Source organism: Synchiropus splendidus, chromosome 2 (genome assembly GCF_027744825.2).
Source record: "Synchiropus splendidus isolate RoL2022-P1 chromosome 2, RoL_Sspl_1.0, whole genome shotgun sequence".
Classification (NCBI taxonomy): Eukaryota; Metazoa; Chordata; class Actinopteri; order Syngnathiformes; family Callionymidae; genus Synchiropus; species Synchiropus splendidus.
In genome coordinates this window covers 12,931,611-13,508,326 of record NC_071335.1, presented here as the reverse complement: position 1 = coordinate 13,508,326, position 576,716 = coordinate 12,931,611, and the positions used below count along the sequence as shown (strand labels likewise).

At 41.8% G+C, this 576,716-nt stretch overlaps 22 protein-coding genes across 41 annotated transcripts; 15 read left to right on the top strand and 7 right to left on the bottom strand.

Annotated features, from left to right (window-relative positions):
- Positions 1-41,919: 41,919 nt before the first annotated feature.
- On the bottom strand, positions 41,920-141,007 carry LOC128754458 (alpha-1,6-mannosylglycoprotein 6-beta-N-acetylglucosaminyltransferase B-like). Its single transcript, XM_053857084.1, has 17 exons — positions 140,592-141,007; positions 130,144-130,256; positions 101,782-101,932; positions 96,069-96,178; positions 92,880-92,956; positions 91,769-91,948; positions 90,927-91,091; positions 83,466-83,635; positions 67,190-67,321; positions 59,547-59,680; positions 58,569-58,700; positions 55,083-55,246; positions 54,410-54,556; positions 52,121-52,237; positions 46,695-46,769; positions 45,735-46,009; positions 41,920-42,772 (listed from the first exon to the last, which is right to left on the bottom strand). Exons 1-17 carry the CDS (start codon positions 140,657-140,659, stop codon positions 42,574-42,576), a joined length of 2,409 nt encoding a protein of 802 aa, XP_053713059.1. The 5' UTR covers positions 140,660-141,007; the 3' UTR covers positions 41,920-42,573.
- A 64,254-nt stretch (positions 141,008-205,261) lies between these two features.
- Positions 205,262-206,421, top strand: LOC128754505 (GTP-binding protein Rhes-like). Its single transcript, XM_053857173.1, has one exon. It carries the CDS (start codon positions 205,403-205,405, stop codon positions 206,027-206,029), a length of 627 nt encoding a protein of 208 aa, XP_053713148.1. The 5' UTR covers positions 205,262-205,402; the 3' UTR covers positions 206,030-206,421.
- A 1,692-nt stretch (positions 206,422-208,113) lies between these two features.
- On the bottom strand, positions 208,114-214,171 carry LOC128753880 (phosphoribosyl pyrophosphate synthase-associated protein 1-like). The gene is made up of 11 exons (XM_053856042.1): positions 213,936-214,171; positions 213,629-213,826; positions 211,824-211,876; positions 211,679-211,745; positions 210,100-210,272; positions 209,835-209,950; positions 209,714-209,769; positions 209,458-209,603; positions 209,250-209,320; positions 208,957-209,103; positions 208,114-208,450 (listed from the first exon to the last, which is right to left on the bottom strand). The coding sequence occupies exons 2-11, from the start codon at positions 213,784-213,786 to the stop codon at positions 208,292-208,294; spliced, it is 1,146 nt and encodes a 381-aa protein (XP_053712017.1). The 5' UTR covers positions 213,787-213,826; positions 213,936-214,171; the 3' UTR covers positions 208,114-208,291.
- Positions 214,172-218,522: 4,351 nt separating this feature from the next.
- Positions 218,523-224,263, bottom strand: LOC128754597 (bMERB domain-containing protein 1-like). Its single transcript, XM_053857319.1, has 6 exons — positions 224,153-224,263; positions 222,875-223,013; positions 222,406-222,479; positions 220,730-220,844; positions 219,990-220,060; positions 218,523-218,667 (listed from the first exon to the last, which is right to left on the bottom strand). The coding sequence occupies exons 1-6, from the start codon at positions 224,229-224,231 to the stop codon at positions 218,570-218,572; spliced, it is 576 nt and encodes a 191-aa protein (XP_053713294.1). The 5' UTR covers positions 224,232-224,263; the 3' UTR covers positions 218,523-218,569.
- A 988-nt stretch (positions 224,264-225,251) lies between these two features.
- On the bottom strand, positions 225,252-241,897 carry LOC128754042 (phosphoinositide 3-kinase regulatory subunit 6-like). 4 transcript variants are annotated; one of them, XM_053856358.1, is made up of 21 exons: positions 241,826-241,897; positions 234,391-234,462; positions 234,222-234,317; positions 233,939-234,033; positions 233,742-233,810; positions 233,451-233,583; positions 232,959-233,028; positions 232,678-232,877; positions 231,544-231,678; positions 231,048-231,134; positions 230,119-230,341; positions 229,647-229,901; positions 229,326-229,416; positions 228,753-228,872; positions 228,020-228,127; positions 227,817-227,913; positions 227,653-227,714; positions 227,476-227,566; positions 227,342-227,403; positions 227,171-227,277; positions 225,252-227,097 (listed from the first exon to the last, which is right to left on the bottom strand). In XM_053856358.1, the coding sequence occupies exons 2-21, from the start codon at positions 234,434-234,436 to the stop codon at positions 226,944-226,946; spliced, it is 2,301 nt and encodes a 766-aa protein (XP_053712333.1). In that variant the 5' UTR covers positions 234,437-234,462; positions 241,826-241,897; the 3' UTR covers positions 225,252-226,943. The 4 variants fall into 4 exon arrangements, with proteins under 4 accessions (XP_053712333.1, XP_053712334.1, XP_053712332.1 ...); XM_053856359.1 differs by lacking the exon at positions 241,826-241,897 and adding an exon at positions 240,553-240,646; XM_053856357.1 differs by lacking the exon at positions 241,826-241,897 and adding an exon at positions 235,114-235,218.
- An 811-nt stretch (positions 241,898-242,708) lies between these two features.
- Positions 242,709-257,378, bottom strand: LOC128753838 (phosphoinositide 3-kinase regulatory subunit 5-like). 3 transcript variants are annotated; one of them, XM_053855970.1, is made up of 18 exons: positions 257,186-257,378; positions 251,966-252,080; positions 250,953-251,068; positions 250,822-250,890; positions 249,848-249,986; positions 249,668-249,737; positions 249,380-249,554; positions 248,230-248,398; positions 248,081-248,149; positions 247,120-248,003; positions 246,915-247,040; positions 246,710-246,841; positions 245,402-245,495; positions 245,227-245,303; positions 243,713-243,806; positions 243,555-243,637; positions 243,368-243,483; positions 242,709-243,271 (listed from the first exon to the last, which is right to left on the bottom strand). In XM_053855970.1, the coding sequence occupies exons 2-18, from the start codon at positions 252,063-252,065 to the stop codon at positions 243,121-243,123; spliced, it is 2,664 nt and encodes an 887-aa protein (XP_053711945.1). In that variant the 5' UTR covers positions 252,066-252,080; positions 257,186-257,378; the 3' UTR covers positions 242,709-243,120. The 3 variants fall into 3 exon arrangements, with proteins under 3 accessions (XP_053711945.1, XP_053711946.1, XP_053711947.1); XM_053855971.1 differs by having other exon boundaries at positions 243,368-243,480; XM_053855972.1 differs by lacking the exon at positions 250,822-250,890.
- An 808-nt stretch (positions 257,379-258,186) lies between these two features.
- On the top strand, positions 258,187-301,797 carry LOC128754694 (netrin-1). 4 transcript variants are annotated; one of them, XM_053857496.1, is made up of 7 exons: positions 258,187-258,407; positions 260,319-261,347; positions 281,584-281,772; positions 285,991-286,140; positions 289,080-289,133; positions 296,510-296,584; positions 298,976-301,797. In XM_053857496.1, exons 2-7 carry the CDS (start codon positions 260,333-260,335, stop codon positions 299,302-299,304), a joined length of 1,812 nt encoding a protein of 603 aa, XP_053713471.1. In that variant the 5' UTR covers positions 258,187-258,407; positions 260,319-260,332; the 3' UTR covers positions 299,305-301,797. The 4 variants fall into 4 exon arrangements, with proteins under 4 accessions (XP_053713471.1, XP_053713469.1, XP_053713472.1 ...); XM_053857494.1 differs by lacking the exon at positions 258,187-258,407 and adding an exon at positions 260,103-260,248; XM_053857497.1 differs by lacking the exons at positions 258,187-258,407; positions 285,991-286,140 and adding an exon at positions 260,103-260,248.
- Positions 301,798-302,259: 462 nt separating this feature from the next.
- Positions 302,260-332,843, bottom strand: LOC128754314 (syntaxin-8-like). Its single transcript, XM_053856841.1, has 8 exons — positions 332,735-332,843; positions 331,235-331,334; positions 331,060-331,154; positions 330,608-330,718; positions 327,646-327,779; positions 326,501-326,593; positions 311,656-311,757; positions 302,260-303,095 (listed from the first exon to the last, which is right to left on the bottom strand). The coding sequence occupies exons 1-8, from the start codon at positions 332,749-332,751 to the stop codon at positions 303,031-303,033; spliced, it is 717 nt and encodes a 238-aa protein (XP_053712816.1). The 5' UTR covers positions 332,752-332,843; the 3' UTR covers positions 302,260-303,030.
- A 1,334-nt stretch (positions 332,844-334,177) lies between these two features.
- On the top strand, positions 334,178-338,123 carry LOC128754436 (TBC1 domain family member 24-like). Its single transcript, XM_053857052.1, has 11 exons — positions 334,178-334,362; positions 334,482-334,651; positions 334,731-334,992; positions 335,078-335,191; positions 335,324-335,740; positions 335,816-336,055; positions 336,122-336,277; positions 336,859-336,922; positions 337,017-337,115; positions 337,279-337,543; positions 337,605-338,123. The coding sequence occupies exons 1-11, from the start codon at positions 334,196-334,198 to the stop codon at positions 337,781-337,783; spliced, it is 2,133 nt and encodes a 710-aa protein (XP_053713027.1). The 5' UTR covers positions 334,178-334,195; the 3' UTR covers positions 337,784-338,123.
- Positions 338,124-338,719: 596 nt separating this feature from the next.
- Positions 338,720-344,565, top strand: LOC128754365 (cilia- and flagella-associated protein 206-like). Of its 2 annotated transcripts, none has more exons than XM_053856936.1 (11): positions 338,720-338,854; positions 339,298-339,376; positions 339,458-339,643; positions 340,208-340,375; positions 340,621-340,844; positions 340,968-341,087; positions 341,158-341,356; positions 342,266-342,406; positions 342,474-342,661; positions 343,630-343,761; positions 343,837-344,565. In XM_053856936.1, the coding sequence occupies exons 1-11, from the start codon at positions 338,831-338,833 to the stop codon at positions 344,056-344,058; spliced, it is 1,683 nt and encodes a 560-aa protein (XP_053712911.1). In that variant the 5' UTR covers positions 338,720-338,830; the 3' UTR covers positions 344,059-344,565. The 2 variants fall into 2 exon arrangements, with proteins under 2 accessions (XP_053712911.1, XP_053712912.1); XM_053856937.1 differs by having other exon boundaries at positions 338,753-338,855; positions 339,296-339,376; positions 341,170-341,356.
- A 1,628-nt stretch (positions 344,566-346,193) lies between these two features.
- On the top strand, positions 346,194-351,288 carry LOC128754354 (zinc finger protein 501-like). The gene is made up of 3 exons (XM_053856907.1): positions 346,194-346,338; positions 347,053-347,110; positions 349,422-351,288. Exons 2-3 carry the CDS (start codon positions 347,062-347,064, stop codon positions 350,543-350,545), a joined length of 1,173 nt encoding a protein of 390 aa, XP_053712882.1. The 5' UTR covers positions 346,194-346,338; positions 347,053-347,061; the 3' UTR covers positions 350,546-351,288.
- A 576-nt stretch (positions 351,289-351,864) lies between these two features.
- Positions 351,865-358,066, top strand: LOC128754352 (cilia- and flagella-associated protein 52-like). The gene is made up of 14 exons (XM_053856905.1): positions 351,865-351,959; positions 352,341-352,540; positions 353,128-353,264; positions 353,538-353,666; positions 353,746-353,845; positions 354,515-354,631; positions 354,699-354,799; positions 354,885-355,055; positions 355,574-355,722; positions 355,794-355,939; positions 356,657-356,808; positions 357,071-357,173; positions 357,560-357,671; positions 357,840-358,066. Exons 1-14 carry the CDS (start codon positions 351,899-351,901, stop codon positions 358,031-358,033), a joined length of 1,872 nt encoding a protein of 623 aa, XP_053712880.1. The 5' UTR covers positions 351,865-351,898; the 3' UTR covers positions 358,034-358,066.
- Positions 358,067-359,063: 997 nt separating this feature from the next.
- On the top strand, positions 359,064-368,766 carry LOC128754425 (cilia- and flagella-associated protein 52-like). The gene is made up of 14 exons (XM_053857033.1): positions 359,064-359,178; positions 359,454-359,653; positions 360,297-360,433; positions 360,714-360,842; positions 360,918-361,017; positions 361,089-361,205; positions 361,307-361,407; positions 361,512-361,682; positions 362,313-362,461; positions 362,993-363,138; positions 363,255-363,406; positions 363,544-363,646; positions 367,070-367,181; positions 368,585-368,766. The coding sequence occupies exons 1-14, from the start codon at positions 359,118-359,120 to the stop codon at positions 368,764-368,766; spliced, it is 1,860 nt and encodes a 619-aa protein (XP_053713008.1). The 5' UTR covers positions 359,064-359,117.
- A 1,394-nt stretch (positions 368,767-370,160) lies between these two features.
- LOC128754747 (ubiquitin carboxyl-terminal hydrolase 43-like) lies at positions 370,161-415,026 on the top strand. The gene is made up of 16 exons (XM_053857583.1): positions 370,161-370,970; positions 377,087-377,224; positions 389,255-389,358; positions 392,792-392,884; positions 394,352-394,487; positions 395,776-395,920; positions 398,745-398,910; positions 399,071-399,182; positions 400,497-400,600; positions 402,126-402,203; positions 402,311-402,440; positions 404,280-404,399; positions 405,536-405,770; positions 406,460-406,618; positions 412,122-412,274; positions 412,364-415,026. Exons 1-16 carry the CDS (start codon positions 370,395-370,397, stop codon positions 413,422-413,424), a joined length of 3,510 nt encoding a protein of 1,169 aa, XP_053713558.1. The 5' UTR covers positions 370,161-370,394; the 3' UTR covers positions 413,425-415,026.
- Positions 415,027-431,380: 16,354 nt separating this feature from the next.
- LOC128753774 (melanin-concentrating hormone receptor 1-like) lies at positions 431,381-439,724 on the bottom strand. The gene is made up of 2 exons (XM_053855845.1): positions 439,216-439,724; positions 431,381-433,581 (listed from the first exon to the last, which is right to left on the bottom strand). The coding sequence occupies exons 1-2, from the start codon at positions 439,478-439,480 to the stop codon at positions 432,557-432,559; spliced, it is 1,290 nt and encodes a 429-aa protein (XP_053711820.1). The 5' UTR covers positions 439,481-439,724; the 3' UTR covers positions 431,381-432,556.
- A 30,825-nt stretch (positions 439,725-470,549) lies between these two features.
- Positions 470,550-481,033, top strand: LOC128753773 (ADP-ribosylation factor-binding protein GGA3-like). Its single transcript, XM_053855843.1, has 17 exons — positions 470,550-470,672; positions 471,146-471,230; positions 471,321-471,396; positions 471,483-471,581; positions 471,653-471,776; positions 472,024-472,127; positions 473,629-473,709; positions 473,808-473,945; positions 474,336-474,417; positions 474,524-474,640; positions 477,286-477,483; positions 477,564-477,610; positions 477,688-478,016; positions 478,784-479,043; positions 479,426-479,595; positions 479,667-479,777; positions 480,050-481,033. Exons 1-17 carry the CDS (start codon positions 470,636-470,638, stop codon positions 480,158-480,160), a joined length of 2,169 nt encoding a protein of 722 aa, XP_053711818.1. The 5' UTR covers positions 470,550-470,635; the 3' UTR covers positions 480,161-481,033.
- A 761-nt stretch (positions 481,034-481,794) lies between these two features.
- On the top strand, positions 481,795-484,911 carry LOC128753777 (small ubiquitin-related modifier 2). Its single transcript, XM_053855847.1, has 4 exons — positions 481,795-481,905; positions 482,538-482,669; positions 484,035-484,106; positions 484,376-484,911. The coding sequence occupies exons 1-4, from the start codon at positions 481,885-481,887 to the stop codon at positions 484,439-484,441; spliced, it is 291 nt and encodes a 96-aa protein (XP_053711822.1). The 5' UTR covers positions 481,795-481,884; the 3' UTR covers positions 484,442-484,911.
- Positions 484,912-485,391: 480 nt separating this feature from the next.
- Positions 485,392-491,203, top strand: LOC128753776 (jupiter microtubule associated homolog 1-like). Its single transcript, XM_053855846.1, has 5 exons — positions 485,392-485,590; positions 486,975-487,117; positions 489,046-489,143; positions 490,099-490,126; positions 490,405-491,203. Exons 1-5 carry the CDS (start codon positions 485,535-485,537, stop codon positions 490,524-490,526), a joined length of 447 nt encoding a protein of 148 aa, XP_053711821.1. The 5' UTR covers positions 485,392-485,534; the 3' UTR covers positions 490,527-491,203.
- Positions 491,204-492,228: 1,025 nt separating this feature from the next.
- On the top strand, positions 492,229-496,403 carry LOC128754403 (uncharacterized). Of its 3 annotated transcripts, none has more exons than XM_053856999.1 (6): positions 492,229-492,349; positions 493,351-493,427; positions 493,502-493,819; positions 494,380-494,415; positions 494,499-494,621; positions 494,808-496,403. In XM_053856999.1, exons 2-6 carry the CDS (start codon positions 493,361-493,363, stop codon positions 494,918-494,920), a joined length of 657 nt encoding a protein of 218 aa, XP_053712974.1. In that variant the 5' UTR covers positions 492,229-492,349; positions 493,351-493,360; the 3' UTR covers positions 494,921-496,403. The 3 variants fall into 3 exon arrangements, with proteins under 3 accessions (XP_053712974.1, XP_053712972.1, XP_053712973.1); XM_053856997.1 differs by having other exon boundaries at positions 493,323-493,427; XM_053856998.1 differs by having other exon boundaries at positions 492,292-492,388; positions 493,323-493,427.
- Positions 496,404-502,080: 5,677 nt separating this feature from the next.
- LOC128754312 (uncharacterized) lies at positions 502,081-506,200 on the top strand. 2 transcript variants are annotated; one of them, XM_053856838.1, is made up of 6 exons: positions 502,081-502,212; positions 503,116-503,192; positions 503,267-503,584; positions 504,140-504,175; positions 504,259-504,381; positions 504,568-506,200. In XM_053856838.1, exons 2-6 carry the CDS (start codon positions 503,126-503,128, stop codon positions 504,678-504,680), a joined length of 657 nt encoding a protein of 218 aa, XP_053712813.1. In that variant the 5' UTR covers positions 502,081-502,212; positions 503,116-503,125; the 3' UTR covers positions 504,681-506,200. The 2 variants fall into 2 exon arrangements, with proteins under 2 accessions (XP_053712813.1, XP_053712812.1); XM_053856837.1 differs by having other exon boundaries at positions 503,088-503,192.
- Positions 506,201-511,645: 5,445 nt separating this feature from the next.
- On the top strand, positions 511,646-515,821 carry LOC128754329 (uncharacterized). Of its 2 annotated transcripts, none has more exons than XM_053856862.1 (6): positions 511,646-511,790; positions 512,774-512,878; positions 512,953-513,270; positions 513,829-513,867; positions 513,951-514,073; positions 514,239-515,821. In XM_053856862.1, the coding sequence occupies exons 2-6, from the start codon at positions 512,812-512,814 to the stop codon at positions 514,349-514,351; spliced, it is 660 nt and encodes a 219-aa protein (XP_053712837.1). In that variant the 5' UTR covers positions 511,646-511,790; positions 512,774-512,811; the 3' UTR covers positions 514,352-515,821. The 2 variants fall into 2 exon arrangements, with proteins under 2 accessions (XP_053712837.1, XP_053712840.1); XM_053856865.1 differs by having other exon boundaries at positions 511,650-511,790; positions 512,802-512,878.
- Positions 515,822-518,612: 2,791 nt separating this feature from the next.
- Positions 518,613-572,475, top strand: LOC128754036 (septin-9-like). Of its 7 annotated transcripts, none has more exons than XM_053856343.1 (11): positions 518,613-518,784; positions 544,656-545,324; positions 559,557-559,742; positions 564,157-564,285; positions 564,349-564,430; positions 564,542-564,679; positions 566,856-566,973; positions 569,677-569,772; positions 569,865-569,961; positions 571,067-571,118; positions 571,296-572,475. In XM_053856343.1, the coding sequence occupies exons 1-11, from the start codon at positions 518,763-518,765 to the stop codon at positions 571,507-571,509; spliced, it is 1,803 nt and encodes a 600-aa protein (XP_053712318.1). In that variant the 5' UTR covers positions 518,613-518,762; the 3' UTR covers positions 571,510-572,475. The 7 variants fall into 7 exon arrangements, with proteins under 7 accessions (XP_053712318.1, XP_053712323.1, XP_053712319.1 ...); XM_053856344.1 differs by lacking the exon at positions 518,613-518,784 and adding an exon at positions 529,411-529,503; XM_053856342.1 differs by lacking the exon at positions 518,613-518,784 and adding an exon at positions 535,982-536,057.
- The last annotated feature ends 4,241 nt before the right edge of the window (positions 572,476-576,716 follow it).

Here is a 576,716-nt window from a genome sequence, read left to right as displayed (position 1 = left end):
CCTTCCTGTTCAACCAGCCCGCTCCTCTCTGACCCCACCAGAATGAGGGTGTTATGAAGATAAATGGCAGCGCTCCATCCGACTCCCTCTTGCATCCTTAGCGGCTGCAACAGGAATTCTCTTGGAACACTCCCATTGTTCAGCATGTGAGGAGTGACAGCATATTTCTTAGCCGTGGAGGATTTGAGGACGATGTTACTGTATATAAAACATAGTCCTAGGGGCATCCCAGCAAGCTGCATCTCAATTCCTGAAAAACATTTTTTTGCATTGACTGGATTAGTTTGGACAATACAGATCACATTCATGGAAGCTACTCCAATCTATAAAAGGTAGACTCAGGTTTACTTGTCACCGAGGCTACCGAAGCGAGGCTAGGGAGGTACGAACACTTGTAACACAGTTTAATTTAGGGGTGGCGAAGAAAATCTATGCTTATTGAAGTGTCAGTGAGAGGAAGCACTGTTGTAGTGTGATGAAGATTCTTTGGTTGCCATCGCTTCTTCCTTTTTAGGACGATTCCAGAGGAATCTCTGGGTGCTAGTAGCATGCCAAATGGCAAGACTTGAAACCTTATAATCTTCACCAGTCTCTATTGAATGAAATGTTGAGTTTGAATGATAGATTCAGACTGGCTTCAGCTTCTGGGCCTTGGGTTGGGCACTTGGTTTCGGTGGTTCAACAGACACACATCCATTCCAACTGTACCTTCACTCCAAATGCAACTTGGTGGCGCTATTTGCCTCCTGGTAAATCTGCTGGGGGCAGGAGTAGAGTTAGTGGGGAGTCGACATGGTGGAGTGGAGAGGCAGAATCAACTGTACTTTGGAAGTATAGTTAAAGCAATAATGTATTTGGACGTCCATCATTTCCCTCGGGGGCACTATTTTGAATTGCAGCAACCGCTGCGATCGTCCTCTCTTCCATTTCCCTTCTTCACCTTGTTGAATTTTCCCTCAGCGCATAGGTCACCACAAAAGCTGAGATTGGTAATGCGGCTCATTTCAGATTTTTCAACTTGCATTTGACCATTTGATACTACAGTACAAATGTTGCCTTGCTTTAACATGATGAACATACAATGGTGTGGCCGTCAAAATGCGGCAAAAACATACTTTTCGAATGTTTGAAACCAGACCGTAATAGTATTCAGACAATGGTGAGGCAGAAGGTGGGGTAAAGAGGGACGGATGGATGGCGATGAAAAAAATCAGGTGTCTTGTGGGAGGAACAGCTTTGGTGAGTTCGGATGAGTTGAAGTGACGGTGCGGGACACAGGTGTGGAGAGGGCGTGGGAGAGCTTCTGGGTGATAGGATAGGAAATTTGGGGTGGAGTCAGGAATCACAGATCTAAAACAAAAATTGAGAGAGGAAAAACTATGGCAACAATTTTAAATCTGATGATGCGTCACTTAAAAAAAATGTGACCATTTCAGTTGGTGTGTTTGAACCGTTTTCATGCTGAAGTGAGGGTTGATTTTCATTTTTTGGCACCAAAAAATTCTTCTTTTCCTTTCACTCTTTGGCTTGTATTTGTTAAAAAAAATTTTAATTATTTTTGCTAGCATGACTTGAATGGTATAAATGGAAAAAAAAAATCTAAAAGCCAGAGGAACTTCAGTTCATCATCATACAAGACAACAAGAGTTGTCTGATTCCTCTACTGTATTCAATAGGATTAAATGCAGTGGATGGCAGCATTACAAACCACCAACGGTGTCGGCGCAGTGTCAAAACAGCGAGGCTTGTTAACTCAGCGCCATAGAGACGACTTTGGAGGCTGTGTTATCTTTACAGACAAGATTTCAAACTGGCTGACGGCTTTTCATCAGACCCACGATTGACACACAGTTAACATTCATTCTGTTCCGTCTTTCAAGTTAATAAGATCCAAACAAAACCTTTGCTTCATCTAAATTTCCAATGCATGGCATGGTTCATATAATTATTCATGTTTGCTTTGAGACTGATGTTTTCATGAAATTAGGGCCCAGAGGTCAAATCATGTGGTCGACAGTGTTTGCTGGAACATTGTTGTGCTGTCAGTGCAGACAGCACTGTTTTGTAGCGCTTAATTGGAATCTCTGGATAAAAAAAATCTTGCATTAAAGTCATTCCCACAGGACTGAAAGAGTATAGCCTTTGGCTTGAAGTGAAGAGGTCAGGCTATGAAAGCGGGCGCATGGGCCGAGATAAATTATGGGCCTTTATCGCGTGTTTGTTTTTGCGTTGTGAGTGTGTATGGGCTAAATATTTAAAGAGTGAAGGGTGTTGCTGTAGCCCCTGGGCCAGCTGCTTTATATAGGGGAGAGATAAGATGCTTCACGTTCTGGATCCTTACGATACAGCTTGACCTCTGTGCAACACACCTCATAGCTCACTAAATAACCTTCTGATGGTGATGCACAGAATCATTTTCAGATTATTGTTTGAAAAGCAATCTTGGAGCTGGCGTTACTTAACGTATACGATAGTATATATTGTATTATTTTATTTTTTATATTATTTTACTTGGTATGGTAAAGGAAGAAGCAGTAGAGAAGCAATGAGATTTGTGAGTGTGATAAAGGAGGCGTGATGATGGATCGTGGCCAAGATAGGTTGAGGTGGAGGACCTGTTGTGGGAACCCCTGATGGGAAATGATGAAGGACAAAGAAGATCACTATGAATATATCACAGCAACAATGGTCGTAGGTAGTGATGGTTATGTTTCACGTTTGAACCGATAAGGTGCCACTACTCCGGTTGCTGGCTTCAGTACGTTTCTGTGTGTTACAGTTAACTACAACTGTACAGTGTTTTTTTTTTTTGCCCTAAATAATGCACAAATTAAACCCACAGAAGTGAAGTGCAACATTTCGGTGACCACAAATGCAGTCATAGCACTGTGACGGCCATCTTGCCCCCTGCCCATACGAGAAAAGGCTTGCTCCCTGCCTGAAGACCTTGTGCGTCCTTGTTTTCTCTGGTGCTGGTGACGTAGTGCTCTCTGTAAACACCTAATTTACGGGTGCTTTGGGTTCCACACAACTCACATATACTGTGCATACCACAAACTACGAACGTCATGCTGCAGAATGTAAAAGTTTTTGCTTCTAAATGCTAAACGGCTCGAAACAGTGACATTGACATTACGCATTACACAATGGTGTGTTCGAGTCTGGCTTAGAAAATCGCCTAGTTGCCCCTCCCCTCACAATCACAAAGACGCGTTGAAGTACTGAAACCTGGTACTGTTTGAATTTATGCAATCAGTGAACTCGGTAGTACAGACGAAATTCAATCTGTACCAATGAAAGCAGCAAATAGCTGTACCCCGTGAAAACAAGATTCTTAAATGAATCAAGCATATTTATACAGTGGTGCCTCGGTTTTCAAACGTCCCAGACTTCGAACAAATCAGAGTTTGAACAAAATTTTGATATTTTTTTGCTTCGGATTTCGGACGAAAATCCAGAACTCGAACGCCCCCCGAAAAAAGCTGGAAAAACATAACGTGCGCGGACCGATCAGCTGACCCACAACGCACTTTGTTATTGTGTATAACGCAACCTCTGTATGCAGACGTGTCTTGTTAACTACATTTACTGACTGTTTCCTGTCTCCACACTGGACCGTGGTAGAGTGTCACAGGGGAGGTGCTCGCTCTCCACACCTCCGAGGCTGGAGCTCACTCCAGGGTTTGATGTCCTGTTGTGGGCTGGAGCTGGGACAGGGATGAGGAGAGTCTGGGACAGAGCGTGACTTGGTTTATGACTTTGTCACAGCCAAACTGCACAGAAGCACACATTCAGAGCTGGACACGCACCGGGCACCTCTTCATTTCTGGAGAGACCTCACTCACTCGGCAACCCCTCCCACATGCAGCGGCCACACACATAGAGGAACAGCGCACCTGCAGCAGACACTCTACATTTACTCCTACAAAAGCCTATTTTAAGGCTTCTTTTTCCATTCATTGTAATGGGAAAATCGATTCAGATTTCGAACAATTCGCTTCTCGAACGGCCGTCTGGAACGGATTGTGGTCGAGAACCGAGGTACCACTGTATTATGAAAATGGCCAGTGAAAGCAGCAGGTCTTCTCCTACTGAGCAAAATGATATAGCGGTGAATTAATAGCCAAAAATGATGCAACCATGGGGAAGAGCTGAAGTGGGAATGAACCTCTCTTGTTCCTGGCCGGTGAGTTTGAGCTGCACACAAAGTCTCTCCCGGACGCTGATGCTGCTGGACACCAGCCCGTGTTGATGATGAGAGAGTGCAGAGTGAGGGTGATAGCAGCCAAATCATGTTTTCCGTTGCTCAGGTCGTATAAGCCTCACCTCATTAAGAGCCGACCGTACAAACACATAAAAATCCTGACACAAATCTTGGTAAGTGACACTAATGAGCATCATTAAGTCCAATCAAAGCAAGCGATTAAATCTAGTCAGAAGCCACAGGAACCAAAAATGTGAATAGCGCTGATGAGCCGAACGCTACGAGGATAAAGCACGGGATTGAGTTTGACAAATTCAAATTTCTTATTCAAAGCAAGCTCCTAACTGGCAGTGGGAGACACAGAATGACATTGGCCTGATTTTTCTTCTTTTAGAAAAAAGACAAGAAATGTTCTTGAATGACAGAGATGCCTGAATGTAGTTTTACTGGGGACAAATCTGCTTTCCTTTGATGAAAAACTAGCCTGCAGACCCACACTCTCATGGCAGGTGAACTGCTTTTGAAACAAGCACATTATTTAGAGCAACCTCACACCTAGTACCCTGGAGTATAGGAGCTAGCTAGCTGGCCTGCCACCTAGAAAGTGGATACTCGCACAGCAATACAAACAAAACAAATAAGCTTCTGGATGACCAGACTTCTCTAACTCTCTCAGATGTATTTCAAATCAAGGTTTGTCACTTCGTTCTTGTACTGCAGATGGGTCGGCCAACGTAGGCGGTTTCACACTGAGGGTTCTGTCTCGGGAATAGCTGCGTGACACGCTGCTCTAAACACGTTGAACACAGTGACAGAGATTACAAGACAAGAGAAGGTTTTAATCAGTGAAATACAGGTCCAAATATCAGAAATGATCAATGAATAGTCTGGTGATCTTCAGTAACTTGGGAAAAATCTCCATCTTTCTGGCCTCATGCAGACAGCTGCGAGATCACAGCAGTGAAGATAGTTACTGTAGAGCGTGGCATTATTCATTTAAGCAAGTCTGTCTGTCAATAAAGTCAGGTGTTTATCAGCCAAATAAAGGCGAAATTAAACATGTGACTTATCAAACATCGCATCGCTGCGCTCCCATTCCCCACCACCATTTTCCTGCAGCTCCCGGCTGCACACCTCAGTGTTCTGGGAGTTTGAGAAGTTGTTTTTGAACATTGTTGTCCACCCAGACAGTGACCAGATGAACCTTAACTGCACTGCATTTGTCATGTTTGTGTGGAGTCACGCTGTACATGTAGTTTCCGGCATCTAGCGCAGAGTTGCCTGAGGTGTGAAGCACACCCTCATGACTTTCCCGCGACAAAATGCCAGGATAAGGTCCGCGGCCAAAACCTGACTCGCTTGTGTTCACATCTCGGACTATTGAGCCGAACGCCCTTGTGTGTGCGCAGTGTGAAACATGGTGCCTGTAAAACTGGATTTTCTTTGAACGACTGGTTCGCCCATATTGTGCTGTAATGGAGTCCAGTCCTTCTATTGCGCTGCAGCATGTATAACAGAACACAGTGTCAAATGCTGACAGCAGATCTGTTGCCTCTCAGTGCAGATGGCCAGGAAGGCAGATGTTGATCAATGTCACCTTTATAACTAGGTAGGTTATAATACTTTACAAAGCTTGTCACAAGTTACCATACATTATTATGAACGTTCATAACAGGTTCTTAAAATATTATAAATGCATTATAATGTCTTGTGGAGTACTAATATTGTCTGATGGATGAGTACTTAAAGTAAAGTGTTACCATGGCGTCTCGGGCATCAGGTATGTAATAAGTGTATGTATTGGCAGGTATACTTTGCCCACTGAAAACACCATGGTTGGAGATCACAAACCAGTGTTGGTAGGTACCAACCGTGAACCAAATTTTCAGGTTACGAACCTGTTTTTTTTTTTCCTCCAGAACCAGAACCATGCAGGTGTGAAAGGCCACACAGAGGTAACCAGTTCAAAAAAAGAGGAGGTGTTGAGTGGACCCAAAAAAAATGCTTATGCGCTCCAAACCTAGCGCCTTAAGTCGCGATCTGAAATCAGTCTTGACTCTCAGTCATGACTCTCAAGAAGCATGGGACTTACTGAGGCGTGACATCTCATTGACATTTACTGCGCTAGTGCCTACACTCCCTCCGCTGCCATAGTTGAAGAGATAAATTATTGACAATGTTTTAATCTGCAAGCTTGGACAATGGCTGAAATACACAATAAGAAATGCTTAAGTGACTGTGATTTATGCACAGCGCATCTTAGCACTCCTCCACTTTCAATTGCAGATGAGTCACTGTTGCACAATATACCCCACGGCAAGGTCATATTTAATACATATGCTGGAACCAGTCGGTTAAACATGCAAATCTTTCATTTGGAAAGCTGCAGGTGTTGCACTATACAATATATTTCGCTGGGGAATGTTTACAGCGTGACACTGAGAGAGAAATGTATCCCAATGGAGACAAAACAAACACATTTGTCACACATCTGTCGGAGTGAAAAAGCTCCCCCAAATATATTGCACGCTTTGGTTGGGCATTAGCTGTTTTTGGAGTGTTGAGAAAAATATGTGGCAGAATGTCACCTTGTAAAAATAAAGAAACAAATACGCAACATGGAATACCGAGTTCGACACGTCAGTGATGAATTGTATTTGTTATTAGTGATCAGACTTTGCTGAAAAATGTTTGAATTTCTATTAGGTTTGTAGGTAGGACAGTTTGGGGACAAAATGAAAGATTTCAAATGCGGGATTAAGAATAGACAAAAGCACAGAGGGATAATCTGCCAGGGAAGCATGAGAAAAACAGAAGTAAAGAGGATGCTTTTGCTTATGAAGAATCTGTGGGTGTTTAGTTGGAAATAAAAAAGGGTGATCAGGGAAACAGCATCCCTGCCTCAAAAGCAACGGTAGACAATTGAACATTAATCTGATGCCTGGTTTGGTGAAGCGCCAACACATTTCTGTGGGGAGATTATGACTTCACAAGTCTAGGTTTCCACGTACAGTCATAAAGGACATTGTTTGAGGACGTTATTTTTATAAGGTGAGGAGCTCCATTCTGAGTGGTTCAGACATCCCATCTCACGTGTGAAATGAAAACACATCTATAACCTGTGCTGTTTTCACCATTAACAGTTGTTTCAGGAAGAGTCTACTTCCATAAGATGTGAACAACATAGAAGGAGGTTTGTTGAATACACACAAAAACACAAACATGGCGAGCAAAAGGAAAGCTTCTTCTGAGATGTAGTTGTGGACTTATTTTATACTCATCGGAGGCAGCATCGTGTTGGTTCAAGTGCTTGGCATACTGGGCTCTGACATCATCTTTTCCAGAAGGCTGCATTTCACTCGTTCGCTGTTTTCAAATCTATCCACTCTGTCTTAATAAGCTGCAGTTTCAGCGACTGAAAGTGGACAATACAAACAGCTTGGTCTTCATTCATGAATTGCTCGATCGAAGGAGAAGTGTGTAGATTTGTCCTTTAATTCAGTCTATTTGTCCTGCTCAGCCATTGTGGGTTAAATCAGTGGGGTTCAGAGGAGCTCAGTGCAGAGCCTGGTGTGTGCTACAGTGGCCCTGGAGGACAAATTGAAATCACAAAAGAAAAGTGCAACTACAAAAATGGAAAACAAAAAAAACAACAAACACAAAAGCGCACTTAAAAAATGAGAATAACAATGACAAAAATAATTGCGCTCATTTCAACTGGACCCTTCACAGCACATTTATGCCTTCCATGTGAAGATCAGCCAGACCAGACTGTTCTTCTTTGAGAGGTTGAGGTTGGATCAACGTTAACAACAGATTGTTCTTTGACAGTGAGGAGAACCAAAAACAAAAGAATCCCTACTCCATCTTCTCTGTGGCAGAATGTCCTTCACTACGAGACTCTGTAGTGTGTCTTCCACTGGACATTTAAATGTATATTGTATGTAAATATTGGATGTGAAACATTTCTTGAACTCATTATTGCACTTGCCTTTCCTCATGCTCAGATTGTGGTAAGTCTCATGTTGTTCATTAAAACACACTTATCATCCTCCATCAGTCGCCTACCTCTTAATTTAATTCTCAAGGTAAAATTTCAGCCCAAATATTTACTTTCCTCCTCTACTTTATAGAAACATCACAACTGGCGCTCATTTTTCAACATTTTTCACCTTGCACTTAAGAAGTGTTTGTTGTCTGGATGGCACACATTTATGAGATTTATTTTTACTTCAAAGGGGACCTAGATTTAGACACATTCCATTTTGTTAACCACAGATCTCCGGTGAATTTGAGAGGGAAGCTCCAACCTCATTATTTTCTTGCTCAAATTCAAAGCTCACTTCTGAAGACACAATGCTGAATCAGGCCACACGACACTTCTCTATTAGAGAGGTGGATAGCCTTTAAATTTACATCCCGACTCTTCAACGTCCTCTAATTTTAAGGCGTTCGCAAGGCTCGGATGAATTCTTCTAGTTAAGCAAACCCATCTTGTCAAAAAAAAAAAAACCAAAAAAACCTGGACTCTGTGAGGCTGCAGGTAAGAAGCCTATTCAGTTTTTCTGCACAAGATTTTATCATTTGTCTTCCATATCTCCTTATCCCTGGTTTAATCATATCCCTGACTTGGTGCTGGTGACACAAACTGGAGCTAGTTCTGTTGTGAAAGTCTATGTGGTATCATGGTCCAATCTCACACGCATATTTTGTGTGTCAGAGGAAAGACAGTGAGCAAACCTCGGGCCCTGATACTGTACAGGAATCAGCCTGACACTCGCTTCCATATTAAACCGGAGCAATAAAAAGTTTTTGACCTTGAGAACTCTTCGACACGCGAGAGGATGATGGGATGTGAGAGGCATCTGACAGCCAGAGCAGTGGGAGAGTGATAAGTTTCTCTTCCACCTCGAGTCATTTTCTCAGTTTTCACACATCCTCCCCATGTTACCATTAAAAACAGTCAGGATCACAGTTTAAAAATGTCTATTATTAATTACTAAAGAGATTGAAACCACACTGTAAACACACCTTTTGTAATGAAAACGAGTGGGGTTTCAGATGAAACGAGCAACAAAAATCTCTTCAGAGTCCTCATGTTTACTTGACTTGTGCATATCATACTTATCATACTTTGATTTTGTCATCACAACTATACTAGGTAAGTTTTTGACATGCCGACGAAGTCCATAACACTCTGCAACGACTACAAGAGCAGAAGGCATGAATGTGAAGTCACACACAAAGACGAAGCTCACAAGTGTGTTTCATGTCTGATTACTATTTATTATCTATTAATTTACTATACGTTTTTTCTACGTCTGTTAGATATTTTTTAACATCTCCTCCGTGTGTGAGTTTGAAGAGCATCATGACTGTCACATGCTTCTAAATATAATGAAATGTTGTCCATAATTATATACATAGTGGTACCTCGGTTTTCAAACGTCCCGGACTTCGAACAAATCACAGTTACAACAAAAATTTCCAGATTTTTTTTGCTTCAGATTTCGAATGAAAATCCAGAACTGGAACACCCCCGAAAAAAGCCAGAAAAAAACATTACGCGCTTTGTTATTGTGTATAACGCAGCCTCTGTAAGCAGACGTGTCCCGTTAGCTACATTTACTGACTGTTTTTTCTTCATATTGAGGTGTAAAACCTTTCCTGTCTCCACACTGGACCGTGGTAGAGTGTCACAGGGGAGGTGCTCGCTCTCCACACCTCCGAGGGTGGAGCGCTCACTCCAGGGTTTGATGTCCTGTTGTGGGCTGGAGCTGGGACAGGGATGAGGCGAGTCTGTGACAGAGCGTGACTTGGTTTATGACTTTGTCACAGCCAAACTGCACAGAAGCGCACATTCAGAGCTGGACACGCACCGGGCACCTCTTCACTTCTGGAGAGACGTCACTCACTCAGCAACCCCTCCCACATGCAGCGGCCACACACATAGAGGAACAGCGCACCTGCAGCAGACACTCTACATTCACTCCTACAAAAGACTATTTTAAGGCTTGGAATGCATTATTTCTTTTTCCATTCATTGTAATGGGGAAAATTGATTCAGATTTCGAACAATTCGCTTCTCAAATGGACGTCTGGAACGGATTGTGGTTGAGAACCGAGGTACCACTATATATATATATATATAAAACCCCTCATATTATTCAGTCTGTGATCTTGACAGCCTTGTTATAAACGTCTATCCGCTCCATTACCTTTCTAAGGTCACTCATGTCATTGCAAAGATGAAACTGAACTCATTCCAAAATAATCTTTGACCTTTTCTTTCTCTTCTGAGATTAAAGCAATGACAGTTATCATCAGCGGCAGACGCAGAAATCCAGACCGAACCATCAGACACATCATTACAATTAATCATTTGGGGAGCATTAAGGATTTAGCTGAACTCCTCAGATAATTCTCAAAGACAATCCGAGTGTTAAGTGCGTTGTCTTTGTATCGGCTTAGTTCCCCCCAAACACACACACACACACAGACACAGACACACAAGCCTAAGGGGAGACGGCTCCTTCCTCCTGGTACCCTCCAGTCCTCTGCTCTCTCTGATAGCCCTGCGCCTGGTAATCGCTTCATCGTGCAACCTCTCACTTCTAAACACGTACACACAGCAGTACACACAAAGTTGAGTAATGACACTGGCTAAATATTTTCAGCTGAGCTCTCAATCATGTCACCACAGTGACCTTGGCTGAAAAGGACGGGTCAGCCCGCTGGAGACTGACTCAGGTTCAGCAGCGGGAGAAAACCATCAGTGTCGGGAAGACGAAATGACGGGGCGTGATGAAAGTGTGGGGTTGAGAGTGGTAAGGCCCACTGAAAATTGAGCTACACAGCTAAGTTGTTGGCTAAATTATTCAAATTGTTGCAGCATGAATGGGGTCTGACTGTCAGTTAAAAAACCAGCAGGACATTGTTGTTGCTTTCGAAAGAAAACCAAGAGGAAGACCAAGACATACCCGACATACTGTATCGCTCGTACCAAATCTGGCCTGCTAAATCATAATACGTGCTGTCAAGAACCTCAAATGCATGTAACTGACTCAAAATACAGTTTGTCACTTAAAATGTACTCACATGAAGAGTCTTCAAGAGTTTCTAGCAAGTGGAGCTTACATGTCAGAGAATGATCTGGGAAATTGAATCGGTTGAAGAAATAGAAATGTTGACCCTTCGTCTCAGCACCTTCAACATTAACACGCATTTGTTGGTTTCTCTAAAGGTCCATTAATGTAGTGTTCAAATCCATCAGAGGTTAGTAAATCTGCCGGGTCACTAGCGGGAAAATGTTATTGTATGCACTTGAGGTTCAGAGAGCGGTTGGAGGATTTATTGTAACAGGAGCGGGTCATGAGGAAGCGCCAGCGGAGTGACCAGGGTCATGTTTCATGGCGAATTTGTAATGGCTTTGTCCTTTGAGAGGCAACGCAAGAGCACAAATGGGATTTTATACATCTCCTTGAGTACAGAGAATTTGCTGCTCCTGAAAACACTGAACAAGACCTTGGAGGGCGACCCTGCGTTTAGAATCTCACACTCAAGAGGTCCATTTGCTCTGTTATTGCAATTATAATGAGCATTGGATCTGTTCTTCACATCCTTGTTTTAACCGCCCATTGACATTATGCCAAAACAGGCAAATTTGCTGGAACATTTTATGAAATATTTATGGAGGTGTTTTGGCTTGAAGGTTTGTTTTTATTTGCATAACAACAATGCTTCACAAAAGAGAACTATTGAGACTCAGATAGTAATAATGACACCACGTTTTATTTATCCGCACCTTTCATCTACCTCAAGGACACTTTGCTATGGAACACCAGGGGATGAAAGCAAAACACAGCTCAAACCACATATACAGTAGATGAAACAATAGGTCTTGAGTTGAACATATGGAGGGAGTAGGGAGTTGTGTGCTCTCCATGGAACTGAGGTGGGCGGTGAGGAGGATGGAGGCAGGGGAGAGCAGGGAATGACTGGGAGTGGAGATATGAATGAGGTCAGACAGAGGAGGGAGGGCTGCGGTTGTGGAAGGCTGTGTGAGCAGGACAAATCTGAAATTGATTCAATGTTTGATTGAGGGGTTGCAAGTCGGGGGTCATGTGACAGTAGGAAGGAGTTTTGGTGGTCCACAGGCACATGCACAGGCATTTGGGTTGGCATGCTCAACCCATTATTTATAAAACTCCCCTGCTCTCATTGTTGTTGATGGATAGTATCATTTGGATTTACAAAGGTTCTTCTGATCCCCGATTAATTTCTATTACTTCTGCTCACATGACTGGCGGCAGCTGAGGACTGGGACAACTGTCTGTCGTGAACTTTTGAGGTCTTGTAAAGCGTGGCAACAGGCAACACACTACTTATTTGCCTGACATGAAACAATCATGTTTTGCACAGAGAATGTTGGAGGTATTCTGTTTTGACTCCTTTGAGTTATCCATCTTCACTCAAATGGTAAACGCTATTTAGGTGAACAATCTGAAATCTGTCAATAGAACACTGACTGATGGAGTTAGAGGTCAGTCATCAAGACACAGGTACAAGTAACATCCGACTTACGACCAGGATCGGTTCCGACAAACCGGTCGTAAGTCAGATTGGACGTAAGTCGAATGCCATTCAAAATAGCCGACGCGAGGGTTATAGCTGTAGTGGTAGATCACTGTGTGAGATGCTGGGATACTGTAACTGTCGTACGCGATGCCAGGTGCCACGTGATGCGTTGCCGGGCTGATACGTGCTGCGGTGCCAGACATTGAATAAAAATTAATAAGCATCTGCTGGCCGTGGTCGTAAGTACGGAAGTCGAGCAGGTCGCAAGTCGGATGTTACTTGTATAAGGAGGTGAAGAGGAGAGTGTAGGCAGGGTGATGTGGGCGGACAGGACTCTCGGGTGATCCTCAGGACTGTAGTGTGAAAACCCAGATCTGGAACCCAAAGTATTTATAACAGTGCAGAAGCAGCAACTGGCTGTGTGCCACTGACCTCTGCCATCTTTCCTAAAGGTCCCACTGTAGCAGTTATGGATTTAAACCGTTGGCAATAAACGCTTCTGCTGCTGCAGTGCAACCATTGTCAGTCAGACCATTGTGGGAAACGTCTCAGCTCATACCGTACGGAATATCATTGCTGAAATTGAACATGCCTGATCCAGTCCAACCCTTTAATCCTTTCGGCTCCCAGCCTCCGTGTGTCGTCCACACCTTCCAGCCTATTCAAATGAACTATATTATATGTCAAACCACTTTGACACAAACAGCCGTCCCTACATGCGCACGTCCTCCCCCACCTCAAGAGATTATGTTTTGGAGTGTCTGTCTATATTTTGCTGACAGTGACGAATCAAATACTCCTGCTGTCATTTCTGCAGCTCACTGTGTTCTGGGCTCTCGGTGAGCTGCGGAACGTTTCAGAGTAATGGAAGTGAGAATGAATCCAGACACTGATCAGCTCCCTAGCTGGATAAAACAAAAACTATATAAAACGCCATTACTCAGGTGGCAGAGGGATTTAATTTTCATATTTGTTAGCGCCAGCTGGGAGAGGAAAAGCTGCAATCACATTCAGTCTTCAGAGGTGAAGGGGGTTTGTTCACGTCTCCGTCAGAGGCTAATGGGTTTTCCTGCTAATGCAGGTTCTAAACTTGCTTAATACTCAGACGTATACAAGTGTATTTTCGATTCCAGTCGTGATTGCTTAGCAACCCGACTTCTATTAAACTAGGTGAGAGCCTGAGATACATCAGTTCTCTATTTCTGGACCAGAGAACAAGTCATATAAAAACAATGAGTCATGCCACCGTGATAAAAAATGGAGTCATTTATTACCCCACCAAGTGTAGATACAGGAGAGCAAACTCAGGATATTGTTTTTCAAACCAGTTTAATAAGACGAAAATAAAGAATAAAATGTGAAGTCATTATATTCGGCGCGGCAGGGCAGGCCTTTTGACTTAAGGGCCACAGCGGGCACTAAAATTCCATAGTAGGTCATGCAAATATTGGACCTTTTAGAATAATAAGGAGCAGGTTGGGTTTGAACTTAGCCTCAAAATTAATTTTGTGTGTGATATCCAGCGGTGTCAGCTAATGCTACAGTGTGGTGAAGTCTGGTTGGCTGAGTGAAATATGGTCTAGATCTGGGGTTTACCGTTTTGATCTCGGGGCCTGGGGCCGCTTCAAGTGATACAACTGATTCATTACTCTTGATTTCATCTGATCAATAAACATATTTAATCTACTTACACATAAAAAAAAGCCTGAGAAATGACATGAAACCATGTGATCATCGCAAAATTATTTATTTTTCATTGAAATGGTCAACCAGCAGCAGAACCAGGTGCAAGTCATATTCATCAAATTTACAAAATATAAAAAAAAACCACTTGATGCAAACAGTTGAAAAAAATGGAAAAACTGAATAAAATTCCAAATAATGTGATAAAACCATGTCTAAATATCATAAAATAAAAAATATATAAATAAAATAAAAAAATATAATATTAATAAAAAAATATATTTTATTTAAACTCCAAAGAATTCATTTTCAAAACTGCTTCACCGGGTGCTTACATGAACAGTTTTTTTCTTCTCCATAGTTGTCAGCTATCACAGATTTGCAGCTGTCAAGTCACTTCAGTGACACACTACTGCCACTATACATGGCTAAAGTATTAAAACTGAGCACCTCGCTGCTCAGAGGTGTGAAACAAAAAACTTCTAGCGGACCTCGAGGAGGCGCACACGGCCCAACCATGGGCCCCGGCCCTACGGTTAAAAATCACTGGTCTAGATGTAGGCATAATATTTTTGCCAAAAACTGTCGCAACTATGGTTGCCTTTTCACTTCCTTCATATCGCAACAGAAACTCAAATCCTAAATAACATCCATGTACAAACACACTGACAAGCAAAAAGCGCTGTTGCCACTTCCGATATCATCTCCCGTCCTCAGTCTCACTCTGGCTAGCTCTCAATTGACGTTTATACATGCCAAAACTTCAGCGCTGTTTCCAGTATTTGGGGTTGTTAGGTTGATACATCGACCTACCAGGCTCCTTAAATTCTTGACATCTAATCTAATCTGTGTTCAGCTGCTGCTGAAGTCATTTTTGTTGGTTCTTCGATTTACTTTGTTCCAGTTTATTCTTCTTCTTCTCATTTTAATATACTACATTTGTCAATAATTTGCATTACCTTTGTATGTAATCAAAGACTTGTTTTATTTATTGAGACTTCAATTGATAACAAAATAGCCAGAAGTCCAACAGACCCATAAACCAAATGACTCCAAATGGGCTGGTGAGACTTTATGAAACAGTGTCCTCCTTATCAGAGCCCACTAGATGGCACTCTCTGCTCTGAAATATTTGACTTCAAACTACTATTTCACAGAATCCTCACATCGTCTTTGAACCAACAGCACCTGGTGAGCTCTGGAAATATGGACCATGCTTCATGAAGTCTTGTCAGCCCTGCACTTGTTAAGTCATATAGTTCTCATCTAGCCATCATGAATCCTCTATGTCATCCTTGACCTCCTTCTACCCATCTCCACAGTGACTTTGAAGTCAGACATGGCACGCAGCATCTCGTATCTTTCCTAGTTCAAATGTGCATCCACTCATTGTTATGAAGTACTGTATGTTGTGGTATCTGTGTGGTCTGCGGATGCTGTTTTATTGCAAGTCGGCTGGAGAATTCTGCGCATCACAAATGGCTTGGCCGTCTTTCCGTGTATATTACATTCCTAATCAAATGGATCTGTCTTGTTGAGAGCCTGACGGACATCAAATATGTTAACTGCAGACGTCTGTCACCACAGGCGCAGGTTATTTGCCATCGCTTCAGTAATGAAATGAAACGCACTCTCTATTTATTTTCCTCTGCACATCCTCCACGGAGTTTATTACGGAAAGAATTGGCGGTGCCCAGGATGTGGGCCAGTCCCTGCTCATATACCTCACAGCCCACCTCGCTCAGATGTTCTGCACAGAACGCTCCATCACTGTCACCATGTGCCCAGATTAGATGCCAAAGCTGCTCACCAAGACAAGAAACACATTTCACCCACAGCATTTTTTGAGAAGGAACACTGACTGATATCGGACAATCGGGTAACTTTTACGGAATATAGAAACACCTTCTGAAGTACTTAGTCTGTTGTAGTCAAAAAATGAAGATGGCACTTAAAGGCACACGCACTGATCTATAGCTCATGCGTGATTTATGAAATATAATGCACAAGCTGTACAATAACTATTTGTGACAAATGAAAATATGAAGGGAAATACTTGCTGACACTCCTTCATTTGAAAATAAAACTTATAATATATATTTTATATATTTATTTTATCCATAGAATAAGTTGCTTTTAGATCACTTGCTCACTTGAGCAACACAAACACACAAAGAAGAATTAGCCACTCGGGAACGCTGTCAAAATCATCTGTCTGTCACAAAATCTTTAAATAACTGGATCCAAAATGCGAGTAGTAATTATCGATATTTATTAACAATGATACAAACAGTGAAACAAAGAGGGACGAGGAGGAGGAACCAAGGGCGTCACCGAACCAGGAGAGAAGACCAACAAAAGAAGTGTTTGTTTCAGGGGAAAAAAAACTGAAGCAAACACCAAAAGACATTAAGAGGCGAATATGGAAGTACTGCAATCCGAAAAAAAACCCTCAGCGGAATGAAACATGCTTGTAGAAAAACCAAAAGGAAAGACAGGGTAGATCATAGAGAGGTCACAGAGAGGAAAACCGCAATGCACTGTGGGCTTATAGGTCAACTGAGAAGTTTATTGACAACAGCGTTGTCAAACTTTGATCATGGTGCAAATGTGCTGTGCACTTTACTGCCACACTCATGACGCTTTGGAAAAAGCGTTGGTTTGAGATTTGTCTCTTCCACTCCACTTCAAAAGTGGAGTGGAAGAGAAGTCAAGGACTCGTAACTAACTGTGCTTAACAGCAAACCAAACCATTGATCATAGACACTCGACATGTCGACGTGTTCGGGGCATTTTAGACAGAAAAAAAGTTAAATCACGCTGTTTCTGAAGTAAGAATTAGCAATGGCGCTAAGCTAGCTGACGGCTCCACAAGTAGCTCGCCTCCACTCATTTGAGATTAAAGTGGAGTTTGTGGAGTGTTTTTAACATCTCGGGTTCATGACACGTATTGATCAAATTATGAATCGAATCATGCATTACGCTGCTTCACAAGTATCACAAAGTGTAACACTACTAGCGTTCGCACGTTGAGATCGCAGGGGTCGCAACGGGTCACAGGCGCGCAGATCAGGTGGTTGGTACCAGCCTGCAGTCATTATCTGTGAAGTGAAGGAAAGGCAGATCAAAACAGGAAACACAACAACCATAATAAAAGAACAAACAAACCTGGACATGACCCTTGTCCCATTGTCCACATCTCCTGAAAATGTCATTCAAATCTGTTCATCCACCCTTGAGTTATCTTGAAGATAAAATAAAAAATAGGTACACAACAAACACAAGAAACCGAAAACTCAGTGTAATATAAAGCGACTTCCATAACTATTTCAATTTCGGGTTTATTTTTAACATGCCCATTTCAGCAGGGATTTTGTCACTTCTTTCATGTGCTATTACAGTTGTGTACGTTCTTCATTTCCCTTTTCCTAATAGACATATTCATTTTTCTCAAGTATATTTTGATTTGCACATTTATTTACATGTATTTTAGCTATCTATCCATCCACCCATCCATCTGCACTGCAACTCTTTTTTAGACCATGAATAAAAACATAAAATGCTTAAATTACAGTTTTTTTTTAATACATTTTGGTGCACTGTTAAAATGTGTAAATGATTAATAACATTTCATTCAAATACTTTATGTATGTCATTCTTTGATCAAAATATTTTGATGAAACCATTCATTCCCCATCATTTTCACCCACACTGAGTACTTTTATTTATTTATGGCATGAACCACAAAGAGATCAATGGGACAGCAGGTGGGAGAAGTATCCCAGAGAACAACACTGTGTTCAGAGTGACTGTGACAAAGTGACTGTTTTGACCACTGAGACGTTACTTCTGTACTTACTGGCTTCTACCAGTGCTGGTCACATGATAGATGCAAGCGCAGCACTGTGAGAGGAATCAGCAGGAGTTTGTAAGTCCAAGTGAAACTACAGAACAGCCCCAAAATCTCATCACCAGTGGAAGTAATGAGGCAAGTTTCCACTCTAGTGCACACAATTTGTACACTTAATTTCTACTGCAATTCTGTGACTTCATATGAATTAATTTGGTCCCATTAAAACATTTGTTTGCTGGACACAGGGTGAAGAGTTTCATCAGGCATTCAAACACATGGTTTTCCCTCAGAACTGCAGCCACTTGAGACGGCAAATTCTGGATGCTTCAAAGATTTTTTTTGGAGAAAACTAGTTCCACAAGAGGAGCACAGGTTTTCTGATACTACAAATGTGAGTACTGATTTTTTTCCCCCCTGACTATGATTATTATTATTTTTATCTTGCACCTTTAGGCAGTGGAAAGATGTTGAAGGTTATTCAGAAGTATAACCATTTTTTTTTCAACCGCTGCAGTCTTGGAGGAGAGAAACTGTTGCAGGAAAAGGTCAGGTGGTCGTCAAAACGCCCACGTGTCTATGAAAAATCCTCTGGCGCTCAAAGTTTGCGAAGAAAACCCAGACTTTTTATTCTTGAACAAACTGACAATGGAATTGTTTACCAGAGGACTCAGGTGACGTTACATCGCCATCATATTGGTGTATGGGCAGCTTTCACCTCACAAGTTGCTTCAGATACCTCGAGGTGGAGTGAATAAATATATTTGCAACTTGGCTCAAACAGGCAGTTTTATTTTTAACTTACTTCTCCCTGTGGTTTCCAAGACATCAGCATTGGAACTATGGGTTTTACCAAGCATAAAAAGATGTCCTCCATCATCTAAAACACATATTATTGTATTAAAAATATGTTTGATTTTTTTTTTTTTTTCATGAAAAGAAAATATTTAATTTAGACACAGTTGCACAGTTACTCTAAATTCTATAAGAATTTTTGAAAATGGGAACAAGAAGCTTTTGATGGTAAATGGGTTCCTGGATATGCCACATTTTACACCATATTCAGGATAAAAAAATCTTAATCTCAAGATGAAACGGTTTCATCAAGACCTTAAGGCTTCTATGGTCATTGCACACAACGACAACAACAGCTACTCAGTTCAAAGACAAACTACTTTACTATAGACAATATTTTAATTCAGCAAAGCTTATTTTCCTTCGGAATCGGAAGTGTCACGCTTAATTAAAAAAATTAAACGTAGTATTCCATAGTATAAAACCAAAAATGATATAGATAGATGATTGAAGAGAATATGTAACTGTCTCACAACAGGTATCAGTCTCCCCTTTCATTACTGGAGGCCATTGTTAGCAAAGTCTCACTAACTGTGGACGTATTTAAGCAGCACTGACTCCGCCTCTGAACTTAACACTGTTTTTTTCACACAAACATTAAATTCCTTTCCATCTGAATCAACTTTTTGGGATGTTTCTAGATGAATTGTTGACATTTGTAATCTCGACTCGCAAGAAATTATTCCCAACAGTCCATGATATCGACATGGAATCGGAGAGTTTTCCGCGTACTTCAAGTCGCTAATGAATTTAGAGACAACTACATGTATTTGAACCCTGTGACGTCCTCAGAGAGAGACTCGGCCCAGGCCTTGACTTACTGTAAAGGGATCAGTTTATTTATCTATAAGAGAATAGATAAAATGCTTATGCCAGAAAAAGCTCAACCTTTTGGAGATTTAGCATTTGAGTGTGAGAGGCTCCCCTGCGGCCATATTGAACACAATTGATTCGCTCCTTATGAGGCCTTTAGTGTGGTTGTTATTTCGGAAGGAATCCAGCGTGTCCACCGGTAGCTCATCAGCAGCACCGAGTCACAATTATACTTCCTCTCATTACATCTTTTTTCTTTTTTTTTGAGTCCATTCTGAGCCGCCGGCAGCGACGGCCCATGGATTTCTATTATGCTGCTTCCTGTCTATCATCTTATCGGAATGAAGCATTAACATAACAGCGGCGCCGCGGACTCTTCAGACACGCGAGGAGGAAATACCAAAGGTGAGCGACGCCGGGGCGACAATGCGGCTGCGCATAATGGTGTCGTGACATTTCCACAGTTGGAGGATAATGGATGGTTTAAAAATATTTCGGCTTCACCTGGACAAATTACGAGAGAAAATCTGATTAAAAATGAGAGGAAATTCGGCGAGCCAAATGTTCTCTGCGGGTTGTGATCGTATCACTTGAGCAAACCTTATTTGTGTCTTCATTTTTCGTGACTCCGATTGCAGAGCAATAGCAGATAGGCAGCAGTGTCATGTGCACTGCAGGAGCCCCGCCTACTCTGAGGCAAGGTGAGGCAACCCTGGGTTTCTATATCCTATATCCTGTCTCCTCAAAGAACTCAGGTTGCGTCCCACAGTCCCAAAACCAATTTATTTAATAACTCAGAATTCTTGTCAGGTGTGAGTCTGTTTGGCAATATGTGCCCTCTGATGGATCGCCAGCCTTTCCAGGGTGTCCCCTGTGTGTCGCAGGGGTGGGCTCCATTCTCTCTGATCTGCCATGCTAATTCAGTTGACAGACACTTGACCGTATGACACGCCATATTATGCTTGAGTCTGGGACTTTAAAGTCAGAGGCAGGATCAGCAGAAGAAAAGGAAAACACAGAGAGCAGCAGCCAAGGCTCATAAATAGATGTTGATGTTGCCTCTCGGTCGGATGATGCCTGCCGTAGTACTTCATTTGATGTGTTTGCTGATGTGAATATGGTTCAGTCAGGTTGTGTGTTCTCAGCTGACTTCTTCTGTTTAATATTCATTCAATGCTAATTTGCCCACAGCCGCCTGCTGTGTTTACCCGTCTCTTTTCAGTTTTCACAAACAAACATCTTGCTGAGGAGTCAAAGTCACCTTCAGCTTCCCGTGATTATGTTTCCGTTTCATCCCGAAAGTCTGACGCGCACACAACCGTTGCTGATGAGGCACAATTAGCAAAAACAACGCCTTTAATTAAGCGTCAAATATGGAGCTTAGCATAATGTCAGGCGCCAGACTGCCGTTATTATTTCCATGTTAAAACACCAAGTATGTCATGTTTAGAGCACAGAACTCCGTGTCAGGTTATTGATTCTCCTATAACAAGAAGGTAGAAAAATGTGGCTCTCAGGTGACTTTGAATACACAAGTTAAGAATAAAGTTTACAAGGATATTAATGTCCACGACACAGATATTAACATGACACTGTGATATTAAAGCGATAATAGATATATTGCAAGAGAGTAGTAAGTTGATGCATCACTAAATATGTCAATGTCACATCAGGTTGTTGTTTCATACTGCTGTTTCTATAATTCATTGTTGTTATCATGGTATGCTTCCTGTGTGCACACTTCTTCTTCTTCTATTGGATGCAGAGACACAAAGAATTTCACCGCGTATAACTGTATGTGTGACAAATAAACCTCTTGAATCTTGAATGACCAGACTGAGCTGAACATGAAGTGCATTAACTCCTCGCATAGGAATCGGTGTCGGCTGCTGAAGGGTTGATGATGCTTCATGAAACAGTGACCTAGATGACACCATCTGCTGTATAATCTTTGTTTTAGAACAAGCACTTCAATGAAAACACACATCATTTTTTAAGGGCGCCACCTATTGAGCTATGAAAATGAGGACACTGTTTCATGAAGCCTCAACAACCCATTTGTCACGATGCAACTGAACCAATGAACTGAACCCAAATGTAAGACTTGTCTATGAGGAAGACTCAAAGCAGTTTATTCAATGGTCCAGATGATCATTCTGATAGTCGGACATGCTTCCAAGGTCACAGGCAAGAGGGTCAACAGGTCCAGAATAGCAGTCCAAACCAGGCAGATGTTTCCAGACTAGGCAGTAGAAAAAGTCCAAGATTCGCAAGAGATTCAAGATTCAGAGTTCAGGCAGGCAGACAAAGTAACGCTAGAAGTCTAGGCAGGATGGCAACTGGATAATGTGGCAGGGAGTGAATGAACAAGGAAGTGAATAACAGGACCCCTCAACTGGGGTGTGACTGAGCGCCATCGGCACCATCACTGGTACCAGTATTTGCGGGGATGACTGTAAATAATACATGAACAATAAAAAATAGTCTGAATCCACTGTGTTGGAAGATGAAACCTGATATTAGAATGTTTGTACGTGGTCAGTCTCACAGACTCTCGCGAGTGAGGGTCGTGTATTGACAGATGACCACATGTGGCCCTCGACCCACACTTTATGGACAACCCCTATTTCCACCATTTCAAGTATATAAAACATGTGTGTGTAGCTGCAGCCAAGGTTTTGGACCACTTTCTGCTTCTGTAGATGTTTCACAATCCCTCTGATGTCTGCCCGCCCTCACAAATTGGAAAGCCCTGCGCTGTTTACCAGATGTTACACCCTGGGTTTCCTTTGTTTCAAGCTTTCTTGCTGAAGCATGAGAAACTCCTCTGGAGCGAGTGAAGTCAGATTAGCTGGAGGTTTCCTGCAGCCAAGTTTCCATATTATCACGGCAGTCATTGTCCAAAGTCAATGCCCATTCCACAGCCAAAGCGCTGCCCTGTGTTCCATTAACTGTAAAGTGCCAACCCTTCCAGATGGTCACTGCTGGACTTGGACACTCTGTGGCACATTCTGCAGAAATGGGATTAAAGGAGTGACTTGGGCTTCAGCTTTGCACTTTGGACTGTTTTTAACAATACTGATAACAACACTGACATGAACATCGGCTGCTACACACACGTCCTTACTGTGTAGTTCCAAACCAATTCTGTATATTACACCTGTAAAAATGTCTGCGTGTGTGTGTGTGTGTGCTCCTTGTATAGCTATACCTGTGGGGACCAATTCTTAGAAATGCACCTTTTGCTGGTCCCCACAGCTTTAAGACACATTTTGAGGATTAAAACTTCAAAATAACTGGCTCACTATTACTAGGTTTCAGGTTATCCATGCTGGGGAAAGGGTTATGGCAATGAAATGTCCCCGCTAAACCAAAGAACATCGACTGTGTCTGTGTGTGTGTGTGTGTGTGTGTGTGTGTGCTGGGTGTGTGTGTGCTGGGTGAAGATCTAATCAGGATTAAGGCGGCTAATGGGAGATGAGCGGTGTGATGTGTGATTGCATGTTTCTAATGAGGACCTGACTCGCTAACATCAGTTCTGAAGGAAGAATCAGCTCTTAGAATATCAGCTCTAGTGTGAGAGGCGTTTGCACAATCTTGTGAAGGACCACCATCTTGAATAATCACAGCAGAAAAACACACATGTACTCAACATTTTGTTCCTTTGGAATAAGTGACACGACGTCCGTTCATCATTTGATCAATGATTGTCAATAAAATAAACTAAAATATTTGTTGGGAGAAAAAATAAATACATCCCAAATAGCAAGTTTCAAAATATTCCTTGAAACTTTTAGAATTCATTTATATAGTTTTGTGGGGTTAAGCTCATATTAGCTATTATTATTCTGAAGTGATAAAAACATTTCAAACAAAACATTTAAAGAATTCATACTCAGACACAAAAATAAATATACCAATAATTAAGGGAATTACCCGTATGAAATATCCTGATGAAAACCTTATTTTTTTCTAAATCAAAAATCTAAAACAAAGCAAAAATAGTAAGTAACACACATGTTCTCTCGACATTCTGGGCCAAGGTGCCAAGGTGTTGGGGGAGGTGAGCCGCTCCAGTGACAAGATAATATGAAAAAAAAAGTACTAACTGAAAGGTAGTGGTACACAGATATTCATATTCCATTACTAGTCTAGACAGGGGTAAAGTGAAAGTTGCCTTGGGGTCTAAAGGAAATGTTTTTTTGTTTTTTTTCCCCCCCAGGGATCTGATCCAGAACGCTGTTCGTGAATGTCCTCTAAGTGTCAGAGCGAGTTTGCTCGGAGACGCACTTGAACACAGGGCTGGTTCATTTTCAGCACCAACAGCTTCCACGCATGAACAGCCCAAGACTTAAGTGCCTGTTTGATTAACAAGTGACCTCTGGGACGAACACGCGTGGCAGCATCAAAAAACTCATTCCAAGGATCCAGCTCACCAAGGATTTCAAGGATTACCAGGGTAAATAGTTGAGCTGTGAAGTTTGCCCAGGGGTCAGGGAATAAAGAAATTGGTACGGGAGAAAAATCATCTGTAAAGCTCTTTAAAAGATGAATCTTGATGACACTTGTCAGGCTGAGCAACCCTTTAATAACTTCAACATTTTTACTTCAGTCATTTTTCTTCTTGTATCAATGCTGAAGGTGCTTTAATAACGTGACCCTGCAGCGCCAACACTCTGCGGATATCTCATTGCTGTAGTGCTCTCCCCATCTTCTCATCCTTACCATCCAAAACAAATGGCTAAACTTACACCCAGTTATACAGTAATAACCATGAAGTTTTCATCCTCATGTTCAGGGTTAACCGTGGTAAAACAGAGTAACCAGTTCACCTATGGATGTTTATGGACTGTGGGAGGAAGCCAGAGTGCCCAGTGGAAACCTAACCCACATAAGCTCTGTGAGAACACACAACCTACACACAGAAAGGATGCAGGTTTTGTCACAAACGTTGCCTCAAGCAAGAATCAAACCGGCGACCTTCTTACTGTGAGGCTCCGGCACTAACCACTGCTCCTCCTTGCTGCCGTTCAAAGTGTTCAGAATAGCTGTGTCACCAACAAAGCTTCATGTTCTCAAAGCTGAGCAGAGAAATATCGGTTTGTGAAGGTTGCAGTGTCTAATAGCTGTTGGCATGAATGAGTGTCAGAAGGGTTCGGACAGAAGGTGCTCTCCACAGAGTGCAGGACTTGTTTGTTGCTACGCTGCTTGCAGTCTGTTCTTCTTTGCAGACCGTGTGGGAACAAATACTAAACCACTCCAGTTATGTGAGAATCGATCCAATGTGTACCATTGCGCAATAAATGTCCCTGTAAATGGGCAACAGACAATGACTTGTCAGGCTGGGTTCATCCCCGGGCCCTTGGGTTACACACGTGTACACTCTAATATAATGTATGGTCCCTTAAGCCTCATCTGACACAGCAGTGTACACCAGTGATAGAGAGTCCGTGAGTCCCCTCCATCGTTGTTGAGACTCTCCAGTGAGGCTGTGTAGGATGACTCATTTAAATTCCTCCATTGTTCAGTGTCACTTCTTTACAGCACATGCGGCCGGATTATGGTCATTTATAATTCCTGACAGGCATCACGCAATCTGGTACAACAGGGCTTCTAAAAGTGATTCATCAGACTGAGGAAAAGAAATGAAAAACAGGATTGTGTAGCTGAGAAAAAAAAAAGCGTGGTGTCCCTCCAAGGACCTTTACGCCTTTTTGTATTCTGAAGCTATTCATTCTGCTATAAGATGATAAGGCAATTATAATGTCAGGCTAAAAGGCTGTGGTTCTGTTTGAAAGCCGGTGCTGAAGACAGCAGGAGAGAGAACGCGCTACACTGAGCCCACTACAGTATGGAACTGCACAGTATTTCACCACATAGCAGAGAGCAAGGTTTGCACCAGTGCTGAGTGCGTGAGCCTGAATATGGATCCAGAAGATGATGGCAGAAGTGATAGTTGAAAAACGGAACACTTGGAAATAATGGCGGTGTCATTATGAACAGCCTGATGGGAAGAACTAGTTCCAGATACCTTGCTAGATTTAGCAAAAAATACACGCGTTGCAGCTGTTTCATTTGTGTCTATTGTTTATTGACGTCAAATATGAAACTGAAACAGTCCATGACAATACCAGGGCCACTACTCCACCGTTCTTAAGGATGACAGTCTATTAATTTAATAGTAACTGATAATATAAAAAAGGAAATCACTCTACACTGTGACTCTACATTTACTTTCATATAACTCAAACTATTTAAAAAGAAAAAAGATGTCATGGCTTGTCAAGGGACGTTGATCCCAATAGCTGAATTGGCACAGGTTTACAGGCTTAGCGATGGATCGATATCACACACACACAAGGAAATAACAATAACACAGAGAAACAGAAAAAGTGAGTCTCACCAAAAACACTCACACGCGCAGAAGCAAGAAGTAATAAAACAAAAGCGGAGGAAAGAGAGTAACTAAGGAGGTGGCTGAGAAAAGACGTCAAGCGCGCACAGGATTTAGAATGATAGGAGCACAAGAGAAGCGAGGATCAAAGGAGTTTACCGTGAGGACATGAAGCAACCATCTGGCGACACTAGCAAGGTGTTGAAATCCATGTGAAGTTGATTCGCAAATGAATCCCAGCCGTGTCGCTCGGGAAGCTGGAAACAAAGAAGGAAACGGAAACAAACAGGCAACAACAAAATAAAAGCACGAGAGAAAACACGGAACATGACAAAAGAAATATTAAAAGCAATACAATAGCTAGCTAGATCTAGGTAAGCGATACAAAATAGATAGCTAACCCAGACAGCAGGTGGCAGGAACATTTTGGAACTCCCTTGCACAGCACACAGTGAGGAAGAACAGGAACTGCAGCTCTCCCACCACCACAGAAGGTCCTTTCACATTGTTGAGGTGAAGGGTCCCCAGTGTAAATTTGAATCAGCTAGGGTGTTCAAACAGGATAAAAAAAATCTCATTTGGAACCTGAAAAGTTGGTTCGTGCTCATTCACCGTGACATTGCTAATGAGCGCGTCATATTCGTCAGTCACATCTGCTAAATTCATCGGCCACTTGTTACATATCAGATGCCTTCAACACAGTCGTCTTCTACATCCCCTCAACATTAAAAGTCGTCTCTTCGCATTTAATTCCATCCAAGCAGATTTTATAGCGCCCACTTGACTTATACATAAACAGGTATGAATGTGGGCTGTGGGGCAGGACAGCACTGTTTCCAGAGATTGACGAATTCTTCAAAAGTTTGTGGATACAGATGGTCATCCAGAAGACACCACTGAAACATAAACGTCAGTTCTGTTTCACTTTTCTAAATAAAATGTCTGAACAGGAGTGTTTAGCACACTGTGGTTTTCAAAAGAAAAACGGCACTTTATTCATCAGAATATAGATTATTTTTTGCATTAAACTTGCAGTTTCCTCTTCACCTTCAAAAGTCTGGAAGTTCTCTATATTTTATGTAATCCGGTTGAGCATTATTTGTGAGCAACAAATGAGAAATCATGTGACAAATGCTGAAGGCCAAAATGCGATTTCATAAAGGGCAGTTATGAATACAGTTTGCTTTAATTCTATTTTGACCTGATTCATCGGCATCCATTTCTTGTCGTGTGTTTTCAGAGGAGCTCTCCGAGGTCCTGAAGTTCGCAACACGTTTCCTTATCATGAGATAGCAAACCATGAAGTTCTGAACTCACTGTTTTGAATGAGCAGCTTTTGGGAAAGTTCTCTCTCTCTCTCTCTCTCTCACATGCCATTCAGTATATAAAAATAGAAAATATTTAGGTCCAAGGCTTCTGGATTGTAAATAATAATCAGTCTAATGACTTTCCTCCTCTTACATCCCACTGCTTCCTTCACTCAGTCTAGGAATGCAAATCCCTGGCCCTGAGTAAACTCCCATACCTCCATCCCAGGAAACAAATGGAAATGGCTACTGCTTAATGAACTGCTGTACTAAATATACTTGAGAGAACGTTCTCATAAAATAAAGCTGACAGTTTATTCATTTTCCGAGACAATAACAATGAACTCCCCCGCTGAGCTAATTCAGGTGCAAGCATCTTTCTCCGCCAACATCTCTCTGATCTTTCCCTCTTTTCATCTTGTAAGGGCAGAGAGGTGCCGCTACACCTGCAGGCCTCAATTCCAGCTGAGAGCTGCGCCGTGCTTTCAGGCTGCGGAGATTCAGTGAGGTGCCAGGTGGTTGTCTGGAGCTCGATGCTGCCGTTTTCTCCGCAGTGAGAGCAGCAAATCATTTGATGTTAGCGTAGAACAACGGAATCGGTCACTGAACCGGCAGACGATAAAAGATGGGAGTGTCCTGAAGCCAGCGTTTGTTTCTGAAGTCAAACTACGTATTTTCCTGCTTTACTCACTTCAGTTAACACAGCACTGAACAACGATCATTTTCTTTGTCTTCCTTTTATGGAAGAGAAACTTAGAACAAAATATTCCTCTATATTGAGTCCTCAGTTAGAATGCCATGCATACAAATAGTTGAGGAAAATCCAAATATAGCTTCATTCTATTAGGAGATAAATAATCTACAGCTATGTGTGAAACACTTTTAGCAACATATGTACATATGTTCCAAATGTAGATTTTATGGGGTCCTGAAGAGATGTTGGGCAACATCTCTTATTATTATATTTCAAAGCAGATTTTTTTCATTTGTATGATGAAAAAGCAATGGATCTATTTTCCCATATTATCAAGGCCATACGCTAAGTTCAATTCATTCATCACTTCAAGATATTGAATTATGAAATACAAAACCTGATCCAAGAGGAGGTGAAGAAAAGCACTTGAGGCCTTTGTGGGGAACTAGAAAATGAAACTTGAATGCAATATTTTTTCCCTTCCAACTGTATAACTTAGCATAACTGAAATAATGATGTGGACAAGCCAATGTGAAAATTCAGTATCCGGCTCTGCTCTGCCCGTCACGAATGGCAGCTAATGTCCCTTCTGCCGCCGGCTGTCGTCACTGACCGAGCACAGGAATGCGCCTGGACTGTCGGCAATGAAGCATCCGTGTGTTTGTGCTGACACTGGTGAGGAAAACAAACACCATTGAGAGGATGGATGACTGATTTCTGTATCTTCGCTGCTAACGCATCTGGTCAGCAGCAAACTATTTTTTTGGATCTGGGTATTTCTACTGTACCTCTATTGCAAATCCTGTTTTTCACAAATGCTGTCAGAGGTTCTAAATGAAATGTCATAACTTCATGGACTGAAAGCATCAATTTTATTTAGCGCTTATGTCTCACAAAGTTGCTGTGCTGCTGACCATGAAACATGTCATCTCTGATTTAAATAGCCATGTCCAACACCTTGTTTTCATCTGACAACATCGTCTCAGAAACCAACCTGCAATCTGTGGTCCAACACCCACAGCACTGAGTGCTGTTTTCAAATCATCATTTTTGTGACCCAATACCTGGGGAGAGCAAGTCCACAGTCATTTCAGAGCTGTAATTCAATACCTCTGTCAGTTCTGTCCTCTCGACAAGGTTCAGCATGAATGTATGAGTTAAGAAAAGAGTAAGTCATCCAGTCATGTTCTTAATAAAGACACTGGCCTCCTCTGGGGTGTTGAAAGCCTTCTGAAGTGAGTGTGTGATTCAGAGGCGGGTGGGGAAGAAGACTGTGAGGCAGACTCTGGGGATGTTGGTCAGACATCGCCCAAGGCTGTGTGGTTACACATTGTCTTGGCGGTGGAATCGGGAAACACTGAGATGTCAACTTTGATCCTCTGATGGACTTATACACGGTAGAGAACATCCATGCAGTCTCCGTGACAGAGCAGGAGGGAGGAATGTGCTCGGTCCAGCATCTCTCAGATAACACCGACTGTGGTTTAGCCTCAATGGAGTTTTAGGCTACATCCGCACAGAAACACACATTTTCCTATTGGATCATTTGCCCCGCCGGTTTTAAAAAAAAGTGCTCTGTAAAAACAATCGTAACTGACATGATCATCTGAAAAACTATCCAGACCAGGCAGAGAAACGGAGATATGTATCCGGCGTTTTCAAATGTATTCACTCTGATTTTGACAAGCATCGGATGCGGTCAGTGAAAATCTGTCAGACGAATTTGGACGAAAGGCCTATGCGACACTAGTGTCAACTGGTGTCGGATACGACCGCCTCCGTCTCCGTGTGGACTAGGTCGCAGTAGTCCGACGTTGCTGTGTGCAATTCACTCTTGAAGCTAGGAGCTAGTAAAGTAAATCTTGTTTGAAGTCGGAGTCCAAATGTTATGATTCGAGGCGTGGGGTGGGACCCAAGTGCAGTGATGAGTAACTTAGCGTCCAAAGCGTCACCAAACTGGGAGAAGTAAACAAACTTAAATCTGTAAACAGAGAGACAAAAACACAATGAACAGAAATAGTAAATCACAGAACAAACCAGGAAACTCGCAGAAACAGAGGAAGGAACATCATACGTCTAGTGGAAGTGTGAGTGTGTGTATTTTGTTGTTGTCATTGAAAGTGTTCAATTGACTGTTGAGCAAGAACGTGCAATAAAGAAAGCGACGATGCGGAGGAGGAAAGATGCAGAAAGTGTCCGTCTCAAGTGTCATTCTTGAATTTCAGGCACTTTCCCAAGGAGCATAATTATTCTGTCCTGAAGACCCCACTAACCAGGACTTGTAACACCACGAACAGAGCTACCTGCTGGTGATATCAAGTTGTGGTGCGTTTGCTACTCCATGAGTTGCTCAACCAGACGTCAGCTATGAAAAAAAAACCCATGATATTTTTGCCTCTGGAGAAACAAGAAGTTCAATCAGACCAGCTGCAGGTTGGTCAGAGGCTTGGAATGGTGCGTGACCTTTTGAGGAAGAATCAACTGATATTCTCGCATGCCACATTCACAGCAACAACGCAACGGTGAATGGCACAGAACTGAGTCAGTTGATACTTCCAAGAGCTGTTCAGAATTCAGAGCCCGGAGGCTTAAACGGTGCTATTCTTTGCCATGCCAATCTCAGCAACACAGGAAAGGTTGGGTCTTAGCAAATAAGTGCTTTGCAATCCTCAAATGGTCGTGTTTTCCTCCGCAGCATTTCAGTCCTGGCGCGTAGCCATGCTGTCCTACCTCCAGTGTTGCTGTTAATGACACACTTTTTAATGAAGAAAATGCTCATTTACATCCAGCAGATGTCCTGTGTCGCACCGAGGCCTGGAGACTGAGCACACTAAGTGCCAGAGGCTTCAACAACTAAACTAGTTCATTAGACACTTCTTCATTGCCTCGCCGACAATGGGAATTTAGATGGGATTCACTGCCTTGAGCTCATTTAAGGCAGGTGCCCTTCAAAAGAAAAAAGAAAAAACCCATTGTGGAATACACAATATTTACAACCTTGATTTTGAAAATGGGGTTATTAAATACCACTTTTTAAACTATAGAATACATTTGCATGCATTTTATTTACACCTCCTGGTCAGCATGTGTCACAGTAGTCAAGTGGTTTTCTACTCTTCTACAATTCTACTTTAGTTTATATCAGTATGTTTTATGTCCTATGGATTTCACGGGCTGCGTTGTATAATATGGTACAGCATTTCCGTCTGACCACACCACCAAAGCTGTTGTGCTCCGTCTCGATTCCGACTTCATGCGAATTACTGAAGATTTGGCAAATCTAGCTTCATTTGATCGCAAACACCAACATTCCATGAGTCTACTTTACAAGTTTATTTTGAAAAGCACCATGATGGTTTTCATTTCTTCCCTCTGTCAAAGCCGTTATGTGATCTTTGCCTGTCAGTCTGCTAGAAAAATATCATGGCTCGTGATAAAATCTTAAGAATTGTTCAAGGACAAGGCACAGATGATTCAATATGACACCATCTGGGTCCACAAATCTTTAAAAGGATTTTTCATTGTGGCGGTGAGCTCAAACACTTCTTCTTTGCTCACTGTGTATTTCCTTAAGGACACTGCCACCTGCTGTCCAAATGAGCTCAGTAATATCAATTGTATTTCACGTAAACACATGCAGTTCAGCGACGTAAAAAAAGGTGGCAGACTGAACAACAAGCTTCCAAATATCATTGGACGAGTCAGCAGCTGGATGTTAAGTGGCTGCGATCAAGCGACTGTAAATCCGAAACTTGGTCGGTTTGAAAGTCTACGGAGCCCTGGGAGTGACATTTTTTTGGATGTCACATGCATGACTTTATTTATTTTTATCTCGAGATAACTGTTATCTTCTGATAATTTGTATCTCTAGATAATTAAAAAATAAATAAAAAGTCAAAAATAAAGTCACGCGTGTCGCTTCCAGGGACGCGTAATACGTATAGCCTATGTGGTATTATTTTGAGGAGAAGGCACTTGATCAGAGTGTTAGAAACGCACTGACTTGCAGACAGTGAGTGACAACGTTGGCGAACAGTTACGAAGCCATGGGAGACATAGTGGTTATAGGAGGATGTCTAGAAAATGCTTTGCCAGAGAGGCAGTTACACATACTCCATTTACGATTGTATCTTGAGATAAAAATGATCTCGAGATACTAAGTATCACAAGATAACAGTTAACTCGAGATAGTCATGCATGTCACATCCAAAAAATAAACACATGAATGTCACTTCCAGGGCTCCGTAAAAGTCAGATCCTCTTCCAGGAAAATAAATGCGACCATATTCCATGAGGGAAGGATATAGTTTAACTGTTGCCTTTGCAATAAAGCTGGGTAAAAAGGTGGCGCTCCCTCCACCATACAGTTTGGTGTGACCAGAAGAACAAAACCATAAGCACAAACTGCCAAATACATTTCTGGCAGGGTGCCTGAGCGATCCTTAGAGGTTTGGAGCTTAGTGGTCTGGGAGCTCAGACGCCTGTTGGAATGGCTCAGGCATCTTCACCTGATCATTTGAGAAAGAAGTACATTTACCACCAGCTACATCTACATTCCGCTTCCTTCTTCTCTTCCCTGTGTGTCGAAGTATCGATCACACACCAACACATAAACCCCCAACACAGATTAAATCAATCTGTATTTAGATGAGCAAATATTAGGCGGTCTTATCCAGTATGTAGGTCAACAAACATCCTAAGAGGAAAACTTAAGTTGTGTGGGTCCGGGGAATAAAATACATGTTCAGAAATACTCTACAAAGTAGTAAGCAAAACGCTGCAACTCACTGAGGACCCTTCTCAGGAAATATGACATGAACCATCAGGGTTATTGTTATCACGAGTGTTTAACATAGATCTCGCTCTGGAGAGATAGAACTGCCAATTATGGCTCTGCTGAAGAGCGATACTTTCTACCATCTGTTTTTAAAGAAGCTTCTGTAGTCAAGTACGGAGCGGTAAATCTGTTTAATGTGTCTGTCAGTGGGAATGAGACCGACTCAATTGAGGCGTTTTGCTTTACATTTTTGCCTCCGTAATTTACTCACACTCAGAAAAAAAAAAAAGATCCAATCCTGTCTAAATACTCCGGAGACCTGAACGTTTTACAGTCAGGAAACGCAGTGGAACATCAGTCATATTGGCTTTCTGCTTCCCGCGTGGCAGTTTGTGGTATCCATGCAATCTCCACAAATCCATCTTAGCTGTCATGTAGATCTGACTCACTGAGCTGATCGTGCACCGTCCTGTCAGCATGGTATTCAGCGACCGTCCCGGGAGGATTATGTGAACGCAGCTTTAAATTTGAAGCTGTTTTCCGTTGCTCTATGAAGTGGATACATGAGAATGAGGCACGGAACAGAGGCACAGACCATTGTTTATGCATTTATTTTTGTGTGTTTTCAGTTCATGACCTTCTGGATAATCGCCTTCTTCATTTTTTTTTGTCTTTTTGCCTGCGACTGATTAAAGCTCTTGGCTGTTGCCGAGCCTCCCGAGGGGCTGGGCAGGAAGAATACGCCACACACACAATGGCGACTATAATTAGCCCTTTGTCAACTTTTAAAACTGTCACTCATGAAATCGAGTCTCAGCAGTGTGTGCCAGTGCATTCCACCGCCCCTCTGTAATCTCAAGTTCTTTCATGAAGAATGACACCTTTCCAATATGCCTGGATCCAAGACACCAAGTAAGTTGAGGTCAGTTTATTATTGACGTTTGGAAAAGACGAAGACAAATAAAATGTGGATTTTGCTTCTCATGCCAAGCAAATTTTTACCTCGGTGCTGATCCTTTTTTGATGAGGTCAAAAAGATGAGGCTGTTTGGCTCAGATCAGCACCAAGTAGTGTTTGAGACACAGCAGTGCAAAGCATCCCCACTTCTTTCAGCACAGCCTGCACAGGATAAGAAGTCAGTCGCCCTCACACACGGTGAAAACTCGGGTCAAACTCAAGGCCTGTGGACTTGGTCAGTCCCGCCATGTCACAGATGGACACTGGAATCTGGGACTTGGACTTGAGTCTAAGTTAACCATTTGAGTTTTTTCAATGAACTTTGATGTAGCTTTGTTGCAGATGAAATATGGTTTGAGATGAAGTCATACGGTGAATGAGAAATGACCTCAGTTTGGGATGGGACTAACTTCACTTCTGTATCTTTGTATGTGATCATGTGTATCATATATTGTGATGTCGCTAGAGAGCGGCCATATCAAATGAGATACATTTGCAGATGTTTATCTGATCCACTGGAAAGACTCTTCATCTCATCTGTCAAGCGACAATGATGATGATGACTGCTGGGCGCTGTTGTTACCTCTTTTTTTTAAATAATTTTTTTATATCACCATTTCGAACGAGTCCCTGTCGTGTTTGACCGATATCTGCTGCTTGTGCACTGAACAGACTGGCTGTCAATATGTGCCGGATATGCCCATCTATTTCTGTTTCAGGCCTCTGTTATCTTCTATGACAAAATTGACTGGGGAGATGTCCTCAGGTTCCAGGCTTCTTTAAAGTTAACATTTCTTTAACATTGCTATGGTAGAAACCAGCCAACTGCTAGTATGACCTCCTGAAAATATTGAGCTAACACCAGTCAACCTACAGTGGCCATCGTTTGCTTACAAATATAATGTAAAGCTTGTGTTTATAAGTTTGCAGGTGCTGAAGCTAATGTTGCACTGACCTATGTAGACGGGTTTTGAGGAGGCTGAATTCGACATGCGCATGCAACCCTTTACGATGGGTGTCAGATGGGAAGGAGGAGTGCATGGCAACATAGAAAGTCCAGTCTGAGTCGAGTATCAAGTCTGGACAGGTGCAACAAAATCCTTTAGTGTTTAAACAAGGCAAGCTGCGAATATGACGCCTCACGGAGTTACGACTTCACACAAGCAGATGGCGAACATCTGTAGCTTCAATCTCAGCAACATTTGTGGATGTTTTTCTGTGAATGTTTTGGCGTAAATAGAGTGAAAACGGTTCCCAGGAAGGGGAAAAGGGGAGGTATGGTTCAGACCAGAAGCCGCAGTGTGGCGGAGACAGTCAAAACAGTGACGCAAGGTAGTGGGAAAAAAGATTATGACAGAGCACATGCTTTGGCAGCCTTAGATATCACAGTCAGAATCAGAAAACTTTATTAATCCCAAGGGAAATTCTGTTCGTAACATGTTCTGTACACAACATATCACAATAAAATGAAAAAGAAATAATATTATAAAGTGCAAACGCTATACAAAAGAGCTTAGAAACAATGTGCAAGAAAATGTAGATTCAAGAACAGAATGTACAGAAAAACATCTAAATTAGAAAAGGCTTAGTCCAATTATGGGACTGGAGACTTGACTTGAGACGTGCAAAAAGTGGCCTGCGAGAAGTGGTCAGTGTTGAGGAGGACGCTGACAGATTCATGTGCCACGAGCTCTACTGTCATCGCTACGAAACACTGCAATTTTCTGTAAGCAATATCCAGAATGAAATCCTGCAGGGGTAATATATACGTCAGAAACCAAGCTGCGAATGTTAAAAGTCATCTTCCTTCCATCCTTCCACGAAGACTCCTCTTCATTTTCAGAACCACCTGCTGAGGATTCACAGGAGGCGAAGGAAGCAGAAGGCCGGGCTCTCCACCTGCTGAGACGCTTCCCGTCCTTTTAACTTTCTTTTATCGCCGCTCCGCATATTACATCCAAATACTACTCTTTTTGTGACTGGCTATCCTTAAATCAGCAGTTGTGCGTGCTATACAGACAGAGTCTATTGTGAGTCAAACAGAGTCTTAGCTCAGACTATACTCCTTAAGTAGCTTAGTGGATTGGGTTCTTTCACTCAAACATACTCAGTTCATCCTTGCTGTTCTGCTTTTCATCATTAGGTTTTCATAACATGTCCGACTTCCTGCAGACACAACACGACTTCCCATGGCAGGCTATTACTCTGAGGTGGAAATAGTTCTGCATTCTTTCCTCTCCAGTAAATACGTCTATATAAATGGAAAATGTGAGGCGGAAATCGCGCCTGAATGATTGGTGATTCAACATCTCTCAGATTTGTTGTGCCGCATGTGAGGGGCAGGTCGACCATTTCGGTTTTTGGCCGCTACAATTGCACCTGATCTTTCCACTGTGTAAGCACTAAGAGCAAAGACTGGAAGGAGAAGTACTTACAACAACCAAGTAGCTCCTGAAAACACTTCATTGCTATTCAGCTTTCATACAACACCTTCTTGGAGAAATATGCAGAGGGAGGTGGGGACTGCAGAAAGATGGGGCTCTGGCTTTGACCCACTCGAGGCATCTGTCATTGATTAAATATTTAAGCAGCATTTTTATGTATAAGCAGGTTTATTTATTTGGCCTCACACTGATGCTCTGGAGTAGTCACCCAATTATCTATGAATAAATGATGAGGATTCTGTGATCCTCACTTCGCCTTCTAACTTCCTCATGTTATATAGTGAAGCCCGTAATTTGATTTAACACTCAATAACAACAACAACAATATATTCCTGTTTTGTTTTCCATGAAGCTGCAGTTTATTCCCTCTAATTCTAACTGTGTATTACTTTTTGAACTTGGTGAAAACAGCTCAACACAGAGAGGGTCACTGACACATGTTGAAATTTAGCAATGCTTGGGCGAAAGGCGAAGAAGTGCGTGTCCCGATGGGATAAAAGCTGACATCCTTTCACTCACAGTCGGATGGTGAGTAACAGCAGCTTGCAGGACTAAGGAAGCACAGGCAGATCCACGTCTCCCACCAGATTAAATGAGGAAGATCACCGGCTGTGCTCATTGTCAGGGCCACAATGGTCATGTGCGTCACAGGCAGAGCCACATTCACGTCATTCTATTGTCACGGTAGAACTCCTCACACAGATGGCAAGGTGGGACTCAAACCTGTGACTAGTGGAGGAGGGTGGACAACACAGAACCATAATGGATCTGATTTGGTCTCCATTTTACTCCCTCCCAAACAGCTCTGAAAAGGGCAGACAATCGTAAATGTTAACCATGTTCAACATATACGAACAAAAATCTTCATGAGTGTGGGGAGAGCTGGCTGCTACAGACTTGGACATGGAAGTGAATGTAGCCAATCACGAAGCAACGGAGAAACAGGGAAACCAAGTGGGTGTGGCGGGCGTTGACGACAGTAAATACAGTTCCACAAGCAGCGTGTTCCCATCACTACAACTGCCATCATCCTGTGCACGTGCTGAGATGCTTCCACTTTGCTTTATCACGTGATCACAAGAGATTTCTGGCTTGGAGCACAAGCTTCTGGATCAGTGCCTCATTTTCGTGGGTGGGGTCCTTGTGTGTGGCCCCTGTTCCTCACTATCGGTCTTTTGCGTGGTTACAAAGACACTCAAGAGCTCATACCTCAGCAAAGCTACGCATGTCCACCCAAAATGTCACTTTTTTTTCCATCCAAAATTATTGCCTTACATATATCTCATCAACAGAATTCACGTTTGAAACATGATTGACCGCAATGAGCTCCTCCAGACAGATGGTGGCGTGAAGGAGGTGCCAAAACGTGGACAAGAGGTGTGAAGATGAGGTTGCACAGCAGCTGTGCCACTCAGGTGAAAGACAAACGTAAACAAATCCACATGAAATATAGAACATTTGTAAGGATTTTAAGATGGGAAACCAAATGCAGCAGGAAGGAGGCGAACAAAATAGGTTTTAATAATGAAACAAACAGGATTGCACTCAACTTCTACACTAGAAAGAGGCAGGAATAACAAAACAATGTCAATATCGATGAATGCAAACAAAATCCCAGAGGGAGACAGAGTCCGATAAATAAAATGAAACAATCCAGAGAAAGAAACAAGCGTCCATAACCGCAAATGGAAGGGAAGAAACCAGGGACCAGGGTACGGAAATAAGTCCGGATGATTGTGGCAGTGAAACAACGGAGAGCAGGCACTGACACACTGAAACAGAAAGGAGACTGACACATGGGGAAAAAACTTCCACAGTGAGGAAAAGAGTCATTCACAAAACTATCACAGCACCGAGGGTCATACCAGAGCGAGCAAAAGCAATGAACCCACGCTGGTCATCTTCTGGCCGGCGTTCAAGTAGAGTGGTGGATGATGATATGATGGGTGTGTGTGTCTGTGAGACCTGTATGGCGGGAAGAAGACCCTCAATCCTGGAAGAGAGGAGGAGAGAACGGTGGGAGCAGGAAGCCGACCAAAAGAACATGACCAGATGGAAGGGGTTTCTGATAACATTAGCAAAACGCAATGACGTCCAAACAAGCACATTTCAATCAAGCATCATGGAAGTATGTGGACAGACGACGAAGCCGGTTGCCAGGACGATGAAGTTGAAACTACTTGCTTGCACATAAAAGATCCCAAATAATGACCGGCTATTGTTTAGTTATTTTCAAGGTGCCTTCACAGCTGGGCACACGCTAGCATGAAATACAGAGCTGAAGACACAGTCAACAGAGCCAACTGACCTTGATATGAAAATCCCAGCATGCAGTTCAGCACCAGGCTTTTGGTTCATCCTTTTCCCGCCACAGCAAAAACCTGCTTCACAGAAGACTACAGAAGAGTCTTTGTCGTCTCATCGGTTTATAGCACACAAACAAACCAACAACAACAGATCTGCAGATAGTTTGTCAACATGTTGGTAAATAAACTCTGTCAATACTATAGAGGGACTAAGCGTTACATTTATTTTTAATACTCATTTGTGACTTTGATTATTCGTCTGCGTGCATCAATCAGCTTCTGCACTGATTCATTATTGTTCAAACACCGTAAATAATTGGCTTTGATGTGGCTCCACTGAAAATTAACAAACAGCTGACAGAACAAAACCACAGAGATAATTCGGCTTATGCAGCTTTGGAGATACGGCCGGGCTGAAGACAATGGAGACGAAGATAAGAGGTGGTCCAAGAGTGAAGAACCGGACCGGAACACGCTCCTCAGCAGTTGAAGTTACTTTGCTAAGTACCACCCTTTCATTTGGGTACTGAGGTATTTAAGGAGGGACTCGCATCATCAGAAAAAATAACACGAGGGAAGAGATGGCCTGCGTTGGCACTTAAGAGAGTTCATCACCAACAACTTGGTTAATAAGCCTTTACTAAGCCAGCAGTGGTTGAACACCTTCTCTGGTGTACTGCGCAGTACCTACAGATAAAGAACATATGACCGACACAACACATTCCAAGCGCCAACCACCAGGAACCTTCAATGAATTGGCTCGACATGACTTAAATGTATCCGTCAGTTTTGCCCTTGTTCCTCCATCCGACTGAGGCAGGATGAGTTTGAAAATATGGCTGGGAGGCATTCTGAGCAAATTTAGACTCATGCTGTGCAGCTTAGTACCCACACACACACATGCGCACATACACACACCAAAGGAATCTTAAAAGCAAGTCACATGGGCTTCTACAAAATCCAAAAGGCAGCTGTTGATAAAAGTCACCATCTGGTTCGAAGGAAACTATGTTTGCAGGTCACTGCGAGACAGAAGGAGAGGCAAATCGCTTAAAGCCTTAAAACACGTATCTGAACCATCCAACGCAAACACCAAAAGACACTTAACTACTACATTGTTCACTTAAACCAGGGCTGGTCAAACCGTCCTCAAAGGGCCGAGTGGTGCAGGTTATTGTTCCAACTGGTCAAGCACACACAGTTTAACCAATGAAGTCTCAGCTGGAACACACAGCACAAGGACTGAGAGTCACTGAGTATGACACCTGATTGGTGAGAAGGTGTCTTCTAGTTTGGTTGGAACAAAAACCTGGACCTGCTGAGGCCATTAGAGAAACAGTCATGACAACCCGATTAAACCAAAGCTACATAGCTTGTGAGATGCGCTGACCCACCCAGGCTTTTGAAGTTAAATCTTCCATCACTGCAGTCAAAGGTCTACCGGCTTATAAACAATGTTTGACAAAAAAAAAGAAAACATTCTACGCTATTGCAGGTTTAAGGTTACTCTAGTTGGTTATTCTGAATAATGATTCAGGTGATCTATCTGCATTAAACAGAGGGAAACAGGGAAGAGCAACTGAGGTCAGAGTTACATTCATTTAGTCTCCTCCATTATTCATGTGCCAGTGGAAGGTGAGCTCACAAAAATGGTTCCGTTGATACAGCGAGGTTTGGAAGGTTTTCAGCACAGCAGTAGTGTGATGGTTAGCTTTGTATGGCTCCAACGTCCAGCCATCTGAAGCCAGGAAAACAGGCTGCACATGTGCTCAGTGGACTCTGTGTTTATTTAGCTGTACCGAGCAGGAATTACAGGCTTGTGTAAAGATAAACCTGCGCAGCTAATTTATGCAGAGTCTCATCCTAAACATGGATTCTAGAGTGTAAATACATGGTAGGTAAATGTGCGACAAACAGCAAGCGTAACGCCATCGCGCCTCCGAGTGGGAGAAAAAAAAATAATAAAATAAATAAATAATATCTATATCTATCTATATATATATATATATATATATATATATATATATATATATATATATATATATATATATATATATATATATATATCAATTTTTTTTATTGAAAGTAAAAATATAGACGGTTGAATATATATATATATATATATATATATATATATATATATATATATATATATATATATATACTTGAATCGCCATCGGTTGGCTCCGGATGCCGCCCGTGCTCGACACCGAGGACAACAAAGAAATGATCAAATCAAGAGGAAACGTGTGACACATTGGTCGGAAATCAGGATCATTTCGACTTCAGTTGAACCGCTCCAGCCAACCGGGCAAGAGTTGCCGCTGTCACCACTGAAGTGGGGGATTGTGTTGCCAGATTCCTATAAAGACAACTCTGAGAATGGTGGAGTGGGTTGCTAGAATTTTGTTGTTGGTCTCGCTGACCTGGCTTCACCTTCAAAGCTTTTACATTTTAAAACCACATTCTATCCTACTGTGTTGTGGATTTAAAGTGAAAATAATTTGTGCACCCTGCCCTGCATGGGGTTGACTGGTCTGGAAAGTTATTCAATGTGAGTATATGCCATTTATTTTGACTCAGAATACAGAGATGCTTCGTGTTGTTGCGCACTGTTTAGACTCAAGTTAAACGAGTGGCTCTTAAATAACAAATACATTTGTTTATGATCTGGATCCTTGTGTCGCTGAGTTGTTTAGCACTGGAGCAGTCGTGCAACTGGCAGTCAGGTAATGCAGCCCACTAGCTGCCTGAGGTGCCTCACCCTGCCTCTGTGCAGTGAGAGATAAAGATCACCTTTGTGTCTCTGGCTGTTGCTTCTCAATTTGCATTTCCCATGAGTGAATCCGCCTGACTAAATTATGAAACAGTCATATCAGAAAATGACATGCTGTTCAATGTGAGATCTAAATCTGATCCGCACCTTGAGTTTCTCTCACCTCTTACCAACATGTCTGACCTTCGGAGACGCAAGATCATTGTAAAATATTTCCCTAATGGCTGGCTTGAAGAAGATAGAAAAACATGACAAATGACGCCACAATAAAGGTTCCATCCATTGTCTGACTTTTTATTCCGTTCACTTCAGTTACAAATTACTGACAATCCTTATAAAGCAAGTTCATTTAAAAATATTTCTGTCCGCTCCAGCTTTGTGGCCCGTCTTGTTTCGCCCTGACCGGAGAAGATTACGGCGTCCGAGGCCGCCTCAGACTTTCAGCTTTGGTCTGATAAACGATTCTGTCCATCACTGGAAGTGGTGGGAAGAAAAGCCAGTGAGATAACCTGCTTGTCCATCATCTTTTGTCTGAGTGCAGAGAGGAGATTGGATATTGAACCCGGCTGCCATCCGAGAGTGGAGATATCTGACGTTTCTGTCATGGAGTGACATCCCAGTCTCTGAACTCGCAGCTCAGACTTCTACAAAATTTTCCTGCCAGGCATCGACATTTAGACGAGATGACGAAACATAGCTGCTTCTGAAGTTCATCTGAAGATTGCTTTTTGGGCGCTCTTGCAGAGGGCGACACTTTCTGCACCTGTCATGCAGCGTATCTCGATGCATCTAGCTGTAAGACAAACCATTTCCTTCTCTTTTCCCAGGCCACTGTGAGTCCATGCAATGCAGTTTCCACGCTCCTCCCTTCAGGTACGCAGTCTGTCAGTGAAAGTCTTGGATCCGATTTGCCTGCTCTTTGTCCTCTCGGGATTGTTATAAACAATCGGTGCATAGCGCCACCTGGCCGCGGATGAAGTCCCTGCACGGGCAAATTCGCCTGTATTTGGAGGACCGTCCGGCACAGCTGAACAAGAGCGGGTCACGCTGGAGTCCGCACTCTCGCCGCATAACAGAGAAAGCCGGGAGGATGTGGTTGATTTCCGAGTCCACCACCTCACACTGCACATCCAGCCTGCAGAGAGCAAAGATGACAGCCTGTTAACAAGGGACAAAACACTTTGATTCTCAGCGATAAGATCACCTCACAAACACTATCGCGAGTGAGGACTTGAGACATGAAGCAGAGTGTTTATGAGAGAAACTGTTGTTGGATAATAATTCTTATGATCACTGGAAGGTAGTGTCTCAGCAGGTGTTAGAAAAACTCACCATAAATTCAAGGTTGACAAGATTAAATTGAATGATAATGAAAGATTAACAAACAACTAAAGCATAGCGAGGCTAGCAGGGCGGAAAGTGTGACGTTCATAACATGGACAGCTTCTGTTATTATGCAGAAAGAAACAGAACTGAAGACAAAGGGAAGGATTAGAGGAACACTATTGTGAGTATACAAATAAAAGACGGCTCAAAAACACTTTTCCAAGTCCGATAAAAGTGGTAAAATTCAAGGTCCTCAGAGCAGCACGACAGGCTGCGTCAGTGATCTGACCAGGACAAACTCATAAAAAAATTAAAAAAAATGTAATATTGTGGAAAGGAGTTAGAATTAAAAAATATGAAATACAAGATTTATGAAAAACTGTATGTGCTGTATACCGCAGCATTAATAGTGCACTGATGTGTGTGTTTTGGGACCATTTTTCCTTTGACAATAAGCCCATGTCCAGGCCCGTCCAGCTGGGAGGAGGCCCGGTTCATGACGCCTCTGTTCTACAGCACACGGCCTGTTTACACTGAGAAACAAATGAAACAATGGATAGAACTGATTGAGATATTCAGACAGGTTTTCTGACAATTTCATTGCCCTTATGTTGAGAGCAGGGATTTAGAGAATTTTTTTCTCCTTTTTTGTTTAAATACATCTCCATTATTCCGCATTATTACCACGCATCATATGGTTTTCTTGAAGCTTGTTATGGTACTGATGATGATCCAATAGGGTTCAGAAAGCACAACAGTGGAAGACTAGGCCTGACTTGGATAGAATGCAAACCAAACAAGAGAAGGTCAGTGGGCTGCCACAGAGCAGATTTAATTCCACCGTACAAAATGTGGATCTACTTTGCCTGGAGGAATTAAAGCTATGTCCCTTCAGCTGAACTGGAGTCAGGTTTCTGACCCTCCTGCGGCACTTTAGACACACACTCGCCAACCAACTCTCCAGGGACAGCAGCATATAAGCGCCTTCACCGCGGCTGGCCAAAGCTCACAAAACTTAGACAAGACACCCAAACTCAAACTGGTGGAAGGCAGTCGCACGAGCACTGACTTCATGAATTAATTTTGGGTGGATGTCAGGACTGTTTCAGATGCACATGGCGCTCAGAAAAGTATATTTTGTATTCCAGCATGAACTAACCAGCAGTCATGAAGAGGTTAGATGCAACACACACAGGCGATAGCTTTGTTACTGAGATGCTTGAAAAAGTCACCACCTGAGGTTCAGTTCACACCGAGAAGCATGAAAACATCCAAAATATCTCATGACTTTGGCTCAAGTCAGCTCATTGGGAATTTCAGAAATAAAAAAAGTGGAGGGGAAACTGGTTTATAAGAGACTTCAATGGCTTGTTTTGCTAGACAGTAGATTTCCATGCGGCGTCTGGGGAGGAAACTACAAGCTATTTTTTCTGTTTCTGACTGAAGTGTCTGTGGACACAAACAGAAACAGTGTCAGGGAAGGAATATTTCCACAGCAGAGGGATTATGGGATATATATGTGCAGACTAATCCTATAGGATAGCAGTGACAGGCAAGAGGGGAGTGGGGTCAAAGAGGAAACAGAGGGGGGAGTGGGAGCAAAGGAATGGCACTGGTCTTCTTCTTCTGGTTTCTCCCTTCAGGGGTGGCCACAGCGGATCATCCTCCTCCATCTCACCCTGTCCTCTGCTTCCTCTTCTCTCAAACCTACAAACCTCATGTCCTCCTTCACCACCTCCATAAACCTCCTCTTTGGCCTCCCTCTCCACCTTCTGCCTGGCAGTTCCAACCTCAACATCTTCATCTACCAATGTACTGGCTCTCTCTCCTCTGTACATGTCCAAACCATCTCCATCTAGCCTCTCTGACTTTGTCTCCTAAACACCTCACCACATGTGCTGCCCCTCTGATCTACTGCTTCCTGATCCTATCCATCCTGCTCACTCCCAGAGAGAAGCTCAGCATCTTCATCTCTGCTACCTCCAGCTCTGCCTCCTGTCTTTTCCTCAGTGCCACTGTTTCCAAACCATACAACATTGCTGGCCTCACCACCCTTTTGGACACTTTCCCTTTCATCCTTGCTGACAGCCTTTTGTCACACATCACACCTGACACTTTTCTCCAGTTATTCCATCCTGCCTGCACCCGCTTCCTCACCTCTTTCTCACACTCTCCATCGCCCTGGACAGTTGAGCCTAAGTACTTAAAATCCTCTACCTTTTTATCTCAACATCCTGTAACTTCACCTGTCCACTTGGCTCCCTCTCATTCTCACACATGTATTCCGTCTTACTGCGGCTAACCTTCATTCCTCTCCTTTCTAAGGCAAATCTCCACCTCTCTAGCTTATCTTCAACTTGCTCCCTGCTCTCACCACAGATCACAATGTCATCTGCAAACATCATCGTCCACTGGGCTTCTTGTCTCACTTCATCTGACACCCTCCATAAAAAACTATTTTTAAGATGTTACTCTCAGTCATCAAAACAATCGCCTTAATAACCTATTTTTCCCATAAAGACCAATGAGGATTAACCAGTGTGTACTTAAATAATTGCCATTCTTCAGGGAATAAGAGTCGCACCATGGTTGCATAACAATTAACGTTTCTGAGTCAAGCTCCAGGACAAAACTGCAGAATGTGAATACAGTCGGTGACCTTCTAAATGCTGGCCCTCCTGAGCTGTCTGGCTCCCTTCTTTCCCCAGTTGACAGTCTTTGGACAGACTTAACAGCCCGGCGGCAACACACGCAACTCTCGGCGGACTCACCTGCGCAGGGCTTCTTTGTTGTTGATGAAGCTGAAGTGAGCGGGCTCACAGACAAAGCCTTGAGCCCTGCAGGCCTCTAAACAGGACTGACCCTCCTGTGATACCAGGAGCCGCAGGGAGCTGAGAGGAGGCCAGGCAGGGGGCGCTGTTATGTTAAAAGCCCAGCCAAGTGCGCTGGAGTTGGGCAGGGGCAGAAACATGGGTCCCGTGAGCCTGTGTCCATCAGAGGAACCTTGTCTGGAGACGTTGAAAGGCATCTCTGGGGTACAGAAATCCTGGGGGGAATAAAGAGGGGGTTTTAAGACAAACACTGAGAGGAACCTGAGAGCATATGACATTATGTGATGCTGGAAACATCCATGCAGAATAGTAGAACTGGAGTGATAAACACGAGTCTAGTTGTGGAGCTGGTTTAAGTTAGAGGTGATAGCTTCATGTCATTTGACTCGGCTGAGGCTTGTAAATCTGAAGGTAGGTCAGATGAAGTTACTCAATACACATGAAATCTAGAGTAACATCAACAATTCAGTTGTAATAGAGGAACGGGCCCTGGGGTCTACAGGCTCCATATCATGTGTCTGCATCTCCATCAGGAAAAAAGTTCAACTGTTAGAGCCGCTGGACTGAAACTAATGTCCCCTCTGGGATATCAGAACTCAAATGTGAAATGTTCCAGCTTTGTAAAGTGTCACCATCCTCAGTGGGAATCTAAAAATATATCCTTCATCCAGCTGCTTCAGTGTCTTGACACCTCGCCCCTCCCCTTCCCCACTCATTAGTGTAATTAAAGCGCCTCCTGGGGAGCAGGGGTGGGGGTGGGGGGGCGGCGGTGTGGTCAGTAATGAGCAGATTAATAATATATGTATAATACAGCATACATGGAGCAGAGGGACGGTGACATCTGCATGACGACATGAGTGATGCGCGGCTGCTGTGGATGAAGTGAGGAGAGCTACTGACCTGATGTTGGATGTAGGCGTGGACTCTCTCCAGCATGCCCTCGCAGGTGTACTCGTAGGGCAGATACGGCTCCACCTGCGACATCACAGAGAAGAAGCACCTCCATTATTAAAATGCCCATCGTTTCTCTTGATAGTTGAGATTAGTTTTCCGGAAGATGCTTCTCATTTATCCCATCAAGTTGTGCGTCTCCTCCTGAATCATGTTTTGTAAATGCTTTGCTATTCCTATTAAAGCGGCAGTCTGACAGCATGAGGGTCGGGGGTTCAAATCCAGCTCGAGGCAACAGCGAGGTGAACCTCAGACCTTTCTGAGTGGAGCTCGTGTTCTTGCCGTGCATGCGTGGGTTTGCTACGGAGCCAGGGAAGGCGGCAGCCCCCAGCTACAAAAATTCAATCTCTTACAAACACATGCATGGATGGCAAGAACACAAACACACAACGCAGAGACATGTTTTAGTAACACCATAATGTTAGACAGGTTTCTAATCTCCCTTCTTGGAGCGTCTTCAGCGCTTTATCATTCAGATGAGGCATGTATTGGTCATCGCAAGGCTGCATGTTATTGTCAGTGCAATGTTTGCTACGTGAGGTTTCCATGACACCACGTCACGCCAGTGATCCTCCGGGAGATGGTGCTATCTTTGTCACAATTGATGAGGTCATAACTTCAGTTGTCTCGACATGGAATTAAGCCGAATAAAATAAAGGAAGCTAAGGAAAGGTTCATTTTAAGAAATGAAACTCAGCTGAACACTACAATGCAATTTGAATACTCTGAACCAGGACATGAACTTTCACATTTTCTTTCAAAGCTTCATTATAACAGGAGGAAAATGGTTGGCAGTCCACTCAGAAATTCTGCTGTATAGCTCTGCTGAAGTGGCCACATCAGGGGTCCTGCAGATGATTCTCAAAGAGCGGGTGATGGAGGTTTTTGTTCCAGTCTGTGAAGCCCACGGAGGTGGACCAATCAGGTGTCAGCTGAAACAAGCAGCGGCACAGTGACCTCTTCTAGTGACAGGCTTCAGACTCCTGACTGCCTGCTGAGACCCCAGTTGAAGACCCTTGGGCTTTGTGACAGCCTGACTTTGATCTGTCTGTCTGCAAAATAACTTACATTGACATGCCAATAAAAATAAGTGCTGATAAAGACACAGAGCATTTTGGTGGAGCCCAGATCTCCTCACATTGAGGAGACCGTTGGTCGAGCTAGCGCATTCTTATCCTGGCAAAACAAGACCAGGGAACACTACTGTTAATCAAAGTGGAGTCGAGTGGAGATGTTGGAGTCCCCCACGCCTCCTTTTCCATGTCTTCATTTAAATATGCAAATCATATGTAAATGAGCTAAGCACAGAAGATTACCGCCTTTCACAGTTAGACGCTCTAAATAGACAAGAGAAAAACAACTGAATAGAACGCAAACCTGAAACATGTCAGTGTCACTCACGACTTATGAGGCTCTGTGCTTGAGTTCAGCACCATGAGCGAAATGACTGACCATTTAAAGACCCGTGTCAGGGGTGTCAAACAGGGTCACAGTGGGTGCAGGCTTGTGTTCCTACCTTCTCACCAGTCAGGTGACTGACAGTCTCATTTTAGCTGACACCTTATTGGTCAACTTATATATATATATGCTTGTAGGGTTGGAATGAAAACCCGCATGCACTTTAGTGGATATTTTTGACACTGCTACTGCTACATATTCCAATAACAGTGCGTCGAACAAAAGGTCTTGTAGTTTGATCTTATCTAAGGCAAATGTATGGATGTGTTGAAGAGCCTCATAATGTTGGTCAACTGTGTTTGTGCATCACATTTGATCTAGATATTGATTTGAATGAAAATATTTCCTGTTGTGACACGCATGTTGTGATGTTAGAATGGGACAGGTCTAAGAGAGGTTTGCCCGCTACACCACTCATCAACGTTGACTGCTGCTGTTTGGAACATGCCGCTGATTTTGCTGTGTATAAGCATGTGCGCTGTCCTTTTAATCTTCTTGTGCTGCTGTACATGAGGCCCCAGGACTGGTAGAAAGCAGATACCTTAGAAGTGACTGGAATTTGGTGATATTTGGTGATATTCATAAACATACTAAAATGTACTCCATTCATCGTTCCAGCTGAAGCTGAATCACGTGACCATATAAGGAACAACATGCAAGATTGTTCAGTGGACATCACTTCAACACACTGACCAGCGATACAGACTACGAGGTTATCCATTCATTTAATTGTACACTATTTTAACAAAGACCGGGCGTCAGTTTGCGCTGTTTCAGTGCCTTTCTACAGTAGGTACTGTATGACAAACACTTGCCTGTATGGCAAGCGTAACTGTACTGTGTAACAGAATGTAAAAACAGGATTCATTTATTCCCATTATTTTCCAAAATATACAGAGACAACTGACCAGCTGATTAATGATGACAGTCACGTCTTTTATCTGCATAAAACACAAGGGAAAAGTGGATGGAAAATAACATTTTTAACGCTTTAAGTATGAAAACATCTTTAGAGAAGCATACGCACTTCTCTAAATTGATCCTCTGATCTGGAATTAAAACAGTCCAATGTTCAGGCAAGTGTGAAATCAGACTTGGCCCATTTTAAAGTGAAAACCAATAAGAAACAAGAACACGCAGTGATGCAATTTAGAAATTTGCATAGAGCAAATCTGATTAAAGCTTAGAGCTAATTCACGCTGTAGGAGAAAACAAGCAGTCAGTTCGGAAAAAGAGAGATCCAAGGCAAGATAGCAACTTTTTATTATCTTCTTTTTTTTTTTTTACTTTCCACACTTTTGGTTTTATATTGTGCTGTTTTAGATTTTGCATGACGTTCTTGGACGCTTTGATGTAAAACAGATGTCGGTCGATAGACAAATGTTGTCACCAACAGACCAGCCACTTCTTCTCTTCAAGATAAAAGCTCTGTAATTACAACTGAGACATGGACTTTAAAGGCTATTAAAAGGTCAAGATCTTTGTCCTTCGAAAGGAGCACGACACTGGTTGTATAAGTTATTCAAGAATGAAACGAAATAAAGCTTTAGGCCCCATAGAGAAAAGACGGAATGCTAATATGTCGATTTTTAATGATTTTCAAAAACCCCATAAATAACCTTTAAAAAATTCTTTATATTCACAAAACTTAACAATTGTTCGATGTTGAAGATCAAAATAGGACTCATAATTCACTAATAAGATTTTAACAGAGAAAATTAGAGCTGAACAGACTCCATTTTAGGTCACTGACACTTTTTCTTTTGCCTTTGAAGCCTTACTTTTCCAGAGGCATATCCGTCGACTCTGCCTCCTCTCCGTTATCACTGACTTTTCTATAGTTGCCAACCTGAGACTTCTTAATCATCCTTTGTCATCTCTGTATTTGCACCCATGTAATTAATGTCAGGCTACATCTCACGGTGAATGGAGAGAAACACAGAACTACAAAAGAGCCACATTTCCATTCATCTTATCTCGCTGATCCGTTAAACAGGCGCTGACTTATTCTGCCCGATAAGATCCACCTATTAGCATTCAGAGATAAAAATGTGGTGCAACTTCAAACTAAACGTTCTCATTTCTGTGAGGCCAGACAGTGTTTACATTTCCGACGCTCTGTTGTGGGCATGTGTTATCCTCTTGTAATGACAAACTCACATACTCTTCAGTAGAATTGAGATGCAGATGATGAGACACGTCTGCCTTCCAAAGCTGTGATTTATGCAATTTGAATGTCACATTTTAGGAAATAGACACACAGAATGTCAATGAGATGACTCCATATATTTACTTGTTAAAGACCCCTTTATGCTCTCTTTACGAGTGTTTCAAACAATGTTAAAGTCACTGATCACATACTTCCATGAGAACTTAACGTTGGCACTGCTGTTCAACAATATGTCCACTGGGGGGAGCAGCCCTCAGTCAAAAGCATATCACAAAAGTATATGACAAACTCTAAAGCAAACAGCATTTTAGGAGGTGATGGTCACTGAGGCCATTAAATACATTGCGACTGGAGGGCAAAGAAGTTCCGCCAGTGATACTTCTTCTTCGCGTCTCATAAGAGCAACACCGCCCCAATGATTTCCATTGGCACTGATCCATAAGTTTTGTTAAAACGTGCTGAAATATGGACGAAATTTACACAGCGCATGGACAGAAGGTTCCGTCCAGGTCCGGATCTGGATCTGTACGTAACATTGAGCATAAAGGCTTCTAATGCTACCAGGATGACCAGGATAAAACCGGTGTGGGAATGGTGTTAACCAATTTCCCTCACAAATGATGTCAGCAGTGGGATGGTACGGAGCTGCTCAAATCACTTTAGGGCTTATTTACGACCCACGTGAATAATTGAACACCTGAGTGAAGGGCCAAAGACACGGTGAAACATCAGTACACAAGCTGAGAACAGAGAGGTGAAGAGAACTGACTCAATGTCAAGAGTATGGCAGCAGCAATTGACTACAGCCACGAGGTTTGGTCAAAGCCAAGTGCTCAGCACCAGGTAAGGGCTGAACGCATTCACTCTGGTGCAAGTAGTGGGACCAGGAAGCCCACAGGGATTAGAAGAAGAAGACGACCAAAGAGGTTAGAGGAGAGTAAATGAGAAGTACAGCAGGATAGGAGAGACGAGGGACCATGATCAAGATAGGTGAAGGTGGCTGACTTTGTACTGTTGTTGTGAAAGACAGAGGAAAAAGTAAGGGATGTCTTGTTATAGAGAGGGGTGGGTGGTGTTTTATTAAGTTCAAAGGGTTTGCGTCCCGCGGTGGTGATGACACAGCTTTGCACCCGAGGTATACCATTTTCCCTTTTAAGACAACAGTCGGAGGCTGGGCAGGGAAGATTTTTACCAACTCTCTGCGACACTCTATTGTTCCACTGAGCCAGTGTCTGCTATTCAAATGTTTCACACAGGTATAATCACTGCATCCTAACGCAGGGTGCTAAACAGTAATAACCAAGCCTGCGCTGCTCTTGAATCACACAAACGGCTGCTTGATTTAAAAAAAGAATCCCACAACGGCACTTGTTTTTGTCTTATTTGTGGACGTTCAGCTTAATTTCTGCTGAGACAATTTACCTAAGAGACAGAAAAGCTTTCACCTCCGTAAAAACAATGCGTAATGAGATCATTAAAATGAATCCACCAAAGTATAAATGAATCTAGCTTTAAAGCCACTTCACAACTTCTCACTCGGAAGACTTTAGCAGTCTCTGCCGACTGCTTCATGAAAACGTTCCCACTGCAGGTAACTTCTCTTCCCTCATTTTCCCTCTCAGCTCACGTTTATGTCTCGCAGTTCTATATTCCGAGCTCGCCTCTGTTGTTGAGGAAAACAATTTTGTTTTTCAATCTTTTCTTTTTCTCTTTCTAATTGGGCTGCCAAAATTAAGAGCAAACTTGCCTTGGCTCTCATTATCTCGCGGATAGCAGCGTCAAACTCCATCGAGTTGTTGTAGTCCACCGTCATGACATGAGGTCTACCGATGTACTGCTCTGCATACGGATGCTGGGAGGACACCTGGGAAAAAAGAGAGCAGGAATTTCACCACTGGCGAACAGTCATTTGTGTTTGTTTTGTGTTTATTCTTTTTTAGAAATCGAATGAGTGCACCAAACTGTATCGCATCATTGTCAGTAGATGTACAGTAGGAGCAGTTCAATTGTTCCCCTCCCAGCAGAGTTCCAGCCGCTGGAGTGACCCCCCCTCTTCTTGAGGATGTGTCTCTCTGAATAATGTAAACTCCAGCCACTCATTGCACTACGGGGAGTGAAGTGAAGATGGTGCTTTCTCTTCATACACAAAGCCCAGAGTGACTCGTGAAAGCTGGTCTCACAACAACGTCGGTTGTGTTTTGAGACTCCATGTGATAAGGGCTCCACACATCATCCCATGTCTCAGGAATAGGTTACTGGAAGAGCCAGTGTGTGGGTTCATGAGACCACTTCTTCATGCTATTTCCATTCTTAAGTTTGGTGCTGCGCCGTTATATCAGTATCTTTTAATTTCAATACAAAAGCTCAATGCGCTGTTATATAAATTTTTTTTCATTTTATTTGAATAGATCCACTCATTCAAGTCCGGTGACCCATGTGGAGTTTTGACACACTTGATCCCTTTGGATGTCATGCATGCTCAAGCAGCAGTGTGTTTTGGATCACATCGCGATGGTCTGATCCAAAACGTCTTCTTATGTGTGGCGCATCATGCTGTTTAAGGATATATAAGAGGGGTGGCCAACCAGTCAGAGGCTAAGAGCCACATTGCTTTACTGTGTAAGGCTCACCTGAACAGCTGGTCATGTGACTTATGGGCAGTATACATATACATTTTACCATGATCCCCCCCGAAATATCAAGCCGCGTAGATAGAAATGTGTGCGCCATTTATTTTATCTATCTATTTTTTTACGTGGCTCATGCCACCAGTAATGTCGCTATATGCTACTTCCACCCAGAATGTCAGCCAGTGGAAAGGAGACAAGCCAACGTCAGTGCCCTTCATCTGCCTTTCTGCCGCCTCATTTCCTCCAGTCAGTTCGACCCTGGAGCTGAGGAGCTATCCTAGAAAGGCACACCAACACCAGAGCCCACACTGCCAGGTGCAGCAAGGGACTTGGCTTCCCAACGGAAATTGACACCACCAATCTTGAACCTGACCTGATAGTTTGGTCTCCTTCAATAAAAATGCTCACAGTGCCCCAGGAGGCCGACAAAGTTTCAGCTTCAGCATGTTTCATGCGACACATTTCAGGCAATATATTCACATCAAATGAGGTTAAAAGAGCTAAACTTGGCCAACTGGTGGTGCAGTGTAAACCAATGACAGCTGAGGACATACATGGATATGTATGCAAGTGAGCAAAAAGTCAAGGCGAAGAAGTGAAATGGAAGAAGCTGATCATTGCAGCAGCTGGCATTCATGACTTACTGAGCTGTTTTTTTTTTGCTTTAAACATACATCTACAGTAAATACAGGGCAACAATTCTGCGTCTGCTATCTGCCATGTTGACATTCCTCCAACCTTACACCCACCCCCTCAGCAGATTAACCTACTTTTCAAACATACATTAAGAAGGAGGGGGAAGCTCTTTTGGTCGCTGGAAAACTTGGGTGTCAGCAGCAAAGGTTGTGTTTGGCGTTCATGTACCTTGAGGAGTAATAAGTTGGTAATAAATACAGAATAGCACAGGTTGATTCCCACAGTTTGAGGCTCCTTTGAGGGACGGGACTCTGATGCCAAGACCAAGGTTAATCCATGAAAGTCTTGTAGGGAGCAGCTGAAAGGGCCAATCAGAGGCTGTGTAGGAGGAATAACTGAGCGCTGTCATGGGACACACCGCGGAAGCGTGTTGAGCTCTCAGGTTGTGGACCTCCTCAAGGAAACACCAAGGAAGGAGAGTGCCACCTGATGACCTCTCATTAGGTCTTATCAACCACCTGGCCTCAAACTGTCATGCTCTGCTGCAACCGACCCCTGGGAGGAAGCTCCTGCCATGCTGAGTTCCCATGTAATTTTCCACTGTTATTCCTCGCCAATACACCGATTACAAATGCAAAAAAAAAAGGAAAAACACATCATGTTTGTGATGTGAAGATGTCTGTCCTCGAACAAATGTTACAAAACATTTCTTTTCAACCATTATTTCTCGGATACGTTGGGGTTTAGCTTGCTGTGGAGAGAAAGCGCACCTCTCGAGAAGTAGGTTTGCCTCTGAAGAATTCATGATTCAGAGAACTGTGAGGCGGTTGAAACTTGGGCTGCAGGAAGATGCATCCATTGGCAATGGCCTCCAGAGGGGCGGGGCCTTCGTACGGGAAACCAAAGCCGATGAAGAGCTGTCAGAAATAAAACATGCTTCAGAGTTTAGTTTCAATTACAGTGAAAAAATGAAGACAAATCTGGTTTGTTTTGGATTGGTTTATGGTGTCACTGAAGCATTCTTGGGGGGAATAAACAGAAACTGATACATCAAGGAGAAATGCAGAATGAGTGTGAATATTTTATGCAGTGGTTCATATGGACTGGCTTTGTATGACATAGTGACCCAAATGAATGATTTAAATATATATTAAAGCACAGTTTGAACCTCAACTGTAACACATTATCAACATTACTTCAATAAAATACAATGTGATGTGGAAAAGGCCACACTGAATATGGTTCCATGACTCACTCCCCAACCTTTTCTGGATTCTTCTTAAAAAGCAGCGATAATGTGGATACAAACACTGCAAAAAGGCTATTTGTGATCATCAATAAGGAGAATAATGATAGTAAATAAAAGGACAATGATATACAAAAGAAGAAACAGCAACACCCCCAACTACTGCATGAGCACCGAATAAGACAGGAGTCACTTGCCTTTGCTTTGCGTAGCAGTTGCTGCAGTTCATGCTGCGGCAGCAGACCATGGTTCTTCACGAAAGCCGGGACTTCTGGAGGTCTTTGTGTCTCATAGTAGACCGTGCCGTGGACCTCCATATACTTGTGCAATATCTGGAGAAAACCCTCCTTTCCCTGTTGGAAGAGATGAAATATGATCCACCTTCATCCTGTTTATATACTTTGAGTAGTTCAACAGCTGCTAAAGAAGAGTTGTTAAGTGGAGACACTTGAGAAACCACTCGACTGAGCCACCAACAATGACTTTCCTCCCTCATTTTGGCAGCTCAATAAAAAGAAGAGCAAAATAAAAGGAAAATGGGCAGCGTCTGAACCAAAAATATCAACACTTATTCTCACAATATTATGACAAACACAGTTTTTAACCACTAATATGAGCTTTTTTTGTGCATAAAAATTATTAACATCAGCTAAATGCTCTTTTGGAGAAAATGAAGGGGAGGATTGCATTTAAACTAAGTGTATTTCAGTCCAAATATTAAGGCACTGCAGCGGGGCTACAATGAGCTCATTTATATGCATCTCTGTAAGCTGTAGACTTCATATTAAATTTCCACATATTTTTATTCACAAGGCTACATCACATTCAGGAGCTCGTCATGGGAACCAAATAAGCTTTCACTTCTCAGCAGCTCAAAGTGAGTGAGACTCCTAATATTTGATACGCCTGAGCCACACTCTTTAAATATTGTGCTTAAAATTCAATTAAAATGAAATCCAATTCATAACCATCCTGCAACTTTGGGAAACATTACGACTAAAAACTAGAGACATTCAGCTGTTTCTTTTGACTAAATGTGATTTAAAAGCTCAGAACAGCAGAGAAGTCCAAATAATCATCTTCAACTTCAAATGAAGGCAGCGATGGGCAAATACCTGCGCAGCCCATTCACTTCCTGAATATGAAAGTCTCATGTTGGAGCCCTGCTTTTTAATGAAAAGAATATTCAGTGGGTCCTGGCACTGGGAGTTCTTCCACGGTCAAGGTTGATGGGCAACAGAAAACAAACCAGCTGGTGTAAACAAGACACAGAAAAAAGCCCTGTTGAATGGAAAGTCACCCTGGGCCAGAGTATCGACTGCTTGTCCGGTGTTAAGCAGCTTACTGTAGCACTGCGCTGAAGCGTGCATTCCCTCCGGCGGCCATAATAGGAGGTTGTAGCGATCAATAGCTTCCTCTGTGAACCAATTAGGAGATTATCTCAAGCGCTAAGTGCAGCAGACAACACAAATTAGCCGGAGAAACACGCCAGCGCGCGAGGGAAGCTCCTCTTTTTCCTTTTAACCCTCCTTCAATTAACACCTAACATGAAAAGACCGACACCGGCTCTGGTCGGAATTGTGTTTTTCTTTTTGTCTTGTGGAAGTTGGGAACGTGACAAGGAAAGATGAGAAGAGCCTCCTGCGAGAGACGGAGGACAATGACACGCGGCGGCTAACAAGCGCTGCTGTGACATGCTGCAAGAGTGTAGTCAGGCTTTCCACCATCATTAACTGCATTCCAGCTGCTGGAACCTTGTTTTCCAGCTCCAGGGAATGATGAAGGTACTTTTTTTGTGAGTGACGAAAACCAAATGAAAAAAGATGATTTTACGAAAAAAACTACTGAAGTTTGGAGGCAGAGAGGGATGAAAACTACTGTAGTATCAGACTATTTTCCTGAAATAATAGAATTATTTCTTATATATAATACGCAAGAAAATGGGCAAAAATGTGTTTTGTGTCCAAGTAATGAAAAAAGTCCACCATTAGTTTTAGTCCGATTAATAAAAAAAATGTGATGTAACTTAATGTTTTCTTCAAATACAGAAATGCGCTGTGGAGGTGAAATGAACTCTGCTAGACTAAATTCTGGCAACACAATCCACCATTTTCAGCAGAGATAGCACCGACTGTGTCTCACAGAACCAAACAGATGCAATGATTTTGACTTTCTGACACACATATCACACCTTTCCTCTTTATTTCATCATTTATTTGTTGGCCAAGCATTAAGCGCAGCAGGTTCCGACCATCGTCATAGCGACGCTTCAGTGCAAAGTGCGATCCAACGTCTGCATACAGAGTTGAAGTTTTCAGTTCTTTTAAAGTGGAGAGTGAAACGTGTGAGAGTGTTCACCAAACTATCTTGAGCCTTCTGTTTACATGACTCGCCTGTTCTTTATGGCTAAGCTAACTAGTTCCAAATGTTTGTTTGGCTTTATCTATCTACTAGTACACCATTTTTCAATTAGATGTTTTGTTTGAAGCGCTAATATAAATGATCATCATCATGAACATCAATTTATTTATTTTAAATAAATACTGAAATATTTTGTCATGTATTTTGTTAAAATGAATTATTCATGAAATATTTTAATATTAGTAAAAAAATTACCACCCACATTTTACATTCGGTATTCAGCCATTTGTTGTTCAGCAAAATAAATAAAATTTTCTTCCAAATAAAAATGTGTCACATGGTTCATGTGACATATTAGTGACATGTGACATTCACAAGAGCAATGCTTTAAACCAAAAGAAACCAATCTACAGAAGTATTTTCTTGAAATAATATAATTATTTCTTTTATATAACATGCAGGAAAACGGGCAAAAATGTGTTTTGTGTTCAAGTAATGAATATGATTACCATTAGCATTATGTTAATATAACAGACGCCAAACACAAGAGGCCCCCGCACACTAATTATGAATTATGTGAGGGGGAGTAGAAGGTAAATCCATCCATATCTCTATTTAAAAATGAAAAAAAATGGTTATAAAACAGTGCATGTGATTAGGACGCAACGATTGTGTGAATATCAAAACAATTTCACAGCTCATGTTGATACAGGGATTTGGTTGGAGAAACATAATGGCACATATTTGCTTTTGACAATTCAACAGGGCATAATAGAAGCATAGTATTTTCTCTGTTTAATTGGAATTTCTTGTGAATTCCTTTCATTCGCTGTCCGGCATTATGTGTTGAACATGAGTTGTGTGAGCGAATGACAGACCTCTAAATCCTTCTCCAGGCTGTGCGTCACCCCTGCTGGTTTTTGGAGCAGCAAATGGAAGTGATTGAATTTGAACAGTCAACGGTGAGCAGTAATGAAGAACACATTCAGTTGTTCATCGTATTCTGGTCTGAAAGCTCCGATTAGATTTGAGTTTATTTTTGCTCTGGTTTCTTCAAACAAATGTTAAATGCATTTTTGGGTTCAGCAAACCCATCCATCCATTCATCCATTCAGAGCTCCAGTAATGGTACATTTCTCCTTTTGAGAGCAATAAAGTCTCTCTTATCTTATCTTATCCATCCATCCATCCATCCACAATAGAAGGATCTTACCTGAAGCTATAGCACGGAGCAGCACGTTGCCAGTTTTGAAAGGGAAAGCAGTCAAACAGGTTAATACCAAACATGGAACATGAAGTTCAAGTGGATGCTCATGCTTGCACCTTCCACATGCTGGCCTCCTTCCCGTACACCACAGCCATGTTGTTGACTTTATTCTGCTGGATGTTCCTCTTCTCGGTCTCATTGAGTTCCTCGGAAACGAAACCCATGAAGGAGTTGTCTGGTGTGTGCGCTACGTGTGTGTTAGTCATTAGTTGTGAGGAGGCAGAGGGGAGAGAAACGAAGAGAGAAGAAAGAAGGTTACGTTGTTATTAGAGAGCCAGAAGAAGAAAAAGAAAACAGCAGTTTGTCTTTGTTTGCTTCACTTGAGCGGCCCGACAGTGTGATTATCACATCCATAAGTGTTATAAATAGTGATTGTCACCGAGCCAGCTGCTGGAGTTAAAAATAGGCCTGGAAGGTTTTGGTAGCGATGAGGTGCGGTGAAGCTGCTCTTCAAGTCATGAATATTAGTTTAAAGCTGAACGGCGATGACAAATGTAACCCAGATATCTGCCAGGTACATTTACGTGGGATGTTTTGAAGCCACACCTGATGTGCAAATGAATATTCTTGCTAAAACTTCAACAACACTTGGATTGGAGAATTCAATTCTCTATCTTTTCTATCTTATCTTTCGCAACAAGAGCTCTTCACCTGGGCTCAGACTTGAATTGCAGCTTAACTGTGGTGCTCAGTGGCTGAGCGCTCAATGTGAGAACAGGACAGCGTGTCAGATGTTTCGGGGGGGAAAGAAAGCGGCTGACAGTAGCGAAGGCTTTGAAAACATTTGCGCGAGACAGAGCAGAAATAGAAGCAGGAGACAGTCAATAACTGATAATGTGGGGATGCTGAAAATAGTTGCATTTAAGGATTCAAAGTCAACCGACAGCCAGACCTGCCAAAGAAAGAGCAGAGTCTTTTAATATTGTGATTCAAAGCCGGTGACACATCACAGATGTTTCAAGTCTTTCAAGCACAATCAACAAGAGATGCTTCTAAAGCTAAAGCACGCGAGGTAGAAATGACTTCCACTCACGGAACATGGTCATGTACTGCCGTGCGTTCAGGTTCCAGTAGCCCCAGTTGGTCCGGTATCCATGCAGAGTCGCATACTCCTCGTGATTGTAGGCCGGCTCCGTGCCGAAAGTGTCAATCACGCGAATATGGCACCTGGGAAAACGGAAACAGCACAGTTGTTTTCACAATCTGACAAAGTCTCTCAGCTACCTTTCACTTCTAAACTCATCTGGGCTCATTGGTGGGATCGACATGTTCTTTTTCAGTTGAGTTAGTTTTGTGTTTTTGGAGTGTAGGAGGCAGGACACCCACACAAGCACAGGAACATACTAAACTCAGACAAGTTGCTTGGAGGCCAGTCCCTATAGAACCACATCTAGAGCCTTCTGTTTACATTATTAGCCTGTTCACTGTGGCTGGAATGGATGTTTTGTTTAAAGCACTAATATAAATGATTAACATCAATTTATTTATTATATTGACATAATTTGTAGTGTATTTTTTTTAATTAATTATACATTAAATATGTTAATATTAGTAAAAACACCCAACTTAACACCCACATTTTACATTCGGTATTCAGCACATGAGTTATTTTTTAGCATAATAAATACAGTTTTATTCAAAATAAAAATGTAAATATATCATATGAACCTTCACAAGTGAAATGATTTACACCAATATACACCAATCTATACAAAACAGTTGAACTCTCTGTTTTGGGTGTGCGAATCACATTAAATTAATATTTACAATTACACACAGAAATGCAGCTCAAAGTGCAGAATAAAAGTCACAGTTAAAACAAAGCAAACAAATTGGAGATGCACATTCGCAGGTATATCACAGGACATGGAGAAGCACTGTGGAGAGACAGTCCTGGTAAGACCAACCGCAAGAAAAATGTAAATCAAGCCACAATCTGAAAACAAGTCAATGTACAAAACTGTCTCGCACATGGCAGTGACTTTTTTCTGTGTTCAACTCCCAACACAGGCTCCCGTCCGCCGTTTCTGGTTCCACCTGACAATAGAATCAGCCAGGTAGAGACAGACATGGCGGCTGTTCACACACTAGGAGAGACACAAATCTGGCAGCTCCATCTTCAGGACACCTCTAGATACGCAACAAATCGCATCCTGTTCTAGTTCAATAAGGGATGCTTCACTTTTCCATGTCCATATTTTACGGTACGGGCGGCGACAAAAATCTGTTTGCTTATTTGCTGACATAGTAGTCCAGATTATAAGTAAAACTATGTGTCAGGAACTAGACATGTGAGGCAATACGTCGGTAGTTAGGAGTCCAGACTTTATTTTTTTTCTATTCATTCACCATTTCTCATGAAGAGGTGCCACTGCAAGTCAGCCTGCTCCACCTGCAGCAGCTCGTGCACCCGCCCTGCTCACACCTATTCAGCTCGTGTCCTGTTTGTATCAGTCAGATTCAGAACACAGCGACCTCTGGTGACCATAGGGGACGTGGCCAATCGATAAACAGGGTGACGCTCAATAACCGACATCGAGCAGAAAATATCCATGATAATTAATTGTGAACGATTAATCGCTCAGCCCAAACCTCAAGGCTTGTCTTCCCTGTCTCTTCTCTCTATGTGTCCAGACCATTTAGTTTTATCTCAAAACACAGAGGCTGTTTGTTAGGAGGACCTCCAACTGAAGCACGTTACCAAGATCATCACTTCGATCTGACTGAGGGATGACTGCCAAAATATTTTTGATCGAGAGATAAGAATATACTTTATTACATGGTTATTACAAAAACGGAGCTGTAGCTTCCATACGTGACATAAACAATTGAATAAAACCAGGTGCTATAAACAATAGGACATGATTGAAGGGAGCTTTTTCCACTTAGGATTTCGACTTTGCTTTCCAACTGTACACCCCAGCAGTGTGTCACCACACAAAGGGCTGAATAGCTTAAGAGAATGGATTCGTGTCACTGTGCCATTGACATTAACTTTCTAAGCATTTCTTATCGAGAAGTGCAACATCAAGAGAAATGCAGCCTGTTTGTGTTTTCAGCTGTGTCTGTCACAGAAGCCTCTCCGCTCACATCACAGCAGTCTCGAGAGAGCAGGCTGATCAAACGAGTTCTCAGCCACACAAATACAACAGGACTTGTTGTTATTCTCTTTTATGGTCTACTGAAGCAGCTCGCGAAAGAGAAATTGCTTCTCTTTCGCGATGCATTTGTATCCCTGTGTAATGTCGTTTGTCTTTCAGTTGCAGATTTGATCCATTTGGTGTGACATCACCGGCCACATCTTTTGTGTCTGGTATCGCTTTTGTGTACCGCGTGTTTCACAGTACAAAACTCCAGCAAGGAACATTGTTAAAGAAAACACATTTGCTTTGTTACTGCGAGCTCTTACAGATAAAATATGAAATAGATGGAAGACAGCGGTTGAGCTTTCACCAGGCAGAGAAGCACAACAGAAGTGGAATAATGGAGGGATGAAGTGGCGCCACATCACATCAGAAGTGGACAATACATCAGGTGAATGGTCACCTTAACTTCTTTTCACAGTCACTCCCACCGAGGGGGAGACCACAGGGCTGACAATGGAGCTGAGAGGTTGGATCAAATGTCCAGCGGCAGCTCCAACCCTCTTCATCTGAACTATCTGACTGAAATGCTCACAACAGCTCAAGCTCTTCCAATTATTTCAGAGCTCATCTTCAACTGGAGAACTAAATCAGGCTGACTTGAAAGGCACAGGGATGACTAGAGTGCCCCGAGTAAACCAAGGCAGGTCTCCAGAGAAAAGACCCACGTTCGGACAGAAGCCTGACCCTGAGCTGCTCTGGTTTTAGAGCTGCTGAAAACACCTGGCCTGAGTTGCTATTCTGCCCAGAAGGTGTTTACAGCATTAAAGATGAAAGGACTAAAGATTAACACTAAGCATCAGTTAAAAATCGAAACTGGCTTAAAATTGTATGCCGTAAATAAATCAATTGAAATAAAAGTTACTACAAGCAACATGAACGCCAGATCAAATCTATATCTTGTGTTCCTGGTGGGCCACACTCGCTACATATTTATAACAACCCTGGGCAAGAAAATAGATCAAAAAATAAAATAAAGAAATACATATATATATATACACTGTATATGGAAAAGGTTTCTTTCAATAACAAAAAAAAAAAAAAATAAGTTGAAAAAATAAGTTAAATAAGAGAAGCCAGAAACAATTAATACTGATACTAATACTGACAACAATAACAATACTACTACTGCTATTAATAATAAAGACAATTATACTTTATAAGTAATACTTCTAATAATAAGAGAGTATACAGAATCCTCTAGATCCAGCTGGTGGTCCGAATCGCTCTGAGAATTAAATCATTTAATCAAAAAATTCAGGAAATGTCACACATGAAACACAGTAAAAGAAATGTATTCCAATTCCAGAAGAATATTTCAGTCATTTTGAAGAAGAGGAATGAATATGTTCAGTCATGTATCAGCAGCACAGCTGAATTAATGCCTAGCACTACATCAAAGCAAGCGAAAACAAAACACTAGCTGTCTGCACAACCCCTCATCATTCACTGGAGTTAGACGCCCAACATCTAATACCTGACAGGGCGCTGAACTGCAAACACAGCCAACAGTAAGAACAGAAAGTGAAAAACTTTCTCCAGCGATATCAAAGGATATTAAAAACAAGAACTTTTTTTCCCTATTTGTTAGAGGTCACAGAAGAATGTGAGTTTGTCTTTGTCCTACCCACTTGCTTAGATTACATATCGTCGACTCTGAAACTAAAAATCTCCCTGTACATAGATAAGAGGTCCCCACGGGAGCGAACACGAACGGCGGGGGAAGATGGGATAAGCAAGCAGTTGCTGAGCTGAATATCTAACAGGAGATCAGAGTGGGGGTCTAATCTGGGTTAAACGGCTGCTCGACGAGGCTCAACAGTCCTCTGGAGGACTCCAGCAGGGTGGAGATACATCGGCATTCTGGCCCAAACTTTGAGTTTGGGAAGATGGATTTTGTGAAATGTGTTAACACCAGGCTGCCATAGACTAAATGTCACCATCACTGCTCAGCACTTGTGTCTGCAACATCCTTTATACAGCTGTACCTCGCCCCCTTAAAGCGCCTCATCACGAAAGAATGGATTCATATCAAACCTTTTCATTGCTGTTGAGAAACTGCTTTACTGATATGTCAGTCAGTGGATCAATTCTAGTTACATAATAAGACACGTTGTATTTCGACAGGGCAGATGTTTGAGCCATACCAGGGCGGGGTGGTGTCCAGGATGGACAGAAATAAGATGCTGTTCAATAAAGCTTCCGGCCTGGCAGAGATGCCCTCAGAACATCTGAAGGCATCAAGGTTGTGTGGTTACGTTCCCAGAGTGTATCGCCTGTCTCCATCTGAGCATTTCATCCTGCTTGCAAAGCTAATCAATATGCAAGATTTATGATCTGATGAGCCGGCTTGATTTAAGACCATCCTCTCTCTGCCGCGAGCATCTCAACACACACACACACACACGCACGTAAAGCACAACAGCATGGGGCAGCTCTCAAGTCGTCCAGACGTAATAAATGAACGTGGAAGTCTTTGGGGGCATAAAACAAAAGTAATTAACGGGAGCTGAAGGGCCCCAATGCTCAGAGCACGTGATGGATGATGCCTCTCAGCCTTAACTAGACTGCGCTTGCACCAGGGAGAAATGAGAGTGGCGCGCAAGAGGGAGTGGAAGAGGTGAATAGGTTTGTCATTGACCCAAACCTGGTCAATGATTTGCTCTGGGAGACAAATGGATGAAGTCGTCAGAGACAAATATATGGAATCTCCTTACGATGAACAACGTTTTGCCTCCGTGTTTATGGATCGATAAAACAACGGCTCGTAAATAGACATGTTTAAAACCAATGCTAACTTTTTAATGAATAATCCACGGACTGTAACAATCCATATTTAACGTTCTCACACAAAAACCTGCACCACGTCGGGTTAAAATGACTTCTGTATTTCATTTCCGCAAGCCTGAATTCACTGCACTCTGCAATACAAATCAGTCCAGGTCTGCGGCCAGAACAAGGAAATAAAATCAGGGAGGGAATAAACAAAGTTGATAAAAACTTTAAGAAAATGCAACTTCGTTTTTATGAATAAGTATCAGACACTCACTTCCCTGTCCCTTTGGAGAAACACATAACAGTGGTTTTCCGGTTAATTTCCGAGTGTATATATACATATATATATTTTTCTTTGTCCCCCAACTCTCACCAGCTGCACCAGAGCAGATGCACAACCATTCCATTCAGTGTGGAAATTTACACAGGCTTAACCTCTCAAAGGAAGAGTAGATTTTTAGAATCTCTCTGCGGTTGAGACTTTGCAAGTTCAGCTTATTTTATATCACCACTAAAGTACAATGTCAATCTTTCACTGAGGAACTTCAGTAAATGTTTCAAGTGCCATACATTTTATCAATGAAATATTGCCTAACACCGGGCTTTTAACAAGCAGGGCATCTGGGAGTCCTTGGCTGCACAGCTGCTTCTCCTCGACTCTCACCCCTTCCTTAGTGCGATGAAATATGCAACGAGGATGTTGCTCTCTGGTCACGTTTTGAATAAGAGCAAAGTGAGCTACTAATGTCAGGAGATGATCACAAGTGCACACGTGCAAATGAAACAAGAGTTGCTGCCGGAGTTTGTCTCCTGCAACAACAAAGAATGTATCTCACTTTACAGTGTTGAGCTGGGCAATTCAATGCTTCAGGTGTCTTTGTGTTTGTACCCTCACAGACCGTGTTCTACCAGTTTTGTTTTGGGGTTAAATTGTGCTAGTGTGAAATGAGGATTGCTGTGATGTGGGAATTCTTTGTGGGGAATATAGTCATGGCGGGGATCATTTATTGCCAAAGCGGCATCACTGCTAGAGACCATGCATGTGTTGACACGATCCAACTCCAAGAAACGGACCGGCGCGTACAACCATGCAGGGACATTAACTGGTGACAGAAGGAAGACATGACACTCCACGGAAAGACCAAGGTGCTGCCGATAAATTGGGTTGTTTGACTTGGATCCGACTACAAGGCAAAACAATAATACCAGAAACTGTGGACCAAAAATGGAGGTAAGGACTGAACCGTGTACTGTTTCACCTCCATGTCATGACATGATGCACCTGAAGTGTCACAAGGTCACATGCTTGCCTGACATTTTCATAGATTTTGATCCAGACATGTAGAAATGTCCATTGAATCATTATCTTCTGCTAATGTGTTAGTCGCTGAGATAGCCAATGACGAAACTAAAAGTGTAGCCAGAGTGCGATGACCTGGAGTGGGAAGCTGACATTATGATGGGGAGTGCATGACACCTACACGCTGGGCAGGCTCTGCACGAGTCTTGGCTGCAGCACAAAGCACCGACAGTCACGTCACAGCAGTGGTTCATGTTAGAGAACCTCACATTGGTTCTTGGCCCTGTCAACTGAAGTAACCATCTCCAGCATGTGTTATTCCTTTTCATAGAGGACTGACTCATCCTCTGAGCAAAGAGACGGACGACGGAGTGAAAAGTTTTGACAGACTCAGTCTGTCAGAACAGGTCTCACTGAGATCTATTCATATCATCCACACTTCACTGCATTATCACACAATAAAAAATAAATTGTTACCTGAATGTAACTTCAGTTCTATGAACATTTACCAAGCCCTCTAATGGGCTTTGCTACAGAGAAGGCATCAGAGAAGCACTCACGTTGTCCGATAAGCCTACAGTTGACATACGTGCAATGGCAAACATTTGGTTGCTGGGTGTTTGATGTTCTTTGGTTTTCGGTAAAAAAACAAACAAACAAAAGAAAGTAATATCTTTCAGCAGCTGCAATTGTTCTTAATGCACTTTAGTATCTATCTATCTATCTATCTATCTATCTATCTATCTATCTATCTATCTATCTATATATATATATATATATATATATATATAGGACTAAAAGCAGAAGAGACTACTAATAGGAATGGTGAGTTTTCGAGCAAAGCCTTCTCCTCTCATCTGTAGATGTCATTTCCTGTTAGAAACAATAGAAATCAAGATCCACACTATAATGACAGAGTGGAGAGCTGCTGACCTCAGCAAGCAATTAGATGCAGACTGCTGGCGCGCTGGTATCTTGTGGGTTTTCCTGTGTGTGCGTACAAGACAAATAGTGGAGGGGAGACACACAGCAAAGCAGCTTGTGTGGAGAGAAAAAAGAGCTCCCCCAGCACAGATGAAATGCACTTTTCTCACTTATAATTGGATTTTAAAAATACATGGAGAGTCCATTTATGTACAGCCACTCGTGGCGGCGGCTCTCCACCACAGTCCTCTGCTGTCTCCCCTGTCACACGTCTATCCCCAGTCATCTCTTGGTCAGTTTCACTTTCATTTAACCTCTGATTTTCACACACTGTCGCTCACTTTTATCTGCGCTTTTTCTCTCTCCTTGCTGGAAGCAAGAACAAGGGAGGAAAAAAATGAAAACTGTACACAGAACTTTGAAACAAAAGTGCAGGGTGATGAGGCAGGATAAATCATTTAACTTGCTGAGCCTTAAAAATGAAGCCTTACACACACACATACACTGACGGCAGATAATTATAAACACACTTACTTGTGCTTCTTGAGCGAGAGGCCCATGTGCTGCTTCATCTGCTGCAAGCCGTGGTAGTCGGTGTAGATGAGGTCAAAGGGCAGCGGCCCAGTTAGTGGGCAACTACCTCTGCCCGGAGGTACGCCGAGGAATCTGAGGCACACAGACACACACACACACACACGCACACGAGTATTAAAGATTTTGTGGGCAAGAAATATGAAGGCCCGGGAAACAGCGAACATTATCTGCACTTCAGAGTATGATGCCAGGAGGGCATCAGGAGAATCCATTTCTGACTTGAACAGAGAACGTCTTTTTGTTTAGCAGCAGAATGGAAAGGTCAGGAGAAAGTCAGCGTCGATGCTAATGGATGGCGTTGGTATTTTTTCCTTGTAAACATTGTCTTGTTAAGAGAAAAACATTTGGGTTTGTTTTTAGACGAACCCTGTATTTCATAACAGACTAAAGTAGGTTATCTTTGCCCAAAATGTTGGTGGGGAAAGCACAATAAGTCGCTGCTAACTTGGCAGTTCTCTTTGTAGAAAAAGACAGAAATGACCAGAGAAGTTAGCATTTATTATAATGTATGAATCACAAAGCACAACAGAAAACATTTGAGGGGGTAGTGGAAGATAACAAGCTCTTTAATCGAATTGAACATTACCAATTTATTTTCAGAAAATAAATGATAAGAACGGCAAAGAAAAATGTATTACAAACTCAAAATATGTAAGCTGGTTGAAATTGAAAAAAAAAATCATTGACCCCATGAACAACTTGGTCGTGTTTTGGGTGAATAAAATATGTCTGTCAATGAGAAAAAGAGACTGCAAGTAGGTGCACGTGTCATCACTGTTTGTTAATCGGTTGTAACAGTCCATATGAGAGCATAGCGCGACTGGCCATGCTGAGAAGGTGCTTGTCAAGTCATTCAAAAGAGGATGGGGGGTAGGATGTGAGTGGAGTGGTGGCGATCGGCGTACATATAGTACCATATTCTAATTTCTGTACTAGAAGATTAGAAGATGATACTTTTTTCTTGTGGCCTGAACCCTGTGGCTTATATGACACAGCTAATATATGGTAACAGCTCATGCTGGCAAAATATTAACATCAAACCAATGAAATCACAGGTGCTTTATTGACATGAAAGCGCTGTTGCACTGTTTTCGCCCATGTGTACCCATCTCTGCCAACAGAGCGATCTCCTGGAGGACCAGAGATGAGAAGCAGCGGCTGAAACTGACAATGGTGTTCGGAAATGTGGACGAAAACAGTGCGTTTTGAGTGCTTTAACGTAAATAAACCATGTGAGGAGTTCATGATTCAAGTTCAGAACATTGCTTGTTGTTTGTTTCATGAGTCAGTCTCCATGCTGGATCAAAACTAGTTTAGAAGTAATCCTCATCATATATATATCATACATTAATATACAAGCATAATAATAAACCATTTTTAAGACCTATTTACCTTTTTAAATTTAGTGGGTGCAGCTAATATTCCAGTGAGCTCTATAGTCTGGAAATTATGGTATGATCATTTGAGGTGCTACACAGTATACAGAGGTGACACTTGTGCACCACTATGGAATGCAAATGTGAACCACACAATAGGGATAGTATAGTTGCTATATGTCGTCTTAGGAATGAGGATGAGTTGGCTTCTCTGTTTATCTCTACATGGCTGGCAGGAGCTTATCAAATGGTTCTTAAAAACACGTGCATTAGATGATGAGTACATGCGTGGGCCTGGCAGCCTGATAGCAACCATTACCAGACAGTGGTTGAGCGCCCAACAATATCAAAGAGGGGGCGACGCAATGACTGATTTATAAAATGGAAAAAATCATCTTAACTGCAAATAAATTGGCCAAACTTTCGACCTGACTGGGTCAAATGATGTGAAATGTCAACAACCAAAATTTGTTGAAGTAGCCAACTAAAGCTGCTGTTGAATGTCTTAATTCTCTGTTAATATGCCTCTTTCAATGAATGCCAACGTCAGCAAAGCAATACTACTGCAGAACAAGCCAGTCACTTATTTAAAACTGTTTCCTGAATATCTGACAGAACTCCCAACAGCTGTTTAAAAACATTTCTCTTAAATGTCATTTATTGATATCAAGGTAAAATACAAGGATGTGATCATGGGCTTTGGCTCCAAATAGCACAAAACCATGTCTTTTTTTTCCCAGCAGATTGGATCATGCGAGTGTCAGGCAGTTCAAAGTCGAGCTCAAGGGCAACTGTTGGGCCTTGGGCAAAGCAGAATTCACACAACAATGAAAAAGGGGAATTCAAGTATCCAGAGTCAGTCGCAGCTTGCAACAGCTGCGTCACTGACAACAGATGGTAAGACGACAAAAAGGTGACAGGAAGATGAATCGCAGCTGAGACGGTGCAGAGGTGGATGAACAACATTTTATAGGTACAAATTGCAAACTTGCACCTCAAAAAATATGCAAGAAGTGACTGAAAGTGCGACATCAATGTGCTCATTTGTCGTCAGTGCTTGAGACAGTTTATCCAAATGTGTTTTTATGTAAATGTGCCGACAGTTTTGGAACATTGAAGGTCTACTTGCTTTCACTCAGCTGATGTGATGTGAGGCCAAAGACTAATGGGGAGTGAAAAACAAACTGAAGTCTCACAGCCACATAAAAAGAACTGCACTGACTGAACAAAGTTGCTGGGGGAATGTGCAGCGAGAGTTAAGTGGGGAGAGCTCAAGATCTCAGGGTAATTGTCGGTTCAGGAGGATGGAGAGTGATACTTATCCAACAAAGGAAGAATGTTAACGGCAAGTCATTTGGGTATGTTGGGGGGGGGGAGTCATGCGGGCACAGCACCGAACACTGCGCAGTGCACTGTGGGAAGTCAGGGTGTCCAGAGTCATGCTGTTCCGACTCTGCCATCAGAATCTTGAGAGAGCCCAGAGAGCATGGGGCGGGAGCCAGGCTTCTCACCCACTGTGCCCGCCTGACTCCCGCCTGCATCAGAGAGCATGCTGGGATGGAGTGCACAGTGACGCCTGATTGGCTCTGAACTTCAGCAACAGCTTTGCTCGTCCAACCTCGCACACTTATTTCCTAGAGTGTCCGGGTATTTTGTCATCCCCCGGTCTCGTAAGTTCCCGCTGATGGGTGCTGAGTCTTCCTCAACGCAGCCATTATTTAACTGACAAACAAAGTCAAAATACTGTCAAACTCTGACAGATGTGAATGTGACTCGCATACCACTGGTCATAAGACTGTGACCCAACTGTGACCGCAGGTGCTTTGAATACCATCCCACTGCAGCCAGAAAAGGACGATCGCGCCTTCACAGACCAGGACTACCCCACAATAAAGTTAAACCCCCAATCCTGCTTTCAACATAGAGGTTGCAGTCAGAGTTTCAGAATCCAGGGTGAGGTCAGAGTTAGGGAGAAAAACTTTAGATCGAGCCTATCAACCGGCATAATCTCTGCCCGGACGACCAAAATATAACAGTGGTTTATTACACAACAACACACGATTGGTCAATGAAGCCCGATGTTAGTCTTGGGTTTCACCGCGCACAGAGTTGGACTGAAACAGTGTCCTTATACAGACAGACACTACACACACCTAGAACAAAAATGGATGTCTGCAGCTCCCTGAACACGGCAAGTTCAAGTAATGCATTTTTTCATAAGGTATAATGAAGTACAATGATAAAGTTTAGGGGCAAAGTCTGACTTTGGTTGTGTTCCAGTTTTGAGGCGCCACTCTATTATTTATTGGGATTATATTTCAGTGTATAAAGACAATAACAAAACATCTCTTGCTGCTCTCCTCCAACATTGCACGGCCATTATGAGGAAAGTGAAGCCAACATGCAGCGCCAGCAAAAGGCTGACAGCTAGAGAAACTATTTGTTTAGACTTAAACACAAGTCTGATCACATATCAGACATGTCCACGCCACGCTACAACAAGTCTTTACTTATCTTTCACCAGGGGACTTTAGAAGAAGAGTTATAGCAGACGACGGAAACCACCAGCCACGGAAGAAGGGGGTTGCAAATAGCGAGTTACAAATATTTATGGGTAAGTTAGAGCACAAACAACAAATCACTGACTGAGATGGGATCAGCAAAAATCCTATTAGATGAGATGGGAGCAGCAGAGAGGGGATGGGTGAGATGGGATCAGCAAAAAAAGAGAGGATGGCGCTGCTGTGTCTCGGACTGCTTTGTGTGTCTATTCATTGTGAACCATTTTGTGGCCAAGAAGTCAGAACACAGTTCCCCCCAATGCCTTTTACCTAGAAATTCCAAGATAACAGTATTCAATACAAGTCTCTTGTACTATGGAGTACCTACGCAGGTGTGCAAGAGCACACACTCCGGAACACACAAGCAATACGCAGCATTGCTTGAAGCGGCAAACAGAATCCAGTTATCAGCCAAAGCAGGGCGCAGTAGATCAGGGTGCTGCAAAACATCATAAACACCAATGCAGGGAGAGATATGTGGAGGGCACAAGGAAGGAGGGAGGACAGCTGGGAGGAGCGGATCAAAGATGAAAGAGAAAGAGGAAAACACTCATGTCTGAAATGGGAGACGATATTTTTGAAGCGCCAGAGAACGAAGAGGAACGAGGTCAGAGAGTAAGAAGGATGACAAGCCGGCTGAAGGAGGGAGTCGACCCGAGAGGGGAGGAAGACGTGAGCTAAACATAAAGAAGGACGGCATTAAAGGAGCCATGGGTGAATTAGCACCGACAAGGAAAAACATTTGTAAACACCTGGGTATAGCACTAAGAAACAGTCTTAGTGATGATGAGCGCGCACAGCGTTTCAGCCAGCAGCCAGACAGCCCCGCGGCCTGATGGCGAGATACGTGAATAGATCCTCAGCTGCACTTGTGTACCATTATGCTTGCACACATGGGCGACATCAGATTAATCCACTCTGCATCCTGTCGCTGACACTCAGGAAGTATTGGAACAGAAGCAACGTGCCAATCGAGCGACACGGCGGGCAGATGCTTTTGGCTGAGCCGCCACCCGCGCTGGACGTGTATGAATAAAGACTCCGGTCTCAAGTTGATGAAAGTGCAATTCCACGTGTATGAGTGCGCACACACACACAGACGCGCAGCACACACAAGCGCTTTCATTAGCATCGCCCCGCTGACGTAGCGTAGCGGCAGCCGAGAACTAATTATTATTGATGCGTGTTGCAGACTATCAACCCTCTAAAGCCGCATTCATCTGCATGATTGACGCTCTAGTTTTCACGTAAAAAGACTTTCGACAAGCAGCAGGGCTTGATTTCTAGTCTCCGACTCGGGCAGACATTAATCAGAAGCATTGTTGTTGAAAAGCGCTTTTGAAAGTTGTCCAACGCTGGCGAAATTCACAACAAGACCATTTGCTCTCCATGATAAAGACGGTAGAATTACTCAAGCACATCATCAAGGAGAATAAAAATGCTTTCCAACAGCACTTCTGCTGCACCCACAGTACACAAGTGAGACTTTGACCATTTTAAGTGGGAGTTTTTTAAAAGCAGCAGCACAAGCAAAGAAAGAAGTGCTAAAGAGGAAAACATGTAACTCAGGAAAAGAACAACATTACAAGGATAACATACTGAAATTCAAATAATAAGGTCAAGTTCTGCTTTTATTTTGCTGTGTTACATCGCTGTCGCCTCATGCTTCACCTTCTATTTATGTTGTAATGTGAAGGTCTTGGTTCCAGTTTCCAGCACTTTACAGAAAACCCTTTTTTCATCAATTTTTTGTTAGTGTTTAGATTTTTGTACTTTTCCCCAGCGCGTGTTGGGCTAATAAGGTGTCATGAAACAGCCCACTAGATGGCACTCTCAAGTTTGAAATTATTTAACTTCGAACATCTATTTCAATGAAAACTCACCTTGATGCAACATAGGTAGCGACGCCTTATGAGGTCCGAAAACAAGGACACTGTTTCATGAAGCTTCACCAGCCCATCACTTTAGACTACTACTACTACCATGGTGCCTTTTCATCAATAAGCTGTCAACTACCAGCTCTGCCAAGCCTCAATTCTACTCATTGCTTTGGCAAAAAACTTTTTGTTTTCATGCCAACATTCCCCTTTTCTCTGTTTTACTCTTAGATAGCTAATGTTTTGTCAGCGCATACTTATCATTTGTTACTATTTTTGTTACTTCCAAGTTTTATATTGAGGCATCTTTTTAATGAACACAAAAATTATGTTAAAATGCACATAAAGAAATGGATATGATCAGCATGTCAGCATGTGAACAGACCCCTGGAATAAGCGGTTGCTGGACAGGGTTGCAGGATAGTGTCCTGTGGTGCAAGATCTTCTGAGCTACTTTGTGAAGCACAACCGGTTCCTCTTGGAAAACATGACTCCAAACACTGGAAACCGATGACGAAGTGCATGGCCTGCAGGTGCTGCATAATAAGATATCAGTGGCAAGTTATGGGCCATTGAACTGAGAACCAATTAAGAAGCATTATGCGGTTCATATACTTTCTATCCTCGCAGAGGGAGCCCTAATGGCATGGCATTGTGTCAGCAGTGGAGAAGCCCTGGCAGCAACAATTATCATTCTGCATTTCATTGACGGGATAATCAGCTTTTAGATTGCTGGTTTAGAGGCTGTTTCCAATCACATCCTAGAATGGTGACACCACAGTGGAGAATTTAACATGGATCTATTATTTTCTGCCATGCTGAGAGACTGAAAAAAGGAAGCCAGGGGTGAAATTCACTGTCGCATACGGGAAGGTACTCTAATTAAAGGTGCAATAAAGCTCGCAAACAGAAGTATAAAATTCATATCAGCCACACATTATAATCTTTCTTTTGCCGATAGTTGAGCCATTTGGTGTTAATGCTTTACAGACAAAACCATCTATTATGTTACCCATTACCTCTAAAGAGAAGGCGACTTGAACTGTTGGCAAAACAACTCTGAAACTGCTCTGGACTGAGGAGCCACTTATTTTCAGGTAACAAAAGTGAAATATCACTGTTTGACATTGTACACACACTGATACCATACATTCTGTTAGGTCCAATATCAGTATTAGTTGTGCTGTTCTGGTGCAGTGTTCCACGTCTGCAATGATGTTTAGGTTCAATGCTCATAAAAAAAACCCTGCTTTTGCAGAAGCCTCACGAGGTACGCCGCAGAAGCCTGGATCTATATCCTACCTTTAAAAGACAATGCACTTAGGACAAAGCTGCATTTCAAATATTGATGTCTTAGTTGCTCTAAAGCATTGTGTGTCTGGGTGTTTACTGTGGCTGAAATTTGATGTAGCCATGTGTGGTTGAAGGCAGGATGCAGTGTCCAATTATCAATTACAGTTGAGTTTCTTTCAAGTGGAAAAATGTTCTCAAAGTTTCTAAAGGGCTGAGCACTTAGTCAACTTCGGGTGGTTGACAACAATAGAGGTACAGGTCACAGGACGGCACAGAAAACCTAATAATCCCAGTAAGATCTAACTTTGTAAACATGTCTGATGATTGGAGCAAAATTCCAAATTGAAATAGGGCTGTCAATAGATTACAAAAATGAATAAATCTGAATAAATCACACTAAAGCAGAGTTAACTCATGTTAATGGTGAATTAAATACACATTTTGTAAATGTTCTGAGTGTAATTTAAAGGAAGATGCAATAACGCTTCTCCTGCAAACAACCCAACATAACCAACATATTTAGAATAAGAGAGGCACTGAAAAAGTTCAACAGCATGCTAAAATATTCTTGGCCACTGTTGATAAAATATCCCTTTAAGTTGCATAGAGAACAGATCCAAAATGTGACAGAAAAAATAAACCTGACAAAGTCTAGCCGAAAAAGATGCTTAAAAACACACAAATGTGTTGAAATGTAGAAAAAAAAAAAGATTAAAATATAGGACGTGCAAAGATTAAGATAAAAGTAAAAATGTTTAAGATCATACAGGCATTTTTTTTAAGATGATAGGGGAGAAAATGTCTGCATGGACCATAGACAGCAACAACAGTAATAAATAAATTAAACAAATAAATAAATGAGGGTTAACTTAACTGAACTAAACTCAAACCTGTTGATTAAATTAAGGTGATAAAAGACTTAAATCCGGAGGATGGCCACAGCTCTCAGCTATTCTGACGGCTGCTCGACGCTGCCAGCAGTGAACCATCGTTCTGATGCACTGATTCTGGACCCAGTTAAACTAGTTGACTATTCAGCACGACCACTGTGTACAGCTGTCTCACAGCGACTCCTCACTAGCTGTGATCCTGTGGACAGTTTAACACCAGCAAGTTTTGGGGTACTCCTTAAAGAACTGAAGAGGGATCATTTGATCCCCTGCCCTGGAATGCGGTGGCTGTTATTCTAATGTGCCACTAATGCCAGGCAGCCACACGCTGGCAGTACAATGCAAGGTGTGAAATGTAAGTGAGAACTCTCCAAAGATGCAGAGAAGATTCACCACTGAGCAGGCTCTTCAAGTTCTTCTGGCAAAGTCAAACCCTTCTGACTCAGATGCAGAAGACATAGACCTTCAGGCAGGATCAGACTCAGAGCCGTCTTCAGGTAAGGTTTCTCAAACATCAAATTTCCGCTTTTAGAATTTTTTTTTAAAGAAAAATATAAAGTTTTGTAGTTTTATCTGGGGGCTGCACAAAACTCAAGTGAGGTTAATATTTATATATATAATATTATATTGAACCGCCTCATCACAGAGGGACTAACCAAGAGCTGAAGATCACGGTTTATCAGTAGCAAAATATCAAAATGACCAATTCTGAGAACCCAGAAGTCAAGGTGACTCAATCGTTCCAGCCACATAGAGACGCCAGAACATATCTGCTGGTTAGAACAAAATCACCAACAAAAAGCAGTCAGGAACTCCCAATCCACATCACGTCAATAAATATAGCGTCATATGCTCACATGCTCCTTCTAATCCTCAGGTCCATGTGTGTAATAAAGAGCAAGATATCAGGGCAATACCAGAGTCAGGTCAAGGTCGCAGTCGCCCCCTTCCTTCTCAAAATGTACGGACAGACAAGGGAGGCTCTTTCCAAACTTGGTGCTCAACCCTGTGCATGTCATCGCCGAGGTAGAGAGGCAGGACGAGGGGTGATGTAAAGCCGGCAAAATGCGGAAAGTTGTTAACAAGCGCATTGATTTGAGCTCGGAGGAAACAAGTGCAGCAACACAGAGAGAGATGGAGAGAAACGCTGGAGGGCTCCGAGCAAACAAGCGAGACAAGAAAGAAAGGTAAGCGGACACCAGATCAGATTCAAGACCAGGACAGGAGTTTGCCCATTTCTTGTTCCTCTTGAGATGAAACGCAGGATTTGCGTTTCTATTCTTAATACGAAACAAAGAAACAAGCTGACACAAATGACAAAAAAGTAGGAACTCCAGACTCCCTAAAAGGCGAAGCCACGTGGAGATAGATCTCTTTGTGGATGTTTCACTCACCTCAGCACGTTCTTCCAAGTGAGGAGGACAAACGTATCCACTCATTTAAACTTTGCACATTTTAATAGGCTCTTTCACAATGAAGTTTTTTTTATAAGTGTCAGCTGCTTCACTGGCAGTTTAAAAATAATTACATATGCTGTGAAGTAAGGGGAGTCATGGAGGCGCAGGGTGACAAGTTGATGGAGAGAAAAACTGCTGCTGTGAATTTCAGTGATTATGGAACAGCTCACTTCTTGGGGGTGGGGCTGTAATAGGCCTTTGCCACTGCAGAGTTTTGCAAAACAAAGAATATTTTGATAAAGCAGCCGAGCAGTTTTCAAAAAAATAATTACGATTAAAGATAAAAAATAATTGCTTTAAAAACACTGAAGAAAAGACACATAAATAAAAAACAAAATATAAACAAGACACAGAAATAATAGAAAAAGATTTATCGACCGTTAATTGGATTTCTAGCTGTTTGAAGCGGCTTTGTGGTGGCTTCTGATGACAGATGTGTGTTGTAAAACTGTGAGCCAAGAACCTGGAGTCAACCTGGCGATAAGCAACATTTATCTGATGGAGTTAAAACAAGATGGAAGATGAAAGTTGCTCTTTCCTGGCTCTACATAATTCCTGAAAAGACTGAAGATTCATTTATGAAATTGATGTGACAGATTATCACTACTGCACAATTGTAGCCAGCAAATCACGTTTTGACATTTGAATTTTCCCTATAATAATATATCTCAAAGGTAACTCCTGGACTGCCTTTTGGATCTTCTAGTCTATTGCAGTCTACCTCTTAAAATGAACACCATCATGCGGCATTCACATTTCCATCATTGTAAAGCAAGAAACTACTGTAACACCCTGCAGATTGTTATGCAGAAGGGAACTTTGCACGTGGATACAGAAGAACATTGATTGCCAAGTCTCACTACCAAGGGAATAAAAGAGAAACACTTATTTTTGCGTGTGTAGAGACAAATCAATCGGCATAATTATTTCTTCAAACCTCAATTGAACAGTCCTTTTCTCAACAAGCGAGCATCAAGCTGCATATACAAAACCCAGCAGAGAAATTGATCCACGACTGAAGCACAGCGCCTCAGTTTTAGAATTGTAATATGAAAGTTTGAAAGTTTATCAGAGTCTGTTATGTTTAGCAAGTAAGACTTTACTTGCCTTTGCCTTGATCATCCCCGTGAGTCATACCAGTCCGCTTCATGTTTCTCATCCATGAACTGTTTGTTATCCTCTACCTGGTGCCGCCATCTCTAGTATTTCTCGCCCAACATGTTCCCTCCATGATTCTAAACCATCTGACCTCTTTAAGCCTTTGGGTGCCAGTGTTTCTTCAAGAAGATATCCCACTTTCATATCAGTATTTCAAAAGGCTGTAGCTTGAAAACCGTTGAAGATAAAGGCAGACTGTAAGACAGAAGAATATTCAGGGTGACCCTTAGTTTGGGATGGAAGTAAATTGACTCATCTTAATGTGTATATTACAATGTCACCAGGCAGCGGCCATACTGAACTACATAACTTTTACATAGCTTTATCTGATTCACCGGGGAAACCGCTGGAGCATTTTCTCCCACAGCTTGTACCGCATTTGCCACTATTTCCTCCTTTATTTCCACAGTCCTGCTGCTTCCGTCACAGTTTTGACTGAGCCACAATCAAGCACCTGGACATGGTGAAGCACTAGTACTGTATGTGCTGCTTGTGGAACTGTCACGGCAAACAGACTCAGTCTCACTTCCTATGTCTCTGTGTGATGATCATCATAAGAGTGTGACAATTCCCCTTTACAATCTGAGTCAGTCAAATTCGCTCTGCGGGTCTCCGTTACGCTCTGACTACAAAACTACGACCCCCCTCAAGTAGTAGCAACATGAGGCTTCATGTTTGCAGCTTGGCTTGATTAAATGCTGCAAAGCTGTCTGTTGCGATGGTAGCTACCAAAGGGTCAACTTTATCTCCTAAGTTCATCACAACAGACTCTGATATACAAACTTACTTCACTCCCGGTAAAAGGCTAAGCATTTGAAACTCCTCCTACTGTTTCTTTTTCTTGAGCTCACCCCAAACATCGCTGCAGTTTCCCGACCAAGTCAGAGTGGAGGCTGCCACGGGTCGTTTGCATAGGACTAAGCACTGCCAATGCATGTACTATTATATTATCATTGTTTATTTACATTAGATTGCAATTCCCGCCGTTTTTCGTGTATTCTCTGCGAAAAAAATGTTGTTGCACAACTGTGTGCATTTTTACCAACCTTTGCTAGTAATTATATAGCATATACCTGTGTATCACGTATACTGCATCCGAGTCCAGTGGTGTCAACTATCAAGTGATATTGTATTTGATTGGTGGCTTGGTGCCTGTGTAGTCAACAAGACTAAGAATTAGGGATCCTCTGATCAATCGGTCATGGATGATGATCGGCCGATTTCAGCATGATCGGTGACAGTCGGCGCTCTGCTAGTGCTTTAAACACGCCATTTAAAGCACTAGCACTTCATGGAGCACCGAGAGTTTTCAGGGTTCGTGAAAGTGAGACCGCTTGTTGCTCAGCAGATACCGGAAACGACTGGATCCGTCGCCCTTTTGGGTTGGGAGCAACATTCATTAGCCACCTGAATATTTCACAGACATAGTAAAGTCCCTAGAGATTCACCAAACTGTGACATCTCGCATCGAATTAAATGTTTTTCAGTTGTGCTTTTGACAGAATAGTTTCTGGATTCTGCAAGGTTTTTCTATTGTTTGCCTCCTTGAAGAGGTATACGACAATGTGTTTGAATTTAAATGATTTAATGGTTCATTTATTCACATCATCTACACAGAAGGTCTCATCATTTTGATAATAAATTCATTGTCAATCCATGTGGTTGATACCGGCGATCGGTGGTGATCGGCAAAAATCCTGATCGGAGCATCCGTACGATGAATTCTCACGACAGTCCACCCTGCTATCAATCGCCTCTTCACCGCTCTCAATCGCTGTCTACTACTCTGTATGACTGATCCCAAATACTGTTTCCCTCACTAAACTCCCTGCCTCTTCAGTCCTCCCGCCTCATTCTCATCCACACGCAAGTATTCTGACAGCCACTCCTCTTCTCATCAGCTCATGCCTCCAGTCACGTTTGGCCTTTTGTCTATAACGCCTTGCACCATGTTCACAAAACAACCTGAAGATATAATCCAGGGCTTGGTCATTCGAAAAATATCTTAGTCTCTTAGGATAAAATACAGAGCTATAACATGAGGGCCATAAGTCACACTAAAAGACGTTCTCCATTTATAAACATTGAGGCCACATCTTTTGAAAAGTGCATTATGCAATGTGACTAGTTTTAATCTCTTGGATTAGAGGGGCCAATTCTATGCCAAGGCACAGGATTTAGGTCGACGACGGCAAATAGCTGTAATAGCAAACACAGACACGTATTCTGGAGAACTCCTTCAGCAAGACAGTTCTCTCTGACTTAAACAGATAAAATTTGTGTTTGAATGTGATGTTTATTTCCATCTGTAGGGCCAGCAGAGTTTATCTGGCGCCAGAGAACATTGTAAGCAAAATGAATCGAGGGATTGTTATTTAGATAAGACAGATGAATGTAGGATGTTTATCACCTGCTATCAAGTGATATCTAATCCAACATCTTTTTCACTGCAGCCTTGTTTATTCAAATTAGCCTGCTTAACCTCAAACCTCACAATCCACGGGTCACGAAAACCTCCTCAGCAGGGATGATGCCGGTTTCTTAAAACTAAGAGGATGAGCCAAAGCAGACTGGGAGAAAGTAAAAGAAGAAGTCTGATAAGATAAAGGCGCCTCGGAGATTTAAACGAAAGGAAGACTTTAGCAAGTATATCGGCAAGACCTGAGCAAAAAAAAAAAAGTTTATCAGCATGTGAAGTTTTGAGCGTTCATTTCAAAGATCGACCGATTCCATGCCAAGAAGGATGAGTGAGGTTTTAACCAGCATCCCTGCTGCCTGGCTTTCACATACAGCCAATGTTAAAAGAAAACACCATCTTCTTAAAACACATGACCTTACTGACTCTCCTTGAGATGCTCGCACAAACACCACAGTGTACAATATGAGTGCGTCTCACCCTAATTCCCTGTTTTCTTTGAAAGCCTGTTGGGCGCTGCTGCCAAACCTTTAATACACAATAATCCTTTTATAACACGCTTCTATTGTCGTATGAAGCCAGTTTTCAGAGTTGAAGGACCATCGAGCCTCTTGCCTTGAAGTACCCAAGAGTGTTTACAAGAGGCTGACAACGCCAACCATGTCCCCATGCAGGAGCGTGTTCTACATATCTCTAGAAACTAAAATATAAAGAAAACGCCTGTGTAAAGTGAAAACTGGAGTGATGTGACATTGTCTGTCATATTCATAATATCACTGGGAGGAAGTTAACTAGAGCATGAGCATGTAGGTGTGATACCGGTTAGTTTCATATGAGATAATGTGCAGCATATAGTGTGTGTCATGCATATTTAATGAATGTTAATGAAAAGCTACAAGCTTTTATGAACTGCGTGACGATCATGAAGGCGCTTGTTATCCGCTGAACTCCGCCTGCTGTCGGGAAGCTGATCTATTTCCTCCTCAGCCTTGTCAGCACGAGTGACCCTTCCCCACGTCGATTTGCTATTGTGAGAGTTGAAGGCACCAGTTGCAGAGAGGTGAGAGACATCCATCTTCTCTGCTGCAGCCATCACTGATTCAAGCCTCCTCGCGTTCAAAATAGAACGCACTGACTCTGGTCTTGCGCTCATGCAGCTCATGTGACTTGGAATGCAGTTTGTGCAAACAGCGCTGATAAATTTGCAGACTCTTTCATACGCACACAAAAACCCTCTGTTCCAATATAGCATTTTCTTAATCTCCCCAACTGTGGATATATTTGCATGGACTGTTTAAAGACAATACAAAGGGAATCTTAATGCTAACAAAAGATACAATAATGTTTCAGTTGTGTTTGGACCGGACTTCACTCAGAGACAAATCACCAAGTGTGTTTACATATTAATGTTTTTGGTTAAATGTGAATTTAAGCATCTTAACATGTAATATCACTGAGGAACTGGGATCTGGGAGGAGCATTGTGACTAGCCAATAGAGCAGAATGATATCTTGTTGTCATGTCTACATCGAGATATGAACATTCAAGATATTGACATTGCAAAATCAACAATATCTAGAACTTAGTTTTCATGGCTCCCATGGAAAACAGACACAAAGTGTGGCGTTATTGAACCTCAAAATATTCTGGAGGGATAAAACTGGACACATTTTCCCCAAGAAAAACTCACTGTGTGTGGTACAACATAAAACCCTCTCAAGCACACGGCCAAGGATAATGATGACTTGGTAATTTGGCATCATTCTGACTTACAACGCGTCACACATGATGAATGACGTTCCTGCAAATATCCCTCAGCATCGAAGCTTTTCTTTGTTGTATTTGCTGCCCAGGGTCAATACACTGCTTCTATTTATACGGCAGGTTCACATGACGCAGAGTGCCGCTCACGCTCCCTGCGGACAGGTGATATTGATCTGCACCTCCTACTCTTGTCACTGCCATGATCAAACAGATCTACAGACAGATAAAACCCATTTCAACAAAGATGTGGGTCACGTTAATTTCTCCACTTTCTCCCCTTTTCATTTTTGAATAAGCCATCTATAATCAGCTGCAAGTCTGGTTCACTTGCTGTAGCCATTTTTTTTTCAGATTTATACCAAGCGAACTGTTTGTTTTCTGCATCCATGCGCGAGCATGTGCCTGACTGTCAGCTCATCTCACAGATATGAACGTCAGCAAAAAAAAGTGTGAGCGTGCTGATGCAAGTGTTGACAAAGACACACTTCAGTGGGTGATTCACAAACAAATCAACTCCACAGACACAGGGAGAAACAAGCTAACCAGCTCCATTAGAAGATTGAATGATAGCGGGTGCCAAATGAGAAGAGATGCCACTCCACAAATCAACTTGTAAATGAGCTCCTGGACATCAATAAGGTCCCATATTAACCTCATTTCTGGGGCTTTCAAATTGATATCAGACCCCAATGGAGCACGACAGTTACACATATAGACTAGGGCCGTGTAATTTGCAGGTATCGTGCCATATGATACGCATCCTGATACAGGAGTGGTGATACGATAAACTGTAAATAAATATATTGCGATACTGTAAATTCAGCAAACTGTAATAAGAAGCATAATTTCAAGGGTGAAAATCAGATAATGCAGTACGATATCAGTTCAAGTTAAAGTTAAATTTCAAGTACAACAGAGGAATGAATCGCTCCCTTAACACTAGCTTACAAAGAGAACACACGTCACAAATGTACCAGCATCTTAAATATCGACATGGACGACTTAAAATTTCAAGGCAATATCACACAATCAAGTACTGCAATATTTCAGCAAAAAAATCAATAGTTGTAGTGTATCCATATTTTCTTAGACCCCTAAAAATATGCGATCATCTCAACAAAGTAGATGGTGACAGGATGGCTCATGCACAGAGCAAGTATAAATTTGAAGCCCTTGTTGAGCAAAACACAGTCTGTTTCTGTGTCTAACACAGAGCTGCTGACTTGTAGGAACACATTCAGTATTAGGGACTAAGTCAATGTGCCTCACTAAAGTTGCTGCTGTCACTTAATAAAGCACCGTATTGCGGCCAACATCGTGGAGTGTTTCTATATTAACTTAAATTGCGTGAATGCAAGAGATAAGACGCATTTGCGTGAATTTCGTGCCAATTTCTGGACAATATTCGTGTGAGATCAACTCACCCTTGCAGCTCCTTTACAGACATGGAGATCTTGAGGTTGTGACCCAAAACGTGGAGGGCAGTAAGGATGTCAGCCCACTGCACCATTTCGCCCAGTGGACCTCCTTTCAGAACTTTGGGGCTGAAAACATCCCCGGACTCTTCTGTCAGGAAACCCACGTGGACCAGGATCTGAAAGACGACAGTTGCCATCATTAAAGAGTAACATTCAATTTAGATGTATTTCCCATCTGGGCAAATGCCTTTAACCTGAGTATCTAGAAAACCTTGATCCAATATGCCGAAAAAAAAAACAACTTCGAATGTAGATTTGTCTTAATCTAAACAACATACTACCAATTGCACATTTTTTAATGAATCAAGTTGTTAAGCTGCCGCCCTGCAAACTTTTAATGAGTATAAGGATTAGATGCATTAGAATTTCAAACTCTTCCCAAAGGAAATTATTGAAACTGTAAGTAATTCTCTGAAATCCCCGAAGAATAATCTCTCCACGGTTCAGTGGAATCCATTGAGTGAGCCTCATTTCATACACCGTCCATACAGTAGACCGTGATCCAATTCTGGAGCTTTAACTATTGCACGAAGTAAAGGATCATTTCGGTTGTGTCCCCTTAAGATACAGCAGTAATGTGTGTAAGACAGCGCCGGCACGTTCACATGGCTGTTGTATAATTATTACACTCCACACAGGAAGGCGCGACACCCTGCTTTTCACAGTGGATTAGACACAGCCATGTCCAAGCGATGCTCAACTGACTAATCCTGATGAGCCAACACAGTAACCTCCCGCTGATTTTTGGGCAAATTGGGACTCACAACTTTCACTGAAACACGCATAATGAGCTTAAGGCCAACCGAGCAAGTAGGCCACAGACTTGATGGCTACCCTCCCACTTTAAATCTTTGCTTGTGTGCAGGTTTGTGTGTGTCCTGATTCTGTTCTCCTTATCGCTGAACATTTCTCCAAGTTTTAAAAATGTGCTGCACTAAGCTCGGATCCTTTACTCACCACCCAGGCATCAGCACTCTCGAGGGCTGATCAGCAAAGATCTTGAATATCCCAAAGTGCGATGCGGTGAAGAAAAAAAAACACCTCATATTTGCTTCACTATTTCTCTGCAGAATTTACTGGCACACAATGAATGAAGAAAAAAAGCTAGTGGAATACACGAGGTTCAATTCCTGCCTCGAGGTGAACCTGGGTCCTTTCCATTAGGATATTCTCTCCTGTCCTTGTATTTTAAGGATGCTCTGACTCCCTCACACATACTCAGTAAATTGGTCTCATGTGTGAGAGGTCTAGATAACTCTTAAAGTTCTTTTACATTCCCCACCAAACGTCTGATGCTTTTACCTCAGGTGGCCTGCAATCGTGACACACTGTAGGAGAACAAAAAGCCATAGTTTATAATGACCAGCTTGTGCGTGTGTGTGACTGGGTTTAATACTTCTGAGGCTTGGTGTTTTCTCAGTTGAACTCAAGCAAAACAACAAACATACTGTATATATATCCTCAATGGGAACACAAGGTTTCCTCTTTCTTTAAAAACCATGCGTGCTAATAATGCAAAAAATGCGAACAATTTTATTTTCTGAGGCATGTCGGTTTCGTTCCATTAGAAAAGTCACTTTATATGGGAACTGCCACATTCTTAAATGAACCCAAGTGGTAAAATTCACCACCCATGTGTGAATATTCAATCACTAATATGGTGTTTGCCATAAGTTGTATTCCTGTGTCACACAAAGCCATCAGGTTCCACTGACTAGTTTGACATTCCACACAGTTTGTACACGTGGGAAATAATCACTGTAGCTCAAAGCAGATGAGCAACATATGAGGCTATAAAATGTAAAATAGAATGCAGTAACATCAACTGGATACATCACTGGAAGTGCTCAGTGCATGTGGCTATGTAAACACAGGACAACAACCAACTTCCAAATTCCCAAACTAGTAGTGGCACATACTCAAAACAGGTGCCGCGGGGATCAGCGTGCAGTGTAACCAACAATAATGTTTGCCCAATAGCAAGTACCCCATGTATCCAGTATCTTAACTCACAAACCTAAAATTTGGCGCATAAATAACAAGATATTTTTTCACTACAATCACATGGCGGTTGATTCATTTTAGATACAAAAGGATGTTGTGTGTTAGAAATTAAGATTTTCTTTGTTTCGTTTTTTTTTTTTTTAACATTGTCCAAAACAGGTTTTGAGCGGCAGCGGTATGAAAAAATGCAAGTGTATGATGAATCCTTCAAAACACTAGAACGCTGCCAGAATCTATTCATCTGTTTTGCTACCCATAAAATGTTCAGAACATTAGTTATTTTGCCAAGGGACAGACACACAAATAAACAGATGACTTTGTACTGTGGGTTATCAGCAATTATGACCCTGGAATTACTGCAATATCGATTTCCTGATCCTGCAGCGGTGGAGTCACTTGGGATTTGTGTGTCAAGTCAACCAGGCTGCCCAGGATTTTACATTACATTCTACAAGCACACAAATAGCTGCTACAAACAGAAGTGTAAACTCGCCTTGTTGTGGAGCTCTACTGAGATGTAAATCCTTGGAATTAATGAGCCTGCTCTAATAAGTGAAATCGAATTACAGTTTGTGTGGCAGATGGCAAAAGTGCGGAAGCATTGTGCCAGCTCCAAATTATTCAACCTCGTGGGTTTGTGTTTGCAGTGTGCTTTGTAGGAGGCATTGCACACATGCCTGTGTAACGGACAAGAGGATAAAGGGCCGTCCAAAATTGAGATGACATGCCAAGGCGCTCACTGCCACCCATAATGTCATATTCCCTCAATGTTTATGCTCTACATTTAACGGTGATGGATGAAAGGCAGTTGGTCTCCTATGAGTCGCAGCATGGAACACTGCTGCATTTAAGTGAAGATCTGAGCTCCAGAGTTGGCGAGCCTCAAGCTATCAAGATTATGGAAGTTATTTTATTCATTTTATTGAACGTAATAAAAAGTGACAGACCCTTGAAAAAATCCCGGATCCAGCTGTCACTTCGAACCACCATCTTTTCGATATCCCATCATCGATATATCCGGAAGACATAATTGAAATCTGATCCTTACTGTTAAAATAGAAGCAATTTTCCAAAGGACAGACGGACAAATGCTGGGAAAGACAAGACTGTTAAACCCTGTAAGGTCTAGAGAAGCTTAATAAATAACATACCAATATATATGTGAGTGAAAAATGTATTTAAAATGTATAAATATTAAACTGAAAAATAATTGTCAAACACAAAACTTCACACACAACTATTATTAACTATAACTATTAACTATTGCAGTGCATTATGGGGCTTAAGTTTGAGGGCCACTCTATTGGTGGGACACTCATAATAAATCATGTTGTGGGCCTTATACCATTATATCACCGGAAGAGTTTAATATCTAGATAGCAAGATGGTAAAACGTGAGTTAAAATGCAGAGATAAAAAAAGTGGCTTTCACTAATGCGTGCCATTATTATGACAAGAAAGACTTCCAGTACAGAGACAGCTCTTCTGCGAGTCTGTGGTCAGCCATCTTCTCTGTTTGGGACTGGTGGAGCAGCAGGATCACAACAGCAGACACCCTGAACAGACAGTTACAAATCGCTGACAACAGGGATGATGTCTTCACTGAGGCGCAGAGACACCCCATGTGTAACTGTGTTCATTATTAAACCGTAATCATGAGCTTAGTCTTCAACACGTGACATTAGAAGGACCAAGACAAATGTGTAAACTGCCAGTCATGACATGGAGAGCGGCCAGGACAGTGCCAAGAGCACACTCAGGGCTGGGGATCTGGATCTGGGACGTCAACAGCTACTTCCAGTAGATTAAGACGCTACTTGAATCCCAGGCTAAATCCCTGCTTTTAAAAACTCAATGTTTATGCCTCATATATGATGTGACAACAGCTTCCTCTGGTGCTGCATTTTCCCATCATCCTACATATATAATGAATTGCTCATGAGAGCTTTTGTGCCCTGCACGTGCACATCCTCCGGAGGTCCTCACTCACTTCTCAGGCGAGCGTGACTATCCGTTTCACCTCTTATGTGCCCGCAACATGCAAGCAAGACAAGTATTAAAGCCTGTTGTCAGAATTTCCAACAACTGAGACTTATCCGAGACTCATATGTGCGTGACCCTGCTCGCTCATGCGGGGCGGCTTTTATGAAGGTCACAGCTGTGCGATGGGAGCCCACAGGTGGCGACGCAAGCTGGCACTGTCAACCATCTCCACTCTACCCTTAATTTCACCTTCTCTTAGTTTGGTCTATGATCCCAGCAGAATTACTGTGACTCTTAATCTATTTTCCACCAGCTTACCTGGCGCCCTGCTGCAGCGAGCAACCTTCAAAGTCTGGCATCCTTCATTATTTTATCTTCTCAAACAGCACTTCAATCAAAGCTCCAAACACTTTTCCTCATTTTACCCAAACTTTAATTAAGAGTTCACTTTTTGATGACAAACACTACACCAGTAAGCCTTCGCATCTCTGCACCTGCAGCCAATGTTCTGAATAATACCATTCCAGTGCGATACTTTCTGCTGGCTACGTGCTCTGTTTTTGCCAGCAGTGAATAGTTAGGACTGGAGGTACATTTTCATAAAACGCAGACAGAAGCAGAGAAGAAAAATTCAAATTTCCTCACCCACCAAAAGTTCCAACCAATTCAGTATGTGTTGGGAACACTGCGCACCACCGTGACACACTACACCCCTCAGCTACCTTTCTTATCTTCATTTTAATAATCATTCCTGATAGATTTGCACAGTTGAGAAGTTCAAGAAAATCCCAGCTAAAGTGAAACTACATTAACTTTGGGGAATTGCAGTGAGCGGCCACGTTATGAAGTAGGCCTGTTCAGTTGGTAGGTAACATACATTTCTGATCAGCCAGCCACATGACAGCAACTCAATGCATTCTGCATCAAATGCTAGGAAGAAACGGGGCTCAAATGGCCTCTGCCAAGGAGGCATATAGCGTAAAACCATTTTTCTAAGTGAAAGGTAATTCACTGAGACGCAGCTTGACATCACAAAGAAACGCCCTTTCAGCTGATCTATGTGGTATCAATGTAAACAAGCACTTCAGCAAACAATTCTGAAAGGTTGCGTGGTGGCTGTGGGTTCCAAATGTGCCAGTAGAAGTGTAAGCCTGTTCTTCTTCCTAAAAGATGTGGCTCCTTAATAAAATTGGTGAAGCAGTTCCGGAGAAAAGGAAGCCACCAACTCCATCTTTGGTACTCTGCAGCGATCAGTGCACTGCTGACAGTTTTGCAGAGTCGCCCACTATACATGAATACTGAAAGTTCCTCTCAAACGAACAGACTTCCATAACCCACAGCCAAAGATGATATCCACGATACGAGAAGCAAATGGGTAAAACTTGCCAAGTTAAGAGTGAATACATTTGTTTACATTACAGGCAGAGAATGAACGACGTACACATCCGATCTGCAAAAAACAATGAGTGTTTAGATACATGCTCAAACAACTACTTCTGGATGAAAAAAAATTATATGCAGATATCAATTATAAACTGTATAAAAATTATATACAGTATTTACAGAGTTTGCACTACATATAAACTGCAATGGTTTAAATAACATCCACCACAGCTTCAGAATATCTTCTTAAAGATGAAATCTCACGTGATCAAACATATTAAAATGAAGTGCAAATATTGAAACAAGCACATAACAGGTAAATGCATGGGGGAAGTGGACATGATTTCTGAGAGTTTTTAACAGAAAAAAAAATACAAAAGAAACATCATGCTAACTAATTGACAGGAATACGTCAGCTGCTCGTGGAACTAAAATCGCACATCAGGCTGGACATATGAAGAGATGGACCGGCAGGTTGGAGAGAGAGATCATCTACTTCTCATAATTAAAAACTACTCTTTTTATTGTCAGCAGTTCAACAGATGTCCCCCATCTGCTTCCCCGTCTTTCTACCCTGTCTTTTGGTGGTGGTTCAAATAAAATCTGGCGGAAACCCTGATATCTAAATGTTATACATATTGCCACTGTTTTGGTGCTTTTGATCCTCTGACAAGTGAGCCATTGCTTTCAAAACTATAAATCGGGCTGTAGTCGTTCTTAAGCAGAAACCTACTGTTCTTCCTCAAGAACTATGGACAAATCATCACTGATGCTGCTCACAACTTCCTCTGCCTCAAAACAGACTAGACTCCATCATCACTCTTTGCTGTTTAACCCAGTCACGGCAACAAGCGGTCAGCACTCCTCTTGACAACAGGGCCAACTGAATGCAGACAAAAGTTTGTTTTGAAAACATTTTTTAAGCATATCAAGATAAGCTGCAACCTTCGCAGCAACACAGATTCTTCCCTGTGTGGGTTGAAAACATTTAGAGTTCAACCTTCAGGAACATCAAGTGGCTGCTGCCATAAAAGCAGATGTATTTAAGATTTTTTTTTTCTTTTGGCCAACTCTCCGAGAACGGTTCTGTAGCAGCCAGATCCACGCATGGCACTTGATAAACGCCTGTCGAACAGTATAGTTGGAGGTGGGCGTAAATATTCACACATATCCAGACATGAGCAAACACGGAAAAAACACAAATTCCCTTCCACTTTTAATTAGTGGGTGATTAATAGGCTTTGACAGCCGAGGGTGACGCCAACAAACACCAGGACATCTGCTGCTGAGATAGCACCAGCGCATTGAACGGCAGCTTAAACAGTAACAGAACCATGATAGAGGAAAGCAAATCCCCTCTGTGCACTACAACAAAAGAGAACATCAATCATGATGACGGAGGACTATTTCTGCGCTTGTTAACTTATTTTAGTGGAGGGAAGGAGGGCAGAGCGATGGGTGTAGGCAGACATGTTTTCTAACAAGCAGATCCGCCTTTTATTGTTAATAATGTTTCCACTTCGCCACAGTTTTCAACATCAAGGAGATGTGCATCGTATTAACTCAAAAATACATTTTGTTTACTTAGCAGAAAAAGTCATTCCCTGTATTATTTAAGAGGCCGAGCATTTTTATTTTCTTTATTGGCATAACATTAGTAAACAAAACCACCTGCCTACAATGGGAAACAAGTAAATTCATCTCATTATATTCATTTAAATATATGCACTGACATAAAATATAAAAAAAAGGTGTTTCTTTCAAGCTCAAACACTGGGCTAAAGCTGCTTCACCTCATCACCCTGTTCAGCGACAACAGAAATGTTCAAAGTCAGGTAGCTAGAGATTCATTATAATAAGTGTGTGTTTATAGTTATCCTCGAATATTTTGCAGTAATGGATCATTATACGCAAGGTAAAGGTGATAAACAGCCAACTTCTTTCAACACCTTCTCTGTGAAATTGAAATGATCTGGAACTCTACCTACAAGTCTGCTCTAATGAGTCGGCAGCACTGGCAGCTCGCAATGATCCTACCTTCTTCTGGTCTCTCCATTTCTGCTGGAGCTTTGTATCCAGTCGGTTTGCTGCCGTGGCCCATTGCTGCGCGAGGCGGCGGATCCTTCGCTTCATGAAGCTGAGGGACTCCTTACCAGAGCCGACCTGATCCAAGAGCATGGATAGGTCTGTTCGGAAAGCAGCCTGGAAGAAAAGTTAAATACACGCTCAAGTTACGTTGATATGTTGAGCTCAATTGTTTTCCAATATGGAGCTAAACAAACGTCACCTTTATGGACCATTTTAGATTAGAGTCGTGGATTCATTATGGTTTATCCCCTTCCTTCTCCAGCCTAAACATCAGGTTTATGTTGGGCATCAGACAGGCTATAATCGAGAGATCCTGCTTTCTTTTAACCACTTTTAAGGACTTTTGGATAATGATGGACAACTTAAAGACCAACAACATTTCATGCGGCTGCTGTGATCACAGGCTTTTATGGACATAATAGATCAATTTCCCATCACGCTCCTTTTAGTGGGAGTTTTAGTGGCTAACAACAAAACATTGTCATAATTGCCTCCACCGTTGAAAAGGATAAATGCACTTTTAAATGTCTTCACTCTGACCGCAGCCAATCTGTGCCACTCACTCACTCACTCACTATCTGTTACAGAGCTGTATAATCTCCATGTCATTATCTGCAGTGTGATTAAATATTGAAGGAAGTGGAGAAGTGAGTAATTAACGTTATAGGTCAGTGACCATGTTGCAGACTTCCCTGAAGGAGGAGAGAACGCAGGAGCAGGCAGCGACGCGAAAGGGACATCTTTTATTCATTTTTGTATTAGACCAGAGCAGTGTGTATTGTTTAACCTACCTGTCGCTTGGGAGCTTTTGTTTGATGAACAAATTGAGTGGGGGTGCTGCTGTGGTTTCTCCAGATCAGTGGAGGGCAGAACCACTCCACTTCGCTCAGGTAAATGAGAAATGAGCAGTCGGAGCCGTCCACGCCGTAGAATGCATAGCAAGGGTCTGATGTCCAGCGTGCACGCATCCACTGGGGAGGGAGGAGATAACGTACACGAGGTTATTATTTTAAAACAGCCCTATTATGTCTAAACAGCTGACATCAGGAAAACCCGAGTGACCCGCAAAGGATCATGGGACTGAATACAGTACGATTGCCGCTGAGGAGTAAGCCAGTCACAATAACACATTGTGCTAGTCCCACAAATTATTGATAATAATAAAGAATATTATTGTCAACAAGTAATTGATGTAATGCATTTTTTTCATTTCATTCATTATCTGTATTTTTACCAAAGAACATTAGAACAACTGAAAATATAGATTTTTAATGATAATAATAATAATAATAGGCTGCAATTTAAAAATGCATTCAAAGTCTTTATAACCGTGCACTTAGTTAAACTGCTCGGTGCGCATGCATGTTCGATGTGTTGCCTTATTTGTTGTCACAACATGAGAACAGATTCGACAAACTAGCTTGTCCGAGTTGTTGTGCTCACATCACTCAGTAGGCTTGAAGCCAAAATATTCCCACACCTGGGCTGCGCCTTTGTTATTATCTTTTTTCTTCCCATTATTTCCATAACATTTTCATGTGTTTCTCTTCCCAATTCACGCTACTGCTGCCTAAACTCTTGTGAGACAAGTGACCGCTTCACTATCTGATCTGTATCAAACACATATTGACAAATTAGTTTTACTAAATTATAACTTTAACGCTCAAATACGACGAATGACTCAAAAATCAATATAACTTTGTCGCCACAGATGTCCTTTTAATTGTGGATAAACCAGCTATTTTTGTAGTGTTTTGTAGTGTTATGAGCGAGGCGGCCATTTTGAAAACTTATACAACTTATACAAATAACTCCATTAGCATGTGAGATTTGAATACTGAAAAAAAATGACAAACAAGCATGTGAGACAGAACGATTAATAACAATCAAAGCAAAACTTACATCGACTTTTCCAGGACACTCTGGAAAGCGAGGATCTCTTGGGATCTCACACTGACTGGACGATCCGTCTCTGGAAGCTGAGATTTCAACATTTATTCGCATGGTATATTTATGAGCACAAACAAGCACACATGTCAAACTCAAGCATCTCTTATTCATCCCGTTTATTCCCGCATGTCACCCAGTCAGATTGCCTGATACATTTTTGAATGTTTAGAGAAAAGGTGATTCTATATTTACAGTGCCAATTCATAAAAAATACATGAACACAATCATTTCACTGGGATGGAGGCTCATCTCCAATTCTGGTTGTCTCCGTGATGACAAGCTGTGATTGCAACTGAAAGGAACGACTGGTGAAATAAAGTGGCTTCAGAATCTGAACGGATATTACTCATACCTGTGACAGTGGCGGAGACAAGAAAAACAGTGACAAATGTATTGTAAAGACAAATCCAAAAGCAGTTCCAGGGTTTTGCTGGCAGTCGGGACAACGCCAATTGTAACCAACAGTGAAGACAGATGTCACGTCAGAAAAGGTCTGTTGAACTCATGAATAGAAGAGGAAGAGGATGGTGAAAGGAGAGGAGCAGTTGTGCAGGCAGCAAGTGTGCAACCAACCTAATACCAAGCAATTCATTTGAAATATATATAAGCCGGAATAATACTTTCTAAACAAATCCTGAAGTCAAAATATTAGTCATTCAATTATTATTTCATTGAATAGTAGAACCTCTTGAAGGGATGCAACGCACCCACATGTCTCGGCGGAGAGTACGCATTTATCGTGCCACTGACTTCGCCAACAGTCTCCTCCACTGATGTGGGGAAGACGAAGTGACAGAGAGAGAGGTGAGTTTGAATAATTCTTTTTGTTTGCTCATACACGAACCCTCTCTCGTCACTCTGTCCTCCTTTCCGGGAAAACAAATTTGCCTTCAATCCAGATAGCGTCTGTTTCCATTTTCCTAATGAAAAGGAGACATTTCTCTACACAAGTCTTCCCCTGGGCTCCACTCCACTGACTGAACCCACTCTCAAACGCAAACACGCTGCGATGCAGCCTGTCTACAGTCATAATTACCCCGACAATAATTGCAAATATGTTCAACTGAGACAGATAAAAGTGGCTCTTTTTTGTGCTTCAATCTCAGTGCACTATTGTCCATCGCTCCCATTCATAAGACACGTGTCTGACCATGAGATAAATACACTGCCACGGAACCAAATGATAATGGACTCTTCCGGCAATGTTTCAATCCATTTGTGATTAAAGAAAGAGGCCATGTTTTCATTCAGGAATGCACTATCGTCCCTGCGGAGGCTGAGGGGAAACAAAAGGAAAATTATGCTCATTTGTTCTCATGGAACTCGATGGAAAATTACCTTCCGGAGAGAGGAGAAATACATGCAGAATAAGAAGTGTGTGTATTTTAGCAATGCACAATGAATGGCTGCTATTGACATTGTTGCACAATTGGACGTTTGTGCAGCTGAGCATATTTTTACATGGAGAAATCTGCTGCCGTTCATGATAGACAGAATCGAGAGAAGAAGGCTGCACAGTTTAATGTCAAACCGAAACCTCTACTTTAGCATTGACCTGTCAATGTGAGTTTTAATGCACACAGTCCTTCGCAGAAAAGTCTTTTGTCAGTACAAGACATCACTGTTTTTTTCATGGTTAAACACTGATTTGTTTTTTTACAGATATATATATTGCAGATTAACTGAACACATATATTATTCAGTTCACTCAAACTCATCCCGAGGCAAGGAATAGTTCCTGGGAGGAGGAAACAGAAATCATACTCAATACATTAAGGTTTAAGTTCTACTGCAGTCAGTGTGTTAACAGTATTCAGTTCAGGCCTGGTGAATAACCGACGAGGGGACAAAAACTATGAGCAAAAGTAATATGGGGGGATGATTATAATGGGTTGGGCTTCTACAGTAAATAAGGATCTTTGACACCGGCTTATTGCATGTTTTAAGTAATATGTAACTTTCTTTTTTACTTGTTTAAACTTTCATCCTTTCTCATGCTCCCCTCTTGGGTGGGACTTGCTTTTTGTCCACTTCAGGACAGCGTAGTTTTAGCTATTTGCGCTACCTGCTTGAACTGATCAGGCTGAAATAACCTTAATATGAGTAGTAATAGTTTCATTTACACATGACGGTCCATGGGAGCGTGCACGTCGTGGCTCTGGTTTGCTCTTGCTGGTTTTCTTCATTTTTTTGGCTCTCTCGGGTGAAGCTCTGATCTATGTATCTCGGACGTGTGCGGATGATGCTTTCACAAGCATCTTTTTTTTATACGACTGAAAACAACCAGGGTTATGATCAGGATTTGTGTGAGGAAGCAACAAACTGACCTGTGTGGGATGAGGGGGTGACCCAAAACTAAGGCTGGTGTACTGGTTCCTACCTACCAACGGAATGTTGTATTTATTAGTTCGACTACACTTAACTTGCTCCTGGCAATACTCAGAATACGCAGAAAAAAGTTGTAGATAAGCAGCATAAGTTGGGAACTACATTTGTATACTTTTGTTCTTTTTCAGAAGAAACACGCGATGGATACATTTCAGTGCAAGGATTCTTTAACATGATAGTCCGTGGTGAAAGACGGGGTGAATAAAAACACTGAAATTTACGTCTTTGCACAGCAGAGCAACAATGGTTGATGAGAATGTAGCCACATGTAATAGGCACATTCTCCTACGGGCCACTACCTTGACATCAATAGAAGCAGATCAATAGAGTTTGAGCTCATTCGATGTATATTAAAACAACATCCTTGGCACTTCTTCTGTTGCAATGAACAACAAAGGATTGTCGTTAACCATCCAGAAACAGGCTCATGAAAGTGTCACGGATGAGTTCAGAAAGGCGCTAAACAGAGAAGACAACTGTACTCAACTGAAAACACAAGTTTACCATTTGGAGCAAACTTACATGCCCAAACAAGAGCTGGAATACAATAACACAGCAATAACCTGCGGCATCATCATCGGGTCCACTCACACTGTTGTGTGTGGAAAGTTGAAAACAAGACATGCAGCAAATGCATATCGGAAATCTGATCATAAATGAATGTATGATCCAAAATTCTCATCGTTATTATTCACATATGCATTCCAAGGTATCTGTGACTGCTACAGCCTAGCGCTGATGATGTACCCATACCTCGTCCTTGCACCATGCTGCTCTGCCAGATCTGCTCCACCTTGACTGCCATGTTGGAGACATTCTGAGCGATCGCCTGGATTCTCTCCACCAGGCCAGCTGGTTGGAACCTGCAGATATACAAGGAGGGAAACAATTTTGGACTTGTGTGAGATTTACGATCCAAAAACATCACCCTGCCAAACATCGGACATAAATCTTCCCAATCTATCAGGCTAAGGTTGCCCCGAGAGAGTGCTAGCTCTTTCAGTTGCAAGTCAAATAAGTGCCACGACTGACAAATGGACACTTTAAAACCATGTGTCACAGGCGATGGTTAAAGCATTTAGATGGAGTAGACTGAGAAAAATGAAGATTTTTATATCACTATAACTCTTCTCTGTCAGATCTGCATCTATTCAGTTCAAAAAGTGAGATAAATGCAGGACATACAAGACAGCAATATCTGTTTTTTGGGGTTTTTTTTAATACGTAATAGTCACTAATCGATGCTTCACATTTAGGACTCGAGCAATTTAACACCCTCAGAGAGATAAAAAGATGCTTCATTTCATCGTCTTTACAGGCTTAGATGTGTCACATTTCCTAGGCAGAAGCAAAGCCCTTTGACAGTAACTTGACTGAACTTGCAAAGGAAGGGGGGGAAAAAAGTCAGACATTAAATGATCGGCTAACGTTTTGACAAAAGCAGATTAGAGAGAATACACACTGAGACAGACGCATAACAAGAGAATTGTATTGGGGGAAATAAAACAATCAAGAAATGAAAGAAATAGATCAAGCCCAAGACAAAGAGAGTTCCAAGGGAACTCTTGCCACCAGAATCAAATAAGTGAGTCATCTATATTCAAGCTGAGGCCGACACAAAACAGCTTGACAGAAACATTAAAATATAATTATGACCAAAGGAAACGAGAAAATTCATATTTTATGGCACATTGCTGCATATGGTTCAGAGAAAGCCTTTCATTTCATCACAGTGGTAATTTGCCTTTTTTGTAACACCACGGACCAAAACAAATCAGAATGGCAAAGAGAATAAGAGAAGAAAAGTGGGGGGGATGTTTCGCTTGAAGACAGTGGGCTGCTGATTTCCTCATTTGAGCTGTCAAAGATGAAAACAAACCAAAACAGCGCAGATCACGAAACACTCATGCAAAGTCTCATTGTGCTCTCAAACAATTCTAATGGGATGATATAAAAAAAAGGCTTGTCTCAGATCTTGGTGCATCATAATGTCACATTTCATTGCTATGCAGATGACACACAGCTGTACCTCCAACATCAGGAATTCCTAGGCTTAAATGCCATGATAACTTGTGAACCAAACGACTGGTTGGACACCCAAGATCTCAAGAGCTTACTTGCATAATTTCAACAGCCTAAGCCCACATGAAACTTGAACAGAAAGAAAATGCATTATGTCCTTATATAAGTTGTTTACAAAAGACTGCACTCTCTTTGCTAACTTAATGGTCTTGAGCAAAAAAATGTTGGGCCCAAAATTTTAAACTGGTTGTAACAGATGACATTGCACCACTCCGGTTTTAGCTTTACTCCCCAGGCCTGATGTGGATTGATTATTTTTTTCTTCAGTAATTGAACCTCAGACAACCATATAGCACCTTTGCAGCAAAATAGACTTTTAAATTTGTGATTTTTTTAACTGTAATTTTGAAATTCTAACAAGTGAAGTTTGCAAAATGGCCACCTCACATAAGTAAGAATAACTTACTTATGTGATGGTGGATGAGTGGTCCATTTCAGTCTCATCTGATCACAAATAGAAAACACTGAATGGAAATTGATAACCATCTTTCTTTCACACTTCAGAATATGTTATGGTGGCACTTCATCTTGCTAACTGCAGCTAGTTCTTAAAACATAAAGATCATGCTAGGCCCCCTTTAAGATTAAGTACTAAGTACTAAAACCTGTCAAGGTTCGGCTGTAACATCAATAAATGACATGCCTCAGATATATATATATATACAGTTTGTCTGTATCTGGTCACTACAATAAGAAGTCCAATTGCCACTGAAGAGAGCGAATGAACAGATAACGAAAAGAAAAAAAGTGAAGGAGATCCAGAGACCAAAATAAGCCGGACTTGTGGTAAACAAGAAATCACGGACTAATTGAGACCCAAACACGAGGCTCTCCCATATTCCGCATGTTGCCCACTGCTCGCACAGAACAAGCCCACATCACTCTCCTCTCGAATGCTCTCCAGGGCCCCAGCCCGTCCGCCGCCTCGCCAGCGAAGTTCCTCCAGTTTGTTTTTCGCTAATGAAAGGCTTTCTCGTAGGCAAAGTAAAAAGTGGGGCCTGAAACATCCAGTGTGATTCGCTGCTACACTGTTATGTGTCAGGCCCAATGACACTCACACAGGGATGAGACGGCCGCCCAGTGTGTGTTTGTGTGCATGTATGTGTCTGCTCGGCTGGCCTTGATACGGGAGATAAAGCACTCCTCATCATTTCTGCCTCTCCCCTCCGGCAAAAATCAAAGTTTACCACATCACTCAGCCAGCCGCCTCTTGTTTCATGTTCAAGGCAAACTGAAATTCAGAGAGACAAAAGCGTTAAATATTCTCAGAGGAGACAGACTTTTGGTGTTTGGTCGGCATTCTTGGAAAACTAGGCGCTCGTCCTTGATAACTAACATGTTATGAACGTTCTCATTATTTGTCTTCTTCTGATTACCACAGAAACTGCTGAGCTATCTCAGCGACATTAATCGAAATGTCCGCTACCGCCCGAAAATCGCCAGCGTTAGGCCATTAACAAGGGAACTTTTAGTTAGCTGTGGAAGCTCCCGTCACATTTAACAGCCTATTACTAAACATTGATTGCAGTTAGCCCGGTGCCGGGAAGCATTAATGGTTCCATCCTTCTGCTCTAGTGCTTCTGTGCTGATCTGAACCAGAGCACTTATCGAGGATTATTTAACAAGGTTTGAGGAAGTGAGGCAAATTCTGTCAGCGTGTATCACATGGCTCCCACCACGCTGAGTTTATCAGGCTCTTTGATGGCGAAGAAAAGAGGCAGAATGAACTGAGTGTCAGGAGCAAAGGATCCAATTCCTCTTGTGAAATAGCAGTACCACAAAAGTCTTACAATGCTGGGATTCAAAGATAGTTCACTTGCAGGCTGTAAAGAATTTCAGCGCTGACGGAACCATTGCAAACTTTGATATTATGGTAACTCGTCTAATTATCTAAATAAAGAAGACTCCAACAACGAATCGATAAAATCGATGCAAATTGATTTTTCAAAGTGTCTCCGAGTTGTTGTGTTGTGGAATTGTTCAGAAGTTCAACCAAAGTTGGGTTCGGCGTGAAGTGAAGGTGGACGAAAGACCCCAGCAGAGACGTAGTCAGAAACGTGACAATAACAGCTGAAATGTCTCCTTTATGCACGTTGCTTATGTTCTGAAAAATGTGTCCCATGAGCCGACGACAGACGACGGCCAGCAAGTACACGTCAACGAGTGACCGTCTCACCGTGCATGTGTGTTCTAATGCTCCTCAGTGGAGATCACTTGCTTTTATGTTGTTTCAACAGCCAGTTTTACTAGTTTAATGACGTAAATACTGCAAATATCAAAGTAGTTCTAAATGAACGCTGCATGTCGATCTGTTCCACTGCCCGTGTGTTTGAGAGAGACGAAGGTGAATGCATCAAAAAACAAATCTCAACAACTTACAAGTTAGATGGCTGCATCACTCAAAACGCTCTGTTGAACTACAAAAAACTACAAAGATGGAGTGAATCGCTGCCTGTTTGACGTATGCCAATCACTAGCAGCCAACACTAACCTCATGTTATTACATAATAGACGCAAGCTAGTTGGGGAACCCATGAGACGTCACACAAACCCCCACGGCCTCATGAGCAGTGGTCACCGGGCACATTCATAGTCCATAAAGAGATTTGTTCGCAGTTCTGTAGCTCAAAACAAGGTTAGAAAGTAAAGCATTTGTATTTATTCATTATTATCTGATTCATCAGTGAATCAACATATTAATTGATTCTTAAAATAATAGTCACAGAACTAGAAATAAATATTGAAAAATATCTCACATATATATTGACCAATGTACGTACAAAAGCTTATGAGCAGTGAACCATTTTAATTCACTGTCAGCTGCTGTTGGTCTCACAGCATGAAAACATTTCAGTCATGTTTTGCACATGATTCAAATGCTTGGCACCATGTACTTTAGGTGGATTGTGGTTGAGTGATTTACTAACTGAGACTACTAACTAGACTTTTTCGTGACCTTGGTCTTGCCACAGTCTCTGCAGGCTATGGTCTTGTTCTAAGACTCTCCCTGTCCCGCCTGATCTCAGGCGCCACAATAGTTTAATAATTGAGTTGATTTTTTTTTTTCTGCAGCTTAGTATGATACGCACACATCGGCATGCTCCTCACAGTCACAAGGTCACCTTAGGACACAGCATGTCGGCCATATCCTATGGAATTCAGTATGGTTACACAGTCTTTCTCCAGCTGCCAGCGTTTGTTGATATTACCATTTCAAAAGACTGTCACTTGAAAATTGTGAAGGCATACTGTAAAAAAGAACATTTCTTCAGTGTGTGCTCCCCAGTATGGGATAGAAGCAAAGTTCACTCATCTAAGTTTACAGATGTTTATTTGATCCACCGGTGATACTCATCTCTCAAGCAACAATGATGGGATGGTGAACACCACTGATACTACTCACGTCCACTATACAGTACAGTTCAATTTAGTACGAGTTTACCTGGACTCGAGCCTTGATCTCAATCTCAGAAGTCTTGGTCTTGACTTGATCTGTGTCCGTCTCTGCTGAGCCGTTCTTGACATCAAGACTGCTTTTGAACTTTGAACAATCTACTCTGGGTTTTGAACATGCTATTCTTTAACCATCCCTCTGTTGCGATGTACTGAAAGCTGTCCAATATTTTTCTAGCTCTACAAGTACTACATTTTGAGGAAAAGTACTCAGCTCTGCTTGACTAGTGTGTAGGTACACCTTACTAATGAAGCAACAGTTTCAAGTTTACTACTAATAGGGCTAAAACTGTCCACTAGAAGCACTATTGTACTTGTAGTACGAGTTTTAGTACAACCAAAACTGTTCACTAGTAAAACCTAAACCTGCACTAGCAGTATTAGTAGACTTTATGGGGGCGGGACAAGAGCCAAATTCTGCTCTCTGATATGTTACAATATTTTCAGTAGCTAATAGGAAGCCAGAATTCACTTTTTCCCTGCACATTTATTAACATGTAATAAAAGGGCAGAACTGCTGCAAGTTTTTTTAGCTCTACTAGTAGTACACATGACACTTTTGCTTTAATAGTAAGGTTCAATGGCGCAATAGTCAAACAACAATGAGCACTTGTACTCAAAAATCTAGTACTTGTCATGAACAAATACAAAAGAGAGCTTCACCAAACAAACAACCCGTACATTTTACAGATTATGTAAAGCATAAATGTTTCACTAACTTGAGTTTTCGTTATAAGCTTTGAGCTTTGTTGACCTGTGTTGGGGGTTTGGACTGCGTTTTGTTTTGCTGATTTCATTTTTGCATATTGTTTAATTTTTGGACAGCAGTTGTGTGAGTCATCTCATGCATGAAATGTGTGTGATGAATAACTAACAGATATTTCAGCACGTCCACATAATCCTGAGCTCATGAAATGTAGATCAGACTTACTTGTTGATCGCAGAGCTAAGTTCGTCCAGGCGTCGTGAATCAGCCGTGGAGGTGTTGTCCAGTTTGGACAGACTGTCCATCCTCTTCAGAATCACCTCCAGCATGTCACTGATCTTCCTCAGCACCCCACGAGACTCCACGCCTCCCATCACTGAACACAGACAAAGAGGCGCAGCAGATGAAGGAAACGCTGGATGGAAAATTGTGATAAATTAATACGTGTAAAGTCTGCAGCTGTGCCTTTCCACCATATTTAATTCCATATATCTCATTTATAAACTCAAAATTTGTGTTTTCACAGGTAATTTGTCACGCTTTTCCTGATCAGTCTGACACCATTAGACTGTGAAAAATAAATAAATAAATAAATGAAACTGCTGCTCAACTCTAGAGGTGACGCCGCCTGGTCTTGGTCGTGATTCACAGATGAGTCATTTACTAAATGCTACTGATATAGTTTGACAGCAGAAAGCTGAATTGCAGCTCCACTTTTGGAAGGTTACACTGGACCCCATTATGGCCAAAGCTCCCACAGCTCTGAATCCTCTGATCAAAGGCATGGCCCACTGCGCCCTCATGCTTGAACAAGATTTAAAACTGGCCTGGACTGGATGTTCTCCCCATGCTCCCTGCTTTACACTCAACCCAGTTGAGCTTGGACAATGCTTGACTTTGAACGAGGCTTTAATTCAGGTTGTATTTTCATGTCTACTCATGGACTTAATCCTAAAAGTGAGGCTCTTTTCTTTACCCCTCACTGGTTTCCACTGTGGTTCCACACTTTAATCCCCTCAGGTTCACATCAATCTGTATACATCTTGGGTAACCCACAATATTTCCTCAGGTTGGCTCCCATAACCCCTCATGTAACTGAGACTTAAATCCAGCTTATTACTGCATTGTTACGACCTTGCGTATCTGTGTCCTACATTTCTGGCATAAAATCTTTGAAGTGGCCAATTAATCCCTTTCAACAACAACGTTAGGGAGGTAAGCGAAGAAGAGAACTGCTCTACTTTGCATATCAGTGGGAAGTGATGTAAATATTCATTCACAACCGAACTTGAAAAGCTGTAATTCTACAGAAAATACAGATACATAGGTTGTAAGCAAGCCATAAAATTCCATCACATTTTTATCCTGTCAATGATAACATGATCAACTAAGTGTTTCTAGTCACTTGTTCTGGAAATCTTTCCATGAAGAACATTGAACAATGATTTATTCAAAGCAGCGCAAAATCTTTTATACCCGTTACACCCTTGTTTCACGACACATTCGGGCGTTAATACGTATATGAAGATGAGTACTAAAGGCTCAACCTCAACCTCAGTGGCATAACCACGACAACTGAAAATCGTGTTTCCATCTAACTGTGTAGAGATGTCCGTCCCGTTTCATAACACATTCCTGCGCCTGAATATTAGCCAGTTCTCCAGCAAGTCAAATCAGCGTGTAATTTTCCGCTACATACTGGCGGCACAATAAGGAGTAAGTCATATTCGACTTCCAATGTGGCCAAAATATTCTGATTTATTTAGAAAAATGAAAATCAATATTAAGTCAATTGGAGGACCATGTGTCCCGATATATTGCTGTATCGATATTTTTTCCACACTTATTTTTTTCAGGCCATTTTTGGCCCTCGTGCCTTGAGTTGGAATCAGGAATTAGATGAATATGACACTTTGGTGTCAAATGTATAACAGTTCTGTATTTTGGTTCTTTTAGACCAGTGGTTGCAACCTTTTTAATCCATGGCACACTTCGTTTATTGAAAAAATCCAGAGGGACACCACCAAAGGAACCTTGGTCAAAGTGCAATTGTGCTTAAAGTCCTGTAAAAAATCCCTTCTAATTTGTGAAAAATTGTAGTTACTGAGACTCTGTTTTAAGTGTTTTCGTTTTCTCACAATCGCTATTGTATTATTTTATCATAGTTTGGAAAATTTTCAGACAAATCTTTAACATTCTTTGCCTTAGCTTGCTTAAATCATTCTTCCCGTCTCCACTAATAATGATTTCAGCTCTGCTGCACACGTCAGCCCCAATGAATCATCAATGTAAGTGGCACACATGTGCAGCCACATAATCTACACCCACTTCAAGCCCATTTCACCCTCAGATGACAGGGTTTTTTTTAACTTCAGAATAACAACATCTGCAGACGCTGTGTACAGGAAGCATTTCTTATTGGGTCACAGAGTCAGAAGACAAAAGTGGCAAACTGCCAGAGAGTAAATGAAACATGCCGAAGCAGAACCCTCCTGAAGGGCCACTGTGGGACACAGATGTCATAGTATTTCATTCAAGCCATCAGACAACTTGGTAAGGTCTCCATATTGACACTGAAAATGTCAGGATCCAGCCGTCTGACTTCTCTCTCTGTTAACCTGCTTTTTTTTCTTTTGCTGCTTGACAGGCAGTTAATAGGCTCCAGTGCCCAGCAGCTCCGAAGGCCATGTCTCACTCCATCTCTTCCAACCGCCGAAGGAAAACAAAGTTCACAGAGCTATCCTCTTGGCCATAGATGCGCTGGTCTAAAAATCGAAGTGTCATTTTTGTGATGGAGTGATGAGTCAAGTTGTTGAGCAGCAGCTGGAACACCTCTGACCTCAACTTGGTAATTGCTTGGAAAAAAAAAACTTTATCTGGACCGGCTGAAGATATTTCCGCTTGTTCACTTAAAGCAGGGGTCCCCAACCCCCGGATGGGGGACACTACCGGGCCGTGAATCAATTGGTACTGGGCTGCATAAGAAATAATTATTTTCGTTTTGTATATGATATGAGTCAGAAGGATGTTTTATTTTGGAAAAACCTTTTATTTTGAAGTGACCGCATTCTCTCGGTTAAGCCTCGGTTACTAGAGCTAAAATTTAACCCGCATGCTCGCAAAATGTGTAGGAAAAAGCCGTTACTTTGCGAAGGGGAAACGGTTAAGTGAAGAGACAGAAGAGCTTATGACTTCCAGGAAGAAGACGTTTTTAACAAACAATACCAGGAGTCGTACTTGAAATATGGATTCATCGCGGCCGTCTACCATCACTCCCAGATGGGAGACATCTTGTTGCAGAGAAACAGGCTCAGGGATCCCATTGATTTAACCATATGTTGAATCACATGTACTTTATATTCGGTATTGTATCTGTATGCTATTTTGAAGGCGTGTTTAAACGTTACCATAACGACCAGAGTCAGAGCGCATTAGGGCACATTGATGGGTCAAAGTGGCAACTTCATACCCCCCGGGCCACGTTCCAATTGTTAAATGTTAACCTGTCCACAGTGATAAAAAAGTTGGGGACCACTGACTTAGAGAAAAAAAAAAAGGAAGGGAAAAAGGAAACTTAAAGGTGTTAATTCAATTGCCCTCTCTGATGTTGGTGGCTTTTGGTGTAGAGTTTTCATTTCTTTTGGCCAACAAATTCAAATATTTCATTCACTTGAGATATATATCGATATCTAAGTGCACCACGCCTTGGTATCACTCTCTGCCACTGCAAGACCGGGTGAAATTAAAAGCATAAAATGAATGGAATGGAACCTGACTGACACTATTTCATGCCACGTTTGGCATCTGCGAATGGTACAGTGTGTAATAAATCTGCACGCGACGCACAGTCCTAGACTGCACCACATTAGACTGAATATTTATAGTCGCTCTTCATCATATTTCTCCCAAAGCCTCTCGTCAATGAACATATTTCTTGCTTGCATCTCACATTTACAAAAAGGTACATGAACATTTTTGTGTGCCAACAGACACTTTCATGTTTTATTTATCCAGGTAAATTAGACTCAACAGAGGAAGATGGTTTTAATAGAAACACCTTGTCAATTATTCACCTTATGCGTGCACACCGGATGAATTAGTTAGACGGCAACTGCCTCGGTGAGCTCCACAAGCATGTAGCGAAATTGGCAAAATGAAACTGCAAACTGATTGTATTCTGATCATGTAACTCATCACTCAAAGTTTTCTTCTATTATTGACTGCATCAGAGATGGTGGTGGATCCAAGACCTTATACACTGACAGGATCAGCATAACATCAGTCCAACCGAAGGGTTAGTGTTGAGCCACAAAGCCTGTGCGACCAGACCGGGTGTTTAAACGGACACTCTACATGCCTGACCTGACTCGCCTATTGAATGTCAAATACTTGAAGAGTATATCACAAATATGTGCTCCAATCTCATGAATACAAACAAAAATATTTCTGACCTAAAAGGTTATCCAATAAGGGATTTAAAAAGTCTATTGAAGTTCTGTGTTGAAACTATGACAATAATCTTACAATAAAGAGGACCAAGGTTAAAGAGATGACTAACAGGAATCTGTACGCTTGAATTCTCAAACTAGAGACAAGAAAAGGAGATTCCAACTGCTGTTTCAATTTCATTCACAATTTTTTTCAAATCAAGAATCCGGACAAGGCTCATTAAAAAATGACTATATTTCACTACACATTTATATATTAAATATTATTGTTAAAACATTAAATAAAAGCCTAAGTCAGTATGGGGGTCTAAATGGCTGGATGGCTCAATTTAAAATTATTATTGAATTTCACTGTCAGAAAAAAGATCTCCTTGGCCACATAAAATGACTCTGGCCAGCGGATGACATCAAAATTAAGTCAGTTCTCTAATGGTAAGATGAAGTCTGAAGTCCGACTTCAGCATAGCAGCCTGTTGTTTTCCTGTTCGTGTCAGAGTCAATGTAGATGACTGATAGTGACATTGTAAGACGACTTGCTTATGCGTCTGGTCTTCAACCATCTACCCCTGCATTTCCTCTGCACTAACAGAATTAAGGTACTGAAAGTCATCTTTCTGCTAGCAGGCTACTTCAGAGGAAGTCTTTCTCCATGTGACTGGTTCCAGATGGAAGCTTGATAATACAGCCACATACATTTAGTGGGTGTCATTACACAATTTCATTAATACTTTACGAGTCAAGCGAGGGCCTTCCCTGACACAACGGCATGGTTGGGATGTTCACTGACACTGCGGCATCATTATATGTCCTCCCTCAGCTGATGTATCGCTCCTAAAGTTCCCTGCTTCCTCCTTACCTTTATTGTATATTATATATTACCTATATTATAAGCACCATCAGCACAAGTCTTCACAGAAGTCACAAGAAGTCCTCATAGCAGATCATATACTGACAATATTACTCAACAATCTGACTCCATAAATTTCATAGTGAGCATGAGGTTTGATTTTCATTAACAAAACTATACAAAAATGACTAGAATGTGATTATAAGATCAAGTTTTTATCCAAACCCCCCCCCCCAAACTATTCTTTTACCATTCGCTTAACACTGTCATTGAAAACATTTGTAACTAAAACACCAAAAGCAGGGTGAGTTTTCTGTAATCTTGACATTGCTACCTCCTTGTCATTTGAGGAGACTCCTGCCCTTAAGGAAAAGTGTTAAGGCAGATTGTTAAGGTGGACTGTGTGAAAAGAGAACCCAGTTATCCATTTATGTCGCTTATAAAATATTCCATACTCAGTTTCGTAACCATTAATCTTACAGTCTCGTCCAACTGGACACCCGAAGCGTGATTCAAAAGGACAGGGACACTATGATTCCTATTGAAGCTTGACAGTTTGACACTTCTTGTTTCAAGTGCTTTTCAGCTTTAAAGTGATTTAAGAGAATGAAAAATAATCTTTGAAAAGCTTTCCCGCAGATTTCTTTCATTCACTTTCCATTCTTCTGAATGTCTTCTTATTACTTGTTTATTCCAAAAATAACACTCCTGAAACACAAAAAGAAAATGGAATACAACATAAAACACGCACACAGAAATGTATTTCTATCCTTGTGGGGACAGCTTTCCCCAGCCTAATCCTAACCATACAAGACAAATGGCTAACCTTAACCAGGACTCTGAACCTCGTGTTTTGTCAACAATTGGTCCCAACAAAGCGAGATGAACAAGCCCACACACACCATGCTTATCATGACAGATTCCTGTGTAAATATCACCATAATCGCAGTTTTAAATGCTGCAGTCTTTCCTATTTAAACATCAGCAAAGTGGTGTACAAAAGCATTGACCTCCGTCAAATGGCAAACACCCGCCATACATGACAACAAACCAGCCAACACAGCCATCCTCATGAAACATCTAAACAGGCCTGACAGACAAGCCTTGACCCTTATTACCATTTCCCCCATGGACAGCGGTCAGTGTCTCTAGTTACTTTGTTGGCTTGTCACCATTTTCCAGAGCCGAGCGTGCAGACAGATACACAGCTGCGGGCGCTTGTGTCTCTATGTGTGTGACAGCATTAGGTTAAGCTTTGCGACCAACTCAGCAAAGGTCATCTCAGTTTGTATGTGTATGTAAGCACATGTGAACATCTTAGATTTACATTGTTGTTGACGTGACCTTTACAATTTCAGTTTGCATCTTGGCACAAGCGCAATGGTGGGATACATGTGGAGACCATGAGGTTAGGAAGCAGTGGAGAAATATCTTGCAACAACTGGAAGGGTAATTAGAGACGTAAGAACAGACTGAGCTTTTTCTCCTCAGATAATTGACTTCCAACACAATCTGCTATGTAAATAAAAACATTTCAATTACAGTGAAAATCAAAGAGGCATTTGGAAAACAATCTCCTGTTGCGAAAACAAAAAAACTGCTAAGACTCACATTAGCCGCATATTAAAATCGAGACTCAAATGTGTATTTTTGGAATTATAGCACAACGATTATTTGTCCATTTTTTGTTTCATATGTGATGCTGTACATGATTGGCTGAGGGATGAGACCTGACAATCATCCCATGCATGTGGTCATGCTCTGCTGTGTCTTCTATGGGTTCTGACAATGAATGTAAGCACCAGAGCTCACGATCATGGAGGCACTGAAACTCTTCAATATGATGAAGTAAAATTATGTTAATGGATGTTCTGGATCTATGTGAAAGCTTCCTTCTGGTCAGAGATGCCACGACTAACCTCACCAATGTGCAACACATCCTCATGCCTCATGCGTAACAGAATGGCAGAGAAGACATTACATCCTCGATGGTCCTCCTTAAGAGTCTACCTTACAAGGTCCTGCTCCATTGTCGGTGAGGGAGCACTGATATTGAGAGTCACACTTCACTGCATGTCAGCATCAGGGTGAAATCTCAGCATAGAATGACCCTGATGAACGACTGAGAGGAATCTTGATTATATCTTCGGTGGCACCAGGAGTCAAGCTCATGGTCACATGACCAAGTGCATATGAAAAGTGACGTGAAATTGTGTTTCAGGATCGGATCTCTGAAGAGTCACCAACAAGGCTGAGGAACTCAGTATGTAAGCCTGTTAGATGTAGAAGATTGTCGATAGAACTGGGTGAAGCTACTTGGATACAAGTGGTGACCATTGGCGTTGTTAGTGCTCTGCAGCGATCATGTCAACTGCAGTGCAGAAACCTTTTGGTCTGAAAGTTCGACTCAAACGAGTTCTGAGATCAACTGAACACACATGGTTTTCAAACATAAACAAAGGGCAACATAGCAACGGCAGTTAGAAGCAGCAGTGTCAGAACAGAAACAAGCCCTTTGTTTACACATTATATGTTTAGTACTGTCGCCTCTTCTGAAGGGAGCATAACTAAGTTCTTATTAAAACCATTCACTGATAGGGAGCGGACTGGTGTCCATCACCAACTGTACAGCCTCAGATCCATCATCCTCTGACAAGCGCAAGTCTTCGTTTCCAAAACGACATGGTTTGAATAAAAACAAGTCCTTTGGTTACATGAACCTGCTCTACTTCCTGAAAAACAAATCACTCAAATATCTTGTGATTTCCTCCAGTCATTCAGACGTATTTGTCACCACAAGATGGCAATGGCATTTGGCTCAGTGGAGTTTCACACTTGTCACGGTATAATTCATGGTTGTATACAGGAATGAAATTTTATAGATTTTTTTTTTGTACAAAGAATCTAAATAAAGTATTTCTTCTGGTACTTACTGTATACTGGTGGACTGCCGGACGGACGTAAATAGGGCTCGAATCCTCCCGTGTTTCAATGAGAAGAGGTGGTCGACTTTGCCTTTAATTGCTACTTATGAAACATGTTGGTGGAGTATGTCATTAAAACATTCCATAAACAAAAAAATACATCTTCTGTGAGTGAAGAGAGAAGATCAACTTCTGCCTGTTTGTTTCCATAACCTACATATTCAAATGTGAGAGCTGCTACTATGAAAAATTTGTGACCAGCATAAAATATAATTTAATGATTTCATTAAAGCATGTCGTGAACTCGAGATAAACATTTCATAAACTGCAAATGATGTCCAACGTCCAATGGGCTATTGTGCTGATAGCTTAGCTCTTGTGAGTGCCACTACGATGTAAGTTACGTGCTGTAACTAAGGAAACGGCATAACATGTGCTTCCATCTCAGGGGTATGGCTCTTCCACAAAGGGCAGCCACCAGCATGATCCTATATGGAATCAGTAGTTCTTTAACCGATGCGTTGTACGATCACAACTTGGCTGTGCTTATGAAACTGCATAAAGCATGCTTTAATTCAGCTCTCCCCCCTTTCTGTATATGTCACAATCATCAGTCTTTTGTCACCGAAGCCGACGCCGAAGTGTGTCACGTCATCCGTGGTGTAGCGCGACGCTTTGTCGCAGATAACAGCGCCACTACATTGACTTCACACATGAATCAAGCTGCTTTGGACGTTGGACGACGTCACCACCCTCTGAAGGATTTGTCTTGTCCTTGCGTGCACTAATGACTCTGAGATACAAACTGCACCCTTTTTTTTTACAAGCAATTCCCTTCCTGCCTGAAGAGACAGCAATGGCAGCAGCTTTAAACTTACTGCAAACTGTCCGGGGATTAACTGGAGGTCTCGGTTTGACCCTCCACCCTGGCTTCCTATAGAAACTCTGACACCACTGGTTTGTTGAAACCATCTCATTTCTCCTGCATGTGTCTTGGAATGTTATCTAATCGTCTTGATCCCACTGGGTCTCTAAGTGTTTGTCTCCGTGATCAGCCTTCAGCACAGACTTTAACATCTGTCAAGGATTCTTTCCAAGATGAGAGCTTTGGCTTAAGATGCCTTTTTCTTAGCTGCAGGGCCCTCTTGAGTATGCCGGACCCTCACTCATCCCATTATTTACTCTGACTAACAGGTAATGAAGCAGAGAGCTGGTGAAACGATCTGTGCGAATTTAATGAGATACAACTCTGCAGCCAAAGTGGACATCTGGCATTGTGATACTTGGGAGTCCAAGTTTCAAACGGTGGATGTAAAAATGTTTGGAGGTTGAAATGAGCAGCTGGAATGGGAGCAGTTTAGGTGTTGCTAATGTTGTTTAACAGAGGGAGTGTAACCCATTCCAACAACTCAGCCATGTGTTGTAAAGACTGATACACTTTAGGAGAACTGCATGATCGTTGGCTCCCGTCGTAGTCACAGTTGGTCTGTTTAGTCTGATTTATTTTAGACTGCATTTTTACTCTTCGCCCGGGAATTCGGTTTGATAGGTTTTTCCAGGCCTCTCGCGATGTGGTGTGACACAAGGCCTTTTGCGATGGCTCATATTTTCAATTCATCCACTGGCTGTGTTCCACCAGGGACACCGTCATTCGATATCCTTCACTAAATGGCGGCTGCGCGGAAAGACATTATTTTAATTATTTTAATCACGTTTTTTATCATCTATCGCGATTGAATGTATGGTTTTTATTCAGGCGGATCTTTATGGCCTTGTTAAACCGCAGTGGAATGTTTTAAATAATGAAACGCAATTGAGCGTGCATCCAATTTACATGTTTTAATATGCTTTACAACCAAAGAAGACTACAAAGAAATACGTTGTGTATGTAAAACAGACCCTTTTTAGACATGACTCGCTATCCTCTGCCCTTCCTGTTTCTCATCAGCAGATACAGTTCAAGTTAATCTTGACAGATTTATCACGTTCCAGATCCATATTACGGCGAGCCGCTCCACCGCGGCTTACGCAGCTTAGGCTTTCAGGGCTGTAATTACCGCAAACACAAATATGATTTATTCCGCTGATGATGAGATAACGCTTCATGCGTACACAAACATGGCCGAGCGCGCACTCAAAGGTCAGAAAATGTTGCATACATGCAAAAGACAAATAAGTGAATGCATGACTAATTCCAGCAATAATTGCATATGAGTGTCTTCTGTTGATGGGATTATTTGTGTTCACCGACCATCAGAATGTCGAGGAGAAAGTTAATATCAAATGACTCCTTTTTTTAGTGAAACAATTTGACTCTGATGTGAATTATGACAAAGATGTTAATGTATTGGAGTGGAGTCGCACACTCATTTGACATTTGACACGTTTGACATTCATTTACACCTGGAATTAGGCTGCGTCTCTGGTGGTCTCACGTGAGGGGATGCTGACGTGGCTGTCATGCTCCCTGCAGAGCAGAGTGCTAAATCCACTTCCTTCCCTGGTTACAGAGGCAGACGAGTCAACTGGACCGACACTTCTTTTACGGTCAGTGATGCCATATAAGTCTGGGGTTCAAAGCGATGTACAGCAGATTTACAGTACAGTCCAGAAAATACATATACTGTAAACACTCGAATGTTCCTCATATTTAGACATATAGCCATAATAGGCCCATTTTGTCTCCACTCTTATCACTGCCCAACCAAGGATGGTAAAGATCTGAACACTTGAACATGTTTAACACTAAACTAAATGTTAAACGTTCAATTTTTATGACCCAAAATCTTTGTGTGTGAGGACTGCTCCTGACTGGAACTGTGACAGCGAATGGAACACAGCCAATCAAGATAAGCTGTCCAAAAAAAACAAAAAAAAACAAGGAAGCAAAGGGGACAGTGTGGACAATCGATGACTATAAAGCTGAGAACTAAGTCACTCCAATCTGATGTCGCCTTCACTAGGGCTGTGTAATGCCAGGAATCTGTCAATGAGTTGCATGCCCTGATATAGGAGATATATGATATGATATACTGCGATAAATAGCCATAATGGAAGTACCACATTGTATTATAATTTGTTGGCAACAACCATTATTACAAAATAATACGTGACTACATGATACAAGAGTACAGTTAGTAGTATTAATAATGGACCTGAAATATTGTTCTTTGTATCACAAATGCAGCAGCATTTACAAATATGAATTTATTAAAAATCAATATGGCGGACTGAAAACATTGAAATAGTATTGCGCAAGTATCGCAATATTTGAGTGTATCGATATTTTCTTACACAGCTGGTCCTCACCCAGTTCGTCCCTTCAGGTGTGTGTTGAGTTCTGCAAGCAGCAGACAGGTTCCTGTCATTTAGTCATTCTTCATGTGTGTGGTGTGCTGCGTTGAGACTATGACATGTGATATAATCACGCTAGATTTTGTATCTCCAAAAGGTCTAACAGCTAACAATATCGCTCAGGATTTCGAAAACCCTTACAGCATGTGTGTGTGGCCCCCTCACTGTGATAGCTGGAAACCAGCATGTCCCCGTCAGCTTGATTCACATCAGACCAAGTGACCTGCTTGTGTGGCGCTAATGGAAGTAAACAACTGGCGACAAACTGATAATAATATGTGAAAGAAAAGTATGAGTGACTAGATGCAGCACTGGGTCTCGGGTGTTTCACCAATGATGATGGACATGTCCATTTGACATTCAGCTTCTGTTACATAGTCAAGTTTTTAGGTTACTTTTTTATGTTTTCTGAAGGAAACATCATTCGTCATAGAACTGTTGACGCTAGGGTTAGCTTCTCCTAGTTTAAACTACTCCATCATGGGGCGAAAAATTTCCAATTGGATTGAGACAAAAACATTATTTCATCCTGATTAACAATCCCTCAATAGTACTGTGCATTAACCATTTTTCAATGTGACACAGCTAAAATTACATTAAGTGGTGTTGACTTCTTCCTTGAATTATGACACATAAAACAATTCAGATACAAATGAATAAAGGAACACTTATAAACTGTATTGAAAATAGCTTTATAGAGGAAATGCTAAATAACCGAAAACATAAGACAGTTTTGGCAGATATTGAAGCAAGTCTGTGATTTAACTAAGTAATAAGTAATAAGTAATGCTAAACATGATGGAGTGTCATGTCATATGAAACCGTATTGTACTGTTTAAGGGATTCTCTGATCTATTGGTCTATTGGCCGATTTCAGCATGACCGGTGAATGCCGATCACCACCTGTCATTGCGGATCACAAAAACCAATGATGTGAGACAGCCAGCGCTCTGATTAAACTCTGCTGGCTGTGATGCGTCTGCTCCTCCCTTCCTCACTGCTCACTCGGCAGCACTATGAATGTTCTGGTTCTTCCTGTCTGTCATTTAAAGTTTTCATCCTGCAGCACATGTACAGAAAAACGCTGCGCAGGGAAGCGCATAAAAATTAAATACGCATTTTGAAGCACCAGCACTTGACGGAGCATGGAGAGTTTTCCGGGCTCATGAAAGTGAGACCGCTGGTTCCTCAGCAGCAGGCTGTTAGCGTAGCTACCACTTAGCAACACCCACCAGTTCACACGTGACATTCGGACCGCTAAGCAAATTCTCCCAAAAAAAAATCATTAATTTCACCGAGCTATATGACCAACCTTTCTCGGGTGACGTTTACGCGGAGAACGAAACGACTGGATCTGTCGCCATTTTGGAGTCGGGTGCAGCGCTCACATCTGAATTGGAAACTTTTGTAAACGTTTTGTAAACGTGGAAACTTTCATAAATGCAGTGCTCTCTGTCTCAGAGTTTGAGTTTCTAGAGATTCACCAAACCACGACGTCTCACATCAAATGAAATGTTTTTCAGTTGTCCTTTCGACAGAATATTTGCTGCATTTGGCAAGTTTTTTTCTATTTTTGCCTCCTTGAAGAGGTATATGACAATGTGTCTCAATTTAAATGATTTAATGGTTCATTTTTTTCACATCATGTACACAGAAGGTCTCATTATTTTCATTACAAATTCATTGTCAATCCATGTGATCGACACTCTTGCTGGCCGGTATCGGTGATCAGCAGCAAAAATTCTGATCGGAGCATCCCTATGCTGTTTCTTTGCTTTAAAGTCACTAACTTAAAAAGGGTAATGCAGGTGTAACTACCCGATTGGTTCTGGCAAACCACGAACGATGACCTGGATCATATGTCAGTAACATGACCACCAACCAACTAAGCATGGATGATGTGACAGTAGTGACATTTTATGCTTTATTTTAAACACATTTCTTTAGAATCTGAACCATGTACATTTAGACTGTGTGACCTACAAGACTCACAGCCATAACATTCATTACCATTTTGCTGATGTATTTAAAGTTGTTAATGCTGTTATTCTGCTGTCATCTTCAGCTTCAGGGACACTTTAGGCTCCTCTCTTTGCCAGCTGGAATGTAAACACATCATCCCTGAAGCCGAAAGCAATGTTTGTTTTGCTGAATGATGAATCCCTCCCTATGCACTGTGACCGACGTCACCGAAAGCCCAGCCATCCACGTACAAACTTCTCAAGGTTTGATTTGCATTTGTATTTTTCTACTTTGTTTTTCCTCTGATGTTAGATGGACACTGTCCAATATTTTAAGGGTTAACGAAAATATCATACACATGAAATAAATTAACGTTGTCATCATCAGCGGTCGCGCCGAGCCCATCGGACCAGCCGAGCCCTTACACATTAGCTAACAGGCGACTTCGTTTCTCACCTCACATTTGTCTGACAACAATGCAAGTCGCTTACTTACACCTGAGCACAACAGATTAACCTTGACGGATTTTGTCAGAACTTATGTGGTTGAACAGTGATTGCTCCTCTAATAGTATTATGGTATTGATTGGTGCAGCTTTAGAGAAACGGTGTCTTGCTGACAGGGTAAACTTAATCATTCATCTGAATTCTGGGCAGTCTGTTGGCGTGCGCACCACAGATGCAAATAAGAAAAAGGCATTTACGTGAGGCTTAAGACCTTCTGTATCAAGATTTCTCAACATTAACTTTTGTTTCGAATTGTTTACAGAGGGCAGTTTGTCTTCAAAGCTGCTCTCCGGAGCCTTCCTGATTGAAGAAGAAAAGCCTCGGAGAAGAAGAGTCCAGGCCTTTTTCAAAGAGAGCCACGTTTGAATTTGATGGGGCGTGAAATGCCTGGGGGCCAACCGCTCTACCTAGCATTCTTAGAACTCGGAAATGAATGCAGAATACAGTAAGATTAAAACACACGAGCAGAACCCGAAAGATTCCCCCTTTAGTGCTTCAAAACAAAGTGTATTTCAACAGGCGAGAAAAAGGTTTTGCTATTTAGCGATCAGCCGCACTTTTTTTGTAGCTCAGGTTTATCACTATTCGCATTTCATTACAACAATAAACGGGGAGGAAAGTGACGGATGGATGACTGAGCGTACTGTTCTGAACAGCTTTCTTAAACAGTCCACCTTAAGAGGCGGACCCCTGTGCTTCTTATCAAGACATTACCAATCATTATTTTTGGGTGCTTTTTAAACAATTTTAAACATATATTCGATGACATCACACATTTTAATGATATGATCTTTTTGGTTTCACGAATAATGATATGCATCCTGAGTTCCCTGACAGTGAGGCCGCACCAGCGGCTCATTCATGAAAGTCAATTTCATCCAATAACTCAGGAATATGTTGTGGTTTGTATTAGCACAAATCCAGCTGAGAGGCTGGAAGCAATTACCTCTATCGACTCACTGGACTGTCTGAGCTCAGCTGTTTCTGGCCTCGTGGAGGGAGTTCTGTCTGCAGTGTTGGCTCCATATAGATATCCAAGAGCCAATAGAGGTTTGGAAATGACAAGCTCACGTTTTCTTTTGTGCCATTTGTCAACAATGCTTAGCGGCGGAGCCAGTTTTGACAACTTTTAATTATCACTGAATGAAAACTGGCCCACAAAGCAGGCCACCTTCCGTCTGGGGTTGCCACAGAATAACCATTTGTTTTCCCTCAATCCAATATTGGGTTTCAAAACGGTAAATATACAATAAATATTAGGGCAAGCTATTTCTCATGATATAATCTAAGATTGAAATAAGAGCGGAGCAAGTGGTAAATTCCTTTTTTATGCAACCCACAAGAGCTTTAAGCACAAAAACTTGCTGTTTATATGGAGTTCTCTAACACTTATGGTGCTGAGGCTTTTTTCAGCAGGTGGAGCTCTTCAATTGAAACATAGTAGAAGGGAATCAGGAGATACACTGGAAAGCATGTGCATTTTTGCGCTGTGTTGAGAGGGGATAGTTTATTTATATTTTACATTAAACACAGGAATGCATTATGATAAGATTACCTCCTAGATGACAGGCAGGTATAGAGACCTGCTTCAACTATTCTTTCCTGACTTGGACTCTTTTGGGACTGCATTTGAAACTACATTTTCATATGCAACGGGAAACTCTGTATTTGAGCCGATGGCTGGTGAAAGTAACAAAACTGCAAACGGCATACAAGCTGTGACTTAAACAGCAACGTGGGAATTTGAAGATCTCTGGCAGCTAGTGCGTCGCTGCCTGCCAGACAAATAAAGACGCCATTTACAGCCAGGCAGGATGAGCAAACCACCATGAAACTGTCCAAACAAAACACACACCGTTGGACAGAAGTCAATAATACCAAGCCGACATTCGATGGTATTTTCTGCAAAAGATTCGAACGTCTATATCATAGCCCTGCGCTGCGACTATCAAACCCAGGAGACCAAGCAGGACATTCTCATCAGCATCACTTCTTGCCACCAGAAGGGAATAAAGGACAGAGACAGCAAAGAGAAACCCTGCTAAAGTTCATCAACAAACATGGCTGCTCCAGAGCTCAAGTACTCTGAAAGAGCAAAATCACCACAAACTTTGCCCGAAAATCTGAAGAAATGCAGTGCTCCGAAAACGTGCATCATCACTCAAATAAAAAAAAAAAAAAGACGCAAAACAGTCATTTTGACAGATCGAATATTCAAAATGGGAAAGAGCAGAACGCATAATCTTGCAAAACACTTCATCAAAAGCAAAGGGGCTGTATTTTATTTATTATAATAAATGCAGCCACCTACGAGGCATGTTCTGCTGTTTATTTATGATTTCACATTAATTGACTCCATCCCATTTACCATGAAAACCGTGGAGGTATTAAAGACTTCTCTATGCCTCACAGCCAATCTTGCACAAGGTTCACACATGATAAGACAGATCAGCTCATGCAGGAGATATGTCTTACTGTCATTAAACACCAGATAAGACTGTTCCAGGCCAATGCATGGTCATCCAAAATATCTATAATGTGAAAGGTAAAAAAAAATTACCCCTTTGTTTACCATTTATTTATTGATTGATTGATTGATTTAATACTGGTACTTAATTTTTTTTTTCCGGAGCAAATACTACTATACTATACAAATACTACTAATAACTAAATATATAAACAACATAAATATAAATACATTTGAATACTGACATGCCGCCCATCAGACAGTACATTACCATCAGCCAAACATTTTGAACTCCTTGAAAAGTAACTAAACAAGTTATTTAAGCTGTAAGACTAGTTAATCTTTGATATGTGCTCTTTTTTATGTGGCTGCGCTTTTTTATTTTTATACATTTTTATTTTTAAAGGAGGGGGTTCAGTCCATTTTACAGTTGTTCGCAATAGGCTTAAAAAAATTGTCGATATATCGCACAGGCTTATTCAAACGTAGCTGGATTAGTGCTGAACAATATGAACGCTGCTCATTGAAGGGCGGCCGCAGCAGTGAGGTTCGTGGCTGCCTCGGCTTTATATTGCAGGACAAGCCAGGGAAGACTTGATATTGCTGTTTCTGCGATGTTAACATCGGGAATGTTTTGAATTTTTCATATCATATCGTAGGTGGCGCTGTGACATCGGCACCCTGGCCGAATAAACTCTGAATGGGTCTATAATGTACACATTTATGAGCGATTCACAAAACATAACAAAACAAAGAAACAACACAATCTTTAAAATGTAGAGCCATGTGAACGTTTATATTAGGGGTGCGTCAAAATTTGGATACTATGAAATATCCCAGATGTCCGCTGTTAATGATACACGGGGCAAGTAACTTATGGATATTCTGAAAGCATTCTCTCACAAAAGCCTGCTGCAACTCTAAAAGGCACCTGATCTAACTGTTTATTAAAAGATCAGAAGATATTGATTGGTTCCAAAAAAGCCTGATATAATATTGCTGAAAATTTTATTATATTTATTTATAAATTTGGCAGCAATATATGAGCCTTAAAAGAATGTTATTTGGGTTAGTTGTATTGAGTTTACTCACATTAGAATTGATAGAATTCGACACTTTCATTCACCAATATTGGGAAAAGTAATATTACAAATCAAAATGTACTTTGGTTTTATAAACAATGGACTTAAATATGCATAGCAAGACAAATGTTTTGGCAGTGAAAAAAAACAACAATCGAGTTACATTTCAAGGTAAAAGTAGTATCTGGAACCAGATAAACGAGCCAGAACAATAGTAATATTTTGTCAATATTACATTCAAACTTAAAATGACACAATCCGTCCGTATGTCACCATCGCCTGGTAAGTGATAACAGACTCTGGTTTCAACAGGAAACACTATATTTCTATTGATCTTTGCAGCAGTTTTAGTTTCACGTTTCTTGGAAATCAAGTACCCTGTTTACTAAGCAAATACAGTAGTTGAAATAGATCTTTGCCCAAATCACCATGAGAAATAATTCTCATGACTTCACCAAATCTGCTGCGTTATAATGAACAATTCGTCAGTAAAACTGAACTCACCACATAGGGAATGTATGCCGACAGGGCTCTCGGAGCCAGTGCACAAGCGCTGTTGACCTGTGATATAAGACATACTGCAGATATTTGTAATTTTAACAAAACTGTCTTTATCAGTGACACCGGTCCTATCCTACAGATGCATTGCTGAGTGAGAATGCCTCGCCCTTATTAAAAAAAGAATGAAAATATACGGTGAAAATCGGAGGACCTTCTGTCTGGCACAACCGTCCCAAAGTTCGGATGAGGTATTAAGCACGATTTCCAGACTTCAGTGAGCGGAAACAGAGAAACTATTGCAGACACATTTAATCATCCCGAAATCTGGCGGACTACACACTTTCATGCATAATTGTATAAAATTGTTTTATATTTAAAACCAGTCGACCAGAGTTCTATTAGAGATAATAACCCTTCAGATGAAGGCCATGGTACCCTGACAGAGGAGTAAATATGAAGCAACATTTCTGCTCACACAGTATACGCCTGACAGAATCTGCGTGAGAGTAGGTGGGAAAGGATGAGGAATAACATCACTTTATGCTTGGCATCCTCTTATTGTCCTATCAGCTCAAAGCCGTGAATAAATGAGACGAACAGCGCAGCATTTTTGTCAACACTGAATTTCCACAATTGCCAGCCGTTTCTAAACTGTCAGCCAACTGAGGCGGCAGCTCTGTAAACACTATTAGAGTCTCTCGGAAGAAAGGAATCCTGCTGAAGTATGACAACGACATGGCGGCAGGACAATAACCCGATTACAACCAAGCAAGTGGTGAGCTGGAGCCACGCAGACAAAGCACAAAGTTGATTTTGACGGCAAAATTGCAGCCTATGAACATAATTATTTGATAGTGGGAAGCAGGGATATTTCTGTGAATTTCTGTAACAGCGCAGCGGCACTTACAAAATGTAAATTGTCAAGTGATACATCCAATGTTGCAGAAAGGCAAAAATAATACTTACACAAGAGCACATTTTTCGTGTGTACTACAGTACAAGCAAGAGTCAGTTTCGGTGCAGAATGCAGATCATTTTTAGCATAGCCAGAGGTCTAGTTTTCCATCTCTATTATAGGACTTCAACTTGAACTTGATGTTCAAAATAAATAAAAAGACTCACAGAAAAGTGGACAGCAGCGAAGAAGATATCAGCCAGACATCCTCTGAAAGGTAACTCAACCTGGTCAAATTATGCCAAAGTGCAAGGTGTTTCAGCGGTCAGTTGGCCGAGACTATTTTCAATTCAAATCCGATGTACAGGAATGCGATTTTAGAATCGCAAAGGTTGTAATGTGACACCCAAAATCGATCTAAGCTTCGTCAGAAAAACAGGCAACACGCTCCACCAAACACAGAGCTGTTTGATGGCCAAGCAGAACTGGCTCAACAATAGTCAAAGATCATCTGGACTGTCCGGCCCTTGTCTCAGGTTTACACTTCATTTGATGATTTCGTTGTTGTCTGCGGTATCAAGTGCAACTGGGTCCGTTGTCGTGGTAACGCATCGGTGTAAAGTCTGATTCAAGGTTGAGCTTTTGTTGGATCCACTTTGCTTTCCGTCGACTGACTCCCTGTTGGAGCGATCCAGGTGTGAAAGTATAGATCCTCTACATTAACGGGGTCTTAGACGCAGTGTGTCGGAGTTTAGGGTTGGGTTTAAGCTTTTTTGTGAAAAATAACAGAGATTAACCACATGTGAATTTTCTCAGGGAATATTTTGTTCCAGGTGCACTCCAGGTTATGTGTGATGTCATCACCAAAGCATCCATGACGAAAAGAACATATATATATATATATATATATATATATATATATATATATATATATATATATATATATATATATATATATATATATATATATATTATCTTTTTTTAGTGTCCTTATTTAGTTAGGCTTGACCCTGTGCTTCATCTGTGGCGTTCATATGTTCCCCCCATCTAGCTTGGGCTGACACTCGCAGCACATTCAGGATGGGATAAATACATTAAAATGGCCCACTGCAGAGAGCTTTGTCATTTTTAAGAGCCTTTCTTTGCATTAAATGAGCTGGCTGAGGCACAAGCACATTAATGACCACCGCGGCACGTAAGGGATCAATTACATCAAGTTTTTTGCTAAAACTGGCTCAGGTACGACAATTTGGAACAATAGGAAGTGAATTTATTTTTTGAACAGTGCTAAATATGGCTTCATTTTCTTGTAACTGCACACGATCCTGCTGCCAACTCAAAGGCAGAAATTACAGGTCACTGGAGAGCAGGGTTTCACGTTCAGTGACCAAAAAAATGGCTTCACAGATTTCCAGTTAATGTGGTTTCGCTGGCTTTAACCTTGATTTCTCGCCAAGTCAGATCTGTTCTGGGGAGAAACCCACTCCTCTTGCGCCGTGGTAAGATTGTCTACTCTACAGACAAGTGAAGAAAGTTGGCCTCTCCACATAAATCACCTTTCTGCCTCTGATGGGCGGCACATGACTGAGGACACTATAGCTTTGTATCTGGACTTACTGGCGATGTCATTCAAACACAGATGCTCACACACCACTCACACTCTCCTGGCAATGTTTCACCCCTCACCGCGTGTCCCGCAGCAGCTCACACTTGCAACATGTTGAACATTGTCATGGCACATTTGCTCGCCATGAAGCGACGGAGAGGAAACCTCACTGCAGGGAACGTGGGCGAGCTGGAGAGTCGGACATGAACCACATTAGAGCGGTTCACGGATCAAGGGTGTGGGATCTGCATCCCCTTCAGCGCAAAGATATTGTCCATGTGTCAAATCTGCTGCTCATTTACCATTAATGACACAGCTTTGAGAGTAAAGAGCCGATGTTTTCAAGCGTTCTTCCTTTGCAGTCATTTCAGAGCATGAAACAAGCTTTTAGCGACTGTGACACACAGATATGAGTCTTAGTCTGTGCGATGGCACCGAAACCTTCTGATGAAACATCAGAGGACTGACTTTAAGGCAAACATCAATTTGTCACAGACCTCGCTTTGCTTTCATTGCACAGGCCATCACGAACAAAATAACGTCTCTCTCTCTCTCAGTGAAGTTCCAAAAAACCCTCACAAAAATGTACTCGCCAGACTCCAGCAGACGAGCAGGACACAAAGATTTAAATTAGAGTTTGGTGACACTGAAAGAATGCTTGATCCAACTTAAAACTTTGGATGACAAGCTATATATTTACACCAAATATTTTATTGCTGCACCACTTTGATCACAATTGTAATTCCGATTATGACAAATATCAGTATTTCTATTGCTTTACTTGTTTGATCAGCTTTCAACGCAAAACGAAACTTTTTAATATGAATGAATGATCGATTATTTTCAAAAAAAGATCCAAGAATTTGCGGTTTATGCACTAACAGGGGCCAACAAAGTGCACTGTTGTAACCTCCCTCTTTAAGTCCCCCGACATTTCACACAAGCATGACCCATTTAGGGTATGAATTCACAAGCAAAAACCGTGGTTAATAACATGTCGCAACAGCAGTTCAGTTGGTTCGCAAACCAGGATTTATATTTATTTCCTCCAAGCCTTCACTCACTGAAATGTGAGCCTACCAGTATATGTACATCCACCACCCACTGTCTTGAGCCAAGGGGCAGGTCACATGCAAATGACTGACAGGTCACAGTGAGACACTGCAGCTCTGTTTTATTCCATCTGAAAACTCAGCAAACTCTGAGGTAAAGGTCTGAGATGTACTTGCGCTCTCTTCAAATTTGACTGCAAAAATGCCGACATTTGAAGTCAAAAAATACGCAGTGATCGCACACGGTCAGTTGGTGATATGGTTTCGTTCAATCACGGCAGCCAACACCGCGATCGCAATAAAAATCCGATCAGCTGTGCAGCCTAGAATTCTTGGCTGCATCAATCAGAATCTGACGTCTCAAACTAATTGTCTGTCTTAGTGAAAGACAGGGAAAAAAAAGCAATCCTCCCCTCCCTCTCTCCCTCATTTTCACAGATGAGCCACAAGCTGTCTCACTGGAGCTGATGAGCTGGGGAGTTAGCCCAGAGCTGTGAACCTGAGGAGGAAACTGCAGGTGAGGATGGTTCTGCTGAAACACCTCCTGTGAGTGCTGCTTGGTGACAAAGCTGTGAACAGATCTATAGAGCTGGAGAAGCAACACCACAAGAGATTACAATCTATAATCTACAGCAAGGGTGGCTGGAATTTTTCACCTTAAAAATGACCAAGTCGCGATGATCTACCCACCATAACAATAAAAAACAACGATTCATTTATTAATATATGGACTATTGTTTATTGTTCTTTCTCTCTTTGCAGCAGGTTCAGAAAAATTTCCACAGAGACCATTTTCCCCGGAGTACTGCACCCTGGACAACCCTCGGTTGTAGTGATGGTGTAGCATCTACCAACATCAGAGGAGGAGACTGAGCAGCTTCGTTCTCAGTTAGCATTGTGTGGCTAACCACGATTAGCATCATATATATGGATCCTTGCATGAGTTTGTGGCATTCACTGCCAGTGTCTACGAGAAAAAACCATATAAGCAAGGACAAGGGTCAGATACAAAAAACAGTGATGTTACAATTGTGACATTTTCCTGTCATGTTTCTGAAACCTTAATAGCAGGTTAAATTCAAAATAACTGAGAGAAGACGAAGAAGTATGATTTAATACTCCAATGCTATTCATTAATTTAAACTTTTGATAACGTGCAGTAAAAACAATCCATTAAAATTAATGAATAATTCAGTATTTGAATAAATCATCGATTTAAAAAAAGAGACAAAATCAAAACATTGACTTAGAAATATGAACTTATAAACATATGATTATTTCTATTTAGATTAAGAAAACATAATTATTGCACACTACGTTTTTTACAAGTACAAAGTACAAATGCCTCATCATTTACGGACAACTTTAGTATTCGCGGTTTACCTGAGTAGACCATTTTGTGGGTACTTCAATGATTTGAAAATAGCTTGAATCAATTTTGCATCGCTGTGTAGTAGATAGTAAATAAAGGAGTGGGACCACGTTTGTGCCGTTTTAGTGTTATCATCAATAATATACGTGACGAAAATCCTTTTAAGTGACACGTTGTCTCAGCTCTGACAAAAGACCAATTTTACTAATACAATATTTGGAGTTGTGTCTATAGTGTCTTGAATTCTGAGCAACTGAACTGAACTCTCAGCTTTGTGTTCTTCTTAATGCGTTCTTGCATGAACATTTCACAACATGCCATGCTTGAAAAGAACCCAAGATTTATGGACAGCTTCCTGAAAGGTTCATTTTCTCAGACTTTCAAAGGCTGAGGTATTTCAGCCTTGTTATATTTGAAGACAAGAAAAGAGCTTCGTTTGCAGTGACATTTTCAAAGAGCCTGTTCAGTTGTATTAAATTTATTAAAAGAATGCCAGGTGGACTGGTTGACCCTCCACACACACCTCATTAAAATCAGGCCCGGCTGAAAGGATTTGAACAAGGCAATTTTACTCTTTTAGCTGCTGAGAAGTGTGTGAAAGTAAAGGTTTTGGTCACACTTGTAAACCCTCCAATTACCGATATAGTAAACATTCACTTTTCAATGAAGATTCTTTTACACTGACGAAATCTCTCTATGGGCAACAACATGGGCCTTTTGCGCGCAATTGTGAAGTCAAAACAAGGATCTAGAACTATGTATAAACATGCAATATGATACGATCATATACCATCTATTAAGTTGGTCTGGTTGAATTCCAATGTTAAATAAGAATGACTACCTAACTGCTGTGGACGTATCCACTGGTGCAGGTAAACAAGCTCTTCAGCTTCAGTATCAGAGAAGAGATGTCAAACTGCTGCATCAATCCATGTTGCTGTCATTACTTTGCAAAGAGCACAAACCTACTAGCCAGAAAGTTGGGCTCAAATGCATTCTGAATCCGATACAGCCAGCCAATAGCCAGGCAATGTAAACAAACACAAACCTATCGTCAAAGCAGTGACATGCACATATGCCGCAGCGACACAAGTCACCCAGAAAAGAGTCCCTATGTTTACTCACACGCATTCAATATTATTATTAATATTTGGTTCAGTTGACCCTTCTAAAGAGCGTATAACACCCAGTGTTCATTTTCTAGATTTTTTTCCATAAAGGACATTAAATCATACTTCATTCTATATCAGGGGTTGGGGAACTTTTTGACTGAGAGAGGCCATAGGCAAAAACCACACATATTTTAAAATGTAATTCCAGGACAGCCATAGTTGGATATTTGATGGACATCTGCTATTGGTGTCTTCTTTCGTGTCACCTATTCAGGTTCACTGATCGTGGACAGAGGCAGCACGAATGCTGCAACCCAGCATCAGTTAGGGACCAACAACAAATTCAGAGTCGGTCAAACTATAAATGAAATCTTTAAACATGAAGAAAAAACAACATTTTAGGCAGGAGAATTTGAAAAGAGTTTTCCTCACACTAGACAAAGGAAGGTTTGTATAACGCTTTTGTGAAGAGATAATAACTAAACTAATGACTAAATTTATTAAGATTGTTTCCAATATTTCTTCAATGGCATCAAGAAAATGTGTCCAGAAGGGACCACAGATCACGTTAAGAGACATGAGTACATTGAGGACAGCAGACAGATGGCTCAATTAAACCCCTAAATAAAACTGGTGGAGCAGACACAACCGGGTTCTACGAGAGACATGGAACACTGTATTTATCATCTCCACACTTAGCTAACTATTATAGTTAAAAATAAACGAATGAGGATGTTGGAGACAAACTCCACTAATAACTTTCATCAAAAAACAGTATCAAAAGAGACTGTAGTGTCCAACACATGGAATAGAATAGAATCGTGATAATCGTAAAGTGGAATGCAGTCAGAGAAACTGCACTTAATTGTGGTATATCGCTCAGATCTTAGAAAGATCTGCCTGAGTCCTTCATTGAAAGAGCCCCATCTGGCACGCAAGCCATAGGTTCCCCTGCCCTGCATATTCATTCACTGTCATGGGTTGGACTGATGTCTGGATCTAACTAACTTGGCAGCGTCAGTCCCTTCCTTCTCTGACAAGCGTGAGTCACCACTTCCAGAACGACATGGTTTGAATAAAATAAGTCCTTCATTTACATGAACCTGCTCCAAAATGAGTACGCGTCAGCATCACAGCGGGCTTATGGTTGGGTACGGAAAGAAAATTTCACTGGAATTTTCAGAAAGAAAACAGCGTTCCTTCTTTCTAACCACCTCTTGGTTGCCTTATGTCGTGACCCTTAAAGGCATCGGTGGGCAATTACTTCCACAAAGGGCCTCAGAAGGTGCAGGTTTTTGTTGCAACCAATTAAGAGGTGACCTCTTCACCACTTAGGTGTCCTTCGGAGAGTAAGCAGCTGACCGCCAGTCTGCAACTGCTTGATTCAGCTGAAACCTCATTGGTTAAACTGTGTGTGCTTCATGGATCGGAGCAAAAAACAGCACCAGCCAGGCCCTTTGAGGACTGCCTGGCCCACCGCTCCTTTAAGGCATGTTTATCCCAAAGTCACTTCCAAAACAGATGGTTAGCTTATCAACTTCACAGGCATCAACAACCATTTACATGCTTTGCTTTCACTTTTAGTTTTTTCGATTTGTTTCCAGGTGGTTAGCTGCAGGTTGATGAATGTTGCCAACATTTAACACCTTTCGGGAGAGGAGAAAGACATATTGACGAAAGATTTAAGGCCAAAGGAAAATAAAGCAGGGTGAAATATAAGTGTATGTGTTTGTGTGTGAGGCTCCCCAGGTATCGAGGAAAGGAAAGGGCTGTTCTGCAGAGAGCAAATGGATCGGCCTTGCAGTCTCTCTTGTCCCACATCGATGCTGTCACCCCATTTAACAGCTAATTTTCCACCAGTGCACCTCAGACATAAGGCAACACACACCCGCACACAGCGACACACATTCCACGAGCTCTGGGAGAGTAACACAAGCCGCAGCACACGCAAGGCGAGAGGCGGCCGACAGAGACAGGAAATGGCACCTCTGGCTCAGCAACAGCTATTAGAACATACAAACACAGACTTCATCTGAAGGAGAGTTGGAGAGAACGCAGATTTTAATGAGCTTGCCCCAGCACTTCATTTATTAAGCAGACAATAAGCATTCGCTGATCCGAGTTATCCCACCACACATGCTCAGACACCAAATATGTGAAGAAGCATTATCGCTGCTGAATAGAGGAAGACTACAGTGGGGAAAACCCACACAATTCAATAAAACCTCCTCATGTATTATCAATGGAAATATTCATTTTGGCATGTCTGGGCTGTCTGAACTTGAAGCAATGTGATGCGTCCCACCATGGTCACCCGAGACACAGGTCGATGCAGCCCTCAGTCAAATTGAGGCTTTTTAAGAAGACTCACTTGGCTGCAAAGAGCACAAGCTGCCCTGTCGCACAAGGTCAGAAATCAGATATTACAGAGAGCAGAGAATGTGGTGACAGATTTAGCGGTAGCAAGGGGAATAATGCCGGAAAATTCACGGAAAATACACTTAACTGAGCAAAGAGATTGTATGATTCAATTAGCAAATTGAACAGAAAGGTAAATGGCCTACATCTCCGAACAGCTGCTGAAGCTGCAGATTGAATGAGAAGGTGCAACAGTGGTGATAAAAAAAATCCACTCAAGTAGCCTTAATGAGAGTGACAGCTCAGAAATCCCTTCAGATTCGCTTCCAGTTTGAAAAAGAATAATGATAATTGGTGAACAACAACCTGGTTTAGTTGGATGGCAGTAGTGGTGGGAATCAAAGGGTACCTCATGATACATGGTCCACGGTTGAGATGTCATCACAACACCGTGATATTACAGCGACAATCCATGCTCCATGTGTGCAATATACTCTCAATGGACGGGAGACACCAGGGGGAGAAGACTGACAAACCAGCCTTTCATAATCCAACTATTGATACTTGCACCAGTACACTAACGCATCACGCAAAGTTGGACTCTGTTTATCGCCGTCAATGTATTGTCCCATCCCAAATACTGTACATACACTAGAAAATACTGCAAAAAATGCAGCAGGGATGCTCTCCATTCAAAACAAACAAACAAAGAAACTCTGTAAATGGCAGACTTTTGGTAACAAAGACACACAGTCACTTTTGTATACACTGTATTTTCCCAAGTTTTGGTGTCGAGTTTGTGTCGGTCGGCCAAAATATGCTACTATTTGGCCATGTCAGGGCATAGTGCATTGTAAGTCTAGTACAATTTCAATGTTTTGGTATTCGAATGATGCCTCAGTGGTGCCAAAGTACCTTTGAACAGACTGGGGGACAGCAACACCAGCTACTCATGTGGGCACCATACAGTTTGGGACATATTAATATATGCGTCTACAACAATAAATAAATATATATTTGTAAACTAGTTGTATGGAAATAGTATTAAATGCCTTGAATAAGCAGGAGATGGAGAGCAATTCTAGAAGTGGTGGTGGCAGGTCGGTGGGTGGCGCTGCCGTCTTCCACCTGCATCAAGCCACAGGGTGCATTCATTTATTTATTTATTTTAAAATAACATTTTATTCACTGTTTTCAATCAATCATTGTTAATCATTACTGTCTTCAGAGAGTGTTCAGAGTGCACTACAATGTGTCAATATATTCTGGAGCAAACAGCTTCCTGGAAAAAGGGCCCCTTCAGCACAGCAGCTCAGTAAATCTCAGACATGAAATGGTCACAAGGTACCAGAAAGTAATTCAGTTTATCAATCCTCAGTGCGCTGTATTTTATGAGTCAACCTACCCACAAGCTTTTTATAAGCCCATAGACCTGAGTTCACACCCTCGTCGAAACATGAACTAAATGAATTAATGTCTCATGGTCACATACTCTACCATGACATTTTTTTATTTTTTTGAATAAAAAATAAACTTTATTTAGTATACACAGTACTTCAGTGTCTGCTATTTGAATGTCAGCACTGCATGAATTTGAGATTTATCTCCATATTTATATTATAACTTTATTGCCATGGTCAGTGGGGATCCCACCAACTAGAAAAGTGCTTCGGAATAAAATAAAATAAAATAAAATAAAATAAAATAAAAACTGATCACAAATGCTTCAGTTCCAAAGACACATGAAGGATTTATATTCAGTGTAATGTGAAACTGTATAACACTTCAAATGCCAGATATTTTTCAGCCATAATTGTATTGACAGTGCCAAAAGTAGCATTCCAAAAAAAGTTTATGTCTGTGAATCATTACAAGTAACAAATAAGAGCGAAGCATCTTAAGAGTCTGCCACTTACTCCCTTCGAAACAGTACCTTGATGACAGCCAGTAACCAGGTGAGTTTACTGAACTGTAAAATAACATAATACACACAAAACTACGCACTGAAATAGTCGCCCAACATGTTCAAAAGTGAAGCTTTTTTTTTCTATCTGGGACCATGCAGCTGTTCAAAAACACACAACCATAAAACAGCCATTACCTTCTGTGCGGATGGTGAAGGGGGAGTCCCCGAGTCTCTTGGCTGAGAACTGCCCCCCCAGAGAGGTCATTAGAAAGCACAGGCTGAAGAAGCCAATCCCTGCCACAAATATCCTGAAACACAAGCAAGACAGAGTCAGAGTGAGGTGAGGCGGTAGAAAGGCTCCAGCAGCGATCGCCTGGCAGACAGGAACCATGAGAGGTACACAGAGACGACAGATGAGCAGGCTTTACTGAGAGGGTTGGAAATTAGTGCAAACAACATGGGGCAGGTAACACACCAGTGTGACATGACTCTCGACCCACAGAAAGGAAATGAAGACATCACACAGAGAAAAAATGCCAGTAAGCAGATGAGGAGCTCGCAGACAGAAGCAAGAGGCAGCCGAGGAACAATGGCACTTTGGGTAAGCCAAGCATAAATAGAGCGATGATCATACATTAAAGAGCTGAAGCTAGAGAGCACTTGGAGTGAAACACTGCAGTGTGCTGAAGTGACTGCTTAGCGCACATCTAGGACAAATGCCAGAGGACTGCTTCTTATGAACACAGGAAATATTGACTCAGTTTGACTAACAAGGAAAACAAAACAATTCCCTGACGGGCTTGTGAACATCAAACTGCTCTTTACATGGGTGAATTAGATTATTCAACAGTTAAACTGAATCCGGATTTGTTTGACAGTAAAACTGTCAACAAATAAATAAACAAGGATGAATAAATAATGTCATGTCAAATGTCACAAGATGTTATTGCGACGATTTTCTTTTTTTCAGCAGCCACATTTGCTGTCAAAACAAGTGTATTGAAACTAAGCATGTTGTTGTAGTGGTCAGCGCTGCTTACTGGCAACACACCCTGATCAAATTCAACTTGAGGCAATTCTGGGAGTCACAGACGTCCACGGTCTAATCTTGGAACACTTGCATTGTTTTTTGTTGACATTAAAGTGATCAAATGCAGTGTCAGTTCTCCACTGTGACCGGACGGTATAGAGTTAGGCACTGTTATACGTCAACTTGGCTTGTGAGCTTGTAAATTCCCTGTGAATGGTTGACTGGGCAGCAGAATTGTTCAGGCTCAAGTCGCCAGAATCCCTGTCTTTCCCACGCATGCAGGTGTCACAATCTGGTTGAATGGCAGACTTTCCATGAACCACTGTGACCCAGAGAGGGACTTGCGGTGAAAACAAATTCAACGTCACAGTTCAAGTCGGAAGGTCACCGTGCTGCTGGACAGTGAGGCCGCCCTACATTGTGTGATGACATGCAGGCGATTCAAACAATGTCTTGTTTACATTAGTAAAACATTCATGAAATTCAGTTCAGTGAGTTGGATGGCCCACATCATGTGACTTCCCTGTGGGTACCTCTTGTCTCAGCAGGTTATCAGAGAGTGTGTTGCCACCAATTTGATGACTGCAAATGAAAACTGTGTACTCAGAATACAACGACTTGCGTCCCTCACCACTGTTCAAATATGCATGCGAATGAGGATTACCTTGAATTCTAAAACAAACCTTTTGTTTTAGGCCTTTACGAAAAGCTGCCATCACAGAGGAAATTAAAGTAAAACTTCTTTGGTCTGAGCAAGCTGGAAGGTAGTGAAATCTAGTCAGTGAAGAGTAGACTGTATCTGCGATAAAACCGATGTGCCACTCTGCCTGTGTAATTCTCGATTGTTTCAAGAGTATTGTGCCATTTTAAAATGGAAAAAAATCTCACACCCAAGTATGACTTCAAAACACCATGGACAAATCTGCTTCAGCTGCAGGCTTCCCTGACAATGAACTACTGCATATTTTACCACGCACCACTACAACACTCACTTGTGATCTGGCTTCTGTGAAAGCGTTTGAATATTTAAAAAAAATGAAAAAAAAAAACCTGGTGAAAACTCCATTAGTGGCTGACATACAACGGAGTTGACAGAACTGTAGAAAAATGACAAAATTAATCAAAAACATGGCATCAACAATTTGCACAACTACTAAATAATTCACGTCTAACCTTGAACAGGTACCTGAAGTGCTGGGGAAGACTAACGTTAACATAACAAGTGAATGTATAATTTATAGCTATTGCCTTTTCCTTCACACCACCGAAGGAATGTAGCGGCGTGAGATCCAGCACGTCCTGCTGCTCTAAGTAACTCTGGTCACACAGAAACCTGAAGGTTAACACATTAATATTGATGGGGCTGAGTGCAGTTTAGCTAAGTAGTGCGGGACAATGACATCTTGCAGGAGAACTCTTGTTGCCGTTTGTCACGGCACCTCAGGTCCGGCTGCTCCGTTCTCCTCGTGGTAACCACACCCCTTTGTTCCGATTGGTCACACATCGCAGCACAACATATTGAATCCCAGTGTGATTACATGCCAGGATACATGCTGATTCACTGCTCTGAATACAAGCTTCAGCCACAATATCTATGGTAAATGCTTAATAGGCACAAAAGTAGAAGTTGGACTGTGTTCCATTTTTTACCCTAGCACTTGTTTTTTGACCCTAACACTCCAATTCCAATGTTCCAATACTCCTCAGACCGAGGGAACTCGCCGTTCACCACTTGAAATGATCCCTTCAAACCGAGGGAGCTCCAGAGCTGACTTGAAACAAAGTGGAAATATGAAGTGTGGATATAATTCCAGGATACCAATGTACTTTATTTAAAAATAATGTTGGATAGGACAACAGTGACATTTTAGTCACGAGGACTACGTTTCCGTTTGTTTACTTTCTCTCGAATCACACGTCAGCGACCCAAATGGTTTACCGTGTCCAACAATATGAACAACACATGTATGTACAACATTATGTTTTTATTTCTTCGTCTGCAAAACATGAAAAAATGGACATTCGATTCTCGACCGTAGCTTTGCCGCCAGATCCCGCCATATACCAGCGTAATCTGACTGCCAAATTATGGGGGATCGGGCGGATTTTCATGTTTCGCAGACGCCCTGGCTAGCATCCAAGCTAACTTTAACATCAACATACCTCTAACAGAACTATCACCGCAACGTAACGGCAAAGCCATTTCTTCTCCATTGGTTCACCAAACCAAGTGAGATTATCAGCGCCGACGCATGAGGTTACAAAAACGTTTGGAGCTGGTATTTCCAAAACGTCCCCAACACTCGAAATGCAGGAAACAAAACACAGCACGGCAGCCAATGACACGTTGTCTTTGTGAACGCGTCACGTGTAAAGCATAACGTCATGTTTTGTCCCAATTCTTAGGGACAAAACATGACGTTATGCTTTTGAAGTGTCGCTGAAGTGCCCTCCAGCGACACTTCACTTTGTCGCTGGAGGGCACTTCATAATAGAAGGCGCTCAAAGTGATAGTGTTAAGTGCTAGTGTTAGGGGGAAAAATGGGGAGCAGCCTAATATTTATGTTACAATATAAGACGTCATATTTGTACCTGTCATCAATACATAAAGCTGTACCTGTCTGAACACCTTCTGTGAGTAAAGGTTTGGGGCTAAATCGTTCAAGCAGTTGAGTGCCTGTGCCTGCTCAGACGCAGCAGTAGAAAATGGATCTGGATTAAATACCCAATATCCAACTAATTCCACTGCACTTCTACACCCCAGGACGACCCTCAAATTGTAAGTATAACTCTGCAGTTATTTTAAGGCATTTTTTTCTTATTCCCCCACAATTTTATGTGTCGGTTTTTCATGTCCCATAGCTATTAATAGTCACAAATGAGAGAGAAAAAGAGAGCGAGAGGGAGAAAGCGAGAAAGGGAGAGACGGAAACAGAGAGAGAGTTTAGCATATGAAAACTCCACAATTACAGTTTTATTTGACTGTTAGAAACTGAACTACTCCCGTCACTCACACACAAACAACCTCCACTTTTACCTCCCGGGTCGCACTCATCCACACGTCCGTCAATCCCCGGCGTCATGAGCAACTCGTAACAATACAACGAGCACACACAACAACCTGTCACCGCGGGAACAACACACCGACGTTACAACATAGAACATTGCTGTGTCTATTCCTTTTAGATTCTGAAATTAAAGCACGTTGATCTTAATTTCACAAGGCATCTGGAATCTACAAATGCAGAGCATGGCGTGAGCTTTCGGAGAACCATGTGTGCGTCTCCCATAGAGTCCACCTCACCAGGTGACGTTGGCAAATGGAAGCTTGTTCCTGCATTATGTGCCACATTCTAAACACGTGGCTGTTTTTCGCATAAACCAATATTTGCTTGCATCGCAAAGACATAGTTGGCAATATTTATTGACATATAGACTTCAATATTTGTATTTGGATCCAGCTGGTGATTTTAGCAGCAATCCGACCATGTTCATCACAATGATCAGGATAGAACTAAAAAAAAAAAAGAGCTCAAAAGCGAGAAGCTTCAAAGCCAGCGAGGTGTCAACCAGTCGCGAGATGTGCCATTTTGTTGATTCCATGATGAAACACAAACAAAAATAGACGGAATGAAAAATGTATCGCAGCGTCCTTTCATCACAACAGCTGGCAGAAGAATCCACCACATGACTATGAACGCTCCTCCTATGATTCTAAAACATGAACAAATAAAATAATACTAGCCCCATCTGCTCCAATATTTTGTGGAACGAGAGCAAACAGCTCAGTCACAGAGCAGATGACTTTCTGAGATCAAGGGATTATTCATACAGGGCCATGATCCCAATACATGTGCATATGTTCAGGGAGATTAGGCTTCAACTGGAACCTATTCCTAATTTTCTGGATTAAAGACAACAATTGATTTAAAACTCACAATTGAATTCCTGTTATGCTTGAACACTTCCTTCTTAAATCAATTAATTGTATCTAAATGTATTGTATCTGTACACAAACAACAGTTTTATTGACTGGTATTAAGCGTAGAACAACTGTCAGGAGTGTGTAAGTCTCCAAAGTGCCACAATAAACACGAGGAATATTAATATTAGGGCATTTTGATAGACAACTCTCATTATCTTAACGCTCAGTCGACTAGTATGACGTACACAGGTTGATGAACACGCCATAATATATAATAATTAAAGAAAAGGGAAAAAAGGTAACTGTATAGTGTTAAAGGTTGTTTCGAAAGTGTGAGGAAGGAGCTACTGCATGATCGTCAAATGCTAAATCTCACTTTAATCTTTGTCGTGACCACCGCGAAATCACGCTCTAAAGTTCTTATATGAATGACAATATAAACATGATATCATAAATGATGCGTTCAGTAATTCGGATAGATTATTATCGGGGCAGGACACTAAACGTGGTTCCTGAGCCGACAGAGTGAGGAGACTTCCCTACAATGTAAAAACAAACAAAACAGTAGCTCAAATCTGACGTTAAACAAATCATTCTCCTTTGACAACAACAACAAGACCAGTCAGCTCTGTGCTAACATGCTAGCTGTTAGCTCGAGGGTGTCCAGCATTGTAGATCAAACACAGAACACTCATTCATCATTACAGCATGACGTTGAAAGGGTCGCATCGTCTCTGCAAACAGCATGAAGCCGCACTCATGAACGCTTTGCTCAAACTCCTCTGTGACAGCGATCAGCTGCAGGCAAAGGCAATGACGCGGCGTCATGAACCCGACTGCAGCTAATTTAATAGTTGACTATAGTTGACAAGTTGTTGCAGCCCTAATTTATGTCTTTACAGTTTGCAACCTCTCTTGGACCAATTGCAACAGGGTGGGTGTTCAATAGATGACCTTTCCTGAATGTATTAAATTTGTGGTTGTATATTAGTGTTTTTACATTTTTTTTCTCCAAAACTGTAATGAATTGTAATTTCTTTCATATATATATATATATATATATATATATATACACTCAATGAAAATTCAAGTTTAATTTTATTCACTGACATATTATTGTTTTTTTTTTCGAGTGAATTTAGTTGTGACTCTTTTTTTAGTTCATCTTTTTATTTTTAGTCACACATTTGTCTGTAATTTGACAATAATTATTTAAATTGATTTATACACCTCAGTGGGGAAACATTTTTTTGTAATAACTAAATATGACACCAATAAACTAATTTCAATATAGGGATGAATCCTAACTGTATTTGTAGCTCTGTGTCAGCTACCTACAAATCTGCCGGAGGTTGAGTGTTGAACCTCTGATACTGTAAAGTGAAGATTTCATTATTTCAAGAGAACATAGTCGAGGCAGGCCACACACTCTGGAGTCACAAACGAACCTCGGTTAGCAACCAAAGGCTGCCTTTTGTGACAGGCTAGATTGAGTCCATTTTAAAGCTTCTGAAGAAACCATCATAGGGAATGCATTTGCCCCATTGTGCCACGTGCTCTGATGAAAATTCAAACTGAAACAAAGTGAATGAAGATGTACCTTAATGAACGCAGTGGTTTAAATTCACCCAAAGAAAAAAAAAGTGTTAAACTGCACTTTTTAAAAGGGCCATTTCCCATGAAGTTCTAGAATTTTAATTGTTAATGAAATCTAGTGTCTAAAAGCAGCAGTTAGGAAAGCAAAGATGTTCAACTCTTTCTCAGTTTTAGAGACTATTAAGAGTGCATTTTCTCAGATGCTTGACACCCACCCAAAAAAGCTTGATGTGGGTGTGCATAAAGCATCTTGATTCTGTCCTGGGGCGACTGCTGTGCTCTTTTTGGAAGTAGCATTAGGTGGGTGATATGAGTGGATTATGGCACAGTTCTGCCTGACAAGTCTTTAATTAACAGGCTTAAAGCAAATGCTCAGTTCCCTTAAATTGGATCAGAAGGAGTGATCTGCTATCAGCTAATTGGCTTCCTCACACTTACACACATATCAGATTTTCCTGCAGGAACGGGGGCTCTGAAGCGCAGTGGAGTTGTGCCAGGCAAGTGTAGGTGTTGCGATTTCCAAGAACACTTAAGGCGGCGGGAAAGATGAAGCACAGACTGCCAATTGAAAGTTGCCAGCAACGTTCTGACCTGACACACTTAAAAGGAAATACATGCCACTGAAACACAGTTATCTAAAGCCCTTCTCCCGTCACATTGATTTCATGTTTCTCGTTGTTTTGAAAAAGTAACCTTTACGAAACACATGCATATCTAAGACTGAAAACTTAAAACAAAAATTGTAGATCCAACAACGTTGCCAGTTGAATTATTGACCTTCTCTTCCATATTCAGCCGTATTAGCTGTTGACTGTCGAATCTGGTGGCGATATTTCAAAAGACAAATCACAACAATGGGCACTCCGATTTCCTCCTACTGTCCAAAAACAAACATAATTTTTACAAGTGACGATTAGTGCCACAGATATTTGTCAATTTTATAGTTATCAGTACCTGCATTGCAAAGTGTCACGGGGTCGATATAAAATTTGGTCAATATACAAGTCACATCCGACTTACGATCTGCTCAACTTACGTTCACCTGTGCTCATGACCACGGCCAGCAGATGTTTTTTTTTTTTTTTTATTCAATGTCTGACACCACAGCACGTAGCAGCCCCGCAACATGTACGACACTTACAGCAGCACAGTATCCCAGCATCTCACTCTCACACAGCGATCTACCACTAGAGAAGCACCTATAACCCTCGCCTCGGCTATTTTGAATGGCATTCGACTTACGTCCAATCTCACTTATGACCGGTTGGTCGGAACTGATCCTGGTCGTAAGTCAGATGTTACTCATATTGTCAATTGTGAGTCGCAAATGTCAGTGCTCCCTCGCTGTGAGTTGATGTGGACTCCGCCTTTTAAGGTATCCCTTTAAGGAGGACCATTAAAGAAGTACAATGTGCTCTGCTTAATTGTCCCCAAACCCTGCACTGTCATCAAAGTGGAGATCCCCACCCCCCCCAAAAAAAACCCTGCACTGAGAATAAATCTTGGGGAGAACCATTCAATACCAACGTTTCTGAGGGATCACAAATCCCAACCAGCGGTGAGCTCAGGCTGAGCCATTTTCTGCTGAAATTTCCTCCCTGTCAGTTACTGCAAACTGCGGAATGGATTTCCTGAACAGTGTTGTGTCTCAAGAGACATGGAGTAATGACACGCACCTCCGTTCAGGAAATCCATTCCACAGTTTGCAGCTATTTATTATGCGAGCATTTAGCAGCACTGGGGGAGTAGACTCGTCCGAGACACATGGAATTAGTGCACTCTGAGGTCACGCGGTATTTACGCTACATGTGAGTCAGTTGGAATCCAAGGAACACGTACAACTAGGAAGGGCTGTTGTCCATGAACATCCCATGCAAGAGAGTGAGATGAACAAGCGAGGCTCCCCTGTGCGCTAGCCTTCCCCACTCCAACTGTGTGGTGGTGTTGATGCGTCAAATATATGTTGTCACTCAATTACACTTTTCACTGTTTTATAATAAATAAATGCCAGTGGAAAAAAAGAATAATGCAACAAGCACAAGTGTATACAACTCCGCTACTCAGACGAAGGAGCCTCATGTATTTTATTTACCTTCCACATGTCTTCTTAGATTTAGTAAACACCGAATGTCAATTTGAAACTATCAGAGTTGCTATTTTTTTCCAGGATATTGACCACAAGTAGCCTTTTCTAATACATGACCAACAGCAATGATGACTGCAATAAAGCAAAGAAAGCTGTGTTTTTGGTTCAGAATGATATTGCTATACGACAAGACGGCAGTAGGACTGAGGACCCTGGGCGAAACACCCCTCAGTAAGCCAAACGCGCTAACAACTACAGTCAATTGGCAAGGTGCGATCAATGCTGTCAGTCAACATCATTCAACAATTGTGTCAGAAGCTGTGCTTGTGTGTTTCTCTCGTCCGGTCCAGTGATGCACACGCTGCCTTGGAGCACTGTGCTGTGCCCGGCCGGTGATCACAAACCCTAGTTTCACTTTCAACTGTAAAGGATGGCAAGAAATTCACACTCATTCACCAGCCTGTCACTCGCAGGACACTAAAACTAGAGGGCAGTTCATCACTCATCCTCACTAATGTTTGACACTGAGACAAAACGGCCATTAGCCTGACCCACATATGTCCGACACAGTGTTATTATTACTTGAATTTACATGCTGCTGAGGCCTGCCAGGGGATATGTGATTCAACTGGAAGCCTAATGTGTCAAGAGGCAACACAGACGGACGACTTTTGGGACACAACACATAAAGACAAAATGAACACTGACTAAAACCTCGACCTCCCACAATCCAAGTGGACTTCATGAACCCACACAACAACAAGAAAACAGTGATTCTGCTTTAACACGTTGTTTAGAAATGCGTAAGACAGAGAGAAACGTAATTCAAGAAGGGAAAGTGAATACATGTTTATCGAAGATGCCTGCCTCGGAGTGCCTTTAGTGTTTTACAGTTAAGTCGGTGACAAACATCAAGTTAGACACCGTAGATTTCGCATTGAACGGCGGGACTTCTTCTTCAATAAACATGATTCTTTAAGTGTATAGCGTAAAACATTTCCTACTGATAATATTGTGTTTTAAATTGTGGCCTCTTATATAATCGGCACTCCTGGTTTAGGGGACCATGTAACTGTGCAGCACCATTGTCCAACAGATTGTGAATCAGTGGATTAATCTCTTGTTTTATGAATTATGATGAGGGCAACAGAAAAGCTGTGTAAAAGCAGCAATAATGAGGTTTCAGGACATCAGTGGAGTACAGTGATCAAAGTCGTGAAGTCTCTCAGATTCCGCCGCTGATATTAATAATGAAGCCCCCCGTGCAATGAAACCCCCCAAAGCCGATCTCCTGGTTCAGGCGATGTGATGGACCACAAGATCAAATCCACCTGACTCAACAGCAAACAGGATTTATCTGTTGGGTAAACATCTGGTGCGTGCCTCCGTGTTCGGACATCAAACTGGCTTGGGAACCCAAATACTTCAGGAACAAAGAAGTGGCGACCAACAGGACTGCGCGGTTAAATCGTTTGTTTGCATTAAAGAGGAATGCAGTTCATTATCATGAACAATTTGCTTGTTTTATGTCAGATGTAGCGTCAGAAAATGTGCACCATGATGACTGTCATATTGTATGTTATGGCCATTACATCTGGTGTGGCAACTGAACCAGCTGTGTTATTGTCCACAATGTTCAGTTCAGTTTAAAGCAACATGCCAGATTAAAAACCAGATCAAACAGAAAATTATTCTGCTTTCCCTGTTTGTTTGTTTAATGTTGACTGTCTGTCTAAATAAAAAAAAAGTTTGGTTATTGTTGCATTATTGTAATTATTTTATGGAAAATTATGTTCATACCGATGATATAACATAATTTACAGAAACAATCTTTGCATTCTCTAAAATGCAAATTTTAGCTTCAGCTTCGTGTCATTATTGCGGTCATAATTTGGTGTTAGGTTGCTCCATATTAACATGGAATAACACTAGCAGCCTTCTTTACACGTGAATTAATGACTGCAGCACGGTACAATGAAGCACTGACGTGAATATGAAGAACTTACCTGAACGGTTTGAACGTCACTAAACATCTTCTGACCATTATTTTATCGTCGGTGGAGCCAATGATCATTTCCCAAAACACAGGAGTGCTGACATGGTGGCGAACCCCCCAACCTGGAACTTCATCTGCCGGCTCCCTCTCATCGATCCGAAACAGCTTGAATGCGAAAACCTATAATGTCTTCGACCGAAGATGAGGAAAGTTTCAGTCACAGCGGCTGCTGGTGTTATTCCACCGTCAAAAAGAAAAACGAGAGGCGAAGTCTGCCGCGGGTTGTTTCCGTCGCCACATGCATCTTCGAATGAAGTTGGTCAGAGAAACAGCAGTGGAAACCAACTCGTCAATGAAGCCTCCCCCGTCATATTCTCGTGGAAATTCTGGTGTTCAATGAGAGAAGGTGTGCGCGCGTCGAGCCCACTGTAGAGACAGTCGCGTGGCGTGAAGCGACCAGATTCCTGCTGTTCATGCAGCTGCAAAGTCAGAGTGCGACGCTGAGCGCATCCGGTTGACGTTTTCAAAATAAGGCTAATCAAACATTTATATCTATATGAAATCCTTGACATTTTCTCACAAATTTTTACATGTTTTCTAATGAAAGCAACCTATCGTTTTCCTCACTCGATCCACACACCATATCTTTTCACACAATATGATAAATCACCAATATATCACCAAGACACGTTTTATTTTTCACAGTACATCGCAGATGATCGATTTCTTTATGCCTTCTACACTGGGAAATTGCGGAAAGCAACTCTATTACATCTTTGACTCACGGATATTGTTCAATTCGAGCTTTTAATTTGAAATTAACTTATTTCTTTCGCTTTCACTGGCTTACTTGACAACATTAACTCATACACAACCTACACGTAAGTGTGATGTACGTACATAGTTGCGGTCATTAAATCATGTCTTATTTATCAATCTCGAATATCTAACTAAAGAGGGACTTAGTAAAAATTAAATTAAGATGGTCTTTTTTTCAATTGTTGGTGTGGGGGCCAAATAAAACTCTAATTTGATGTTAGGTTGCTCCATATTAACATGGAATAACACTAGCAGCCTTCTTTACACGTGAATTAATGACTGCAGCACAGTAGAATGAAGCACTGACGTGAATATGAAGAACTTACCTGAACGGTTTGAACGTCACTAAACATCTTCTGACCATTATTTTATCGTCGGTGGAGCCAATGATCATTTATATCTATATGAAATCCTTGACATTTTCTCACAAATTTTTACATGTTTTCTAATGAAAGCAACCTATCGTTTTCCTCACTCGATCCACACACCATATCTTTTCACACAATATGATAAATCACCAATATATCACCAAGACACGTTTTATTTTTCACAGTACATCGCAGATGATCGATTTCTTTATGCCTTCTACACTGGGAAATTGCGGAAAGCAACTCTAAATTACATCTTTGACTCACGGATATTGTTCAATTCGAGCTTTTAATTTGAAATTAACTTATTTCTTTCGCTTTCACTGGCTTACTTGACAACATTAACTCATACACAACCTACACGTAAGTGTGATGTACGTACATAGTTGCGGTCATTAAATCATGTCTTATTTATCAATCTCGAATATCTAACTAAAGAGGGACTTAGTAAAAATTAAATTAAGATGGTCTTTTTTTCAATTGTTGGTGTGGGAGCCAAATAAAACTCTATCTTCTTTGGTGCTGCACTATGTAATGGCTCAAAAGTAAAAGCGATTAAAAGTGAAAAGTGATTAAAAAAACAGACTACCACCGATCGGTATTGTGATCCATACCTGCTTTTTTCACGTCAAGTGGAGATGAAAGACAGTATTTGGCATGGAGTTTAATCTATTTACAGACAGTCTTTATAAAAAAAAGCTGTTGAAATCATTTCAACAGCCAGTTTGTGTTTTTAAACTTCCTCTCGAAAAGGGAAATTAAGACAATTGTATATGAAAAATAATGTTTACTGTTGAGCGGCAGCTGTGTTCTACTTCCACAAACAGCCATAAAAAGCCAATTCAGCGCTTGGTGGTTTCAGCACCATGGACAGAGGGTACCGCACACTGAATGTAATAGCGACACTCGCTGGTGCATGTTGGTATTGTAGGTGCGCCCGCAGCGCCGTTCCACGGAAAATCGAAGTGGAAAAAAGGTTCAAAATAAACACATCAAGTCTATACGTCTGAAGTGAAGGCAATAGTTCAGAGCTGACTCTCCAACCGCATCACGAGCGGTGATCATGGCTCTCTGAGGCACAATCTATGAAAGTGCCAGAGTAAGACACCACCACATCACTGGACCGGACCACCCTATATTTTCTGTGAAATGATTTGCACGCTGTTGTTGCAGGGGCACTGATTATACAGCATTTGTGCCCACTGGAGCGATGAAGCAGAAATGGAGGCAGGAGAGGAGGATAAAGAGAGAGAGAAGGGGAGAGAGACCTGCGGGGTACCTGACTGGAGATGACAGTGAAATCTTAAACTCCCTTCATGCATGGCTTGACTTGGTACATGTGGATTTGACTGACAACTCATCGCCCTTGTTCAACGTCCCTCTCTGTAGGTTGTGGGAATATTTATGCTCTGTCAGCCAGAATGCAATCTTTAACAGCGTGTTGTTTGTGAGCAGATGAATGCAGGCGTGTGTGAGCAGACGTGCACAATGTATTCGCAGGAATTTTTCAGGAAATTGTAGAATTGAATGAGTAATGTAAATACATGGAGCCTGACACATCCTTTGTGCCCGGGAAAGACATAAACATGTTACTGACTGGAAACACATTAAGGACAAACCAGTTTCGGTTGACTGCGGCAGAGACCGACTTGTTTGTGTACAACTTTAACCCTATTTATATGATTTATTCTTCCACAACCTCAAACTGATTGGAGTTCCATTTCGCAGTGGTCAGCATGATTTAGAATGGATCGAAGAAACGGTGAGTGTTGAGCTTTCTACAAAATAATGGCTGTCAACGACTTATCGATACACTTTGATTCAACATGAGACTCAAGCACACAGTGAGCTGAGCGGTTCGGCTGATGCAGCCATGTGCATCACAGGCTGCAACTGGCTGTAATGGCAAAGCTAAGAGATACAATGGCTGAACACGGAACAGCCTTTGAAACAAACATGATCCCTCGCTTGTATTACAGGTCCAAATAAATGAACTGGAGGCAAAAGGCGAATTGAAGTGGGCTCACAAGACGCTGTGTGATTTCATCACGATGGCTGTGTGAGAATGTAAACATAATCATTGGGCGGCTGCAGTTCCAACAACCCGAGCAGGAGATGCAGACAAGACCAGAGCCACAAACATCAAGAGACTTTTGATGGAGTCTGGATGGCGAAAGCAAAAAGAACACTTGATCTCTCAGCAGGCAGTCGGGAGGAGATCAGGATCTTTTACTGTTAGTTACACCACAGAACTGAAGTCTTGTGTGTAGCTCTTCATGTTCATATTGTGAGTTCAATTAAAATGACATGAATAAAAATGGCAAAATTTTTCATATTCAGTGATGAAACTGATTTTCACTATTCTGAATAGTATGGGCTCCATTGTTTTATCCAGAAGAAATTATTATCTGTTCTAATAACTGTATTCAAGTGTAAAAACTAAACCTAGAAAGTCATACTCAAGTTCAAAAACACAACCACAGGGCCGATCCAATCTGATCCTATCCGATATATAATATCATACAATATCATATAATATCATTTAATATAAACTCTCCTTTTTTCTCCCCACTCCTGTCCACCTGCTCCACCCAGCCTACACTCTCCACTTCACTCCTTTAAATCCCTGCCAAACATGGAAGTCAGACTTAAGTTAAAACTCTAGTAATATTTATCATTATATGAGGCAATGGTTTAAATATATACATTGTTATATTAGGGCAACAACTTCAGTGTGTAATTCGTTAGGAGGAAAAAAAATAACTGACACAAAGAACTCTGGTCACTTGTTTAGAAAGATGTTTCAGTGCACCAATTCCCGGTGCACTTCATTCCACAGTGTGATCTCATAACCAAAACAGGACGGAGGAAGGAGACTAAATCATATTGTGCAGATGGATGGGAAATTATAGTTTAAAAATGCGGATAGCAGCACAAATAATGTTGTTCTATGTACTTTATGCAGAAAAAACTCACTGGTCACTGGAGCACATTGGATCATTCTGGTGTATAACCTGTACTTTATTTGACTTCATTAGACTAACTGTTTTAAAATGCCAGCCATGTTCAGTATAAAGATTATAGTCTCTCATCTACTAAGAGGATGGGAACGTATATTTTATCAAATCACAAATTTGAAATATCATTGTATCCAGTGGCGGGCCGTCCATTTTACACCCAGGCCTTCAGTCAAGTCAAAGTCAGGCTCAAAGTCAGGGTAGCGACTCATCTAACAGCCTCGCTTATAGAAGAGTTTAGCCGCTCCTGCATACCTGCTTGTTAAGTCGCTGTGCCAAGATGAGATTACAGAAGTTTTACCTAACATCCGGACTTTATTGGTAAAGGTGTCCAAACCTGGAAGATAAAGATGTTTATCTGTCGATAGGGAAGCCTCTTATTCATATGTATTGATCTAGGGAGGAAGAAAGGTCAAAGTCTTGTCTTCATTCCCAGATTAATCTTGTCAGGACAAAAACAAATAGTGTTTTTAAACAAATGACTCTTCAAGTCGATAGGAAGTTACACGTCCGTCTTAGCGGGAGTTGAGCTGAGGACACTGAAGCCAGGTGGGTGAAAAACATTTTTGAATGTCAAGTATGTCTGTGGGGGCAACCGTGGTTCAAAATAATGCAAACATATTCAACAACTTATGTTGTGCAGCAACTTAAATCATGATAATGTTATCGTCTGACCGTTCTGCATGGCCAGGGGTGATAAACAGCTATAGCTCCATAATCATCTCATCGCCAGCATGCACGCTGCTTTGAGAAAACAAAACTTTCCTCCACAGATGTTCCCTCCGTCTGGGCCGCTGCGGGTGACAACCTGACAGTAGCGCCAGGCCATTGTTGTTTATCTGAGGAGGCTTTTTCTGTAAAATCTGCCGCAGTTGGGCTACAAAGGGAAGGAAATTAAAACCCTTCTATTGAATTGAGAATCCTTTGTTGTGTCAGCCTTCAATGTGTCCGCTGGAATGAATGGATTCAATCAAAGCTCATGTGTGGCTGCCTCACTTTTCATTAGACCATCTTTGTTGTGATAACAAGAGAGGGAATTGTGGAATTTGGACCAACAATGTGTCGCAGGGGAAGACAAAACTTGGCCCAAAACTATTTGACCAGATAGAGACATTTTTTAAATTATATTTTATCAGTATTCAAGCCTTTCCATTATTTTAACTTTTCTGCGGTGCTTAGCACACACACCTGCTTGGTTTTATTGCTGCTGACTTTAACAGACATCTGTAAAATAAACTCTCTTGTTTATAGGTTACTGTGTTTTTTATAGAGCCAAATTTATGACACGAGGCATTTCATGCATATTTTTTGTAATATTTGTTTTTCATTTTTAAACATAAAAAACATACAAAAAAATTAACAGCTTGACTGTAGGCTAAAGATCACAAGTAAATCACAAGCTTTAAACACACACATGCATGTTTGTTTTGCTCTTTTTTGGGGGACCTTTCATTGCCATAATGCTTTCCTCAGCCTCTCACTCTAAACCTAACCATCCAAAACAAATGGCTCACCTGAACCAGGACTCTGAACCAAGCTTGCACCCAGTTATAATAAACTACTTTTACTGACATTTAAACCTTCGAAACCAGGTGTGTCAAACTGATCTTGACACCTGACTGGTGAGAAGGTGTCTTCTTCATTGGTTGGAACAGCAGTCGGCACCCACTGCAGCTCTTTTGAGGACCGGTTTGACAGCCCTGCTCTAAACCTCGTGGAGACAGGCCATAATGTCCTCACAAAGCAAAATGTCCTCACAAGAAGGTGGCTTGTCAAACACTTGGTACTCTCAAGTACGGCAAAACACACACACACACATGCAGTCTATGTTCTTATGTTTAATGGGGACATTGCATTGCCCTCATGCTTTCCCCAGCCTCTCACCCTTAGCTTCATCCAAAAGATATGGCTAACCTTAACTAGGACCCTGAACCAAACCTACACCCATTTATAATGACCCAGTTCTTTTTTCCTTTTGCTGAAATTGAGGTTTAACCTTGTGGGGAATCGCAAAATCACCACGTAGGAATGTTTCCGATTGGTTCCCACAAGCACAGCTATACAAAGACACACACTTGTGTTTTCTGGAAATATTTCATTGACACAATGCTTTCCCCAGTCTGTCACCCTAAACCTAACCATCCAAAACAAATGGCCATGCATGAGCATGTTCTGGGCTGGATGTGGCCTACATGACCTGACTCTGATGTGTTGGTAAAGAAAGTAAAGTGACTTTGGTTTTCTGGACACTTTGGAGATGAGACAAGTCTTGAGATCCTGATGGCCCTCTAAGTCAAAAGCAAGAGTGGATGTAACTGCAGTGATTCGAAATGGGTTGAAGTCAAATAACATCATAATTTCAAAAACATTGCTCAGAATGACTCGGCATCAAAGACGCTCGGTGGTGGTTTGATTTGCTCAGGTCAGGTCAGTGAATCAATGCCGAGTCGAGCAGAAGGCTCCGGCGACGGATTGACAGTTGAAGCAGCCACCAGAAAAGACAATTTGCATTTTCATTACGTCAGTGATTGACTGTAATCTGCTGTGCGGTTTGGAAGTCGACAGACACGCACTACAGTGTTGACATGACACGAGCCGCCGCTGACCTCTCAGCATATTTGTTTAGTTTGACTGGCAAGGTAGCTCCGCATGGATTTCCCTGGTGGCCAGAAACAGGAAACAATTTGGGATATTTGGGATATGATCAGGAGGCTTGTCATGTCAAATAAAGCCATCACATTAATGGTGTGACTCAACTCTGAGTCACACTCAAGTTGAACCTTGAATTTAAATGAAAGAAAGCTATTAAATGTTTGCTGCAGTCTTCCTATCTGGCAGAACAAATAACAAATATAATAAAAAAAACGTTGAGCTGGTAAAATGGTGGTTTGAGTTCTGCCATCTGACCCTGAGATTCTTGCTTTTCATTTTGTCTTTACAAGAATTGTTGTCACAAGAAATGGCATTTTATTTTAAGGACAGATTTGACACCTTGTAACACTATTTGAAAAAAAAAAAGAATAGAAGGTTTAGATTTTAATAGGCTCAGTGTGAGGCAGATGAAGCTGACACTTTGCCTGCAGGGCACACACACACAAGAATTTTCAAAATGAGTTTTTGTTTTTTATTTTTTGAATCTGCCACAAATGAAGTAAAGAAACTGTCTGCCAGAAATATAGCACGATTGTTTGTGAGAAAACAAAGTGGAAACATCACAACAAACACAACTCACAGCATGGAGACGGGTGGTTTTATCTTTTTAACAGAGTAATCCTGAAAAAATATCATGATAACTGAACGACAGGAGCATGTCTGCTGTTTGCAGAAATAAAGTTTGTGATGTTCTCATGATTAAAAACCGGCGTTTTTATTGTGATCAATTCCGTAAATGTCAAACTCCCCCTTTTGCCTCTTAGTGTCCCTGTTGGATCGCTGCTCATTTTGTCCCACATCACAGTTCAAGTTGGGAGCAATGGATGTTGTCTGAGCAGTTTATGAAGATGAATTCACTCTCAACACACCGCAGTCATTTTTTTATGAGTTACTACCATCCCTGGTTTGGAAGGAGCAAAATTGGGACAAAAACAGCCCAATTATTGTCATGTTCGCGCCTCCCTTAAGGGCAGAATGATGCCGTAGCCGGTTCAGATCATCAGTGGGCAAAGCATTTGTTTAGGCAGCCAAACTAAATGTTTCCTTCTACATTGCCATGGGTGGTTCAACAATGCAAAAAATGCTGAGTGTGTAACTTTGAGCTTCAATTTAAGCTGGCACAGTATCACACTACTGAGTTTGGACACATTTTACCACAGAGTTTTTAAGTAATTGTTCTGCAGTTCACAGTAAATGTTCACAAAATTAAAGTTTTATTGATTTAGTATAATTTTGTTGCCGTCGGCAGCCCCTTCACCCTGCAGTAAACTTTAGCTAGAGGTGCCACTGAACATCGGACAGCACAGGGGGAACCCCAACCAGTTGAGTGTCAGGATTTAGTCCTCATCCAGTTCTTCTCTTTTTCTTGTGAAGCCAGTCATCCACCTGACAGCATCATATTTTGGATGCTCTTCTCCTCTCATCATGACTGACATGAAATAGATCCGACAGTAAGTGCACACGCTGTTCTCTGTTTCATGTCTCACTCCACCTCCCCTCAAAGAAACTATAGGCAAGGTAAGTTTCCCTCACATTTAAAGCAATGCCTCCCCAAGGGTTGACTATCAAAATGAGGATCCTTGATGTGTAACAACCAAGTAAGAAACAAGTGCAAACCGAGAAGAGAAGAATATGGCCTTATGCATCATCAAAAACATCATAATAAAATGTGATCATTCCAAAATATACGCCCTTGACTTCACATTGTTTGTTGTTTATACTTTAAACACAATCATCTATGCCTCAATGGTCAAGCTCCATGTTCTGTTGCAGATTGATATGAACATTTGATCTGAGCTATAGAAAGAAATGTCTTCTTTATGCGGCCCTGATTCCATGGAAATACACAAAGGGGTGTAGATGGTGAATGGCTGACAAATCGAGTCTAGTCACATTCGTGGTGCCAAAAAACAAGCACACACTCACACAGAAAACGAAAAGGAGAAGCATAAGCCTTTTAGTCAGAATCTTGGTCAGCCCTCAAAGGATGGGAATCCTGGACGTGATCGCACACTTGGATTTATCAAACATTTAAATCAGCCGCCATCGTGCTGGATTAAGTGGAGCAAGAAAGCGGTGAAATGATCCTCAACACATGAGCTCTATTCCTTTAGTAGGAAACATCGGATGATGCTCTTATCTCTGGGACTTTGTCACTTCCTTATCAAACAACCATTCCCTGTTGGTCCAACCCTTTGAGTCAGTATGCTCATGTCACATAAGAGAGAATCACTGCGGGATTTTGCAGATTGCGCTGAAAAACAAAGAGACAGAAGATGAGGTGGGAGGAGGGTTTTTTTTTTTTTGCTGTGATTCACTTGGGCTTCCAATTCACTCTCCAAGATGTATTCCCAATACAAATGAGGAAAAATGACTTGCTTCAAGTTTCATGCTGCCGGCATGAGTCTGATCTGGGAAAGCACAACTGTCTCCTACTCCATATTTTGTGACCTGAACATGGAACTTAAAAAAGTGATTGGGCAGTGTTTCTTGTCAACGTCCACGTTCTATGTGTGGAAAAACAATGTTGCTCACTGCTGGTCTGTGCAGATTTGCTAAGGTCCATGTTTGCATGTGCTAAATCACGTTTGCACTGTCACTGTGGGGTCCTTTGTGAACTGAAACAGGTGCAAAGTGTTTGCAGAGAAGTCCATTTTAATGAGAGTTTGTTTATGTCATGGTTCACAGCACGGTGAGTTTGGAGAGTCACAAGCCTAAAGTGAAATTCCGCCTGCTAGGGAAAGAAGTTTTGGCAGTCAACTTAATTAGCCCTGAGGAACTTCTTCTAAATTGAGAAACGCCAGCTGTAATCGCCACCGTGCGCGGTAATACAGACGCAAACTTGCAAGGACTTTTGTTTGTGCAGCCATTAAATGCTCCCACTGCTCCTGAACGGCACTGCAAGACAGTCCATGCCTTTTAATTGGTGCCTCCTCATGAAGGTTGTGAGGATGAAACATTCTCTGGATGTGACTTCTGTCAATGTTTCTTATGCCTCGCACCGTGGAATGCAACTGGGGAATACGTACTGTTTGGCATCTTTAAAGCAGCACTTTCTGTTCAAGAGTTTTTGGTTTTGGCGGCAGATATAAAGCGAAAGTACAGTGGCTTATTTGATGTAACAGTACAACATTAGATCAGACTGCCTTTATTCTTCCCACAACTTTCCGATAAAGTATTCTGTCACTCTCCGTTTCTGCCATCTGACGTGGACAAATGCGTCATTACCGGGGACAGTGGGGTCTGAGAGGTGAGCTTGCGGTCTCAAGTCGTGCCTTGAAAGAGACGACGGAGGGGCTTGAGAAATGACTCCACCTGTCGAGGCCAAAGGTGCATTTGTTTATGAGGATAGATCACGGTAAAACAGCGAAAAATTGAATCTTAGGTGGTAATGTACAGAATACCATCAGCCATATTCTTGCAAATGGAATTCTAGAAATGCATTTCTGTCATTTATTATCCTGAAAATTAAATTAACTTGGCTATAATCATTCATTTGTGCGTTTATTAGTATTGCAGCTAATCCGTTTGGCTGGTTACATCACAATATTGTATTGTAAACACAATAAAATGGCTAATGGGCAGCTATACAAAAACAACCTCCCCACATTCAATAGCACAATAAAGACCATGGATGGCACAGACATCCAGAAGATGCGTCGCCATTTCAGCTGCTGAGCGCTCCAGTCGTCCTATGTTCTCTCCAGGGGTTGACTGTAACTCATGCCGGGTTCGTGTCGGTCCACGTCCTGTTTTCTCTTCCTGCACTCTTCAGTACGTAGACTTTGACCTTGATGAAAAGTGAGTCAAGCCTTTCATGCAATTGAAATCTGGTCGGAAATAAAAACATTACAGGCATCAGCAGTCGATACTTTTCTTGACTTATCCGTCACATTTCCAGGTAAAGTAGAGCAGATTTTGAAGGCAAATGAAGATGAAAGTCATGTCGTCTGATCTTGGAAGACAAAGAAATACCGTTCAGTCTGTTTGCACGGACACAAACAAAAGAGAGTCATGACGTGATAAAAACAAAACATGAACAAGATGTGAGCCTCACGACCCATTTTACATAGACGAGTGTTCTATTGCGCACTCTCTCAGTGACCTCTCAAGATTGCCTGCAAGGATGGGGCAGTAATTTAGACGAATGGCTCACGAGGTTCAGGAATCAGTTACACCACAACCTCCTAACAACCATGTCAAACTTTGACACGCTTGGTATAAGGTTGGAGAGCCATCGTGATTAAAGCAATGAATCATGGGTAAGAATGGTTCAGTTCTTGCGTCATCTCCAAGCAATTGGGTCGCACCTCCAGACTGCAATCCCTGGTGGCGCTTGTGCACTCGCGTGGTTTGGCTGTGCGTGCAGAGACACAGTCGCAGAGAGATGAGACGATGATGTTAGAGGGGGAAAAAAAGTTTTATTTTAGGGACAATTCGGTATTTAGACGCCACCTGAAGTCTGAAATAATAGGGTGGTTACCTCTGTTTCAATGTTAAAAACGCACTTCCTCCACAAAAGAAAAATGTCATCATGTCGACAGTTGAACTACTTTTCACTTCACAATGAAATGGCTCAACAATAGTAACCTGTCCTTGCTGACAAAATAGAGAGAATCCAGTTATTATTATTATTACTGTTATTATTATTATTATTATTATTACTATTAGTCTATTCAACATGTATAAAGATGTTTTTTTTGTAGATTAAATCTTTTCTCAACCATTTAATAAAAATAATATTTAAGCAGTGGTAAGATGAGATGATTAAATTGAAACATATTTATATAAAATGTATTTTAACTGTATTAATAAATATAATATAAATTATAATAGCTTTTTTTTTATTGAGACATCACCTTTAGACAATATTTTTAACCTACGTTTTGATAGAAAGTGATACAGTTTGATGTAGTGGAACACACATCAAACAATGTTTCACACACATTATTCATGCTATACTTTTTAAAGAAAAACAACTCAATCAGAACAACATGTTTTTCATAAGAGGCAATAAAGAAAGGGAAGGAAAGAATCCTCAAGCTCAAACTAGATTTCAAATGTGTTCACAGCAACGGCAACAGAACCAATCGTGACCCACTTTGACATGTTTGCACGGTGCCAACTGGTTTTGTATGTGACATTTCAGCTGCATCCATCTATCCAGTTGTGGTGATGCTGCAGTCATAATATCAGAGAGCGATGGCTGCTGTTGCCAGAAATGTCTTGGGAAAAAAAGCAGACTTAAAAGGAGTAATGCAAGTCGACGTACTAGGTTTGCCAACTTCCAGCCTATTAGAATCCTCAAACTCATGGAGCTCTAAGTCCAGCCTGAGGGACCGACTATGGCCCCTGATCCCATTTCATAGGGCCCTTGACCTGAGTGGTTGAGTGAGGATGGGTTGGTTATAAAGTGTGTGGCTGGGAGGATTTTCTTTTTTCCTCCAGTGAGAGAAAGGATGAGAAAGAAGAGGTCAGGCCAAATGACTCTCAGACATGAAAGGCGGATATGAGACTGTCCTAAGTGTTGAGGCTTTTGAAGGCATGAAAAATGCTTTTGCAATAAAATTATGAAATAAAAAAAAAAAGATTTTCATGATTCAAAGAATGTAAGGCAGGTAAAACATGATTTGAAGCGCCTAAATTTTTGCTTCAATAAATTCAATCACTGTATTCTATGATAAAATGTTAAGATTATATAAAAGTTAAAACACTCACACACATAGTCCAAAGTCCAGACTACTTCCTCAAATAACACAGTCCCCACTGATTTTACGTCTGGTGTTTCAATAGTTGAAATGACTCCATTTCTGATGTATTAATAAATGGGCCTCTGTGGTTCAAGTGCCCGGGCAGATGTTTCACGCAGGATGTCCCGGACCACATGGAGGCATCTGGACAGATCTGTCAGAGAGACGCGTGTTCCGCTCTGCCTGACGTCCTCATCAAAAGAACAGCTTTAAAGCCAGATCGAAATGATGAATAGATTCTGCTTCACTTGTGCCGTTTGATTTCACAACTAAATGAATAGGAAGAGGGTTTAATTCAGGTCTTGCATGAGTGTCAGGGGGAGTTATCCACTCAGTTGGAAGGATTATTTTTTTTGTCCAGCGGGAGAAAGGATCAGAAGGAGAAGGGCTGTGAAGTGAAAGCAAATATTACACAACACAGTATTTATAGCCTTCAATTTAGGAGAGGAAAAAGTTTGACTATAAATAGAAATCCACGCTTCCTGGTCCGAACATTCCACTTCTAAATAGACTGTGGTGTGTAACGTGAAGTCTTGATAGAGTTCAAGCAACTTTTTAATGAAGGTCCACACTATTAAACAGAGTGTGATGAAATCTATTGCGTGCTGAAGTCAGTGTTTCATTAGGCATCAGTTGCTATTAGCTGGGGAAAGCTAATAGTTTTGTTTAAATTGGGTTTTCTTCTGACCATAAATTTTCAATTAAAGGGACTTTTTTTCTGTTTCAAAAAGTCATCAATGAGTCCAACACAAAGCTGCATGGAGACAGGCAGCGCGAAAGAGAGCCGATTAATCTGACTGATTCAGTTGCAGCCGCAGCTCTCAGGATTGTTGTCAGTGGTGATGGATCACCGAGGGTTGGACCATCAGAAGGTGACAATGACACACGCTGAAACAGCTTCTTTGTGCAGCGAAATGGATGCCTTTCACTGCGTTGACAGTAAGTGTAACAGAGTACTGTCGGAGTCAACGTGATATTCGGCACAGACGGCAAATAGAATTCATGAATGTTGAGTATTTTCACGGGGACGCTTGAAATATATATAACACAAAACACTCAGAGAGAATGACTTATACTCGAGCGCAGCTGTCATATTAAAGCTCATATATTATGCATATGCAGCACGATGAAAAAACGGATCCTGGTGAAGCCTCACCTGACCCTGTTTATATGCGTAGGAGAGGAAGCATTCAGTGGTTCATCAGAGAGGCTACACTGTAAAAAAGACAACGACAATCTTTTCAGCAGAGTGAGTATTCTTAATTGACTGAACTAGAAAAGTAAAATTCCAACATTTTAACAGTACAATACAAGTCAGACAAATAATATGTGTCTCAATGATGGCCAAATATGCGATTGTAAATTAGCAGAATTATCAATTGGCACAACAAAATTGGAAAATTCCCATAATGCGGTTCTGGTTTTGATCCACGGGGTTTCTCACTTTACATAGCAAGTGTTCCCGCATGGTTAGCAGTGGGGTCACAGGAGCGGCGCTTCATGGTGAAAGTGCAGAACATATCTGTGATTTTGGCCATGGTCCTGGAGGATGTTCCAGATCTTCCATCAGCACTTGGACACCTTTTTGGACTGCTGTACGCTCTCGAAATGTCATATCCAAAGGCTCTCAAGTACTCTTTTGAGAAGAAGAAGAGAAGAGAGAAGAAACTCTGTCTTTAAACCAATGGAGTTGGCAAATTGTATCTGTTCATCTCAACTGTTCCACTGTTATTCGTTCTATCATCTTGCAGGTTGGCTCATTTTCTTCTATTTTTTAGTCGCTGTTCTACCATGTAATTGATGCCAATATACCTGTGGTGGTTAACAACAATGTGTCATGTTGGCACACTATTTTCTTTCAAATCTATTTTTTTCTATTAAAGTGGACACTCACATACCCGTAATGGGAAACTGATGTCATGTTGGCCCACTTTTTTTTTAATTTAAATATTCAACGTTGTATATTATCAAGCATATGCGCTTTTGTTGACAGTTTTTAGCACAGCAAAATAAAAGTGTCAAATATATGATGCAGTTAATCAGCTTTTTTTTTTATATGAATCATGCTATTGAGAAAATAAATGTAGTAATATTAGCAAAATGAAGAATTAATAGCAATAGCAATTCACAGAACAGCAGAAATGTAATTGGCACAACAATGAAATGTCCCTTGAGAAAAAGAAAAAATACGTCTTACTGCAAAGGGTTGCCTTGAAAAATTAGATTTTTTTTTATTTTTTTTATTTTTTTTTTAACAGTGTATCCATGTTGCCACAGTGACCAGAAGAAATCCTCGTAATTTGGGACACCAGAAACATCTTTGTTTAGTTTCTGTCTCAACAAGCGTTTGGTTTTCATTCAGCCAATCTCAATCTTTGCAGAGCACCCCAGAATTTTATACGTGCTTTTCAGTGTTCACAGCATTGTACTGCAAATAAACCAGAGACATCAAAATGTAGCTTTTCTACTGTGTTCTTTGGAAAGCCTGATACAGTTTTCCAAATTTAGGTCATCTTAGAAGGTACGTTGACAATAAATGTGATGTGGCGGGTGATTGTTGTTTCCTGTCTTATGGTCAGTATCCCCGATCGACATTTCAACAAAAATAGTTAAGCACTTTATATTTACTGATAAACAAGCTTTGCGGTCACACATTTCACTGCCCTCTAACTTTTCAACGTGTAGATTGCAAGTAGGAAAGGTCAAGATATTGATGAAGTTTCATCACATGAGGAAGATACTGTACAAATTCTGGCGGGAATATAAAATCAAGTTCTACACAGGCGACAAATACCTTTTGTCTCACAAGCTGCGCCAGTCTTCTGCAGGCTGGCTCTGAGGTTAGTGGGAAATCAACATGGTGGATTGGAGAGACAGAACCGTGGCCCATGATCTACGGTCCAAGTTTATTACAGGCCAAAAATGAGGATTTTGATACCTCTCTCTCTGTGTCCATGAGATCCTTCAGATCGGCTATTCTTTCATTTACCACTGAGTCTAGTAGATGACTTTTCCCTCGCTGCATGCATCACGGTGAAATCTGGCCTCTGATTTGTTAACATGACATGACTTATTTATTGTCTTCATTTTCAGTGTCTGCTGCAACAAATGTTAGCCTCGCTTGAAGCATATTGAAGTTGCAGCCCTGTCGCTCCAGATATGTTGCCTCCCATCCCTCCTCCCATATTTCAGCACAGCAGTTCTGCCTCGGTTTCATTCTCTTCACAGGTCTTGGTCTCTGTAAGTCTTGACTACATCTCTACAATAGGACCTCTCCGAGTACATTTCTGCGTAACTTCAAAACAGATTGTGTGTTGAAAGATAATACTTCCCAGAGTAGCTCTAAAACATTCCATGTTGCGTAGATCGACAGTGACATATTTCTATCTATCTATCTACAACCACTAAAGGAAAAGTCAGCCACCTGCAAACAACAAAGAAAAGCAGGCCTCTGTGTCGGCACAATTAAGTGAGTCGCTTACAGTAAGCACATTTTTTGTTATTGTTTTGATTTTGTTTTTGTGTGACTGACTGTGGATGGAAGTCTTCTGAATTAAAATCCATACTCACTGGAACTGTAACATCCTCAGAAGTGGATTAAACATCTACTTGTGCACACAAGGAAACAAGTGAGAGGTATTTTCTCTTGTTACGTATGAAAACTGAACTACAGTTTTCCCCATCAATATATCTGCCATTGAATGAGTTACAAGCCTGTGTTCCGTCTATTATGTTCGACACCTGAATTCATGGTTATATACCCAATGACTTCCTGTTTATCAGCAAGAAGGGGAGAGATCCAGAGATTGGATCCAGCGCTTGTAGAATTCTCTCCGGCTGTGTTTCGATTTAAGCCCCCATTAACCATCCACACCTAATGGCTTTGGTATTTCAGACAATTTAAGGCCTGAGTCCAGTGGAAAGGTGCGATGGAGCATGGCAGCAGGCTAATTGAAGTCCGCTGACACCGTTAGCAAAGTGCCATCACGCTGGCAGCGAGTCGTCTAACAAGAGGGTGAAAGCCGCGGAGGAGAAAGCCAGCAGGAGAGCAGCACGTAGCACACAATTTATTATTTCAGGTCGCACCACTATCTCAGGCCGTGGACAGACAGTTTGGACATTAGCAGCGTGGAATTAACATATGAGGTGACAGTTTCACAGCTTTGTTATCACAAGCGCTAAACGGACGCACTGTTGGATGACTCATCACGGACTGATATAGATAGATAGATTGCTGCCACAGGATATGTGGACAAAAATAGGACTGCAAATTCAGAAGACGTGTAAAAAAAATACTTGTAAAGCAGTGAGTCAGCATGAGCGAAACAGAAGGAGGTTCACACACGTGGTGGCGAAAGGCGAGGATTTTAATATTTCCTAGTTTCACACTGTGGCCCAACACAAAAATGAGTCAAAAAAAAAATGACCGCCACTGACCTCAATGCTTAAGCAGGGAGCCTGAATGGCTGCAGTGGTTAAAGAGACGAGTGTCATGGCTGTCTGAAGGTTAGACCCAGGTGCAATGTGTGCTGGACGACAGAAGGCACAGAGACAAGGTTAAATTAAGTACTTTAATGAACAAGACGAGGTTTTACACAGACGAACAGGAACGGGCAACGAAAGATACCGGAACCTGAACATGGACTGGGAGTTACAAAGTTACTCGCGAGCCCCAAGTGACATAAAATGCTCAGTGGTAGAAAACACACGCACACACAAGGAAATAACTATATCAATGAGAAAGCAAAAAGTGGGATCTACAAAATACTCACGGGATTGAAAATGAGAGCAGAGACGAAGCGAGAAGAAACAAGAACTAAGGAAGTGGCTGAAAAGGAAATCAAGCGGACAAGAACTTTGGAATATTCGAAGGAGCTTAAACGAGTCTTGGGAGAGTTTACCATTATGAGCGGGAAGAAACCATCTGGCGACACAACCTGGCGTCGAAGAGTTGATATCCGTGGAAAATCTGATGATCAAATGCACGCCAGCTGGAGAGAGAACAGGAAACGGAGACAAAGGAACAACCGGGAATCACAAAAATAAAAGCATGAAAAAACGTGACATGACACTAACAATACAGAAATGGAGGAAGCAGACATGACAATGAGCTATTATTCTTACTGCATGGTTTCCAACTGCAATCCTGTGAAGATACTCACAGAGCTACAGTTAGTCTCTCTCAGTCAAATACACCACAAAGCTACATGGCACTTCACATCATCTTGATCTGCTCTCCAGGTTTACCTGGAAACTGGGAGGATATTTTGAGCAGAGCTCAGTTTAAAACACCAAGCAGCAGTGTCTGAAACAGCAGGAGTATATAACAGGTCGTAAACGCAACCTCCGGTCCAGGATGTGACTGGGGACACATACCTGTACGTGCCGCTATGGTTCTGCTCATACTATTTTTAGTTGCCTCTGTTGTACACCACTCCACATTTGCGCTATGTCATAGTGTCTTGGTTTATAAAGGTAGTGACTGAACAGCTGCTGTGAGCTGTTGTGTTCCTTCTTTTCTTGTTGCAGACTTTGGAGTTGCTCAGAAATAGGACTGACTGAAGTTGGAAAACAATATAGCAATGTCCACGAAAGCTATTCTCATGCATGCTTTGATATAAGCAACTTCTTGATGAATCTGTTTGCTGAATGTCTTTGTTTCTTTCGGCATATTTTATTGATTCAAAACTTCCCTGTCATGAGGACTGTGGAGTTCTCGGACCCAGAAGCAGACATACAGTAGCAGGATCAGAGTTTGAACACGGGGCGTAATCCAAACAAAAAGGGGCAACACAAACGGAGGGTGAGGTGAGACCTGCCCTTGACTCAACAACATAAGCCGACTTGACTCGATGGTAACTTAACTTGATTTGGGGACTTGACTTAACAGGGCAAGACAATGACTTAAGATGGATTTCATCTAGACTGTGGCTTGACTTCACTTGGAGACTTGGCAGTGAAAGGCAAGACACGACTTGACTAGACGAGACTGGACTTGACCATGCTGTCACCAGACAAGACGAGTCAATGACTTGATGAGATGGAACTCGACCAGACTGTTTCTTGACTTGACGTGCAGACTTGACTTGAGGGGGCAAGACGAGACTATGACTTGACTAGACGAGGCAGGACTCAACCAGACTGTTACTTGACTTGACGTGGAGACACGACCAAACTTGACCAGAAGACCAGGTGTTATTACTGAAGGGATTTGAGGGGAACACAGACAAGATGCTCACAGGAAGACCAGACTAAGCCCACCAAAATAAAACTGGAAATAAACAAACTGACAGACATAGTATTTTTAAGATAATTCAGATATAATAATTTCCAAGTTCCAGAAGCTAAGGTTCATAACTAGATTAGAAGTAAAATTATCAAGTGAATTAAAGTCAGTCTGTAATGAATACCATTCAAATCCCAGATTGTGTTTCCTGGTTTGGAGCGGAGTGAATGAAACCACAACAGAGGACCAAGGACAGCACAAAGACTGTTTTATTTATTGGCACTTGACTCATGAGTGGGAAATAAGGAGCACTTGTGCTGCAGCTTGAGGTTTTTCCCAGACTGTGATTCAACAGAGCAGGATTCATAAGAGTCCTCTTGTTTTCCCAAAATTATCAGGAAGAGCCAGCCCTGTCTCAGCCAAGCTTCCATCCTCCAATATATTTATCACTGGTTCGGTTGATTATGAAACTAGGGATGTCTTCCTATGACATGTGCCTCGGGAATATGGAAATATGGGGAATAATTTCAGAGCTCAGTAGGTGGCGCTCTCAGCTTCAACTATTTGAATGGAGCATCACACCAACTGATGTGAGGTTTCATCGAAAAAGTTGCTCTAAATCAAAGATTTTAGAGCTGAAAGCGCCGCCTAGTGGGCTCTGAAAATGAGGTCGCAGTCACGAAGCTTCACCTACCCATCACGACAGGCTAGCTCGCATAAGCGTGAGAAAAATAAAAGGTAACATTCACTGTTAAGCTGTGACTCTGATTCCCCAATTAATAAAAAATAAATAATGGTTGCCACTAGTGATGGGTCCCGCAAGAGTGAGTCGGTGCGTGTGCTGCTTTAAGACAATCACGTTGCTGTGTCGACTTGACAAAAACGTGCCGAACTGTGTTTATAAGGAAGGACATCTGTGAACAGGATGCAACTGCTGAAACAATCTGAGCTCACGTTTCCTTGTGAATGTCTTTGTGGAGGGGGGCAGTTGCCAGGGAAACGCAAGTTGTCTGTGTGGGACCATTTTGTTGCACTAATGTATTTATTTCCATCTTTACCCAGTGTGTCTCAGATTTTCGACTTGTCTTGTTCCATTCTAATTCTAATGAATTTCAAGGAATACTTTAATCTGGAAAATGTAAAAACATTGGAAAAATGTATTTTTTCTGAATAAAAACATAGAGTGCGCAAGCATCCTCATTCACACCGTTTTCATGTTTTTCACATTACGATACATTATTTAAAGATATGGAATAATAATGAATGCAAAGACTTAAATTATATTATTATATACAGTTGGTGGTCAAATCACTGTCAATTCAATTCAATTTTTAATGTCCAGCAGGTGTCAGTATTCGGTGACGCAGTGTGTATCAGTACAGTGTGTCATTGTGACGCTTTATGATGCCTCATTTACCCATCACTAGTTGCCCCAAATTCATCTGCATGTTCCCTGGGAGGTTCAGCGCTGCACTATCAGCTGGTGTCGTAATGGTTAAACACTGTTTTAGCTGTGGAACATGAATTAACCTGCAGAGAAACATCAGGTTTGAAGCTAATAGGATTATTTATGTACAATATCTCCTGCTTTTCTGATTCAGGAGACAATCCCAGCGGGACGCCCTAAACACGTTTCATCTGCGTGAGAAAATCACAACCTAAATTTCCCGCGGATGGGAAATTAAAATGCAAGAGTGGCGACTCATGTTAGTGCAGACGCCTCGCCGCGGCGCCGGCGTTCGACCACTTCCCCCACTGACAGTCTAAACATGTTAGTCTCTCTTGCCTGAGCCGCACATTTGATTTGTTCGCTACCATCTCAATTTTCCCGGGGCTCCTGTGCTATCAAAATGAGGTGGAAAGGTAAGTCATCTCGCTGAATGAAAATGCTCCTTTAGTTGTGCACCATGTGATAGATAAGCCCGGGGGACCGCTATTGGCTAACGGCGGTCTGACTGACTGAGCGGAGAAGCACATGAAATGATATGGTGGCGACAGCAGAGCATGAAGGGTGAAACCCAGTCTTCCCATTCGCGATTTTCACTGCTGACATGAAAGAGTGTGTGTGCATGCTTATTATGTCATCAGCAAGAAGTGTTTGGAGAGCTATCAGTGAGGCCCGTTCCTCGCTCTCTCTCTCTTCCTGTGGTTCAAATCAATGTTCCTCACATCCAGCTAAGAGATGTGGTCGGATAATGGAGGTGGTAATTACTCTTGAGCGCGGAAACGTCTGGTTAAAACACCATTATTGATTTAATCAATGCGGCTACATGACAGGCAAGAGAGGGATAAAACAATAAAGAATTCATGAATTCTGCCAGGGGTGGAAGAGATAAATACATATTCCTGATACATTGTTTGAGTCGAAATTGAGGTCCGGGTGCCAAAGATGGCCGCCTGGTTAGTGTATGAGGCCCGCCAGAGCTTCAGAACCACAATGAAAATGAAAGTGAACAGGAATTTATCGACCAACAAACACAGCTTCAGTGAGCATGCTGACACCATGAGATAAGAAGACAAGAGTGTGCAAGCATCGCCAGGGTTTTTTACAGATTAAAAATTGATGCTTATGTGCTTCAATGAAGTAAAACAGGGTTTTCCATCCTGCTGTAATGTTCCAAACAGGGAAGAGTTCGAGATATGACCTCTACACTAAACGACAGAGGATGATACTTGGTATATATATACGTTGTAACTGTGGTCATTATTATTTTACATTGCTTATTTTTGGTTTTGTTTTCTTGGTTTGTTGAGGCAAAAACTTACACTGGTGTCAAGTCATTTTTTTTTTTCTGAAGCAAGGGTCCAGGTTACAAGACCAAACCAAGGACAGGCTTTTGTAGATTCCTTCAAGTAGCGTGCAGCCAACAAGGTATTTGTCCTTTTGTATATTTGTATACTTTTGTCTTAAAACTTTTACATACTGTGTATGTAACCGTTTGTGTCGTATTTGCGTTGTTTGTGTTGACTTTTCTGTTTAGTTTTCACTGTGAATTTGGAGAATAAGCTTCAAATAAATCAGCAGCTGGAAAACCACTTGTGTCTGCCTTTACGACAAGGGAGTTACATATGTCTCGCATTATATGGCTCTCCCCCTTACTGTGACTGAAAGGCATGCGTTTGAGGTATTTCTATAAACCAAATAACGTGTTACAGTATGCAGAGCAAAAGGAGTGCCAGAATATACCACGAAAGGCGGAACATGTGTGTCAATTGAAAGTCTGATGCACCATCACAGTTGGGCACTTTCTTCACCGCAGGGTTGAAGCAGGAGGTGAGCGTTTTGCCCCGTCCACCTGAATGCAGTGTATCCACCCACTGAGTCCCTTTTGTAAAACTGTAACCAAGCAAGAACTTATGGAATAGAAATTCACTCAGATTACTCCCTGTGGCACCGAGGTCTCTGACGACATGGAGTTCAGTGTTGATGGTAATCGAAGCTCAACGGCGTCGTCTGTAAACGCCAAGGTCTCTTGTCGGTCCATTTGTTTGAGCTATCCAGTGCTAACAATAAAGCTTCAAGCTTCATTTGCACAGGCGTTGTGTTCTTGTTTGTTGCTTTGCATTACAACGCCTCTACTGTCTTGGCGCATGTACTACATCTTTTTCAATGTTTTAGCGGCTTTGTTTTCACATAGCGCTTTATATAAACTGGCACGGAAAGTGTGTGGGTGGGACAAGATTGCAGTATGGATGTCGCCTTTGTTTGCTTGGGAAGAAATCCCTAGATACCTAGCAGATGTTGGTGCAGTTCTACACCTCCACACTCTGACGTCACCTCCGGTGAGGTATTTGACTTCCACTGCTGGGGACTTCGGACATGCCTCAGTGGTTCACCCATTCTGCAGAGAAGGCGTCTGGTTGCCATCTATCATTCCACCATGACCTGTCCCCGGGACTGTGGTAGGAGTGCAACTGAACCCTCTAGTGGTAGATCGAAAGTCTGTCTCCAGTTATTTGCTAATGTAGTTGTTTATCGTTGCACTTTTCTCCACACTGGCTACTGTCCTTTGTTTACAAGAGATCCAGCAACACACTGGTGGTTACACCTACCTATTTTCATATAAATATGGACCAAACTTTGCTTCCGTGGCTAGATTCTGACATCAACACAAGAGACCCAATTTCTGCCCCAAATATTTTTAAAGCTGTCTTTGGCATGGGAACATAAATCTCCTATTCAGCAGGCAAACAAGGTGGCATACGCCAGGGGGAATACACACAGCAGCAATTATGGACCCAGATTTGCCGCAAGCAATCTGCAGAGTGTCTTTGCATGTGCACGGCGCAGTGTGTAGGTGCTGCTGTGTATTTAGAAGTAATAGCTTGGGCTTTTGCTTTTCATAAACAGAAGGTTTGACTTGCCCGTGTTTCAGCGCTTGTCCCCAGAGGCTACCTTTTCCACAGGCTCAACACGATCAGTTCACCCACCAAGGAAAGAGAAATGATTCTGAGGTCTGAACAAAAGGCTGGGCAGATGGAGGGAAGGATAAATGGATGGGGAGAGTGGTGGAGAAAGGGGGCGACACGCACAGATTGAAGCATGGAAAACAGGTCTGATGACAGAATTCCCCACCAGCATAGAAATCCCTTTATTTCGCTCTCATGCCTCCTGTGGGCAACTGAGGGGAAGTGAGGGCACTCGGATGAGCTGAGAATTGAGACCGGAGGAACAGCACAGCAGCTCTGCTGATAAGAATGACTCAACAAGGCAAAGAAAGTGAGGCGTCGGCGACATTTATACCCTTTCACTGTCCATTTGAGTGCAGTCACCACCTTCCAGGGTCACTGGTACAGAGGCACGAAGTCAATGCTAGCTAGCAGACACGTGAGTCTCAGTCAGGCCTGGGACTGCTGGAAATTCACAAGTGCACTAAAAACTAGAACACCAGCAGGGCATATAGAATAGTGATAGGTAGATGAGGTTTCATGACACAGTATTGAAGGGTTGATGAAAGCGTGGCCTGATTTCCAGAGGCCACTAGATGGCACTGTCTGTAAAATGTTGTTGGACTTGAACAACAATATCATTTCAGAATCAGAACCAGAAAACTTTATTAATCCCAAGGGAAGTTGTTATCGTAACATGCTCTGTACACAACAACAATAAATTAAAAAATAAATAATATTATAAAGTGCAAAAAAGCTATACTAAAGAATTTAGAAACAATGTGAACAATGTGCAAGAAAATCCTGTCCCAATTCTTCTGTACGGATAGATATCCCATAATAACATGTCAGTTGAATAACATTACTTTAAAACAATGGAGGATAGACACCATGATGAGTGGAGGACAACAGTGTTGAAGCTTCACCTTTTGTCACGTTCATTTCAAGGAGAAATCTTGAATTATTCTGACACATACTATTTTCCTTTTCCATACTCATCAACACTGTATAACCGTTGCTAACGTTTTTCCCCAACTCCATTTAATTTATCTTTTCATGTTTCAATATTTTGTTCTGTGGTTCTCTCCCCTTAAATGCTGGAGACAGCTACATCTCAGCAACATTTGTTACGGATGTTGCAGATGCAGCAACTTTGAAGCTAGAACTAACCACTCATATTTGCAATACTACGTCACGCTGACAAGTCAGGTTATTGGTTTGACTGTGGAAGTCATCCCTCATCCCACTACAGTATGCCACAGACTTTTTCACTCTAGTATTTGAATACAAACGTATCATTATACTGTGGTGCTCCTGCAGGTGTTTCAGTTATGGTGTTGTATTCTGAGCCAGTGCATGAGACATGATCATGCTGGTCAGTGTCCTGGGTGCAGATTGGATGATAGCATCAAAAGGGCATTCCCAGCGATCACATTCAGAATAAGAGGCCTTATTGATCACTGGATCACTGCTCTGTCCTCGTGCTGCCATTTGTGTGAAATTACTTGCAGCTCTACAATGACAGATAATGCCTTGCATTTTCTCGTGACAGGTTTGGCACTGACACTAAATGCCAGAGGAACAAGCCGACCACTGGAGACACTTACCCTCCTCAGCATGCTAAAGGAAGGGAGAGCGGTGGGAAGTGTGACTACACAGATTTTCCCCTGTTGTTCGGAGCTTGGCAGCGAAGAGAAAAACTGAGTGACATGGCACTATTTTCCTTGAGGCTTGAGGGCATGGTTGTACTAGTGTATAAAGTAAGTTAAATACCGTCTCAACTGCTATATTGATGGATACACTTGTGGATAAATGTAACGCTAAGTGATGCCAAGTACAAGATGAATGCAATTGAGATTATATCTCGGGTTTTTTTCTTTTGGTTGTCAAAGTTTTGATAATTAAAGTGGCTACTGGAAAATAATATAAATAAAAGCATATATATATATATATATATATATATATATATATATATATATATATAAGGGGTGGGATTGAATACAAAAAAAATCTAAAAAAATTAGAGAATTTGTGATTCATTTATCTCAATTAATTGCAGTTTAATGGTGGAAGAATATTTGCCAGAAGAAGCCACATTTTTCAATTAGAATGAGTTTGGTATATTAGTGAATCAAATGATGGACCCATACATACATTTAAACAACAAAATATTGTTTATTTTGCATCAGTTTGACAATAGCACAATAAATCACGATGGTCTCTATATTCAAGTTTTTATATCACCTTATTTAAACTAAAGCTCTGTTAATGTCTTGGACATATTTGTGTAAGAATTTCAATTTTGTAAGTACATTCAGAGTAGTGGAAACCCTGGCGAAAAAACCTCCCTGAACAAAAGCAAACAGATGCTTTTGTTTGCTTTTGTTCAGGGATTCCTCCGTGTTTGTTGTTGTTGTTATCATCCTAGCTGCCACGTGTCTTGTGATCAGTGTGATCAGTGGACCAGGAACTCCTGCACTTACGAAGGTTACGTTAAAGTCCCACCAATATTATATATACTAAGTTCATAAATTAGCTCAATGTTTAAACTTCAACTTATGATTGTGGACTGTGCCGCATTTGTGGCTGGATTATGCTGTGATTCACTATCATTTTCGCTTAAAAACAGGAGACCACTGTGCATTAAAATGAAAAATCTTCATGGAAGGTGTTGCTTGGATAAAACCGCATCAAGAAAACATAAAAGGAAAATTGGTTGGAAATAGATTTAGTTTTTTCTTTTCAATTCTGTCTGGGGTGTTGGTATCACATTGACTTCAGCCAGCAGCGAATACAAATCCCCAGAGGTCTCATTATAAGGTTTGGCTGTTTTAAATGTTGGCAGCTGCAGAAAAACAACAGATGCATTAGCACCTGTTTTGTCACATTAAAAAAGTACAGCACCTTAAAAGTGTTGTTGCTGCAGAGGTTAATGACAGCCATATTAGACGCCATGAAATCCATATCTTCCAGCACTTAGAGCAAGGTCCTGGTTTATATCAGTGATTTTCGGAAGACTTTTATCGGCCTCACATCCAACATGGACGGTGATGCAAACAGAACACAAAGTAAAAAGTTCATTATTTTTTGCTGAGAGTCAGGAACGACAGTTATTATGCCTTTATAAAAAGGGACTACATGACCACACAACAACCGGTGGCATTATGTTCCCAACAGAAACCCATTAAAAGCTCATTAGAGTCAACAAGCAAACAGTGAAATCAGCACATTATAGCCGAGGAAATCATGCTTGCTGGTGTGGTTACTGCCCTAATGGAAACGTAATCACAATACTTTCTTTGCTGGTCAGAAGCGCAAGAATCATGAACTAGTGATTTTGACTATGTGTTTTGTTTGGTGGCTCCATTATGGTGAGATACTTGTGCAGCTTAACTTACTAGTGATGGGTCAGAAGCAGATCGGGCAGTTGGCAGGAAAAACAGGTCATGAATAATGTAGGAAATGCACAACAACAGTATGAATGACCAAGCCTCAATATGCCTCTGTTTCTGCATTTGCATAGCACGGTTAAATGGAGAAGAGAAGCTCAGACAAACCGATCATGGAACTTTTGGAAGACTCAGCTTAATAAAGCCTAAGTTCCACGCGAACTTGCAGGTCAAACTGTTATGATCCGCTTTTATTTTGACCTGTAACTTCCGTTTTGTGTTGTCCCTCCTTCCTCCTTGGTTTGCGGTACAGGGCTGGAGTTAACTATCCACTCATCATCAAGCTTAAAAACACCTGGACTCCAGCGACGTGTGCCAGATCGTCTTCCTTTGTATCCCATGGTAAATTGGCTCTCCTTGCTAGCTCTTTCTATTTTGTCCTCCTTTGTCTATTTGCTCCACACGGCTTCCTGGTTTTCTCTTTGTCTATATTTTCCCTGCTCGTGCGTTCGTATTGACGACCACTGTAGTCAGTTTGTGTTTAACTGTGTTGTATTTGCTCTGTTTACAGGCTCTGCTCGCTTTCCTTTCTCCCGGTTCAGTCATGCCCTCAGTTGGATTTTTTTTCCCGTTGTGGACTCATCCTGCTTCGGTGATGCTTTGGTTTTGGACTTTTGTTGTTGTGACGCTTTTTGTTGTGTTTTTGTACTGTGTGCAATTAAACAATTGTATATTACCCACTGTTTGTCTCATGTGAATCCCTCATTAGGACACTTGGGTCCCGCTCCGCGTCTCGAACAGGCCACAAACCTGTCAATATACAGTAGGACATGGACAATTTCAACGTCGTAAGTTACAAGTTTGCAATACAAGATTTACGCAAGACTTTTTCAACGTGAGTTAGTGTAGTATGTGTCAACATAGTTGGTCTCGGAGTCAAACTCAGGGGCCAAATCAGGAATGACCAGTGATTTTATGTGCGCTCACAAACCAACTGTGTGTAGCTCAAACTTAGAGTCTACTTTACAATGCAGTAGGTGTTTGTGCGTCCAGGAAAAAGCTAGTTCTTGTATTAAGGTGGAGTCTATCCTGAACCACAGAGAGGTTTTAGCCAAAATTAGCTGCCAATAAATAAATGGCAGCGTGTTTAGACTTTTAATGCCCATTTATGCTCCCTTTACGTAAGAAATTGCACCCATCTGTTACAAACTGATCACGTACTTCCATGCTTTCTTTACGCTTGTATTGCTGTTCACCAAAATATCCACCAGGGGGAGCAGCTCCCAGTCAAAAGTTGGTGATGACGATAAACTCCAAAACAAATATGGAGACTGTGGAAGAAGCATTCATATGTACCTTTTGCGCAAAAGACAAAACAGAGTTGTAGGAGGTGGTGATCTGCGAGGCTGTTAAATACATCGCAAGGAATTTCCGCCATTGTTATGTCTTCTTCATGTCTCATTAGAGCTACGTATCGGGTAGTTACAACAATACTGGCCCCACAGTTTCTGGTGGTGCTGCTCTGTTTGGACGGAAGGCGTCGCCCGTATCCAGATTTGTACGCAACAAAGGGCCTTTACTTGCTTGTTACAAGCACTTGCTTGTAAAATAGCTGCAATGAAGTGTACAGTTCAAACTGAAGTCAAAGTTGAAAAAGACGCCTTCATTTATAGCTAGATGGAGTGAGATGTGAGTCAAATATCATTGACGCTGCTCAACAGTTGTCCGTTTATGGACGTGGACCTCTGCAAGGACATAACGGTATCCTTGTCTACAGCGAAGAATGATGCCTCGACTCGTCTGTAAAGGTTGTGGCATTTTACGCGCTGTTAGCGGGCTGATGTTTGAGAGAAGGACGGCATTACTTTACATGACATGACATTTAGCAGACGCTTTTAATCAAGCGATGGCGCGGCCAGTTTTCTGTTGTACAAGCATAAACTCAAAGTTGAAGAATTGCCCAGGGTGGGTTCACATGGTGACTCATGAGACTCACCTGCAGGAATAAGGCAAGAGTCTTTATGAGACAAAACCCTGTATTAATGTGCAAGCACTTTGGGAAATGCTTGGATTTTATTGGTCGAGAAATACAGTAACAGACAGAATTCAGGTTAAACTCCACATAACTGAAGTCAATCTGGATGTAAACAAGACTCTTAGATGTTTGTACTGGAATGTTGGACGACTCATACAGTCTGCTCAATCTCTTTAGACATGAAGATGCCCTCTTGCAATGGTGACTCCACTGGATTCAGATCTGGTGTCTGCTATCTCTCCCCAGTGCTTTGTCACCAATTTTGAGTCTATTTTTTTTCTGGGTTTTGAGTGATCGCCCTGCTGAAGGACCCAAAACCTCCAGTGGAGAAGCAGCAGTCTGACTCTGCTCTGAAATTCTCAGGTAATCCACAGATATCTTGACATCATTCACTCAGTCAAGACATTCAGTGGCTGATGTGGGAAACCAAGCCCAAAACATCTACCACAATTGACTGACGGCTCTTTTCATTGGAGCCCTTTGTTTTCTACAATGACTGGCCGTATTGTGGTTGACAAAAGCCAGACAGAGGGTTTTTTTTTTTTTGCATTTTTTTTCTTCTTTCTAACCCCATTCTGGACAGCTGGGAGACATTGGAAGAATTTGGAGTACAGGTCCAGAAACATAAGAGAAAGTAACGTGGTGGCGACAAAGGGCACGCAATCGGAACAACGCCCCCTGGTGGTGGGAACAACACACACAGCAGAAAACAGGGAGAACAAAGGCACAGAAAACAGAACTGACTCTGAGGATAATTTAACTATCAATGTGCAAGGATCAAAGAAGGATGGAAGAGCCAAGTAATGTGGACCTGGCACACTGCTCTGGAACAGCAGAGCATAAAAGCAGGTGGTTTTGATTGCAGAGTCAGTTCCAGGTGGACACCATGAAATAGTCAATCACAGGGAACCATGGAGGAGAGAACACAGGACGAGTACAGTTTGAGGTTCATCACCCACCATTCTCTTTTAGCCTTCATTGTCATGCTATGGGCTGCTAATGTTGCACACAGTGGTCACGAGAGCATCTGTGGTAATGGAAGTGCAGCCGTCAGCGTCCCTCTTCTTCCCCAACTTTCTTCCATTTTCCCTGCTATTGTTGTACTCCAGACCACTCAACTCGAGACCATACAGAGACCAAGACCACGACCGAGTAAAGACCAAGATCCACGAGGGGAGCGAGACCAAGACCAAGCTGAATACTGAACAAATTACTATTACAGCATTCCTGTGAATGTTTCACTTGGGTCCCGCTCTGCGTCTCGAACATGACACACTCCTGTCAATATACAGTAGGACTTGGGCAAGGTAGAAAGTTACAAGCTTGTAAGACAAGATTTACACGAGACTTTTTCAGCGCGAATTAGTGTAGTGTGTGTCGACATAGTTGGTCTAGGAGTCAAACTCAGGGGCCAAATCAGGAATGACCATGGATTTTATGTGGGCCCTGAAGGCTACAGTATATAGCTTAAACTTAAATTTTATTTTATAATGCAGCAGGTCTTTGTGCGTCCAGGAGAAAGCTAGTGAGCCTTGTGTTGAGGTGGAGTCTATTGTGAACCACAGAGAGGTTTAGGCAAAATTAGCCTCCAATGATAGCATTTCACTTCTGGATTTCACCTTCACCTTCACCTTCTTCTGCCGCTTATCCAGGGTCGGGTCGGGGAGGCAGCATTCGGAGCAAGGAAGCCCAAACATCCCGATCGGCACAAACCTCCTCCAGCTCTTCCCGGGGGATCCCGAGGCGTTCCCAGGCCAGACCGGAGACATAATCTCTCCAGCGAGTCCTGGGTCTTCCCCGGGGTCTCCTCCTGGTAGGACATGCCCGGAACACCTCCCCAGGGAGGCGTCCAGGCGTGTCTTTTTTTTGGAACTTCTGGATTTATTTTGAAAATAAGACTTCTGTTTCTTTTGCTGGAGATATAAATATGTATCTATATCACTGATAAATTATGCTTTTGCATTCTGTATTCAGTTTGTCAAAACTACTACATGCTGAGTAGTTAACTAAAGCCATTTCAGTGCTCCCTGCACCTGTTACATAGGTGTATATAAAAAAAGGATTTTCTCACGTCAGTTTGATGTAAAGAAAAGCAAGAAACATGTGAGTACCATAGTTGTGCCATTAGCACAGAGAGGACTGCACGATAAGCTGCGACTACTGATGCTGGAGCTTGTTGCAGCGCTCCTCTGGGTCATTGTACAAGGCAATGATAAGTGGAGCATTATCAGGTGAATGGTTTGCACACATGTGAGGGCATCAATAAAGCCCAGTGAAACGGGATTTCTAAATGTCACGTCTTTTGTGGAGCGTGAATCAGTTGTGATTCTTTTCAAAGGGTCATCAGTGGAGGGCTTTGACCTGACAATCCGCTGGAAATAATCCTTGTCGTCAGGCGACATTCAACTTTCTAAAAAAAAAAATTTAATAATAATAAAATAAATGTATAATCAAACAAATGCAGTGCAATGCAGGAATATTCAAGCTTATCAGCACAGTAGCAGCTAATTGAGCGCTCACTTCTGCTGGGTAAATAATGAATTCTCAACTCTAAAATGCATGTGTCTCTGCTTCGCTAAATCACGGAGCGTGAGCGGCCAGCGGAGGGAAGAAGGCTCATACACACACACACACACAGACTATGAATTTTATCATCAGCAGCGAGGCCGGCCTAGTACATCAAAACATCGGCAATTCAGAGATTGATGGAGCTCATCTGAGCGACCAAAGGGGGAGGCCAGAACACCTATTAGGCTGTGGAGCGTGAGATAACTGGGAACAGAGTCTGTTGGATATGAATTCAGAAGCAACCATTAGAGAAGACAAATCACATTTATTCCCTTTTCAGCTCATTAGGTCTTAGTGAACTAATAATGAGAATGGGTATAGACTGAGAAGAAAAGGCAAAAAAGAAACATCAACACGGTTTTATTGCCTTTACGTTCTCCACAATGAAAGCAGGCCTGTGCAAATGCTTCTTCTCTTCATTGTCAGGCCTGAAAAGACATGAGAGAAATAACATTGTGAAGTATCTGATTTGTCTTGGGGTGAAACGTGTTCAGCACAAACAACACACACTTTGTTATTCTGGCCAAACTGGAAGGTGACGTGAGAACTTTTTAGAACAATTTCCATTGTAAATGATCCCCAGCACAGTCAGGACAGTAATGTGCTGCAGCTCAGACGGATGTGAGACTGCACTTGGGGAACAGGCTCACTCACTGGAATGGGACACAGCTCACTGTGATTTAGTCATTGATTTTAGCGATTGCCGTTTTGTCCAATTACCATAAATTTTCCAGAACTGTGACCAGTCATTGACGTGTCGTAATCACTGGAGAATCCGGCGGGAACATGTAAATTAGGTGCTCAGAGCAGAGCGGTGTGTGTCTGGGAGCACATTTGCATCGCTTCTTTGACATGAATTATTTCACTCACCTCCGTTCTGGATTTGATTAAACATTCTTATTGTCGTGTTTTGAAGTTCTCAATCCGTGACGTGAAGCTGTGATGCATGTGGACTGAAGCCCAGAGTCATTGAAGTAGATGAGTCTGTCTAGTCTGTCTGAAACGATGCACTGACTGAAGCTTATTCAATACATTGGAAACTGATTCAAAACCCTTTAAATAAAGGTCAAGTGCGAATATGATCTGTTTATGAACGGCTGACAACACGGCACACAGCGCTACTGAACTACTAAAAGTGTTCAGCGATTCTGCTGGCCACGCTGAGAGGCTTTTATCAGGATTAGCAGACGCATTCTGCAAAACACGAGTCTGCCTTTGGAGCGACGAGCAATTCTCTCGACATGGCAGATCACATCGGGGTCATTCTAGGAAACTGATGCTTTTAGAGTCCAGGCCATTTCATGAGCTCTCAAAAATGGAACTGTCTGCTCATTGAAATGGCGAGTGATGTAATGTCTGTTTTCATTATTTTAGTCGTGTATTCTGTATAGTACTGTATAATTTTTAAAGCAATAGTACGTACTTTACTAACATTGGTTTTTGGCGCCGCCACTGGTAAAAGAGTGTAACTACAGTAACAATGTAGCGTGAATGTATCGGAAAAACTGTGGCAAAACTGCGAGCAATGTCATCATAAATGACACCGTATACACCAAAGCAAATAAGTATATACTTGCAAAGGGAATTGCAAAGGGAAGGCTGAAGAAGTTGAAAGAAGACTGACTGACCCAGATGATATTTATACAGCACGTATCACCACGCTGTTCACTTCAATTGCTTTGCTGACAGACGATAACAAGTCCGTAGATCAAGTGCAAGTGCACCCACCAGTTTTCAATCATGAACACACTGTGATCAAAGAGCAACCACCAAATGCCCGTTTACACTTTTATTTCATTTCCAGTTGTAAGTGGAGGATGATGCTCGGTATGTTGATCGCAGCTCTCAGAAGCTGTCCGCAGTGGACAGTTGGTATAGAACATGTTCCACTCGTGCAAATCAGAACTTCAAATTGACTATATTGTTTTATTATAAAAAAGTGAGGGAACATTAGCACAGTTGCTAGCTGGCTATATCAACATTATACTTTCATAAACACATTAAAATGGCTTGCAGACATTGCAATAAATCCTCCCTCATATTTGCTAACAATAGCAATGCAGAAAATTAATGTCTTTCAAACCCTGTAAAAACATGGCCTTTCAGCATGTGAGCCCTTCAGTTGTCCAATGTTCACCCAGGTCTGACACCTTTCACATATCAAAACATGTGGCTCGGCCAGGATTTACCTGCTATTACTTTACTCAGACCAGTGACTCAGATTTCCAGAGATAGTCCAGGATTTGTCCCTCCCTTGATATGGGATTTTTTCCCCCATTGAACTCAATGGGGATTTTTAACTGTTATTTAACTGCTCACTGTTCATCTTTTCAGGTAGCGGCACCATTCAAAGCATCAAGAACAGCCACAGTCTTCCAACACAACACTCTGACAACCACTGCACACACTCAAGCTCAGTGCTTGCAATAGGACAACATACAACCTCATATTCACAGGTTCACTGCTCAGCCATATTTTCAGCTAGGGACACCATTCAAAGCTTGAAACGTAGCTCCAGTCCTCATCTGTTTGCTCATCTTTAGAAATATCATGGACAGGTTGCAACACTGAGCTTTCACATGTAGTTTCTGTTATTATTATTATTATTATTGCTGTTATTGTGATATCAAATGAATGAGCATTGTTTTACTTTGCTAAATCTGCATGGAAAATTTGAGCTGAATCTAGCTGTATATTTTACATTGACTGCAATGATACTTTGACAAATTTTATAAATAACATTTCCAGCACCTTTTTTCCATCGTCAGTAAGATGACTATTAAAAGCCACTATTAAATGAACTTGGGTCATGTAGAAATGCATGCTTCATCTGTTCAAATGGTTGCAGTTACATATGACTTTAAGGTATGGATTTCTCCTGTTACAATTTTCTGATTTTTATAAGCAATGTAAAATGTAACTGAACAAGCTTGACCCTCATATGTTCCAATCTGCAGTCAGACTTAACCCAAACCATGAACAACAGAACGACTTCAATGTAATGACTTCAAGGATCAAAGGAAGCCAACATCAACATGATGAAGGAAATAATCCTGAAGGCTGCTGGAGATATTTCTCCCGCAGCCTGCCAACTACACATCAAAATTCCAAGAGCCAGGTGGCTGTGATGCGATTAAAGTGCGTAAAGCAGACTTCACTTCAGCTGAGGCGCCGATAACTCCATCATATGCAAATTCCATTTGAGCGATGAGAGAAATAGAATAAGGAAGTCAGTGTTCAATCGTGAGTTCATGGTTCCTCCAGATGACATAGGGAACAAAGTCGGCCTGGAAGAGAGAAGTGGGATGGTGTGTTTACCAGAGAGGTGCATCTCCCATATTAGCTCGTAAATGTGATGAATGTTCGTCTGATTCGGGTGTCATCTTTTCAATGCGAGTGCTACGTCGAAGGTCAGCGGGAAGAGGAGCAGGAGAAAGACACTTCAGAGAGATCTGAGCGTGACAAAGTGTGTCTGATATTTCATTTTATTTTCAAACAAACCGAGGATGTTCCTGACAACCTGACCAGCCATGACTCAAACAATTGTAAGAAATAAGATTATAAGTGCATATTAATGTGAGTAACTGTGAAACCTGAGATTTAGTTTTGTGCAGCGACAACACTATGTTGTGTCGAAGTAACAGGTAGCAATTCTGCATAGACCTTTCTGGTGTGACAATCGTGAAGTCCTCACCTCTGATCTTCACCGTGTGGTCGTGCTATTGGTCTACACTTTACTCTCTGTCACTGACAGTTGTCATGAGTTATGGTATCTACAGGCTGGTGAAGCTTCATGAAACAGCTCCCTCTAGATTAGGGGTGAGCAGTGGGTGCAGATTTTAGTTCCAAGAGGAGCAGGTGTCGGAAGACTTTGATCAGTTGATTGTCAGTCAGGTATTGCTTGTTTCATCTGAAACCTCACTGGTTATACTGCGAGTGTTTGATGGGTGGAAACAAAAAACATGCACCACCCGGGCCCTTTGAGGACCAGATTGCCCACTCCTGATCTAGATGGTGTTCTGCTATAAAATATTGTACTTTAAACAACTAGTTTAAAGAAACCTCATGTCATTTTTAAACCGACAGCGCCACCTCCAGAGCTCAGAAAATGAGGACACCGTTTCATCTCCTTATCACAAGGCTAAAAGGTTAAAGGTTGTTGGAATCTGAGACGACAGCATTTGATCATTTCTGGAAGGAGAACCATGTTTACTTTGAACATGAGTGGCAGTGAAGATTGCCCAGAGCCAGCCGGGCCAGTTTCTGCTCTCATGTTTAAAAAAAATTGTTAGCTTCAGCAAGAGCTATGAGTGGCTTTAACATTTGATGTGCACTTTTAAAATACCGGTTATCATTTGTGGAGAAGGTTATTGTATCACATAACGTCGGTAAAGCAACGGCAACAACATTAAACTGTTGAGTGACACAAGCCGATGGAATCCTCCCTCAGGATATGTGTTGCCTTTTCAATCATTAACTGCAGGGAAATCCCCAGAACAGCACTGTAACAGACTGTCTGCACTTTGGACTTGTGGAATATTTCTGCGTGTTGCACTTTAAATTTAAATTACATCTGAAGGGTATGCATTTTCAGGTTGTTTCTATAAATCTAAACTCCAAGTCGACAGGGCTATGCAGGACTCTGGAGGCAGCTGCTGGAGCCAAAAAGAAAATTGGCTGTGTTTTATTTGAGAGGCAATTTACTTGGGATCTTGTACACAGCTTCCCCAACAAACAATCGCTCTCCACCCTTGAAGCCGCTTTGAAGACCAGCCCCGGACAATTCTGTCTTCCAATGTTTTCTCACTTACAGCTGTCCTCGAGGAAAACATTCTGCAGCTGCTGCTGGCCCTCAGTAATACCGCGTGGTACTCGCAATACAACTTAACAAACAGTCATGTGATCATTTATCATGATAATGGAGGCTCAGTGTGAGAACTATGATGATACAGTTCTTGCATCTTGGATCCTGGAAGTCATTTAGATTTGGTTTTATTCACATATGTGAAACAAGCTCCTGAATGGAGGTGCACGCTCTCAGAGTGCTTTCATAGCTATTCATTAAATGTCAGTAAGTAGTGGAATAGCTTTTTATTTTGTGAAAGTAAATACTGCACAGCATTATTTTCCCGTCCTGCTTTGAGATTGAAGTACAAAGAAAGGTCAGTCAGGTTTACTGACACGTCATAAACAATGAGATACATCTTTATTATGGTTTGGATTCACGTCAGCAACAGATATATATAATTATTTTATAACCAATCATAAACATCAAAGTGAGAATGGAATTACTCTGCTCTCGATTACAGTGGAGAAAACAAAAGGTAGTGCTGTGTGTCACCTGTATGGATTTGACTGAAACACCTGGAAACATTTCGGGAAAACTGACATGTTATAGAGACCTGTCACTTGACGAAGATGAGTTGGGGAAAGCTCTGGCAGCAGCTGCAGCTACATCGCTGCAATCTGCACACCCTGCTCACAGGTGCAGTTAAGAGTGGCATGTACCGTAATGTGCCGTGAAAACTCAGCGCTGACATCGCTGGCATGCAGAGAGGCGTGAAGTGGAATTGCCATCAATTTGAGCAAGTTAATCACCAGATAATGTATTCAATGAAACAGGAGTCAACCTGTGTTTTGGCAAATAGGGTGAGACATTATAGCATCATACAGGAATATTAGGTTTGTGTGTGGTTGCATGTTTAGTTTAACCTTCAGTTACTTATGATCTTTATAGTCTCGTCTCTAGAGTAATCTAGTAGTTTCTGAGTCAGATACATTTTCTGGAAAACCTTCATGTCATGCTGGTTTTTCATTTCTTTTGTCAGTGAGTTCCACATTTTCTCTCCCACTATTGCGGCGTCCATTTGTCTTAGTTTAGCTTCCCTCTTCTTCTCTGCTCCTCCTCATCGGGAGTTAGTTCAAACAGTTCATGTACGGGGGTTTGTCCAACCCCTGTAGATGATCCAGTAGCGTTCCAAACATGACTTAACAGCGTTTCTAGTAGCAGGACTAGTGGTCTTGTGTTACTTTGGTGGGTGCTCCCCCACACCTCCACTCAGAGTACAGTACAGTGTTCTCAATGTTCTCTCATTCGAGTACTCCTTGCATTTATTCATTATATACAACTGTCTGGATATTTTCATTGGGCTGTTGGTTACGCGCTGTTCTTCTTCTTGTTGCAGTGAAACTATTGCAGCAGAAGGAGGTGAGAGGTAAACTTTCAAGTCACATCGTTCTCTGACTTCAAAGCAAGCAAACTCAGTGGGTTTCCTAATCTTCCACACTGTTGTCCTTTCCTCTCCCACCTGAGCCGCATCGGTGCACCATTTGATATTTGAGATCAGAGAGCTGTATCACAGCGGCGAGGAAGCTGTGACGTATTCTCTTTCAGGGCAAATCTGCCAGAGATTAATCCAACATGTATTTCCTAATCACAGCAGACGTGCGTGGAGGCGTGTCCCCACCTGCTGGCACCGGGGGAGCTCATGGTAGCATCTGGTCTGAGGACAGATGTTTAGACAGGCAACTTTCACCATGTGATCCATTCATATGCATAGCGTATAATAGCTTTCTCTTCCCTCGCACAATGCAGCACTGAAGCTGGTGAGAGGAACTTTTTTTTTTTTTTCTGGCAGATGATGACAGCATTAAAACATGAAAGACCATGACACAAAGTCACAGCCTGTGTGATGAATGAGCCCCTCAATGTCTCACTGTTTCAGTTTCTCTTGTCTGCCACCATCAGGCTTGAACTGTAATTTCTATTTACAGCACGTTAATCATTAGACATGAAAGAGCGTAGCGGCGTCACAACTACTCAGAGGGCGACAATGTGGAGACCAGAGAAGAGCTAAGCAGACGCAGAGAGCAGCAAGGGTTTCTCAGCATCGATGATGGGTCTAACAAAACTGCACGTCCACTTCTGGCTTTTTATCATTCTAACTTCAGTAGCACAAGGTATGTACTGAGTTCAAATCTGTCTTTTAGATAACTCTATCAATATTATTATTATTATAATGTTTCAATTCATTTTTGCCGATAACAATAGCGCATGTCAATGTCCTCTCTCATGACAAACTCGGTTGGTTTGACTTGGCCTGGAGAGCCAGCAGTGGTGCTCTGAACTCCAGTGAGCGGTTTTTGCAAAGACAAGATGACAAGAGATCACATCCTGTTTGACTGACTGACTCGCACGGCAACATTTAAACTGCACAAAGATTGAAAGCAAAAGTTCTCAAAGGTTCTACAGAGGGCTGCAGGCTCGGCGAGGCAGGTGGGCTGAATGAGGGTCCTGATGACGGAGGAATCAAAAGCCCACTGAGCTGAAAAACCATAAGAGTAAAAGTAGAATTATTTTCAGTAGGAATAGGTGGAAAAATAAGTTTGACATGCAACTGCAGAATTTAACTCACATGTATGTCGATTTTGCTGAAGGTAAACCTTAGGTGACCTTCTTCCTGCGTGTCTGTTGGAGGGATTCTGACAGGAAAACATCTCCATGTTGTTGATGGTATCACATCACAGACAGGGTCACGTGAGTTCAGTGTGCATCCCACTCTGGTCCTTCAATTTCCAGCATGGGAAAAGAGCGCTTGAAATAGCTTTCCGCAGTGAAAAGCGGAAAATTCATAATTCTATCTGAACGTATGAGATCACAATAAAGCCCCGAGCTATAGTCAGCAGTGAAGATTCTGATGTAGTGATGTGTAGATGAGGTTTCATGAAACAGTGTCCTGATTTTCAGAGGCCACCAGATGGCGCTATCTGCTGTAAAATGTTTTGACTTCAACGGCTAAATCAATAAAACCTCTCATCACTTTTAAATCTAGAGCGCCATCTAGTGGCCTCTGAAATTTCATCAACCCTGCAATACTGTTTCATGATACCCACCACTATTCTGACAGACTATAGTCCAAACAAATGCTGACTCATGAAAAAAACAAAACTCCAGTCTGATGAATACGGTTAGTAAACTAGTACAACTCTGAAATATCCAGTGGATATGAGGGATAAAGAAAAGTTGCTTTGCTCTGTCTTGTTCAATGAGGGCCACATGGAAGATTCTTGGGGACAGAGACTTGTATTGTTTTCCTTTACAAGTCTTTCGAAATGAGTTCATTCACAAGGGCAGAGATTCGGCCACTACAGAAAGAGATTGTTGGGACACATCTGTGGGATTTCCTGACCACATCACCAGTGATGTAATGTAACACCCTCGATGGTTGATCAAACTCGGCTTGTGTTCAACTGGCATTCGCTCTGCCCAATGGATCTCTTAAAGCTTCCTCTGCAGTGTCTGCCATTAGTCCTCTCCTGTCCACTGTAGTGATGCTCAGTGCTGTCAAGGTTTTGGAGAGTGATGACCCCACAAACACTCAGCACCCAACCTCGATGGGCAGACACTTCACCTTCCAGCTCTGCTCACCAGCTCTTAAAAAGCGCTTGTCATTGTCTCCACAAACCAGGAGTAAGTGAGTTTTACCCAAAACAAATGGCTAACCTTAACCAGGACCTAAACCAAACTTAGACCCAACTATAATGACCCTGATATTTTGAAGTTTTAATGCTCAAATTGAGGCTCTACCATGTTGGACTGACCAAACGGTCCTAACAAGCCAAATGTTCTCATCAAGGCATTTTTCCCAGAATTGGTCCCCACAAGTGTCGATAAACCAGTCTTCTCCAGAGTGTGGAGTGTGGATTATTATTAAAACAAAATGGATCCAGCAACAATCATTTTGAAATTTCCCTTGTGGCATCATCTGTTATGTGTGGAAACATAAAAGAAATCGATTCAAGAGCAAGTCTTCACCACATGGTTCGGACGAACTAAATAATACAACCTTTTTGCTGGTTCTTGGTTCCCATTGGAAGCCCATAGTCCGCGACAACTATGGTCCTATGTTACGATCCGCACACTATGGCGGGAAGAGGAGAATACAACTTGAAACACTTGAAATTGTAACAGGCAGCTTGGTGGAGCTTCCATGCTTTCTCTCGCAGTTACCAGGCAGCTGCCATTCTGTGGAGGCTCCTTAGCTCCTGCAGGCCTGGGGTGGTGGGGCAGGACCTCCTGCTGCTGACGGCTTTCACGGCTGGTTTCAGAGCCTGACTATGGTGACCATAAGGTGCTCCAATATACCCCTGTCTACAGCCATTGGGGTTTAGGGGATCCCCATTTGCCCTAGAGGCAGAGGTTTGTTTTGCTGGAAAGAACGTTGTACACTCCATGGAGCGGGGAAATCCTGCGCTGTGGTTCCTCCAGTCCATGAGACTGTCAAGTCGATGCTATGCTCCTACAGTCCATGAGGCAGGCAGCTACGATATGAGTGCTGTTGAAAGCTAAATGGTAAAACTAATTGTCATTGTCACAGAGTCATGCGGTCAATAACTTTCACTCTGCCCGTCGCACTGATCATGAGAAACACGAACATGCCAGAATGAATATAGCAGACTGAATTGATGATGAAGGTGGACGGGAGTGAAGACATTCAAATGTTTTTCAGGTTCAGGAGAGCTGGGACTGAATGTGAGCCCTCACGTCACCGCAGAGTTCAACAAGACGGTAACTTTAAACTGCAGCGTGTCTGAACATGGTCAGAAACTGGCAATCAAGTTCATGGAGTGGTCGGTCAACAATCGGCAACTTTGTCGGTACAACAGCGACGGACGTATCACCTACCACACGAGCAACTACAGCCGCCTGCACTGCCAATACGAAGACGGGCGCCTTGCTCTAGTTTTCCACCAAGTACAGCCAGTGGAGACGGGGAAATCCAACCGCTTCATGTGCAAAGTCCACTCCAACAAGGGAATTTGGAACAGATACAGCCACATAACACTGCAAGGTAAAAGTCCACCATATTGTCATGAACGGTTGCCCAACGCCTGCTAGCAAAGATAATATCATTGTGTCGCTCTGCGGACGATTACAGCCCCAACACTGAATAGAACTCCATGCTCTCTTATTGAGTTGTCCCATAAACTAGACACAAGATGTGTAGCGCGGAAGAAACCACCCACACACTGTCCCTTGCTCTTCAACAGTCGCTCAGTGTGATAAATACAGACCAATACATGATTTAAAGAATGTATATCAGAATCAGAACCAACATTATTGCAATGGTCCGTGGGAATCCCAGCAACTAGGAAAGTGATTTGGAAAAATAAAATAAAATAAAATGGACATATGCATTGTTATTATTATATAAGAAATGTGATGTTCAGATTGGTTGGAAGAAATTATAGGGATGCACCGATTTCCAAAACAAGAAGTGTACAAGTAAAGTTAGGGTTTTTTTCTCCTCATGGTTGCAAGTTTCACTGCATTACAAACACAAATTTTCCAAAATTTTAATATACTGACATTCAAAAACTGCACGCTGCCGTAAATTGGTATCTGTTTAGTGGCAGTATGAATATTCAAGCCCGATATCTGATCGATGACCGATATATCCCTGGAAACTACCACAAGGCGTTTTTAATCACAAGTGAGTCTCCTGCATGTTTGTGTCCAGAGTGCTACCGGTCGTTCCAAGCTAAGTGGACTGAAGACGGTCCAGAGTGCACCGCCACAGTTCATCCAGACCTACAAATACGCTGGTCATCGTCGTCCGGTGGAGGCCACCACCCAAATCCGAGGCCTCAAGTGTGGGAAAGAGTGGATGAAAGAGGATGGCTGATACTGAGGAGCCAGTTAAAGGATGCGTCACGGTCCTATAAATGCTCTCTGTGGAGCCCTGCATCAAGAAGAATCATCGACAGCATAGAAGTGACACCAAATGAAGCCAGTACACTTGCACCCCTAAAAACTTTTTTGTGTTTGCCAGCAATTCTTCTTATCACTTTACTGGAACTCTGACAAGAAAGTGAGTCCAACACAATGGAGCCTGATGGATGACTGGCAATCTTCATATCGCCGCGATGAGTCGTCTTACACAAGCCTCAACAGATTTTTATTCCTCCGTTTTTCTGAGGCCGACATGAAAATTATAGCGTGTCTACAAGTGATAACAAGGGAGATGATAATCATTCTGCTCTCTTGTTGTTTGGTTTCCCAAAGGCAGTCAAGGATGAGGGAGCAGGGATATTGGTTTGTCTTCAAAGGGACACACACACACGCATAGTACATTTAATAGCTATCGCTCTCCTTCACCACTAACACTTCCTCATCACACAAAAGTGTTTTGGATGTCTCTTCTTGGCTGAACGCTTCGCATTCCTGATCTTTTAAACCCCGAAGTGGAACTGGTGTGATCCAATGGCAGCAGGCTGTCTATCAATGAGTGTGGATGGAGCTCAAATTTTAATGCAAGGTGCATTTGAAATTAGAAATAGAGGAAATGCGTGGATGCCAGGCTCCTGGGGGGCCACGGAAAATGAGGAGGCGTGACGCATCAGCGAAGAATGGATGGAACCGATGAGCTCAGCAAGTAATAACTGAAAGTGAGATGTTGACCTGAGAATTGAATTTCATGTTAAGATTAGTCACAGGGAACTTTTTCATAAGGACGTGTCAGTGATTGATTCAGGAAGTGAAAAGTGAGTCATTTCGGAGGTATTATGACTGGAAGGAAACTCAGTTTGTTTGATCTCTGGCCAATGATTCATCTCTTAGAAAGTAATAAAAGTAAATAAGCAACCTGCAAGAAAGCTCTCCAAACTCCTGTGCGACATCCAAAATCCCTGCACCGCTGTTGTCAACATGACAGTTCTGTTCTCGCTGTAAATGTTTAAGCGCCACACGTTCATTTGAAACGAAAATGCATTTGTGTATCTAGTAGATAAACAACCATAAAAATCCATGAGTGTGTCTGTGCATGTTTTATTACCTGCCGACTTCAAGGTCACTGGAAGGTCCTGAACCCCATCAAAGTTATATGGTGTTTACTTGGTATTAAAAAGGTTTGGTATTCATTCAGTCAGGAGAGGAAGAAAGTTACGGAGCGGATTTCACACCCACGAAAACTTGACAGCAAAATTGCATGTTCAAGATTAAATAATACATCACGATTGAAGATTACGTGTCTCCGAAGGCCTGGAACCACCTCTGTATTTCTGAGGAAGGAGAAGCTTGGAGCTGCTAACTGACCCATAAAAAAGACTATTGTCCCATGTTTATAGTAAAAGTCCTATAATTATGTGCAGACAAAACGATATTATTATGAAGAGAAATGAAACAGAGGCCTCTGCCTATGTTGAATCAGTCCTATTCATGCAGAATACGTGGCACAGGTCACCGAAAAGCAGATGACAAAGGTAGAACCACCGCTTACAAATCCTTAACACATGTCTCTGCTGAAAACAAAGGCCATTCACAGTGGCACCCTTTTGTCCACATCACTGTACTTTGCTGAATCAAATTCATTCTTCCTCACCAACTCAAAGTGACCTTCTATCCATGAATAAAAGCGAGATAAAGGGACTAGTTTTTACTTTTCAGCATGAATGTGGAACTATTAACTGAAGTCTGGAAGGGCTTCAAACGCCTCGATTATAGTTGACTGACAGCAAAGCTGTGGGATCAAAACTGTTTATGCAGCCGAGATGATATTTATGAAGGTTTTTGGTTGGCATTTACTTTGGGTTTTATCACCACACAATCGCTTTACTGAACCGTTCAGGAGTCTGTGGTTTATGCGCCAATGCTGCCCTCTGTTGGAGTATTGTTGAAGTTGTTAAACTTCATAACTGGAAGAGACAGTTTGACAAATTCACTTCTTTCATTTAGATCATATGTTTATCTCAGTTTAGATTTTGTCCTCGCCCTGTTGAAGGTTCTGATGATGACATGCAACGACTGACTTGACTGACGAACGCGGACAGCAGTCAGTGAATGGATTTTGGCTCCTCATCTGAAATGATTTTATCAAGGAAGAAGTGCCAGAGACATTGAGAGCAACTCCGTCCTCCACCAGAGACTCAGTGTAGAGCTGATGCTTCTAAAGTAGCAGTAATAATAATAGTAATAATAATAATAATAGTTCTTTACACTCACCAGTAGTCACTCATTTATTTTTCACAAGAAATTATTTTATATTTTTGTATTTATTCACCTTATTTTGTCAAGGATCATTTGAAAACTAAATCAGGTTTTTGACTTCCGATATTCCTAGCATTTTGCCATCCATTCATGCACTCACTTTTAATGAAACATTGCTTCAAGGTCAGGCTCGTAAATGGCCCGGTGATTCCCTCAAGGCACTTGCCCATCTGTGAGATGGGGAGCTTTTAGCTGGAGGATGAAGCGCCACAATCTTCTGAAGGTCACCTTGCCCCAGTCCAGACGGACGTTTCCATCACTGTCATCAACGCGTGGATGCATTTTCCATCTTCGCAAGCACCACTGGTAGATATTGGAGTTGGAAATTTCCTTTCAACAATTTGATGAGTTGTGATTCCGCCTTGATTAATAAATCTATAATCTATTTCTCCAGGACACCCTGGAAAGGTCAGACAACCAGACTGACAGTCTCTGACAAACATGGACAGCTAACCTCCGTATGATATTGGGGAAGAAAACCAGAGTTCCAGGAGGAAACCTGCATGGAAAGCCCTCATATTCACTCACTCAGTGGCCATAATTGAACTTGCGACCTTCAGCTTGGGACTCCACCAACATGTTCTTTGGGCAAGTATTTGAAAATCCATAACAGACGCATATTCCACACATTTAGCAAGACTAGCTGAAAAATAAAAAGAGCAGAAAAGCAGGATTCAAGAAACATTTCTGATGCTAAGGAAATCATTGAATGTATATTTAGTGATTTTTGTATTTTATTTCATTGAAATATTACCTTGTAATTGTACAGTTAGTTAATGATTTAAGAGTACATTTCGTTAACTCTGTCCCGATCAGAACAATACTGAAGAAATGAAGAATGAAGTTGCAGTCTTGCGTCCCGCGTTTCAAATGACATTGCAATACCAAGTTTTGTCCACTAGAGAGAGCCAGTTCACCAACATCTTGGTGGGCTCAACTGACAAAAGCAAACAATTGAATTAGAATTTGACGCCAAATAATGACGATGATCATGTTTTCCTTTAATTTGTAGATTTATTTTTGTTCACAATATTATTATTTTCACCTTTTTACATTTACACTGTTCATCAATGCAACCGACGGAGTCTAAATATCAGGTCGGGCAGCTCCTGAGCATCAGTGGCGGGTGTTACAGTGGCGAGCTGAATAGTGTTTACAGAGGAGCAAGTCAGGACTCAGTGCGGTTCCCATGGTAACTGAAGTGTCTCTGCCGGTTCCCCATCACGCTCTTTGTGTGTGTGTGTGTCGGGTGTGTATTATGACCCTGTCATAATGCCGACCTCTTGGTCATTGGTGTGGTGAGCAGCCACTGGTGCTTATAGCTTAAAGGCCCAGGGGAGGAGGAGCGCACGCTCCTTCAGCTCACTGCAGAGAGGAGGACAACATGTTGGAGGTAATTGAAAAGCGTGACAAACAAGATTAACAACTGGGATTGATATGAGGGCTGCGTTGCAAATTTCTTTGAAGCAAAATGTATATAATTCCGAGAAGAATCTGCATTTCACACATTGCTGTCTACAGCAGATCTGCACAGAAGTGAAACTCCAAAAGGCTTGTTGTGCTTTTTTATATTGAGAAAAGGTCATCCGTGATAGAAGTCACTGTACAGTGTGACAAGAGGAGGGTTTCTTCTACGACCGCAGTCCTGTTCTTCTGCATTTCCTATCAGACCACCTTAAATAATGGTGATCGTCCTCCCTCGTCTAGTCACGCTTTCGCCTCCTCATGTCTGCATTCAGCTCATCCATGAACCTCAATGGTAAATCCAACAGGTCCCATCCCTCCTCTGCCCTCCACACCATCGTAACCTGACCTTGGCTGCCGTGTTTCTCCACATGAGCAGCACATATAAATGCTCCCATTTCTCTTCCTGTCCTTTTTCAACACTCCCATTGAGTCTCACGACTGTGCTGTGAAGCTTCCCTTTCACGCCAAGAGAGTCCAGTCATCTCCTCCTGTTCCAGCCCTGTCGCCGCTCTTGATGTCTGTTCATTACGTTCACGACTTTCCCTCCCCCCTCGCTCATCTCTACTCTCACTACACATCACTATATCATCAGCAAACATCATGGCCCATGGAGACTCCTCCCTAACCTTGTCAGTGTCTGTCCGCAGCCATAGCTAACAAAAGGGGGCAAGAGTTGATCTTTGACAATTGGGAATTTTAAAATGAATCACGCATGAGAGCGTATGTTTTTTTTTCTCCTCGAGAATATAAGAATGCAGAAAAACAAATGGGTTTAAGAAGGGCCGCTTTTCTCATGCAGGAGAAGAGGGTTGGTGCACCACTTGTGGTGTGAACGTCTGGCCCTTTTATTGAACATGACAAAAACGACAACACCAACTGTCTCCCCGTCCTGCAATACTCTCATCCAAAATACAGATATGACGTCCATGGTTTGGTATTAATGCACACCAAGTTTACGTTTTGAAGTGATCCAGTTGATTTTATGGAGCTCATAAAAATAATATATGATTGAGGATTCAATTAAATGCAACAGCATTGTGGATGGAATTTATTGTTGCACGGTAAATACAATGTTCTGTAGCAGTAGAGGAGTACAATTCTGTTTGTAATGTAAAAGGTGCACGTTGTTTATTGCTTGTTCGCTGATGGATTACGACGACTGTAATTCTCCTCTGTGTTACGTAACCACCATAGATTGCCGTAGTATTACTGATCAATGATTTTGATTGAAGACCATTTGGTGCTCTTTAAATGACATATATCTTTGGGGAAAAAAAAGAAACAAAAATGTACAGGGCTATTGATTCTGTATTTGATGTAGTGTTCAATAAACAAGTGAACAGACACATGGCACGGAGTCCTCATTAAAATAGGCTGTTGTTTGAAATGTTTAAAGTCCACATGTGATGGTCAGGGGTGAACACATGATCCCTGGTTTCCAAGCCAACAGCAGCAGAACATCACGTCTTGGCTGCAGGAAGAGTGAGGGGTTTACCAGACAGTTCCTCATCTTGTCTCTAAGTGTAAGGACATGCTTGTTTCACAAATGTCAGTCCTGATAAAGTTTCAGTCAGTGAGAGAATCAACAGAACTGCCCGCATCATGACCAAACTCTGGATCCTGAGCCACAGCAGATGGTCAAAGACTCATCACTCCTCCAATGAGGGCTGCATGTTCCGACTCCTAGGAGCCAACAGTTACCAGTAACAACCGGTCTTATCCCCACATCTCTGAGAACATGAGGCTCTAGAAGTTCTAGCAACTGTGCTACCTACTTTACAGTCCCTGGGTTCAAATAATGATACTTAATATTGACTAACATTAACACTATTTAGTTACTAACATATACATATTAAGTTACTGAACAGTGTCATTAAATAAGGATAATAATTGTAAAATAAATGACACTTTAAAAGTAATAAATACATTTAAAAAATTGGCAAAAAGATAGAATAATGCTTGTGACCCAGCAAAATTTCAACATAAAAGAGAGCATAAAAGTGGATGGTGTGATGGAACAAATGTGTGTTCCAGGAATCAAAGTCAGTGCAAGAGCCCAGTGTGCGTCCATCACTTGTCTTTGACTGTAACCTGGCAACCCTGAGATCAAAACAGCGAGTAAATCGACAAACAAAAGCTAACATGATTGAAACGGTCCAGTTAAAATCCACGTATTCACCGAGTCACCGTCATGAGGCCAAACCCAAACAATGCAACAATGCGACTATACCATACATGGCATATACACAGCATAATAAATCACTCTTGAAGGATGGGTTTAGATGCCAAACCAAAAGAAAGCAGATAAAATCTTGGGTGGAAGAAATCGATTCAAATGAAGTATCTTGTTTATCACGGTTGATCCATTTTCTTTGCTTCTCACCGGCATCTGAGCATAAATCACTGCTGCACATTTTCAAGACCTAACAGCACTAACACTTGGTCAAGGCCACTCTGTGTTTCCTACAAGTTTTGGTCAGACTTCTTTTTCCATAGTCGGCCATCCAAGCAATTCAAGATTCTCCTTTCCCCAGGCGCTGGGAGAACACCGCGGTGCGACCAGGACCGCTGGTCGAACCCAGCTGGTAGGAGGAGGCCTGACTAGACCCTTCACCCCTGGATAGCTCTCCATCCTAATCTAGGAGAAGGGAAAACTCATTTCAAATCCTGCCTCCCATGAGAGGTGAAAGAAACTAGATGGATGCCGCTGGTTTTCAAACCACACCCACAGTAATTCATGAGCACTTCCATTGACACTGTGGTGAGCCAACAGGACCACATCATCTGTGAGATGCAGATAGAGATGAGATCCTGAGGCCTCACCAGAACCTGAACATCCCCCCTCACCCTAGCGACAGAGGGCTATAGAAACAGGTCTACTGCTGACACATCTGGCACAACTGTGGCAGCCGGACAATAGAGTGGTATTTATTGTTGTCTGCTGAGAAATGATAGCCCACAATGGGTCTTGTCTGGAGCTACTAAGAGCTCTTTATTGATCCACCTGATTCTGTCTGTCAAGCGAAGATTAAACCCTCCGACCTGGTAATTCATGGGTAGGAATGCAAAATAAAGTGAGTAAAACTCTCTGTCATCGAAGCAGTTAAAGATGAGTTTGGAGTTAACCAGCACAGGGCAAAGGTCCGTTTCAAAGCAAAATGAAACTGAAGCGTGTTGATGCACAAAAATGACCACAGGGTCCACCTAATAATTTGATGTCCTTTTATGAAACCTATCCAGTTCACATCTTCTAAATATCACGGGGTCTCTGACTTATCTGAATCTGACCTACTTTTTAAACAGGCTATCAAGCTGGGTAATGTATTTGGAGCAGAGTCATGTCCTGTGACGGATGAGTCATAGCAGCAAACGGCGGTACGATGAGAGCAACAGTGTGGGCAGAAATGACAGTGTGGGCGAAGAACGCCAAACACTTTGGCACGCAGAATCAAACAGAGCATGTCAATAATAACAGTTGGTTTGGTCTGTTGAATTATACTTTTACTGCAGAATCCAACTTTACATATGTACACTCACACTTGTACTGCTCTCTTTGTGGGGACTAACTGGATCCAGCAACAATCATTTGGAATTGTACTTTGGGGCATCAACATTATGCATGGAAACCAAGTCGTCCACATGAAACCGTGGAAAAAGAAATAAATTCAAGTGAAAGTCTTCACCACATGGTTCGGACAAACCAAATATTTTTTTTATTTATTTTTTAAAATTTTTTTAACAAATTTGATATTGACATGCGATAGGTTTTGGTTGGGGTTTTCTCTGTAAATAAAGAATGAAAACAAACCTTTTCTTTTTTTTCTTAAAAATAAAGGTCATGAAAACTCTCAAAATAAATGGTGAAATGGACATCTATACATAAGGGCATACATTCAAGACGGCACATTAAAAACAAAATGATAAACAATAAACCCTTTTTTAAAACAATTTGTAACCCCAGAACAAGTTAACATCAAAACCATGCAGTAAAATGTTTCCAAATCCAGTCATGTGACAGATACTAACTTGATCCACATTACTTTTGGCAGATCTGGGAGGAACCTTACGTACGACACGTAAGAAAACAAGAACCATGTGTCAGTCAGCACTGGCTCAAGGACAAATGGAAAGGAAAAAGTCACAATAGTGTAAATATAGAACACTCACTACTTGTTAATCTGAAACTACACTATAACATGTGAATACTCCCTTAATAATTGACATGAACAATGACTTTTCAAGGGATTCATTTATATGGAGTTGAGGTCTTCCGTCCATTTCTCACTCTCACAGTGAAAGTATTATGAAGATTCCCTATGCGACTTCGACACACAGCAAGAGGAAAGTATTTGCATTTTCCTGGAGGCTGCAGCGTGGAGAAACTTGCCCACTGCTGATTTCAAACGACAATAAAGGTCAAACACTCATCAACAAATAGAATCCAGTTGTTCAGAGGAATCAATATTCATCAGAGGTAACTTTCCCCGGACTGAGGGAAGACCAGCGTTGGACGTGCAGCACTTTATAGATGAGTTAGTGCGGAATATTGAGCACTGTTCCACAGCCTGAACAGCTATTGCTGTGCACATGAGAGCAGAATCATGACAGAGATAAAGTGCTTCAAAGAGGCATATTCTAATGATCCACGGCCCACACTGTGCCAGAACCTTATCTGAACACACACACGCACACACACACACACACACACACACACACACACACACCGCATTGGATTCAGTGATAATTCCTTATTAAAATGTATTCCGTGAAATACATTGCAAACCGTTGAAGAAACCTGGTGAGCAGCCCTGACTCGTCTACAAGACTGGGCCCTTGTGTCCGCCACACACCACCATCAGACTCAGAATGGAAGGATACAGAGAAATGAAAAACGTTGAACATAACACATAGACATGGAACAGCACACAAAACGATAAAGGGCTCGATCAGTAATGACAATATTAATGTGTTTTCCTCCTCTTTTTTTCTGGGCATTCCAACATTTAATTTTAATAATAAATAAATTAACATTTATCAACTAATATTTAATAAAACATTCTGAAAAGCCTCAACTAGAAGGAGTCACATGGCCTTCCATCAAACGTGAAGCGACTTAGCTACAGTTTAAAGTGATGGAAAATCTAAATTACCATCTTAAACAAAAATAGCTTGTTAGTGAAAAATGATATTGAAACATGTGTCATCTTGCTAAGACATTTTGCCTCCCCACTACTGCAGTCCTATGATCTGTTTCACTATGACCTACATTACAGTAGTTTCTCACAATTCACATTGATCATTTGCTTCATGTCTGCAGGAGGAGGATTCGGACTGACAGCACCTTCCTGGAACATGTGCTTCCTAATGTGCTGTGCTCTGTCTGGGAAACGCTCTGATATTCTTGCTTTACTTCATTGGAAGGTATTGGGCCAAAACGGTCAGACATGAACCTGACCCACTAGAAACATCACTTTGCATGTGACTTTTTTGAAAAAATAATGCATTTCTGCTCCAGAGGAAATGTAGTGCATAAAACTACAGCTAAAAAAGCTGATTTTGGACACTACTCATGTCTATTCCACTCATGAACTCTGCTTTAAATACACTTTAAAAGGTGTAAATGAAGCATTATGAGGTAATAATCCTGTACGCCAGCAGTGGCATCTGTCCCTCGATCTTTTGGGCGGGTTACGTGAACAAACTTGACACGCCTTCCTGTGATGTTGTTGTCCAATACAGCTCTTCAGGTAGGTCGACTTGGAAAACTAAATGCATGAACATTGTTCCTTCACATTCTGTGTACGGCCATGTTTTACCTTGCTAACGCTGTAGATGACTGGTGAAGCGTAGAAAAATCTAATAGGACCCTTTAAATGAAAAATAACCGACGAGCGTTTGAGAAAGTTTGAGAATCTCTGCAGCCCTCAGGTCCTCAGAGGGCTCACTGATACGGAACATGAGCGCAAATTGGGTGTGTGTATCTGTTTTAACATCAGGCGCAATTTCAGTACAGGGAGGAAAACAGCAGTCGGGGAAACAAGAAACCATGAAAATAAAGTGATGCTTGTCTCTCTTGTTAGTTGGCTGTCGTGCCCGTCCAAACCCTGTCGGCTACCGTTTCTCCAATTCATTTCTCATTTCTCCAACGCAACTTTTAGAAGAGATAAAAACCCCTGCGGCTTCAGCGCCAAATTGCAAGGCACCACATCACATCATCATTAACAACATTGTTGAAATGAATCATCTCGGACCATTGTCCCGCTCAGTCGTGTTGTGCTTGTTGTCAGGTGAACCCTTAGCAACAGCAGGGACTACATCCCAATTACACGTCTGCAGAGCCAGGGAGGAAGCGGCACCATTTACCAGGCTACCTGCCATGCTAATTGGTCGTGTTCAATATCTATGCTTCAGACAAATTCCTCAGAGGTTTTCCAGGTAGTCACTGGGTTACATATTTGTGGAAACACTGATCAATACACAGGCCAAAGAGCTGGTGTTTTAACAAACTGTTTTCCCCCCTCAGTTTTAGAGGATTTTGTTTTGGTCAATCTTTTTTTTTTCATGATGAAAAACAGATTCATTGAGTTGGTTTGTGCGGAAAAAAATGGTAAAAAATTAAACAATTTAAAGCAACACTTTTTTTTATGTTTTGACATTTTTGTTTGAATAGGAAAATTGAATGAAGGAATTATACATGGCTCTTGAACTCTTGCTGCTCTGTGTGAACTTCACATACATATACACACATATCGCTCATCTTTAGCCGGTAACTGCTCCCCCCAGAGCACTTCTGAATTTTCATGAATCATATTTATAGAATGCTCATTCAGACCATATTTATGCCTCTATTACCTCGGCCATTAAAAGCCTTTACATGTGGATCATCATTAATCCTTGAAGACATTACCCGCCACTTTAACATTGAAATTCAAGTGGCGTTCCATTCTGTGCTGTTGCTTTAATTGTTTTTTTTTATCAGAAAATGTGAGACGTGAAAGCCTTGGTTCTCAGGTGGGGACTGTTTTCCTGACACAGGATGAAATCAACACAAATCCACAACAACATGCAATTACAGCAAAATGCTGACAAACAGAATTGCTGAACAAACTGCTGATGTTTCTATCTGATATTATGCTCCGTTGCTGGGTGGCGTGTCGCACAAGGTGTTCAGTTTCCATCGTTCTTTGTTGAATCAGGATTGCAACTCTGGTGCTACATAGTTCAAATGGGATCTTTTTTCAGTGAATTCAACCTGATGTTAAACAGAGCCACTCGCCCCACTTGCCTCAAGGTGCGGCCCTAGATTCAATGGCAGAGTTTGTGAAAACACAAGCAAGAAAACAAGGTGCTATAAATGCTTGATGTGAACCAAAAGGGGTCTGGCTCAGGGCAGTCTGCGGGAGAGATGCCATTACAAGGGTAACTACCCAGTCCGTACTAACCCAGATGGCACAGTGAAAATCTCCCAGCTGCGATGGGAGGCCTCGAAAGGAGAGCAGCTGAGGAGGTAGTGACAGCCCTCAAGCATGTGGATACTGTGGGACGTACAACATGGAAGACTGGACCCAAGCCTCAGCTGCTGAAGGACGAGTGGACAAGGTGAAGCACCAGGAGGAAGACATTACGTGGGCCATTGTGGTGTCACTTGGGAAGCAAGGACCAGGTGGCACGGAGTGGAGGAAAGTAAGTTGAGCATGGAATCCAAGCAGCTCACTTTCATTATCCGGGCAGCGTATGATGTCTTTCATTACCTCTGAAACTCCAGCAGTGGCACATTCTACCTGGGAGTGGGGTGTGTCTTTTCAGGACCACGATGCCTGGCAGCACAACCGGGTTTTAAAGAGTCTTGCCACCACCTTTGAGTTCAAGTGAGTGAGGGAAACAAGAGCACATCCATAAAAACAGAGCCTCACTGCCTTCATGCAGTGACTGGAAAATGCGGGCAGATGTTGGTCAAGGCCTTATATGGCCTTGCTGCCACCACCCTCAAGATGGTCCCCATCGGCCAATAACGTACTGTTCGTACTGGGAAGATTCTGGCATATGAAAGGAAGCACCTAGGGTATAAGCTTGCGGCAGAAACGCAACAACGTGGCTGCAAGGATTTGTTGCATTGCGTCAACGGCTTTGGTTGAAGCGGACGGACACCTGCTGGGCCTCAAGTAGCAGTTAGGGGTGACACAGAGGGGGTGCTTCAGGGACGACTGAGCCCTCTGTTGAGCCCTCTAAATGCTGATGGAGAGGGGTGCACAGTTGAAAACCTAAAAACGACCACAAACACATACAGGCAGTGAAAGTTTTCCTCAGTCTGTTTACATATATCCTGTGGTGACATATTTCCTTTCCAGGGTGTCCCCTGTTTTTCACCTGCCGTGGCTGGAAGACGCTCCCAGCTCCTCCCCTCTTGCTGTCAGAGCAGCAGTCACCATGGCCTGACCTCTTCTTGGGCTCTCCAGCCTGACCTAACTGACACCAGTGATGATCCACTCACTTGAACTGCGACATCTGACGTTGTCCTCCACTCATACTGCACAGCAAAATAACTCATCTAAATCCCGTCATGGCAGCAAATGCCACATAAAGCCATGATACTTGTTGAACTAATGACTCTCGCTTCACGTTTTGTCAAACCGTTTTGACCCCAATTACCAGAACTGAGATGCAACAGAACATAGCAAGTGGGTAGATGATGGCTATATTGTTGCTTTACACACTAACAGAAAATGTGTGTCATCATAATTTCAAATCGGAAGACGTTTGTGTGGCACTGAGGGTTCAGATCTGCCTGATAATTCCGCACTAAACTAAAGCGCTGACAGCTGATTCTGTTATATCCGGGCAGCAGCAGCAAAAGAAAACAGTTCATATCATGCAGAAAACAGAAATGTCTTGGAAAAGCGCAGCCATAATCAGGATGGAAGCTGCGTTGAGAGAGTGAGAGGAACGTTTCATGAATATTTCAGATATAAAACACGACACGTTCCTCGTAAAAACATTCATTTGAGTCCAAGCAGCTGGGGTTTGCAGAACATCAGCTATAATGTAAAATGTCCCTGCAGGGTTCTCTGTTGTCAAGGACAACAGCATGCTGTGTTGTCTCTCAGCGTCTTTAACAGACACAGCGATTTAGATGCAGCCCCTTGTGTATAAGCAATGTTTTGTCATCTGCAGCAATATTATTTCCACCATAAAGGTCCTCCGTGCACTCACAGGCTTTTGACTGATCTTCAAGAAACAAGCAAACATACTTTTGCATTTGCTCCTTAGTTTTTTTCTCTCTCTTTTTTTAAGAAATTGCCATTATTTTTATCCCTCTATTCTGATTTCCTGGTCTTGGACTTGTACACTCATTCGTTTCCTGCAACTAATGCCTCATGACCAGACCAGGGACTCTCTGCACAGGAGCCTTGTCCATCTCTGGGCTGGTACAGTCCATGTGCAGTTTAGGTGTTCAGCTACACAAGCATGAGGTGACGTACGAACCCGACACGGTTGGCATCACATCCAGCGTTGCATCACGGTGGCGCCCGTCTTACTCTGAGTTGCAACAACTAGTCAACACAGTCGACCATTAAATTGGTCGCTGGTGACTTCATGAGTCGACTAGTCATGACATCATCGCAGTAAGCCGAGGCTATGGCACCACCGTGACCCGAACCATGGAAAGAATGGGAGCGTTTCACATCTTTAAATTCACATTTTAAGCACTATAGGAATGTTTACTATGACCAAATTGATTCAATGATTCAAATATTCACAATACTACAATAAGATGTGTTGGCCAGTTGGACTACCAAAGCTACATTATTATTATTTTTTTTTTTTTTGTGAATTGAAACTTTTCAGCTTTAAATCCTGCATTTTCAACTTAATCTAGATTTTGAATATTTTCGCCCTCAAGTGAACTGTTGGCAAACTTGAATATCCCATTCGAAGGTGCTGTCGTGTTATCACACCGTACTACGTTAGTGTTGAAGACCCTTCGAAGCTTTTGTGCGGGGATATTGTACATCTTTTGTAGTTCATTTCATGCTTTGGAAGGTTCAGGAAACATTATTGTCCTTGTAAACTAAACTAACTAAATATGAGTGTGTGTGAGGTTAGCCAGATGTTAATACTGCTCTCTTTGTTTTTTCTGTTTTACACTTTCTAAATATTAAAAAACGTGTGGATCTGGAACCAGTTGTGACGCTGGGACAGACTGAAGCTGGCTGTCAACCTATAAAGGATCATAGTGACAACAGAACAGGTGCTAAAAAAATGAATAAATATATTGCTTCTGTTTCTAGAGATAACTGACTCAGATTTTATGTTATATGATTTTACAATTTTTGAGAAAAATCCAGTCCTACAAAACCACAGAACAAATAAGAAAAAATGTCAAGATTTCCCTTGATAAGATCAAAAATAATATTCCCCTTGTGTTTAACCAAGGAGAAGGAATTTTATCTTATATCTCACATTCATTGGAACAATTATTAACCAGCCATTTAAAATGTAAACAAGCCAGAACGAGACATTTCTGCATTGCGGTTTACAAACAGACTCCCTCCATAACTACAGAGTGCTTTCAAGACCAAACAGGAAGTGAAAAAAATGAAGAAAGGGTCAGATAGTTTAGCTTTATCAGGAAATCCAGTTTAGCAAACCTAGCAACACAAGGTTAGAGCAGAACAGGGCGGCCTACGCCAGTGAAAGTTCCAAAGTCAGAAGAACAACTATGCTATTACAGAAAACAATTTAGTTGGGATTATTCAGCTGTTTTCTGCCACCACTTCAATTTGCTGTCTGTGGCAACGAAAGCCTTCAACAAGACGTTCTGAACTTGACACATGTCGCCAATCTTCATTGGCCTGTGGATCTTTTTTTTTTTATCAGCCATGAGGAAATGCCAGACTTCAGTTCACACTTGTTGACAGTGTTACACAAGAGGAAAGTGACTTGTAAGCATGAAAATGCCCCGCAGGTATGTTCTCTTTCTGCGCCGTCTGTGAATTACCTGTCAGCACCACTCAGCATGAGCGGCGCTGACAGCAGCGTCTGCATGTGTAGGAACCTTGTCTTCAGTGAGACATAGGAAGACGTACGTTTGAAGAGTGTTCATAGGTGGGTGAACTGCCTTGACTCAAATATATTCTATCATTGAAATACGGAGAAGAAAAGTGAAATTCATGCTTTGGACTTGTAAAAGTTACATGCAGCCTTCAGATTTTAATAATAAAAAAAAATCATCTTGAAGTCACCAGTGTTTTGTATTTGCCCCAAAATGAGCTCTGCTGAGCTTTGAGACTCTGACAAACACGCCCCGGCAGTTCTGCATCAGGGAGTCCCATAGTCACGACTGGGCCTCGACTTGACCCATGGCCAAGAGGCTAAGAGACAGTGGGACGGACAGGGGGGTGAGGGGCATGGTGGAGGAGCACTACATTTCAGAATTAGTCACTGTGCATCAAACTGAAGCCTGGGAGACTCAAGATTATTTTCATCTGGAAGAAGTTGTCCTCGTGTTACTCACTCGGCCGCTGAACTGTGTGAGAAAATGTCATGGCTGCAACATACAGAATCTGACCTCAGAAGTGACTCAGTTGGCTCGTCCGAGCAAGTTCGCGACGAAGAATTTGACATCTAGTGGATTAAATTAAAGTAATACCTTGTCGTGCTTCAGCTTGACTGCGATTTGACGGCGCAGTGTTACAGCCATGAAAAAAAAACAAAAACAATGAGAGGGAATATCATACGGTATCAGTAAGTCAACATTTAAAGATGGAATAATAGTCTACAAAACACGTGTGGTCCATGCAGAAGAGGTTTTATCGGACGTATTGAAAGGCCAAGTCACATTAATATGACTGCAGTGAAACCATCAATAGACATCGATGAAGCCTGAGGCAGCTGTCGATCTAGATGGTTGGTCCCAAAAAAATAATGCAGCTTTTTGCAGCTCAGGATGTGCTCAAGATGATGCTCAACATCACTGGGTTACTAGACTCGTGCATCAGTGAGAAACCATGAGCAGCTCCAAGAGAGGGGGGTACAGTCAGGGTGTCAAACTCAATCATACCAGGGGTCAAAAGAAAACTCAAATAGGGCAGAACAGTCCATGAGCAGGAGTCCCGGGAGGCTGACTTTAGCATCTTCCTGGGCTGTCTATTAAACAAAAGAAGAATATTTGCCACAAGAAGCTGGATTTTTCAACTTGAATGAATTTAGTATATGACTGAATCAAATGATACATTTAAACATTTTGATACAAACATACATTTTGGCCATATTCAAGTTTTTATATCACCTTATTTAAACTAAAGCTCTTTTAATGTCTTGAAAATATTTGGATAAGAATTTCACTTTGATAAGAATTTCAAGTACATTCAGAGTAGTGGAAACCCTGGCCATTGTGTGGTGAAAAACCTCCCTGAACAGATGCTTTTGTTTGCTTTTGTTCAGGGATTCCTCCATGTTTGTTGTTGTTGTTATCATCCTAGCTGCCACGTGTCTTGTGCATCAGTGTGATCAGTGGACCAGGTTCCCTGTTGTTTGGAGAGCAAACTGTTCAATTAAAGTCCCACCACTAATTTTAAAATGATATTTGGCTTTGACTTTGATATCAAATTATTCCTGAAACATTTTGACGTTGTTTTGTGTCTCACATTTGGCACAGTGAAGCTGCCTGCTTGTTTATCGGAATGTGATCAGAGGAACAGATTTGCTTTGCTGCCATGTGACCTGTTTGGACCTGTAGTCACTTATATGTGGGCCACCAACTGTTGGTTTGCCACTGCCCAGGCTCAGACATACACTCACCTCATGCTCCATGTTGGACTGGCACTGAGCGATGAGTGAACGGCACAAGCAGGTTCACTGAGGGCAGATAGGCTCCTATGCTTCCATGAAGCCCATCCTACTAAACAAGATCCTTTGGTTCCAAAACAATAGTGAAGAATTCCCACAGATGACAGGGTGACGGGGAAGCGTTAAATGATTCTCGTCCACATCAGACTCTCCAGAGCTACACAACGTGAGACGTAACATCCCTAACAGGAAGTGGCAGCACTGACCAGCCAACCGTCACTGGGAGCACAGACTGACTGCTGTTGACTCCACCACGCAGACACACTGTTGACACTCGCGCCAAACATGATGAATGATGAATATCAATGCTATTTTTACCTCCTGGCTATTAGCACAAAATGATTCAGGTTAGTGAGACATGTTTGGGTCTGTGTGGGCGCCATGTTGTCAGCTCTAGTTTGACATGATCCCCCGCATCCAAGCGTGGAGTTGTCGGTGCAACAGAATAATAGCTTTGTCTACAGTCATCCAAACACCATTGTCAGTCACTGAGCAGAAACATGAACTAAATAGTGATCTAGAAGTGGAAGTTATATTTTAGCGTTGACATTTGACTTGCCTTGCAAGTTTTGCATGTAAAACACAACTTACCTTACCTTGAAGTATGTTACCACCAGCCTTGAAATAAGATTTCCTGACGAGATGAGGACCTTAACCCAAAACTCAACCCAAAACTGACTGAATTGTTCACTTTACATAGTTAATGGAAAAACATACCCATGTAGTAACAACAAATGCAAACTTATTTTGCTAAAGGTGGCCCTATTATGCTCTTCCTTTAGCTGTAGTGATAGCAATGAAGAAACATCACCATTATGTGAAAAGAATAAAGCATAATAAAGTTGATCAATTTCCGAGAAATTGCCGAACAATTTCAAATACAGCACAGAAAACATTCCATTTTGCCAATTTCTTTTGGCTCCACAACTTGGTGCATACATATACACACACAGAATTGCATTGATTTCAGTTTTTAGGTCGGATTGGATTAGACTGCCTGCACAATGGGTATATTCGGGAAGTGTGAGTGCCCTTGTTGGCCAAAAATTTCTGGGATATCGCACAACATTGTGGATTAGATCTATAAACGTTGTAACAATTTTCTAAGAAATGCACAAATAAAGCAGATTATTGAATGAAACTGGGAAGAACTATGAGAAGGAGATGAAATAAGATTGCGCAGACTATAAGAGTTTGCAGCATCTGAGGCGCCTTTTCACAGTGAGAGGATTACAGTAGAATCTGCCGTTATTTACTATTGAACATGCCGTTGTCACTGTTTGAAACTTTCTTGCAATGGAAATGCTCCACTTGAAATGGTCCCCAGACAGTCATTCTAATGGGCATGCGCTTCATGCATTGCAACAATGGCGGACTTTACAATGCACAAAAAAAAAATGTTTTCTGTGTTGACATGGATCTTTGTAGTCGGAATAAATGTCTGTTCTGGATGAAAAAGCTTCATGTAAACACGTCTTACCTGAAATAGCCCCATTCAATACATCGTCATCATTCAATCCTGCAACCTTCTTGCTACCCACAAGGCTGCCATGTGGCCCATCTCTACTTGTTCCAAATGACATTTCTATTGGATGGGGGGGGGTCCATTATGATGATTGTTGATGTTGTCAGGTGGGCGTCCACGTGCACGCCTGATCCGATAATTGTGAATAATGCGAAACAAATGTATTAAACAAAATACATTCCCGAATACATGGAATAATGCTATATTCATCGCTAGAATGTTCCTCTAGGTATCTTGCCTCGCTCAAATTCGTAGTTCTATGAAGTTTAAAATGTATATCGATTTGTAGACTGTAGAATTGTGACTAATGCTGATCAATCTGAGGGTCATTTGAACATTAAATGTTGAGCTGATAAAAGATATCACTGTATTAAAGTGGCCGATCGTGCATTTCACACCTTGGCTTCACACCTGTGCTACCCCATGCAAAAAAAAAAAAGTGATACAGAAACTATGTGTTAGCAGCTTGTTTCGATGTTTACACTTCATTTTAATGCGTTTGACCACATGAAATTTCATCTTTAAAAAGAGATGACTTTTCTGATGGCACAGCTGCTCTCGTTTAAGCCGCAGTGCACCAACATGCTAGCTTATATGTTGCGGAAACCCACATTTGAAGTTTGGTATCGGAAAGACTCCAACAAGACGGGCACATTTTGCCGACAGCGGCAGAAGAAACATGTCTCCAGTGCACCCGTCATTAACATGTTAACATCCAGGTTGGATGACGCACCATGAAAATTGTTTCCCATCACGAAAACAGGGAGGATTTAATCGCTCAGTACATTCATTTAAACTGAGGAAAAGGTGCTGATGTAACCGTAAGTGCTGCGGTGACAACACACTAACCACTGAGCTCGCTTGCACTTTGTTGGTGGAATGGTTCGTACTTTGTCTTCAGTGCTGCTGCTGTGTTAGCGTGGCCTAGGACTATTTATCTCAGAGGTTGCTTGTTTCTTAGTCTGTAACACTGTCAAGTTTGAAGAGACACAAGCGCATCAGTCAGTTTCATGAGCCCTCCAAGGGTCAAGGACGTGACACAGTGCTTCAGTTGACAACGCCACGTATGAGGACGAGGAGGAGAAAGAACTGCGCTTGCACGCGCACAACTCCACCGTTCATCACACTCAAGTTCAACATCATCTGACAAGAATATGTTTTATTGCCTCTGAATGCGCAGAGCTTTCTTCACTTCAGGCGTCACGCCAAAACTACTCAGTTCAGAGGTGGAATTAGCAGCAACGAACAATGTGCATCCCAGAACGCATCCTGAGGACCGAAGGCAAATTGTCCACCTCTGAAGCCGAGGACGTCCTGACGCGTTAAACAAATGGGTGATCACAGTATCTCTGCGCTCACTACACCAAGCGGCAGCAGAATCGTGACATTTGCTGGGCCTGAAGATAGAAATCTTGTGTGCCGGAGATAAAGTCCAGTCAAGAGCGAGCAGCAGCCTCCGATAAGAAGGGAGCGCTGCAGTCGTGAGAGTGAGAGATGCACACAGACAAAAGCCTTTAAAATAGATGGCTCGCACATAATGGTGAGCGAAATCGAAAACCATACAATGCTGGCAACCACAGAAAACAGCAGTAAATATCTTCAAATCTCTACCTGACTGGAGCAGAAACAGGGTCCAGATTTAATCACTCGTCTTTGGTCTTTTTTTTTTTTAAAGGTCTGTCTGTATTTTTTCACAGACACCTGAGATGTCGACTTCATTGGTACGCTTCAGTCCAGAGCGTCGGCCCCTCTGGGATCGGACCAGTGAAGGTTAATTTACATGTAAATTATTTTTGGCAACTGTCAGATTCCCACACCATCATCCGGTCGCCTTGTATTGACAAGATGACAGTGACGGACACGTGTTGCGGTGTGAAGCCGACAGTGGCCAAAAGCAGCTACTTAATAAGAGCGCAGGAGTAGGACTGACTTCTGGCTGCAGGTCTTTCTGGATTCACTACTGAAACGCAATAAATCTGGACATTTGTTTATATGTTTTACAACATACCAGCTGCCTCTTTTCATAAAATGTGAGATGGAGAATCATTCAATCTGTCATTGGGAACCTATTTATCACTGATATTCATTGGTCTTGTCCTTATCTTCCAGCTGTGAATCTACCGTCCAACCCTGCGTGCAGCAGATGCACTCCTCACTGAGGAGGGACAGATGAGGGGCATTTGGTGAGGATGCCCCCCGGACGTCTCCCTGCAGAGATCTTTTGGGCATGTCTGTCAAGGAGGAGGCCACTGGTCAGACCCAGGACACGTGTGAGAGATTATATCTCCCAGCCTGCTGGGGAACACCCCAGAATCCTACCTGAGAAGCAGGTGGAGGTGGTTGGGGAGAGGAGTGTCTGCTGAGAGGAGGGAGTGCTGCCCCTGTGACCCCCCCCCCCCCCAAAAAAAAAAATTGGTGTATGGATGGATAATTTAACTCTCACATAATACATTCATTATTCACTGATGCATTGAATTGTTCATTTATATTTATGATTTATTTTCTTTTATTTATTTATTTTTGGGTGAATTTTCTCTGCCCTGAATGTGTGTCTTATCTTATTTATATATTCAATATCTTGACTTAAAATAATATATTTTGTATTTTAACATTTACCTTTGCAATGTTTCAATAAGAGTTTTTTTGTTTACTATCCATGTTTCTTTTTATGATAAAGTATATGCAAATGTAAAAGAAAATCAACTTGTCTCACATTGTTTGAGAACAATTTCATTTATTAAATTTTGTTTTGGGAAAGCGTTTTTGTTTCAATTCCTTGAGGAAACTTTGAAACTGTAATTTAAAAGTGATGGGTTTTTTTTTCCAAATGCGAAATCCCATTTGTGCCCAGAGAGAGACTAATGCGCGACGCTATTAGGGAAATCCAAATTTGTTTTTGGCTGCGTCCCTGCTGATCAGAGCGGCTTCATGGATGACGGATGCCGATGAGGCAGAAAGCGTCTCAAATCTGTGGAATGTCTGACAGAATGTTTATGATCCAGTTAAATCAGGTAGACTTTGTTTGGGTGCTGCGAGAGGGAACATCACAACAAGTCAGATGTGGGATTAATATTTAAAGGCAGAGGGAGTGTCAACAGCAGCAGCAGCATTTAGTCGGCAGCGTGTAGAGCCGCATTCATGATGCCGGGAATCAACACCTCTGGGGGGCTGAGGAAACACAGTCAGACCAGCTCGGTTGTTCTTTGACTGAATGAATGATTAGAATCACGCAGGAGAAAGAAGCCGCATCTGGTGCCAAATCATTAAGGCTTCTCTCTATTTAGTGAGCTCACGCTCACATGGGATAAGGAGCACAGGGGGACGAATGCAAACACACAAAACCCACACAGGTTTCTGGCGGCACGACGCAAGAATCGCAGCTCAAACATGTTATCATAGAACAGGTCAGAAGCAAGAACGGAAGTGCAAAGTGCGGCCCAGGAGCCACCCGCGGTTCTATGGCCCTCAAGAGGTGAATAGTCCAATGGATACTGTGAATCCCTTTCTAAAGCTTAATATAACTATTTATTTTTGTCTTAGATTTAACTGTAGTTTTGCTAAACTGGTACATTTTTTTTTGTTTAGTTATTTTAATGGGCTGTCCTCATTTTAACAGCATGTCTTGTTCAAAATAAAGACAAGAGACAGATTTTGGTGAAAAAAAGAAACATTTTAGGCACATGTCATGGTGTAACTACACTTATTTTATAATAATATTTCAGTAATAATACTGTAGTTACATTGATTTTCTTCTGTCCCTCTGCCCATCGGCTTGATGGCCCCTCGCACTACATAATGTGGCCCTATGGGAGGTTTCATTGCGCACTCCTGTACAGCCCTCAGCTAAGCTGTGCAACAGAGAAAAGCCAGAAACATCTTTTTTTGAAGTGACGGTGAAACATTATGAACTTCTCCGTCTTATGCATGTGTTCAGAAGGTTCCCCTCCGGTTCGCCGTAAAACGAGAGGGCCACATTATAAACTTCTCTGTCTTATGTATGTGTTCAAAAGGGTCCCCTCAGAGACCCGCAATATGAGCTTGTTGGCTTTTCAAGCTTTCAGATTTTTTTTTTTCTTTTGTTAGGACTGTGAGGTGAAACTGGTCCTGTACATACTTTGATGATCAGGGAAGATTTGGTGAAAAAAAAAAGAAAAGAAAAGAAAAGCCAAGTCAAAGTCAGTCATCACCAGCAGGTACAGAACGTTTCATGCAGCAGTGGTCGTCCGCCCCTCCAGCCACAGGTCAGTGGTGACTATTGATCCGACCTTTCAGGCCATCTGCTTATTAAAATCTGGAGCCGAATACTTCCCAGCAGTGATGCGTTTCATGGGACCAGACAAGCGCTGCCATTGATTCCTCATCTTCCTTTGCCTTGCTTGTCACAGCAGCCTTGAATTTATTAGAACATTATTAGCATGTTTTTTTTCCCTCCAATGTTCCTACTTTGTGCATGAACATTTGCATGTCCTTTCATCATTGGTCGCACGGAGCTAGGTGCTGCCGATTGGTTGGATCTGCAGCGGCTCTCTCTCCAAGCACATAAAAGGACGGCGGGTGATCCGCCGCGGAGCAGCAGTGAGTGGAGCATCCACAGAGAGCAGACACCCCAGGAGGTCACCCAGCCGCTCTCCAGAAACTGCTGAAGGCGGTATTATTAAATGCACCATCTGGAGGCCGAGTGAGACTCTTTCTTCTGCACAGATCGACCTGAGCCACAGAAGCATGTCTCTCGAGGTGAAGGAGAAGACCCAGGTGCGACTGGTGTTCCTCGGGGCGGCGGGAGTGGGCAAGACAGCGCTGATCCAACGCTTCCTCCTGGACAAATTCGAACCCAAACACCGCCGAACGGTGGAAGAGCTGCACAGCAAGGAGTACGACATCGGTGGAGTCAAAGTCACCGTTGAGATCTTGGACACCAGCGGCAGCTACTCCTTCCCAGCCATGCGCAAACTCTCCATCCAGAACAGCGACGCCTTCGCTCTGGTGTACGCCGTGGACGACCCCGAGTCCCTGGAGGTGGTGAAGAGTCTTCGGGATGAGATTCTGGAGATCAAGGAGGACAAGTTCACCCCCATCGTGGTGGTGGGGAACAAGGTGGATCAGGAGGAAACGCGGCAGGTGTCCAGCGAGGACGTGCTGTCCACCGTGGAGATGGACTGGAATAACAGTTATGTGGAGGCTTCTGCCAAGGAGAACTCCAACGTGGTGGAGGTGTTCAAGGAGCTCCTGCAGCAAGCCAACCTGCCGAGCCGCCTCAGCCCGGCCCTGCGCCGACGCAGGGAGACCTTCCCCAACGAGGAGAACTTCCGGCCGCCAATGAACAAGACCAACAGCTGCATTCTCTCATGAACTTTGAAGGATGACACGGCAGCTCAGAACCAGGCGTCTCTGACAGTCATTCAGGCGGAGCAGCGGTAGACTTGATCCGAGATGGACAGAAGTGAACACAAGAGGACTTCAACTGAATTAATATAAACATGAAGCTGAATTAACTGTAGATATTCATGAGCTAGTGTTGGTGTCAGTATAGATATATATGTATAAATAAACAACCAATGAAAGTCTTGTATTTAACTGTCATGTGCTCTGTCAGATCTGTATCACACATGTAAGTGCACATCATCTCTGTCGATATTTGGTTTTAAACATGCGAGTGTATATTTCTTTTTCTGTACAGTGAATTCAATGCACCGTTTCATATGAAAAAAAAAATGCATCACATTTCAAACAATTAAAATAAAAATCATTCACTGTTTTGTTTTTTTTACTTGTTTATTTAATAAATCTCTGTTTGTAAGAAGGCGTCCGGACTGTAAATACTACACCGGTAGAAAACACTGCCACCCAGTGACCACATTAAATTAGCAACAACAGAGGTCATCTGCTCACCATATTGTAAGTAACAAACCTTATTTAACCTTAGAATATTGAATCAGTGGCGAAGTTTACAATTTGTCATATAAGGAACTAATTCATGTATCTCTACTTTTACAAGGAATGTTTGTACCACCGTGACATTTATGGTTCCTTCATCCAGATTTAGATTCTGATTTAAAAACACATTTGTAGCCCACGAACATTTATGCAGCGGTGTTACCAGTGAAGTATGTCACTGGGTGTGTTTCAGATTTAAAGAAAACCAGTCATCGTGCTATTGTCCAACGCACTTGGGGTGTGGTCAAGGTCTTCTGTTAAGTAGAACTTGACACTGTGACACTGAGAGTGAGGAAAAAAGCAGATGAAGAAGGAACTGAATAAGATGATGTTAATGCTTTAGTGAGAGCAGACTTGACCAGATGAGGGCAGTGCAACTGTTTCCTGAGGACATTAGACTGAGCTAGTAATCCAGATGTACAAGCTGCACACTCCTTCCTGCCAAAGTGCTGGTCACTTTCGCCGCAGCTTTCACTAGTGGTGTGGCGGTTTCTGCGTCCCACAGAGGCCTTTTGGTCGTGGGTTCTGATGCCTGACCTGTTAGCCAAACCTGAACCTGATCCAGCCCCTCAGGGACGTCCTGCACTGCACCACTGCCTGCACCAGTCTGTGCAGGTCAAACTGCTGACCACTGTGAAGCCCTCCACACAGATGTTGGGCACCTGTTATCTTGTTCCACTTCTGTTCTGGCTCCAAATCCGCGCCCGCCACTCGAAAATATATTTAAAAAAAAACGTTTTTTTCATTCTGGAGAGATGAATTTCATTCACAGATAAATGCATCTGTAGAAAAAAGCAGTGCCTGGTTCACTTCAGCTTCATCAGATTACACGAAAGTGAGTTTCCTGTTTTGAATTTAAGGAAGTGGCCGAGCAACAGTTGACACAGTTCCTCTTTAAATCTGTAATAAAGATTTTTTCATTTTCTGTGTCGGTTCATTTGTGGAGGAAGGCGCGGCGACGGCGACTGGCGGTCTGGTGAGGTTTCTTGATTTTAAAACAATGTTTTTATGGTGGCTATTCTTAAAACCCCCTCCTCTTCTGTCTGTGCCTCTGGACTTGGTGGAAGCTCCTCAGCAGATGTAATGTTTCTGAGGCGTTTCCAACAAGTTCAGAGTCTCAGGCAAGGTCTCAGCTCTCTGCCACAGAGGCTCATGACTGCTCTCATATTTGGTTGAATCAGGTATTGATGTGATAAACATTGCTGGCATGTTGGAACGGCGCTGTGGTTTGAGTTGAACATTACCTTATACTACACTGTACACACTCTCGACACTACTGTGGTTTGTTTCAAGTATAGAAATCTGCAGGTGCTTCTGCCTTGAACGAAATGGGCGAGTCACCACGTGTGAGAACACTTCAAGTGGAACTGCAGCTGGAAGCCAGTTCAGAAGAGACACTGAGCCAGTCCAAACTAACCATCATTTCTCCATGGCATTTTTAGTCATGTTCTCTTTTCCAATAAAAACTCTGATGAAACTAAACTACAACCAAGAACAGGCTTTATTCCCCCAACAGAGTAAATTAATGAAATCATATACAAGATCAAGAATACTTTGATTAGAAGACTTTGTAAACAGTTACTGATTGGACTTGAAGATAAAACACAAGGTCAAGCATTGGTCCTCTGTGTGCTTGGTCACGTGCCACCGACGTGTGAACCAGGTGCGCGGGTCGCCTCAGTCGTCCACGGTGATGTTGCGGAAGAGGTAAGCCATGGACTCGCCGTTGTGGATGCGGCGGATGGCCTCGGCCAGGATCATGCTCACGTCCACCGTTTTGATTTTGGGACACTGCAGTTTCTGCACCTCGTGCGGGACGGTGTTGGTCACCACCACCTGGAGGGTCACACGCCACAAAGTCTGTGGTCAATGCTGCTTGTGTTGTTGAAAACTAAGTGTGTGTCGATTATCATTTCAGATCTGACAGAGGAGCCAAAGAATGAGACAGGTCTGCACCAACAGCTACTTTCAGTTAGACAAGTGTGTTGTGTTGTGTTGTGTTGTGCTATGATCTATGTACAGGGTAATAACCACCTCAACCTCAACAACATACCCTTTAATGAAGATTCCATTTTTTTCCATTTTAAATTGCATTGTTTGTGTTGCATGAACTGGAAAGTTATTTATCACACACTGCTCTATTCATCTCATCTGAAGTGTAAATAAAAACATTTTCTTAAATAGCAACAACAACAATAATGTAATAATGACAATAATAATAACAACAATAACAATAACAGTAACAATAGTATTGTTGTTATGATTATTATTATCAACAAAACATGTAATAAAGTCATGATCAACGAGTCAAAGATGAGAACTAACAAATAAAAACGTCCTACCTCGTCGATGGCAGACTCCTCTATGAGCTGGGGGGCCTCAGCAGACAGCAGCCCATGTGTGGCCATGACGTAGATCTTGTACGCTCCTCGCTCTTTCAGGATCTCTGCAGCAGCTACGAAGTCCTCTGCGTCATCGATGATGTCATCCTACAGTATAACAACACAGCTGCAGTTTGACTAATAAATAACTCCTCACTAATGCGCTTCGCGATCACTAGCATTTAGCTGAATAAATCTTGTAAAATTGTGAATTCAAAATCATGTTTATTCTCTTAAAGTCAGAAACATCTTACGACAATGATGGCAATTCTTCCTCCCACGTCCCCAACCACAGTGATCGGTGGCTTCTCCTTCGCCATCATCACTGTGAGGCACAAAAGCAGGGAGGTCAAAACAGAAACGTTTGCGCAGTATGAGCTCACATTATTCAAGATGCAAGTCTTGAAAATGAAACTTTGAATCCCATCACCGAGCAGATCAGATCAGATTGAATTGACTCACTGGGCAGCTCCAAGCCAGTGTGTCCGGTGGTGGTGCGGGTTTGTGGGGGGGACTGTCTTCCGTCAGCCATGTCTGACTCGGAATGATTGGCCTCGCCGTGCAAAACCGCCAACCCCAGCCGCAGCCTCTCAGCGTAGGACTGAGCTCTGGTTGAGATTATCATACATGAGGGGGAAGTCAAACATCAAACACAGACAGAAAGGTGTGTGTGTGTGTTATTACATATAATAAAAAAATACACTGGAAAAACCTTCACCTCTTTGCAGCTGCTGGTGACTTGGCTACAATGACAGCGTTCCGGTAGTCAGGTATCTGGCGAGAGACATTTAATATCAAAGCTATTGAATCCAGAGGACAGAGATTATTCTTGTCTTCACCTGATCCTGGATGTACTGGATGAGGAAGGGCGAAGCTCGCAGGTTATCAACAGGGAAGCTAAAAAAGCCCTGAACTTCCTTCTGATGCAGGTCCATTGTGATGATGTGAGTGAGTCCTGCAAAGCAGATGAGAAGCAATGTGCTTGGATCCGGGGTTCTCTCCACTCATGGGTTCAGTTTACACAGAAGTTCACATTTGTATGTCTGAGTCCAGGCTTGACTTCATTGGAAGTGCATTTTGGGTGGAAGTGAAACGGTGTCGTACCAGCTTTGGCCAACATGGAGGCCAGTAGCTTGCAGACAATGGAGCCTCTCTTCCTCATCTTGCACTGTTTGCTGTAGGGAAAGTACGGAATGACTCCAATGATGTTGTTGGCACAAGATGTCTTCAGAGCATATGCCATGATGAGCAGCTCCATGATGGCTGTGTTGACATCTCTGCAAAACAACACAGAGAAAGGGATCAATAACAAACGGACAAATATATATTAACAAAAATCTTTCTCTTTGGCATCTAACAAATATGATTCATCTTAATGTTGGATGAACAACTGGACAGTTATTGTTGTGAGCATATACAAAACCTCATGCATTCTACTGTGTGCTCAAGGCAGGAGTACTAAATATTAATTTGACGATGTAATAAATTATTTTTCATTCCGTTTTGAACTCGTTCCCTGTTATCTGTTGAGTAGCTTTAATTGAAAGAGACATAGGAGAAAAGGCTGCTCTACAGGAAACACTTTGTGAATATGAAGTTCCCATTCGGGATGGCGATAACCTTTCGTACACAATATACCACCAAACACAATCTCCACCATGACAATTCAGCATCCTATGATAAATTCAATAAACATGCAGCATATTCGCTGCATTGGACTTGTTCACGTGAACATGACGAGTACGCGACAGCGCTGCGCTCTCCAGCTCCGCGACGTTTGGCAGCCCACACCGGTGTGTGACAGTTGTGGAGAGTGTGGTGGACTTTGGTTCACCGTTGTAGTTTTAAACTTATTTTTAATGCAGGAAACCTTCAATGATGACACTGGCTCTGTGTTTATTTTATTAGATGGAGTGGTCCTCATAGGTTTTCTGACGCGGTCGTCTGCCTTGGTTCACATCAACACATGCAGGTCTCCTGCTGTGCTGGCGCCTCAGCGAAACACTGTGGTGAAAATAGTTGGATATTGGACGGAGCTCCGCTCCAGTATTGGCATCCCATATTAGGGTTCACTGATCAGGGACACACTCTCTCAGGCAGCGCTAATGCTACGACCTGGCATTAGTTTGGGACCATCAACAAATTCGAAAGTATTAGTGAAATGAAAAACAACCATTTTAGGAGAGAAAATTGTTTTTCATCACGCAAGACTGGACAAGGACTGACAGTTATAATGATTTTGAGAATAGAATATGACTAAATGATCATTTATTCACATACCTAACATTTCTTCAAATAACATCTAGGAAATGTGTCCAGTTTAAGTCAAGTGTTAAGAGACATGAGATACAAATGGCTCACTTTAACCCCTAAATAAAGCTGGCAGAGCCGTCTGTCAGACACCAGTGGCTTCTACCAGAGACGTGAAACATTGAATTTCTCATCTCTTCACTTAGTTCACTATTATATTGGCACATAAACAAATAATGATGTTGGAGACAAACTCCTCCAATAAGTTTCATCATAAAACAGTGTCAAGAGGGATTGTAGTGTCCAACACATGGAATAGAATGAAAATATATTTACAATCATAATTTTCTTTATCGAAAATTACAACATTTATTGTGATCATTTTTTTGGTCCATATCGCCCATCCCTAGTTCCCATCATTCATCCGTCTTACTTGGGAATGGTTTGAATGATGAAGATGTCTTGTCCACGGACCGACTCCTCCACATGAACTCTGGTCTCTGTGACAACCAACATGCAGGTTAGCATAGCTCTGAAGTCACAGTGTCAGTTAAAACAATGTCAGGGCAGCATCTCACCAGCGTTCGCCTCCTGATACACCACCGACTTGCCCAACTCCACTCCGAGACGCCTACAGAAAACACAGACGTTAACTCAGCAATAAGTAGACAAAAGCTGGGCGAGGGACAGAAGCATGAAGACACGACCAGGAGTGCAGAGCCTTCCTGACTTTCTATTTGATCAAGAAAGTTTTTTTCTAGTCACACATTGCAAAACTTTGCTGACCCCAGAGGTTTTACTTGGCTGCACATCTTTGGCCACACAGCAAACACAGTCTCTCAGTGCACGCAAGTTTCCACACTCAAGTCACAATTTCATATTTCGCTTATTCCTTCCCACTTAGACAACCTTCTGCTGCACATTTAAAAATGTGTGTTCTTGACCAGGGCAAGCCACTTCCACTTGATCCTTACAGTCCACATGAATGGGAACTAAATATGCAATTTAGTTAATGATATTGGCAGTTAGTTCCACCATATCACATCAAACTTTCCAAAAGTTGCCCCAATAACAACAACAACTACTACTACTACTACTACTTCTACAACAATAATAATAATAACTGAGTTAACTGGAAAATGCCAAATTTATCACTCATTTTTGTATCTGTTCTAAAAGTAACTCAATGCAATGCTTTCCTCGTGCAGATGTCTTTACTCCAACAACCCAATGTAACAGATAGAGTCAAAAACCATCTTTAGAATAATCTCAGAGGCACTTAAAAGGTTCAAAAACAGGCTGAAGGCACAATAACTGTAAACATTATTGGCCACTCTGGTATTGATAAAGTCTTCCATACAGTTACATTTAGAACAGATACAAAATGTGTGATCAATTTGCCATTCATCATGAGTAAACCTAGCCCTAACTAATAATAATAATATAATAACAACAATAACAAGTGTTGCGGCTGTTAAAAAGCAGTGACTTAAAAGAGTTTTGAGACTAAAACTTAATGACATGGATACACGACAGCTGGAAAATACATACTCTTACGCAGTTTATTATTATTATTATTAGACGTAGTAGTAGTAGCAGTAACAACAATGGAGGAGAGTAAGTATTGATCTTAAACAAACTTCAACGTGCTTCAGACCAGACTGACTCCGATCAGTCAAACCAGCTGAACAGTATTTTATATTTGTATTTCACAATGAAAGATGTCAGCGAAGACAATACATTTCTGAATGACAGATTTTTCTAAAGCACACATCATTCAAACTGTCAGACTAAATGTTGGGGACAAGCAGACATTCACCCGCCGAGCTGATCACGCACCTCATGATGCGTGTGCCTGAGTTAGACGGCCATAGGTCAAAAAGTGGTATGTGTGTGTCAGACACATTAACAGTCACCGTGCACAGCCAAGTGCATCAACCTCCCTGCCTTTTCAGATATTAGAATGGCACGTTTTATCAAAACAAGCAACATATTCACTTATCAAAACACATGAACACATCACTAATGTATATATCCAATGGATTTACACTAGAATTATCATGCTTTATAAATAACAAAATGTAAACAATCGTGGAGATTTGAGTGTTATAACAATTATTTCTTATTGTGCTTTAAATGTCATATGTTTCTTAGGTCAAGTTTAGTCACAAGTCGTGATTTAACGGAGTGTGGCTCACTTTTCGAATAAAGCAGGGTTCATCGCCACTTAGTGTGAGGGCAGTTTAACCACAAAACCGGTGCTGACAGTTGCACACAACCTTTCAGCTCGGTTATGTTCACGATCTTGCGGTTGTTGAGCGCATCAGCAGACCCGATTTAAGCAACACACTAGGTAAACCGCCGGTACGACGTCGTCACTCACTCTGTGATAGTCTTGGCCAACTCCATGCAGGCGGCGGTGGAGTTGGCAGAGAACACACGGTAGCCACCTCTGGAGATGTTCATCTTGGAATAACCATACGACAGCTTCGGAGCGTGGGAGACCAATGACCTATGACCTCCGAAACGCCTTATGGGCATGTTTGTTTACGCTGCCTGGTACACTGCAGAACCTTCCCACCTGGAATTAAAATAGAAGAGACCGTCACAAAACATGAGAGTTGAGATAGGTGCTTGAATTATGGGGGTGGGAGGAGTAGTTTACTAAATAAAAAACAAAATCAATGTACCGAAACAAAAGCCACATGCAACGCTGAGCACCACTCGTGTTTGGAATAGTGTCCCACGTCCTCCTTCAGAACCCATACAGCCTCCTGGCCAGCAGGAAACTGTTCGTAACTGGGGGCTGTGGGGCTCGGTGGCGTAACAAACCAAGCTTCGGCGCCTCCGCGGAATAAAAAGGATATAAAAACAGTGCACTCCGTCAACATGTGAGGCAGCGAAACTTTGGGGAACGAGGGGCAACCGAGACGGAAAAGGCTAGTGGTTGAGCTACAATGGAGACGGCCAATCAGAGGCCGTATAGAGACACGGAGAGGCGTGACGGTTCTGATATTAGCCAATGAAAATCGAATAGTTTGTGACGCCGCCATATCGTGTTTATGGGTGTTGAACCCTGCGAACTACCTGGCAGGAAGTCGTGGCTGAGCAGAAATGAAAACCAAACTCGCGATCGATTGTTCAGTTCTTGTTCTCTGGGGGCGAAATGTCATTTTTGTATTTTTTTGTCTTTCCATTGCTCAACAAATAAACTCCATTTAATCTGCAGGCAAGTGTTCTTTCAGTTTATAGTTGTACACGAATATAGTAAATACCTGCGGTCTACAAATATCTTTGTTATGTTCTCAGTTATCTGAGATTATAGTGCCTTTTAAGCTGTGTATTATTTTCACTCATATCGTTTGCCCGTTGTGGTTGTCGTTTGTAAAAGTCGTAAAAATGGTGCAGATCACCAAAAGACCACTAGAGGACGCCAGAGCTCAACTGTTTCAAACCGTCCAATGAAAGCTGTTGCCGTTCGCTGTGTTTAGTTTGAATTCTACAAACATCTCCGTGGAAAAAAGCAGGCGGTTGAATCATCTCTTCATCCTTCCCAGATCATGAAGGAGTGAGCGACACTTGACTTGACAGTCTAGTCAAAGCTTGAACTGACATTCCCATCTGTGGATGAAAGTAGTGGATGTGACATGACTAGATCCAAAGACTGAAGTGAAAAGCTTCACAAGGAACCAAGTAGAGGTGCCTTCGATAATATTCGGATCGAACGCAATGATGGTGTAACATATTCTTTCATCACCCACTAAGACTGTCGCTCTCTCCAAGGACAACAAACACTACTTTGAAAGGAGAAACCTCAGTGGTGGCTCTTTTGTTCACACGCAGCCATCAATGCAGCAAATAACAATGTGATGAAACAAAGTGTAACACAAAACCAAAAAATAGAAAAAAAGTAAAGTAATCATTAATGTGGAATCCATAATTGGAGCACACATAATCCAGTTAGGATATTATGAGGCCATACAATAAATAAATAAAAACATATCCCTTCAAACAAGATTTTAAAAATGAAGTTCCTACACATAAAATAAGTTTCTGAACAACTTTGGCTTCAACAACAACAACAATGGCTTCCAATCTCAGTCAGCTATAACTGTATAATTATTCTTGTTTATTTTATTTATAATTTTCTTAAGAGGTACTTTAAAAAAATTTACTTCAATGACATATTTTTCTGTGGATATTATGATGGTGATTTCTTGTAATCTAATCTAGTCTTGTCATTCTTCTCCCACGTTTTCCCACCATGATCCTTTTTTCTGTGCTCTTCCTCACGCCTCCTTAGTCACCTCTAAATAAATGACAGTTCAAGATGGGCAGGAGTACAAAAGCCATCCTGACGTATGGTCATGAAGCCTCGATACAGATGAGAAGAATCACTACATTTGCCTGAGCGGAGAGAACAGACAGTGCTGGCTGTAGTGGCACACATTGTTTTTGATGCAATTGTGCTTCAAGATACTTCTGAATAATAGCTGGTGTTGGCATTAAGACACGCTAATGGATACTATAAAAATGAATTTTACAAAAACTAAAAAGGCTGTGTAAAGCATCCTTTGTGCTTCGACTGCACCGGATTGTTAATGCACGAGAACACAGTGTTCTGCTCAGACTGGGATCAAAGAATTCTTCCCCTCACCGCTGTAAAGGTGAAAGAGACCTTCAGGAAACAGAACAGACTGTGACACATTAGCACTTCCCCATAGGTTCCACTGACTGCTGTCATATGAACTGGAAATGTCTCTGCAAGAATACTGCTAACACGTCCTAACACTACCTGATTATCCGTGCTGCATCACGGCACTTCCTGAATTATAAGGCCAGCGATCCATTATTGTATCAATGCACATACTGTGGTCATTTGCCCCCAAACACACAGGTAACCCAGAAAAAAACACAGGTCAACTTAAATAAAGTAAACTCAAGTCAAATGAAGAAGAAACATTTTTTAACAGAGGCCAACTTTGCTGTTCATTGAGGATGTGAATTTGGGGAAGTGTATTCAAATTCATTAATTCAGTCGACTGTACCATGGAAGCAGCAATAAATCTTCACCTTTTTCTTTCTCTCATTGGTAGTTTGAAAAATGCTGAAGTGTTATGTAATAACGAAAACACTCTAAAAAAAATGCAGCGAAACTGCGTGCCGTAACGGCATCACCAGGTGGCAGCCAAGACAGTTTCGACACAAACCAAAACCTTCTGGTCATGAAAAAGTCCAACCAGCAGCAGAACCAGTTGCTAGTCATGATCGTCAAATTTACTGTTGAGGAAATCGGATAAGCTGTAGGTCATGAATCAATTATTATATAAAAGTAAATATAATAAAATAACGTCTAAATATCATGGAATTTCATAAATAAACTCTGAAGTAGTGTTCTAATTCATTTTTAAAAACTGCTGCAACAGCTCAACAGTTTTTACTGTTGGGGGGCGACATCACTTGCTTTATCATTTATTCTTTCCAAGAACTTCTCCGTAGTTGTTGACTATCACAAATTTGCAGTTGTCAAGTCAATTCATTGACTCACTACTGCAGCATCTCGCTGCCCTCGCGGCCCAGAAGGGTGAAACAAAAAACTTCTAGCCCTCTAGGGGGCGCTCGGCCCTATGGTTAAGCGTCACTGACCTGAGTAACTAGTTAAATATGCTTGCGACACCACTGAAGAATGTGGTGCATTGATCACACTTACCGTAATGATGAAAACAAAGTGTAATTAAAGCCTATTACAGGTAACTACAAACATCAACAACATGCTTTCTTCATTCCTTTTTTTGGATTTCAATTGTTCTTTTTTAATGAGCCATAACCTGACTTCACATTTGAGAGAGAGAAGGTACAGTACATCCTTGTCAACAGAACGTGAATGGAGGAGTATGTTGCCGCTTCGCTCAGTCATTGAAAAGCACTTTCCTTTCATTGATTTTTCACACAGAAGCCTCTCTGTATCGACAGCGATTATGAGGTTTGAACTGCAGCCATGACCTTTATCTTGTGGCATCTGACTGCGACTCGGCAGGAGATAATCTTTGGCTCCCTCCTACTTGCTTTCCTTGACAACTTCCTTCTCTTATTAAATCAATGCTTGACATTTCATTTATCAGCAGCATTTGCAACACTCCCCTTCTTGTGTGCTTACAGACTCAGTCACTACGTATGGGCTTTTATGCTTTATGCACACCACACTTTGTAGAGAGACGTTGGCTGGAAAGTTGAAGCGCAGAAAAGACAGTAGCCTTCAGAAGTCATCTTTACTTCACATATAACATTTTTAAATGCAGCTGAGCAGAATGCATATTTGAGTGCCAGTGTTTCTGGTGGATTTCCCTCAGTACACACTCCTCACTCGACAGTGCCAATACTGTCCTGGGGTTTCACTTCAGAGACCTTCCACTATGCATGAAAACGAACGCTCGGAATTTCCTATAGCCAACGCACACAGCCTCATCGAGGTCCGTAAACAGTTGCTATAGTGACGAGTCTTCTGGGCTACCTGGTTCTGCCATATGATTGGCCTGTACCCCGGCGCTTCACGCACACACACGCACATCAGCAAGGATCATGGACACGTTCTGACATTCATGTATGCATTACCCAAGATGAAGCGGAGGCAGCATAAATATTTCAAGAGACTGGGGTCTTAAGGGACTCTTTCTTGTTCTATATTATGACACAGCTAATCAATAGAAACTTGTGGAAGTTCCCCACCGTGCCACTAATACAGGGCTAAATCAGCAATTCTTTGTGAAGCAAGAATCTTTTTTGCTCTGTGTTTTCAAAGGGTCATCTGAGGCTGAAAGTCAGCTTTATTCGTGTTAACAGCGGCAGAGTCAGTGGTGGCACGTTGCCTCTGCTGCACCACTATGACACAAGATCGAGATGGAGAACACAGACGACTATCTATCTCTGCACCGACGGATCCAACTGGTGAGTCCTTCACTGCTGTTTATGGCCATGGAAGACCCAAACCAAGAATGGGTTCTGGAAAGCATGACGTGGGCTTCCTTAATCTGCTGAATGCAAAAATATACACTTTGAAATGCTTTTATTCACATATAGATATACTGTAAGCCAAAAACAAAGACATCACTAAGCAGCGTAATGTGAAATTATGCGGTCACAGTGACCCTGGGAGGAAGCAGAGAAGACATACGCTGTTATGATATGGAGTCAGATAAAAGGCAACAGCACTCTATTTTGCAGTTTATCCATCAAATGATGAAGCTTTTTGTACAAAATAGGTCCTGAAATGCAAGTCTCTTCGATGTCTGAGGTCCATTTGAGTCCGTTTGCTCGGGGTTCCGGGCTACATGACCGAACAGGTGAAGCCGCAGCACTCCTTCAGCAAGGACAGAGCAGAATTGTTGAAGGGAGGCGCCTGCGGAGCTCGTCTTGTTGGTAAACCTGACGTGCCAGCAGAGATAGTTGGTTAGCTCAGGTGACTATTGAACTACTTGACAGATTACACCATACGTGGTGATCGACTGTTTTGTTCGCCTCGATGGAACCCACTCGAAGACACACGGTACTGTATAAATACCGCCACCAGTGCACCAACAGACTTCACAGAGTGACTTTATATTGCCATTTCAACTTTCCTGAGAGACGAGGAAGGGTGTTTTTGACTGTAAGGCCCGGTGGAAAAGGCTTGTTCTTCAAAATGACCCATGCAAAAGGCTCTGTCCTTAATCCTCAAGCTCAAAAATGCGCACTAAACCCATTCTTAGCAAGGAAATTGAGAAAAGTACCTTACTCACTTTTGAGATGTGCCAGGACCTACCTTAGAACTGAGGAATACCCAGAATGCTTTGTATATTTTCAAAATAATTGAATCCAAAGCGGCGAATAAAGCGAATTACAAATGTAAGTATTTTCTTTGGTGATGGAGACATAAATATTACTAAAACCATTGCCAATGTGGTGTGACAATAAAGAACATCTAAGTCTAGTATCTTGGCCCATTTTACTGATTATTTACTACATTATTGGACAATATTTTATAAATGTTCTGTCTGTAGCGGATAGTAGGGGCTTTTGTTTAAGACAAAATGCTCATTTTTGTCAGTGGTAATGTAGTTGTTTTATCAAGATAACAGCCTATATAACATGGATGTGCAGCTAGTGGTATAATGTGACTGGGTTAATGTCGTCTCCTGCAGTAGCAGAGTTCTCTCATGATAGTTATAGCTTGTGTTTATGACTCAGGAGCGATCTGCATTAAAGGGGTGACCAATGTCTAAGTCACACATGGCCCTTAAACACTTGGTTTTGAGGGGTGTGTAAGATTGTGGATTGAGCTAAAGACTAATACTGAGAACTTTATTGTACCGTTGACAAGACTGAGGACAAACTGAGGGAGGAAGAGAACATCTCCACACAAAAACAGTGACACAGAAACAGTGACAGCGCTCCTCAGATCAACGCCTCGGTTGCTCATTGCCAATATGAGAAGCATCACAAATTGACCAAGAAGTTTGCCAAAGCAACTTTACATACTTTGGTAATTGATACCATTGATCCGGTGTTTTTGTAGTTCCGCTCGCTCTTGCTATGCAAAACAAAGAACACGATTTTAACTGAAAATATCGCTTTTATTTTGAAGCAAAGCTACTCTATAAGTATGTGAGATTTGATCACTGTAGAAAACAATACACCTTTAAATGTATATAAATAAATAACCTACTATTTTACAACAAAAACAATACAGTAACTGTGTTTTGACCTACCTGTCTTCCTGTTGTTCCTAGGGAATTTGGACTTCAGAAAATCTGCCATTTCTTTATCTTCCTCTTTCTCTCTGTTGATGTTTAAAAAAAATGGTTAGGGGGAAACATGCAAAACATATTCAGGTTGGAACACATGAAATCTGTTTTCACGCTTCAGAAATATGAAATCAGAAATATGTTTTAATAAATGCAGAAATAAAAACATATGAATAAATAGTTAAACGCAAACATTTTATTTTTTTTGCCACCATTTTATTATATTTAATGTATTCCCTCATTTACACATATATATTGATTCTTTTCTATATTTAATTTATTAAAATATAAATTAAGTGGTTATGTTTTTGTCCCTCAAAGACATTCTTTCTTCGAATCTCTTCAGTGAATTGATAAATTCGTCCTGAACTCATTGTTAGTTTAGTGTATTTAGAATGGGGAGACGATGTGTTGCTCATGTAGAAGCTGCCGGTGGTGTGTTGGTGCCATGGCGCTTCACAGCATATCAATGCCGTTGGCAGCGCTGCAACACTTTTAATGGGTCACGACGGGAGGAATTAGTGGCACACGGCAAATCTCTGATTACCATATTCATTAGGATTGTTCTTCATCAACCTCCTCTCCTCCTCCTCTTGGAACAGACGGTTCCATAGCGTTCCCATCCATCACCAATTAGACGAGAGGATTTGCTCATTCTCCAAGCTTAATCCTCCTTTATTCCACTGACAGGCTGTCAGAAGTACCTGAGACGCTCAAACTCCACATCATCCACCAGGAAGTCTCTGGTCTCCACCAGCTTGTGAATCTTCTCCAGGAGCTCTTCTTCCTTTTGTCGGTCCTCATTAGACTTGTGTGTGTCTAGAAAGAACAACACAGCACACAGAAAACAGTTCTGAAAAAAAAATACTCATACAATTTCACAACGATTTCCACAGTTCTGGAAATGTTCCCCAAACAATAAGGACAAACAGGAAGAATTGACTTTATAAAACATAACATTCACTGAAATAAATCTTTCATGTGTCAACTTCTTTAGATAAATAGATGAATAGTTTTAGTTGTGTGCTCTTTAATGGCCAGGTTTAATATATTAAACCTGAAAAAAAATGCTAGTCAAATGAATCAAAACTCAGAGGACCAGAGGATCCATTTGACTGCTGCTCTGCACAGCACAGCTTCAAACAAATGGCCAGTCACATGCCAAAATACATTTGGACAGAAATAATGACATAGTAACTTATTACTCTAAATGATTTAAGAATGAAGAAAAAATTGCCCCAGGAAAGGCCACTTTTCTTGTACAGGGAAAAGGGGCTGTTGCCCGCTGCATGCAAACAAATATAATTCGGCACTGCAGCCTTGTTTTCGGAACATGAGGTCCCTCTATTCCATCCTCACTGTAACACATGTCACTAGGATAAAATGTCCATGTATCTATTGACACAACCATGTGGGCTTTATAAGGTTTATACAGGCTTTAGCACCGTCAGCATGTCATTTTAAGAGCCCCTGACCACAGCAGGACAGGGGCCCATTAACACACGAGTTTGAGTGAGCAAAAGCTATAGACAAATACTACCGTATTTTCCAGACTATAGAGCGCATCGGAATATTAGCAGCACCCACAGAATTTAAGAAGAAACAGATCCTTTTCGTACATAAGCCACACAGGTCCATAAGTCACGGGTGCAGTGGTGCTGTCTGCACCGCAGAAAATGCATGAGGGTCACTTCTAGTTGTCCAACATCGAGACTAACTCGTAAAACAATTTCGGCAATGTTCTGAAATTGAATCATGAATTCATCACATCTTATTTACATTTAAAGTGTTAACACGCAGACACGCGGGCGAAAACAGCGCAATTTGAGCGCTTTAAAGGTAAATAAAATGCCTGTCATGTCATCGGTTTGATGTGATGAGGCTCAATATTTTTGCCAGCATGATGATCTTTAGACTGTAAAAATGAGGGATGCTCCGAGAGACAGGGAGAGCATTCACACTGCAGAGGAACCAGCGATTTCACCTTCATGAGCATGGTAAACTCTCTGTGCTTCGTGTTTTAAATAGCATATTGAATTTGTGGCGTCGGCGCCTTTTAACGTGCTGGTGCTGCAGTATGAAAACTTTACATGACAGACTGAAAAAAAACACCGTAGTAGACATGCCGTTGCCAAGCGAGCGGCGATTCGGCAGGGAAAGAAAAAGGAGTGGACTCATCACAAATCAGAGCGCCGGCTGTCACGTGATCGGATTTTGTGATCGGCAATGAAAGGCAGCAGCTCGGCATTCACTGAACACGCGGCGAGCAGCCTTTCATAATCGGTGGCCAATCAAGTTGCGGCTTATAGTCCAGAAAATACGGTACTTACAGATCACAACTACAACATGAGACTGGCATAGACCATGTAGCTCCACCTACCTGGTATTGAGACGAGTTTGTGGAGTTCTTTCTTCAGTCGCGTAATCTCCTTGCACAGCTGTATGTCATCCATCCTGCATCGGCACATACAAACATAACACACTGTAGGGTACGATTAAAAGCATAATAGCTTTTGACCCATTTAAGGTAAAAGCTGTGACATCTATTGAAACCACAAGTGCTTTTGAACCACACAATAGCTTCAATCCTTCAGAAGATTTATGAATACTTTTCTCAAAATTAAGGCTCCGATTTAGAAAAAAAGTGCAAAAAAGGGGTGATAACTTCGAAAATAGATGACAAAAATCACCTCTGAGATGATGTAAAGTAAAACACTGAGAATTTCCTCACCAAATTTGCCGTACGCCGGAGTTAAACCTGACCATCCTGGTTCTGCCAAGGTTCCTTTACAGTGGCTACAGTGTAGTTCATAACATACCTTTGTACAGACGGCTTGTTGTGCACTCACATATATCGGAGCTCGGACTCCCTCCGCACCAACACGTCCCTGATCCGCTCAATTTTCAGGAGCTCCCCCTCGATATCATCCACGGTGATGGTCGAATCGGCCATGGACACCACATCGTCCTCTGGAGGAGGGACTCTATCTGTGGGAATATTTACATCGTATTTACTTAAAGACATCAAAAGACACTTGGCCATAAACTCCCATATATTAGCAGCAGCAGTATCTCCAGGTAAATACAGCACACAAACTGCATGGCAGCCTTCTCTTTTACTTTGATATCTTTAGGAAAATATACTCTTCTGAAAAGTGACTTTCAAGTACTGCTCTCCACCCATTAAAACAATATGCATTGGAACTCACGCATTAGATCTTATTTATTAAATAGCATTAAATAGTTACATGCTTTATTAATAATGATAAATGATTTATTTTTTTTTACTCTGGTGTTTGTCATCAGGTTCCAGGTTGAATTTTACGGGGAGTACATCGCAGGAAACACTGCTTTAGACAACCTTTGCCTATGTATGAAGAGTGGTGCGTCAGCAGGTTCCATACGTTGATACTAGATTCATTTTTGGTAGTCTGAACCCAGGCAAACACAAAACCAACAGTGGAAGTCCAACAGCTGCTGTCTTTCTCCTGCAGTCAGTGCCATGCGTCTGACATCAGATCCAGCTGCAGAGGCTTTAAGGGGCACGGATGAGTCATCTAGCGCCTTTACAGCCTCTGCTCCTCACAAACATCCACGCTGGTAGTGACTCTAACCCTTTTATGCCAATTCCTTTTGCAACATTGATTATTTTCAATTGAATTTTTGGAGGTTCCGGATGATAAAAATGTTGAGCAGACATAGCAGATCCTCTGCTAAAATGCCAGTTTTGGACTGTTGTAGTGTAGTGTCCTCCTGGGAGCGTCAAAACTTTCACAGCAACACCTTTTTGAGAAACGGTAGCAGCAGCACACGACTGAAAAGAATTGCAGCATGATCCTTGTTGGACAGAAAACTACTGACCAACACAGGCTTCTAACCACATGCCTCTTTATTCCCACAATTAATGAGGGGGGCTGAGTCATAAACGCTCTGTTGTTACATCAGAGTGTGGAAGCCAAAAGGTCAACACCTGTGGAAATTCAGTCAGCGCCTACATCCAACCCGCCACCGCCGGGCAACAGAGACGCAACACACCGTCACAAACATCCAAACACTTCACGTAAACTGGGCTGTTTAAAACACCCAGGAGGTGAACACGGGGGTAAGTCACTCGTTCATTGGTTCACCTGGCTGCGCGTCGCCTCGCTTCCACTCGCTGCTCTCAACGGATCCGTACCGGTGACACGATCGCTGCTTCTCCATCATCCGAGCAGCGCCTCGCCTCCTGATGGTGCAGCTTTGTGCTCACTCACAAGCAGCGATGCTGAGGCGCTTCTCCTGGATCGCTCCTGCAGGTGTGTTGGGGAAGATGATGGAGAAGAAGTGGCGCTATCTAGTGGTGAATGAATATACTTGAATTTATGAAACATGCAGGGAGAAGCAGCCAGGCAAGCTTTTGCTGTTGTTTTTATTTTCTCTTCTATTTTAATTTTATTTAAATAGAAAGATGACTAGAAAAAATGAATAGGTTCTTAGTTAAGATTAAAGAGATGAGTATGGAAGCCCATTTCTGCCAGGTAAAAAAAAAAAACTGAGAAAAAAAAGCAAAAAAAAACTTTTTTTTGCTTGATGATTTTTATTTTAGTTATTTATTTATATATTTTGCTTACTGTTTTTTTTTCTCCCACATTGCAAGAATAGGCTTCCATAGATGAGCGAGTACTTCACTGTATAAAATGTTTCTATCCTGATTTTTTTTTTTTTTTTACTTAAGCATTTCCCTCCACCATAGATGTTTTGGTTGTGTGATGACAATCTATGACGTGGTGCGCTTGGAATTGGTGTAATTAAAAATTATCCCTGAAAAGTGTAATTACTTATGTGTGAAAATAATTACTCGAAATGAATCAACTAACCAAAATTAATCTCTCACCATCCAGGCACTGATACAAACTGGTTTAACTTTTTTTTTTAAATCTTTTCTCACTTTATTCTGTACGTTTCATTTTTTTTGGACAGATTTCAATTGTCACTCTAAGACTTAAAGTAAGGATGATAGTGCTCAATGAATGGCTGCACAAAGACTATACAAGACATGGCATCATTGTTTGTAATTTAATGTACGTCAGCATGTTTTCTTTTTTTTTTTCACTGAAGTCCTATGGAGGAGTGACGCGTTGTTGCGCTTGTTCATCGATGATTTTCATATCTTCATGTTCGGGTTGCTGGTAGGATATAAATGACTTATTCACACAACACTGCTAAAACACAAGCTCACTGCAGGAAACTAAAATACTGTTTATTTTTCGCATATTTACAGACAAGTTATTATTTACAACTTCATTTTTTTGTGCAATATAGATTATGTGCAAAATAGAACATTCAATCCACGATTTTCAACAGATGGCAGATGGCATAATATCAGGAGTCACATTCTGAATGCTAAATCAAGACCTTAAAATGATTTTCTTCTTACATGGAGGAACAAAAAAACAGAAGTACAGCTGTACCAAACAGCACCTTTCTAACTGAAGGTGTTGACATCGGAGCATTGTTTCATCAACGTGACAATGTTATTGCAGTTTCCCCAAATATCACAGAAGATACGCTTTTTAGCAGGACACCTCTTCATTTCATGTTGGCATGATTCAGCTCCAGATACGAAGATATATGAATGAGTATGTGGTTTTAATCTCACCCACACAAAGCCACAAGTACAATCACATCAAAGGGTTTTCACATTTTCACAACTCTTTTTTTTTTTAAACAGCTCTTGTGACAGACAGGAAAAAAAGATATCGAATGATTTCATTGATATCAGTTTTTGCATCAGACAGAACTAATAGTTTTATGAATCACAGAAGGTAAAGTGTTGTTTAAATAACTGACATTATTATTATTTCAATGAAAATGCGCTCAGTTGATTTAGGAATTTTTTTTTCAGTGTACTTATGTAACATTTTGGCCCAATGCCCTCCAGCTAAGGGCCAAAATGTTCAGTACTGATACATGTCATTTCAGGTACAGCACAGATGAATCTGGTTTCAACCTCAAAATGGTTTGAATAGTTTAAGGTCAACTGGAATTCAACGCCTCACATGAACCCTTGAGAAGAGGTGGATGAGTGAGAGTCATGCCAGCCTGTTGTTGGTTTCAGATGACCAGATGGCACGCGTCATGGATTACAAAAAGTTCTGGGGGAAAACAGAGGAGGAACTTTGCTCCCTAGAAAGTTTTTTCTTTTTTTTTTTCACATGAGACAAAAGCCTTTGCAAGGTAGGAGCGGTTTGTTGTGTCATGCCATTTGTCACCGCTCCAGCTCTGATTCCTGTCAATGAACAGTACCAGGAATAGTGGCCAAACCAGAATTCACAGACTCAATGTTTTCAACGTCAACCACAGGAATCCACCCACTCTGCATTTTAAAAAATAGACTGACAGTGTTGTGGGGTTTATGACACTGTCAATTATTCAATCCATATCTACACCCACTCATCGATACAGGCACAGCTGGTCATAGCAAAATTGGTTTCAAGACAATGAAGTTGAAGGCATGGATTAACAAAAGCCTTGAATTATCTTTCAACTCAGGCGTTGAAGGGAGACAAAAACAACGCTGCCATGACGGTGCACAATAGTGATGAAAGAGTGATGCTCTTCAAAGAGGAAACTGTAAAATGAAGGCTTCATTTAGACACTTGCGATGGCGACTAAATGTAGACTGTCAGACAGGAAGTGCTCCAGATGCGACACTGTGTGAGTTTTTATTGTCTGTGTTAGTGTTGTGCGGCCCATAGAAGCACGTCCTTGTTTGTTGTTTTGTGGCCCAGCATTGTTGGCTTTTGTCTCAGCCCTGTCACACACCTGTGGCCCAGCATCAGTTCAGGTAGTTCATTCTTCTCAGTTTCGCCAGACGGAAAACTTCAGGAGCAGGACGGTAAATAACATGAGTCGGTGCCAGCAGAAACGGAGCGGAGGTCAGCTGATGATGCCAGAAAATGTGTTGATTGGAAGAGGAAGTCCTTTGTTCATGTACTTGCTCAGTCCAGACTTCTCATCTCCGACGGCGACTTTGGACTGAAAGGTTTTCTGAACGCTGTAGCTGGGGTCCACGCATGGGAAGATCTCGATGCTGACAAATAAAGAAGTAACTGTTACATCACTTCTGACAACACCAATGGATTGCAGTAGAAAAGACGCCACACCTCTGCACATGTTTGTAGGTCCTGCGACAGTCTCGATCCAGAGTAACTGTGATGGACTGACCCCCCATAGCGCAGATCTTAACTTCACTGGTCCGAATCTTGGGATTCTACACATAAAAAAAAGAAAGTTATTAGTAAGTGAACATTTCAGTTAGTGTCACGTAAACCTACCGGGGAGATGTTTTTTGTTTTTGCAGGTTGATCTTTCAGTGTCACAGTTAAGCAGTTCACATCTGGAAGAGGAAGACAAGTACACAAGTTACTAATGTGCGAGGAGGAAATGCAAAGCTGGCATTGAGGCGAACCTTCATCGTCCTTAGCCGGAATGGCATCAATCTGAACAGCAGACGTCCTCACTGGCATCGCTCGGTTAGTGTCTCTGCCACTTAGTTTGGCCTGGACACACACGTACACACACTTAGCATCTTAAAGCTATTAAAACTGTGCAGAAAATAAAGAGATTTTAGAAGTGAAAAAGCTACCTCTTTATAGCATAATGTGGCAACAGCTCCACACATGTCTCCCGCACTCTTCCTTTGCTTTTCTATTTGGAAGACGGAAATAAAACCAGTTCAGTTCATGCACATATAAGGCCTATAAGGAGAAGTAGAAATGGAAATGTTGGGACATTTTTCTCCCAGTTCACCTCTCAGTGACTTTGGAATCAGATGAAAATCTGGAAAGACCAGCTCCACATGGGTGAGAAAGACATCCTCCACAAGACTGTTCGACGTGCAAATGATCTAAAAGACAAAACAGAAAGGGAGCGTCCTCATGTTACTCGTGATATTAAGAGCTGCAAAAACAGAGACAAACTATACTTTGATATGAAGAGGAGGATTCAAATACCTTGACAGAGTATATGGTGAAGTAGACCGGCTGCTGGCCAGCCCGAAGGTAGTAGGAAATAGCATCAGACACAAAGGGCTCTTTGGGTTTCCCCAGGGTCGTCGGTTGCTGTGGCGAAAGAGACAAATTGTTCACTACTGCACCACAACATCATAACAGACAACATGTTTAAATGTACATATTTACGAGAGCACCTCAAGTGAAGCCATTTTTTGTGGAAAAAAACAATTAAAATTAAACAAAAAATGAATATAAATAAATATATATTTACAAAGGCCTACCAAGATAAATATGCTATTACAGATGATTTACTATTCAAGAAATATTCAAGAACAAATACGGTTCAAATATATTCATATATTTCCTCCGACATACTGTGTGAGAATGACCATTTATACAGTGAATTCACAAGCATAAATGCTATAATAATAATGTGTAGCACAGTGCAGGTGGGTCTGGACTCTTGTCTTTCTCTCAGCCACTGCTCATTGAAACACCAGCCTAGCGAACGGGTCGGGTCACGTGGGTCACGCGTCACTGATTGACAGGTCTTGGACGGCGTAACACCGTTTTGTTGCGCTTATAGTGAATCACGCAGCTTGGACAAGCAAGAGTCGGCTTTAAATGTACTCCCTTTCTCTCCAAATCCTTTTAAATGCAGATATTAAAGCTATTATGACCAAAATCGTGCTCACGATTAATGAAGCAGTCCAAAGCAGAAGCGCTCTCTCACCATTGTAGTAAGCTGGGGGAGAGTGGCTCCCAAACTTTTGACGTTGCAGTTGTACCAAGGGTCCGCCCGGCCCAGGTAAGAGCCAACAGTGCAGGGAATCCTCACAGACTGATGCTTGTTCTACAAAGGGAATATTGTGCGGTGAACTGGATGAAATGAGAAAGCATGACCCAACCTCAAGTGCGGGAGTTTCCTCAACTCATCGCAGCGTTAAGGTGAATGACAGGGTGCTATTGCTAACACATGGTGAGAGGACACACGAGATTAATTGTTCATGACAGGCCACGCTGTCGTGTGGATCAGTTCCAATGATTAGCTCAAGGGCTTCCTTTGGCGAAAGGTCCCTAGCAACAGCTGCTCTCACGCTCATAGGCGGAAAAGCCAATGCTGGTTTTGATGAAAAGATTCAGAAAGCAAGATGAGAGGAACAGCTCTGAAGGTGGTCAGAATTTAAAAAACACGTCACGATACATTTGCCACCACCGACAGCCACTACGTTCACCATAAGCCGCAGCCTCCTTGTCACATGTCGGGAACTCATTGAAGCACTTTGATAAGAGGAACACAACTTACGTCATGAGAGACTGGGGCCGAGCAAACAGGGATGTAGTAAAACTGGAGGTTGGCTCTGACTGTAAGAAAGAGCCGCCGTGCTTCCCTTTTCCTGCCAATGCAAACCAAGACTTGTCACCGACCATTAACCATCATCGGCATTCCACTTGATGTTACAAAACCATGCTGACACTCTACGTGTCAACACCTGTTCGAAACTGTCTACTACTATGTAATCACGATGTCTCTACTGGCTTAACATGTCAATGTCAAAAACACTTCCATATCAACCTCAGCATCATTTCTCTGCCTTATCTAGACCGATGAAGAGAAAAAAAATACCTCAAATAGTAATAGGCTTCGGCCAGGCGACCCAGAACTCTGTCGTCTCCCATGACGACTATTCTGGCCGTGGAATTCCTCTGCATTTTGGGAAAGGGGTTCTGCGTTGCACCATTTCCTGTCCTCCTCTGTAGAGAGAATGGAAGACTTCCTCTTCGCCCATTACGCTCTCGGCTATCCGGCGTCTCCTGCATCAACACGATGGGGTGGGTGGGTTTCATCTTCATCCCGCCACGGCGGCTCAACTTTGAATCTCTAAAGAAAAGATTCATAATGATGACCAGCTGAAACTGCTGAAGTGAGTGTTAGCAACAGCATCAGTTCACTTGATAAAACCATCGTTTTTGTGTGAATGTTTGCTTCTGGACTCCAGTCTGGTACCGTTTCCCACACTAGTGACCAGCTGGAGGCAGAGATTGTGCATTCAGTCTGTCTTCAAATATATCTGAACTGAAGGGTGCACTGTAGTTACCTCTTGCCAAATGCAGGAGTAGAGCTGACTGGAGGCTCTGGGAAGGACATGTTTGGCGAATCCAGACCAGGGGGCAGATCTCCTACAATCCCGCTGTCATTGGACAAGACTGAATGTCGCGCCTCAGACACTCTCATTTCATCCATGTCGCCGTCATCCTGGTCCTGGCTGAGGGAGAAGTGATCCGTGGAGCTTGATCGCAACCACCTGCCCAGCTCTCGCCCTGAAGCATGTTATGGTGAACTTACTCAGTGGAGTTGAAGTGAGGTTACAATATGATTTATGAATACAACACAGACTTCTCCCGGCTAAGACGAAAGAATATTTTTTCTGGGCTGAACAGATGTTGAGGTAGTTGTGAATGGTTATATGAGTTCGTGAGAGGTTTATGAATGATTTTCATTTCACTATTATTGTGAACTAAAAATATCACCGTAACTACACTATCACAATAACAATACCCGTGCAGGCGTTCCTGTCACTGCAGAAGGTGAGAGATGAAGCTGACAGTCATATAACTTGATTTAACACTTGAATATAAGTGTTAAAACTTTTAGTCATTATTTTTATTGCTCAATAAGTATCAGTTAAATTTTCCCCAAATAAAAACATAAATAAATACACAATAATAAGTAAATAAATATTTACTTATTTTATTTATTTATTTACGCTAGAAATGTGTGAGCAAATTAGACATGAGAGTGGCTAAAATAAAAGAGAAGAATTTCTGGTTACGCTCAATAGAGGCTCCCCTACAGGCTGTTGAACTTCAGTGCTGCCTTCACGTGTGTGTGAGAAGCGTATCAAAACAAGAAGTCACAAACAACCTACACTGTCTTGTGACGTCTGTTTAGAACTTAAGTGCTAGTTACATATTGAAAAAAAGCTTCCAGGCCGAGCAAAAACGCTCTGAGCTCAAAGCTACTTACATAAATCGAAGTCATTTGTCCACATGTGGAAGCTCATCTCTGGGTTGGGCAGCGGGCAGTCGTGCAGTGATCCACCCGACACACACTCTAAACACACACATGGGCTTGAGACAAATGTAACACAACAAAGCTTAAAACCAAGGCCCACAGCTTCCTCCCTGTCTCCTCAGCATCCCTCAGACTGGAAGACTCTGATTTAGGCGAAACTTCTTGTGAAGGACGACCCTGTTTTTAATATGCTTCATTCAAGCATGACCATGAACATGCACAAGAAATGAACTGCAGAAAACACATTTCCCTGATCTAAAGTTACATCTAAGAGCAGTTTCACGTGTGATTATATAAGACGAAATGACCGCAACACAAGACAACTCTTTTATGAGAAATTATCGTCTGGGTTGAAATGAGTCAGAGAACAGGCTGTGGGCCTTGTGGGTTTCCATGAGTTGCACTGCAGCTGCTGCACAGCGATCAGTTCTGTGTTTCCTTCTCATACCTGACTTGACGCCTGTGACGATTTTATCGTACAGCTGCTGAAGACGACTGCTCAGCAACCCCCTGTCCCTGCCGCCTGCCTCCGCGCTCTGCTCGACGGTCGCCAACACTTCCTGAAAGTGCGGCTCAACACACGCTTCCTGTAGCAAAACACACAAACACACGTGGCACATACAAAGGAAGGTAAATACATGCAAACAATACAGTTACAGCAAAGAAGCTCCAACTGCGCCGCGGCCTCTGCGGCAGACAACACATCTGCTGTGTCTAAACACCACCACTGAGAATGAGTGCAGCAGGATGTCTATCAACTTTTCAAACTTCTCTCAGCAAGTGATCATACGGAATATTTTAATTGTCATTTATGTTTTAATACAAGCAAATATACTGTTATATTTCCGGACTATCAGCAGCTACTTTTTTCTCACAGTCTGAATTTAAATTGGCTAATCTGAGATTGGCTGTGAGGTCAGAACTTCGGACACACGGGCAAAAACAACGCATTTTGAGTGCTTTAATTTAATAAAAGATCGGAGGAGTTCATGATTCAAGTTCAGAACATTGCTGAGTTTGTTTCATGAGTCAGTCTCCATGCTGGACCCCGTAGTCAAAAATAGTTTAGAAGGGATCTTCATGCACATTTAAACTGGGTGCACCACTGACCTTTCTACAGCGCAGACAGCACCACTGCACCTGCGGCTTATATATACGGTGCGGCTTATGTGTGAACAATATCTATTTTCCTTCTTTATTCCGGCGCACTTTGTCGTCCGGAACACAGTCAGAATTAAAATGTTATCTTGCATACAATGTATGAATTAAAATATGCCATCAAACACCAGACTATCTCCAAAAAAACAAGCCCAGGTCCTCATTGTAGCAGATTCACTAGGAGAGAAATTCAGTTCAAAACTGTATACTATAAATATTTGGCGTGTTTGAAGCTGCTTTAATACACTGGGTGTTTGTCACATTAAACCTCTTGGATCTGAAGAAGTTTTAAAAGCTTCATATTCTTGGTTCTCTAAATCATCACCTGCACTAGGACCATTTACAAGAATACTATGCTCTGAACAAAACAAAAGGCATTGACTACAAAGGACAGATGCACAACATGTAGCCCCAGCTGCCTCACTTGCCTGAAGGCCCCTGGCCAGCTCAGCAGCGTTGCACTCCTCTCCTAAAACGGCCTGAAGGGTGTGCTGCACCACAGAACACATGTGATCGTAAGGTGATACAAAGTCTTCGTATTCCGAGTTGGAGGCCTTAATGTCTCTCTTCAACCCTTCCGCCATCGCTCCAGTAAAGACATCGGGATCAGCCAGAACAAAAACCCTGTTGACAGAGCAGACTTGAGTCACCAATGTGAACTATGGCGTGACTAACCAAGTAGGCTTGAACACAATCGTCACTCACCTCTCCTGACATGGATAGTAGTCATTCTTTAGTCCCTGTTCTGCTACCACCATCCTCTGATACCTCAAACCTGCAGGTTAAACTGACTTTTAATAACAAGCCTTACACTTAGATCAGCTCATTAACGTTCAAAGCTATTCACAGGAGGAACCACCATTGGATTAAAGTTCTTAAGTGTTCATGACAGAATACTGGCAGACAGGATGGTCACTGGCAGATTCAACTATGACAGAGAAACTAGAGACTGTTTGCTCAAGAGACATGAGGGAATGTTGCAGCATAACCCAACTGATGGGTTCAGGCACAGGCAAGCACACACTGCTTATATGCTGTCACGCTCTGATGTTGCTCTGATCGACTTGCAACACAAAGCAGCGATAACAAGCACATTGTTCACTGTAATAATCATAAAAACGTCCTGTGAGAGGCTTCAATTCTTAATGTTCATTTCATGTGCCAGCCTCAACTGGGAATCTGAAAAGCCGGGAATACCTGGAACGGAGCGTTCCGCTTTGATCTGTCTGGTGTAACTGAGCCCAATGGCACAGTAGGGATGCGGAAGAATCAGCAGCCTCTTACAGATGTCGTACACCCGCTTATACAGCTCATCTGGAATGTGGGCCGTCTGGAATAACCACAAACAAAGAAGAACCAGTCAACAGCAACACTTGGAGAGGAAAAACCAAGCCTTTCGTTTACTGACACAGATCTGCTTATTGAGGAAGGGCAAAGACGCATGACGATATGCATGATAGTGACAGGAAACCCAGCAAGATACGGTACCTGAACAATGGCATACATGATGGTGTGGAGCAGCGGGAGAATGATCCCGCGATTATCAAACCTCTCCGCCTGCAGGACAAACAACAAACATGATCTGTATTGCATTGTGATGATCAAGGAGATAAAACAGAATCCTTCACTCTTTCTTTCGTTATGGTCCTGCCATCGCAATATGCTGTGTATTATTAAGAAATTACCTTCTCCAGCTCTTTCACCAGAACCCACACCAAAGACAAGCTGTTGGCAGGATTGTTTTTGACCTTTTGGTGGAGCGTCCAACGCAGCATGCCTGCTTGTACACACAGAAAAGAAATGAACACAGAAATTATTTCAAAATATATTACTGTGTTTATACACAAACATACACACAAACATATATATATATATATATATATATATATATATATATATATATATATACACACACACACACAGTATACAGTATACATTGATGATTTTGTCTTGCAGTGAATTTATTACCTCGATTCAGGGTGTCCTGCAGGTCTGTCTCTTTGGGCAAAATGGCTTGCAGACTGCGGTAGAGTTCTTTCTCTGGCACTATTGGGTAGTTTGTGGCTATAAATGGGAACAGAATGTATATAAATATATATTAATTGATATATTTGGATCAACTTTTGCATTGACTTACCCTTTGGCTCTGGGCTTTGCCAACTTAAACCATGGCAGTGGGCCATCGCTGATGAGCATTGATGTTTTTCCCCTTGGGGAAAAAAAAAAAAGAATGGTGTCAATGTTCATGTATACCTCCACATAGTTCTTGACCTATATTGCTAAGAACAAAAAGAAGAGAAAGAAAAAGAACTGGATAAAACGTTAAACTTTAAATAGTATTAAAAACAAAACAAAGCAAAAAACAAGCAACAAAAACAAAATTGCATTTTCTGTAGCAATAAAATATGGTCTGCCACAGGCACGATCTGGATGCATTTCCATACAGTCAGAACCTCGTTCTCCTGCCCTGTGTGTGGGAGTGCCAATGCCAAAAATGGGATGAACGTGATCTCTATTGACCCGGTGAAGGCGTGCAGAAACAACAAGCACTTGTATGTAAATAAACAAACAGATGACAAACAAATGCTGCTAAGCAGTGGAATGGGCCATGGTTTACATTGAAGCAGTTGCTGCAACTATTGGACTATCATAATATAAATCTGAGAATTCAGTTTCATTTATGAGTAATATCTTGTGCTCTACCGTTTATTTACTGTATGGCAATATCAAATTTGTGGCAAATATAGTGACGTACTTACTTCCATTCACACAGTCATGAATCATCTCAGATTCATTTTTATCTTTTGACCACAGAACCTACTTTTAGTAGACAAACACAAACACAGAAATCTTTTGTCACCTTCGGGTGTCCTAAAATAGCACGTTCTACGCCCACTCCATTGCCCCACTCAATCACAAACATGACCTGAAGTAACATGGGAGAGAAACCTGGAACAATTCAAACGCGCTACTGTTGATGATTCGAGTGATGAGCCTTGCTGTTAAACTGTGACAAAGTAAGTATCTGTCATTAAAGTCCAGACACATTGTTCCTCTTTGATCATATTGTTTCTGTGATCTCCAGCGTAAAAACCACCGGTCTGACGAGTATTTTCTGATAGCCAGTACATACAGGCTCATAATTTCTATTCACTCTCAAGTCTGTGGCTTGGCAAGCCCTCGTGAGTCACCAACACCGCAATGACTAAGTCAACCCTACGCAAACAGACACTCTCACAAACAAGTGAAATGCTCAACAAAGGAAAAACCTAACAATAACAACAAATGAAAACTAGAAAACAGCCAGTAGTCAAAAAGACCAACCAAAAGGGCAATGTTTTTGTCAGTCTGTATAGTAAACAACTCAAAAAGTTAAGGTCTTCTTCTTCTGAATGATTTGCTGAAGCTCTGTTGAAGAAGTGACAGGTCCAGGAACAGCCAATTCAGAGCGTTAGGTCCCATTCTGGCTGGAAATGCTGTCAAGGTGCTTTTTCAGTTCTAACAGAAATGTTTCTGAAGCTGGAAAACTTCAGTGGCATGTCTTGCTCGGCATGATTTGAATGGCACATGAAAGCAGTGAGAATGAAGTTTGTGTCTTTTCGTGGATTTCTGAATGAGACTCGGCGTTTCAGCCACAGCCCACATCCGTCACACACATTCTCTGTCGGAGAAGTCAGACCCACATGTTGCTACAGTTCAACAATGCTGCACGATTAAAAAACAAAAACAAAAAAAACAGGAGCTCTCATTTCCGCGGCAGCATGCTGCAGACGTGTCAGAAAACAGGAAGGACCTGACAGCGGCCTAGGGAAGGGTGTGCTCACTGAGCCATGGAGCTGGATCCACAATAGAAGAGGCCCGGAATGTGCGTAATGGGGAATTCCAAATGTAGAACAGTAAAGGTTGTTGGACGAACCCTGGAAGACGTGCTTGTTATGAAGACATAATTGAGGAAGCAAAACCCCCCAAAATAGCCAAGAAGTTAGCTGAGATTGTCTTTTTTGTATCTTGTCGATATATCAATATATGAACATTCAAAATATTCTTATCACAAAATCAACAATCTCAACTTCCCCTCAGCAAACCCAGTCTGTTTTGGGCTCGTCCTTTAATGTACAGCCAAAAGCAACCAACGTCATTTCCTGCTCTCTGTTGATTGACAGCTGGAGCCAACCAGTAGCAAGCATCCGACTTTCTGCCTCCTGATGTCATAATGTTTATATACATATAAAAAAAACAGGGTTTTCACTGAACCTATAGTCATATAGTATCGGATTGATATCAACATATCTGACTCAACAGAGGGAAGCAAACTGGGGCATTAGGTTAGTTCCAGAAACAGCACAAGATGAGGAAGTTGACTAGATCGGGCCAGAACTTTCATGTGCAATTCATCCTCAAAAGAATTCTGGAAGCCTAAAAATCCAATACCTGTCTCATCACCTGCAAAGGACAGAGCAATTTAGCGCGTCTGAAACTGCATCATGACACCAATGTTTATTCACCACCACTGGAGTTGTTTTCTTGGCCAAACATGTGGCTTACTCATTCTGTGAGCCTCATTGTTGATTCAAGCAACATTTGATGGAATCTGAGAATAAAGAAAACACTTCCTCATGCTTAATTGTCTTGATATTTTTTCATTGGAGAGAAAACAATGGAGTACTTCCGTGATCAATCATATCACAAACACCATCTGACATGACCAGCCCATTCAGCCTTCTCCGCCTTAAACTTATCTTGACTTTCCTCCCTGGTCACACCTGCCCTTTCCAGTAACTCCCTTGTTTTACATTTCAGGGATTCCAAGAGGATTTTTTGAAACCTGCCCACAACCAGAAAAACAAAAAACACGGAAACCAACGCAGCAAATCAAGAAGCAAAGTAGTGAAAGTAAAAACGCAAGTTATTAAACAGTAAACGTAAAGTAATTCTCTCTCCAGTCAGCAGCCATCCGCTTCTGTCTGGCCGGAATGCCTGACTTGACTGGTGCGAGCAACAGACTTCAGTCATTATGATGTTTTTTTGGGGGGGATTTTTACATGAGGAACACGCAGTTTGTATCAATATTTCCACTTCGCAGAAATATGTTCATGATCATGAAAGATTTCATCTTTAAAAAGCAGAGGTGGTGTGCAATGCTAGTTTGTTGTCGAAACCCTGACATGTTAAAACAATGTTAGATCGACAGCTGCCATTCAGAAGGCGCTGAGCACAGATCAATGTAGTTGGATTGTAGGGATAGCGATAGATCTACTACACACAATAGGAGCTGATGAGTACTGGACAGAGATCAAGGGAGGCGAAGAGTAGAGTGCAGGCAGGGTGGCATGAGTAAAAAAGAAGGTTAGGGTGTTAAATGATAGAATAGTGGCAGCCAGAGTGAAAGGGAAGCTTGATAGAGACCTGCATTGATGCTCAGGTTTTCACTGAGAATGACTAGGACGGTTTTTATCTGATGGTTGGAGGAGAGGCAGGAACCATATTGGACAAAGACTGTTAGAAATGGGAGTAGGACAACAGGACAGGATGAGCAGGATAACAATGAAGTTCATGAATGTCATCAATGGATTGCATCTATTATAGATAACAATGGATTTCAATCACTTTATACATCACTTTCTATAAATATGTTTTCTGCACTTTTATAGTGATAAAGACGCTCCAGCAGAAAACAAATGAACATTGGAAACAGTTGGGCTTTTGCAAGAACAAAGTTGTTCTAAATAGGTTGCTTGGGGTTTGTTGGACTTGTAAAGGTGAAGTAAAATATAACAGCAACCAGACAAATCTCTCCAACCGACCGTCCAGGCACGTCCAGCAGCATTGTTAAATACAACTGCACTGTTGTTTGGTCAGAGAGAGTAGTAGCAGGTTAAACAGTGCTCATTCAACCTGAAGAAATGTTGCACTTCATTTTGATAGTTACCTTGTATCTGAAACAGAAAAGTGAAGGAGAGGCCAAACCTGATGTTTAGCCTCGACTTCAGTTTTTGTATTCATGTTCTGTTCAGTATCCAGGTCATTATTTCAGTTACACCGACTAGAATTATGTCATGATAGTGAATCATTTGGAATCCTATAGTTCTAAATTCTTTATTTCCTCAATTATATCCTGAAGCTCAAGCCATTAATGGTTAGACCCTTACCTCCACCCTCACTGTTACAAGCCCACTTTTTCCAAAATGGCAGGTAAATTGCAATGTGATACATATCACGATAAAGGAGTGGTTATCCAACACATTATGATAAATTGCGATACTATAGTTTCAACAATATACAGTAATAAGAAACATCATTTTGAGGAGGGAACTCAGATAATGCAGTACAGTATTATGTGCAAGAAAACAAGTTTATTTTTATGACGTCAGTCCAGTTATATTGTCAGAGAAGTCAATCAGAAAAAGTATTTTTTGAACCCTGAATAAACTAAACTTAGTAACATCCCAAAACAAACTGGTGACTATGAATGTATAAACACTTGTCCCCTACAGCACTTTTCATTCAATCTACAAAAGGCCCAGAGATCAAACATACATCAGAGAGCACAATCAATTCAATTCTTTGTGTAAAATCCACTCATTTCAAGGCTAAAAGCAGCTTTACTGAAAAGCACGATTGTTCCTGCTGATTCTCTCGCCACCTCAGGCTCAAAGCTTGTGCTTAACCAGTCAGCAGTGGAGCAAGCTGAGTGGGAGTGAGTAATTATCTCATAAAACTCAGGAGTAATTCGGATGAAAATCGGAATCCGAACTTCTCTACGTGTGTCTTTGGCGTGTTCTGTGCGTGGCTGCTCAGAAATCATGACACAACGTTTCATGCAAATCATAATGTACATTATGTTCATGGAAATTTTCTAAATCCATTCTTTGGTCTACCATAAGACAGAATGAATATTTTATGCATCCGTCTGTTTACTTTTTTTTTTATATATATATTCACTACTTTTAGAGCCTTTACAAAGCACCTTTTGAGGAATATTTGACACTTCCGTTTCTCATAAATCCAGCTAACCCAAATGTCAATAATTCCTGTCGCCGTACATGGTAAATGTGTTTTCCTACTGAGCAGACTTTTTGTCCCCAAAGTAACGACAGTCAAGTTTCATTGGTCTCAGGCTGCTACTGTTAGTAATCTGTGTGAGGATACGTGCACAGGATGCACCACAAATAGACACATAACAAAGCTAAAAACAGCCTTCCATGTAGTCAGGTAGAAAGCTTTGCCAAGAAATGTGGATTTGGGATTCAGATAAGTCCAAAAGGTGTTGTTAAAAGGTGATGTTAGTAGCATTAGCATTACTTGGGTACGAGTTAGCAGTGGCATGCAAGTTAAATAAATGTTGTGTGTTTATGGTTTATGGTGAAAGATAGCGGTCATTCACATCCTAGGGGAAGTAAGTTCTGTCAGGCAAACTCCCCATAAGAGGCTAAAAGGGTATCCATGTGACTGACAGACAGTAAAGGGGGGTCATCCAGTTAATGCAATAACTGTGTGTCAAAGGTCAAAGACAAGCCGGGGTCTTTCCACCATCTCCTCTCCGAACACTTGGATATTAAGTACACCTCGAGGGCTCCACAAGTTTCCCTTTGAATTTTACAGGTTTATTACCACTCGTGACTGAAACCATTGAAAAATAAATCTCAAATAAATACAAAAATCTGCCATTCACAAATATTTGTCAACAACACGACATGCAAAAATCTAGTATATTTCTATTGTGGTCGGCCAGTGCGCCAGAAGTTAAAAGTAAATCCCACTAACTCAGAAAGCAGATGTGGTCCATTTTAGGAGGACGCCTGGAAATAGAAATGTAATTGGCCAGACAGATTCACTTATCAACAGGTGCCATTTAATTTCTCTATTTTTCTTTTTCTTTTCAATTGAGTATGTTGGGGTTAGGAACATGGGTATTTGTTACTTTAAGGAAAGACATGAATAAATTTGTTGTTCTATGTGCTGACACAAGGGAGTACATAGCACATTGTCTCCCTGTCCTGGTGGAGCATCAAATGTTTAATAAATAAATGAATAAAAGAAAGAGCTAGAAAAACCATGTCTAGAATGTGTGGAACAGACAAAACAGATTGCAAGAAGACAAATTAAGCTTCAACTATGTCTTTGGGTCACTGGACATTGTGGGCTTTCCAGCCATGTTCAACTTGAACTTTTCCTTCTGCATGACCATGTACTGTTCCCAGCACCGCAACTAAAACTCTTCCAAAGATCATGGACTAGTTTTGATTTGGCAATCGCTAGTAGAAAAACCTATTGTTTTACAGAGCATGAGTTTATTTACCTTTGCAGAGTACGGCACCTGCTTCACACGCTTTTGGTTGGAGATTGACATAGTTAGAGTCGTAGTCACAGCTTTGCCGCAGCAACCAGTTGGAGTTAATTCCTCCGATTTATCATTACTGATTTCCTCATGGTCAGCGACATGTGCCACCTTCAGCATGCTTATGTTAGGTGCCGGCCTGAGATTGTTGTCGGCAGTATGACAACACCGCTGCATTCAAGTGGCTCGCAAGCCTCCAGCAATCTCCAGAGGAACTGCAAAGGTTATCAGATTTCACTTCGGTAACTTTCCTGAACTGAACCTGTTTCTCCCTCTGCCAGTGAGGAATCCTTCCAGAGAGTCCAGTGTCAGTCTTATTACATAATCTCATTGTATCTGGTAACAAAGCCTCTGTACAGATCATAACAAAGATTCCCCCAAAACAATATAGGCTCTGTGTCAGGGAAAAAATATGACACATCATGATGTTACCAAAATCACTTTTTCGTGTCACAAGTTTCTCTCAAAACCCAGAATCATCGGAGCACAGCTCACAGACAACAAACAATACAAGACAGTCTTATAAACAAGAGCCACATTAAAAACATGTTCTGATTTTGTCCCTCTAAGTGTGTGACTATTATGAATGTGTGGCGTACTGCCAGGGATATTAATAAAGATTTGATTGAATAAACAAATGTCCTCAGTAATATAATATATAATACGACCTGTTTAAATGATTCAAACAATTCAAGAAATTTCATAGTTTATAGTTACTATGACGTTATTTCAAAAAGTTACTTTAAAAGATCAGATTTGTTTTACGAGGAGAAAGGGGGAAAAACACTCTAAATTCCATGTTGCAAAATGATACTCTCGATTTGAGACTAAGCGAAAATGTGATCTTAATTTACAGAGAAAACTGCAGCTGCAGAAAGACCAGAAGTGTTATCGGAACTGAGTTATTATTTCAGGAGGCTAGAAGAAACAGCAGTCTTGTGCACTTTCCGGTGTCATGAAGCGATGAAGCGCCAAGTCAACAAGCTTTTTATAGCTCCACCTGGAAGTGTTCATTCACAAAACGGACAGCAAGCGCACACGTTTGTCTTCGCTGTAATCTGCTCCAGTCGCGTGTCAAAAGTATGAGTTCAATAACGCATATTCCACGTTTTAACAACTCAATTTCAATTCAACAAACTACTTACGCCGACTTGTACATGACACCTTGCAGCAATAACGTCTGTAGCCAATGCAAACATGATTACAAAGACACATATGTGCTGAAGACACTTACATTCAGTGTAGCTTGAAAGGCTCCGCAGCTCTCACTTCGAATTATTTTTGGACAATTGAACCGCGCCAGGTCGCACTCAGTTCACTTGTGGCTTGGCCACGCCCACTCAGGAAGTAAATACGCGTCATAGCCAATCAGAGTTGCTCTGAATTTCTAATAAGTCAGGGACGATGATATCTTGATATTCCCGTTTATCAACGTACGTAATTATGTTGCAGCCTCACAACAAAAAGGGTTGAGTTCAGCGTGTGGCAACTCTGGAGTTTCCTATCAATCGAGGGTTTCCAGTGTCACTGTATAATAAATACGTCTGTTTTTTTTAAATTATTATTTACAACAACAGCTGGTTGACAGATTGCTCTTTGGGAAAGGTTTTAACACACAGTGCTTTGCTGGCATCATTTGTGTCTGTGAAAGTATTTTCTCTCGAGGTGGAGTCCCTCTTGACCTAAAATATAATTAGGTGTGTCTCTTACCGTAGAAAGTGGCACTTCCCGCTTCAGGGATCAAATGCTGTAAAAACATCCTTTGAGTTTACGGGATCAGGTCAGTTTGAAAAACTGTGCTGTGAAAAAAAAAGTCGTAAACACTGAAAACTGGAGTAGATTTGTAATAACATTCAACATAGAATTTCTGTGGTTGTTACAAAATTGTTAAACTTTTGCTTTGTTAAAATTTAAAATATTTGAATTCAGCAGTGGATTCCGGTGATGGTAACATGCCAGTTGAACTTATGTACGTTTTTCAGATAAGACAACCCAGAGCGATCCATCGTTTTCTCTTCACTTACTTCTACTTTTAATTTTTTTTATATTGTTGCACTTCACACAATTTGAGAGCGAGAGAGACAAAACGTGCAGTCAGACGTAGTACAAACGTCCATCAGTTTTATTTTTGTACCAAACGACAATGATCTCTTTTAGTCTTACATACAACTTCAGTTAAAAAAAGCAATTGTGTGGGGGGGGAAAAGTGCAAAACAGTGTATTTCAATTTCGGAATTGTGTTCTACAACCGTGTTACGCGACAAGGCAAATGATTTGTCAACACTGTCCCCTGCTGGTCAGTTTAATAATCGCACAACACAAACCATGGCATCACTCAGTTTAAAACAAAAAACAAACATAACAAAACCCAACATGCTATACAATAACAACATCATATAAAAAACGAATAAGAAAAATATATAGATGCTTTTACAGTGTATTCTCTGAGATAAAGACACGGTCCTATAACACAATAATGTGATTTAATATTATTATTTATTTTTGCTCCAGCACCGTGTTCCGTGGAACTCAAGGAAGAGGCCCACTGAAGGTGACTATGGGCAAGCAGAGAAGGGAGCAGAACGTGGGGTTGAGCGGTTTGATTTGAGCCGTCTGATGTCTTCTTCGAAGGCGCCAGTCTGAAGAGTTGTCAGGTTTGAAACACACTGAGACTTCACACCTGTATCATGGAAAACAGACAAACATCATTGAAATTCAAGAATTCTACTTCTTTGCAACCTTTTTGTTAGAGAAATGTAAGTAGCATAAATCATACCTGACAACACTTTGCATTATTTTTTTCTCATCTTGGTCCAGACACACAGCAAAGGTTGTGTTTTCCACACCGCTGACCTGCACCTTGTCGACTTTGACCTCAGTGAGGCTCAGCTGCTATAAGGTGAGTCAAAGTAGATGTATGTCGGAAACTGAAAGAGTGTGAGACAAACGTTTGGGATCCTCACCTGGTTAATGCCCTTTTTGGCTTTACTGTTCTGTCTTTTCAGGACCTCCGTCATGGTGAGCAGCAAACACTCCATCTTTGAGTCTGATCCAGTGAAACGCAGTCGATTAATGTCATTTTTCCTTTATTTAAAAGCAAGATTGTGTTTGTGCAGTATACCTAGTTCCTCAGGGTTCTTACAGGCTTTGGTCAAGTTTACTGAAGTACACACTTTCGTTTCCCTTTTCCACTGGCTTCTTCCACTAATCGTGACCTAAAAACACACAAGAGCATCTATCAAATGAGGATATTTATATACATGAAGACAGGGAACCAATAGAGTCTCTGCTGCTTACACTTTAAACCAAAACAATTGGCATGAAGTGGACATGTCAGCCAAAAAAAAGGAACAAGTGGACAGAGTCATAAGAACGAGTAGATTGTGATTTGAATGACAAAGTAAATGGAGCGGCAGGAACTGAAAAACCTCACTGGCTGATGAGATGCAATTCATGGGTCTGTTTTTCTGATTCCAGCTGGGCAAAACTATTACTAGCCTTAAGTTGGCTTGATATTGACTGTTGGATCAGAATTAGGTTTGTGACATTATCACGTTATTTTGTGATATTTCTCATGTTTCCTCTTGACAAGAAATGAGCTAGAAGTAACACCTTCGGGAGCATAAACGTGTTATAAAGTGGTTGAAGCTGATGTCTATTTCGGTCGTCTGCACGCTTGGTAAATCTCCACGTGTTGCATGAACAGGAAACTACATGTTGCTTACAGATGAGCGCAGAAGTTCTCACTTGAAGTGTAATAAACCCTAATAAATAAACCCTGATTTTCACCTAACAAGCAGCGCACAAGTGTCCACCTTATCGTCATCGCCTCGACACTGCTGTACATGGCCCTGCCCTGAAGATAATATCATGAGCTAATGTCACGAAATAACGTGGTAAGTATTGAAAAATAGTGCAATGAAAGTGACGTAATAACACAATATGACGCGATAACATTAGCTTGACAAAATAATGTGGTAAGTTTCTCAAAATAACATCAAGAAAAATGACATAAGTACCATGAAATAACTAATCTTGCATTATTAGTTAGTGCCAGGTTTTTCCTGCAGAAGGCAGTGTGGGGCATTTTTTGAGTGTGACTGTGCTTGAGTGAAGAAGTTCTCATTGAGTTTAATAAGAAGAAAAGAAGAAAAGCCTCGTCTGAGTTACTTCAATGAGTATCAAGAAGTAACCTGACAATATCAAGAAAAGATATAAATATCACAAAATATTGTCACACCACGAAATAACGTTATGAAAAAAGCATTATAATGTAAAACAGAGTGATGTCATAAAATAAAATAACACAACTAAAATGTGCAAAGGATGATGAAATATAGGGATAAATGTCACAAAATATACATGATGTGGATCCAAATACTGTGAACAGCCCCTTCATATTGCTGACTCTCAAGTACATCTGAAGGCAACAAACCGCCTTGCAACCAAGCAAGTGGTTAACTAACTGTGAGCGGTTTATCCTGACGCCTGGTATTACAACCACACAGACATGAGATCACACACTGGAGCCTCAATGGTTGTGTAATTATTATCACAAATACCTGCAGAAATATACTAATCTTACCAGTCATTTATTCTCAATGAGGAGAATAAAAGTTCTGTACACCAGCCTACCTTGTTGTACACAACATCCAGGGTCAGAGGCAGTGCTTCTCTGTCACCATCGATGCCAAACCGCTTACTGCCAGCACCTACACGGTGACAATAGCACAGTTACATATGGCATAACAAGGCAGAGAACATGTCATACTGCAGATGAAAAGAGTGATCAACTTTCTATGTCACTCACCCATCGCCTTGATCGCTCGTGTTCCTGCACTGTGACCCAGCTCCAGGGAGTGAACAAACACCTCCAGCTTCCTCTCTCCGGATGCTAACGTCAACTGTAACAGATAAATCAACCAATGTTTTGATGAACCCAAGCTTGAATCCAAGCCATGGATTTCTGCGAACATCAGTCACATCAAAGGTCATGACATTATTCTCGTCAGTTACGGACTAATTTCTCAGGCATACAGCACCGGTCTCATATCCCAGCTGCATTACAAAGCATTATTGTCATTGAGTTGACTGGTCAATGACATGGACCAACCTCTAATTTGCTATGTGGCATCTCTTTATCAACATTTGCCTATTCAGGCTATTTTAACTTGAACAACAGCGTGGCTTGGACCGTCACAGAAACAGGTTATGTATGGACAGTGAGACGTTAGAATCTCAGGGACTTGTGAGTTCATTTGCTCACACGTGCACACTCATACACACACACACACACACACACACACACATTTCCAGTTGCACTTTAGTTGTTTGCACTTTCATTGCTCCTTATGTTTTGGTTGTTATTTATGTTTCTTTTTGCTGTTCATGTTGTATCTGTTGTGTTTGTTATTTATGTTGTATTTTATAGTTCAATGTCGCCGTTAAGTAATGACATTTCGATCCTCTATATGCTATGTATATGGCAGAATTGACTATAAAATCTATCTTACCTTAATAGATTAGACATTGAAAATACTATTTGACATTTTCAAATGTATTTTTAGGGGTGGGATTAGATTAAAAATATTAATCTATTTAATTAGAGAATGTGTGATTAATTAATCTCAATTAATCGCAGTCTAATGGTATCAGAATATTTGCCAGAAGAAGCCACATTTTTCAATTTGAATGAATTTGGTATATGACTGAATCAAATGATGGAGCCATACATACATTTAAACAACAAAATATTGTTTATTTTTCATCAGTTTGACAATAGCACAATAAAGCATGATGGTGACTATATTCAAGTTTTTATATCTCCTTATTTAAACTAAAGCTCTTTTAATGTCTTGAAAATATTTGTATAAGAATTTCAATTGTATAAGACTTTCAAGTACATTCGGAGTAGTGGAAACCCTGGCCATTGTGTAGCGAAAAACATCCCTGAACCAAAGCAAACAGATGCTTTTGTATGCTTTTGTTCAGGGATTCCTCCATGTTTGTTGTTGTTGTTATCATCCTAGCTGCCACGTGTCTTGTGCATCAGTGTGATCAGTGGACCAGGAACTCCTGCACTTACAAAGGTTCCGTGTAGTCTGGAGAGCAAACTCACCTCCGCTTTGTAGAGCTGGATCAGTGCAGGGCGGGCGGCATAGCGACAGTAGTACAGGATCAGGTCAGCCAGGATGGGCAGGCGTTGCTCATAAGAACTGTTGTAGGACTCTGACTCAGTCTTGGATGTTTGCTGTTCAAGAAAATGCAGGTGGCATTAACGTGTGGTCCATTCTTGTGGACAACAAAAAGCAGAGTGGTCGTACCTGGCAGACAACATTGGAAGGCAAGTTAAGCAAGCTGAGAGTGTTTCTTTCGTACCAGGGATCCAACATGCCAAGGAGATTGGCAATGTCATTAGTGCTGTCCACTGAGCCAGGGACATTAAAGTCCTGCCGCATAAATGCACAAAGAGTTAAGCACTCAACCACTTTAGCGTTTGAAACATGATGTTACTTATAGTCGCCTCACATTCGACCTTGGAGTTCCCTTCTGAGCCGTGATGTGGGTCACATGATTCGTCACTGGAGTTGCCGCTGTCTTTTTCTTGACAGGAACAAAATAGAACTGAAGCCTGAAGGCTGTGCTAAGACGTGGACATTCGCTTTCCCGTTGTCGGAGACTGTTGTAAGCCCGCGCCACCTTCCCTGCCACATGATCAGCACCAAACACCACCACCCTCAGCGTAGTGTCCTTATTCTCTCCGTCACTACTCAGAATAGGCCGTCTTCTAAAGCACACGTGCTGGAGAGTCTGAAGCGGTGGGTTCATTAAAGACTTTGTAGTATTGAACTGGACCTGTTGGGGTAAAGAGTTGGAGCGCTTCTTTTGCACCACAGAAAAGTCTTTAGCTTCCGCAGTACCTAAACTTTTGGCACGATACAGCAGACGAGGGCTTTTGGGCCTCACAAAGAGGCGATGCAAGTGCTGGCTGAGGCGAACCGATGTCTTGAGAGTCTTGGGTGAGACCTTTTCACCTAAAACAGGAAGGCCTATATTGTCGTCTGGGTCCTCGAAGTAGTCACTGTCGATTCCAGATGTGACGGAGATGAGCGACGGGGTGTAACACTCGGAGGCTGCAGACAACGTTGAGAACATGGAGTCTTTGGAGGCCGTCGAAAAGGAGGAAATAGTGGAGAAGGTTGAGACCCGATAGTTGGCATCGTTGCCGTCAGGAATGAAAGTCAGCGAGGGCAAATCGAGATCAAGCTCCTCCTCTTTCTTGTCTGCGTCTTCATTTTCACTCCCTGTGTGATTGTCGATGTCATCGTCATCATCGTAGCTCAGCTCCTCTTCGGTCTGTTCACGTTTTATAATTTCCTCAACATCATGATCCAAGAGGTTGTTCAACACATCTGCAATAGGAATCATCAATATCATGAACCCAAACTCTTTGGGTTAGTGTTCACATATTGGGGACAACATAACATACCAAAGTTATCGTTCTCCCAGTGGAACATGTGACATTTGGCAGTGGGGACTGGAAGTGTTTGTAGCATTCCTGTGGGTAAAAAAAAAAAAAAAACAGAGCCATGAGTACATTTGAACATGGTTATGAATATGATTAATCTGAGTTAATACCATCAGACTTCCTTCCATTGGAGCCTGGGATGTTCAGCGCCTCCCTCAGTGCCTCAAGTCCAGCAATGATATGGCTGCGGCCTTTCTCAGGAGCACCCATGGCAGCAGCCGTCTCCAAAAGATTATTCAATGTAGAGAAGGCTTCTCCAAGTTCTGTCAGTCCCATTCCCTAAAAAACATTTGGAACTTGTCATAAACATGGCAATATAGCTTCACCAAGTCACTAAACAGGTAGGTCAGTACAGGTAGCCACTAGCATGGTCTAATCTGCTGATGCTTACCAGGCTTTCTTGTTATAGTTTTGATCTAATTTTTAGGTTCAGTGTCATGTCAAAGACATTGCAATGAATCGTGAAGTATGACCCAGGAGCCACATGAGGGTGTCCACCTGTATTTAGGGAGCCCTCATGGGTCAGTGTGACACGATAAAACTGATCAAGAAGAAATGTTATGTGTTTTGACTGATTCAAGCGCTAAGCTTTTTGTATTAGTAAAAAAAAGGTAAAGGTATATATTTTTGACAGGAACTGTTGAAGTCATATACTTTCATGTGCTGTATATCAAAGTGCATTTTTATTTTTATTTTTATCATTTTCCTACAGCAGCATAGACCTCCCATTAAAAAAAAAGTATCATCCATTGCTATTTGAAAAGTTATTTTTTAGGTTTCCATTTTAGTAAATATGAAATATTACGACAAAAAATGTAATTTAAATAAATGACATGCCCCTGAAAATTAACAATATAAAGTAAGGAAAGAAGTCCTTGTTAAAAAGTGCTTTTAAGATCTATATGGAGACTCTTTATATAAAATGAGACGATACATAATGAAATTATCTATATAACATCTATATAACAGCATGGCATAATTGTGTTTTGTTTTTTTTGCTATTTTCTTCTTGTTTTATCATGCTATCGTCACAAAATTTAATTATCCATTTCCATATATATATGCATGTGTGTGTGCGAATGTTGGTATTTTAAAACCAGATTGGAGACTTGCTAAAGCTATCAGAACCTCTAAACCTGTTGCATATCACCATTGAGTCTGTTGCCATTCATGGCTCACAGGAGGGGAGATAACGTCCTATGAGTCAGATGGAATCCCTATATTAAGAGATGGCTTGTTTATTTCTAAAATTCATGGTACCTCCAGGGCTCTCTGGATGCTGTGAAGTGGGTACTTGGTGCCTAGAGTGGACTGGAACGCATGCTTGATCAGAGTGATGTAGGTTTCCTTCTGTGAGTGCTGAATGCTGCAGAGCTGCTCAGCCACTGAGAGAAAGTCAGGAGGAACTTCAGCCGGGTTCATCAGCAGAACAGTCCTGAGGAAAACACCGTTATGTTATAGAAAAGAAAGAGCAACACGAACTTGCTTTTAAGTTGTCTAAAACAAAAGAGAACTGAAAATAAAGTTCATGATCTTTATGGTACTTACATGGTTCTGGAGTTTTCAGTGGCTGTGTTCAGACTCTGCTCCTCTCTAACCAATCTCTGGAAGGAAATTCCTGTGATGATCAAAGCAGGGATTTTAACCACAGCTTTCAATTCACAAACCTTTCACTGACTCCTCCACAATTGTTGTCTGACCAGCAGCAAGCGATAAACTAGTGCTCACCTGGGGCCTTGATCTCCAGCTGGAGTGTGGAAAGAAGGTTTCGACACACACTGCAGTAAGGTTCAGGCCAGGTGAGGAAGCAGCGGAACACCTCGATGGCTTCTTCAAGCAGCTCCCTGTCTGGCGGGCAGTAAGGTGTCTGTGGACAACACATTGGTTAGAGGTAAATCAATGGTGGGAGATGTATCAGTGTGTCACTGAAGGAGCTGCTCCTTGAGCCAAATGCAGGGGTGAGAACATCCTCTTGTGCCTTGTAGAGGTAAAATCCACAACAGAACCAGAACCGGTAGTTATTCAGTTAGTTCCTGGCAGCTGTTGTCCTCAGTGAAAAATGCCACTTGAGAGACCTCATGTATCTGTGACTGCCCTATGTACTCAGACGGGTCCGGCTCATGTCTGCAGCTAGACCTTTTCCTGGCTTTCCTTGTTCAAGGAGTCAACAATATCAGTGGAATCCAGTTTGTTGTTCACTTGGAGCCCAGTCACAGTGCTCACTGCCTGGATGTTCACAGGTATTGAGGGGTTTCATGTTGACCTTCTAAAGACGAGTACAAAAATGTATCTATTATATTAAAAAGGTTGGGAGCTTATTTATTTTTAAGTCATAAATCACACCTTTTTGAATACGTATTTCAATGTCTTACATTTACAAGGTTTTGCCTGATATTCCTTTTATTATTTTATTTTCATTTTTGAAATAAACATTGCAGTCAAATCAATGGTGCTACAGTATGCTGGGTGCTATGGAGAAGAATAACTTGCCATTTTTAACCTTTCTAGGTCACCCTTTTAAATGATTTTATTTGGCGCACTGCTTACTTATCATTTTCAGTCCTATTTTGTGGAGTTGTATGTTTTGAAAATCACCTCACAAAAACCTGAATTACCATTGTTTGGTGGAAACATATGCATTATTTCATCGCAGAGAAAGAGAGCAATCATTTTCAATGATCCATATCTGACATGAGCCGTACCTGAAGTAGCGTGGAGTAGAACATGATTGCGAGTGGAGCCACCAGTTCATACTGGGAGAGCTCCTGAACCTGAACACACACAGCATGAAAAAATACAATCTTGAACAATATACAGGGGTTTGTTTTTTCACCTCTTTGGTTTTTCTGATAATCTGCTGTAAGAGGATGAGGAAGTTGTCTGGGTCCCTCTTCACCAGCTCCTCGAGGCTCCAGCGGTTCATTGACTGGCCTGCTGAGCACATCAACACTGAAACGCAAGGGGAATTACGTCAGTCATCATGAGAAGTTTTTTTTTAACACAGACTAAATGATGCCACTGAAACACTGGTGTATTAAATTGTAATGTGTAAAAAATAGATGTTAACTTTACAGTAATGTTGTTAAATTGAAAATGTCTTTTGAGTTCACTAAGTTTCCATCTTTTCCCTGTGCATTATATTATGAATTTTACAGCATATTAGAAATAACTCATGCTTACTATGGCATTATTTGTCATATTGAAAAAAGAAGACAACAGTGGCAGGTTGCTGCTTTTTTTACAGGGACCACTAAAGGAAACAAATCACCCACTAATGATTGTGGACTTAATAAAATGACTGGCAGTAACCCCTGCCTCCAGTGCAACACAAAGCACATGTCAGAGCGTGACTCTTTTTTTTTTCAATGCAACTTCCTCCATCAACGCATTTCCCCTGTGATCTCACATATCGCTGTCTGACAGGGGCTGTCACAGCATTTATTCTCTGGTTTAACTGCTGACATTGTGTCTGACCTGCATGTTGTGATGACATGAAATGTGATTTCAATATTATCAGAATGTTGAAGTGAAATTTGAAGGGGATGGAGTGATGACCTTTCCCTCCTGATACTATTAAAATATTATGGTGAGTCAGAAATAATCAGCAAACTTCAGTGAAGGCAACCTTTACTGAGTTACGTGGTTTGAGTGCTTTGTTTTTTATTTAGATTTTCTTTTTACTATAATGATCATTGATGATGATTCAAATGACCATCAGATGGCGCTCTGTGTTCATTATATGCGCACGCATTCATTACAAGCTTGTACCCAGAGGATACTGAGTATAGTTTATTTTAATTTTATTTTATTTTAACAGTTCATTTGAAAGTGATTGGATTGTCTTACCATTCCAGTGGTGAGCTGCAGTTGGGCTCTGTCTGAGTCCATCCAGACACCGATCCAAAGCGTGCTGGATCCTGTCCTCCGTGCATGATGTGTGCTGCATGTTTCTGTACAGGTTCTGTCACAGATATTATCAGGAAAAGAAAAAAAAACCCCACAGATGTTAAAGTTAGGATTGTAACATTACAAATATGGGACATGTTTATCTGAAACAGATAAATAAATACCTGTCTACTACTGGCGCCCAGAACATTTTAAAGCTTCTATCCTGACATCTTTGAATTTCCCTTCTGTCAGTGCAACCTCATCTACTCTTTCATCATGGATGTATTCGCTCCATCACCAATGTATAATGTGGTGCACCTGGAATTTGTGCCCTGACAAAGAAAGTCTAGACGTGATTCGACTGTTATTCGTCTATTATTTGCGTCAATTATTTATTTATTTTTCTCATAAAGCCAGTTAAATTCCATTGATCCACCACTTATCCAAAGTCAGTTCACAGGTAGTCCAGTCCTTCTCCAGCTCTTCTCGAGCAATATTCAGATTAAACCGAGAGACGTATCAGCCTGAGCAGTGTGTCAGCCCTGGGGCCTCCTCCCACCTGACATATATGGGGTTCCTTAAAAGGCGTCCTATGAAGGCTATATCATAGCCACCTCAACTGGCTTCTGCAACTTTGAGCCTCTCCTGGGTGACTGAGCTCACCATTTTTTGTATGGGCTGAGTGCAAGCACCATGTGGATTTTTCTTTTTTACGTCATTACCCATAGCTTGTGGCCATAGTTAAGCATCATAGATAGGGGAGCTTTTTTTTTTTTTTTGTTAAACTCAGATGATTAAATGATTACAAAGTGTATGTATTTATCTGATGACCACATACGTTCCAATATGCAAAATGGAAAGACGGGGTAGTCCCATGCGTTGGCTTCTCCATTTTCGAGGCACCACAGAACAGGTGCTGAATGACTCAATTTGAAAGCCCTTTACATAGATGAAACCAACTGGTTTAAGAAAACTGGCGGAACATGCTGCCATCTGAGTGCTGTGTAGACGGCATGTGACCAAACATTACAGGAAAGTTACAGCATTGCTTCAGCTGTTTGAAATAGAAATTCTGAAATATTGGATTTTTATTTTTGTTTTCTTAATGGATCCCGTCAGGCCAACAGTGGAAAAAACACAATTTCACAATCAAATCTTCCTTGAATTATTTTGCTCGGCTTTTTGTGGTTCCGTGTGTTTATCGTTCGCTAAAATTAGTTGGCGTCATTCTCAATCTGAATCTGACACCATGCTACTTCCCTAAACTTGTGAAATTGTTGTGCACTTTTGTGATATCAAAATAATGTGTCACATGCTCGTATTTAGTGGTAAACTAAATAACCGAACATTGATCAAGAAGCTCTCGTGCTGACTGATAAGGAGAGCCATTATCTGCCAGACGTTGTGATACATCCTCTCCGAGGCAGCGACAGAGATGTTTCTGATCATATAAAGAACAAGTCAGAATTCTGCACCGAGTTGAAGGGAGGTGTTCTTATGATTCAAGTATGACTTTTCTTTATTCAGTCACAAGCTCTTTTTCAGATTGCTGCGTATGAAATCCACCCTGGGCAAAGGACAAAATATCAGGAATTGCCTCTGACAATATGTGTTATGGAGATTCCGAGACAAAAAAAAAAAAAAAAAAGCAATGACACAAATGGCACAATTGGTTGTAAAACTCCGATCTCAAAGCTCGGAAGCTTCAGGATTAGTTGTCCAGTATAAGGGCAGATAAAAGGCTATTTTTAACAGGAGGAAACCGAACATGGAAGTGAGAAATACAAAATATCATACAAGGGAAAAGTATTTGTGAGGTGTTGGAACAAGTGAAGCATGCTCCTTGCAGAAGACAGATTTCTATGGAGACATCGATGAATAGAGAATACTGAGAAGGAAGATTAAAGACTGTCAACAAAATGTAATTATATACCAATTGCAATATTGATATCATGGGTAGAACTAGAATTGCCATGTGATGAATCGAGAAAGGCACTAGGGCAGCACATACCTCCGCAAAGCCACTCATTTTCACCCAAAAGTTGATGTTATTGCTGTGCATGTGTTTTAGTCTTATTACTCATGTCAGTTGCATTCCGAATGCAAGTACTCAAATGAACGGCACGTGGCAGTAGCGTCGAGGCGTCAACATCTCGCGGATGAATGACAGAAACACTGGCATAAAAAGTTATATATTTTATACAACTGAACCAGGACTTTTGCTCAGTTTAACCAGTGTTGATCACACAATGCTTTAACAGTTCACCTAACATTTGAATTCAAACAAATTTAAGCACCAACATCAAATGACTTTTTCTGTCCATATTTTTTTGAGTTACTGTATGTTGCACTCAAACTAACAGAGAAATGAAAAGCATAACCTGAGGTGGAGGTAATAAACACATGAAAGCAATCTAACATTACTGCAATTCCTAGATAAAAGGGCACTATGATCAATATATGGGCTACAACTAAATGTGAACATCAAGAGCATTCAAGTCGCCTGGTCTAACAGGGAGCTGAATGCTGTTGGTCATGTGCAGAGCTAGAAGTAGGCTGTTGCCAAAAACTCGATGACTAGCTTCTGACGAAGAGGAACATAAAAGAAGAGGGAACTTCTACTCACCCGAACTGCACTGTGACAAATGTACGCTCCAAGCAAATTCCAATTTGCTTTAGTTGCAAATGTTTAACCAACACAGTATATAACACCAGCAAAAATAAACCACTTTAACACATTCCTGACATCACACAATTTTTTTTGAACGGTTGTGAATGTCAGCAGTGAAGTTATTTGTGAAATGCAGGACTAAATCCTAAATTTATCCTGCCTGATTTTGTCTAATAATGAAAATGTAACTGTTCAATATTTGTCTTTTGGAAGCCAAGAGGTGTGTACCCGGGGCCTGGAAGAATCAAGGCTCAGGGGGTTGAATTTTTCTGTGGCCCAAGAAAGAATACATTTCACAAAAGGTTGGACAGATTTGACAAAAATATCAAATCTGTTTTATGACTTTCTGAAATGAAGCGACACATCAATGGAACTGCGGTCTGAAATCTGAAAACAGTGTACTTATATCGTGACATACCATCTTCTCTGTCTTTTTACATTCTCTTTACATTCTCTTTCTCTTAAGTATTTTTTGTTTCATTTTTGAAAATAAATAAATAAATATTTCTAAAAAAAAAATAAAACGTGCTCTCAAATCATTGATTCAAAGATCTGTGAGAATTACACGATAGCAATGCACATTCAGGTACTACGTCCTCGAAAGAGTTCCAATGTTTTGCAGAACTGACTACAGTCTTGGTTTATAGCCTTTGAAACCTAAGTGACTGCACAATGATGTGAGCACAACCATTAGCGTCATCCCTACAAGAGTCGTGCTCTGATCGCAGATCGAGTTGCTCGGCTCTTAGCATGGAGCTTTCAACATGGCTTCTGTCTGATCTTCATTGAGAGGTTAAACCTTTACATTTTCCCAGCTGTGAAAACTTCCGAAGGATGCACTGTGTCTCGGAGTTAAGACCAAGTGCTGTACGTCGGATTCGTGTGCCAAGTTCATAAGTCTTTGTCAGGTATACAAAGAGCTGGAGTAGTGCCCACTGAGAGTGGAAGTAAGTCATCCATTATTGTGGTCAGGCTTTGAATGAAGACCCACAATCATGTGAAAGAAAGAGTTTCTCTGTGACCAATTATGGTGAAGTGAAATCACTGGTGGTGGAATGACGAGTTGTTGCCACTTTGAAGAGGTTTGCCAAGAAAAATAATATTCAGTGACTGGTGCGTTTGACATGATTGTTTGGGCTGCACGGCACTGAACGTCCTGAGCCTGTCAAGCTAAACAAGAATATGTTCTTTTTAGTCCACATTTGAAGTTGCAATAAAAAGAAGAATCACCAAAACACCCAAGTGCCGTCACACTTGTTTACAAAGGTCCCAGTGTTGCAACTGCATGAGTCTGATGTCTTTCATAAGAGGACGTGAATCGTCCCGCCCTCAACAGTCACTTCCACTTTTTCATTACCGACATTTGCAAAAAGAATCACTGAAACCAAGCAAAACTAAAAGATGAAAGAAATGAAGCTGCTAGTCTTTGTACAAGTCAGCACTGAGAGCCCCACTTCCTCTCTCGGGCCTCTTTCTCAGACTCCCTTTCTTCACAGGGAGCTCCTGGTAGGATGATCCCATTACCAACTGCTTCCCAACAGGAAGAAGACTTCCCTGGCCCAGCTGAGGAAGCAGGTGCCTCCCTATTGTTTGGTCGCCACCACACTAACACAGATATAACCCCAAAGACAGGTAGCAGACTTGCATGTGGGATCATTTATGACCACTTCTACAACTCCAGGTTAGGTTTGACCTCGACTTCCTTCAGTTGGCCTTTCATCCTGTTTCACCTGGTTACTGTTTACACTTGTTGTGTTCGTGTTCATGCATGGCTATGATTTCTGCATGCATGATTGTGAGTCTGTAGGACTGATGCTGGTGTGTATTTAAAAAGCTAATGACACTATCATTGAAAACTTAATTCTTACAATATTTCACATTAGCCGACGGACGTGTTGGCAAAACGAAGATTTTATGTTCTGATATTCAAACTGTGAGGAAGAAATTTCTTTCTCAGAAATGTGATGCATCAATAAAGCCAGTTATTAAATATATTTTGCATCTTTTGCCGTATCTAACTTCACCCGAAACAGTAATATAGCAGCAATTATTTAGACGACAACAGCTCACATGTAGGCTTCTGGTAATGTTTTGGCAACACACGACCAGTATTCGACTGCAAGTTCGTCGGGTTAATCCCTTCCCAACATGAACACAGTTCCACAGTTACAATTTTTAGAGACAAACTCTCCATATAGTTCAGAGTCTGCCGTCCCCTAGGGACAAGATTTAAAATCCTCCACTGAAAGGTGCCCACAAAGCTTCCTCTCAAGATGTTACAACCACCTGTACTTGCTCATTTATATTATACCAGATTTAATCTGCATCCATTCATGAGGAAGTAGCAGTACGAGGCAACTGTGCTAATTCTGGGAATTTCACATTTTGTACGTCCCACTTTACAAGCTCAGAATGTCCTTAATATAAATATAAATAGTGAAAAATGTGTGCTACCAATGTGGAGATAAACAGTCGACTGAACTTTAAGATAAATCAGAAGCCCTTACCTGTAGATTACTGAACAGCCTCCATGTCGTCGCTGCTTCTCTGACACAAACCTCCGAGCGTATTCATTGAACAACACAAATGTGTGGCAGGTGAAGCCACATCCGGGCCACTGTCGAGTAAAATCAGCCCTGGATGTTGATTTGAGATCAACACTACACTGCGCTTCCCACACAGTGCGGCTCAGATACACAGCAAACAGGAAATGTATGAGAGCTGTGCATGTGAGCACAAAGAGGAAGACGGCTGGTTGGTTTGTGTGTTTGTGTGCATGCAAAGGTGTGTTTGTTGTTGCTTGTAGGGATGTTGAACTCAATGAGGAAGTCATCCAGTCTGTTTATTTTCACACGATTTCCTCGCCTCTAAAAGGGTGTATTATGTATTTCCATATATTTCCTGCTAATATATTACATGTACAACGGCGTTACTACTTGATCACCTTAGCTTTCTCTTTCACAGTTTATTATCATTTATGAATAAATATAAATTACTGAATAATTTGAACATTAAAAGTTGAGTTCCAGCTCATTCAAGCCTTTTCTCGTCAGCTGTATTGGAGAAGGAAATTACTGCATTACTTCCCCCTGCTGCTTTGATTATCATTTACATTTCGCATAATGTACAACGGTGAATTCCCCTATCGTGTCATGCTGCGGTTTAACATGCCATTATAAACTGAATATTATTTTCTTAATGAGTGACCTTGTGTAAGAAAATGTTATAAATAAAGATTGGTCAGTGAATGGAATATTAAGAAAATGTATATTAAATGTGTTCGTATTACACTTGTTTACAGTTGCCTTGAATTCATCATGACAACATCAGTAACCTTTGCCACTTCCTTACATGTACTTTTTAACTGCGAGTGTATTATTTGGTGGTAATTCACTGAGGAAAAATACGCTTTTGCTATGGACGAATCGTTCTGCTACACAGACACAAGATGGCGGTATTTACCACCAGCAGCTACCGATGCAGCTGAAACACTCGTTATTGTTTCATATTGACCTCCTTCACCAAATATTGGCACTGAGGAATGAGGAAAATATGAAACTTAAAGAGTACTGCCTGTTTTATGACCACCTACTTGGTTTTAGTTGGTGGATGGTTACTGCTAACGCTGCTATCATCGCAGCGATGCTAATGCTTAAGCTGATGGAAGTTGAGGTTGTATAACAAGGAGCAACAGAAGTACTGAGATACAAGCTTTGTCCTGACTGCAAGGTAAGAACCACATTGGTACATAAATGCAAACAAAAACAATTTAACACGGTAAGTGCCACCACATCCCATGCTACTAATACTGTTACCGCTGTCTATGGATGGATTCTCTGTGACTCTTTAGAATGGGGGACACATTTATATACGAATTACCTGCTTATTAACACATTAATAATTCAGTAATTCTGTTATTGTTTATTGTTGTTATTGAACTTGACACAAACTGGTACATTATAGCGATTAATTGGAGGCTAATATGTTGCTAGTAGTGTCCATGTATAAATAAGCAATATATCTTCTCTACAACCGAATTTACGTACTACTGCTTATTATTTCTTCTTCTATACATTAACTTTTAAGACTATCAACACAACGGCTACATTTTCCACTGCTACCACTAGTATTAGTGTCAGTACAAATAGTAAATAAATAAATACTTTTGAATGTACAAATTACTACTGTTCTACGGCTTTGAATAGTTTTACTACTAATACCTTCATGAAGCAAGTCATTGTGCTAGTACTCCTAATATTAGTACCTACTACTGCTGCCAGCTGTTTGTGGATATTATTTATTTATTTATTTATATTATTTATTCTTCTGTACCTGAACTTTTAAGACTATCAACACAACTGCTACATTTTCCTCTGCTACCGCTAGTGTTAGTGTCAGTACAAATAATAAATAAATAAATACTTTTGAATATACAAATTACTACTGTTCTACGGCTTTGAATATTTCTACTACTAATACCTTCATGAAACAAGTTATCGTGCTAGTACTCCTAATATTTGTACCGTTACCTTTTGGTAACTCTAGTTACTAATAGTATAGTTACATGACTACACACTAGAACTAGTTAAAAGTCAAATACCACATTCTTCCTTTACTAGTTGTTATACTTCTAGAGTTATAACCACATCTCATTCATCTATTATTACCTCTTGTTATTGCTTCTCTGTCTGTCACTACTACTAAAGCAGTGACTTGGACAGTACAGTTACTGCTACAGTAGCACTACAAATTTTTATTCTTACTGCTATCATTTTCTACATAATTGCATACTTTTCCACTTGTTTCCTCTTCTGGTTCCTCTATCATTACAAGGTTCACTTTCACCCGCTTACTACTTTATATGAATTGCTTTACTATCATTAGTAATCTCACAGCAATGTACTATAGCTCTTCTTGTTTATTTATTTAAAAAAAAAAGAAGTTATGTTATGTAGTATGTTTACCAGTGTTACTACTACAGCTTCACTACTGCCTTTGTTTTCTGCTCATTTCCTGAAGCTGTTACTGCGACTACCATAACTTTAGTTTGCAGGGATGTCCATTGCATAACAGCGTGTCTCTGACAGCAGAGCTCTTATTTATGTTCTGGTGCTTTATGAAAACGCATCTCTGGGTGAAACTCCAAACACTACTCTGCTAATGAATCGTCATTCCAATAAGGTAAATTATTCCATTGATCGAGGGGCAATGCGGCTTCAGTTGATGGATGGAATCCCCGGCTCAGTCGGTCTCTGAGGCAGAGATCCATCTTCCTCCTGGTGCGTCACCAGTGGATGTCGTCGTTCCTGCTGGTGCCCCCCACTCCACCCCACCCCACCCCACACCCTCCCACCTCCCGCTCACTTGATATTCGGACCTAAAACGGCGTGTTGATCGAGATCAGTCCTTGACGGTCCTCAGCAGCCTGAAGGAGAGAGAGCGACAGCGTGTGTTTTGTGCGTCCGCGAGTGAGTGTGTGTGCGCGTGTCAAACCACATCCAGGACACACCGCTTTTCCGTCTCTGGGAAGCGCGAGGTGGTTTGAAATAAACTCACCTAAAAGTACAAAGGTGAGTGTCGTGGTTTCAGAGTTGCTTTTTATTGGTGGTTGGCTTTGGTCACCTTCTCTCCCACCTCCAGAGAGTCTCGGAGCAATGACGCGGACTCTGGATGTTGCGCTGACCCTCGTGCTCCTGTGCTGCCGGGGCGCCTTCGCTGGATACGGGATGGGGATGTTCGCAGCCCAGACCTCTCCTCCGGACCCCTGCTACGACGAGCACGGCAACCCCCGCCGCTGCATCCCGGACTTTGTCAACTCCGCCTTTGGGAAAGAGGTGAAAGTGTCCAGCACTTGCGGAAAGACGCCCAGTCGATACTGCGTGGTGACCTCCACGGACAAGGTGGACGAGAGGACCAGGAACTGCCACACGTGCGATGCTTCAGACCCAAAGAAGTACCATCCTCCGGCGTACCTCACTGACCTCAACAACCCGCACAACCTCACCTGCTGGCAGTCCGACAACTTCATCCAGTATCCGCAGAACGTCACGTTGACTTTGTCCCTCGGTAAAAAGTTCGAGGTGACCTACGTGAGCCTGCAGTTCTGTTCCCCCAGACCAGAATCCATGGTCATATACAAGTCCATGGACTACGGGAAAACGTGGGTTCCGTTCCAGTTCTACTCGACCCAGTGCAGGAAGATGTTTAACAAGCCGAACCGGGCCGTGATCACCAAGCAGAACGAGCAGGAGGCGGTGTGCACGGACTCCCACACCGACATGTACCCGCTGACCGGCGGCCTGATCGCCTTCAGCACCCTGGACGGACGGCCGTCCGCCCACGACTTCGACAACTCCCCGGTGCTGCAGGACTGGGTGACGGCCACCGACATCAAGGTGGTCTTCAGCCGACTGCACACGTTTGGGGACGAGAACGAGGACGACTCGGAGCTGGCCCGCGACTCCTACTTCTACTCGGTGTCGGACCTGCAGGTCGGGGGCAGATGCAAGTGTAACGGACACGCGTCGCGCTGCGTGAAGGACCGGGACGGAGGTTTGGTGTGCGAGTGCAAGCACAACACCGCAGGACCGGAGTGCGACAGGTGCAAACCGTTCCACTACGACCGTCCGTGGCAGAGAGCGACCGCCAGGGAGGCCAACGAGTGCGTGGGTAAGTCGCCTCATCCGTCTTTCCAATGGCGCGTTCACTGACTCGAGCAGCTGAGTGTTCCTTCAAACAGTAGAATAATAATAATTATTATTATTATTAGGAAAATTACATTCACAGTTGTGGCTGTAGTAGTACAGAGAAATATATAAAAGAAAAATAAATTCGTGTTCATATTATATGTACTGCAATAAATAAATATATAACCTAAATCTTAGATTTCAAGTTACTGTTAAATGCAAATGTGATAAATACATTGTGATTTATTTGCTGTAGTTAGTCACTTCAAGTGGTACAACTAGCAGTTACACTTTAGATGGGAAAACATATATTACCATAAATAAACTGCTTATTTGTATGTGCATTAGCAACATTATTAACCTGTAATTATTCGTAATTAAATACTGAACGTCTTGTTAAGCTTGACAAAATTTTACTTTTGAATGGTCACTGAAAGTTCACTCTAAACACCACGTTAATTACCGATTATTAACAGTGAATAAATAACGAATTAGCTTATTAATAGTTAATATATGTTCCTCAGTTTAAAGTGTTACCCAACCAGCTTAATCATAATCACATCTTCACCATGCCACAACTATAATACTACTACTAATAATAATAATATAACAACAATAATAATAATAATAATAATAATAATAATAATAATAGTGGTAGTTGAAGAAAACCAATATTTTTGCTGCAATCATGATTGTCATTCATGATTGTCATAAAATTAACAAAGATTTAATGAAGGAAAAAAAACAGCTGAAAAAAAATCACAATAATGTATCGCAGATATAAATTCATATTCACAGCAAATTAGATTTTATTTTATCCACCATTTATTCATGAACTACCTGCAAACAGAATCCCATATACAGATGCATCTGGAAGATTGTGAAATGTACTGTCTTTTCAAAGTGACAAAAGTCTAAATTGTTCCAGTGACTTTATTAATGACAACACCAACAGTTAAGGTGCAGGTTTTCAGCTAGCTCAATATTGCCTGACATCTTTGACAGAGTTCTTTGGCATGTCACAGCTGTTTGTTGCTTTTGTGCAGTTTTTAAAACCTCACTCGTCTTCCCTGGTAGATATGAACACCTTGTTAAATCAACAGAAGCACTGCAGTGGAAATATCTGCTGTATTCATTGTGACTCTAGATGGGAGGCCTTTGGCTCAAGATGTGCTAAAGAAAGCAAATACAATGTGACCCACAGTGACTTTCTTCAGTTCGCCATATCACAATATCACATTATATGAAGGTCTGCGGTAAACCAAAGTCGTACGACTGCAGACAAGAAATTGGCAACATATATTATACATTACATATATTACAACATATAAACTATGAAATCAATGAAAATGAATTGTAAGAATAGTGTATTTGACACATTGTAAAAATAATAGTATTAATAATAATAATAATAATAATAATAATAATAAAAAGGGAAAAATCTCAAATCGATCTCAAAAAAGTACTCAGTTCAAATGTTATTCCCAATGAACATGGAAAATACATTAAATCAGTAGGTTGCTTCTCCTTTATTTCGAGTTTTTAACTATAAAGTACGAAATTAGAATTTAGTCTGAGATAGATTGAGTTTGGTTTTCCATCCTTCATAACCACAAATTAACAGACTTTCTTCTCTGTTCTCATTTCTTATACAATGTCAATTGTTAAATCACTGTAAATAGTTAGAAGTTTATAGTTGGTCCAAACTACAGCAAAATACAAGAGAGAAGGTCAAGAGACATGGAGGGTGTATACACATAATGCACCTAAATAATAATAATAATAATAATTTCTATAGTTACATTGGTCAGTATTACAGAATACAAACCTTTATTGTGAGATTCAGAACATCATCAAAGCCTTTTAATCTAAGTAGGTCTACAAGACAATATATCATCACATTCATGTTTTTTTTCAACAGCATCAGCCCATCGATAAGACCCGTCAATTTGATCACACAGCCATGTACACACACACACGAATAAAAAAAGAGTCATAAAAACCCATTTGGAAACATGTCTGTCCTCTTGAAGTGCACTTTGCTGATTGCTTCCATCAGAATCTTGAAGGAAGCTCATGACTGTGCAGCTTGATCCATTTGAGTTATTGACTCTACAGAGGAAAGGGCTTTAGTCAAATGAGGTAGAAATGCATGGACCATGGGGCGCGCTGAGAGCATTTATCTGTGAAATTGTGATCTGTGGATATAACCATGTTTTCCATATGAGATATAGAAACCCCCAACTGCATTTATCATGATGAACATGGGACAAGTAGTACAAGATTTTGTGGGTTTTTCAAAACGTGACAGTCTTTGAGAAGAGGTTATAAATTTAGATTTTGAAAATGTAGTTCCTTGGATCTGTTTGATCTCTTTGGTGCAGATGCAAAAACGAGTGTGTATAAAACAAAAAGCATGTTGGTCGATATCCTGAAGTGTGTGTCCATGCTGACAGCGATCAGAAGGTACTGCTCTGGGCGCCTGATTTAAAATTAGAATAATTGAGCTCCAATTTTAAGCCATCCAAGTCAGACACGATACAAGAAGATCTTGAAACCATTAACTTCAGCGTTTGGCAGGAGACGTTTTATAGCTAGAATTTTGGCGCCAGTTGCCCATTGTCATTCGGCTGTGATTGAATTCTGAAAAGATTCTGACGCACCTTTGGAGGAAGGATTTTATTAACTGTGGTCTACATTTTTACATGCAAAGTCCTGATAAATCAGATAGCAGGTGGTAAATACAGTACCTTCCTTGTAATTTTCTTTTGCATGAACACTTGATAATGCGAAAATTGTCATGGAAACAATGTGGAATCAGATACAATGACTATTGATGGGATGGTGAGGCTTCATGAAACAGTGTCCTCATTTCTAGAGTCCCCTTGATGGCACTCTCTGCACTAAAATGTTAGGCTTCAAACAACCATCTCAGTGAACCCCCACACCCTTTTAAAACTGAGGGTGCCACCTTCTGAGCTCTGAGAATAAGGACACTGTTTCATGAAGCCTCATCAGCCCGTCACTGCAGATCACCAACACTTCCTGTAAATCAGCCTCATACCCCCCACAACCTATCTTGCACTTTCTCCATAGTCACACCTATCCTCTTCTTATATCACGTCCGTGAGTGCAGGATTTTTATTTATTTATTAATTTTTTTGCAATACTGATTATCCCAACAGCTTTGAACTTTTGTTGTCATTTGTATTTTGTTCTTTCTGAGGCTTAACTCTGTCTGGAGGGTAGAGGCACTTTAGTTTGAAAATAAATTGTGCACTGCAGATAGCAAGGAAAAATGCCTTCTGTGTGAAGTAGTAGTCATTGAAATAATAGCAGTAGTCTCTTATTATTTGTAGGTAACTTAAGTGCAAAACATTGACATGACCAGTCCTTCACTGGTCACGTTTAGACACAACAACAAGTGAAAACAGGTGAAACATCAGGGTTTCATATACCATAAATATCATGTTTATTTTCACGGCTATTAATGTAATATTCAAAGTGTTTGTTCCAGTCATAATCATGGCGCTCTTCATACTTAAATGATGTTTATTGCTGTGTTCATAGAAATGAAGTCAAGTGTGAGTGTAGTGAAAATCTTTGAGCCTCTGGTTTGAATACACAATCTCGCGTCAGCTGTATATGGCCTTCTGTTGATCTCAACCTTGGCTTTCTGTTTTGATATCCAGACTGATTATGGTGATCATTGTTCTTTTATTTATCGTAATCATAGTGATCAATCTGCAGTGATTTCTATCTCGGTATGGTTGTTTTGAAATGTTATGATTTCGCCGGTGACGATTGGCTGGGCTGATGAGATCATGGAGGATCTTTTCCTCACCTCTTACTCAGTGTGGCTGACACTCTTTCGAGACGTGGATCACGTGCTGGCAGGTACACGCCCAAGAAAGGAATCAGTGCCTTATGCTCACATTCATTTTCAACACTCCGATAAATCTCCTGAAAACAGCTTGTTGAAGGCTGTCAGTGCAGCGATGGCGGCTATCGCAGTATATATTTTGTTTTACAGTGCTCTCTTTGAGATTAAAGCCTTAAGCCCTGAATAAACTGTTCCATTCTGGATCTCAGCAGACAAAGAACAAGTCTCAGTGGTTCTGTTTCAACATCTGATACTTCAGTCGAGAATCTTCCAGAGCGACTGTTTCTTAAATTCTTCCAACAAGCTGACAATCAAATGTTGCATGAAGTGATACTGCTGCATGTAATAACATTGGCCGCCGAGATGTACTGTAAAGCAAAAAGGAGACAGAACTCCAAACCAGAAAACCATTCCTTATTACATCGATGATGATGGGAGGCTGTACACTCGAGACACAAACCTCAACACCATTGCAAACTTCACAAAGTAAACATGAACTTGCCCTCGGCAACATTTACATAAAGCTCAAATGTCAACTTTACGGCATGCAGGCTCTAAAACCCCTATCTTAAGTCTTAGTGCTGAAATCATGTTGGCTCAAACCTTTCAAGATATCGAATCGCCTTTGCTTGTGAAACATAAAACACGATTCATAGCTGCGATCTTTTTAGATAATTCTTTAAAATTTAATTTCATTTTCATTTCATGCCGACCCCTATATGTTCTGTGTGTCCAGTTAGCATTGAATTGTTTCCATCCATACAAGAGATAAAAAGGAAGATGATAAAATAAGTTCACAATTAATAGAAGCATTGGCTAAAATATAATAAAATACAGAAAATCACTTCCCATTCATACCTCAGTCATACTGGTGGTGGTAAGCTGCAATTGTAGTCATATCCTGAAAGAGGTGTGGCTCTGATATGCACTGAACCCTTCAATCCAACCGCTGCAACCTGGATGGAAGTGCCTTGACTAAGTGAGCCGACCAATGGAGGGAAGCTTTAACACCACCGATGTCAAACTTAGTATAGACTTAAGTCCAGAGGTGACAGAGCCTTTTTGGTCACGGCTCCTCAACTCTGGAACAATAACATCCGAAACACAACATGCACCACCACCTTTAAATCCCTGATAAAAAAAAAAAAAATCACTTTTAGAGGCTTGCATCAATGTGATCCCTCCTAACATTTCTATAAGGCACTTTCATCTGTGTAAATGAATCTTTATTATTGTGGTCAAATAAACAACACAACAAAATTCGTACTTTTGACAACACAAAGGCTTGTCACTACTGTGAAGAGTGCATATGTGTGATTGAGTTACACTTACTGAAACATAGTGGGCTGAAGTATAATGTTTAAAAAGTCTTAAAGGATGCCAGATCAGATACCACTGCACTTCCTAATGGCTGCTGTGGCAACACTGAGGCCAGGCCTGGGAGTTTGGTGATTTAGTTGAACGACCCAGAGACCAAATGCTCCTGTCACTCTTGTGCTGATGTCTGTCTCCCACCCGTCACCTGTTTAGATGCTCTTGAGAGCGTGTACATGTGTCGCTCCCCTCAGCCAACTGGCCTTGATATTGCGCAAAAATGTGTTTCTGGTGTTCATTTCAAGAGAGATTGTCTAAACATGTGTGCCTCTTTATCTGCCAGCAAGTGTTTACGCTGCAGTAACTCGAATTCCATCCAAGATTGGAGCTGAGGTTCAGTGCCCTAGGAGTCGTCAGTTAATGAATTAATTGGTGAAGTGATGCCACGGTTATTGCAGGCGGGAGGATCTCCGTGCCCTGTAGCACCCAGGGATCTGCTGTGTGTGTGTGTGTGTGTGTGTAAGGAGAGAGAGTGACTTGGTGCAGGATGAGGCACTTATGTGTGATGGAAATGTTTGGTCTGAGGGGGAACCAGATAATTAGGGGTAATTAAATGCTACGCCAGAGAACATGAGCATGTGTTCACACATTAGATGCCAGTAACTTCACTGCATCACTCAACAACTCCACGAATGTGCCAACTCCAGTATAGCAAGCTCCAACACTGAAAACCTCAGACATGAACGTGACCTCAGGTCTGTTGAGGAAAAATCAGGTGATGTGAATTTAGTAGGGGGGAATAAAAATAAAAATAAAAATAATCCATTCATCTGTCCAACTTCATTCGCCTTCACCTAGAATTGGTGACAGAAAAAATGTTCCCTGTGTCAGAAAGTTTATACACACAAGAGCAATCTGTGCTATTTGCCTAAATTAAATATGCATGTCTGCAAAAGTCCCAATATTAAATTACCTTAAATGTGAATATTTAAACTCTAAATACAAGGCAATCTTGCTTTTTCATTCAGGAAGCGAGGGTGTCAGTTTGTTTTGAAGAGGGGGGGGGGGGGGCAAAAACTATTAGCGATGTGAAATTTGAGAAGTGGTGGAGACAATGTTTATGATGGGTTTTGCTTTAGTCTAGGCTACTATAAAAGCATGTTTGTCACAGGCTTGTTACATTTTTACTTCTGTAAACATTTATCCTTTCTTATGAATCCCTCTTCAGACTTACTTTATGTCCACTTCAGGCCACCGTAGATTAAGCCACTTGCACTACCTGCTTGAGCTGATGGGGCTGAAATAAACTAGGTGTATGCATTCAGGACTTAAAACCTTCTGCTGTTTGTGGTGTTTTTCACTGAGTAAATAATGGCTTGGTGGAACAGGCATATCCTGAACCCAGCTCTGTTGAAACTCACTTTTTCTCGTTCTTCCGTCTCCATGCAGACGAAATAACTCAACTCATCGGCTTCCAATCATTCAACTTTTGATGCGAATGTGGGCTGGACATTTCATTCTGTAATTGATTTCAATTTTGCCAACACATGCCCAGTATTAATAAGTCTCATGGCCTATCTGAACTGCAATTCCATGGCATTGTTTAGTGAGCCACAGTGGCCGCAAGTGTTAACAGAGCATCATTAAAAGCCCAATAAACAGCTCGAGGTCAGTGCAAGTCTGTTTGTTTGTGAGGGAAAGTAGTGGTCAGATCACCTTTGTGTAGCAGCAGCAGGTTTCTGTGTTGCTTACATTTTCAGTTTTTGTGTACACAAGTCCTCAAGAATGCCACACAAAAACTGAATTATCCCTTCATATATTTGATCTGAAACAGGCGAGTGTCCCAAGACTGATACGAGCAATGTCATCATGTCTAACATACGCATCATAATTTACTTAATTACTCCTCATGTCTTTATCCTCATTGAGCATAGGAGTTGGTGCATTCAATGCTGCAATTATTCAAATCTGTTCCCACTTAAAAATCAAAGACCAAACACTCTCTGTTACGCCTCCTTCTCCTGCAGCGTAATGGCAGCATTAACAACAACAATGAAAAACAGACACAGGCTTTTTGTGTCCGCAGCAGATGAGCGTTTGATTAAAAGTAATGGTTCTCGAAAACATTTACGTTGTAACGTTCATGCTGCTCGCTCCCTAGACCACCTACCTGGGTGGCACTTCTGTACATGCCGCGTGCAAGGTTGTCCTGAATAGTCGCAGAATATATTTCTGAACTGATCTCTAACTCATATTTCTTGTACACACATGCCCTGTGAGGATGGTCATATACTGTTCCTTCCCAAATCCTATGCTAAGTCCCTAGTGTCTAATCCAACCTAAGATGCATTCAAAGCATTCATAATCCTGAAATTGTATTTTTTACGTCATCTTAAACACATCCCAAAGTCAGCACCTAAAAATAGACTGTAATATGTGATCGTGTACATACAGGTACATCAATTTAGAGATCAGCGAAAGCTCAAGTTATTTCATTTGACGTCACTATCAAATCCTACTAGAAGTGTGAGCACGTGTTTGACTGAGAGTAATTCTACTGAGGTGCCTGCCTCCAAGGATGGCACTTGCATGTGTTCATTCAAGTGAATGACTTTCAAACATGCAAAAGCCTGTGCCCAAATAGAAATAGAAATAGGAGGTCATCATCATTAGCACCAAGTCAAATGCTACATTTACACTGGAAAAGCTATTTTATTTTATTTATTTATTATTTTCAAAGCGCATGAATCATTATTTGTTGTGTTAATAAATGCTTTGTAATGATTTTAGAGTTTAAGAATATAGACAATTAACGCCACTTACTTCAGCTCTTTTTTGTCACTTCCCATAGTGCACTACAACAGTGCCAAGGCCAGAACTGAATGGATGCTAGTAATGCTGCAACTCAACTTTTATCTTTGTTTATGTTCGACACCGCTCAAGATGTCAGCTCAGAATCACACTGTCAGGACGACTGAATAATGTTTGCGCTGATGTGCACATGTTCTCTTCGGATTGTTGTGTGAAGTGAGAAGAAAAGCATTGAGAGAAGGAAAGTTGGGAAGGTCATCTCTATTTGCCGGGGGTGATCCTGGGTTAATCCATCACTCATTAGCTCTCACAGATAGCCCCCATGGTGGGGTGAGGGGTCCACACTTTCTCTTTTGTTGACCCTCCGCTCTCTTTCCCACAGTATCTTGTCTCCGCTCGCATGTTGTCGAATACACATTGCAAATATGTGTTAAAATCGAGCCACGCGCTGCCTCTTTCACTCTCTAATGGTGTTGGGGATCTGTGCCTCTGGGACAATACAGCCAATTAGACTTGTTGTCCGGCGGAGAGGAGAGAGGCACTGGAAAAGTGCCGACCTCAGCTGATTTAACTCCAGTTCGAAGGCCTGTTATACTGAGAAAGGAGCTAAAACCAGAGCCAGAGTTGACTTGAGAGACCTGGAGGATGGTAAGGCGAGAGAAAATATAAAGAATCTTGACTCAGCAGGCTAACAGCGAGTGCTATTTAAACAGCTTCCACGGGCTGCTGGGTCATGGTGTTTGGAGATGAGGGCGACCTCCATGGTGGGGATGTGGGATGTATGTGTAACAGCAGATGCGTGGACACCCCCCCTCTAATTTTCAAGTTCCCGCTTCGAACAACAAAGGTCCATTTTAATGACGACGACAAAGCAAACACAAAGGAAATTATTGAAAATATTTACGTTATCATGGAACTGTAAGAATTAATTTCAAAAGGTGATCCAGGATGTTTACTTTAAGGAAAAAACGGAGGCTTAACGTCTGGACTCGCTATGATAGTCTTCCAAAACACAGAGAGAAAACTTCAGATATGGGAGTGATTATGTAGCATATTTCTGCAAATGTCTGGATGTTTCTCAAAAAAAGTTGCTGCAGCTTCTTTCCATATTGATGGATGAGTTTTTCCTTGAAAAGGTCAGCGTTGCAGGATAAAAAAAAAAAAAGCAAACTCAGCTTGGCTAGAACAATAGAAGTTTGAAGGGTGCAAACAGGTCAGTTTTTTAAATTCTGAAATTATTCATGACTACAAAAAGATATGCTCTTTTGGTCTTTGGTCTTGGAAACTGCCTGATAGGCTGATGACGTAGGCTGTTTCATCACGCAGGCCAATATCCACTGTAAGAAACAAACACAATATTAAGTTTCCGTTAAGGGAAATTAAAACCCATAGCCCCAATAACAAACAGGGTTGGTCAAAGAAAATAAAGGGAAGTAAAACGTAAAGGTGGAATAACATTAGCTCAGCAACCTTATTGGTGTGTACCACAGTCCCAAGTCCCAATGACTTTAGACTTGTATAAAATAACTTGTGAGCATCTCTAGCTCGTGCCTTATGCTCAGAAGCGAGCTGTAATGGTAATAGCACATATCTGACTTAGCAAACTTAGTGCAATTGCTCACCTCCAAATAGGCTCATTGAAAATTGTGTCGCCCAAATTATGTTTAGTACTATTACGTGTTAGCTGCAATTTATGCACTGATATCATTTCAAAATAATATATGCCAGGGCTCATTTTTTGTGAAAGAAGAACGCTCTAGTACTGCCTTTTCCCCCTTCTACCACATGCTTACCACAAGTTTTACAAAAGGAAATCTGAAGTACATGCATGCATGGACTGGGAGCTGTCAAAATACTTTAGATTAAACTAGACCATTCATGATTCTTTTTTTATTTTTTTTAACAAAAATTGGGTTTCGTTACAGAGGGGTATCTGTTTCCCATCATTTTCTGCCTCCTCATACTCATCCATCCACAGGTCACAACTAGTTAGAGCCATTTGATATGTTTGGATTTTTGCTAGAAAACAGATTTCCCCTTCTTAAAATAATCCAAGGACTACTGTTCAGACTGTAATTTAAGAGTGTATGTGCGCAGTGGTTCCCTTCATACCGAGCGAACTTGGCTGTAGAGTCTGTAGTTCTGGAGTTGGCACAATGAAAATATCTTTGCTCAATCAGTGTCACAAACTATCAGCATCCACCAAAGCAGCTGCAAGCAGACTGTAGAAGTCTGAGTGTTACAGCTCCTGCTTAATGCCATGGCTATGAAGTACTACCAACTGGCTTCTGAATGAATGACCATTAGTAGCCAACCGTTCTCATAGAATGAATACCACATGGCTGAAAGGACCGTTATTTCAAATCAATTAAGAAGTTATTAATAATAGAAATATATCTATATATCCCTAAAACCAAAAGACGTGAATTCTCATAATGTATTTGAAAGAAATTCTGTGTTAGATGTGGTAATCTATTTCAGAGTTTAAAATGTCTTCATTTTTTTTAGTTCACCAAAAAGTATATTGCATATAAAATTTTCTTCATTGCCTCCTCTCTGCTTTTTAACTTTTGTTAAAGGCAGCCAGCTTCAGACTAGAAGCGTGGGACACCCTGGAAAGGTTATTAGTCCAATGAAGGCCCCCTCTTAATAATACCTTCCATTTAGCCATCAATTGCCTCTGTACGTTTTTGGAATGTGGAAGGAAGGAAACCATAAATAATCCACAACTTGAAACTAGAAAAAATAGCAGGCCGCTTTTTGGTTTTGTCAACGCACAGCATCCTTCCTTTCCCACTGAGGCTTGTACTCAGTATCCGGACCTTAGTTAATTTACAACCTGTAAGTTATTATTTACAAGGTTTGGCCCCAGATATGTGTAATGAACGATGAGCAGGATGGGTCATATTCATGCTTTTTCCTCGGTTGGTGGATAAATGAAACAAAATCAATCATTTATTTCCAAATAAGACAAATATTCATCTTTATAATAGCGGTTTACACACATATACACAATAGACAATAAGCTTTGGTAGTAAATATAACCAGTAGTCAGTATGTAGTTCACCAACATTAGGCGATAACATCTGATTTTACCTTGAACAAAGGCTGAAATGTTAGGCAGACATCTTTAAAAGTCCAAAGACAATGTGACTGAAAGCAACACAATCCTTCGGCACTTTCTTTTTGATCGTCACTCTGCATTTGAAATTCATGTCTGGCTTCTCCCACTCGACTGTTAACACATACATTGTCTGAAAAGGGCAAAACAATAAAGTTGTACCCAAGAGTTCAAAAGACATGATCAATTCACACAGTTGTTGGAGAGTGTTAATACGGATAATCAATCACGTCTGGTTGCATCCACTTACATGTGGCGTCCGTCATGAGCCAAAGAAAATGAGCTCACATGTTCATTGGTTGTGTTGCCTGAAGTATTTTGGCCCCAGTTGGATTCTGGCTGTCCCTTTCCCTCTTCGTGAGCTCATCTCCCTGAATGCATATTCCAGGAAAGAATACTTCAGGGGCATCATTTCACACTCTAACAGTGAAGCACTACTTGAGGGACGATCGGTCAAAACATTTACTCTCCATGGAATTTGTTGAAAGAAAAAGTAGTTTGGAAACTTCAGAGAGTCGAAGGCGTGTGGAGTCAAAAAGAAGGACAATAAAAATGTCACCCAGCTAGCTGCTCTGTGGATTTTAGATTTATGGCTCTTGGCTGGTTCCTCATAGAACCATTTTTTGGATGTGTTCAGCGTCATTTTTTACACATATTGTGTGGATGAAGTCTGCTGCTGCGGCCTGGGACTCCAACTCTTAGACTCTTGATCTGTGGTTAGTGAGCTGGTGGTTAATTTATCCATCGGTCCAACGATTGTGACCATTCCTGCTCATAGTTGTCTAAACAGATCTGGGGCCAAACCTAGCTAACCGTAACTAATAGGCTGGAAATTAACTAGAAAATGTTAAAGCTGTGCTGTAGCAAAAGACACGTGGAACCCAGAAGTGGCTCACAATAGTTCTTATTTTTTCTGTTGTTCATGAAATCTCAGAAGCTGGAAAACTTTGTTGGTTGTACTTCACAGTTGCAATTCGTTTTTAGTAAATTACTTGGAATCAATCCCATTTTTTCAGATCAAATTTAAGTTGGCCCTGCACACATGAGCTTAAACATCATGGTGGAAGTGCTCCACAGTGAATTGTGCTGCATAAAGTGCAGAGAAAAAATGTATGTACTTATATTCTTAAGTTTTTTTAAACTCAAATTTTCCCTCCATCATCATCATTTCATCATTTAGACTTGTCCATCATTCATCCATTGTTCGTGTTTTGGTTATGATGGCACAGAATTAGGGCAGTGAAAAATCCGTAAGAAAGTTTATACACAATGCATCTGCTTTTAGTGTCAAAATTACCATTTTTTTCTGTCATTAATAAGTCAAAATTAATGAGCTAAAGTCCCAACCCTAGTTTTTGTTGTTAGTTGTTGTTCTGTTTTGTCGATTTTGATGGTGGTTTGTGTGATGAGTAGCCACAAAATAAAACAAAAATAATTGGAGTTGTTCATTTTCTGATGCCCAAGTCATATATCTAGCTTGATAAAATGCTCCATGCTAAATGCTAAATGCTACATGCTACGTGACTTGCAATGTGTTAACACATGGACAGTGTGTGAACATATGGACAGGAAAAAAGTTTCGCCTCTATTTTACAGTGGTCTTCCATATTTTCAACTATAAAAAGGATACAAAAATACCAGAACTGGACTTAACTATTAGCAAGCGGAAAGGCTAAATTGCAGGGCGCATAGCCATCACATCCCGACGGGCATCTGCTTATTTTCAAGGCTGCAGACACAGTACCAGAAACCATTCCCTGTAGTGCCCTTCATCATAACATATCAGAAGATATAAAAACATTGAGTAGACAACTGCAGTTAGCGCTGATGAAGCTATCCCCTTTCCTTCCTCTTCTCTCAGGGACGTGAAGGAGGAATCGCCGTATCTGTTACCTGCCTGAGGCGCCAAATTAACTCCTCTAATCCTCTAATCATCTTATTTTCAATCGCTGTTTATTTTGTCAGCTCACAGCCGCCAATCAGAGCTTTTTGATACAATACGCGAGCTTAAGTTTACACTGTCGCGGCGGCCCGATTGCCGTCATAGCTCAGGCAGCGAGATTAGAAGGAATCCTGGCTGTAAAGGGAGCGTGGGTAAGTCCAGTGTAAACTCAGTGTCATTGTTCAGGAGTGATAGCAGCGGCCCATCCCTGTCGTGCCTCGGGCCAGAAGCACATAACAGGACCTGTCAAGAGTTAGGAGAATCTACAACCAGACTATGGATCTACTAGTCTCATGGAAACCAAACTTGCAAAGCAAATAGTCTGAGGTTGATGTTGGCATGGCGGTGGAGCTCTGTTTTCAGGGACGATTTAGAGATCTGTCTCGCATGTTTCAGTTGCCGAGCGTGGTCTAATTGGTGTTTGAGGATAGATAAAGCGAAATGCAGAGGTGACAGGGCAGGCTAATGGCTGGATCACGTACAATGAGGTGAGCGGACTATAGTGAGGCGGCCAGGATCCTGCTGAGAAGGACTGCTGATCTTGCAAAGCGTCTCACAATTGACTTATAGCTATTAGAGGATGAGGAGGGAGAGTGTAAAAAAGATGTGATTATAAGATCAGACGCTGGGAGCAAAGAGACACGCCGTGCATTTGTTGAGACTCCTTTCTTCCCTGTGAGGAAGAACTCATTGCTTAATTAGTCTTTCTCAATACTCCTGTAAGCCATTCCCACCAGGCGCATTCTTCCCGACTGTAAATCCGGGGTGTTCCGAATCGACATCATCCCCAGGAAGAATCTTTTGCTACAGTTCCTCGATATCCGTTCACACAGCAGATCGATGGTGTTGCCAAAAGGTTTATCAAAGGCTCGAGTGTAAAAAGAGACGTACAAGACCCAAGCTGTGTTGAAATAGATCTGGCAAACACTCCACTGTCCTATTAAGTTGTATAAATCCCTACTGGATGGAGTAACGCTTGAGCCCTCGCAGCAACGCGTCGCTCTTGAAGCTGTCAGTCCCTCACGCTATTAAGACAGCTGCTCTCTGTGCGCATTGTTCACCGTGGAGATTTGGGCACCTGACAGGCTTGAGGAATCTTTATTCAGTCGACCGGGCCTTTCAGCACAGCAGCCATGAATGGGAGCTGCCAATGTCATTTTACAGCCATGGCATTTTTATGGCACGGCTAACGCACGGCTAACGCACGCAAAGCGCGCGCTCACCAGCCTCCTCACGGCGTCTTTTATCACTTCCTGTCAGCTGGTGGTTTTTTTTCAATTTGGGGAATGAATTTATTTCAACATTAGTTAGTTAGTTCAAGACATATTTACAGGTCTCCGGGGCATCGGGCATGTAAACAAAGACAGACGCTGTAAAAAGCATTTCCCCCTTGTAAACACCCGCACGGACTCACACACTGGTTGTGTGACCACTCCATCAAAAGATTACTCAGCAAATGGATGCACCACTGATCACAGGGCACCTTCTTACAAACTGGCCCATTATGCAGACCCAGAGTGGGGTGGAAGCGTTGCAGGGACCGAAGTGGGCTCTCTTGGGTGTGTGTGTGTTTGCGCGCACGCTGGGCTGCAAAGTGCTCCCATGCGGCGCTGCCTAACGAGAGGGCAGGTCAGCCATTAAATGGGCACTAATGCGGGAAATTGGAGGCCATTAGGGTCTTTCTTTGTTGCTACGCCTCTCTGTAGCTGGTCATACCCTTCAAAAAAAGGAAAGGCCTTATTAGCTCCCACATGATGGCAGACTGGATTTATGTTCCTTCACGGAGCGACCCGGCCTTCTGCAGAATGATGCCACTCATAAAAAGGTCGAATGGTAAAAATGCCTTCATCAACTTGGTCCGCAGTAACGCTGCACAAAATTCAAATTATGGCATTTTGTGAAAGTGTTCTGTCCACTTTCATTTAAGTTTAATTAAAAGAAAGTACTCATATTTTATATAGCCAGTTTTGAAGTCAAAGACAGGAGATATGATGGCATGAACATCCACATCCAGTTGGTATACAATATCGACTGTGACTAACAATTAAAATTCCAAAAAATATTTCAAATATTAGCTATTTAAAATGATTAAATTCAATAACCACGTTTACTTCTCACTTTGCTTTTTTGGTATAAATTTATGTAATATTATTATCTGAACATTTTATGTGATATCACCTTTCTATGTATTTATATACCAATATACCAATATACACAAATAAATACAAAAAACTTGACCATAAATCTGACTTTTTAACTCGGATGTGCAACATAAGCAACTGCTAAGCTTATGCAGATAGATTATTTAATCATTTCATTGTTAATATTAATTATGGAAAGCATGTCAATTCATTTTAAAGTTGTTTTTTTAGTTTTAAAGACAGAGATTGGAAAAAAATATCCATATAAAACTTCTTTTTTATGTTTTGGATATATAATTTTAAATACTTGTCATAGTTTCTTCAATAAAAACATAGAGACTACAGTTGAATCTGCTGCAGTGATCTTTAAATCTCAGGCTTAACGTTAACCTTCACTCCTTCGCTCCACCAGTCTCGCAGGGAATCCCCACAAGCACTGAGGCGCACCAGTTCTCACAGAACTTTAATCACACTGGTCAGAGAATCCCATCATTTTCTTACTAACTGACAGAAGTTGTGCTAATGAATCCGGGAAATCATGTGAGTGTTAAATTATGAAATAAAGAGCAGTGGATATAAACAGATTGAGAAGAATCTAGTCCGGTCAGAGATGCAAATGGACTCCTTCTCCTCAGCACATATTCATCCAGCTTTGATATCTCAGAAATGAATATTCTGTATGAGTTGATGTGGCTCTGCGTTCATCCAGTTGGGTTGCTCCTCGTCTTTTTGTGTGTGAATCTTCAGCCCTCAGTTCAGTGTGGAGGCCAAGAAGCCCATTAAAAAAGTGCACCTTGGCCTTTTCTGGAGTGTAAGTCGAGTTGGGGGTCATAAGTGCTCAAGTGAAGGAGGTATGGAGCACTCACAAGGGCCCAAAGCGGTGCTGCTAATTGGCTGCAATAAAGGAATTAAATGAGGGTGTTGTATTCTCGAAAGCAAGGCCTCATCCTCTCCCACTTCTTCTGTCCATTCACGCCCTCAAATGGGGGTTCTTGATATTCCCAGGGTCTTCCCCAATACACATGCACCGGGCGCCGTTGACCAAAAACCCGGGGGACACTTGGCACGCCCTTCACTTCATCACACTTCCTCTTTTCTTTGCTTGCATTAACACTTCTACTAATCCTTCCGTAGGTGGGATGTTTGCAGTAGAGTTGAGGACGACTGACAAATGGTTTTTCCACCTTGTGCTTTATCACATTACTTGTAGTACACAACTGTGGAGCATTGTGTGATGAACTATTAATAACTAAACCGTGAGTGTAATTACAAGACAAATAGAAGCCTAGTCTAGTCAACTAAAAGGCTTGCTATGAAGCAGATGATTATAAACTTAACAAACAGAGGAGCATACTGACAGAGTGTGTTTAATAATCCGCAATTATTGTGTCAGCCTGTGTTTTGATTCAGCAGTTGTTATAGGCTCTTAAAAAAATCTGCAGCTGTTTACAGAGACACATTCTTTAGGGACAATGAAGTGAATTTTATTTTCAGCCCAACATGGCGGTAAAGAGGATCTGTCGAGCCATCCACTGTGCGGATCTGCAGAGAAAGTGACAGTGATCGCTGGCTTGGGTGTCTCTTTAAAGGCGATGACCCACAGTCGCTCAATTACTTACCGAGGCTTATCATCGGCGGGATTAACCTCCGGCTCTGTGTCTTGAAATGTCCCTCTAATTAAGCAGAATGGGAAGGAGGCCTGTGTGCCGCTACACGTCTGAGGTCAGATGACGGAGGCTGGGAACTCCTCGCAGACCCCAATTAGCCGACTTTCCAAAACACACTTGTGGGTCTGCTAAGAAGTGCGGGAACCAGCGACACCCGATAAACAAATCAGTTTCCTGTTAAATTCTGCAGTTGAGAGCCAAAGATAAAGATGGTGCTGTTTGCTGTTCCAGTCTGTAACCGTACTCAAATGAGGTGTTGAACATTTTAAATCCAGCCAGCGTCACTTAAAGGAGCATGTGTTTATTGCCTACAAACTGTTGTCGGTTTACATTGCGTCATTGTAACTGCAACACTACATTCTTTATGACACGCGCCCAGAGCAGTATCAAAGAAAACAATTGTTCAGTCGTAGATTATGAAGCTATATAGTTCAATTCATCGGAAAACTGGAGATAAAAGAAGAATTGATCATGGCGCTGGTGTCGATATTTATTCATTTAGAAAGTCCATCACACCAAAAATATGGTTGTGACTTTGGATCTCTTTCAAAAATAGAGTGGCAGACTGAGCATGAGCTGCGAAATCAGAAAGTAGCAGCAATATTCCACACAAACAAAGCAAAGGAAAAGAAGCACTTTCAATAAATTGAGAGAGAATATAGAATAGAAAAAAGAGAATAGAAGAGGTACAAAACATACAAAACAGCAGTGTTGGGGAAGGTACTCTGCAAGCAGTTTGAATGTAGGTCAGTGGTACAGTAGCTTAAGCCTTCTACATTTCGGGTGGGTTGTTAAACTACAGTTTAAAAAAAGCATTATCAAGAAACTTTGATTCCTGTCAGCTTTTGGAACCAGGTAGCTAATATTTTCGGTTTCGGTAGACTCTCGGATGCTTACCAAAAATACTACAATAATGTTTTGTTTTGTTTTGTTCTTGTTGAGACCAAATACATTTTCATAAATACATTTCTTCATATGCTTTTATGATTAGGTTGTTGTTAAAAGTGGTCATAGTAATATAAATATATTATGAGAATATTAAAATGGATCAATGTTTAACAAAAAAAAAATGCTTTGCAGAAACAAACTGTAAAGCAGTAACACACCTAACATGGAACCTCTCGTCTCCATGCTAACAATAACCTTAACTCCCAAAGAGGTTTAAAATACATGTTACTCAATCGTCCCTATTATGCCAGAGACAATTTGACACACAATGCTCTCTCCACTAGCACACCTTCAATTCCATGCTGTAAAGCGCTTTTACAATAAGCCACATGCCTCCCAGGTTGACAGCATTATGCGCCGTCTGGTAATTCCCCGTCTTCATTTTGTGAGGGTGTGAAAGAAGCTCAGTGGCGCAACAGAGAATATCTGCAGGTCTGAGATGGATCCTCTCTCTCCGCTCTGCTCACAGTCGGCGCTGTGACCTGCAGGCAGACTCGCAGATGGAGCTTTCACCAGGTCAGACAGGCAGACAGATGCTCAGATCCGTGGAATTCAAAGGCTAGATTGACAGCCAGCTCAAGGTTTTCAACGCAGTGACAGAGATCATTTCAGAGTTGTCCAAACAACCGCATCCAATGTTATCATGTGGTCTGTGTGGCTAAAGTTCAAGTTATTCCATTAAAAGTGACGGGAGTTTGACAGCCTCCACTGACAACTACCTTCTTTGAGTAAACCAACCGATACGTTTGTCATCTTCAGACTTATTCCAACCTGGAAATGACTATTTTCAGCATCCTGTACGCACCAGAGCTGCAAGCTCGATCAGAGGTGTCACTAATGAGTGAATATTTTGGTGGTGGTGGAGCCTTGGCGTGTTGCAAGGTAGTCCATAATTAAGTCAAGAATGTTCCTGCCTTTTTTCCGCTGCCAGAAAGTCATGAATAAACATCAGCTGGGTAATTGAACTCAGAACTGTCAACCATGCATTAGTAACCAGGAAGCTTTGGGGGATTTACTCATCTTAATTGGATTTGCAGCGAATGTTGGAATGGGAACATATCTTTTGATAGTACTGGGCTCAAAAGTTCAACTTCTGGTACATTTCTGAGTAAATGAAACAGGCCATAACCAACATGGGAGCGGTTCAACAATGTGCGCATGAATGGATGTTTAAAAATATTTATACTTCAGGCATTCAAGCACAGCTAATGGTGCGTTCCACTTATGCTCATGAATGGAGCCTTCCAGCAAAACCGATATTGACCTAAAAATGCTTTAACAGCAGCTTGAGAAAATACTGTAGGAAGTCATCAACAGGAATTTTAAAATGGATATCTACAAAGCGGTAGGATTAATATTACAGTATCCCATGCCAAAGGGACATACCACGCCTTTTAAACTAAGAATTATCCAATATCATTTTAATGCTTTGGAGCTGGAGAACAGCTCAAGGTATTGGCACGTTGCCTTTGCCTTTCTTTGTTGCGTACTACGTTCATTTCCAGACATTCAATTTAAACTGGATTTACTACTCCAAGTACAAGCTGTGACTTTTTAAATTAAGAAGGCAATGTGTCTGCTGAGCTTGCACTCTTTTTTTCTTCATTCCACTGTGAGGAATTTAACTGAAAAGCTGAACTGGCGTCATAAGAATGAACTCTTTTCAAGCATACATTGTACTACATTATCTAATTTCCCCTTTAAAATGATGGTTCTTATCGCAATATGTTGCTGAACTTATAGTATCGCAACATATCCCGATGTATCGTATCACCACTCCTGTATCAAGATACCTGCCGATACGTATCCCTACAAAGCTCTTTTCACTTACAGTGCTACAATGTGTCACTTGGTATATATAGCACTTGAAACCACCATGTTTTCGTCAAGGTGACTTTGACAGAAGAGTCTGTAATGTGGAGAGCCATGTGAGGTGCTATATATACCATGTGACATGTTAATAGGAGCAGTGAAGACTGCTCCTGTTTGTTTTGCCTCAGCCACACTGTAAGTCTGCATCAAATGTCACATACGATGGGAAACATTTTACTCAGCATTTGAATTTGAATTTGAAATTGTAATAACAATTATTTTGGTATATATAGAAATAATAGATTTTAGTGCAGAATGTACTACAGAAATGTGTTCACTAGGTAGGTTATTGTAGTCAGTGTCCATGCCAAAAATATTGTGTGTCATACAATTGACACATTTTGTACTGTAGATATATATCCAACTAGAAAGCCTTGCTTCATCGCTTCCATAGACCAGAGACACAAATGAACTGATTTTCATTTGTTGCCTGTTCTGTGACTGCTGTGAAGAATTGTACTCCCTTTTTCAGTTTCTGTTTTTGATCACTCATCAGTTCTTGATGTTCTTCCATCCTCAGCCTGCAACTGTAACTTGCACGCGCGCAGATGCCGCTTCAACATGGAGCTGTACAAGTTGTCGGGGAGGAAAAGTGGAGGTGTTTGTCTCAACTGTCGACACAACACGGCCGGTCGTCATTGTCACTACTGCAAAGAGGGCTACTACAGAGATCTGTCGAAGCCCATCTCTCACAGAAAAGCCTGCAAAGGTAAAGTGTTTCCAGCTTACCTCAATGTACCTCATCTAGCTAGCTAGCATGTCACTCATGCGTTGTGTCCTTTGATAGGACAGGGAATAAGTCCAGCTGAGTCTTAACATTCTTAGTCTGTTGCAACATCTCTCTCTGTCAGCAGAGATGCGTTGGAAGTCCTCTGGGACCGAGGAGGTCGTGATGGTAAGGGCGGGTGGAGTGGGTGTTCCTTCTTGACACAAAGTTATTTGCCTTCATTTGTGGGCGGTGGGGGGTGCAGAGGAGATGACAGAACAAGCAAAACAAACAGACCTGAGGTGTGAAGTGATCTCAGGTCAAAAACCAACCAGGAAGTTTTTAGCCAAGACCGCAGAATGGAACAGAAAAGGAGACAATGCCAAACTCCGGTGGCGGAAAAAAAGGTAAAACTAAAGCAGAGGATGAGTGGAGGACACCCCCATGCAGGTGTGCGCACAACTGAATGGAGGGATGAATCGCCTGCCATAAACCCTCACCGCAGCTATAAGGGTCACAGAGAGAGAGGAGGGGTGATTGAGAAGAGAGAGGGTATGTTTTCTCACCTCTGGTATAGCTGCAGGGAAAGATAACAACCAGAGGATCTCTGTGCAAACAAGTCCAGAAACACCCCTGAGATGTTTCGTAGGGAAAAAGGCTTTACATACATCAACACGCAGGCACTTTTGAAGGATTCTCTTCTGAGGAAGAACAGAATAATGCTGACAGGCTAAGCCCTCAGTTCGCCATTTCACTCTGCCGAGAATCCCCGTAGCAAGAATGTGTAGTAATGATCACCGGTTCATAACCGATCGCTTAATCAAATGCATCCCAATTTCTCAGCCCTTGAGCCATCCGTGAGTAGTAACACCTTCAATGGCTTTGGGCCCAATTCTTCTGTCAGCCAGGAATGCAAACACACATTCATCACACCAAACTGTGTATCATTAACCCCTATGCTCCGCCGAGTCTAGCCAGCCAGCTAATTGTGGAAATTTGACCCCATTTTTATGTCTCTGCACGTCCTATAATTTGCAGATCACTTTCCGCATAAACGTGGTGATATTTTCAAGAGGCCATCTTCTTCTTTTTCTCAAGATTTTTGCCTACATTCTGCAGGCAGACGTTGGCTTCAGATCTCAGAGTTATTCTCCTTTTGGCCAGAAGCTTGAAATGATGGAGAACAGACTTCAAACACTATTTTTATGGTAAAAATGTTGGAAGAGTTTAAAGTCCCCACATTGTGTAATCACAGGAAAATCCTCCCACTTTTCCATTAACAGGGAACATTTGTCTTTTTTTTTTTAACTCAAAGCATACAGAGAATTATTTTCCCCAAATTTGTCTACAAACAACACTCCGGGTTATTTGCAAGATTCTCAACTTATTTATGATGGAAACGTTTGTGAGCCCTGCGCACACCGACAGGGTGTATCTGCTGAAGCCATCTCGAGTAGATCTGTAGTAGCTGTGAAGTGGATATGCTCTTCAACTAAAAAGCCCTCACTGACATCCTCAAAGCAAGTCCACCCTTCAGCCTAAAGGTAAAGGTCAGCCCCTCGGAGATTCTACCAATTTATCATCCAAGCATGCGGCAGGTCCTGTAGCCTTTAAGTGGGTGAGAAGGACTGAAGTCGAGGGAGGAAAAGCGAGTCCCACCTGTGGACCATGTGCTGAGGACTTACTGGCAGGCCTGAAACTTTGAGTTGTGGTTTCGGAGCAGACACTTTCAAAAAATATAACCCAAACTCTCTGATGCTGTGAGAAGAAATGCTCTTTGCCCCCGTGAGCCTCCAGTGGCACTGACACACTCCTAAATTTACTGGCCCAAGGACGTGCTCGGCGCCTTTCCACGCTCTTTACAAGATGTTCCGCAGGGCCAGTATGTGTGTCAGAGTTATCCACACAATGAAAGCAGATGTTTCAGATAAAGGTACTAATAGGTACACACACTGTTTAAGAGGCTTTAATCATTTGATAAGAACAGACGCAAGATAAGGGCTGCAACAGAAGCTGAATCACAGGAAACGGGCAATAGAGATAAGAGCCTCTGTTGTGCCCCACTCTGGAGAGCAGAGTGGCTTTAGTTTGGGGCTCCACCTGAGCAAGCGCCTGATCGTTTAAAGACGCAGGGTGACCTCTTTGCTTAGGAGGCTTCATTTAAAAATTGTAAACATTCGTGGTTCATTGATGCCTTATACTTGATCTAAATCTAAAACAGCTCAGCTCAAAAGTATGACGACAAAACATCCCATGAAAACAAAGCAACTTTGGAAGCTCCACTTGCTTTTCTGTGAGTGTTGTGTGAGCGAGTTCCAGAACGCCACTGCCCCCTGCTGTCCAAGTCAGCTCATATGCGTTTGACTATCATAGATATCAATGAGATTTGTAAACTTATCTAAACTAAACCCTGTGCTCTTCTACTGGCAGTTGTTTTCCTTAAGCTTATCTGATGGCTTAATGCATACAATAATAATAAGAAATTATATATATATATATATATATATATATATATATATATTTTTTTTTTTTAATTAATTAATTAATTAATTTTTTTTTTCATTTTTTACAATGTAAAATAAAATTAAAAATTACATCATACAAAACTCATTCAAAGACTTCCTGGCTCCAGAACACTTAAAAAAAAAATAAAATAAAAAAATAAATAATCTGTCCCTAGTCTTATTATCCAGCTGCATTTCCTGAAAATATTGTAACTTCTCAAGTCATTACACTGTGACACTACACAACAGACTTAAAATGAAGGTAACAAAATTAAACGACAATCAAGTTGTCGACCTGTCACTTTTTATGCTTGAATTTTAAATATTTTCGGATTCTCCAGTCTACAACATAGTTTTGCCATTGAAATTTTAGTGTGATATTTCATAACTTGACAATTCACTCCAATAAAAAGCACTTGATTAAAAATCCACTGTGCTCTGTTGCACACTGGTGGTCTGACGTTATCCATTTGTTTTAGCTCTTCATATTAAATTGTGGTTTAAAACAGCGTGAGCCAAACCACCAAAATTTGAAGGCTTTCATGGTGACACAACACAGAACAATCCACAGGGAGGGGGCTCGGGTGTGTGTGAGCAACAAACAGGTGATTTTTAAAGCACAAACTCTGCTTTTCATTAAACTGCCAGTGCAATTGTTAAATGTTCATTTAGCTTTTCAAATTCACTCTTCAAGAAGAACCCTCAGCGGGACTGTCCTCAAATGTTCTTCAAAATCTGAACTGTGAATTGAATTTAAATCAGTTGAGAGAATGATTCCAGAAGCATATGTGTTTGATAGACCCCCCAAGTTTGGGAGGAAGTGTGACAGACACTTTGGGCTCGCTATCAAAGCCCAGAATTAATCAGAACCAGGCAATTAGGATTAACCGTAATAATTTTATTATTCTCCAAAGATGCCTGAGCGTTTTGTCGAGCTGTGCAAGCACAGCTGGAGTCCACCAGGGCCTTCAAACGCCGACATGCACACTTGAATTAGGCAGAGATTTTTGCCATCATACTGGTGAAGTGATCCAGCTGTGGCAGGTTAATTCTGATTCAGTCTTTTGTAAAGTAGATAAGACTCAAGTGCAATAGAATGTGGTTATTTGAGTGGCAACCATCGGCTATTTCAAGAATTTAATTTGCTGTTGAATTATGAATATTTTCTGGACATAATCTCTTAAAATCCTTCTGCTATCTGTGGCTGCTCTGAGATCAGGGTGAGCTGGAACTTCCACGCAAAAAACTGAATATAGTTGCAGTAGTGATGTACACAAAAACATTTGAAATCTGAGACAGTCTTGTCCATCATTTGAGGAAAAAAACAGCTACGGTTCACATCTCAGGAGGGAGGAGGACATATTGAAAAGCCTTGAGGTTTAGGCTACGTCACCTTTGAAAAACACGACAGCATATGAAGCATACCATCTTGACTTGGTCCTGATGCTGAGAGTGAATCCATCTAAAGAAGTTGGGGATTATAATCCTGAATGAGTCGGTACAAACTGTTCTTTAGTTCTCAACAGGTGAAGATGAGTCAGTGTGTTACGTCTGTGTGTGCACGTCCTCACGCCTGTCTCTCACCACACTATTGTTGTTGATCACCGGCGCTGCTGCCACTGTGTACCCACCTGCACCCTGCAGTTTGTGCCTCCCCACGTGTGCGTGTGAGACCACTCACTGTGCCTCTCTCTCTCTTATTTCTCTTTCCTCACAGCATGTGATTGCCATCCCGTGGGTGCCGCTGGCAAAACCTGTAACCAAACCACAGGACAATGTCCCTGTAAAGACGGCGTGACTGGTATCACGTGCAACCGCTGTGCTAAAGGGTACCAGCAGAGCCGCTCGCCCATTGCCCCCTGCATAAGTACGTGGAACCGGTCTACACCTTGTCCGCTAATTCCAAAAGACACATCACACAAACACAGAACATCCAAACAAAGTGACACAACACTCAGCAGACAAGCGTCGGGTAAATCTTCTCACTTAAATAAACATGCTATTAAACAACACCACTTCTGTAGCTGCTGAGAGCTTCATAAATCAGGGTTAAGTTCTAAGGCCAGTCCTGTGAAAACAGTCACCACGATGTAAGCTCATTTGAAATCACGAGTTGTCCCACAGCACACATGGACAAACCTCAACCCCTGACGTCTGACTTCATTATCAGAGCGAACTGGTCAGTTCAGTTGTACATATTTAAACGCTTCATTGAAGCGACTAGCACACATGCGGGTCACATGACCTCTTTAATCAAAAAGTCCAGCCCAAGAGAAGTGTGAGCTACTTTTAAATGGGAAATATTTGTCCCACTCATCTAAAACCACTCACTCGGTGTGTACAGTGTATAAACTCATTCACCGAATTCTTGGGCAGTTTGTGTCACCCAACCTGAGGCCAACAGATCCCAAGGTGCTGAATGGATGCGTTTCAGGAGTCATGTGACCAGTTCATGTCTGTGATTGGCTGTGCTACTATGCTGAAGGGGCACTTTTTCCAGTGCCCCAACTAATATTATGTAGAGAACAGGAAGCTGTTCCCTCCTCAATATTTCTTACTCTGTCATGATAAATGATGACCCAAGTGGTGAATAAATAGTTCCTTAATAAAAAGATGAACAAGTGCACCCAGCACCCCCTATTGACCAGTCAGTCACTGACCAATTGTTTAAGTTAGACTCTGGTAACAGGGGAAACTGACGTATGATCATTGATCTTAAAACAATTATATATATAAAAAAAACATGTTAACACCATTAAGGATGCTCAAATGAGAGGACAAGCAACAGGCTGGTGACCTTATCTTACCAAAAACGTGCTCAACAAAGATGGCAAAAGAGAGGAATTGAAAGCCGCTGGCGGGTTTCCTCCCTCCCTTGTTTCATAAAAAAGACTTGATTCTCGCTTTCCTCTGCCGCACACCTATGCACAGCTGTAACCACCACTGCTTTCTTCCTCTCTTGTTTGTCACGTTGATACATTGCTGCGGTTTTTGCCCATGAATACGCCTTTGCTTATCTTATACAGATTTTTCAGAAGGGCTCCATCTCTTCTTACCAGCCGACACTTAGGAAACACATTCTGTGTTTGATATCTTCCACACTGTCCCGCACCTTTGGAGATAAGACACCAGCTCTTAGCGGATGATTTCTCTCTGTCAACTCTCTGCACTGTTCGAAACAAGACAGGATGTGGGAGCAGATTAAGAGAATCAAGTCTTTGTCTGACATTTCTGTATCTTAGAATCAGGATGTCCTTTATATATATATATATATATATATATATATATATATATATATATATATTCAGAAAAGAAAAAGCTTTTAAAGTCTGTAGTCATATTGGCAGAAGTTCATTGAAATAGAGCGGTGAGATTTCAAGATAATTCTGACAAAAGTATTGACTTTGGTAAATTGAATTTCGCGAGAAATGTGACAAATGAATGAGGGACTCAAAGTTTGGTCCACTTTAAATGACCAAGTAGCAGTTTTCCACATTTCTCTAGTCCTACTGATAATACTCAGGTCTGACTTGTATGTATTAAAATAACTAATTTCACATGTTTTTTAAACGTCACTTCACACTGACCAACATGGCCGAGGAGTAAACTTTATATCTGTGATGTACTACGTCTGTGATGTGCCTCAATAATCTAGATTCCATCCCACCACCGATCGAGGAGGTTGTTCTCCAAGCCAGAACTCTTGTGTGATCGCACATGATGTAGCGTCACAACAACACATATCACGTTTGGGAGTCATGAAGGCTTTGCAGGAGGACCTTAGTGGTGTTACCACTTCATGCAACAGATTTTGTTAAACAAATTCCCCCCCCAAAAGGTGACTTTTAGTCCAGTGTGGCTTATATAGTTTTTTTTTCCTTCTACATGATGCACTTTTTGACTGGTGCTATACTCCAGAGCGACTTATAGTCTGAAAAATACAGTCGTACATTTTGAGCTGACAATGCAGTGTTAATGCTGTACTTGAACCAGTCAAACAAAAAGTAGCAAGAAAATTATTATTACATGTAATTATTCATACTCAGATTTCTTGTAGCGTTATCACACAAGATTTTGCTCAGTGTACAGGGATTATATTTTAATTTTCTTTTTTTTTATTGCCAATAGAATGAAAATATACCTGAAGTAAGGGAGGGGAGGAAGGATGTGCTTTAGTTTGAAGACGACATCCATGGCATAATCTTTGAAACAAGCGTGAGCCACAGACAGGAATTTCAAGACCACGCTGGTTTTCTTGGTCAGAGAGGACCTCTGAGCTGTGAGGTTCACTAAAACATGCTTGAAATGTGTTTAACCCATGTGGCATTGGATTCACAAATGAAAGACGTACTACAGATTTTCACTTTAAACATGGCGGTCAAAAATGCAAGCTTTGCCATAATGGTAGGGTTAACTGTACAGTATATTGATTTTATAGTCGAAGGAATAGAGAACAAAAAGCATGTTAAAACATTGCAAGTACTGTATAGTCAAGTGTCACCAGATGTGCATTCAATTGTTTACAATTGAAAACCATCACACCAGTGAAGAAATGATGCCTATTTTAAGTCCAAAAAGCTGCGCCATAGTTCATCAATAGCAGGCTGCTGCATTTCAGAGAATCCAATATGCTCTCAAGATCTTTCCATCCCACAGTCAACTGAAATGTTGATGGGTAACAGGACCTTGTCTGCTGAAGTGTCACACACACACACACACACACACACAATGTCATCTTTCTTTTGATGAGGTCCGATACCTTTGCATTGTCGTGATGTACATTTGTGTTTGTGTCATGTGGAGCAGAGATTCCAGTCACTCCTCCAACAACCCCATCCACCAGCACAGAGGAACCCTTAGGTGAGTAAACCCCGGCATGTTTTCACTCTCCCACTCGTATTTGACTCTCCAGTGGGGATCCTTGCTGCTTCTTGTACACATTAAAGGGATTTTTATAGCATCACACCACACCCTGGTGGAGAAGTAGGGTTTGAGTTGGATCCCTTTGCCCTCCTCTCTTAATGCTCATGAATATTACAATCATTGGCAGCAACTTTGGGACGTAGCCCCTTTAATCTCTCGCAATTAATCAGCGTAACTGCAGCCCAGCGTGATGTTGCTCTCGCATTCAGCCAGTTTGTTTTTCTACTGCTCTCCTTTAATTTTGGGTGCCAGCCAAGTCGCTCTGGAAAAACAGGGAATCCGCTCAAGTTCTAATGGAACTTGCCAGAAAACTCCAGTTCGGTCATACTGTCAAAAACACTGGTGACTGTTTGTTATTTATATTTTTTTTATTAAATTGATTTTATTTACAGGGCCCTGTCCTTCATGAACAAATTTTCTTTCAAATTTTGAATTCTTGTTTGATATGAAGTGTGTAGATACTCAGTGAATTTGTGACACCACACTTATACGAAGCGCTTTATCAGTGGGTTCCCTCTCCACCAAGCTTTACCACTTATGCACAGCACAACGTATGTACAGTACATAAAGAAAAGTTTCTTCTTTATCTAAAAAAACAAAAACAAAACATGCTTCTTCATCTGTCTGTTCGGTCTGGGTAGAGTTAGTGAAGCACAATAGCTGAAGAATCGTTGATCCAAACCAGCGCCAACAACATTCATAACTTAATCTTATCTTCATCTTACACATTTAAACTTCTTTTATTTGCAAGAGACTATTTAGGGCGCCATTTTCAGCAGAATCAGACTATACAATACAACAGCCAAACTAACCATGATGTGTCAGAAAACAAACACTTACTGCAGCACATAGTTCAACACAGCACTTTCACAATGATATAAAAGCGTATGTGTATTGATTCTGAAATTTGTCAGTTGCGGTGTGAAATATTGAAATGCGATTAATTAAGATTAATACATTTAAACGTGTTTCAGAATTACTGAAAGAGGGGGAAAACAGGAATTGCTTCGTAAACATGTTTATATGGAATTTTGCTCTTTGGTTTCATTGTGTAAAAGTTGGCTTTGCTCTGTGTTAGATTGTGTGTGTGTGTGTGTGTGTGTGTCCTCCTGCAGCTGTTGTTGAACTCTCCTAGGTCCCCAAACATTCCCTAGGCAGCTTTGATTGACAGCACAGTCATGATACTGCCGGTCCACTTCCCTCCTCCACCACTTTCCTTTTCTTTCCAGTTATTTTTTTTCTGTTATGCCCTGCTCTCTGCTCCCTCCTTCGTCTCCCTGCGTTTCACGCTTTGCCTTTACGAAACACTGTGTGTGGTGCGCAGCACAAATATCTGGAGTTTCTCTGGGCCCCCTTGTCAAGACCCCGTCTACCTTGCAAGCGAGCGGGGATATGTTGCTTACCTCAGCCAGGGATTCCATGATAGAGTGGGACCGTTTGACTTTATAGAAAGTAGAAAGTGGAAACTGATATGGAGCTTCAACTTTGTGAATCTATAGACATGGCTACGTTTTATCCCATCTCGTTTAGGGATTCCCTTCATGTGAGTAACAGTGGGGAGTGGGGTGGGAATGGGGGCGGGGTATGTATAGCAGTGATATCACCTATTGTCTGATGGCAAACAGATGTGGTGATTGTTGACAACATTGAGAAACAATAGCAGTTTCCAAATAGGCTCGCGTGAAAGACCTAAAACAAGCAGTAAATATTTTGATATGGAAATCAACAGATTTATTTGCAGTGTTATTGGGATGAATTACTGTGAAGAACATGCTGATGAGGTGCGAGCTCAGCTGAAGGAGCAGATGGGAGGAAATAGTTGGACTGGAGTCATGTCAAAAGGGGCAAAAGAGGGGTATCCTCTATAACAGTGGTCTCCAACCCCCGGGTCGGGGACCGGTTCCGGTCCGTGGATCAATTGGTACCACGCCAAACCAGAAATAATGTGTATTATTATGAGTCTGAAGGATCTTTTCTTTTGAAAAACCTTTTATTTTGAAAAATGAATAGATTCTCTTGGTTAAGCCTTGACCACTTGAGAGCCAAAATGTAACCCACAAGCTCGAAAAATGAGTGAAGGGAAAAAGGCACAGTGAAGAGACAGGAGAAGACTACGACTTCCAAGAAGAAGAAAGTTTTTAACAAACAATACCAGGAGTCGTACTTGAGATATGGATTTATCGCGGCCGTCTACCATCACTCCAGGATGGGAGACGTCTCGTTGCAGAGGAACAAGCTCAGGGCTCCCATTGATTTAACCATGTGGTTATTTAAAATTTTCATGCACTTTATATTGGGTTTTGAGGTGTATCTCTGTGCTATTTTGAAGCCCTGCTTAAACGTTACCATAGCAACCACAGTAAGAGAGCATTAAGGCACTGGTCAAGAGGAGGAGAGTTTGAGTCTTAGTGGGCGCACAAACATGCAGAGGCCTTATATGATGGGTCAAAGTAGCAACTTCATACCCGCCGGGCCACGTTCCAACTGTCAAGGTCTGCAATGATAAAAAGGTTGGGGACCACTGCTCTATAAGGTCTCAAATGGACCTACCTAGTTGAGTTCTTGTCCCAGGTATAGATGTGAGGATACGCTTGGCTCTGTTGACTAGAATGTGGTCCCAATATTTTTCTGCCATGAAATTGTTTGGATAATTGTGATCCAACGTTTTGGGCTGAAAGGTTTTCCAGCGAAAGATCAAAGTGACTGAAAAAAAACTTTGTTACGTTAAAAAGCAGAGGCATGAGATTTGGATCTGCTGACAGCTGTTGGGCAGGTGTCTCCGCTGTACGAGGGGCGGGGGCTGTTTTGGAGGGCTGAATGGAGAAGTGGGGTGTGAGGGGAAAACGGAGTGGATATTAATTTGTCTCTGGCAGCAGCGCCCCCCTCCTCGCTCGACCACACGGGAGGCAGGAATGCATGAAGAATACCTCTGATGGTGTGGCGCAGACAAAACACACATTGTGCTGCTAGGTCATGGATGGTGTGAGTCGCCACTCCCACGGGTCGTGACAGAGACGTCTGCGAGGCAACAAAATGTGGTGGAGATTAGGCGCCGATGACCTGTGATGGCCCGTCAGGATCCACAGGATGTGAGCGAGAGCGTGGGTGATTAGCCGCAGCGCCGATGATGAGGCTCTTACGGCTCCATCTTAAATATTCCGACCTTTCCTCCTCAAGCTGGAAGTGATCAGCATCCGAGGAAGAACCCTCCTTGGATTTTTTAGACATGAGTCTTCAAACACACGCCCTGTCACGTCAACACAATCCTGTTATCCCGGATCCCATTCTCATTATCAAAACATGCTCTGTTTACTTACTTTACTGCTCCAAACACTTTTTAATGACATCCAACTTCGGACGGGTTATTTTTCGTAACTCAAAAGTCTTTTTTGGGTGAAATGATAATAAGCCGCTGACTCATCTGAAACTCATCAGTTACAGTACCGCCGAAGGACTGAGGTCATTCAGACCCATCGCACGCCACCAGAAAGTACGCTCGGATCGGGTCAAGAATTCTAAAGAGCTTCTTGGGCTGAAGTTTGCCAAAACCCATTTTTTACCCTGCTCAACACAATGCATGTGCGTGTGAGCGCGTGCATGTGTGTGTGTAGCACTTTCCCAACTTAGCTCTGGTGTAAGCAGCAGAAGAGGAGCTCAACACTGGTCGCCATAATCTAATTACACGCTTTATTTGTCACAATTTGTTTCTCTCTTAGTCGGCCGGAGGGAGAAAGCCCCCCTCCTGGGCTGCCATTCACACCTCTCCACCACTCATATCCATCTTTGCATCTATATCCACAGGCCTCGAGCATATTAGGCAAGAAATACACCACGTAGGTGTGAGCGTGTGTGTGAGACGTAGCCAGTACGCCAGATCGTGTCCATGACGTACCTCCTCTCACACCAAGTAGCTGGGATGGGCTCCAGGCCACTGAGATCCCTTACCGCACAAGAGTCCAACTCAAGACCAGGGGGCCAAATCCAGCCCATGAAGTCCTGTTTCCTGGCCCACAAGTGCTTCAGAGACTTGGATAGATCACATACAATCTGGCTTCCGAGATGTCAACAATTACTCTGGAAACTTCGGGAATGTAGAAGAGAAACCGATCTCACATACACAAAGAAGCCTTAAAAATACTATCAGCGTGGAAGAATGAATTTATTTTTATACTATATTTAAATATTTCCACAAAATAATATGTGTTTATAATTTTGGCACCGAGCGTGATTCAGTTTGATCCCACTGCTTTGTCGGAAATTGAAGTGGACAGAAAAAGATTGGACTCAAACTTGCAAGTCGGTTCATGAGATCTGATGGCAGCTGGTTCTGGGTTAGGGAGAAGACGCCACTCATATCGGCCTGCCCACAGCGGGCCGATATGATCTTATATGTCAAAGCTCAGAAATCAAGATGGATACCAAGATGTTCCTCAACCAGAATAGAAATGGAATCCCGTTATTATTACATTCACCAGCTCGACCGCACGTAGCTCATTTCACGACACAAGACGCAACAGTTCAGAACGCCAACAACTGAACGGGAAACTCATTTTGGCTGCTTTTATCTGTGGTATTTGGCATTGGTAAACTGGCCTGTGGGCTCAGAACGATACAGTGGCGTATCCAAGACGGGTCCCAAATGAGAACGATTAGCTTTAATAGTGGCCCAGCAGCACTTTGATACCAGGGCAGAGGTCCACCTCTCAGTTACGCACCTCTCAGTGATCTGAAAGGGGGTAAACAAAGCGCGGTAGTAACTACATCTACTGCACATTTTAGCTGAGCGCTGCAGGACGGCTCCCACTTCCTCGACTTGTAATGCAGCACAAAGAGAACATTTGTCCTCCCAGTAGGGGACTGCCGGGCCCTAAATGGGGATCTTGGGGTTCTCTCAGCGGGGCCCGGAGCTGCGTCTCATGGGGTACACTAATGGGGAACGAAAGGCTATCAAAGACAAGTATCAGGACGGCATCAAGGGGGGTTATGAGAAAACAAAGCGTCCTTTCCACTGCCTGTCCACCCCCTCCTGTTATTTACATGGTAATCAGGTCCTGATCGCGGACTGCGCTGTTGTCGAGTGTTGATCCAATATCTTCTTCAATCCACACACAGCTAGCATGAGAGGATTTTGGCTTATTTTTGGTTAAACACCGCTTCTTCAAACGCCCCTCCCGTCTTCGTTTAATCAACCCTCAACCTCTTTCCTCTCCGCCACTATCCATTTTCCCGCCTCCTTTTCTTTTTCTTGGGCTGCATTTTTTCTTGAGCCGCTGTCGCCCCGGCAACCGCATTCAACAGGAGAATAAAAGAGAGTACAGAGCTCAGAGCACAGATCTGCTGCACAACAATGTAGATTGTTCATATTAAGGCTTCTTTTCTCCCCTCCCCATCACTCTTCTTCGAGCATGTCACCAGCTGCCCACCCAGCGCTCCCTCCTCTTCGCATACTGTCTTCATTACAGTGGGACTTCCAAGATTAAACGCTAGATCAGCACAAAATCAAGGACTTGGCAAGCAGAGGGAGGCTGGTAGATGATTTAAGAACTAGTGTAGTTCATTCATTGTGTTGAGATGGATGATGCCGAATGATGGGCGTGTCATAATTCTGAGATAAATAGAAATAAATGTTGGAATGTCAGAACGGAAATAAATATTTCCACTTTCATGTCTTTATTTTTCCGCATTTATTTCAGAACTATGTCATAATTGGAATTGCTAAATGAAAAAAAAAAAGGTTTTACTACAAGAACCTTGTCTTATTCTGGTTAAGTAAGATTAAAGGAATTTAGTGATGATTTCATGGCTCCTTTAAAATCAAATTCTCATGTAATTCAAATGGTTATGTTCACCACAGACTGGCATGAGCCAGGCGCAGCAAGAAGACACAACTTATCCATTGAGTGCACTGCCAATGTGAACCATGGTTTTTTCACAAATTCAACTCAACAGCAGCCGTGGCTAAAGTAAAGGAAAGACAATTCATGTTTTTTTAAATTTCTACCATTACTATTACAAGTTATTATATTTGTCATTTATTTTTTTGGTACGTCTCACTTTAAAAAACATAGCTATTGAGGCTTATTTATTCAGTTAAAAAAATGAAATAATTTATTTGCCAATATTGACACTCACAGCCTCCCAGATTTATTGATCATCAAAAATGCATTTGAAAACTGTACTATATGACTACCTCTTTATTTTGTATTATTATTATTATTATTATTATTTTTTTTTTTTTTTCTGTACATTTCAGATTTTCAATTCTTGTCACAACGTTGTGACTTTTGAGCGCAGTCATTCACAATCTACCGGTCTTTTATGTTTGAATAATGATTTTTTCTTAGAGTCACATTCATTTTCACACATTTGTCAATTTATATTGAAGATGTTTGAATTAATATCAGCTCATTTTGCTTACATTTAACGTGTCGAAGCATATGCACACTTCTATCTGTATTGACTGTATTTCCCCCTTCATTTGGTCGTCTTATTTTATTGAATACTTTACAGAATATATTTGGAATTTCTCTCCCTTGCAAAGAGGACACCTCCTTCTCCTCATGACTGGTTGAAAATTCTAAAGTCAAGTGCTCACTGGACATGTCTGCGGATCATTGCTGATTCATTCACATATCCAGGAGAATAAAATAGGCAAAGACACCCACGGTATTGTCTTTTGCTCCACACGCAAAACTAAATGAATCAGCTGTCGTAGTAGATGGAGAGACCCCTCTGCCCACAGCAGGCCTAAGTGTGACCAGAGTTGCAGGGCGCACACCCCCACATGCCCAAAAAACAAGGATCCTCAGCCTAAAGCTTCATGGATGGCTAATTTTCCCTTCCTGACCTCCCTTTGTGTGGCATTGACCCCCTTTAAAATCCCCCCACCTCCGCTACCCTCTGGAAAAGCTGCCAGCCCCCCAGCGCTCTTTCTGCTCGGCCCAAACTGCTGTGAATGCAGGAGTTTGACATGCTCCTCACTGGGACCTTGAAGTGATCCCCGGGTAAAGTTTTTCCTGGAGGTCGGGGGGCTGAGGTGACAAGCAGGGTGAGCTTTGTAGAGCGAGGTGTCCAAGTAAGAGGACGCTGGTCTGCTGGGTTACACTCCCACCAGTGGTTGAAACAATTTGGAGTTGGTTTTAACGCCTGTCTTCAAGTTAAACTCTCTCTTTATTCATTAAAACTGTTAAAGACTACAACCTGGTCAAAATGGCCTCCCAAGTATGGACTTGACTGGGAGACCCAGCCTGAAACATAAAAGCCCACCCACAAACACGAGTCATGAATCACGTTTCCTCTCCTTCCTCCTGCAGACTGCGAGTCGTACTGTAAAGCCTCTAAAGGGAAGCTGAAGATCAACATGAAGAAGTACTGCAAGAAAGACTATGGTAAGTCGATCCAAGAGACAAGGTGGCTCTTCATGGAGCCTCAGTAAGAAAAACGTACATGTACCTTTTTTAATCTGCGGTGGCTTCTTCATCCTGTTTTGCGACTTGTTTTTCTCAGCGTCAAGATAAATAAATGTCACTTTTGATCCCAGTGTAGATATGCAGCTCTGCTATCAATAATTCATTCACAGTCGCCAGAACAAACTCCATGGTGAATGTTGAATCAAATTTCGCCTACGTTTTTACTCTTAATTTTATGTAATTTATTTCTTTTATTTAAATGTTTGTCAAATTTTTGTGATAGCCCATGAATTTGTGTTTAGCTTTCTTGTTTATTCCTGCACTCAACTTCATTTGTAGTCTGTATGTTGACATTCATGCACTTGTTTTTTGGGTTGGGTTGAAAAAGGAAGGGCTTCCCTGGTATTTAACTTCGATACAGTCTTTTTTTTTACGTTGTTTTTTTAGGTCTGCCACCTTTGCAGTTGCTGGCGGTTATGTCTTAGACATATTTCAACTCATATTTCCTTTTTTCCCTGTCTACATCTCTGTTTTGAACCCCTTCATCATTAGGTACTTTTGGCAGTCATAAGTCTTCCATATATATCCGTACATGTGTAGGCATTGACCCGGTGAGATCAGAACTAGCCCATGAAAAGGCAGTTAGTTTTATTAATTCCTCACTTTGGGAGACTAATGATCAAACAGCGACAGATGTCGGTGGATAAAGCAGCGTGACGGACAGTTCCTGCCCTCTTCTAGATCCTCATTAAGGGAGACCCACTTCCCCCACCACCTGACGGTTCCCCCACATTCCTGTGGCAATCCGTCCACCCTCGACGCCATTCAAGGTGCGGATAAGTCATATGACCTCTCGCCTTTTTTTCCTTCCCTGCGACAATGATTGAAGTCAGGCAGCTGAACCGCTTGACCAAGCATCCCGCGGCAAACCTCGGCGGCTTGACGGACAGGCCTGCGGCTTTAGCCGCGCGGGGATTTGTGGGTGTTAGCCAGTGGGCTCCAAGGCGCCTCCTCTTCAACAAGAGGTAGCTAGCTTGCTGCTGGGTCGGTGAGAGCAGCTTTGGCTTGACTGTCTGAGTCCGCTCAGGCTTGAATTGTCATTTACACGCGGCGCTCTGCGAGCATTGTGCTCAACTTGCTGAGGAGCGAAGAAGTGAGACATCAGCAGAAGGCAAACAGCCTCTCACAATCAGAGCTTAAACCGCAGTCAGCGCTGAGTCAGAGCCTAACTGAGTTTTCTGAAACTGAAATCGGTTAAACCAAGAGTCAAAGTTGTTGCGGTGCAGAATGGGACATTTATTATAGCACTGCTTGGAGGCCACACGCCTGGGTCAGTCTTCTTTTCTTTCCTTCTAGAGAAACTTTGACATGTTTTATGTATAAATTTACTATTATCAATCACATAGAATTGTACCCTTGACCAAAACCATTTTTGGACCTGCATATTTTTCCTAACATTGTATTATTTAGCCTCATTTCGTGCCACCTCGTTTCAAGTTACTAGCGTCCATTAAGTTGTGGATTGTTGTGTGTCCAGCTAGTCACTGACTGAGCGACTGAGCGCAGGGAACATTTGGTTTCAAGCCCATTTTAATCTGCAGAACTTGTTTTATGAGGGAGAAAAGCTCAGCAGGGTTTTGGCTGTCGCACTGCATGGTCACAAGATGCAACAGGATTCTGAAGTTGATACACTGAAGGGAATAAAGGGGCACAGGAGGGGGCGCCATGGGGGTTCTACTGTCAGCAGAACCCTTCTGGGAGGAACTCACTTCAGTGGCAAGAGATTGTTGAATGTAAAGGACACTTCTATCAGTTACATCCAAACTGTATCAGTGACTGAAAAGCTGATGGAAAACTATTCATTAAACATCGCTGTTTTCTGGAGCGCTGGACAAGTAACATCCGACTTATTCGTACACAACGGCGGGCTGCTGTGTGCTGCGGTGCCAGACATTGAATTTTAAAAAAAGCATCTGCTGGCTGTGGTCGTAAGTACGAGTGGATGAGCAGGATGTAAGTCGGACGTTACTTGTATATTCATGGGGGACATGAGCTGAAGGCAACAGAAGATTTGAATATTGAGAATGTGTTTTGAGAAACAGACCACAGTCGACTTTGTCAAAAAGTATACCCACACATTTTGACCACAGAAGTGGCTCTTGGAAGTTTTCAGCACTCAATATGTCGGTGGTCAACTGCCAGAGTCAGTATTCTAGCTGTGGTTCTGGGATCCTTTTAACCATCACGGTGAGTTTTTGGCAATACAATGTGTGATTTTTTAAAAGGTAGCCCTCGTACATAGCTTGACAAACAGCTTACTTTAGTTTCTAGCGACAGACAAACCCTCAAGAACTTCTGTGGCCCCCACAGCTGTACAGGTCCACATCCTGAAGGCGGACAAGTCCGGCGAGTGGTGGAAGTTCACCGTCAACATCATCTCGGTCTACAAACAAGGCGAGAGTCGAATCCGGCGGGGAGACCAGTTCTTGTGGGTGCGAGCCAAAGACGTGGCCTGCAAGTGCCCCAAGATCAAGCCCGGGAAGAGGTACCTGCTGCTGGGGAACGACGAGGACTCCCCGGGTCAGAGCGGCGTGGTGGCCGACAAAGGCAGCCTGGTCATCCAGTGGAGGGACACGTGGGCGCGGCGGCTCAGGAAGTTCCAGCAGCGGGAAAAGAAAGGCAAGTGCAAGAAGCCGTAGACGGACGCGGGAGGACGTCGGGGGAGAATCCAGAGAAAGGCTGAGCGGGTCAAATAAGAATATAAATGAAAGAGACAAAAACATTTAGACTGAAACTGTCCATGTCGCTGCTTATTTGTGTAGTAGCATGAAGAGAATCCTTTGTGTTTCCAGTGAACTTTGGTCGGAGCTCACTCTACAGATTTGGTTTACGGTCTCTGATATCCGTCTCTTGTGGATTTGCCGAATTTGCACCAGTTACCAGTATATAAAGTCCTCCTCATATCTTGTTATGAAAGCGTCCTATTTTATTATTGGTGGACACTGAGAGACACCACTTCACCTCTGCGTGGTTCTCCTGTCTGTGGTACCAGCCGGGAGCCCGCCTCCTCACCTCTATGCTTCTGAATCGTGCCATAAAAACAAGAAAACTTTGTTGTGTGTTGTCGCTCGTGGGTTCTCACGTTGCTGCGCGGCTACATCTGCAATACAACAAACAAGCTCTGACTTCAGAATATCGCTAACCAAGGGTTGTTTATCTTATTAACTGAGGTTTGAACTAAACTCTCTAGTAAGTCTCCTTAGATTCGTCGATGTATTTACACCAGTTACTGCTCCTTTATTGAAATACAGGTGAGATAAAAGACACAAAGGCCTGACAACATTGAACAGGTAATAACGGAAATAATTCAAAAGTATTGTTTATTTATATCAGATTTCAGATGAAAAAGAGCCCTTCTTTTATAACATGGATTTTTTCTGACCTACACTAACCAGCTTGAAAGCATTTGTTTGGTGATTTTCATTTAGTTTCGGACACAAAGCAGCAGCCACACCCAAATCTAGTGTTTTCCATATCCAGTCTACAATCGTTTCAAATGACACAGCTTTATATATGCATATCTAAAAGCAATGTCAATTTTATATATCCCATTTTCTCATCCCATCATCATCACTGATCTGTATCTACGTTGTGGTTCCTGTTTATGGACTAAAAAAGGTGGAATTTTCCATTCAGATAACAACAGTCGATGTCATTTAAATCTGACTGGTGCTGCTCCATAACACGCTTCTGCTCCCGCCAAAAATATACCATGCCATTCCAGAAGGTGTGTGACAGTTCAACATGTGTGGCCCAGATAGCAGTAGTGATGGGCTGGTGAGGCTTCGTGAAACAGCGTCTGCATCTAGAGCCCCCTAGATGGCGCTCTCTGCTCTAAAATATTTCACTTCAAACAACCTTACACCCTTTAGCGCCACCTTCTGAGCTCCGACACTGCTTCATGAAGCACAATGTTGAGGCATCAAATCAAAATATGATATTGTTCTTTCAAATATTTTCAAATATACACGAAAACAATGTGTTTATCACCATTGCATCAATGAGTGAAGACACTTCCTTGTGTTGACACAAAACCTTCACATGAACCGTCTGTGTTCGTGCCACTGTGATATGTTCCATTACGGGCGGATAAACAGCATTTTGTAGTGTCCCAATCCTGTAATCCTGTTGTCTCTTTCCAAACATGACATCTTCTGTTTAGATTCTGCGACATTTGGCGCCTGAATCTTAGTAAATCACCAGCGGAAGAAGAAACTTTGTGATATTTATTGCGTGAAAACAGAGAGTAGTGACCCAAACCCTCAATGTTTTATCTGAGATCGCAGTCGGATACTGTCCCACGAGTGAAAAATGAAACAACAATGAAAAGGAGACATGAGTTGGGCTTCTTTAGGTATCATGGGGATCAAGGGTTTTATGTACTGGAGTTTAAAGCGCAGTCATTCTATGAAGTGAAGCTAGAGAGGAATAAAGAAAGTTAAATTCAGGAGGCGATATTTTTTTAAAGATATGAGAACGAATCTATACATTTTTACGTAGAAAAAAACTAGTTCATAGTTGTGAAACAAAAAAAGAAAACAATATTAAAATTAAGTTTTACAAAAGGAGGAAAATAATAACGGAGCGTGAACTTTTTGGAAAGACAATTATGGTATTTCAACCGGAGGACACTGCTGTTCACCTGCCACCCTCATTCGTCACGCTGCGGGACAAATGTGGGAAATGGCAATGACTGGAGGCCGCCATGATTCAAACATTTCACACATTTCCCAATTATTTGATGCAGTTTGCTTCTTTGTGTGGTCGCACGATGCTTCGAACCTGGTTGATCATGAGCCCGTGGAGCGCCTCATTTGATGGAGAACATCAGTCTTCCACTCCACAACACACACACCTGACAAAACCTTCCTTTGTGTTCATGCTATGAATTGTAAATGTTTAGCTGTCACTCAAACATTTGACTTTTTGCGATGTTGTTTTACGAGGTGTACTAATATATTACAGTTATTTCATATGAATATATTTAATGACACGAGACATTGTGGATTTTATTGTCTTTCTCAATGTTTTTTTTTTTTATTTGTACATGTTTGTGGTTGTTTAGATTGTTGCCATTTAATAAAAGAAGTAATAACTACTGAACAAACCAACATGGTAGAACTTAATACAGATTTCAGTTGGAATAAACTTATAACATTTAAATACGTTCCACTTGTTTTTTTGTGTGTTTTAAACAGGAAAGTTTGACAATATACACAGTAACATCCTGCTGTGTTATAGTACTGTTGTCACACCCACTCAGTCCAGAAGCATGTCAATCAATGTGTCACATTAACATCTCTTTATTCATGGGGCATTTGAAACAATGCTAGACCCCCACGAAATGGATTTTTTTTTTTTTTTTTTTTAAGAAACAAAGACAAATGAACTGGCAACCTGTGTGGAAGGTCCGACGTCTCCGGCACAGCGACAGTAGAGACTGCTGACTGTGCCACACACCACTTTGGCACAGTCCCCACAGCCGTGACAACAACGCTTTTCTCTCACATAGTAACTGAGTCCTCAGGTGAACGGAAGCATAGAATCGTCCAATTAAATTTGAACGTTCACAGTGACTTTCGAAGACCAGTCAATACTGTGCTGTGGTTATTGGGGCGCCATAATCCCCCATAAATCGTAAAGTGATTTATAATGTTTTTTGGCGGAACATTCACGCAAGTAAATCTTATTTTGCTGACTCATTTCTAACTCCATTAGACGGTCATATGTTACATAATCTCCTCACTTGATCCACTAAAAGACAAAAAAAGAAAAAGCATGCACACGTTTGTATTTTTTTTTTAATAGTTTGATGACATCAGTGGAAAAGTGATGTTCAGCGACTCCAACTGTGTCCTCCCAAGATGGCGAACACAGACTGTATGAGCACATCGACACACTCCGGGAACCATTGACAACCAGTCATTTCTCCAGTGGAACTATGAAGCAGGTGATTCAGCGGATGTTGGGAGAGGAGAGGTATAAACAAAGTTTGAAAGTGTTACATCTGTTTATGTTGACTGGATCTAGGTACACGCAACAGAACAATGGTTCAGAGTGATTTGTCCAATGGAGAAGAACCCGATCATCATTTATTCAAACTCACCAGAAATATCCACACGGACAAAAAGCATTCAGCAATTTACACATCAAAAAGTTTGCTTTAATATTGAGAACACTAAAACCCTGCAACCAATCAGGACATTGAATCGCCTGAGGTGGCTGAGATGAGAGTTTGATCCGGGACCCAAGATTTATAGCTGTAATCCAGCAGTGACTATATGGGAGGGCGCATGAGTGAGTGTACAAAAGACATTTCGTCCATTGCACTGAGACAATGCAGTCTTCAGCGCCGTCCTTGTTGGCTACACGGGCCACGCGCCGACCACCACGATGGCGATGAGAAGCAGCACGATCACCACCAACATCCCTGAGGGCGGGGAAAGAAACAATGTCAGTCGAAGGTGGAACAAAGGCTGGAACCTGAAACAAACACGACAACAAACGAAGAGCCACATTATTTCACTATTTATGAAGCAAACTTCATTGGCATCAGAGACCAGTTTACAGTCTGTTAGTTGGGACATCCCAGTTGCCTCATGATGACTGTGGACGACTGTAGATCCCATTCACAACGATCTCTTGAGGATGGCGTCATAGACGTCATCAGCTGACAGCCACATTCATCCTCCCAAAGAAAGTCCTTTGGATTTCTGCAGGCAAGCTCACATCAGGCCCCTGAGGTCGACTCAAAGCAGCCACAACCACCTCAGAGGCCTCACGGGAAAAAAACGAAACACTGCGCATCAGTTGCAATTCGGCCACCGACCATGATCACCTGCTTCCAATGAAAAAAGTCTGTGATCGGAACATGCCAATAACACGAAAGAACCTACAATCCATAGAAGCCCCATGTGCTGTATTGAGCCCCTCCCACAGCACACTGCACTGGCGCACCAAAACAAACTGTGTGACGTTTGCACCCTGCAACCCAGTGCCACAAAAACACCTTGTGGGGGAAGCAGTTAAAAGGCTTCAACATGACTTCAATACGCGATTTAAAGTTTTCCAGCATCAGTCAGACGGCAGGTTAAGCCTTGAGCAACACCTGCCTGTACAACCGTGACAGTGGGAAGATGGAGGCAGAGGTCCAGCCCTTTCTCGGTGGAGGAAGGCAGCAGCCTCCGCTGAGGGCTCTCTCTCACTTGGAGCCCCGATACATGCTCCAGGCTTGTAGCTAGCTAGCAGCATGTATTGGAGGGCGTCTGGGCGTCTGCAAAACATGTAAAAATGGATGCCTGACTCTTGACATAGCTTGGCCGCCAGATTACGCTGGTATATGGTGGCATCTGGCGGACAAGCTACGAGAATCTGGCGTCCATTTTTACATGTTTTGCAGACGCTCTCCTAGCTCAAAGCCTGCCAGAACCTATATTTATGGTTCATCTGTACCCATCATGGACCTATTATAGTCAATCACAACTGCATTATGATCACAAATTACCAGCCAGTATCAGTGTTCGTCCTGACAGGAGCATATCTAGTTGAGATTTTCATTGGCTGAGAAGTATTTTAAAGACCACTGACCCCTCCCTTGTCCAAGAGTCCAAAATTCTACAGGCTACATCCAAGTTATGGAGGAACATGTGTCTTGGTGTATGTGTGTCGTATGAAGTGTTTTTGGAAATTAAGACAAAACTTTATCAACATTTATAGGATTTATAGTCGATATGCGTGTAAATAATATCCTTCAAGTCGTTCGCAGACGTAGCCGTCGTAACTGTTTTGTCTCATGGTTCCCTCGCGCCAATCTGGTTCCGATCAAAACCTCGGTCGTCCAACAAATTTTCGTGGACTTTAAAGTCGAACCTTCAAATGTCAAGCAGCTGAGGAACTCACCTGATCTGAGTCAGACGGAGGGGAATCCAACAGTCTGGAGGGAAAACAAGAGGTCCGCATAACTCAATCCTAATTACTGCGCTCCTTGATCTGCGGCGGGTCCCAGGCGCGTTTGCCCGCACCAAATAATACCGTTCTGCGTTTGATGACTTAATGCAATTTACATGCGCTCAAGCGCCGCGGAGGCTTTTATTGCAGCGGATCGCACACTGTGATAAGCATGTGTTTCTGATTCCGCCCTGCGAGGGGAATCATTGTTTTCCACCGATACTACGAAAGAAGTGCAACGTGCAAACGCTCACTCACACTTCATCAAAGAGCTTCGCTCCCACGACCTGAAAATATTACAGTTCTACAGCAGACAACACCCTCAGACAAAAACACCACCCTGAGAAAGAGGTGGCGCTTCAACATCCTGTACATGAACACATCAGTGAGTGCGAGAGGAACAAGTCCAGACTGTGGAGGAAACAAAAGGATGAGGAGAGTGAATGTCACAGGTTGGACTTTCAGTATGTACAAGATACCTGACGTACAAAGAGGGTTCCTGATACCAATAGGAAAAAGCTGTGCATGTGAGGAATAATTCAGAGTGGATTCCACCACTGATCCCACAAGGTATATTCATCATTCCCTCAGCAAAAATATTGAAGAGACGTTTTGGGCAACTGACAAAAGACTGCTATGCTGCCTCTGTTGTATCATGGCATCTGACTCATATTTCACTCTGGCGTTCACTTGATATTTACATTTCTCCGACTCTGACACCCTCCTCCACCAACCTCGCGGCTCCCACTCTGTTTTTCCACTTCTCTAAAACGTCACCCCAAAAAAATGTGCATGCAAGAGCTTACTATTTTAAGACAATAGATGATGAGACAGTCACATTTGTGCACCTCGTTTTTTAAAAGTTGGGGAATCATGTGTTGTTCATCTCTGTATCTTCTGGCCAGAGACAGACCCCCGGGATAAGAGGTCCACAAACTCTCCAGTAAGCATAGTATAAAAATAATAATAATTGTGGAGAGTTAAATACACCTGACAAGGTGTAACAAGGAAAGTCAATGCATTTTTGTTTTGTTTTTTTTCAGTGTGAAAGTTAAATTCTGGAAGGATTAAGGCATTGAAATGACGCTGCACTGATCTTCCCATCAACCCCACAATCTGAGATACGGGTTGTTCATCTGGAGGAGGTCATGATCCAAAAGGGTCAACAAGGACACAGCGACTGCAAAGACCCTGAAAGCAACAAAAAGGAAGTCACCTTCACATGAAGAAATGTTGTGACTAAAAGGTATGAGAAGAACTGGTGACAAATTGGTGACCTTGGATGACTGGCAACAGGACCCTCTAACACTCTGGAACTTGCTTATAAGGACCCACGGGATCCTGGTGTAAGGCTGTTTTTGGCTTCCAAACAGCTTTATACTGATGGGGCAAAGTTCTGTTGACATCTTTCTAGAGAGGCAAATGCCCCAACTGTATGATTGGGGGCGAAAAAAGGGGCTCGCTAAAGGGGGCGACACACAGATTAGGATTTTCAAAACAAAAAAGAGAGAGATAGATCCAGCTGAATGGTAAAGATTCTGCCTCGCCCACTGCCGACCAAGAATCACCTCCTCCAAGCCAGATATCTTACAAAATCACATGAGATAAACAAGGTGGAGACAAGTGAGGAAACACAGCTCACAATATGAAACTGCATCAGGTGATAGCGGTTTTGTGCATTTTTATTGATTTATTTTTGGGGGTTTTTTCCCGGAAGAACTGGAAGAATACAGAACTAAAATGTGCCACTCGGATGTGGGAACAGGCAATTACGATTGGAGCGAGATCTTCAATTCAAAAAATCTCGAATGTCCTCTTTTGCTTCGTTTCTCTGCTTGTTGATCAACTCCATTTCGTTCCACGGCACAGTTCAGATCGGGAACAGGATTTTGGTCCATAAATATTGAACATGTCTTGCCATCTTGACAAATTCATTCTTAACCCCCCCCAGACATGCGGATTCTTCCATCAGATAATATTATAAGAATCATGATAATATCATGATAATAAGCCCAGCATCGGAAACAGTCGGAAAGTCTTGGCACATTATGACCACAGGTAAGGGCAGGCTTCCTCATGACCTCACGGTGGTGGAGAGGTTTGAGTGGCACACTGACCCCCACACCCGTATGTTGCAAAGACAACATTGCCTGATTTGGTCTCTCAGAAAATGTCTGGTTTTGGAGACCAGGTAAAACACTGCCCTTGACAATCTTGAACATAAAAAATGTGTTCCCCTAGGTACACTAGGGCACCACCTTAGGGTAAGGCCAAAACCAGGATCCCAAAGTCAGCACCTAAATTCTAGCCACTGTTTTCCATGGGGTACGAGTCAGTCATAGTGCCAGGATTACCATGGATGTGGTGATCCTGATCCACATGATGCTGAAGAGAGGTCATCAAAAGAAGAATATTGTTCTCTTCAAAATCAGAAAACGCAAGCTGATTTCATGCCAAGCATTTGACAACATGGCACCGTGCTGATGTCAAGTTCTCTGACACTGTTGCACTAGCAAGGGCAAACCCTGCTAGCTATTTTGAATATTCAAATTACTATTCACAACATCAAGCAGAACAAAAGGAATACTTCAAACAAGTGTAACAAAGTCTTGATATATTTTTGGATTGTTGCATTACTGTTACATTGTCAAATTTGCATATCGCAGGTAACGGAAATGCACAAGAAAATGGCTCTTGCTTGGCAAACAGATGATAACCCGCCTGTGACAAGGATTCTGGGGGAGACGATGTGTGTCTGCAGCCAGACTGACCACCCAGGAGCTCTGGAGGTCACAGACTGGGTTCATCCCATCTTTGCAATTTGCAGACACATCAGTAAGACAAGTCACAGAGAAAAAGAAGAATTAGCCAAGGCTCGGAACAGACATGAGACCAGTCAACCTCCTGCAATCTCTGCCCCTTTGTCTACGGTTCACGGATCGCTGCTGGCCAGACGACAACTGGCATCAGCATAAAAGACCATATATATATATAAACTGCACACCGACAACAAACACTGCCCAGTAGAGTTTCTTTGTTGCTCTCCATTTCTTAAATATTGGTCATCATGGAGGATAAAAAAAGACAAATATTTTAAAATGCAAGACAAGCAGCGCAACTAAATGAAGACTCTCACATATACAGGTAAATTGAAGTATTGTGAAATAGCAACACTCCACATATAGACATGGTTTACATGGTACAAACATTAAGAAACATTCACAAATCTATTATTCAGAGGCGTTTTTTTAAAGTATCATGACAATTATTGATTGAGTTCCAGCTCGGACATGTTGGAGATAAAAAGTTGGAATTATATTTACAAGTATCATCTGCCCAATCTCCTTTTTTTCTGGGGCACCTTGATGTCTCTTTTCATTAGGGAAGAATAAAGGTAATGTAATGTCTTAGGGCTGGTCTGCTAATGAAGGTCCGAGCATTAGCCCAAAGTCAGCCTTCTGCGTTGCCTCTTGGTGAAACAGCCTCTGAAATGAAGCATGTTTCGCCTTCCGCATCGTGTCATGATGCCGTGGCCAATGCGTGACGTGAGTCAAAGACAGATATGGCGGTTAAGGTTACGTTCTGCGTCGACACTTGAGCCACTTGGTATATAAAGCACCTCAAACTGGATTGCAATTGACCCAATGACGGGCTGATGGAGCTTCATGAAACGGTGTTCTCGAGTGTAGGGCTGTCAGTTTAAAAGGCATCAATGAAACCTTGCTTAAAGTCAAATATCTTTGCAGCTCTGAAAATGCGGATACTGTTTCATGAAGCCCTACCCGCCCATCACACTCGCAGGGCCGACCTGGAGGCAACCGTGACTATAGCGCATAGCCATGTAACACGATATGAATACCAAGTAAAAGTTGGAGTAGGGTTAGGTGCTCACTATGACCTGCCTCTTCCATGTTCAAACCCCAACACCTGCTTTTGGAATATCACATGAGAAGGGAAACATTTCACTCCACTGACACACCAGTGTGTGCAACATAGACAGCTATTTCACCGTCAACATAGAAAGCAAAAGTCAACTTTCTTAAAGCCACTATTAGATGCCTTGGGATGTGCCACTCCTGGGCTGAGTCTAGTTTCCACACAGGTGGGGTGGTTCTTCGGAGTCAAAATAAATAATAATGAATGATGAAATAAAAACATGAATGACTGGAGTAATAAATAGTTTCTTGTGCTGGGACTTTAGGTACCGTCATATTAAACTACTATCTGGCCTCAGCAAAGATCTGAAATCTGAGTGATGGAAATATTCCAGTACACCCACTGCCAAAGTTGACTGTAGTTTCTGCCCATGACTGGCTCCATCTGGACACACTGCCAAAAGTTCAACACCAAAAAAGAATCCAAAATACCGAGCAACATCAACACTGCAAAATGAATCAAAGAGTAATTTCAAAAAGCAATTCAGTAGAAATGATTACACTGTGCTAAAGCCAAGCAAAACTGACTCTTCTGATCTGAGCGTACGATGTTTCCAACATGCCTCTTCACCAGTGTTTTTTTTTTTTTTTCCTCATAATTCAGCATTGGCGGAAGACTCTCGACTTCTCACTTGTCTTCAGTTTATCTACCAGCGAAACTATTTTAACTATGCTGTCTGCTGTCAAAGTCTTCACACAAACTCAGCTGGGACACAACACCAAACGCCAGCCGTTGGACGAGGGCTGCTTTCAAAAATAAATAGGACCACAAACTCAGGAATTATAAACACGCTGCCGGGAAGAAAGGGGCGAAGACTTGCGACCACTCGTGGCATGCAGCATTTTCAGCTCTTTCTCTGCCTGACACAAAGACAAGTGTCAAACAACGGCGAGGGGATGACAGAGAGGAATGGGAAAAGAAAGAGTACATTGAGGGGACCGTGAAGAAGCCCATGGAGAATGTTCCACTGATGCTCTGAGACACAGACAGACATACATACACAGGTTGGAATTCACAGCATAAACGTACCTAGCGAGGTAACAACACAAAACAAAGAAGCATGTATTCAAAAGATGCTGCAACTACACACATTCCACTGAGCCGGGCACTTGGGAGACGGATGAGGGAGGGGCTGTGGTGCGAATGGATGGGAGCTCTGGGATCTACAAATAAACTGACCATCAAGTACCATGGGGACACGACCAACAGAATGAAGCATTCTAGGTCCTGACCTCCAGAGTGCAGCCTCAGCTCTTACCACCATCTCCTGTTAGCTTAGTTTTATGGCGCAATAATACTGTCTTTGACAACACAACACCGTGTGTTTTCACAGTGCAAACTGAGCCGGGCTAATGCCGCGCACGTTCCTCGGATTTACCGGCGAGCAACCGTCTCAAAGAGGAACGAGCTACAGATTCTAGAAAAACAAACACTGACAAAAGTCAAAGAAAAGTGACACCATCAGCAGGCAATGATGACGTACCGTGCGTTCAGTCACTGCCACGGCAAAATCTGGTGCGTAGACAAAAGAGCTGGGGCCTGATTTGCAACCCCCAAAAGGCAGTTTGTGAATCCTCAATAGAGAACTAAAGCCTACAAGAGCATGCTCGCAGGCGTGACAGGCCAAGTCAATCCACTCACCATTGACCACCTACAAGTTATGTGCAAGAGGGCTTGTACTCATCAGAGCCATTATTCCGCTCCATTAAACAGCATCACTCTGGAGAGGAAGTGTGGAGCCGCAAACTCCTGTCCCATTTGAATTCCCTTCCTGATGATATTATATAGCTGAAATGTAATGTGTTGAGTTCAAAATACCCTTTCTCATTGGGAACGATAAAATTGTCCAGACAATCTGTTTAAACATTTTCTCTTATAATATAAAACAATATAATATATAAACAATTATATAACATAAAATTGGAGAGCTTTTCATTTTAAAAGAGAAAACTTAAAAAACATAAAAAACAAATTATACTTATGTGAATCTGTAAAATTATATCAACTGGCTACATTTATTTGACGACAAATATTGAAAAAGTGCTAATAATTAAAATAAATAAATATTTCACCACATTACAAAAGACTGTCAGTGGAGACGACTTTAAATCCAGTTATTAAATCCTACTCAGTGCAGCTGCGAATCCATCTAGAGGTTCCATTGGATGGAAGGATATTAGCAGACCATTGATAGTTTGACTTTATTAAAGCACCACAATCTAGTTTAGGAATATGTGTGCAATTGCACACTGTAGTAGGTGAATTATTTTCTCTGCTATTCAAATATTCTCAAGGCAGAGCTACTGGCCATTTCCTCCAACTCATGATGCCTGACAAGTTTTGAAACAAAAAACTGCAGATTCTATCTGTTGCGACTCATGATCGATGTCTACTATATATAATATATACACAAAAGCATAAATAAACCTTTCGTTCACGACGTTACGATACAAATACAAAGTTATCGGTGCATGTATCTAACTATAAAATGCAGCTAATGTTGTTCATGTTTATATATCATGGTAGTTTCAGAACACTCTTCACTTGCTGTATGTAGCAACGCAAGTCACTTGCACTCTAGTGGCACGAAGCTTCGCTGTTTGAGTGTTGAAGTATAAATGTTGTTGTAAACAATTTTACAAAATGGTTTTGTATCTCAATTGTGGCATCACTGTCGTTGGTGGAAATGTCTGGTGGTCCCACCTTGAGAAAATTTGAGTAGCCGAGAGACTAAGTTACGGACACCAGGCATCCAGCCCCACCCCTGCTGCCCACACTTCTATCTGTTCACGTGGACAGTGAACAGCAAATACTGTCATCACAGGAAATGAGGGAATACAAACCATATACATGCAAAGGGAATTATATTAATAATAGAAATATATATCTGCCATTATAAGGTCAGTAATAATTTAGCAAGTTATCGCTATTCAATTTGAAACAGAAAAAAAAAAAAAAGAAAAGGTCAAAATCCTACGTATTGTTGCTTTAATAGTTTTAAAAGCAAATATTTTTCAGTTCTAGGCTCCCTACAGTTGCTCATGTTCACCTGAAGCTAAGCAACATGTTTATTCAAACAAAAAGGGATGGCTGTTCAGAAAACTCACCACATGAGGCAGATTTCGTCTCAACCAATTTCACTCTCCGCGTTTCGTTGCGAATCCGATCATCCGTCTTGTCGACGAGGTGCGCCAGATCGTCGATGATTTCTAGGAGACAAAGATGGAAAACATCATCAGCATCATCTTAAAAACTTTTTATATACAGAATTTGACTTGAAAACTTGGTGAGGGTTTTCTTTCCTTTCACATTGTGTTCTATGTGACACACACCCAAACTACTCTCTGCAGTTTATAACCAAATACATGCTGTGAGACATGCTCCTTATCAGACATAGTAATGCTATCAATGATGTGTGATCTCCATGAACAGGTTGATTCTCACTTCTCACACCACCACAGTTTTGTGAAAATACCTTGGCTGCCAACAGATGGAGCAGCTCCAGTGTTACAGAGTAGTACAAAAGACGGATGAACTCTCAAGTTTATCTGCAATATTTGTGCCTGGCCTGAGATGGTGTTGTCTTATAGATGGAAGTGTTTTTCATGAAAATCAATCACCACTTGTCAAGCCAGCTTATGTTTGGCTGGCGAACAATTTGAGGAATGAAAGTAAGACACGTGAGCACTGTGTTGTGTGGCAATGAGATGGAGATGGGAGACGTAGAATAGGTTTATGCGTCGTCTCCTGAGAGATATTCCGCACACCGTCCACACATCAGGCAATAATTTAGATTAAGATGAAATGGCAGAAGTGGGGTGAAGACACTCGTCTTTAGTGCTGCAAGGACGGATGTTTTTAGCTGAGCTGATGCCAAGTTTCGTGATTCAGCCCTGGCTCTGTAAAACATCTCAACGCACGGATGATTTCACAGCCGTGCCACAGCGGAGCCCAGTTAAAACATGACCTTTGACTACACCGAAAATGAATCAACGTTTTAGATTCGTAGTCAAGCAGGGACTTTCAGCGCGTATATATTTTCCACAACACTGTTTGAACATCTTTTTTTTCCTTCTGTTTTTATGGTTGTCTTGCAGAAACCATCTAAATAACTGAGATTTACAGGTTTAAAAGCAAGTAACTGAAGGGTAGACTTGACATTTCAGTTAAACAATTATTCTCTTCACCTTTTTAGGAATAAAACAATGCTGAAGTTTCTTTAAAACATATTTCTGAGATAATACCGTCATGAGTGGCAGCAACTGCAATGCCACAGATACACGGATTCATTTTTCTCGGGTAAAGTTGAAGTATTGTGGACAACTGTGCAAATATGAAGGGATGATGTGGATCCGTCTCTTGTGGTGTCTGAATGAATATTGTATAAAGCGACCAGCATCAGGGCAGTTGTGTGTTACTGTGGGCTCAAATCCCAGAGCTAATTCTTTTCTTCTAACAATTCAAACCTGGTACTTATTCAGGGGATGATTTCTCAGGAGGATATTTCCAAACTAAAATGGTGTTTTTCTTACCCTACTCAACTCCATTCTGTGAGGATCAGTGGACGTTGGAATAGTTGGGCTTAATGGTTGTGTATGGGGGAAACACTCCGTTGCCAACACACACACACACACACACACACACACACACACACACACATCTGCAAACTGAACTGAAACTTTGCTTGGCATACACAGAGGCGCTCAGCGTGATATTGCACAGCGCAATTATGGCATTTACAAGAGGTTGCACGGCGTTCTAACAGTTTATATTAGCCTATTGTTTTTTTTTCTTCCTTTGGATCTAGTCTTTATTGTAAACAAAGTCAGCCTTTCAATGTTTGGATAGTGAAGTCTTGAGGGTTTAGAGTACAAACTGTCAGGCCGGAGTGCAAATCTCTCCACAGACATGTCGGAATTGCTGCCGCAACAAGATAGTGGGTCAAAGAGAGGAAAAAATCTGCAGATGTTCTTGTGAGTTTTTCATGGACTATACCTTTCCAACATCTGGCCCTGTGAAGTGCTGGGCCACATGTGTAAAGATTAGTCTCACTGCTGGACATGAGCATCCAAGCCGCAGTCAGTCTCAGCGCACTGACAGCCCCCCTCGGACAGCAGGTTGGGGGTCTTTCTCTGCATCATTGATTTTCACACTGGGGCTGCAGTTAGCCGAGTGATGATAAATGTCCTGTGAGGTAGTACACTCCGCAAATGAAAACGTTATGTTGGCACGTTTGGGGCTTTGGAAGAAATGATACTTAACATCTCTATGCTGAGATGTCACGGCTTGGTGCCCTAATGTTTAAGCAATAATTTCACTCGGTAACTGTCGGATCGCTGTAGTTTTACTCAGTTTAATAGGTGCGAGCCAACGCTGTGACTATGACCCAATTACAATGAACCATTATACCAAATTATGTCCAGCACATGACGTGACTGTACTTAAATATATGGAAATCAGAGGCCATGGAAGTGAATCAGCCAAACACCGGTGCATCATGTGGCACTCAGCTCACACTGACGTTACAGTCAGCAGCAGCTGTTACACCAGGACAACAGATCTCACTTAGACAAAGGACTACTAATATAAAACACAACTTATAACTTCAATTCTTTCAAAATAAAACAAGAGTAAAGGCAACATCCATCTGACTTTACATTTAGATTTAGCATCAATATTCAGTGGCAAAATGTTATGGTTGTAAATCTTCACCACTGACAAGGGCCTTGCATAAAAAGACTTATTTGTCACAAAAATCGATGCATCTCATAGGTCACAAATTGCATTTTGTTTCAGAGTTCCATATGTATTCTGGGCAATAGCCTATGTATCTACACAAAATGGTGAGTCGGAGATTACGTTGAATGTAATTCACTGACAAAAACATATTCTTTTCCTTCTGGCTTCTCCCTTCAGGGGTCGCCACAGCAGACCATCTTCCTCCATCTCACCCTGTCCTCTGCTTCTTCTTCTCTCAAACCTACAAACCTCATGTCCTCCTTCACCACCTCCATAAACCTCCTCTTTGGCCTCCCTCTCCACCTTCTGCCTGGCAGTTCCAACCTCAACATCGTCCTACCAATGTACTGGCTCTCTCTCCTCTGTACATGTCCAAACCATCTCCATCTAGCCTCTCTGACTTTGTCTCCTAAACACCTGAGCACATGTGCTGTCCCTCTGATCTACTGCTTCCTGATCCTATCCATCCTGCTCACTCCCAGAGAGAAGCTCAGCATCTTCATCTCTGCAGTTCAATGACAAAAACGTAATATTCCAATTTCACTCGGCCATTTTCCCTTTTGAAAATAAAATAAAATGTTTTATTAATGTTTTGATTATAGCTCGATGGAGCTCATAAAATCAGTTCAACGAAACATCTTCACAATGATCTCTGTCACATGACCATTGGTGGCATTCATGAGATAACACTTGGCAGTGCGGCATATGAGGCGCAAATCCACATGTAGCACATGAAGCGAGGTGACAATCGACCCTTCAACACCACCCCCCACACGTCCGACTCTCCAACCTCTTTTGGATCATTGCGCGGGAGGATGAGCATGTGCTTCCATTGGAACACCTGAGTGTCAACAAGCAATGTGGAAGGTTGACTTGCGTGTCAACACTGGACACAAAAGTCCACCTGAGATTAGCCGATATGTGATGCCATAGAGTGTGAATGTCCTGCACTATGTTGAGTTATGGTGAATTTTAGCTATGTTTTCTTCTTGTGTTAACAGGAAATTGCTGGCAGTGTCAAGATGAAAGGTATGTATCAAAATATAAGTACATACTTACAATGTTTAAGGGTAAGTTTTCCCAAACTTGCCTTCCCTTCCAACTTTGGTCCTTTTTCTGCTTCCTCCAACAAACATCTAACACTCTACAAACTAACTTGGGGTTGAACATCTGTTCTGAGATAGCTTGTTCTAAAAAAGAATGAGAACCTCACTTGTCATTGCAACTTACGCGATGATGGCTCGTGCCACATGTATGTCATCACACATACCTTTTATTATTTGGAAACGCCAAAACGCTCCATCACCTCGTTCTGCTCAAATGGATTAACTGAAGGCAGGGAATCTGGGCCTTTTCAAGAGCATTGCATGAATAGGAATAGCGCTGAAGCATTTATCAACAAATACTAGCTTTGCTTCTGTAGACACTGAGAATGTACCGGGCAAAATTGTCCGTGAATAATCACAGTCAGGCATCATTACTAATGTGGTCAATTCAACTGATTCAATATCACAGAAAACTAGAGATGTCGTCTGATAGTTAGAAACATTTGTGGTCATCACTGGATAAAAGTGATGCCAGGTCATGATGAATTGGGTCCTATGTGTTGGGGACTCATTTGGATCACACATTTCTACCACAAAAAAAGGTATCATGAAGACCATTTCGTCTCCAAACCATCAAAATATCAAGAGTAATATAGACAAATTAAAAGAAGAAAGAAACATTAAGCGACAGTCAAAGGCCTTGTGTTCAGCTCGGGAGACCGTCAGAGCTGTAAACTAACCGCAGTGGTCTCTCAGAAACGATCCTGGTCTAACAACCCAACATTCCACGAAGTGAACAGAGCTTCCTGGCAGTACTGGCAGGCGAAGCGACGGACTGAGATGTTGGACTTTGATGTTTCTGCCAGGCCCCGTGGCGATCACATTAGACGACACGCAAAAAGAAACATGCTCCGATAAAAAGACGCTGACTCACATATTAACACATTTGACATTATAGCGCTTGGCACGTCATTACAAGGCGGCAGACGATACACGCACACACTGGAGATGTGTTCAGGTGCACAACACTGGGCATCATGACTAGCCTTGTACACGCGAGTGGAGATCACTGGTTGTTGCTTATTGCCTGGCAGCAGACACGAGGCCATGTTTGTGAATGTTTTCTTCAGGTGACTCCTCCTCTTCCTCATGAGCCACAGGACCCCATTCTTCAAAGTATAAATAGACACATTGAGCAGGTTCACAGTACGTGATCGGGCTAAAAACATAAAAATAAAAAGCTGTAAAAAGCAAATGCAGTGTTCCTGCCTATTAACCTTTACATATCCTTCCATAGATGATGATGTTGGTGAAATACACAGCAAGTATGGAAACGATTGTCAGTGACGCTAACAAGATGTGCAGTTATTATAATTACCCTCAACTCATGGAGGCCAGTCTAAACCTTGTGCCAGCAACACAGCTGAAACAACTCCTCACGTGAAGAAGAAACCACCTCCTGCAAAGGCTGTAGACAGCAAACGGGAAGGTTTGATGCAACAAAGACCACATGCTGTGTAGGTCATCAGTTGCCTGCAAAGCTCAACGTTCAAATGTGGATTTGACTTGTCAAGGAAAATGAGATTCTTCCTGAAGAAAATTAGGAAAAATAAATTCAATAGCTTTATTTTATGTTGACTGCCAAAACGCATAGCTTAATATCTCTCTTGGGTTTCCATATTATTTTACTGTATTATGTTACTCGCTTTTGTTATTCAAGTCATATGAGTTTCTGCCATTTGTTTTTAACCATTTCACCACTCAAGGAGTATTTTCATCTAAAATATCTGTGTGATTTGTCTTTCAGGCAAAAGGCTTGGACCAAACAAAAACTATTTCATGTGAGCCAAGTACTAAAATTGTTCACAGTTAATTCAGGAGATTAAAAAAAAGTTATCTGCTCTCATCCCGGTGACAGCAGGACAGATAGAAGACTGTGCTCAAATAAAAACTATTGTGAATGTAAGTCACTTGGATAATTTATCAAGGGGAAAAATTATTTGCAGGGTGGGCGGGCACCAAAGACCTAAGAAATATGATTTATTTTTGCATAATATGAGCCCTGTAAGTTTGAAAAATGCATCACCTGTGAGGTAGCGAATAATAAGCAAACAAACTGCGAGGATCATATCTGAAACCAGTAAATGAATAGGTATATCCGCCAGCGTACGCACCACATCTGAGCCTCTGCGTTCAAAGTTATCAGATGAACCAAACATTGAGCGTTTCCCCACCCACAAGATGTGCATCTATTAAGAAGATAGCAAGATTAAAGACTGGCAACAGTGTCAGAAATGATCATTTTTAAAAGCCAGGTGATCGCTATCATGGAAGCCTCTCACAGCATCACTCGCAGACAAAAACAGTCGAATGGAAAATGTTATGTCTACAGGCGGAGAGCTTTGTCGTGGGAGACGGAAACCTACTCATGTAGGTTGAAATATAAAAGATTTCATGGTATCTATGAGGAAATACAGAGAAGAAGACAATGACGTTGTGTTGCTGACGCATGCATAATTCCAACATTGAAGTTCTAATCCATTTTGCATGAAACAAATGACAACCATGAAAACATGTATCGCCACTTCTATAAGTTGGCAAATACATCATCAACATGCAGCTTCAATGAAAAACCTTTGTAATACCATGTAAGGAATGTCAACGTGGGTGGTCATGTGGGACAACACTGCGGGACCAGTGTTGGAACGTGACTGAAATAATGTCAATAACATAACATGATGAGAATGACTGACGTGGTCACGGCGCTAGAGTCCACTTCAAGGTCTAAACGTGGCACTGTACACCTCTCCGCTCAGTACAACTAAGACTGAGGTACAAGGTACTGACAGATTCCTCACGGAAACATATTGTTGTGTGATTGAAAACATTCCTAACTTTGCTTCATAAACAATAGACAGTGGCCTCCAAGCTTGTAATCCAGATATAACTGCAGCCGCTGTGCCAATCACCACCCTAAAACATGTGCTAGACATGTGTTGTGCAGTGCAAACACTATGAGCTCACACACTAGTACGGCACTTACGTCCAGTAACACAGTCACACAGCGAGTACAGGCTGTTACGGAACAGATGTCTAACCTGTGCACACACACACACACTTCAAATACCCAGCAGATGAAGGTGCAATCTTCCCCTGGAGCGTAATGACAACCACGTGCTCACTTTGCAAAGTAAGTCCTTCCACTCATTAACAAGGATGACCCATGCGAAGGAGAGATTTGGATTCTTCAGGGCCCTTTGAGCGTGGGTCCCACAACCAGAGTGGTGAGCAATTCGACAAACACAGGAGGGGATTTGTTAGCGCTGTCACTTTCATTAGCCAAAATGAACCTGAACCTCAGTTTGAGTCAGACTTTAGTACAACAACATGGCAGGGAATCCTTTGCTCGGAGCCAAAGGAACTGGCAGCTCAGATTGCAGAGGTTCCCGACCACCAACACATACAGCTAATGTGTTTCTCCTGCACATCTGCCTGAAATATTCTCCTCGGAAATATTACAGCACCGTATCAATATCGGCTTGTCATTGGGTCGTGCACACACCACTCCAACATACCCTAAAAAAAGACCGCAACAAGGCAGGGTTTCCGCAAGGACTTTTTTTAAACAATGTCCACTTCCATGTTGTGGGTCGTGTAGTCAGTATGTTGTGAGGGTTCCACTTGTTTTTTGTCAAGTGTGACCACAAGAGATTTCTGGCTTGGAGGACAAGCTTCTCGATTGGTGCTGGGACAGCACCTTCATTATTATTATGGTCCGTAAATGTGTACAGATATAGACTTTATATTAACATGAATCACGCATTATAATTTACATTTGTGACATTGAAAAAATAAAAGATATGAAGGCATGGAGGCTTTTATTTGGCTGTGGAAGTGTACTGCAGAGGCTGTCAGTCCGGTCATAGCTCAAGATGTGCTTGTGTTGTTGTGCAAGACACTTCACCCTGGTTTGCAGCCTACTGCCACCAGTGTGTGAATGGGTGACTTTCTGTAATGCAATATAGTTGCTGGATAAGCATGGAAAGCACTATTTAAGCGCTATATAAGTAACATGTCGGGAGCAATACATTATCTGGCATATCAGTATCTTCCTCTTTAAAATCCTCAAACGTGGTTTCCTCCAGGGCGATGTTTCAGTCAGGCTTATGCCGCATGATTTGCTAAATCCTTTAATCTCAAGTGAGAGATGCCATCCTCACCATGACATTTGTCACTGTGGAAAAATGCTAGACAATACCAATTGGCGCCATTAGCTTGACACATCGCAGCACCACCAGCATGTTGGTGTTGTAGCACTCAAAACGCAATCTGGTTTTAAGACTACATTTCCAAGGCCCTGGTCTTGTTTTCAGCCTTTTTTATTTTGTCGAGACCAGTCCAGTTCGCAGCTACACTGAATTTAGATCACAAATGTGGGGAACTCCAGAGTGAATGCGACCAATTAAGTCTTCTTTTTCTTGATCCCTCTGTTCCAGATCTTGACTCGAGCTAAGGTTAGGTGGACTCAACTACAGCAAGTTAATTGGTTGACATAAAAAACAACCACAACATGACTCAGATGGATAGATCAACGCATTTGAAAAAGCAAAGAAGCTCTATAGTGTGGTTGTTTCAAAGTAGCTGCCACCCCAGCAATAAGTTATTTAACTTCACTGGAGCCACACAGTATGGTGGGAAATACCCAGCAAAATCATACCTTAGTGGTTTAATTTTCTCAATTTCTAACAAATGAGTATTTGGGATTCCCCCCCCGACAATGACCAGCCAAAGTGTGCGTGTGTGTTTTACATGATAAATGGGTGAGAAGAGAAAGGGAAACAACCACTTCCAGTCTCTGAAAGGTCTTGCTAGTGGACATCTGGATGTTATCCGGCTCTGCAGATGAGTCGCGCGACCACACCTACTAAATCACACTGTACAATGAGCTTCTCTGGTGGCAAAATATCTGTCTTATTTATCACTTTGGAGGGGAAAAAAAAGGTTGGAAAGCTTTTCCAGAAAACCAGCAGGAGTGGGAACGATTATGTTTACGATAAAATAATACAACTGACACTCGCGTAATCAGCTGAGACATATTAAGTGAGTGAAAACGGAGCAGGAAATGTAACGCGATTAGCAACTGGAGAAGTTGTGTGCTTGTGGCCATGACAAATGATATCATTGAAAAATGTACGTAGTACTTCTTCCATTTATTCATTTATCTCCTCCCATAAAAAGATTATTATTGAAATAGATACATAAAACTGTGGTAAAAGATAAAAGAAAACACAGTAAAGAAAAGAAAAAACAATGAATTTTCATGTCACGTACACGAAAAGACTTGGATTGCGCTCCCTCTCTTTGCCTGAAACATCGCCAGAGCTTAGACAAGGATGGATGCTTGCGGGAAGTGATAAAGAAATAAGACGAGGCCTCATGATTGATTGCAGTCCGGCTGTAACACAGGTGTTTGAACATTTACTTTCAACTATATTAACCTTAGATGCCCCAAACACAGAGATAAAGCACAACTACGAATTCCATAAGGATGACTTATAAGTCATAAACATGAAGTGAAGATACCAGAGATCAGTGGACTGATAGACATGAATTATTTTTCGACACATATTAAATGGAATTCACCATTAAACTGGATATATAGTTTGAAGAAATGATGTAAGAAGGCAGTGCCTGCTCTAATTTGCACTAAAAGTACGAGTATGTTTGACTCAAAGGCAGCAACAAGAAATGAAACTTCATTTTCTGAATAAAAATGGCCATGTACGAGTATAAACATGTGTGATTTGTTACATTATAGGCTGCATATCATCACCTTAACATATATTGGGCAGTAAAAGGACAGGGTCAAGTTGGTTTGTACAGTTTCGCACATTTCCACCGCAGGGTACTGACCAAAGTACCAATTTTACAATGAAATTTAAAACAACTATTGCAATTTAATAAGGTCATAATATGGAAAACAGGAGAGAACAAAATGGCCGCTTCTTCAAAACTCAGTGGCAAAGTGTATTGCTCAAGCAGAGAGACACTTACAGGGCACCTCGGTTTTCGAACATCCCGGAATTCGAACAAATCAGAAATTTCAAGATTTTTTTGCTTCAGATTTCGAACGAAAATCCAGAACTCGAACGCCCCCGAAAAAAGCCGGAAAAACATAACATGCGCGGACCGATCAGCTGACCCACGACGTGCTTTGTCTATTGTGTATAACGCAGCCTCTGCATGCAAACGTGTCCTGTTACCTACATTTACTGACTGTTTTTTCTCCATATTGAGGTGTAAAACCTTTCCTGTCTCCACACTGGACCGTGGTAGAGTGTCACAGGGGAGGTGCTCGCTCTCCACACCTCCGAGGCTGGAGCGCTCACTCCAGGGTTTGATGTCCTGTTGTGGGCTGGAGCTGGGACAGGGATGAGGCGAGTCTGGGACAGAGCGTTACTTGGTTTATGACTTTGTCACAGCCAAACTGCACAGAAGCGCACATTCAGAGTTGGACACGCACCGGGCACCTCTTCACTTCTGGAGAGACGTCACTCACTCGGCAACCCCTCCCACATGCAGCGGCCACACACATAGAGGAACAGCGCACCTGCAGCAGACACTCTACATTCACTCCTACAAAAGCCTGTTTTAAGGCTTGGATTTCTTTTTCCATTCATTGTAATGGGACAAATCGATTCAGATTTCAAACAATTCGCTCCTTGAACGGTAGTCTGGAACGGATTGTGGTCGAGAACCGCGGTACTAGCAAAAATCCATTGCCCAAGAAGGAGTGAGATTTGGTTTCTTTACAGAGATTTCAGTTAAATGCAATCACTTTTCAAATAGATTTTCTTTTATTTTGAAAGGTTCTCCAACAAAACCCCTTCCCCTTCTCAGGCTGCACTGAATTGGTGCTTGTAGTGCAGCTGACAGAGCATATAGCTACTGCAGAGAGCTGCACAACAGAAACAGTTACACAAGACAACAAGCTACTACACTGCGCTTTGACATTTCAGTCTTGAGTCTAGCTTTCCCTGAGCTTTCCTTCGACAAGTTTTGACAGAAACACCTCCCATGGTTATGGCAGCAAAGGGCCAGACATATCATAAGTTGGATGTTCAGAATGTAACAGCTGATTGAGATTCATCCACCATGTCTCACTGCATAGACATGAATGATTCAAATGTTATGAATGCCTCAGATCCACATCATGCCAGGTGAAAGCCACAAAAGTTTTAGCCGCCTTGACAACAAGCCCACTTTTGAAACGATTTATTTTTGCAGTGATACATCTCTAGTTCCTTCCAGGCTTTACTATGCTGCTCATTTTTTATCATTTATATACACACACAATAAGAGCACAGGGGAGAAGCGAAACATTACCTCCTCATCCATTTATAGTTCCAGCCTTTTACAACTTTCGTCATCTAAACTGTGGTCACACAAGTTGATGCTACATTTTGCGCCTCATTTCAGTCCTGACATTCGGCTGATGACAACACTCCTTTGAACATCATGGAAAACAGCACTCACTTCAACCAGCCTCAATTTCAAACACAGCAAATCAAACAAACAGAGAATTAATCTTCAATTCCAGGCCTGACGCTCCGCCGACTGTCATCATTAGGAGAGTTTATTTTCACAGGGAGCTCGGAGCTGTGGCCACTGATGTCACTACGCTGCAGCGCTAAGTGCTTCTCCCCATTCTTAAGATTGTTTGTTTGAACATCAATGATCATCTAATCTGACACACAAGTGGACACCGATAAACTCCATCATGCGGCAACATCTCTTCTTCTCTCTCGGCTCTCAGAAAAATCCGCAGTTATCAGACTGAAAAAACAAAATTTTAAAACTCTCCAATGAAAAGGTACTGACCTTGTGACCCAGTGAAGGAACTACGTTCATTTGTAATGCCATCATGTGGAGCTAAGCAGTACTACAGTGTTTTTATTTATTTTTTTGCAAAACAAGATGAAAAGGACGATGGAAACAGGTCCCACTGATGTTGAGAATATATGGATTGTTTTACAATCTTTACAGTTACACTGCCTGACTAACACCAGCACTCTGGATTGTATATAGTGACTGTTGTGAGAAGCCATCAACCCAAAAGGCTAAGAGAAATGTCAAAAGTTAAATTTGACCTAGATTTATATACGATGAAACAAGGATTAAATAGCAAAAAAATATTTTATATATAATTCCATTTTACATCTAGATTCTACATAAATAAATATTCTAATATAAATTATTGATAAATATTTTTAAGTAAATATTTTGGTTTTATCAGTATAACGGTGTGACATAAAGGTACTTTATGAAGCAGCATTTCTTTAAAGGAGTATGACACATTTTAGTTAAATATTTCAAATACATTATACAGCAAGTGATGGAAGAAAGCAAATAGACACATAAAATGGTGGAGAGAAAAAAAGCCAAAACCCTTTCAATAAAAATGACTGTCCTCAAATACATAATAATAATTTTATAATGACGGTTATACTTATATAACAAGCTTCCCTACAAAACACTACAACTTTGATGGAGTGAAGAGCGAGAGATGAAACCTGTGAAGCGGTCAACTTCTGATCTCACGCAGATCTGTTTCTCGAAAAGGAAATGACTGAGGCCTCCGCCGCACCGGGGTCATGAGCTGCACTTCAGCAGGAAAAAATTACAAGGAACTTAATCTATTTATATGGCAACAGTCCGCTCACAGTACAGTGATCAGGGGAGGAATAAGTCATTACACAGGTTTGCAGAGCATCAAAGACTCGCTGGATTGTCTACGTGTGCTTTAATCTTGTGAATTTGTTTCTTAAGAACGTTCATATTTTAGACGGTCTCTTGTTGTAACATAGAAAGGCGCTCAACGTGACGGACAGTTTAGCAAAGATTAGCGGACTCCGATCATGAAAAAAACATCCATGTTTCTATCTTAGATTCAGAACTTCAAACTGGCTACTAACAGTAAGAAAGTGATGCATTTTTTTCCATGAATTTTCCCCAATCCTTAGTAATATTAAAACACATATTCTGGGTTTCCTCCAAGATTCTTTGTAACAGTGAGGGAGGATGAGCTTCTCGATCTTTGTGCGTGTGGTGTGCTGCGTTGAGAATATCAGTGCGCACCTCAGACAATATTTTCTTTTATCTTCACCATGGGGATGTAGAAAACAATAATATTAAAACAGTTTAAAAAATGCTAACGGTTTTGCTTGTGTCATATTTCCTGAATATATGTAAAATTCTTATTAAGCGTCAGGTATGTGCGCAGATATTGAACGATTCATACAATACAATTTAGATTAGTCACAAAAAACAGACAAAATAAGTCACATACTTCAAGGGTATCATGTTATCTTCCAATATTTTCAAGAAAAATCATTTTTCTATTGAAATGGTGTGAGTCTGTGCCTTTTATTGGAATGCATTCACTGTAATACTTTTACTTTTAAACCATAATATTGTTATTCCTATCATATTTCCAAATGCATTTTTAATCACACACATGAAACATTCATGCCATTAACCCATCGCATTTTCTTTGCTTGACAAGCCACATGGTAGCACCTCAAACAGTTTGATATCTCTAGTGGGTTTCTTGCTAACAAGGATACATGCTACACCGGATTCCTTTGAAAGGGTGAAAAAGCTCTCGCCAATAGATAAAAAAAAATGGTGGAAGACAGCTGAGGAAGTGGTTGTATGGAACAGTTATAAAAAAAAAAGTGTGCAGGATGTGAGATGAGCGATGGGGCTGTAGCAAAAGTCCCAAAAGAAATAAGGCAAGATAAAGGAACTCTGTGGAGCGCCAGAGCCCAATAAATTATTCCCGGGTGACGGCACACTGTATGAACCCAAATGTCGGCCATAAATATTGCAGCACAATCCGCAGGAAATCACCACGAGCTCGAACGGGTTGATAAAGAACGTGAATGCCTAACATTTTATCCACACTCCATCCAGCCCTGGAGTCACAGCACTGTTGCTGTTACCTTCAGGCGCACATTTGAAATTGAATATGTGAGTCAGCCATTACCATGCCAGAATGTGAAAACAGGTGCAAACGCTTGGGCAGATTTGAACCACTCGGGTTTAAGACACATGGAAGTCGTTACATTCCCAGAGGTGGCATGCGTCTCGCAGCGCGATGGGGTAGTCGAGGCCCATTGGAATTTACATCCATGAGAAGATCAAGATGAAAATGGTGTTGAAGCATTTGTGTTTCAAATTAATGAGGAAAGGGAAACATGCTATTTTCTCGCATCAGCCACAACCAATATCAGTGAACATCTGCCATCCCTCTGCAGAAGGAAGGGTCACTCAGTTTCAAGTCTAAACTCAGTCCACCAATGGGCCAGACAGGATATTGCAATCCACTGTGCAGCTTTCTAGACTGAATTTGGCTCTTTGCATCTCAGGGAAAGTTTTCATTTTTTATTTTTCAGTGCAAGTGACCCAAACTTCTCCAACAATGAGCAGGGGACCAACAGCATGCTGGAACCTATGACACTAAAGCAAACAGTTTGTTTTCTTGTTAATTGCTGAGCCACAACTTTTGTTGGCTTTTTGCTATAACAATATTTGTTATGCAACAACCTGAATTTTGCCTATGTTTGTTTTTTAAAGGGCTCTATTGCCCTTTAAAACGGATGCATTTATGAGGTAATATGTATTTAACAAAATGTCCGCCTCGCTGGAAAAAGCAACAATGGCCAACAGGTTTACAAACAATCGCAAATCTGCTGCGACAAATCTATTTTATTGCTGAATTATATTTACCTCAGAAGTTGGGAGGTGGGAAATAGGTCACAGTCGAGTTCAGAGCGTTCCAGTTACCAGAGGAAGACACTCTGCATCGACCAGGCTTGCGATAGACACTGTTTGTAGCTCTCATATCCAGAACATTTTAAATCACACTACAGAAACATTTCTATATATGCTACTTATTGTTGTCAAATATGAATTATGAACACTTATTTTGTTAAGGAGACGCTTCAACTTTATAACATTGTATAAAGTTCCTATAAAAACGATGGACCATAATAGAGCCCCTTTTAGGGAGTGTTACTGTTCAGTCGACTTATTCCATTTGGGTTTCAATTGTGAGACAATGTGTCTTGAATTCCTCTGAAAGAAACACAGAGCAAAACGTTACCATTTTGTTCATCCAGCTCATTGCCAATCTCCTGCCCCATTATCTTCTGTCTGCTGATGACAGCGGCAAGTGCGTCCAAGCCTGCATCCTGGGCTGAAGGGAGACAGAGACCAAGAGAATAATATTATTCATTCAGTTTGATATTCCAGATCACAAGGTGCCAAGATATTTGAGTCTGATACAACTGGCTCTTATATCTCACAAGTGACAATTCTTTGGGATCCAGATACCACGAGTCCTGCTATTACAGCTGCTGAGATCCACAGTAGAGAGGAAAAACAATGAAGATCAACATGGAAGGAAAGTTGTGGCTCAAAATTTGACACTTAACCGCAGCCTTTTTTTTTTTTTTTTTTTTTTTTTTAAACGACCGCAGATTGAGGCACAAGCTATTGCCACACTCCAGCAGAAATCCCACAGGGGAAAAGAAAAGTACATGTGGTTTAGTTTGACTGTCTTTACATGAATCTCTGATCCTCACATTGAAAATAACCAGACGCAGAGAAGGAGACGCTGGAATGAAGTGTCACATGGATTCAGGTGGACATGTGTCCGGACACTGACTTCACACAGTGCCTTCTGAGAAGCCGGTGAAGATACCAAAGTATTGAAGATGGAGAGAAAAAGAAAAGCAAGCACAAGGAAATGTAAGACTTCTAAGTAACATGAAATAAAACTAGCAAAACTTTGATTCAAAATGTTCATTGGAATGGCAACAAAATGGCTTAACATGCCAAAGATCAAATCAGTTCCTTTACTGCTGTTTAACTTTGAGATAAATGGGTTTAATTTATCATGACAGCTTGTTTTAGTTTCAGAGGTATTTGCCAAAATCGCTCCGCTTATGGGAGGAAATCTTCTTGGAATATTTTCAACAACATGTTTTCTGGAGTAAACGTAATTATTTACATTTATGTTTCAGTTAAAATCGAGTGAAAGATTAATATGACATTTAAAATATAAAACAAAAACCTATCATAAGGATTAATGTTCCGCTGCATTCTGTATTGCCTCATGTGCCGTGCGTGAGTCTTACCTCATTTTAACTTAACACGTGTTTGATAAACGCACCAGTTTTAAAGAGCACTTTTCCCGACTGTGGAATAAATAAACAGCAAAGAGTTTCCAGTCATGTGTGATGATACCTTCAATGATTCTCTGTTGCTGTTGTTTGATCTCCCCAACACTAAGCCCTCTGGTTTCCTCTGACTCATTGACCAGCCATGGATTGGCCGCTACACCGCTGCTTGTCTGCGGCATCCCGGACATAAGAGTTGACCTGGAAATACAAGTGTAAGCAAACGGAATCCAAGAGTTTTGCACTTCAAGATACAATTTGCTTATGAAAGAAACAAGTTTTGGCAACAAAAAAACAAAGCATGGTATCGAGCATAACAGAGAATAGAGAAACCTTAGAATTTGCCACAAAACGCTTGGTGAATTAGGAAGCTAGGCAACATTCTACTAGCTACACGGCTCATCTTTTCTCAGCTATCTTCTGGAAGGAGTAACATGTCATGGAATTTGACAGCAACATTGCTGTTTACTAAAACTAAGAGTGCATTTGTATTAGGGCTGCGATTCGATCAAAAAAATAATAATAATGGTATCTGAATATTTGCCAATATTTGCCACATTTTTCAATTTGAATGAATTTGGTATATGACTGAATCAAATGATGGAGCCATATGTACATTTAAACAACAAAATATTGCTTATTTTGCATCAGTTTGACAATAGCACAATAAATCACAATGGTGACTATATTCAAGTTTTTATATCACCTTATTTAAACTAAAGCTCTTTTAATGTCTTGAAAACATTTGTATAAGAATTTCAATTTTATAAGAATTTCAAGTACATTCAGAGCAGTGGAAACCCTGGCCATTGTGTAGTGAAAAACCTCCCTGAACCAAAGCAAACAGATGCTTTTGTTTGCTTTTGTTCAGGGATTCCTCCATGTTTGTTGTTGTTGTTATCATCCCAGCTGCCACGTGTCTTGTGCATCTGGGATCAGTGGACCAGGAACTCCTGCACTCACAAAGGTTCCCTGTCGTCTGGAGACTGTTAAATTTAATTAAATTTTTGTTGTAATTAATAAATCTTAAATCATTAACGTCCCACCACTACTTTGTACACAACTGTAAGTATTAAGATGATGCTCATTTTTAAAGCAAGTCATTTTCAGATCTTGCAGAGATGCCCCAAAATGGAGGAGGCCTCTGTTGATGAATGAATACACCCATGGCCATGAGGAATTGGTTCACGTGCTAACAGACAGACGAAGCCCATGAAAGCACCACACAAATCTATGTTGTTGAACCTCACATCAGATCCAGTTATAAACGATAACTTTAGACACCACATCGATCTTTCTTGATTTCTGGCTGCTGTGTGTGAGGTGTAGCTAAATGCTTGATGGTAAGGCCATAATAGAACCGCTGGCCAGATAAGGGATTTAGGCCCCAGCATCTAATCTCTTTGACATGTTTGATCACTCTGCGAGCGTGTGTGAGGCCTCTGCTTCCTTCCTGCCAGTGCCCAGTGTGTGAAGATCCAATTAGCCAGTCAGTGGGAAGCGCCAGAACCTAGTCAGGCGCATCTCTTGGCAGCCACAGACCACTAAAGTGCCGCCACTGAGGCCGGAGCATCCCGGTTGTGACTGAGTGACTCGGACAGCAGAGATTTAACTAATTACAATTATTTCCAGTGCAATCCGATAAAAGGGAAAGGTTAGTGGATAATTGAGGAAAGGTGGCGGAGAGAGGCCAAGGGAGTGAAGCGAGACTGGACTCAAGGCGCCATGTTGGTCCTTTTTTTTCTCAGACTGTGATGGAAATTTGCCTCTCACTAAAAAAAAAAAAATCCCACGTAAGAAAGATGATTTGAGAATTGCAGTACGCTCACATCCACCCCTGTGTCCAAGAGCTAGACCACACACTGGGAAGAGGCTTTCACTCCCAGACTGAGATCACAGCACATCAACTTTAAAAAGTCTTCCTGACATGTAACGCCAAGCGCTGAATGTTGCCAATCTGATGGCCGTTTTTTTTAAACAGGATCTTTAATGGAATTGGCTCAGTGAAAAAAATGAAGCCTATAAAAGCAGCTCTTGGAACCAACTCTTGACACAGAATGACAGAGAAACAGTTAACTCAAAGAAATAAATAACAAATGACAGGATTTCAGTGGCAATACACAAGCTATAGAGGTGCTGGTGCCGCCCTCTACTCCGGTGCTCAACACTCTCTGTCATTTTGGAGATGAGCAATGGCAAATCACTATCAGATTCAACTCTGTTTGACATTCCCTTGGTTCCTCCCCTTGGAGGAGAATAAAAAGGATCCATATCTACCGGCGAGAACGAAAACTGACTCACCCAAAAAAAATGTTAGTTTGGCCCCTTTTGTAATACAACCATGAGTCACTTTCCATAAAAGTGTGTTTAGCATGGCGCTAAAAAGGAGCAGGGACTTTTAAAAGTTGGCTGTTCTTAAGTTGCTTTATTTATGCAACCATTATTAAACTCCTCTATTACAAGCCATAAAAAATACTTTGCTATTCTTTAAATAACTTAAACCCACTAAGTTCTGTTCTGTATTGAGAATCATTTAATTGTAAGTATATATTGGGATATTAAAAAGGGATGGCATAAAAACATTTACTGGTCATCAATTTTAGTAACACACTGAATTAAAAAATAAATACAGTACATACTTAATACATAATATTTTCCCATATTACATATTCATATTTTCCTTCTAATAACCAAAGGCATTTAAAGGACTTAAATCTATTAAAATATATCGGTTGAATGATACTGTTTGCATGTAATATACAAAAGTGAGACAAAAACTGAAGACAATTTCACAGGCCGACTCAAATTTGTTTGTCAATTAAACAAGGACAAAAGTTAATAAACTGAATGATGAAGTCAGCAGTTTTCAGATAACAATAACAATGTTTTGAATTTGGAAAACCACCCATGAAAACTAAAATAAAAATTGAACATATGCTTTTGTGTGCGCAACTAAACATTGTAAACACAAGCGCTTCCTGACGATGTGAGGGAAAAAACAATGTTTGCCTCCAAACCTCCATATTTACCTAGTTGTTTGAGGATCGGTGCTTTCCCCTTTAAAAGTAGCAATGAGCTGCTTCTCTCTGGTCAGTAGGTCATCAATGAGATTCTGCCGTCTGTCCGCTTCTGACTGCATTCTGATGAGGCCATGTCAAAGAACAAAACATTGCAACTACCAGCCATATGCATTTGTGATAAGAACATATGTGTCAAAAACCACAAAAGAAATTAACTTTTTTTAAAACAGTAAATACTAATTGAATTCTAAACATTACCTATGGATATATTTGTAAAAATAAATAAATAAATAAATAACAATGAACATAAATCAACTTCCATTAGTTTTAGTTCCCTCTAAGGAAACCCACTGGGCACAACTTGAAGTTGGCACTAGTATCGCGCTAAAGTAAAGCCTATACTGCCCCCTACTGAAGGACTTCTGTTACTACACGATGGCCACAGCAGGAGGAAAGGATACATCCGACGAGATGACGAGGCCCGCAGCAAACTTTCTTTCAGCTGAGCAATATTCTGTTTGAGCTTCTGCAGTGAAGCCCGTAGTGTCATGTTGATCTGGAACACACAAGATGACAATCGCGGAGAACATCAGGAGAGGATAAACATTTCCGATAGCTAATGACAGACGGACGTACCTTGGCAGGGTTTCCGCCTGTTCTCTGCTGCCTGTTCCGTTCATGGATGTTCTCAGCAACCTCCTGTGCCAGGCGGCAGGTAGCATCATAATTCTGTAACCTAAACACAAAAAAAGAGAGAAGATATAACTAAAAAACTAAAATATTTGTGTCACTCATAAGAAAACATTTATCCCATATAATACACAAGTTCACTACTCATAGAGTGAATAGCGATTTTTAACATTAAGATATTCAGATTTTTAAAAGTTTATAATGCCTACATTGCAGCAAATTAGTGAAAGGTATTTGCTTCCAGCCAGAGTTCAATCTTACATACACAACATTTAATTGTAAGAATTACATTTAATGTATTATTTGTCTTAAATGTGGCAGTGAAACTTATTAAGCCTTGACAGATTCATGTGCAGCACAGTTTGTTTAGAGCAGGGAGCCGATGGTTTACTCGCATGGCAAAAAGTGTTGTTATCCTTGGCAAAGTCGTTGGGTGACATTGGCACAGATGAGATGCTAGACCAGATGTAGACATTTTTTCTGAGTGCAGATCTGATGACGCTGCAGTACCACTAAGAGCCTGCAATATCCTGGTTTGTATCATGGACAAGAGATTAAATATGATGCATTAACAGTGTATATTCGACATAGACTCCCAGCATCTCCATAAAAGCTCTGCCTCAGACATTGTGATTCTGAACAATATACTTTTATTTATCGCTTTGAGACTGAGAGATGTTGAGTTTGTTATCAGAAATTTAACGGTCCTCCTTCAGCACACAAAGAAAATCTAACACAAACGTGTTAGTTCTGTCAAATTATCTGACGACAATATTAGTTTCTTTCATTTTTTTTGGTTGTTTCCGGAATAATTTATGTCAATTCTAATGACACTTCGATTTACATGAGGCCATTGAAAACGAATGCACTGTTGGTCTCTAAGGGTCAACACAACACATTTAAGTTGACTTTAAATTATCATTTCAAGCTCGTTGGGACCGAAAATGACAGGCTGGATGAGATACTTGGACAATTGTCACACATTTAAAGCTGGCGTGTGTTGACATTTGGAGCATTTGAGTGCTGTTAAGGTCATGTTACTTTGTTTCTCGTCAATAAAAAGCAGATATCCGATTGTTGTTTAGCAGAAAGGAACGGCAAACGAAAAGGGTGGCGGTAGGATGTTTCCAACATTTGATACATTCTTTTAAATTTGGCCAGTTTGTTGTGACGTCTGCTCTGGAATTCATCATGTGACATTTGTTTGAGTCGCCTCTCGTTTACTGATAACTTCCACACATATCAATATCACAAACAACAACAAGTCTTTGTAAGCTTGCCATCAAACATCGCCTAAAACTCAGGTTTGTACATGTATGTGAACCATGTTGTGATTTGCGACCTCGAACTCTTTAAGAGAGAACTGGCTCAGTTGCATACGGATTACTTGGGATTGATGCCATCTACGACATACAGTATGTGTATAATAACCAGTCGAAACTTCACCAGGTATCCTGTGACATAGTGGTCAAGTGTGAGGAAAATCCGCGAAACCCGAACAAACAGAATGTAAATAGTGAGAATCGCTTCCTGGTTTAGCGAGACTCAACTACGGTAGCTCGCGAGGGACCACCTTCTTTCATTGATTTAATTCGTTTTCTATGCGCCCATTCTATCTTCATTTAAAAACGAAACAAACACTTAATTTATTCCGAATTATTTGAGCATTAATGTATGTTATTGTTCAACACTGTAAAAAAAAAAGCAAAAAATGAAAGCCCTCCATGCTATATGCATAGTATGCAATTATTTTTGTTTAGTGTGCGACATGCTGATAAATAATACAATACAATAAAAAGAAAACAGATATTTATGAAGGTTTTGTCCATGAAGAACAACTTAAACAAAAGCTTTCTCATTCAAAACATGGAAATAAACATGGAAATAAAAAATGAATGGCATTTTCAATTCATTATGCATTTTTTTATGTCTAATATAAAATGGACACAGTATATCTTGTAGTTTATATATGACCACTAATCGGATGCTGTCATATACATTTAAGACTTAATTAGCATTTGAGTGTTAATTACTGGACAAATACATTGGCAGTTAGTTCAATTCTATAATTAATATTTCTTTTCAGATTTGAATTTAATGTGCAGAATAAATATGGTAACAATGACACATGATCTAAATATTAAAAGATTGAATAACCATCAACAATGTTGAAACCAGTGGAACATTATTTTCTACGATTCAATAAATAACTATAAGGGTTGCTTCTGCGATCTGTGTATTTCCATTCGATACAATATCAGCATGAAAAAAAAAACAGCGCCATAAAAGGAGAGAGAAATTCCCCATTCCATGTGGAGCCCTTATATGGGAAGAGAACGTGGAGAGGTTTTATGTGTCATGGCCAAACAACGTGTCTGTTTAGATGAAAACAGATTTCTGTTTTGTCGAATAATAACTTTTTGGTGGTTCCTGGAATACTTGTATTTTGCTGAGTACTACTGAGAATGCAGAGTTTTCTGAAAAACACTTGTGTCTTGCAAATATTCCTCATGACCTTACAATGTTTTCATTTGAAACTATTGAACAGTTTTGGCAAGTTTAATCATAACTTGGTTATGTATCATTCCGGTGATAATGGGACCTTGTTACACTTGAAACTTGAAAATGAATATTAATTCAATGTGAATCATCAGAATTTAGAATCACCATTGGTGGTTTGATGTGTCTTATATGTAACTGTGACTGTATATTTCCATTATCTTATGTACAGTTCTCATGTATAACAGTGTAAACTCAAAGGAACCTTTGCCTTTCACTGTCTGTAAACACCAAACAGGAGACACACCCACTGCTTGAGTCACACCGTGCTGTCCACAAACATATAAAGTCCTCAGTCTGCAACGGGAACGTTTTAGTGACCAGCTTGGTTCAAGAATCATTTCCCAGATGATCAACGTTTTAGGTACTCTTGAGTTCTCCCATGACTTGGACATGACGCCAGTAGCAGGAGGACGCAGCAGACAGAGGTCCCACTCCTACTATAATGCCGAAGACGTTAAGAATTATAGTTTGCAGACACAGACCAAGGATCCAATTCTAAGACCTCGCTCCAGGTACGTACCAATCAAAAGCACAAGATTGTACAGTAAGGTTTTATATGGATGTTAATGTGACGTTGAGATTTGGTTCAATCGGTTAAATAAGTTCATCTAACACAGGATGTGTTCTTCAGGTCTTTCTACAGTTACGAAACATCAGAGGATTACTCTGACTTTGATGCAGGCAACTTCACAAGTTCAAATCCGTCAGGTCAAAAGGTGAACTCCACTTTGCAGAATCAGGCGTCCAGAAAAGAAAGGAAAACAAAACAAAAAAAGAACTCACCCTCAAGAGAACTAGATGGTGATCATATTTTTTATATATATAATTCCGCCCCTTAAAGTCGTAAATAACGTGACTCAAGCGTCATTTCCTCCTGTAGGCAGTAGAGGCAGCCTGAAGTCAGTATCCATGATGACTATTTCGGAGTCGGACAACTGGGAGATCTGCTCCAGCTCAGGGATGAAGTACGGCCAGTTTGTCGACTGGGAGAAGATCGACCCTGAAGCTGCTATGAGATATCAGGAGATTCTACAGAGTGGCCATCATCAACTGAAATCTATGGCCCGTAAAGGATTCTGGGCTACGCCACATACACTGCGAGCCAAAGCTTACTACCATATCATCCATGGGATTCACTCCAGGTAATGTTCTGCGTGATCTTCAAGGACACCTGATGAAGGATGAGAGTCGTGTATTTCAACATGAAATGCTTCAAATCTCCTGCAGCGCTGTGACTCCGGAGAGAGATGTCTACTATGAACTGTCCAAAAGGCTTTTTGGGGAGAAAAAACTAAGCTCACATCCGGTCCCGGACTACATGGAGGCCGGTGAAATACCCAGGTAAACATTTGCCATAGTAACCTCCTTTTAGAGCTGGACCATGATTGAAATTTAGGGTTCCCTTCTGTCATGACTCCACTTGTGATATAGGAAGAAATATGGATAATATCTTCCAAATTCCTGTTATTCCAGGTACTGTCTTAACAAAGCTGGTCTAAACTCCGCCAAAAAGATCCTCCTCTCTCTTGGCAACTACTTCCCCGACATGAACTTCTGCCCCATCCTCCCAGCTCTGGTCTCCCTCATTTTGCACTTCAGCCAAGATGAAGCCGAGTGCTTCCACAGCGTTTCAAGACTTATCTGTTTCAAAGACCCGAACAAGCGTTACATTGACCAGACCTTTCTTACGTACCGCGCTTCCTGCATGACCTTCGGAGACCTTGCCAACAGGTGCTGCAGGGGTATCCGCAAACTGATCGCCAGCTCGCACCAAAATCTTTTTGAGTTTTACTCCGACTGGATCATGTGGATATTTGCCGAGCTGCCTTTTACATATGCCATCCGAGTGCTTGATGTGTATCTGCTGGAGGGCTACAAGGTTCTTTACAGGTGAGTGAGACGTCATCCATCTTGACTGCTCTGCTCAAAATACCTGCCATCTGATCATTTACTTGACCCCTGCAGGGTTGCCTTGGCTTTGTTAAGTCTCTACAAAGTATCCGTGTCTTCACGTGTGGCAGACGTACAAGACTTCCGAACAGACATGATACGATTTGTGCAGAATGTTGCCCGCCACTGTTCAGCGGAGACTCTTCTAGAGAAGGCCTTCATGATCCCAATGGCCACCAGGCAGGAGCTCAACCTTCTGTTTAACGCCAATAGGAGTTCGCTCATGCAAAAAGGAGTCAGTAGCCACCAGAAGAGGTATGTCATAGATTTTTATTTATTATTTGTAGAAAATAAATTCTGATTTGTGTCTTCATTCTAAAGGCAGTCAGTGGACTCGGTTGACTTCAACAACTTCAGTTCCACGGTTGTGACTGGCACAGAGATGAGAGTGGTCTGGGCGTGGATACCTGAGCGCTTTGCCCTCTTCAGTCCCATCAAGATCTTCAGCAAAGCCGAGCATGGAGGGTGTCTGGCGTCGTACGTGTCTTGATGTGTCTTCCCACCTTCGATTACATTTCGCTCATTTTTAAAAAAATCTTTAAATCCATTGTAACAAGGAGGTTTCTTACAATCCCTGAAAGCAACTGACAACCCACCTCCTAACGGGTATTCAATGTCTGATTTAACAAATGTAGTTGCTGAGCTTTTGTGCCGTAACGTCACGAGACGTTCTCTTTTGTCCAAAAGAGGGCGCTCTTTTGTCTGTGATCCAATTCAGCCATTTTGAGAAGAGCTTGTCAGTGATGTCAGTGAAGTGGATCTTTCACTGTTTCACTGATGTGAGTCACAATACACAAGTCTTGACCACAAACAGAATGTGGGTTATGAAAAGAAAGCGCACTCACAAAGCTGCTTACGTAACTTCTGTCAGCAAGTTTAGACTGTCAACATGTTTACTTGAAGTCAGGTGACGTGGTTGGTCATGAACGATTGTGAGTTCCAGAGTAACCTCATTTCCAGTCGAAATTATTCTCAGTCAACCTGAAGGTCATGTGGATTGCCCTGTGCTCATCTTCTTGTGGTAAATGTATCATTTAATAACGCATTCTTTTGTGCAGGTTTTACTCCCACGTGGAGGGACATGAACCTGCAGTAGTAGTTGTGAAAACTACTGATGAAGAGGTACACAACTTATTCCAAAAAAATATGGCTTGGCTCAGCATTATATTTTTTTTCAACAGTGACTAAAGCGAACATTATTTTTTTCTGCACACAGGTGTTTGGTGCCTTCATATCGACTGATCTGAGCGAAAGACACAAGCATGACAGTGAAGAGCTGCAATATTTTGGAACCGGGGAATGTTTTGTTTTCACGGTAAGTTGAAGTTTTATACATGTCGCACGCCTATATGATGAGAAACAGTGGAGGATGCCATTCATAAATCGCTCTCTCATTTTCATTACATTATAAATCTAGCATTATCAACCATACATCTCTGTATTTTAACTTGCCAAAAATGACTGTGTCTCTATTTCAGCTGCGACCCAGTATGGAGCGCTATCAGCAAGCAATGGTAAACATCATGACAAGAGGAGCTTCGCCGCAGCAAGTCAACGGCAGCAGCTGCCAGACTACTGGGGCCACTCTGACATGTCCGGCCGGGACCCCTCAAAACCCCAGCTACCTGACAATCCCATTCACTGGCCCTGCAGAGGAAATTCTGACAGCCAAACAGCCAAAGAGAACTAAAGAACAGAGGGCATCCAAGTTCATAGCCGGAGATGACCGGCAGCTTCTCATTGGTGCGTATTAAGAAGAACGATTCAGGCTTCAAAGCTAACGTCATGAAATGTGTTGTTGCAGGTGGTGACGGTGGCTGTGCGCTGTGCTTGCATGAAGATCTGGAGGCAGGATACAGTCAACAATGCAGCACGTTTAAAAATACCCCTCTCTGCAAGGGGCCCTTTAAGATCCAGGCTGTGGAAGTTTGGGGCATCCAGAATTCTATTTCACTGTCACAATGTCTCTCCACACAAAATTAAGCAGCCATTCCATTTCAATCTAGCATTGCCAGCTTCTTCTTTGTTAAAACAGTGAGACCTAAAGTTTCAGATTAAATCCTATTTATTTCTTTGTAAGCATATTTAATGGGATTTTGCTTGTATTTTCTTTTTTATTCATGCGAAACTGCTGTTTTGACTTGCACCCAACAAGGCTTACAATGACAATGATCCTGTTTCTTGTTTAACAAAATTTGTCACATTTTTCAACTCATCCATTTGCACTACATTGTAAGTAATGTATTCCTGAGAAAAGATTTGATCAAAGTCTCACATCACCTTTGTATTTAAATAAAACAAGCATTGAAGCATAAAATCGTTATTATTATTATTCTCTTCTGAGTTTCTGTTTCATCATCTCTGCCTGTTATGATTGGTCAAGGTCAGCTCCTGTACATGCGGAGGTGTGTGTGTTAAGTCTTGCTTTGTATTCAACTATTGGGGAAAAATACACCCAACACTGTCAAACTCTTTAACTCCAAATTTTTTACTTTGCATTCCATAAATAATCCATAAATAAAGCACCCATAAAAAAACAAACCTAAATAAAGCCTTTTTGAGTTGAAACTAGCAAGAAGGCATTTGATTTTAAAATTGTATATTTAGTACTAGGCAGTTATGATTAGCGAAGAAGTGGAATTAAAGATTTAATGGGGAGAAAATGGAATAAAACTATTACAACATTATAGAAGTGTGGGGAAATGTATCTTTTCAGAAATTAACAGTCAAACACCACACAACTGATTCAAATATGACGTGATTCTGTTGGGACAAAAATGTCCCTATCAGGATCAGGGTTAAATCAACTTTGAATTTGTCACATGCTTCGTTTTGTAACCGTGTCTTCATCACTTCCTGTCTTCACAATGGGCCTTGATGCCCTTGTTTGCTCATGTCTTTGTTATTATTGTATCTACTGGACAATGTAGGCACGTTTCATCAAAGATTATAAAACCACTGCAGCCTGATTGAATTGGGAGAAACAGTCACCTTCAAATTTCACAATTGGCGAACAGTTGTGGTCGGTGGATGGGGCCATCACTCGCCAAAATGGTGAGGAAATGTTCTGTGCCTTTCAAAAACATACTGTAGCAGTGACATGAGAAGCTTTATCAGTGGGTTCAGATCAAGGTCAGATATGTGGCCATGGAGCTTCCTGCTCCAAAGTGACCTAGATTGTTACATAGCAACTATGTCTTTGTGAGTGTAAATGTTCAAGTTGTGTGTCTGAATAGCACAAAAATGTAGGGATTACTGTGCACTTGCTGTACTTTGCTTGTGTCACTGTCCCGGCTTCGCTCTTCAACGAAACTCTTGCTTAGCTTTCTTTCAAGACTAGAGGTTCTTTATGTTGAAATTGAAATATATATATATATATATATATTTAAAATGTATATAATAATAATTACAAATTATTGGAGAAACAAAAGTTGAATTTTTTTTAAAGTAGGACTTGAGAGGTTGACGTTGTCGCTGTTCTTTTCCATTAACTGGAGAAAATTGCTCCTACACTGAATCCATCTCTGGACACCATCAAAATGCAGATCAATTTCACAAGGAACTACAGAACCCGACGTGAGTCACCGTCCGTCCACACTTCAGTCCTAACGGTGGTAACGTGGTCATACACTTCATCTGTGTTCTCTATCTGAGCAGGTGACTTCTTGGCAGCGATCTGTGAAGCAAGAGAGTCCAGAGTGAGACCAGTGGGCTCAGATATCGCTGAAAGCAAAGCCAAAAGCAGCCAGGAGTTGTACGCTCTTTACCATCAAATCATCACCTACATCCTGCTGAGCTCTGGGGTGGACTCGCCGTCAGATCACATGGTACAAGAGGTTGCAGGTAACTTGTACCACAGGGCTGCAGCATGAGATGAAAGCACTGATGCTAACTGAACATTGCACAGAAGGCTTGCATTTTCCTCACACTCAACCAAAAACAGGAAGTAGTATCTAGTGCGATGTGGCTTGACGATTTGAAGTGAGACACAACAGAAAAATACAAATAGAATTATTATCAAATATTATAATATATACAGATATTGCAGACCTCTGCTACGCTCATTTTCTGCTCATTTTCATCCATATGCATTTGTTTTAGAAATCTTATTAAATGAAATTTGATGTCACTAAATGGACAGCAGGTGGCAGTAGCGTTCAGAAGTCTTTTAGCTCCCTCTGGAAAGAGAGTGATGAGTCCTTCAAATGATTTATGGATGCAGATCAGCACCAAAATGTAATAAACTATACCTCCTCCCATAATTGAACATTTACTCCAAATTTTATTTGACTGTGTCACTTATTTTTTTACAATGGTTAACTGGTTGTTTTCAATTGAATCACAGCCACTATGTGCCCATTGACAGGTCTCAGTCACACCCAAGCCTAACGCTTCCTTCTCTCACAGCTGCCTTGGACAGCATCTTCCCCGCAGCCAACATGGGCAAATTCATGAAGCTTTTGAGGAGTGAGAAGGAGCGGCATCTGAAGGAGCTGGCCATGGTGGTCACAGGGGTCTGGCTCTTCAACAGAGTCTGCGGGCAGGCTGATGAGGATGCCAGCATTCGGGCGATAAGTATGAACCAAGCAGCTTGACACTGTTTATCCCCCTGAAATGTTGGTTTATGGTCATACATCTAGTGTGTCTGTTTGGGTGAATAACAGATGTGAGTAGGCTCCACATCCAGGTTCAAATGAGACCCAGATATTGAAAAGATTATACGTCAGATTTTCTAGTATTTTAATGCAGCATGCACATTCTGTACTGTATTTTTTTTCATGGTCAGTCACTTGTTCCTCACTGTGAATCCCGGGTTGCAGTTCCTTCCTGCCTCCAGAATCCTCCAAGAGTCACGTGTGAAGAGATTGAGGAGGAGCTGAACACTTGCCAGGCTCTGGTGTGGAAATACACTGCAGTGTTGGAGAAGTTAGTGCACAGTGAGGATGTGAAGGGCCTGTCTGAAGGTGGCGCTGCTCCTCTGCTGTTACTCAAACAGGCTCTTTACAACGCCAGACAGTATGAGGGCTTCCTCAAGCTGCTGCTGGTGAGCTACTCCAGCCTGCTGTCGATGATGAGGTTATGTTTTCTTACGATGAACACTTGTGACCTGAACAACTGAGAACAGGACGTGATGATTCAAACATAACAAAACAGCTTGTTTCTTTAGACTGATGCCCAAGTCAGTGAAAAACGTGTCATGAACCTCCAGTCTGAGCTGTCATCACACCTGACGCTGCTGATAGAAGCTGTCCAGTCAAAGGAGCGCCTGCTATCGGGGGCTGTTTTTGTGAGTTGAGCCTTCTTTGCAATGGTCTTATTTTACACACCTTCAACCTTTGGAATCTGTTTCAATACAGCTGTTCTTAAAGAAGCTGTCAAAGCTCTGGTCTGAACTTCAGGAGGAGGCAGAGATGGTCAACACACCTGGGGAGGTCATGCTGGGGCTGCAGCCCTTCCTGTCCTCTGAGGCCCAGATCTTCTCAGGGGCTGACTTTGACAAGCTGCTGGGAGGCTCTGTGGTTAAGACAGACGCTGAGAGAATGACAGAAAGCACAGGTGTGTTTCAGTTTTCAGGTTGGACTTGAGAGATGACGTCCACAGCACGACTGAGCCGCATCACACAGCACTGGCCCCTACTGGTTTACCACTAGCGTACCACATAGTATTGTGGCGTTTTGGGGAAGGCGGAGTTGAGGGTTTTCCCCCAGCACGCTTTGCAGTGGTCTGTTTTGGTGTTGTGGGTGACATTGGGTGTGTTTACTACAAGTTGTTTGCTGCATGTTTGCTGTTCTCTGCGTTGGGATTGACTGTTCTCTTATGAAGTGGCTTTCCATCCCGTAGTCACGTGGAGAGACGGGAGACATGCAAAAAAAAAAGTGAAATGTTGACATGAACTGCAAATGATAACTGAAGGTGGTAATATTGTCTTCTTTTGTTCAGACCTATACATGTTTATTAGCCTTAAATCGACACATTTGTGTGGTTGTATTCTACTGTTGGGTTCGAGTTGCCAGTCAGTGTCACCGTTATTTTGGGGGTTGTGGACTGAAAAGTTTGGGAAACCCTGATGTACTCAGCTGCGCTTCCCATCACACCTCCAGTAGTGGTTCACTCAACAGTGGTGGCCTGAGCTGGACAATCTCTCAACACCTCCATGATACAAATTTGTGCCAAGGAAGACCCCGGTGCACTGCAGAGGTCATGTGGTACAATACGCCTCAACATCAACCCTCAAGCTGATGCTGGCTATAAAAGCATTTACAGGCGAGACATACGCCTGTAAGTGAATTATTTGTAGGATAATATGTTTTGTAAAATGGACATAGGTACTTGATAAAACTGCTTTTCAAGCTTTACAAAGTACATTCATCCAAGAGCAGAAACAATTCAGAATACTGCCTTGTTTCACAAGCTCTGCTTGCCAAGTTGCTTCCCCATAGGATGAGACTTGAATTAATGTTACAGCTGACTGCATTGATCCAGAGGAGATGGAGAACCAGGACTGGCTCCTGCCTGGAAGGACAGAAGGTTTCAATGAGCTGCCACTGCAGTATAATGGATTCTGTGGCTACACGCTGGTAAAAACTGGTGGTCTTCTACTTCCAGGTGGGAATCATTCTGCACACAGCTGTCTTAACTCGATAACAATGACTGGTCTGATTTCGATGTGCAGGGAATCCACTTATTGGGCTCCTCAGACATAAGGGGAAGTTCTACAGTTTCTCTTCCAAAGAAGCTGCACTGAGCTTCTCCTGCATGCCGGATTACTTCGTTTCAATGGTGGAAGAAGAAAGCAAACGCTACCCAGAACTGATCAGACTCTTCAAACTCCACGAACAGTTCGTGAGCACCTATTCAGAGGTGAGTCCGCAGCCTTCTTAAAGTCAAGGTCAAGGTCAATTTATCTATATAGCACATTTCCACAGCAATGACCAAAAAGGAAGTTTACAATTACAAATACAGAAGAAACAGGACTAAAAGAGGGATATGATTAAAAAAAATAATAAAGAACACAAAATGGTGAAAACGCAATCCAATAAAAACAACTAAAAAATGATGCTCTGTGTATAAAATGCATCTGTACAATGTAACTTTTTATTTGTATTGAAGCTTCTTGTTACACTGCCACCGACAGTTTTGGAATGTCCTGTCTGCAAACATACATGGGTTTTCGTGAAAGCAATGTTTTCAGCTCAGAACTATTTTTTGAAAACGGAGAGGGTGAAATGTCCGCTTCTGAAAATAGCAAATATTTCAACTTTACCACATAGATGGAACCAGGAGGGTTATGAAGTCTCGCAGGTGGGTGTCACTATCTATGAAATGAAACAAAGGCCGGACACAACAGTAAACACAAAATCAACTTTATCATCTGCTGCCATTTTTTGGACCACAAAGTATACGTACAATGTGATAGACGTGTGACGTGAACTTTTTTTTCTTCAAATTTGTCACATTTCCTTAAATGTTTACTTTCACTTGTTGTGAACTTTCTTGTAAGAATGGATGGATAGAAAGTCTGTTAAAATAAAAGCATACACACAAACAGAAGATGAATAGCAGGATAGGAATAACTAACTACAATAAAATCACAAAAATAAAATGGATTTGTGGTCAAACAGATGAGGACTTAAGTCTACGACTTGGACTCGAGTCACTTTTAAGTTGCACCTATCAGCGACTTGAGTCTTGACTTGGACTTGAGAACAAAAGACACTGAACTGATTCTTACACAATGTTTCAGCCTCCTTCTAGTCTGACCAGCGGTTGCACTTCACAAAGGACTGTTTCTACCAGATTTCAGCTAAAATGCAGTTTCATCCTTCCAGCTTCGAACCAGTTTGGATGCTCGGCCCAAATGTGAGGTCAGCACACAGACCGACACGGAACCCATGGAGACGTTCTCTGATCAGTCAGTTGAGTGGAATGAATGGGAGCTGCGACGGGAAGCTGTTAAACTGGTGTGTCTCAATGCCACGACTGTGTTCTGAATTCCACTTGGATTTTTGTTTCAAATTACTCTGGCTTTATTGTAGACTGACCTTCGCACTGCAGTGACCCACTCGGCCCAGACCAACATGAGCCATGTCAGAATAGAGAACTCGACACAAACTTGGCTCCCGAAGGACGATGGTTGCCAGACCAGGACAGATGGCGAGAGCATCGTGCCCAGGCCTCATGTCTATGTGGGTGGCCTGAGAGGAAAGAGAGAAGGAGGAATGGGGACAATAAACCTGACCAGAGCTGTGGATGAATGAATGAAGCGCACCCCTTCCACTTCTGTGGGGAATAAGCCCAACTCAGCAAATACATACATCTATTGGCACAGATGTCATTTTAACAACATCCGGTCTTGAGCTGAATTGCCTTTCTCTCGCTTGCTGTCTTTCATTTCTGTTGCTGAGTTTTCAGTTCCTGGACCTTCATCTTCTTATATTCAGTTACTTCAGCCGCTGAGTCAGCGCTCTCCTCCAGTACTGCCCCTTCTTCATCCACGTTATGGCGAGCATCAGCGTTGACTAGCTCCGGCGACAGTCATATTCTTTGCTCTCACCTTCCTCTTAATGTTATTGTCCTTGTTTGTTTTCGCTACCTTGTTGTTCCCTTGTGGTTGATAAACTTCACACTCTGCTTTTTGGTCATATGTCACCCCTAAAAACTGTAAACTGAAAAATGCATTACACGACTAATATGTGATTTTAATTTCACTTTTAAGGCTTTAACTCCAGCTCTGGCCACAAGTAAAACAATCAATAAAAAATCAATAAATGCTTTTTCATGTTGTCTTTGGTTTTGTTTTTTGTTCTTCTTGTATTGCAGGGTGGTGAGGATTTTTCCCTTCCAACAAATCCAACGTTGGGTGACCTGGTCAGTATGTATTGACCACAATAATAATAATAATAATTAAGAATAAAAGTATATTCACTGAGATTCAGTGATTTATTCAATTCTCAACAGCATTCAACGCGGAGGTGTTAGAAACATGCTGCAGTGGTTTGGTTTCTAGCACCTGGAATACATTACAACTATATTGACAGTTGACTAGTCATCTTGTCAGCATATGATGCGTACAGGTTGATAAAAATGCAACTCGTCGAATGATGGCGTTGTAAGTAGTTAACAGTAACATTTTATTTGCTCCAAATGTGGCCTCAATACTTTGTTGCGCTGATGGTTCCAGAGCCTGATCTGAGAGCAACTAATCCATTTGTCAATTATCGTATCAGAAATATCCAATATCAGAAATGTTTCAACAGGTTAAGGTTGTGGGCCTTAAAAAATGAGTGCGTGTGCATGTGACCCTTTTGATTTTAAGGGATTGGATTAATTGTAGTTGCTTTTCAATGTGTGTTACCTCAGTGACTGTGAATTGAGAGACATGAAAGGAGGACCAAGTCTCCTGTGACCCCCGTTTCCATACGGGGGTGGTCAATGTGGATATGGTTGAGGACTATAAATATCTTGGGGTCTTCATAGACAATAAACCGGACTGGACTCGGAACACTGAGGCCCTTTACAAAAAAGGACAGAGTCGTCTCTATTTCTTGTGGAGGCTCAGGTCCTTCAACATCTGCGGGACAATGCTGAGGATGTTTTATGAGTCGGTGGTGTCCAGTGCAATTCTGTTCGCTATGGTTTGCTGGGGCAGCAGATTAACGGTGGCGGACACGAACAGACTCAACAGACTCATACGCTTCCGGTTCTTTCTTCCTGTGGCAATGAAAACGTACAATTCATCTCTGAAAAAAAATCACAGCGAAGGATTCTTCTTGAACTGCATTTTCTTGCACATGGTTCACATGGTTTCTAAGCTCTTCAGTATAGCTTTTTTGCACTTTATAATATTATCTATTTTTAATTTATTGTGATATGTTGAGTACAGAGCATGATACGAACATAATTTCCCCTGGGATTAATAAATATATTCTTCTGATTTCTGATTCTGATTCTGATGAAAGTGATACATGACACGTTTCACGCCGTTCAGATAAACATGGAGAGTAAATCTAAAACCACACATCCCATCACAGAGTGACAAATGTATGTTCATCACATTTTTATTGCAAGAGTACATGCAAGGCTTCATTTAAGTCCGGAGTGAATAGGAATTTGCAAACCATTAATATGATAAACACATGGTTGTCAATTGACCCTGAAACAAACTAATCCACTGTACGATTACTGTACTTACTATTGTATTACCGTAGTACACACTTGTTCGGTCAGACCCCAAACTGTGTGTGAAATATACGATCAAAGAAATTGATTTTGCAAGAATAATCATCTCCATTTCGATGATCAAAAGCGTTTTTTCGTTCACAGTAAATGTAGGTAACATAATGTAACACTGTTTTACGTAGCTTACGCCGAGCATTTGAACGCGTCACGCGAGCAGCACCCTGGGGCATCAGAGCCAGTCTGCTCGTCCAGCCATGTATTTTCTCCTTTAAACACAATATATTTCGCAACACTACACGATATATCTGGCGTTGGTGTGGTATCTGAAGTAACTAGTCGTAAACCGCGATTGCAAACAGGTATGCATTGTTTTTTATGACACAAACTAACCTAATTATTGCGTGTTAGCATTAGCCATTAGCTTTATTTACCAGCTCGTTTCGCCAGAATTTGGGTGTCAAATTCACCTCTTCTGCACATCTGTCTTTGTGAAACGGTCGCGGCGGGAGGTAGATACAACAGCTAGGACGTCAGATAAGGTTATTTAGTATATTAACGCGAACAAACAGAGGTGGCTTCTCTTTTGTTTGGTTTTGCATGTCTTAGAATCAGCCATTCGGTTGTGTCGAGTTGGCAACAATTTGCACAATTCACTGTATATACGTTTAAATGGGACACGTGTCTGTGTGATACATTTCATTTTTGTTGCAGTGAGACAGGCCTCGGCGATTTGCCTCGCCCCATTGAGCGCAACTGCGAATCATAAGCAAGTTATGATCATGGTCGTATTACATTCTTGTGTCTGCAGCGTTCACCTTTCGTCAGAGCGAACTTCTCAACCGATGGTTTCTAATCAATGAAATGTTCTTGGTCTTAATGTTCAACCAGTATTCGATGCACCCAGGTAATGCAGAGAAATGTTTTGCGCAACCAAACGTTATTATGGTGTCGGTTTGCAGTGCTTCGCCGAGCTAGACGACTTTGGAACAGTGGCATTGTTGTCTTGTGTTTGTTGTACTGGAACGATACGAACAAAAAAATGTTTGACCTTGAGTTTGTGTGTGTCCTCGCAGACTGTAGTCATGGGACCAGAAACAGAACCCGAATTTAAAACGGAGCCCAAGGAAGAATGTAAGTGTTTGTCTATTAGATGTGGCTTCACTTAATATATATCAATGGTCATGTTAGTTTATCTGCTCACACAGATTTGTGGGATTTAAGCAAAACTTTATTGCCTCAGATCACTCAAACGGAACAGTGGCGCAACCCACTTTTGCTGTGAAATGTTATGTTTTATGAATCAGTGTGACCAGGGTTGGGTGGTACGACAATTTTATTTTGTTTGTATAGGTTTTGTAATAAATTTGATCACTGTTTTTTCCCCATACACGAGTGTGTGTGGTGTAAAAGAATTATCACTTGGTCTCGCCCTGGTCCTCGGCCTCGACTCAGTCTCTGGCCCCTAACTGTCTTGGTGTTGGACTGTCTGTGGTCTCAACTACCACACTACCGTTCTAGCGTGTAGTCTCCTGAATCTGTAGCACAAAGTTCTCTCTAAGGTTTCTCCTGTCTGCACCTGACCCACTTCCTAATCTGGCTCCCATCATTCACTTAGGCAGGATTGTCCATGACATTTCCGCTCTGGACATTGCTTGGTCTGTGAGTTCCCATGATAACAATGGAAAAAATTATGTAGGTGAAAATAACCACCAATTTTCTGCAGGTATACACTAATACAGGGGTAACTCACAAAGGCTCTGCAGTGGGTGCACAGATTTGTGCCAACCAAACAAGCACACATCGGTTAACCAAGCAGGGCCAGCTGAAACAACGGATTCCAGTCTTCAGACACCTGACTGGTGAAAAGTAGGGATGGGTATATAACATATCGTACACGATTTACCGCCAAACACAAACTCCATGATGACAATTCTGCATCTCACGATAATGCCTCACTCGCAGCATTGCACTTTCATGTGAACATGACGCGGCGTGCTGTCCAGCTCCGTGGCGTTTGACAGCCGACACCAGTGTGTGACAGTTGTGGAGCGTGTGGTGGACTTTTGTTCACGATAGTAGTTTTAAACTTATTTCTTCTGCTATATAGAATGGGTCAACCTATGAATGAAGTTCAAAAGTACTTAGTTTCATTACCATAGCATCCTTATCTTCTTTTGGCTTTAGACTATGTCAGGCTCCTGTACGTTAACATATTTCAATGACCGTCGTCGCACCCGTCCTCTTCATGCCCTCATTTGTCACCTTTTTTGTCTTCTACTTGTTTCTCTTCTCCTTTTACCCGACCCCTCGAGCAGGACAGTTCCTCTCACAATCTAACCAGTGTAAAATAACTAAATTCTCCATTGAGGGAAGACTGTAGGTCATGTGATCTAGTCTACAAATTGCTGGCGTCTGATGAACGTTTTTTCACAAGGTTAATATATTAGCAACTTGGATTGAACATTCTAATGACATACACCAAACAAAAGTATTGTCTGTTCCTGCTGTTCATATCTCTCTGCTCGTGTGGTGTGCATGTATAGACAGTAGGGGGCGTTCCAAGATCACGAGTTGAGCGAATTGCTTGAGACTAAACCAGGGGTTCTGAACCTTTCTGATCTCGGGGCCCACCTGTCCCTGAACAAATGGACCCGGGGCCCATTCAGTAGAACTGACTCATTACTTTTGATTTCATTTGTGATCAATAACCATATTTCATCTACTTACAGGTAAAACAAACCAAAACCTTGAGAAATGACACGACACCATGTGATCATTGCAAATATGTTTGCCATAGAAAAGTCCAACGAGCTGCAGAACCAGGTGCAAGTCATATTCATCAAATTTACTAAAGAAAAAAATACACTTGATGCAAACTGTTGAGATCTGAATACAATAAAACCGTGTCTAAATATCATAAAGTAAAAAAAAAAAATATTTTGTTTAAACTCCAAAGAAGATACAAGTAAATGTAATTGAAAGTATTGCCATAAATAATGTTATTCATTTTTAAAACTGCTTCAACAGGTGCTTTCATGAACAGTTGGGGGCACCATCACTTTCTTAATCATTGTTTCTTTTCAAGAACTTCTCTGTAGTTGTTTAGATTTGCAGCTAAAACAAGAAAACTTTTAGTGAGCCCTCTAGGGGGCGCTCGCGGCCCAACCGTGGGCCTCAGCCCTAAGGTTAAGAATCACTGATCTAAACTGTACATCGTGGCAGGTGTCACAGCTTGTCCTATAGAGTTCCTTTCACTCTCACTGCCTTTCTTCTGTGACAGCCGTCTCCACCCGTGACTCCTCTCCTCCACCATCCCTGCCCGTTACAATCCAGTATTGTCCTGAACCATCCATATTATCAACCCATAAACGTCTAACGCACTAGTAGGAACATTGTGATTGAAACATGACTGACTGTCTGTTCTTTTGTGGTTGCTCTGCAGACATAGACCAGGTGAATGACAACGCTGAAGAAGAGTCTGATTCAGGTACCACCGATGACTCGAGCGACTACGACCCTACGCCCCGGGAGCCAGAGATAGGTCGCATATTCCGGTGTTACCCCTGCCCCGTCTGTGGGAAAATCTTTGACCGGCCATCCAAATTGGAGAGACATAAACCGATACACTCAAAGATGCCAAAGACTCGCCATCAGTGCAAAGATTGCGACAAGAGTTTTACACAGCTGGAGAAGTTGCTTCGCCACCAAAACACCCACAACAGGACTAACCAGCACCCGTGTCCAGACTGTGGTAAAGTGTTCGACAGGCCGTCCAAGTTAGAGAGGCACAGACGCACGCACGCCAAAGGACCAAAGGTACCTCATCAGTGTTCCTACTGCGACAAATCTTTCAAGAAACTGCACAAACTGATCCGACACGAGCGGGTTCATACTGGGGAGAAGCCATTCACCTGCTCCGTCTGTGGGAAGGGCTTTGCTGAGGCGGGCCACTGCAAGACGCATCAGATGATTCACGAGGATCAGCCGGTGAAACCTCACAAATGCAGCGACTGTGGCTTGGGTTTCTTCAAGGCGTCGGAGCTCCGGCGCCACGTACGCTCTCACACAGGTGAGAAGCCGTTCAAGTGTACCGTGTGTGAAAGCTGCTTCTCCCGCTCCGAAGGACTGAAGAGACATATGAGGAGCCACACCGGGGAGCGACCGTTCAAGTGCGTCATTTGCAGCAAAGGATTCTTTTCCCGCCGAGATATGAACATTCATAGATTGATCCATTCCGGGGAGAAACCGCACCTCTGTCCTGTGTGCGGGAAAGGCTTCTCGCAACTGGGCAACATGAAGGAGCACGAGCGACACGTACACATCAAATCTGATAATTTTCCCTGCGAAGAGTGCGGAGCCAGCTTCACACGGTACAGGTCACTGCTGAAGCACCAGCGGATACACACGGGTGAGAAACCCTATCTGTGCCTGACGTGTGGTCAGAGGTTCTCCTGGAGTCATTGTCTCAATCGTCACATGAGGACACACACCGAGCAGCAGGTGCCAATGAACTTGTCTCAAGATCCTCTTAGCTGTGAAGCCACCACTGAGAAGAGCCAGAGTTGAACATATGTCCGAGGGTCATGGAAGCACATCATGTAAGATTTCTACATGGTGACTTGTTTTGATGATTGGTATCAAAGATATTTTTGTTTAATCATTTAGATTCACTTTTCCAAATCCTCTTTTGGACCACTAATAACAGGGACTGATCACTTCAGACATGGACATGTTCTCGCCAAGAATCATCAGAAAAAGTTGCTTTTTATCAGCGCACTTTCCTCAATGCTTTGACTTTAAAGGACATTTATTCCCTGCATGTGTAAATAACCCACCTGCAGACAGGTGACATGAGACCTGCTTCCATTCAAGTGTATACTGTATTACTATTCAGATTTGTAACAAAATCATTTACGCTACAAATACGACTGTGCAAGGTAATGATGCGGCGGGAGGGAATATTTAATCGCTTTATCAAGACTATTATTTCATATATGTTTATACCTTTTGTGTTCTTAACCCAAATTGTTTGGACTTCTGAAGTTCGGTTAAGTGTCTTCAAACAACAGAGCTGACCAGTGTGCTCTTCTTGTTCGCACTGCTTTTACTGTTATTTCATACAACAAGGGTGCTTCATTGTTGGGGTGTTTGCATCTCTGAAGTGCATGTCATAATGAACCCCCATTCCTCATTTATTCTTCACATTTCAATTCAACATACTTTCATACTGTTTTACTGTACTGATTGCTTCATTCACGTGACTGTAACTGGTGTTGAAATATACATTAAAAAGTTCTGCTGATACATTATTTTTAAGTGAATTACATTACTTTAAATTTTATTTTCTCGGTAAAAGGGTTAGAGTATTGAACTATCCAAATGATAATTTAGATTATGAGTATTGGGCTGACAAAACTCCATTTCTGTTCAACCGCTGCTTCCTCGGGAGATATATGGGGGACACCCTGGAAAAAGGTCGCCACTCCGACGCTGGCTACATACACAGTATCTCGTCTCACAGGTTGTCCACTATTGCTTTACTTTCAGAGTCCAGTAGGTGGCGCTCCCAGCTCAATGATCCTCACGTAAATTACGGTACTAATATACTTTCGCGGAAGGTTATTAGTATAAACAACACTGAATAACACTTCTGGTGTCACTATTACTTTTAGTTGACGTTTGTTGAATCCATTGTTGCTCAAGGTTTAAGCCTCCAATGATGTGACATGAACTTAAATCGCTTGAGATGAAAGTGTCTGCTGAATGACCTGTATGGAATGTAATAATGAAAATGAAAGCGTTATCGGACAATGAAAGGCAGCACCGACTGATCAAAGCTTGGGCGAATAAGAAAAGAAAGGAGCAGCTGTAGAAGCAGTACAAGCGACACACAAGTGGAACATATACTCATGAAGCGTCATGTCGATTGACACTCAGGGCATTTTAAATCTTGAACTGGAATCTGCTTTAGGATTCAACGGTAAATCGGTCAACGGATGCGTTTGTTTGAGAAACATGTCGTTTGAATCGGAATAAATAAATAATATTGGGTTGAGAATCTTCGATATGGATGCATGATTCACGAGAAGGCAGAAGTGAAAAAATAGCTATAATTAAACACTAATTATATAAGAATAAAGTCCCAAGTTCTCTCTTTTCCAAGCTTGCTAGAAAAGGATCGCTGCAGTTTTAAAGTGCCAGAACTGGTCTTACACCAAGGTATCCTGCAAGGGTCATGCCAAGTGTAAGGGCATGGTTACTGTGAGCCTTGTAGGGTTTGGAAACCCCAAAATAGACCTAAATAAACTGCACTCCATTCAATTGGGTAACTGTTGACTACACAAATTCTTCATTTCTGTAGGTTATGTGCTTTCTGGTCTCTGGCTTCACCCCGACAAGCAGAACCTGGTCTACCCTCTGGGAAACACAGTGGTTATCAAGAGGCTTAGTGATGGCAAACAGGAGTTCCTTCATGGACACACGGACAACATATCCTGCCTCTCTGTGTCCAGAAGTGGGAAATATATCGCCTCTGGTCAGGTCTTCGTCATGAACAGCAAGGTACTGCCGACTGAGGTCAATGGCGGGAGTCTGTTTTTCTAGTTTCAGGAGCGATAGTTGGGTATTTCACTGTCTTCACCTCACTGTCTGAGGGCTTCCTTGGTTGTATCTTCCAGTTAGACCATTGTTAATGATTGAACTCAACCTAACTGTGGTTCTTAGTGATGGTGTAGTGATGAAGATAAATGGAGGAATCTTGGAGAAGAAAGTGCTTGAACGCAACACTTTCCTGCTGTTGTAACTCAAGAGTCTCTCATTTACTCTGTCAATGTATAGTGTGCTCCCCTCTGTTTATTTATTTGCATCAGACATTCTGGTTTCCTGGTTTCCCACAGTCCACAAATGTAAAGCGGTTTCAGTGGCTCTACATGTGCCTCACACCCCAGGTAGCTGGGATATGCTCCCAACTCCCAATAGACTAGAAGCTCATGCAAAAATGTCGACTGACCTGCTTTCTATCTATACCCACCTTCCTTCAAGCCTTTCATCGCAGAGACCATTGTTAGGATTTAAATATGCACCACTTGTGCTTCCTTCTGTTTGAGCCTTGGCCGATTTAAAATTTTGGATATGCTTTGGTTCGCCAGGCTCCCCTGTTTGTCTGGGACTACGCTCAGCGAGCCGCCCATGGGAATTTCCAGCATCACAAAGGGAAGGTGGAGGCGTTGGCCTTCTCCCCCAGTGAAACGTACCTGGCTTCTCTCGGGGGTCTGGATGATGGCAGGTATTCGGTAGATCGGTGTCAAGTCAGAGAAAAGGCATTTCTAGTTTTGCAGTGTAAAAGTTTATAAAGGTAAAATAGCTTTAAACTATGAAAACCCATCAGCTTCTGTTGACTATTAGTCCAGTCCTTCTCTTGCTAATGGAGTTCTTCTCCCCGTAGCCTTGTACATCATGTCTAGATTCCAAATCAAAGTCCAGACACTGCAGTTGAGTATTGAGATGAACATGAAAGACCCCACTCCTAATGCCCGGCCGTATCTCTGTGATTCCCCAGCATCGTGATTTGGGACCTGAAAACAAAGCAAGCCATCAGCGGGGGTCCGGCGTCCGCCGGCCGAGTCGGCCAGTCCTTCACTGTGCGTTTCTCCAACACGAATGAAAACATTTTCATATCGGCCGGTTGGTGAGTTGTTAGGAAATCTGAGTCGAAAACAAGCTGCGTATTGTGAGTATTGTTGCTTTTGAATTCTGTTTTTGTGCAGTGAAACATTGCGGGTCTGGGAGTTGGACCTGTCCAACAAGAAGATTATCCCGACCGAGTGTAAGACGGACAAGTTGAAAAGGATAATGACATGCGTTGAGGTATTTCATCTCCGTGATTTGTTCGCTTGTTTTCGAAGGAGAATGTGTTTTGTTTTGTAAAAACTCCTTAATTCCCCTTGTTTTGATTCTCTCTATTGTCAGATCTATTCACTTACAACACATTTCAAACATTTGCATACAATAAAATACTGTGATACTTTATTGCATGGTATTGTACCTGTATTTTTGCTACATACTTGTTTGTCTAATATCATCTTGATATTTATGTGGGCTGTATCAATATTTAGTACATAGATACTTGGAAAAGCTTCTGCATTTGTGAGGCATTTAATACTAACATTTTCTTTCTGTACACTGGAGTTATTTTGTTGATGAGTGAAAAATTCCTCTGTTGCACTGTGAAATTTAATAATAATAAACTCAGTTTCATGCACATCATATTGTACTGCTTTATCGAATTGCTCAGCCGCAAAAGGGAGGATTGCTCTCTCCGGGTAAGGAATGAGTCCCTGCCTCAAGTGGAGAAGCTTTAGTATCTTGGGGTCTTGTTCTTGAGTGGGGGGGTAAGGGAGTTTGAGATTGGTCGGTGAATTGGCGCTGCAGGGCCCATATTGCAGTCGCTGTACCGCAAAGCTCTGGATTGTTTTGGTCTTAAAAATCCAAGTTGAACAGTCACTCCCTTTAATAATGGCATCATTTTCTACCTAGATCTCAAAGGACGATAAACACATCTATTGTGGTACAACAACTGGCGACATCATGAAAGTCAACATGGATAGGAGGCACATGAGCCATTACGGTCCAACCAAGACCAAATACCACATGGTACGTGGAGCCGATCAGACTGCTCTGTGTTCATTTGATCAGAGTTCCACCATCTTTTCTTGTTCAGGGAGTCACAGCCTTGAAGCTTCTGGAGTCAGGCGAGCTGCTCGTAGGATGTGGATCCGGTGCTTTTGTTCTTTGTTCTGCAGATGACTTTAAAGTTCTCAAGTAGGGACCTCCACCATATACTGTTTTAGACGGACGTCTATCTCAATAACTGCATTTACTGTTCGCTCAAATTGTGACTCTGCAGAAAACTCCAGCTGGATAAAAAGGTGACCTCCATCACGGCGAGAGGGAACGATGAGAAGTACTTTCTCGGCACAGAGGCGTCACACCTGTATCACTTCAGTTTGGATGACTTTAATGCTGACCTCTTGAGCTCCTGCCACAACAGAGCTGTGACCGATGTTGCCATGCCATGGTGAGTAAATTACAAGGCCAGGCATATATATATATATATATATATATATATATATATATATATATATATATATATATATATATATATATATATATATATGATAAGGTCTATAAGCCACAGGTGCTGTGGTGCTGTCTGCGCTGTAGAAAGGTCAGTGTATATATATATATATATATATATATATATATATATATATGTGTGTGTGTGTGTGTGTGTGTGTGTGTGTTGTGTATTACTATTTGAATTGAAGTACAAGTCAGTCACTTCTTCGGTCTCTAGTTTCTGTTTTCCCTCATTTCCCTGTCTGTTTTTCTGGCCCCCAAAAAAAGAAAAAATAAAATGCTTTTATATTTACATGTTTTATAACTAAGATTTTCACCGCTTTAAAAGGTCTTACAATACCAAATGAAACACAGGTAACATTTTTAAGAATATAATGGATGTAATTCCCTGTTCTTCTCCTTGTTTTCCAATATTTACGTTACTATTTCTCTAGAGCACATTTTCATGTGTTTCAGTGAAAAACCGGAGATATTTGCGACCTGCTCTGAGGGAGACATCCGGTTATGGCACACCAAGAGCCCCATAGAGCGGCTTCGAATCACTGTGCCCAACGTCTTCTGTAACGCCCTGGAGTTCATGAGGGATTCCCAAAGCATCATCAGTGGTAGGAACGTCTCTAAAACTGTTTAATATTAGTGTCTGATTTTTTTTTCTGAATTGTCTACATTTTTGCAGCGTGGAATGATGGCAAGATCCGAGCATTTTGTCCCCGCAAAGGAAACTTATTGTTCACCATTCATAATGCACATAGCATGGGTGTGACAGCCATCGCTGGAACAAGTGACTCCAGGAGGATCATCAGTGGTGGAGGAGAAGGCCAGGTAGACTTGTAGGTCATGTGACATCACTGATCAGACAGATGGCTTTGTTTTCTTTCTTAGCCATTTTATTGTTTTTCCCCCTGCGTTGCTCCTAATAGGTCGCAATGGCATTATTTTTGTAGAAGTAATGGTCATCCAATGGTCCAGCATCCAGACTGACTCATGAAACAAACTGGGCAATGTTCTGAACTTGAATGATGAACTCCTCACATCTTTTATTTACATTAAAGTGCTTTAAATGAGCCGTTTTTGCCGATGTGTTAGAAGTTCCGACACCACAGCTGGTCTCAGCTGCTTCCTCTCTTCTCTGGCTCTCCAGGAGATCGGCTCTGTTAGTGGAGCTGCAGACACACGGCCGAAAACAATGCATTTTGAGTGCTTTAAGGCAAATAAAACACCTGTGATTTCATCAGTTTGATGTAAAAAGGCTCAATTTATGGTCTGTAAACATCCTGTTTAGCCTGTAAACTTCCAGAAATTAGCCCCGTCCTTGAATAATTTATTTTCTCCTTATTTATACAATTTTATCAGCAAAATTAAAGTTAGATCTAAGCCATATATTCAGGTATCTTTTTTTGCTTTTGGCCCCTCTCAAGAGTCACAGTATATAATATATTATCCACCTCAAAAACCATGGTCAAAAACAGTGGTGTTAAAGCCCCCAGGCTTGTTACATATGATATAACTGTGTCATCTGCATCTTATTTGACCCCAAAGATTTGTGTCTGGGTACTGACACAGAACAACCACAAGCTTCTGCAGTTCATGAAGGAGCATAAGGCGTCGGTGAACTGCATCAAAATCAGAAGTGACGACAAAGAGTGCGTCTCAGTCAGCTCTGATCGTACCTGCTTAATCTGGGATTTAGTGTGAGTACTGCCCACTTCTCTATACATTCTTTCTCTTTATATATATAAATATGTATATATATATATATATATATGACTTTTGCAAATATTTATGTATCTTTTTGATGTGTTATCATTCTACTTTAATACATTTATTTCTGCATCTCACTATAATGTTGGCGATAGCATCATGTTATCACAGACTTTTCTTCTAGAAAGGGGGATTATGTCCTGCATGACAGATTAGAAATGAACTGTATGAACTGTAGTCATTCCTTTCTAGGCGATTTGTGAGCCTCCAGCTAGTCACCGCCAACTCAGTGTTTCAGACGCTGTGCTACCACCCCGAGGAATTCCAGATCATTATCAGCGGCAGCAACGGAAAGGTATTTGATTTGGATTCATTTCCTGATCATGGAAATTCGGTGGGATTTCCGCATGGTTGGACAAATGAAAAATCAGTCAGCATCAGTTAAATAGTTGCATAAAATGTCGAACAACACTACAAGACAGAACACAACGAATCATTCTAAAAATATATAATTATTATTATATTATTTAAAAATGTGTCAAACGTCCAGGTGGTGTGAAATAGAAATAGAAAACAGGCGTGAGGGCTGACGCGGCACTTGACTACTGTCTACAGCTACAGTCTGATGTCATGTGTTACCTGTATTAGCTGTGCAGGTCGTATATGAATACATACAATTCTCTGTGGAGTTGTGTATCTTTACACGACCAACTTAAACTTGTATACAAACTTCTCATCCAGGTGACTTTTTGGGACTTAACTGTGACCACGACGGTCAGAGAAATGATGGTGACGCAGGCCGGAGCCATCTATGGCATGGATATCACCAAAGATGGAAAATACTTTGTCACAGGTGAATACATGTGAACATTGGGCTCCATATTATTATTATCAAATCATAACTGACACGTTTATTTCCGTGACGGTTCAATTTATTTATAAAAGAGGCAGATTTGCGTTATGTTTTCTTTTGAAGTCAAATGAAGAACGTCTTTTTTGTCTGCACTTTTCAATTCGCCAGGTGGAGATGATAAATTGGTGAAGGTTTGGGATTACATCGCAGGATCTATATCCCACGTAGGGATTGCGCATGGGGGCAGCATCACCAGTGTCAAAATCTGTTCGAGAAGCCGAACCCTGATCAGCACCAGTGCAGATGGAGGTATTCTCCGCTGGAAGTTCCCGTATGCCCCGCCTCCACCTGAACAGTTCTAGTTCCAGAACAGTTCCTTTTTTTTTTTTTTTTACAAAAAGAAAATCGTTGTGTATGCAATAAAACAACTTCTACTGTCTCTGCCAATCTTTGGTTTTCATTTTCTGTCATTACAAAGTTCAGTGAACTCAGTGAAAGTACAAGGAGGACGAGGATTGCATCATACTGTGGGGATCAGAAAAGATGCTCGGCCATGAAACTACATCAGCTGGGTTTGATCCTCTATTCTGTTGTTTCTTTGCTTTGAATTAAAATTTCTTTTGTATTACATGCCTTCAAAAACTTCAATCATAATAAAATTACTCATTCCAGTCAAATATTCTATTTCTTTTACAATTATAAAAATACAATCCTATTAAGTTTCATCAATATAAATTGCTTCCCGTCTGTCTGGCGTTGGTTCTCACGTTTAAATCACAAGTCATGACCCAAGTCGATTAAAGAATATGTGATTTCAACCTCATATTCGATACATTGAAGCTTTCGTAAAATAAAAGCTGATCATTTTTGACCCAAAAAAACATTCCACTTACTGTAGTCAACTGTATTTTTAAATAAACAGCTTCACCAAATATTGTGATAACCCATCCACTTTTTCTCTGTTTGGGTTGTGGGGTAAACATGCGGATGTTAACTGGCTTAGTTATGAGTTTTGTTGTAAGTTTTTCCAACTGTTACGCTTCTTTCTATCGTCACAGGTCCACGCGCAAGAATGCTCATACTTCGCCTCGAATTATTTTTGCAGATCCAGCCAGGACACTGAATTGGGGGTAGAACAAGTGACTACATTCAAATAGGTTGAGTTATTCTTGTAGGTGCAGGTGATTACGCAACCAAAAGTGTATTTTTGACCGCAGTGCACTATGTGTTTTGTTTTGGGTGGACACTCTGCTAGAAATAATTTGTGGCTGACTTTTCCTCTCCTGTTTGTTGTTGCTAAGTAACGTGTGTTACTTGTATGTGTCCGGGGGTCCGCCACTTAAAACAGCGTCGCCCCGTTTCGGAAGATTTTATTATTATTATTGTTTGTTAGTCAGAACAAGGAAATTAATTTAAAATACAATTTCTTTTTTTGTCTTGTCAACAATGGCTTCGGAGACGCAGGGGGTCGCTAACCTTGAATTAGAGTCTGCCATTGGATTCAACGGTAATTGTCTCTCTTTCGTGTTTAATTGTGTTGCAGGCGTGACATTAAATTTAGCATAAAGACAATGACTTAAACTTAAAATGAAAAAAGGCTGACTTCTCAGACTGTTAAATTTGTGATCAGCCTTTGTTTTTTATTTTATTTTATTTTATTTTATTTTATTTTAGTAACAGCACTTTATTTTGAAGCACTTTCCGAGTTGGTGGAACCCCCACTGACCGTGGCAATAAATTCTATTCTGATTCTGATTCAGATTCTGATTCATCTGCGTTCAGGTCGCGTGTTCTCTGGTCTCTGGCTTCATCCCGACAAAGAGAACCTCGTCTATCCTCTGGGAAACACTGTCATCATCAAGAGGGTGAAAGATGGGAAGCTGGAGTTCCTGCAGGGCCACACAGACAACGTGACCTGTGTTGCTGTTTCCAGAAAAGGCTCTTTTATTGCCTCTGGACAGGTGAACTTCATGAATCACAAGGTATATCTCAGGACTCTTTTGTTTTGCTTTTGCTGTTGATCCTTCTCATCCAGGTTACTTTTAGACTCGGAGACCAGCCAAAAGTGTGAGGCTAAATATTCCCTTTTTTACTGCAATGGGTTTTTCTGCAGCTCAGGCTCTTAACAGGATCAAACCATGAACCATGAAAAGCTTGAGCAATCCAAACACACTGTCCACCACGGTGTTTTACTTATGTAACAGCAATACAAAACCGAAAATACACAAATAATACAAATACAAATCCATGCTGTTGTCAAAGAAATTGAGATAATAAGAAAATAAAATAAGAGAAACAATATTACAGAAGAAAATCTCATGATAGTGATGGTAAATAAAAAAGCAGAGTGAGATGGTGTCACATGAAACCTGGTCCTCAGGGCTGTGTTTCTGCGTTAGATTGTAAGAGGATGGGTTTGATTTTTGCTGGGGAATTTAAGGAAACATATGAAAATGAATAGGACGCCATGATCACGCACTACACATTGCATTCAGGAAGCTCGTGAGTTCTGTGTTTGACTTCATGTGGAGACAACTTTGTGGCATCCAACTGGTATTTTGTAAGTCTATGAAGTCATTCATTTCCTACAGTGTGTTTTTTGTTGTTGGATGTTTTATTCAACAGGCTCCTCTCATAATTTGGGATTATGCAAACCGGGCCATCTATGCCCTATGGGAACATCACAAGACAAAGGTAGAAGCTTTGGCATTCTCTCCAAATGAAAAGTACCTGGTTTCCCTCGGAGGTCTGGATGATGGCAGGTACAGTGAACGCCTTGTTTTAGGTTTATTTGGAGTTGAAAAAGACATTTTACATCAAATATTTCATTAGCTTCAGGCAGTAACAGAAACACTTGAAAATTCTCTGAAATATATGACAAAATATTAAATAGGAATAAGCTGTAGCAGGATGTTTTTAAAACTTTGTTTTTGTTGTTGCTTTTCTTAGTAAGTAAGACGGTTTTTTGTTTCGGAAACCTGTCCTGGTTTAATGCTTTTAAGGCTCGCTCTTAAATCACATTGTTCATTATTGTATTTCCAGCATTGTGATTTGGAACATTGAGACAAAGCGTGCAATCTGTGGATGTCAAGCTTCCGCTCAGCATGTCGGTCAGTGCTTCACCGTTCGCTACTCAAACACAAATGACAACATTTTCGTCTCAGCCGGGAAGTGAGTATCGATTCAGCTGAAATTGTGGTGTTAAAAGTCTGTATGATCTGAATGTGCTTTGCTTGTTTTGGACAGTGAGACGCTGCGTGTCTGGGAGCTGGATGTCGCCAGCAAAAAAATCATCCCCACTGAGTGTAGAACTGACAAGCTGAAAAGAGTTATGAAATGCATCGAGGTATTTCATTCTTTTTAAAAAAAAACAAACTTTTCATCACCACAGTATTAACTTGCGTTTATTCACAACAGATCTCAGAGGACGATCAATACATTTTCTGCGGCACCACGACGGGCGACATAATGAAAATCAACATGAACATGAGACGCCTGAGCGGCTGTGGTCCTGTCAAAACCAAGTACAACCTGGTACAAGTGCTTTATTTACTGAGTGCTGTGCTTCCCTTCGCTGGGCCTGGCTTCTGTGTTTGTCTGTGTTACACACACTGGATCTGTTCTCTCCTATCAAGGGAGTCAGCGTCATAAAGATACTGAAGTCAGGTGACCTAATTGTCGGGTCTGGATCTGGCACTGTCGCGCTATGCTCTGGGTCAAACTTCAGAACTCTTAAGTGAGTTTCACTTCAGGTTTTATAATCCCTTGACTCAGGCAGTCATTACAAACTGTAGGAAGTGAACTGGAGAGATTTATCTTTATCTTTGTGACCTCACATAGAAAAGTCCAGGTGGAAAAGCGGGTGACCTCGATCACGATGACTGGAGGTGATCAGAAGTGTGTCATCGGAACCGAGGCTTCCCATATATACGGGTTCCACTGTGAAGAGTTCAAAACTGAGCTCTTAACCTCCTGTCCGACCAGAGCTGTCAAAGATGTGGCCATTCCCTTGTGAGTAATAAAGACATAGGCAGAAAATGGCTTCTTTTAAGAAATGAAAATATTATTTCACCCATGACATAAACCAAGAAATGAATAGTTACTTTGTCATTCCTTGTTATCTGCTAGAAACACAATATATATTTGTGTAACTCCACGAACATCTTGGCTACAGAATACATTTTCACAACCACGTTTGACATGAAATTTCTCTTCTGAAAAGTTTGCTTTATTAAAAGTACAAGTGATCAAAAGCCTTTCTGATCAGGTGAGATCAGAGCAGTTTTCATAGGACAAGTGAAGTTGTTTGTGGATGTGAAAGTCATATTTGTGGCTCAAGTGCTGAAATATATATATAGAAATCGCTGGAAACATACAGTAAGAACCATCTTTGGATGATAGCTTACAGCTGAGTGTTCCTTTATCATCAGTGTAAACAAAGAGACTTGTCTGTTTCATTGTAGTTATTTCATGTGTTCATAGTTATTTCAATTATCCATGTCAGTCCTCGGTGGTTTGTTCAACCACATGGTGTAGTCACCATATTTTCCTTGTTTCAGTTGCACATGAAGGCAAATATAAAACTATTTTCTTCACAAGTATGGTGGTAATAATCAAACAACTTTCTATTTTCGCCGTCAGCGGAACGTCTGAGATTTTCGCCACCTGCTCTGAGGGCGACATTAGACTGTGGAAAATCAACAAGTCAAAGGAGCTGCTGAGAATCACTGTGCCCAACATGACATGTAACTCCCTGGAGTTCATGATGGACGGACACAGCATCATCAGTGGTGAGGACGCCTCCGGAGTCTGGAAGTCTCGACAGGGTTCTCTCCATCTGTGGTTGCACCAATATAGCACTAAGGCTGGGTATTAAATTCATATCCATATCCCATCACAACCCATTTTCATTTTAGACAGAGAGTGACAGGCGCAGTTGATGTAGCCTGAACTTCATTCCTGCTGTTGCAAAGTAGTGCAAAATGATATTTTATTTTTAGTTGTTTATGCAATGAGGTAATGTGTGCACATGAGGGGGTGTAGCTAATATATCAATGGGGGTTTCTGGTCTCTACCTTTGCGGTAGGGTAAGCATCTTAGTCATCCGGGAGACTCACAACTGTCAGTCAGGCTGCCTTCTCAACATCTCCATGGTGAGGTGTTCAAGTCTCGGCCTCTTTGCTCTGACGGACTGGACCTTGAAAACATAGACACCCTTGCATACATTACATTGTTGGATGTGGAAACCTGGAGATGGAATTGTTCAGAATTGTGTTCGCTAGTTAAGCGTGTTAGCATGCTGACCTGCGTCTCTCATCCAGCCTGGAACGATGGCAAGATTCGGGGCTTTGGGCCGGAAAGTGGATGTCTGTTGTTCATCATTCATAATGCACACAGTAATGGGGTCACTGCTGTCGCCGGAACCAAAGACAGCAAGAGGATTGTCAGCGGAGGCGGAGAGGGCCAGGTTAGTTATTCTTTCTTGACTCACCATAATTTGCTTCCACAGAATCAAAACATCTCACTGCTTAAGAATGTATAGCCTTTTCAATGGAAGTGTTTTCCCCTGTCGTTGTACTGCAGGTGTGCGTTTGGGAGCTGACGCAGCCGAAGCCTCGACTTCTTCAGTTCATGAAAGAACACAGAAGCTCTGTGAATTGCATCAAAATCAAAAGCGATGATAAGGAGTGTGTCTCGGTCAGCTCTGACCGTACCTGCATCATATGGGACTTAGAGTGAGTCGCATACGTGTCCTTAGAAAAACTGGGTAAAACAACTGCTTCGCAGCGTAGCTGGCTGGAAGTAGTTCTATACTTTCAATAGAATAGAGTGGCTCTCATGAATGGGTTTTGTCACTTTGGTTCCGTTGCAGGCGATTTGTCAGCCGTCAGTTGGTGACAGCCAACTCCATGTTCCAGACGGTGTGTTACCACCCAGAGGAGTTCCAGATGATCACAAGCGGCACTGACGGAAAGGTGCGTTTCACATGTATTTATCTCATATTGACAGCATATTGCATGTCTGTTTCAAATGCAGGACTGTTGAGGAGCGAGAGACAATGGTGGCTGAGTCTTAGAATACTTCAGGATTACGTCAAACTGTGTGGAGCGTAATCACTTGGTGCAATGTGATTCTGAATTAATTGAAGAACCAAATAAAGTGGATTGAAGTGTGAAGCACTTCACTCATTTGAGTTGGTAATGAAATCCAATTTGCCAATCTATGATACAATGAATCACACATCTTTCAACTTAGAGTTTTCATCTTGGTTTTAACTCCTTATGTTTTCCAGTCAAGGTGCATTTTTGGTTCTCAAACTTGTGTGTGCTTGAGAATCAAAAATCCTTGTGAATCCTTTCAATCGGCCATTTAGGTAAACGCCGCGGCGAAATTTAGGCCGTCCTTGAAAGCGTAGGAAAATCCTGCTGCTAAAGTAACCGTGAATGTGCTTATGTAAGCGTCTTATATGCCTTTCACAACCGTTTAACAATGTGAAATGAAAGCTGCTGTGACAAAAATCCCCATTCTTTGAAGCGTGGTTGGCCCGGCCCCACAAAAGGTGAGAAGTGTACCGGTGGGTTGCATCGCTGCAGCTTAAAGCAAATGAAGAACGGACTGAGTGGAAGACAGAGAGAGGGAAGGACTCGTGGAATGGGGAGTGTTGTGTAGTTGGTGCCTTCCTGCGGATGTGCCACCCAAGTGCCAGTCAGATCCACCATCTGCTCAAGCAAGGACACAGGCACTCTGTCTGCTAGAACAAATACCTACACTCTCCTCGCTCCTTCTCCACTTAGACTTTCTGCATCCAAGTATAGCAGGCGGAAAAAAGGACAGCCGCCTTACTCTACTACTCTACTACTCTTGAGTGTGTCGTGGAGTGTCACAACTGTGGATCATTTAATGCAGCCTTGCTTCCTGATCCTTTACCTATTGTCTTTCCCTTCAAGATATACAATAGTAAGAAAGCGACCTGTTTGAAGGCGATGCATCTGGATTTCCAGCCGAGAGTTTGGACTCGCCCTCTCATTTCATTTCCCTGTTGTTCTTTGGTTTCACCGTTATTTACAGTGCAGATTCTCAATGAAGGCATCGAAGCTACAAGTCAACACATATAGTGAAGGTTCTTCAAAACAGCCACCCGTTGCTTTGCGGTGTGTAGTGAGAAGGCGTGTCCAAGCTTTTTGACTGCATGTTAAGAGAAGACGACGAGTGGATTCAACAAATGAAAGCCTACGATTTATGTCGTCTGAATAATTATGAGGCTAGATCAGTGACAACTTACCATGGCATTTAAAAAATATTGCCTGAAAAATAATATTTGCAGTGTAAATAAATAAATAAATAAATAATAATAATAATACTAAATTGAACTGGAACATTTTGTTGTAAGGAAGAAAAAACACAATGGTGTTAAAATGTAAACAGTAGTCATTTTATTATTTTCAGCCAATCTATATATATATATATATATATATATATATATATATATGTATATATATATATATATATTTCTATTCCAGTATTATCTATCTATCTCTCTCTCTCTCTCTCTCTCTATATATATATATATATATATATATATATATATATATATATATATATATAATACTATTATACTACCTTTCACTTTGCACTAGAGTTGAAATTCTTTTTTGATTTTAGCACTTTCTCTATCAAGTATACATGATTTGGTGGTAACGTTACACTTAACAGACCCTGTCTCGCTACCAAAAAGTGCAAATAAATGACTATATTGTATTGGTTGCTTGAGTCCTTGGCTCCTGCACTGACTTGAGTGGTGTCATCATCTGTCTGTGATGTCACTTTCAGAGCCAGTGTCTACAGTGTGGCATGTAACACTAACAGTTTAAACAGGAAAATGAGATGTGATTCTCAACCAATTTCTATACCTCAGTTTTAATTTTCGACAAAACTTTTATCCCAGCGATATGAGAGAAAATGTTAAGTAGGACACTGAGCAGTGAAGCCCCACCATAGAAAGGCTGTACTGCTTTATAGGAAACTATAAATAAAACGATTTGTTACGGAGCCTTTTGTTGCTCTTCCCTTCCAAAACCAGCAGAATGATTCTTCACAATGATTACGTCCCCGCTCTTGTGTCGCCCTCACCAAACAAAATTAAATCTTGTCTCTCAGGCTTGTTGCAAAGATGCCATGTGTAAACACTTGAAGAAACACGTCTGAAATGAAGCCTCCATAATTTAGAACTTTTGTTTTGATCACTCTCCTGATGTAAACATTTTCATGTCTCTTAATCTGCATCGTAAAAAGAGCATTCCAAGGGTGTTTTTTATGAAGAGATCCTTAGTACTCTTATGCAAATAACCTTGAGGTGTGTGTCACTGCACCTCAAAAATATCTGCCATCAGTGCTAAAAATAACTTCAGTGACAACCTGGCGAAACCAAAGGCTTTTATGTCGGCTTCAAGGCCCAGGGATTATTGTCATTCTGTTTAGACAACTGAGCTCAATCTTTAGGCTTGTTAGAGTTCAGATATATTTTGATATTGTTGAGGATGAAAAAGATATTAGGTGATTACAGACTGTGTAACGGACAGAAGTATTGGTACTAAATAGAGTGTGTACAAAGAACATTAAATGTTGTCACTGAAAATATCAAAGCTACGGGTAGAAATGACCAAAGGTATCTTCTTTACAGCAGCTGAGACGTGCAGCACGGTGATGTTTGGCTCTCATGAAGAGGATGAGGGTCTTCAACATGGAAGACAGCTTCACTTATTGTCTCCAGAATATTAAAAAGGCTTCCACTTTAAATCACTATGTCTACTCTCAGTAGATCAATTAAGTACTTGCTTATTATAACTGCGGTGCTGTTAAGTGTGAACTTTTCCAGGGTGATGTATAGTCAGACTCAACAAGAAGTGGTTTATTTATGGATAAATATGTTCCTCAGTTTATTCATGTTCATTTCTCGTCGTCTTTTCTGTAAAACCATCTATTTAGTCAAAGTGGTTTCTGTTTGTCGTGGTCTTTCTTATGTAACAGTACAGCCATAATCTGAAATTTTATTACGAAGTTAAATGTGGCTCAAATTTAATGTTCTATTGGCAAAATCTGCTGCCTTTTTCCTCAACATTTTTCCTTAAACCAGAAGGAAGCACTTGACCTGATGACAGGTGCATGACATTTTATGAATCGACAGTTGCCCTGGATGTCTAAGTTCTTCGCCCACAGACTTCCGCTCACAGCAGTTCAAGTAACGCTTTTAGAGGTCTGACTTAAAACAAATGTTCATGCAGTCATTACGGGGATGCGTTAGCTGTCTTCGCGAATAGTGATGTAATAGTTTCATTGTGGAGGATCGGTGTTAAGACGTTAAATGTTTATGACATGAGTACTATGTGTCTCTCTCTTAGGTCACCTTTTGGGACTTGCACCTAGGGACAGCCATCAGGGAGATGGTGGTGACGCAGGGTGGAGCCATCAACGCCATGGACATTACACAAGACGGCAAACACTTTGTGACAGGTACGTTTCATTGTACGCAAATCTTCCCGTGCTGCGATAGGATTTCCCTGCCGTTAGGCACACCCTAGCGATGAGTATCTGTCATACATTTGTAATAGTTGGTTGAGAATCTATGCGATTTTTGAGATTATTGAATGTTAAGTGATATGCAATACATGCCTTTGGAAATATTTTAAAATAACATTGCGTTCGTACCAACCCTTGTATGTCTGCTGCCAGGATATTCCAAAACTTTAGGTGGTGGTGTAGCAAGAAGCTGAAGCCCACATTACTGATCAGAATGGCGAAAATCACAACAACAGCGTCTCTGCTGCTTCGAAAAGCAGAGCAGAGGGTCTTAACCTTTTTGATCTCAGGGCCCAACTTTCCCAGAACAAATGGACCCATGGCCCACTCAAGTTATAGAACTGATTCATTACTCTTGATTTAATTTGTGATCAATAACCATATTTCATCTACTGACACGTAAACAAACCAAAACCTTGTGAAATGACATGAAACCATGTGATCATCGCATAGATGTTTATTTGTCATCGAGAAGTCCAACCAGCAGCGGAACCAGGGGCAAGTCATTTTCATCAAATTTGCTAAAGAAAAAAAAAAGAATAAACTTGATGCAAACTGTTGAGAAATTTGTAGAAACTGAATACAATTATGATGATTATGATTATGATAATAAAACCATGTCTAAATATCATAAAATAAAAATGATATATTTTATTTAAACTCCAAAGAAAATACAACTGTAAAATGTAAAATGTTTTATTTATTTTCAAAACTGCTTCAACAGGCGCTTTCATGAACAGTTTTGGGGGGCGCCATCATTTTTTCTTTTCAAGAACTTCTTCATAGTTGTTTACTATCACAGATTTGCAGCTGTCATCTCAATTCAATGACACACTACTGCCACCATATGTGGCTAATGTATTAAAACTGAGCATCTTGCTACCCTCACGGCCCAAAGGTGTAAAACAAAACAACTTTCAGCGACCCTCAAGGGGGCGCTCACGGTCCAACCATGGGTCCCGGCCCTATGGTTAAGAATCACTGTAGTAGAGCATCAGTATTTGCAAATGCATACATGCTGAGAGGCAAATACTCCAGTTGCGTATTTATTTGTTTTTAAAAACAGCTGGATAAACATGTAAACGGGGCCCTAGTTGTCACAGATAGCATCAGTTATGTGGTGCTCCCTGCATTCTTGAATCAGGTGTATCCTTATGGTACCTCTTGAAAAGCTTGCATGTCTTGCAAGCTTGCTGGACATGTCGTGCTGAAGGATGTGAACATTGCCAACTCTGTCCCAGCCAAACAACCAACAGCAACCAGCCGCAGAAAATGATTGGGAACCATTTCAGGGCTTTTCATCTCTGCATTTCAATTCATGTTTTTGTGCCTTCCAGGTGGGAACGACAAGGTGGTGAAGGTGTGGGATTACATCGCGGGTGAAATGACCCATGTTGGCATCACACACGGTGGGACAATCACCAGTGTGAAGATCTGCTCCAACAACCGGACCCTTATCAGCACCAGTGAAGACGGAGCCATCCTCCGCTGGAAATTTCCTTTTCCCCTTTCTTCATAAAACACCAGAATCAGCACAGCAACAAAGCATCAGTTGTCTTACCAACGACTCTTGCTAGTTAGTCTACTATATATATATATATATATATATGCTTGAGACTTGGCCACAATAGAGTCCTCTCTCTTCTGCAATGGGAGAGAATAAGAAGGCATGCTGCTTGTGTACCATTGGTCAGAACTACTGCACATATACATAGTGAAGCTGCTGATAAGGTGAATAAAACCCAGCCATCAGGGGCTCCACCGTGGATCTCAATGGAACATGTGTCTCAAAGTCTAACTAAGAGAGTGAGTAAGGGAAAGAAGTCAGTTGGGTATTTGATGTCTGTCTTCATGCTGTAATAATGAAAATGTAATAAAGAAATTTTCTCATTTCTTCATTTCAAATGGGTTTATTTGATTTAAAAAAAATGCATCTGTAGTCAATTGTCCATTGTCACGGATGGAGTGATTTTTTTGCTCTCAATCCATTGAGTTCTTTATGAATCCATACATGAGCTTCAACTGACTTCTGCAGTTTTTGATCAAGAGCCACAAATGGCCCCTTGACCTCATTTGGAAAGTTAGTGATTATATGTAAGCTGAAAATTATTTATTTGCTTTTGGAGTTTGATATATATATATATATATATATATATACAAAAGCATCTGTTTGCTTTTGTTCAGGGATGTTTTTCACTACACAATGGCCAGGGTTTCCACTACTCTCAATGTACCTGAAATTCTTATAAAAATTGAAATTCTTATACAAATATTTTAAAGACATCAACAGAGCTTTAGTTTAAATAAGGTGATATAAAAACTTGAATATAGACACCATCGTGATTTATTGTGCCATTGTCAAACTGATGCAAAATAAACAATATTTTGTTGTTTTGTTGTTGTTTAAATGTATGTATGGGTCCATCATTTGATTCAGTAATATACCAAATTCATTCAAATTGAAAAATGTGGCTTCTTGTGACAAATATTTTCATACCATTAAACTGCGATTAATTGACATAAATTAAGTAGATTAATTAATCGAATTCCACCTATATATATATATATATATATATATATATATATATATATATATATATATATATATATATATATATATATATATATATATATATACACACACACACACATACACATTCCTGACTTATCCAAGTTAAAAAGCTAAAATAAATAAAGTAAAATAAAATACAGTTCTGACGTAAGTATATTATGACGAAGTATATCATTTCAAACAAAACGGATTTAATGTACTTTACTTAATATTGGTCAATAAGTTGTGTATTGTTTTGCAGACAGACGGAGCGGAGGGAGGGAAGACGGAACAGCCACGGTGAGTGAGTGGAAGAGCCACCGATGAGGAAGTGAGATTGAACCCGCGATGGAGCGCAGTTCCCCGGCTCCAGGAGAGGACTCGATACCCTGCCTGTCTGCGTGGACCGGTGACGGCGGCACATAGGGAGACACGCTGGCTGGTCAAAGAAACCATTTGGATGAACCATGTGCCTGCTCGGCGACTCGTGCTTTCCGGCTGAGCGGTGAGAAGTGACGCGAGGACCGCCGACAACAGTGTGGCAGACAGGTGCAACTCCGCGGTTTCCTTCTCTCTCGCCGCCCCGAACAGGAGCCATGGATTCCCGCAAGTCGAAGAAACAGGCGATGAAACCGAAAAAGCGCAAGGAAAAGAAATATAAGAGCGGGAGGTTCATGAGAAGGAAATCCTTGCGATCTTTTGGGGATTTCATGGGAAGGATACTCAAAACTTTGGGTACTTTGGCTCACTTTCGCGAAGGCAGACCGCCGGATGTGGAGGACGACGACGGCGGGTTCGGCCAGAGCGACACCGGCGGATTCAAAGATGAGGCGCCCGGGAAGAAAAGCTCCATTGTGTCGTCCCAGGGGTTGGTGAAAGAGCGACTGTCCGGGTGTTACGGCGACAAAACCCCCGGGGTTCTGGGGCTGAAGAACCACGGGAACACCTGCTTCATGAACGCCGTGGTTCAGTGTCTCAGCAACACCGACCTGCTGGCCGAGTATCTGGGCCTGGAGCGGTATCGCACGGATGTCTATCATCGCAAGGTGAACAGTGATTCTGCGGACGAGGAGCAGCAGACCACCCGGGGAGAGGTGACGGAGCAACTGGCCTCTCTGGTCCGAGCGCTGTGGACGCTGGAGTACACGCCGCAGCTGTCAGTGGAGTTCAAGGTGAGGACACCGGTCCAACATCCCTGTCAGTCACCCACACCAGCATCTATGGGATGTAACCAGGCGCATGGATCATGTTGAAGTAATACACAATTGAAATCGCCATACCACGTCCTCTCAGTTGGGACCAAACCTAGAGTTGCCTGCAGCAGGACTTTGACCTCTGACCTGACTGGGAGACATATTAATGTAGTGTGTTGAGCACAACATAAGTGAACAAGTCAACTCTTGGTCATGATGTTGTGTATTTTGTTTGCTTGATTTCTCCGAGCAAAGGTGAAGTCAGTCCTCTCAAGGTTGCAGATCACTTCAGGAGTGCTGCACAGAGTGGCGTCGGAGCAGCAGCAATTTGACCGCCGGGCCACTTCACTCCCATGAATCTTATCTGTCACACATACTTGCACTGTCTGATTCACCTGCTGAACATTTCCCGTCCTCTGCGGTTGTTTGTCAGCATTCCTCGCTAATCATGTGACTGATTCCCAGTTCATTCATTCTTATCAACACAGACACAGGTTACCGTGCGCTCGGCAAGTGGGTTAAAGGCCTGCTTAAGTTTCAGGAATGGATTGAACAAATATTGATCAGTTCTTCTATTAGTCTTAGAACCAGTAGTGGCAAGCAGAATTATGTATGAGGTGCTGCAGGCCCACCAGCTGCCTGTGGCACATGACACTTTGGTTTAGCAAGTGAGTAAACATTCGTAAAGATACATTCTGATCACTGTACATTTCTATTGTGATAAAAGTAATAATAAAGTAAATGAATCATTTATGATAAAAAAAGGTCTTTAGAACCAAACATGGCAGAGGTATTATCAAGTCATTATAATGTATAGTTTTTTTTAGAATTCCGACAGTGTAATGTTTATTTTTATCAGTTTAAAATCTAAGTGCCTTTTTTAAATTCTCAAAATAAATGCGCGAATAAGCAACAGTTTAACTCTCATGTCAGAATGGATGGGTTTTTGCATCTGTATTCAAACCCGCTTTTATCTTGAAGACTGTCTTCAGGAGATGATAGCATCTGTTTGTTTAAGCTACAGATAAACGTATATCTGGAAAGCGTTGGATGCTTTGATCCAGCTTGACTGACCCAGACAAGTTGTATCTTCTGCCTTATCTGCAGTGGCATCCCTATTTACACATGAAGCGAAGGCTTCTGTGGGATACTAGTGACCCTCTCTGAACCCAAAGTAGACGACGAGTACTGCCATAGCATGGTTTGATTTTAAAGTCTAATGAGCTCTGGCGTGTTGTAGTGTGTGTGATCGCACACACTTTTATTCCTCCTCATGCTTTGTCACATAAGGGCTGCATATTTCAAATATTACAGTATTTTTGAAGCACTTGTGTTCACAAAGTGCATAAGCCAGTCACACTGTTTTCAAGTAAGAGACCTATTATCACACTGTTTTCAAGTAAGAGACCTATTATCACACTGTTTTAAGTATCTGTATATACCTCTGAAGCTCTGAACTTTATTCGAGTCGAGTGACTAGTACTCACTGGTTAATAGTACCATAATTTGCCCTTAGGAAGCATTTAGTTTGTGGTATTTCAACCACATGAGCTTCATCTACATTCACTTCTGCTGCAATAATAGTCATTTCCACTGCAGGGATTGGCTGCACTCGAAGTCACGTCATGTTTTATGGAGCAGATTGGGTTCAGATGCCACTCTTTTTATGTCTAATGCCTGTAATTAATGTTATATGGAGTTAAAAGCAAGTGTGTCCTTCACTCCTCCTTCATTACCTTTCATCAGTACATCAACTCGGGGACTTCACCTCTCCTCGTCCCCCGGCGACGGTGGAGAGTGAATGGATGCTGCTGCATGTTTGAGTCTGGAACACAGACTTCCTGCTGAGAATCTCATCTGATGTGCACTTAGCGAGGGAGAGAAGGAGCGCAGGAAAACCGCTGCTCATAAACCTGTAAAATCCCCCCGACTACTTCGCTTCTCTTCCCACTTCTGATGTCTGTAATGTGAGCTGACATATTTGACAAGTGATGAAAAAAAGTTGTCTGCAATAGCAGCAGAAGGAAATCTTTCTCCCTTATATCCAAGAGCTCTGCTTCGCTTTCTGGTTCTTGGCCACTGGCTTATTAAGATCCAGTGGACAGCTCAGTCAAGCTGTCATTGTTGTGTCTTCCTTGACGTTTGGCCTTGAGCGTAAAGGTGCGTGTTTTTTCAGCATCTTTTCTCTGCTGAGCATATTCTCCTTTTGACCCAAAGGTTGTTAAAGCAGGGGAATTTTCTGGGGCTCAAATGAGAATTTTTTTTTATGTTTATTGTGCCTCAGAAGCTCACCAGGAAAGATGCTGCGGAAGTCTAAAGTAGTCCTCTTTGTCCTGGAAATGTGTGTCAGGGATGCCCGACGAGACTGATGGTTTGTTTTCACCCATCTGTCTCTGCTCCCTTATTCTCTGGCAGCACTTGAAGTCGCGGGCAGGTGCGTCACACTGGCTGGATCTTAAAGTTGTCAGGCAGATGCTCCTTTTAGTGAGATTCTTGTGTTTTTAGATAAAGCAGATGGTTTTATCAAATATAATTCTTTCAATTTATTTTAGCAGACAGGTGATAGATTCCTCTGTGTTCTTTGTATGTGAATAAATACTATAAAAAAGTAAAAAACAATGTGCTCAGAATTCCAATTTGGTCGCTAATAATCTTTAACACAACTAGCATTAAAGTGTGAGCAGAAAACAGATGAATGTTTGCTTTTTGCTCTTAATTGTGGAACTAAATACGGAGTTTTTGAACTCCAGCTGTTATTCCATTGTAGCGCTATTATCCAGCAACAATGCAGGATTCAAAGCTGATTATTTTCACCATGTCTCATCCCTCTGTATTTCTGTCTCAAATTTACATTTGGGAAATCCATGTTGCCTTGCTCAGTGTTGACTCACTGCCACCTCACTAAAGGATTTCCAAAAATGGTTCTACACATATCACAGACTTAATTGTCGGCATCTGTCTGGAGGAGATTTATGTTACTACTGTGATCATTTTTGAGCTGAAACTGATTCATTCATGCTGGAATCCCTGGCCGACAGACAGTTGAGAATGAATGAGGGAGCGAACGTACAACTCCCTGCTACGCCCAGGTTGTACCTTAAGCTTTCCTTCCCAATAAAAGAACCTGAAAGATGTTTACGTAACCTGCGACCCAGATCTGTCCTCAGCTGATCAGAGGTCAGCTACAACTCATCGCTTGTTTGCAGAGACGTCCTAAGTTAAACATTGTAGTCAAACTTCCAAGCCCTTCTGACCCTCTTCAATTATACTGTCGGGTTTATGCAGGGACGGAAACTCCACTTAGCTAAATGGTCTGTGAATCAACAAAGCAACAGCGACTAAGCAAACAAAGCTCACAATGATTCTTAGAATGGTTTTTACTGTTGGCTGTGTCTTATGCCACTCTGTTACACATTGATGTGTAATGGGGTTGGCACAATTCAGTGATGCCAAGTCATGCACTGGCAATATGGTCATGTTGTTGGCGATATCTCTTGTACCCTGTATCATTATTTAATACATCCTCTCTTCCCTGGAATGAGTGGATGCTACTGAGACAACTTTGCCATGCATCTAGTTCTCTATATGACGTGTTTGGTCACATTAAATAATGACTTTCGTTGACTTATATTGACATTATGGAGTTAGAGTGTCAGAATCTATTGTTTCGTCTCTCCAACATTAGGGTGCATGTCTTGTCACCAGACTCCTCCCAATACACAGCACTAGTTGTGAGGGATCATATACTGATTCTGCAAATTAGAAAAAGGAATCAGAAACTAAGAATTATTGTACAACAATGAAATAATAGAAGTAGAGTAATTGGAAAGCCTATAATAATTAATATTTGTTTTAATATATGTGACAATGTATTAACAAAACAAAAGTATTAAAAACCTAAATATATAAAATGTAAAATATTCTCTGCAGGATTTCCGCTACATGTTAATGGCTGTGGCGCACTGCCATGACATCTTTTTCAGGTGAACTCTCACATGAGCAAAGGTATTGAAACAAAGTGGAAATGTCGAAACAAACTGATAACACATCGTGGAGGTGGACTTGAACGTGACAGTATTCTGTGTGTTTTTAGCGGAAAAATCCTAAAAGAAACATCATAATGACTGAAGTCTGGTGCTCGCGGAACTCAAGTCGCACATTCTGGCCGGGCGTACGAAGAGACGGACCGCTGCTGATTGGAGAGAGATTTACTCATCACGATAAAGAACTAGCACTTTTATTGTCACCAATTCAGTAAATGTCAAAACGTTCCCATTTGATTCATTGTTTCTCTGTCGTTTCTTTATTGGCTGTTCAGTGCTGTGTTTTACAAGTCACGTGAGTCAAAGAATGCATCATGAAGAAGATAAAATGTAAATCGCAGGGGCGGAATTTATTTGACAAAAATGCATTGCATCAGGGGTGATGACACGAAGGTCCTCCTGCTAAATCATTAGTTGTCTTCACTGGTGACATGACACGGAACTGAACATAGCCAAGAACCAAGCCGAACAAGGAAACAAAGGTGGGGATTTTTGACATTTACTTGCGCTCATATAGTCCGGCCCTTCAGGCAGGCTGTCTGCTAGGACAGGGGCGTCCAAAGCCCCGCCCCAAGCCTGCTCCCCTCCCCACACGCCAGGTCATAACTGTAAACATATATTTGTACAAAAATAACTTTATACGAAAACAAACATCTGAGTCAAATAGTCGTTATCAGAGATGAACTCAGTAGCAGTTACCACAATAACCCTTTCAGATGCAGTCTCCTGGGGAGTTGTTTGGCTTGACTGACTGAAGGAAAATACATATTTTTATAATGTTTCTTTCCCTTACAACAAGTGAAGTGTGAAGAGAAAAAAAAGTTGAAATAAACAGTCAAAATAATATTTGTTATCATGATGTTTTTCTAAGGATTTTCCAATAAAAAACACCATGACCGCTTCGATTGGGACAGAATCAAGATTATCACGGGCTTAATGGAATGTTCACCGCTTGGTCATGTCGGTCAGTGTGATGTCAGATTAAAGAACAAGTAAATTATATATTTTAATAAACACAAGTTGTACCAGTGAAAAAAAAAACTGTTACTCATAGAAAATACATTTTATCCAGGTATCAAGGTGAAGTAAAACCTTTTTTTTTAGATTTCCACACTTTAAAAAAGTCCTAAAAGGTCAATACTGTTAAAAGATATATATATATATATACACACATATACACACAAAACCGGAGAAAACCCACTCGCACATGGGGAGATCATGCAAACTCCTGCAGACAGGCCACTGGTCCGACCTGGGAGTCACCGTGTGGCCCTTGGGAAAGTCATAATATCAAAGTAACTTCAAATTGTTTTTAGCCATATGGACACAAAATTGAAACTAAAAACACATATGGACTGTTTAAAGTTTAGCAGGAACTCTCTGAAAAACCTTTTTGCTCTGAACTCAGGAGGCCTGGATAAATGCAGCACGTGGCCCTCGGGCCGCGCTTTGTTCCGGTCTGTTCGTCAGTTAATCTTCTCACAAATGAATCCAGCTTGTGACTTTGACATCCTTGGCATGGGTTGACTGTTTTCCCCCAAAAGACCCAGAGGTTCATTTATCACTCTCAGCAAAACAGTCTATCAATTTCAACCTTTCTTCTCTTCACTTAAAAGGCGCTCTTCCACTCTGCTAATATCCAGTGGTGGTAGTAGCTACACAACAAAGGAAAAGTTATTGTCAGAGTGAGCGATGCGAAAATGAAATTGAAAAACCCTGGTGCTAACTCTGCCCCTCCTTTATTGTTACATGTTAATAAAAGCCGTTTAATAATTAATCGAAATAAACATTCAGTTATAAGTCTTATTAATGCCTCAATAATTTAGGCCCTAACTTTTTCTATCTACTTTATTTAATCATATTCAGAGTCACCCTGAATCTGACTGGTGATTGAAAGCGACATGGCATATTCTTTTAAATAATTCATCTCTTGAGTGCTCCAAGTTATTAATTTTAACTTGCCTTTATTTTGATCTGTAAAAATCCTTGCTTCAGTAAGCGCTTGATGCAGTGATGGAACGATGAGCTAATATTCATGTTCTGCCGCTCCAGAGTACGGTGGCCAAGCATGCGTCACAGTTCCGGGGGAACTCGCAACATGATGCCCTGGAGTTTCTCCTTTGGTTGTTGGACAGAGTTCATGAAGATGCCAACAACACCAGTAGCAGCAACACCAAAGCCAAAGTTAAGGTGAGTGATCAAATGCTTTCTTGCCCTGACCTTATCACACTGCTCTGAGTCACTACACTGACTTTGTAAGTTTAATAGTCGTGTCGGTGCCTTAATTTATTTTCGAATCGATACACTTCCTTTTGGGCTTCCCATACACTTGACCTTATAAATAACCTTATGGATACCGTCTTGTTCATAAACTGACTCAAATACATATTTGATTTAAAGAGAGTGCTCTTTGAAAACCACCACATCTAATGCATGACTGGTGCAACTATTGGGTATTTCTTTCATCTTGAAACTTGCGGCTTGTCCCGGAAAAGGTCAAGGTCAGAGGTAGTCGTGTGTGATCATGGTATTTTGGATAAGAATTCATACTTGAAGCTGAATAAAAATGTTTTATATTTTATTAACATGAAAAACAGAACAACAGGTAAATAATTAGTTATTTAAACATATTAAAAACAGTCATTTATTGCAAAGTACTTAATAAGTAACCCAAATATTTTGGTACTTGATTCTCACTCATGTATTGTGTCACAGCTGAGGACACTTGGGATCATTTGTTTGACACTGGTAGAGTTGGCTCCATACTGTAGGTTTAGTAGCAGGTTCTCTTTGCTTCATTTTGGGTCTTCTATAGAAAATGTCAGCAAGCAAAAGGCCGGTGGCGCACACTCCAGTGGCGCGTTGGCCATTGCACCAGTAAACAGTGTTATACAGTAAGGCAAATGATGAACAGAAGCTATACTAACCTGTCAGAATTCACTGCTGCAAGGGGCATCATAGTGTCTGAATACAGTATTTGAGTACTTTTTGTACCAATAACCTTAACAATTAGTTGGCTAGTCGTCGTATTGATAGTGATTGTACTTTATGAAATATTCAGATTCATTAAAAACAAAGAAAATGGATTGTTGTTTTGAAACTTTATATTTGATTCTTTTGTAAAATGTGGTGTGGAAGGTAAGTGTCTTTTGATGTGTTCTTTGTCAACTGGCCTCGTACTTTTGACGTTTTGAGTCGGGGTGGTTGATGAACCCATCTGTTACTCACTTAAATGTGGATTATAGTCAACTATATCGACTAGTCGTAGCAGCCCTCATTGATATTTTTGACAACTTTAGTACCTGCAATGTTCCCCAGCGGTGTGAGAGCATGTGCTAGTGGTTGGGGTAAGTATCTTTTGGTGTGACTGCCAATACTCTGCTATGATTTTATAGGTGAATTAGCTTTAAATAAACTAAATTATGAACAAATAATTTATCATATGGCTTCCATCATGCTTGTCTCCCTCTGATGTTGCAACATGGGTTCCTTTTAGCCTCTGACCCAATTGGTCTTTTCGGCACTGGGTAGTTGTGTTAAAACAAGCCTGCTTTACTTTGCACTCCACACAAATTATTATATTGCTAAATAACATTTTAAAAATCAATTGGATTGGTTTTCTCGTGGGCCAATTTCTATTCATCCACAAATGTATTCCTCTGAGTGTAGTACAGGCCTGTAGTTTGAACCAGAGTGTAAACATTATTATTTTCGTGTGTTATTTTATGTGGCAAATTCAAAGGTTCTTCAAGTATTTAGGGCGCTAGTTTTCTGAGAATCTCTTCCCTGCACAGACTCCATAGATTGCTGTGGAATATCCCTTGTCGAATTGTCATCTCTCATCTCATCAGGGCTGTTAAGAAAGTATAGTCTTCCATAGTGAAATGACTTTTGGGCCTCTGCAGTTGATGGTTATGTACTTGATCTCACCATTGTCGTCCTGTGTCATCCAAAGAGCCGCATTCAGAATCGGAATGTTTGAGGGCTGCTGGGACCATGTCTTTTTTTCTTCACTCCATGACGATTTCTGCCTTTGTGCCCAAGAACCCTTCTCATGTTTACTTGTGATTTTTTTGTGTTTCAAAGCTGCACAAAGTCTACACCAAGCAGGTTTGCTTGCCTGGTTTCCCTGCTTCCCTCCTTGATATCACAGTCAGCTGCAGTGCCCCTGCTTTGTTTCTCCACAAAACAGCAAAGCTGTTCGTTCTGGTGTAAAAACGGTGCTTTTCTTCATCACATGACATCAACCAAAAACCAAAACGCTGCGTCACCTCTGTCTCCTTCCCACTTGTTGCCTAGCAACCACTCACATGTCCAGAGAGCTCTATGTTTTTCTTTTAAAACCATTTTGGATTTGGAGATGGGTCAAAAGCAGTAGTTGCCAAAAATGAAGCAACAAACAAGAGTCTTGTCTTATCAAAGAAAATCAGGAAAGACCTTCACGCTTCAGTCAGTTTATTTTCAGAACCCTGCAGGGTGTAGTTTTTGGTGTAACAGGGCGGGGCTGCATCCCTCCACTTCCTAAAATCAATATTCCTGTCAGGAGCGTGGAACATGCCATCATTTACTGCAAGAGCATCCACATTGATGTGTGTCTTAGCCAATTTAGCTTCTGAAACAATTGCCATGTGTGAAGTGCAGAACTTCTGGCAAGTTTTCAGCGCGATGAAGGATTATTGCATGGTTTCAAAGAAAAAAGATGCATAGATGGTGATGTACCAAAAACAAACATTAGCCTCTGAGAGTGATATGGTGTTGTCACTGATGTTTTTGCAGCTCACTTATCAATTTATCAAACTGAGATTGAGTTGAGAAAAATCCATTATACATATTCACTTGCAGCTGCAATGTTATAGAAAGCAACTTGTAATATGTGATCCTGTTCAAGGGTGAAATGCATGCTGTTTTGAGAGGCATTGTCTTGACATAAACAAAATCCCACCAGTGTTGCTGCCACATATTAACCTGCATGGTGCACAGCCACGGCTTAAATGACAGAAAAATTATCGCTTTTAAAAGACGGAATGTCACGTGATCGGAAAAAGCAAATAACACATCATAGAGGTGAACATGAACATGATGGTTTTTGCTGTGTTATTCATGGAAAAATCCTGAAAGAAACCACTTAATGACTGAAGTCTGTTGCTGGCGGAACTCAAGTTGCACATCCCTGTCGGACATATCAAGAGACGGACCGCGTGAGGACAACTTGGATTGGCAGCAGATTTACTTCTCATGATGAAATGCTATTGTTTTTGCTGTCACCAATTCAGGGGCGTGAGGTGGCTGCTCCAAAACAAAACCAAAAAATCTTGGTGGAAAGTCTTCCTACCATTTTTTTGAAAACATAATCTGTGTAGAAACTATGTTGTTTCAGATGGTAAACAATGCCAAATAAAAGGTGGCCAGGGATGAATAGTGCTCACTTTTTTTTAGTTTGGAGCCTTAAACTAGTGATGTGGTGATTGGCTTCCCCACTGTTTCCTTCTTGTGGCCTTGTGGTTGGTGAGAGAGTCTACAAACTCACCCCTGACTTACTTAGCTTCTTTTTAAAACCTGTGAGCTAACTCAGAAGGGACTGAGTAAGGTGGTGACCTGTAAGTTTGTTTGGCTGTATGATCGCGAAAATGTGTTCTGAGTTCAGTTTGCTTTTTGTCTGGATCTCCCCCCTCCTTGATCCTTGCCTGGACAGGCTCCTGCCCCGTGAAAGTCTTAGCCTTGTCTCTGGTGAGACTATTTCACTAGTCTGACTTATGACCTTTACCAATACCTGCGGCGAAAGAATTGGATCATGGTACACACGGATCTGTAAACACTGCAGCACACACTTCACGTTTAAGATAATTCTCTCTCAAACACTATGATATCTCTCGTCTCATACAGGAGTAATTGTTCCAATTACTGTGTATTTGACTGTAGTCACATAATACTTAAATGACTGTGGAAAAAATTGTAATCTGTGTGAGTTATCAGAGAAGTGTAGTGGCTGTACTGAAGCACCATACATGCAGCCAAGACTGTGAACAAAAGCAGATCGCTCACCTAAATCCTCCTTCTAGCAAGATCTTGATAAACTTGCTAGGTTTCCCTCGTGGCGCAGTGGCACCACACAAACAGCATTCTTCAGCAGCTTAAAGAAGGCTGGAGTGATTTAAGTCATGACCTGCTGCAAGATAGGACTTCTGCCTCTGTGTTTTATGTTGAAAAGGTTTCTGACATTGTCACACCACCAAAAGAAATCCCTCAAGTGTGTTTCTGAAGTATCGCAGCCCTCCCCTGCAACTTCAGTCGGAGATAAAGAGTGGGGGACTGTGTGTGTGTGTGTGATGAATGCCTAATTATGACCACCCTCTGCACCTTGTTCCATTATTTTATTCTTCTCATGCCTGTGAGACGCTCAAGTCAAACCCCATGTGCCATATTTGCTTTGTTATTGGTGTACACAAGTGTGTCCAAGTGACGCGACTGATCTGAGGTCATTTTTCCTGTTTTAGTTAGCCAACACATTTGAACTAGTTCTTCTTGTCTTCTCCTTTTTATGTCATTAGTGAAGCTGTCACATAACCACGTTTCCCAGTCGCTTTGAAGACAAAATGTTCTATAAATATTTACTTTCATGAGTAATTAAATATCTCTTTGCCATCAGAATGTTGTGGTGAGGAAGTCAACAAATGCTTAATGTTTCATCAATGCATCCAGTATTAATGCCTCATTATTATATTATTAACCTTTCATGCTGTTCTTGGTTTGCGCGAAAAATAAATGACAGGCTACCTATTTATTTTCTGCACTCATGAAGCCGATAAATATTAGGGTTCGCTCAGCATAGAGAGGGCCAAGGATAACACCGCTTACACAATGCTGTCATCACGATAGTCACATTTAGATGAACTCATTTAGACGGGAGGTGCGTTAACATTCTGAAACGTCATTCAATAAATTTGACTGAGTTTGACCAGACTTTCAGGCACGTGACTGCGGACTTGGTCCCTCCTTAAACATGCATCTGAAATTCAGTTGATTTGTTTTATTTACAGAATACAACAACTGACAGCTGACTGGCGCATAACCACTGCGGTGAAGGCAAAAATAAAGTTTGTTAGTTCCATAAAATGATTTAAAAGGGCGTGGTTATCAAAGACGTCATTTTCTTTAAAATGAAATATTCTGTCCTTGTTTGGTTGTAAACAATCTATTAAACTATTGCAGTCACAGATAACTACACATAGTTTTGGGTTATCATTGAGACGCAGCACTGACTGTGTGGTCTGGGTCACGAATCCCATTGTGCGACTCTTCTCCCCTGATAAGATCAGCTATGGGGGTGGAACTTTAAAACCAACGCTTTGTGGAATATTTCAGGTCATACATTTCTGCCTTCTGTGTCCTTGCACAGGCTTCATCCATAATTCACTTAGCCTGTTCAAGAGCCTTTTCTAAAGCTTCTTTTCTGACGTAATGTCTCGATCAGCAAGTGGGGAATAAATGACTTAGTAGTTCCTTTCCCTCTCACTCTCCAGCTGATAGCCTTTACAACCTCTCTCCTGCACTCCAACAGAGCCAGGTCTGTCATACAGTAGTTGCTCTTAGTTTGTCCTCAACTTGGCAACTTTCCTCTGTTGTGCTGCGATGCTCGACTGAATGGTGTTGAAAAATGTTCCAGCACTCACAACGGCAATGCAGCAGCAACGGACATGAGCTATTATATCAACTCTTTTATTATATGAACTATTTGTTATGATAGCCAGTTACAGACAAGCAAGGCTTAAGCATCATTTGCTTCTATAAATTGGCAAATCTAGCTGTGTTTCACTGTCTTTCACGACATGATCAAATGAAACGTCATTGTTTGAGATATCTTTTTTTTTTTTTAAGGCAGTTGAATTGAAATAAAGTACATTTGATGTATGTGTGAGGCATAAGTCTAATTAGTTTAGAACCCTTTAACATTTTCTCTTGTTGTTGTGTAACCTCCTTTTGTAAAAAAGTTTCACCACTGAAATACTTCATGTTATGTCAATCTTTTTAAATCAGAATGGTAAATGTGACACAGAATTGTGTCTCCTCTAGCGGCCGGTGCTAAGCGGTACACACGTGGGAAAGAGAGCGATGACATCATGACTCATTTAATATTTGATTAGTTGTGTTCAAATTCATATGCATAATTTTACTTCAAAGTACTATAATCCTGCTATTAATGGAGCTTCGCCAACAGGTGTGTATTGCATTCTGCTTGGGAGAGATGTGATAATTGGATTAGGACTGGCGCACCAATCGATTTGTTGTCGGGAAGAAATAGATCCACAAACAAATGAATTACCTAATGAGGTCATGAGGTTTTGAATCTGAATTATTCCCTGGCTTTTTCTGTAATAAAAACAGTGCAACTGTAATCTTATTTAGCGTGATAAGTTTTCTTAATTCAGTCATTTAAATACACTAAGACAAATGGTTTTCATGTAATGTAAATACTGTAACATAAAATTTCATCACATAAATTGTGCTTTTATGCTTTGCCATTTGGTATGTATTTGTATGCCCCCCGATCATAACAATGTATATTAAAGATGGTAGCAAAAGGTCATGTTTACAGTAGAAACAGGCGCTGTCACATACTAGCAGAACGTCTGCCACCATGCATCCAGGTGTGAATCCCCCCCTTTTCCCCCGAGGGAAGCAATGTGACTGAAATGCCAACTCAGCAGGAGTTTGTGAAATATTAAATATGTCCTCTAAAGAGAATACATTGTTGCACAGAGTGATGCAACTGCATCCTTCCTTTCACGTTAGGTCAGCTGGCAGTTATAAATGACTCGTCCACAACTAAGAATTTGACATCTTCCTGAAGGTGTTGTAGTAATAAATATGATGAAATATAATCGTACCTTTGTTTTGACATTGTGTTGCTTGAGCGTTTAGAATTCAAGATTGCATTCCAGACAGAGAAAAATTCTACAGCTCATGCTCAAGCTGTGTAATCAGTGTTTGGAGGAACTGGTCCAGCGAGTGCAGAAATGTGTATTTTTTTTTTCTCAGCATGTGAATAAAGCCTGTCCGTCAGGTTCATTGTTCTGTCACCGCCACCACACCCATGCTGAAGAGTTTCCCTCTGTCACACACAGGCTTCTGCTCCTTTGTTGCTATGCGGAACCTGAGTTTATGTTGAGTTTCTGAAACATTTTTCATAATTGATTTCATTTTTTTAGCACAGCAACATCTCTGTGTGGGTGTCTTTTTTTTTTTTCGTGCTGTGCCAGCCGGTGTGGCAGATGTGAAGTTGGATATGGTGTTAGAGAAGAGTTTGAAAACAGAAACGGCTTAAATTGCGGAAGTGCTTGGTGAGGTGCCAGACTACACACCTCATTTGCTCTGTTTTTTTAGTTCAAGTTTGCTAAGCGCATTAAAGCAAAACCTCCTACATGTCGTGTGCGTGCGTGAGCCCGCATGTGTCTTGTGTAATTTGAAGTGACACTTTGAAAACTATTTTGAAGTACAGGATTCTCAGTGGTAACAACGTTGTGTTTTTAACAGCGTGTGCTACATAGTAAAGTTATGCACTAAAAGAATATTCCTAAAAATAATGAGCTTCAGCAGGCTTCTGGTTTATTCATTAATAAAGTTAACTGTGGGTGAACTTAAATTTTTATTGCACCAGAAGTTACAACATTGTAGTGTGTTGTGCACAGTATATTCACGAGAAATGGTAAAAATATCAATTGTCTATATTGCAGTAATGAGTTTGGTGACACATTATCGTAAATAAGGCCAGAAAGCATTCTGGTATTTCCTGGATACAGCTAGAAATGTTGTGTTGTATAAAATTTCAGCACAGACACACATATATGATGAGCTGGAAATGAGGTAGGGACAACACAATCCGTTCCAGACGGCCGTTTGAGAAGCGATTTGTTCGAAATCGGATTCGATTTTTCCCATTACAATGAATGGTAAAAGAAATAATGCGTTCCAAGCCTTAAAATAGTCTTTTGTAGGAGTGAATGTAGAGTGTCTGCTGCAGGTGCGCTGTTCCTCTCTGTGTGTGGCCGCTGCATGTGGGAGGGGTTGCCGAGTGAGTGAGGTCTCTCCAGAAGTGAAGAGGTGCCCGGTGCGTGTCCAGCTCTGAATGTGCGCTTCTGTGCAGTTTGGCTGTGACAAAGTCATAAACCAAGTAACGCTCTGTCCCAGACTCGCCTCATCCCTGTCCCAGCTCCAGCCCACAACAGGACATCAAACCCTGGAGTGAGCGCTCCAGCCTCGGCGGTGTGGAGAGCGAGCACCTCCCCTGTGACACTCTACCACGGTCCAGTGTGGAGACAGGAAAGGTTTTACACCTCAATATGAAGAAAAAACAGCCAGTAAATGTAGCTAACGGGACACGTCTGCATACAGAGGCTGCGTTATACACAATAACAAAGCACGTCGTGGGTCACACGTTATGTTTTCCGGCTTTTTTCGGGGGTGTTCGTGTTCAGGGTTTTCGTTTGAAATCAGTAGCAAAAAAATCCCGAAATTTTTGTTCGAACTCCGATTTACTCGAAGTCCGGGACGTTTGAAAACCGAGGTACCACTGTATTGTGAAAAATCTACTCCTCTGGAGTAACTAGTAAGAAAACTAGAATGGTGCTACGACAGCACCGACTTCCACCAAGCTGCTTGTTTCAACACTAACTGTGATTTTTTATAAACACAAGATTATTGCCCTGCATTCTATATGTAGCATAACTTTTGTTTAAAATGTGCAGTGAGTGCACTCAGGCAGTAGGTGGAGATAGCTTTACGGCACCCTTATAACATACATAGATGACGGAGAAGCCCTTTTAAATGCTGGGAAATAAATATTTTGTCACCATATTCACACCAAAGTTGATCTAGTTTAGTGATTCAGTTGTGTTTTATAAAGTTAGCGTGTCCACTTTCTGCTTGTTTGTCCACTTAAGTCAGGGGTATAGGGGAGAATGGATGAGTTGATCGTGAGCTTTGGCAGTGATAAAAAAAAAAGCTGCAATGTAACTTGCAAAGGAGAAGGCTAACAAAAATCTGCAAAACTACCTGAGATTATATGGAAATGGGTTGGACTGTTCAGACTGGACAGTTGGGGGTTAAAAAACTGCTGGTTAGTCCTGCTATTATCTCCCAGCCAGCCTTGTCCCCGTAAGCCTGCTCTGAATGGGCCGAATTAGCAGCAGTCATCCGGAGCCCAAAGAATTGGTGTGAGTCAGCTGGTTTCGTGCTCAAACAGCGTTTCTTTCATCATTCATCCCCTCCTGACAATGTCCACTCTTCTCTGTCTTGCTGTCCTCCTTCAACCGTTTATGGCGAATGTGTCAACCTTTCCTCTGTGTAGCAAGTGATTCACAGAGGCTGGTCACTGACGGAGAAGGCGTAATCACGTTTCACTTGACCGCTTCATGTCTAGCTTTAAAAGCCATATAAAACCCTATAAACCAATAGACTAGGTAGACGTCGCATCTCTGGTTGACGCTTCCAAAACCAGAACCTTTAGGCACATTTGGCTAGCAATGTTAACAATAAATTAACTGTATTATTCTTTTTCTTCCTCACTTATTTTAGCTTATGATGTCACAAAAATGGATTGAATGCTGTGTAAAGTTTAAATAAAACGAGCGTGAATAGTGACTGACTGACACTTTCCAGTTTTTCGAATAGGATTTTGTAATTAATATTCCTATCGAACAAATATGTTTATGAAACGTCATGCCATAGTTCTCAATTTACATTGCACAGACTTGGCATTATCTGCCATATTTTGTACTGCAAAACAAATGACCTCCTTATTTGTATCAACTTTGCTGTGTTCATAAAAGTGGTGTCAACTCACTGGTTTTATTCCTGTTGTTCTGTTCTTTTTGAGGTTTGGCCGTCTTTCTTCGCGCCACCGTTTCTTTTATTCACCTGTGCTCCCACTTAATCCTCGCAGTCAGAATTAGCCGCTAAACAATATGGAGTGAGGCTGTATTCATTTGGATTCCGCGCACGAGCGCTTGTAATGACCTGACTGAATCGGCGGGTGGGGGCCATTATCTGGGGACAAGCTTTCTTTAATAACATGAGTGGTAGTGGCAGCCATAACCCCCTCAATGACTCTTTCTAATTCACACCCGCAGCAGGCGACTTACTCTTGTGCTCAGTGCTAAACAATTCACTGTGATTTATGGGTTTTAACATGTTTGAAGGGCGAGTTATTGGACTTTCCATTGAGAGAAGAATGTAGGACAATGTCCTCTGGAATATTTAGAATCCTGAATCAGAGATGAAACTGTATTATCAGGTTCCAATGTTAAGCTATATTATTAGATGATGGCCCTTGTGTTCATCCTCAAGTAGCTACAGTACACTGTCAGTACCGGTAGTTAGGTTTCAAGGCTGACAAGTGAAAAGTGGAGTTTGTGATCCCCCCCTCATTCCCTCATTGTTCCGTCCACTCATCCATGACACCTCAGTGGCAGCCCCACTGAGAAACTATCCTGGCTGTGATTCTCAACAAACATATCTCTCTTCTGCCTTCATCCAACTCTGTCGTTCACAGCATTAACCATGGAGTGTTTACACCTGAAGTGGCTTAGGCCTTTCTTCAGGTTTTTGCCATGCTTACACAGTTCAAGGTACCTGTCCTCAGGTATCTTGGGGTGTAACAAAAACACAAAACACAAAAACCTTAGTCCTGTGCATTTTCAGTACAAGGCACACTTTATTTTTTTATTCAGAATTTCTTTTCCTCTAAAGTGCAGCATTTTTTTTGGTAAAGAACACAGAATAATTGTGGCAACATTCTACTTATATTTGAACACAAAATAATTCTTATGATTTTGAGATATGTCAATAATATAGTGAATATAAGTGCTGCTTACACCTCATAAGTTGTGTGTCTCGGCACTCCTGCCTTGAAGCAACAACGTCACTCTTCTCTCTGAAAAAACACGCTCTCTGTGGGGACGATGATGCTGAACTAAAACTTTTGTTCTACTGTGTGACAGCGGTGGATACAGGGGATCGCCGTTGTGTTTCGTTGCCTCTTTAATCTGGAAATTAAAATGCGCGATCCAGTTCCTCAACCGGTTGCATGGCTTCAACTGTCAACAGCTATGTCATCAGAGCATGCTTGGGTGCATGCTTCACAAACTCACCTGCCAAATTACTCGAGGTCGAATTTATCGAGGTTTCGACACAAGGACGCATCACTATCCAGTTGTTGATTTGTTGTGTTTTTGGTCTGTGTCCGTGTGAGAACGTCAGCGATTTAGATCTGCATGCACTCGAATGATCTGCATGCCAACCGGACCGATAGAACTCCTAGCAACAAGTGGACTGTCTTTCAACCTGCTGCGATGTGTCTGGTCCAGAACATGCTTTCACCTCACAGCTGCTTCTGACATGAATACTCAATTTCATCATTGAAACATACATGCCCAAAAAGAAAGCTGTTTGAAATAGCTTTTCCATGAAATACTGTGTCCCCTACTGAACGTAACAAAAAGATATCATGGCAGTCATGCTGGACTGCTGCTTTTAAAACTCATTTGTATGATTAACATTCGTGCTTTGGACTTCTTTTGATGCTTTGTATCATATTTTAAGATATGTGTTAGAGAGAAGTAGTTTGCTTAACATCAAATATATAATATAAAAATAGAATTTTTGACTGTGGAAGAACAGAAGGTTATTTAAGGCAGTGGGCTTGGACTGAATAATTTGCCTGAGGATTATGAATTATTGACATTGAATTTTTTTACCAATTTGCATGGGTCCACATGTCAAGGTTTTACTTTTGAGTGTTTATGCTATTTACCAGTAAGACTGAGCTTCCTTTGATCATCAGGGTCAGACCTCTCAAACTTCAACTGTGACGTTGTCAGTGCTTCTAACAGAGAAACGCAGCATTATATGGAGCTCAATATTCTGTTATTATTGACATACAAACACGGGAAATCCTCCACCAGGGTTATTCCCGGCAATGCTCTTATACGCCACTAGATGTCTCTCAATTCAAGGCTCATTATATGATAAACAGATTGAAAAGAAAAAACAACTTGCATCATCTCTTGGTTCATGTGAAGAGATACATCAGTGTAAAATTACTTGAAGTGAAGAATCTGTTTCATTCATGAATCTATCGTTGTAATATTTATACATACACCGAAGGTGCAGTATTATTCAGTTCTCTCTTGTGCAGGTGTGAATCTATTTCTTTCCTGTCTACAGGGGTCTAATCCAGTGGACACTGACTCCAGTCCCAGATCAGCCAGCGCTCATCAGCCCAAGAGCCGCCATAGTTTTGTCCAAGAGCACTTCCAGGCTCAGTACAGGTGAGATGTCAACGCAGAAAATGAATGTTAGTATTGTATAACCAGGATATCTGTCCTTGTTATAAGTGTATAATGTTCTCATGGTAACAAGCAATGCTGAGGGGAGAGTCAAACTTTTACGTGTTTTTAAAAAATACAACTTTAGAGTTTACAAACGCATTAATAAATAGTGTGGAGTTACATTCATAGAGTGGAACTGAAGGTAATATATTCTGATCAGTTGAGAAGTCAGTGGATCAAACTCAAATTTGAATGAAAGATACAGAAATGTAGTCCAGTGCCGACCATTGAGTGCGTTCCTGAACTTCTTTATCACAAACAACTTTTTGTTTATTGGTGCTCCTTAGCATTTTTCTGTCAGAGACAACCAGTTTTATGTCAAGTTTCTCTCAAAGTTCTTACGATTTAGGTTCATCTTGATAATCTTTGCATCTTGCTTTGTTGAACAACAATATTTGTTTTCAATGACTGAAAGTCACCTGTACATTAGTAGCTGGTTTGACCAGACAGGTGACCTTTCTCATCTACATGTTTGGCTGAACTAGCACTTACTTCTGTATGTATCATGCATAAAATTACAACATACGTAATAAAAATGTTTTTGGGAGATCTGCTTACATCGAAGTTAAAGATAGCATGAGGATAGATTGATAGATATATAGATGTGAGTCATTATATAATTCAGAAGTTGAGAATATATTCTTTGTTTTTTATCTCCAGTACCAGCAGCGATATCAAGTTCATCTTTACTATGTTTTATATGATATGCTATTCTGAATTCAGTGTTGCCATGCTGCCAAAAATGGCTTAATGACTGACTCCAGTTTGAGTTAGGGAAAAAAAACGTATGTTTGAGTGTTTTTGCCAATAACCCAAATATATTCATTATGATTGTGAAGATGACAAAAATATTGAAGTGCCACAAGATACGTCCTTTTCATGACACCTGGAATATGTGACGGAAAACCTTTCCTGTGCCAGACTTTCTTGTAACACTGCTCACTGTCTTCTGCTGTCTATTGTTTTCTGTCTGCTGCCTGTCCACTACACACATAACCTTTACTCTTCAGCAGCTTATTAAATGGAGGCACCAATGTGTACAGAAAAGCTTTCGTTATCAGTGGGGAAGAAAGAAAACAATATATGATCCACTATATTGTGCCTATTCTAGTCCATTTCTCGTCCCTTTTAAACTTAAGGTAAATCAGTGTTGCACATTGTGACGTTTTTTTTTTTTTTTACAATGAACATTTATTATTGTACTAATTCTGTGGATTCTAGTTTCAAGGGTTTAGCCATCCATCACAGCCAAGCTGTAGAGCAACAATCTCCATCCATCCTCATCTGCTTATCCACATCCACCCGCTCCTACTGGGGGATCCTGAGACGCTGCCAGGCTTATGAATTTAATGATATAAGGCATGGTATAATTCCACCTCCTGATCCGGGGTCGACCCCTCGGTCTCCTGCCAGCTGGCAATGCCTCAAACGCCTCCAAAGGGAGGTGTCCAGAGGGCATCCTTATGAGATGCCCGAACCACCTCAACTGACTCCTCTCTACGTGGAGAACCAGCGGCTCTACTCCGAGTCCCTCCTGAGTGACAGAACTCCACACCCTAGCTCTAAGAGAGATGCCTGCCATCTGTCGGAGAAAACTCATTTCAGCCACTTGTATCCGGAATCCCGTTTTATCGATCATGACTCACAGCTCATGACCGTTGGGATGAAGAGTGGTCAATAGAGAGCTTTGCTTTTTGGCTCTGCTATTAATTATTATTATTTATTTTTATGGCAGTGACCCTGGTCTAACATTCCTCCATCCACACATGGAATCATCAGATATGTATTTTAGCAGTCAGTGATACCCCGTCCTCAGTTACAGCATTTTAAAGCCAACATTTGTCTAAGACTGTTGAGTTACTGAGAGATGCAATGTAATATGCTCACGTGGAATGAGGAGTCTCAACAGACAAAAAGAATCATAATGCAGTCAAAGCTCTCATCATGAAACTACAGTATATGATTTTCTGTCTTAAACAAATCTTTTTAAACCCTTCAACTGCAGCGGAAGTTCTGAAAACATAAAGTCAAAGTAGATGCGAGTTTAATCATTTATGTGTCTCGGTTTCACGATGACCCCTCAGGCTGTGGGGATTCCCTTTTGTACAATCTGATCTCAATCTCAATCTTTTCTCATCCTCCATTCAGTACTTGTCATTGAGACTTCCTGGATTTAGTTGATGCCTCAAGGGTTGACGAATGTGTGATTGTTTGGATAGCAATTATCGTCATCACAGTGTTGTCATCTCAGGCTTACAGAGCAGTGAAACAAGCACAAAGAAAAAATATTGTACATGAAAACCACTCAGTTATGGACTATGTACTATTGTGCAATTCCCAGATTCCAAATGTATAAATACACTGTGTAAACCAGCCTTGCCGTGTCTGCTGTTAACCCGTATGTCTTCAGTCTGCCTCACGTTGCTTTCGTGTTATTTAGAATCAAAAGTAAAACTTCACATCCAGTAGCTCTCCATGTTTTTCCTAAGCTGCTCACACAACTTTGAAGTGTCGCCTTCTGTCATCGCTTTTCTGTTCAAGGTCTGTCTATCCGTGTCATCTCGGAATATCTGGACATGACCCTTTGAAGCTTGTTTCTCTGGCAGTCTACTGTTTTATTGTGTTTCCTTTTATCTCTGTCCTCACTCTCATTTTCCTCAGTTATTTCCTCTTCATTATTATTTCTTTTTTTTAATTGAAAAGTTCTGAAATTTAGTCTTTGTCAGTTTTTGTTCCTGAATAAAGTCAAGATATGGTCATCTAATGAAATGGAATTTGTTGGAAAAAATATGAAATCAAAACCATGTTGTAGAACAGAGGTGAGCAAAGTGCAGACCGGGCGGCAAATGTGGTCCATTGCCTCTATTTGTGTGGTCCTCAGTAGAATGGAGCAAAAGAAAAATTAGTTTTAAATATTTTTATTTCCCTCAAGATAAATAAATTAAACTACCTTTTAATAAAGTGCCTTTTAAAATCATATTTACATGTTTTACCCTGAGAAGATAGTTGCCACTTAAATATGGTCTTCCATTAGTTATGTTTTTTTATTGAGAGTATAGAAAATGAAATGGTATATAATCAGATAACATATTTCAAATGTGTAATGTCAGGGCATAGTTACACTTTCCCCTTTTTTTAAACATTTAAGTAACTAAATGTAAGTTTTGTTTAAGACTCTTGTTCTTTGTCTTGATGGCCCCTAAAGTCACAGGAGAGAATGTGGCCCCATATGAAATTGAATTGCTCACATCTGTTACAGAACTGTGTCATTTTTATCTGTATTATTTAACATGACAGCTTGAAGAGAAGTTCATTTGTGGTCATTTCTAATGGTTTAAATGATTTATTTTGTCATATTCTTATCGCTCTCTAGGTCTTCTCTCACATGCCCTCATTGCCTTAAACAGAGCAACACGTTTGACCCATTTTTATGCATCTCTCTGCCGATTCCTCTGCGACAAACCAGGTGAGATATAACATGCACTGTAGTGACAAAACCTTCTATTCATATATTGTGTGTGTGGGGATGGAAAATAATCAAGTTGAAAATCCCATATATTACATGATCACTTTTGCTATCCTGGTGACCAAAACAACTTTTTCCAATTCCAAGTCAATTATTAGGATTTTTATTCTCAGTTAATCGCACAACTTATCACGTGTTTAATGGCCAATTACACATGTATCTGTGTGATGTATTGTATCTTAGGAAAATGTAATCACCACAAGAGTGTCCATTGATGCTTACAATGTTATGCTTTTAGCATGTTTTTGAACCTTCTCAGAGCCTCTAAGGTTATTAGAAAGAATGTTCTTGACAGTATTAGTTATTTTGGGTTGTTGTGGGAAACAAATGTTTGCATGAGGAGAAATCTTCCTTTGAGTTACATTGATATACAGAGTGTGCGTTTAATTTGCTACTAAGGTGAGTTAACTCACCTTTTATGCGATTAATTGAGATTAAAATTTTAATATACTGACAGACCTAATGACATTATGAAAATATTAACCACTGTGCTGCAAATATTCTGATCATGTTTTAAATGTTATCATTCATATCCTCATTCAAATAGTTCACTGAATCCTCCTGTGTTGTAATATATATACAGTATGGCAACAGGTTTGGGTGAAAACAGCTTCTTCCTGTCTGAGACAATGATAACAAAAGTTTACCTGTTAACCTCCGGCTTATTTAAACACTCCCGATGATCGATCTTCCTCTGACCTGTCTGAGTTAACAAACGTCATCATGTCTGTAGACATACAGGGACAAATGCAATTACTTTTTCTTCTTGATGCTGGCCTTAGTTTGACTTGTCACAAGCTGCACACACGTTTCTCAGGGATTGTCCTGCTGCAGCAGTATTCCCACAGAATGCCTGATAAGTCAGAGCCCCTGAGAGGCACAAGCCAAGCTGGCGGGGTGTTTTTCAAATATAGAGAAGAGAGGAGGGCAGGCTATGAACCACAAGTATGTGTTCAGTTGTGTTTCATCCGAGACTGCTCAGATCTGCCTGATTTGGATCTTCATTGCATTTCAACGGCACAGTTCTGTTAGTCATGGATTTAAGTATTTATCATTTTTTAATTGTATGCATTTATCTAATGAAACTGTATGTTTGATGAATGTGCAATGCTGAATGCACTTGTGACAATGACGCTTCTGTTCCGCTGATGTGAAATGATAACATCTTTGTTCGTCATGCTTGTTGTCATTCACTTCTTTAGATGTTAAACCCCTGTGGATTTCTATCTGGCAGAAGTCCTTTGAAATGTCAGCCGTGACAATCCTCCTGCTGTTCGTAGATAATTTCCCATCTGATTGATGCTCAACAGAAGTATTCGTATTAGTATGTCATTACCATGTGTTTCGTTTTTGAAAGAATACGCCGCAGTGATGCAACTAAGTGACCAATGTGAATGTGTGATTCAGGCCACTGTGTGTGACCCTGGTGTTCAGTACCAAGGGCCAGAGGTACCTTCGTGTTGGACTGGCCATACCTCTTTTTGGACCCATGTCAACTCTGAGGGCAATGGTGGCAGAAGAGGGCAGCATTTCTCCTGAACAGGTAACCGAAGTAAAATGAATGGAAAACCATTGAAAAACCACTTAAGAAGAAACTTCTCACCTTTATCTGGCCGTTCCAGCCCACTCTCCTCACAAGATCAGTTTTAAACCACTGCTCAGTATTCTTGACTGTGAAGTGGTTCTTAAAATGTACAGCTGTGAAATACTGCCGATGATTGTGCGCGGAATTGAATTGCTCTGCCCGAAGTGGTCAGGGTTTTGTCGTCAATCTCCCCGTCTTTCTTTTCTCCAAAGCAAGTCCATCATGAAGGCTGAGGAGAGAGCTTGTTAGTTTGCTTTCATCTCGGTCCAGAGTCACGCAGCCTCATGACTGCTCTCTTTGAAGTCAGTGTTGTTTGAATCTGATTAATGTTCAAAATGCAAAGTTTGTGGTTGAGGGCATCCCTTCTGTTTATGTGTCAAACTAAAGCACCATTTATAGCTGTTGTTAGCCTTCCTGTCACATAATTTGAAGATACACACAACACATTTCACAAACCAGATATTTAAAGATAGACATTACATATCATTAATTCAAAAGGATTGACAATAACTATCTTAAATGTGACTTAAATGTCCAACATAAAGTAGCATTTTACACTGAAACAATTTTATTAACCATATTTTTGCATGCATTTTCATTTAAAGTTTCTCAATAGCGTTGAATAACTTGGTGACTATGGATCTAACATCTAAATACGTTATAAAAGCCCTTTATTCAAATGATTTTTTTCCTAAAATATATTTCTTCTTTTTTTCTGAGGGACCAGTAATGCTGTTAAAATACCTATTACTAAAAAAATTATCGATTTCATAAAGGAAAAAAAAAAATAATAAAGGCCTAAAAAGACTAATTTGTTGTATAAGGATTTTCTAATGGGAATGAATTAAAGAAAACGTTTTTGCAGTCATTTGTACTGTCTCTGACTTCATGAGGGCAAAATTCAGGCAAAAAGAAATTCACTGAAAGGGCTGCATGTGGCTCATACGCCCCACTTTTTCCACGTCATCTAAACCTTGCAACAGTTGGTCAAGATTGTAGTGTTTTAAACTTAAATGATCCCTAGGTGAATAGCGCCCTCTTCTGAGAAAATATATCCAAAAGTTGAAGTGGTTAACTGACTAACTGATATGTCAACAATTTCTGTGACGGATTACTCGATTTCAATTTAAGCATTAGGGTAGATTGTAACATTTTCTTTCGGATGGAACAAACTTTAATGTGCAAACCAGAATTTATTTAGGTGTCAAATGGTTAACATGATCTTTCTGTCTTTCACTCTCTGCAGGTCATCCTTTCGGAGTTGTACTCCACAGGTTTTCAGCGATCCTTTTCAGACGACGATGATTTAACTTCGGTTTCGGATACTGACGTCATATATGCCTTTCAGGCACCTCCCCTTTATAGTCGTGGAGGCTCATCCACAAACTCAGGTGAGTGTCGTGTTTGATATACGTGTGACCTGTAAAGAACTAGTCCCATTTTTAGTCCGATGCATCGTGATGTCTGAGAAACTATGGTGTTCCTGTAGTTACCTCATACTGGGCCACATGGTGGAAAAGGTGGCTTTCACTGCATTTGAAAACATCCAGAGATTCAGTGAGGAATCTGAAGTTTTCAGTTGCTTTTGGTCGCAAGGTGGTTGTGTGTGCCTATGATGATCAGATCAGGGTGTCCCCCTACTTTAGCTCAGTGTAGCCAGGGTTGGTTTAAGCCTCCTATAACTCCAGTCAAAAGCAGAAAATTTAGGATTCTGTTGTTAATTTTGCTTTTTGCTCTGCTATTTAACCCGTTCTCAACTTTACTTTCAGACGAAAGTTGGCTTTTTATTTAAAACTGCTGGGTACTCACGCTCTTATTAGTATTAACTGTTATATTTTTACATGACAGGCAGTTCATATCCACAAAGATATTATTTTTATTTACCTTTTATACATTTATTATTGTTTTTCTGCCTCGCTCAGGTCAAAACAAAAACTGAATTTACATCAACTCAAACTGCGACGTACTCACTCATCAGCACAATAGTGGCGCGTCTGAATTACCAAGTTCCTAGGAGCGGAAAATTGACACGACACCTTCCATGGTAATAATGAATCACAACCAGATGCCCAACAATTTCAACGCCATTAGTGGTGATATGATTATGATGAAAAATGGGAGTTATCTTGGGGTAACTCGCAGGTGCTCTGCTGAGTCGCTGCTTTGGATTTATGTCATGTTTTATTAAACTTAGACCTGGATTTATACCCTCAGTGTGGCCTGGGAAATAAAGTAGATAAGCATGATAAATGGCGACATTTATTGCACATTGTTCTTTTACAAGGGGCCAGATCTTAAGCTAGCTTTAAATTGAGTTTAATTTCCTCCGCCACACCCCCTCTGAAAGATGTGTGTGTGTGACATTAACCAGACAAGCTATTCAGACAGTGTTTTACCATTTCATTTTACCTGAATAAATTCAAAGTAAAAAGATGGGGCATCTAAACAGCTGCCTGATATGAGTTTTACTGTAGCTGTGCACTTTAAAGGCCATTAAACATTCATATCACTAGTGAATTCCCATGGAGTTTGATTGGAAATACATCTTTTATGGAACTGATCTGGCTTATGGCTCTATTTATAGGATAAAATGTAGATCTCTATTAGGGCACTCTATCAGTGTGTTAAGTCTTAAGGTCCATTGTCAAGCTGTGTTTTGAACACATGGGTGCAGCCTACATGCTCATGATCCCCTTTCAAGGGTGGCACTTTGAAATTGTAAGAGATTAATTGATAACAATATTTAAATAATCTAGTAATGTTGTTAATCTACCACGTAAAAGTTTTTTTTTTTCTTTGTGTGTATTATCCATTTACTTCCACTTTTGTGTTTGTATTGTCTATTTGTTGCAACAGCATGTGAATGAAAAGATGGTACAGATGGACGCAGCACTGTCATCACATAAGTCATTTTACAGTCATTTGGTTGTTTTCGGTATTGCATTTTTCTTAACACTCAGTATTTTTGAAACCATTGCAATTTGAACCATGGATTCAATCAGCTCTTGTTCGTCTTCTTTAAAACTGTTTTAATAAAATCTTGTATTAAGTCGTCATCAAGTCAACTGAGTTCAAGTTCCAAAAATAGGCGAGGGAGCTCTTCAGTTTTGAAATAATAATTATGCCTTTAAAGGGAGGGAGGATGGAAGTATTGGACTAATACAGTGAAAAAGGAGGAAGGAGCTGATGAGAGGAGCAGTACAGAGTGTAGCCTGAGGAGGAGTGAAGCTTGCCTTGGGCTTCAGATATTTAGTCATCATTACCATGAGAGGTTATCTGCATATCTCTGTGTGTTGCTGGCAGTAAAAGGCACAGCAGTGTTTGATATTTTATGAGCTGGTGATGTCAGTGAGTGATGCCAGTCTGATCAATCATCAAAGAGTTGGCTGTCGAAAACTGGATGTTCGTAACTTATTTTTTTAGATGGTTTCTTTATCTGATATTTGAAAGATAGTTTTCTCTTTCATGGGACTAAAAAACAGGTTGAATGTTTGAGTCAATTGAGTTCCTCTTTTATTTGCTTGCTATTAACATGGGCACAGGTGCCAGTTAACCCATCTGCTCCACCACACGAAACATTTACCAAGGGAGGGGACAAAGAGTGAAGCTTTGAAATCAAACATCAAACTTCCAACTGAAGTTGAGTTGCTACACAATATTTGGAATTTCCGTGTACCACTGTGGTATTTATCTTCAGTTGCAAACAAGCCTGTTCCCATGTGTTCAGACCGTTTAATGAAACGTCATTTTTATCATCGGTTACGCTGAGCAGTCGGTACAGAGACAAACCTATCAACAAGTAATTGAATGTGATCCAAATACATTGCCACATCTGCTCAGGGAATGACACTGCCCACTTAGCAATCACATTTTCTCACTTCAGGCTGTCTGCTGTGTTCACACTTTCCCCTGCCGTTCTGTGGGGCAGAGCTGGATGATGAACATGAAGGCCTGTGAGGATTCACTGTCCCACTTATGCATCATGATCATCATTTAGAATCTTGGAACTCTGTAATTTCCCAAAGTAAATCTATCGACTGACTAAAGCCTTTGAAGCTGGTGTTTTTCGTTGAAGGTTTGACCACCATTGTAAATAAACGCTCTTATACTTTAACTAAAATAGCATGTTTGGGTTTTTTTTTTAACTCAGCCGTCTTGACGTCATATGTTTCATGAGGGATTTGTACTATAGTATATTCTGCCTCCTCTACTCAGGGTTTCACCACAGCCTCCCGTCCTCCCCCTACCATGCCAAAGGTCCTGATGGTCAGAGGTTACCATCATTAAGCACAGTGTCCTCTGAATACCTGAACCATGGTGGCTCTTCTAAAGTCCTGCTCCTGATCTGCAACACCGCAGGATCTGGGCAGCAGGCTGTACGGTGAGCATTACTGTGTCTCTTGTACTTATTATAATTCTTTTTTTTTTTACAAATCTTCTGTACTTTAAAAACTCGATGTGAAGTATTCAGTGGAAATACTGAATACTCAGTACTCACAATAGTGAGTTATTTCTGGGTTAACCTCTCGCTCTCGTCTCAGATTTGGACCTCCATTTCTTATGTGGGAGGACAGGGGCATCTCATGGGACCAGCTTCATCAAAGCATCCTGAGCAAGCTGTATTACTTGATGGTGAATGGATCCCAAGCGCAGGTACTTTTTGATGTCTTGGTTTGCAGTCATGCACATCCATGATCCTGGTCAAAATTTGACTGCAGGCATGTTTATTGAGAGGGAGACAGGCTAACAGAAAGCAGGGGTTTATAAGGTTTGATGCTGGAAATTTTGTCTTAGCTAGAAAGTGGACTCGTTAGGGAGTGTTATTGTAAAATCTTTTCTGAATGAACTCATCTAATATTTGACAATGGAAATGAAAGATCACAACTGTCTGCATTGCGTTTTGTCGATGTAATATCTTATAAGCCCTGTAGATGGCGACAAAAGATTTTTTTTCAAGCAACAAAGGTCGAAGGGAACTAGCGCTTATCCCATCAGCAGGAGTTTAGTTCGCAGTCTTTCATGCATAGGAAGACAAAAAACATCATACATGTGGTGCAACATTACCTTTTACACCGAAGAATTAGCCATGTCATGTGATCTGGGTGGCTATTTATAGCAGCATTCACCTGCATTTCCAGGATGTTTTTTTTTCTCCTGAAATGAATATGAGGTGAATGAGTTTACTATTACATTTCAGAATATTATGAAAATTATTCATATATATTGTACAAAAAACAGAGACTCCATCAGAATTTGAATCAACATTTATTCACTTGTAGGCATCACACTAACTGCTGACTGATAGTTGGCTTTGAGACTCTCATGTCTTTCTATTAGCCTAACGCACAAGAGCAATTATGTGTGGGTGGGCACTCTGCATGTGCATTAATGATATCATGTGTAACCACTGGAGGAAACATGTTTCCTGCTCAAACGCCGTCCAGCAGATCTCAACAGTGTGTTGTGAACAGCAACAATTATGCACTCTTACTTACTGAACAATCTTTTTTATCCCGGAGAGATTTTCTTTTCATTTTCTTTTCACAGATTTTTCAGTGTGACATTGTTCAATGTTTTTTCAGTCTTAAGTGTGTCGTCTTCTGTCATCTGCTTGCCAAAAAACATAATGCTAAATGAGAAAACTTTATTTTACCATAAATATATTGTAGATAAAGACTGGTAAATAAACAAACTTAATTTGGATGAAGTTTTAGCAGATGTTTTGTCACAGTTTTGGCAGACTTCTCATTCATTACAAGTGCATTCCTTGCTCCATTCTAACTACTGTATATACTCAGCTTAAATGTATGTTTCATCTTGTGATTATTCAGGTTCACAAACACCTCTGATTAATTTCAAATTGAAAAAGCAGCTTATCTAGTGCTTTTTTCACCACTGTAACTAACCCGCCTCTTTGGGAACAGGTGACAGGTTGGCACTCGTGCAAATGAAAATCTTGTTTTGCAGATTTTCGGCCAGATGTTTAGGATCAGAGTGGTGGGAGGTTCAGCAGCCTACAGCTACTTGTCGTCGCAGGACAGCAGGCCTCTGTACCACCCTGCCTTTGACAGGTACAACACACCCCATCACACCTCCGCAGCCATGTAGAGGGGAGAACTTCTGAGCATCTTTTTATTGCAATCTTTGTGAGACTAATCATCATGTGCAAGCCGGACTGTTGATGAGATGTGATTTACGAGAAAAAAAGAACCAGTTGAAAACTCAATGCAGAACAATGGAAAATTGGGATAAAGACTGAAGCAGGAGTCCGTGAAGCTGCAATAACAACATTCTCTTCTCCCCAGTGATGAGCCATCCAGAAACTATCCCTTCTGATTTCAAACAAAAGCTCCTGTTCTATTCCACCCTACAATGAAGTCTAGCTTGCTGTTTACTGTGGGAAAATGTTTAGTCATGATTAATAGACCCCTCAAGACATCTTGTATGTAAGGCTTACTTTTAAACTTGGTCGGAAGGCAAAGCTTGTTCATCCACTCATTTACTGCCGGCACAATAATACAAAACTGATTCAGAACAAACTCTAATTTACTTGATGTATGGGCTCTTTTATGGAATCAATTATGTAAAGCTGTGTAAGCAGATAGAATAATGGGAAGGCCACCAGCTTATATATGGATAAGGGAAGTAGCTAAAAACGTAAATGGGAGAAATTCCATTTAGGTTGTTAAAGCGCTGACTGTGTTGTTTGTTTATCTGTAGAGGAGCAGGAGTTTATTCACACATTAAACAATGGAAATGTACTTGAAATTATATACATTAGAAATAGAAGAACATAAGACTATCTACGTGGTGTCGGAGCAGCCAAGTCTCGATAATCACATTCCGGCACCTCAAGGTCATCATTACTGCATTATTTTTATTGATTGATTTTGTTGTTGTCTGCAGCTCCGCCAACAGCTGAGACTAGCTGTGGTGACAGAAATGTAGGCACTCGGGCGAAAAAAGCACATTTTGAGTGTTTTAATGTAAATAAAAGATGTGAGGAGTTCATGATTCAAGTTCAGAATATTGCTGAGTTTGTTTCATGAGTCAGTCTCGATGCCCCTGTTTTCAGAACTACTTAAGAAGTGATCCTCATGCATTTTTAAACGATTTCTACGATGCAGACAGCACCACTGCACCGGCAGCTTATAGACCGGTGAGGCTTATATATGAACAAAATCTATTTTCCTTCTTAAATTTAGTGGGTGCATTTAACATTCTGGTGCACGCTACAGTCTGGGAATTATGGTAGTTTGCTGTGAAACCTAGTCATTGCGCCACCGGTGTCTGTTCTAGGCACTGTGTTACTCTACTGCCACATGCTGTCAGATTGAGAGCAGTGATATTTAAAGGGTGACCAGCATAGATTTAGAGAATTAATGCAAATAAATGTGTAGAAAAACATATTGCAGATGGAAATGAGCAGCTTGGGCGAGTAATGGGTTTGTTTTCTGAATCTGTGACATATCTAGTTATGTAAACATCAATCCTGGTCTCACCCGTGCCCACAGTTCCTGTGCTGGAACACTCGACAAACCCCTTGTCTTCTACAATTGGAGTGAATTGTCTGTTTACAATGTAATTTTTCCTCAGAGCCCTGAAGCTGTGCGGCCCTGGTGGACCTGCGCATGTGAAGGTGGTCATTGAGTGGGACCACACAATGAAGGAACGGTAGGATTTTTGCATAATTACAGTGTTGGCTGAAAGAATGCATCCAATTCTCAGCCTTCTTGAAGGGCAACTGACTGAGATCCATCTGCTCTTTGTGTTTGCTTCAGGCTATTCGGCACCATCCAAGAGGAGGTGGTGAAGGATGCAGAGAGCGTGAGAAACCAGCAGCAGCAGCACATGCAGCAGCACACTTGCACCTTGGATCAGTGTATTCAATTGTACACCAAAGAAGAACAGGTGAGAGGAAAACAAGATTGGAGCACACTTGAATCCACTCCACAGTTTGTCTGAAATAAATTCACATTATCCTTTTAAAAGGATAATGTAAACAAAAAAAGTAGAATATGACACTTGATGAAATAAGAAATCGAAAACAGACATGTCAAAATAAAAGCTCAATGTTGGTTTGTCAACATAGTGACAGTGTTTGTGTGTCGAATATCACGCACATTTTATAAAAAGACAAAGCAGTGTATGTGCAATAACAAGCTGAATAGTTTTCATGAATGAGAGCCTGTGTCTGCCACAGAGGAGTGATAAAGAGTAGTGGTCAGCATAGCACGCTAGCGGTGTTAGCTGCATCTACGTGGCTGCAGTCCTTGGTATACATTTGACTCAAGTTCTCATTTTAGGTTTAAAAATAAAAGTCATTATATGTGTGGGTTTGGTTAGCGGCTCTGTTGAGGGTGTTTCTACACTTCATCTGTGACACCTTCAAGGCACACTTTAGCAGAGCTCTCCTTCTTTTTACCCAGAAACAGATTGGACGTCACATTGATACTGCCTGTTAAAAAAGAAAAAAAATGGTATAATGGAGACATCTTGACATTTAATATCACAAATACCACATTTTTTTTGTGTGGTGTTTGGGAAGTTTGTGTGTACGGGCTCCAAAGAGCATCTCTCGAAGTTTAACGTTTTCTTGTTTGCTTTTGCATGAAAGAACCAGACAATTTGAAGTGAAGGTGTGCACAAAGAAGCCAGGTGCAACACGACTCACGTTGTGAGCCCTTGAAATGAGGAAAAATCTGTTGCTAGGAGCAGAGGTGCTGAATATTATTTCTCCCTCTGCTTATGAATGAGTGCACATTGTTCGCACAGCACTATAGATGCGGTCTGTCTGCACTCCCACACCTTCCTCTTAAACCAAGGTCCAAAACCCATTCTTGCGTTGAGTTCCAAATTAGGTGCAGATGAGGACAGAACATTGCTTGTGGCGAGGAAGAATAACAAGCAAAGTTGGTGTTATATATATATATATATATATATATATATATACACACACATAAGTCCACTAGGGCAGGCAACAAGATTCAGCAGCAATTAAAGTACACAACTTTGTCAACTTTGGCTTTTAAATGTTGCTCCGGAGAAAACAGAAAGTTAGTCAGCCTCATTTGTGGCTGTTCATGGCAAATGAAAGACAAGTGCATCAGACAGAAGAGTGTCCACGAATCAGTAATTGAAAGCGGGAGATTTTGTGGCAAGCTCGTGCTCGTTGGTCACAGCCACAGCGAGCGGAGATTGAAGGCCGACTTTATGCCTTCAAAGGCAGTCGAATTGCAGAGTGATTTTCTGCTGAACCATGTCAGGGGGCTGCCCTGAACTATGTTCGTGTTACCCCTTCATCTTAGCACCTTGGTATTTCTGGTCCTGTTTTGCTTTTCTGGTCTTTTCACAGTTCTACAAAGGATCCAGCTTCCACCAGGATGTGCAATATCACGTGGCTTATACTGCTCACATAATGGCTGACAAGATATTCACACTCATAATATCTAAATCTATAATGCGTAACAGAGCTCAACTTTTCATTTAGTTTGTTTTGCTGCTCCTGGTTTTATTTACAGTGCATCAAAACAGGTGAAGACATTCTGAAATAAGGTCATTTCTCAGAGGGACTGGAATGTATCAGTAGAAAGGAAAATAACCAGCTCGCCTATGTTGTTGTCAGAGCTGCGACTGATGAAACAGCATTACATTACGTAACATTATAATACACTGTAGTTACACTTCATTTTCTGTTTTTCATTTGGGTAATAGTTTGCAGTCAGTTTGAACTCACTGCTCTCTTTCCAGCTGGCTCCTGATGATGCGTGGAAGTGCCCCCATTGTAAGAAGTTGCAGCAGGGCATGGTGAAGATGAGCCTTTGGACCCTGCCTGACATCCTCATCCTCCATCTCAAGCGCTTCAGACAGGTATAGGCTTCTTGAGAAGCACTGCCTCTGGTAAACTTTTGAGCTGTTCACACTGAGAAAAAGTGAGTACAGTCTGGCTAAACTGCAGTTTTGAGCACCAAAGACTCCAGAGCTTTACCTTTTAGTTGAAATGAATTTAGAATCACACACATCTATAATTTTTTTGTTGTGGAACTTTTGAGAGATGTCTGCATTTTGATTGAAATTGAAATGAGGGGGATTTTTTTCTATCGCATTCTGTTGTTTCTGACCATATTGTATCTTGAATGGCTTGGCTAATATTGACTTATGATATCACCAGGCTTTAAATGCTGAAAATAATTCAGATTTTTGCAGTCTATGGAGTTATCCTGGATTTCCTGACATTTAGTCTTTGTAACAAGGGATGCACCGATACAATTTTTTTCCCAAAACGAGTAGTGTACGAGTACTGGCATACCAAGTACTGTGAGTCATGTGAAAGTGAGTCAACCTGTGTCTCTCTTTGTGGCACTGAGAGTCTGGCTCTCCGAAGCCGGTCTTGGTGCGCCATTCAGATTTTGCTTTTTTTGCATGGGTGTGTCAGAGTCAGAGAAGAATACCTGCTTTCATAATGGTACATTATTATCTTATTTTTTGGTGATATAAGGTCAGTTCTGTACATGGGCATGTAGGGGGGGGTAAAAGCTACCTGGTTAATGTTTTCTTTGAAGAAGATATGTCATGAGAAGATGTTCCAGATTTTTCATGTTGTGTTTACCACAATAACTGTTGGAAAATTGTTCCTCCGTTCACTCATTTTCGAGCCCTTATTTGTGTAATTGAGTCTCAGGCGAGAGGCGCGGAACATGTTCAGCAGGTCTATTCTTCCGAAGAGTATATTTAGCAAACACAGACACAGCACATTTTCAAACTAGGTACTGATTCATGGCTAGAATTATCCACCTGAGATCTGATTTAGTGCAGGCTGACTGCAGAGATGGTGAGAATTCAACAATGTGGAGTCAGGCAACTCAGAGGCAAATAAAAGATTTCTGTTCTAACTTTTATAATCCTCTTTGGTAGAAGTTGAGAAAAGCCAACCATCAAATAGTGCATCACATTTTTAATGTATTAAAAAACGAAATCTTAATGTTTGAGCGTCATTGTTTATACAGGTCGGGGAGAAGAGGAACAAACTGTCAACACTGGTACACTTCCCTCTTACAACTTTGGACATGGCTCCCCATGTGGTGAAGAGGAGTCAGAGCATGAAGAACTTGAACCCCGGAGCCTGGCCGCAGTCCGGTTCACATCCGCAACCTTCTGACCTGAACCTCCCACACGACTACCTGTACGACCTCTATGCTGTGTGCAACCATCACGGAGGAATGCATGGAGGACATTACACAGGTGAGCTTTCCTTCTGTCATGACTTGGTTTTGTTACCAGGAATCCATCATGCTTCCAGCCAAAAGGCAAAAAAGCTTTTACATCTTTCCCACCGATGAGGAGAAAACAACAGGACTAAATGGATGTGAAGTCTGTCTCATACCTTTGTATGAATTGAAGTATAGAGTTATCTGCATGCTTCTGTCTTTTAAAAGACAAATGTGAGCCCAGACTGATTCCAGTGAGAAGGAGGAAATTGGCTGCACTGAGTGGACAGGACAGGAGACGCTAGATGCCCTCCTGCTGGGAAGTAAGAGTCAGTGAAAGGAAGTCTGGGAGCCGCAGTGAACTCATCTGTCTGTTGTGCTGTGCAAGCGAACTCTGAAGATCAGAGAAAAGTCAGCTGTTGTTCGAGTCGAGGTCTCTTGTGAGTCCTGCCATGATGTGTAGGCTCAGAGACAGTAGCTCTGACACTGAAAGCAGAGTAGATGCTCAAGTGCTGAGAAAAAGGACAAGACAAAGACGTGGATTGAGGTTTATAGATGTGATAAGGAGGATGTGAAGAGTATAGGTGTGACTCGGGAGGATGATCAAGATAGGTGGGAGAGGCTTCTGATGGGAAATGCAGGAAGCCAGAGAAGCATTATTATTGTACTCCTGTTTGCCTTTGTGGAAGGATGCTTGGTCACTGACAAAAGATATTCACCCAGCATACTGCAGGAACTCAGTGGACGGCCAGTGGTACAGCTACGACGACAGCAGTGTTGACCTTGTTCCAGAGGAGGAAGTGTGTACCAGAGGAGCCTACATTCTCTTCTACCAGAGACGGAACATCATCCCTGAATGGTCAGCAAACTTTTCCCTACGAGGTAGTGTATCCAACATTATTCATTTCATTTGATAAACCTGAAAAAATATATATATCTTCGTAGGAAGAGTACCTCTTAGTTCTATTAAGATACACATGAACAAACATTTCCAGAAGAGTAGGAGTGTAAATCACCTGCTTCATCGATCTATGTTGGTAAAGTGGTAAAGACCGCACAAAAAGAATTAACCTTCACTCCTGGAGTAGAAGCTCTCCATATAACCCATTGATTTACATATGCTTTGATTCCAAAAAGTGATCTTCCTTTTCAAAATGATGCATTAGACATTAATATGCGTTCATGTCAAGCACGAGACCAGCCGGTTGTGCATTATTTCTTGAGTAGAAGTGCTCCTACAGTACGCAGTATTTATATATCAGTCCTTCGCCACATCAAGGGCATCGCTTCATGATTTTCCCTCCCGTTCATTGTGGCCTTGGAAAGTGCACGCGTCGCTCTGCCAAGTGATGAATGTGTGGGGTGTTTGCTGCTTGAACAGCGATTCACAGAATCGGACCACTTTTTATCACTAGAAAAACTCTCAGTGAGTGCAATGCTCCGCCAAACAACTTCAGTCTACCCCTAACACACACACACACACACTTGTATTTCTCTCCTTATGGGGACATTGTGAGGTTGCTATAATGCTTTTCACAGCCTCTCACCAACAAATGGCTCACCTTAACCAGGAGTATAAAACACGTAAACCCAATTGTAAAAACCCAGTTATTTTGAAGTCCTCGTCCCTAAACTGAGGTTCAACTTCGTAGGGTCTCCACAAAGTCATATGGTCCTCACAAGGATAGTGTTTTGTCCCCACAAAGTAGGATGAACAAGCACACACATGCACACACACACACACACACACACACACACCAACCCTGGACCAAATGCCAATAATGGTCCTATGTCCTTAAAAAATAAAATCCATAATTTTCCATGTTATTTTGAACACAGACCAACAAACCAATGCTGTCAAAAAGGGAGGACTCCTTTGCACTGAACACCGGATGGTGTCCTTGACCAGAGGGGTGTCAGATCCCTCACTCTTGTCAGGTGTTTCCCGTTGCCGACATTAGAAACTAGCTCTCACTACCTGTGTCTGGGTCAGAGGGGAAGGTTTTGATTTGCTTCTTAAGTTTTTGCTCGACAAATATGGCTGTGTGTGAAATCAAGGGTGTCCCGATCTATTGTGTTCATTTCAATAGTCAGGTTATCAGCGCTCGCACAGCTTCCTAGTAAGTTCCACTACCTTTGAAGTGTGTCCTCTAGTAACACTCACCTCAGCTGAGCAATGAGCACCACTTTCTTTCATGTTAGCGACATTGGTTGCCCTTCAGTGTTTATTAGTCTGTGCAGGTGTGTTTCATTCCTTTGAGCCAGTTCATGCTTCTTATCTCAGGAAGCTGCTGAAGGTGTCCTTAATCTGGCAATGCTTATGAATGTCATCACAGTTGAAGCCTTACCTCAATAACAAAACAGGCATTTTGGCTGCAGCAGTACTTTGTCAACGCAGAGAAGATAAGGCCTGTGGGTCACATCTTCCCTGTGATGTAGTTATCCAGGTGCAACACTCGCACCTACAAGGGAAAATGAGTCACGCTTCTTGAGACTAGAAGAGAATTAAGAAAGTTGAAATGACAATGTGCGTGTTTATACATACATTCCCTGATTTATTAGCATAGAAAATGGCCTCATACAGTGGCAGCTGGTGAAAGAGAGAAAAAAATGTATGGATTTATGCAGGTTCTGTGAGGTGTGGGCAGCCACTGGTCTGACATCAGCTGCACTGCAGGTACTAGGATATTCGCACCCCGGAATTATTTTGCAAATAGCTCAAAAAGCTTCATATTGCAGTGAAATATTCAGTAGATGGTACTACAAACAGCTGGTACAGTTTTGGTGGTGTCGGTCTTTATCCTATAGTCTGTGCATGGTAGGAGTATTGGCAACATGATATCACGATATCATAATATCTGACACAGTTTAATAATAAGAAATCAGTGTATTACTCAAAATTGAAAGGACAAGTTAAGCCAAATTGATTAAAGACAGTGTTTCAATTTTATTTATTTCCAGTGCATATACTGTACATTGTTAGACTTGTTTTATTGCAATGAAAAATAATGACAATATTAGGATGGAAAAGTGATATTAAGGTCCGTTCAGTTGCTGAGATTTGCAAGAGGCTTTTGCAACACTACTGCCACTTGCTGTCCCATTCGTCACCTTTCAGTGGTTTCAAATGCCTAAAAAGATTTATTAAAAAAGTGATCTAATTATATATGAAATAAATCAATGAGCTGCTAGGAGGAGGGTCTGCGAAACATCTTCTTCTGGAGCACATTATTTATTTATATCCTTGAGTAATGCCCGCTGCTTAGCTTGTCTCCAAGTGATCTATGTGGGTCTTCCAATCTCACTGAAAAATAAGGTGTGGTTTGCTCCTCCTTTTGTATATATGGAACAGTTCACAGTGCTTATGAGCTGACCTTTGTGGTTCAATAAGAAATTATGTGTGTGAAGTGTCTCCCACTGGACAGCAGCGACTGAGACCATCTTTCACCTCACATCACATTCTTCATTTTCATTCTTGTCCTCAAGGAACAGTCTCCTTATCGAACATCTTTCATTTTGATTTTTGGGTTTGATCTGATAAAGATGTATTTACTCATATAATTCTTTCTTCCACAGTGGTGATATCATAAAACAAAACCGACATGTATCTTTGTCATCTTATCTATTTGCGTCTGTGTTTTTGACTTCAAACTTTGATTTGCAGGTGAGAACCTCTGGCACAGGAATTGTGAGATCATAGAAGAAGAACTCTGATCAACAGGTGTTTTTAATAATGACCAAGCTGCTTCTCTTATCAGGAGATCAGGTGCTGGAAAGCTAGCAGTTTGGCTGGATTTTCACTGCAGAGATGCTTCAAAACATTGGTAGAGAAATCCAGTGAGTGTTGTATTGAGCTGCTGCTTACAGATGGGATCTGAAAAAGCACTTGTGATATGAAGCGGCAAACTGTGGGATGGAGGTTCTTGTGTTGCTGCATTAGAGAATGGAGATGCTCGTGCAAGAGAATGTGTTGACTTGATTCATTTCTGTCACGTCTGAGACATTTCTTCATCCCCAAACAGTGTGTCCTGAGACCACTGCCATTACACTTAAGAGATTCTGCTCACTTATGCAGACAGCTCAAGCCTCCTCTCTGACACTTTGAAAAGTCTTTATTGAAGGGTGAGGCGGAGCACAAGCCTATTTTGAGGATGTGTGTGAGCTGCAGAGTGTGGTTAGCTCCAGTGTCAAATAAATAACACCCACACAAACCTGACTCTCATCTGTGTGGAGTTTTGGAGTAGGTGCTTGTGTCTGGTTGGCTTACGTAGTGTTGGACAGTCTTTTGATGCCAAAACTGCAGCTCATATAATGTTGCATTAACCCTCAGACCATTGAAAATAACATTGAAATTACTCCCATTGAAAATAAGTGTCACTAAATGACTGAAAAATAATGATATATTTTGTTTGTTTCCTGCATAAATAAACTTGTTTACACCTTTTTGAGGTTAAAAAAAATTGTTATGTTTTTCCAAGTATAAAAATTGTACAAAATGTAAAATCATCTTTGGGGGTGTGTGATTTTACCCTTATATTTTACTTTTATATTCGCATTAATGCGATCTAATAATCTGTCTGGTATTATTATTATTATTAGAGTATTTGCTTCTTTGCTGTTCAGGTTTTTCTTTTTTTTGTCGTGATGTAATGCAGAATGGACAAACACTGACAAAGTGGTTGCCAGATAACTAAAGACAGTTGGAATAAATGGACAAACCAGATTTAGAGAGCCTTTGTTAAGATGTTTGTCCTATTCCATCCATTGCCTTCCTCCTTATCTGAAGCCCAGGCATCCTTGTTAAAACCCCTCTAGCGCCTCCCCTTTGACCTAGCCCAAGACTTTGAAGGTCGGAGACCAAGTTGAGACAAAGACCAAGGAAGGGGGCGAGACCAAACTGACCACACAACAAACAAGTTTGTTCCACTGATAGTGTTTTCAGTCGTTGACTTAGTTTGAAAAAATGACAAAAGTTTCTTTTACAGTGAGAAATAAATGTGCATCTACATGACTAAAGGACTATTGCTTAATAGCAGGCTTTTAGCTAGGAGGGCGTCTGGGCATCTGCAAAACATGAAAAAATGGACACCCGATTCTCGACTGTAGCTTGGCCACCAGATTACGCTGGTATATGGCGGCATTTGGTGGCTAAGCTGCGGTCGAGAATCGTCCATTTTTTCATATTGTGCATGTTTTTAGGGCTGCAACTAAAGATTATTTTCGTTGTCGACTAATCTATTCATTATTTTTTCAGTGAGTCAACTGATCGCGATTACTTTTGTTTGGACCCATTTGGAATTTCAGTTTGAGCTAAAGTTGCTTCAATCCTCTCACTGTCTCACTCAGACACTATACATGATTAAACAAGTGTATTAAAATAATGACACAGAATCAAGTATTAACCCTGTGAAGCATGAAGAGAGCTCCACTTCTTTAAAACTGAGGTCTTTATTGGTCTTTGAGAAGAATTTAAAATCATCACTATACACACATGTATCCCATCAACATCCACATCAAAAGGTCTTATTTGAATCGTAATCGATGTGTTCACTGTAGCTCTCTAGTTCAGTTCTGGTTGTTATTTGGAGGAGAGACACTGAGGACACTTCACTACATCACTGTGAAAAAAAAAACACTCCAGTAGCACAGATGTGACGTGTGTGACACCATTAAAAGCAAATCAATCTCCTCTTACAAGTTAGTTCCGTGCTAACCGACATCCTAGCTGTCGCAGACATGACACGGAACACTCGTTCATCATTCTACGATGGTGTCGAAGAAGTTTGCTCATCCGTAAGACGCGTTATCTTTGCACCAAAATGAAGGCACACTTTTGAACACTACACCGCTTGAACTCCTCCGTGACTGTGACTGAGGCGGTCAGCCGGAGGTGGTGACGTGCATCCTGGGGCGTACAGCGACGGCGCCCAGTTGGAGTCGGACCTCAGTTTCTCACTGCTTCTGAATAACAACCAGTTCTCGATGCACATCGCCCGTGTGTGTTTACACCAACAGCAACATGACACATCGATGCAGAGATTTTGACGTCAACGACTTATTGTTGCAGACCTACATCTTTTGCTAAATGCCTGTTGCTTACACATTCAGTTTGGTCTCAGCTACTACTTCCCTCACTTGTGAACAATTCCCTAAGATTCCTGAACTGCTGAGAACCATGGTCTTGGACTCAGAGGAAAAGAACCGGCGGTGTCTGGCTTCGCTTAATAATTACCGATGACAGGTTCCGTCTGTGGTCTAAATAATGCGTCTTCAGTGCTCTCTCTTCTGAAGTGGTGGATGATCCAAAGCTGTCTGGGCACCTGCCTCTGCTGCGACGTGCAGTGCATCTAGAACTGCTGATAATTATTCTGCCTCCCTCTCGTAGGCTCCACAAGATCATCGATGTCAGACCACTGGCTGATCAGACTGACAGGAGACAGTGAGAGAGGCAGCATGGTGTCACGCTCCTCCACAGCCTGTCCATCTTTACAGCCCCAGCCTCCGGACGCCCTGGACAATGAGCCAAAGGAAGCCAAACGTGAGCATGTCCTGTCTCTTTATAGCTTTTATCTTACTGCAGCTTGATGTGGATTAGAAATTCAAAGTTTCCCTCGACTTAATTGGCAGGTGCAGCGGAGAGCAGACCCTTTGTGCGAGGTCAAAAAGGTCGGAGCATGAGCATGAGAGCCCCGACAAAAACCAAGGACACTTTGAGCAAGGTGCTCCCTGTTCGCTGGTCATTAGGCTCCAAAGAAAGACGAAAACCTGAGTCCGTGCCCGCACGAGACCAGGATCCGGACCCGGCTGAGTTGGTGCAATACTTGGAGTCTGGTCGGCGGCCGCGCTGCACCAAGGATTCCATTGTAACGCTCATGAATGAACCCAAAGGGGAGCCAGTCCAGGGCCAAGCCGGTGGCAATGTTCGGTCGCTGAGCGTTGGGAGTATAAGCCATGCGGCCAATGGAGGGAGTCAGCGCCGGGCGGAGTCTGGGCAGGTACCTGAGGGCCAGAGCAGACCGTCAGATAAAGTGGGAAGCACAAGGCGCAGCAAAGGAAGTCAACGGGTCGACGACGGGCTCTCGAATGTGACCGGCAGCTCCAGCAGCAGCAGCGGCCTCAACAGAAAGAAGCAGAGACTTCCCAGTGCTGGAGTGCAGACCAGCCACAGCTCTCCCACCATCCATGAAGGAACCCTGAGAAGACGTGGAGACAGTTCAGTCGGAGAGAACCAACCAACCTCGAAGCCCAAAAGCCACGAAGGTCTGCTGTCTTTTTTCAAAGGAAATTTCCTGAAAAAAGACAAGGAGCAAAGGAGGCCGAGTGAAACGGGGAGAACGGAAAATGGGGAGACGAGCAAAGTGACGTCTTCTAGAGCGTCATTGTCCAACGGAGCCGTCGGAAACAGAAGTGAGCGACGCAACGGCTCGGGTCATGCGCGCACTGAACTGGTCAACGGACAGCTGGGGCAGACGACGCTGGATATCAAGCGATCTCAGAGCTCCATTAGCCTCCCAACCAAAACAGAGTCGGCCATGCGTCGAACCGGCTCCTTGCATCGTAATGGAAAGTCTGGCGGCCCAGCACGCAGCCTGACCACAGACAAGCCGTCCTACAGCACGCTGCAGAGGACACGTTACAGCACCACCTCGCTGGGTCGGAAAAAAGTCGTGCCAGAATCCAGCTTTTGAAGGACTCACAGGGGCGTTCTAGTGTTTGAACGGAAGTTCTTGAAGGTGAAAAGCAAATGAAGGATGTGCGTCAAAACTACTGTTTGGTTCTCGCGCTCTCTCACCAAGTGCCTGAGCAACTACTATGCATTTGTGGTGAAGACTTTATGTGCAGTGGCAGTGACACACACACACACACACAAACAAGCACACACACCGTTCAAGTGTCTTAGTGAGATGAATCGATGCTGCTAATGACACTTTTGATTGTCTTCTTTGACCTCACCACCCTCTGGTTATGAGCTTTGTGACTGAAAGAACGAGATGGTGGATACAAGCTGGCGTAATGAGTTTTACTGCGCTTATCCCCATGAAGCCAAGACGCTGGAGGAACACAGCACTGTGTTAAGGGAAGGTCTGGGACTCCAGGCCAGGTGGTGAATTTACTCCAAATGACATTACATTTGTGTCTTAAAATGTAATGAGAATTAATGTGTCTTTTTCGTTGACATGTCCAACTCGAGGCTTCAGGGCCCAAATCCGGTACACCAAGCTTTTTCATGTGACCTGTGAGAGCTTGAAATACTAATTGAAAACTTAACATATTGTCACTCCTAAGGCGTCAAATAGCAACTATTTGGTAGTGGACTTTTTGCTATGTTGAAGCCAAAGTCAACCTCCTGCGATGCGTGCTAAGGTGTTTCAATGGAGTCAAGTCCTTCCCCTCCCAATAGCCAAAGGGATTGAGCTTAGGGGTCACGGGGGGAAGCTGAGAGACTCTGTCACTTGGTACTTATAGCACCATATGTGGCGCTCAGCTTACCCTAACCACAACCTCCATCTTTCTTTTACATGGTGTGCAGCCAGGATATGCCACCAAAGGGAAAATATGCCACAATTGAAAGCTGTGGGACGCAGTAGTCCACTCGCAATTCGTCGCTGTTTGCCACATTAAAAGTGAGAATGTGTTGGTTTTGATCAAAAGCGGATGTATTATTGTTCTCCAAAGAGTCTGACATCATGAGTCAGTTTTCTTTTATGGCACACAAGCGATGATAAAAGGGAATCTGATGTCAGATTCTGCTGCTGGAGTTGCCAGTCCACGGCGGCTCGATGAATGTTCATTTTTTCAGTCCCTCAGCTCAAACACTTTAGAATCTTGGCTCCTTGTGTGAGTGTGTGACAACCCTGCTTCACCACTTCAGCGCCAAACCGATCACAGGAAGACGCCGGACTCAAATATTTTGATTTGAGATTTACTGCAGAGGTGCAATCCTTGTCTCTTCTTTTAACTGCTGGGCGTCATTTGTGCCTTTCAAAGGCTTGGTGGGGTGGTCCCGCAGGCGTGGGAGTGGAAAACACTATCAAGACATCGAAAGTATTAAATCAACATCTGAATTTTCTTCTGCGCTTTCTGTCCTGGCCACACACTGTTTACTGAACCCTTTTTAATGAAGCTTTTTTTTTTTTTTTTTTAAATCTATGCCAGTTTTGTACATTTTCTACAGAATGTGTGTTTAATATTGTTCTGTATGTGGGTGTACATCACAGAAAAAGAACAAATCAGTATGAGGTGACATGGGTCTACTCCCATCAGACGTCAGTGTCTTGAGAGACAGTTTATTAAAAGATTAATAAAAGATTATATTTATGACTTACCCTCGCTGCTGTTCTTCCTGGATTACAGTTTCTGAGTTCATTACATCTCCTGCCACTCCTCAACTATTCCAGTTACTCAAGACGGTTGCATTCGGCAGCTGAGCAGTTGCTTCACACGTTGCTTCTTCTCATTAGGAACCAGACTGGGAAATATGAGCTGCCTTGAAACTTCCACAAACCTTGCAAAACTGTGGTTTTTATTTTTATTCTTCATTGTTTTGGATGGTGAAGTTAAGGGTGAGAGGCTGGGAAAGCATTATGGCAATGAATGAATCACTAAAATAGCAAAACAAACATGCAGATGTGTCGGGGTGAAACTGTCAGACATCATATCAAACAGAGGCTCCACCTCCGATGTCTCCATCTCTGCTTCTGCCTCACAAATAAGGTAAAGAAGGAAATGACACATCTCTTGCAGGGATGAGTCGGGCTTGTTCTTGTGTTGAGGTCGGACCCAAAGTTTTTGACCCACTTTGACATGCCAAAAATTCTTTCTTGTGTCATTGGTCATCTTATTAAAAGACGTTTTCGGCTTGTGCAGCCAAATAAAATGCAGAAAATGAGTGGAAGCCTTATCTTTCGCTTGTCAATCTTAACCTGGGTCATTCACACCTGCTGCCTGTCTCATACTGCAGTGAATTCAACATAATTCGACCCAAAAGCATAAATGCGATTCACAATGATCTCAAAACAAACAAGTTTTTTTTCAGAGTCATAATCTAATCCATGAGAAAATAATATTAAAGAGTGCAAATCAATTGCTCGTCCTCCATTGCAGGGCTGGACTTTCAAATGTCCTCAGTGGCCACATTACATACTGTGACAGTTGAGAGGGAAGCCAAGCCAAAACCAGCAGGCGATGGGTAGATGAGGTATCATGAGACAGTATTGCAGTATTGCATCTCTACAAGATCAGTGTTATGGCTTCAGTGCGGCCCCGGGACCTCACTTTATTGGGGCGACCATAACTTAAAACATATTTGCCACTATAAGCAGCTCAACCACTGGGAACCAAGTCACTGGGAACAACCCTGTGAAGGAGTGTGTTCAAACTACTCTGCAGCACATCACACAGGTCCGGAGATTCAGCCTCACAATGTACAAGAGGCGGCATACTGTGAGCCCAGAAGCAAAGATCAGAGGGATGTTGTTAGGACCAGCAAGAGGGCACGACTCAGCTATTGTGTTTGGTGTTTGCAGAGAGACGTACTAATCCTCGGTGTGTGGATTGATAAAAAAGCCTGTTGATCCCTGAGGCTTTAACACTCAGACACACGAGGATGGTGTTGTACAGATGTGGATGTTTGTTTCATCCAGCCGAGACGCTGGTCTGGAAGACGTTTTACATTTGGATCAGAGCGGAGACCACAACATGATCCAGCGTTGGCTCGACCTTTGCTTGTTTTTCCTCACTAACCGCCGTCACCGCACTTCACTGTGGGGTCTCACATTCGAATCCACCACAAACAATACATCCTTTGTAAAGGCTTGTCATTTCAGCATGGATGTGTGTGTTCATGTCCTCATGGGGACTCGTGTTTTTCTCTGCCCTGTCGACATGGGCTCTGGATTTTCTGTCTCTGCTTGTTACATTATTTTCTTCTGTTTGATTCCTCCCACTGGCTTTTCTTCTATGTCGGACATTCAACCATTTACTCAGCCTAACTTAAGTCTTTAGACGCTCATGACTGTTTATGGTAGCAATCGAACTCCACACAGCAAGCCACGTCCACACATAACTCAACGTACGAAAGAAAAAACACAGCATATTTAAACACTCAGACCCTGAAACAGTCAATCCAAACTGTAATAACATACATTATAAACAAATAGATTTGACTAACCTGCGACAAGTGACCAGAGAAAACAGTAGAGTAAAACCATGCAGTCATATCGACTTGCACAAGTAAAAGTCATGTAGCACTGTGTCAAAGCTTGATGTCAAAAGTATATGTAAGAATGGATATAGTGATATGGTAGTATCACTACCCTACTTCACACTGAATAACACTGTTATTACCTGCAGTTCAAGTTTGTTTTGGTTTCATGCTCAGAAAACCCCAAAGACGAAGCAACACCAGATGAGCAGAGAAGAATGCAATAAAGTCTTTTTATCTCTAACCAACGAGAGGAGTGAGTGAAATCCTTGAAGTCAAAATGGTAGGAAGAGACATTGCACATTCTTCATTGCTGTACAGGCTGTGTGCTTCATTTTTCAGTTTGAGGCTGATGTCACAGAGGCTGTGTCCTCCAGTTCAGTGGGTGGTTCTGACTCTGGCAGCTCCTGTTAGTCCTGCTGATTGGACCCAACGGACCTCTTGTGTCAGTCTCCACCACTCTGCGACTGACCTCCTCTTCTCACCCATGAGTCTGTCAGCTCTGCCAGCCTGTGCAGCCCTGTCACTCATACTGCTGGAACAGTACACTTGCGGGGGAAATCCCTGCTTTATGGACCATGACAAGAAGTGAACATGTGATATGAACAAAGACTTTCATTTTTAGAGCAGACTCCTGTCTCGGATCTGAGTCCAGATAATTCATCACTAAGACAAGATGAAAGCAAGATCTTTGTGACATGCTTCTCTCTCTTACGCCACGCAAAGACTGGGAGAACATACAACTCCACTCAGGCCCTGTTCACTTCTAGAGTTGCCGCTTGCTAAAAAGCACTATCCACAGTACCAACAAGGAAAGTCACTGACCATATCCATCCTCTCCTTGGCTCCTGCCTCATGCTTCCACCTACATTCCTGACTGCATGAGCAAAAGCAGTCAAGGACTGCTGAGAGAGCTATGCGGTTCTGTGATAAAGAACAGAACCTGTTGCTCAATAACCTGTTGAAACTCAACTGGAAAAGGGTGGAATGAGTGCCTGCCTCAAGTGGAGGAGTTTAAGTATCTTAGGGTTTTGTTCACGAGTGGGGAGGGAGGGTAAGAGACTAGGTGATTGGTTGGCAAATCGGCGCAGCAGGGCCAGTATTGCAGTTGCTCTACCGCACTGTTGTGTGTAACAGAGAGTCAAAACGACAAAGCTCTCTGTTCACCCATTCACCTATGGTCATGAGCTGTGGGTCATGACCGAAAGAATGAGATCCCAGATACAAGCGGATGAAATGAGTTTTCTCCGACGGGTGGCGGACGTTTCCCTTAGAGATAGATAGGGTGAGAAGTTCTGTCACTCGGGAGAGACTTGAAGTAGAGCTGCTGCTTCTCTGCCTTGAGAGGAGTCAGTTGAGGTGGACGCCTCCCTTTGGAGGTGTTTCAGGCTCGGCTGGGAGGGGTCGACCCAGGACCAGATGGAGGGCTTATATCTCTACACTGGCGTCACACGGAGCTGGTGGATGTTGCCCGTGAGAAGCGCGTTTGGCGTGGCCTTCTGAAGCTGCTGCCCCCGCGACCCGGCAGCAGATAAGTTGAAGCGGATGGATGGATGGAACCTGTTGAAACTGAAGGACATGTAGGCCTATCACTGACCCGCTACCTTTCAAGGGCCACATTAGATTTGGGAAAATTCTCACCGCATCCCAAATTTAAACTTCATGATTTGCAAGTGGATGTTTTCGTCTGTCACAAAGGGAACATCTGAGAGAGTTAGGCGAGGGATATATCCTCGTAAGACAGGATGAGCCTCCACCTTCTCCACATGTCCTGCACAGATGGATTATTTGGGAAACAAGGCTCCCTCTGCTGTTCTGTTGTCACTGATGTATGAGTTATACACCAACACGATTGAAGTTCATGACTGTGTGATGTGCTTTCCAGCAAATATTCTGTGAAACTGCAGAGCAAAGCAGTGACCCAACACATACCTCTGTTCATGAAGGCATTCCCTGGGTCCCACAGCTTCCATGTCAGGGTCATGAAGAGATGCTTTCTGGCCATCTTTCTTCCCCAGAGGTGAGTTTTGGAGACCTGGCTTCTGAAATGTTCTTTTGAATCTCTGTCAGATGCAGTTGTTGGGAAGCCTCGCTGGAGTCACTTCCCGCTGGCTGTCAGCCTTGTATCAGTCAGTCTCAGTGAGAGTTATAACCTCAGCTCTGTGGGCGTCCGAATCAGCCTTGGCCTTTGGTTTAAATCTAGGCCACGAATCGTGCACGGTAGAAGTGGTGCCAGTATATAACACCAGACGGCGCAGCTTTGATCTGGTGGGAATGTCATCTGACACCGAGGCGATTTCAATACAGCTCATCACTCTTAGTTGTCCAGATTCATTTCACAGCTTCGGGGCTTCTATAAAAACCTTTCGTTTCATGTTGATGTACTTTCTGTTTCAAAATCTCCGAGCCTGTCTACGCTATGAGAAAGAACCCTGACTTATCCACAATACACAAGCGAGCTGCTCAACCTGAGGTTTGCTAAAACACGAATCTATTTGGTCACAGTTTAAAAAGAATATTTTTACTACAAACTGAAAAAAAAAAACATATAAAAAATTATCTTTTTGAGCAAGTTTTAAGTGTGGAAAATAAAGGCTCATCATCTCTGAGTATAATGGGTCCTCAAATATATTCGCAAGTAGAGTATGGAATTCATCAACTTGTACTTGTACTGAAGCACAACTTGCACCATGTCAACACACAAAATCTGGAGGCAGAACAATAGAACTACAAAGCGAACCCAGCTCCAGTCAACAAGTCCCCCAGATTTTACATGAGTCTGCATGTCACATGTCAGATTGAAAGTGTGCAAGCGGAAATAATCTAGTTCAACATTTACTTTATTTAAAGGAGCCCTATTATGGTCCACCATCTCAGCCACATGCTGTTTGAACAATTGGCCAGTGGCAAGTCAAGTGAATATATGGCCCAGACATATCTAGACTAGATGTGGGACAAATGGGACAGTCAGACTCCAGAGAGCAGCCCACTACTGTTGTCTTGAAGCAAGTGTGTTTTGGCTGTGAAGGAGAGGAACATGCATTTGCGTTTCCTAAAAACCGTGCATCAACAGTGCACACAATGGAACAAGGCTCAGAGTTTGGGTCCAGTTGTGGTCCTTACTGGGTGGAGTTTGCAAGTTCTCCCCGTGTGTGTGTTTTCGCCAGCAACTCTGGTTTCCTCCCACACCCCAAACACATGCTCACTAGGTCAATTGGACACTCTAAAATTCCTCCTCTGTGTTATGTTTCGTTTTTTCTGCTCTTATTTTGTTGTTTCCTTTTCATTCGTTCTGTTCAGCTTCACAGCAGCGCAGCTAGATCCCATCCGCTGATCAAGCCTACACCTGGGTTCCAGTCTGCGCTGCCAGATGGTTGCTTTGTGTTCCTACGGTAAACTCTTTCGACCCTCCGCTTTGCTTGTTCTGTTTACGCCGCCTCCTCTGTTATTCTCCTCGCTTTGTTTTCTTCTGCGGTTTTACAATTGCGTGTGAGGGTTCTGAGTAACTCACCTTTTTAGTTCTTCTCTCGATATATATATTCTCCTTGTGTGAGCGTGTTCTATTCCACCACCGAAAAATAATGTTAAATTCATTGTTAATTCATACTTGTGTATCTTAGTGGGATAGGCTCCAGCACTCCCCGCAACCATGAACAGGACTAAACGCTGGTTATCTGCCGATGTATGTATGTGTGTTTTGGAGGCAACACGAGTCTCCCCCAGTCCATGCAACAAACCAGCCACAATATAGCTGAACTCAAACGTCCATCATCATCTGCGACACTCATTTTTGTTGCAGACAGTTCAGACGACAATGGCTGTGTGTTGAGTTCTTTTAAGGGGATAACTCAAGCTGTACACAGACTACTACACACTGTAGCAGTGTGGCATGTCTTCAGTGTTGAGGAGTGTGCTCACTCTTGGGACGTACTCTTGGTGGTTGATTTTGGAGATCTGCCTCCAGAGCCCATCAACACTCCTGATACTCCCGTCTGAATGCAAAATGACCCCATCCGTGCACCAGCATGATGGTTACGGACGAGTGGGATGTATCGTTGCAGATCGCTTACTGGGGTGCGTTCAGCCGCAGCCTGCATGCTGAATTCAGAACCTCTTCTCTGCACCAATGATAAATGAGGCCCCAACAGGCTCCTCTCTGGAACGCTCCGTCGGTCTGAAGCTGTTCTAGTTTAACCCAGGGATGTCAAGATTTACCACTCTGTCCGGGGGAATGCGGTTTTGATGTTCATTTTAATGCCATGGCTACAGTACTAGCAGTGGAGTAAAGACTGCTGACACAAATTCAGAGTGGAATGAGAAATGAATTGGGTAAAACTAGTCAGATCATGTGACTTGTCAACGTTCCTCTTCGCTGAAACAGCCCTATTCTGTTAGTATGCGCTTCACTGCTGCTGAGTTCACTCTGTGGACACTTCACTTCTGCAAGCCTTTGTGTGAAATCTTTCTTTATCTAGCTGAACGATCGGACGATCGGTTGTGTCCTTCACTTCTGCTCTCCCCTCCTCGCACAGCGCTACTGACATCTTAATAGCACCTTTGCAGATGCCCATTTGCCCTGGCTGGTTATGAATGTGAAGCGAAGCTCTGCGAACAAAGTAAAACTGGTGACATGAGAGCAATGCAGAGGGGATAATCAGAGCCCTTCTGTGTTCATGAGAGGGGGAACAGAAAACAAAGGGCTGGCAGCACAAGTAAACACACTGGTGACAGTACGAGGAAATAAATAAATATTGTTTGGAAAATCCTTTTGGATTCCTCTTGTTTCTGAAATTAGAAAAGTTGTAACATGCAGAGACAAACTCCAACAGCAAATCCGTCCTCAGACAGACAGTATAGAATAGCTCATCGGAAAACACAATGAGCAAGGCCACACACCAGTGTATCACACACTTGAATCAATGAATAATTCATGTTCATATTTACAGCATGTTTAGAATGTGGTTAGTGTGGATTTTAAAAGTCCGAACTTTGGTTTTCTGAGCCGCCATGTTACCCCAGCAACAGATTCACCTTTTTTTTTTCCCATCAGTAACTGGTTATGCTGAGGTACATGAATCTCAACGTAAGGATGCCAGAAATCCAACGCAAAAGGCATCCATCTACAAAGATCTCAATGTTTCACCCCAGACTGCTCTTGCATAACAACACATGGCCATGTTATGGGCAGCGGTCCAACTATTTTCGCCCAAATCAGACTTCAATAAACAGCTGCCACTTACTCATCCGTCCTCGCTGACACATTTGTCAGTGACACAAATGTTCATGCCTTCACCCTCAGCAAAACCAGTGCTTTATTCAGTGCAGCCTGGCACGTCTTCTTACTACACACAAGAATGAAGAAGAAGCATGAAGGACGTTGCCTTGTCGCTACAATCTCTGCATATGTTTGTGCACGATAATGCATTTACCTCTGGAACAGGATAAATTAACACCCATTTCCGATTTTTAATAGCTCCTGCAGTACGCCCCAAAATGCTTATTCACTGCCGCCTGAGCGCTAAATGCCCCTTTACGAAAAATACTATCTTGACATATCACTTTTTCCAGTGTTAGCAAACTGGTTTCCTCCAGTCTTAGTACGCCCATGATTCCTTCAGTCAGAGGCTGCAGGTCACATGATATCTGACCGAGGTCGTTGCCTCTATTTTGAATTATTTGCCACCAAAAATCGAACGATAGTTTTACCTTCATTGAACATCAACGCTGGACTTTTCTGCTTTGTCAGAAAAATTGTGTCTCCCAGGAGGACGGCTTATTTGAAATTGATTCATTAAGTCTTCAAAGAATCACGGCCAAATTTCTATCGATCTTTTAGCTTCGTGGAGAGAACGTGCTTTTCAGTAAGACCAAAATCTCCCACTAAATCAAATAGAGAATGAGATATGTGTGCAGAGTTTGATGTTGTTGATCTAGGACATTGGCAGCAAAGGTCAGTCTTAAAGGAGGGTTTCACACCGATAAATTGGACAAATCAAAATTCACATGGCGAGTCACAGCACCTGTGGTGTCTGCAGACGGATCCGTCACCGTCGCCAGCAGGGACAATATTGAAGGTCAAGATCACGAAAGGTGCTCCCTGAGTGCCAGAGGTTCTTCCTCAGATATTGTTTTCAAAGCTGTGTGTAGTTTCTCTTTTTAAGGTTTTCCAGCCTTAAACATGGATGAGGGATCAGAGGGAGAGATGAAGGGAGTGTTAAAGACTGAAAGACTGAATCAGTGCAAAGATGAATGCATCTGAGAAAAGCATTGAAGTCATAAAGGACACATGCACCCTCACATCCTGCAGACTGTTCCTGAATGAATAATGATAACATGGCGTGTCTGGACTCAAACTGAACACTCCAAAGCCTCAGTGTACATGGTGTTGCGAGCCCTCTCCGCTTCACTCTGCTCCCACCTGTACTTTTATATCAGCATGTGCTCTAGAGATGTGTTTTCCAGAGTAGAATGAAGAGCTCTTGGAGCGAGGAACATGAGGGAGCAGAGGTCAGCACTTCACTGCTAATTCAAACATCCTATAGAGAACATCCGTCCTTTTCCTAAGAGTAAATAGAAAAAATATGGCTGTTCTCTGGGTTGGAAAACACATATTCTACTGGATGGTCAAGGACAGTCAAGCCCAAAACAAAAGCTTTTTCGGGCGGTTGTGGTACGATTTTCACAGGAGCTCAAAGCAAAGCGCAGAATTTAAGGGAAAAATGGCTCCAGCATAATAGACACTTTTCTCATGCTGGGAAAATGTGCTGGTGCTTGAGCAGCACCAGGAGTCTGACTGCGCACGTGTCTGCATGAGCAAAAAACAGGCAATGAACGCAGCGAAGTAGGATCTGCACCAGCGTGATTGATCAAGAGGATGGCAGGTAGTGAGCTGCACGTTCCCAAACTCATGTTGCTTTGTGTCTACTTAAACATTCTTTCAGCTTCAACAGATACAACAAGTCAAATCTGCCTCCCATCACTTCTAGTGAGTCACTTCAAATCTAGTCACTTCAAATCTAGTGATGCTGTTTTGAATTCAGATTTGGAGCCACTGGTGGAGATGTTTTCACCTCCTTTCTCCTGTACACTTCAGTGTGGGTTCATTGCTCAACACAGGTCAATACAGGTTGGGAAAGTGGACTTGTGCGTCCTAGGAAGCGTCAAGGAAGACAGAGGGTGAGGTCAGGTGATGCACGGGATGGCGCTCCTTTTGTTCCTCAGGTAACGCTGCATGTAGACAATAGTGGTTTGAGCGAGAGAGCAAGAAGTGCAGCAGCAGCAAGCTCGATAAGGGGTCATGACGCTCACAGCATTACTGGATCACGTGTGGTGTTTGGACTGTCTCTTCTGATCTCAGTAGCTTAGCTTCCATACTTGTTTACTCCAGAATTGACGTATCCAGTACTGACTGACTGTGATGAGGCAGCAGAGGTCGAATGCTTGAACGTGCTCAGCAACAGGTGTAGAGAATCATGAGGAGTGGGGAGGACTGGGTGGTTCAACTGGTCCTATTAGCTTTCATTTGCAACAATGAAATTCACTGGCTGTCCAAAAATTGAAACACACCCGTAATGCTCACGTTTCCTTCAGTTATGAGGGGCCACACTGGAGATGTTGAAGGTGACCGCTGCAGGCCAACAGGGCATAGGACTTTTAACTTCTAACAGGGAGCACTGCTAGAAACATTTTGAACATTTTTTTGGCAAATGAAAAGCAAATCCACAAGTCCTTAAATTGCAGAATCATCTATTATTTATTTCAAATTGACTCTGTCTCAAGACATCAACACAGAAATGAATCATAATGGCACAAGATTGAACTTGAAGGGCATGTTTTGGTAACATAAAATTTCCAAGAAGTTTTCAGAGACCATTAATGTTTTGCGTTTTCTTTTTTTTTTTCGGTTCAAAATAAGTTTTTTTAAGGGCTCATATCTGTAGTTTCCTTGAGCAATACAAAATAAAGTGTGGCTGAACCAAGAGCTTGTACATTGTGGCCCTTGTTTTTCTTGTGTCACAGCAGTACAAACCGGAACGTCTATCAGTGGCAGGAAATGTCAGAGGAGGATATCCAGAGCCAGTCACAGCGTTTCAACCATGACACTCGTGCATCCTTCTGTGAGCTGGTTAAAAGCAGTGCTGTGGCAGATTGAATGCAGAACCACTAAGGGCTGCTGGTTAACTACACCAGCATTAACAGAATAGCTCAGTCATTTCTTTTCTAACTCGGGAAGTAATTTGTACTCATGCAGGTGGGGAATTATTCATAACAAATGATGTACCATGCCTTAAAAACTAATCGTGTTCTCCGACGTGAGGCAAGTGTATCGGGTGCATATGGAGGCTTTACACACACTCCACAGTTCTCCATGAACAGAGACGTCTGTATTGGTGAACCACTGGTCAAAGTAAACACACTCCTAAGAGACCCAGGCACGTGGGTGTTGACTGCCATAACAGAATCTACACTTCTCGGTTGAGCGTAAGCTTGACAGTGATGGGAACAATCTCAGACCAAGATTGAATCCGAAAGTAAGTGAAATTTGGGTTTGGGTTCGAATGAGAGGGATTCAGAGGTCGGGATACCAGATGAGGAAAGGTTAAGAACAAACCATTGTAACACAAACCATTGTTTAAATTTATATTGACTTGAGTTTGTCGGTGTCAAAAACAACAAATAACAGCGAATGTGTTCAAAACTGAACAAAAAAACTGACATTGTCAAATAAATATTTAGTAGTCCTTCCACTGGCACTAAGTAGATTGCATGGGGGGCGAGAGTGTCATGGTTGGCTCATGTGAACAGATCCAAGTGCTAGATAGTAAGTGGCTTACAGAAGGGTCGACGCAGACGAGGTTAAGTTTTAACAATATTTAATATACAACAAACAAAAATAAGAGGGCACAGACGCCACATGGCCACATGGCCCCACAACAAAAAACGCTCGGTGGTGGAAGACTCAAACACGCATGCGAGGAAGAAAAAGCCAACAAGAGAAAAAAAGCCACAAGTAAGAAAAACTCTTGCTGAGTGAACAACGCGGCTATATAAGGCAGGAAACACACGAGAAGAACAAACAAGGAAGCGGCAGAAACGACACGCACAATAGATGGCTTTCAAAGAGCTAATTTCGAGGAGGACTTTACCGGAGGACGTGGAACAACCATCAGGCAGTGCAGATTGGAACCCAAGTGTAGAAATTAGAAATCAGTGCGGCTTGATCATCTGACAAGCTTCAGCTGCGCTGCTGTAAAGCTGGAGGGAATGAAGGAAAAGGAAAACACAGACAGGAAATAACAAAATAAAAACATAACAGAGGGACCAAAATGAATGGAAGGCTTGGTTTAGGGTTCGGGTTATCGAACATACTTGTGGACAAAATTGAAAAGCCATTTCTTCTTCCAAATATTTACCTCTACATCGTGGCATATGCTTTAAGTGTGGCAAGTTTCCAGGTTATTTTTTGTTGACTTTTGCTGAGGAGGTTATTTTTCCGACAGCATTGGTTTGTTTGTGTTCAAAATGTCTGGAGAGTTATGGACAGATTTACATGGAACGTGAAACGGAACAAGGAACAAATGCTTCAATTTTAGTAGTGATCCGGACCACTCTTTTTCTTAAGGCTTCTTTGACATTGCGTGACCATTTTTGGTATTTGTGACTGATCAGGATTTACCTGGACTTTTTTGATGGACACTTGATCATTGTGTTCATGTTGGACTGATGCTGCTTGGCTCATGCTTGCACTCTCTGAGAGCTTGAGATCTTCAAATAGAAGAAAACAGCCTGTTGGCGGGCTTGTAGGTCATAGCATCAATGTGCTTGAAGGTCATCCACTTTTGAGCGCTCTGGAAATAACAATTGTACCTTTTTCTGAGTCAACCGCGTGTTTGTGAAAACATTTGGTGGGCCGTGTTTGACGCCTGTGCCTCAGAGCCAAACTGCAAACCTAAAAAAAGCAGTTTAAGTTGCTATGCATTTCAGTCATTCTCTGCGGCGAGACTGATGCAACACTTCATTGGTTGAGTTTCAGGCTGCGCTGCAGAGCTCAGTTAAGAAGCTTGGACTGGCATCACCCAGTACGTGCCCAGCATTTCCTCTCATTAGTGAGAGTAAGTAAACAATGCCAAACAAGCAGGGCTTCCATGCATCATTCGAGCAGTGCAGTGCAGACATCTGCGCCCAAAATGAGAAGGGCAGGTGTTGTTTAGAGAAAAGGTTGGCAGCTCTGAGTCGCAGATATTTTGAGGATATGCCAACAAAACATGTCGGAGGTTGGGAAAATGATATCATTCAGTGGATGCTTTGCTGCCCCAAAAGAGTCTTTTTCTTTTGTTTATTTTGGTGGGAGTGCCCATTCTATGAATATTTTTCCATGTATTTTAAAGTGTTTGGTCAGGTGGGGTGTTGTGCAGGGGCAGCTTTCTCCCTCTCCCCTTTAGGAACGTCACATTTAAAGAGATTATGAGGTGTAACCGACAAGTTATTCATCATCTTCATCTAAGACCAGTCGGCATTACAGCAGAACACGTGTCAGTCACAAGCCCTCAAGCATTATCAGGGTAGCACTTTCGGAAACAGCCACCAATGTTGCCTGTGAGTGATTGAGTGTGCAGTCAGAAAAATGACAAGGTCGTAATTCGGAATATTTTGGTGGAACGTCAGGACGCTGGAGTGAGCTGGAAGAAGAAAGTGGAAAAATCAGGATTGCAGCGAATGTGGCGCCCCATCATCAGCTGTGCACATTGCTGAATGTAGGACATTAAACTTAATACAGCTTAATACAGCTTTTTTCTGGCCAGATAGATATGTGTCAGAGCTGTGTTTTTGCGATTAAAGTCTATAGTTAGAAAAATGAACATGGGAGAGAGAAAGGCCCTTTCAAAGGCCAGTGGGGAAATAATAAGCAACGTAGCAATGAGGCTGAAGATCTCATAATGGGGGGAATTCTGAACGCGTCTCTAGTTGTAGGTTCTATTCCTTCCAGGTCCAAGCCATTGATCAGGTTTGAACCTGGACAACACTGGGATCCTCCACCAGTGGCGTCGAGTAACCCAAGCCAACCGCAGGAATACTGTATCAATGTTGCATGAATTGTTGAAGGAACCAAAAAGTGACCTCATTTTTTGGAGTCCAAGAAATGCTCAGGCCACAGTATGAAGGGGTTGATGGTGAAGAACATCTGAGTGTCTCAAGTGCAAGGAAGGGTGTAGAATTGATCGAGTAATCCAAACTAAACACAAGTTTCGGTTCTTAATATGTTTCAGTTAGTTGTATTCTCTCTGTGGACTGAAGTTCTACCTCTGTATATACGGCCACTTCTTGATATCCTGTGTTGTTCAGGTCTGAGGTCCTTTTTCCATCCGCCACTGTGAGATTATGCAGATCATATCCAGGGTCTGTTGCAGGTAGGCCTCTCAACCTAGCTTGACAACAACTGTCCACCATATTTTGTCCTCACTGTTTACAAACACCGGACCAGTCTAGTAGCTACTCTGAGGTGGATGTCTGGCTGTAGGTTCGACTGAAAAAGTGTTCTGTTTAGTCCGTGCTCCGTCACTAACTATGGGGTACTTCAAAAAGGACACAAAGTATAAAGTAGAAAAGCATTTAATGAAGATCACAAGTAAGGTTTTACAATCACAGGGTCATGTGTGGCCAACTTTCAATTCGGCTTGAATGGAAAAAGGCTCCAAACAGAGGAACTCAACACCTATATATATTGTTGACACAAAGCTTGCTTCAATTATGTTTTTCTGGAATGGACTCCTCCTCTCCAGGGCAGGACCACAATGGTGAGTCCTCTTCCTTTCAGAGGTGGGACTCCTCCTCCCCGGGGTGGTATTTCTCCTCTCCAGGGTGGGATTCCTCTTCTCTGAGGTGGGACTTCTCCTCTTATTCTTCCTCCTCTTTCCTTCCTCTTCCACCTCATTTACTTCCCTGAAACACAACAAGCCCGCGTGCACGTGCAGGTTTTTCTTCCCCTCATAAAAGTGGATTTGTGCCGAGGGATTTATCACTCTCCAAAACACACATTTTTCCTTCTCTTTGCAGGAATTCAGAACCACTCTGCAAAAGATGTTCTGCAGAATGAAGCACCTGGTAAATGTGGAAAAAAAGTCATGGCAGGCACGTGCACAGAGGAGGATAGAAGAAGGGGGTGAATGAACAGAAAAAGAGAGACAATACTCTTATATGTCAATGTCTTTATGGCTTAGAATGCTGCTGGAGATAAAGCCTTTGCATGAGATCTGCGTGCAGGCTGGTCACGCGGTAGCTGCAGTCTGTTTGACGGTCATCAGCTGTAAGGCTGTTAGTTACTGTCAGATGGCTCTGCAGATGTCACCATGGTTTCTGCTGGAGTACAGAAAAGACTGACCCTGGCGCAGGTGCAGAACAGGAAAGGTGATGACTCACTACATTTTTTTTCTGGACAGCCAACAAAAATAGGGAGAACCACTTGACAGAGACTAAATAAACCTCAGGAAGGAGAAGGCAGATGAGAAAGTATTGCTGTGACACGTCACAGGTTGATAAATATGCAAATGTTTTATATTTGTCTGCAGATACATTCTCAGATAATTTGACTTCATGAAGCCAATAAAAAGCCAAGTGAAAGAGAAAAAGGAAATGTAATCAAACTGAAAAAAGGCCTCCCATGAGAGTTCAAGAAACAATCACAGGAACAACAGAGTCGTTTCAGGACATCTATTTGGTGAAGATGCTTTGCAATGAATGGACGTTGTTGAGAAATTCTTGAACAAATCAGGTGCTCTCAGCATCGAACACTCCACACTGGTCGCTTTTCTTTGGTCTGTGAACTGGAGAACACTTGGCACCGTCCTTCCACCTCATTTGTTGGGCAATTTCAGTAATGCTCTCATTCATATTTCAAATTCTAAATGTACAAACAACCCTCTGCAAACACAACCAAAGCATTTTAGTTGAGTGAACTGTTGTTTTTGTGACATTTGGCAACCTGCAAGACGTGCATACAACCTGTTTAGTTGTGTTTGATACAGTGGGGCTGAACACTCCTTCATTAGCTTTTTGTATTGTTTTGATGTACGTTTCACATTGTATTCCTGACTTAAGAATTTAATTGTTTGCCATTGTTTGACTTGACAGTGTGTCATTGCTGATGTTTTAAACCTTATATACAATTTATATTTAAAGCAGTACAGCAGAGAAAAGTTGTTTGTTGCAGGTACTAGGTGGCATTATATTTACACACTCCCCATATACGGGATGGATGAGAAGAAGCTTTTGTTCTTCAATTCTTCTTCGATTGACCTTCGATCTTAAATTGGAATTTAAATTGAATATTACATCATTCTGACAGCGTGAATTTGATTTCATGGGTCGTCTCGAAACTGAGGAAATATAATGTTCAGGGAGACAGTGACTGTGCTTCATTTTTTTTTTAATTACACAAGTAAAACGTAAATATGTGTTGCTCAATCTCATAAAACAACTTCAATGGTAAATAGATGTGAGAACAGACTGGTGAGTGGCCTCTTTTCCTCCTCACCGGTGGGTAATGGGAGCTTCCTAGCTCTACTGCCACCTTCTGTCTGGATGAGCTCATTGCCAGACAAAGTGATTATTAAAGATAAAATAAATACAGGGTGATAACATTGGATTAAAAAAAAAAAACTGAGCGGCTTGGTGGATATTTTCACTGTCCCAGTGCCTTTCTAGCTTCAGTGCAGTCTAGTGCTGCTCTGGTTATGGTCCCACTCCAGTTTCTTTTTTGTCTAAATGAAACTTTTGACCCCTTCAAGCTCCTATGTGACACATGTTCTTCTGGACTTGCTTAAGGCGACTTTGCCTGGGTGACTTCCATGACTTCCGACTAGCTTACCTTTCCATCTGACATGGTGAGTGTCACATCAGTTTCACATCAAAAGAAATCAATTTGCTGAAGCTATTCAGACTTGTAGTGAAGGCCACCTAATGTGAGACCAGAAACAATGAGGGGGAGAAGACCGAAGCCTAGACCGTAACCAAACTGAACACAGAATGACAGCATGTCAGCTGTTGAAATGTTTTGAAAATGGAAAATCTTTTCTAGTAAGACATAAATATGCGTGTGTGACTGTATGACTGTAACCTTATGCTTTGCTATTCAGTCTTGCGGCCTCAAACGCTTGTTCTTATCTCAGTTTTGCAGTGCTCTTCTCTTGGGTTAAGTGGTCTCGGTAACATCGCTATCATTCACTTTATTTACCGTCAAATCCACAGGATGAAGTGCAGCACTTTTCTGGTTTAGTGGCACAGGATTCTGACAGATGATACTAAAGCGTTTTGTATTGACATTCAAACTCCTGCGTCATTTTTTCAAACACTGCAGACATTAAAAAAGATGAGTACAGCTTTTTTTCCCCCTTTTCTTTCAATTGGGAAAATATTTTACAGAAAGTCAACTCACATCATGACTCACATCAAGAACATCCACATAAGAGAAGATCAGAAGAGTAAAACAGTCTGGAGCTTCAGTTTTCCAACAACAATGTCAATTATTTAATGTCTTACACGCTCCAGCCATTGATGTTTAGAAGCTGCTTTGTTTGTGATGCATTCACTTCGTAAGCGGAGCCTTCCGGTTCGGATGAAGACCCTGTACTGAATGACTCACCATAGTGCAAACTCTGCTGAAATACTTACAATGGGAGACAAGCCAATGTAGACTGAAGTGTCCCTTTGATGGGCACTGGTTTCACCACAACACAGTACAAGACAGAGACCAGGAAACAGAACAACAGAACTAGTCCACAAAGTGCCACAGAAGCGGTCGCCAGCGTTGTTGGTCATGTTTTCATGCAACTTGTTCATTTTGAATGAATCGACACGTTTTTTTTTTGTTTGTTTGTTTGTTTAAAACAGCTAGAGTCAGCTCTCCTGTTCACTGAGTTGATCTAGACAAATTTTCACACACCTTGCCTCAAGCGCGGCATGAGGCGGCGATGTCTCGTGCCAACTTTGGCTTCATGTGTAACACGCCATCTGCTCTGACATGACTGTGAAGTTGGTATAATGAAAAGCTCCAGTGATGCATCTGGGCATTTTGGCTGCCGATGAATGACACCAGCGCTGTAATCATGAATATCATATATTCAAGGAACACATCTATAAGTAGCGACGCATTGAAGTAAATTGCTGAGCTGGTGAAGCCAAGACACACAAACAGGTAACTGATTGACAAAAGACACAAGCAGCTGCAAGGTAAAAACAAACAAACAAATACATTACACCACAGCAGCTCTAATAACATTAAGTTTGTTTGTTTCCTTAGGCAATTTAATCTTCAATCGGATGCGAAATTCATTCAACAGCGCCATATAAACTAGATCAGGTGTTGGGCAAACTGGTCCTCAAAAGGCCGGGGACGTCCAACCAAACAAGAGTTCAACCGATCAGGTGTCAGCTGCTTGAGCGCAATAACAATCCACTTCTTGAGCCAGTGAGCGTGGAGAGGTTGTTCCATTGGCTTGAGGATATCCTGTGTTTTCTAAAGTCATCCTTTGTTTTCCTGGTTGTTTCACTGATGTCTGGCTTCTACCACGAACCAAACTCTTCTGTTGAGAGAAGCCTTCGCCTCAACCTGAAAGAGCACTTTACTCAGACTCCTTATTCGAAGGTAGCATCACCTCGCTCGCCGGGTTCTCCTGCTGAGCTTCCTCTGGTGCCATCCTGACACTCAGACTCCCTCCATCCGTAGTGCTGGGATTCACTTGAAACTTCCTGTTGAGGGGCCGCACAGCTCGAAGGAGCTGCCTCTTGAAAGTCTCACTGAGCATGATGTAAATGAAGGGATTGATGCAGCTGTTGGCGTAGCCCATGCTGATGGCGATGTTGTAGGCGTAAGAGAAGGCGATGCTGGGCTTCTGCACCCCGAGATGGACCAGCTGCAGGATGTAGTAAGGTGCCCAGCAGATGAAAAAGGCCAGGCAAATGGTGACGGCCATTCTGGTGACTTTTCTCGTGCGCACCCTCAGACTGCGAGGCGGCAGGGGCGCCACGCTGGTGGACATGTGCTGCAGGATCTTCAGGAACACAACGCAGATGATGGCTAAAGGAATTGCGAAGGCCAGAAAGAATTGGTAGAGAGTAAACCAGTAGGTGTCGGTGACCGGGTTGGGGAGTAGGAGAGCGCAGGCCACCAAGTCTTCGGTGAGCGGCATGAGGCCGGCATACATCCACACTGGCATGATGGTGAACAGGGACAGGACCCACACCAGGACGATCACCAGCACCGCCACGTACGGCGTGCGGATGTAGTTGAAGCGGATAGGATGGACTGTAGCCAGGTAGCGGTCAAAGGTCATTGCCGTGAGGATGTATGTGCTTACAATCTGACTGTTGGAGTCGAGGGCAGTGATTACCGTGCAGAGGGTGGCTCCGAAATGCCAGGTCCCGTCGCCCAGCAGCTGATGGAGCAGGAAAGGCATTCCCAGGAGGAACAGCACGTCCACTATTGACATGTTCAGGATGAAGATGTCCGGGACGCTTTGTCTGGCTCGGCATTTGGTCTTCTTCATGATAGTGTAGATCACGATGAAGTTCCCCATTATGCCCAATACGCAGATGATGCTGAAGATGACAGGGAGGATGACGCTGCAGCGAAGGGTTCCGTCCAGAACTGAAGCAAGAGAGTACAAGTGAGAAGAGGTTGTTATGCGCATCACCCTTTTTGAAAGCACAGCAGACATCAGAAACACAAAAAAACAACCCCAAACAACACAAAGATGTTGAGGATATCTCAGGACCTGTGGGCCAATAAGTAGGGACGACCTGGACGTTGCATTGACGTAATACATTACATGAATAGAGAACAGTGCACTTTCAATGCTTCATTGTTCCATGAGTCATTTCACCCCACTCCTCCTCGGTTCCCCCGTCATCCATCTTGTAGCGCTGCTTTGGGGTGGTGTGATAACAAAATAAACAATAAACAATAAACAAAATCCTCCTCACAAGGGGCACACGCTCCGAAAGTTAGGTCTCCTGAGACACTTGTAACCACACGTGTTGGCAGGTCTCAAGTTGAGTCAGTCTTGATTTTATTGTTTGGCAGTTTATTAATTTTCGAGTCTCCCTGTCTCCACTACTTGCAGTTAATTCCACCTGGTTCTGGGTTTTGTCACATATCTACCGTACATTCACAAGGATCACCTGCTGTTGCTACAAAAGTGACTTGTACATGTGTCAGAAACTGCTTTTGAAATGTTCATTTAAAATCTCAATTTAAAACTGAATGCGTATAAGGTGGCAGGCCGGACAAACATGCTGTTGTTGCCTAACTACTTGCATTTTATTTCTCTATGTTAGACTTCCCCAGTACACAGCTCAGTTTTTGTGGTACTGGAATAAATAACATGGTTGAAAAATACATCCAAACAAGTAGAACAATTTAAATCAATTGAAGAATGACGCAGGAATGGCAGTGCTACAAAGGACAGAAACAAGGCTGTATAATCCGATCAGCAGTTCAAAGGTCAGCCCTACTTTGACACTTGCCGGACTGCAGTAGTTACTGTCTGGCTTTTGTGCAGAAAATGACTGTGAAACTTTTGTACTCTGGCATGTGTACTTTGTAGGGAATTTTTGAACTTTTTGAAACAAAAAATTAACAAAACAAACAATTAACAAAAAGTTACTTTGAGATTTTTTTTTCCCCATATATAGTGGTACCTCAGTTTTCGAACCAAAATTTCGAGATTTTTTTGCTTCGGATTTTGAACGGAAATCCAGAACTCGAACGCCGCACATAACGTGCGTGGACCGATCAGCTGACCCACGACACGCTTTGTTATTGTGTATAACGCAGCCTCTGTATGCAGACGTGTCCCGTTAGCTACATTTACTGACTGTTCTTCATACTGAGGTGTAAAACCTTTCCTGTCTCCGCACTGGACCGTGGTAGAGTGTCACAGGGGAGGTGCTCACTCTCCACACCTCCGAGGCTGGAGCGCACACTCCAGGGTTTGATGTCCTGTTGTGGGCTGGAGCTGGGACAAGGATGAGGCGAGTCTGGGACAGAGTGTGACTTGGTTTATGACTTTGTCACAGCCAAACTGCACAGAAGCGCACATTCAGAGCTGGACACGCACCGGGCACCTCTTCACTTCTGGAGAGACCTCACTCACTCAGCAACCCCTCCCACATGCAGCGGCCACACACATAGAGGAACAGCGCACCTGCAGCAGACACTCTACATTCACTCCTACAAAAGACTATTTTAAGGCTTGGAACGCATTGTTTCTTTCTCCATTCATTGTAATGGGAAAAATCGATTCAGATTTCGAACAATTCGCTTCTCGAACAGCCGTCTGGAACGGATTGTGGTCAAGAACCGAGGTACCACTGTATATTGTTATTTGAGCAACAGTCCTCAGTACGTTTTTCTTGTACATTGGTGATGGTTACAAGTTTCACAGCAGTACAAAGACAAATGGTATCAGTGGCCATTCTATTAGTATGAGTACCTAACCCGGTATCGGACCGGTATTCATTCTTCATTTGATTTCTATTTTTCCCTTTTTAATTCTTGTGTTGAATGAATGATGCTTGAAAGAATATGGTGGTGGATGTCCTGAAACTTCACTGGTCTCCAGCAGTTTTAGCTACAGAGAAAGGGCAGTACACTTCAATGGTCTCAGTTGTAGGAGCACTGCAACTCAAGTGTTGATCAGACATAAAATATGAAGGTATTTCCATGGCAAAAGATTAATGAGTGGCGTGGACCGAGGAGGGAGAGGGGAGACATTAGGCTGAATCACTTGTGGACAGAGAGAGCGAAGGGACAGTGTGTGTCATGAAAGACAGCGAATTAACCTTGCTGTGGTTTTATCTGATTTTTATCTCACTAAATGGTTCAATCCACTTACATTTGGAATATTTCACATCCAATCCCCACCATTTATCTTTTCCCACCATTTAGAATGGTTTTTTTTGAGAACGGTGACAGCTAGTTAAAGCTACTGCGGCTCAGCTCCACTCTAAACTGTAGGTTGTCACCTTCAAAAGAGCCGTGCTCCGGATGGCAGGAACATAGAACTTGCAGCCGGTTCTTTGAGGCGGAGAATTCTAAAAGCGGTGAGAGGAAACCTGGAGTAACACTGGTGCATCAACTTTGCAATCCAAAGAGGTGATGGTTCTGATTTTGTGGATGTTGAATCAGAAAGTGTTGACGTTTATTGGCTGCTAAATGTTAGTCAGTATTCACAAGACAGTTGCTGTGGCCCAACATTCGTACCATAATAGAACCACTTGATAAAGGACCCTCACACATGTATTTTTTAGGTAGTTAAAAAGATGTCTGTTTGATGAGACCTGGGATTAAAGCATCAGTCAGAGGGTCTGCATGACAGCTGTCAGACTGCTGTCCTTTTTTGTCAAATATGATTTCAAGGCAGAAAGCTGAGTGTGAAACAGGCTCCACACCTTGGATCAAGTTTGACGGTACAGTCATTCTCAGCACGGTCCTGTGCTCTACATGAGTGACAGAGTGATTGTACAGATGCGTTCATTTTAAACTGTCAAAGTGTAAGAGTTTGTGTCTTTGTCCTAGATGGTGATTGTGTCGATGTGTGCGCTGTTGAACTCAGGTCAGATACAATGTGAGGGTTTTGAGTTCACCCGTCTGTCAGTAGTGACACTGTGTCTGCAGTGATGCAGCTATCTGACTGGCTGTCTCTGTTAATGCTGTTCATAGGTTTGAATTGTTCCCTTCAAGAGTTATTTATGTAGAAGCCAAGTCTTCTTTTAGTTGAAGCTTCCACAGTCTGGTAGACCTCAGCGACAGTGCAGTCAGACTGAGCTGGTTAGATGGTATTATATTACTTCTGTCAAGCTCCAGGAAGTCGCTGCTTGCACTGGGACACTTGACCCTGTGAGTCCTGCCTTGAGTCCCAACTTGCACTGTGACAGAGGTAATGACTACACCATGTTGGTTTAAAACAAGCTCACAGGCATTGACCGTCTTTACATTATGAAAGTAGAGTGATAGATCAATATGATAGCGAAGTAGATGACTTGCTGACATTCAGGCCTTATACCTGGCCTCACATAGCACACGACTTGCACCTGTCATGTGACTGGCTGTTCACTTGTGTTATGTCATTCAACAGAGTCGAACCAGAGCCACATTCGGGGCCTGTCAGCAGAGATATCGAATACAGTGGTACCTCAGTTCTCGACCATAATCTGTTTCAGACAGCCGTTCGAATTGTTCGAAATCTGAATCGATTTTTCCCATTACAATGAATGGTAAAAGAAATCATGCGTTCCAAGCCTTAAAACAGGCTTTTGTAGGAGTGAATGTAGAGTGTCTGCTGCAGGTGCGCTGTTCCTCTATGTGTGTGGCCGCTGCATGTGGGAGGGGTTGCCGAGTGAGTGAGGTCTCTCCAGAAGTGAAGAGGTGCCCGGTGCGTGTCCAGCTCTGAATGTGCGCTTCTGTGCAGTTTGGCTGTGACAAAGTCATAAACCAAGTCACGCTCTGTCCCAGACTCGCCTCATCCCTGTCCCAGCTCCAGCCCACAACAGGACATCAAACCCTGGAGTGTGCGCTCCAGCCTGTCGAGAGTGAGCACCTCCCCTGTGACACTCTACCACGGTCCAGTGTGGAGACAGGAAAGGTTTTACACCTCAATATGAAGAAAAAACAGTCAGTAAATGTAGCTAACGGGACACGTCTGCATACAGAGGCTGCGTTATACACAATAACAAAGCGTGTCGTGGGTCAGCTGATCGGTCCGCGCACATGATGTTTTTTCAAGTTCTGGATTTTCGTTCAATATCCGAAGCAAAAAAAAAAATCTCGAAATTTTTGTCCAAAGTCCGTTCGAAAACTGAGGTACCACTGTATATCTACTTGCTTTTTTAACCCACAATGGCCAAAGGAATATAAATAATGCACACTGCTGCTAAAAGACTTCCATTTTTTATTCAGATGCTTCAATGAGGTGGCAGCCTTGTTGGTGTCCATCTGATATTAGCTACTGATACTAGCTAAAACGTCCTCCCATTCTGGAATGAGTCAGAAACAGGATCCAACCTTTTGAATTCTCTCTTTGAAATGTAGCACTCCGAAGATCTGTATCCCTTCAGTGAGCCAAAGTTTCCCTCTCAGTAGCTCACAGTATTCAGTCACATCCCTGAACAGTCAGCTTGACCCACTATAACAGGTGGCGCCCTCATTTTCACAGCTCCGACGGTGGCACTCTTGCTTTCAAAATAAAGTGAGCCGACTTGAACATCTCATCCTCTCATTCACTCTGGCTATGAATGGGAACTGTTGGAGAGCAAGCCTAACCCTAACCCTAACCCTAACCCTAACCTCTTTTTCGGCGTCCTCCCCGGTGAGTTACCCATGTGGGAGGAGTCCTCGGGGCAGACCTGGGACACATTGGAGAGAATCTCTCTCAGTTGCCGGCTAACATTTCCCAGAAGAGCTTGAGGTCTCTGGGAAGAGGGCAGTCCCTTTCTCCAGCTTCTGCCGCTGCAACCCAACCTCGGATGACATGGATGTTGAATTAAAAACTCAGCACAGTCCAGGGTTTTTAAATCCCAGGTGGCTCCTTATTTTCGAAGACAGGTGGTGAAGTTTTGACGTTGCATGTGCGTTCTTCATTTGTGGCGGCAGCACGAGTGTCATTCTTCTGCTGCCAAGCTGACGTGTGTTCCACTGCTTCCAATGGTTACAGCTCCAGCGTGTTCATTAAAAGTTCTGGGCTGCTGTTATTGTTGCCATTGATTTTACTCAATGCAAACATCAAGTCACACATGGCTATTAGGAAGGACATCTCTGACAGACCTCAACAAACACTGCAGAGAAGGCAGTTTGATGCAGATACAATAAAACAAATAAAAATGAAAGTGGAAATGCTCCTGTTTATGACACTGCTGGCTTAATAATTGCATATAATAATAGAATTCTATTTAATACAGTCTGAAAGAACAATTCAGCATTTTTAAATGGGAGTTAAATAATTAAAATATAAATAATTATTTCTACAAAATATGCAAATATCAACTAAAAGGTGATGGATTTCATTAAGATGTGAATTTAAGTGTTAACCAACGGTGTGGAAAACGAAGAAATAATGATGAACATAACTTTCTCTTGTTAAGATCACACAAGCGTTGGTTCATATACAACTACAGTGGCAGTGCGACAAGACAACAAGAGGAGCAGAGGAACATTACGCAGGTGGTTCAGTTAGATGCTGCGATAAGTTCCATTCAAAGGACCGTGAACGTGAAGCGCACCCACCTGATGGTGACGTCAAGTTGGTGTCCGCCACGGAAAAATTGGAGTCGTCCAGGAAATCCATCTGAAGGAGTACAAGTCGAGAAGCGTGTTCTTCGGATCCCAGAGGTGGGAATGATTCCAGCAGAAACGGACAGGTGGATGCGGGAGCGGGAGGTGAGAGGGAGCGCGCCGCTTCTATCCTGCGCTGTCTGCGCTGCGCGGCGCTGCTCGCCACGGAGAGAAAGCCGCCGCTTGAGCGTTGAAATGCCCCAAACAAATGCACCATCCTCTTGTGCGCTGTTGAGGTGTGAGAGAGTCTGACTTTACTCTCAGCGTCTTTTTAATCAAACACTTGTCTTGATACTTATATAAATATTTCCCTTTAGTCCTCCACGCATCTTCCAGGGAAAGAAAAAATATTATACAAAAAAATAAAATTTAAATAAAAATTGACCAATATCAATGGTGTGACATTGAGAGATGGGATTTTTTTTTAATGATAAAAAAAAAACTACGAGACACTTTATATACAAAGTTTTAGACATCTATTTTATAAAACGTAGAAAAAGAGAGATTGTCCATCTCTCTGGCTTCACCTCCACACTGCAGTTCTCCTGGTGCAGGGGACCCGTCCCTCAACATGCTCTGTTCAGTCCACACTTCAGTTATTTCATCACCACCTCAGAATATGAATAAGGCCCAGGAGCAAAAGGTAATTGTTCACACTGCAAAGCCTGTTTGCTCAATCAATAACTTTATTCCTTTTTAAACAAACATGGATTCAGCCTGGACTGATGGAGGTGTGTGGTTTTCAGAGGCTACGATTCAGATGCAACTGCTTCAATGCATCTGATAACAAGCAAGGGGCATTTTCTTCCATCGTTTTGCTCGTCTCCTGTGTTTCTTCTTCTGCAGCATTATTGACAGACAAAAGTATCGATTGAGCTCGGTCTTTGTATTTGTTCTGGACTTGCTTGTCCCAAATTACCGTTATATGTGAGAGTATTATATCCTCCTGCGTCCTGTTTCACTGCTCCATCAGAATGTCTATTGCCATATCCAGATCAGAGCGAGGAGTTTGCCTTGATCCTGGGTCCAAGCGAACTCAAATGCAGGGAACAATCCACAAGGAAAAAAATGATGAAAACGCTGAGGAACCACAGAAGAAGACAGGTTCTGTCGTGTGTCATTCGCATTGCTAACCAAATGATGCACTAGCGTGGACTGAGGATGAGGTTGCACTGTCACCATGAGTCACACTTTACTATTAAGCCACAAATACAACAAAGCTCAACAAAGGAGATCAAACCCTCAGTGTCATGGAGTTTTGGTTTTGGCTCTTTGGTCCCAGATTCTAAGGAATAAACAAAGCAAAATCAAGCACCAAACCAGAACTGCGACACAACCAGTGCCTCAGTGCTGTCATTCTCTTGCTGTGCCCTTTTTAACTGAGTGTCAACTTCCTGTGCAAAGCGCCACAGAATCCGTCACAAGTGCAGTCTGATTCCAGTTGAGCTCGCACTTGAATAAATGTGGGACTGCAAAAGTTGAATACCAAAGTAGCTTATTTGGGCTTGACATTTCACATTTAAAATGCCAGTCTTGACTGAGGCACTAATTCCGTCTTCTCAACTGCCATGTACACATCACCCACCCACTGCCCTTCAGACGTTCACCTAAAGGGAGCCACACACATAGTGACAGTAGGGCTTTTCTTGTCCCAACTACTCCTTTCTAACCACGGATGGTAAACACCTCTTTTAAAAAAGACTCCTAAAAACACATGATCTTGTCCATGGACAACAAGCTCCTCAGGTGAAAATCTTAGTTCATCTCATGCTTGACAGTTGCAGCTGAGTACCTGGCTGAATTGGAAGGGGAGAATGGAAGCGTAGAACTGCATCAACATCGTTTCAGATAAGAAGTGGATCTAGGTCGGAGAGATGTCCACAGTACAGCAATTCAGAGTGAAGGTGATGGCAGCGCAGGTCCTTCGTTCTATCCTGGTAATATCATTTGTATACCTCAGAAGCTTCACTGTGTACTGAGTGACCTTGCCAAACTTTTTAACTGCATTAAAACAATGTGTAAAGCCCACAGTTTTACAGCAAGTCTCCCCTAAGTCCATGTATTTTCCTGTTATAGCAGAAATTTTTCAATGCACAAAGAACCGTCACTTCAGCATTTCACATTTCCTCCAGCAATATTTGCCAGTTATTGAAAAAAAAAAAAAAGGAAATTATAAAAATGGCATTTCAGCATCAGAAAATTAATCAAAATGACTCTTATCCAAATGCAGGCCAGATCAGAGTGTAACTGCGTCAGCTAATCACTATATGTGCAAGTTACCTGCATGTAACCCCAGTTCTATTTCGTACGTGCTCCGCCCTCCACTTCCTTCGCTATTGGTTTATCCTTTATAATGCGTCACCTTTAGCCTTAAGATCTCTCCATATACTCTCCACCCTGAGCCCCTGATGTAAACCCTCCACTACTGCGAATCAACCCAGTTTTTCACTCAGGTGTCTTGAATTGATCCACGTATAGATTACATTTGATATCCTTTACTTGTTCCACAGTGGGGAAATTTCGTGTGTCACAGCAGCAACAGCAAAGACATTTAAGAAGGAGGCGGATTTTAGGTTTGTCGTGGTAGAAACATCTCCCTGGACTGTCCGCAGTTAAAGACACTCTCCAGCCACAGGGGCCCGTGTGAGGAAGGCATTCATCTTTGCATATTATGCCTGGTTTTCAACACAGTTGTGCTTTTTATTTACAATATTTACTTTTTAAAACATTTTTATGATGCATTTTTTCCTGTCTTTTTTTTTTCTAATTTTCCAGGGAATTTGATTTGCCAACCTGTGAGGACGAGCGTGGTGGATTAAGGTGTATCAACATCACTGAGGAGGCGATCGACAGAGTGCATGTTGGCATTTTCAACGGCAGACTTCTGAGGGAGTGAAGGCTCACAGGATGTATTATAATCTCAGATGATCACACTAATACCTGTGTCTTCGAGGATGATCTGAGAAATAATCGATTTCATTGAGGGCTGTAGACACGGCCATAACAGCGTGAGCAGACGAACTAGGAAGGACCACAAGTGTTTCATGTATCTGTATATTATGTTGTTTTGCCCTCAGTCTTCAGGCAACTCTCAAAATAGTCTGCAGTTTCTGAAGGACTGATGGACTGCTCCAGAGCGCACTTTATTACAGGTAGACTACTTGACAATTCATTCATAGTTTTCACAAAAGGAGTTCGGAGACTTGGAGAAACACATGTCAGTTCCTTGCTTGTTAAATGTAGTCACTTTAAAGTACTTTAAAGTAGGCAAAAACTTGGGACTTTTTTCTTGCTCTGATGATGAAAGCCGTATTTATTATTCAGCAACCTCACAACATTTACAAGGAAATTGAGTTGGAAAAATGCAGCTCAATCACCTTTAGAAAAAAGAATGACCCAGTCAACTATTTACCTGAACAAATCCAACTTGATCATCTATATTGGCTTTGCCATCTGAGGTTCATAATCTTGGCTGATCCGTTTGTATATTGCAAGGAAGGTTCATATACTGTCATGAGGTTGATAATCCTTCATGTGCACTGGAACCCACAGTAGAAGTCGAGCAGACTGCTCATAGAGACAACAACAACAGCTCGGCAAATCATTTATGTCTTGTTCGCTCTTTTATTCATGTATTTTGCAGTTTTTCGGATGCATCCAAAGATCTGTGACAGAATCAGTAACCTTGGTTTCATGACGGCCCAGAAACATGTGCATTAGTCCTGGTAAGATAGAACTATAAAACGCGTTTTCACAGCTTAGTTCGTTCATTGGGGGAAAGGAATTAAACAATTCTATATGGGACTACGCTACGGTACTGCACTGTTGGTACCGAGGTGATGGCGATGAAGACGTACAGTACAGACCCAAAGTTTGGACACACCTCTCTTTCAATGCTTTTTTTTTTTTTTTTTTTTAATTTCCACAACTATTGACATTGTAGATTCTCAACGCATCAAAACTATAAAATGAACACATATGGAATTATGCAGTAAAACAGAAGAAGAAGTAGAACAGAAGTGTGTAATTACTCAAAACGTTATATATAATTTAGGTTCTTCAAAACAGCCGCCCTTTGCTGCGATGACTACTTTGATCACTCTTGGCATTCTCGCGGTGAGCTTCATGATGTAGTCACCTGTTGGAAAACCTTATCAGGTAACTTATTCAGAAGGCCAAGGGTTTGCAGCGCTGCCAACAAAGCAAAAGGTGGCTACATTCAGTTATCTTATTCAACCTTTTTTTAATCTGGAACACCATCAACTGAATCCAACTGAATCGTCTGTTCGTTTTCTCCTCCAAATTTCATTGACATACATTCGTAATGGCGTGTTCCTTTTTGCCTACAGACTGCCTGAGAAATCGCCTCCAGCAAAAACATCTTCAAAGCGCGGTGAATGCAGTATATTCATTCAAATCATTTCACAGAAGTCATGACAGTCTCTGGCTGTTACTAAAAAACTGACTGGAAAATAGTAGCAGGAAATTGAAATTGGAAACAGCGTCGCTCAAATGGAATGACTTGTTCAGAATATTAGAAACGATAGATTGACCATCACTGATTTCTTTTTTCCCCCGTTTTTTGCTTTTGACAAACAAAAAATGCAATATTTGGATTCCCTAAAAATGCAGAGATACAGCATGTAAAAAACAATCTTCTCTGAATGTTGCCGTTCTCTTCACCGCTCACCACTTTCTTTAATCAGATTTTCTTTCTGAATTGTCCCCTTCTTTCATCTCTTGTGTTATTATTGAACCCACTCATGTATGAGAGAAATAAGGGATGATAATCTCAAACTTATGCCAGAGAGAGAAAATGTTGCACGAGCCCCTTTCCTTCTTCAAAACATTAGAATAGCAACTTTTTATTTGACAATATAATAATACCACGGATTGACAGTCATAAAGTTCATTGACAATCATCAAGTTTGTGGAAAAAAAGAGTAAAAAACACATATATAACACATACAAAAACACACACACACACATTGGGGGTGGTATTCCAGCAGTTACACTACTCCTTCTACTTCAGAGATCTGTGCTCTGACCTCAGAAGGCATTCCATATTGCAAATAATGGCGTGAAATATTCAATCACAGTCGCTGCGGTTGTGGATTAAAGTCTTGCTTTGGCAATGAATCCGCAATTGTATTTCCCTTTCCCTTGATGGGGAGCAGTGTCTGTCCCAGCTCTCCAGCGGCTGCTGGAGTAAGCTGCTCACTCCCGGCACCTAGTGATTCCCTGGTGATCTGCTGTTAACCTGTGTCAATGTAATGACTTTGTCCTCTCTGTTGAGGGTGTTTGTTCACTGCACGACAGGACACTATAGGATGGACATGCAGAACTGACACCGTCGTGTGTGACTGGGGACGGTTCTGTAGGAAGTTCCTAAAATCGTTTTCCCTGCTCGCCATGGAACAGCCGCCGAGAAAATGAAATGGAACAGCAAAAGCCCCGACTTTACTCTGGCAGAAGTGGCACAATGGAGAAGCGCTGATTTATAGCTCAGCAGCTCTTTCTCAAAGGTCTTTGTGTCAGGTGGGTCTACCTTTCCCCGAATGCTGCTCTTGCTAACAGGCAGGATCAAAGTCAAAACATGAACATGAACAATAACCAACAAAATAGAACGCGATGCTTTCATGAGCTGCCAAATATCAGCCACTTGAATATTAAAAATACTTTTTATTTTCAACGTAAACAGCCTTATTTCAAAAGTTTTTAAATTCATCTCTTGCCTTAAAATTCTACACACAATTTCCCAGTATGACAATGTGAAAAAATATTGGGATATTTTAACACATTTATTAAAAATAAACAACTATGAAATCACATTTACAGAAGCATTCGCATTCATCTTTTTGTAGATGATGCCACAAGCTTAGCAGACCTGGAAGGTCCTCCTCTCTCCACAGTGCAGCTCTGACAGAGTGAGCGTCGGTTTCTTGGTCATTTCCCAAACTTCTTCCATTCACGGACAATGGAGGCCACTGTGCTCACTGAGACCTTTGAAAGCAGCAGACATTTTTCTGTATCCTTCCCCAGATCTGCGCCTCAAGGCAATCCTGACTCAAGAGGTCTGCAGACAATTCCTCTGACTTCATGTTTGGCATTTGCACTCTCACATGCACTGTCAGCTGTGGGACCTTATGTACAGTAGACAGGTGTGTGTCTTTCCAAAACAGGTACAACCAACTAAATGTACCACAGATGGTCTACAATTGAACTCCAGAAACATATCAAGAATGATCGGTGGAAACAGGATGAAACTGAGTTCAGTTTGGAGCTTCACTGTAAACGGTGTGAATACTTACGTAAATGTGATTTCTTAGTTCTATATGTTTAATAAATTCGCAAAAACACCAACGACACGACTCAACAATGTTCAACTATGAGTAGATGACTTTGAACTAGGAGTATAAGGATTCATCCATTTGAAACAGCAAGAATCAAGGCCATGATTTCACCGTTACTGAGGTTAGAAATTTGGCTTGTAAGAAACACAATTGATTTCAAGTCACTGTCACAATGAACCGATATCATCCTTCAGTTATGTTGGTAATCTCAAACCATGATACCTTATCGAATCGCTAAGTTTAAGGTCAGAGGGTTGGAGATATGATGTTGTGTAAGAATAAATCGGAAATTGACATTTGGCGGTAAGCGCATGCGTACATGGTTATATCGCGCAATGGTGATAACTTATTATAATAGTTTGTTTGTTTTTTTTACTTAAAATAGTCTAGATTTAGAAATTGTATGTTTTACCTTATATTCTAGTTTTTTGGGGGGGGTGTTTTTCAACGTAAACAGACTCAAGTGCTGCACCATGGCACCACGGTAGATATAAACCTTGTTCTGGTGCACAAGTGCTCACTCCTGCTCCAGTTAAATCCATGTGAAACAAATGTAAGGAGAAATGTTTTTCATACAATAATGATAATACAATACATTGCACAGGTCAAATTTATTGGAGGAGGTTGAAATCTTATTAATTCAAAAATGCTGGATTAAAAAAATTTATATCAGATAAAAACATACAATTTCTAAATGTTGACTATTTTAAGTAAAAAAAAACATCACCTTTGCGGGATACAAATAAATCCTGCATTATTGAATCAATAAACATTTCAAGCTCCACCATTACATTTGACCTGCCCATTGTATTGCTTCTGATATATTACCATTATTGTATGAGAAGCATTTCTCCTTACATTTCTTTCACATAGATTTAACAGGAGCAGGAGTGAGCACTTCTGTCCATGAATGAGGTTTATGTCTACTGTGGTGCAGTCCGTTTATGTTGGATAAAAAAAAATAGACTATCAACCAAATCTACACTATTTTAAGTAAAAAAAAAAAAACTATTGTAAAAAGTAAAAAAACATCATCACCTTTGCACGATAATAACCATGTACGCAAGTGCTTACCAGTCAACGTCAGTTGGTAAAACATGCGTAATTGTCGGTTCCAGCACCAGAATTTCCATCTGACCAGATCAGGCAGTGAAAGGCCCTTTTTATTTTGCAAGTCAGGCTTGTTAGTGCCATTTGTGGCTCTGATATCAGCCGTCCATCTCTGCAAACTGGAGCGACCCGGCATGCAGAGTACAACTTCTTAAATCCCGGTAGTGAGTATGTGCTGAATGGAAAATTGTAATTGAATTCTGTTTGGGCCCGCTGCCGACACATTTGTCAGATCATGAGCCCACGCTCCGCTGACCCTCTGTCCATAACTGGCTCTGAATGAGAGCGTGTCTGCTGATGATGAAGGTGCTGCGAGAACAAACTTAAAAAACAACAACTGTCCAGAGGCTCCAGGTCTCGCCCACTCGTGGTAACCAGAGATCTATGTCTGTGCCTGAGGTTATGCGGTTCATCACACATTTTAAATATGAACTGCGACAGTGAGGCTGATTTTACTGACAAATGGAAATGTTTGCTCAGTTGAATATGAATAGCTAGATATATATATATATTTCAGGCATCTTCCGAGGACTCTGTCTGAAACTGTTGACATCTATGAACTCAATCTTTGTGGGAGTGTTTCTGTTCTTTGTTTCATATATGCATTAAAGCACCCGCCCAAGTTTGCGAGTCAGAAGTTAAGAAATGAGTCACGTTTTGCTGTTATCAGACACAGTTGACATGCATGGCAGTTTTCACTCACTCTTTTGTGGTCTTCTGTGTCACGACTGTTGCTTTGTTTCCGAACAATCACAGATGATCCCCAGGAGGAAAGCTGACATCGCCCCATGGCTTCCTGTTTTCTCTTTCATCTGAAACAAAGCTCTGTGAAACGCACAGATGAGAAGTGAGCAAAGGTCGTGATGAGGACAGGAGAAGTGCCATTTGAGTTATATTTTGTATGAAATGACTGCTGTTCTCAATAGACTGCAGATATTACTGTCATGAGAAACATCATTCAGCTTATTTTAGATTGAAGAGAAAGTTCATTTTCCCCAGTTTCCATCTGTGCATTGAAAAACTAATTCAATGACCACTCATTTATGTAGATCCTGTTTTTAAATTGTGATGGCCATCTATTTGTTAGTTGAACGGTCAATGGCAAATTCCACTGACCTTTTTGAAAATGTGTCCATGTTTCTCTCTTTCAGTGAAAGCACATTGCTGCATATGTCAATTACATTTTTGCAGTCGTTGAATGTGAAAAAAACTAAGAACTTGAATCCTCATCTGCAAATCAAAACAAATAATCTCCTTTAAATACATTCATCTTGCTTCTGTCGGTAACAAAGTGAAGACTACCTGCAAGTCCTAGAATGAGTTCCAAGGTTGCTGGTCATAGCTCTTATTTATTTCCATTCATGTTCTTTCAATTGCATTCATCTATTTGCAGAAATGGACATGTTACTGCCAAAAACATGAATTTACTAAAAAGGAAAAGCCACTGGTTCCTGATCCCAGGTCTGAAGGATGTATGCACTTCATGCTGAATTCTTTATTTTTTGAATTCCTAATTTTGACATGCTGTATTTGGACGGCAACTGAGCCTGTCTTTTATTTATTGAATATTCAAATTCAGTGAGAATTCCATTGTCCATTTGAAATCAATAACCTGTAGCTACATTTGTTATGCTTTGCCTGTGAGGCAGAGATCATAAAGGCACAGTGGTGCACGAGCTCCACAGGTCACAGAGTACTGTATGTTATCTCCTCCAACTGTTAAAAACCTGCAGTGTGGTGGGCAGCTCTCAGAGTAAACATTTCAGTGAGAGGTTGTGTCTCTGTGCTATTCTGCAGCATGGAATGGACACAGGTCCTGTGTCTTCTGCCTCTCGCTCGATTATCTTATTTTGAAAAAGCGGATTGACTGCGGGCTTGACTCCTGAGGGGTCAAGAATTTACAGAACAGCCGAGGGTCATGTTCAGAACGTGGCCTCACTTGTACTGTTCAGGGGTAAAAGTTCATGTCTAAAATAAATAATAATGTCCAAAAGGTAAATCCAAAGTGCGGTCAAATGGGCCAGAATGAGAGCAAACAGAAATGGGATCAGGACAGGCGGCTGGAGGCGTGATATTCTGCTGACAACATCGAGGACGAGCTGTTTAGACAGGGAGAGCGGAGGAGGACCAAAACAAGGAGCAACATAAATGAGAATCATGATGTCAAACAGAGGGGCCAGGGATTCAGTGCAAAAGGTGTTTCAGCCACGTGTTTCATACTTACCTCATCCTTACATCACAACACATTCCCTCTCCAAGGGGGTCAAATACCAGCCATTTGCAAGTGAACTTCTGCATCCCAGCGTTGAAGCCAACCTTCTGCATTTCATGATGATGCAATGTGGAGGTACAAAGGAAGAACTAGGTGTTCCATGTTTCAGTTATTCTGCATGTGCCATTGGAAATGGCCAAAATGTGCCTCGGCTGACTTGTTGGTTTCTTGTTGCTCCAGAGGGACACGTTGGTTCTCATCACTCCTTCATGTTCGATGTCACTTTGTTTACAGTTCGCTGTATGTGGCTCAGTGCTTTAGCAAGTGAGTCTCCAGAGCAGTGGCTGAACACTAACCCCAGCCTCCATCTTGCTTTGCCCAGATGCATAAGCAGTGAAAACATGCTGTACATTGTGAAGACCCAAATGAATGTGTTGAAGCTAACTTAATCAGAAATCTTCAATTATCTATTGGTGCTAGTTCCATCGCTACTTTCAGACCTTCATTCATCACCACCGCCTGGTGCAGTCTCCGCTCTGCTCAGAGAACATTAGACTGCTCAGTTTTTTTTTGTTCACTCATGCATTTAGAAGGTGTGCAGTGCTGCCTCAGGCTTTTCCGTCGCCAGCTTTTGCTGAGGCACTTGCCAGCCTCCGGAGATACAGGCACCTCGTGCTGTAGAATCACAGATGGGTTTTTATCTGCCAACTGAATTTTTCATGTTTAACTATTACCTTTAATAAGTCTCCCAAGGTAAGTTCCTGAAGAACCCGAAGAACCCAAACAGATGTTTCTGTCAGTTCCAGAAAGAGAGAGGGAGAGAGACCTGCTGGAAAACCTTTATTTTTTCCCTCTCTATCCAGGAGATGGAGTGCTGAAGAGACCCTAGTTCAGTTTAGTAGAGTGTCAGCCGGCCATGCCTCCATCGCTTAGGGCTGCCTTGTGGAAATGGCGTCCTGATCCCAAATTGAAAGAGGGGTTTCCACTGTCAGTCTGGGACTGGAAGTAGCCCCCAAACGCACCATGGTGGCCCAGATTGACCCAAAAGTGACCAGTACTCAAGTACTCCTGGGGTGGTCAAGAAGGAAACCAAAGACAAACCGGCCACTGAAGACAACCAGCTTGGACACTGACTGACTCACATCCATGCACTAAGGTGTGATAAGTTCACGCAAAATATGGGTTAATAGCTTTCACTTTGGGAGAGTTCCACGTGTGGTAAGTCAGTGCTGTACTGACTTAGATTTTTATCTGGTCTAGGTCTACCCTTAACAAAAAGTAGTATACTTGAAGCTCATATTGTCAAGTATACTTGAGAATAAGTACAGCAAGTGTACTACCAATCAAATACTTCTATTTTACTAAAAGCATACTAATTTAAAACTTCTTCGGCCAAAATTGGAACCTTCTAAGTTTACAAAAGTACACTTTCAGTAAGTCTGTAAGTATATAAGAAGTATACCACTAGTGTACATGGCATGTACTTCACATCCATATTTAAAAAGAATTGATGTATATTTTATGGCCACACTATTTATAGTCAAAATCTCTGTAGATCATGTACACCATCCCAAGGAGCACACATTCACCTCCCAGCTGTGCACAGATGGCAATGTGCGTATCGCCCTAGTACATCAAAAACTAATGATTGAAGAGTACAGTACATGCCAGATATGGTTGACAGCAGAGGGTTACAAAACTATAACAGAGCAAAAGTATCTTGCAATAGCAATAAATGTCGGTTTTCTGCCCCAGTCATCCACTCCCACAGCTTGCTTCTGGATCGCCTTATTAATATGCTACAAAAAGTAGTATACTTGAAGTTAACTTTAGTATACTGGGGTGTAAGTACACTTCAGTGTGCTACCTATAAGTATTTCAAAAGTAATATGTCATAAGTAAACATCAAGTAAACTTCCTCAGTATGTGTTATGTGTTCCCTGCCAGTAGTATTTCACTATCATTGTACAATGCTGTCTTTCTAATTTTTGTTATAGTATTACAGCGGCTCTATAGTCCTGACATATGCACGACAACCTCCAGTCATTTTCAATTTGTGGAAGACAGTTAAGCCTTTATTTTTACACTTGTGCAGCAGTCAGTGTCAAGTCTTGACTTCACCAGGACCCACCAGAATGGCAACGCGTTGACTGACCTCCCTGCAGCTCTTGTGAGTTTTTGTTTACAGTGTGATCCCAGGTGTCATGGCCATCTAGTGGGATGCAGGGTCGTTCCCTTGTGTCTTACATGCTGTTTTTGGTTCTAGGCACGGCATCCATTCCATTATCGGTATTGGAAGTGGGGTTCTTTCTGAGGTATGTACACAACACACACGTCATCTGATCAGTCTGTCACCTTCCTTATTGCAGAGTAGAAATGGTCTCTTCTTCACTAGGGCTTGTATTCGATTTCTAGCTTTGCCGAAGGTCTCAAGCATGATACTATTGCATCAGACAATTTATTAAAGAATCACATAGTATAATGACTGACACACACCTGATTTGTCAGCAGCCAGGAGCTTATCAACTTTGTTTCTGAGGAAGATCACCTCTATATGTTAAAATGAACAATAACTTACTGCTGTGCTGTTGTCTACTGTCCAAAAACAGTGAGAATTTGTGCACTCATTTCTTGAGAACTACTTTTTTTTCCATTTAATTTTTATCAAAATAACGTCCGGCCAGAATGTTAAATATTTTCATCAAATAGCATTTATAAAGCTCCAATGCGTGAACTAGATAAAGACATATATATATATATATATATATATATATATATATATATATATATATATATATATATATATATATATATATATATATATATATATATATATATATATATATATATATATATATATATATATATATAATATAAAATAAATTGTATAATATAAATAAATGTTGATGGCCTTGATCATATACTGCATAGCGGAAGATGAATAGAAGCTTTTAAATTCTCTTTACCTCTGGTTGGATCTGCGTGTCGCACTTGCTGACAAAGAAAAGCTTCATTCATTTGGCATCATACACTCCTGTTACAATGCTGCTGCTATGTGAGCTTCATTCTACTTCAATTATTTATGGAAAGTTAAGTCAAGTTGTGGCAGATTACTGAAGTCAGTCACGTTGTAAGTGATGCCCAACCTCAGCCCGAGTGAGTCACTCTTTTACACGTTCATGCTGTCACCTAAAATACCTTTGAATATGTGGGTGATAAATGATCGATATAAATCATCCAGATATATCTGAACCCTCCAGGTTATGAAACCGTACTCCTTGCCAGTTTGCATCAGCTCCACTAGATTACATCCAAAAGGATTTTCCCACCTTTGAAGAGCTCAGTGAAATGAAGTGTGTGCTGAGCCTCCAGGAGCTGCTCTTTAAGATTCACATTGGTAAACATTGGCAAACAGCATGGAGCAACTCCAGTTTATGGAAACCAAAAAATGTATTTGGACAAAGAGTCGTGTCAGTCGTCTGACAGACACATATTGCTCTCTAAATTTGACGCAACTCAATTGAATCTGAGAAAACACATTTTTTAAGCAGGCTTTGCATCCAAGAAAAGTGTTGGCTTTCGGTCACTCATGGACTATATATATGCTTGATAGTGTTTCCAGGGGAATGTATCCTGTCTAAGAAGCAGAAGGTCAATTCAAAACCCTCCCGTACAAAATCTGGTGGGTTGTCATGAGCAGGATTTGCAGCAGAGGGACCTGTGGACAGACACTTTTCACACCGTATATCCGCATCATAATGGGATATTGCACCTGCCTGTCACGATTCTCTATTGTTCCATGTTGAAGAAGAGCCTGTCAAAACAAAAAAACAAGGTGTGCACCGTTTTTAACACACCATATTCAGACATTATGGCATGTCGTATACTGTAAGAAAACTGATCCTTAATCCTGTGATTTTGGATGCGACACAAAGACGCAAACTATTTCACTGATGGAGGACAAGCAACAACACAGCTTTCACCTCTGGTCTGCAGGAACACAACACCATGTGACATTACACCTGATGGAGGGAGAGACTCTCTGCAGGTAAATGAAAAGCATTTATTCTTAAGGATTAATAGGAATTCAAACAAACATGACACTGTCAGGGTGCCAACAGAGGCAGGCTGCACAATCAACCAGGCACCACCAAATCCGTGAAGAAAGGATCAACTGACCAACATCGCAAATACTGCGAATACACAAGTTGCGTATCACAAACTAGAAAATGTTGACTCATGATGGAGTTATTTCCTCACACTTATGGTCTGAAGTGTCACACTGTTGTGGACTCACCTGGACTCAGTGAGACCCACTGTCTGTCTGACACTCGTTGTAATTCCACTGTTCTGCCACTAGATGTTGGTCGGTTGAAATGATGCCCCTGTTTTTTTATGACAAATTCATAGGCATCACGAGTGGAAATTTCCATATGATGTAAGTTCTCTACTTACTCGTAGTTGGCAGTGATTCTTATTTGGAAATGATTTTTAAATCTGTTGCCCTCTGAAAAAGCCCTCACCATTTCTTTCACTAGCAAGTCATCATGCCGACTCAGTAATCTCCATCGCAATGAATAGGCTGTGACAACTGACAAATTTGAAATTTGACTTGATCTTTGACATCTTGCATCTTTCTGAGCAGAATAGATGTAATTTTCTAAATTTCTAATTTTCAAAAAAAGTGGAGGTACATTGAAGGTCCTGCTGATTCCAAAGGTTTCCTGTCAAGGTCTCCATTGTCCCCCAGGTAGCTCTTTAGAATCAAGGACTGCCCTCTGGTGGACAAACCACAGGCAGAGGTTCCTCAAGAGCAGCAGAATCTCTGGAAGAAATTCAGCATCCTGTTTTGCCTGCAAGTTAAAATGTAAACGTTTTTGAATTTGCATCATTCCATTGCATCAAGTGCCTTGGTTTGCACACTGAAATGAGCATAGCAGTGATCACCAGTAGCTGGCTTCATCTGACAAGCAATGGAAAGCTGTGAGACGTTCGCCTTTTGGTAAGGTGTTGCATGACTCCATTCAACGATTCCCAGGTGCAGGCATGGGTGTTGTAATGTTCTTGTGTAGCACCGTTGGATGAATCTCTGGTGTTTTAGAAAACACCCCTACTTTTCAAAGTTGTTGATAAAAATGCCCTGTCCTGACATGTCTACTGTAGGAGAAGTACTTGGCTTTCCTAAAGTGGAGAAAATGCAAAGGAATGGGACACACAAAAATGTTGACGTGTAATAATTTGTGCTCTCCAGACGACAGGGAACCTTTGTAAGTGCAGGAGTTCCTGGTCCACCGATCACACTGATGTACAAGACACGTGGCAGCTGGGATGATAACAACAACAACAAACATGGAGGAATCCCTGAACAAAAGCAAACAAAAGCATCTGTTCAGTTTTGTTCAGGGAGGTTTTTCACTACACAATGGTCAGGGTTTCCACTACTCTGAATGTACTTGAAATTCCTATAACATTGAAATTCTTATACAAATATGTTCGAGACATTAAAAGAGCTTTAGTTTAAATAAGGTGATATAAAACCTTGAATATAGCCATCATCGTGATTCATTGTGCTATTGTCAAACTGATCATCAGCCACTACTATTCCCAGTGAGCTCCAGAATTATTGGAGCAACTGCATCAGGTTCCAGATTAAAATACTTCCAAGATTCTGAATCACATTAAACATTCAGTGTAGATGTGATCGTCACTTTTTTTCCAGTTGTGTTTCTAGGATGATCGATTGTATCTGGACATCATTTCCTCCACCACAGTGTTGTTGGTGTCAGGTTGAAATATGTGGGTGGCTATTGGTGTAAAGCCCTGGATGATATCGCCAAAGCTCCGAATCTTTGCCTCGCAGCTACTCACAACGGAAAGTTTGGGGAATACACAGGAACAAACAGCTGACGTGCACATTCCAAGGACACTCAAATCCAAGCATGGACACTAAAACTTTTTCCAAGTACGTCGCAGTGCGGTGTCTGCAGACGCTGCTGCAACAGCAGTAAACAAAGTGGAGTCCAGGACATAAAAGACTGAGACTGTGTAGCTCTTTATCTCGGTGTTTCTTGTGATGCAGTCCATCTCCTTATGCTAATGCATTGACAGAGAGAGATTATGTAGAGAGAGACACAACGAGTGACTGGACTGGAAGCACATTTTCAGCTGTGTCACTGATGAAACCCACCAAATAGCCGGACCACTGGTATTCTGTAATGGTCAATTCAGTGAGGACACTGCATGGACACATCTATGTGGCATGATCGTGAGATCCATGTGTAAACAGTGTTCAAGTTTTGCTCTGCTTTGATCCAAATCGTATGATATTACTTGACTCCGTGATCATTTCCTTGATGAAAAAAATATTACCCCTGCTTAACATTTAAATATGCAGATATTTCAGGGTAAATACAGAACTGAAGGACATTTTCCTGCCGTCAGATTTCATATAATCTGTCTGGAAAATAATATGCACTAAAACGTGATTACTGATGAATGCATAACTGGGAAACTGTTCTCTCTTATTATTTTTATTTTTTATAACTTTGAAGCCGAAGTGTCCTTGGAAAGCTCTTGTGAACGACTGTTTCAGAGCCCATCAAAGAGCCATAAATCCCATCTCTACAGGGAACACTCTGGACTGCAACATACAGGGCTTGGACACAATAATGGAAACACCTTAAAGCTAAAACAAACTTTATTATTCATTCATTTCTCAGGAAACCAGTTTAAAATGAGACTCTTCAAAAGAGGCTTTCTCGCAAAACACATACCTTTCTCAGTTCACCAAAACTGATCAGTGGACAGTGATACACAAGTGTGTCAGTGCGAGTGTGTCCCGGCGCAACGTGCAAGACTTTGAGGGTCTTCAGTATGTGATGTCAATTTAAACCAATAAGACTTGAAACAAGTGACTCAAAGTCTGTATGCCAGACAGAACAAAGATCTTTGAGTATCTGGAGATGTCTGAAGACCTAAAGTACTGTAACATTCAGTACTTCTGAGTTTATTTTTTGCAAAAACATGCTTTTTTTCTTCATTTGACCTCAAGCGATTCACTACTTTTAGCTTTGATAGTCTTCAAGTGCCTCCATTTTATTTTGGCTCATCACGAAGCACATCGTGACGAAATGATGGCATCAACAACATTGCCGAATTGAGGGGCCAAGAACTTGAACCACGATGTCACTTGCTGAAATAAAGGAAAGCGGCATTTTAGTGCTTCAACAGTCCAGAACGGTCAGAACCAATGAAAAGATGCGAACCAGAGTTGAAAGAGAGTTGAGTAGCCAAGCGTCTGACAGGGCTTTTCCCCACGGTACTGAGGCGGGCCGTGAGATGGATGGAGGTGGAGGCTCTGTGATAAAAACAGGAGGTGTAGATGTCTGGGTTGGCTCGACCCCGCTCATCTATTTCAATCCTTCGAGGCGCCCTCCCGGCCACACTCACTTGCACTAATGCGGCTGCTGACTTGACAGTCTGTTGCAGAGGCTGCCTGGGAGTTGCTTTGGGTCAAGCACCAAACCAGAGAACAACTCAATAACCACCAGCTCTCCACCCTCAGCACTTTTGAGGGAATCATAAAGACAAAATGATTCTCTTAACAACAACCGTGCAGTGATTTAGAAGCCTTGTTTGACATTGATTTGGATTTTTCTCTGGTCGAATACAGCATCAAATGAATAAACAGTCCCCAAAAGAGTGAGGAAAATTGATGCTCTAATTCACTGAGCAGCTTTCGCTGGACCTAGCTTTGTCAACTGCGTTCTTCGATTACTTGGACAGAGCCCACACTGCGAGGTAGAAAGTACTTTCCATTAGTGAGATCTTACAGTACGTTGTCTTTCGTTTGCTGTCCCTGAACAAAATAGACGCCATTTAGTCTCTGACTTCTTCCTCCTTTGTCCTGAGTGTTTTCGCTGTGATGTTTTTGCGATCAATAGCACAACCAGACAAACATTTTCCCTCAGTTTCTCTCCAACAGCAATGAAAAAAGAAAAACTGAAGCTTGTGCCGTAGAACTTGAAATGCCTTTCTTTATTGTAAGTCACGAATTCCAGTTGCCAAAAATGTACGGTGATGTTTCAATATTCCTACCCACAACCAAAAACATACTTGGCGTATGCGCTGTCAACTCCCAAAGAGAATAAAGGCCTTCAAATTAAAATCTGTGTAGATATAAAGCACCAGAGCACAAAGACATCGGTGTAAACACTTCCGAATGAAACAGAAGAACAGAAAACACTTTGGCTCTTACAACATGTGAGAAAGCTATTTACATCTGAAGCATATGTTAGCACCATTATTTGGTCACCTTTTGGTCTATTTTTACTACTGTTTTCAAATGAAACATAGGCGTAGTAATGTAAATGTTAATATTCTGACTTTAGCACGCTGAAATGACATATAAACTAATACTAATCCCTTCCTGGAGCAGACGCTAGGCGCCACGCTTCCTTTGCCTGTGGCTAGCCCTGCAGCACACTGAGCGAGCTATGCAAGAGATATTGAACAGTTAAACGAATGACTTGTGGCAAAGAATGAACACAATTGCGCGAGGGGTGTGTTGACAAGACATTTTGAATTTAATTAGCACTGTGGTTATTCTTCCGTAGCGTATCGACGACCAGCGAAGCATCCCGGAGCAGCAACATCAAACAGCTTTGGAGCAGATCAACGCGAGCGATGCTAATGAAACTAGTGCCATTCCGGATGCAATTGCTTGTTGGATTAGCTTCAACAGCCACGCACCAAATATTGCTGATGATGTGGCACTGTGTCAGCCTATCTGCGGAGCAACCGGGAGCACAGCATAAAAATCACCAGGCACAGAAAGCGCCTTGCTCCTCTGCCAACGTGGGGAGACTTGTATGTGTCTCAATTAGTTTACTCAATGCTCGAGCTTGGATACACACACATTATTATAAGTCCAGCCTCGGCAACGTCTGAAGTGGAACCAGTCCAGTTTTTGATAGTGCTGCTCTACAGAATTCACTCTTCCTTGTTTACGTGATAAGCTGTTTCAAACAATCTTTTCAATCACTTACACTGAATGTTTTGGTTTTCTTTGTCTTGAAGGTATGTTAAGTACGGAGCCCTGGAGGTGACATGCATGACTTTATTATTTTAACTCGAGATCATTTTTATCTTGTGAAAATATGTATCTAGAGATAATTTTTATCTCAAGATACAATCATAAACTGCCTCTCTAGCAAAGCATTTGTACACATCCTCCTGTAACCACTATGTCTCCCATGGCTTCGTAACTGTGCATCAACGTTGCCATCCACTGTCTTCAAGTCAGTGTGTTTCTAACACACTTCAAATGCCTTCTCCTCAAAATGATACCACATGTGGCTAAGCTATACGTACTGGAATTGACATGCATGACTTTATTTTTATTTTTTTTATCCCGAAAACACTTTGGCTCTTACAAGACATGTGAAAGCTATTTACATCTGAAGCATATGTTAGCACCATTATTTGGTCACCATTTGGTCTATGAAACATAGCGGTAGTAATGTAAATGTTAATTTTCTCACTTTAACTGAAATGATAAAATGAAACTAATAATAATCCCTTCCTGGAAGAGACGTTAGGCGCCACACTTCCTTTACCTGTGGCATCACAAGATAACAATTATCTCAATTCTAATACATATAGCTTAGTCACATGTGGTATTATTTTGAGGAGAAGGCACTTGATCAGAGTGTTAGAAACGCACCGACAGCGAATGACAACATTGACGAACAGTTACAAAGCCATGGGAGATGTTTACAAATGCTTTGCCAGAGAAGCAGTTACACATGCGCTGCCATTTACGATTGTGTCTCGAGATAACAACTATCTTTGGATAAAAATAATCTCGAGATAACTGTTATCTCGGGATAAAAAAATAATATAATAAATCAATCAATCAATAAAGTCATGCATGTCACATCCAAAAAAATAAACACATGCATGTCACTTCCAGGGCTCTGTAGTTAAGCTCCTTTTCATCGAAGTTGCACCTCATAGTTCGCCCATGTATTTCTGTAAGAATAAATGTAATTAAATGTGTATTGTAATTTTGCCGTATTACTTAGAAGCTGACCATGCAAATATCATATCAATTGCTTGCCTTTTTTTTAATCATGATAAACTATTTTTTTCTGATCCGCAGTGAGCTCAGTTCTCCAGCACTAACAAACAATGCTGTTCAAGATGTCTCACGTTTGATGAAAAGATACACACTGGAAATTGGTGTCATTGTTTATTACGCTTCATGAAATGGAGCTGAATAGGGTTTATCCCATTTGTGGTGTCCAAACATCTTTCTGGTCACTAGAAACCAAACAGGTCCAGTGTGGAGCTGTGAGCGAGCTCACTGTCAGGCATTGAGTCTGAAAGGTTTTTGAAAGGTTCAGGGTGTTATTTTACCTTTTTTATTTTTTTAGCACCAAGATTTTTTTTTTATTTTTGAAAGGCTGAATCGACCCAGTATATGGGCATTTACCTTCAGGCCTTTTTAAGATGTGTGTTTTGTTTGGCAGCCATTTAAACAGCGCCTGCTCTTTGAAATGTTGCCCAGGCTTCACATTCTCGGATCAATGACCACCTTGCACTCATCCTAAACTCTTAGCGACAACTTTAACAATAGCTGCTCTTTTCTTGTGTTTCTAATGACACCATAATGGTCACCATTATGACCATTCTGCCTCGAATCCCATTGAAGGCCTATTTCAAAAACACTTAACTTTGCATGAGTATTGTTTAGCTAGCTGGGCAGGTCATGTGACGTCCCATTGGATTAGCACGTGGATCCATATTTTGAACATTCACCACTCTGTGTCCGGTTGTTTTCCTGTTCCCTCGTTCTCTCCCGCTTCATGGGCGACACAGCTGGCGTTCATTTGATTTAAGCCTCCCAAGGATATGAACCTGTCTACGCCAGATGGTTGCTTCGCACTCCGTGAAGATAAACTCTTCCAAGACTTTCAAGATCTCTTGTGCCATTCACTGACTTTTCTAAATCCCGTGTGCACATGAATTCCTATTCAGCCGCTTCCATAGTTCCTCGTTCTTCCTCACTCTGTTTCTGTTTCTCCCCTTCGCCATTCAGCCCGTGTGTGAGCAGTTTTCCAGTCTCACTTTTATTTTTTTATTCATGTGTGTGTGTGTGTGTGTGTTTCCACCACCGAGCGCTTTCCGTTTATTGAGTGTGTTTTGTGTTCTCCTACTTCAGGCTTGAGTTCTAATTCACCTTTCTCGTCTTCCATATTCTTCCCAAGTTCCGGCACTTTTTGTTCTGGTTATTTGTCTCATTTAGTGCTTCATTATCGGTTAAATTCTTTAATCTACTCTCATCTCCCGTACCTTCTGTCGACCAGCACTTCTTGCACTTGGGTCCCCCCTTGAGAAACCATGACAGTTTGAACGAGCTCATGGGTCTTTCAATGTGAAAATGGTAAAACCATTTAATTATTGGTATATAATTATAAAAAAAAGGTCCATGAGTGCATTGCAGACTTTTACCTCTGAAACAGTGGATGTTGTGAAAACGCAAGCCCTGGCATACAGCCAACAAGCGTGTGGGTGGAGGTACTTCAGTGCATCTGAGAAAAAACGACAGGCTGTGATTTTCCAGATGTTTCATTTTGAAATAATGAGAGCGGTGCGGTTAACAAGCTCCTGTGTGATGTACTTAGTACATGTCACCTTAGGGACCAGGAACTTTGTTTGTTTCTAGACCAGCATCAATGGAAATCATGTTATGTTAATAAGAAAGCTTATCAACCTTCTAACATTTGAAATCAAATGTGTAGGAAACACACAGACGTTGCTTCCCAGCAGTCCAGGTGGGTGAAATAGTCATGTAAATTAAAAAAAAAATAAAGTGTAGAATTCCTGCAGTCAATATTTCCAACTCCTTTGTTGCTATCAGCTCACATGCAAGCAAAGAGGAAAATGTGGCTCAAACCTGCGGTGAAATCATTGACAGAATACAAAACCAAAAGTGAGATACCGAGATCGATGTACTGCTTTGTCTGTGTCTTGCTTTGTCTCAAGTTAATGATATTTTATTCATCGTGTCAAAGCCTTCATGAGATCAGTTAAAGAACATGGATGTCGCTTTGCAATACGCTGTTGCATTTGACATTTTTAGATGTCTGTCCTTGTTCTTTTCATTGCATCCAGTCTCTTCCATACATCTATCGATGCTGTGCAAACAGAGGTGAGTCTGACTAATTGATGTCGTCTCACAGAAGCCACAGCTCTGTTCAGAACATGGCAGGGAAAAAGAAAGCTGTTTGATGATGAGATGATGATCTTTACGGGTGCTAGAAATCGAATTATTACTTTTCAAACATGCACAGTCATTTGCAAGGAATTGAAATTAATATTGAACAAACGTTTCTCTACTTTTCATCTATATTTCAGTTCTTTTCGATTGGGGTGTTTGAGCACTTCTCATCGCATCACTTTCAAATTCCAAAACAGGCACTAAATTGTCAGGGCAAATAAGGCATTAAAACGTTCTGGCAAGTCTCGGTAAGAGGTGTTGTGCCACCTGTCTCCATGAGTTCAGGGTCTGTCAGTCCCTGGATAAGAGTTTCAGTCTGACCAGGGTGGTGGTGCTCTGCTGAGGCAACAGGAGCTGGACCTGTCCTTCTTGAGCATTTCTTATTACACTCATCAATTGTCATATGGTCACTCAGTCTTTCACCCCTGGAGTGGTCACTTCACAACAACAGTGGCAGACTACAGGAAATTTAAACACAAAATCTATGACATCCCTTTTATTATTACAAGTAGCAAGTAAGCTTTACTGGCATGAGTACTGCTCTGTTTCAGGATTTTTTTGTCTGCCTTTAATACAATTCTTCCAGCTTTGCTTGAAGACAAGCTTCGCCAGCTGGACGTGCCTGACTCCCTCTGCAGATGGATGACAGACTTCCTGACCAGCCGGAGTCAGCGTGTGCGGCTGGGGACGACTGTCTCTGACACTCGGACCCTCAACATTGGGTCTCCTCAGGGCTGTGTTCTCTCTCCATGGCTCTTCTCTCTGTACACTAACTGCTGCACCTCCATCCACGAGTCCGTGAAGCTGATCAAGTTTGCGGACGACACCACCATCATGGGGCTCATCTCAGATGGAGATGAGTCGGCTTACAGGAGGGAGGTGGAGCAGCTAGTGTCCTGGTGCAGCTACAACAACCTGGAGCTCAACTCTAAGAAGACAGTGGAGATGGTCATAGACTTCAGGAGAGTAACAGCTCCTCTGTCCCCTCTCATGTTGGCTGGTTCACCTATTCCTATTGTAGACTCCTTCTGCTTCCTGGGAACCACCATCACTGAGGACCTCAAATGGGAGCCAACCATCAGGTCCCTCATCAGGAAGGCCCAGCAGAGAATGTTCTTTCTGAGGCAGCTACAAAAACTACGACTGCCGACTAAGTTGCTGGTGGAGTTCTACACGGCCATCATCCAGTCCATCCTCACCTCCTCTATCACCGTCTGGTACAACAGTGCCACCTCCAGGGACAAGAGCAGACTGCAGCGCATCGTACGTTCTGCTGAGAAGGTGATCGGTTGCAGCCTGCCACCTCTTCAGGACCTGTATGCCTCTATGACCCAGAGACGTGCAGGTCGGATCAGAGCCGACCCTTCTCACCCTGGACATGGACTGTTTGTTCCTCTTCCCTCTGGCAGGAGGCTACGGTCCATCCAGACCAGAACCTCCCGTCACAGGAACAGCTTCTTCCCCTCGGCCGTCAGACTGTTAAATTCGTGAACAGCCTTGTTGTTATGTTATTTTATTTTTTTTATTTTATTTTATTTTATTTGTTTTTTGTTGCACTTTATTCCAAGGCACTTTCCTAGTCAGTGGGCTCCCCACTGACCATGGCAATAAATTTGATTCTGATTCTGATTCTGATTCTGATTTTGTGGACGCCTGAATTTGTTCTAAAACTGGCAGATCAGTTAAAAATAGACATGCTTTCAGACAGGGCATTAATTTAGAGGCACTGAAGTAAAATGGATGTATGTCATATTGTGTATCATGGTTAATGCTTTAAATTATACTCTCTGGTAAAATATCTAGTTCATATTTGTTGTTAAACTTGTTTTTTTTCAGACAGATTAGTTGATCAGTCACACAGAAGAATTGTGTCTACAGATTGTGTCCATTAATTTTGTCTTTCAACAGTTTTGTTCTCTCTTTTTTCTTGGAAATGTGTCATATCACAATGAAATATTCATTAGATCATTAGGGTTTGCTTGCTTTTCCCTGCAACTCTGACAGCCGCAGACACCAGTCTTCAGTCATAAATCGTGATGTGCTGTTGAGGCATCATGGACCAGTGTCCTCATGTTCCAGTCCACTAGATGGCACTGTCTGCTCTGGAATCCTTGGATTTGAAAAACAGTTTCACTGAAACATAAGAACACAAAGCAGTTTCGTGAAGCCCCACTAGCCTGTCACTGATTCGACTGGTGAGGCTTCATGAAACAGTGTTGAGTCCACTTGACTTTCAGACTCCACTAGATGGCACTCTCCACTCTTGAATTTTTGGATTTTTCACTGAGATGTCACATCATTTTAAAACACAGAGCGCCACCTACAGAAAAAGAGCACACTGTTTCATGAACCAGCCCATCACTAAAAAAGTGACCAGAGAAAAGATATAAGGCAAACCCCTTGTGCAACATGGAATCACGGCAGTTGGTGCTTCTGCAAACTTAATATGAATATTTTGAACGCCCATACATTTATGGACAGACATTATTGATATCGCATAGGAGAAATACCAGGGAGTATATATGATGATGGTTGACTGGTAACTACACAGTAGAGTTGTGCAGTCTGACAGCAGTGGGGATGAAGGACCTGCGGTTGCGCTCCTTCCTGCACTGAAGGTGCCTCAGTCGTCCACTGAAGGAGCTGCTCAGCTCCTCTACGGTCTGGTGCAGTGGGTGAGAGCTGTTGTCCATGATGGAGGTGAGCTTGGCCAACATCCTCCTCTCACTCACTTCCTCCACAGAGTCCAGTGCACAGCCCAGGACAGAGCTGGACAGACAGACGCATAGATGAACGCTGAGGCCACCACAGAGTCATAAAAGATCCTGATCCTAAAAGTGTCCTCAGAAAGTGGAGGCAACTCTGGCCCTTCTTGTACAGAGCGTCGGTGTTGTGGGACCATTTCAGTTTATTGTTCAGATGAACACCCAGGTACTTGACACTGTCCACAATCTCAATGTCCTCGCCCTGGATGTTCACCGGCATTTGTGGAAGTGTTTTCCTCCTGAAGTCAACCACCATTTCCTTCGTCTGACTGGCGTTCAAGCACAGATAGTTGCATTCACACCAGTCCACAAAGTCCATGATGGCCGACCGGTACTACAGCTCGTTCCCCTCAGACACACAGGCCACAATGATGGAGTCATCAGAGAACTTCTGGAGATGGCAGCTGTCCATGTTGTAAGTGAAGTTCGAAGTGCAGATGGTGAAGAGGGAGGGTGAGAGGACGGTGCCCTGGGCCGCCCCCGTGCTGCTGACTACCACCTCTGACTCACAGCTGCGCAGCCGCACATACTATGGATGGTCAGTGAGATAGTTGATGGTCACTCACATAACTTTCTGTATCATGTTTTCGCTCCCTGGTGTGCGCTGTCTTAGGAGCCGGGATGGGGACCTTGTCCAGGCTGAGGCTCAGGTTGTAGATGTGGCAGAGGATGGTCGCGGCATATAGCAACAACTACTCCAGATTTGTCATTGTTCTGCATGTTAGTGACACTTAAATGTTTGTGTTTAAAAGTACCAACTCATGAAATCTTGTGTCTACAACAGTAAACACAAAGTGCAGTTTTTAAATGAAGGTATTTATTAAAACCCATTTTTACATGCGCTGAAACAGCAATGTGAGGAGACCGCTCCAGGTCAGTCAGGGCAGCAGTGTCTCCACTGAATTGTAGAATTCCGTCATCCTTCTGACACTGAAGCTGTATGATAACATGTAGGAAATGATTCTTAATCGACACTTTCCACTAACTTTCATGAAAGAGTTGACGTGTATGAAAGTGATTGGCAGATAGGAGCAACTAAAATGAACTAAACATAAAGAGAGAGAAGTGAGGGTGAAACCAATGAACTCTTTGCAGGTCACTTGTGCACCGTGGATAAAGCAGCTGTGGATTTCATGAAATATCTGAACGGTAAGTTGATTCATGTTTAACATTTCCCTCAATGAAACAGCACTTCATAAACCTCTCTCTGACAGGCAGCCAGCGCATATTGATGTTTTGTACTGCAGTGGAAGAATTCAGGTGTCAATGCTCCGGTTTTATAGGCGAATACGAGACATTGAAAAGTAGCAAGGATACAGAAATGATGTTGGATGGTGTGGGTTTAAGTGTTGTCAATGGAATAAGAAATTATTTTCAAGGCAGAGTGGCTATGTCACTAACCTGTTCTCAAAGCTACCAGTGTCTCCAGCTTCCCCTGCTGTGTCCTTGCCTTGGAGCAGAGCGTTGTTTCACTTGTGCTTTAATGTTTAATATCTATCAGCATATGGTAAAGTGACGGCAGCACAAGATGAACAAACCTTTATTTTCTTTTTTGTGTGTATATTATGCTAGCAGACAACCGTGAGTTGCAACAGATGGGCTCTGCCATTTTTGTGGACTGTAAATGAAAAAAAGGAGAAAAAAAAAGAGTCACTTGTGGAAATGCTGGCAGTCCCACTGTGTGAAAATCTCACTGCCAAGAAAAGGCTTGACTGACAGCTGATCACACGGAGCCGCAGTCACAAGGCCGACGAATCATAGTTTCACATTGAACAGATAAAGACAGAGCCAAGCAACTTTAATTCCCAAGTTTGAGTGCTATTCAAGTTTCTCCTTGAACAACCTGTCTGCATCGCAAAAGCCTTTTCCCCTCCTCCAGTTTGATCCAAGTCTTTGTCTTTGGAAATGAGGATTTAGTGTACTGCCGATGTGATTGAATGCAGTGGGATTAATTTTCATTAAATCTTTGTTTGAGCCATTATTACTGTGCAAGGACAGCATTTATCCATGCCCACGTCAGTGGAGAGAGGAGGTACATGTCTGAATCGATGACAGCAGTCCAAATATGATTTTTGTTTGTTTGTTTTTTCTAATAATCTTGTTTTTTTTTTTAGTGCCAAGCGCTATTTCATTCACCTTCTGACTCTTGTTTGTTGGAGATCAAGTAGGTCACCCTGACTCCTCAACTTGAAATTCTCTTCCTTCCTCAGTTCATAAATTTGTCTTCATTCTTGTTATGTACAGTTCACAGTTTACAGTCCACTGAGCCTTCCAAGCTTGGTTTTTAGGAGAGGTGTCATCAGCCCAGTGATACACATGAATGAGCTTTGTGACGTCCAGACTTCAGGCATTGCAAAGAAAGTGGATCATGCAGAATGTATCATATCCTGGAGGCTTATTTTGAAAACACTTTTCACGCTTGAGTACATGCTAAAGTGGCATTTCATCGAGATTTCTCTAAATAGCGCCCAAGTCCACGGATCAAAAAAGAGGCATGGTTTTTTTTTTATCATTTGATAGAAGCTGGCGAGCAACGACCTCTGCAGGAATCTCATCTCTTTCACCCTAAGTGAAACTCTGAAGCTCAGTGCTCTGCAGGACACCACATCTTTGGCCTCCTGGTGATCATCTCCTTGAGCTTGTTAAATATATACTGGAGAATGTCATAAATAGTTCATCAAAGAGAGTGGTTATGGAAAAAGCAGAGGGCTTTTCAAGGTTGTACTAAATGAATGAGTAAATGTATCCCCAAGGCTTCCCATCAAAGCGATCCGTCCAAGACCTTATATATATATATATATATGTTACCCTATACCCGATCCGGGTACATTGATCCGACCTACACGCTAACGCGCTCTCACAAACATACATACAAGTTCTTCTTGTCAAAGGGAAATTTGAATGAACCCTAGTCATACCTTTTAATATGGAAGTTTATTTCTGGCTTTACATGAGTATATCGTGCTCTTGCTTTAACCACTGCCTAGACCTTTATTAAAAATGGAGTTTGGAGCCCAAATTGCTGAAAATTCTGAAAATAACCCTTGAAATTTCGTCTTCCTCTCACTACTCATAACTTGCTGAAAAAGCTGCTCACAAACGTCATTTTCAATAATCTATCTGGGTGAGGAGTGCTCTCTGTCTTTAGAGGAAGTGGATTGCCTTTTGAAATTAAAGCCCTGTGAGAGAAGTAGTAGAAGTGCAAATATATACCAGTACACCAGAATCAATATATATAATTCAAAAGAAAGACACGTTAGACTAACGCGCAAGATGGTTCATCTACTACTTCTTGATTCTGCAACAGTTAAAAATGTTGTGTATTGTTGTTCTCTACATGGTCCAATTCAGTATCAAACGGCACTTTGTCATATGGATGAAAGTAAATCAGCATGTTACGGAGTTGTTGTACTACTGAGAATAGTCCTTCTTCAGCACTATTTAAAAGCAGCACATTGATGTATTGACTCTCTGGTTTTCTCCCACCGTCATTTTGGTTGTTTTGTTGTGTGCCCTTTGATAGAGTGGTGATCCATCCAGGGTGTCTCCCACCTCTCACCCCATGTATCCAAGCAACAGCACCACTGCTCCAGCTCTGTAACTCTGTGATAAAAAGAGCGAGCTGAAGATAAGTGGACGAGTGTACAGTGATTTTATCAATTTCAAATTTCAAAGGAACATAGCACATGATCATAAAGGAAAAAAATAGAATATTCAAGTTGAAGTGGCGAGGACACCAATAAATGTTACATAATTCTCATAGTAAAACTACCCTTTTGCCACGTACTAAAACACTAACAGGCACCTACTGAATTAATAAAACTCTGATCTTTACATATGAAGTGAGGGAGGAGGAGAACATCTAAGGAGAATTACAACGCTCTCCAAATCAATGTCTCAGAAGGGGTTAGTGTGACATCACATGGTCTTGCATTTCGTAGTAAAATGCAGCAACAGACATCTTGCTGAAATGACATTCATGAACAAGCCTTCATTGAGGCTGCTCTAAATGCTTCGATTTATATTTTTCATCAGCCAACCACAACAGTGTTGTGGCCGCGGCACATCTGCCATTTTTGTAGTCCTTGTTGCGCTTTCAATATAAAACATATCTATTTTTGCAATACTGCCATTTTAACTTAACTTGATACAGACAAATTATTTTGGATGCGAAGCTACAAACAACTTTCTTAGAATATACAACATACGGTACCAGCATCATCCAGCAGGTGCACAGCAGCTACTAACATGTTCCACTACCTGTGAAGTGTTGAGCTCCATAATTTGGAATTTATGAATTGAGAATCATCTTAATGTATTTAATATTTTTGGATTATAGTTGTGTTAGTAGTAATCATGTAATTTTCATCTGTACTTGTCAAATATCTAACTGGCAACTAGTCAAGGTTGCCAGGTTGGGACTCCGCCCATTTGTTGCCATGATCTCAAGACCACTTTTTTACATCCTTCCGTCTTGTCTCAGACTGGGTGGACTCAAGATTTCTATTCAAGACCGGTCAAGAATACGGCAGCTTCCTTCCCGGGGTCACACACTGGTGACCATGCTCCCTCTGCACTGTGCATGAAGGCACAATTATGATTAAATACCTTGCTGAAAATAAATGTTGTGTTACATTTATTTAAAAGCATTATTGGTGAAAGAAATGCATTTTTGCACAGTTGTACGTTTATTTATCAGGGGTCTCAAACTGTTGCAAATAAAGGCCACTCTGGATGCCGTTTTTTGGTGCACCTGTGGTGTGTTCCATTTCCTTCCTCAATTCTCAATATCAGTCTTCAACTTCAAAAATACATGCTACCTTGAAAGTTAAGTTGAGGCGCAAGATTGATCTTCCTCAATTTTGAGATTCACCAGCACCCACACTACTCAAATTGCCACAATAAACATTGTATCATCTTAACTCATTTTATGGATTATTTACCACAGTGTTGCATGACATTTACTTTTATTTTACAATCTTTTGTCTATCTTTTTTGTCTTCTGAATTGACAGCCTAAATGCAGATTTTGTGCAATGCTGGCCGCCACAGTCTAGGGATGTATCTGCATTAAGGGGGTGTCCCATTTATAAGTCATGTAGCCCTTAACCCTTGGTTTTGAGGGCTAATCTTGAGAGTTAAGGATTAAGGAAAGGAATTGGAAGTCAGCCCAAATAGCGACTCAAAAAGGTGTTTAAAGACTGTTGTCAGTCTGGTGCTGCTTGTTTCAGCTCACACCTGATTGGTTAACGTTAACCAATATGTACTCATTGGAACGAAAGACTGCAACCACTGCAGCCCTGTGTGGTGCGCTTTGGTGACCCCTGTTCTTGGCTGTTGTCTGCACATTTAAATCTATTGCTGATAAAACCATTAATGTTCAAAGGAGCCAGATAGGCAGCTACTTCACAGAAAAATATCAGCCGAGACAGTGAAACCTGTTGGAAGAATGCATCATTTAATTTTATTTCAATAAAAAAAAAAAAAAAAAAGTGGATGGGATAAAGTGCTTCTGTGCAGACTCGGGCAACACAAGCACACTATTGATAAACCAAATAAACCGCTGATGTCACACTGGGCTGAAATTAAAATTACCAATGAAGTTGCCCAGCAGCATGAATACTGACGGAATACAAATTTGAGTCAGACCTTTGCCTCGACTCTTAAAGCGTTAGATGTGACAAGGGTCAAGCCTCATGAAACTTGAAATTTGAGTGCTGGGAGCTTTTACCTTCAAGCCATTGTTGATAGACCGCACTGGTCATATGTGATTTTACCTTGAGCGGGAAGTGACCCCGAGGCTTTGAGTTTGCCTGACAGGTATGTACATTGAAGTAAGTGTTTTGGGTCAACAGGTGGAAATATTTCGGTCTTTGCCTAAGCTTTCTAAAAAGTAGATCTAAGACATTCTGTTTCCGACGGTTGAGCAAGACTGTCGCCATATGATAACCTATCTTGCTAGAAAAAGCATGGTGTTGATTCTTGACCTTTTACTGCAAATGTTGATCTATTGAATTTGTTGTGTGACAAACAATGGGTGAATAAATCATGCACTCTGTGAGCCGACAGAGAACTTACATCCGGCAAAGCTCAGAGTCAGAGGGTGAACAACCCTACACAACCTGGATATTTGTGATGTAATGAACAAATAATAACTTGTATTAGAAGGTAACTGTGGACACTTTTTAAGATCCTGTGGGAAGAATAAAGACAGTCTCATAGAATCACTAAGCCGTTTTTGTTATGGTCAGTTTCCATGCCTATATATTTTTAAACAATTAAAGGTCATTCTATATAAAATATATATAATGATAACAATCTGACTCTAAAATAAAGGTTTATACAGCAATGAACAGGGATGTAAACAGACATTTTGGGGCCTCAAGTGCTCAGCAAGAAGCTACTTAAAAGGTGGAGTACTAACTAAAGTTCAGAATCCAACTATGTAGAACCTAATACTGATGAACAAAAAAGGAATGTTAGGCACACTTTTATCTGCCTTTGTTCGGAACCCTTCAATACGTGGGTCATGCGTGTAATATTGAATTAACGCGTCGGCATGTCACGAAGGCAACAATTCGCGACGCATATTTGTCCGACAGCATGTGAACGCAGCAGTAGTCACGCGTTGTTTGCTTCGGAGCGCAAACATGGCGGATGGAAGTGAGACGCTGGAGTCTTGGCTGAGTAAGTTTCTACCGCGACTCTTTGGAGTTACTGCGTTTATTCCGATGACAGTAGCGCCTAACCGTGCCTTTAAATGTGTCCTATTGTCTTTGGGTGAATTCATCCCACATGTCGCAGTTGAGACTCAACTGTTCCAGTGACTAACAGTTGAGACAGCTGCTGCTGCTGATACTGATGGGAGTCATCTGCTCAGAAAATGAGCCTCGATTTGGACCGCTGACCTTGTTTTGTGTTTTGTTCATATCAAAGGCTAATGTTTAGGGTTGTTTTCGTCGTCTTCACAGTATGCGCTTGGAAGTTTCGACTACTGTTGATGTAAACGTCCTCTGGCGTTTAGTTATTTAAACAAAACAGAACGCACTGAGTTGAGTAGAAAGCTCACATCATCGTTTTATTTTGTGACTTTTAGAGCATCAAACAACTCGCCTCTATCGAAAAGTTTTCCATTGTGAAGTCGCTGTCTTTTCGTACAGATCGAGCCACAAATCCCTCCAATCGCGAAGAAGACCGGGAGAGTATTATGGGATTCTGCGATAAAGTCAACAAAGAGCTTGAAGGGTAAGGCCATGTTGATTTAATAATCTAAAATATTTCAATGACTGGCGCCGTTTTTCACCTTGTGGTTTATGGTGCTGTCATATATTTCAGGCCCCAAATATCTGTGAGGCTCTTGGCACACAAGATTCAGTCCCCGCAGGAGTGGGAGGCATTACAAGCACTAATGGTCCGTTGAGATCCATATTTTCTATAAATCCTCTGCAATGTCCTTGTTAACTTGCCTCAAACCTTTTGTTTATTTTTTTCTGGAAGGTTCTGGAGGCTTGCATGAAAAACTGCGGACAGAGGTTTCACATTGAAGTTGGGAAATTTCGGTTTTTAAACGAGTTAATTAAAGTTCTTTCAACTAAAGTAAGTGGAATTGTGCCTTTGGATTGAAAGACGATTGCTGCTTTTTAAGACTGGGCTGCTTGTTCTTGCAGTATTTAGGTGATCACATTTCAGAGAAGGTGAAGACGAGAGTGACTGAGATGCTGTACAGTTGGACGTTGTCCCTACCTAAAGAGGAAAAGATCAGAGAAACATATCACATGCTGAAGAAACAAGGTCAGTTTTATTGATTCCGTTTGCTCCATTGAAGGAATTGTTATTGTTGAAGTCACAGGGTCGTAATATGTTTGTCATTTATCGACATAAAAAAAATTCACATTCAGTATCTGTTTTATTGAAAACTTACCTTATGGTAATTCTTCTTTATATACATGTAGAAGTGTAATAGAATGCATCAAACCATGTTATCTACTTTTTGTTGTAGTGGTAAATGTGGATCATTTTTCATTCGGTTGTGTTTTAGGTCTTGTGTCAGCTGACCCGAAAATCCCCCACGATGCCACACAAGCACCATCATCAACACCCCAAGTGAAGAACACTGTTTTTGATGATGAAAAGAAGAGTCGAGTAAGTCCTTATTTTATTGCGTTCTTATTGTGACCAATTCATTAAATGTCTTCCTTTATTCCCTCCTTATTACTCTTTAGTTTATAATATTTTATGACAGGGCTGCTGGGCCATGGTTTCAAAAAAATTGCTGCACACACCCTGTATGCATAATAACCATGGAGTATGTTGATCAAACCCTATTCTGGATATTTTGCTGCATTTTTTGCTCTCTTTCTGCCCCTCCACATCGAAAATGCTGCCATTTATAATGTGTTGTCCAATTTATTAAGCAGATCAATTAATTCTGTTTCTTTTCCCAGTTTTTTTTTCTTCAATTCATGTGCATGTAAATGGCTAACCAAGGAGATAATGTGCTGCATTTTAGAATATAATTAGATAATATGACTCATCAGTGAACCATTAAAACGTCTGACCTGAATGATTTTCTGTGATGATATTGAAGTAATTTCACTGTTGTAAAAACTCATTTTTTCAAGCTGACTTTTATGTGTCTTACTGGATTCGTAGATGGGACTTTGAGTTACTCTGTTATTTTAGTGTCATGCGGCATTGTTCTCTCTTGTTTCTCTGTTTATTTGCCTTGTTTTATCTGTGTATTGTACTGTTTTGCTGTTACGTGTCATGTCCAATTGCTTCATGTTGATTTTAATGCTGTTTATGTACAGCTCTTTGTGACTTCCTGGTGCTTTAAAAATATATTATTTCAATATTTATCATATAGTGAATGAATATGTGTTTTTCAAGGGCTCATTGAATGTTTAAGAAATTAAAGGAACAAGAAAAATGGTCAGGTGGTTCATAATCTATCATCGACAGCAAGGACATTGCGTCAATGTGAAAAAAATAACTTCAATAATTTCCAAAAGTGCAGGTCTTGCCCCCTGGAAGAACATCAGTGCGGCATTGTACTTTTCTATAATAAACTTAACATGTAGCTTGGTAAATGGAATGAAGTGCAGATGGAAAAACACATCCGTGAATTTGATCTTGCTGAGTTGACAAGGTTATTTCATTCAATATATCGTTGCAATTTAAATGAGTTTTTAATTACTTTGGAGCCATTTCTCACTCACTCCCTCTACTGAACTAACCAGCACAACCTGCTTTTGATACTTTGGGTTGTATATTTAGTCTTCCTGTATGAAAATAATTATATCACAAACGTGTTCATAATATTTTCATTCATAGATTCATGCCCAGAGCTAACTTTTACTTTCAGTGGCAAACTGCAGCAACAGTCTAAGTTATTCCCCAGGTGCAACAGTTCAATACAAAACTCGATGATACATTACCGATACTGTGGCTTATCAACCTGTTGGGAAAGAAAATATGGAAGTTTTAAGTTGCTTGTCTCGTGTTTATTGCGTGGTGTTGACTTAGTCTGACGTATTCATGTTTGCTTTCCTGAATGATGCAGTGCACCCCCTCCTCAATATGTTTGTGTAACCTTCAGGTTGTGTGAATCTGTCTCTCGGTCTAATATCTTTTTGCTCTGCAGAAGCTTTCGGAGCTACTCAAAAGTAAGAAGCCTGAAGATCTGCAGGAGGCCAATAGGCTCATTAAGAACATGGTCAAAGAGGTCTTTTTTTTTTTTATTAATCCTTTCAAAGGTTGTTCTAGAGAGGCACGCAAGCTGAGCGATAACAGTCCTGTTACCTTGTCTGTTCCACCTTTTAGGATGAGCTAAGGATGCAGAAGGAGAAGAAGCTCACAAGCACACTAGAGGAAGTCAACAATAGTGTTAAACTCCTTAGTGAGATGCTGGCTTGCTTCAGTGTTGAAGACTCGACTGAGAGCGACACAGAGCTGATTAAGGTTTGTGCTTCTATCAATTTATTTTTGCATATATTGACCTTTTCTTAATAATGGCCCGCATTCGCCAACAAAAACAAGATTATTTACTTTTTTGTCCACCTGTAGTTCAAGATTGCTTTTGATGGTTTTTCAATGGGTATTAATTCTGATGTTTTATATGATGTCAGGATGCTGCTTTGTCGTTCCTAATAATGCAGCAGGAAAATGGTAGGTAAAATGCCAAAATGTATTGGGACAAACAATGAGCCTTCACCAATAGACGGCAGGATTTCAGTTGAAGCATGCACCCCACTGAGTTATAATAAGACATGTCTTAGCCCTGGATTTCACTTGAACCCATTTGAACTGATTTTTAGTAATGATTTAACAGATAACTCTTGTTTTTTTTAGGAATTATATGATGAGTGTGACAAGCTCAGAGAGAAAGTGTCTCAGCTGGCATCAGAGACTGAAGATAATGACACTAAGTTGGGTAAGGATTTCTCCTATTTATGGTGAACTCTTTCTTCGCAAAGAGCTCGACAGCATTCACTAAAACCGCATGTAGTGCTGAAGCTTCGTTTTTATTCTTTTTTTAGGTGAGATTCTCCAAGCAAGTGATGACCTCTCCCGAGTCATTCATTTGTATAGAAGGACTGTGGAAGGTCACAGCACAGATGAAGACAGAAAAGAGGCACGGTCTCGGATAAAAGCAGGTAGTCAACTGTGTACGTTGAGAAAGGGGAAAACTAACACTGAAGTCCCAGTGGATCTTAATTTATAGGATCTTATAGTATTTAACGGGTACTCTGATTTTCACCAAAAGAGAGAGTTGCAATGAACCTGATTTCTTTATCGCCGCACACTTGTCTGCACTTGCTGTCTGATACACGTCACATGACCACATTACTATACATGAGTAGAGGCATATCAAAGTGTTTGGAAATGACTGATACAGACTCAAAACTATTTGATGACTTCAAAAACACGTATAAAGGTGTGCTTAGGGGAGGAGCATCTGCAAATGAAACTGCACAGTTCATCAAACACTATCATTTCAATATGTCGTATTGCCACTTAGAACCATTTTTTTATTATTATGCCATTACACCATTATTTACATCATTAGACTCAATGTTTAACCCCCGACACATGGTACTGATTTGTCCAATGTTTACTGACGTATGATGAATTTGGCAAACCCACTGCCGTCCATTGAATAAGTTGGGGACAGTAAGTTCTAGCAACTTGATGCACACTGGTATATGTTGTAGTATATGTTAGTCAAGAAATGCATCACTACACGAGATGGAGGATTTGGTTTCCAGATGTTCTCAAGCAGTTTGGAGGTGACTTGTTCTAATATGTATCTATAATGTATTACAACAATATATCATAATACCCAGAGAGTAGGATGTAGAGTAGAGAGAGGATGAGACCAGGAATGTGCTCCCTGCCGGAAGTTCCCCTTCTGACTTCCGGCATCATTGTAGTGTGCTGTGGTTTCAATTCACACGCAGCATTGTAATTGACACACAGGGGGCGCTAAAATCATCCACCTAAAGCAGAGTTGAACTGCATGCACTAAACAAGGAAGTATACACTCATATAGTCCATTGTTCAGTTTTACAATCATGACAATCAGTTTGCAAAACTAACCCAATGTGTCGTGACTCTCACTTGTTTTGACTCATTGACAACCAGAGAAGTTTTCTTGCGCCGCCTTCATTGAACTCGCTAGTTCAGAACGCCCCCTTCTGTCTGTTCAAGACAAGTAAATATGTATTTGCTGAAGCATACATGACCAGCGTGTAACAACACACTCTGCATTTCTTTCTGAATGTTTTGTATATCGCCAAACACTGGCTAAAAATCTCAGGAATGTGACTGGGCCCTATAGCAAGGTAATAATGAGGATTATCAGATAAATGTGTCAGATGGAAACTTAATGCATTCTGTCCCTCAACAAAATACAGTGTCTCTGATAGAAGACAATAAGTGTACAAGATGATGCCCGCACAGCTTCGTTGCCTTTAAGAATAAAATCAGGCCTCATATGAGATTATGAGTTAACATGAAAAGGGATTAACATGTGCCATTCACTCCTTTTTGCTTTGCGAAATGAAACCTGGGCTGCAGATTCACCGCTGCATTATCGATATTTTTGCTTTTGTTGGAAAACAAGTGATTTAAGTTCCATAGCTACTATTGATGCTAACTTATAGTTGGAAAATGTAAAACCCTTAATCTCAATTTCTTCTCTCAGACCCAAATCGATCGCTCTTGGAGCTTGAATTTTGTTTCATGAACACCAACCGAAATTTGACACAACCACTATACAAGCCCCTCTTGCCCAGTGACTAGTGGGAGAGGCTCCAGCACTCCCCGCTACCCTCGACGATGTATATATACAGTCCCCTGTTGCATTCACTATAGACGGCAAACTAAAGCAGCCAGTGGGAAAATAATTATGAAACAGTCTTTTTGTTCGGTCAAGACGTTGACTCTATTCTCTGTATCACCGTGCACCGTGCAGTCTCTTCTCTCGTTGTTGGCATGGCTTTACTCACTTTTTTTGTCATTTCAACTTTTGAATACTCCGCAGCCTCCTGGAAATGTTTCAGTTTAGTTGCATTCAGCTTTGCTTTTCTCACTTTTTTCCATGTTTTTGATGAATGGTGGTGCTTGTATTATTTACTGCACTAAAAAATAACTTGAATGGTTCTGGACAGATTTGAATAAAATTTTCATGATATAGGTGAAATGGGACAAGGACCCAGTGATTGAATTTTGGGAGTGATCCAGATCACCGTTTGGATCCAGCAGGTTGTTTTTAAAGGATCTTCTGTGTAGTCTGTGTTGAGGCTGGTCGGTGGAGGATCCCAAGTGTTTTTCTAGTTTTATTTTCTAGTTTTTAAATGATAATGATAGTTCTGGCCTTTTGATTTAATGAGTCCATTATCTTTCTATATTAAAATCTGAATTCAGGAATGGAGTTCTAATTCAAAAGTTTTGAGGAAATAAGCTTGATTTTGTTGATGTGTTTTTCTTGTTATTTTAAATCCAATCTATTGTCTTTTATTTGCTGATGACTGTTTAGAAACACAATGCTCCTATTTTGTCATGTTATTTAGAGAAATTGAAAAGAAGTTGAGTGAGTCTCTCCCACTTTTCTTTTGTGGCATGGACAATTGTCAGCCGTTTGTAGTGTTTTCCATTTCAGTTGTGAGTGAGTTCTGTTCTTCTCTGATTAACGCGCCATTGTCTCAGTGCTGCTGTTATTTACTCTGTATTTTCTATTTAACTGTCAATCCAAACTTCAACCCTCTTGGTTTAGTGCTGTTGTCCATTATTCCTCCAGAATGTAAGGCCACATCTCAGTCCGAGATTCTCATTGACCTGACGTGTTTGGACACTCCGAGTTCCATTCCACCCAAACAGCAGCCTTGCTCTTCGTCGCTACCTGAGGATCTACTGTGTGTCCCTGACCCAGACATGCCTGCGTGCACTGAGCCTCCTGCTGCTCTTACACTGCTGGATGAAGAGCTGCTCTCTCTGGGTATGATCACAAAAATATTATTTAGCACATATATCAGAAGTCATTGATATTTAATTCTCTTTAATGCTTCCTCCTGACAGGTATACATGACCCTCTGCCTCTGCATCACAATTTGATACCACTGCAGGTATAAACACAATTTAACTGCTTATTTTGTTCACAGCTGTCAGAGTAATTACACTGCAATAATCATTTTATTTACAGGATTCCAATCATAACTTAGTTCCTTCAGCCAGCAACATAGCTGCATGTTCACCCCTTCTCATGGACACTGTAACTACGACGACAGATTCCTCAACAAGCGTCCCCACTGTCGCCCTCCCCTGTGCATCTAGTCCTCAATCAGTCACCAAAGTGGGCGCAGTTCCACTGGCACCCATGGTGTCAGCTTTTCTTGCGACATCGCCTCTCACTACATCTAGTGCCGTTGCTGTTTCCCAAGAGATCCCTGCTCTGGTTGAGCCAGCAGTATTGTCTTTGGCCGACAGACCTCTACATGAACTTGCCGTGCTAGACATGGCCAGTCCAAACATGTGAGTATCTTGATGTGTCATTTGTTTCCATTTTTTTAACATTAACTTGTGGAGCAGGTTATATTCCCCTTGTATCCTTGGGTTTACTAATAAAATGAGACTTGTCTGAGCACTCAAAAAGCCATTTGTAACCCTTCTTGTCATAAAAACGTGGGGTTGAAGTCGGAATGAAATAGTCATGTTATGTAGCACACATAAGCACTGAACAACCTCAAGCTGCCCAATAACACACCTGGCACATACATATGTAATATTTATTATTGTTCGTTTCCAAATAGAATCAATGTCAGTCAATAAGTTTCAGTGAAGTGCATTTCTGGGGCAGTGCTTCACTCCCCTCTGCCTCCGCTCCACCTCAGAAACTGTTTTGTAACTTTCTCTGCGATGTGAATGCTTCAAGTTGGAGTAGAGAGGTGGATCGTTCAGAACGGTCATCTGTCTGTGAAAAGTAACGTGGTTCTGGCAAGTTATCGTAATAATACATCATGTGTAGAGTTGCATTTTACTGTGAAAGAGCAACAGAAACATGGCGTTATAGACTTCCCCTCCACTGCCTGTGTTGAAGTCTGTGGCCCTCCTTTCATGACAAGAACAGACATGAGACAGGCCTGATACATTTCATTACTCCTACCACTCAATACAGTGTCACAGGAGACAGGTTTGAGACAACAATTTGACCTTTATAGGTTTTTCTTTATGAATACTTGTTGTAATTCGTTGCTGTTTTTATTACACGTGGCTGTGAGAACCCTCTTCTCTTCCCACAGTAGGTCTCCTGGAGGTTTTGGCACTTTCTTACCTGAGAAAAAAAAGCCTGACCGTCCTGGTCCTTTGTCCTTCGGTGATAGTCCACTTCTAGTCACGGACTCTCCAGGAGGATTCACTTCTCCACCAACCAATTGCAACGGTGGCGACCAACTGATGAATTCTCTGCCCGACTTCCTCCACCTTTACCAGGCTAGCGCAGAGAGGAAGGAGGAGCTTTCCCTGGCTAATGTCTCAGTGCCACTGGATGCTATTAAACCAAGTAAGTATGAGCAGTTCCAATAGTATTGATGAGCAAAGACAAGAAAAAAGTGGTTTTTGAGCAGCTGTGCCAGGAGTTGGCTGTTGTGCTAAATTCTAAATGTAATTTTCTATCTTAAAATGTTTATTGAAGTGATGTGGACCAAGGTTACTTTTAAAAGTATATTGATTTTAGTTTGACTTGATTCTATTACATAACAGTATATACTGTGTGTGTGTGTGCGCGTGTTTCACTGTTGCTTTACATTTGAGGTACAGGTTTGGTACAGTTTGGGGCTAGAAATGTGACAGTGCTTCTCCTCAGTGGTGATGTTATGCAACTACACAACGCTTCATGTTGTGTTTTATTAAGTCTGTTTTTGTTTTGTGTGACTGTCTTTTAGGTAAGGTGTCCCCGGTGACTGCGTATGACAAAAATGGAATCCGTGTCCTGCTGCATTTCGCTGCCGATTGTCCACCAGACAGACCCGACGTTCTAGTGATGGTGGTATCCATGCTGAACACATCCCCCTTGCGGGTCAGCAGCATGGTGCTGCAAGCTGCGGTTCCTAAGGTGACGACCCACTTGGCAGTAACCTTTGGACTCTTTGGATATGAGTCAACTGAAATCAATTCTGTCCGTAGACCATGAAGGTGAAGTTGCAGCCTGCTTCTGGGTCAGAGCTTGCTGCTTTCAACCCCGTGCTCCCTCCTGCTACCATCACACAGGTCATGCTGCTCGCCAATCCTCACAAGGTAACAAGACTGGCTATTGATGTTTGGTTTTGAAATCCGTCACTGCTGTGATACCAGAATACATGAGAAAAAATGAGTAAAATGAGTACATTTTTTCCATTTTATCTCAACTGTTGATGTGAGCGTTGGTATTTTTAAACGCATCATAACAAAGGTAATTCCCATGTGTACACAAACGGTGGAACTTAAAAGTGACTGGCATCTCTAAGGTTTTTGGTTTTTTTTTAATGGCGTACTTTCCAAATATGATTTACACGTCTCTTCTTTTGCAGGAAAATGTAAAGATGAGATACAAACTGACGTTCACACTGGGAGAGCAGCATCTTACAGAAGTAGGGGAGCTAAATGAGTTTCCTCCTGCCCAAAGATGGGGTTCACTATAGTCCGTCTTTCCTTAGGACTGACTAGACAGCACACTAGTTTATTTCAGCGCTGCACATCAGGGGTCCGGAAGTGGGTGTTTGATACATTTAAGTAGCTGATCTAAACATGTATCGCTTTGGAAGCGTTTCCGGTTTGCCGAAGTTGTAGCTCAGAGCACATATTTATGAAGCAATAACCGTTATTAGAAGAAAACGGATATACTTATTTATTTTTTAAGACCATTTTGATGACGACAACGGTGCAAATAGTTACCATCATTTTATTTCTGGCTGTGCTTGTCTTTTTTTTCTCCTCCTTTCTGTGACTCCAATTTCACCATGGAATTTGATAGATAATAACCATCTCTGTGTTGAGAAAACTAAAGGAATCCGGTTGCTGTCAGTTTTTCTATTGTAGTTTTGATATTGAAAGAAATATCTCTTGTATTTTTGTTGAACTATTACTTCTAATAGTTTTAAATGTTAAATGAGTCTGACATGATGCATTTGTGATAATGCGTGGTTTACACTTCAGTTCTGTGTCCTTGTTTAACTTATTTTAAAAATGTAAAAAAAAAAAATGTGAGAAGTCTTTTTATTTTGAAGTTGGTTTGTCACATGAATTCTTTGTTGCATAATGTGTTCTGGGACATTTAGGAAGTGAAACTCTCTCTTCTAAACTATGCATTTGTGAAGTCCAATCTTGTTGTTTTTCTTATTTTGTGTGTCATCTTGTCCATTTGAGAGGGGCCTCTTTCTATCTGTCTTGACCAATGAAGAATATTATCTGTGTACTAATAGGTGTTTTAATTCTTCCAAAAAAAAACAATTTTGTCATTTCTTTTAAACATTTGTGCAACACAACAAATAAAAAAAGATTTATTTATAATACTATATGATTGTCTTTGGCTCCTTATCAGTACTGAGATCCATGGTCTATGTTAATACTCAGTTATGAGTTTGTGTGTGTGCAGTTATGATCTATTACACTTCAACCCCACTGTAGGAAGTGTTAGATAATAGCGTCACATGATGGTTTGTAAACAACAGGCTTGTAAAAGATAAAATGCTTGGCTTGTAGTTTTTTTGCGCCACTGCATTAGTATGGCAGCAGTGTGTGTTTTGTTTATAACAACTTTATAGCCTCAGTCCTGATAATAATTGTTCCAAATGCAGTCTACGTTCATATATTTCAGGATGGCACAAATTTGGCCACGTATATTTTTAAGATCCTGATGTTTCATCCTGAGCTTTTGGTGCATACTTCAATGCACATTTTGGTTCTCCGGTGTTTATCCATCCCTGATCCATCACGACTGAGAGTCCAATCCTATCAGGAAATGTCATGACACACTGGCACTAGTGGGAAGAGAAACTGAGTGGTGCACCTCCCTCAGAGGAACACAGTTTAAAGCCCTTGTGCGGTGTGTTTTATACATGTAAACAGGCTACTATCAGCCCTGGGAAGTCTGTCCACAAAATATCAATCTAGAGACATTTGATCTAACTAAATATGTAAATATAACAAGGGAAAACGCTGGGATCTGTAACCAGCGTCGCGATATACAAAACAAAAATTGTGTTCTTTAAAAAGTGCAATGGTTTGGATGAATCTATTCGGCATCTGATGACGCGCAGTCATTTGGCGCAGCCGCGTTAGCTGGAGTTGACGCAAAGCTGCGCGCCCGACGAGCGGAGACGCCGCAGACCAGATCCCCACGTTAGCAGCAGCCGCAGCAGCAGCTATGGCAGACGAAAAGCCAAAGGTAAACCAAACCAGTCATAGCGTATATTCGGTATCATCCTCCCGCCGTGTATGTTGCCGAGACAGCGGTCAGTCGCTTAGAATAAGCCTCGGGGCGAAGATAAATGGCACTAAAACGAACATTCCTGAGCGGAACCGGTGCTAAAGAGCGTTAGCATGCGACGTTAGCACAGCAAGGCTGGAAACGTAATCCATGGTATAGCAATGCATGAAGCAGAGTTCTACTGTAAACGAGAGCTCGTGGACGCGTTACACTCTGTGCAGCGGTGAATTCAGTCGAATTCGGGGGAATATATCTTGAAATTAGATGTAGTATTGACCAGACAACAGAGCGGCCCAATTCACACGGCCTTGTCGCCACTGCAAATATATGTATTGAGAAGTTTTCTTTTCACAGTTTACTCAAATAATAACTGAATGTTCGTGGAGATTATGCAGTCGTTTGCCGTACTGTTGCTTTAGTTGAATTGTGTGCCGTAATAGTGACTAGATTCACTCTTTATAAGAAACAAATGTAATAAACTTTAACAGATGTAGTCCGTCAAAGTCCCGCCTTCCTGGTGTTGTACCTCAAATGAATCTCAGTTTTTCATCACCAGGATTTGACTGTGTTTATGTTCGTCTTTCTCTCAGGAGGGAGTCAAGACTGAGAACAATGAGCACATCAACCTGAAGGTGGCAGGGCAGGACGGCTCGGTGGTCCAGTTCAAGATCAAAAGGCATACCCCTCTTAGCAAATTGATGAAGGCGTATTGTGAACGACAGGTAAGGCACGGTTATGGAAGGTGCTTGGTTTGCACCAGAACATTGTTTTGGGTTTTTTTAAGAGCCGAAGAAACTGAATCGCCGTGTCGTTACATTGGGGATACATGCTAAATACATCAAATATAAAAAGCAGGATATTTGAAATCATGTGTGCAAACGCCATGGCCGTCTTAATGTGCTTCATGATCTGCTCACCTGCTGGAAAACCTTCTCAGGTGACAACCTCATGAAGTTCATTGACCTTTTTTTGTTGACTACGTAATTCCATTTGTGTTCATTCATAACCTTGATACCTCCGGTCAGTATCTGCAATGTGAACAGTCATGAAAGAGGATGCATTGGATCAGAGGTGTGTCCAAACCTTTAGCCTGTACTGTATACATTAGCACTGTCAAGGGATTAAAAACAGTAAAAAAAAAAAAAAAAAAAAAAAAAAAAAAGGTATGATCCGTTGCCAAGCAGATCATGGAGCTTATTCTTAAATTGCCAGTTACTTTGGATTTTTCAGGGCTTCCTTTTGCTGGACCAGTGAGAAACACACACATTTCCATTTACTCTTGTTGTTTGTGTCAAAGTTGCCAGTTGGAGCGACAGGTCTGCGGAGTCTGATGTGTTGCAGACATGCATTATTTTCTAGTAAACGGCCATTGATTGTTATAACATGAATGCAGTACCTGTGTAATTATCACTGGACTATTTCATTCATGTGAGTGAATGAGCAAGTGTATTCTATGCACAAAGGAAATGAAAGCTTTTTAACCCACTTACCCAAGGCTGTTGCCCTGGAAACGAGGGAAAGTGACCAAATAAATGTGCGAGCCAGAGACGTGGGTCTGTAATTTCCCGTGCACCTGCGTTGTGAGAGGGAAAACAAATACTGCAGTGTGCAAAGTTGTGAATCCCATGTGCTTTGGAGAGGAGGAACTGGGAGCCAGCTGTCATGGCTCGGCACTTCTGCTTTCAGTGGAAACTAGGGTAACTCGGTGGACGTGTGAGAAAAGCCTTGTTTGCGAAATCGACTGAGCCAGCCTGCACACCAATAGCTTCACCCCGGTCAGAGTCGGCTGTAAAGAGTTGCTTAAATGCAGCGGTGATGACTGTTGCGCTCTCTCTGTCTCGGATCCTGTCGCTGACACATCGTGGCTATGCCACTTCAAATGGGTGGCTACCAAAGTACTTCGACTGTCGTACAGCCTCAACTGCACGCCAGTATTTGAGAAGGGCTGGATTAATGCAACCATTTCATACCCCTTATATGTAGGATATATGCGAGCATATGAGCATCATCCTGATTGAAGTATTGCGCTTGCCAGAATTGACAGAACTGTGTATTTGGTTGTTTCTAAAAAAGAATTGTGTTTTCAGGGGCTGTCAATGAGGCAAATTCGATTTCGGTTTGATGGTCAGCCCATTAATGAAACGGATACACCCTCTCAGGTAGGCCACGATTCCTGTCAGGACCAATTTAACATAGAATGTTTATGAGTATGTTGTTGCTACATCATGTCATCACTTGGTTATACAGTATATAAACAACTGCAATCATAGCACATGTATTAGTATACAGTTGACATGGCTGCCTTCTGGAGCCCATATTGCTTTTTCTTTGTGAAAAAATCATTTGAATCCAGCCGAATCAGTCCTTTGTGCTTACTTTATATTTTATCCAGTCAGAATGAGTCATTAACGTTTTATTTCCTTTTCAGCTAGAAATGGAGGACGAAGATACAATTGATGTGTTTCAGCAGCAAACTGGAGGCTTGCTGCTTTGAGGACTGTTTCCTGGAAAAAAGATCCCTACCTCCTCGTCATTTTTCTCTTTCGCCCCCTTTTATTTCCCAATATCTTTCCTTTTGTGCGACATTTGGTTATGACCGTTCTTAGTGCCAGAAATGGAGAACTAAAACAAAGATGGCGGCAGTACGGCCCGAGTCGACGGTTTCTGCAGCAACTGTGTTGACCTGCCACTGTGGTGCGCGGTGTATGCAGTGGAAAGTACTGAGAAATCATGTCTTCCTTCTTCCCGGAGGCTGCGGAAAAAAAGTTCTTCAGTTTTTATACGTTTGGCACGCTGGTTTTGATTCACATAACATTTTTTATGTATACTGACATCTATTGTTATGAAAATATGTTGAAATAAATTGAATCCGTTTTTTTAATACCGTGCATTTATTTTTTGGGGGGAGTCATTGTGATGGGCCACTGGGGCGTCATGAAGCATTACCTCACTTACAGAGATTTTATTCTTGTGAGTCTATTACTGCTCACAAAATAATTGAACTAGGACCAGACGTTAATGAAGGTCTGAAATTGTCACTCGACACTTTGTGCATCTGGTCTTGTCTTTACTTGTATTTCAAGCGGCCCTTCAGCTTGCTGTAGCACAATATGTTTTTCAAAAGTATAAAAGAAACCTTTTCAGTTTAATAGCTTTAGTACTGGTGTTGGAAGGTGCCATGTTGTCCGAGTGTCAAAAGTGATTACATTTAATATTTGTATTTGATTTTTCATGGCCTGGCAACTCAACTCTATAAATATGTAAATCCATAATAAATGAAACAATATTGCTCATTCCAAAACACTGTTCACAAAGTGAGCTACAAAGCAGACTTGAAAACTAGAACACTAGGCACATGCGCAGGAGCATGGCTTTTGACAATCTTGAAAAACGGAAGTTGCGCTCCCTGACCAGCAACGTTCTATTCTGAAAGAAAGTAGCGGAAGTGCGCTCCCACGATGCTAGTTTGACCACTCAGACTATGGAGCAGGTTGACTAGACAGTGATGAGGTGGTGAAGTGCAACAACAACCAATTCCACTGTATTTTAGCATCCTTTGCCTTGTAACGCATTTCTCCCTGCACAACATGACGACTACTAAAACGTACACAGGGATGGAGCCCGGTGCCAAGAACAGCTCCAGGTAAGAGGCGTTGTTCCTTTGCTGCTGCTGCTGCTGCTGCTAGCAAAACCGTGGGAGCATCACGCTCCACATCCCGTCGTCCTCTGTGTAGAACCCCAGCATGTCCGTCCCAAGCACATTTTAACAAGCGCTAAACGCCTCCTTAATGCTCTTTATCTATTAACGTGGTTCAAAAGGAGTCGTTTTAGCTCGCACTGTAGCCTCCCTTTGTACAGCTGATGCTAGCTGGCGGACGAGGGCGCCATACCCATTAACCTCAGCTGCGAGATAACTCAGTGCACCCATAGCGCTGGTGTGTTAGCTGGGAATTAGCTATGCATTTTAACAGGTATATCTTATCAATGAAAGCGTGAAGCCCCCGTCTGCGCCTTTGGGTGGGGCATCATGTCTCATCTGGTCCCTGGTTAGTAGCGTCCAGTTTTTAAGTATGAGTATTTCGTCTTTATTTAATGGTTTTATACGCTTTTAACTGCATGTGTTGCGTTTTTCCCTGTGTGGTCCTCTAAACCCAGATAAGTACAATGGTGTCTTTAATATTCTTTGAATGTATGTTCCTGTCTCAATATATTGGGGAATGTAAAGTTCTCATGTCCTCTTCATATTGTCCCTCATCACATCCATGAACCTCAGGGTTGTCCTTATCTTCCTCTTCTCCTTTGACTTGATACTGTCCGCCATCGCTCCTCTCCCCGTATCCAAACCATCTGTCCCTGTTTACTTCTCCGCATTAAGTGTCCCTCTCATGTCATGGTCCTTATTAGTTCCAGTTGTTTATAAATGGTTATCTTATTACTTGACGGTACTTTTATAAATTTTCTTGTCTCACTTCAACCTTATCCATGCATCATTTGATAAGGATTATCTTATCATGAACTCCAAATTGCGTAATACATAAAGTCTGTCCAGATCTAGTTTGTTTAGCCAAACATTTTTTAAGTCGCCAGTCTTTACTGTTAATAGTTTTTTTTTTCTTTTCTTAACTGTTAATCCACCAGTTCAAAGCTTTAGCTATACTGGGGTTTCCTGCTTCTGCTGGTAGCCTCTAGTTGACCCCACTGCCAATGCTGGAAATTCCCTCTTATTTGCAAGCTCTGATTATATTCACGATAGTTGTTTATGGCAGCAATATGTGGTCGGTAAAAGATTAAATTAGAACTTCCCCTGATTTAAAGCTTGGCCTTTGTGCTAATATAAACAGATAATGTAGAGTGCTGCAACTCTGGACTTGCTATAATTCAATGATTAACAAATGAACTAAATATACATAAGTAAAGTGAATTAAATAATTAGGAATTGCATCCACAAATTTGGGATAGCTTTCTTCTGTTGCAAGCCTCTTTTTAAACGTGTTTGTGACTGATACCACATCCTCCTCCTACTCCAGGGTTTTGCAGCCTCCTGGTGGTGGATCCAACATCTCATTCGGTGCAGATGAGGAGAAGCCCCCTGTAAGAAAAAACAAGATGGCCTCCAGTGTTTTTGCTGAACCTGAAGACCCTTATGCAAATCGAAGGAATAACCCTCCAGGTACCGTGGCCTTACACGCTATGACCATAACTGAGGCTACAACCGCTGGTGGCATGACTGACGTTAGGACACATGTTTCAGCTAACCCAGGATTGGCTAACCTATATGTGCTTGTACAGCTGTAACACAAACCTGCACTGACTATGGCCCTCTTGTGGACCAGTTTGACACCCATGATCTTGGCGATTTCTGTTTCTTGGAGAGCCCAGCTTCTTAAACTTCATGGAATTTTAACATCTGCACATATAGAGTTGTACTTTTTCGTCCGGTGGAAAACCTTACAATGCCTTAACCTGTATCTAATGCACGTTTTCTTCTAAATGCTATGGTAAACGTACTTTCTCGGAGCTGTAATGGTGATTTTCTTTGAAGGCGACACACCCATCAGTATCAGAAGAGCAGTAGTGTCATGTGATTTTCATGCATTGATATGCCAACTTCACCTCTCTCTCAATAACAATCCTGCTGTTGTTTTAATGAGTTCTTGGCTGTGATTAATAGCTGCTCATTTCCCCATTCAACATGATCTTAAGGGACAGTTCATGTTGCTCACTGCTCCAAGATTTCATTTGTAAATGCTGAAGCTGATTCTACAAAATTGGCTCCACTCAATTGCATGAGTAGAAACGATGGTCAGCTGCCAGGGACACTGAGTGAACCCTGGAGTCAGGACTACAAATGATAGTTAAAGACATCTTCCTGTGAGGGAAATATTTTCACTGTTGACCTTCTGTCTTTAACAAGTTTATTCCCCCCTTAAGATTTGTATTCATGTGAATATCTGAGTGTTTAATGGTCCAACACATTGCTCTGCTAGAAGCTCTACTCTTAACTCACTTCTTTCAACCAGAAGGAGAAGAATGCTAAACCCAAGTGCCTGGGGTTGTTACAGGGGTGACAGCAGAAAAGGCTTCATTCTTTAGGAATGCAATCGAACCTTCCTACCTGTTATCGTTTATCTTATTTATTCACTATTCTGCTTTGACATTTTTCTATGTTTCCACTGCAGTTGCACTATTCTGTTTAATCAGTACTTTTAAACGTGATTTTAAAGGTGTCATTCCCTGAGTAACCTCAGCGCTATGACTGAAATGAGGCGTTTTTTCAAAGAAAATGAACGTTATTCCGACCGATGAATAATGACCTTTGCCAGCAGGTGGTGACAATGAGTCAGAGATTATATGGACGCAGCCAACGAGGGCTAGTGAAATCTCTCTTGTTGTTGCCCAAGCTGCAGGTATTTGAGGGTAGATAGTATGTGGAAATCTGCAGGTCTAACTGGTTTCAGTTTTCTGTTGCAGCACGCTTGGAAAACAATATAAAGTTGTTACAGCACCGGCCCGTGCTTTGGTTAGTTGTTTTGTCTGCCAAATTAGGGAATGCTGGCTGTCTGAATGCATGACCTAAAATCTAAATAAGATTTAAATCACCTATTAACCAGACTGGACAAGACATACAACCAATCTTTTTTCTAGTGTAAATGATAAGTCATCGGATTCATTTCTCTGTAACCTCCTTCAGTAGGTTGTGAACACAAGCATGCAGAAAAGCCAGACTCCATTGTATTTCAATTATAGTTCAATCTTTATTTCATCATTCATTTAATGCTTCTATCGTTCAGTGTGGGGTTGATAAATGCGTCAGTAGTCTTTTTATTGCTCTGCTTTTATAGCTCCGCTTTGGAAAGTAGGGCTTGGTCATATCTCTGTTTAATAAGTCATCGCTCCATTCTTACAAACATCCGTTGCAGCAGCTGATAGTCAGGCAGGTCAACTCGGTTGAGCAATTCTCTGCTTCTCTGCTTCCTCTCTCATCACGCAACCACACTTCCTTCTAGTTCCATTTTACACAATCACTTTTCATCACAGTTTCAGTTAAGATTTGGGTTTGACCCCTGTTCACACACCCCTGTCCCTTTCGTCCTTCAGGTGGGAAGCCAACTGGTGTGCTTTGCGGGGAGTCGTCAGCCCCCCTGAGGAGAGGAGGGAATCAAACCGTGGACTCTGTCACAGACGACTCTTGCTCTGTAAGCGCACCCTTTTAAAATGTGACAGTCAAAACTAATATGGAGGCCAACCTGCAGCCAAAGTAGTTACTACGAAGACGTAACTGCTGAGAGTCCTTGCCTGTTTAGGGGTGGATGCATACTCCCGACAGAAACAAAAGCTTGCTCTGAACTCGGAGTTACCTGAACATGGTGCCAGCCGCTGGAGTTGTCTGTTGATCTTCAAATTCCTGTCCCATCAAAAAAAAGTCCTTTGAAAAGACACAATGACATGCTTTGACAGTCTGAGCAGCACATCAAAACAAACAAGCAAATACATGTTGCGCTGAGACGGTCACACAAATTGTCAATAGCACCGCGTTCACACAGCTTTCCGTTACGCTTGCGTAAGTTGTGCTGTTCTCAGCCAAGTCGCCTCAGTTGTCCTAACAGCTTCTGTCAGCTATTGTCAGTACTTTAATAACGCACAAGAATTTTGAAAGCTGTGCAGTGTCTCAGAAGATTAAGTGCTCTGGTGCATAGAACCCTGACCTTGAATTTCAGGCTAACGCTGGAGTATGATTTCTACAGTGGAGAGTTTGGCCACTACTCCACAAATTGTATTATTCTCTGTGGCTGTTCTGCACATAACTAATCCCTGCTTTCACTTTTAGTCAGAGCTCTGAACTTTTTATTTCACTTAGTTATCTTGGCTTGTTTATTAAAGGCACACTTACTTTCAGTTTCAGACTTTTCAAAGTGGATAACTCACTTGTATTCAAGTACTGACCTAGTATTTTTACCTGTTTGGTGGAATGAACGCTCCTTCCTGCTGTGTAAAGTTCAACATCTCAGGTGACGTTCCTGATAGAGAAGTAAACTCTTGATAGATGCTTTCTCACCACAAGTGTTGTTTTAGTCATGATAAAAAAAACACTTCTCTGAGGCATTGTTTGATGTTCAGTGATGTTTATGAAACCTCTTCTCCTTCCTGCAGAACAAAGACCAGTCGGGGAGTGAGACTGGTAAGACCTCGCTGCTTTTATAGATCATTTTCTGGCTGATACGATCTGTTATGATAATCCAGACCAACTGGCTCCAAGCACATTGCACTGTTGCTGTGCTCGCTGAAACATCAGATCAGAAATCAACATGCGTCTTGGGAAACTTTCATCAGTTGCATTAGATATGGCACTTTAATTTTTAGACTCTCATTTTGTATCCTCTCCGCCTTCATCTGTTAACAATAAACAGTTTACGCTTCAAGGCTTGTGCATCGTCCCACGCCTTCCTCTCTCTTTAGAAAACAATGCAGCAGAACCAGAGCACCAGAATGACACCCCTCAGGCGGAGGAGCCGGGGGCAGGTCCACCTTCCGGCCGGAGGAACCCACCTGGGGGCAAGTCCAGCCTCATCCTGGGTTGAGTGTCGGCTTCCCACCCCACCGTCGCCAGACTTCTCTCCGAACTCTTTATTTTCAACCGTGTTCTCCCACATCCAAAGTGCATTGTTTTGATACCTCCTTTTGAAGAACTGTTTTGTACTGTTCAGGTTGTTTCTTCCTAAAGAAGCACTTTATGTATTTCTAAGTTCATAGTGTCACGTCTGGAATTACCTTGCTGCGTGGGTGTGGAGGCTGCTGACTCTTTCCTCATCGTGACAGGCAGTAAAACAAGTTTGTAAAACCTTGATGAACCTTGGAAAAACAACCCGGATTTAGACTCCTCTCGCATGCTCGTCCGGACTGGACACTTCTGAATGTGAAGTTGTTTCTTTTCTACGATGATGTGGCTGGATTTTGTACAAAGAAGATGTCGCTGCATGATATTTGTCTTGTGTTCTAGTGTAGCCGAATGGACACAGCCCATTCTCTGACTAAACATTGTGCTCACCTCTGTGTTGTAGAACTCACGTCAGGTGACCGAATAGAAGAAGTTACTGTTGAATGTTGTGACATCTGTGCAGTTTCAAGTGCCGAAGTTTGACTCCTCAAAAGCCTGTGCCTGTGTGACGGTGCGTTTGTGTGCTCTGCCAAAGTCAGACGTTCCCACTTGTGATGTTGCTTGACTGTATTCATGTGGTGTGAGTGGCAAACAAATTGATGATGCTAATCCTGCGTTTGTTGTTTTTATTTTAGAATAGATCACTGTCTTTCACATACCAAACAAAGACCATGGGTATCTTGCTCTGAAGTATGTGGACGGTAGTGTGAGGCTTCATGATTTACCCGCTGTACTTGGCCTCTGGCTCCAGCGGTAGATTGATACGTGATTCATGTGACGGTGTTTTTTTTTTCCCGGAACATGGACAGAGCTTTCAAGCCAGGTTGGATATTCCACTCAATAAAATGTTATCTGCCCTGCTGATATAATCCATATAATCATAAAAGTTGGATTGTGTTTTGGCTCCAGAGAAGTGATGTTGCCCTTCACACCTGGAACAGACTGGTGCCCCTGGTCTGAAGTCTGGGGAGTATGCACCCGTATCTGAGGTCTCACATCAGGGCAACAGTCGCCGTAACTTTGGTTCTCAGCATTCCACCCTTTCCTGAGAGATCGGCATGGTCTGCAACTCACAAATTCACATCCTCATTGTGAATCTTTTAAACAAAATTATCAAATAGAAATATTATCAAATAACAGATATTGTTGCCGTACCATGGCAAGGTGTAATTGTACTTTTTCATATTTTTTAAGAAATTGAATACAACTTTTATTTTAAGTATGAGTATTTTTGATGTATTTTATTGAGTTATTTATTTTGTCATGCTGTGCCCCTCACATTTCTCACTGTGGTATTTTATTTGCCGACCCTTGCTCTTATACTTTAATGCTATAGATAACAGACTATAGAGAGAACACAATCCAAACCAGAAGTTTGACACATGTATGTCGAATCTCAGGTTGGCCCTTCAGTTTTGATCGGTACTGACCACTGCAGACTTGCAATGAGCTTGTTGGCCACACAAAAATGACAGTTAGTCAAAATGTCAGGAGTAATGTTTGCGAATCTAAAGTCGGTTTCCAGTGAACAAACAACTCATGTATGCCAGTGTCCTTAATGGAAAACAAGCCGGCTGCGTCGAGTCATAGGGAAAGTGAAAGTACAGAGGACACCGCAGTTCAGGCTTCAGACGGAGAGCAGACGGTGTTCAGAGCGAGTCGTGTGTCACTCCGTCGACTTTCTTCTCTTCCCTGTGCTGTGCGAGACTGCTGTGCACCGGTTGTGAGGTGGACGCCAGATGACAGGTGAATCAGCGCGCGCTGCTCTGCTCTCTTCACCGACAGGTGACGACCGAGTTTGACCGCGTAAGCGGCTGTGCGGGGCACGCGTTCGTAAGTGCGCGCGGTGTCCGTCTGACTGCAGGGTGTCTCCGCCACGGTCGTTCTAAAGCAAATCATTTAGCGCAACAATGATTCATATTTACTGATGGAACATATAAATATATATTTAAATTCAATAATAAATGATAGTGCAGTAAATTAAGTATTGACGTAACGAAAGATAACGGAACAATCGCTGCTTTAAATAATTTTGTGTGTAGTCAAGCTCGGTGATGCAGATTCATCACAGACAAGTAACATTTAAAATTGTATCAGAATTTTTTTATTTTATTTTTAACTGTTCGGACATTGAACGGCATTCTGTATTTTTTTTTCTTGCCGTGATGCAGGATTAATGACATTATAGAATTCAAAGAAAAAAAAACTACAACACGCCTAAAGCGTGCCACACTGTGATTTGATCGAACAGCAAATAAAACTGCCTTAGACAATAAAACTGCCTGGCAGGTGAATCTAAATCTCAGGTTAATTTCAAACACATTTATTGAGAAAGTTAAAGTTAAAAACACATGAGCAGGAAGTTCAGAACTTGAAATGCACAGCACTGGTCAACTCCTTCTCCGACAGAATACCTGACTGACTGATGTGAAATAGAAACAGTTGAGGTTGCCAGTTTTTTTTTGTTTTTTTTTTGTTTTTTTATTAATTATTGCGCTTTTCAGGACTTGTGTCTTATGCTGATGGTCTTCCACACTGGGAGACTGAGGACACAGGTCTTCACACTCTGAAGAAGCAGAAAGCAGGAAGGATGAAGAGGAAGTGTCTGACTGTCAGACGCTCTGTGAAGCAGATTGTTTCCCTTAATAATGCTCAAATGTTCATTTCATCCCTGTAATAGCTACATCTTTAATTCGTGGCTCTTACATTTACATCCCAGGTGAGATCTTCATTTGTCATCATCTCAGGTGAATCAACATGGTGTCCTTTGCCGTGCTTCTGCTTCTGCTGCCCCCTGTGGCCGCTTTTGGAAGTTCAGTCTGCAGTAAGTGTTGGCCTCATCTCAGATCATGGAAAGATGAACTGCTCTAGAATGATGTTCCTTCTTCTCTTTTAAAGACTTAAACTGCACCAGCCACATCGAGGGGCAGGTGGGTCACATATCCGTGCTCAACTGCCTCGTCCAGACTGACAGTATACTGAGAGTAATTTGGAAGAAAGGCAGGGATACAGTTGTGTCCTATCATGATGGAGATGAGAGAATGAAGGAGGAAGAAGGATATTCTTTCACCAAGCCACGCTGGATCAGGGAAGACTCAGCCTTCAACATTTCCTTGACCATCCAGAACACTGCCATGGACCATCGTGGTGAATACACTGTCATGGTAGTCACACACGTATGTGATGCTGATGCCGAGGTCTACCTGGACGTTACAGGTGAGACTGCAGATGGAGATGGGAGTATCTGCTGCAAGAGTTTCTACTCATGTTGATGCTTGCATTTACACTTTGTACATCCAAGCTCTTATGAGGACCCTTTGACCCTCCATGGGCTCCTTTGGCTTCCACTTGTTAGCTGCAGTGTCACACGCTGAGGCATTGTTTTCTTTTTGGAACCAGAGTTTGGATGATCACAAGAGACTTCTGAATGTGCCTCTCTTTCTTCTTCTGTATATATTACTTTAAGACTTGAACTTTCTTTTTAGAATTCAGAAGTTATAATGATGAAAAACTGTGATATTACTCCACAATTGTCATTTAATCCTGCTCATGTCAGCATTCCTGATTCTGGTTTTATCATCTTGTATATAAACAAGTCTCTTTGGAATGACAATAGATTTACATGTTTGTATGAGAGATTGAGAAGTGGAATCATATGCTGTAGTTATGCTGCTCTTGTTTTTTTTTTTGTTTGTTTGTTTGTTTGAGTTCATATTTTTCACTTGAAACAAAAGTTATGCTTCCATCACTTAATCTGAAAAATCTTTTCTTCATAGACAAGACACCACACCTTCCAACAGGGAGCCCACTAGGTGACTACTTTCAAACCTACAGTCTTAACTATATACAGTATACTGTACTTGTTATGATATAATGCTGATGGATCTCTTTGCAGAATCTCCTGAAGGTCAAGGGTCACAGAATAAAGCCGTGCAAGTCGTTGCTCCACTGGTGGTGATTGGATCTCTCATCGTTGGATTGCTTCTGCTTCTGGTCTACAACAAGAGGCGGGCTGCAAGTGAGTCAAGTGAACAATAACAACATACCCCACTACATGATGATCATTTCTCTTGTTTCACATGCTATTTCCATGCCACAAGTCCCGAGCCATTGAGATGAAGATAACAGCAGTTGTAGATCTTCTGTTTTTACGTGTATTTTGCTGACGTCGCTCTCCTCGAACTTGTTCTTTCTGTCTCTCCAGTTCACCACGAGCCAGTGGAGACTGATGAAGCTCCTGAGCAGTTGGTCGCAGTGTATCATCTGGAGATGCCTCAGGAACAACATCATCCCGATCCTGATCTGAATCTTTGTTAATCCTGGTTAATCTGCGTGATGGAACTACAAGATCCTGTAAATTCAGCGCATTGTTTGAGTGCTTTATGCTAAATACTATTGGAACTGCCATGTACTGGTTACATGCAGCACAGGATATTATCCAGCTAATGGTTTCACCAACATACTTTCCTAGTTTGTGACCTTGTAACTGCAGGATCAGAAAGTGACACACTGATTTACTAACAGCTATGATGCACAGATATTATTCATTTAAAACATATCGCTACAAGTTATCACTGTGAAAACAGGATTTGTTATTCAAGATTTTGTTGTTGTTTGAATCAGTGCTGCCATCATTTCTTACAGGAAAGTTAAGAGACAGCTGAACATAGGACGTAAAACGGTTCTTCTTTGGAGCTCCACACAGCTTTGAACAGCACTGGTGGTCAACACTGCTCAATCGATGCAGAGCTAGAGCCAAGTCAAGCTGGTGCGGCACAAATATGCACTTTGAATGAAATCATGCAGCGGGTAAATCTTCTGGAGGGAAGGCTTTAGGCTGTGTGTGGGTGTGTGTTGGTGTGTGTGTGAGTGTGTGTCGGCCTTGTGAAAGAAAAGTTCCAGGAACTAGAGTTAGAAAATGTGACCGGTCAAACATTGTCTCTCACACAAACACATGACTTAGAGAAACCATTACATCCCATGAATGAACTGGTGCAGATTTATCAAGCTCACACAATGGTTTTCATGATTCAAGAAGCAGCTTCTGGAGCAACAGACATCTGAGGAGCACATTTCATCCCTGATAATCTTTCACTTTGCGTTTGTTTCTCTTGGCTGCTTCAACTGTGACTAACCACACCTGACGTCACCTAGTGGAGAAGCGACCTGTCGTGACAGATAACTGCTGAACGACTCATCGAAGATGATTTCCTTCATTTGCTTTGTAAACCAAACTTGAGTGTCTGCCAAATAACTGCGGTGCTTCACGATCATTCCACACCCTTCACAGATATTCACAGACTAGTTTGGTCACTGTAATTCAGCGCATTGTTTTGTCTTGATCCTTCTGCTAATGTTGAAAGCTAAGTGTGCTAGCACGCTAACAAGGGAGCGCGCGGTGAAATTGGTGCTGGAAGTGGCGGGAAATACTGCAACATCTGTGGCATTAAGTACAGACAGATGCTGATCAGAGACAAGGAACAAACACGTTTAATTGTACTTATAAGCTTTGCATCTGAATGTGAACGCCTTCTGCCTCGACCAGCGATTGTTGCTGACAGTGGCAAATTAGTGAAACAGACTGTTGGGTTCTTTTGTGTTGGAGGGAAAGTCCACAGTTGTGAGACTGAGAGTTTCACTCTCCAGCCAGTAGAACCAGCTCAGGCAGAGGAGAAAGCTACTGAGCCAGTTTCATCATGTACGTTCACACTCGACCAGCCAGAGCCGAGTTGCTGTCTATGATTGTTTTTTCTACTTTGATCTGTATTTTTATATGTTGTGCAATAAACGTGTGACAACACTTCATGAAAATGACCGTTTTGATTCGTCTCTCTCCCTTTCTGCTCGTGGACGAACCACTGTGTTACTACGTCGCTCTCATTCTTACTATCATCAGCTGGTCATTGGATCAAAAGTTATGTGGCACCACTTTGTTTTCTGAGCTGCCTCAGGCCATGTTTTTTGTTTTGTTTTTCCTCTAATATGCTGCAAGTGATTTGCAGAGCTTTGCAGCAGAGTGAAAATAGAGTCAACTTTTTTTCATTCAGATGCAAAATGTGTCAGTGATAACTCTCTTGAGAGTTGAAAGGTTTCCTCAGTGTTTCATTGAAGAAGAAGAAGGAATGTCCATATTTGGTGACTTTTCATCTGCGGGTGAATCATTTCCTCTCTGCATCTCCCTGAATGAATTAAGGCTGAAAAATGATGATTCCTTTCAGTTGCAAACCCATTGTCCCGTGATGATGAAACGTGTCAGTGACACTGAGCAGCAGGAAATCAGCGTAGCAACCTGGTCGAGCAAGACATCACTCTTGATCTTTCCTGGTTATGGGTTCTGTGTGAATCTGTTTGGAATAAAATCATCGACAGTCATTGATTTAAAGTTATGAAAAAGAAATCTGCATGGGAACATCAGTACCAAGTGAATTGTCCAGTCAGAGTGTTGACAGTAGACAGTGACCATCACAAACACGTCTCCTCAGCACGGCTTGCTCTATAAAGGAAGTGGGTAGCCCAGACCTGCGAAGGTGACATTGCTTCAAAAATCTCACTGAACAGCTCATGTTTAGGAACACAGGAAAATTTGTCCAGATATTTGCCTCATAGATCCTGGTTTAGCTTCGGTAGCCACTAGTGCTCACTTCAGGACATTTGGACGTGTTCTCACTAACTTTTGACAGTCGGCGACCTTCCAAACGTGTTGGCTCTTTATACTTGCACAGAAACACGAGGCACTTGGTAAATCTCTTCACTTCATGTTCCCATAAAAACAGTCCATGTCCAACTTTGTTCTGGGATCCTCACATTGGTTCCTCTTACACAACACAACAGAGCTTTTTCCCTCTTCAAACATTCCATGTTTCAACCTTCACCATGGCACTCACTTCTTCTTCTTTTTTCTTCTTTCAAACAACCTTATAAATCCTGAGTGACGTATAGTGTTTCCCTGCTAACCAGCACAGTTGTGTCAATGTTATGCAACTCATTTTTTTCATGTGTCTCGGGTGATGACTGTTAGAATGAAGGATGTTGTATTGTCCGCAGATGTGTGCCATTTCTTCTGATCTGTTCTCCATCTGCATGTATTATGTAGGACCAGGGTGTTGATGCATGCTGCACCACAGTCCCTTCCTTCTCCTCTCTGTGGACCAGGTCAAAGCAGGTGCAAAGGATGAGCTCTGTAGCGTAGGTTGTATCCCTGTTGTTGTTTCCCCTTTGCTTGCTTTTCCATCTTCCTGAACCTTCTGACGTTGGGTCAACAGGACTGGAGTAATGTTGAGAACTGTGGTATTGTGTGAAGAGTCTGTGCGGTCTGTGCTGGTAAGTAGCCACTCTCCAGCGGCGTGGCACAGTGATCCAACCAAGCCTTTGCTTTCTCTCCTCCTCCCATCCACAAACCTTTAACTGTTGCCACCGCCCTCTCTGCCCCACCATTTGCTTGGGGATATCTTGGGCTAGTGGTGATGTGAGTAAACAGCAGCAAAGTCCTTCAAGGTGGACCCACTGCACTGTGGCCCATTGTCTGCTTCTGGCACCCCGTGATGAAAGAAACACATCCTTCAGCTTCGCTGCTACAGTCTCTGCTGAGACGACATTTAGTTGCGCCACCTCAATGAAACGTGAAAAGTCATCCACAATTACAAGATATATCTTTTTTTCCCCAAAAGAACAACTTTTCCTTCTCATGCTAGTATGGTCCGGTGGGAGGGAATGTTTTTTCGGGCCAGCCCTTCTTGCAGTAGCTGATGATTTCCGTGCAGACAGGGTCAACTCTCTGTTTTTCGTCTCTCTCCTTCAGTCTATTTTCAGAGGCAGGGAGACTTTGAATGACTGCATCCACAAACACATGAACTTCTTCTTCACTCTCTTTCTGTTCTTGAGTGGATGGGTGTTTCACAAGGGCTCTTGATAATGTATCTGCTGTTATTAGAGGCTTGTGATCTGTTTCTAATCTGAACTTCAGGCCCAGGAGATATGATGAAAGACGTTCACACGCCATTACTGGCCAAAAGATGATGCATCCGCTGAAACACAGGTCTCCAAAGCAGGAGAATATGGGGCCAGGTTCTTCTGTCAGTCTTTGAAATGCCTCCCTCTGTGGTGCATCCCAGAACCATTCATTCTTCTCCCACAGCAAGTCTTTGGTGGGGCGTGTGTATGAGGCCAGGTGAGGTCAAAACTTGCTGAGGTAGTTTGCCATCCCCAGCACTCTGTTCACACCATCAACATCTGTGGGTTCAGCCATCTCCTTTATCGCTTTGGTTTCTCTGGATCTGCGTCATACCTTCTGCTGTGACTCTGTGCCCTAGAAACATGAAACTGCTCTTTTCAAATTCACTTTTTTTTCATTCAGCGTCAAACCCTCTTTGTCCAATTTCTTCAACACTTGATGGAGTCTCTCTCTGTGTTGATGTGCATCTTCTCTGGAGTGAGACCTGACTGGCAAATGGCACTATGAAAAGAGAGAAAGAGCTCTCTCATCCCTGCGTGGGCTCGGACCACCAGCCTTTCGAGTCACAGCCGTTCCAAGCTGTAAAAAAATATATATATATCGGAACAAAAATGACACACTCACAAAATCCTACAATCTGTTTGGACAGTATTTGTTTTATTACTTTGAGTTGAAGCAGTTGTTGGACCAAAGTGTGCAAGAGTCAGTCAGGCTGCAATGCCAAAATCAAAACGTGTTGTTTGCCACCATTCATTCAGAAGAACAACCTCTGATCCCATGCAACCTGAGGGCGGAGCATCTGTGGACTGTTGGAAAAGTTCTTCACCCTCAGCGTCTGACAACTGCAGAACTGGGTACTTTTCTCTTTGTGCTGACATTTGTGACTCAGCTGTTGTCAGCTCAGATCACAAATTGATCAGCATCAGGAAATCATGTGACATTTTTCTGTGCTAAAAATGAGTTAATCTGGGTTTTTTAATGGCTGACACTTGGTGACATGATCAACTGAACACAGATGTTCACGGTTTCAAGAGGCAATATATTCCCGAGCAAGCAGATCATCCGTGTTTCGTTGGATTCAGTAACAAGAAATACAAATAATTGGGCAATTTTTGTGAGTTTTCCCACATCTTAATCCAGCTCATGCAAGTCACCATGAACCATGTCATAAACATGCACAATTTGTCATTTAGACTCAAACCCAAAGCCTAAAAAAATTATTTTGTTTCTCCCAAACTACAAATTAAAATGTCCATTTAAATGTAATTCGTGTTTTCGCCAGGCGGTGGAAACAAAGGCGAGGCGAGTGACTAACGTAGGTTGAAAATTACTACTAAAAACTACCTTTTCCCCCCCGAGTTTCAGATCATCTATAGCGTTAGAAAAATACTACTAAATCACCAGTTCTACAAGCGCACTGTGTTTTCACTTTAGATAGGTTTCCCATACGTTTCTATTACACACGAGACTCGTGCGTCAACCACGATCTGACACCTTCTCCCAGTGTGCTCCCCTACTTCGTATGATACGACCATGTTTAAAAAAATGGATCCAAAATTGTTTTTCTTTTTTTGTTGTCATGATGCCTTCTTCCATTTATTGGCGTGTTACACCACACACTAAATGTCGAGCAACGACCCACGTCTGGCCCTTGCTCTTCGAGTGACATCTGGAGAGCAGTGTGTGTGTGTGTGTGTGTGTGTGTGTGTGTGTGTGTGTGTGTGTGTGTGTGTGTGTGTGTGTGGGTGTGTGTGTGGGTGAGACACGGCCGGAATGCAGCGTTTGGCCACTACTCCAAACATTGTATTATTCTCTGTGGGTGTGCTGCTTCCCTTCCCCATCATCATCACATAACTAATCCCTGCTTTCACTTTTATTTAGAGCTCTGAACTTTTTATTTCACTTAGTTATCTTGGCTTGTTTATTAAAGGCACACTTATTTTCAGTTTCAGACTTTTCAAAGTGGATAACTCACTTGTATTCAAGTACTGACCAAGTATTTTTACCTGTTTGGAGGAATGAACGCTCCTTCCTGCTGTGTAAAGTTCAACATCTCAGGTGACGTTCCTGATAGAGAAGATGTTCAGTGATGTTTATGAAACCTCTTCTCCTTCCTGCAGAACAAAGACCAGTCGGGGAGTGAGACTGGTAAGACCTCGCTGCTTTTATAGATCATTTTCTGGCTGATACGATCTCTTATGATAATCCAGACCAACTGGCTCCAAGCACATTGCACTGTTGCTGTGCTCACTGAAACATCAGATCAGAAATCGACACGCGTCTTGGGAGAGTTTCATCACTTTCACTAGATATGGCGCTTTAATTTTGAGACTCTCATTATGAAGCCTCTCTACCTTTGTCACCATCTGTTAGCAATGAGCAGTTTAGGCTTCAAGGCTTGTGCAACGCCTTCCTCTCTCTCCCTCCCTCTCTCTCTCTCTAGCCGAATGGACACAGCCCATTCTCTGACTGAACATTGTGCTCACCTCTGTGTTGTAGAACTCACGTCAGGTGACCGAATAGAAGAAGTTACTGTTGAGTGTTGAGACATCAGTGCAGTTTCAAATTTGACTCCTCAAAAGCCTGTGCCTGTGTGACGGTGCCTTTGTGTGCTCTGCCAAAGTCGGACGTTCCCACTGATGTTGCTTCTGTGAATTATGCGCCCGAAGCTGAGGTCACACACCAGGGCAACAGTCCCAGTAACTTTCGTTCTCCTCAACATTCCACCATTTCCTGAGAGATCGCCGACCTGCCGACCACTCCAGGAAGAATTGCTGAAATCTCTTCCGGAGAATCACTTCACTCTGTTGAGGTCCTGACTTGAAAAGTAATCCACAAATAAGAAGCTGGTCATAATCTTGTTGCTATCCAGAAGGGGTCAGATGAAGCTGAATGGAACAGTGTATTCGTTTCATCGATCTGGGTCAGAGGTGGGCAGAGTGTGGCCCTTAGCCTGTATTTATGGGGCCCTCATGACGTCATAACTAACATAACAAAGTTCTAAATATAACTTTTAGATGTTTTGTTTATTTTCCTTTTCTCTTCATTTAACTCTTTTTAAAAGAGATATTATTCCAATGAGTAATGTCTTTCCCATCGTTTGCAAGATACTAACCACCTGCTAGACGGCCCCTCACAGTTCTCACTGTGGCCCCTCAGGTTTTTTATTTGCCGACCCTTGCTCTTATACTTTAATGCTATAGATTACAGACCATGGAGCGTCATCTGCTGCACTATGAAGATGAGGTTTGCTTCTGATCACAATCCAAACCAGAAGTTTGGCACCATGTATGTCGATTCTCAGGCCCTTTTTAAGTTAGGTTAAGCTAAGTTTTGATCGGTACTGACCACTGCAGACTTGCAATGAGCTTGTTGGCCACACTAAAATGACAGTTAGTCAAAATGTCAGGAGCAATCTAAAGTCTGTTTCCGGTGAACAAATAAGTCATCCAAGCTCGTGACCTCTCGGGAAAACAAGTCAGCTGCGTCGAGTCATAGCGAAAGTGAAAGTACAGAGGACACCGCAGTTCAGGCTCCAGACGGAGAGCAGACGGTGTTCAGAGCGAGTCGTGTGTCACTCCGTCGACTTTCTTCTCTTCCCTGTGCTGTGCGAGACTGCTGTGCACCGGTTGTGAGGTGGACGCCAGATGACAGACAGGTGAGTCAGCGCGCGCTGCTCTTCTCTCTTCACCGACAGGTGACGACCGAGTTTGACCGCGTGAGCGGCGGTGCGGGGCGCGCGGTGTTCGGAACGAGTCCGTGTCTCGGAGGGGTCTGACTGAAGGGTTTCTGCGTCACGGTCGCTCTTTAACAAATAATTTAGCGCAACAATAATTCGCATTTACTGATGGACAGTATTTAAAAACCTTTCAATAGTAAATCAAAGTGCAGTATATGAAGTTTTGACATTAAACTAAAGCGAGCGAAACAACCGCTGACTGAAATACTTCTGTGAGAATAATACTAGGTAGTCAAGCTCGATAATGCAGATCCATCGCTGACAGAAACGTTGACAATCTTATTAGATTTTTTTTTTTTTTTTTTTTTTTTTTAGTTTGGCCCCCTGAAATGATAAAAGTCAATGAAAAACTAATCTTAAACACATTTATTGAGAAAGTTAACTGTTAAGTTAAAAACACATGAGTGGGAAGCTCAGAACTTGAAATCCTCATCCCTGATCAACTCCTTCTCAGACTGTCACACTGCTGCGTGGCATTTTCTCTCAGCATCCGGTCATTCAGGCCAGGGCTGATGTGAAATAGAAACAGTGCCAGAGTTCCCTCTTTTAAATGAACTCTTGCAGCTGATCTAAAGTTGATGTCTGGTGCTGATGGTCTTCCACACTTGTGCTGGGAGACTGAGGACACAGGTCTTCACACTCTGAAGAAGCAGAAAGCAGGAAGGATGAAGAGGAAGTGTCTGACTGTCTGAAGCTCTGTGAAGCAGATTGTTTCCCTTAATAATGCTCAAATGTCGATTTCATCCCTGTAATAGCTACCTCTTTAATTCGTGGCTCTTACATTTACATCCCAGGTGAGATCTTCATTTGTCATCATCTCAGGTGAATCAACATGGTGTCCTTTGCCGTGCTTCTGCTTCTGCTGCCCCCTGTGGCCGCTTTTGGAAGTTCAGTCTGCAGTAAGTGTTGGCCTCATCTCAGATCATGGAAAGATGAACTGCTCTAGAATGATGTTCCTTCTTCTCTTTTAAAGACTTAAATTGCACCAGCCACATCGAGGGGCAGGTGGGTCACATGTCCGTGCTCAACTGCCTCGTCCAGACTGACAGTATACAGAGAGTAATTTGGAAGAAAGGCAGGGATACAGTTGTGTCCTATCATGATGGAGATGAGAGAATGAAGGAGGAAGAAGGATATTCTTTCACCAAGCCACGCTGGATCAGGGACGACTCAGCCTTCAACATTTCCTTGACCATCCAGAACACTGCCATGGACCATCGTGGTGAATACACTGTCATGGTAGTCACACACGTATGTGATGCCAATGCCAAGGTCTACCTGGACGTTACAGGTGAGACTGCAGATGGAGATGGGAGTATCTGCTGCAAGTGTTTCTACTCATGTTGATGCCTGCATTTACACTTTGTACATCCAAGCTCTTATGAGGACCCATTTGACCCTCCATGGGCTCCTTTGGCTTCCACTTGTTAGCTGCAGAGTCACACGCTGTGGCGTTGTTTTCTTTTTGGAACCAGAGTTTGGATGATCACAAGAGACTTCTGAATGTACCTCTTTTTCTTCTTCTGTATATATTACTTTAAGACTTTCTTTTTAGAATTCAGATGTTGTAATGATGAAAAACTGTGATATTACTCCACAATTGTCATTTAATCCTGCTCATGTCAGCATTCCTGATTCTGGTTTTATCATCTTGTATATAAACAAGTCTCTTTGGAATGACAATAGATTTACATGTTTGTATGAGAGATTGAGAAGTGGAATCATATGCTGTAGTTATGCTGCTCTTGTTTTTTTTTTTGTTTGTTTGTTTGTTTGAGTTCATATTTTTCACTTGAAACAAAAGTTATGCTTCCATCACTTAATCTGAAAAATCTTTTCTTCATAGACAAGACACCACACCTTCCAACAGGGAGCCCACTAGGTGACTACTTTCAAACCTACAGTCTTAACTATATACAGTATACTGTACTTCTTATGATATAATGCTGATGGATCTCTTTGCAGAATCTCCTGAAGGTCAAGGGTCACAGAATAAAGCCGTGCAAGTCGTTGCTCCACTGGTGGTGATTGGATCTCTCATCGTTGGATTGCTTCTGCTTCTGGTCTACAACAAGAGGCGGGCTGCAAGTGAGTCAAGTGAACAATAACAACATACCCCACTACATGATGATCATTTCTCTTGTTTCACATGCTATTTCCATGCCACAAGTCCCGAGCCATTGAGATGAAGATAACAGCAGTTGTAGATCTTCTGTTTTTACGTGTGTTTTGCTGATGTCGCTCTCCTCGAACTTGTTCTTTCTGTCTCTCCAGTTCACCACGAGCCAGTGGAGACTGATGAAGCTCCTGAGCAGTTGGTCGCAGTGTATCATCTGGAGATGCCTCAGGAACAACATCATCCCGATCCTGATCTGAATCTTTGTTAATCCTGGTTAATCTGCGTGATGGAACTACAAGATCCTGTAAATTCAGCGCATTGTTTGAGTGCTTTATGCTAAATACTATTGGAACTGCCATGTACTGGTTACATGCAGCACAGGATATTATCCAGCTAATGGTTTCACCAACATACTTTCCTAGTTTGTGACCTTGTAACTGCAGGATCAGAAAGTGACACACTGATTTACTAGCAGCTATGATGCACAGATATTATTCATTTAAAACATATCGCTACAAGTTATCACTGTGAAAACAGGATTTGTTATTCAAGATTTTGTTTGCAACAGAATAGAATCTGCACAAAACAGTCGATCAAAATATTTGGAATCAGTGCTGCCATCATTTCTTACAGGAAAGTTAAGAGACAGCTGAACATAGGACGTAAAACGGTTCTTCTTTGGAGCTCCACACAGCTTTGAACAGCACTGGTGGTCAACACTGCTCAATCGATGCAGAGCTAGAGCCAAGTCAAGCTGGTGCGGCACAAATATGCACTTTGAATGAAATCATGCAGCGGGTAAATCTTCTGGAGGGAAGGCTTTAGGCTGTGTGTGGGTGTGTGTTGGTGTGTGTGTGAGTGTGTGTCGGCCTTGTGAAAGAAAAGTTCCAGGAACTAGAGTTAGAAAATGTGACCGGTCAAACATTGTCTCTCACACAAACACATGACTTAGAGAAACCATTACATCCCATGAATCAACTGGTGCAGATTTATCAAGCTCACACAATGGTTTTCATGATTCAAGAAGCAGCTTCTGGAGCAACAGACATCTGAGGAGCACATTTCATCCCTGATAATCCTTCACTTTGTGTTTGTTTCTCTTGGCTGCTTCAACTGTGACTAACCACACCTGATGTCACCTAGTGGAGAAGCGACCTGTCGTGACAGATAACTGCTGAACAACTCATCGAAGATGATTTCCTTCATTTGCTTTGTAAACCAAACTTGAGTGTCTGCCAAATAACTGCGGTGCTTCACGATCATTCCACACTCTTCACAGATATTCACAGACTAGTTTGGTCACTGTAATTCAGCGCATTGTTTTGTCTTGATCCTTCTGCTAATGTTGAAAGCTAAGTGTGCTAGCACGCTAACAAGGGAGCGCGCGGTGAAATTGGTGCTGGAAGTGGCGGGAAATACTGCAACATCTGTAGCATTAAGTACAGACAGATGCTGATCAGACACAAGGAACAAACACATTTAATTGTACTTATAAGCTTTGCATCTGAATGTGAACGTCTTCGGCCTCGACCAGCGATTGTTGCTGACACTGGCAAATTAGTGAAACTGACTGTTTGGGTGCTTTTGTGTTGGAGGGAAAGTCCACAGTTGTGAGACTGAGAGTTTCACTCTCCAGCCAGTCGAACCAGCTCAGGCAGAGGAGAAAGCTACTGAGCCAGTTTCATCATGTGCGTTCACACTCGACCAGCCAGAGCCGAGTTGCTGTCTATGATTGTTTTTTCTACTTTGATCTGTATTTTTATATGTTGTGCAATAAACGTGTGACAACACTTCATGAAAATGACCGTTTTGATTCGTCTCTCTCCCTTTCTGCTCGTGGACGAACCACTGTGTTACTACGTCGCTCTCATTCTTACTACCATCAGCTGGTCATTGGATCAAAAGTTATGTGGCACCACTTTGTTTTCTGAGCTGCCTCAGGCCATGTTTTTTGTTTTGTTTTGTTTTTCCTCTAATATGCTGCAAGTGATTTGCAGAGCTTTGCAGCAGAGTGAAAACAGAGTCAACTCTTCTTCATTCAGATGCAAAACGTGTCAGTGACTACTGTGAACTCTCTTGAGAGTTGAAAGGTTTCCTCAGTGTTTCATTGTTTACGACGTCCATATTTGGTGACTTTTCATCTGCGGGTGAATCATTTCCTCTCTGCATCTCCCTGAATGAATTAAGGCTGAAAAATGATGATTCCTTTCAGTTGCAAACCCATTGTCCCGTGATGATGAAACGTGTCAGTGACACTGAGCAGCAGGAAGTCAGCGTAGCAACCTGGTCGAGCAAGACATCACTCTTGATCTTTCCTGGTTATGGGTTCTGTGTGAATCTGTTTGGAATAAAATCATCGACAGTCATTGATTTAAAGTTATGAAAAAGAAATCTGCATGGGAACATCAGTACCAAGTGAATTGTCCAGTCAGAGTGTTGACAGTAGACAGTGACCATCACAAACACGTCTCCTCAGCACGGCTTGCTCTATAAAGGAAGTGGGTAGCCCAGACCTGCGAAGGTGACATTGCTTCAAAAATCTCACTGAACAGCTCATGTTTAGGAACACAGGAAAATTTGTCCAGATATTTGCCTCATAGATCCTGGTTTAGCTTCGGTAGCCACTAGTGCTCACTTCAGGACATTTGGACGTGTTCTCACTAACTTTTGACAGTCGGTGACCTTCCAAACATGTTGGCTCTTTATACTTGAACAGAAACACGAGGCAGGCAGCGCAGACTTAGTAAATCTCTTTACTTCATGTTCCTATAAAAACAGTCCATGTCCAACTTTGTTCTGGGATCCTCACATTGGTTCCTCTTACACAACACAACAGAGCTTTTTCGCTCTTCAAACATTCCATGTTTCAACCTTCACCATGGCACTCTAAACGTAAAACACCTTCTTCTTTTTTCTTCTTTCAAACAAACACCTTATAAATAAGAAAGCCTGAGTGACGTATAGTGTTTCCCTGCTAACCAGCACAGTTGTGTCAATGTTATGCAACTCATTTTTTTCATGTGTCTCGGGTGATGACTGTTAGAATGAAGGATGTTGTATTGTCCGCAGATGTGTGCCATTTCTTCTGATCTGTTCTCCATCTGCATGTAGTATGTAGGACCAGGGTGTTGATGCATGCTGCACCACAGTCCCTTCCTTCTCCTCTCTGTGGACCAGGTCAAAGCAGGTGCAAAGGATGAGCTCTGTAGCATAGGTTGTATCCCTGTTGTTGTTTCCCCTTTGCTTGCTTTTCCATCTTCCTGAACCTTCTGACGTTGGGTCAACAGGACTGGAGTAATGTTGAGAACTGTGGTATTGTGTGAAGAGTCTGTGCGGTCTGTGCTGGTAAGTAGCCACTCTCCAGCGGCGTGGCACAGTGATCCAACCAAGCCTTTGCTTTCTCTCCTCCTCCCTTCCACAAACCTTTAACTGTTGCCACCGCCCTCTCTGCCCCACCATTTGCTTGGGGATATCTTGGGCTAGTGGTGATGTGAGTAAACAGCAGCAAAGTCCTTCAAGGTGGACCCACTGCACTGTGGCCCATTGTCTGCTTCTGGCACCCCGTGATGAAAGAAACACATCCTTCAGCTTCGCTGCTACAGTCTCTGCTGAGACGACATTTAGTTGCGCCACCTCAATGAAACGTGAAAAGTCATCCACAATTACAAGATATGTCTTTTTTTCCCCAAAAGAACAACTTTTCCTTCTCATGCTAGTATGGTCCGGTGGGAGGGAATGTTTTTTCGGGCCAGCCCTTCTTGCAGTAGCTGATGATTTCCGTGCAGACAGGGTCAACTCTCTGTTTTTCGTCTCTCTCCTTCAGTCTATTTTCAGAGGCAGGGAGACTTTGAATGACTGCATCCACAAACACATGAACTTCTTCTTCACTCTCTTTCTGTTCTTGAGTGGATGGGTGTTTCACAAGGGCTCTTGATAATGTGATCTGTTTCTAATCTGAACTTCAGGCCCAGGAGATATGATGAAAGACGTTCACACGCCATTCCTGGCCAAAAGATGATGCATCCGCTGAAACACAGGTCTCCAAAGCAGGAGAATATGGGACCAGGTTCTTCTGTCAGTCTTTGAAATGCCTCCCTCTGTGGTGCATCCCAGAACCATTCATTCTTCTCCCACAGCAAGTCTTTGGTGGGGCGTGTGTATGAGGCCAGGTGAGGTCAAAACTTGCTGAGGTAGTTTGCCATCCCCAGCACTCTGTTCACACCATCAACATCTGTGGGTTCAGCCATCTCCTTTATCGCTTTGGTTTCTCTGGATCTGCGTCATACCTTCTGCTGTGACTCTGTGCCCTAGAAACATGAAACTGCTCTTTTCAAATTCACTTTTTTTTCCATTCAGCGTCAAACCCTCTTTGTCCAATTTCTTCAACACTTGATGGAGTCTCTCTCTGTGTTGATGTGCATCTTCTCTGGAATGAGACCTGACTGGCAAATGGCACTATGAAAAGAGAGAAAGAGCTCTCTCATCCCTGCGTGGGCTCGGACCACCAGCCTTTCGAGTCACAGCCGTGCCAAGCTGTGAAAAAAAAAGTCTGACAACTGCAGAACTGGGAACTTTTCTCTTTGTGCTGACATTTGTGACTCAGCTGTTGTCAGCTCAGATCACAAATTGATCAGCATCAGGAAATCATGTGACATTTTTCTGTGATAAAAATGAGTTAATCTGGGTTTTTTAATGGCTGACACTTGGTGACATGATCAACTGAACACAGATGGTCACGGTTTCAAGAGGCAATATATTCCCGAGCAAGCAGATCATCCGTGTTTCGTTGGATTCAGTAACAAAAAATACAAATAATTGGGAAATTTTTGTGAGTTTTCCCACATCTTAATCCAGCTCATGCAAGTCACCATGAACCATGTCATAAACATGCACAATTTGTCATTTAGACTCAAACCCAAAGCCTAAAAAAATTATTTTGTTTCTCCCAAACTACAAATTAAAATGACATTAAAATGTCCATTTAAATGTAATTCGCGTTTTCGCCAGGCGGTGGAAACAAAGGCGAGGCGAGTGACTAACGTAGGTTGAAAATTACTACTAAAAACTACCTTTTCCCCCCCGAGTTTCAGATCATCTATAGCGTTAGAAAAATACTACTAAATCACCAGTTCTACAAGCGCACTGTGTTTTCACTTTAGATAGGTTTCCTATACGTTTCTATTACACACGAGACTCGTGCGTCAACCACGATCTGACACCTTCTCCCAGTGTGCTCCCCTACTTCGTATGATACGACCATGTTTAAAAAAATGGATCCAAAATTGTTTTTCTTTTTTTGTTGTCATGATGCCTTCTTCCATTTATTGGCGTGTTACACCACACACTAAATGTCGAGCAACGACCCACGTCTGGCCCTTGCTCTTCGAGTGACATCTGGAGAGCAGTGTGTGTGTGTGTGTGTGTGTGTGTGTGTGTGTGTGTGTGTGTGTGTGTGTGTGTGTGTGTGGGTGTGTGTGTGGGTGAGACACGGCCGGAATGCAGCGTTTGGCCACTACTCCAAACATTGTATTATTCTCTGTGGGTGTGCTGCTTCCCTTCCCCATCATCATCACATAACTAATCCCTGCTTTCACTTTTATTTAGAGCTCTGAACTTTTTATTTCACTTAGTTATCTTGGCTTGTTTATTAAAGGCACACTTATTTTCAGTTTCAGACTTTTCAAAGTGGATAACTCACTTGTATTCAAGTACTGACCAAGTATTTTTACCTGTTTGGAGGAATGAACGCTCCTTCCTGCTGTGTAAAGTTCAACATCTCAGGTGACGTTCCTGATAGAGAAGATGTTCAGTGATGCTTATGAAACCTCTTCTCCTTCCTGCAGAACAAAGACCAGTCGGGGAGTGAGACTGGTAAGACCTCGCTGCTTTTATAGATCATTTTCTGGCTGATACGATCTCTTATGATAATCCAGACCAACTGGCTCCAAGCACATTGCACTGTTGCTGTGCTCACTGAAACATCAGATCAGAAATCGACACGCGTCTTGGGAGAGTTTCATCACTTTCACTAGATATGGCGCTTTAATTTTGAGACTCTCATTATGAAGCCTCTCTGCCTTTGTCACCATCTGTTAGCAATAAGCAGTTTAGGCTTCAAGGCTTGTGCAACGTCTTCCTCTCTCTCCCTCCCTCTCTCTCTCTAGCCGAATGGACACAGCCCATTCTCTGACTGAACATTGTGCTCACCTCTGTGTTGTAGAACTCACGTCAGGTGACCGAATAGAAGAAGTTACTGTTGAATGTTGAGACATCAGTGCAGTTTCAAATTTGACTCCTCAAAACCCTGTTCCTGTGTGACGGTGCCTTTGTGTGCTCTGCCAAAGTCGGACGTTCCCACTTGAGATGTTGCTTCTGTGAATTATGCGCCCGAAGCTGAGGTCACACACCAGGGCAACAGTCCCAGTAACTTTCGTTCTCCTCAACATTCCACCATTTCCTGAGAGATCGCCGACCTGCCGACCACTCCAGGAAGAATTGCTGAAATCCCTTCCGGAGAATCACTTCACTGTGTTGAGGTCCTGACTTGAAAAGTAATCCACAAATAAGAAGCTGGTCATAATCTTGTTGCTATCCAGAAGGGGTCAGATGAAGCTGAATGGAACAGTGTATTCGTTTCATCGATCTGGGTCAGAGGTGGGCAGAGTGTGGCCCTTAGCCTGTATTTATGGGGCCCTCATGACGTCATAACTAACCTAACAAAGTTCTAAATATAACTTTTAGATGTTTTGTTTATTTTCCTTTTCTCTTCATTTAACCCTTTTTAAAAGAGATATTGTTCCAATGAGTAATGTCTTTCCCATTGTTTGCAAGATACTAACCACCTGCTAGACGGCCCCTCACAGTTTTCACTGTGGCCCCTCAGGTTTTTTATTTGCCGACCCTTGCTCTTATACTTTAATGCTATAGATTACAGACTATGGAGCGTCATCTGCTGCACTATGAAGACGAGGTTTGCTTCTGATCACAATCCAAACCAGAAGTTTGGCACCATGTATGTCGATTCTCAGGCCCTTTTTAAGTTAGGTTAAGTTAAGTTTTGATCGGTACTGACCACTGCAGACTTGCAATGAGCTTGTTGGCCACACTAAAATGACAGTTAGTCAAAATGTCAGGAGTAATCTAAAGTCTGTTTCCGGTGACCAAATAAGTCATCCAAGCTCGTGACCTCTCGGGAAAACAAGTCAGCTGCGTCGAGTCATAGCGAAAGTGAAAGTACAGAGGACACCGCAGTTCAGGCTCCAGACGGAGAGCAGACGGTGTTCAGAGCGAGTCGTGTGTCACTCCGTCGACTTTCTTCTCTTCCCTGTGCTGTGCGAGACTGCTGTGCACCGGTTGTGAGGTGGACGCCAGATGACAGGTGAGTCAGCGCGCGCTGCTCTGCTCTCTTCACCGACAGGTGACGACCGAGTTTGACCGCGTGAGCGGCGGTGCGGGGCACGCGTTCGTAAGTGCGCGCGGTGTTCGGAACGAGCCCGTGTCTCGGAGGGGTCTGACTGAAGGGTTTCTGCGTCACGGTCGCTCTTTAACAAATAATTTAGCGCAACAATAATTCACATTTACTGATGGACAGTATTTAAAAACCTTTCAATAGTAAATCAAAGTGCAGTAAATGAAGCTTTGACATTAAACTAAAGCGAGCGAAACAACCGCTGACTGAAATACTTCTGTGAGAATAATACTAGGTAGTCAAGCTCGATAATGCAGATCCATCGCTGACAGAAACGTTGACAATCTTATTAGATTTTTTTTTTTTTTTTTTTTTAGTTTGGCCCCCTGAAATGATAAAAGTCAATGAAAAAAATCTGCAACAAATCGAAAGCATGTGACACTTCAAAACTGTTTTAATCAAATAGCATATAAAACTGCCTTAGAAAATAAAACAGCCTAAATCTCAGGTTAATCTTAAACACATTTATTGAGAAAGTTAACTGTTAAGTTAAAAACACATGAGTGGGAAGCTCAGAACTTGAAATCCTCATCCCTGATCAACTCCTTCTCAGACTGTCACACTGCTGCGTGGCATTTTCTCTCAGCATCCGGTCATTCAGGCCAGGGCTGATGTGAAATAGAAACAGTGCCAGAGTTCCCTCTTTTAAATGAACTCTTGCAGCTGATCTAAAGTTGATGTCTGGTGCTGATGGTCTTCCACACTTGTGCTGGGAGACTGAGGACACAGGTCTTCACACTCTGAAGAAGCAGAACGCAGGAAGGATGAAGAGGAAGTGTCTGACTGTCAGACGCTCTGTGAAGCAGATTGTTTCCCTTAATAATGCTCAAATGTCGATTTTATCCCTGTAATAGCTACCTCTTTAATTCGTGGCTCTTACATTTACGTCCCAGGTGAGATCTTCATTTGTCATCATCTCAGGTGAATCAACATGGTGTCCTTTGCCGTGCTTCTGCTTCTGCTGCCCCCTGTGGCCGCTTTTGGAAGTTCAGTCTGCAGTAAGTGTTGGCCTCATCTCAGATCATGGAAAGATGAACTGCTCTAGAATGATGTTCCTTCTTCTCTTTTAAAGACTTAAATTGCACCAGCCACATCGAGGGGCAGGTGGGTCACATGTCCGTGCTCAACTGCCTCGTCCAGACTGACAGTATACTGAGAGTAATTTGGAAGAAAGGCAGGGATACAGTTGTATCCTATCATGATGGAGATCAGAGAATGAAGGAGACAGAAGGATATGCTTTCACCAAGCCACGCTGGATCAGGGACGACTCAGCCTTCAACATTTCTTTGACCATCCAGAACACTGCCATGGACCATCGTGGTGAATACACTGTCATGGTAGTCACACACGTATGTGATGCCGATGCCAAGGTCTACCTGGACGTTACAGGTGAGACTGCAGATGGAGATGGGAGTATCTGCTGCAAGAGTTTCTACTCATGTTGATGCCTGCATTTACACTTTGTACATCCAAGCTCTTATGAGGACGCTTTGACCCTCCATGGGCTCCTTTGGCTTCCACTTGTTAGCTGCAGCGTCACACGCTGAGGCGTTGTTTTCTTTTTGGAACCAGAGTTTGGATGATCACAAGAGACTTCTGAATGTGCCTCTGTTTCTTCCTATGTATATATTACGATAAGACATGAACTTTCTTTTTAGAATTCAGATGTTATAATGATGAAAAACTGTGATATTACTCCACAATTGTCATTTAATCCTGCTCATGTCAGCATTCCTGATTCTGGTTTTATCATCTTGTATATAAACAAGTCTCTTTGGAATGACGATAGATTTACATGTTTGTATGAGAGATTGAGAAGTGGAATCATATGCTGTCGTTATGCTGCTCTTGTTTTGTTTTTTTTGTTTGTTTGTTTGAGTTCATATTTTTCACTTGAAACAAAAGTTATGCTTCCATCACTTAATCTGAAAAATCTTTTCTTCATAGACAAGACACCACCACACCTTCCAACAGGGAGCCCAATAGGTGACTACTTTCAAACCTACAGTCTTAACTGTATACAGTATACTGTACTTGTTATGATATAATGCTGATGGATCTCTTTGCAGAATCTCCTGAAGGTCAAAGGTCAACGAATAAAGCCGTGCAAGTCGTTGCTCCACTGGTGGTGATTGGATCTCTCATCGTTGGATTGCTTCTGCTTCTGGTCTACAACAAGAGGCGGGCTGCAAGTGAGTCAAGTTAAAAAAGATATAATTTCTCTTGTTTCGCATGCTATTTCCATGCCACAAGTCCTGAGCCATTGAGATGAAAATAACAGCAGCTGTAGATCTTCTGTTTTTACGTGTGTCTTGCTGACGTCGCTCTCCTCGAACTTGTTCTTTCTGTCTCTCCAGTTCGCCACGAGCCAGTGGAGACTGATGAAGCTCCTGAGCAGTTGGTCGCAGTGTATCATCTGGAGATGCCTCAGGAACAACATCATCCCGATCCTGATCTGAATCTTTGTTAATCCTGGTTAATCTGCGTGATGGAACTACGAGATCCTGTAAATTCAGAGCATTGTTTGAGTGCTTTATGCTAAATACTATTGGAACTGCCATGTACTGGTTACATGCAGCACAGGATATTATCCAGCTAATGGTTTCACCAACATACTTTCCTAGTTTGTAACCTTGTAACTGCAGGATCAGAAAGTAACACACTGATTTACTAGCAGCTATGATGCACAGATATTATTCATTTAAAACATATCGCTACAAGTTATGTTGTTATTCAAGATTTTGTTCGCAACAGAATAGAATCTGCACAAAACAGTCGATCAAAATATTTGGAATCAGTGCTGCCATCATTTCTTACAGGAAAGTTAAGAGACAGCTGAACATAGGACGTAAAACGGTTCTTCATTGGAGCTCCACACAGCTTTGAACAGCACTGGTGGTCAACACTGCTCAGTCGATGCAGAGTTAGAGCCAAGTCAAGCTGGTGCGGCACAAATATGCACTTTGAATGAAATCATGCAGCGGGTAAATCTTCTGGAGGGAAGGCTTTAGGCTGTGTGTGGGTGTGTGTTGGTGTGTGTGTGAGTGTGTGTCGGCCTTGTGAAAGAAAAGTTCCAGGAACTAGAGTTAGAAAATGTGACCAGTCAAACATTGTCTCTCACACAAACACATGACTTAGAGAAACCATTACATCCCATGAATGAACTGGTGCAGATTTATCAAGCTCACACAATGGTTTTCATGATTCAAGAAGCAGCTTCTGGAGCAACAGACATCTGAGGAGCACATTTCATCCCTGATAATCCTTCACTTTGTGTTTGTTTCTCTTGGCTGCTTCAACTGTGACTAACCACACCTGACGTCACGTAATGGAGAAGCGACCTGTCGTGACAGATAACTGCTGAACGACTCATCGAAGATGATTTCCTTCGTTTGCTTTGTAAACCAAACTTGAGTGTCTGCCAAATAACTGCGGTGCTTCACGATCATTCCACACTCTTCACAGATATTCACAGACTAGTTTGGTCACTGTAATTCAGCGCATTGTTTTGTCTTGATCCTTCTGCTAATGTTGAAAGCTAAGTGCGCTAGCACGCTAACAGGGGAGCGCGCGGTGAAATCGGTGCTGGAAGTGGCGGGAAATACTGCAACATCTGTAGCATTAAGTACAGACAGATGCTGATCAGAGAGCTTTGCATCTGAATGTGAACGCCTTCTGCCTCGACCAGCGATTGTTGCTGACAGTGGCAAATTAGTGAAACAGACTGTTGGGTGCTTTTGTGTTGGAGGGAAAGTCCACAGTTGTGAGACTGAGAGTTTCACTCTCCAGCCAGTAGAACCAGCTCAGGCAGAGGAGAAAGCTACTGAGCCAGTTTCATCATGTACCTTCACACTCGACCAGCCAGAGCCGAGTTGCTGTCTATGATTGTTTTTTCTACTTTGATCTGTCTTTTTATATGTTGTGCAATAAACGTGTGACAACACTTCATGAAAATGACCGTTTTGATTCGTCTCTCTCCCTTTCTGCTTGTGGACGAACCACTGTGTTACTACGTCGCTCTCATTCTTACTACCATCAGCTGGTCATTGGATCAAAAGTTATGTGGCACCACTTTGTTTTCTGAGCTGCCTCAGGCCATGTTTTTTGTTTTGTTTTTCCTCTAATATGCTGCACGTGATTTGCAGAGATTTGCAGCAGAGTGAAAATAGAGTCAACTCTTCTTCATTCAGATGCAAAACGTGTCAGTGATTACTGTGAACTCTCTTGAGTGGACAAGAGTCAGTGATGCTGCAACACCAAAATCATAATTTGTTTTTTGCCACCATTCATTCAGAAGAATAAGGGACAACCTCTGATCCCAAGTATTTGCAGAAACTAACTGCATAAATATGTTTTAAATATGTTTTAAACATGTCCAGAAAGGGGTGGGCAACATGGCAAAATATATCATGATTTATTTATTTATTTACTTCCTTTAAATAACGTTTTTATCACTTTTCTTTCTGCACGATTCTGTTGTAGTTTTGAGTTTCCAGATAAATCCTTAGCATTCTTTGCCTGAACTAATAGTAATGATTTAAAATCATCACATCACCCACCTCTATCTCTGGACAGATGAGGTGAAATTGGATCATTTTCCCACGGCACCCTGGTTGAACGTCACCCTACACTACAGGCTGTTCAAAAGTTGTGTGCTGGCATCTGCAGAACTGGGAACTTTTCTATTTGTGCTGACATTTGTGACTCAGCTGTTGGATGTTCACAATGACCACAGATTTTAGGTGAATTAAATCTGTTTTTATTCCCCTTGGCTCAGCTCAGATCACAAATTGATCAGCGTCAAGACATGTGGGATTTTTTCTGCGATAACAATACATTAAATAGAGTTGTTTCAAGGAAGTGATTCATTTGTGATATAAAAGTTAGGGTTTTGCCATTGTAAGGTCACAGAACTGTAACATAGTGTGACACAAAACATTGAAATAAAACGAAAGAATTACATATTGTTTTGCTTTGTATCAGACAAATGATTTCATATTTTTTGTGAACTGCAAAACATACATATAATGCCCAGAAAACAATACAATCTTCAATCGTCAAATGAGAACATTGTGTCTATTATTAGTGACATTTAGGATTACATTTTTAGTATTATTTTGGCCATTATTCAGGATATATTAACGTGACTGGTCTGGACGTCGACTTGGATCTCAGAACTTCTCGCAGCGGTGTTTTTTAATGGCTGACATTGCTCTCTGCTTCCCTCTAGCGGTCACTTGGAGCCATCACACGATTGAACCCCGGTGGTCTCGGTCTCAAGAGGCAATATACTAACGAGCAAGCAGATCTTCTGCGTGTCATGCATTTAACATGCATGTAACCAAAAATACAAATAATTGGGCAATTCTTTTCCCACATCTTAATCCAGCTCATACAAGTCACCATGAAATATGCCAACAGAAAAACGTTATTAATCCCAAGGGAAATTATGTTTGTAACATGCGCTGTACTCGGAATAGTTGAAGTCCGTCGTGTAAATGGTGAAGAGGAATGGAGAGAGAACAGTTCCCTGTGGTGCCCCGGTATTAATAACTACTGTGTCCGACACACAGCCCTGCAGGCGCACATACTGTGGTCTACCAGTCAGGTAGACCATAATCCAGGACACAAGGGGGCATATCCGGGAGGAGCTCGGGGTGGAGCCGCTGCTCCTCCACATCGAGAGGAACCAGCTGAGGTGGCTCGGGCATCTGATCCGGATGCCCCCTGGACGCCTCCCTGGGGAGGTGTTCCGGGCATGTCCTACCGGGAGGAGACCCCGGGGAAGACCCAGGACTCGCTGGAGAGATTATGTCTCCGGTCTGGCCTGGGAACGCCTCGGGATCCCCCGGGAGGAGCTGGAGGAGGTTTGTGCGGACTGGGAAGTTTGGGCTTCCCTGCTCCGAATGCTGCCTCCGCGACCCGACCCCGGATAAGCGGCAGATGAAGGTGAAGGTGAAGGTGAAGGTGACAAGGGGGCATCACAATAATAATAATAAAAACAAGCAAATTTGTGATTTTGACTCAAACCCAAAGCCAAAAAAGTTTTTTTTTCATTTTTAATGATTACTCTAAAACAAATACAATAATAATAATAATTTAAATGCAATTCCGGCTTTCGCCAGGCGGTGGAAACAAAGTCCAGGCGAGTGACTAATGTAGATTTAAAATTACTATACAAAAATAGAGCGTAAGACAGAACAAATATGAGTATTAAATTCCCAATAAATATTTTAAAATGTTTTTTCTCCTCTTCTCTGTGTATTTTTAATTTTTTTGATTGATTGATTTTGATTGATATATTTTTTAATGTTCGATATTTTTCACTTTACATGCTCGCACTTGCTGGTTTGACAAAAGCTGAAGTGGCAAACGCTTGTATGCTTGTTGCAAACTAATCGTGGCAGGAAGTTTGACCTCTACTTCCTCAAATGAAAACATGGTTGTAGAAGCTAACGTTGAAGGATTTCACGTCATTTCCCCATAGGAAAGAGTTTTAAGTCATCTGAAGTATTAGAAATATACTATTAAATCAACAGTTCTATGATGAAGGTTACAGCATCGCATTAATGCGGTGTGTTTTCATTTTACATAGCTTCCCTGTATGTATTACGCATGAGACTCGTGCGTAAAATGCGCACAACACGGTCTGACACCCGCCCCCTCCGTGCGCTCCTACTTCATATATTACGACCATGCAGCCGCACAAATGAGTATCGAGGTCTCCCTCATCATCATCATCATCATCAGCAGCAGCAGCAGCATCGAGCGGAGCCCGCGCTGCAACATCATCCACCGTCATTACGCACCAACTCTGAACCAAGTCGACCTCGGTCCCTGTCCAGCCTTAACGCAGTGAGGAGCCTCGATCGTAACGGAGCATGAAGAAAACTGCCAACTCAGGTACACAACTGTGTCACATTTTCAAACTAAGTGATTCGCGTGAGTTTATAAATCTGACGAAATGTTCATGAAACTTGACTTTTCTATTTAAATGCCGAGCGTAATACCATTCAAGTCTACTGAATAGTTGTGTTGCTCGTCAAATGAGCACTTCTGGTGATAGTAAATGTTCCACCTCTGAAAGATATTAGTACTCGTCCTCGCATTTACTCCACCACCGGACGCGCTTTACCGGCGCAATGTGGCATTAAATAAGGCAGAAACTTCTGATCAAGTTCAAGTTCTGCGCGTTAACTCGCAGTGTTGGTGAGACATGATGGTCCAATATGACAAAATATGCAGTATTTTTTTAGAAGGGGAATGTTGATTTTACTGTGTAATTCTATAAATCCTGTAAAGCTTGTCATTTAACGAATTCTAAATGTGTTAACAAGTGTTATAATAAGTGTTATAATATATATAAACACATTTTGAAACCAAATGAGCGCCATTGTGTGAATAACCCTTGATGTAAGGTATAGTCTTCAATGAAAAAAAAATAAATAAATAAAGGAATTGAAGACAACAGGAAGAAAAAGAATTAAGTCTTTTTATTCCTCAGTATGACTGAGAATTACAGTCAGAATATTCTGCAACATATGACATTTTCAGTAAGTTACATCATGCTCAGCATCTATATTGAAATTAAAAAAAAATCATATATATCAATTTATATTAATTTGCATATAAAAAATAGATGATTTCGCTGGCCAATTCCACAGTAGCCTTCTCCACAAATAAGCAGTCCAACGTTACGAGAGCTGCAGGCTGCACTCAGATGAACGAACCACCTCATCCGTAAATTTAAATGATTCCAGATTTAGGTCACGTTTATATATGCTGTTGGAATAATTGTCCCGTGACTCATGGTTTTCTGAGTCTCTGGATGCTCACTGATTTTGAGTGGGAACATGAAAACAGAGATGATTTGACTCCAAATATAGACCTCAGATCCAGTTCAAAGCTTCAAAGAATACAGTTATATGAATATGAATGTACCAGTGGAACTCTCATTCATTGTTTGATACAGAGAGAGTGTGAGATCTTGTCTAGTGCTTTGTTTATAAAATAAACCCACCAGCTTTTTTCATGCTTGACCTTTGGGCTGGACCTTTAAAAGGCCATTTATATAGGTGTTGCACTGTCTGTCAAACACCCCTGAAATCTGTGCAGGCTAAACCCAGCTGTTGGTTCCGTGGTGGACTCCATTCTGAAGCTCAGCTGTCTACAGTGCTAAAACACAAGTGCTGCGTGGCTGTGTTTCCAAATGGAGATGTAATATTCCCCACTCATTTTTACGTTATTGGCCCTCTAGTTTGATCAGTTTCCAAACAATCAGCCCTGTTCCCCTCCCCAGAGCTCCAAACAGCTCTAACATCTTGACCTTAAGCTGTCTGACTATCAGTGGGGCACTTCATGGCCGAGCTGAGACACAACCCAATTAAGCACAACCAAAACATCCTTGGTCCTTCAAAGCTCACAGGGACAGTAACCAGACACGACAGGCAAAAACACACGTGACGATTTTGAACTTAAAGCTTTACTTTAAAAAAGTATTTTAATAAAAATCTTGCCTGCTTCAGTATAGACTGGTAGTTTTCTTGCTCAAAGGTCGACTCTGTTCAAGCCTGTTGTGCCCAGGTTTCATTTGAGTTGAAGGACATGAGGATTCAATCCATGAAGACGAATGTGACGCACGGAAATACTGTTGATGCAGAAACAGAATACAGAGTTGAAATAAAGGAGAATAATTTACATTTTAAATATAGATTTTTTTTGTATATATTTTTAAAATATATATAAAAAATAATTTGTTTACATACTTAGTTTGTTGGATATTGAAGTTGATCATGTCTCCTCGCTCGGATCAGTTTTGTGTCGGCTGTTTTGTTTTGAAAGCGAGTGAGCAGTGAGACCCAGGGGAGCTAAATGCACTACATTTGTGTCTTTGTTGCTCCGTCCGCATGAGAGATCCCAGTCAGCTGTGCTCTCTGCCCTGTTTTCTCATCAAAGATCGCTATAGCAAAGGACATTTGCTGCGGGCTGAATGTGAGGACGTCCTTGGTTGTATATGTTTCGTAAAACTGTGTCTGTGGCTTCACAACATCAGAAGGTTCTGTGGAGCCCACTGTCGTCCGTGTCATCTGACCTGCCTGATAGTGTTGTGGCAGGCTTTTGCCGTGCTGTCGGTCCAATATTCTGGCTTCTATGACACGGCAGTGCCAGGATTATTCTGGCCGGCGTAATACTTATATCATAACTAGAACCACAGGCTTCCGTCTGCGAGGGCTTTTGTAAAAGCTAATGAGCCCTATAAATAGTAAGAGGGTAGAAATACAGATTATAATTCTCGACTATCTGAGTCCCTACTTGGTGTCAGGACTCTGACAGTCTTGTTTAATCCAAGCCACCAGTGTGGAAATCTAATCCCTAGATTTCGTCATCCGTCTTCCGGCTTATGAACAGAGTCAGGAGTCGTTCAAGCAGCTTTTACGGTTAAAAAGTAATGGAAGTGTCACTTACTGTACTACCATGAAGAAATACACTTTTATTACACTATGTAAATCAGTCTTTTGATCTTTTATTTTACATAAATGGTGATATAATAAAAACACTTTCACAACTGTTGGAATTAACTTTTAAAAAATGCTATTTTCTTCACAAAAAGCATGTACTTGACCGGTCTCCACTGGTTCCACCCTGCCTGCACTCTCCTCTTCACCTCCCATGCTCTCTGCCCTTGCTTCAGATGCTTGATCCCAAATTCTTGAATTGTTTTCACTGCTTCCCCTCATCATCTTCACTCTTCATTCCACCTCTTCCCACATTCCTGCTCCTCACCCTCATCTCTCGTTCTCTCTGTCAAGACAAAAAAGAAAAATATAAAATTCTAGTAACTAATGCCAATGACCAACCAAAAACTGTTGATATTTAAATGTATATACAGGAGCTTGCTTCAGTAGTGACTGGCCTCTGTGTTTGGGTGGCAGCCCAGTTCTATTCAACGCCTGCGTCCACTAAAGCAGGATGATGGAACCTGTCACTGGTTTGTGCGCCTGTTGTTCTCTGCCCATTGTTGGCTCAAAGTGGCTCTTTGAAAGTGCAGCATCACATCATGTCATCCAGCCCCGCACTTAACAAAACCACTGGGTCATGCAGGCAACCACCAGATGAGGAAAGTCAATGCGGCTCTTTATTTCTCAGCAACAATGACTTCTCAGTGACGGCGGAGCCAGATTCCCCTCGGTCTGAGTCATGCTCTGGCTTCTAGTGAAGCTGCTGCGGAGGGACTTTTAGCTAAAGTACTGTAACTGATGAAGGCTTTTTATAAAAGTATCTTATCAAAATCATGTGTCTTTCAGTCGGTGGCTTGTTATAATCTGTCGCTCAGATAAGAGATTAGCCACAAACTTCCCCTCAGTCCCAGCTGAGGTAGCGAGTGAGTGAGCTTCAGTAAGCCAACTAGTTTTGTAATACGTGTATGACATCACCGTGACAGGCTATTAATAGAGATGCCCGGCTGTGACGTCTTCATTTATGAAGCATCCGTGTGCACAGCATGAGGACGAAAACAGACGTCGTCTGCTGAAGAGCAGCCGCTGAGTTCCACACTTTAAAAAAACAAACATCACCTGATCTCATGCAATGACGCTTTTGAGAAACGTACCATCACAGACAGAAGTTTTGTGGCTGGTGATGCTGTGAAACCCATTCTCGTCCACCTCCCTAACCCTCTTTCTCCTCCATCCGTACCGTAGTAAGCATCTTACTGTCACTGCAGTTCAGAGCTGAACCTCTTAACCGGCTATTTCAGGGCTTGAAACACAAACAATTTTACATACAAAACCTCAAATGCTGCAGAGCAAGACTGCGCAGCACGACCATAAGTGAATGTGTCCAGTGAAGATGGTTCTTTGCTCAGCCAATCAGAGCCCTGAAAAGCAAGTTCTGTCTCATCCCTGGCCAATAATGGGATACGATTGTTATTATCTTGACAAAGTGTTGTGTATATGTATGCATTTCCATGATGATATTAAATATGGACATTTATCACAAGAATTGACGCTATAAATCGTAATTTCCAGACGATAAGCAACTACTTTTTCTCGAGGTCTGAACCCTGCGGCTTATACACAAAGCTAATGTGTGGATGTTTACAGGCTAAAGAGCGTCATGCTGCCAAAATGTTGAGCCTCAAACCGATGAAATCAAAGTGTTTCATTTGCCTTAAAGCGCTCAAAATGCGCTGTTTGAAAAAAAGCGCATTTTGAGTGTTTTAATGTAAATAAAAGATGTGAGGAGTTCGTTCCATTTTGTTGAAAACAAAAGCGAAATGTTTTTTTTTTTTTTTTTTTTTTTTACAAAACCCAGAGAAACCCAGAGACATGTCGTATCATATGGATATTGAGATATGAAATTTTGTCCATGTCATTCAACCCTTCTACCGAAGATGCACCATGCACCATCACGTTTTAGACTGGTTGTGATATGTACGAAAGGGTTCCCGCAGCACTTTATACTCAAGGCAGTCCACCTTGACTGCTTCTCTGGAGGGTATGTTCAGAAACATGTGCGACAGAAAAAAAACAAAAAAAACAACCTGCATTGAAGAACAACAAAATCAGCCAAAAGTAAATCTAGAACTCCTCACTGGATCCACATAGATGCTAACACTGTCTTGTGTTCTGCTAGCTGCTACTCATTTTGACTTCTGTGAGATTGTAAAAGCTGAATTAACACTTTCAGTTTGGTCAAAAGTTGAAAGTTGGAGTGGGCTTTTGTGACTGTTTGTACTGTGTCTTTCACATGTTATAACTAGAAGCGCACGATTCTGATTTTTTTTAGGAAAGTAAAATAAGGAAATTATAGTCACGCTATTAAATTCTGCATCGCAACATTTTTAGAATCAGAATTGCAATATTATGGTTATTTAAACTGCCTCCCACATATAGTGTGTCAGCCGTAGGACAAACCAGCTCAAGCAGCTCAAGCTTATGAATAATGAAAGAAAAACCAAACGCATGGAGGGAAATCTGTGATGTACGATATGATAATATTGTGCGATCGAGTCAGTCTTGTGTGGTAAACCAGCATTTCCCCTGCTGATCTTGAGCAGCACGACTCACCTTGCATCCGTTGAGGTCTTGTACCCCTGCCAACTTTAAATGAACCGGATTCGCAACAGGGATCATGTGTCAGGACTTGGTGTATGTGCTTGAAGTGAGCGCGTGAGCCACTCCAGCATCTGGGTCCAAGTGGTCGGATTTAGACTTCAGGAGCTTGGCATGCTGATTACAGAGGTTCCAAGCCACAAGGAACCGCAGGAACTCTCTTTTCTTCCTTCCTTCGGCTCTCTCTTTTTTTTCTCCAGCATCATCCCTTCATCAGGACGGAACCTCTGGATCGTAGTGTTGCTGTTGAACAGTCAGTGCAGTCACTTGTGACCTGGCCAACATCACAGTCTGCAGCTGAGCACTTGGTACAGTGGAAGTCCATCATCTCAATTCATATTTTAAAAGCCCAATATCAGAGTCTGGTTTGATAATAGCACAGCCCTGAAGCTTTGCTCCACAGACACGTTTTCACATTTCAGCGTAACCTACTTTATGAAGTATGCTGCCAGCTTCCTCTCACGACTAATAATTACCTTATGGTGTGGAGGAAGCAGCCAGGAGTTACCACAGCCGGGGTTGTTACGGACAGTGGAGCTCACTGCCAGCACTTTATCAGCCTCTGACAGCCCAAATGACCTGAAAAGTGGGATTCAAATTGTCAACCAACTGGAAAAAAAAAGGACGTATGACTTATAACTGAAGGGTTTTCTGTGAACTGGGTTTGACCAAAGCGATTCTGCCTGTGTGTGCTTCGTGATCAATATGTTTGGTTATTGTTACGCTCTGGTTTGGTTTGCGGGAGGTCTGCAGTAAGCGCTCTGGCGCTGACTCATGGTTTGGCTTTCAGTTTGAGTCTTGTTTCGGCCTCGTCGTTGCATGAGATGCACTGCAGTTGGGAAGCGTGCTCGATGGAGGCTTCTGACGTAACGGGATTCCTTCTGGTTGTATTTCTATTTATACTCTAGACTGCTTCAACTTCCTGGCATTGATCGAGTTTCCACCAGGATTCCTTTTATGTCGTGGCTCGTATTCTGTTTGTCCACTTCTAAGGTTTGTGACTAGTTTGTCTCACTGTCTGAGTGCGCCGCATTGTCATACAGGATTCTACTGACAAAGAAAACTTCCATGTACAACTTCCATACAATACAGTTCAGTCGACAAAACGGCTTCCATGTCAGGCCCATTTCATGACTTCCCAACCTGAAAATCTATTTAAAACCATCATAAATGTCATATGAAATATTAGCAATGACACAATTCCTGTTTCACTGCCATTGTTAAAAATCCTACACTGGAAAGTCATACAATAATAATACCATTATTACTATGATGCTTCGAAATAAAAGCCTAATTTCTAGTATAAGAGTCATGATTTATGTACTGCAGAGTTACATACAGTAACACCCCGTAACGCTTTCAGGTTCTGGCAAAGGCACTGCTTCTTTAAAGGAACACGGCACCTCTATTCCGTAATGAAACACTGTATGATTTTTCCTGATCTAGGACCAGTTGATACATCCCTCACTCTACTTGCATTTGACATCAGCGCAGTAATATCGTAGCGCTTCAACAGCACTTCCACTGTACATTATAGCCCTTTTTAAACATCTACGATGTTTCTTTCAGAAATTTTCTTTAAAAATACGCCAAATCATGTCCACCTCCATGATGTGTTACGTGTTATCTGCTTGTCTTGATGTTCCCACTTCATGTAATACGTTTTTCTCATGTGAGATTTCATCTTTATAAAGTGACAAGAAGGTGTGCCGGCTCTCATTCATGCTACGATCAGACTGTACACAAGAAACATTCTGTCCTTCCTTAAAAAAATATGGTTGTATAAAAAAAATATCAACAAATATCAAATTATTTTTATTTTTGGTGGTGGGGGATCCACATACTGTATAATGCTGCTGCTACATGGCAGTGATGTACGGTGCTGTCTGTCTGTAAACTTTTTGAAGTTACATGAATGGCACCTTTACGATCATAAAACGTTTCATCAGAACCAGACTCTGTCTTCTCCAACTAAGCTGGTGCTGCAACCTCACTGAAGCGAATGGGAAGTCCACTGCATTTATCCCTATTTGCGCTCATCTCTTCCCTCTGGAATCTATTCCTACATGCTGCCATTGAGCCAAACGTTATGAGTAGAACTATCAAATAGTCGTGCTTCTTGATTACCGTAATGGCGTGGTCTTACCCCGAACATCTGTACCGCACATGTGCTATTTCAGTCTGGGGCATCATCTTTGTAAGAGGGGTGATGAAATGAAGTCCAGATTCTAAACTTAAACAGTAAGAGAGATTTCTTGTGGACTACTTTTTTATCAGATACATGTTACTCTCAGAAGAGAATGGCTGTCCCTTTTATTCCACTGCCTTGTGCTTCTAGACTCGTGTTCTATATTTGGCTCGTGTAGATGAGTGATGTGAAGAGTTTTGTCGTCCCTGTGCCTGCGCCCCAGGTTCGATGTGTAGGCTCCAGCAGCAGGGAACAAAAATAGGGAGGACAGTTTCTGTCTCTCCATTCACCAGTGTGTGTGTGTGTGTGTGATGGAGATGAAGCAGGAGGGAGACGAGCGTTGCGTAGCACTCTGGTGAGGTCATCAGGCTGTGGCTTGCAGCGCCACATCACTGGAGCCGGATTCTTCACCTTCTCCCTTGAGTGGACAGCAAATGTGGACTTTAGGGGGAAAAACAAAGTGTGTGTGCAAGCTATAACGTTGTCGGGGTCTGCATCGTAGCGTGTGTCAAAGATAGTATTTTTGTGTTGTGTGATGGGTTCGAGTCCAGCACGAGGGAACTCTCCAACCTCACCAGCACTGAAACGCTTGTGCTAGATCTTCGCTCTGAGGAGCTCTGGCTATTCGAGACGGTCTGGTCTCGGCCTGTGACTTACCTGTGCAGTGCTCCAGAAAATGAATGCTGACCTACAAATGCGTTTCTGCTCACCTGACTCCAACACCATGACTCAAGCGTGCCCCCTTTGAGATGTGCGCTTGACTGTAATGGACATCTCCTCCCTTATCTCTTTATTCTTCCCCTCCATTTATCAACTTCACCAGCGTTCCTGCCTTCTCTTTCCCTTTTATCTTTTCCTCCTTTCTCCCTCATCGTGCATCACTGCCCCGTGGGCATCCCTTTAGTGTTCGCTGGCATGCTGGCTAGTTTTTTGCTTGACTGTTACATAACTAGCTTTAGCATGTTTGAGTCACGCGTTTGGCTGAAGGTCGCGCTCCGATGTGACGGCTTGTATTAATGGGCCGCCCCAAGGCTCACCATCCACTTTTGGTCGATGTGTGATACAAAGTCTTTATGGGGGTCGTGTGTGTTTGAGTTTCGTTTGCATGAGTGAGCCAGCGCACGTGTCGTCTACGCCGTACAACCATCTGCCTCGTCCGCTTCAAATATAGGCCACGTAGAAGATGTACGGTGAAGCTGTGTTTGACAAGGCAGCGACTGTGTTGGCATGTGTGGCAGCAGAACATGCTGTCATGCTAGAAGAATCTGCTTGAATAACCATTTCATTTGATCGCATGTGTGTGTGTTTTAAGTGGCTCTCTGTATCCTCATAGCCACGCAACTGTCCGCGTGCATGTGTGTGTGTGTGGAGGGAGGATCTAGTTGTATTTCAACAGCAGGTCGGGATGATGAAAAGGTGAAGTGGTGAAAGGTATGAGAAGGGAGGCCCACTTGTTTTGCTGCCCCTCAATCTTCAATGCTTCAGTGATTTCCTCTTCCAACCGGATTTAACCTCAGTGGACTATGTTTTCTTTACTCTTCTGTCCTTTCATCGATTCGCTTTTTATACTGCTGAAGGTTTGATATTGATATCTTACGTTGAGATCGCGATTACTTGCTAAAAACATTCCTCCAACGGTCCACACGCGAGTGATGGCACGTTCATGAATTGCTAATCGACCCAGTGTTTTCAGAGTGAAGGAGGTGGCATAAAATGCTTTCTCATCATTTATTTGGGACATTTTAAGTTGAATATTATGGATTTAAATGTATCGATCAGAACAGCCCTTTGCACAGTCATGTCCTCCTACGGTGGTTGTACATTTGTAAAAGTAAGAATTTTGCAGTTCATCGCTTTGTAAATATGAATGAATGAATGAGGCGCCTGTAATGCCGATCCATGTTATTCTTTTGGAACCAAAATTCAGACCGCCTGTTTGAAGATTCTGTCGCGGGGGCAGCATCCAAAGTCCAGAGTCCCAGATTTCATCATTACAAAATGCCCAAACCACCGCAAAAGACGTCTCTTGATGCGAAAGACTGAGAGTTAGACTCCTAGCATCTCATGAATGACAAGCTCATCTTGGACACTTGGATATGGACTATCACTTTTCCAGCACGGCAACACCATACAGTACACTGGCCGTGTCGGGAAGGGCTGTTGAATAGTAATGGCCGACAGTGATGTGTTGTTAATGCAAAATGCTAAACTAAAGTTAATAATACTGGAAGAAAATGCAATACTGCTGGAAGGGGAAAAGAATGCTGTAATAATTTTCAGCAAAATACTTAAACACATACAGACAATTTAAAATAAAAAATAAAATAATAATACAATAATATAAATCTATTTTATCTATGAATACACATAAATAAAAAAATATTTCCCAAGTAATTACTAAAAAGTATACAAAATTTGAAAAAAATGTAAAATTTGAATATTAAAAATATTGTGACTGAACTGGGAAAAGAAAACAGCATAGGGAATTTAAGGTTTTATATTAATACAATTAGATTTCAATGATTTCCAGGGGTGAATTAATACTTGACAACCGAAGTGAATAGCAGTACAATTATTTGCCGTTTTTACTAAACAGCTAGACACAACAGAAGACAAAACATTTCTTCACTGGACCACGCATCTGACCATAGTCCGTCCTTCCATCACATGAGGGCTTTGTTTTAAACCATGGAAGGACATCCCAGCCTTTTCTGTTAGAGGACCATGTACATGTAAAAGATCGCTGTAGCCCTACTACTTTTTCAATACCTTCCAGTTTGCTATGAAGATAGCGTGTGCCAAAGCCTCCTTCCTGGTGCAGCTGGATGCTGCTTCCAAAGTCTGCCCTGCTATTGATTCCATTTACCAGTACACCGTATTGGAAAGCTTTTAGCTCAGCAGCTCCAGTGCAACTGATTTTGACATGACCGGAAAGTGAATCCTGTTTTGTGTGCGAGCTGTCTAAAATTATATTTGGTGACACAGTGTCAGGGATTGGTCATTGGCAGTGTCTCTGTTGAGAAAATAAGAGGGGGGGAAGACAAAATAAGAGAGTCCATATGAGTAGCACATGTCTGCTTCCTTCTGTTGTCCTGACAGACTGAAGACATTAGAAACTTGGAGTAAGCAAAAGCAGCAGAGACCGAGGGAGGAAGAGGAGGGTGGAAAGAGGGAGGGCTGAGGGAAGGGGACAGAGTGACTTAGTCAGGAGAAAGGGGAAGTCTTGGTGAAGAAAAAAGGGAGGGAAGGAAGACGAATTGAGAAAAGTTGATGTGGCTCTCTGAGGTAGCCTTTGAGTAATGGAGCGAGACAGAATAGCCGGTAAGTTGCACTGCTTCCTCACTTTTTCAACGTTTATTTGACTGAGAGGAGAGACTCTCTGCGCTGAGCTTTGTGAAACCTGCAGCTTCTGGCCAATTGATCTGTGTTTGCTTTGCTTGGTTTTTAAGTGCTGTTGGGCAGTGTGTGTCTGGGTGTCTGTATGTAAACATTCCTGTCTCACACTCCGCCAAAAAAACAGCCTCTCAAATATTCCTGCGAGGCACATTTTTCGAAGAGTTCATTTACTCCGTGGGAATAGCTTCCATATGCAGAGCAGCAGCGAGAAAAGCTGTTGGAAGTTCAAGGGTGAGGAAACCCAATCATCCTCTAACGCAAAGTGGCTGCTCACAGCTGACCCCGCTACACAACTGCACTGACAATAGTTGGTCCTTTGACCGTCCTCACATGATCAGGCGTGCGGCTAATAGTGACTGACACATGGTTTATTTTAAGTGACTGAAGCGAGGGAGATTATGTGTCAGCAAATATATTGTGGGTTTGTACTGACTCTGGAAGGACGATAATCTCACACAAGCACTGGAGTCGTGCTGTGACTCTTCTCTTCGGTAGTAAACATCATTCAATGCCTTCCAGTTGGGAAGCATATTCGAGAAGAAAACTGAGGTGGGGTGTCATGGTGCTCTGATATTAACACTTTATGAAGGTGGTCTTTTGCTTGAATCTACCTCTGGGGGGCAGTGTTGAAGTTCCTCCCACTGCCTGTGCTGCTTATTGTACCATGGCTCTAATAGTGTGCACACGTGTCAATATAACTCAGTCGGGAGTTTTGGCTCAAAATCTGAGATATAAAGAAGTGGTTGCACATTTGGTTTTCATGAAGAGATTTGAGAAGGCATCACTTCCCCACTCATGGAGCTGGAAGTCTGAGCTACTTCCTGATTCTTCACTTTGTGCTCTGTGGCAATATTTAGAGCGGTTGCCATGGCAACATGGCCGCTACTCCTTATTATCTCGCACTGGACTTTATTAACGTCAGTGGAAGAAGGTCGCAGCTCTCTCACAACCTAGTTTGGTTTTCAGTATGTTTCAATCTTCTCTTTAATGTTAAAAAAAAAGCATATTTCAAAAGGTGGTTTGACGGGTTCTGTGTTTGTATGATGGATGAATAAGTATGTTCATAATAAAACCCAGCAGAAACCCGCAGTGCTCTGAAAAATGTGTTCAATTTCAGGGGCCATGAGTCTGTGAGATCATGTTGTTGATCACATGCCACCGAAAGTTGCTCCTTTATAGAGAAGTAGCCGCTAGTTTGTTGGATGTCATGCTTGTTCACAGTTATATGCCACTCTCTTTGCCTTATATATTTCATGTGACCCACTTTTTTTAAAATGGTCTTTTCATCTGCAGAATCCAGTCTCCTCCACATAGCTTTTTAAAGGCAAAACACAGCAATGTGTGAAGGGGAACTGCAGTACCTTCCAGTGTCTGATGTCATAATCCAAGTCCACAGTTGAACTGAATAAACCGCAGTTCGGATATGACATTAAAATGAATCATCACCCCACTATATACTTACTTAATAGCATAGCTGTTTGCACCGACAGCAGTTGACGTCTCCAAGTTGAAATAGTTTCACTGCATGTCCAGAAATCCAGAGTGACCGAAGCTTTAACTGCAGCAATGAAAATAAACAGAACAATTAGAAGTCAGTTGAAGATATTTCATGCTGTTTCGTGTCCGTGTACAAAAATCCAGATGGAGCATTTTTCCAGTGTGTTAAATTGACCCTCATTGTTTCTTATAAAGGGCATGTGGCTTTGTCCAGGCACAGAAGACCTTCATGTGGCTTCAAATTGCTTCTTTTTTATTTTTCCAAGAGTGAACCAATTTGTTTGGGTGTCATCATAACAAGCTCTTCACTGATGGACAGCAGATGCAGAACGACATGTTATACTCACCAGTGAGAAGTACACAGTGTAACTTGCTGGGCAGCATCACTGTTTGCTTACAAACGAGTGTTTGTGGTTGCCTATGTGAATTGTTTGGCAAAGGCAGACATGCTTGTTTAAGCTCTTACATGATGATGATGCTACGCCTCACTGAAAGAACACATTTCCATCTCAGTACTTTCTTTTTCATTTTGAATTTGCTAATGCATTATATTTTTGTACGAAACAAATTAACTTATAAAAAGGTTAAAATGTCAGTTTTAATGTTTTAGTTTGCAGTTGAACAGTTTTATTCCAACTTACACTGTCGGAGAAGAAGAAAAACTACTTTCCAAGAACGTCCTCTGTTCAGTCCTGTTTCCACTAAGACCATTCGATACAGGAAAATAACAAAAAATACAGTTGTAGAATTGGTTTTGCCAGGACAAGGTTCTGACCTCCCGACTGTGAGTCGAACTGACCTCAGTGGACGAGCACATCTGGAACCTCTGAGAGATTTCAAGACACAGTCTTCAGCTCACCTCTGTCAAAATCCTGAATTATAAATTCCAATATTGTTCTTGGAAGGAGCGGAAGAGTTGACGTGTTCAGTGTAAACATTAACTATAAGATCACTATTACTTGTATGATTGTGTCCATTTGTTACCTTGTCTGGAGTTCAGCGACAGGAGCGTGACAGAATTAAAGTCAAGATATGATCCATTGTGACTCACTCACAATCTCAGCGGAAAATCATAGCGAGAGGAAATCAGTGAGGTCGCTGTGTTCCATAAAAGAAGTGTACAGGATTTCCTCAACAAGTTAACACCTCCCATTGGCCTCTAGTTTCACAATTGATGTTGTTTCCCCAATGAATATTGAGTTGAAATCAGCAGAAACATGGAACAGAGCGTTCAGGAACCAGCGAGCAGGAAGCTCCACCTTCTTTGATATTCAGACATTATTTCTGCGACACTATTCAGAGTCCATTTTATAATGGTTTTGCATTTTCTGTTTTGTGTTTAAAGAAACTGAAGGCATCAGTGCATGAAAAGATTATTTTAACAGCGCGTGTGACTCTTTTCTTGACATTTTCACAGCTGCAGTTCACTTCAATACCTGAGTGGCAGTGATGCGCAACACAGAAGAAGAAGAATCACTGGGTTTGTTTTTGTTGGGACTTGTGTGGTCTGCTTTGCAGAACTGTTCAATTCTAACTATAAACCAGTGATCCATTAGCATATTGTTTCCAAGGATGCCTCTTCAAATCCACTGTATGTATCAGGGTTAGACTCAGGTTCGATACGTGGGTGCGGACTGAACCTCACATGGCAGGTGATCTACTGAGATAGCTTTCCTATTAAAAACAAGAGGCAAAACACCTGTTACTGTCAGAGATTTGCTGTATCATGGGGTGAGTTAGGACTGAAACAAGCAGAAGAAGGCAACTTCATGATTCACACCATCAGATACACCACTGTTTGGACTTAAGTACCCAGTACCGGTCCACCTTCAGATTGTGGTAATAAAGGGGCAATGTCAATTTTCGACCAAAGTATAGCGTCTTTTCTGTTACTTGCAATTTCACTGCCCAATTTTCACACCACACACTGTCATCTGTGACACCCTGGACATTTGCCTGTTCACCACAGGACATTCATAGACAGACAACCACTCAGTCTCAAACTTTACATTAAGTCATCAGGGAACCTCTGTGTGCGTTCGGATTGTGGGAATCTGGATAGAAAGCCCACACAGGAAAGAGCCATGTTTTCGCCAAACCTAGAGTTGCCTCAAGCTGGATTTGAACCCACGACCTTCTTGACGTCAGGCCGCAGCACTAGCTGTTGAATTACGTTGTTTCCTCTGTAAACACAGTATTGCCAACATTATGTTCTCTTTCCTTTGAAAGGTCATGTTAGAGCCCTTCTCCAGAGATCATCAGATTTCTTAGTGGGTTGAAACAGCCAATTTCGTCCGGCTACCTTCCAGTTCCACGGGCCTCAGCCCCTGCGAGACACAGTGGCTCTGGTCCAACAGATTTACTTCTCTAGACCTGTGTTTACGCTGCTATTTCAGGGGCACTGAGTTACACGTAAACAACCCGTGTTCCGATCCACCGCCGTTACCAACCGCACCAGCACTTGTATGCACAGGCACATACGCACATTGTGCTGCTCTGACTTCTCACACACACCTGCACACTCTCTCCAGATGTTGTTTTGGAGCTTTACCTCATTCTGTCGCTCAGCGTGGTCCTGAGTCCATGTTTAGATAAATATACACTGGAGGTGCTTATTTCTCGCACTGTGTGTTTTGGTTTAATTGAGTGCTGCAGAGCGGCGTGGCACACAGTTTACAGTGCAGGAAGCTGCAGAGGGCATCGCCACTGTTGGGCCACACACTGTATAAGAGTAAAATGTTCAGCCTTCAATGTCAACTATCCACCGCAAACATAGTCGTTGATTTTATACATTTATAAAGCAACTTAGTTGGGACCCACTTTGTGATTGACAGGATCCGCTCAAGTGGGTGGAGGATCCTGCTCCTCATCATGAAACACCTTGCAGCAGTTTTATGGCGTAACTAGAGTGCACAATAAACTCAGTGTAATTCCATGGTGCAGGTGACCTCCCAGGCGTGAGGGCTAGCGTCTTGACCCTGTTTGTGCGCCCTGTAAATGGGGGTTTTCATTCAGTCTAATGATGCCAGGGAAGTGCTGGGAAGTGCTGTCACACCTCTGGCCTTCCAGTGTGTTTTTGGGAGTGAGACTTGGTGAGTTGTTCTGAGAATACAAAGCGCTTTTGTGAGTCTGTGCCCCTAGTTTTGTTGTCCAATGCTGTCTATCTCATGATATCACTCTCTAACATGTGTTTTCCTTTCTTTTTTTGTGTTTTCCTCTTAGGCAGAATCACTATAGTTATATCTGGTTTTTATTTCAAACTGGTAACATGTAAAACAAACTGTTGCCTGCCTTTTCTTATGCGTAGTTTTGAGATACATTTTGGACTTGTTGCCGATTCAGCATATTTTGACAAAGCAGTTGCAGTGTAATTCGGAGATATTTACTATACTTACAATACTTAATTTCCCATGCTTTCTCCTATATTTTGACCATGACAGACGAACGCCGAGCACTGTGCATTTATCGTAGGCTCATGAGTTCTGGCACTATTCTTCTTCTGCACACAGACTAGGACAGCAAAGGCCCCTTTTTGGGGGGTTGATATTGATGAACAAGGCCCCTCAGAAAGTGCAGCTAATGTGAAATGATCTGCAAATGGATTAGAATGGCAAAATGACCAGTAAAATGACTGCCATACCCACAAGGCCAAGTCGCGGCTGTTACTTGAGAATGGCATCAGGAGTGGGATAGAAGCCCAACCTACTTGGGTTTTTTCGTCTGGTTTAAGGCGCCGCCCACAGTGAGACTGATCCAAGCAAGTTCTGTGTCGGATAGGCCTTTCATCCACACGGATGCCAGTCACCATATAGTTTTCAGACCGGGTCACAGAGTGCTGAATTTAAAAAGGGCAAATCCGAATCTCTGTGGACGACTGATCCACAACTTTTTGAAAAATGACGTCTGCCTTCCAAGTGCCCATTTGGCAACAACTGTTCAGTTTATTCTTAATGTTCACAGAAAATCTTCTGCCTCGCTTTCATAATAATGAGCATCAAACCATTAGTTTAAGCCGTTAACACCTGAAACGGCTCCATTTTTATGGAGGACTTTTTAAAAACCACCTTGGTGAATCATCGGAAACTTTGTGTCTCTGTGTGGATGCACCCTAAGTATCCACTTCTTCACTTGTGCTGTAGCCTTCCTCATCCCATTGGGAAATGAACTCTGAAATAGCAGCAGTCAGACAGTAAAAGCTTAAACCTCAGTTGTGGCAGTGATTCACAAGGCCCGACCGCCAGTGACCCTTCTGCTGTTTGTTATTTCTTTCACTACAAAGGACAGGAAGTGCAGCCCCTGACACATCTTCAATGTTTAAATTGTCTTTGGAGTGCTTTTTAGAAGTCCAGTACTGATGATCTGGCCAGTTGTAGACCTCCACGTCCTCCTCAGAGGACTGTCCCGAGTGGGATAGTTGAAATATCTGATCGCCCAGAGGCCACTTCTTCCAGGAATGTCTGCAGCTGCCACCTGATAAACTGCACTTTGGTCACTTTGTCCGCTAATTTTTTACGGCTGTTTACTTGAAAGTGGCACCTGAGACTGTTACTTCATTTCCCTCCGTGTGTTTTCCTGTGGTCATGTAGCGAAACCTGAGTTTACTTTAATCAATCTCACTTGTACTTTTGATTGGCGCGTGTGACCATGTTCAAGTGAGAACGGCATGAGTTGCCACGGGAGAAATGAGAACTGGGAGCCACTTAACTCCGCAAGGGTCTGGAGGTATGACATGGTCTGTGGTGAATGCTTGTGGGCACATGTAGGAGTGTGTGGGGGGCTGGGAAACACACTGAAACATGGAAGAAGCAGGGGGGAGTGTGTTTTAGCTCCAGGAAGGGGTGGACTAGGAGGAGGCTTGCCATTTCACCCCTCTGAATGCTGCATTTTACACTCTTTTTGAGATAAGTTTCTGGAAGGACATTACAAGATGGCTGAGTCTGGGGTCAATCCTCATCTGGAGGGGATTATATCAGATTTTGAAGGTAGGTATTCTTAACTCTCTGGAGCTACATACACTAGATGAAGGGCCGACGTGAATGAAGAATATAAAAAAATATATATATTTGTCCTAATAGTTATTTGAGGGATTGGTGAGGGGTTGTGTTTGTGTGCGCACCTTTATATAGACCCCCGGCTGTGGGGCCCGTAAGAGCCTCTGGCCCATGGTCTGTCATTGATTATTCCCCAGTTACGTCATTAAACAGAAAGAAAGGAAGCGCTCACACCTCACTCCTCCTACACCGCAGTGCCTTCAGCAGTGAGACAGCATCTCTGCAACTCTGGACTCTTAAGAACTAACATCTGTCCAACCTTGTGTACAAGTTTGTCTTTGTGTTGCTTGGTGTTTGGAGCTCACACTGATTCCCATTGTCCTCATCTTCCGCTGTGGTCTTCCTTCCCAGCGTCTTCCTCTTCCTCCTCAAGCCACGCTGGGTTTCGCCAGATGTTGCTCGTCCTGATGTTTTGTCATGGACAGAACAAGTTCATGTCCTCAGTTGTGCCCCACATTCAGTTTCAGCTCATTCTGTCCTCAGCGTATTCCACCTTATGACTGACCCAAAGTTAACTCTGTTCTTATGGATGAGTTTCGTAATAATCTTCATTATTTACACATATTTAAAAAGAATAAAATATGTGTTTCAATGTTAATCTTGTCGTCACATGTAAAGACATGCGTCATATTAACATATTAACTTAGTTGCGACTGAGCTCTGAAGACAGTTTTCTTTCCTTGAAGCAAAACCTGCTGAAGGTCCCGACCGCCTGCTTCAGATTTTAGACATCATATCAATGGTTTCTAACCACCGATCGCCGACCGTCATCAGGTTGACGTAATGCTTTCGCTGTCCTTTTTTAAATGACAATCCTAGTTGCTTCTCTCTTGGGCCCCATAATGCAACATGACAGGTTGGCCCTTGAGCTTCTCACGTGTGCTGTGTGGTGTCACAGCTATGTCTTCATTGCTTCGCATTTATTCAGAGACATTTAATGGAACTTTAAGCATTATTTAACTTGGGAATTCATTTGAGTTTGTCAGGGAATCGCAAGCGGTTGGTAGAAGGATTTCTGTTTTCAGTGAAACAAACTCGTCAATCCTGACTTTTATGTCTCTTTCTATCAAATCTGTTTAGACAATACAAGTGATGACTGAGCTTAGGAGAAAAATATTTTTGTCATTTTTTGACAATTTTGTCTTGTGCATTGTTTTTTTTCTCGTTTTTCGTTTTATTATTTTTCTTATTTGTAGGCTAAGTATTTCTTCCATGAGAATTGAAAGTAGGTTTTGAAATCTACGAGACACTTCTTTAAATATAATGTGGTTTAAAGCAAACAAAACACAACAAACCAACATTTTCTGTGCATTTTTAAAGTGTAATTCCAGAATCACACATGCTGTCTTCACTGGATTTTTATTTTCATCTCTTACCCTACTTTCTTTGGGTTTGACAGCCCCAACAGTCACAGTATATAACCTGACCCTGACAGGGAATTCAATTGGCCACCTCTGATTTAGAGCATCACTGAACCTCGTCCATGTCTTCTCATTTTACCCTGAGTCTCTCCCACTGAAAAGCTGAGCATCTTCATCTCTCCAACTCTTCTCACTGTCTTTGTGCTACTGACTCTAAACCAAACATAATAGCAGCATTTTCTACTCTCCTATAGAGCATCTCTTTCACTCTAGCAGACACTCACCAACCCACCCTGCCTGCACTCTCCTCTTCACCGTTTACCCTCACTAGCATTTGAACCAAGCTGTCTGCTACAATGAAACCCATTCATAAAGGGAAAGTACGCAAACACAATAAGCAATAAGCAATTTTTCATTAGAAATGTTTTTATTTGCCACCAGCTATTTAAACGGCAAGTTGCCTGCAGGAGAACGTGTGGATTAAAAGTTGCAGCAGAAGGTTTTTGGGAACAGTTTCCCGTGGTTTTGTTCATAATACGGTTGGAAGAAGTAAATGCTGGTCATTGTCTGAATGTTTCTGGTGATGAATGTCGACCCACAGAGCTGATGTTTACAACAGTCGTAAAAGCCTTGGTCTGTGTGTTTGAACTGCATGTTAGCTTAATTGAGAATTAAGTCTCTCCAAAGAAAATGATGTGGTTTCTTTGAACTCCGCCAGTTTTCTGACCACAAGTCGAGACCAATCGGAGCAGATTGCTGTCTTCCCAACTACTTGGAAATGTGTTGCTAAAAAGTCATCACGGATTAACAAACTCATATGAGAGATTATTCTTTAATTCAATATTCATTCGGGAAAAAAAGATAAATGAATATGGTTCTTTATCTTCTTGCAATGTGTTGTAGGAATCTGTCTCAACATGGAGGTTAGCAGGAGTGAGTCATGGTGCTAGCCTGAAGTGTCCATATAAATTGGATTCATATATTCCACCACAGTCGTGCTTGCTCTTATCCGGGAGGCTTGTCTTGAGTGACCTTTTTCCAAATGGCAAAAACCACCTGAAGGTCTGCTGCCACTGCACCCTTCACACGTTTGTCTTCCCTGAGTCGTGGCTTGAATGCCGGCCGTGTCAGGTGTTCGCTGTGCTCAACAGTTAATTGAAGAATCACAGAAAATACAGGTGTGTGTATTGGAATGCAGCTGCCGCCGTCATTCTTTCACTCCTCACTGCTGTAAGTCAATCAGTCGACAAAATGGGTTGTTAACATTCGACCGATCAAAGGAGCGGCGCCGGGATTTAGCTGTCAGAGGCTGAAGCCTGAAGCTGAGTAGCAGGCTGGTGTGTAACAGCTGTGTGTGTGTGTCGGTTTGTTATAGTCAGTTGGGGGTTCATTTCTCCTCAAGATGTTGTGTTGACTATGAAAGTGATCAGTGTTTTGTTAATCCTACATTTGTTCTTCAACTTTCCTCCCTTGGTCCAAGAGCAGCTTTCAGGTGTCCACCTCTTTAAGCCATTTACTATGGTTGGAACAATGCAGCAGAGCTTTATCTAACTGTCCCCTTTCTCTTATGGATCACCTGTAATACCCCCTCTCCAACTGGGGAAAGTTACAGCTGCCTGTTGTGACTATTGATGTGTCAAACTCAAGTGCTGGGGGCCAGATTCAGCCCACCCACTGCTTTAATGTGGCCCAGATTAGATCACGAATGTAAAATATATATAGTAGTTTGCCAGAATCAATAGTATTTTAGAGCAATGTCAACTGTCAAATTTTCAAGTTAAGTGACGCAAGACTTAAGCAGTGTATTTTTTATCCCATTTGCTGAGATTGTTTTTTAACCAATGGGGTTAGTTTTGTTGGAATAATACCCTGCACCCACTGCGGGTTATTTGTGGATCAGTTCCCAGTATATACTGTATTCATCTTTCATCTCAGTCTCGACCTCCGAAAGTCTTGGTCTTGCCTCGGTCTTGATACTCTACAGTCTCGATATTGTCTTGGTCTCAGTTGCTGTGGTCCTGACTACAATACGATTGACACGTCATACACGTGCGACTATTTTATGAATACTTCATGCACACAGATGTGGACAAAGTTTGACTAACAGGCATCACCATCTTTAGTCGCTATCTTTTGGCGGAGTGGAATCCACTCCACACAACAGTCGCAAAAAATGTTCATGCTATGAAAGGTATGTGGGGCGATCTAGCTTCAGTATATGATGTGTATATTGTCAAATGTTATATTTTGTACATTTTGGCTGGCTGGAACGTCAGTTATTAATAGTCGAAAATGGAGAAATGATGTCAAGATGTATTGACACCATCTTTGACTGCGTTGCTGAGTGGCTATAGCCCTATATAGAGCAGAGTAACAACTTAGAAGCAAGTAGATGAACATGTAAACCTTCAGTGCTGCTTGTTAAGATATAATTCTATGTGAAATACTGTCAGGATTCATGTGAAGTGCAGAAAATGGTAAATTCCACGAGCTACTCCCTCAGACTTTTTCAGGAGTTGAGCACCTGATCATCACTTTTATCAATGAAAAAATGACTGTTTATTTGAAACACCTGCAAGATCCAGCAAACCTGCAAGAGTTTAATCCGAGCAAAGTCCAGACCATCATAAATAACAAAGAGGGTTTAAATAAGGAGACAGGTTTAATAGGAAGAGCTCATCGCCCAGTCACCTACTCAGTCTCTCCACCGCTTGTTTCCTTCTTTCACTAAACACCTCCAACACATCCAGAGAATTCCTATGTTGAGGACGCTGGTTGTCGGCCAGACCAGAACCAAATGATGCAGTCAATCTTCTCCAGTTAAGACGGAGCTCTGTTTAATAGCCCGTATTTGTCTTACAAAGAAAATGACTGTGAGCGCTTCGTCTTGTTGTTTGGCCTTGTCTTGTCAGAAACGAAATGTTTTCTTGACTGCTTTGACCATGTTGACTTGTGGCTGCTGCTATCGGACCGACCCAAGTGGGAAGAGGCTTTCACATGATCAAGGTTTCGAGGAAACGTCTTCATCGTCTTGTTGCTGGACGCCGCGATCGCTGGAGTGATTATGAGTTCAAGGTCTTGCTTGACTTATTATGGTCAGGACCATTCCAGCCAACGCCAACACATTTAAGAAGCCAGATTCAGAAACATCCAGTGTTTCCATGTCTTCCTGACAACCAACAGTTTACAGACTTCCAGTCTGAGTTCAAATAAATTACAAGCTTAATGAATATAATTGGTTAGTAGATGGAGAAAAAAACAAACATTGAATTCCATTTAATTCAACTGATTTTCTACAGGTTTCTAAAAGGAACTTTTACAGTTCAACCAAAAGCCCTTTTGAGGTCATGCAGGGACGGTACACTTGAGTAAGCAAGAAGCAGAGGAACACAGGAAAAGCACAGTTGACAGGCCAGCGTGAACTTTGACCTGGAGGAAGGTACTCACTGAAAGCAGGCCGGAGGAGCTTTCACTGAACCTGGCTCCCCCGCTGTCTGGTTCTGCTCTCTTTTCTCCCCTGGCTTATCTGTCCGTGCGCCAGGGCTGAGGTGGTCCTGGATGTTTGTGCCCTTGAGAGAAAGTGATGCCGCGGATGGGTCCTGTGAGGACATCTGAACCAAAGCAAGAGCATTGCTTTCGAAGCGCTGGAAACCTGAGGTCTCTTCTCATGTGGGACACGTGGTCATGATTTGCAGCGCAGGGAGACACGACCCTCAGCTGGTAATGAAAGTGCACCTTTGGTTTCCAGCTCATGGTCTAGGAATGCAGCGTCTGTGGGAACGATACTTCCAATCTAGTATTATTCAATGTTGCTTCCTTTGAGTTTGACAGTTTGGTCAAAGCTCTCGCTGCCCCTAAGTGCTCTTCAAGTACGGCTTTAACTGAAGTTCCCAGGAGCCAGTCGGCACATGGTCAAAGGGAGATGATTCATGTATTTATGTAAGACTTCTACTGGGTTGTTGGAGTTCAAGGACACTGGTGCCACCTACTGTTCCACTCTGCTCATTTGAATTTGACTATAACGTTTATAATATTTCAACTGGTAAAAGATGCACCAAATGTTATAGTCCGAACTAGCAACATTGACTCTGTGGGAGGACCTTGGGACCAGAAGTGGAATTGTAAAACAATTCATTGTCAGTTTTGGAAGGGGCTACGTCTGACACGATGGGACACGCACAGATAGCCCCCTAGTGGTCCTCGTGCACCAGCCCCTCTTTTTCCTAGCATGATAAAAGGGGTTTTCTTCATTCTTAGATTCTTTTGAAAAAAAGTATGAAGTATTAAAAGTCGAGCAACCCATCCCTTCATTGCAGTATGTTGTATGTTGCCACTAAATCTTGCACACGAGTAACATATATCTGTTGACTAAGTTATTCCAGTGACAACAACAACAAAGCTTTGCGGGGGCTATTACTTCGATGTTTATATATATATATATATATATATATATATATATATATATATATATATATATATATATATATATATATATATATATACATATATATGTATATTAATTCAGAGTCAATGTGACTCCCCCATATAATCTCCCAATACTGCTCGAGACCAGAGCAAACAGCGACTAAGACTTTGAGGAGACCAAGGCGGGCAATACAAAAGCCTAAGTCTACTAGTCATACAGACATTCAAGTTTATTTCTGACTGCAAAAGAAACGTTAGTGATTTTTTTTTCCAAAATAAATCAAGAATTGAAATGTATTTATTGGAGCCAACGGTTACTTTGTTCTGTATTCCATTAAGTTTTATTTCTTGCCCCTCACTGGTCTTGGTCTCAACTCGGTCTCAGGCCCTGAAAGTCTTGGTCTGCACTTGGTGCTCATGGTGGTCTCTGGCTAGGGGGTCTCAGCTACAGTAGAGCTCACCAAGTCAATGCATTTGCTTCTGTGATTTATGTTTTGGTGAGAACCGCTGCCAGGAATCGAATCTTGGCGTCCTGGGGAAAAGCTGCTTCGTCACTTCACTGCATATCAAAAGAATAAAGTCCACATGAAAGTTGACTTATTTTTAGTGATTCAAATATTTTGCCGTATTCAGCTCAGCACATGTGAAGCAGCAGTTGGATATTCACTCGTGAAACCTGACGCGGGAATGATAGAACGATCATCTGCTCTTTGCCCCATTAATATGAGCATAATATCAATGCATTTCATTAAAATACGTAGATTCATTTTGAAAGTTATTTTGCTAACAGACATGAATCACATGACCTCCTAGATGGAGATAATACATGTATGAGATGAAATATGCATTATGGGAGCATGTGAGATGCATGACGGAGGTATGCGCTCTCTGAGTGCTTTTCTATTTAAAGGTGTATTGAATTTACACGAGCTGTGTTGTGTTAGAAATGTGTGAATTCATGTCAAAGAAAGTCTTTTCCATCCGCCTCGTCTTCCTTCAGTACCCTCCTCATGTTTTATTTAATTTTGTAACTTAATGTTCAACTTTTTCTAAGAAACCAATGCCTCTTTTATGTCCTATAATTTTGGGCTTTTTAGCCAAGTCTGAGCCTGGACCTAAAAACAAGTCTCTTATGTGGCCGCCCTGTAAAATAAACTACCCATCTCCTCTCTAAGCTTCATTGTGCACACTTGAGTTTGCTCTGTTACTTTTGGCGGCGTGGTTGTAACACATTTGTTTGTGGTGTGAGAAGTATCCATCCATGGTTTAGTTTGTAGTTGTCAGTACTTTGAGATGAACTAGTGTACTGCGTCCTGGACCAAGATTGCCTCCTCTGTGGGCAAAACGGCTTCACGATCATCATGTGTGTGTTCTCATAACATGCAACAAGCAGTCCAATTACAAGGAGTTAGGTAGACAGCCGCACATACCCACACGCAGACACACCACAAGCCACAAGCAGATTAAATAATGAGAACATGCTCTTGGATTGTAGGAAACAGGAGATGCTCTTGAGGCGAATTCGTGAGCGGGCGAGTGTGTCATTATGATACCAGCTCCTGGCTAGTGGCTTGGCTCAGGAACTTTGTGATGGGACTCAAATTCATGCTGATTTACAGCCACTGTTTTAGCCAGGGGCTGATTCCATCTCTTAGTGTCTTCATCTTGGACTGAGCAACTACTTTCTTCCGTCACGACCAACTGAGATGAGCCTCCGTCTCTGTGTTCATCTCGCTGACTTGTGTGAAGGAGGGGGAAATTGGGACTAAATGCTCCACAGAGTGCAATGTTTGCTGGACTGTGTGCGCTATTGCATGTCATTAAATGCTTGACTAAGCGCTTGTGCCGCGAATGTCTCTCCCTCACAAGTATGAATAACAATTTTTATTGGTTTCTCCCTTCTTGCATGGTTTGAATTTTATCTTCACGCTCATCCAGTTTTCAAAGATGCTGTCTGTTTCGAGGAAATCATGCTCTTAAAAACCACAACATTGTGTTATTGTTGCTGTAACTGCTGCGATTAATTCTTTTCATTTGCATTTTTTTTTCCAAATCATATTGTTTGGGTTCATTTAACAGTAGCTTTTTTTAGTTTTCAAGAGAAGGAACTGTATATTTTATGGTTATTATGTGTTCAAGCCTTCAAAAAGTTGAGTTTTGTTTTGATAACAGACACAGTTCAATTTGAATGAATTTGGTATATTAGTGAATCAAATGATGGATCCATACATACATTGAAACAACAAAATATTGCTTATTTTTCATCAGTTTGACAATAGGACAATAAATCTCGATGGCGGCTGTATTCAAGTTTTGATATCACCTTATTTAAAATAAAGCTCTTTTAATGTCTTGAAAATATTTGTATAAGAATTTCAATTTTATAAGAATTTCAAGTACATTCAGAGTAGTGGAAACCGTGGCCATTTTGTAGTGAAAACCTCCCTGAACAAAAGCAAATAGATGCTTTTGTTTGCTTTTGTTCAGGGGTTCCTCCATGTTTGTTGTTGTTGTTATCATCCTAGCTGCCACGTGTCTTGTGCATCAGTGGGATCAGTGGACCAGGAACTCCTGCACTTACAGAGGTTCCCTGTTGTTTGGAGAGAAAACTGATAAATTATGTATATACTGTTGTCTGAACTACAACTTTTCGCTTCCTGACAATAAAAATATTTTGTTGTCTCTGAAATAGTGTTAACAAAAGAAGTGTGATGGGCTGAATGTGTTTCTGTTTCCCCTGCAGCTCTAAAGAGGTCTTTTGAAGTGGAGGATGTGGACACTTCAGCAAACTCGTCCCCCGGCTCCCGTCGCACAACCAACTCCCCTCACCGTAACGCCATGTCCCCCACAAGCATCTACTACCGCGACCTGGGCACTGCCGCTCAGACCAACAACAACAACCTCAACTACACTCAGCCCCGCTCCATCATGGGCGGCGGAGGCTCCAGAACCCCCGAACCTGTGTCCCGTCGCTCGGAACTTTCCATTGACATCTCGTCCTCCAGCAAGCAAGTTGATAACATGACTAGCCCCGCGTCAATGCGCTACGTCAGCAACAGCTCACTGAAGCGCCCGGAGGTCCTCGGCCACAAGACCCCTGAGATGACCCACAAAAGGGAGGTCACATTCGCCAAGACCCCGACCGACTCCCCGGGGATGCGCAGGAGTGAAGGCAACAACAACAACGGGACCAGCCGGACCCCTGAGCACAACCACACTCGCAGGTTTGAGCCTCCAAGTCCAGGAGACGTCCGCAAACCTGAAATCAGCATCACCAGGGCTCCGGTGGAGAACAACGGCCACCACGCGGCAGTGCACCACCCGCACCACCCCAACCCCCACCACAATGCCATCGTCACCACCTTCCGCTGTGCGTCGCCCAACCACGGACGCAAGTCTCCAAATCCCGACAGTATGTTCCTTTTTCCTTTTGATGAAACAGAAATTCTGCTGAATTGAAGACTGCATTTTCTTGCTTTAAAGCTTCTCAAGGTCTCAGTATCAGTTCCTGCTTTTGTTTCTCTAGTTGCTAGCGCACTGCTCGCATTTAGCATAGGATTTAGCATAACAAGTGTGGCAGCTTGTTATGTGCATGTTAGCATTTTAAGCATAAAGTGGTAATATTGCAACTTTTCTGACCAGTCAGACTTGAGACTTTGCGATCGCGTGTGCTCACAAAGCGTAATGGGTTCTGGATCTTTTAAAACAATTTTGTACCAGACATAAAAGTTGAATTGAAGTTTAAAACGAATTTCATTCTCACATGTGACCAGCAGTGTCAGATTATACGTTGTCAGCTGTGGGGCAGTTTAGCGTAGATCTCCTTTGCTTAAAATGCTTCTGGCACTTTTTCCATGGAGCTCTCTGTTGAACTTTAATTCAGATGGACTCTGTATCCTGCTGCGTCTTTTCCACAAACCGTTGAAACAGATTTCCCCCAGTATCGGATCTCTCACCACAGTAACAGAAGCTGCTTGATTCATGTGAAGTCTGTCAGTAATACAAGTAAGCGTTTCTGCGGCCTTCAGGGTCGTCTGTCAGTACAAGCCTTCCGTCTCCGTTGTGGTGGTTTAGATGGCAGCTCTTGATGTCGGACATCTACTGTAATATACAAGGTTAAATCTGACCTCAGCTGCTCTACAGCGTGATTATGACTCTTAAACTGTAGTCATATGGCGGATATTAGGAGCTAGACTGTTAGCAAGGGTTAACACTCGGCAGCTCTTAAGTCTTTCAGACACCCGCTTGACTGGATCTATTTATCCACAACTGTCTTGACACCTTCCCACCGACATGTTCTCAATGGCTTTCTTGCCTTTGAATCAGGTCCCCCACCCCTTGCTTCTGCTCGCTCCCCATACTTGCTCCTCATCTCATCACATCATGAGTCTCTCCAGTCCTAATCCTTATGACTCAGGTTCATGCTTCCGACCTCATTTCTTTTGATGGGATCCAGAAAAATAGCATTTTAGTGAGTTCAAAGTGGTTCCTCCTGAGTGACGTGGTCCTGTGTTTCCTTCCATGTTCTCTCGGCAGGTTTGCTCCTCTTGGGGGAACTTCCTCTCTCGGGTCACAAAATCTCACTCCGTCCGCTTCCGAACAAATAGAGCTGTTTGGTCTGAGATACCGTGTTGTGTTTCAACAGTCGGAATGCGATTGATTTTTTTAATTTATTTTTTGCTTTCTCTGCACATGCAGTTTTAAGATGAGTATCAAACAACTGCGTCACAAAAAAAAATCTCCTCGCTGGACTCACTCCCATCCAAATGGGCTCCCAATATCAAGCAAATGTGGAGGCGTTTTATCAGACAGGAAAGTACTTCATTAGTCTCCCTGATGAGAAATGAACACAGCAGCTGGGAAACGGGGTTTCGTGCGACAGTTTGATCACATCGCTTAAAAAAACATGAGCTATCTTTCTGTCAAACCCTGTGGAAGTAAAGCGCTGGACATATTTATTTTAAGTAAGGAACAGGGACAGGATCACAACCTTTCAGCTGTTGTGGAGCTGCAACTGTAGCTATAGCATGAAACAGTGTCTTCATTTTCATTGCTCAGTTGGTGGCGCTCCATCTTTTAAAATGACACGATTTTCCACTGAAATTCAATTTCAAAGAGTCTGAAATGGAGACTCTGAAAATGAGGACACTGGTTCATGACGCCTCACCAGCCCTCACCAAGACAACAGTCCTCAGAAGGACCTGGGTCTCTTTGGTCAACAGTGTTTCTGTCCACTTGTAGGCTTGTGTTTCATTGAGACACACCTGAATGTATCTCGGTTTGGTGGCTCTGCCGAGCTCTCATCTTGCTCAGCATGGCAGGTAAGAGATGTATTGATATCATGGATTACCCTCATGGACTCCAGTGTGTGTTGTTAAAGTGCCGTGGTGATTTAAGAAGCGTGGCGCCCTCTGGCAGCGGTGATCCTTATCAAGTGTGCCTCCGGCTGTTGAGTCAAACATGGGCTGTTATCTCCACACACTGGTCTGCCATCCATCCATCCATCCATCAAACAGAGCTTTATCACACATCTCAAGTCAAACTGGTGAAAAGATTAAGATTTAGGATGACTTTCTCTATCAAGCGCTTCTTTCAGAACATGGAGATTCACCTTCATTCTTTTTAAACTAACATTGCTATCAGTTGTTTGTCGTGATGATGAAATGTGAAAAGCAACAGAAAGCACAACATATTCTTGTTCAGTGAAGATTTACTTACTTGTCATTATCAACACATCATCGGCATTAATGACAAATGAATAAAATATAAAGCTGCACCAGGTCACTACAAATATATTTAATCAAATAAATATATTTTCTTAACACTGGGACAAAGTTCATCTTGCTGATTCCTTGGATTTCTGTCAAATATACTCCTCGGAACTTGAGTCATGAGTCATGACTGAACATGGTTAAAGGTCTGGATCACTATTCGGCAGCAGAGAAGCTGCAAAGTGAATATGAATGAAAACCCCTGTCAACTTGACTAATATGTAAAGCTTGACTTGTCTTTTTTTGTATAAAGTTTTCTCAAACAAGCGCACATCCTTTTTCGATTCTTATTAAATCAACCAATCTATAGATAAGCCTGTGGAAACCATGCTATGTGATGGTGTTGTTGGCAGCTGAGCCATGACGTCTCCTCTGCTCAAACCTGAGCGACAGCCTGTCACTTGGCATCAGTCCCTCACCATGACTGTGCTTCCCTACATCACCACCAGGAGGCAGTGTGTGTCAGGGGAAGAAACCGTTAGTCATTCGAGCCTTCAAAGGGCCAAAAGCTCAGGAACTGTGTGGTGAGTCAGAGAAGACATACATTGGTCGACGTCAAATCTTCTCAGTTCACGGTCAATGTAGCATTTTAACCCTGGGATGTTTGATTTGAAGTGACAGGCCGCCCGCAGCGATCTCCGGCTGCGCTTTGAAGTGTGCTGACACTTTTACTGCGCGACATTAAACATATTCTTGTGGATCATGTGTGTTAGTGGAGCACATAGCGCAAGGCGCTGAGACAAAGAGGAAGTGGACGGCCCCTTCCCCAGATAATGACACACACACAAACACCCACACAGCTCCCCTTTAGCCCAGATAAAGCTTTGGGAAGTTGCCGTTTACATAGGGGGACGGCGAGAAGTCAAGGGTTAAAGAAGTTTCCCACCAGTGCAGAGGCTTTGTTGTCCTCAGATATACAGCCAACATGCATTGGGATGTGAAGATATACCACCCGGTGCAAAGGGGACCACATTAGGTGCTAAATAGTTATCGAGTCTATGGGAAAATATAGGTCATAATTGTAAAAAATAACAGATAAAAAAAAAATCTCGATACATAAATAACTGTAAATTAAGAAAAATAAATAAAACAAAGTTGCAAGTTTCTCCCCAGAAAATGCATCAATATATTATATAAAATAAAATATGAAGAAAACAATTGAGTGGGTGCAACAAAAAGATAAATACAACATTTGAAATGTGACTGACCTCATATGAGAGTGAGGTATTTCACTCTTAGATGTGTGTGTATCTGCTCACAGAGAGTCAGTGTTCTGAAGCATTTTGCAAGATCAAAAGTCAAGTAAAAGGACATGACTTGTTACAGTGCAATGAAGCGCACAGTGATAACTCAGTCTTGCCGCTGACTCCGGATGTCTCCTCCATCCTGTTTGTACAGATAAGTGGAATTGCTTTGTTGTTCTCCAAAGAGATTGGAAAGTCATGACTCTTATCTTGGCCATGAAACCAGAGAAGCGAATCGATTCGTGTCATCACTCAAACGCAGCTAAGTTTAGGCAGGATGATGAGCGGCCAGGTAGCCAAGCCATCTGTCTTGTGGAGAAGATCAGTCCCAGCAGGTCTTCTGATCTCGACCAGCAACTTCACAATGAGGCTTGAAAGTGTGTGTCCCATGAAAAGGGTTTATTTTAGGACGCTCATCTCCACGAGGGCTGGTTACGATGGAACGCTGGCAGACGTACGACACTGTGCAGCGACGATAATGTGTGTGTGTGTGAGTCTGCACCAGCAGATGGTCAACTGCGCCACAGTCCTGCCATCTGCACACATGAGAGCACGGGGATCCATGTGTTGTTGAAGTCCATTAACTTCAGGGAGGAAGCACTGAGACAGGGCTAATCAAAAACAGGCAAAATACAACCTGTATTTGACATTTGTAGATGTTTACATGCTCTTCTTCAGGTGCTAAGGTCATTCTCTTCTTCCTCATTTGCAACCTCTATTACTGTACTTCATTTACATTATTATATAATCCTGCTGTCTAGTAAATTCTTCTTCCTTTTTTTTTATTGAACCACAAATATCTGATATATATCAAGGAGATCAAAGCTGACTTGCTGTGAGGTAATAGACAATATACACACAATGAAAATGTCTCACCATATGAACTTAATTTTTGTGTATGGTCATAATTGCACAAAAACCTAAAAACTAGAGGTGAACAAAAGGCGATAATAACGGTGTGATTTGAGAATATCATTGGAAACAATGTTGTATGCAAGATGATGACATATAAGCAGAAAGCGAGTGTGACATATGTATGGAAATATGTACATTGTAGAAAACAAGATTTAATTCGATGGCCTTTAAAAAAATGACCCCAAAAATAACAAGAAAAATGTCAAAATAATATGCGAATATAGAATATATTATAGAAATGCAAATGAAATGAGGGGGTCTGCAGTAGAGGAATGAAATAATGATCATCTGAACCAGGCAGGGAGGATGATCACAACAATTTGTTCTTCTACGGTTATTTACTGAAAAGCGTTACTATACTGACAGTTCGTAAAACCTGCATCACAGTAACAGAAGTAGTTAGTGATGCTGCAGCTTTGGTAAGTTTGCAGACAAGAATCCTCTGCACTGTGGATCAGACCACAGATGAACGTTCCGGATCATCTCAGAAGGCCAGACTGAGACCTGCTGGTGAAAGTGTTACTATTTTAACAGCTTGGAAGCAGCTTTGGTTTAATCTTCAAGTCGGGCTAAAGCTCCACTGGGGCAGATATTTAAATCATATTGAACAACTGAGCCGGTCTGGGATTATATCGCAGGCCAAGATTAGCAGAAATCATTTAGACTTTGTGAAGTTTGAGAAGTGTGAGGGACGAGGCGGGGAAAACCATAAACAAACTGTAAGATGAGGGAGGTATCAAGGCCTGACGCATTGATGTTATCCTCCTATAGTGACACTGTGCGTTGATGCATTAGATTTTCAACTGATGCACATGTTCCACCCTCCAGGGCAGAGTTGACACCATGGGCAATGCCACACTTAAAAACAAAAAAGGTTGGGGTTTAGCACCGCCTTTTGTTCTACCTTGAACAGTGTGTTAATATCTATTTCAAGCCACTTAAACGTCTATATGTTTTGGAGGTGAGTCACGTAAGTGACAATAAATAGCTACTGACATCCAAAATAATTCAGAGAGGAGATCTTCCCAACATTGCATCCCTACCTCCTTCCCCTAACTTTCTTCTACTCCACTGAAACGGCTATGCTTCAACGTGCAACACTGAAGGCTGCCTTTGGCTTCAGTATAGGACGCAAAAGTCCACTTTCCTTACGTCAGTATGTCACGCCATGGCACTGAGGATAGGTTGAATAGAGAAGTCCAGTGGTCACGTAGACACACCCACTTATTTATTCCTGCAGAACAAAAATATTTCTTTTCAAAATGCATTATGAACTGAGACTCCGTCATTGGAACAAACTTTAGATCAGTCTTGGTCTCGTTCTCAACTTGTTCTCGGGCCATCAAAGTCTTGGTCTTGGACTTGGTCTCTGCATTCTTTGGTCTCAGTCTTGACTCTGTCTTCGGTTAGTTGGTCTCTTGTGGAGTCCCACAGTGCATTGCAGCAGTTATAGACAAAGTTTAATTCAATTCCACATGGATAGAATCATAGGTCAAATTAAATTTGTCCCAGAAATTCAATAAATCCGGCGCAGCAGATTTTATGATGAGGAAAGAAATGACAAAAATGTGTTCGCTGACAGACCTCGAATATGTCCGGGATCGAGCTTTAGCGTGTGGAGATTGAAAGTTCAACATTATTTTGTCCCTCACATATGGAGTTCTCATGGTTTGAGGAGTCATGTTGCTGACCCACGCAGATTCAGCTTGGGGGCCAGGGTTTCCCCGGAAGGCCGGTCCCCTGGAGTCCCTGTGTTTATTATTCATCAGGGATGGATTGAACAGCAGCTAGTTGGTGAATGTTCTGTGGGAAGCGCAGTGAGACAGAGCACGAGAAACGCTCTGAGAAATGGAGTTTGATCGCAGTGAGATTTACAGCGCTGACATAGAAGCTATTGGTGAGTATGTGATTTGTTGTCTGTGCATGTCACCGCTGATCGGAACATATGTTTTCTCAGATGTGTGAAGGCTCTATGAGTCAGTGTGTTTCTCTAGAAACATAAAATTCCCAGCGTTCTTGTGGTGCGCTTGGGAAAAAAAAGAGCATTTTAATAGCAGAAGTGGATCTGGTTGTCATGGTAATGAAAGGCAGTTGGGGATCTGTCTTGGTCTTAACTGGTGTGGATGCTCTACGTTTAACACACAAAAACATGTGATCTTTCTGGTTTGACGTAGACGTGCACAGTTTTAAACAAGAGCGCTGGATGAGTTTACTCATTACAAGGCCACATCAGCGATCCATTCAGCCAAGTTCATCGCACACATGCTCTCTTCATTTGCACCACCGGGGGTGGGGAGGGGGGTGGGGGGTGAAGGACACACAACAGGAAGCATCAAACACACACATGCAGTCCAAGACAGATGTTCTTCCTCTATCTCTTTCTCCCATTCTCTGAGCACTCCCCCCTTCTGCTCCTCGGTTCCTGCCTCTGTCCCCTCACCCTCCTCATACGCTGAACTTTCCCTCTGCTCTCAGGCTCAATGTGACACAGTCATGCTCAGTCATGTGGCGACTCAATTACTGCTGACCCTCTGACCCTCTGTCCACAACCCTGGTGTTCTAGACTAATAATAACACCAATTTATTCCGTTTTGTGTTTCTTGACCGCTGACCCACCACAATCTGCCTGAGTGTCAGGTGAAAGAGCCACACTGAAAGCGATGTTGTGAATGTTGACACACATTTTTGTAGCTGAACACTGACCCAGAATGCATTGCAATAGTTGAGGGACTGATATAGACTTGACGTCTATTGGAGGTTTCACTCCTGCAGCGTAGTCATATGAGTGTCCTCAGAAACATGGCGTATTTCCATGGCAACAAACTGACACTACAGCCAACACATCCATCTCTCAGCATCGGCCCTGACAGGAAGGAAGCTTTTGTGCTGAGTGTTGTAAAAAGTGCTCTCAGAGAACAGTCATGTAAAGAGGTGGAAAAAGCTCACATCAACAAAGGCACAAATAAGTCATTCTTTTCCTGTTTTTTCCGACTGAGATTTTTTTTAAAAGAAGTTGTTAAATGACTTTAGAAAGCCTGTTTATGTTTGATTCAAGATACATGATCTCATTCATCTCTGATCTCTAAGCAAGAGCAGATGCGTCCCTGCGGCCTCAACGTTTAGGGATTTATCAGAGTGAATTCAGCTGAAATAAGCAATCTTTGTTCCCTTTTCTCATGAGCAAAGATCAAACACACATTGGTGATTGTAGAGTGTTTCCTCAGCTGGAGTTTAGGATTTGTTTGAATTTGATAGGTGCTTTATTCTGTGTGCTTAGATCGGTCACTTTCATTTTCAAATATGTGATGAGAAAACACACATCCAGATTTCACAACAGTATGCATGACATTCATTTAACACCACCAGTTATCCCCGTGGAGATGACTTTCCAGAGTGTCCTTGGCCTGCCCCTGGACCTCCCCCCAAACAGAACATGCCTGGGACACATCACGAGGCAGACAATGTTTAGAGGGAGTTCTACTCTGACTGAGTTCTACTCTCTCCTTTTGTCTATAGACACCCAGAATACCAAAATCATCAAGAATGAAATATGAATGTTGCTTTACTTAATGATCGATTTCTGTGTTCTAAATGCTCGCTGCAGGAGGACACAAATCCACTTTACATGAACAAGGTGTGGCCCGGAGTTGAGGACAGGTTGTCTGTTAGTTCAGTGGCAAACCATGCCATTAAATTTAGTTGAACAAATAGAGTGCTTTTATCGAATGTTCATGTTATTTGTACAACTGGATCACCTGTGAACGTGAAGACAAACAGCTTGTGTGGAGTAAAAATGCATATTAACAAGAAGCTGGAGAAGAAGCTGCTGGCTCCATCATGTGCTTTTCGATTGAGATCCAGGGTTTTCTGAATGAGGGGTGTGGCCGCAGGATACTTCCTGGCCACTTGGGAGACTGGTCACATGACACCCCCGTGGGGGTGTGGTGAAGACGGTCCTGCCTCACCAGCTGGAGCTGGGATTGTGAAAGGAAGAGTGTGGGAGAGAGGAAGAAAAGGAGAGAGAAAAGGAAGGTTTTTTGGTGAGTTTTGTGTTTGTAATGTGCTTTTGTGACAGATGAGAGTGATGATCCGGGTGATTTAGCAGCAGGCAGAGTCGGGGGCTGACGTTTCAAAGGGGGATTAACTTCTGAGACTTTTTGGGTGTCTGAAAGTTAGTTTGACTAATGTGTGCTTTGATGAAAGTGTAGCGGAAAGGTTAAGTTGTGGCATGCTTTTTTGGCTCCAGATCAAAAGCAGCGCTCCATATATTGCAAATGTAGCAGCCTTCAACTCTTTCTCTGCAGTTTTTCCCATTGTGTGGCAGCTTGGGGGGTCAGAGTTACTCCTTCCCCTCCGAACACACTCTCCTCCTCCTCCCTCCCTTTGTGCTCCGTAGCATGCATGGACAATCAATCGGCTATAAAGGGATGAGTGTCAGCCCATCGGAGTGAACCCTATCACTTCTGGAGTTCTCCTCCGGCCTCCCTTCTGCGGGCTCTCTGGCTGCCTTTGATCCGGTGCAGGAGATTAGCTGGCTCTGCTGGAGCGAGATGTTTTGACGTGATTTCACTTTGCTCCTCAGAGAGTTCAAGAGGAGGTGACCAGGTCATCGCTCCCCTGCAGACTCAGTCATGAGCTGCATGAGCGGTGATGTTTCACTGAATATATGTTTGACTAGCAGAAGCACATGTGACTCCAAACGCGACAAACCAATACAGTTTTTTTGCAGAAGCTATGGTTTGGAAGGATTGCCTGTCAATGGCCAGCAAATATCAGGCTTGTGTCATCTCTGGAGGTTAGTATTATTTGCCGTGTAGATGAAAGGTCTGTCATCTTAATGATATGATGACGGTGGGGTTAGATCAAAGGACGACTGTGATTTCACTGTCATCCATAGGTGAAGTGACTTGCATGCTATAATTTGACATGCATATTGTAGCACAAAAGAAGTGTATAAACAATGAATGGAAAAGTATGTTTGCTCAACCAAAAAAAGAAAACAATTCTCCTGTCATTAACTCGCATTATTGAAGGCGCGTTTCGTGCGTCGCTCACATTTCAAACACTCTTCAAAGGGGGATTTCTGTGTTTGAGGTCAGCATGATTTCCTTTATGCTGCACAGCCTGGTGTAACCTCAGCCGGTGTTCTCACTTCAGAATGTGGCCTGAAGGCATCACATTTGAAAGGTGATACATTTGCATATTTTACAGTTAAGAAATTCTTGTGGAAAAAAACAAGCGCCTCTCGACACAAGTTATGATGTTGTGTTGTCGGAGGCCTCAGCTGTGGTGTTCCACACGTGTGTCGATGGCATGAGCAGCACAGATGAGTGTAGCTGAGCTGAACTTCATTAGGTGAGGTCAGTGCCACTGATGTCCCATAATGCCTCTGTATTATATGGTTAAGCAAACGTAGTCCTGAGTGTATTACTGCTATTTATATACATTGTATTTTGTAAGTGTGTGAGGGTGACAGCCTCCCTGTTTTATTGTATTCATGTTGACTTTTTGAGTTTGTCACATAACGTATTTCATTTCTTTGATTTAGCCAATTAATTTTTATATTATATGCATTATATTACAGACATTTACAGGATAGGGCTGCCATTATTCACGTAATATGCAGCTTAATTCAATGTTCAATGTGCCACCATTATTTCATCAGTCTTTTCCCTATGATTTGTTTCACAGGACTGTTTTCAAATATGGAATTATTTTGTTGTGGGTGTTGAACATTGTGTCGAGAGATGGATTTACTCAACAGATTGTGTTGTTTTGTTTTTAACTGATTAATTTAAATTTATGAAAACAAGTGGAATCATGTGGCACAAACATGAGGTTAATAGAGTCTGATTTTGAGGTTGTAAATTTAAATATAAATAAATAAATAAGTACATAAAATTGACCCTAACATGTTGATATCAATAGGGAATTGAGAGCTAAAATTATATTAAGAAGAGAAACTAAATAACTTTATTAAAAGTTGCAGGTTAAAATAACATAATATTATGGAAGATGCAAATGGAAAATGGAATATAAAAAATGTCAGATATGTGCACTAAAAGTAATCTAAAGTAAATTTGGTATCAGTTGGTGAAACAGTTCCTGACTGTGTAAACTGTTTTGGACAGTGACACCATGTGGCTGGAGGGTGTTCTCGGTCCTGCACATTACCTTTGCCTTATTTGAGTAGGCTGACTGGTAGTTTGGACGATGACTGGTGAGCAGAGTCTGTAAATAAGCCCCATATGTCGGTGTGGTTGGTGGTACATGTCGGAGCCTTTGTTAATTTAAAGTGATGTTCTGTGGGAAGCAGTTTAAGTGATGATCAGTCACTCGTCCTGTTTTCCCAAGTGGCCTCATAACAACACATCCAAATGTAAAACGTTGAACCCATTAAAAGAGCATGCCATGTGAAACTTGTGGAGAACCGTCCACGACGTCCTGCTTCTCGTTTCCTTCCAGTTAGTTTGAAACCCGCAGCTCCATTTCCCTCTTCATTCTTGGTTGTGGTCGCGCCATTGAACTGCGGGTGGGTTCGTCCTTCACCAGTTCCCTCGACGCTGAAACGCCGATCATGCTCAGAGTTCCTCTTCCCCTCTGTGGTCAGTTTGTTAGCAACCTCCAGCTGCCTCTCAAACATGTTCCGCCGCTCTGTTACTGTGTCGTAGCCCCTCCATCTGCAGCGCTCGGTCTTCTTCTGTCCTCACTTGCCTGTTTTGGGACGGGTCATTATCTGCACCACCAGACGTTTCCAGGAAGAGCGCTGCATGTTGTTGCAGCACTGAGCAGTACCATCTGCTTTTCTACACTTCTTTTTTGGCTTAATAGTTTGAATTCTCCGTGGTCCGTCGCAAATGTCACCAGTGAAAGATGTGTGCTCCGGAGGCGTTCCTCACTGCTCGTCTGAAGCGCCGACATGCTATTCCCAATAGTTGTCCGTGGAGCGGTGGCCATGATGATTTTGCTGCCAGTTCAAATTTAAGCTAACTGGACCATCAACTACTTTTAGGGAGATTCGATTCGGTCATGTAGCTCTCCCTGTTCTTGCAGGGCTTTCCTCCAGGCACTCTGATTTCCTCCAACAATGTTGGTGACACCATCAATGACCTCTTCTGAAATGACTTTAATAGATAAACGACTGAGACATGATGAATGTAGACATCCACATCATAAGATTTTGAATTAGCAGACGCCAACCTGAGGACGTTTGGTGTAAACCCCTGAAGCATTTTGGGGTTGGCACGACTGACTCATAACTGCTACCCACTTAACAGGCTTTGAGCTAGGAGGGCGTCTGGGCGTCTGCAAAACATGAAAAAATGGATGCCCGATTCTTGACCGTAGTTTGGTGGCTAAGCTACGGTCGAGAATCGGGCGACCATTTTTTCATGTTTTGCAGACGCTCTCATAGCTAAAATCTGCTGAATCTATAAACTTTTGTTTGAGATTTCTTCAATATTCTTGCCATCCAAACCCCAATGATCCTGAGCATTTCTGACCTGACATGACCCACAAGCTAATACCTGCCATTTTAAGAACTTAAGTACTTTCCTCTTCTCACTAGCTAAACTGTCTGCTGTTGAGATCAAGCCAGATTAGCCCCTCATGTTAGAGCTATTCAAGTGTGATGTTTTATGTCTCACTTGTTTCTTACTGTCCAGGTCTCGCCATTCTCTGATGATGAATATGGATTCTGCTATTGAGGATTAGCAGGCTTTTAGCTAGGAGGGCGTCTGGGCGTTTGCAAAACATGAAAATATGGACGCCCGATTCTCAACCGTAGCTTTGCTGCCAGCTATGGTCGAAAATCGGGTGTCCATTTTTTCACGTTTTGCAAATGCCCTCCTTGCTAAAAGCCTGAGGATTAGTGATGGGTGGGAGACATATATCCTCTTCAACATTCTTGAAAGATATTTTTATTGTTTTAATCTCACTTTTACTACTATTGGGGCATCCTCCAAAAACCCTCCAATCTCTTATGGAGATGTAGATCTGGATGAATTTGCCATGTCGCTTCTGTTTTTTTTTAAATTATCAGTCTTTAACATTATTCAAGTCGGACTCATCTCATGCTACTCTTCTTCATGGCTTTTATCATCTGGTTAATGTGCATTAAATATTTAGAAAATAATTTATTGGTTTGATGATTCATGAATGTCTTTGCATGTTTTTAAACCTTTATATTTGGTATATTGGTTGGTTTATGGCCTCTTTGGAAATATGCTTTTCCAATGCTGCTTCTTGAGAGATTTCCCAAATCCATTCCATTGGAGAGCACAATGATCTGACTGTAGACATGGAGACAGACTCCTGTCAAGTCCAGGAACAAAAAGAAAAGAATTATTCCAAACCTCCTGCAGCGATTGACCCTCCAGGTTCCGGTCATTAATCCAGCCGTTTTGTTAAAGTTGTGCCTCAGTTCTTGCCACTGACCTCCCTCCGTCTCTGAAAACCGTTTTTCCTCTGGCTGGATCTGTTCCCCGCGCTCATATTTGTTCCCAAACAACCATGCACGAACCATCTTCTAATCCGAACCAGAGCTGAACAGTTGTGCCGTGATGCTTGTGGGTGGAAGGGAAACGTAATTCCTCCAGTTATTTGGCAGCTCCAGCCATAAACAATGACGCCTGTGTTCCATTCTGATCAGGTTTCACTCTGCTCATTTGGAATTTGGGGTTGATGCAGTATAGGAATTTAAATAAACGGCTCCACTGTACAGCGGAGTAATGAGGTATGAAATTGGTCGGATGATGGAGATCACTTTATGAGGACAATTTAAAGCCCCACGATGAGCTTCACAATCCTTAGTGAGGGTGGGGCGAGAAACCTTTCAATTCCCCTCTGAGTGAAGACGACAAACAAATGTGGAAGTTGGACTGCCGCAGGAAGTGCAAGGCAGAAGTATGAGTCTCATTAGACTTTATTTCCCCTATGTGGTTAAGAAATGGAGTTAAATGAAAGTAGTCAATGCTGAAAGAATGAGGTTCTACCCTTCAGTGGTGTGATACTGGGCTCTCTTGTGTCGCAACTCACTCAGTTTTAGCGTCATAAAGAAGCAGTCCAAAACTGCATTAAGTCCATTGCTTCTCTTCCAGTAGTTCAGCAACATCTTCACCTATGACGTTGTGGTTTTCACATTCAGTGGCTAACAGGAAGCGTTTTTATCACATCAAAGTATGCTGCTTTTACTGCCGCTGCAACAGCGTGTGCAAAACAACTTTAAATAAAAGCTCAACAAAGCCCTAAAAATACAATGCTTCAAAAGAGCACAAGTCCCAAGCTCAACATACAGCTAGTAACCTCCTGCATTAAAAAATCAGAAGGGAACTTATTTTAATTTGGGTTGAAGATGATCAAACTAGATAGTAATTTACACAAGTGTGTTCACGCTTTGCCTCAATTTGGGCTTTTCTGTCTAATGCAAACCTCAAACCGTCAAAACCACCACGTTTCCGTCACAGACAGGAAACACCGCCTCCACCTACACTTGTCACTGCTGCCGCTCACTTCACTCTTCAGCTGACGTGTGACTCAAACCCTGCGAGTTTCCTTCTTATGCTGAGGTACGCTGGGATTTTAAATGCACGAACATGCTCGCTAGCTTACAAAGGCATTTGCTAAACTGGTTTGTTTTCTTGCATTGGTTTTGTGATCTTCTTTGGCCGACATGTTTCAGTGCTCTTCATTGTTTCTGTGCTGTTGTCGCTGCAGGGTCGGAGGTCAGTCTGAGCCACAGCATGTCTGAATCTGCCAAACACCACCACCACCATGCCCCGCATGGCAAGGGGGACAAAACCCACGGCAGTGACTTCGGCTACGTTGGCATCGATGCCATCTTGGAGCAGATGAGGAGGAAGGCCATGAAACAAGGCTTCGAGCTCAACATCATGGTCGTGGGTGAGTCTGTGTTTGGTCATTGTTAGGCCGACGACTTGATCTAAGATGATGCCGGGTAGAATGCTCTCTGCAGCCCCATTATGCCTCTTACTAACAGCGTGCGTATGTGTGTGTCTTCCAAAAATGATGATGAAGTTTTGCTTCAGGTCCCAGCATCATTGTAAACCAGTCTGACAGTTTAAGGCCACAAAAACGCTCGGCTGCAATGAGAAACCGAGCAAAGTAGCACACTGTCTGCAGATAGCAAATAAGTTCCATGTTTATTCATGAGGCTCTTGGAGCTGGTGTTGACCAGTGAGCACATGAGATCCACTCCAGCTCCCTCACTCGACTACAGTAGATCAGACCTCAGCAATGTTCTCCTTCTGCATTCATCCAGCCTTCATGTCACTCAGAGACTTCCTGTGCTTGCATCCTGTTTCTTTTATACCAGTTAGTTTTTCAAACGATACTGCTGTTTCTACTGTATTGATTTATTATTTTTATTAAAATACATGTAAATGAGAAATAAAGGCCTAGATTTGTTTTTTGAAGACGTTTTCATGAATAGATCATTTTCTTTCATCATAAAATTGAAAATAATATAAAATCATATAAAAATTGTTGTTTTTTTCTTCATTCCTTTTTTTTCTTTTTTGCCATAGTTTGGTCTGTTTACGTTTCTGCCACAGGAGATCATTCTGATTTGACATTTGACCCTAGTAAGGTCATGAAAAGATGCCTTGGGTTGAATATAACAAAATGTGGTGAGCTGTTGATGTTGCAGGGGGGTGAAGATGTGGGGATATGGAGACAACAGGAAAGCATGAGATCGTGTTGCTTGATGATAGTTTTGCTCCGACCGGTGGACACGCCAGAGCAGTTAGCGTGATGCCTCTCTGACTTTTGTCAGTGTCCGTCATGCGACAGCCAACAAGAGCACACACACTTGAGTGGATAAAAGGCGGCTGTCAGACGTGGACAGCAATGTAATGACAGCTATTACGCTGACAGGCTGAAGCGAACGCTCTCCTCACAGAGCTGCGGGACAACAGCAATTAGGTCTCCACGTCGCGCTGTCCTGTAGAGACAATGTGCACACACACATTAACTACAAAAATGCTCAAATATTAAGTTTTGTTTTGGGGTTGGTTTGACGGTGGCCTAGTTATTGGCCCCTGCAGGCAAATGTTTTGCCGACACAACAAGCAAACATGCCAGCGCAATGCAGAGGAGACGGTCTGTTGACACACAAGATACTGTACTCCTCATTTGTGATATAAAACTACTCAGCGCCATATTTCTCCAAGCAGCTGACATGTATTCACTTGTTCAACTATTTCAGCTCTCCAGATGACTGTGCAACATCTGTGTTGCACGCTGGCTGGAAGCACATGGAAATAGAAGGGATTTTTAAATGTTAAATATTATTTACCATGTGCAGATTTTTTTTTTTTTTTTTATCGCACACTAAGTGGGAAGGCACACATACTTTGGCTGTCTGTCCAGGAGCTCCTCTCTCCAGTTAGATAAGGGCCTTTTGTTTGGGTCTTTCCATCTTCAAGCCTAGCAGAGCACATTACTTCTGTGGACTCCTGGATTTTCTCCTTTGAGACTGCACTGCTTCCTCCATCAGAAGAGAACTGGTGTCATATGGAATGGTTAAAGAAGGAACTACATCATCTAAGATGTCGCTGCAGTTATTGTGAAGTTTTCTGACTCTGACAAACCGTCAGATTTATACTGCAGAAACTGGAGATGTGAAAAGAAAAAAAAACAATGCAGTAATATATTGCGACACGTTGATATCTTTGAGGATCCATTTAAAAAAAAATCTTTTTATTTAAATAAATAAATACAAATGCATGTTTTAGTTATATATGGAGTCAAATATAACACCCGCAGTTTGGCCATGGTAGATGTGAGAGTGCACAGGCAGAGTTAGCTATTATTTATATTTATTTTAGAGTTAGCTATTTAAAGCAGTGACAGGATGCTTTCAATGTGTTGTTAAAGGAAGAACAAGAGTAATAATTTGTTTGCTGCTTCAGTTTAATGTCACAGTAGTTGATGGATAGAAGCTTATTTTAATCCCACATCAAACACAACAGCACTCTTTCATCTAAAGCTTTTTTTATTATGTATTTTCTTATCCCAGACAGATTGTCTGATTTCTGTTTTCTTAATGAAGTCCAGTTTGAGTTTAAAAAAACAAGCAAAAGAAAATAGAAATTATTTTTTAATATATATATATATATATATATATATATATATATATATATATATATATATATATATATATATATAGTGGTGCCTCGGTTTTCGCACAAATCGGAACGCCCCCGAAAAAAGCCGGAAAAAACATAACGTGCACGGACCGATCAGCTGACCCACGACGCGCTTTGTTATTGTGTATAACGCAGCCTCTGTATGCAGACGTGTCCTGTTAGCTACATTTACTGACTGTTTTTTCTTCATATTGAGGTGTAAAACCTTTCCTGTCTCCACACTGGACCGTGGTAGAGTGTCACAGGGGAGGTGCTCCTCCACACCTCTGAGGCTGGAGCACACACTCCAGGGTTTGATGTCCTGTTGTGGGCTGGAGCTGGGACAGGGATGAGGCGAGTCTGGGACAGAGCGTTACTTGGTTTATGACTTTGTCACAGCCAAACTGCACAGAAGCGCACATTCAGAGCTGGACACGCACCGGGCACCTCTTCACTTCTGGAGAGACGTCACTCACTCGGCAACCCCTCCCACATGCAGCGGCCACACACATAGAGGAACAGCGCACCTGCAGCAGACACTCTACATTCACTCCATTGATATGGTGACACTATTGCATCAAGTATCATGATATTAGATGTGATATGATATTGTGAGGTTTCCTCATAGAAACGTGGCAGAGAAGATGGACAAAATGTTAAAAACATTCATGAAGTACGTGCTGGCATTTCCCCTGATAATGTGCCCTTTATTAAAATATGTTGAGAGAGTGCAGTTGTGTGAAGGTGCACAATTCAATGACACTTCTGGAATATCCGGTTGACTCAACTAGGAGGTTTGAACGTGTGCAGAGTCAAAAGCAGGCGCCCTGAGGCAGCGTGGCAATAATCCACTGCACGCAGGAGGTGAGAGTGTTTATCACCCTGGTGTGTGTTTCTTCATCTCTCGTATGAAATATTAGGATGTGGCAACACTTGAAGCTGCAGCAAACAAAGAAGAAATGTCACATTTGCATTTTAGGCCTGAGGTTAATTCAGATGAGCTCAGTTGTCCGATGGTGGGAGTGTGTGAGATGCACATGTGACCTGTCCTGTTACCCACCCCCCAGTAGGGATAGACTCCCTCCCACCGTGACTCTATTAACCTGAGAACACCTGGCGTCCTCATCTGTGGACAGCTTAGCTTTTGCTAGCACCAAGGTACTTTGTTTTGTCAAATGTTGAGCTATATGTTGAGCCACATTTAAGGGCTTCCTGTACAGACAGGAAGTGCTTTTGTATTCCTAAATTGCCAGGGGCTAAAAGGCTAAGAGAAATTCGGAGATGGATGTGACAGGGAAGTGGCTGTTTCTATGGCAAAAAGTATGAGCGAGCTAATGCAAAATATTGTGGTTAAAAGTCTGAACTTTCAAAGGAGGTTTCTGAAATTGAAATGATGCTGTACAATGTATTTGCTGCACTGCAGCACTTTATTGCTGTGGCGGGGACACGCTACTAAATATTGATTTAATGATGTGATCATTTCAGGATTTTCTTCTGTGATGAACACATTCTGTTATTTGTTGTCTTTAATACCGACAGTATTGAGTGTATTGTTTGTGTCTGCTATCATCCGTCCACCACTTATGAAACAAGATAATTCTTTTTTCTTCCATTTTTCATTATGATATTCGAGATTATGTCAGATTTTAATGGTGTGCAAAAACTGTTTACTCACTAATCTGAATTACTAGCAATTTTCTTGTTTGAACTTATTTGTTCAAATAAGTATGAACAATGAAGACGTTGCTTTCCTTTTTTCCGTGATGTAACATAGTATGTGTTCTTGTGCGTCCCCTCACTCGTCCTCTGCTGTGCAATATTAAGGGAGAACCAAATATTAGGATTGCCCTGGGTGTTTTTTGGGCAGTAATCTAAAAAAATATGTGTCCACTGAGGTGTGCTTGTGTGGTCCATTGGATAAATCTGTCCTTTTCGCCTCCCTGCTCACTGGCCGACCCTGCAGCTGTCTCATGGCGGGTTAGCATGCACGCAGACGGACAGACACACACACATGTTCCAGTGTGCACACTGATGTCATCTTCCGTCTCCCTGTTGTGAGGAAGAAATACGAAACAAACTGGTGTGCGCTGCTGTTTATAAAAACAGGAAGTGCATGATGTGCTTTTCCTTTCGGTGCAGTTTTATTTATTTGGGTTTGGCTTTTCTAGGGCAAAGTGGTCTGGGCAAGTCCACCCTCATGAACACGCTCTTCAAGTCCAAAGTGAGCCGCAAATCTGTTCAGCCCAACTCCGAGGAGAGAATCCCCAAAACCATCGAGATCAAGTCCATCAGTCACGGTGCGTCATAAACCGCTGTCACAAACGTGGACTTGAGCCTGATGGAAACCTTTCTCACTGCAGATATCGAGGAGAAAGGTGTGAGGATGAAGCTGACGGTCATCGACACTCCTGGCTTTGGGGATCAGATCAACAATGAAAACTGGTACTTCGAAGATCTTGTGTCACGTCGTATCGTCCCCTTGTCATGTTGGGCAACTATGAAGAAGGTTTGGGGTTTTAGTTTGAGACAGAATGTATCTTCTCCTAATACCAGTTGGCAGCCCATCATGAAGTTCATCAACGATCAGTATGAAGCCTACCTGCAAGAGGAAATCAACATCAACAGAAAGAAGCGCATCCCAGACTCCAGGGTCCACTGCTGCATATACTTCATCCCCCCTACTGGCCACTGGTAAGACTTAACATCATGGATGTTTCCCAAAACATGCAACTTTTTTTTTTTGATCTGCCAATCCGAGTGTGGAACAGTCTCCTCTGAGACTCAGGTATCTCTTCAGGAGTCAGATTTCCCCACTAGTTAACCCCAATATCTCTGAGATGCTTTGTAAACACGACCCAAAGAAGAGAAACTCCTGACTAGTGAAAGTTTTTGTTCATAAAAAGGGTAGCGCTGTTGAGACGTTACTTCTTTTTTTTAGTTCAAGGCATCACACAAGACCCACGCCAAACAAGATATGTATATACATAACCATCCAAAACTGGATTATATAAACTATAAATTACTGAATTACTTGCGTATTAACTGTTAATAATGAGTAATTTTGGTGACATTTTGAGTGAACTTTCAGTGACCATTCCTGGTCAAATAATTGTCAGGCTTAACAAGACGCCAGTCAAGACTTTATTATGATAAAATGCAGGCAAATATGTTGCTAATACACATATTATTTAGTAGTTTTTTATGGTAATATATGTTCCATAATTTAAAGTGTATAAACCGGCAACCGTTTAACAGAAATATTGGTCTGTCTTTGAGTTCCAGGTGGCTCGATCGATCATAATCTACCTACGTGTTTGTCTCCCTTCTCCAAACACTCTTTTTTTTTCTGTTTTTAAAAGTTTCCATGGCGCACCTACACTGGCCATTTTGAGGATTTGGATTCTGCACCTTGAGTTTGACTCATGATGGAGCATATGTGTTGCTCGAGTTCCGGAAGACTGGCACTTCCAGCTGTCCAGATCAAGACGGTTAATGATATCAGTGATATTTCAAATGCTAAAAAAGCAAGAGTGGAAATGAGTGCTGTCCTACTTTCTTGTGTCACATTTTAAATTGCTAAACAAGGTCAAGACAGACAAGCTCGTATTTTAGGGCCAAAATCTTTCCGCCTCTTCTCAAACTGCAGGTTGACGTCTGTGCACACCAGTAGCTCAGCAGTTGTCCACTTTTAACAATTTCTCTGGAGCAAATGTGTCCCAGTATTGGACAGCAGCCCCCATCGTCTGCTCCTGTCACAACAGCTGCTGCTCCATGGCTGCGTCTCTATCCCTCTGTCGACTTAAGTGCCTTGCTCGTACGCAGACACCGACAGATGCATGAGTTGGTTGTGTGCCGATGAACGTGGATCATCTCGCTCACAGCTGCACAGCTGCCTGGCACATTCCTCACAGCCGCTCTCTGTGGATTTGTGTCCATCACTTGTCTTTGTACAACTCTTTCAATGCAACCACTTAAAGTATCTCATTTTTTTAGTAACCCCAATGGTTAGTTGTGCTTTTACCTCATGTGACTTGGAAACACAAGGAGAGGAAACTGTTAATGATGATGAAGTCATGACACTATAGATGCAGGTCAAGTCTCCGAGACGTGCACCGTCGTTCGTACGCCTCTGTTTCAGTACATATCCTCCCTGGTGACAAAATACAGCACTCACTCATGCGCAGTGACACACACATCTGCACACGTACATGCTACATGTATAATTTAAACAAGCATCAATTCTGACTTGATCTGGTCTGAAACATGTCTTCCATTTCATTGCTCCCATTTGTCTGTAACATGACCCTACAACACGTAACTCATGTTATGTTCTCACATCCTTTTTATTATAGTGTATTTGTTAGAGTGTGTTCTAAAATTCATAGCTTGACACCAAGTTTCTCTACAAATACTGATGTAATGACGAAAGAGTAGTTGCTACGACAGCAATGCTGGTAACGTTGAAACGTTATATTAGATGCGCTTCAATTGTAGCAGTCTTTTGAGACTATGATGCGCTTAGTAGTAACTGTTTTAACTGGCCATGAAACGGGGATTGAAGTACCAAAACTATACGCAACTGACTGGCTATATATTATTGACGCAAGAATGCGTAATGGAGGGGAAATGTTGACGGGGACAAGGCGTCACCAGACGCCAGCTAAAGAGGTGTGATTTCCATCTTGTGGTTGGATTGTAATAATGCATTTATATTTCACACCTTTTTTTTTTTTTTATTTCGTGGTGGAAAAATATTACAGAAGCCAGTTTTTGTTATAATTCTATCCATTTGTGTTGTTTGTGAAGTGTATAGTTTTGGAGATGGTGGTGACCTACATACATGCACTGACATCTGTTTCCTCTGCAGTCTGAGGCCCCTGGATGTGGAATTCATGCGACGCCTCAGTAAGGTGGTCAACATTGTGCCTGTCATTGCCAAGGCTGACACACTCACCCTGGAGGAGAGGGACTACTTCAAGCAGACGGTGAGTGATCCTGCGTCAACACTGTGCGAGTTCAAGCTGATGGTTTCAGCCACGATCTAAAGGCGTCTTGCGTCGATAGCGTGACTGTGACGGTGGTAGTGCGTTGACATGAGATCTGAGTGAAGTTGTTGTATTTTGCGGTACATTTTGCCGATACAAAACAGCTCCTTGGAAATAAACACTATCATCTGAACCCCTCGACTCATCAGAAATGACCTCAACTCTGAAAATGGATGAGGTTGTGATAAAGTTCTCCACTCAATTATCTTAAGTGGAAAAGCCGCCGGCGCCCTCGCCTGCATCCTGATCACGGGTCTGTGAAATCAGATTCACGAGACCTTGCGTGATTAACAAAACCTCAGGGCCAAAAGCAGCAGTAACTCCGCTCTGGGGAAAACCTCCGCTTTGTGTAAACAGCTAATTCCGCTGCGAGCGGCTTCTCTGCTCTGCTCTTAAATGGATACAAATGACTCTATCCTGCTCGGCCTGGCGCGGCTTCGTGTTCGCCACGTCTTCAGCAGTCGAACATCGAGATCACTTGTTTATCCTCAAATCACGGTGCAGATGAAGTGCAGCGGACGTGGTGTGGCTTGGTTCGCAGCATACGCATCACATGATTACACTCATTTCCATTAAAAGTCCAGTGTTTTAAAGCCTCATTTATCAGAACAATCTTCGTTTCAGAGGCTAATGCCAATCGTTTTTGGACTTGACTGAACATGGTTGCTATTAAAGCACCATTTCCCCTATTAATATTCTGAAAGGTTAAGAACATGGAAAGCATTAAAAACTGGGTGAACGTATAGGCCGCTGAGCAGAAGTTCTACTTTATTTTGTCTATTTCATCATTAACCAGCATAATGAAAAGCAGACTTATTTTATATGTGTTTCTATTGCAGCCTGCCTTTCATGAATGAGCCCTTACAGTATGTGCTGTACTCTGCATCAGGTGCTTTGCGAAAGCCTCCCAGTGAGACTGAGGCAGGTCTTTGACAGAAGTGGCGGAGACAGAGCTCCAAGGGCGCGTTCACTTGGGTTCAACGCACAATTTCTGAGTGACCCTGAAGATTTTTTTTTGTGACCACTTTCTTTTCACTCATTTTCTGGAGTCACTTCAAATGCACTTAGAATCTCCATAAATGTGGACTTTTATTACGGAGCACAGTTTTTATTTGACTCAAAGAATGTGGCTTCCTGTGATGTCCCCTTGAGAAAACTCCCTAGGATGAACATTCGCAGTGATCGTGAAAAAACCCTGCCATTCATTAAAAAGTCATTTCTTCGGGAAGTTAGTCCACAGCCATCCCTGACTTCCAGTCATTATAAGAACATCGTCACAGTGGCTGGAGTTTTTTTTCTTGAGCGGTTAACCTCCTTGTTTACTGTTGCATGTCTTTTCTCAACCCCAGCCAGTGTAGCAGAGCAGTGTTTGTCTCTAATCCCTTTTTGTTTTTAAATGCACACGCTGACCCACATGAAACACTCATGCAGAGACCAGAGCTGTCTGGAGGTCTGGGTGTTGCCCTCAGCTCTGCATCGACGCTCCAGCCATCCCATACTGTAGCTATTAACCTGCGCGAATAAAGCTCACTCTTTGAGCCTCTAAACCAGGCTCAGGCAAAATACGGCACTGGAGCCACATGCAGCCCTCTGCATGTACTTTCCTGGCCCTCATGAGGTCAGACTAAAACCACACAACTGACATATATTGATTTCTCTGACTGTGTTTTTATTTTTTACCCATTACAAGTAAATATAACATGTTCTTGTTTAGAAACTATTTTTTTTCTTCTTTTTTCCTCTTCCCCAAAGTACATTTAAATAAAATTTGCTATTTTTATGTGTACTAAATTGCCATATATCTTCCTTATTCATCTGGTCCACTGTTTTATTTTAATTTATTCAAATTATTATTCAATATTATTCAAAATAAATAGCATGGAACATTAAGTTGTTTTATAGGTTTCATGGCATATTTACACTTCTTAATATCATTACTTACATTTCTTTTTTTTCGGTCTTTTTTGTCCTTGTTATATAAGTATATACATTTTTTTTTTTTTTTTTCCCATCATTGTCATCATCTGCGTCTTTGTTTTGACATGATCGCCCCCTCACAACAGTCATAGTTTATAATGTGGCCCTTTAGGAAATTGAGGTCCACCTTGGCTCTAAACTGAACTGTCCAAAGATCTACTGTGGGCCAAAATGCTACATGTTTCCCTGCTGGCTGGATCTCACTAGAGAGTAGTATTTGAATGCTGTCGAGGCTCAGTAGCTCAGGAACTCAGACGTTCCAACACCACTTGAACACAGCAACTTGACCTTTGACCTGCCAAGGATGAGCTTTAAATTTAGATTTTTTAAACTTATTTTATTATGACATCACATGGAACTAGTTCCTAACAGAGTCAAAGTAATAACAACATTCCTCTGGAGTCTAATCCAGATTTTTTGGAAACAGTTTGATGAATTGACGAGTCACAGAATAAGAATGTCAGCAAAGTAACTTGAAAATTGCTTCTTTATCTACTGGGAGCAGAAGCACAGGTGTCTCACTGGTCATATTTAGAGGTGCTCCATATTAAGACTATCGAGAAGATGAGAAACCCCTGAATTATGAGGTGCAGATTACAGATATGCGGTTCGGAAACATGAAAGAAAAGAGGTTGAAAGTTGCTTGAATCTTTTTGTGCCTTTCAGATAAGGGAAGAGCTGCGAGCCAATGGGATTGATGTCTACCCTCAGAAGGAATTCGATGAGGATGCAGAAGACAGAATGATTAATGATAAAATTCGGGTGAGTGCATTTCCCTCCGCTGTGTTACGCTAAGCTCAAAACTGTCAATTTATAATGATCCCCCCCCACCCACCCCTTTTTTTTTTTAACAGGAGATGATTCCATTCGCAGTGGTGGGCAGTGACCAGGAATACCAGGAAAATGGGAAGAGAATTCTGGGGAGAAAAACAAAGTGGGGAACCATAGAAGGTAAATATGCACACTGTGGATCACATATGTTCAGTCCACCTTTTTTCTGTGTCCCTATTCATATTCTTTTTTTTTTGTGCATTTATTTATTTAAGTATGGCTAAAGGTGTATAGACGAACACTCAAAATTAATTTTATTTATTTAAGTATGGCTGAAGGTGTATAGACGAACACTCAAAATTAATTTTATTTATTTAAGTATGGCTAAAGGTGTATAGACGAACACTCAAAATTAATTGTATTTATTTAAGTATGGCTAAAGGTGTATAGACGAACACTCAAATTTTATTTTATTTATTTGAGTATGGCTAAAATTGGCTACTTGAACACTCAAAATGTATTTTATTTATTTAAGTATGGCTATAGGTGTATAAATGAACACTCAAAATGTATTTTATTTATTTAAGTATGGCTAAAGGTTATAGATGAACAATCAAAATGTATTTTATTTATTTAAGTATGGCTAAAGTTGGCTACTTGAAGACTCAAAATGTATTTTATTTATTTAAGTATGGCTAAAGGTGTATAAATGAACACTCAAAATTTATTTTATTTATTTAAGTATGGCTAAAGGTTATAGATGAACAATCAAAATGTATTTTATTTATTTAAGTATGGCTAAAGGTGTATAAATGAACACTCAAAATTTATTTTATTTATTTAAGTATGGCTAAAGGTGTATAGACGAACACTCAAAATTTATTTTATTTATTTAACTATGGCTAAAGGTGCATAGGCGAACACTCAAAAGTTTAAGGTTCCTCTTTATTTTATTTTATTGTACTGTATCCATTGAAGGCATCAAAGCTGTGGTTGAACAGATAGTGTGTGTGGAATTATGTAGTAAACAAACTCTATTTCGTTTTCTTTTAACAGTTCAATGCATGAAACTAAGAAGTTCGAAATGCTTCAAGTGAAAAAAATGAAAACCAGAAGTTAAGTCTTAAAAAGGTCATAAAACCAACGCTCATGTCTGGGGAGCTTTGCCTTTACATTAGACGGAGTATCACGTATGGCCAGAGTGCAACACCCCCATCTAGCGGTAGACTTAGTCCAATGCAACCCAATTTGACGTAAGTTAATGTCCGTCTTTCCCCTTCTGCAGTTGAAAACATTGCGCACTGTGAGTTCGCGTACCTGCGAGACCTCCTGATCCGGTAAGAGGCCTCGACTTCATGTAATGAACTTTGCGCTACTGCTGGTGTTGTGGCATGAGAGGGAAGTTTCCAACATGTTGTCATGCTTGACCCCACCTGACCACTGTTGTCTTTAGCTCACCATATATTTTTATTTATCACCAAACCATCGTGACAAAACCGTCCGATTCCTTTCAGGACACACATGCAGAACATCAAGGACATCACAGGCAGCATCCACTACGAGACGTACCGAGTCCGCCGGTTAAACGAGTCCAACACTCACGTGACGTCCCGTCCACCGGATACCATACCGCCAAAAGTCCAAAACGGTCAGCCTGAGGTGCCGCCTGCCGCCATCCAGGCCAACGGGGTGGCAGCCCAGCATGAGGTCATGTCCCATGAGATGTAGAAAATGTGCGGAGCAGCAGCACACACAGCCAAACTTCCACACACACACCGTGCTGTTTACATAAATGTGACCCTCTCGGATTCCCAACATATTTAAGTGTAGATCTAGTATTAAAAATCCTCTTCTGCTGCTTGTTTGCCATCAGCAAACAAAGGCAGTGAAACGTCCAAATATCTGCATATCAGAAACTAGAATACCTTAAATATAAGCATCACTCGCCCCTCTTTGTGTTGTGGTATACAGTTCTGTATAGATTTAGACTTGGAGGACTTTGACTCCTCCGCACCGGAATAGGTATCAACAGTGTGGAGCAGCTAACTGAACTGAAATCGCCCTTGTTACTTCCCCCCTTTGGTTGTGATGTTTCTAAACTGTTGTCTTTTTTCTATCATGTTGTGTTTAAGACAGTCATATCCTGCATTTTACACGTAATGTTGTATTTTTGTTGCTGTCGTTCATCTAATGTTATTGTAGAAGGTTGTGTGTGATCATGTGACTCCCTGCCATTTGGTTTTAGACGGTAGTTTGAATTGAGTTTTTTGTGTTCTCCACCGAAGCACATCTTGCACGTGCACTGTAACAATATTTATGTGAGTAGTAGTTGAATTACGTTAAGACAAGTTTCATTTCAGCTAAAAGATGTTTGTTTGATTCGGCTGCACTTTAATTTGCTACTAAAGTCTTCACCAACATATTGACCCCCACGAGAGAATAAGATATTTAACCAAGCCTTTACTCGACAGAGCATTTCATGCAGTGACACGTTTATTTGCCAAAATGAAAAAAAAACAATGCTTTTGTTGTTGGAAAATTTCGTCCTATTAAAGATTAACTTTGCAAACGATTTTCATCCGCAGATTGAGTTTTCAAAAATGGGCTTATGTTTGTTTACTTTTGTATAGTTCTTTTGGTCATTTGTAATGGTATATAAGATTGAGGTTTTATCTTCCACATGCATCAGAAAGAATAAAGATTGATATTTTTATTGTCTAATGCTGCTTGTCTTTATTGAGGAGAGGCTGCTCAAGTCCAAAAACATGAGTAGATGTGTATCCAGCTCACCACAAAGTAGCACCTGGTTTGGGCGTGACAGTACTCACTTAGGTAACAAAGAGTTATTACTGATCATTAGCTGTAAATAAGGAAGTAAATAGAGCTGTTCTTTATATTACCCTTACTACAGTAGGTGCAAGCACGACACCTTGTGAAGGAAAAAGAACTGAAGTCTAAAAATATTGACTGTGTTCTCATTACGCTTGAGGATATGGCAGCCACTACCTCAAACAAGTTTAAAATACAGTCTTTTTCTACTGGGGAAAACACAAACCTACAAGTATTGATGGCATTCTTCTTACTCACCTCAGTTGGACTAAGTCAGTGCTTCTCAGTTATTTTCTGCTGCCCCCCCAGGAAGAAGTAAATGTTTCGCGCCCCACACTACTCTCCACCTCCTCTGTAAATAGTACCATTTGTCTATAAAGTTATTATGAGTACATCTCCGCAAAACATTGTATCCTTGTTAACATTAAAGAAAAGAATAAAGGAAGTAACATAGATCAACTTCCAAATAAAGAATAACTTTATTAACATTGTTTTTGTCTGTAACAAAAAAGACTTAAAGTGCATCAACATTTTACAAACTGGATGTGCAATGATACTTTTAAAAAGCATTTTCCACAACGTCACATAAGCCCCCCGCCCCATACATTTGACAAGCGCTGGACTAAGTTAAAGCGTACTTTTAACACTCGAATACTTCAGTAAGGTACAGCAAAAAATAAGATAAAGCACAACTTGAGTTCCCACTTTTTTAATGTAGTCCAGTTATGAAGTTATTTCGTACTGCAGATTTACATAGAGGATGAAACACGCTGTCCTTGACATTGTAGTCTTTGGAGGTTTTTCTTGTCATTCAATTTGAGTTAACAGCAGTGAAAATGCATCCTCCATTATAGACATATCACCACAAGCTCTTGAGTGCAGAAAAGTGAAAAAGGAAATCATTAAAGGAGAAGCTTAAACTTCTTGTCCTCTTTTTCTCTGAGGTTATGTGGGATGCACATTTTTGGCAAAGGAGTGCAGCGTTTCAGATCCTGAGCTGCAATTACAGTCATCTTCTTGACGGCTCCTCGACCCACGCAGCTGCTCCTGGCGGCTCTGGTCATGGTGCGCGCACGCCGTGGAAGGTTCTTCAGCACTTCAGTATAACCTTTGTGCATCGTGCTCTCTTGCCCTCTGTCTCCAGAAGCACTTGTCTCCAGACTGATGAGCCTTACAAAAAGTGGAAACACACTGGTTGCTATAAAGAGCATCATATATTGTATCATTGAGTCTTGTGTATTTTTACACAGATTGAAAAGGGAATCACATGCTCCTTGCGTCATGCCATGTAGCAGGATCAGAGGCAAGAATGTCATGTGATGCTTGTGGTATACAGCATGACACAGACCGGTGGCACTGACGTCTGTGGTCATGAAGTCCTTTGAGCGCCTGGTTCTCTCTCACCTGAAGTCCATCACTGCTTCTCACCTGGACTCATTGCAGTTTGCCTACAGAGCCAACAGATCTGTGGACGATGCAGTGAACCAGGCCCTTCATTTCGTTCTGGAGCATCTGGACTCCCCAGGAACCTATGCCAGGATCCTGTTTGTGGACTTCAGCTCTGCCTTTAATACAATTCTTCCAACTCTGCTTGAAGACAAGCTTCGCCAGCTGGACGTGCCTGACTCCCTCTGCAGATGGATTACAGACTTCCTGACCAGCCGAAGTCAGCGTGTGCGGCTGGGGATGACTGTCTCCGACACTCGGACCCTCAACATTGGGTCTCCTCAGGGCTGTGTTCTCTCTCCATGGCTCTTCTCCCTGTACACTAACTGCTGCACCTCCAGCCACGAGTCCGTGAAGCTGATCAAGTTTGCGGACGACACCACCATCATCGGGCTCATCTCAGATGGAGATGAGTCGGCTTACAGGAGGGAGGTGGAGCGGCTGGTGTCCTGGTGCAGCAACAACAACCTGGAGCTCAACGCTCAGAAGACAGTGGAGATGATCATGGACTTCAGGAGAGTAACAGCTCCTCCGTCCCCTCTCATGTTGGCTGGTTTATCCATTCCTATTGTGGACTCCTTCTGCTTCCTGGGAACCACCATCACTGAGGACCTCAAATGGGAGCCAACCATCAGGTCCCTCATCAGGAAGGCCCAGCAGAGAATGTTCTTTCTGAGGCAGCTACGAAAACTACGACTGCCGACGAAGTTGCTGGTGGAGTTCTACACAGCCATCATCCAGTCCATCCTCACCTCCTCTATCACCGTCTGGTACAACAGTGCCACCTCCAGGGACAAGAGCAGACTGCAGCGCATCGTACGTTCTGCTGAGAAGGTGATCGGTTGCAGCCTGCCACCTCTTCATGACCTGTATGCCTCTAGGACCCAGAGACGTGCAGGTCGGATCAGAGCCGACCCTTCTCACCCTGGACATAGACTGTTTGTTCCTCTTCCCTCTGGCAGGAGGCTACGGTCCATCCAGACCAGAACCTCCCGTCACAGGAACAGCTTCTTTCCCTCGGCCGTCAGATTGTTAAATTCATGAACAGCCTTGTTGTAATGTTATTCTATTTATTTTATTTTATTTGTTTTTTGTTGCACTTTATTCCAAGGCACTTTCCTAGTCAGTGGGCTCCCCACTGACCATGGCAATAAATTTGATTCTGATTCTGATTCTGATTCTGACACCCTCTCACCTTATTTACACCTGAGTGACATCTGATGTGCTGCACTTCTCTACCTATAAATGGTCAAGGGGCATTCTGTTTCTTTTTAGAGTTGGTTTTTGTTGGCTTATTCTTCCACTGCTCACTGACACATACCGACAACACTCTCTAAAGCTTCAGTGTTTGGGGCCGTTTTTGGTGTCATTGATTTTTCTTTCCTACTTCTGTAATGGTCTTGAACTATATAGTGATCTATTAGAAAAAGGTCCATCTCCTGAGCTCTGGTTGGGAAAGTTGTCCTGCAACATTTAACTGAATGTCTAACAGGACTGAATTCACAACAATGAACTTCTTTTCATGCACATCATATTGTACTGCATTATCTGCTTCCCCCCTTAAAATGATGGTTCTCATTGTCACACTCAGAGAGTCTGACCCAGAGTAAGAGTTAACAATAGACTTAATACAAAAAAGCAAATTATACACAAACAGGAATGAATAACAGAGGACGTCGACACCAGAAGTGGAGCGAGGAGGACAAACACGCAGAGAAGGGGTGAAAACCTGAAAACAGAAAAGCAGGCGAATTAAACTCAAACCTGATTAATGAACCACTGAAACACGGTCGGAAACAAAAGGATAAACTATGATGCAAGGAAACAGAAAACATAAAAACTTAGGCGATCAAGAAGACTAAAGAAAACAAGCGAGGAGAACAACTAAAGAGGCGTCAGAAAAGCTATAAGCGTGCACGCGGAAAACAGGAGCAACAAGAGATCGGAGGGTCGAGAGAGGGTTTTACCGTCTGAACACAAAGTGACCATCTGGCAGTGCAGACTGGAACCCAGGTGTAGAAATCAGTGGAGTCTGATCAGCGGAATGGGATCCGGCTGCGCTGCTGTCAAGCTAAAACAAGGGAAGAAAAAGGAAACAACACACAGCAACACAGGAAATAACAAAATAAAAGCACCCAAAAAAAACGAATCATAACACTTAATACAACATATTGCTGAACTGACAATATTGCATTGTATTGTATCAACACTCCTGAACCGGGATACGTATTGTATGAAAAGATACCAGCTGGTGCACAATGGGGAGGACTTCTCACACTGGTCCACTCCAAACTATCTGGTTGCTGGCATGTTGTTTAGTGAGTGTCAACTGTTGCAGTGCATTGTAATTGTGGTGAGAGCAGCGGATGTGCCATGAGTGATGAGCCTTGATGTTTGACTCTAAAACCAAGGATGACTCTGTCATGACTAAGACAAACCAGATCAGCGTTTTAGAAACTTTAATCTTAAGTCATGTTTCGATCACATCACAAGTCGGTCTTCCATCCGACAAAGAATTATTCATCAACCCGACTCCTTGAAGGGAGGAGCCTTCTTACAGAGAACTTGGCTCAGGCTTGGACCCTAGCAAGGTTTGGTCAGGAACAGAATAGGACAGTCGCGCCGAGGCAGCTCTTCTGCTTCAGAACAACGTGCTCCAA

Excerpts from the sequence above, each read along its gene's own strand:
- LOC128753838 (XM_053855970.1), bottom strand. The coding sequence starts at position 252,065 with ATGCAGCACACATCATGCACGGAGGACAGGATCCAGCACGCTTTGGAT. Across the intron at positions 246,842-246,914 it reads CTTCCAATGTTGTCTGCCAG|CAAACATCCAAGACTGAGTC; the intron begins GTACGACCACTC and ends TTTCTTGAACAG. Across the intron at positions 243,272-243,367 it reads ATAATGCAAAGTGTTGTCAG|GTGTGAAGTCTCAGTGTGTT; the intron begins GTATGATTTATG and ends TCCATGATACAG.
- LOC128753774 (XM_053855845.1), bottom strand. The coding sequence starts at position 439,480 with ATGGTGCATTTGTTTGGGGCATTTCAACGCTCAAGCGGCGGCTTTCTC. Across the intron at positions 433,582-439,215 it reads CAACTTGACGTCACCATCAG|TTCTGGACGGAACCCTTCGC; the intron begins GTGGGTGCGCTT and ends CTCTTGCTTCAG.
- LOC128754042 (XM_053856358.1), bottom strand. The coding sequence starts at position 234,436 with ATGGCCCACTGCCATGGTTTAAGTTGGCAAAGCCCAGAGCCAAAGG. Across the intron at positions 227,914-228,019 it reads TCACCATATACTCTGTCAAG|ATCATTTGCACGTCGAACAG; the intron begins GTATTTGAATCC and ends TTTGTCTTTTAG. Across the intron at positions 227,567-227,652 it reads CCACATTATGCTATAAAGAG|GCCAAACTAAGTGGCAGAGA; the intron begins GTAGCTTTTTCA and ends GTGTGTGTCCAG.
- LOC128754458 (XM_053857084.1), bottom strand. The coding sequence starts at position 140,659 with ATGATCATTGGCTCCACCGACGATAAAATAATGGTCAGAAGATGTTTA. Across the intron at positions 55,247-58,568 it reads GGAGGCCAGCATGTGGAAGG|TCCAACAGGGAAAGGAGGGT; the intron begins TGCAAGCATGAG and ends TATTTCATCTCT. Across the intron at positions 54,557-55,082 it reads AACTGCTACGCAAAGCAAAG|CTCTTCATCGGCTTTGGTTT; the intron begins GCAAGTGACTCC and ends TATTTCTGACAG.
- LOC128754597 (XM_053857319.1), bottom strand. The coding sequence starts at position 224,231 with ATGATGGAGAAGCAGCGATCGTGTCACCGGTACGGATCCGTTGAGAGC. Across the intron at positions 220,845-222,405 it reads CAAACTCGTCTCAATACCAG|ACACACACAAGTCTAATGAG; the intron begins GTAGGTGGAGCT and ends TGTTCTTTCTAG. Across the intron at positions 220,061-220,729 it reads GTGGAGTTTGAGCGTCTCAG|AGAGAAAGAGGAAGATAAAG; the intron begins GTACTTCTGACA and ends AAACATCAACAG.
- LOC128754505 (XM_053857173.1), top strand. The coding sequence starts at position 205,403 with ATGTCTCTCGAGGTGAAGGAGAAGACCCAGGTGCGACTGGTGTTCCTC.
- LOC128753776 (XM_053855846.1), top strand. The coding sequence starts at position 485,535 with ATGACGACTACTAAAACGTACACAGGGATGGAGCCCGGTGCCAAGAAC. Across the intron at positions 487,118-489,045 it reads TCGAAGGAATAACCCTCCAG|GTGGGAAGCCAACTGGTGTG; the intron begins GTACCGTGGCCT and ends TTCGTCCTTCAG. Across the intron at positions 490,127-490,404 it reads CCAGTCGGGGAGTGAGACTG|AAAACAATGCAGCAGAACCA; the intron begins GTAAGACCTCGC and ends CTCTCTCTTTAG.
- LOC128754425 (XM_053857033.1), top strand. The coding sequence starts at position 359,118 with ATGGCTTCGGAGACGCAGGGGGTCGCTAACCTTGAATTAGAGTCTGCC. Across the intron at positions 362,462-362,992 it reads CGGACACAGCATCATCAGTG|CCTGGAACGATGGCAAGATT; the intron begins GTGAGGACGCCT and ends TCTCTCATCCAG. Across the intron at positions 367,182-368,584 it reads CGGCAAACACTTTGTGACAG|GTGGGAACGACAAGGTGGTG; the intron begins GTACGTTTCATT and ends TGTGCCTTCCAG.
- LOC128754354 (XM_053856907.1), top strand. The coding sequence starts at position 347,062 with ATGGGACCAGAAACAGAACCCGAATTTAAAACGGAGCCCAAGGAAGAA. Across the intron at positions 347,111-349,421 it reads AACGGAGCCCAAGGAAGAAT|ACATAGACCAGGTGAATGAC; the intron begins GTAAGTGTTTGT and ends GTTGCTCTGCAG.
- LOC128754747 (XM_053857583.1), top strand. The coding sequence starts at position 370,395 with ATGGATTCCCGCAAGTCGAAGAAACAGGCGATGAAACCGAAAAAGCGC. Across the intron at positions 400,601-402,125 it reads TACCACCCTGCCTTTGACAG|AGCCCTGAAGCTGTGCGGCC; the intron begins GTACAACACACC and ends ATTTTTCCTCAG. Across the intron at positions 406,619-412,121 it reads AGCAAACTTTTCCCTACGAG|GCTCCACAAGATCATCGATG; the intron begins GTAGTGTATCCA and ends TCCCTCTCGTAG.
- LOC128754694 (XM_053857496.1), top strand. The coding sequence starts at position 260,333 with ATGACGCGGACTCTGGATGTTGCGCTGACCCTCGTGCTCCTGTGCTGC. Across the intron at positions 286,141-289,079 it reads GCCCATTGCCCCCTGCATAA|AGATTCCAGTCACTCCTCCA; the intron begins GTACGTGGAACC and ends CATGTGGAGCAG. Across the intron at positions 296,585-298,975 it reads GTACTGCAAGAAAGACTATG|CTGTACAGGTCCACATCCTG; the intron begins GTAAGTCGATCC and ends TGGCCCCCACAG.
- LOC128754436 (XM_053857052.1), top strand. The coding sequence starts at position 334,196 with ATGATCAACGTTTTAGGTACTCTTGAGTTCTCCCATGACTTGGACATG. Across the intron at positions 334,363-334,481 it reads ATTCTAAGACCTCGCTCCAG|GTCTTTCTACAGTTACGAAA; the intron begins GTACGTACCAAT and ends TGTGTTCTTCAG. Across the intron at positions 334,652-334,730 it reads ACCCTCAAGAGAACTAGATG|GCAGTAGAGGCAGCCTGAAG; the intron begins GTGATCATATTT and ends TTCCTCCTGTAG.
- LOC128753777 (XM_053855847.1), top strand. The coding sequence starts at position 481,885 with ATGGCAGACGAAAAGCCAAAG. Across the intron at positions 481,906-482,537 it reads TGGCAGACGAAAAGCCAAAG|GAGGGAGTCAAGACTGAGAA; the intron begins GTAAACCAAACC and ends TCTTTCTCTCAG. Across the intron at positions 482,670-484,034 it reads AGGCGTATTGTGAACGACAG|GGGCTGTCAATGAGGCAAAT; the intron begins GTAAGGCACGGT and ends TTGTGTTTTCAG.
- LOC128754036 (XM_053856342.1), top strand. The coding sequence starts at position 536,003 with ATGGCTGAGTCTGGGGTCAATCCTCATCTGGAGGGGATTATATCAGAT. Across the intron at positions 536,058-544,655 it reads GATTATATCAGATTTTGAAG|CTCTAAAGAGGTCTTTTGAA; the intron begins GTAGGTATTCTT and ends TTTCCCCTGCAG. Across the intron at positions 569,773-569,864 it reads TGATTAATGATAAAATTCGG|GAGATGATTCCATTCGCAGT; the intron begins GTGAGTGCATTT and ends TTTTTTTAACAG.
- LOC128754352 (XM_053856905.1), top strand. The coding sequence starts at position 351,899 with ATGTCGATTGACACTCAGGGCATTTTAAATCTTGAACTGGAATCTGCT. Across the intron at positions 353,667-353,745 it reads ATTTTCATATCGGCCGGTTG|TGAAACATTGCGGGTCTGGG; the intron begins GTGAGTTGTTAG and ends GTTTTTGTGCAG. Across the intron at positions 354,800-354,884 it reads GATGACTTTAAAGTTCTCAA|AAAACTCCAGCTGGATAAAA; the intron begins GTAGGGACCTCC and ends GTGACTCTGCAG.
- LOC128754329 (XM_053856862.1), top strand. The coding sequence starts at position 512,812 with ATGGTGTCCTTTGCCGTGCTTCTGCTTCTGCTGCCCCCTGTGGCCGCT. Across the intron at positions 512,879-512,952 it reads TTTTGGAAGTTCAGTCTGCA|ACTTAAATTGCACCAGCCAC; the intron begins GTAAGTGTTGGC and ends TCTCTTTTAAAG. Across the intron at positions 514,074-514,238 it reads CAACAAGAGGCGGGCTGCAA|TTCGCCACGAGCCAGTGGAG; the intron begins GTGAGTCAAGTT and ends CTGTCTCTCCAG.
- LOC128753773 (XM_053855843.1), top strand. The coding sequence starts at position 470,636 with ATGGCGGATGGAAGTGAGACGCTGGAGTCTTGGCTGA. Across the intron at positions 470,673-471,145 it reads GACGCTGGAGTCTTGGCTGA|ATCGAGCCACAAATCCCTCC; the intron begins GTAAGTTTCTAC and ends CTTTTCGTACAG. Across the intron at positions 471,231-471,320 it reads GTCAACAAAGAGCTTGAAGG|GCCCCAAATATCTGTGAGGC; the intron begins GTAAGGCCATGT and ends CATATATTTCAG.
- LOC128753880 (XM_053856042.1), bottom strand. The coding sequence starts at position 213,786 with ATGCCCATAAGGCGTTTCGGAGGTCATAGGTCATTGGTCTCCCACGCT. Across the intron at positions 209,951-210,099 it reads CTCCATGTTGGCCAAAGCTG|GACTCACTCACATCATCACA; the intron begins GTACGACACCGT and ends TCTGCTTTGCAG. Across the intron at positions 208,451-208,956 it reads AGGAGTCTGCCATCGACGAG|GTGGTGGTGACCAACACCGT; the intron begins GTAGGACGTTTT and ends GTGACCCTCCAG.
- LOC128754312 (XM_053856838.1), top strand. The coding sequence starts at position 503,126 with ATGGTGTCCTTTGCCGTGCTTCTGCTTCTGCTGCCCCCTGTGGCCGCT. Across the intron at positions 503,193-503,266 it reads TTTTGGAAGTTCAGTCTGCA|ACTTAAATTGCACCAGCCAC; the intron begins GTAAGTGTTGGC and ends TCTCTTTTAAAG. Across the intron at positions 503,585-504,139 it reads GGTCTACCTGGACGTTACAG|ACAAGACACCACACCTTCCA; the intron begins GTGAGACTGCAG and ends TTTTCTTCATAG.
- LOC128754365 (XM_053856936.1), top strand. The coding sequence starts at position 338,831 with ATGGGGCCATCACTCGCCAAAATG. Across the intron at positions 342,407-342,473 it reads TGGTGGTCTTCTACTTCCAG|GGAATCCACTTATTGGGCTC; the intron begins GTGGGAATCATT and ends TTCGATGTGCAG. Across the intron at positions 343,762-343,836 it reads GACGGGAAGCTGTTAAACTG|ACTGACCTTCGCACTGCAGT; the intron begins GTGTGTCTCAAT and ends GCTTTATTGTAG.
- LOC128754403 (XM_053856999.1), top strand. The coding sequence starts at position 493,361 with ATGGTGTCCTTTGCCGTGCTTCTGCTTCTGCTGCCCCCTGTGGCCGCT. Across the intron at positions 493,428-493,501 it reads TTTTGGAAGTTCAGTCTGCA|ACTTAAACTGCACCAGCCAC; the intron begins GTAAGTGTTGGC and ends TCTCTTTTAAAG. Across the intron at positions 493,820-494,379 it reads GGTCTACCTGGACGTTACAG|ACAAGACACCACACCTTCCA; the intron begins GTGAGACTGCAG and ends TTTTCTTCATAG.
- LOC128754314 (XM_053856841.1), bottom strand. Across the intron at positions 327,780-330,607 it reads ACCGATCCTCAAACAACTAG|GTCAACTCTTATGTCCGGGA; the intron begins GTAAATATGGAG and ends TTGTATTTCCAG. Across the intron at positions 303,096-311,655 it reads GACGAAATCTGCCTCATGTG|GGATGTTGGTGGTGATCGTG; the intron begins GTGAGTTTTCTG and ends CCCCGCCCTCAG.